Source organism: Sebastes fasciatus, chromosome 15 (genome assembly GCF_043250625.1).
Source record: "Sebastes fasciatus isolate fSebFas1 chromosome 15, fSebFas1.pri, whole genome shotgun sequence".
Classification (NCBI taxonomy): domain Eukaryota; kingdom Metazoa; phylum Chordata; class Actinopteri; order Perciformes; family Sebastidae; genus Sebastes; species Sebastes fasciatus.
In genome coordinates, this window is record NC_133809.1 from 26,921,374 (window position 1) to 27,473,913 (window position 552,540).

Below are 552,540 nucleotides of genomic sequence, written 5' to 3' on the forward strand. Positions count from 1 at the left end.
AGACATCTCTGCTGGCACTAATATTTTTCTAAAGACACCCGGGAAATTACATATAAATTAAATTTGTAACTCATTAATCATTTCTAGTCTTCTCCAGCAGTGGAAGTGAGTGCCTTGTTTCCAGGAGCCTCAGCACTGAGCCGGGTGTGTGCATGCTGTGTTGGCTGCTTCAGTCGCTCAGACGTTCAATGTCAGGCTTCCTGAGCCAAAAGCGAGCGATTCTCCCACAGCAGATCCAAGAGGGGAGTTAAGATTCGCATTTCCAAATGCCAAGACGTGAGTATTTTTATTGCAAATGTCAGGAGGAAAAAAAAAGTAGGCTGAAATTTTGTACAGTTTGATGCATTAGGGTTTCAAAATAGTTTTCCCACCTTGAACGAGATAAATATTTAATGTCAGTATAAATATGAATGCGTATGCTGAGCAGTGATCTTTTCGAGCTTGAATTACAGTACATACATTAAAAGGCCACTTTGAGAACAGAAAATTAGTACTTGAAGTAAGCCAGTAATGTTCATTCAGTAAAACTGTACAACAATGTAGCAAAGGAAATCTATAGATCTTTAATAGCTTGTAATTTTCTCTATGGTGAGATATAATACATGATATTTGCCCCAAATGGCCCGATTATATAAGGAAAGTAGTTAATCAAGACTAAACTTCTAAAATAACAGACTTGTTTTACTTTTTTCTTCTCACCCTTGACTGCAATGTCATAAAACTCTCTATGATGTATCTGTTTCTACACAATCACTACATTAATTCAGGGTTTAAATATCCGCCATGGACAGAATTGAGAGAACTTTGGCTCACTGGTACGCTTTATAATTAACGTTGCTTGTCATTATGGATCTGCTTAAAAATAATAACTAGAGATGATGGCCTGTAGCGGAAGTGTGGTGATTTAGATATGCTCACACAGTTCAACCTGCAGTAGGCAGAATGTTTTTGACATCATTGGGCAAAAGTTCCATAATAACCTTTCAGCATATTGTAATTCAAGTGTTCTGAGAGAAAACTAGACTTCTGCACCTCCTCATGGCTCTGTTTTCAGGCTTCAGAAAATCTAGCAAGTGACGAGAGACTTTGGCCAATCACAGGTCATTTCAGAGAGAGAGAGAGCGTTCCTATTGGCTGTTCATTCAACGGAGGCAGCTGTCAATCACTCACAAACTCAATTTAGCACTGATCAAATATGAATCAATACTCAGTTAATGCAAATGCCATTAGGAGCACCAGAGGGCACAGAGGAACATGATTTGTTTTTCAGATTACCTGTCTCATGCACTACTGTCAGGATACAGTGACCGTTTTATAAAAAAATAACTTTTGTTGTTTATCATATTTGCTCAAAGTTACCTACTTCAGCTTTAAAGGAACACTCCACTAATTTTACACATAAACGTCAGTTTACTTATCGTGCATAGAGTACTTATTGGTCTGTGAAAACAGTTTTATAATGTGTTCTGTGACTCTGGAGGAGCTCTCTAAAGTCTGAGGAAATAGCCCATCATCTCAGCTTGAGTTAGAGATTACAAATTTATAAGAGGAAGCATTACAACCTAGAAGTGTGAAAGACGTTTGCGGGCAGGGATGGTCCAATGAAAGATGACGCTATCGAGTTGCATTATGGGAAGTGTAGGATCTGTTTTTTATTGTAGCTTGACCCATAGGGGATCTTGACTACTGTTTTTTGACAAATTGCAGTGTTAACCTCATGCATGATGTTATATGCTTTGTTATGTTTGATGTTATACAGTATGCTTATGCGTCACTTTATTTTCAGCATCAAAACCGGGCAACACAACCACTATATTTAGGTTTAGGAAAGAACTACTGGACGTTGGGAACACGAGACACAAACAGCGGTCTCCTGGATAAAAGCCTTGTGTTTGTTGGACTCATCCACCTCAAGTGTCTTTCCATATTTAAACTACGTCACCACACTCCCTGCACATTTTCTATGAGTGTTGTACTGTTGCTACGGATGGATTTACATTACAGTTAATGGAACGCCCGATGTGTTTCATACCAGTGCCAAAGGGTGCCTTGTGCAGCGGTATCACACGCCGGCCAATGGCCGTGACAAAGCGTCGGTATTTAAAGGGGAACTACGCCCATTTTCAAAATTCATACATGCTATTTTGTATAGTCTAAGACAGTTCAAAAAATATTAGTAAACATGAACAACTCTCTCCCAAATCCAAAAACTAGAGTGCTAAAACTTGTGATGTCACAGGGGTATAAAATCTGGAGATGCTCCGTAGACCATGAATGGGGAGAGATGTTCTAGATGACACTGAGAGCACCCAGGGGGATGTTCGGAGTATATGGGAACATTTTCTGTTTCACAACTGAGAACACTACAATAGAATAAAGCTCATTTGGGTATAAAAAAGAAAACAAACATTCTGTGGGTCCACAAAGTCAGTCTCCCATTCATTGTCTACGGAGTAGCCCCAGACTTTATACCCAATGACATCACAAGTTTGAGTTTTAGCACTCTAGTGTTTGGATTTGGGAGAGAGCTGTTCATGTTAACTAATATTTTTTGGACTGTCTTAGACCATAGGAATAACATGTATGAATTTTGAAAATGGGAGTAGCTCCCCTTTAACGCCCTGGGAATGAGAACGGGCTGGCAATACTGTTGGGAGTAACTAGCTCCACACTGCAGTACAAGTTGCTGTTTCTATATATTCATGTATTCTCCATCAACAGGAAGCTGACTTTTTGCCAGCTCCAGCTTTAGCCTCAGTCTTTTAGCATATCACTTATATAGCCATCAACTGCTCATTTTAAAATGAGTCAGCTTGACACTTTAAAAAGTCAGCCAGAGACAGGGTTTTTAACGCTAACGTTAATGATAACTCTGCTGTCATTTCAACCAAATTAGCATTCATGACTAGAAATGTGAAGCCTGCTTTTGTCCACCTGTGTCTGCAATCAAATTCCATTCATCCCATTCGGGGTCGCGGAGGGGGGCTGGAGCCGATCCCAGCTGATATTGGGCGAAGGCGGGTTACACCCTGGACAGGTCGCCAGACTATCACAGGGCTGACACATAGAGACAGACGACATACACGGGCAATTTAGTGTCAACAATTAACCTAACCTGCATGTTTTTGGACTAAACCCACACTAACACTCGGAGAAAACATGCAAACGCCACACAGAAGGGCCTCAAGGTGTGTTTGAACCTGCCACTGTCTTGCTGTGAGGCGATAGTGCTAACCACTGCACCACTATGCCGCCCTGCAATCAAATTCATTATTTCAAAAATTACCAAGAATTTCAATGGTAAATCTACAACCGCTATCATTGAAAACGGCATATCTGCGAGAATGGAACGTTAGGTGAGGGGGAAGACTTATCGACCAGTCACTGGAAGTTATAAGAGACTTTATTAAAAATGGCTTGTATCATCTCACCTTCTTTGCCTTGTTTTCCCACCAGCTCTCTCACATTCGCAGTGCTCCTGCTTGTTAAAAGCACATATTATCTAAGCAGCAGTTTGCTCACTGTCCCCTGGGTATTTAATGTGATGCCTCCACCTTATGTGTGTGTTTTTCTGTCTCCTCCATCCACCATCCAGCAGAGGATCCGGCACCAGGATCAGCATGTATTTTGGCTCCCACTTCTTTTTCTTCCCCCACTTGTGCATCCCGAGCACATCCCTTCCTCTTAAAGAGAGCAAGCAGAGGAGAAAGTGAAGGAGAGCGATGGTGCCCCGTAGGAGGGAGGAGGCTTGACTGATGATCCGTTCCGGCCACGCAGTTGGTTGTCAGTGTAAAAATGGCCTCAGCCTCACATCCATTCAATCTAAACTATAGCAAGCAGGCGGGAGCTCGCTCCGACTCTTAGTGCCGTGCAGTTGCATGTGTCTGGTTTCGACGGCATCCAGGTGACAGATGCTGACAGAGGGCGTGATGCATGTTTTCCCCATCGCCTCCACTGGATTGAAATTGAGCCTATATTACATTACCCATTCTCTGTTTTGATGTAAATATGGCTTTGATTATCCATTATTACCCATAATGCAGCTGGTACCCGTCTACCACTTTGTGAAATGTCTTCTTGGATTCTTTTGAAGGCTGTGAGAGGAATCTATTTTCACATTTGCAGAGTGCGACATCACTTGACTCACACGGTTGCAATAAATCAAGATTTGTGCAGATTTGTTCCTTTTTGAAGGAAAATCAAACTCAAAAGTGTCAATTTATAAAAAAAAAAAAGAAAAAAAAAAAGGGAAATTGCAAGCACCTGAAATAACCCATAATTCCATAGACAACATATATTCAAACGCGTTCTCATCCCAACTCATCACTCACATACTGACGCTTTGCCAGACCTCTCTGTGTCACTTTTCGGTCGCAGTAAACACAAGCTTAAGTTTGTGAAGTAAACAAAAACACTTAAGGTTTAGGCAACAGAACTACTATAGTTAGGTTAAAGAAATAACAACATGGTTGGCTTTAAAATTACCACGTTTGTTCAGTGAAAATGAGACTGAACGTTGTGAACAGGGGACACGAATGAACATCTGATTGTAACGTGACGCACCGGACACGAACAGCGGTCTCCTGGATGAAAGCCCTGTGTTTGTTGGACCCATCCACCTCTCCTCCCACCCCACCTGCCCAGTGTGTCTCTTTTGTGCTCTTAAAGCTGCATCACCACACTCCCTGCCATACTTGCCAACCTTCCCAATTTCTCCGGGAGACTCGTTTTTCACTGCCCGGTTTCCTCCCGGGGCCACAATACTCCCATATTTCTCCCAATTTATTTTCACACCTTTTTTTTCCTTTTATTTATCTCAACCTGTTTCTGGCACTAAACAGCGTGTATAAGCCCTTCTAGCTACACCAAATATTGAAAAGCCGTGGTGTTGTGGAGCAAGCCATTGTATATAATGACTTTCAAAGCACATAGGTGCCATTATCACATTTTGTCTGAAAGGGCCTTCAGTGAGTGAGAGAAGGAGAGAGAAATGGAGAGTACTAAGAGAAAGAAATACTCAAGCAGGGGCAAAAAGAATTAATGAATTAATAAAAACTGATGAATATTAGTTTAGAGATTTATACAAATTCACGCCAGAGGGGCAAATTATTCAGTGTTCTTTTCTGAGAATTCAAAGTAAAATTAAAACTAGGCTTATCAAAAAATGCTGTTCTTATTATTTTGTTATTTGTTACTTTTAAAGTCACCACAATGCAGGAAACAAAGTCTCTGAAACTGCCCCAGACCCTCCTGCTTTCATTTTGAAATCCTCCCTATTTTTTAAGTCTCAAGGTTAGCAATATGCTCCCGGCGCACTTTCCCTGAGCGCTTATATTGACGCGGATGTTTTTACATAGTGGTTAATGGAAAGCCCGGTGCGTCTCTGACGCTAAAAGGGTGCTTTAAGCGTCGTATCTAACGCAGACGGCCTTGACAAAGCGTCTGTATTTGACGCCCTGGGAATGAGGACGGGATGCATGCCTCATTTATAAATGCTGAATCCTCCCTGATAGGCTCCATGCTTGTCTACAGAGAAGCAGGTTTTAAAGACACGAGAGACACCATGGGGAGGCTTGTAGAGTGAAACCAAATGAGGAAAAAAAGGGGACAATAATGAAGTGGTGGATGCATGGGGCTCATTATAACTATAGAAATGGTCTAGGCTTAAAAAAAAAGGATGTATATGACAGCTGAAATCTAAGGAAAGCGTGAGAGTCTCAATTATGGTACACAGACAGAAAACCGAGGAACTATAAGTAATATATGAGTGTCTGACAGAGACAGGGAAAGAGTACATCTACATGTACTGTATACAGTATGCATGATACATCTCCATGTGTTGCTGTGCATTGTAACGTCTATTCCTGTCTGCTCATCATGTGCTTGTAAAAAATGCACAAAATGTACTTTTGCGTCAACCTCTACTGACGTTTTCCTCCACTTTTCTCCCCAGTAGATGCCTTTTTTTTGACAGCTTTCCCCGCTTTCTCAAAGGGAGCACATACAGTACAGATGTCACCAGGTCGTGACACCCACTCCGGATTACCCACGGTGACTAGTGTCTTGTCTGTCTGTCACTTCCCGAGTCTTGCCAGATCAGACTCTCCTGCATCGGTGGCATCTAGAATGAAGGATCTTGATTCTGGGGAGAAATGCTGTAGGGGGGGTTGCCATGGCAACAGCTCATCCCCCGTCTGTGCAATCTGATCTTGTTTATCGAGTTCTTCCTCTCGTCGGAGCAGCTGCATGGAAACAACCCCTGATGCCTGGCGGCCAAAGGAGCAGCGTCAGATCTGAATAGAAATTGATCGCAAAAGCAATAAAAAATGCGGCTTCTTAAGGATCCCGGAGAAACTCCAGCCGGAGTGTTAATCAGCAATTCATTTATAGAGTCCATACCTATTGTGGGGGCCACACAGACTTCCTTGTGAAATTCTTCATGGCTAAAGTAGATAGCTGTTTTTCCTCTGTCTTTTAGTGCAGACGAGGTAATTATGTTGCCAAGCACCATCAACCCACCTGGCAATAGCCTCCTCCTCTCCCTTTACCTCAGGCTACACACTCTGAAGTCAACCTTCTGTCCACAGTTCTAAGATCAGTCATAATAATATAATACTGAGTGCAATTACAATATCCACATCATGTCAGGCATATTTATGTAATGTATGATACAGTATATACCAAAAGTAAGAGGACATTGGAACATTATACCCATATGTGATTGCTGAACATGTCATTCCAAAGTTATGTGCATGACTGTGCTATACTGTAACAGCCTCAACATTTCTCTCCACAAGGAGCCCGACAGCAGCAGGGATTTGCTCCCATTCAGCTACAAGCGAGGTCGGGCAGTGACGTTGGGTGATAAGTCCTGGCTCGCAGACGGCGTTCTGGCTCATCGCAAAGATGTTCAACTCTCATCCCAACTCATCACATAGCCTACTGATGCTTTGTCAGAGCCCTCAGCATCACTTTTCAGTCGCATGTAAACATGCGCTTGATGTTGTGAATCGAACAAAAACACTTGCTTAGGTTTAGGCAACAAAACCACATAGTTAAGTCTAGGAAAAAACGACATGGTTGGGCTTAAAACTACTACGTTTGTAAAAAAAATGTGACTGGATGTTGTGAACACAGGACACAAACAATCAGCTGATTGTAAAGAGAAAGTGAAACTTAAAGCACGGTACACAAACAGCGTTCTCCTTAATGAAAGCCCTGCTTTTGTTGGACCCATCCTTCTCTCCTCTCGCCTCTCTTTAAACATCCAGTGTGTAGGATCTGGCAGTATAAGTAATGAGGTGAGGAGATTGCAACCAACTGAAGCCTCTCCCGTGTGCTAAGCCTGTTCGAGAGCTATACGGTGGCCAATGAGAAAATGCGAATCGCCCTCTCTAGAGCCATTTGGAGCAGAGCCAGTGCGTAGAGGATGTGTGTGTATGTGGGAAGTGAATGGTGAAGCAGGAGAGAGAGAGCGGCGGCGACGGGAGCGTGTAGCGTTATCGACTCCGGTCCAAGCAGGAAAAGTTACCCTGTTAAAAATGTATTCTGAAAAAGACAATATTCCTACTAAGCGGTTTACATGGCTAATGAAAATTAATATTCCCGTTAACATGCAGCCGTGCATATTCCAATTAACGTAACCGGCGGTGGACTTGTGCAACCGCGTGAACACAGCCTCCGTCTTTCATTCCTTCAACCACCTTCTTGAAAAGGTCGGCATTACGATATTTGTGCATATCCAAAAACCTGTTGATATCCAAGTCTTTCATAATGTTTAAAAGTAGGTGTGTTTCTTCTTCCGACCAGGCTTTTCTTTTGGGCATGCATCTCTGAAAACTGTCAGCCGTGTGTCGCAAAGTGCCGTAAAAACCTGAATTGAGTTGCATATTCCGAATGTGCTGTATACAAGTCCAAAGAATGCTCATAAAACCTGAATAATATCGGCATATCCCACATGTCTTAATCAGAATAAGGCCTGATTTGGAATATCCAAACGGAACACGCTGTTGCCATGACACCGTATCACATTCAGAATATTGTCATATTCTGAATAATAATGGAATATTAGTGTGCATGTAAACGTAGTCGTTGATTATTACTGTAATAAACCAGAATATATGACACAAACATTGAATGTACTATATATTTTCTATACCAATCATCATCATTAATTAGTTATTTTCTAAGTTTGTTTATCTTTCTGAAAAAAAAAAAGGTTTTCAATTTGGTAGTAATCACCATGTCATTGGCTCGTATGATTGGTGTAAGAACTGTATTTTAATAGGTCTTTCATGGCATTCAGTGGCGCCCTGTCAGCAGGTCTCTCATTTGAGCGTTCACCTGAACACAAACAAAAATTAGCTTGTGCAAATGCTGGGATTCTTCTCTTGTACAAGGCCTGAATTCATTATAGGAAAGATAGGGTTTTAATAGAAAATCATAATACAAGTGTCGAGGGCGCAGGGAGTTAGCCGAGGTTAATTTCATTCTCTGCTCGCTCTCTGGCAGCCAAACGCTATCTCCGCTCGCACATTTAAAAGGAGGAGTAATTGAATCATTTGTGTAGCAAAGGCATTTGAAGGCCACAAATTTTAAAACCAAAGAGCATAAAGTAGGAACTTCTCTGTAACACGGGGTTTCAATAAGCTGCATTTTAAGGGGATGACAGGAGTTAATTGAGCTCAAGTAACTATGAGTCATTTTTTTTGTGTGTAAAGAGCATGCAGGTTTGCATGCAAGCGACGTCTGAAGCCATATTTCAACCTAGTCATGGTAATAAGTAGTGATATCTGAAATACCAACCTCACTCTCCCCTATCTTTTTCTAACCTATCACTCCCAACTCCATACTTATTTTATACCTGTGATGTGTTTCTTTTGTAGTCACATTTGAGGTAAAACAAAAGACTGGAAATTGCTCTAAAAGTTCTTTCAAACATGCACATTTTGCAGCAGACTTAAAGGAATGCATTGTGTAAAATATGCTCATTTTCCTCCTTGCCAAGAATTAGATGAGAAGATCAATACCACTTCAACAGCCACCAGTCAGTTAGCTTAGCATGACTGTAAACAGGGGGCAACAGCTATCGTGGCTGTCAGAAAGTCTCCAAATCTGCCTACCAGCACATCTAAAGTTCAATTTACACCTTACATCTTGTTTGTTTAAACCACTTGTTCCTTTACCTTTTCTACAAGGCCTACCTTTTGTAGATAAAAAAAATATTTTCAAGCCCCCCCGCAGGCCAGTGCCAACCCATGCATCATTAATATTTAGCCTTGCCGTGCTTATAACTCTGGGCCCCCCTCAGGGGTCGCACTCCCCAGCTTGGGAAACAATGGTTTAAACCTTGGAAAAAACTAGATATGTAAAATAAGTTAATTAATAAATAAAAAGTAATGGTTTTACAAGTTGTAAGTTAGCTGTTTCCGATCTTTATACTAAGCTAAACTAGCCAGCAGCTGGCAGTACCTGCATACTCAGTGGTGGGTAGAATGCATTACTTAGTAACATGTTACATATAGAGTGCTCCAGGGATGACGTATTTTTGTAGACCAACCAGGAAGTTAGCATCGCCCTGGGTTCCCTCGACAAAAAGCCAATGGGATTTTTTTTAATTGGGTTTAGGATTATTGCAGAAAATAGGCTTTGTGGCAAACAAACATTTAGGATACTTACACGTTTTTTTTCACTTCACAAATGAACATCACTTTTATGATTTTTGAAGTGTGAATGCACTCTCCAGACACGTTAGGCTATAAACTAACTACACCACGGTCGCATGAGCGCGTGTGTACACAACGAGGCTGTAAAGGTGGACGAGTCGACGTGATGACGTTTAGTAGTCTCATTTAGGAGTCTCATATAGGTCCTGACTGTGCATGTGTGTGTATTTCGGGCCTGTGTAAAATAAATACTGTGTGTATAAAATAACAGAGTGAAAAATGTGTATTTCCACCCGGGGATCAATAAAGTGCCTTTCTTCTTCTTCTTCTTCTTCTTCTTTTTCTTCTTGCAACCGCCTTTTTTAAGACATATAAAGGCTTCAAAATTCACGAGTGGTATATTTATTGATGTATTTTATATCGAAGAAAAAACGTTAAAATCTCTTCAGCTTGTGTTAACCACAGACCTTATTTCAGGCATCTAACTAAAAACCCATTGACTTCCAGATGGGGGAACCAGAAGTGCTAAAATGCTAACTCATTTCCGGGTTTAAGGACTCATTCTTGTAGCACTCTATTAATTTGATTGCTTTATTTTTTCCCAGTATTGAGCAGTTTAAGGGATTGCAATTTGCAATATTCACTAATCACATTAGAGTTACTATTCTCAGTAACCCTCAATTACTGTGACATTTTACTGTGACAAAAACTTACTCAATGAAATGCAGCATTACATTGAGTAAAATGTAATCAGCAGTGGAGGAAGAAGTATCAAATAGTAGTCTAAAAATACTCCAAAATACTCCATGTCCTGAATTCAAAATATTACTTGAATAAAAGTACAGAAGTATTAGCAGCAAAATGTACGTTACGTATCAAAAGTAAAAGTACTCAGTATGCAGAATGGCACCTTTAAACCCCCGCAACCCTGAACAGGATAAGTGGTTACAGATAATGGATGGATGGATGTTTTTAATCACTATCAAGTATGTGTAAGAATATGTTCATGTTGTAGTTCATCAACATGGAGCCAATTTGAAATAAATTTGTATACCACTGGGTAGATTAGTAGCACAATAATGCATCATATCATATAAACATATTTTTGTTTTTTTATGAGAAAAGTAACTATAAGTTTCAAAGAAAGTAAAGAGTAGCAGTCTCTGAAATGTAATGGGGTAGAAGTATAAGGTAGCATGAAATGGAGTGTGTCAAAATTATACTTAAGCACAGTACTGAGTAAATGTACTTAGTTACATTCCACCACTGGTAATCAGTAGATGATTACATTTTTCAGAAATCTATTTATATGAACCATAAAAGCATGAGTGTTTTTTTTTACCTTCTCTCCGTCCTTTCAGCCCAGTCAGGTTCTGCCCTGCTATTTCACTGCTTGACAATAGTGCAGCAAACAGACAAAGAAGCTATATAAAGTTTTCCTGAAAGCACTTGTCCTAGACGCTGAACAAGTTTGTCTCAACGTCAGCAATATGAGGCAACCGTGAAACAAGTGAAAGTGCTGAAGTGTGATTCATCCGTAAAAGGAGACAAGGTTAACTAGACTATGGACCATTTTGTTGCAGCTTATTTCTGTCAAGAAACCGTCTACCAAAAATCAGCGAGATCAGAGGAAAAGCTCCAAGTTCAGAAAGTAAAAAAACAGAGAGGGCACCGCATGAAATAATGATGTGGGGAAAAAAAAGAACTTAACTACAAAACACAACAGACGCGTATGAACTACTACCTTCATTACACCTGACAAAGTGAACTGAAACAGCACTGAGCATCTCAGCATGAGCTTCCTTGATTCCTCATTTGTGTGAGATAATAATTAGCAATGAAAGAAAACATGTCAAAAAGCGTGAAAAGTAGTGATGAGGAAAATAGCACATGTTCCAAAAGAATCTGTGAAGTTGGACTGGAATGTAAAGTTTTGAATACGAAAAGTGATTCAATGACTAAGTTTTGAGTGGGAGAGGAATAATAAGTCGCAGGAGTGTGAGGAGGAAGAGTGTCGCTTCGCAGGTACACCGTTGAGTTGGCGTATTAAACAAACTGTAACTTCAAAAGAAAATGTATCTGGGTTGTGCTTCGCTTTTTTGCCCTTTTGATTGGAAGTAAACCTGATTGTTTACCTCGAACGGCGCTCTGAGGGGATTTTACAGAAAGGTTAGGGTCACCGTTTCATCCCCTTTTCAACATCACCTCAAGCAAGTAAACAAACCCCCCCTCTCTCTCTCTCTACCAAGCGTTCCTCTGCACATCTAAATTCAGCCGTTTTGGAGGGGAATGCCGACAAATATCCATAATGATTGAAGGGTGTTACGTATATCAGAAAAGCGAGCGCCTCCATTCCGAGCCGCCGCATCTCCCTGTCAGCCGTTTGCTGCTTGCACTCAGTTTTGCACCATCTCCAAAGTGTTTTGACAGTTCCGGAGAATGTGCCAACTGATAGCAGACGGGGATGGGGATGGTGTCATATCCTCAACAAGCTGACACTGAGGACTCATCAAAGTGTCACAGTTTCACAACCGCGGTGTGGCAAAACCGACACAGGCTCATGACAGTGTGTCAGACTTAACGCGGCCGCTTTCCAAGAACGGGCCTGCGAGGCGGAAAGGTGAAACGACCCTAGTGACCTTTTTGTTCCGGGACGGTTCGTGGTTTGAGGGTACAATATTATGTCCCATACAAAATACCACCCTCTGCAGCATTCCAGCATGTCGATCTGACATAATGATGAATGCCATTTGACTGCATTCTTTGCATATGTTGTGCTAATGGTTAGTTTCATGTCCAGGCCAGAGGTTTTCAAACTGTGTGGCATGCCTCCCCAGGAGGGGAGTCGGCAGGGGTCGCAGGAAAGACGTGGGGTAAACACAGATCAAGAAACAAAAAAAGAACAACCTTCTCTCTTTGGATAAAGCTGAAAGCGAAAGCCCACAGCAGCATTATAGCTCTGTTACCCATGCAAAGACAATTTCAGGCGCGTTTAAATTTGAGCCAGTTTAATGAATACCAACACTAAAAGCTTGTACTGTACAGTAGATGGTGCGATCTTTATATCAATACCATCATCTAAAGTGCTTTCAGCGCCTGATGTGAATACATTACCCGCAGGCATATCAATTGTGGTGGAAGGGAATGAGAAAATGGTGGCTGCTATTTTTGTGCCTTTGCTGCCAGCTATATATGCAGGCACAGTCCCTTAATTGGTTACCCTAGCCCTTGTGCTGCAAAGGCAGATGTGAGAAAACACTGAACTCAAACGCCAAGCCGCCGCGACTGACAAGCAATTAGGGATTGAAAGCTGATTTTAAGGTGCACCGTTCAGTAAAATGAAATGCACATTTAGATCAGAAACTGACATCACAGTGGGGAAAATCCTGAAAAGTGACAAGCCTGCAGAAATATGTTTTTTTTTTATCTTGATGAGGAACGAATCCAACTGTGCACTGTGCTCATTGGTTTGGTATGACATTACAGGCTTGGTTTGCGAGCTACATCCCAATCCAGACGTTCAGGGGAGCACGGGCACGCAGTGGCAACAGCAAGCTAATTACTGCCTCGTGTTGAGGAAATGTAATCATTTAGCAGCGTCTCGACTTCACCACTCTGCAACAATCTGATGCCATAAAAAACATTGCTCAGTCTGAAGGATTGGGAGTGCCCAGGTCTCTGTGGTAACTGGGAGAATGCTAAATCCTGCATCTGAAGAAGAGGCCACAGCATGGCTACAGTTTGTGAGTGGCACAAGACTGCCCTCCGATGGAGGATCGACCAACTGCCGCTACAGAAATCAGACAATACCCTACCACGGAAATGTGCCACTTCAAAAGACCAATATTGTTTCCAGTAAAATAGATTTGCTGTAGAGAGCGGCTCCATTTCCAGAGTCGCCTTATTCTATAAAGATGAAAGCTACCATATGAAAGCACATCACAGAGAGCTACATGGAAATGGACTATTTTGCCCTGGGCCCTGAGTACTGCCTCCCCCCCCCATTGAGCTCTACCCATCAAACGCTTTAGGGCATATACGGCTGAGGTTATAGGTTACGTTCCACACATGAAATGAAGTAAAGATGTATAAGTCCCTTTGAAATGTAGTGGAGTAAAACGATAAAATGGAATCACTCAAGTAAAGTACTTGCAGGGATGGAGAGAGGACTAGAATGTCATACTCAAGTAAAAGTACTTTTATTTACTCAAGTAAAAGTAAAACGTATCAAATCTCTGTTCTCTGTTCTATGTGAGATTTGTCTGTTTACATGTACAGTATGTGTCCATGTCCACTTTTGAATGTTTTTTTGTTGTTGTCTGTTTATTTGTTTACAGACGTAGGCAAAGTTGTTGGTACCCTTCCGTTAAAGAGAGAAAAACCCACAATGGTCACTGAAATAACTTGAAATTGACAAAAGTAATAATAAATAAAAATTTACTGAAAATGAACTAATGAAAATCAGCTATTGTTTTTGAATTGTGGTTCAACAGAATCATTTTAAAAAACAAACTAATGAAACTGACCTGGACAAAAAATGATGGTACCCCTAGAAAAGATGTAAAATAATGTGACCATAGGGACATGTTAAACTAAGGTGTGTCCTGTAATTAGCATCACAGGTATCTTCAAACTTGTAATCAGTCAGTCTGCCTATTTAAAGGGTGAAAAGTAGTCACTGTGCTGTTTGGTATCATGGTGTGTACCACACTGAACATGGACCACAGAAAGCCAAGGAGAGAGTTGTCTCAGGAGATTAGAAAGAACATTATAGACCTTCATGTTAAAGGTAAAGGCTATAAGACCATCTCCAAGCAGCTTGATGTTCCTGTGACTACAGCTGCACATATTATTCAGAAGTTTAAGGTCCATGGGACTGTAGCCTACCTCCCTGGACGTGGCCGCAAGAGGAAAATTGATGACATATTGAAGAGACGGATCATACGAATGGTAACCAAAGAGCCCAGAACAACTTCCAAAGAGATTAGAGGTGAACTCCAAGGTCAAGGTACATCAGTGTCAGATCGCACCATCCGTCACTGTTTGAGCCAAAGTGGACTTAATGGAAGACGACCCAGGAGGACACCAAATCATAAAAAAGCGAGACTGGAATTTTCCAAAATGCATATTGACAAGCCACAAAGCTTCTGGGAGAATGTCCTTTGGACAGATGAGACAAAACTGGAGCTTTTTGGCAAGTCACATCAGCTCTATGTTCACAGACGCAAAAATGAAGCATCCAAAGAAAAGAACACTGTACCTAATGTGAAACATGGAGGAGGCTCGGTTATGTTCTGGGGCTGCTTTGCTGCATCTGGCACAGGGTGTCTTGAATCTGTGCAGGTACAATGAAATCTTAAGACAATCAAGGCATTCTGGAGCAAAATGTGCTGCCCAGTGTCAGAAAGCTTGGTCTCAGTTGCAGGTCATGGGTCCTCAAACAGGATAATGACCCAAAAACACAGCTAAAAACACCCAAGAATGGCTAAGAACAAAACATCGGACTATTCTGAAGTGGCCTTCTATGAGCCCTGATCTAAATCCTATTGAACATCTGTGGAAGGAGCTGAAACATGCTGTCTGGAGAAGGCACCCTTCAAACCTGAGACAGCTGGAGCAGTTTGCTCACGAGGAGTGGGCCAACATACCTGTCAACAGGTGCAGAAGTCTCATCGAGAGTTACAGAAATCACTTGATTGCAGTGATTGCCTCAAAAGGTTGTGCAACAAAATATTAAGTTAAGGGTACTATCATTTTTGTCCAGGCCAGTTTCATTAGTTTGTTTTTTAAAATGATTCTGCTGAACCATAATTCAAAAACAATAGCTGATTTTCATTAGTTCATTTTCAGTACATTTTTATTTATTATTACTTTTGTCAGTTTCAAGTTATTTCAGTGACCATTGTGGGTTTTTCTCTCTTTAACGGAAGGGTACCAACAACTTTGCCTACGTCTGTATATGTTGTTAAGGTGGCCAGTTAATTCACCCCTACTTTTTTAGTTTAGTTGTTTGTTTGTTTTTGTTTTTTTTAAGTAATATGGTTTGACTAAGATTATGATTATTATTAGTATTATCACTTTTCTTTTCCTTCATTGGCTATTAATTTGAAAAAGAATAAAAACAAAGTAAATTTAGTCCTCCGAAGAGGGGTGGTGGTAGCAAGCCCAAAAAAAAAATCAAAATCACATTTATTTGTCACATACACAATCACACACAGTACAACGTGTAGTGAAATTCTTTTGAGCCTATGGCTCCAGAAAGAAACTGACGAATAGAAAAAACAGACTGCAACTACGTTCCTCTTTGACTCCAAAATAATAATAAAAAAAAAAAATCAATCTCTATGAATATTAATTTTAACCATCAGAGTATGTAATACATATAAACACACAGGTATACAACATTACATATAGTGGTTAATATTCAAATCTGTAATGTGTTTATTTTTTTTACAGTTTTCATCATTTGTTCTTATACTAAATGTCCTTACCGCAACATTGAAATAATGTTAATTTTATATATTCTGCTTTTTTTAATTTCTATAATATTTTTAAGAAATTTAAATTAATTTTCACCAAGCTTTGTACATCATTGTAAATATTGAAATAAAAACTTATGGGGGATTTCATGATTTTCTTTACACCCTGAAAAATGTAGACAGTAACCACAGATGTCAGTCTTCATACACAAAAATTATAAAAAATTATGTTTTATGACAGATTTATGACTAATGTCATTTGGATGAAAAAAAAAAAGAAAAAGATTTGTAAACAAAAAAACAAACGTCATCTGGTGTAAAGTAATATGTATATGAAACAATTCCATTTGAAATTATGTCATATTATAATTGAATTAGCTCATTTTACGTATCATCATTGAGATGACAGTTGTGGGACATGAAGAAAAGTGATATTTGGACCCTAAAATGCTTCATAAATTAATAAAATCACATTATTTAGTAAATATTTGTATGTCAAAATGGGTAATAACACTGTGTATATACTGTATATCTATCAAGCATTGCACTGCAAATCAAAAATTTCATTGCTGGGACTTAAAAATGCCTGTAGTTGCAGAAACACCCTACTATAGAATAACATATTTTACGAAAGAACCAGAAAAATGAATCAGTGAAAGAATGAAACGGTACTTGTGTAAAAATGTACTTAGATAAAAGTATAAAGTAGGTCAATTAAAATGTGCTCTAAGTAAATGTTACTGTGTTTTCTGTGTACATGTTTTCATAAAAAAAGAGGTAAATGGTATACCCTTATGTCCAAACCAACAGTAAGCACCTTTTCTATAGATGGCACTGCAGCCTGTGTATACAATTGATTATCAATTATAAACATTATATAATATATTATATAATATTTTAAATTACAACTGCCTTCCTCAGGCAGTGTAGCCTCATTAAAATTAACCAGAAAAGAAAAAAGAAATGACCCGAAATAAATAAATGAGAAGACACCGCGACAGGCGCAACAAGCATTATTAAGCAGTTGAATAGCCGTGTCTTTCATAGAGCCTCATTTTTCAATGAGCTGCAGCATGTTTTATAGTTGACTCACACTTTTTGATGCACTCTTGTAGGTGTAATTTGTAACTCCTAATTATACTTTTGGCCATTTTCCAAACAAAAAAATGAACCACAGGATGGATGGGTTCCATGTTGACGAGACAGCAATCAATTCCTGCTTCATTTTTAGTCAAATCACCCGAGAGAAAAGATCCATTGATTGATTCAGACTGAGACACTGACGCCGTGCAACCGATTCTCCCCTCTCTGGGGTGCAGTGATATGGGTGTAACAGTGGCATGTGTAGCATGGGACCCATTTTTACCTGTCACACCTCATATGTCTAACAATTCATCTTTCTTTTGATGTGATTATCTCGTCTCATACTTCATTATTTGTCTCCACAGTGTCTCTTATGTGATTATAATAGATTTGGAGAAATCCTATGATGAGATTACTTTAGACTGAGTGTCCCATTTCCACTTTTCAGGTGATTTGCTCAAAAAACAGACAAATGAGCGCCCCGAAGGACCAACCGAGCTCATCACACTAAACTAAACGTATTCCTCATTCTGTTCACAAACTCAAAACTCGACTGGAGAGATTAAATTTCACGTAGAGAGGTAATTAATCATTTGTTGGGTCCTTTCCTCTGGCCCCTCTCGGAGACCCCTGCTCAAAAAACATCGTGACATTTTTGTAATTACACCTTTTCTCCCCAGCGCAAAGCTACTCAGCAGCTGTTGACAAACTGAGGGGTCACATTGCCGCAGCACAAATAGAACAAGGCTGTGTGTGTGTTAACCCATTCGATCCAAACTATTTTTTAAGGCTATAGATTTACTTTCTAAGAGTTTACAATTTTGATTGATCATATACATCATCAACTTGGTGGTGAAGTGAAATATAAATGTTGGAGTAAAGAGAGTTTGTCAGCAGTGGTGGAAAGTAACTAAGTTTATTTACTTACATTAGCTAAAGTTGGTAACTTTGAGCACTTTGAGTTACTTTTCTAAAATGTACAGCAGTGCATGGGGCAGGTAATCTGAAAAAAAACAAACACATTCCTCTGTGTCCTCCAGTGCTCCTGATGGCATTTACAAGATTTCACAGAATGGAGGAAAAACAACCAGTCAGAGCCGAGCTGGAGCCTTGCCGTCTCTGAGCATCTGTCAATCACTTGTGAACTCCGATCAAACGGTCAAACTAGGCAGCGCTGATCAAATATAAATTAATATTCTGTTACTGTAATGCCTATTTCTCTCCTCAAATGATTTCAGAAACATGTTTTAGTGTACTATTTAGCTGTAAAATTAGAAAGTTTGTGAGCCTTCCAGAGTAGGCTCTCATGTCCACGGACCATGGACAGAAGAAGTTGAAACATGTCTCCAAACGTCTACTTTGAACAAATAACCGGTAATAGTAATAACGCTATGCTGAAGAGTTGCTGTGTAGCTGGTTGCAGCAACAATAAATCCAAAAACGCTGATCTCCGGTTTGTTCCCCTGCCATGTCTAAAAAAAGATCTAATAGAGGGTCTTTATGGCTCCAAGTTACAGACCAGACCAGCATGGCATCATCGTCGAGGCCGCGCTCCCGTTTGGGGGAAAGAAACTCGCCGTCACAGGAGAGAAAACGCTGTTGTGTAGCGGGTTAACCGAGGCTTTCACACTGAGATTTGATGCACATACGATACGTGAATATTCACCGTCAGTGTGGTAAATGGCTAAATGATGCTGGTGACTAGCATGGCTAGCTAAGGTTACGCAGTAATACAGTCATGCATAAAAGTTATAGCAGCATCAGACTGTGGTCTCCAACTAAATCTCTAGATCAAACAGTTGGCTATTAACATGTTGGTTATTTACAGACAACACATAGCCTAACGGGATTCAATCAAATATGTATAGAAGTCTGGATAAACAATATCCGGCCACTGTGTTGGACGGGGTAAGACTGAAGGGACATCACGGCGATCAACCTTCATTTATTAAGGTAACGCGAACGCTCAGGTTCAGGTAAGATCGCAAAATAATTATTGGGTATGTGTATAAAACAAATGTTTGTTGAACAAGAGATGAATGAACACAAACTTGTCAAAATTACAATCCAAACACGTCATATAGCATTGAAGTCTATGAGATCTTCGGTTTTCTATCCCCCAAAAGGCGGCGCTGCCTTGACTTTTTGCGAAGTACCCGTATGTGCCGGTCTGATGTGTGGCGGCCGGGCCACAACCCCCGCTCTCTATGTACAGTAGATGTCATTCTAAGCTCACGAAAGCAGAACGATTCTTAGTTTCATGTGATTATACGCTAATGAAAACATAGTAATGAATATTATATTCCATTTCTGCAAATAGATCCCCCAAAATGTTACTCACTCTTTCTGTAAGAGTATTTTTTGTTTCCTTAAAGTCCACCGTTGCCACATCTGGCACGGCGTTTAGTTTTGTGCAGCGACTGCAGTTTGGGAAGTGATGAGGTCATTATAGATGCGGTCTTTCTACTGCAACTGTTGAGTTTGTGGCAGAATGTCAGAGCAGAAAATAATTCAGGACTCCAATTAGATCCAGGTGGCGTTGCTTACAGTTATTAGCATCAACAAGGGGAGCCTTTTCAATCAGAAGTCTGGCATACTGATTTTGTTTTCCAGCTGCTCCAGATCCCACCTGGGGTCACATAGTGCCACAAATCAGACACGCTTTTTTTTAAAGGCACAACGTAAAAAAAAACATAAATCAACTATCAATGCAGCTAATTGAATATCAATACGTGACCCCATCAGTACTTACCCAATAGGCATAGCCAATTACCTGCCTAATTGTGAAAAGGAAAGATGGACAACACAAAAGAAAATCACATGTATTCAAACAGGCCTGCTCATTCAGCATGCAGAATTATGCATGCCGTAATTAATTTACCATTAAGACTGGATTGATGTCGCCTTCGCGATGCAGACAACCAAGCCATAATTGCCTCTGGTGTTGCATTCACAGCTTTGCCTCATTACTGAAACAGATGCTAATTTAGCAGAGCGGCTTCAGGTTGACAGGTGTGTGAAGCGTGTGTGTGTATGTGTGTGTGTGTGTGTGTGTGTATGTGTGTGTGTGTGTCTCCGAGAGGATCGTTCAACTGTATCGGGCACCATGAACAGTAAAAGTGTGCAGCAGAATGGAAATGAGGAGTTGAAAATACATCATAATACGCAGCAGCATCTTCATGAGGGGGTGGAAAAAATATTTTCCCTTTTTGGTGGAGCATCTTTTAATCGTAATGAATGGCACAGGCAGTAATTGGTATGTGAGGAGAAAGAGACTTAATAGCTTGGGAAAACAAACCATTCTGCTGAATTATTAAGCTGTTTAACTAAATGATTTGCTTTTGGACCACTTAGCTTTTCCTGTTCTTCAATTCATTAGGCTAATTGTCACCCTCCTTTCTACATTTTCTGAACACCACGTAATAACTCAAATGAACAAAACTGATACTTCAAAAATATGTTTATATGCTTTTGACAATAAACCCCATTATATATATATACAATGGCAACATCTTCATTTATTTTGCAGAGAAACTATACATACTCATACAAACAAACGTGAAAAACTTAGAGTTGTATATATAGAGTTGTTCCGATACCGATACCAGTATAGGAAATGTGTCCGATACTGCCAAAAGTTCAGGATTGGGTATTGGCGAGTATGGCAGTCTATGTACCGATCTGATACTTGCTAATTTATTAACCCAGACAAAATCAACTTATTTAACCAGGTATAAGTTCTTCTTCGTCGCCCTGGATGTATCATGGCTGCCCCTGGCAACTACCGTTTTAGAGCAGCGAAGAAGAACTGATTGCAGGTAGTTTGACGATAGCAAAGAACATATATTGTTCAGAAGTGAAAGTCAATTATTCGTTCAATTGCAACATCAGCCCCCAGCAAGCAGCAGAGCTACGCTTTGGACTGAAAGCGACTACCGGACGCCAGAAAACGTCCGCCTACAAAGTGCTGAACAAAAGTCAAACTAAATTATTTCTATTCTATTGTTGTAACTTTAATGTCTCTACTGAAATGACCTGTGTTGAACAATGAAAATATTATAAATATGTATACTATTATAACTATATATTTACTTACTTATTAAACCTTTTTGCCCGGCTGCTTCCCAGAGGAGCATAAAGTGAGCGATGGACATAAATGGAAGTTAGAACAATCCAGCACACAGATTTTGAGAGCAATCTCAAACTTTTTCATGTGGACCTCCAAAATGGTGGCTGGTATCGGATCGGCCAACACCTCAAGTTCAGGTATCGGAATTGGTATCGGGAAGGAAAAAATGGCATCGGAACATCTCCAAAAACTACATAATTTTTTTATGAAAAAACATCAGTTCAGTTCGTTCATGACATTAATGTCTCAAGTCAGTTTATGCGGTGGCCATAATCTCAACAGCTGCAGATGAGTCCAACACTGTACAGCTGCTGTGTTCCACCATTCCATTGTTAGTTTTCCATTGCAGGATAACTAATGTGGAAGACTTGCTGGTGAGTTCAGAGTCCACTTCCCAGAGCGTCTTACATCCACAAATGCAGGCTCACATCTTCCTCGCCCGCTTCTTGGGTCTTTGGTTGAAGACGGGCGAGGTGCCCATCAAGGAGTCGGGCGAATGCGAGGTGAAGCTGCCGTCTGACGCCGCGCCTCCGGGAGAGGCTGCCATGGCTCCTCCTGACTCGCTCATAGTGGACATGGGCCCCCCCTCCTCGAACACATCTCCACCCAAGTGATGGTGGTGGTGGTGGTGGTGATGGCCAGCACCCTGAGCCTCCTCGCCGTCCTGCGGCTCCATTTTGACCTGTGGCCACAGCGGGGAGTTGTTGGCCCCAGCCCCGCCTTATAAGACAGGAGAACCAATTAAGCACAGGTGGTATTGATTCGATCCACAAACGATTGGCTAGCTAGTCCCCCAAAGTCTCATTTGATTAAATGAATTTTCGTTAACACCCCCCGAGTGCAGGATGAGTCATCATTTTGATGTAAGAATATTCTGATACTACTTTTTCACATATATTTGGTAAATGAACAATGAACACAGGGACACTGGAATAATAAATAATTTATATTTATAATAAATGTATTTCTCATTTCATGGGGAAACTTTAACACATGTAGGTTCTCAAAATTCCAGCCATATTTCCCATAAACCCTGTTACGAAAGATAAAAGCAAGGAAGACTTTGACATCAACCCCTGTGCATTATGACCAAATGAGTCAGTTAAAGCAGTGTACTACCAAAAGTTAAAGTGGAAATAAGCTGTGTTTGACGTGCAAACCACTGGGTTCCAGTGGCAGAAAGTGGAAATACTGGAAGCAATAGTGTGTGCCAGTTACACCTCAATGTGTAACTGGCGATAGCTTATGTGGCGATAACTGTCTCAACTTCAAGGTGTAAAGGTTGCAAATTTTGGGAGGAAGTGAAATTTTCGCATCAGCTAAGATGGTGCGATTTGCCAGGTGGATGGTCTATGTATCCCTGCCTCTGCTAAATCATTTTTATCCCAGGTGGGGACAAATTGTCCCCCCCCCCCTAAAGTGATTAATGCTACTTCAGCAATAGACCATAGAAAATACCTAAAATAAAAAAGATCTTTTAAATATATCTAAGTAACGCGTTGCAACGTGAGAAAAGTCAATAGTGCACACAACAACGAAATCCAAAATGTGTGACAATAGAGAAGACACAGCATCTGGGATACGTGATGAACGTCTCCACACTGAACAGTCTGCTGTTCATCTCAGTAAATGGACCAGCGGTTGCCTCCTTCCCTGCATGGAGATTTGAAGAGATGTGGCTAAAAGAGGGGCGGCACGCCGCAGATGACCCCTCCACAGGAAATCAGAAAAAGAAGACAGACGTCCGTCATCAAAGCAGACTGTTTTCTTAGTCTGACTATAGGCATATATACTGTAGCCTATTTATTTTCATGTTGACAGCACATTGTGGTATTGCATTTTTAGATTAGTTTCTAAATATTGCAATTTATAAATAAGTCTTTTGGCAACGCCTGGCCGAGTGGTGCTATCCATGGTACTGACAGAGGGATTTAATTCTGGTATGTTAAATCAGCATTCAGCCTTTTGTTTTGTTGTGTATGATCACATCCTCTATGTGTCCACATGAGGAAAGGACAAGGCAAGAGAGTGAAAATGTTGCACTACTTGATGAATCAAATTTTTTTTTTTAATTATTAAAATACTCTGGTTAAGCAAGAAAAAAAAGCTTATGACTGTAAACAAAAACATGACTCTAGCATGTTTGAACTGCCACTATGGAATCATTTTCATTCAGTGAGTGGTCTGAAATTGTTTTTACCAATTGTACTAGGTGTCACACTACTACAGCAGAACAGGTTTAATGATTCATGCTAAATAAAACACCTGATCCAGCATATCACCGAACAGGAGAGACTCATATTCAGCAATGAAACAAGGTCGGCCTTCCCTCTGCCGCTCGATACGTTCTGATCATGGTACAATACAGTTGTTAAGCACAGTGGTGCTTCTATCAGCGGGAGAGAGATCCAACACTGAACCATCAAAACATACCCCGTAGTTATGTTCAGCGGGACTCCCTGTGTCAACTATAAATCCAACTTCAGACTCAGTTTTATGGTTGGTAAATTAGCTGAGTGCAGAGTATCTGCATCTATAAACATGATATAGGTCATTTTGAATAAGGACTGAATAAGTAGACTCTGCAATTAGTTTATTAGGAAGCTGCCTAGTTGTATGGAGAAAGCTGGAAGTTACATCAGTGCCAAGCGGCATCCTCCAGGGCTGAAAAATGAAGCCAACGCAGAAGTGCCAAAAACTGTAGTTCACTGAATGGCCATTTGAAGCCGGCTCCAAAAGCGAGTCAATCCCAATAGATGTTAAAATGCCCAACTTTACATCAGAAATAAACATGTTTACAGCCTGGTACTAAAAACGATTTTGGTCTCTATAGCTAATTTCCCCGTTCATGACAACTTTACGGGGGTTGAATTTTTATATAATTCACCCCTTTAAATTGTATTAAGCCTTAAAGTCATGCATAATTAAGGGCATGGCCGCTTTGAGTGACAGGTCGCTACCACGGCGTCGCTACCACAGCGTTGTTCAGTATTCATTCACTCGTTCATTTTTCCGGAACACACATTTTGTTTCAAGTCTGTTTTTCGATTGCCAAAATTGGCATCCCACTTAATATCACAGTTAACGTGAACAACGGATGCACCATGCTAACCAAAGTAGCGCAAACGTTAGCTGATAGCTTTGTGTTTGTTATGCTAACGGGACTTGGCCCCGCCAACAGTCTTAAGGTCTCACCTGAGGTGTGAGGAGAATGGTCAGCATCCAGGCCTGAAGCCAGCCTCTCACCGTGGGCCCCGAGGACCCCCATGGGCAGAGCTTGGTCCCCAGAGGCCGGGTCGGCCTCGGGCTCCTCGCTAACGGGGAAGGAGATGTCACTCATGGGCTCCTCCTTGATCCTGGGGGGCTTGGAGTCCTCCAGAGCCTTCTCTGGGTTCACCAGTCGTTCATATTCCTCTGACAGATCTTTACTCACCTGGAGGAGGAAAATCTTTCATTAGTCCCAGTTTACCGGTGAAAGCTTGTAAATAAAGACATGTAAGAGCTGAGCCTGGATGATCCAGTATTTCAATACAATTCAGAAAAAAGAAATGCCCATGATCCAACACCGTGTGAAAATATATCGGAGATTTGCCAAAGTGAATCACAGACACAAAGGACCAGCTCTACTTTCTGCTCTCAGAGCTCATCACTTGTATATCTTTAGAAGTCATATTGGCACCGAAGACTGTGAATCTCTCAGTTTGGTTTCTGTCTCGTTTCCAAGCAGCTTGCACACAAGTTCCCATATGGTCCATTGTTCTCACTCATACAGAGTTCTTTATGCTTCCTGAGATGATTCAGCATTGTTGTGTCCCGGCAGCTTACACTGACATTTTCAAACAGTTTTTTTTCAGCCCTGTGCCAAATGGGATTATTTTCATTATCATTTTAATCTGCTTACTATTTTTTCAATTAATTGTTTAGTCTACAAAATGTCAGAAGTGCAAAATGCCCATAATCAAATAATAGTTTTCGAGAGCCTATGGTAACACCTTCCAGTGTTTCCCCCAGAACGTTGGTTAGTGGAGGTGGTAGATATTAGTAGAGGAGCTTTTTATTTCAGCTTAGGTGGGGCATCCCCTCTATAAAATGTTGCTGGAAACCCTGTCTTCAAATGTCTTCTTGTGTGCAACCCAAAGTCCAAAATCCTGAAATCAGGGTTTGAGGGTAGGGATGGGAATAGAAAATTGGTCCCATTGAAAAGGTTCCTAGTTGTCATGCCTCCATAACTATCGATTCCTCTTATTGATGCTTTCTTACGCATGCACAATGACGCAACAGCATACGCACCCTGTGTCATGTTTCAGTTTTGTTTGGGACTGGAGCCACAAATATGAGTGGGCAATATGAATTAAATCCTTTAATTTATGAAATTGAATATCATGATATCAATATTTATTTATATGGTTTATTGATATGTAATTAAAATATAATACAAAATAAATAAATAATAATATATAATGAAATAAATAATTATTTATATTTATATGAGACATTTTCTGGAAGATCAAATGAGAAAAGGTCTGTGAATATTATTTAACAAATATATAACAGGCAGGAATGACTGTTCTTAGCAAATGAAGCAAATTTAATACCCTACGCATCAAAGTACATTCATCGCATTCATCCTTTAAAAATGAATTATTGCCATAAAACAGTCCTGCTCATTGATTTGCCACATTGGCCAAAATGACCTAATACAACCACAGATATTAATATAGATACCACGGTATAAAAAAGTATGCCAAAATCATGGATGGTTGACAAATTTATATTGTCTTACAGTGTAGATTATTAAACAGCACAACCCTATGGACAGTTACGACCCATTCCCAACCTCACCTGCAGCATGTAGCTGTGATAGTCCTTGATCCGCACTTGCCAGAAGCGCTGCAGGGCCAGCACGCTGCCGATGCCCACCTCGTGGAACACTTGCTCCACCACGTCTGGGAAGGGACTTGCTCCTAGCCGGGCCTCCCGGTCCACCGCCACCCGCAGCATGCGGGCGAGGCGCAGGTAATGTTCATGGACCAGGTCGGTCAGGGTCTCCAGCACGCTCTCCTGGGCCGACTCAAAACCAGCGTGGGCCAGTATGGTGGCCACTGACTGATAGAGGAGCGGCCTGCAGGAGGGCCAACTCAGCTCTGTGACAGGCTCGCCTTTACCCCTTATGATGGAAAGAACCAGAAGAGATGGATGGAGATAAATGATGACTTATCTGAGTTTATATCTGTGAAATGTTGAGTAAAAAAAAAGTATAAGATGAGTTACTTTTGAGCCTACAATTTAGATGCTTTATAGAACATATTTAATCACAAAGACAGGAAGTGCAGCATCATTATCAGCTCAGCCACACAGTCAGATTAACTTACTTATAGAAGTCACTTTCAGGGTCACTGTGGCGGAGCAGGAAGGGCTGCCGCGGGGCTTTACTGTCCACAGGTAGCAAGTCATCTGGCATGCCAGGCGGTGTGGGAGGACGCAGGGGCAGGTTGGTATCGGCCTCCTCCAGCTTGCTGCCACCCTCAGAGGACGCTGAGCTCGGACCCTGAGCCTGGGATTGGGCCGTTGACAAGAGGCCACGGAGGCGGCGGGCATGCTGACACAGCTGCACTGTGTGGATGGTGAGGCTGCAGGGCTCTGAGGGGATGTCCAACATGGTGGTGGGCCGCGGACGCTGGGCCGAGGGCTGGTGCAGGGGAGGGTCCTGCATCTCCACCGAGCGAAACTCACGCTGGAGCAAGTCGAAGGAGCTGCGACTGGGAGGAGCCCCTGCAGGCGCAGCGATCTCACCCCAGTAACGCATCATGATGACGGCTCAAAGCCGGAAAGACACAAGCCGGCTTCAAAGATTGAATCTGAAAATTGGAAAGGTGGACAGGAAGTTGGAGTGACCATCACAATCAATTAGTAGCAAAATAAGTAAATCTATTAGTATAATAAGAAGGGGTAGTCCTCTTGTCACCACAAACTGTCTCCTTACTCTTTATGTTATTGTTATTGTTATTATTATTATTATTATTATTAATAATAATAATAATAACAATAATAATAATAATAATAATAATAATAATAATAATAATAATTTTAAAATCTTAATTTTTTATAATTGCTTTTCTGTGATTATATTCATGTTTTATGACATTTTAGTTGTTTTACCCTTTGGGTTTTTATGTCTATAGCTGTGGCTTTTAGTACCTTTTGTTATCCCTGTGTTTTAAATGTGTTCTGTTTTTTTGTGTTCTGTGTTTGCACTTTGTAACTGTGTTTTGAAAGGTCCTATATAAATAAAAATTATTATTATTATAGTCTAATTTATCTGAATCTTTCATATGGTAATATAGTTTGGGCAAGTACATTTCCTACTAATCTCCAAAAACGTTTTGTAAGGACTACAACTCGAACAGAGTCACACATCTCCTCTGCTCAAGAATTTCAGATTCTTACTATTTATGACAACAATATTTCTCAAATATGCATTTTTATCTTTAAGATACTTTCTGGTGAAGGGAATATTCCTGAGCAGTTCAAGACCTATTTTAAAGCAAAATCTCAGGTCCATTCTTACGTAACTCGTCAATCTTTAGATCTTCATCCTCCTAAATTTCTCACTAGCAGAGGTCAATTTTCGATAAAATTTAGGGGTACAAAATTATGGAGTAGCTTTTCACATCTATCACAAAACTGTTCATCTATTAAATGTTTGAAAAGATGCTTAAAAGGTCATTTAACTGCTGTTTTGCAACTGCTTTTCTCCATGTTGTCCATGTTTGTTTTCCGCCTACTCATGGTGTTATGTATGATTACTATTGCTCAGGAGCCAATGTAGATGTTTAAACCAATATCCACACAAACATACACGCACGCAAATTCACTTATGCACATCTCACACATTTCCTATCTTTTCTGATATATTTATTGTTATTGTCGTTTCTATAATATATCTCGTTCTAATTGCTTGTCATCACTATTATGAAGTCATATTATTTCTGTATATTAATCTTGTGTTCTCTATAACATTGTGAAATTGTAACACTATTTAGGTGGAGGCTTCAAATAAGCCCAGTGGGTTTTTTGCCTCTTCCTGCACTGTATATTACTTATTTATTTATTTGTTATGTTTGTGTAGTCTTAACTCGTGCAAAATAAATAAACATAAACGATCAAGGATAAATTAACTAAAACCAGTTTTCAACTATATTTGGCTTTTCAAAATAGTTTAAAAAGATGACGTTTTGGCTGGAACAGAGTGGCAACTAAACTTTAATTACCAAGGGAAGATCACGCCAAATATTAGCCAATAACTGCGGAATCTATTACAGATTGAATGGTGGCACATGTGCAAAACTCATAGACAATGTTTTAAGAATTATTACAACAATGTACTTGTCTTCTGATTATTTTGGCACACATTTAACAAATCGCTAACACGTTTAAAAAAAAAGTATTAGCAATTATTATCGGTTCGCACTGCCTTTATTGTGAAACAAGAAGAAACTTGGATCAGCAGGTTAATGCATGATAAGCGTTATAAAAAAAAGATATTGGGTGCACTTGATGTATGCCGAATTCAAAAGTGAATTGCATTGATTCGTCTAAGCTGTGAAGTTAAGGTTTAATACGTATGACTGTTTGCCGAATTGCAAGACAACACAGTATGGCAGGCAGGGAATGAAATTAGCACCTGCCATCTGCCAAATACAGGGTAAATGTTGTCTGTGGCAGGTGAACATTTCAGGTCACCTGCCACCTCGGCAAACTTATATTAAGAAATATTATTTTTACAAAGCAATTCTAAAGCCTAAATTAAATATATGGTAACACTTCATTTTACAGGTCCACACATTTCATGGTAGTTAGGTGATAATAAGCAAGTAACCTACTTGAAATTTCTTTGATATTACTGACAATTTACCCAAATATTTACCTATAAATGTATTGAAAATTACTTTATTATAAACATTATTAAATATTTATATTCCACTATTTCCAAATAGCTGGTCATTTATTAATACATGTCCAGGAAAAGAATACAAAGTTAATTGATATGCATTATTTTCATGTCTGCTGGTAAATAGATAATAATCAGCAAATAACTAAACTAAACTCTCTGAATCATGACATTAGCTACCAGGTTACATTTGTGTAGACAATAAGTCACACAATAGTGAGATGTGTGCTGATCAGAAGTGTCTTCTATTAGTTTTGGTTTTGGAGGTAAGTATTTGGTAAATATTGGGGTAATCTGGCAGTAATTCCGAAGAAATTTCAAATTGCTAATTTACTAATTATCACGTAATTACCATGACATTTGTGGACCAGTAAAATGAAGTGTTACTAAATATAATCATGCATTAAGGTTACATGGTATAGTCCATACTTCTACAGTCTGGTACCGCTGACTCAGTGTTTACAGTTTTAAAGCGTTAAACCTAGATTTCAGAAGTGGCAGACAAAAAACACGAGTGGTCGGTAGAAATGTTCAGCGACCTGCCACAGAGGCAGGTGAGGGAAAAGGTGAATTTCAGACCCTGGTGGCAGCTGACTGACTGGAGCCTGACACAACATGAGACACACGAGAGAGACAGCAAACAACTCCTTCACTGAGGAGCAACAACTAAGATAACGTCACAAGCCGGCTGGCTAAATGCGTAGCTCGCATGTTTATCTGGTTAAATTAAATATGATGTATAACAGAAGTTAAAACTCACATCACACAGGACAGGAGGAAACGTCTGCTCGTATTTGAAACCATTGGACTTGTGTCTTTGACGGAAGTTAAACAGGAAGTAAGCCTTTTCGTCCTTGTTGCAAAACTCGGGTGAACAGCTAAAACAAGATATTTAGTTCCGCAACAAACCATTCATTTTTTTTTTACTAGCATAAAATGATAAATTAAAGTAAAATGCCGTGTAGTCGTGTTTCAAATTATTTTTTCAAAAGTATTTTTTTGGAACGTATTCTTTATTATCTTTATTTTAATAATTATAATAGCTTTGAAAACCCGGACAACGTTCACAGTCGCACCAAATAAGCATGGCCGCCTCCCCGCCGCCGTCGGACGTGTGTGTGAAAAAAACCCAAAACATGTCTGAACGAATGAACTCTGCGATGGAAACGGACGCGTGCTCGAGTACGGAGAACGGGAGCGAAGAGGAGAAGGAAACTGAACCACCAGAAACGGAGGACACTTTTAAAAAGCCGGCTCTGTTCGCAGCTCCGTCCTTCAGCAGCAGACGCAGTCACGCCGCGGCTCCGTCCAGACCGACAGCACCAGCAGAGACTAAACATGAGGAGGAAAACACCGAGGCTGTGGACTCTACTAGTGAGGACACTTCAGGGGTTGTACATGAAAACAAAACCACAGAAAAGGACCAAGAAGAGGACGACAAAGACGAGGCTCCTGTCGACACTACACCGGGAGCTAAGCCCAGGGTGCTCCCCGCTAAAGGGCCCCCAGCTGCAGGTAAATTCCCCCCCATCCCGTACACAGAGCCGCTCTGGGGGGATCTCGCTCCAGATGTCCCCTACGCTCTGGAAATCCTCAAAAACGGCACCATAGTGGACACGGTACCCCTCACGGAGAAGAGCTACTTCGTGGTTGGACGTTTACCTGTGTGTGACGTCGCTCTGGAGCATCCCTCCATCTCCAGGTACCATGCGATCCTCCAGTACCGCAGACAGGCTGGAGAGGGAGAGTCTGTGGGAGAGGAGAGGGGCTTCTACGTGCACGACCTGGGCAGCACGCACGGCACCGTGGTGAACAAGAACAAGATCCCCCCGAAGACCTACATCAGGCTCCGGGTGGGACACGTGTTGAAGTTTGGTGGGAGCACAAGGCTTTTTATCCTACAGGTAAAAATACTGATTTATACCTCCACTTAAAGGTCCCTTATTATAAAAAAGTGAGATTTTCATGTTTTTTCTTCTTTTTCTTTTATTTGTTTACACATATAATAAAGATAGAGAGTAGAGATGACATAAACTACAACAAATGTGATGGAGAGGTGCAAAAATCCCTCTGTGGGGCTTCATCAGGGCACTCTCCAGTGCATACCTTAATCAATTATAAAAAGGGAATACATTATTAAAAAGGATGGTAAAGAGATATAGAAGAAGCAAAAAAGATATTAGCATCACATTCAAAGACAAAGTTAAATGGAATTAAAGGTCCCATATTGTAAAAAATGAGATTTTCATCGTTTTTTTATTATAAAGCAGGCTTAAGTCCTATATAGATACTGTGAAAGTATCGAAACACTCAATCCACAGGGAAATACACACAGCCCGTATTCAGAAACTCTGCGTTTGAAACAAGCCGTCAGGATTTCTGTCCATTTGTGATGTCACAAATATACAATATTTAGACCTTTTACACAGATTTAAACGTAAACATTCTAAATGTGTCCCAGTTTATTCCTGGTTGCAGTGTATGTGAATGTCATCAGCTGACAGGAAGTAACCATGGACCCAAGCTGTTTCAATTCTGTCAAAATGCGCTGAAACGGAGCGTTTCAGACAGACGGTAAATAGAGGTATGTTCAGGCTGACAGTATGAGGAAAATAAAGTTTTTTTTTTAACATTACAGCAAGTAAACATGTTCTAGTAGAAACACAAAATACAAGTATGAACCTGAAAATGAGCACGATATGGGACCTTTAATATACTGACATGAATATAACTGCAGCAAGAGTTTCTCCAAATGAGGAGGAAGCCCCCCCTAGTGGGGTACAGAGCCATTGCACACGAATGTGGAGTGAAACTAAAGTTGAATATACCTTTTTTTCACAGCAGACACAGGTGTAACTAATAATAACCACAATAACATTAGTAATTTCTGCACTTTATTGCAGTGATTACTGTAATGCAGCCATTCTTAACATTTTTGTTCCAAACTTCGGCCGTTGACATGATATTTGACCTCCAAATCACTATTCAAATGCTTTGTTTTTTGGATCTGAATATATTTATATAAAGTATGCAATAATAAAGTATAAATCCCCAAATAGCCCATGAAATAAGGAATAATCCCACAACATTAATCATTATTCATATTCAACATTAATTGTTAGTTATTCTCAGACGAATATAGCTGTTTTTTATGTGTAGAGGTGTGTGTACAGTAGTTTGGTCAGCGGGGCTGTCACAGACACTGAAACAGGGGAAATGGAGACACACAGACAGAAGAACATGTCAGCCTGCCATGCTGCATTTCTCACCGAAGCTTCGAAGCCCAAAGAATGGCATTCGGGACAGCCCTAGATGGCGTCGTAAGTCAAATGTCTGCTGAGAAGAAAGCTTCCAAGTCCGATTTATTTTGAAAAGCTCTGATGCCTGCAAAGCTGTCGAGATTCAGTTTCCAAGATTTATTCAAACAACATGTTTTGGACTAAGATGACAGGAAGCAAAACAGTTGATGCTCATTTTGCAAATACTTTTGTCTGAAATATGACAGAGCTTATCTTCTTCTCAGGTTCACTGTCAATATAGCAGGAGAGCCGTGTGTCTTATGTGATTACACAACTCAAAAACATGTGAAAAGAAACCGAGTTAATCTTCTTGATAAATCTCTTTGGCCTTTTTCTGAATTTAAAGGGGAACCCATAAAAGTAACGCCTGCACACCACCCCATGCCACAATATTTTTATTGACTACATTTCGATCCTGCTTGGATCTTCGTCAAGTCAAAATTTATACCAAATTTATACATAGAGTACACCGATAGGCAAACATGCTCTATGATGACAGGTGTAGTTCATCCAAAACACCAGCGTGATAAAAACATCCGCAAACAATTCACAATTTCATAAAATAGATATTGGGATTTGATATAGATAGAAGGGTCATGATGATGAATCGGTAGAGTACTCTTTCCTCTTCCCTCCTTCAACAGGGTCCAGAGTTTGATGAGGAAGAGGAGTCTGAGCTAACGGTGACGGAGCTGAGGGAGAAAGCCCGAAAACAGAAGGCAGAGCTGGAGAAGATGATGATGGGAGACGGTTCTGATGATGATGATGACGACGAGAAGGAGAAAAAGGAGGAAGACGGGCAAGGCGAGAGCAACAAGGGCCAGAGCAAAGCGTCAAACAACGACTCCGGCTGTTCGTGGGGAATGGGTGAGCTGTTCTGCTGCTTGTAGGATTACGCTACAGTATGTTGTCTGTGTTGACAGATTGCTGTCTGTGTTGCCATCCTGAGTGAGCTAGTGTCAACTTTCTCTCAAGGCGAGTAACTAAAGAAGCACGCTAATCCTTGTTGCTCTCTCCTTTCCTCTCATTCCATCTGTCTCCATAAATCCGCCCCGCAGACGACGAGGTTGTTCCAGAGGAAGACGAGAACGAGGAAAACCCTTTTTCAACGGAGTTCCAGGAGGACCAGGAAGCGGCCTACCTGAAAGACCCAAAGAAGGCTTTGCAGGGCTTCTACGACAGGGAAGGTGAGAAGATTTAATGTTAATCCAACAGATGTCTGCTTCGTTTTCTAGTCCTTGTGTTTCTTGAATTTCCCGACTTTAACTTTGGCATCCTTTTATCTTAGGAGAGGAGCTGGAGTTCGAGTATGAAGACAAAAGCCACGGCAGCTGGTTCTGCAGAATAAAGTGAGTGACGTGAAACCCCCGATTTATGATTTGTAAAGTTTAAAAAATGTTGCCCATCAGAAAGGTTGTAAAGCCCGTGCAGAGTTCATATTGATGTTTTCCGTTTAGGCTTCCAGTGGACGATGCCTTGGGCCGGCAGCTGGTTGCCGAGGTGACCCACACGGGGAAGAAGAAAGATACAGCCATCCAGTGCTGCCTGGAGGCGTGTCGGATGCTGGAAGCCAGAGGGCTGCTTCGCCAGGAAGCAGGTGTGAATAGAGTAGAATCATAGCTTGTAGTTATGAGTAGGGGATGTCACCATACCAGAAATTAAGTAGTTGATACCAATACCAGTGAAATTGAATCACAATTCCGATACCAATTCGATACCACGGTAAAAGACAAAACAATAAATCCCAACATCCACTCCTTTATTACTGTTTGCATACTGGTTTGTGCAACTTTATTATTTATCCCTGATGATCTGCCTCAAGTTTCTCACCAAAAACTAAATATTACAAGTTTGAACACATAATGATAATGTTAACGTTCGCCCAATACTACTAATCATTTTTACTGAATAGAGTTTGTTTGATCATAATGTAACTTAATGCAACCTGTGTACGTTAGCTGTTGGCTCCGTTATTTAGCCAAGCAGGACTGTGCTGCTAACAGCTAACGTTAACTAGCTCTCCTCCTGCCGGTTTCAACACAGATTTATTGTTCACAATGTAGCACTATCAGGGTACATTTTCAATCGTCTCCGGGACGCTGTTAGTCTCGAGCCCTGATTCGCAGTACTGTAGAAAACCTGAGTACCATCATGGCATCGATTTGGTACTGAAGTATCGGTTCTCATGACATCCTTAGTTATGAGGATTGCACTAATAGTTTTTTCCTGTTTAACATCCTGTTCCTAGTGTCCCGTAAGCGCAAGAAGAAGAACTGGGAAGACGAGGACTACTACGACAGCGACGATGACACCTTCCTGGATCGAACCGGCACCGTGGAGAAGAAGAGGCAGGAGAGAATGAAAAAGGCGGGAAAGGTTGATGAGCGGCCTGAGACATATGAATCACTGGTAAAAAAAAATCTGCTGCCGTTTACATACACCAATATTCTGATTCATCACCTTATAATATTCACTATTGCCTTATTTACATTTATTTGCTTGCTCTTAGTTTAGCATGTTAGCATGCTAACATTTGCAAATTGGCACTAAACACAAAACACCGCTGATTATGATGGGATGGGATTAGTTTTGCAGGTATTTAGTCATTAAAAGTGCTCTATATGATACCCAGAGCATTAATATAGCAGTAAACAACTATTGTCTATGTAGAGATATAGAGATGTAATGTCTACCTGAGCAGAGAATGAAGTCGCTCCCCCTCTGCTCTCATACGGCGGTTACAGCTGATAACGCTGTCTCGACCGACGGCGTTGTTGTCGTCACGGAAGCGTAGCACCCACCCGGCTCAGCTGTCGCCATGTTGAGAGCCGTGCAGAAGCAATAGAAATGCTCCCAATCTCGCATGTAGCACCTTTAAACCAAAGTAGTGGAAAAGTTACAATTTTGACCTGATGATGGTGTTAAATGAAAATCTAAATAATGTTAATACATGTATAAATGCAGGGGCTCTCTGTAGGGTTAGAGGAGTTGTTCTTTGTACTGAAAATAATAGAAAAGTAGATTTAGCTTAAGAAACAACTCTATACTGTAAGGTGTATTTATGTAAACTGCACTTGTGCTGTAATGGTAAGCACACTGTACGTTTCTGCAGTAACATTCATGTATTTTGATTTTCATGTAGGTGGCCAAACTGTCAGAGGTGGAGAAGGAGCTGGCAGAGACTCAGAAAAAGCTCAGTGGTGGTAGGGGAGGTGAGTCACGATCGCCGGGGTGTTCATTGCTCCGTGGACTGATGCCACAACACCCAATAGATGCATATTCTCCTGGTTGTTATTACATGTTTTCATCCTTCCTCTTAGACTCCTCCGGCTCCTCCACTGAGGACCCACTGGATGCCTTCATGACCTCGGTGCGAAGCGAGGCAGCGATGGACGCCGTGGAGCGCAGGAAGCTTCACGTGCACTCAGCCGACTTGCGCAAAGACGCTCAGAGGCTCCGCAAACTGGTCGAGCTCACGCGGCCCGCCCAGATGCCCTCACTGCTGCCGAGGTCAGACACAGTGCTAAATTCAGCGTGTCACACTGCTGAGAATTTATATTAAGCAAATACCAGCACATTTTCCATATAGACCAGACCGGCAATACGTCATGCATGACCACGCCCCCTTTTGGGGGAAAACAATCCCTCATAGACAGTAACAGCGTAAACAGAAGAAATTGAAACATGTCTCCAAACTTCTACTTTAAACAAACCGGTAATAGTAATAACACTATGCTGAAGAGTTGCTGTGTAGCTGGTAGCACCGACAATAAATCCAAAAACGCTGATCTCAAATTTGTTCCCCTGCCGTGTCCTAAAAAATAAATAATAGAGGGGCTTTATGGCTCCAAGCTATAGACCAGACCAGCATGGCGTCATGGCTCCAAGCTGTAGACCAGACCAGCATGGCGTCATGGCTCCAAGCTGTAGACCAGACCAGCATGGCGTCATCGCTGAGGCTGGGCTCTCTTTTGGGGGAAAGAAACTCGCTGTCACAGGAGAGAAAATGAAGTAAAGCTGTTATGTAGCGGGTTAACCGAAGCTTTTACACTGAGATCTGATGCACATACGATACGTGAATATTCACGGTCAGTGTGCTAAATGGCTAAATGATGCTGGTGACAGTGACTAGCATGGCTAGCTACACTTAGCTTGAGTGTGAGGCTGCTGCAGGAAGACAGTCATACATTAACGTTATAACAGCATCAGACTGTCGTCTCTAAATCTCAGGCTATAGGTCAAACAGTTGGCTATTAACATGTTGGTTATTTACAGACAACACCTGACGTGATTCAATCAAATAGTATAGAAGTCTGGACTGTGTTGGACGGGGGAAATCTGAAGGGACGTGGCGGCGATCAACCTTAATTTATTAAGGTATCGCGAACGCTCCGGTTCAGGCAAGAACGCAAAATAATTATGAGACATGTGTATAAATGACACATGCGTATAAAAGAGATGAATGCATACAAATTTGTCAGAATTATAATCCAAACACACCTCAAATTGCATCGAAGTCTACGGGACCTTCGGTTTTCTATGGGCGTTGACTTTTTGCAAAGTACCCGTAAGTGCAGGTCTGATGTATAAGGGCAGGTGTTGTGCAGTGTACATATACTCTGGCACATGCCTAAGAAGTGGAGAGATGCCACCAAAAATTACACTTGCACAATATAGATAGATAGATAGATATAGATGGATAGATATAGATAGATATAGATATAGATAGATAGATATAGATAGATATAGATAGATAGATAGATAGATATAGATGGATAGATATAGATGGATAGATATAGATAGATATAGATGGATAGATATAGATAGATATAGATAGATAGATATAGATGGATAGATATAGATAGATATAGATAGATAGATATAGATGGATAGATATAGATAGATAGATATAGATGGATAGATATAGATAGATATAGATAGATAGATATAGATGGATAGATATAGATAGATATAGATAGATAGATATAGATGGATAGATATAGATAGATATAGATAGATATAGATATAGATAGATAGATATAGATAGATATAGATAGATAGATAGATATAGATGGATAGATATAGATAGATATAGATAGATAGATATAGATGGATAGATATAGATAGATAGATATAGATGGATAGATATAGATAGATATAGATAGATAGATATAGATGGATAGATATAGATAGATATAGATAGATAGATATAGATGGATAGATATAGATAGATATAGATAGATATAGATATAGATAGATAGATATAGATAGATATAGATAGATAGATAGATAGATATAGATGGATAGATATAGATAGATATAGATGGATAGATATAGATAGATATAGATATAGATAGATAGATATAGATAGATATAGATAGATAGATAGATAGATATAGATGGATAGATATAGATAGATATAGATGGATAGATATAGATGGATAGATATAGATGGATAGATATAGATAGATATAGATAGATAGATGTCATTACAAGAAAAGCTGAAAGCACGCAATATCCTCCAAAGGTTTCTATAGACTTAATTTGGATCAATGGACCAATAGTATTTCTTTAATAATCCATTTGTTGTTCAACATATAATGATCTAAATTTTATTATATGATATCCGTGAATTTTTAAAAATATGTTTCAAATATAAAAATGTATGTTTCCTTGCTTTGGACAAAAAAATTGTGTGAACAAGATTATTTTTTCTTGTCTTGGTAAGGGTGCTCTCGACCACTGGTAAAATGTTCTCTTGCCTAAAAGAGAAGAGCCAAAATAAGAAAACGTTAGTGAATCCCAGAACTCAGTGGGTACTAACAAAATAACAACAAATCCTGGTTATGAACAAAAACGAGAGGGAATCGGTTCTATATCGCCTCCTGCATGAGGCTCAATGTGTCATACTGCTGAAAATTGTATTTAAAAAACAAATATCGGCACATTTTCTATATAGATAATGTTAAGGACAAGTACGGGAATGTGTTTTTATAGCTTCTTTGAGACATTCTCTAGAATCAACTGTGATGAAATTCCTAGAAAAGTCTTCTATTCCAATATATATTAGGCCACATTTAAATATTTAAAAGCTATTTCTGATGTGTGTTGATGTGATTTAGCGGCAGCTCAGAGAAGCCTAAAAAGACCTTACCGCTGTTCGGAGCCATGAAGGGAGGAAGCAAATACAAACTGAAGACTGGCACCATCGGGGTAGGTCTCATCATCCGACTCTTTCATTCCTACGAAAAACATTTCCTCCCTGTCTTTTTGCTCAGCCTGTTTCTTCCATTGATGTTTCCTTCTCTCTCTCTCTCTCTCTCTCTCTCTCGCAGAAGTTGCCTCCGAAGCGCCCCAACTTGCCCGCACAGCTCTTCAACATGAAAGAACTTTCACCCAGTGGAGAAGTGGAGGAGGAAGACGAGGAGGAGCAGGCGAAAGATGAAAATGAGGATAATGATGATGATAAAGAGAGTGCAACTATTACTGAGAGTAATGTCGACTCCGATGAGTCCGGTGCGTCCACGTCTCAAGAGAGCACTCCATCGGGGCGGCGAACACGGCAACCAGCACGGCCCCGAGACACAGAAGGTAAATGTGATGAGAACTGGAGGAAGATTTTTTTTTTTGAAGTGGACATTAATAAGAGGAAAAAGGAGGAAAATACACCCTCTGTATTTTTTGAAATCTTCACAGTATGTTCATAAGTTTAACTATGAATTTCTTATGCCACTGGGTGGCAGTAGATCTGTAATATATACAAAAGCATACTGGGCTCTATGTGTCATCCATACGCAGGGTTATTTAAATGCAACCTTATGAATGCAATGTTGTAGATTAGTGCATATACTAATTATCACACTTTGTATTTTTTATTTATCTGACCTCACATTAGAGCAAAGCCACAAGCAGAGGAGAGGTGAGGAGTCTACTGAGTCCATGGAGCAGGATCCTCAGAGCAGCAGCAACGAGGCTGTGGCCCCATCGAGTCCAGGTGGCTACTGTGTTTCATTATTTCCATATTGCTCTCTCTCTCCATTATTGGTTATTGTGTTGTCAGTGTGGTATTGATGCACCATCTCTAATATAGGAGGAGGTGACGGAGAGCCAGCGGCAGAGCCCAGCCCCAGAAAGAATGTGAAGAAGAAGAAAGTGATGGGCCCCAGCAGGGTAGGCCCCTCACACACACACACACACTCACACACACACACACACACACACACACACACACACACACACAAGAACAAACACTTTAAAGAGGACCTATTATGCACTTTTTCAGGTGCATACTTGTATTTTTGGTTTCTACTAGAACATGTTTACATGCTTTAAAGCAGCAGTAGGTAGAATTGGACCAAATATGATTTAAAAAAAGTAATTTTTATAAAACGGTCACTATATCCTGACAGTAGTGCATGAGGCAGGTAATCTGAAAAAAATCTTTTCCCTCTGTGTCCTCCGGTGTGTCCTCTGGTGCTCCTAATGGCATCTGCAAGATTTCACAGACAACCAATCAGAGCCGAGCTGGAGCCATGCCGCCTCTAAGCAGCTGTCAGTCACTTATGAACTTCGATCAAACGGTCAAACTAGGCAGCGCTGATCAACTATGAATCAATATTCTGTTACTGAAATGCCTATTTCTCTCCTCAAATGTTTTCAGAATCATCTTGTAGTGTACTGTTTAGCCGTAAAATGAGAAAGTTTGTGACCCGGCAGCCATGTTGAGATCAGTTGAGGAAATACCAAGTACCGCCCACCAGCCGGAGCAAACTTTGTCATTTTACAGCTAAACAGTACACTACAAGATGTTTCTGAAAACATTTGAGGAGAGAAATAGGCATTACAGCATGGATGTATTAAGAGAACTGGATACAGCTTTGGAGGCGGGGCCCCGTTCATTCCTGTGAGAGTTGCTCAGTGGCGCATGAAGACAAAATGGCTCGACTTCCGAGTGATAAAGTACCCAGATCTTCCGGCGATCTTCCACATCCATTGGGCCCATGGAGCAGGTGCAGTGGTGTTTCCTCTAACTCCGCCTCCCAGCCCTCACTCCAGCCTCGGTCTGGGTCTCATTCACATGAACGGAGGAAGGGAAATAACTCTGGATTCAGCTATCAGTGCATTTTAAAACTTTGAGGACCTAATGATTTAAATAAGGGCTGTTAGAGTGTTCGTACTGGGGAGGTGATATACATAAAAAAAAATAGCCGCCGAGTAACAGACGTCACTATACCGATGTAACAACGGAAGTTGTAGTACCGCCGTTTGGCCACTACGTAAATTGGCATCAACGACTGCCGCTCTTCCTGGGGGCTTGCATTACAGTAACAGAATATTAATTCATATTTGATCAGCGCTGCCTAGTTTGACCGTTTGATCAGAGTTTGCAAGTGATTGACAGCTGCCTCCGTTGAATGAACAGCCAATGGGAACGCTGTCTCTCTCTGAAATGACCTGTGATTGGCCAAAGTCTTCCGTCACAGGCTAGATGTTCTAAAGCCTGAAAACAGAGCCATGAGGAGGTGCAGAAGTCTAGTTTTCTCTCAGAACACTTGAATTACAATATGCTAAAAGGTTATTATGGAATATTTGCCCAATGATGACAACAATATTCTACCTACTGCAGGTTTCATGTTCAAAAAATGCTATATTTTTCTCATACCGGCTGTGCTGCAGCACCTCGTTTCACCCTCTGTCTGAAACGCACCGTTTGACCTCCCTTCCTTTTTGTCTCCACAGCCACCAAGGCAGCTCTCAGGACCGTATCCAGAGGACGACCCTGATTACTGTGTCTGGTTGCCTCCTACAGGTAAACTTCCTGACTCATCTGACTATTTGCACTGAACTCCAAGACTTATTGACCGATTGATCATGTTATATCTTATTAAGCAAGCGGTGTGTAACCCTATTGCTTTTTGTTCTGATAAGTGAGATGTAAGTTCTTTGTCTAAATCTTTGGACCTTTTGCCTGAAAGAGTTTTCAAACCTGGTAAATAAGAATTCAGATATGAAAAAAAGTAGCTACAACCTGACACAACAGCAGTGCCAGTTCTCACACTTCCACAATGGAGACATGTCTATGTCTATAACTTAACAAACACTCATTGACACTGACAGGCCTGTACGATCCTGGCCCTACTGAGCACAGGAATGAAGGTTTTAAAAGGACATGGTGAGGGGAAGTAAACAGGCTTTCATGGTCCATTCGTGCAGTTGAAATCGCAGCGACATTTTCATTGTCCGCTAAAGGAATGCAGAGCAAAGTCACTTAAAAATGATAAGATAAGCTCGAATAAAAATAAACTTTGAATCGGCTGCCAGACTGAGCTCGGATTCGGGGTCAGGACTAGTTGCGGCATTTTAGGATTGCATTTGAGTCAGCAGTCAGGGAAGCTGCATGTTACTGGTCAGTTGGGTGATTTTGTTCTTGTGGGACATCTTAAGCATTTTATTTTGTTTGGTATTTACTAGGGCTGTCGAAGTTAACGCGATAAAGCAAATTCTATTTAACACTAATTTATTTAACGCATTAATGCAATTTTTAGGTTGTAGTGGGCTCAGTTTTAAAGGTAGAGTGAAGATACTGGCACCATATGAAACTATAAAACTTAAGGAATCCATAGGTACCAACCATGTCATACTAGACTGTCTCAAAGGAGGCTAAATAACGCTCCAAACTCCAAACTGTTATTTTTGCTGCTTGGTCTGTTCCTCCCTGCGTTATTAGCAGACTTGTTTTATTGAAGAATAGTCGCTAAAAAAGCTCTGCCAACTCGATGAGAAACACATTTAATTACCAATACATTTTTCACAATAAAAGTTCCCTGTTATTTTAAAGCTCTTATTGTGAAGCAGCAAAATCAGGAAATGTTGGATTTTCATCAGCAGAAATTCCTTTTAACGCCACTAATTTCTTTAACGCATTAACGCAACTTGTGATTTTTAAGTTGTAGCGGGCTCATTTTTAAAGCTAGCTAGGTAGCTAGCTACCAATCATGTCATACTAGCTTGTCGCGAAGGAGCTTAAATAACACTCCAAAGTTACACTACATTTTGGTGAGGAAAAACTGTCATGGCCATTTTCAAAGGGGTCCCTTGACCTCTGACCTCAAGATATGTGAATATAAATGGGTTCTTTGGGTACCCACGAGTCTCCCCTTTACAGACATGATCACTTTATGATAATCACATGCAAGTCATAGTCAAGTCATAGTCAAGTCATAGTCGAGTCATAGTCAAGTCATAGTCAAGTCATAGTCAAGTCAACACACTGACAGCTGTTGCTGCCTGTTGAGCTGCAGTTTGCTATGTTATGATTTCTTCACACTTGACGAATATCACTTAAAGGTACATTTTGAACAGATAAAAAATGTGCGATTAATTTGTGATTCAATATTCCAATCAATTACAGCCCTATTTATTTCTTTTGGTATTTCCGTTCTGTGAACAACATGAATTTGTGATGCTAAATGTAGCTTCTTTTTTTTCTCCACTCACAGGTCAGTCTGGAGACGGCCGCACGCACCTAAACGACAAGTACGGCTACTGAGGGAAAACATGAGAGAGAGAGAGAGAGCTCTTGTGTCTCAACTCCACCAGCTTTTATACTGCAGATAATACCTGCAACACAAAAGCCTCCAGTCTCCTTCGCTACTGGCCATTAACCCTCTCCACCCATCCCAGTTCCCAGCTGAGAAGTGCCAGTAACCGACCACACTCGCAGAAGGACAAGCAAAGATAATAAATGCTGCACCTTTCATCATCTTTTGGGAATATTTGCATTCTCAAAAACAAAAAAAGCACACCCGTTCCAAGCTTTGGGGAGCAGACACTGGGCAGCCAGCCCGCTGGCACTTATCACCCATGACGATAATAGAGAACGGGTAGCACTTGGATTTTATCCGTTTTTTTATTTGAATTCTATATCATCCAAGCAGAAAATGGAAAGGGACAGAGCAGTAACGGCAACTGATCTTTGGCTGCTCCTCTTGCAGTTAAATCCACCTGACATCCAATCTGTATCCCTCCCCTATTTGGCTTCAGTCGATCGCTGGCATAACCTTTTTTTTTTTTTCAAAGGAGAGTGTGTAGCAGGGAGGGGAGAAAGAGGGAGAGCATTGAAGCAGCTTTTCTGACCATCTGGACACTTGGATGGCTTACTGGATGAAACGCAAGCTGATAATGACTCGAGCTAAGTGGAGTGTGTGTGTCTACGTCGTTTACACCGACACACACACACACACACACACACACACACACACACACACACAACCTTCTCAAAGTTCTCTTTTTAACAAGATTGTCTTTACGGGTGAGTCAGCTATTGGTGTGTTTGCCTAGAGCAGGATTCCTCGCTCTGAAATCCCACTCAGTGCTGTTCTGTTGGTTTACTGCCATACTCTCCACCCTCTTTCCTGTCGGTTTTTTTTTTCTTCCTCAAAACACAAAGTAAAAGGAACTGTATTTTGTTATATAAATGTAAAATAAAATTGTCTGTACATAACCTGCGAGTTAAACTTTTTACTCACATTTTCCATTCGTCCGTCCTCCACTTCTGGGGGCCTTTCTTCAACACAGCTTTGACGTCAGACTTTTTTTTTTACTCTCTTTCAAGCTGCCTCACACACACACACACACACACACACAAAGAATGTTTTCTCAGAGTATGATGTGGCACAAAGAGGCCCGTGGTGTTGGCTGGAGATCTTCTGTGCTGTGACCTACTAATCACTGATGGAAAGCATCCTTGGTCGTTTTTGGCAGATGCTTCTCACACACTTTGAAGATGATGTTCCAATGATAAAACAGAAGCCTATGCACTTCTGGGGCTTTTTTCCATAGGGCACTTTTGGCCGTGCCGAGTCAAACTATGCCGTGCTGATTTACGTTTCTATGACCAGTTTTGTGCCACGCCACGCCAGAGAAGGACCATCTCCAGAGTCGGGCCAAAGTGCCCGACCCACCTCCGAGTGGGTTGCGGTGACGTCTCGCCGACTGCGTCCAACCCGTGCCGACCCCCCTTCTGCCCGTCAAACAAGCATGTGTTGCGAAACTCAACTCACGTTTTGTCAGTGAAACTCAGTGTTTCGTGTCTTTTGTAGCTTCTAACTGAATCTCGGTGGTTTGAAGTTTAGTTTCTCTCCTGCTTCACTGTTCGTACTTTAAAATATATGCTTTATTTTACCGTTTCACATTCGCTTTCTGCTGTAGGCTGTAAGAGTCGTGTTCAATTTCTACTAGGGCTGTCAGTTGATTTAAATATTTACATTAATCACAAATGAATCGCACATTTTTTATCTGTTCAAAATGTACCTTAAAGGGGGGATTTGATATATGTATATATTTATTACTGGAAATCAATTAACAACACAAAACAATGACAAATATTGTCCAGAAACCCTCACAGGTACTGCATTTAGCATAACAAATATGCTCAAATCATAACATGTCAAACTGCAGCCCAACAGGCAACAACAGCTGTCAGTGTGCTGACTTGACTATGACTTGCCCCAAACTGCATGTGATTATCATAAAGTGGGCGTGTCTGTAAAGGGGAAACTCGTTGGTACCTATAGAAGCCATTTTCATTCACATATCTTGAGGTCAGAGGTCAAAGGGCTAAATTCAGAGTAGAGTGTTGATGGGGCTGCACCTCACTGTATATCCAGGCACTTTGATAAAAGGCCAGTGACATACAAGGTAAACTAAGCTTCAAGGAGAGTAAAATACTGTATAAAGTATCTTGTGACATACACAAAAAAAACAACTGTCTTTGTAGGAGCAACCACGAGTCAGCAACAGCTTCAGTGCTTCTTGGCAAAGAAAGGTATTTTGATAATGGCGATGGGAGTCTTAACACGTCAGTCTGTCCACTCCCTTTGTCACAACATGTATTGTATATTGATCCAAATAAAAATCGTCCCCTAAACAAGAGGCCACAGGGCATTTATTGATTCATTTTGTGCAACAGTGGACAAAAACATGTCACAATGTTACATTCACTTCGGCGGAATCTTAGTTACAGTGGTGACATTGCGTTTAATCGATTGGTCGGCTCGTTTCGGGGGAGCCGAGAACTACCTCAAGTTTAATTCGATACAACAGGAATGTGATTTCAAGGCATTAAGAGATCTTTAGAAAACACTGGGATGTCTTCGATACACCAGTGGGTCCTCTTCTACCTAGAAAGTAATGAGGTACAATATTGGAAAAAAAAAGAAAAAAGAAATGGCACACTACAAGTAGGCTATGCGTAAACACAGCACCAATTACACTTGCCAAATGTGCAGCAAACTATTCTCATACTTCCTTATGTTCACATACCTCTCTTTCTGCAAAAAAGAAAAAAAAACAGTGGAATTCATGCAAGGAAAGAGGATACAAGTACTTAACTCTGACCCGGACTAAAAGTGACACATTCATTAAGAAACGTACATCGTCAAAAGGTCAAAGGTCGACTATTCAACTACATACATGTTTGTTATAGCTCGTCACAACCTGCATATTCAATAACACATCCAAAGTAGTATTTTCAGACGGACGAATGTGACCACTGTCTATGTTTTATCTCAACAATAACAAGATATCGGATGACTCGCCTCGCCATGTTTACTAGAGAAAGTTACCAAGAACCTTACAAGATGTCCAGTAATCACATCAAAGTAAGAAACCATGGAACCATTTGATTGTCTTACATGCATTATTTCCCTTGAATATTGATCCAACCCACGACTAAATTCAGGTTTCAAAACGGTTGGCCGTGTCCCTTTTTGTACCACCTCCGATCCACCGTCCGTGTTTGTTTCTTGATGATCGTTCTTCCTCCAATCGCAGGATCTTTTCAGAGACAGCTATACATATGCAATACCTGAAGTATCCTTAGAAATGTTGTGTTTAGGCCATTTTTTATTCTCCAAATGTGTTCCTGCTGATTTTCGTGTGGAGAACAATGATCAAAGTGACAGGGGTGGGATTACCTGAGTGTGCAATAGTTTGACCGTCAAACCAAACGTCTTTCTATAGCGGTCAGTTTCAGAACAGTCACTCGTTGGTCTCGCTGCAGAAGCCGCAAAAAAATAATAAAAAGCAGCCGTCTGGGAATGAAGAGAGGGAGTAGGGGAGGAGAGGATTATCTGGCAATGGGTGAATTTCCTTATGAGCAGGGAGGATCCTCGGACGGGGTCAGCGGGCTGCAGGGGGGCACTGTGCTCAAGGAGCGGAAGGCGAAGATGGAGGGGTCGTAGGTGTACCTGGGCGGAGGACGGCTTCCTGTCAGAGTCTGTGGACAGAGAGAGAGAGAGAGAGAGAGAGATGAGTGGTCATGGTGAGAAACAGACCTGTCAGAAGTAGGTGTTTGGAAATAGCATGGCCTCAGTTCATGTCAGTTCATTCTCCCCATGAGTGTTTCATCTGGAATAATAAGCATATTAAATTAAAAAATAAATCCCTATCCTATTCAAACTAGTTTAACAATAATATACTTTTAGTTAATGCAAATGGGTTTTGTTGAGCTACTCTGAATTCCTTAACACTTCTGGTTTTCCTGTTACCGCAAAGGAGTTCGCCACAGTTATGGACACTATTCCTTGGGAAATTCTACTAAAAGGAGTAGAAAGACTAGTTTGTTTGCCGACACGTGACCCTAGGATCACTTCAGTGAGTACAATTTGTCTGACTACTACTTTAAGAAAAAATAATCATAACATATTCATTTAAAAAAAAAAGAAGATTACTAGTGCCCCTCTGCTGTATCCTGTTGGTTGAGTTGTGTTGATAATTTAAACTGGGGAAATATTCCATACAAATATCTTCTTACCAAAAATATAAAGTACGTTTCTTTTAAAATGTTACATAGATATTATCCTACAAGTCATTACCTTCTTAAATTTGAAAAAAGACATTTGTGTTGACTTCTCTTTTTGTGAAATGTCTCCAGAAACAAACACCTGTTCTGGCAATGCCCAGACACCAACACATTTTGGAAGGATCATGTGTGTTGTTATGTTACTGATAATATTGACTCTGATGTTTAATTTGTACTGGCATAATGTACTGTTTGGTTTCTACAATAACAATAGTAAAAATTGTAAAGAATTATATATAATACATTTGATCAAAATTCTAGCAAAGTTTCATATTCATAAATCCAAATTTAGCCACTCTAAACCCTTATTTTTGTGCTCTTTATTTAATGTTTTTATGTAAAGGATTCCCCTTGGTTCTGACATTGTCTGTATTCATGACTCATTTGTTTGTATAGGTTGAGTTTGTATGTGCACTATTGCAATAAAGAATTGTTAAAAAAAAAGGTATGTCAGTTCATGTGGCATTAGTTTTTATTTTTGCACCATAAATGTGTGGCTGTGTCATAAGACTGTGAGAAAACGGACTGAAAACCGAGCTAGCTCATGGGAAAATGGCTGCACCTCCTTAGAACATTTTCACACTGATTTTTCTTTTTTTCAATCACGCAGTAGGTTCAGTGACATAAATGCTTTTCCACTCACAGCCCTCCCCCCTCAGAGCAGAACCTTGCTTCTTGTAGCTCTACAAGTCCTGTCTAAAATTAGCCCTGGTCATTTTCCTCCCTACAGGAAACGACAGGAAATGACTTTGTTGGATTTGGCAGTGAGGCTGCACTTTCTCCAGAGCCTGCTGAAGAGAGAGGAGGGGGGGGGGGCAAAGTCTGTGAGAAGGTGGACTGAGAAAGATCAGGACCTTGAGACAGATTCACTGTAATTAGGAGCTGATCCCATGGAGAAAAAAAAAAACCTTGAGTGTGTGTTTTTATGGATAGCTGTATATTCTCATTCTCTCTGAGAACTGACACAGATGCATCCCTGAACTGATTCCATTCAGATGCTGCTGAGAAATCTTCCACCGCTACTGGAAAAGTACCCGGTGACATCAACGCAGATGAAATAAGGCCCCATTAACAGTGCATTTGAGGCTACAGGTGTTGCTATGACTTCAGCCAACATCTTAAGGGATTCAGCGCTGACAACTGAGCCACAGTAACACGGCAACAATTCCCCAATACCACTTAGAGCTGTTTTATCCACCAATGTTTATAGGAACAGGCAAAAAAAGTGAGAGGTGGAAAAACAAACCGTAGCCCAAGAACAAGTTACAGTAAACTTGATGGATGTGTGGACTGTGTTAAGGTGTTCGCCACATGGTAGCTGCGAGTCGGTCCAACTGTGTGGGGGAGAGTCGTGCATCGGGAGGACGGCTCGCTATCCACGTTAGCAGTGTGTTGTCCTGTGGTCACATCTGCAGTATTTAGGGCCCAGAGGGGTTAAACAAAGTACAGGTCCCAAAAGTACAAGGCTATCCTTTTGTACAGACTTCAAAAGTGGCAGTTAGAAAGAAAGCTGAGTTAAAACAGCAGCAGGATCTGACTTGTCCCGGAGCTAAACTGGTTTGACAAAAAATGCTTTTCTTTGGGATTTTGCATTGTTGCAAGTTTGTCCTGTTGATCATTAATTTAGGCCCCAATCTGACACAAAAGTTTCTACACAACCCTCTGTTAAAGGACTAGTTCAGTTTATTGCATGCATGAGCACTGGCCCCGGGGCCCAAGGGGTAAGGGGGCTCCGATTTTGTATATTTGTAGTGAGGAGAGTCAGTGTGGATGTGCTGTGCCTGGAAGCTTTGGTAAGAAGTTGGGCAGCCTCTCATCATCATCACCGAGAACACAATATGTCTGCTAGGTGGGAGCATGAACTGTATAGAAGATGTGGACGTAGTCACCGGGACGTCGCCTATTGGTTTTGGATTACGATTTTGAAGCCTCGAGTTTGATATTTTGTCCGTCGCCATCTTGGTATTTAGCCGTCTCCATCTTGGTTTTTGACTACCACCATCTTGGTTTTTGGCCGTAGCCATGTTGTTTTTTTACAACCAGAAGTGACACGAGAGGGTGGAGCTAAGTACAACCGAACGCTGAATATGACATTTCTAGGCGACCAAAATGTTACAATTAACCTCCATGAACTGAAAACACACTGTGAAAGGGTTAAAGTTCTAAGATGAAAACACGGACAATGCCTTGGTAGCGACCTGTCAATCACAAGATAGCCGCGCCCTAAAGCATCCCCTGCTTTATGGTCTATTTGACTCTAAATGGGACCATAATTTACTAAATGAACATCATGCTGTATTGAAGAAGACTTGAAACTAGCGATTGAGACCATAAACTCATGTTTACAATGTTTACTGAGGTAATAAATCAAGAGAGAAGTAGGCTCATTTTCTCATAGACTTCTATACAATCAGACTTATTTTTGCAACCAGAGGAGTCGTCCCCTGCTGGCTATTAGAAAGAATGCAAATTTAAGGCACTTCAGCATTGGCTTCACTTTTCAGACCTGGAGGTTGCCGCCTGGATGGGAGGGCAATGGCCTCATTCCATCCATGGCTTTTTTCACTTTCTTGCAAGCAACTTTTTGGTTAAGCTAACCAACTGCTTGCTGTAGCTTCATATTTAACATACAGAGTTGTATTTATCTTCTCATCCAATGTCAGACTATTCCTTAAACATCTGTTTGTCCTAATGCTAAAGACCAACCAAAGATTTCCATCACATCCAAGCCATGTAGTTTACCTCAATCAGAAATCAAAGAGGGTATGCAGCACATTTTCCTTCAATTTAGTTTTCCCCCTCCACCCTCCGCACCATTTCCCTCAACTCAATCAATCTTCGCCCTCCTCTCCGCCCATTCTTTACGGTGGCTGAAATCAGACGCCATCACTCTTGCCTGCTCGCAGCCTGGAAAGCTCTCATCACCCCGCTCTCCTATTCACCTCCAACCCCTAGAGGGGGAAGGCCTCGGCAGCGGCGGCAGCGGAGGCCAACGCTGTGTGTTTTCCTACTGCTTCCACATGAACCCCCCCTCTTAAAACACACACACACAACCACGACCATTCGACCTCCTCGACGCCTGCAACAACTCCCATGCTTGAATGCTTGAATCCGGTCTCAAAGCCGGGGCCCCATCCAGATCCAGTGTCTCTTCTGGATCCTGGCCAGGAAACCCGGGGTTGACAGATAAAAGGGGGAAAAGGGAGAGGTACGGGAGAGAAAGCAGCGGAGAAAAGATAGAGAGATGGGGTGGATCGCTGTGCGCGGTGGCACAAAGGGTACAAAGAGTCAACACAAGCCTCCAAATGGCTCATCAATCCAAAGACTCGCTGTGTACTCACTTCAAGAGAAATCTATGAACTGGAACGTACCCAGTGCCCACAGACGTCACTGACGGGGAAAACAACACTACCAACTACACCAGTGAGAACAGAGGATAATGAGCAATATCTCCGTGTATCAGTGGAGCTAAACAGATAGCAGCCGGCCAGGCTATAAATGGAAAATGACTTCATCCCTGGAAATACACCACAAGGGAACCGACAACACTCCACCTCCTCTTCCTCCTCCTCCTCAGCTCCATCTCTCAACGACACTCGCCTGTTCTTCCTCAAAACACTCTCAAAGATCAGTTTTTTACATTTTTGTACCGCTCATCCACACTCCAATATGGAGGATTAGAGCAACCTCGATGCTGTTACAGTTGGTGTATGCGTGTGTATGTGTGTGTGTGTGTGTGTGTGTGTGTGTGTGTGTGTGTGTGTGTGTACATAAACAAGTGTGTGATAAGGTTCCATTGACACTAACCCACACAACGTGATAATAACGTCACTTTTCTCACCACACTGTGCATCCTTCTGGAGTACCCTGCTCTGTGCCAAGATGCCCAGGCTGGCTCCAGTCGACTCTCCGACATGCTTCCCTTACCCACTACAAACAGAATCAACCCATACACGGTGGCTGAGCTCAGTTGGTGGATGATTATTGGAGGTTGTGTTTTGGTTAGGGTTGTCAATCGATTTAAATATATTACATCGTGACTAATCGCGTGATTGTCCATAGTTAATGGCGATTAACCGCACATTTTTTTATCCGTTCAAAAATGTACCTTAAAGGGAGATTTGTCAAGTATTTAATACTCTTATCAACATCGGTGTGGGCAAATATGCTTGCTTAATGCAAATATATGTATATGTTTATTATTGGAAATCAATTAACAACACAAAACAATGACAGATATCATCCAGAAACCCTCACAGGTACTGCGTTTAGCATAAAAAATATGCTCAAATCATAACATAGCAAACTGCAGCCCAACAGACAACAACAGCTGTCAGTGTGTCAGTGTGCTGACTTGACTATGACTTGCTCCAAACTGCATGTGATTATCATAAAGTGGGCATGTCTGTAAAGGGGAGACTCGTGGGTACCCATAGAAACCATTTTCATTCACATATCTTGAGGTCAGAGGTCAAGGGACCCCTTTGAAAATGGACCTGACAGTTTATCCTCGTTTGGAGCGTTATTTAACCTCCTTTGCGCCAGGCTAGTACGACATGGTTGGTACCAATAGATTCCTTAGGTTTTTTTTTGTTTCATATGATGCCAATATCTTCATTCTAGCTTTAATCAAACAAACAACAAATTTGCTTCAATGTGTTATTATCGCGTTAACCTTGACAGCCCTAATGTTGTAAACCTCTTTACAGGAAGAGCAGTCGGGACACAATCTTGGGGAAAACACCTTTGTGTTTACGAAGCTATTTAGGCGAGTAAACGTGCACTTCTAAGACCACTAATGGGACAAGTGGAGAGCTCAGCTATTAAAGGTTGTTGAGATCAAGAGCTCAAACAAACCTGAAAAAAGAAAAGAGCACATTGTTTTCCTTCTTGCTCCTTTGTCCTAGGTATCACTGCAGTAAACAGTGTTTAGCTGGGTGCTGTTTGCAAAAGGAATTTGACGGTGCTATCAGATTTTTCAGACGTCTCGGGCATGGCTCCGTTGCTAGCAGGGCATGGGAACAAACGCTGTTGCCAGATGCCGTCCCAGTATGCAGTTTGGATGGACATCAAGGTGCTGGCGACGAGACAGGCCGGGCTGCTCACGGGGGCCGAGCAACCTTGCAACCTTATCACTGCTGTAATGGACACCCTGATCTGGACTGCCTATTATGGGTCTGCATAAAAGGAAAGGCTGTGCGTGCAAGTGTGTGTGTATGTGCATTGATATATTAATACCACTTGTATATACAACTTATCAACAACAGGGTTTTTAAACATACATTAAATTGTTTGCATTCATCATGATTAAATACTACAAGAGGGTTTTGTTTATTTACTGGGGCTGTCAAAGTTAACGAGAAAATAGCGTGTGCAATGCAAATTTGTTTTAACGCCATTAATATCTTTAACGCAACCTGTGATTTTTAGGTTGTAGCGGGCTCAGTTCTAAAGCGAGAGTGAAACTAGAAAACCTAAGGAATCCATTGGTACCAGCTTGTAGCGAAGGAGACTAAATAACGCTCCAAATTTGCGCTAAAATTTGGCGAGGAAAAACTGTCATGGCCATTTTCAAAGGGGTCCCTTGACCTCTGACCTCCAGATATGTGAATGAAAATGTGTTCTATGGGTACCCACAAGTCTCCCCTTTACAGACATGCCCACTTTATGATAATCACATGCAGTTTGGGGGCAAGTCATAGTCAAGTCAGCACACTGACACACTGACACACTGACAGCTGTTGTTGCCTGTTGGGCTGCGGTTTGCCATGTTATGAGTTGAGCATATTTTTTTATGCTAAATGCAGTACCTGTGAGGGTTTCTGGACAATATTTGTCATTGTTTTGTGTTGTTAATTGATTTCCATAAATAAATATATAAATACATTTGCATAAAACAAGCATATTTGTCCAGTATTAAATACTTGACAAATCTCTCATTATGGTACATTTTGAACAGATAAAAACTGTGCGATTAATTTGTGATTACTCGTGACTAACTATCACCATCATGCTATTAATCGCGATTAAATATTTCAATCGTTTGACAACCCTAGTATTTTTACTGTGGGAAACTAAGTTGAACAAAAAAATGAACTCACCCGAATCTTTATAGTCCGCGTTTTCCCTCCACAGTTCTTTTTCAGCAGCATTTTCTGTGGGGAACAAGAATACACAATGACCTCCATGGAAGAAGCATACAGTTCGCAACTAAAAAAAGTACAACTTTAGTACAACTGTCTGGATAAAGTTACGCTAGGTTCATGTGCATGTGAATGTTGATTCTAATCAAGCATATTACTATCATTCAAAACCATTATTTGAACCATAATCTTTACATTAAAACATCTGACGTGACAAGAACCGTGTGTTGGAAGTCAATAAACGCTGAATCGGGATGATAAAGGATGTGAGGCCAATCCAGCTGTCTCACTAAACTAAACAGTGGGTCAATGACGCTTATGCAATATCCTGTCTCCCACTCCCCTCCGTGTCCACGCAGCTCCACTATTCTGAAAAAAAAAATACAGTGGGGGTGGAGGGACCACACAATCATCGAATTGTCTCGAGTCGGGGAGGTAGCTTCTAAGGGGGAAGGGAGCACAGGAAAGAATGGAAACACAAGACTCCTGCTGTTGTGATGTGGGAGAGAGCTGGTGTGCACTTGCCCTCATGCTCACCTCCTGTCAGCTCTTATCTTTTTTTTAATCAATGGGACGACAGCCCATGTGGGTGCAAGCTGCTTGAATAAGAATTACAAACGGAAGTTTGTACTTTGCATCTAATTCTGCATTTCAAAAAAGTTATTAAAGATATATATTTTTATTACTGTATGTGATTAAGTGATCACTTTAGAAAGCACCGTATTTATATGTTTTAGCTAATTTACTACAAACCTTCAATGGACCTACGTTATCTCACCCAATATCAACATGATCACGATAAATATTTGTATCCTTCTCTCTTTTCATCCTACACATCCACCACTCTGACTGCAGAAGAATCATTCTGTCCACCTCCACCCCACACCACCCTACTCTTAAACCACACACACACACACACACACACACACACACACACACGGCCAACAGGTTGTGAATTGCCAACTAGCTAACTGTTTTTGATGAGTTTTGTGGTTATTCATGAAAAATGCAAAGTGTAAGTTATGATTGTTTTAGGGGGGGTTCATTTAAAAGATTTTTTTCTGTGTGTGTGTGACAGTTGGATATGTATCACTTCTTCTGTTGTTATTTCATTAAATTATTGATTACCTTGTCATGTATGAAACCTGCTATACAAATAAAGTTGTTTTGGCTTGCTTTATCTGGGCTAATCCCTGGTGAAAGTTATAACAGAACCACTGTTTATGTCCTAACATTGACAGTTGTCTCATGCATTAAGCTTATCACTAAATCATCAATACCACAGCTGTATTGTTTTAGGGCTGTCAAAGTTAACACAATAATAACGCGTTAATGCAAATTTGTTTTAAACGCCACCAATTTCTTTAACGCATTAATGCGATCGATCTTTCGGGGGCTGTAGCAGTTTTAAAGCAGTCAATTTGAAAGCTAGAGTGAAGATATGACTGACATCATATGAAACTAGAAAACCTAAGGAATCCATTGTTACCAACCACGTCATAATAGCTTGTTGCGAAGGAGGCTAAATAACGCTCCAAACTCAAAGGGGTCCCTTGACCTCTGACCTCAAGATATGACAATGAAAATGGGTTCTATGGGTACCCACGAGTCTCCCCTTTACAGTAGGACTGTGTATTGGCAAGAATATGGCGATACGATACGTATCATGATACAGGGGTTACGATTCAATATATTGTGATGTACTGTATTGCAATACTGGGTTTCTGGACAATACTTGTCATTGTTTTGTGTTGTGAATTGATTTCCAATAATAAATATATACATACATTTGCATAAAGCAGCATATTTGCCCACTGCGATTACTAGCGATTAACTATGGACAATCTTGCAATTAGTCGCCATTAAATATTTCAATCGATGGACAGACCTAATTACTACACAACTGTAATCTTAGTTTAAAAACATGAAACGCCAAAAATAAAACTAAGCATGATGTTCAATATGAGAGATTACCAATTGCAATAAAGTGTTAAGTGTTAGCCATTTGATTTTCATACTGTAACAAAATGAGCAGAAACCAATGGCTATTTAGTAGGCATTTTAAAATAGTTCGTTAAGCTTGGGAAATGGCTGAAAGTATGGTAAACTAGCAAACTGGCCACAGCATGTAAAAATACAGCTATGGTCCTTTGAGCAACCAGTGTTTTTTTTTTTATTATATTTTGTAGAGTGGTACCATTTGTGTGCAGAGAACAAACAATGGCACTACCACATCTGAGCAACTGGACATGGATTAGTGTGCATGAGGGATTATCAGAGACTAAAAGGGAACAAGCTGCTGACCTTATTTTAACCCTGCCTTTAAGAAAATTATTAGATAAATAACTGTGGGACTAAAGGCTGATTTATAGTTTTAAGTAGGCTCTATGCTGTAGCCTGCGCAAATGGCTTATGCCGTTGTGAGCATTTACACTTGTGCATTGGTGTGTCTGCGTCGCTCTGCAATTACACCGCCAAAATGCTAGTTGGCGGTGGGGTTTCTATGCCCCTGTGTTGAGTTTCTTCGTGTACTTCAAACAATGGCATCTGAATCTGAGCAGATCATGTTGGACAACAGTTACTTTTACTGAAATTACTGCAACGCAGAAAAGAGAGAAGACGTCAGAGGAGACTGAGTACAACCAGCTGGAAATACATAGGAGGAGTAGGAGTCTACCAAGCAGACCAATCACAGTTGTTGCGGTCTGCGTCGCTGCGACGTGTAGTTACATTTCTGAAGAGGTGCACGTCAGGCTAGGGCGTATGGTAGTGGATGTTTTTATCTAATGAAATATTCTACTTCAATCAGTATTTGTTGCCGTTTAGCCTTTCAAAAACAACATTTTCACTGTGGTCCAAAAACAATTTGCTCTCCCGCTTGCCGCACACACCTGATTTAATGGAGCGGTCTTGCATCAATCATCTTACTCAAATTGAGAAAATATGGGGAATGGTCAGCTTTTCTTAAATACAAGTAAGGAGGGCTTCAAGGAAAATAGATTGGGAACGCATCTACGCTGATTCAACACCTAGAAGTATAAACTGGCCTTGAGGCTCAAGCTAATGTTGGTCACACCGGGGCCAGGTAGCCTTGCTTGCCAATCATTGGCCTTAGGTTGCCCTGGATCAGTAGTGTAAAAAGAATTAGGGAACCACAAATGGGCTTTGACATTGTTTCAACCCCAGAAATAGAATGAGAGTAGAATAGACATTGAACTGTTTGCGGTGGTCATTTGAATAGTTCATGGTGACAACACACAGTGGGTCCGTAAAGTGTGTTGCTCCACCGTGAAGCCGGCAGCAGACGTAGTCAACACTTCTCTACAATCAGACTTCTTATTGCAACCAGAGGAGTCGCCCCCTGCTGGCTATTAGAAAGAATACAAGTTTAAGGCACTTCCAAATGAGCTTAACTTTTCAGAACCCGAGGTTGCCATCTGGCAGTAACATAATATTGAGTCATATTTGATCAACGCTGCCTAGTTTGACAGTTTCATCGGAATTCACGAGCAGCGATTGACAGCTGCGCTAGAGACTACTCGGCTCTGATTGGTTGTTTTTCTATGGGCGCGGTGAAATCTTGCTTATGTCATTAGGAGCACTAAAGGGAGGCAGAGGAACCTGATTTTTTTTCACAGATTATCTCTCTCATGAGGTACTGTCAGGATATAGTGAGAGTTTGAGCAAATATGACTTTTTTTTATGAAAGTTACTGAAAGTTAGAATGCAAGTTTAAGGCACTTCAGCATTGTCTTCCCTTGTCAGACCCCACTGTTGCCCCCTGTGACTTGTCGAAACTCGGTTTATGTGGAAGTTAGCCCGCTACAATGGTATTGCAATGGTACACATAAAAATGGCCGCCGCTCTGACCATCCTGCTACGTTGATTTGAATGGGAATGTCCGTTCTACTGTCGTTCTATTTCTATTCTTTCAACATGCTCTCAGCAAAATAGGGAACAGTTTAAAGTGAGAATGATTTCTCTCCTTGTTAGTCAGCACATGGAAACATTGTGTAACAATTACGACTCCCTCCAAGGTTTTCATCAATCCTCTTCACATATTCATATATAACAAAAAAACTTCTCATATGAGGTTCCAATAGGGAATAATTTAACTAATGACAGTCTGTGGTCTAAAATGATTTTTTTATGATTGGCAATCCATCCTAGCTGCACTACCTTCCACACATATAACGCAGAATTCCCCCCTCGGTTTTGACACCTTAAAATCGCTTTTTTTCTAAGGAACCAGCTCGGTCAGCTCTCTCTCTTAGGTTTAAACTCCAGAGCAGCATATGTGACAGAAATGACATGGTGACGGTGTAGAAGTTGAGGCAGACTTTGTGATTGGAAGTTGTCCGGCTAAAGGGTTAATGAGAGCCTGGAGCTGTGTCTGCTAGCTACCTCCGTAGGCCCCCTATTGTATTCCCTGCAGCACCTCCCATTCCACTTGACTGAGTGAGCACACACTCTCACACATACAGACACACACACACACACACACACACTGATACAGCAACCAACTCACAGACAGGAGGATGCACACATGCAGACACAAAAAGACAGGCAGGATGATGGACGCGTACCCCAGCCCCACAAACACACACACACACACTCTTCCTCTTTTTTTTTTCTCTTCACCCCTCTCATTGCTGCCCGCTGACTCTCTTCATCTGTTCTTTCCCTCTAAAAACCCCATGGACATATGGACCCCTGAAACCTGCAGCTTCTATCTCTGCAAACACACACACACACACACACACACACCCTTTCCCATCCACGGTGTGGGCCAACAAGTCTATTGGATTTTAATGATTAGTGGACCAGCTTCTCCATGACTCATTAGTGGCTGTCGTTTTTCTGTTGTGTATTTAATCCTCTCCTTCTGCCTCCACCCCTTCATCGTTTCCCCTCGCTTGCCAGCCTTTGTGAGAAACGAGGGCGGACATCTGCCGTCCGTGCCTCTCCCTCTCCTTCATCCCTCTCCAGCCAGACCACCGTGGTGGCGCGCGTCCGGCTATGGAAAGGGAAGACTTTGTTTGCTCGTGCAAGCGTGCACATTTGTTTGGCCATGTGTGCGCGTAGCGTAGCCGGTTAGTAGTATTAGTGATACATCATTGTATTTTTGGACCAAATCCTCGGTCCGACATTAACTGTTTGGTTGCTCGGGGAGGGGGGTGGTGTAAGGCTCATCTGCTGTCTGGTACTTCTAATATTTTCAGTGGAATACACATATTGCTACCGTGGCAAGTTGAATATCAAATTACATGGAACAATTGGATTCATATTGCTAAGAAATATACTTCATATACCATACCACACCAATATATCCATTTTTTTGTGTCTAAGTGACTAATGGGGACAACACTTTTTTGAATTGGTCCATTATTGAGGGAGAACGCTGCAGCCACTAAAGGAGCTGTAATGTAATCATTTGGGGCAACCTGGTACCGTCAGTTTACGTCCACTAAAAGTGCTTGTTTTTGCCACTGACAGGCTCAGATTGTTATTCGTCAGTGTCTGACAACATTATGGAAAGGACCCTACAGAGAAATAAAACCTTTTTCTTACCTCTCTCTTGATCCGGTCTGTTCGTTATTCTGGGTATTGCGCTAAGAAGTCTCGCTATGCAACTTCGCGTCTCATCCATATTGTAGAAATCCGCTAAATATTCAGGCATGACATTGAAAATATTTGAGATAACACTAAGCTACGCTTTCTGTAGTCCGACTCAACAAACTCCGACAACACTGGCATCCCGTGGCACTCCTCTCTCCTCTCTCACTCATGTTTCCTCCGTCGTCTCTTTCGGCAACATGTCACATGACACAATGACAAATGGAAAGCGAAAGGTAAGAAAAAGATTTTATTTCCCTGTAGGATCCTTTCCATAATGTTGTCATACACTTATAATAACAATCTGAGCCTGTCAGTGGAAAAAACAAGCACTTTTAGTGAACGTAAACTGACAGGGTTGCCAGGTTGCCCCAAATTATTACATTACAGCCTGTTTTGCGGCTGCCGCTGCAGTGTTCTCTCTCTCAATACTGGACCAATTTCAAGACGAGTTGTCCACATTAGTCAGTTAGACACAAAAATATGGGAAAATAGGGTCCAGGTTGAAAAATACCAAAGCTTTCCTTTAAGGTGTTCTCTAATTCTCTAAGCTTAACATCTTTGTGAGGGAGGGAGGTTAAAAGTGAGAGATAAATAGTCTGACAAAATATATGATGAGTTTATAAAATATGATGCATTGCTACAGATTAAACTACCCAACAGTATATAGAGTAGTTAAAATTATCTCAACCTCAAACCAGCTACCAGGGCTGTCGCAATAACAGCAATAGCGCAATATTGCTATTGGCAAGCTAACCGCAGGGGATGGTAAGCAACACCCACAACCGCTATATTCACGTTTTTCTTTTGGGAATTCTTAGCAATGGGAGCGCTGCTTATGTACACTATGCTACAAACGCCAGCAGTGTGACGAGGTGCTGAGCCTCTATTCTGCTCTGAGCGCTTCACGCTGGTGTTTTTTTCAGGTCGCCAAGATTTGAAAAATGTTCAACTTTGGGTAAAACACTGAACTCCTCACTGTCATTTTTTATCCAGCCGTCCAATCACAATGGAGGAGGGGCAGGACAAATATCAAAAGACCAACAGTCGCATCCTACAGGTAGGCTACAAGCGGCTGGGGATGGGAGCAGCATAAAACATATTTTAGTCACCTAAGAAAAAAACGATATCAGTTTAAGTGTACGCTGTATGTAGAATAATTTCACCGCTTTACTTTGCCGTCATACAACCCTTTCCAATGTGGAACTGAAGCCGTTACGTAGCTCTCTTCAAAGCCACCAGACTCTGTCATTTTACCTCGCATAACACAGGAGTTGCTGTTCTACCGCTGCATCGATTGGTTAGTTTGTTTGTGATATTGTGTGCCTTTTGGATCCGAACTAACATGGCGTCCACATCAATACACGGCTCGGCTTCCGTACTTTTGTCTGCTTCTCCAAACTGGGGGCATGCCGATCGCCAACTAAGTTACTTTAATACACACTGACAGTGGACAAGGATATATGTATATACATGCAGAAACCTACGTCTCATCGCGTTGAAAACGTTTTAAGAAGGTCTTGGGAAAAAAGCATTTTGACGTTGAACCGTACATCAACCAAAATTTGAATGTTTGGATTTGAATACATAAGAAACACCACTGGCAAGCTACAGAATGATATAAAAACCTAAAAAAAAAATCCTTTAAATGTGCTCAGCAAAGGTCATAGAAATCTGCCAATTACATTGTAAGATATCTTGCAAAGCTGACATTTTGGACAGAGGTTGGTGCTAGTAAAAAAAACAGTCATGAGATATATAACTACATCTTGGACAACTAACCTGTTGCATTTTCTCCAGATCCAGACTGGGCCTCCCTGGCTCCCCGCCGTAACTGTGCCGGTACTTTCTATAAGGTGCTGACTGGTCAAAGTGGGTCAAAATGATGGGCCGCGCCACTGGCTGCACCACCTGCAGCTGAAAGCGCATGGGGGGTGGCTTGAGGCTACGTGGTGGACTGGAGCTGAAGAGTACAGGGCTGGGGGAGGCAGCCAGGCAAGCACCCGGCTCAACCAGCGGCCTGGCAGAGGCAGCCGGTGACCCGCAGCCACAGAGGTCCCGTACCTCCTCATCACTGGAGGCGCTGCTGTGGTGATCGCCGTGGCGCTGTGGGAGCGCCGACACCCACTTCCTGCTGTCGCCGCAGCTGATTCGCTCGAGCTCTTCCTCTGAAGAGTGGCGATCCAGATTGGCATCTAAAAGGAGGCGAAGGCGTCGTAACCGGGCTGGAGAGAGGGGACCCTGGTTGTGCTGCTGGCTGGTGGCCAAGGGTGTGAGTGCGCAATTTCTCCGTCTCTCTAGAGGAATCCATAAACAGGAAATGTCAAAGGAGAAGGTGGGTTGCAAAAACGATGCAAATGCTCTATAATGCCATACAGTCTGTTGACTTGAAACATCTAATTATACTGTGTGTGAATCAATAAGTGATGAGGAAGATCATCATCTACCATACCTCTGTCAATCTGTGCAAGCTCCTGGTTCTCCCCCTCTGAATCGTCGCTCTCCCCTCCTTCTCCACTGCCATGGTAAGAAATCTAGGAAAAAGGATGAGCATACACTGTAGGTCACATATACCATATGGTAACAGCTCAAAAACTGAACCCTTATGGTAAAAGTTTGTAAAGAGCATTCCAAAAGTATCCATCTTTAGGGATGTCGCCAGTAATTTAGTATTCAATGCCAAAACCAGTGAAATTTCACAATTCTCGATACCCAATTCCGTACCACGGTAAAAAACAAAAGTAAAACATCCCATGTACTTCAACATCCACTCCTTTATTACCGTTTGCATACTGGTTTAAACTGGTTAAACAGGTCATAATTCCCTCTCTATCATCTATTTTATATTGCTGTGAAAACAACTCCTTCAAAAAACTGGATTTATTCAAGTTTCTTGCCAAAAACTACATTTTACAAGATAACATTTGAACACATCATGATAATGTTAGAATTTACCTTCACCCAATACAAATTTTTGGCACCCTCCGTTAGCGTTAGCTGTTGGCAGCCCGTAAGCAACACAGTCCTGCACGGAGCTAACAGCTAACGTTAACTAGCCACCCATCGAAACGGAAGCCTTACATACTGTACATATCGCCGTTTTACTTGTTGGATCTACCATGGTGAAATATGGCCAAATGGCTGACATTTTCCTCGCTCTGACTAACGTTACCTCTCCACAAGCACCGCTTGTTTTTTGCCGTCGTCACGTGACAAACCTACCTGCGATCAGTTCTTCTTCGCTGCTCTAAAACAGTAGTTGCCCATGGCAGCCATGATACATCCAGCTCAACAGCAAAGTGAAGGCTACTGTTTTGGAGCAGCGAAGAAGATCTGATTACCGGTTAAACAAGTTGATTTTTTTTCTGGGTTAAAAAATGATGGTATCGGATCGGTGCATACACTGCCGATACCCGATACCGAATTTTGGGCAGTATTGGACACATTTCCGATACTGGTATCGGTATCGGAACAACTCTACTATGAAGGATTTTAAATTTCAGTATCAAACAAAGTACATAAAAATAATTAAAGAGCAAAACCTTAACCACTATAATGATTTGATCCAATATAAAGTGAACTAAATCCTAATTCAGAGTTCTTTATAATTTTGCAATGTTCTTAGTTGGCAAACCACTAACCAGTAACACAGACATAAACTATAATGGGCTTCTAATGGCAACATTTATAGATGTTTCAAGTCACAAAAGGCAGGAAGAGTTGAGTTACGGTTCGGTCTAAGCTAAATTCAGGCCACTTTCTTTTCCCACAACCTGAACCAGTATGTCCCTTTAAAATCAATTCCTCGTCAACACCAGAAGCAACAATACAGATACCCTGCAGACTGCAACGCTAAGAGTTAAGTAATGCGCCTCACACTCGGTAATTACCACTCCGAGGCCTCGCTGAGCAGCTGCCATCTGTGCTTGTGCGTGTGTAAGCTTACACACATACATCCACACAAACATACAGTGTCCTCCCTTCCACCCTTCCACTCTCTAATACGCGCACACACACACACACACACACACACACACACACACACACACACACACACACACACACACACACACACACACACACACACACACACACACACACACACACTTCCTTTCTTTGTGAAAGAGGGAAAACAGAGAAAGGAGCCAGGGCCTTAGAGCCCAATGAGGGAAGACACTATTCAATTCATGTGAAGTGTGAATTCCAATGTATAATTTCAGTCTGTTCACTGTGTATTTTGGTGAAATAGAAATCGTCAAACTGTCACATTACTGTGTATTAAAAATGTAAAAACATTTCCTATCATCACCAACTCCACTGTAGCTCAGATATGGAGTTTCCTAAAATTACAAAATGAATGCGTATTTTCTAGGGCTGTCAATCGATTAAAATATTATATAATAATTTATCACACATTTTTTAACTGTTCAAAATGCACCTTAAAGGGAGATTTGTCAAGTATTTAATACTCGTATCAACATGGGAGTGGACAAATATGCTTGCTTCATGCCAACGTATGTATATATTTATTATTGGCGATCAATTGACAACCAAAACAATGACAAATATTGTCCAGAAACCCTCACAGGTACTGCATCTAGCATGAAAAATATGCTCAAATCATAACATGGCAAATTGCAGACCAACAAGAAACAACAGCTGTCAGTGTGTCAAGGGACCCCTTTGAAAATGGCCATGTTTTTAGCGCAAGTTTGGAGAGTTATTTAACCTCCTTCGTGACAAGCTAGTATGAAATGGTACCAATGGATTCCTTAGGTTTTGTAGTTTCATATGGTGCCAGTATCTTCCCTCTAGCTTTAAAACTGAGCCTGCTACAACCTAAAACTCACAAATTGCATTAATGCGTTAAAGAAATGAGTGGGGTAAAAACGAATTTGCGTTAACCCGTTATTATCGTGTTACCTTAGACAGCCCTAATATTCTCATAGGATCATACAGTATATACAGTATGTAGTCTTCTGTAGATATACAGCATAGTATGTAGGTTTTATGATTTGTAACTAGACGTGACATGGCATGACCTCTCTCATCAGCATAGATAACAGAACAGGCTAAACACAAGTAATGGTAAAACAATTCAAACAGTCTCCCCATACAGTCTTGTGGTCCAGCATAGTACTGAACATTCCAAGGTATCAAATAGCACAGTAACGATATACATGTAGCCTATTTTTTCAGGGCAAGATTGAAGATATCTGGATAAGGCCTGAGTGTAGCCTGCTTGCTTTTCAATGGTACACAAGCTCTGGAACAGATTCTCAATGAACACTTCCAGAGCCAGCGTTCAAGACAAAAAAAAAATCTTGGCTCTCGAGGAGTCTCAAGCTAGCGTCACTTCATGAACTCCGTAGAAAAATACACTGTGGAATAACTGTGGGAAGGAAATATATTTTGGCAAGTGGCTGGCTCGGGGCTTCAGCTACACCGTACACTCCAGTGAATTATTGTTGGGCAGCATCCATGAAACAGCTGAAACCCTATTGAAAGTCACTGCTACAGGATAGTAGGAATGAAATGACACCGGGGGTTCATAAACTTCATGTCATGCTCATGAATTTAGTCCGAGACATTTCTTTCTGTGTTCACGCTCAGTGAGATCACAAGGATGATTGCTCATTTTTCCTACATATTTTACCTTTTAGACATGGAATAACAGCTTTAATTTCTGTGCTTCTTTCTACCTGTGAGTCTGAAGTTTCTCCACAGAGCAATCATTGTCTGTGTAACTGGAGGCAAATATAAGCCGACAGTAACGATTTGGCCTTTCTTTCCCCCTAGGGACCGTCTCAGAGGTTGTTGATGGATCAGAGAACAACAGAAATGTTAAACATGTGTAGTTCACTTGTACAAACCTTTTTAATGCGTTTCACAATATGATGTAATACCTGCGTGTCTCGGTTGTAGGCTTACACACTGACCCCCTTTACACCTGGCATTAAAATGTGTTTTGGGTGATCAGGTGGTCAGGGATGCATTGTGACCACATTGAACAGTGTAAATGTAGGTGCAACTGCATTTTCAGTCCACATACAACAACTATGTTGGCGGAAATATGCAATGATAATAAACACAAATTCGTTCTAACGCCACTAATTTCTTTAACGTATTAACGCAACTTGTGAGTTTTAGGTTGTAATGGGCTCAGTTTTAAAACTAGAGTGAAGACACTGGTATCATATGAAACTAGTAAAACCTAAGGAATCCATTGGTACCAACCATGTCATAATAGCTTGTTGTGAAGGAGGTTAAATAACACTACAAACTTACGCTAAATTTTGGCGAGGAAAAACTGCCACGGCCATTATCAAAGGGGTCCCTTGACCTCTGACCTCAAGATATGTGAATGGAAATGTGTTCTATGGGTACCCACGCGTCTCCTCTTTACAGACATGCCCACTTTATGATAATTACATCCAGTTTGGGGCAAGTCATAGTCAAGTCAGCACACTGACACACTGACAGCTGTTGTTGCCTGTTGGGCTGCAGTTTACCATGTTATGATTTGAGCATATTTTTTATGCTAAATGCAGTACCTGTGAGGGTTTCTGGACAATATTTGTCATCGTTTTGTGTTGTTAATTGATTTCCAATAATAAATATATACATACATTTGCATAAAGCAAGCATATTTGCCCACTCCCATGTTGATTAGAATATTAAATACTTGACAAATCTCCCTTTAAGATAAAACAAATAAGATTTATTTGCCATTAATCGTGACTAAATGTTTTAATCAATTGACAACCTTAATCTAAATACATTCTGGATGTGATACATTTTAATGGCAGGTGTAAAGGGGGTCATTGACACACATACAGTGTGTTGAACCACGACACAGAACTTTGTGTGTGTTTTAGTGCCTGACATAACAGCCTTCTACTTTCAGTGACTTCCTCACTTCACACTATTATCACTGTAACACTAACCACCACTTGTATAGCTAGTAGGGATGTCACGAGGACCGATACTTCGGTACCAAGTCAATGCCAAAATTCTAAAAACGTGACGGTACTCTTTTTCTACAGTACCAAAGGTACCGTGTGACGCCTGTAATGGGGTTTTCATCTGCCGTGAAATTAAGGAAGAAGAAGAAGAACGTCTAACAGCACGGGGAAAAAACAACTAAATGTGAAAGATTGCAACAAGTGCAGCTGCAGCGCTAGCTCCGCCTCGACTCGTTGAGAAGACAAATAGTAAGAGTCGGGTATGGAAGTACTTTGCGTTTGAGGCGGATAATCAAGGAGATATAATAGATTTGCAAAAGCCAATACAAACGGTGCCGTCGTACTTTTCAAACCAAAGGAGGAAACACTTCCAATTTAGCAAAGCACCTCAAAGACAAACATCCAGATCTGTTCAAAGAATTCAAGGTGAGTGAGTTTCAATTCATGTTAACATTAAATTAACAACTACTTGTTACACTTGTTATCTTTATCCTGATATAGCCTACACATTACCATTATTTTTGTTTGAGACAGCTGTTATTGTTTTGTAGCCAAGTATGTTCCATACAACACTTGCAATGGCAAAACCCTAACGACTACCGTGTTTAGGCTAATGTAATGTAACCATAGCTCGTAGTAGTAGGCTAACGTTCTAACCGGTCTGTGTCATCCTTCATCAAAATATAACATTAGCATTTTAAATAAATATTTATTGTTCTAACAGTCTGTCATCATGTCAGTGAATTTAAACTACTGCTTGCAATCTGAGGATATACAGTATATAGAGAGAGTATGAGTGTTTTTTTTTTGTTTTTTTTAAGCAAGACAATACAGGTGGAATTTGACAAGACAAACAAAAAATAACAAAACAAAACAAAAAAAAATGAATAAATAAATAAAATATATCGGGTGACATGACAGAATTAACAGTCATTGAGCTATATGAGGAATAAAGTCTCATAATTTTCCTTTTTTTTTTTTTACCGTGGTATCGAATTGGGTATCGAGAATCATGGAAATTCACTGGTATTAACTACTGGATTTCTGGTATGGTGACATCCCTAACAGCTAGTACGTGATCTGAGAAATGTCTACATATGCAAAGCAGGTCAGTGTCAACAGATCATAAAACATGTAACCATGCAAATCTCATCTGGGAGTGTAATGCAAAGACTGAGCACATGAACAAGTATTTGAATATGTTTCACTCCCAATACTGTTTTAGTCAAGCATGGGTCTTCTAGACAGTGGAAACTTGGGAGAAGTCATAATATTTCATTTCTTATCATCTGATGCCAGAATGTGAGGACTTGTTCTTACAAATCGGCATCTGTATTTCATGCAGTGTGAGTGTGTGTGTGAGAGAAAGCAAAAAAACATTTTTTCAGTGAACCACGTCGGATATGGTTATTAGCTTTGGCATAGCTGGCTATAACAAATACTAGACTCTGCCTAACTGACGTTTAGTTTACGTTTAGACAGGATGATAGTGCTTTCCCGAAAGAAAAGGAATTTCACCATGAAACTCTACTGTAGCATGATCATTCCAGCTCCCAAACATGGTGTTAAGTGGATGTTTTAAAACAGTGATTCTCAAAGTACATACATGCTGAAAATTAAACATTTTTACTGTATGAATTTAGAGATTTTCCAAAGTAAAAATCCCTAGAAGTGTATGATTCAACTTTTCCCCATGGTCTAGTGTTAAAAAATGGACAAAAATCACAATAATATTGAATCACAATTCTTGTAGAATCGCAATACATATCGAATCGGCACCCATGTATCGTGATAGTATCGAATCGGGAGATAGGTGTATTGTCCCAGCCCTAAAATATACTATTGATGAAAATTAAATACAATCTAGAGTCAGCAGCTACACTGATGCACAACAATTTACTTGTAGTAAGTTTAGCAGCTAGATGTAAAAGAAGAGCTTGATTCATTTGATGACAATTTACTTATAGAACATTATAGGACAAATATTTGTTATGTTTGTTGTCGCTTCCAGTTGTTCATTCTTTTTTTTTTTCCACCTCCTGTATAATACTGTGGTTAAGCCTGGATCGCACCACTTAAACCTGGATAGGCTGCCTCACACTATAATCCCCGCTGCTAAGCGTCAATACTGCCTTTCCACAAGTTTTTTTCCAGAATACTCACTGTTGTGAGCTGCCACCTCACAAGACGGACAGTATTTCTGCAAAAGCACAAGGTAGTGCAACAGACCCATATATACTCTGAAGTTTAAGTACATACAAGCAACACATTTATGCTATAAGGAACTGCATGCAAAGGAGAAAGTACACAATGTACACAAATCAAATGTTCAATCAGGACCACCCACGGTCACACCCTTCCCCGCCACCATGCTTATTAGTCATTAGAATCACATTCACAATGTAAACAAACCGTGGAGCTGGAGACGTGTTAAGCTGAACACAAGTGTGAAAATTACATTTTAAATGACCCTATATGCTGCTTCCACATTAGTGTACTAGAAGGATCTCTGTTGCAAATGTTATAGATGTGCAAAACTTTGCATGACAAATATTCAAACTATGTTTGAGGAGAGGATTTTGACTGCTATCAGCCATGAAGGCTTGCATGACAAAAACTGCACCTTGGAAGATCTTTACATCTTTTTCTCACACTTAATGTTTTGCAGTACTGAAGAACTCCATTTAGAGGTCTGAGTCCTGACCAAAGTGTTTATAATCCTTGAAATTGATATGCTCATCAATGATGCAATGCAACACACAGTTCAATCGTTAATATATTTGCATATGTCTGCATGCATTACAGCATATCAACTGTGAAATGATTTGCGGTGCACAACTTTATAGAGATTATTCTCAGAAAATATGTATAACAGGTGGCAGCGAGAGAAAATGACATGTCAGTTCTTATACTTTGGCTCTGTCAATTGATTAAAATATTTAATCACAATTAATCGCATGATTGTCTATAGTTAATTGGGAATTAATCACAAATTCATCACACATTTTTTATCTATTCAAATGTACCTTAAAGGGATATTTGTCAAGTATTTAATACTCTTATCAACATGGGAGTGGGCAAATATGCTGCTTTATGCAAATGTATGTATATATGTATTATTGGAAATCAATTAACAACACAAAACAATGACAAATATTGTCCAGAAACCCTCACAGGTACTGCATTCAGCATAAAAAATATGCTCAAATCATAACATGGCAAACTGCAGCCCAACAGACAACAACAGCTGTCAGTGTGTCAGTGTGCTGACTTGACTATGTCTTGACCCAAACTGCATGTGATTATCATAAAGTGGGCATGTCTGTAAAGGGGAGACTTGTGGGTACCCATAGAACCCATTTTCATTCATATATTTTAAGGGCAGAGGTCAATGGACCCCTTTGAAAATGGCCATGCCAGTTTTTCCTCACCGAAAGGCGCGTTATTTATCCTCCTTCGCAACATATAGATAATATGACATGGTTGGTACCAATTGATTCCTCAGGTTTTTCTAGTTTCATATGATAGCAGTATCTTCACTTTAGCTTTAAAACTGAGCCCGCTACAACCTCCGAAAGATCGACTGCATTAATGCGTTAAAGAAATTAGTGGCATTAAAATGAATTTGTGTTAACGCGCTATTATCACGTTAACTTTGACAGCCCTAGTTTATTCATTTTAAGATTTTCTCCAAAGTGCAACATCAAGACTGAAAAGATACACAAATACTCTTTTCTGAGACAAATGCACAGCCTAATAATTTACAGACTGCAAAGTTTGATTCACATTTATGAATCTATATTAAAGTCATACACTAGTAAATAATTGCCTACTGCTTGATATCATTCAAAGAACTGAGGCACATAAGCAAAGTGAGACTGCATGAAGCAGAAAAAAACTGCTTTTGTGCATGCATGCAAAGACAGACAAAGAGTTGTGTGTTTGTGTGTCAAGAACATTTGAATGAAATCCTTGTCAGTCCCTTGCATCGCTGAGCAGCTTGCTAAGCTGGATCAATGGCAATGTCACAGCGTACGCACTACGCACACACCACCCGGTTCACACACATATCAGCTTTGCACTGTCCTCCCACACTGACATGGACACTGTCACACTCCATTCCCCCTCTCATGAAAATACACTACGCAGGGTTAGACATGGTTGATTATCTTTCCCTCACACTCCAGTGGATCTTCCTCATAGTGTAGTATAAGTAGTCTTGATTAGTGTAAGCTCCTGGGATAGGTACTATAACAGGGCCTAAGAGACCTTTAGCCTCTTTTCAACTATCCTGGATTGGTCATTCAGCCCTTGTTCACGCAGTAAGCACTGCAGCCTTCAAACTCAAACACTATCTGAGTAACTTGTTGGGCTGGAACGATTGGTGTATTTGTGCCAAACCGTCACGGTACAGGGGTCACGGTCCGGTGCACGTAGACACATGCAGAATACAAACAGAACCAAATTTCACAGGTTAGAGTTCTGCCCGGAAGCTTTAAGCCGTATGTTGTTAGCAACATTTGCTGAGGTTAGCACAACACGCTGATTGGTGGCGAGACAGTCACACTTTGGCAAGTCCAAATGTAACGCCCGTGCTGATGGACCTGACACACCAAGCTAATGGTCAGCCGTTGTACAGTTTGGGGTCGCCGGTGAGCGTCCGTCGGCCTAGTTTTTTTCGGTGTGTCCCGCACTGTCTGCTCTAGTCTGCCCGTGTCAGAGTTTTTCTGGCCGATTCAGCATGTTGGCACTCGTCGGTGAGAGACATCACTCTGATTGGCTGTTCAGCTTAAACGAATCGGTGCACTAGAAGAGAAACGTAAGTGAGGAAAGCGTGGTGTGTCTTAGTCTTTAAGTTTCCTTTGTTCAAAGGTGAATGGCTGGCTCACTCTTTTCCAATCCATTACTGTATGGATGCAGGTTCTAGAGCCTCCCAAACCAGGTTTCTTACTAGTTTTAAAATCAGCATAGTGGCTACTTACAAATTAAGTCAACTGGCAAAAACAAGTCACTTATATATATATATTTTTTTCACAACAAGCATTGTTGTTTCCAGTGAATTCCTTATAAATAGCTTGAAGAGATCTTAGGCATCAGGCTAGGATGTAAGCAACAGGCCTAGCCTCTACTAACAATTCACTTTCCTCATCACGCTAACTACTTCTAGCAGAAAGAACCTCGTCACTGAACAGAGCAACAAACACAAACAAAAGTAGACAACAGGGATGGCACACTTTCCCCTGTATCCTCCAGCCGGGCCTTTGAACGGGAGCACTTTGGCACAAAATGGCTGCCATGCGACTATACACTTGGTTGACACACAATATTGTTGTGGATGGAGCAAGTTAGTGACCCATGCAGGATACAATTCACCTCCTCTACTCCCCAAAAGGAGGCATTGTGCAAACTGAGCGGGCAGCAACAATTGTGGAGCACTTGCAAGGACTCTGTTGTGGAAAATTGGAGGGTAAAGATGTAGATGTCGGGACAATTATAGCCCACAACAATAAGGTTGTTTTTTTCTAGTCTTTGTATGCATCTAAATAAGCTTCCATTGCTACCCCCTTTCCCACAACACACAGCTCTATCCACCTATGGCCTTTCTCTTTTTAGATGGTTCACAGATATCCTCTCTCACACACCAGATATGTCTGGAAAATGAGTGTGGAGAGATTTACTATCTCAAATGACAAACAGCCGGACTACAGTGTCAATGTCAGAGTCAATGATCTGTGAGTGGGAGAGTTTGTTGACATGCCACATGTTTGCTGATGTGTGTGGATCTCTGGTTTCTTCTTGTAAACATCTGGCTCGGCCCTGTAAGCCATGGACGGTAAATTCCTTCTAACATGGTAATGAATGGCTTGAGGTGCTTAGAAGCAGAAAATACCACCAAACAACTAGGGCTGTGTATTGGCAAGAATCTGGCGATACAATACGTATCATGATGCATCATGATACGGGGCTAACAATTCAATATATTGCAATATATTGCAATACAGTAAGCAAGGCTACATATTGTGATTTTTTAAAAATCTAATTTTAGGAAAACTGTCATAGTATAAAGACACACCATCATGTGTATAAAATCTGAGTAAAAATAAGTTATTATGTGAAATGGCTACTATGGGGACTAACATAATTTTACATGAATACAACTGGACTCATAGAACCCACAAGAGTCTCAGCTTTACAGTGATACCCAATTTATGCAATTCTAAGACGGTTTAGGGACCCCAGTATGCAGATATGTTCAAATATATCATTTTAGAATAGGTGAAAATAACACGTGTACTGCATGTAAAAAACTGCATGTTTTTTGCCCCAAACTGCGAGTGATTATCATAAAGTGGGCATGTCTGGGAAGGGTAATGGGGAGACTCATGGGTAGTACTCATATTGAACCCTTTTTCATTCACATTTATTGAGGTCAGAGGTCAAGGGACCCCTTAAAAAATGTCTATGCAAGTTTCTGCCCAATTTTGGAGTGCTATTTAGCTTTCTTCGCGACAAGCCATATGACATTGAATTTACATTGGTTGGCACGAATAGATTACTCAGGATTTCTAGTTTCATACGATGCCAGTAGCTTCAGTCTAGCTTTAAACTGAGCCCACTACAATCTCCGAAAGTATAACGTCCGGGTCTGCTGGCGGGCCTGCAAATCTTTAAGAGGTTAATTAAAAATCGTACACCCTTACAAACAACATAAGGGTGCTTTCACATTTAGTCCCTTTCAGCCCTCCAAACGGACTCAGAGCAATTTGTCAGCATTTTTTGCGCATATATGAACACTCCAAAAGATCTCAGACCCCTCTGAAACGAACCGAACTCAGACTTCTTCGGGAGGTGGTCTTAGTTTGGTTCGCTTTCAGTCCATGTTGCGGTTCGCTTAACGTGTGCATTGTAAACTCAACGCGCGCCAGGTTTGCTTTGCCCTTTGTCATTGTATTTTAGCTAGTTAGGGATGGCCAATATTCAGTAAAAATGTGCAATCAGGAGATCAGCATTAATGGTTTCTAAACACCAATCCCTGATAATGCTACATTGTGAACAACAAATTTGTGTTGAAATCAACAGGAGGAGAGCTAGTTAACGTTAGCTGTTAGTAGCCGGTGGGCAGCACAGTCCTGCTTGGCTAAATAACGGAGCTAACAGCTAATGTAGGAGGTTCCATTGAGTTATATTATGATGCGTTCAAGCTCAAGAAATTAGTATTGGGACAAAAATTATAATGTTACCATGAAGTGTAATCTTGTAAAATGTAGTTTTTGGCAAGAATCTTTAATAAATACAGTTGTTTGATGGAGATGTTTTCACAGCAATATAAAATCGATACTGTTAAGTGAGGAAAAAGCAGCGAATCCTCTGACACAAGAGACACACATGTTCCTTTTTTGACAAACTGGACAGTATTTTGTGTGGAACTCTAAAAAATGTTATTGAAGGAGAAAGCATTGACCAGCAGAGTGATGAAGGTAGGAACTACAGTGTGAACAGAAGGAGGGCTGAGGCCCCCATCAGAGAGTGAAGTGGACCAGAAATAGAACTGAGTCCTCTTTCAAATGAACTAACAATGTGAACACAAAAAAGTCCGTTTTCTGTTGGTCCCCCTTTTTTGGTCCACTTTAAATGGACTGAGTTTGGTTCCTTTAAAAAAAGGACTAGATGTGAAAACACCCTAAATATCAGAACAAAAAGCCTCTGGGTTGGCAACTACCACAGAGGTCAAAGTCAAGGAAAACTTTATTATCCCCTAGGGGAAAATTGTTGTACAGTCAGCAGTACCACACAGTCATCAAACAAATACAATGAACACAATAAATAACCTATTAAAGGCAATAAATACAAAAGCTTACAACATGCAACATTACAGGACATTGTTTAGGAAACCAATGGCAGTCAGAACAAAAGAATTTCTGAGCGTATTGGTCCTAAGTTTAGGCAAACTGTATCTGTGGCCTGACGGGAGCAACCTGAACTCAATGGACAGGGAATGGCTATAGGATCAGCTAGGACTGACTGAACCTTCTTCAAGGTCCTACTTTGGAATAGAGTAGTCAAGTCATTCAGGGTGGTGCCTGCAATTTTTGCTGCACACTTTGACTATACCCTGCAACCTGTTCCTGTTTTTGAGGGTAAGCAACCCATACCAGCTGATAAAAGAGAACGTCAAGACAGACTCGATAAAACAAGAATTAACCATTTTCATAAAAGTGTTGTCCACCTTAAAACTACAAAGTTTACGGTAAAAATACATCCGCTGATGAGCTTTTTTACATACAGCGTCCACCTATCCTATCGTAAATTCGTGAGCCTGGTTTGATAGCTCAGGGCTTATGCCCTTTTCTATCCATAGGAAATCGTTGGAGGCAGGAGAGAGGAGATGGAGGAAGAGCCCAGTTGATGCTGAGGCATCATGGCCCATGCTCGGCCAGTTGAGGATTTTTTTTTGTTTTGTTTTGTTTTGTTTTATCTCTTCTTGTTTTTTTATAAATATATATTTCTTCATTTTTTCCCTTTTTTTTCTTTTCTTCCTTTTCCTCATAACAAAATAAAATAAAATGAAATATGGATAAAACAAACCGGAGAGAAAAAGAAATTAAAGAAAGAAAAAAAATTAAAAAAAGAAAAAGAAAAAAAGAAAGAAAGAAAAAAAATAATAATAAATAAATAAATAAATAAAACTTTAAAAAAGCCAACATAACTGGGCAGGATCAATATCGTCTGACTGTGTGTGTGTGTGTGTGTGTGTGTGTGTGTGTGTGTGTGTGTGTGTGTGTGTGTGTGTGTGTGTGCTCTTGAGAGGGCTGGGGGGTGGTTGGCTGTCAGTCAGTCAGTCAGGGTGCAAATCAAATTAAGGCAAGATTAAAAAGAATAAGATAAAATAAAGTAAAATAAATATAAATAGGTAGATAGATAGAAGTAAAAGAATGATGGCTAAAAGGATGGTGTTTAATAGGGTGATGGATAAAAAGATGATGTTTTAAAAGCGAATGATGGATAAAAAAAGGATGATGTGGTTCTGGCATGTGGTGTGTGGACTATAACAGGAGTTAAATGTAATCATGTGTCCACCTGAGTCCCAAAGGTGAAGAGAAGCTGTACAGTCTGTACAGTCTGTGTCATGGTGTGTGTGAAAGAGAAAGGGAAAGAGTGTTAATGACCTCACTATAACCCCTGTTTAAAGCAAGGTTACAGGCTGGTGTGCTCATTATGTTAAAAGCTGCAACTGGCCTACAAATGACACAAGTCACAAGACAAAAAGTGAAGCCACGCTGTTCACAAACAAGCCCCATTTCTTTCATTTCAGCTGTACTGTGAAAGGGGAAAGCATTGACCAGCAGAGTGATGAAGGTAGGAACTACAGTGTGAACAGAAGGAGGGCTGAGGCCCCATCAGAGAGTGAAGTGGACCAGAAATAGAACTGCATCCTTCTTACAAATGAACTAAGAATATGAACGCAAAAAAAAGTCCCTTTCCTGTTGGTCCCCCTTTTTGGTCCACTTTAAGAAGACTGGGTTCCTATAAAAAAAAAAAAGGACTAGATGTGAAAACACCCTATATAATATCAGAACATATAGCCTATGGGGTTGTCAACTTCCACAGGGAAGCTGTACAGTCTGTACAGTCTGTGTCATGGTGTGTGAGAAAGAGAAAGGGAAAGAGTGTTAATGACCTAACTATAACCCCATTCAAAGCAAGGTTACAGGCTGGTGTGCTCATTATGCTAAAAGATAAGATAGAACTTCTTGTGCCAGAGATTGCTCAAAAATACAACAAAATTACAACAAGTTCAAGTGTATAAAATAAAAAAAGTACTATTTCTAGCACAAGTGCCTAATAGAATAAAAATTAAGTAAGATACATGTAGTAAAATGAGTAAATAAGATAAGATAAGTAAAATAAAAAAGGTAAAGTAAGCCAACAAAAACAGAAAAATAAGTAATAATGCACATTAATATTGCACACAATGAACAGTGATATTGCACATGAGAATGGAAAAAGTAAAAAGCTGCGTAGTCAACTAACTGGCCTACAAATGACACAAGTCACAAGACAAAAAGTAATGCCACGCTGTTCACAAACAAGCCCCATTTCAACCCTCATTTCACAGCTGTACTGTGCTGTGTATTATCTAGTGCGCTGTACTGACTGACAGCCTATAGATGCATTTAAAGGTTACAACTCAGCCAAACTTACCTTCAGCTGGAAAGGATGTATCTCGTTGAGTGAATGTCTTCTTAGCTTCTTCGTCAGCGTCTTTAGCATGTTTTTATTAATGGGTAGCTTATGGCTTATTACGCTTTTATCACGGTGACTGTGACGGTTACTACAACTTCATGAGCTTAACATGAGCGACTTTTATGCATTTAAAGAGAAGAAGGAGAAGAAGAAGAAGAAGAAGAAGGCACACGGGACTATATATCACTTGACTGCCAACCGCAGAAGAAGAAGAGGAAAAACAACAGCGCAGAGCAGCTGTAGCGTAAAGTTAGCTACTAGTGTCGAAAAAACGACACGCCGACATTCATTAAACTGCGTAGTAAATGTGACTTGTTCTTCTCGGAGGCTGTGCGGAGAGAACTTGTTATCTTCGAGTTCATTAGAGTCTCCGTTGTTGTTGTAGTGGAAAGTCTCTCTCTCTTTCTTGAGATGCCTCGCTCGCCGTAGTTACTTCCTGGAGCTTAATTCAAAAAGATGTTTTTTGGGGAAAAAAATAAAAAAAATAATATATCAACTTGTTGGGCATTCACACACGCACACACTCACACACACACATACACATACACACAAGCAAATGCACGCAGCAGCTGCGCGGACACACTGGAGTGCTGCTCCTCCAGCGTTGAGCGTATACTGCCCTCTGATTGGCTGAGCTGACGAGTGATGTCATGTGTTTCGCTTGAGGAGGAGGAGGAGGGCTGAGAGTTAAAGCCACATTATTCTTGTCTGTTTACTTCCTCTTTTCATAGCAGGGTCATCATTTAAATGCGATAAAAAAAATATGTTCAGCAGACAGATATGTGTGATTTGATAAAGCAGCCCCTTGCTTTTGATCAAGTGAATTATCTTTAACTTCATCTTCTCTGATAATAAGGTGGTAGAAGTTGCTGTGTTGTGTTTTTTTAAAGAGGAGCTATACACCCATTTTCAAAATTCATTCATAAACTGGGAAAAAAAAGTTCGGAAACTTGTGTTTGGTCGATCATTTCTCTGTTGTTACAATGCTAATTGGCATTATATTTTACATCGCCTGTTTATTTACCTTCACAATGATGTCCAACTTGTAAGGATCATGCATTTGTGGGATGAGCAGCACAGCTGATTATGTTGGTAGCGCCCAAGAAAAATTTGCCAAAATGCTCTGCCAATGGTAAACAAAAAATGTTAAATAGTGTAAAATAGCCAATATGTCTTGTTTGTTCCTTGTTACTGATAGAGAGTTCAATCATCCAATCCACCAAACAACTCAAAACAAGAGTCAATTCCAACAGGAGAATACACTGTTTACCATTGGCAGAGCATTTTGGCAAATTTTTCTTGGGCGCTACCCACATAATCAGCTGTGCTGCTCATCCCACAAATGCATGATCCTTACAAGTTGGACATCATTGTGAAGGTAAATAAACAGGCTTTCTAACTATGTAAAATACAATGACCATTAGCATTGTAACAACAGAGAAATAATCAACCAAACACAAATTTCCAAACTTTTTTTCCCAGTTTATTATTCCTATGGTCTAGGACAGTCCAAGAAATATTAGTAAACAAAAAATAAAGCTTTTTACATCGTATTCCCTTTCCCCTTACAGTGGTGTTGTCAGAGCTGGTTGAGTGTTTTATTTCATTCCAATATTTTTCACCAAATTTAACCACAAATGTTCCAACAACTCTCTCCCAAATCAGCTATTATGAACGTTGTCGTCACTACCGCATTGCATTGTGGGATATTTATGCCGCTGTAGTGTCCAGCGTTGCATACTGTAATAGTTAAGCGGAGATAAAATGCAATTTGCAGACTTGGTTTCATACTAAGGTTTCGGACATACTAAAATATCTCACATACTGTTTTAGCGTACTCAATAGCATGTTAGTATGGAATTTCAGACACAACCAATTAATTGGAGACTGATTTTGTGGTCCCACAAAATATTTTTTTATACCCAAATGAGCTTTATTCTAGTTTAGTGTTCTCAGTTGTGAAACAGAAAATGTTCACATTTACTCAGATCATTCCCCTGGGTGCTCTCAGTGTCATCTCCAACATCTTTCCCAATTCATTGTCTATGGAGCAACTCCACACTTTATACCCGATGACACTGGACTGTCTTAGACCATAGAAATAACATGTATGAATTTTGAAAATGGCCATGGTTCCCCTTTAATATCCCCGCTTGTATCAAAGTATATTGTAATCTGTTTAAACACTCAATTAACAGACATTTTTTACATCAGACACATACACTTTTAGGATGAAAAGCACATGTGTAATTGATACCATTATATATAGGCTATATTAATAACATCACTAAACTTTTGGCTGTTTCATTTAGGTGGTATTGCATTTCTATGCATTCCACGGTAATTACCATGGTAGCCATTGGTAATTAGTTAATTAGTTACACTTGTGCTTTTCCTGCTACGGCAAGTCAAAATGTGTGCCGTATAAAGCATATAGGGTCTAGTACTGTCTGTCTTTAGAAGGAAATCAGATCATACTTTTGACAAAGTGAAATCGAAACCATGTTATTCAATCTATTTACTTCCTCCTGGGATATAGATAGCAAACTATAATTTACCCAGTGGTAAGTATTCAGATCGACATGACAAAAAACATCCATTAAAAGTCAAAGTTCTACATTGAAAATGTAAAAGCATGCAAGTATTATTAATAAATGTACTTAAAGTATCAAAAACAAAAGCACTCAATGCAAGGAAATGGCCCATTAAGTGTACGTGTGGAAGTGGCATTTTACTTTTAGATTTGGTTGAGGTGGAGCAAATGTTTTTTGTTAAAGAAATAAGGTATTGTGATTCGAAATAAAATTTCAAATAATTGTACTGATCTTGCCTGTCAGTGGGACTTTTCTCTTTTTTAAAATCAAATGCTGACAAAGTGCTGACTTGACTATGACTTGCCCCAAACTGCATGGGATTATCATAAAGTGGGCATGTCTTTAAAGGGGAGACTTGTGGGTACCCATAGAACCAATTTTCATTCACATATCTTGAGGTTAGAGGTCAAGGGACCCCTTTCAAAATGGCCATGATAGTTTTTCCTCGCCAAAAATGTTGCGTAAGTTTGGAGCGTTATTTAACCTCCTTCTCTACAAGCTAGTATGACATGGTTGGTACCAATGGATTCCTTAGGTTTTCTGGTTTGCGTTAACACAGTATTATCACGTTAACTTTGACGGCCCAACTTAACATTTATCAAAGACACATTTTCCTTTTCTGTTACACCAAGCAGACTCTTCTTCTTCTCTTGCAGATTGTATTGTCACTTCAATTGAATTCAGACTTATAATAAGTGAATACATAAACATGACAGTTATAACCCAAGGTTTAATTCTTTTAATTTATAAAAATAAAGACATTTTTGGGGTCATTAAGGCAAAATGTTATCATGTGTGTACACTTTGGATCCTGTGATATGACATCACATTCTGGCCATTCCAGTGGCCAACAACAACCAGACCCTCTCATGAAACTAGAGAGAGAGAGACAGACAGACAGAGAGAGAGAGTGGGGGAGATGTGAAGAAGGAGAGCATGTCAGGTATAATTGGTGTAAGTGGGGCATCCAGTTTCAGTGATGTCATTCTTTGCAACCACTGTCTACTCTAAGATGTTGATGCATGTGTGCATACGTTGCATGCATGTCCTGCACTGTAGCTGCATTGTCTCAATTTTTATTTGGTAAAAATAATTCTGCAAAAAAAAAGAAACAACTCTACAACAAAATAATCAACATGAAAATATTTTTTTTTAATCATTCAATATATTCTGCACATAACTGGAACTTTTTTAGATGACAGTGTTAAATATTTGTTCATTGAATAAAATTTTTTGACACTCATTGATGTTGATTATGTTGAGTTTTCTTCAGGTGTGTCTTCTTTTCTTTGCCTGTTCAACCATGGTGGCTATCGCTGCTCATGCAGCCATACCCAGAAATGATTGTGTCTATTTCAAAACCTGCGGTCGTAAATGCAAAATCAATGTATTAGATTCATTATAGTAACTTTGGTTTTTGCTCATCTCTCTGCTGCTGTAGAATGCTATGCCTTTAAAAGCTTCTGGCTCACTTGTTTGTGTGTGAGAGGCTTTCTCACTTAACACCTCCGGTCAATGACCTGGTTAACTTTCCAAGGAACCTGTGGCTTGGCTCCAGGTCAAGCTCAATACAAATCCAATTTGTTGCTGAATATAGCAACAAGGCCTGTGTAACCCCTGTGTAAGCGTTTCTTATATATATATATATATATATATATATATATAAACTGTCCAAAATCATGACAAAAGAAAGAGTACATCCTTGTTCTGATCATGTGTCAAATTAAAGAGACTAAAAAGGCTGCTTGACTCATTTTTGGGGATTCTTATCTTGATCATCTTTGGCCACAAGAGGGCAGCATTTTTACTCTTGTAGAGGAAAGGAATAAATGGATTACATCAGAGAAGAGATCCCAGATTGAGTCACAAATCCTTTGAACAGCATGGTGTGGGTATGGTGGAGGTGGGTGGTGTTGTTAGAGTTACTCTTACTAATACGACCTCTGGACTTTGGATGATGGTCATCCTGAAGTAAACACTGTTAAGCATTACGGTTTATTTTCTTGAAAATAGTCCATGATTACAAAACTCTTTTTTTTTGTTGTGACGCACTTTGTAACGTTGTTAAGAAACGTGCTACAAATAAAGTTAATTTTATTATAATTATTATTATAAATATAATTATTATTATTATTATTATGATTATTGCCATTATAATTATTAAAAAAATTAATTAAGCTAGATCCTATATAAACGGCAGATAAAATGTTTTTCAGTTGAAAGATCCTAAAGAAAAAGTCACCTTCACCCAAAGTGTGTAATCTTCCGGTGACATAAAACAAGATTACAAGCCTCTCTGAAGGATGGATATCTTTTGAGTTAAGTTAAACCGTATTCAAAAATGCCCATTTTATACCAGGGCCGTATTAACCCACAGTACAAGCATTAGCTGTGGGTCCCTATTGAGCCCCCCTCTTGGAAGCACCAGATACTAACCAGTGATCCTCCTCATGAATAAGAAGCCCCTACTTTGCTGTCATAAATTTATGATTATTTGACTAAACACAAATTTATTAGGGCTGTCAAAGTTAAGGAGATAATAACGCATTAACGAAAATTTGTTTTAACACCACTAATTTCTTTAACGCATTTAACGCAACTTGCGATTTTATGATTATAGCAAGCTCAGTTTTACTTACGCAAAAATTTGGTGAAGAAAAACTGGCATTGCCATTTTCAAAGGGGTCCCTTGACCTCTGACCTCAAGATATGTGAATGAAAATGGGTTCTATGGGTACCCATGAGTCTCCCCTTTACAGACATGCCCACTTTATGATAATCACATACAGTTTTGGGCAAGTCATAGTCAAGTCAGCACACTGACACACTGACAGCTGTTGTTGCCTGCCATGATTTGAGCATATTTTTTATGCTAAATACAGTACCTGTGAGGGTTTTTCTGGACAACATTTGTCATTGTTTTGTGTTGTTACAGTTTTTCTCGATTGTTTACACACATTTTCTGAAAGCATGCCTCATACTCTCAGAACTCTACACACAAATCAAAAAACACACACACAATGGGCAAAACCCCTCAATTCTCCTGCAAAATGAAACTTTACATTCAAAACAATGTCATTTCTTCTCAAACACACACAAACCATCATATGAATAGACATTTATAAGAACCAGTTGAACACTGATGTGCTCAATGTAAAACACTATGATGAATGGAAAACACTTCTTCTCCATTCATCATAATGACTTAGGCCTTTTTTTTGTTCAGTGTTACACTTACTACAGACAGTACATACATAAGTGTGTTGTAAAATATTTTAGAATATTGTTTTTATACTCAGAACACACAAATACACGGTAACAAATATATTTTATTTTCCCCACAAAAACAATGTACATCCCAACCAACACAAAGTTGCACATACAGTGGTCTACATACAAAACAACAGAGGAATTTACTGTATACAGTTACAGTAAAAAAAACTATGCTGCATCCTCTCTTCTGTTTCGGTCTGGCCACAGCACCTCATCCACATCACAAGCAATGTTTGCCCTTTTATTCTAAAGCTCTGATTGCTAATTGTAACACTGTGTGACAGGTGTTTGCCCATGTGATGAGTCAGTGTGCGTAGTAGGGCAATTGACTTTAGAATTTTGAATGACAGTGTGTTCCTTGTGAAAACGAGATTTTCTTCATGAAAATTGTGCCAAATGCAGAGAATTGTGTGTAGTGTTTTGAAAAAAGTGTGTTTTAGAACTGCAATTTGAGTGTAAAGCAGGAATTGTGCTTGTAGTTTAGCAGAATTGCTTCAGGGGGTTGGTGCATGAGTTACATGTTGTGGTCATTGTGTGTCAAGTACCAGTATTTGTGTGTAAACAATTGAGAAAAACTGTAATTGATTTCCAATAATAAATATGTACATACATTGGCATAAAGCAGCATATTTGCCCACTCCCATGTTGATAAGAGTATTAAATACTTGACAAATCTTTGAACAGATAAAAAATGTGTGATTAATTTGTGATTGACAGCCCTTAAAGTTACTGTATTTAGAAATATGCAGCATGTTAGCATAATATCACCTGAAATATTTATGGTAGTAAAACTAGATTTTGACATAGAGCCCCAAGATTAGGTAGGGGCCCTTTATACTCTAGTTTATATCATGCTTCAATGGTTAGTACTCCCACATCCAACACACCTCTGCAAGATAGCAATGGTGTACTGGGGGAGTTTGAATTTGCTGAGTGACTGACTAATCATAAATGTAGCTCGTCCGTCTTTAAACAGTGATTATTTTGCAGCTTTTTCACTGGAACTTGCATCATGTTTCCCGTGCCCGCCTCAGCAAACACAGCTCCAGTGTAAGCAGCAGCCTTGTTTGCTCTCTGCTGGCGGCTCACCGATACTGCACGGATCATGTGGAGTGTAGGTTGAGCAGGTTCTACGTGTTACTGTAAGTAGTGTTTGCCGAGAGTAGGTGTGTGAGAGGTGTTTGTTCATTCTTCTGTGACACCTAATAGACAAAAGTGCATCATTTGTTAAACCCTAAGACTGCATTACAGGGTGGTACGATCATTTCCCGTCAAAGGTCAAAAGTCCAAAATGTTTCTCTCTTCCTCAATCGGGGTTTAGTCATTTACCGTACGTTTGTGTCTAAGTAATTCCACTGTATGTAAGAGTTCATCGCAGTTCAGCATTGGCTCATCAGAGTTATTCATCATTTGTTTATGAGGTTTAAATAGACACTGTCCCATGATTCAGAGATGACATATCCACATTCACAGATCGGACAGAAGAGAAGAGAGGAGAGGACAAGAGAAGAGAAGAGAAGAGAAGAGAAGAGGGGAACTTGGTTGACACACTGGCCAGAAGCAGGACCAGAGACCAGATAGATAGATAGATAGATAGATAGATAGATAGATAGATAGATAGATAGATAGATAGATAGATAGATAGATAGATAGATAGATCCAAGCAATGCACAGGAACAGTACATCAAATGTACATGTCAACAAAAAGAGAAATATATCCATAGAATACAAAATATAAAGAATATTGGAATACACTATAAATATACCCGACTACTACAACTAGCATAAAAAAAATCTAAATTATAAACATTGAATAACCCACTATGTACATTAGCAAAGTGTGCAATGACATACTGTATACATTAGCAAAGTGTGCAAGTTACAATGTTTTGTTCTTTAATTAAAATAAATAAATCAACAAACAAATAAATAAATAAATAAATAAATCAACAAACAAATAAATAAATAAATAAATAAATAAATAAATAAATAAATAAATAAATTCAGATTTGGAGCTCCCGCCTATGGCAGCGGTCTAGGATTAGGTTTCTGGGAGGTTGAACCCTAACCCTAGAGCCCTGTAAACAGCAACACACATCAGACATCATAATGGTTTTAAGACAAAAATTAAGATATTTTATTTTCATGATTGGTCCCTGATATTGTTGGCTTAAAAGTGTTAAGTCCGTTTCACTACAATTTACACTTTTATTAACAAATAAGTGCGGCTGGGCAGATGAAAAAGACTTTCTTTATTTGTTAATTTGTTACCTCAATGCAGAAAATGAGGAAGAGCGCCCACCGACATTTAAAAAAAAATATATTATTAATATATTTTTTTAGAGGGCGACCAACACCCCCTAGAAGGTTCATCGCAAAGTTCATCATTGGCTCATCAGAGTTAGTCATTTATCTGTCTGAGTTATTCACTTATTAACCTGTAACACGACCAGCGCCCCCCAGAAGGTGGCGCCCTATACGACCGCCTGTATGGCCTATATGCCTTAAACCAGTGGTCTCAAACTCAATTTACCTGGGGGCCGCTGGAGGCAGAGTCTGGGTGAGGCTGGGCCGCATCAGGTATTCCACAAAAAAAGCTTTGTTAAAAAAAACAACAATCTTCTCAAACGTCATTATTAACAGTTCTTTAACTTGAATGGGTTCTTCTGAACATGAACTGTCCTGAACATGAATGGAACATTGAAGAACATGAACGGTTCTTCTGAACATGGCCTCTATTGCGTCTCCCACTTTTCCTGAAATTGTCTGTGCTCGTCACCAACCTTTCTCTTCACTGCAGGCTTTGAAAAAGACAAGATATATATTCATTCCACTTGGTGTCACTCCGCAATAAAGTTGTGCCTGCTGTGTTTGTGTTGCTCTGCAATTACACCACCAAACCGCTAGTTGGCGGCGGCGTCTCTATGAGTTTCCTTCTTCTTCTTGTACTACAAACAGAAACTGAGCGGAGTTGGAGCTCATAACTGTTGAACCACAGAACTTTTACATTACTGCAACGCCGAAAAGAGAAAATATATCTGAGTGGATTTGTGTGAACAAACATTGAAAAGATGGAGGCAGAGAGAAGTAGAACTTGGTCCTGGCCGCTCAGCATCGCTGAGAGACTGGACCAATCACAGCTGTTGCGGTCTGCGTCGCCGCGACGTGTAGTTACATTTCTGGAGAGGTGCACGTCAGGCTACGGCGTCGATTCAACGCAGAAGTATAAATCAAGCTTTAATCGAGCTTATGCGATGTAACATGGGCGCCGCCATAGTTGTTGTGAAATGTTTCTCTGCTTGCATCAAGCCCGGCCGATTGCCCGCCTCCGGGAGCCATATACCCCGCTGTGATTGGTAGGTTCGTTCAGCTCGGGCTCGCGCAACAAAGGGACCTTCCACACACAACGCGGCAAACTGCCATTCACATAAAACTCGCGGGCCGAGGGCGCCTGGTTAGCTCAGTTGGTAGAGCGGGCGCCCGTGTAACAAGACTTGGTCCTGACCGCGGCGGCCCGGGTTCGAATCCGGCCTGTGGCCCTTTCCGCATCCACTCTCTCTCCCCCCTTTCCAAGACTCTATCCACTGTCCTGTCAATAAAAATGAAAAAAATGCCCGCAAAAAAAAAACTTTATAAAAAAAAAAAAAAATTTGCGGCCGCACTAACATTAAACTTTCATATCAAGGTGGGGGCCACAAAATATCGTCTTGCGGGCCGCAATTGGCCCGCGGGCCGCGAGTTTGAGACCCCTGCCTTAAACCAACCAGCCCTGCCAGAGTCCACCTAAAGGTGATGCTATGACACAAGTATTCACCCACATGGTTACCAAATAAGGCTCAACCTTAAATCCAGGAAACAGTGTTTGATTTCTCAGCCTTCATGATTGCACAATTGGAAGAATGCGGGGGCAAGAAGTGATGTGAGCATGCACCAGTGATGTCAACATATTTTCCCTCTCCCTCGTCAGTTGTTTAACAATGCTGAAATAGCTGATGACAAATCAGCCGGCTGACCTCTGAGCGTCATCGCTGTCTGTTTTTAGCAGTGCATACTGCAAACCATCGGCCCACTTGGCCTTGGAAGTCCTTGTCTTTCTCTTTCCTGCTGCCCGCGTCGCCCACACTCTCCCCTGGATAGCGGCGTACGGCCATAGCCTCTCCTCTCGCCTCCACTCCCCTCCACTCTTCCTTCACCCACTGACCCACTGGCGGAAAGCGTGGGGGCCATCTGTGGTGGAGGGGTTACTTTTAGACTCCCAGGCTGCTATTTTCTCTTCACCGTTCTTTTTAAAAACACAAAGCACAGGCTTACTTACGCAATGCTTGTCTCATTCTCTGGTTCTCTCTCCCATTGCTTCACAGGTCTTGTTTACACAACAGTGCACTTGGCCCGTGGCAACACACCCGTACAGGAAGAATGACTGTCAAATTTAGACAAGAGATTATTTTTTTACCAAGCCGAATGAAGGTATAAATGGTTTAAAATTGCACTCTTTCCACTGAAGATGTATATTTATATTCACATTCGGGGTATAGCTGCTCATATCAAGATGGGAAATCAAACAAAGGAGCACATTTTATTTTAAAAAGTGACTGCATTACTTATTGCATAAATGTTCAATATCTGTTGGACAACCCTGTGCTGTATTGTACATTGTATGTGCAACAATACAAAACTACTGGATGTCAACTTAAAGCGGCATTAGGGCAGAATGTTTTTGGCAGCATTTGGCTTTTGCTGGGCCCCACAAACGTTCATAGCAATCCATGAAAAAGCTTAACTGAAAATATCAACCTAATGGTGGCGCTAGTCAGAGGATCATCAAAATTAGTGAGATTCACCTTCTAGGGACCACAAATGTCTGTACCAAATTACATTTCAGTCATGGATTATAGTGATGGACTAACTGACGGACCAAAAAGTTGTAGTTTTGTTGCCTAAACCTAAAGAAGTTGTAATTTTATTTCCCAAACAATAACAGTTTTTTTTGCCTAAACCTAAAGTTGTAGTTTTATTGCCTAAACCTAAAGAAGTTGTAGTTGTGTTGATTAAACCTTAAGTTGTAGTTTTGTTGCCTAAACCTAAAGGAGTTGTAGTTGTGTTGCCTAAACCTTAAGTTGTAGTTTTGTTGCATAAACCTAAAGGAGTTGTGTTTTTATTGCCTAAACCTAAAGAAGTTGTAGTTTTATTACTTAAACCTGATGAAGTTGTAGTTTTGTTGCCTAAACCAAAAGAAGTTGTAGTTTTATTGCCTAAACCTAAAGAAGTTGTAGTTTTGTTGCCTAAACGTGATGTTTCATTCAGTTTGACGACATGTTAGAATGGGTTGCTTGTTTCATATTCACTTTTACAACGTAGTAGGCCCCTAATGACCCACATCTATGGTGCTTATAGCAACTGATAATGCCTTTTTAATGGCCTGATAACAGTCGAATCGGGTGCAACATCGAACTCTCAGCAAGAAACCCAATAAGCATATTTTCCAATATGTCGGGCTACTTCGTCAAACAAATCTGTTTCTGTTTTGTGATCATTTTAAAACAATAACATATGATATTGACTAACTATTAATAATACATTAAAACACAGCATATGTCATATCAAGAAGCAACACCATATGTGTTGACCCAAAGCAGACTCACAGATGTCATAGATAAGGATAAAAAAAGGCAAACACATGCTTTTTCAGAGTGAAATATCCCTTTATGCTGTAACACAGTATGTTGCAGAGATGACAGAATGCATGAAGGTATGAAGTAATGATTTGAGACTGTGAATAACTGGAGATTTTTGATGACTACAGAGGAAAAAAGAGAAATGATCTAAGTTGCAGCATGCAGGTTAAACAGCTGATGCAGACACTGTTGCTAAAGATAGCTTCTTTGACCACAAGTTGGTCTTGTGGCCTAAACCGCGTTGATCTTTCACACATGACATCACTATGGAACAAAATAGGTTTATTTTTTCCATAGGCTACCTATCTAAACAATATAATTTCCAATCTACAATCCTTTATGTCAGTTCATCTGACTTTGTTTTAACCCAAGAAGTGACTGTTTACCGACACCTTGCTAGAAATCTCTCTCCACGGGTGAGAATTTAAATATACATGTGCAACCTTTTCCATAAGATGTTAGCCACACCACGCTGGCCTTTAAAAGCATATTTTCCTCTGCAGCATGTTTCTATTCGAGTGTTATTCCAGTCATGTTCATTCTTGTGGAACAAAGTGTGGTGAAACTCTGAATGGAAAACACAGCACCTCTCTCTGGGAACACAATCATGATTTATATCCTGCAGTCACTTTCAAAAGTGAAATTATTGTGAAATTGCTGCCTGATTACGTCAACACAGTGGATCATTGTGTACGTGAGTATGTATCAACCGCCAGGTCACGATGACCTGAAAGAGTGCAATTGATTTTCGATTGCCCGGTAGAAGGCTTGTTTTGCCAAAACCTCGGCCACAGGATGTAAAATTAGGGTAAAATGTCTCTATTGGAAAAATATGATTTCCTCTATGATAAATTCAATTCTAAACACATAAGAAAGAAGATCTTCTACATATGATTTGTGATGGCAAAAGAGAACATAGAATTTATTCAGTGTAACATATTAAAAAATGAATGGCAATGGAAATGGAAAATGATTTCCATATAATGTAAAATAAAACCCTTTACATTGCATTCGTTCATAGTGAGTAGCTTTAAGGTTTTTAAAATGTAACTACGTACATTTACTCAAGTTTTTTACTTTGCTGATGCTTATTTCATTTCAACCATATACTTCTACTACATTTCAGAGGGAAATATTGTACCTTTCCATTACATTTATGTGACAGCTGTAGTTGCAAATACGCATAAAAACACAATGAGTTTATAAAATAGGATGCACAGTATATAAAGTTATGAAATGCTGCTGACATTTGAATACATCAACAACAATAGTCCAATAATATAATGATGTGACACTGGCAGGAGCCATTCTTTTGCATAATGGGTAATTCTACTTTTTATATGTACTTTAGGTAAGCCTACATTTTGCTGTTAATACTTCTGGGAGTACTTCTTCCACCACTGCCAATAATATAACACACATAATAATAAAGTATTCTGTTAAGGTGTCTCTGCATAATTGCTACTTTTACTTTTGATACTTTGAGTACATTTTGCAGATAATGCATCTGTACTTTTACTTAAGTCAGATTTTGAATGTAGGACTTTTTACTTATATCTTTATTTTGTGGTATTGCTACTTTTTATTTGAGTAAAGAATCTGAATACTTTTTTATCACTGCTGAGTCAGCAGTGCTGACAGTACTATTTATAGCTCATTGAAGCTGAGAAATAGCTGTGAAATATTCAAACCCAAGGCTCCAAATATATATATATATACAGGGACATCACCAATGGTACAGTGTATAGTTGCCAGGGTTCTAACTTGAACTAAGAATTGTGACCACAACAACCTTGTTTTAGTCTCACACTTTATCTCAGTATGCTTTAGGATTGATTTTAAGATCTTATTGATTTAAGGCACTTTGTGACCCCGTTTATTGCTATATGTCTGACCTTTTAGTCCCACATAAGCCCGTTCTTATAGCTGGAGATCCTCGGGCAAAGGTCTTTGAGTCTCAGCTTACAACTGGAGGGAACTGAGCCTTTGCAATTAGGAAATAAAGCTACTGAGTCAATATCAACTATTCAATTTCCACTTTATTTTACTTAAATTGTCTCTATGTTTCTTTTATATGAAATTACTGGAATTTATTTTACCTATTTTACAGTCCAGTTAAATGTCTTTTGTCACCTTTAAGTTCTCCATTTGATTTTCTGATTTTAATTGAATTCATTTGCCACCTTGTGCTCTGAAAATAAAGATTATTATTATAAAAACAATAATTTTTCAACTTTTCAGTTCAACAACTCAGTTATTCATAATTATCATAACCACAGAGAACAACAGAGGGCAGCAGAGTGTTTTGGTGTAATCCCAATCAGTTCCTCATAGGCGTCCTTACCAGCCAAATGCATCTCTATGACACAGGAAACAGAGCTGATTTAATGAGAGCAGTAGGAAACACAGCATGCTACAGCGGCCCTCGTCACTGGTTTGGTATAGAAGCACTGCACTTAGATGGTGGATGAAGCCTGACCGGCCACGGCCAAGATTAATGGAGGCAGGGGGCCTCGGGGTGCTACTTCCTCCCTTCCCTCTCTTGGCAGTGGCATAATTGCTAAGGTTGCCTAGCGACCGGAAGCATGGAAACAGAAGGTGTCACTTGTTACCTCAGAGCTGGATTTAGCCAAATTGTAAAATAGCCACCGATGGACCATGAGGGGGATCGAGTTACTAAAGATAAGCAGCAGAAGGCAGGAAGAGAGGGAGGTAGCAAAAAATAGACAGAGGTCACTATGAGGGCCATTGATTCATGACTATATTGTTTTATTGGACACTTTTAACTTAAAAAAGGCAACTGCAGATTGGAAAATTATCTCATTAAGAACGACCTATATGTAAAAAAATATATAATTTTATAGAAATGTGGAGTACTAAGTATGGAGGCAGGATGGCTATATTTATTTGTAATATTAATTTTGCTACATTTAATGGCATATCTATTTATTTATCAAGTAATTTTTTGATTTGGGCAAGTTCCGTCCTCCATACTAAGTGATATTTTTACTGTGTCTTGGCACACAATGGCAAAACATGTGTAAGCTTACAGGGTTTTTGGTTACTTACATATATAAAATAGTAGGCCTATGGCTTACATAGCATTTATCTATGACTTTGCTCATCTTTCAAGGCTGTTTGGGAGCAAACCACTGGTGTGTGGTGCTATGACCAAGTGACCACTGTCACAAGACACTTTCTGGAGTTACAAAAAGCAAAAGAGTTTTTCAGCAGCGGCAGGCAGCTCTGATGAACCAACTGTATAGGCTACTACCTGCCAAGCACCAGACAGCAGACAGTTAGAAACTAGCTGGTGAAAATAGTGCAGCATTTATCTCAAGAGTTGATATTTTCTTTGGGGGTGGAGACCAAAAACAGAGCTAAAAGGAGAGTGAGTATTAGACTTAGACCTTGAAAAATTGTTAAAGTTAAGCTAGCGAGCACAAATGATTAAACTCAGACAGTATTTTTCTACATTTTACCAAAGCTGATATGCTAGCTATAGCAACTGAGCTGAATTAGCCTTTAAGCTCACTGCTCAATGTACAGTTAATCAAAAACTTGATTATCCCTTCAAATGTAGGCTAACCCATAGCTGATAATAGTTAATACTTTGTATTAGGGTTACTTCAGGAAAATAAAATAGCCAATACCCACAGGTCACATATGAACCAGAACATTAACTTAAGTCAAGTACATTTTCTTTATAGCCACATTTGTTAAAGCTTAGGTTAGCCTATGCTCACAGCCTTGGGGGTAGAAGCAGTAGATTCAAATTAGGATGTTATTCAAACTTTTTTGCTTGAATTGATGAAAACTTTATGGACATTTTTTAGAGTTAGGCTAAAAATGATTAAACTCTCAATTTTGGAGACAGTATTTTTCTCCATTTTACCAAAGCTGATATGCTAGCTATAGCAACTGAACTGAGTTAGCCTGTAAGCTCACTGCTCAATAACAATCCCTTCAAATGTAGGCTAAACCATAGCTGACCATAGTTAATACATTGTATGAGGGTTACTTAAGGAAAATAATATTGCCAATACCCACAGGTCACATACAGTATGAACCAGATAATGAGCTTAAGTCAAGTAAATCTTATTTTCATAGCCACACATTTATCTCAGGGGGCTTTAAACCCTGTATCATAAGTGGGGTAGACAGTAGGAGGATACAATTACAGTATGAGAATGTTATGATATAAAAAAAATAGTGTGAAATGAGGACTGGATGAAAGAAAAGATGATAAGGTTTTAATTCAACTAATCATGTAAATAACTGAATTACACCGTTTTACTGGCAACATTTGCATTGTGTTATGATGTGCATGTTGATGATACCATTGACTGGACACCCCAGCATTGGCACCAGTTTGATTCTCGGTTGATTTGAAAAGCATTTGTTCTCAGAAATTATCATTTCCCGGCAAGATGCCATTCAAGGCCTATCACTCTAATTCCTGCTATTTTTTTCCCCCGACCGGTCCTTTCCTCATTTGTCTGTCTTCCGCCTGCTTCCGCTCTTCTATGCTTATCTCCCCATTATTAGCCTCTCATCCCCTCATCTCCTCCTCCTCCCCACCCCTTCTTTTTCTCTCTGCATTTTCTCACTCATCCACATCTCCCTCCAATAAACCCATCCTACAATCTGTACTATCACTCACTCTCTCTTTTCCTGTTCCCCATTCATCCCCGTTATTTCTTTTCTGTATCAATCGCTGTCACCATCTCTCTAGGCTTCCACTCACTGTTGTTCAAATAACCCCCCCCCCACCCCCTCCCTCCCTACCATATACCTCCATCTCTTCCTCCATCTCTGGTGCGCACAGAGCGGATGGCGGCTGCCCACTCAGTCCTCTCAGGGAGCAGAAGGTTTGTCCACTCCCACTCAGGCTTTGCGTCATGGAACACAGAGAAATAGAGACAGAGGAGAGAGAACAGATGGGAGGAGGACACACTGGCTGCCTGTTTTATAACATTACTCCTAACAACACTGTGGTCATCAGTATGACGATGTAAAGAAGCAGGGCTATTGTGGACTCATCAAGTGGGCCTATATATAGGACTGAGCTGAATTTAGAGGAGCAGGAACTGACAGTTTTGGTGTGAAAAGGAAAATCTTTCCCATACTTTGAGAAAAGGTTTCAAGGTTTATGCAATATTCTGAAAAGACAAATTTAAGGTGATATAGTGCTTTTATTAGAGTTCTACCTTTTTTGTTTTACATATTGGTTTTAACAGCTATTTATTTCTTATTGACTGGATACAACTTCCCAGACCATAAGCTCACCCTCACAGACCTGTTCCCTATCCAATCCAATCTAAGGGCTTCACTATCACAACATTGGTGTAACCATAGCGACGTGATGCACATCAGTGTGTGACATCACAACTGACACAATCATTTCCCATTTGCGCAAGTGGAAAGACAATTAAAATTCAGACCATTCTGCTATTATTGTTTTTGTCTGTGCCATCTCCCACCTATGACTTTAAACAAGCGTTGCATAAGACTCTGGCTGCAAATGATGATGATAAAAACATCTTATAAATGGCACAGAGAATACTGGTAACACAGCACGTTCAAATGCAAATGCTGTTTACTGGATTTACACAAGAACAAAACAAAAATTAGATTTGTTGCGCCGTGTAAACAAGAGATTAGATCTCCTCGTTGCAAGCCGAACATGAACAGTCAAATCTGGGTCACGCTGAAAGCAAAAATCCACCCTGGGAGAGAATTCTCAATGATCTTGGACAGCTGGATTATAGTAAGATATACAGACGGAGACAAGTTGCTTCATAAGCTCCAGAGAGAGAGGAGACCAGTGTGTGATGTGATCAAGCAGCATTTTCTGGAACAGCCTCACTGATAATGAATTAGAAACACAATGTGAGGACACGCTGACAGTACCCAGGGTGGTTTTGTGGGTGAGAAGTGAGAATGTCTTTTGGTTCAGTGCTGCAATGTAAGTAAAAATGTGGGTGTAAAAGCATAATGAAACATTCTAAAACTCAACAAAATCAGCCACCTACAACTGGTCCGGATCCGCATTTTAGCTTGATTTCAGCATCATGAGAGCTGCTAAATTGACTTACTGACATTCTGAGCATTAACTGTGTAATTATAATCAACTGTGGCTTTTTTTTTTGGGTAAACAATCTTGAAAATCTAACAACACCAGTTTGTACAGAAAGTTTGTGACTGATAATAGAATTCTAGCATTTAGGAAGCCTTCTTTTATTTTAGAATTTATCGATTTGGCTTGCTTTTCCTCCACACATGGTGGGACTTGGTAAGAAAATATTTGCTAATTTGAAATTTTGGGAAATATGCTTATTTGCTTTCTTGCCAAAAGTTAGATGAGAAGATCGATACCACTCTCATGTCTGTAGGCTAAATATGAAGCTGCAGCTAGCAGCTGGTTAGCTTTGCTTTGCTGAAAAAGATAGCGTGGCAGTATGCAAAGATGACAAAATCTGGAGTGTGTTCCAATCCACGTACTTCCTGAAGTACACTTCAATGTAGTGCACCTATGGCACTCTGTACAAACTTGAGTAGTGCGTAAATTTCAACGGGGTAGGGTCATCTCAAATTGAATACTCTGTGGCGCACTGACCGGAAATGATGATCGCCACATTTCACCGCGGCTCGCTACCCGCCAAAATATCTTCTTCTTCTTCGGTGTTTTACGGCAGCTGGCATCCTTTGTGTTGCATCGCTGCCTCCTTCAGGTTTTACCCGTCCACTGCCCGCCAAAATATCTGCCTGCTTTGTTGAAGAAAAAAATGAGAGCAGAGTGGAAATTACGTTTCCAATATTACATATTTGGACTAGTTTTAGATGGTCAATCAGGTGTGACAAGGTAACAGCTTGGCGTTGGTGGAGGAGAGATAGCTTTATTGGTATATTGCTGACTTTACATGTGAAAATGTTTGGCAAGAATACCCACCTTCCTAAAGATATTTGCTTATGTAAAACACCTTTATATTATCTCAAGCTGTGTATTAAATCTTGAAACTTACACCATTTTGGCAGAGAACTCAGTTTACATTTTACTGACGCAAACCCCTCCACCATTTTCCTCAGACATAGTCTGTAACATTCAACCACGAAGGGACTTGAACCCTCAACCCTCTGATCCGAAGTCAGACGCCTTGTCCATTAGGCCACGTGGTCACATGAGACTTTTGCAATTCAGCAGTGCCATGGTATTGCTGCTAAGTAGGAGAGTGCTAACCCTACTCTAAAAGGCAAACTGTATAGCTGGCCAGTTAGTTTCTCTGGAGAGGAATAAATATAAATGAAAGACAGCCCACTTTGCATTTAAGAGTTAGTGGAATTAATGCCCACATTCTGCATTTGTTTCTGCGAAGCAACATATTTCCTATTATTTCAAACTTTGTACCAGAACATGAAACGTACACTGCAGCTGAAGACTAAATACTGAATGTGGCCAGTATGGGGATCGAACCCATGACCTTGGCGTTATTAGCACCACGCTCTAACCATCTGAGCTAACCGGCCTACTTTTTAGGCTTTTAAACAAAATTCCTTCCAAACGTAGACCGGGACAAAACGTACATATTTGGACCAGTTTTAGATGGTCAATCAGATGTGACCAGGTACCAGCTTGGCGTTGGTGGAGGAGAGATAGCTTAATTGGTATATTGCTGACTTTACATGTGAAAATGTTTGGCAAGAATACCCACCTTCCTAAAGATATTTGCTTATGCAAAACCCCTTTCTATTATCTCAAGCTGTGTATTAAATCTTGAAACTTACACCATTTTGGCAGATAGGTCAGTTTGCATTGTACTGACGCAAACACGCATCCACCACGTTCCTCAGAAAGTGGCTGTAGCTTTCAACCACGAAGGGACTCGAACCCTCAATCTTCTGATCCGAAGTCAGACGCCTTGTCCATTAGGCCACGTGGTCACATAAAAATGGACATTTACAATTCACCAGTGCCATGGTTTTGCTACTAAGTAGGAGAGCTTTAACCTTAGTGACAAAGGCAGACTGTATAGCCTGCCAGTTAGTTTCTGTGGAGAGGAATAACTAGAAATGAAAGACAGCCCATTTTGCATTTAACAGTTAGTGGAATTAATGCCCATATTCTGCATTTCTTTCTGCGGAGCAACATACTTCCTATTATTTCAAACTTTGTACCAGAACATGAAACATACACTGCAGCTGAAGACTAAATACTGAATGTGGCCAGTATGGGGATCTAACCCATGACCTTGGCGTTATTAGCACCACGCTCTAACCATCTGAGCTAACTGGCCTACTTTTTACACTTTTAAACAAAATTCCTTCCAAACGTAGACCGGGACAAAACGTACATATTTGGACCAGTTTTAGATGGTCAATCAGGTGTGACCAGGTACCAGCTTGGCGTTGGTGGAGGAGAGATAGCTTAATTGGTATATTGCTGACTTTACATGTGAAAATGTTTGGCAAGAATACCCACCTTCCTAAAGATATTTGCTTATGCAAAACCCCTTTCTATTATCTCAAGCTGTGTATTAAATCTTGAAACTTACACCATTTTGGCAGATAGCTCAGTTTGCATTGTACTGACGCAAACACGCATCCACCACGTTCCTCAGAAAGTGGCTGTAGCTTTCAACCACGAAGGGACTCGAACCCTCAATCTTCTGATCCGAAGCCTTGTCCATTAGGCCACGTGGTCGCATAAAAATGGACATTTACAATTCATCAGTGCCATGGTTTTGCTACTAAGTAGGAGAGCTTTAACCTTAGTGACAAAGGCAGACTGTATAGCTGGCCAGTTAGTTTCTGTGGAGAGGAATAACTAGAGATGAAAGACAGTCCATTTTGCATTTAACAGTTAGTGGAATTAATGCCCATATTCTGCATTTCTTTCTGCGGGAGCAACATACTTCCTAATATTTTGAACTTTGTATCAGAACATGAATAGTACACTGCAGCAATTTATTAAATTACTGTAGCTGTCCAGTATGGGGATCGAACCCATGACCTTGGCGTTATTAGCACCACACTCTAACCATCTGAGCTAACCGGCCTACTTTTTAGGCTTTTAAACAAAATTCCTTCCAAACGTAGACCGGGACAAAACGTTCATATTTGGTCCAGTTTTAGACGGTCAATCAGGTGTGACCAGGTACCAGGTCAGCGTTGGTGGAGGAGAGATAGCTTAATTGGTATATTGCTGACTTTACATGTGAACATTTTTGTCAAGAATACCCACCTTCCTAAAGATGTTTGCTTATGTAAAACCCCTTTCTATTATCTCAAGCTGTGTATTAAATCTTGAAACTTACACCATTTTGGCAGATAACTCAGTTTGCATTGTACTGACGCAAACACGCATCCACCATGTTCCTCAGAAAGTGGTTGTAGCTTTCAACCACGAAGGGACTCGAACCCTCAATCTTCTGATCCGAAGTCAGACGCCTTGTCCATTAGGCCACATGGTCGCATAAAAATGAACATTTACAATTCACCAGTGCCATGGTTTTGCTACTAAGTAGGAGAGCTTTAACCTTAGTGACAAAGGCAGACTGTATAGCCTGCCAGTTAGTTTCTGTGGAGAGGAATAACTAGAAATGAAAGACAGCCCATTTTGCATTTAACAGTTAGTGGAATTAATGCCCATATTCTGCATTTCTTTCTGCGGAGCAACATACTTCCTAATATTTTGAACTTTGTATCAGAACATGAATAGTACACTGCAGCAATTTATTAAATTACTGTAGCTGGCCAGTATGGGGATCGAACCCATGACCTTGGCGTTATTAGCACCACGCTCTAACCATCTGAGCTAACCGGCCTACTTTTTAGGCTTTTAAACAAAATTCCTTCCAAACGTAGACCGGGACAAAACGTTCATATTTGGTCCAGTTTTAGACGGTCAATCAGGTGTGACCAGGTACCAGGTCAGCGTTGGTGGAGGAGAGATAGCTTAATTGGTATATTGCTGACTTTACATGTGAAAATTTTTGTCAAGAATACCCACCTTCCTAAAGATGTTTGCTTATGTAAAACCCCTTTCTATTATCTCAAGCTGTGTATTAAATCTTGAAACTTACACCATTTTGGCAGATAACTCAGTTTGCATTGTACTGACGCAAACACGCATCCACCATGTTCCTCAGAAAGTGGTTGTAGCTTTCAACCACGAAGGGACTCGAACCCTCAATCTTCTGATCCGAAGTCAGACGCCTTGTCCATTAGGCCACATGGTCGCATAAAAATGGACATTTACAATTCACCAGTGCCATGGTTTTGCTACTAAGTAGGAGCGCTTTAACCTTAGTGACAAAGGCAGACTGTATAGCCTGCCAGTTAGTTTCTGTGGAGAGGAATAACTAGAAATGAAAGACAGCCCATTTTGCATTTAACAGTTAGTGGAATTAATGCCCATATTCTGCATTTCTTTCTGCGGAGCAACATACTTCCTAATATTTTGAACTTTGTATCAGAACATGAATAGTACACTGCAGCAATTTATTAAATTACTGTAGCTGGCCAGTATGGGGATGGAACCCATGACCTTGGCGTTATTAGCACCACGCTCTAACCATCTGAGCTAACCGGCCTACTTTTTACTCTTTTAAACAAAATTCCTTCCAAATGTAGACCGGGACAAAACGTTCATATTTGGTCCAGTTTTAGACGGTCAATCAGGTGTGACCAGGTACCAGGTCAGCGTTGGTGGAGGAGAGATAGCTTAATTGGTATATTGCTGACTTTACATGTGAAAATTTTTGTCAAGAATACCCACCTTCCTAAAGATGTTTGCTTGTGTAAAACCCCTTTCTATTATCTCAAGCTGTGTATTAAATCTTGAATACTTACACCATTTTGGCAGATAACTCAGTTTGCATTGTACTGACGCAAACACGCATCCACCATGTTCCTCAGAAAGTGGTTGTAGCTTTCAACCACGAAGGGACTCGAACCCTCAATCTTCTGATCCGAAGTCAGACGCCTTGTCCATTAGGCCACATGGTCGCATAAAAATGGACATTTACAATTCACCAGTGCCATGGTTTTGCTACTAAGTAGGAGAGCTTTAACCTTAGTGACAAAGGCAGACTGTATAGCCTGCCAGTTAGTTTCTGTGGAGAGGAATAACTAGAAATGAAAGACAGCCCATTTTGCATTTAACAGTTAGTGGAATTAATGCCCATATTCTGCATTTCTTTCTGCGGAGCAACATAATTCCTAATATTTTGAACTTTGTATCAGAACATGAATAGTACACTGCAGCAATTTATTAAATTACTGTAGCTGGCCAGTATGGGGATGGAACCCATGACCTTGGCGTTATTAGCACCACGCTCTAACCATCTGAGCTAACCGGCCTACTTTTTACTCTTTTAAACAAAATTCCTTCCAAACGTAGACCGGGACAAAACGTACATATTTGGACCAGTTTTAGATGGTCAATCGGGTGTGACCAGGTACCAGCTTGGCGTTGGTGGAGGAGAGATAGCTTAATTGGTATATTGCTGACTTTACATGTGAAAATGTTTGGCAAGAATAACCACCTTCCTAAAGATGTTTGCTTATGTAAAACCCCTTTCTATTATCTCAAGCTGTGTATTAAATCTTGAAACTTACACCATTTTGGCAGATAACTCAGTTTGCATTGTACTGACGCAAACACGCATCCACCATGTTCCTCAGAAAGTGGCCGTAGCTTTCAACCACGAAGGGACTCGAACCCTCAATCTTCTGATCCGAAGTCAGACACCTTGTCCATTAGGCCACGTGGTCGCATAAAAATGGACATTTACTATTCACCAGTGCCATGGTTTTGCTACTAAGTAGGAGAGCTTTAACCTTAGTGACAAAGGCAGACTGTATAGCTGGCCAGTTAGTTTTTCGTTGGAGAGGAATAACTAGAGATGAAAGACAGCCCATTTTGCATTTAACAGTTAGTGGAATTAATGCCCACATTCTGCATTTGTTTCTGCGGAGCAACATACTTCCTATTATTTCAAACTTTGTACCAGAACATGAAACATACACTGCAGCTGAAGACTAAATACTGAATGTGGCCAGTATGGGGATCGAACCCATGACCTTGGCGTTATTAGCACCACGCTCTAACCATCTGAGCTAACCGGCCTACTTTTTAGGCTTTTAAACAAAATTCCTTCCAAACGTAGACCGGGACAAAACGTTCATATTTGGTCCAGTTTTAGACGGTCAATCAGGTGTGAGCAGGTACCAGGTCAGCGTTGGTGGAGGAGAGATAGCTTAATTGGTATATTGCTGACTTTACATGTGAAAATTTTTGTCAAGAATACCCACCTTCCTAAAGATGTTTGCTTATGTAAAACCCCTTTCTATTATCTCAAGCTGTGTATTAAATCTTGAAACTTACACCATTTTGGCAGATAACTCAGTTTGCATTGTACTGACGCAAACACGCATCCACCATGTTCCTCAGAAAGTGGTTGTAGCTTTCAACCACGAAGGGACTCGAACCCTCAATCTTCTGATCCGAAGTCAGACGCCTTGTCCATTAGGCCACATGGTCGCATAAAAATGGACATTTACAATTCACCAGTGCCATGGTTTTGCTACTAAGTAGGAGAGCTTTAACCTTAGTGACAAAGGCAGACTGTATAGCCTGCCAGTTAGTTTCTGTGGAGAGGAATAACTAGAAATGAAAGACAGCCCATTTTGCATTTAACAGTTAGTGGAATTAATGCCCATATTCTGCATTTCTTTCTGCGGAGCAACATACTTCCTAATATTTTGAACTTTGTATCAGAACATGAATAGTACACTGCAGCAATTTATTAAATTACTGTAGCTGGCCAGTATGGGGATCGAACCCATGACCTTGGCGTTATTAGCACCACGCTCTAACCATCTGAGCTAACCGGCCTACTTTTTAGGCTTTTAAACAAAATTTCTTCCAAACGTAGACCGGGACAAAACGTTCATATTTGGTCCAGTTTTAGACGGTCAATCAGGTGTGAGCAGGTACCAGGTCAGCGTTGGTGGAGGAGAGATAGCTTAATTGGTATATTGCTGACTTTACATGTGAAAATTTTTGTCAAGAATACCCACCTTCCTAAAGATGTTTGCTTATGTAAAACCCCTTTCTATTATCTCAAGCTGTGTATTAAATCTTGAAACTTACACCATTTTGGCAGATAACTCAGTTTGCATTGTACTGACGCAAACACGCATCCACCATGTTCCTCAGAAAGTGGTTGTAGCTTTCAACCACGAAGGGACTCGAACCCTCAATCTTCTGATCCGAAGTCAGACGCCTTGTCCATTAGGCCACATGGTCGCATAAAAATGGACATTTACAATTCACCAGTGCCATGGTTTTGCTACTAAGTAGGAGCGCTTTAACCTTAGTGACAAAGGCAGACTGTATAGCCTGCCAGTTAGTTTCTGTGGAGAGGAATAACTAGAAATGAAAGACAGCCCATTTTGCATTTAACAGTTAGTGGAATTAATGCCCATATTCTGCATTTCTTTCTGCGGAGCAACATACTTCCTAATATTTTGAAGTTTGTATCAGAACATGAATAGTACACTGCAGCAATTTATTAAATTACTGTAGCTGGCCAGTATGGGGATGGAACCCATGACCTTGGCGTTATTAGCACCACGCTCTAACCATCTGAGCTAACCGGCCTACTTTTTACTCTTTTAAACAAAATTCCTTCCAAATGTAGACCGGGACAAAACGTACATATTTGGACCAGTTTTAGATGGTCAATCGGGTGTGACCAGGTACCAGCTTGACGTTGGTGGAGGAGAGATAGCTTAATTGGTATATTGCTGACTTTACATGTGAAAATTTTTGTCAAGAATACCCACCTTCCTAAAGATGTTTGCTTGTGTAAAACCCCTTTCTATTATCTCAAGCTGTGTATTAAATCTTGAAACTTACACCATTTTGGCAAATAACTCAGTTTGCATTGTACTGACGCAAACACGCATCCACCATGTTCCTCAGAAAGTGGTTTTAGCTTTCAACCACGAAGGGACTCGAACCCTCAATCTTCTGATCCGAAGTCAGACGCCTTGTCCATTAGGCCACGTGGTCGCATAAAAATGGACATTTACAATTCACCAGTGCCATGGTTTTGCTACTAAGTAGGAGAGCTTTAACCTTAGTGACAAAGGCAGACTGTATAGCCTGCCAGTTAGTTTTCTGTGGAGAGGAATAACTAGAAATGAAAGACAGCCCATTTTGCATTTAACAGTTAGTGGAATTAATGCCCTTATTCTGCATTTCTTTCTGCGGAGCAACATACTTCCTAATATTTTGAACTTTGTATCAGAACATGAATAGTACACTGCAGCAATTTATTAAATTACTGTAGCTGGCCAGTATGGGGATCGAACCCATGACCTTGGCATTATTAGCACCACGCTCTAACCATCTGAGCTAACCGGCCTACTTTTTAGGCTTTTAAACAAAATTCCTTCCAAACGTAGACCGGGACAAAACGTTCATATTTGGTCCAGTTTTAGACGGTCAATCAGGTGTGACCAGGTACCAGGTCAGCGTTGGTGGAGGAGAGATAGCTTAATTGGTATATTGCTGACTTTACATGTGAAAATTTTTGTCAAGAATACCCACCTTCCTAAAGATGTTTGCTTATGTAAAACCCCTTTCTATTATCTCAAGCTGTGTATTAAATCTTGAATACTTACACCATTTTGGCAGATAACTCAGTTTGCATTGTACTGACGCAAACACGCATCCACCATGTTCCTCAGAAAGTGGTTGTAGCTTTCAACCACGAAGGGACTCGAACCCTCAATCTTCTGATCCGAAGTCAGACGCCTTGTCCATTAGGCCACATGGTCGCATAAAAATGGACATTTACTATTCACCAGTGCCATGGTTTTGCTACTAAGTAGGAGAGCTTTAACCTTAGTGACAAAGGCAGACTGTATAGCTGGCCAGTTAGTTTTTCGTTGGAGAGGAATAACTAGAGATGAAAGACAGCCCATTTTGCATTTAACAGTCAGTGGAATTAATGCCCACATTCTGCATTTGTTTCTGCGGAGCAACATACTTCCTATTATTTCAAACTTTGTACCAGAACATGAAACATACACTGCAGCTGAAGACTAAATACTGAATGTGGCCAGTATGGGGATCGAACCCATGACCTTGGCGTTATTAGCACCACGCTCTAACCATCTGAGCTAACCGGCCTACTTTTTAGGCTTTTAAACAAAATTCCTTCCAAACGTAGACCGGGACAAAATGTTCATATTTGGTCCAGTTTTAGATGGTCAATCAGGTGTGACCAAGTACCAGGTCAGCGTTGGTGGAGGAGAGATAGCTTAATTGGTATATTGCTGACTTTACATGTGAACATTTTTGTCAAGAATACCCACCTTCCTAAAGATGTTTGCTTATGTAAAACCCCTTTCTATTATCTCAAGCTGTGTATTAAATCTTGAAACTTACACCATTTTGGCAGATAACTCAGTTTGCATTGTACTGACGCAAACACGCATCCACCATGTTCCTCAGAAAGTGGTTGTAGCTTTCAACCACGAAGGGACTCGAACCCTCAATCTTCTGATCCGAAGTCAGACGCCTTGTCCATTAGGCCACGTGGTCGCATAAAAATGGACATTTACAATTCACCAGTGCCATGGTTTTGCTACTAAGTAGGAGAGCTTTAACCTTAGTGACAAAGGCAGACTGTATAGCCTGCCAGTTAGTTTCTTTGGAGAGGAATAACTAGAAATGAAAGACAGCCCATTTTGCATTTAACAGTTAGTGGAATTAATGCCCATATTCTGCATTTCTTTCTGCGGAGCAACATACTTCCTAATATTTTGAACTTTGTATCAGAACATGAATAGTACACTGCAGCAATTTATTAAATTACTGTAGCTGGCCAGTATGGGGATCGAACCCATGACCTTGGCGTTATTAGCACCACGCTCTAACCATCTGAGCTAACCGGCCTACATTTTAGGCTTTTAAACAAAATTCCTTCCAAACGTAGACCGGGACAAAACGTTCATATTTGGTCCAGTTTTAGACGGTCAATCAGGTGTGACCAGGTACCAGGTCAGCGTTGGTGGAGGAGAGATAGCTTAATTGGTATATTGCTGACTTTACATGTGAAAATTTTTGTCAAGAATACCCACCTTCCTAAAGATGTTTGCTTATGCAAAACCCCTTTCTATTATCTCAAGCTGTGTATTAAATCTTGAAACTTACACCATTTTGGCAGATAATTCAGTTTGCATTGTACTGACGCAAACACGCATCCACCATGTTCCTCAGAAAGTGGTTGTAGCTTTCAACCACGAAGGGACTCGAACCATCAATCTTCTGATCCGAAGTCAGACGCCTTGTCCATTAGGCCACGTGGTCGCAAAAAAATGGACATTTACAATTCACCAGTGCCATGGTTTTGCTACTAAGTAGGAGAGCTTTAACCTTAGTGACAAAGGCAGACTGTATAGCCTGCCAGTTAGTTTCTGTGGAGAGGAATAACTAGAAATGAAAGACAGCCCATTTTGCATTTAACAGTTAGTGGAATTAATGCCCATATTCTGCATTTCTTTCTGCGGAGCAACATACTTCCTAATATTTTGAACTTTGTATCAGAACATGAATAGTACACTGCAGCAATTTATTAAATTACTGTAGCTGGCCAGTATGGGGATCGAACCCATGACCTTGGCGTTATTAGCACCACGCTCTAACCATCTGAGCTAACCGGCCTACTTTTTAGGCTTTTAAACAAAATTCCTTCCAAACGTAGACCGGGACAAAACGTTCATATTTGGTCCAGTTTTAGACAGTCAATCAGGTGTGACCAGGTACCAGGTCAGCGTTGGTGGAGGAGAGATAGCTTAATTGGTATATTGCTGACTTTACATGTGAAAATTTTTGTCAAGAATACCCACCTTCCTTAAGATGTTTGCTTATGTAAAACCCCTTTCTATTATCTCAAGCTGTGTATTAAATCTTGAAACTTACACCATTTTGGCAGAGAGCTCAGTTTGCATTGTACTGACGCAAACACGCATCCACCATGTTCCTCAGAAAGTGACTGTAGCTTTCAACCAAGAAGGGACTCGAACCCTCAATCTTCTGATCCGAAGTCAGACGCCTTGTCCATTAGGCCACGTGGTCGCAAAAAAATGGACATTTACAATTCACCAGTGCCATGGTTTTGCTACTAAGTAGGAGAGCTTTAACCTTAGTTACAAAGGCAGACTGTATAGCCTGCCAGTTAGTTTCTGTGGAGAGGAATAACTAGAAATGAAAGACAGCCCATTTTGCATTTAACAGTTAGTGGAATTAATGCCCATATTCTGCATTTCTTTCTGCGGAGCAACATACTTCCTAATATTTTGAACTTTGTATCAGAACATGAATAGTACACTGCAGCAATTTATTAAATTACTGTAGCTGGCCAGTATGGGGATCGAACCCATGACCTTGGCGTTATTAGCACCACGCTCTAACCATCTGAGCTAACCGGCCTACTTTTTAGGCTTTTAAACAAAATTTCTTCCAAACGTAGACCGGGACAAAACGTTCATATTTGGTCCAGTTTTAGACGGTCAATCAGGTGTGAGCAGGTACCAGGTCAGCGTTGGTGGAGGAGAGATAGCTTAATTGGTATATTGCTGACTTTACATGTGAACATTTTTGTCAAGAATACCCACCTTCCTAAAGATGTTTGCTTATGTAAAACCCCTTTCTATTATCTCAAGCTGTGTATTAAATCTTGAAACTTACACCATTTTGGCAGATAACTCAGTTTGCATTGTACTGACACAAACACGCATCCACCATGTTCCTCAGAAAGTGGTTGTAGCTTTCAACCACGAAGGGACTCGAACCCTCAATCTTCTGATCCGAAGTCAGACGCCTTGTCCATTAGGCCACATGGTCGCATAAAAATGGACATTTACAATTCACCAGTGCCATGGTTTTGCTACTAAGTAGGAGAGCTTTAACCTTAGTGACAAAGGCAGACTGTATAGCCTGCCAGTTAGTTTCTGTGGAGAGGAATAACTAGAAATGAAAGACAGCCCATTTTGCATTTAACAGTTAGTGGAATTAATGCCCATATTCTGCATTTCTTTCTGCGGAGCAACATACTTCCTAATATTTTGAACTTTGTATCAGAACATGAATAGTACACTGCAGCAATTTATTAAATTACTGTAGCTGGCCAGTATGGGGATCGAACCCATGACCTTGGCGTTATTAGCACCACGCTCTAACCAGCTGAGCTAACCGGCCTACTTTTTACTCTTTTAAACAAAATTCCTTCCAAACGTAGACCGGGACAAAACGTACATATTTGGACCAGTTTTAGATGGTCAATCGGGTGTGACCAGGTACCAGCTTGGCGTTGGTGGAGGAGAGATAGCTTAATTGGTATATTGCTGACTTTACATATGAAAATTTTTGTCAAGAATACCCACCTTCCTAAAGATGTTTGCTTATGTAAAACCCCTTTCTATTATCTCAAGCTGTGTATTAAATCTTGAAACTTACACCATTTTGGCAGATAACTCAGTTTGCATTGTACTGACGCAAACACGCATCCACCATGTTCCTCAGAAAGTGGTTGTAGCTTTCAACCACGAAGGGACTCGAACCCTCAATCTTCTGATCCGAAGTCAGACGCCTTGTCCATTAGGCCACATGGTCGCATAAAAATGGACATTTACAATTCACCAGTGCCATGGTTTTGCTACTAAGTAGGAGAGCTTTAACCTTAGTGACAAAGGCAGACTGTATAGCCTGCCAGTTAGTTTCTGTGGAGAGGAATAACTAGAAATGAAAGACAGCCCATTTTGCATTTAACAGTTAGTGGAATTAATGCCCATATTCTGCATTTCTTTCTGCGGAGCAACATACTTCCTAATATTTTGAAGTTTGTATCAGAACATGAATAGTACACTGCAGCAATTTATTAAATTACTGTAGCTGGCCAGTATGAGGATCGAACCCATGACCTTGGCGTTATTAGCACCACGCTCTAACCATCTGAGCTAACCGGCCTACTTTCTAGGCTTTTAAACAAAATTCCTTCCAAACGTAGACCGGGACAAAACGTTCATATTTGGTCCAGTTTTAGATGGTCAATCAGGTGTGACCAGGTACCAGGTCAGCGTTGGTGGAGGAGAGATAGCTTAATTGGTATATTGCTGACTTTACATGTGAAAATTTTTGTCAAGAATACCCCACCTTCCTAAAGATGTTTGCTTATGTAAAACCCCTTTCTATTATCTCAAGCTGTGTATTAAATCTTGAAACTTACACCATTTTGGCAGATAGCTCAGTTTGCATTGTACTGACGCAAACACCATGTTCCTCAGAAAGTGGTTGTAGCTTTCAACCACGAAGGGACTCGAACCCTCAATCTTCTGATTCGAAGTCAGACGCCTTGTCCATTAGGCCACGTGGTCGCATAAAAATGGACATTTACAATTCACTAGTGCGATGGTTTTGCTACTAAGTAGGAGAGCTTTAACCTTAGTGACAAAGGCAGACTGTATAGCTGGCCAGTTAGTTTCTGTGGAGAGGAATAACTAGAAATGAAAGACAGCCCATTTTGCATTTAACAATTAGTGGAATTAATGCCCATATTCTGCATTTCTTTCTGCGGAGCAACATACTTCCTAATATTTTGAACTTTGTATCAGAACATGAATAGTACACTGCAGCAATTTATTAAATTACTGTAGCTGGCCAGTATGGGGATGGAACCCATGACCTTGGCATTATTAGCACCACGCTCTAACCATCTGAGCTAACCGGCCTACTTTTTAGGCTTTTAAACAAAATTCCTTCCAAACGTAGACCGGGACAAAACGTTCATATTTGGTCCAGTTTTAGATGGTCAATCAGGTGTGACCAGGTACCAGGTCAGCGTTGGTGGAGGAGAGATAGCTTAATTGGTATATTGCTGACTTTACATGTGAAAATGTTTGGCAAGAATACCCACCTTCCTAAAGATATTTGCTCATGCAAAACCCCTTTCTATTATCTCAAGCTGTGTATTAAATCTTGAAACTTACACCATTTTGGCAGATAGCTCAGTTTGCATTGTACTGAAGCAAACACGCATCCACCACGTTCCTCAGAAAGTGGCTGTAGCTTTCAACCACGAAGGGACTCGAACCCTCAATCTTCTGATCCGAAGCCTTGTCCATTAGGCCACGTGGTCGCATAAAAATGGACATTTACAATTCACCAGTGCCATGGTTTTGCTACTAAGTAGGAGAGCTTTAACCTTAGTGACAAAGGCAGACTGTATAGCCTGCCAGTTAGTTTCTGTGGAGAGGAATAACTAGAAATGAAAGACAGCCCATTTTGCATTTAACAGTTAGTGGAATTAATGCCCATATTCTGCATTTCTTTCTGCAGAGCAACATACTTCCTAATATTTTGAACTTTGCATCAGAACATGAATAGTACACTGCAGCAATTTATTAAATTACTGTAGCTGGCCAGTATGGGGATCGAACCCATGACCTTGGCGTTATTAGCACCACGCTCTAACCATCTGAGCTAACCGGCCTACTTTTTAGGCTTTTAAACAAAATTCCTTCCAAACGTAGACCGGGACAAAACGTACATATTTGGACCAGTTTTAGATGGTCAATCGGGTGTGACCAGGTACCAGCTTGGCGTTGGTGGAGGAGAGATAGCTTAATTGGTATATTGCTGACTTTACATGTGAAAATGTTTGGCAAGAATACCCACCTTCCTAAAGATATTTGCTTATGCAAAACCCCTTTCTATTATCTCAAGCTGTGTATTAAATCTTGAAACTTACACCATTTTGGCAGATAACTCAGTTTGCATTGTACTGACGCAAACACGCATCCACCATGTTCCTCAGAAAGTGGTTGTAGCTTTCAACCACGAAGGGACTCGAACCCTCAATCTTCTGATTCGAAGTCAGACGCCTTGTCCATTAGGCCACGTGGTCGCAAAAAAATGGACATTTACAATTCACCAGTGCCATGGTTTTGCTACTAAGTAGGAGAGCTTTAACCTTAGTTACAAAGGCAGACTGTATAGCCTGCCAGTTAGTTTCTGTGGAGAGGAATAACTAGAAATGAAAGACAGCCCATTTTGCATTTAACAGTTAGTGGAATTAATGCCCATATTCTGCATTTCTTTCTGCGGAGCAACATACTTCCTAATATTTTGAACTTTGTATCAGAACATGAATAGTACACTGCAGCAATTTATTAAATTACTGTAGCTGGCCAGTATGGGGATCGAACCCATGACCTTGGCGTTATTAGCACCACGCTCTAACCAGCTGAGCTAACCGGCCTACTTTTTACTCTTTTAAACAAAATTCCTTCCAAACGTAGACCGGGACAAAACGTACATATTTGGACCAGTTTTAGATGGTCAATCGGGTGTGACCAGGTACCAGCTTGGCGTTGGTGGAGGAGAGATAGCTTAATTGGTATATTGCTGACTTTACATGTGAACATTTTTGTCAAGAATACCCACCTTCCTAAAGATGTTTGCTTATGTAAAACCCCTTTCTATTATCTCAAGCTGTGTATTAAATCTTGAAACTTACACCATTTTGGCAGATAACTCAGTTTGCATTGTACTGACGCAAACACGCATCCACCATGTTCCTCAGAAAGTGGTTGTAGCTTTCAACCACGAAGGGACTCGAACCCTCAATCTTCTGATCCGAAGTCAGACGCCTTGTCCATTAGGCCACATGGTCGCATAAAAATGGACATTTACAATTCACCAGTGCCATGGTTTTGCTACTAAGTAGGAGAGCTTTAACCTTCGTGACAAAGGCAGACTGTATAGCCTGCCAGTTAGTTTCTGTGGAGAGGAATAACTAGAAATGAAAGACAGCCCATTTTGCATTTAACAATTAGTGGAATTAATGCCCATATTCTGCATTTCTTTCTGCGGAGCAACATACTTCCTAATATTTTGAACTTTGTATCAGAACATGAATAGTACACTGCAGCAATTTATTAAATTACTGTAGCTGGCCAGTATGGGGATCGAACCCATGACCTTGGCGTTATTAGCACCACGCTCTAACCATCTGAGCTAACCGGCCTACTTTTTAGGCTTTTAAACAAAATTCCTTCCAAACGTAGACCGGGACAAAACGTTCATATTTGGTCCAGTTTTAGACAGTCAATCAGGTGTGACCAGGTACCAGGTCAGCGTTGGTGGAGGAGAGATAGCTTAATTGGTATATTGCTGACTTTACATGTGAAAATTTTTGTCAAGAATACCCACCTTCCTAAAGATATTTGCTTATGCAAAACCCCTTTCTATTATCTCAAGCTGTGTATTAAATCTTGAAACTTACACCATTTTGGCAGATAACTCAGTTTGCATTGTACTGACGCAAACACGCATCCACCATGTTCCTCAGAAAGTGGTTGTAGCTTTCAACCACGAAGGGACTCGAACCCTCAATCTTCTGATTCGAAGTCAGACGCCTTGTCCATTAGGCCACGTGGTCGCAAAAAAATGGACATTTACAATTCACCAGTGCCATGGTTTTGCTACTAAGTAGGAGAGCTTTAACCTTAGTTACAAAGGCAGACTGTATAGCCTGCCAGTTAGTTTCTGTGGAGAGGAATAACTAGAAATGAAAGACAGCCCATTTTGCATTTAACAGTTAGTGGAATTAATGCCCATATTCTGCATTTCTTTCTGCGGAGCAACATACTTCCTAATATTTTGAACTTTGTATCAGAACATGAATAGTACACTGCAGCAATTTATTAAATTACTGTAGCTGGCCAGTATGGGGATCGAACCCATGACCTTGGCGTTATTAGCACCACGCTCTAACCAGCTGAGCTAACCGGCCTACTTTTTACTCTTTTAAACAAAATTCCTTCCAAACGTAGACCGGGACAAAACGTACATATTTGGACCAGTTTTAGATGGTCAATCGGGTGTGACCAGGTACCAGCTTGGCGTTGGTGGAGGAGAGATAGCTTAATTGGTATATTGCTGACTTTACATGTGAACATTTTTGTCAAGAATACCCACCTTCCTAAAGATGTTTGCTTATGTAAAACCCCTTTCTATTATCTCAAGCTGTGTATTAAATCTTGAAACTTACACCATTTTGGCAGATAACTCAGTTTGCATTGTACTGACGCAAACACGCATCCACCATGTTCCTCAGAAAGTGGTTGTAGCTTTCAACCACGAAGGGACTCGAACCCTCAATCTTCTGATCCGAAGTCAGACGCCTTGTCCATTAGGCCACATGGTCGCATAAAAATGGACATTTACAATTCACCAGTGCCATGGTTTTGCTACTAAGTAGGAGAGCTTTAACCTTCGTGACAAAGGCAGACTGTATAGCCTGCCAGTTAGTTTCTGTGGAGAGGAATAACTAGAAATGAAAGACAGCCCATTTTGCATTTAACAATTAGTGGAATTAATGCCCATATTCTGCATTTCTTTCTGCGGAGCAACATACTTCCTAATATTTTGAACTTTGTATCAGAACATGAATAGTACACTGCAGCAATTTATTAAATTACTGTAGCTGGCCAGTATGGGGATCGAACCCATGACCTTGGCGTTATTAGCACCACGCTCTAACCATCTGAGCTAACCGGCCTACTTTTTAGGCTTTTAAACAAAATTCCTTCCAAACGTAGACCGGGACAAAACGTACATATTTGGACCAGTTTTAGATGGTCAATCGGGTGTGACCAGGTACCAGCTTGGCGTTGGTGGAGGAGAGATAGCTTAATTGGTATATTGCTGACTTTACATGTGAAAATGTTTGGCAAGAATACCCACCTTCCTAAAGATATTTGCTTATGCAAAACCCCTTTCTATTATCTCAAGCTGTGTATTAAATCTTGAAACTTACACCATTTTGGCAGATAACTCAGTTTGCATTGTACTGACGCAAACACGCATCCACCATGTTCCTCAGAAAGTGGTTGTAGCTTTCAACCACGAAGGGACTCGAACCCTCAATCTTCTGATTCGAAGTCAGACGCCTTGTCCATTAGGCCACGTGGTCGCAAAAAAATGGACATTTACAATTCACCAGTGCCATGGTTTTGCTACTAAGTAGGAGAGCTTTAACCTTAGTTACAAAGGCAGACTGTATAGCCTGCCAGTTAGTTTCTGTGGAGAGGAATAACTAGAAATGAAAGACAGCCCATTTTGCATTTAACAGTTAGTGGAATTAATGCCCATATTCTGCATTTCTTTCTGCGGAGCAACATACTTCCTAATATTTTGAACTTTGTATCAGAACATGAATAGTACACTGCAGCAATTTATTAAATTACTGTAGCTGGCCAGTATGGGGATCGAACCCATGACCTTGGCGTTATTAGCACCACGCTCTAACCAGCTGAGCTAACCGGCCTACTTTTTACTCTTTTAAACAAAATTCCTTCCAAACGTAGACCGGGACAAAACGTACATATTTGGACCAGTTTTAGATGGTCAATCGGGTGTGACCAGGTACCAGCTTGGCGTTGGTGGAGGAGAGATAGCTTAATTGGTATATTGCTGACTTTACATGTGAACATTTTTGTCAAGAATACCCACCTTCCTAAAGATGTTTGCTTATGTAAAACCCCTTTCTATTATCTCAAGCTGTGTATTAAATCTTGAAACTTACACCATTTTGGCAGATAACTCAGTTTGCATTGTACTGACGCAAACACGCATCCACCATGTTCCTCAGAAAGTGGTTGTAGCTTTCAACCACGAAGGGACTCGAACCCTCAATCTTCTGATCCGAAGTCAGACGCCTTGTCCATTAGGCCACATGGTCGCATAAAAATGGACATTTACAATTCACCAGTGCCATGGTTTTGCTACTAAGTAGGAGAGCTTTAACCTTCGTGACAAAGGCAGACTGTATAGCCTGCCAGTTAGTTTCTGTGGAGAGGAATAACTAGAAATGAAAGACAGCCCATTTTGCATTTAACAATTAGTGGAATTAATGCCCATATTCTGCATTTCTTTCTGCGGAGCAACATACTTCCTAATATTTTGAACTTTGTATCAGAACATGAATAGTACACTGCAGCAATTTATTAAATTACTGTAGCTGGCCAGTATGGGGATCGAACCCATGACCTTGGCGTTATTAGCACCACGCTCTAACCATCTGAGCTAACCGGCCTACTTTTTAGGCTTTTAAACAAAATTCCTTCCAAACGTAGACCGGGACAAAACGTTCATATTTGGTCCAGTTTTAGACAGTCAATCAGGTGTGACCAGGTACCAGGTCAGCGTTGGTGGAGGAGAGATAGCTTAATTGGTATATTGCTGACTTTACATGTGAAAATTTTTGTCAAGAATACCCACCTTCCTAAAGATATTTGCTTATGCAAAACCCCTTTCTATTATCTCAAGCTGTGTATTAAATCTTGAAACTTACACCATTTTGGCAGATAACTCAGTTTGCATTGTACTGACGCAAACACGCATCCACCATGTTCCTCAGAAAGTGGTTGTAGCTTTCAACCACGAAGGGACTCGAACCCTCAATCTTCTGATTCGAAGTCAGACGCCTTGTCCATTAGGCCACGTGGTCGCAAAAAAATGGACATTTACAATTCACCAGTGCCATGGTTTTGCTACTAAGTAGGAGAGCTTTAACCTTAGTTACAAAGGCAGACTGTATAGCCTGCCAGTTAGTTTCTGTGGAGAGGAATAACTAGAAATGAAAGACAGCCCATTTTGCATTTAACAGTTAGTGGAATTAATGCCCATATTCTGCATTTCTTTCTGCGGAGCAACATACTTCCTAATATTTTGAACTTTGTATCAGAACATGAATAGTACACTGCAGCAATTTATTAAATTACTGTAGCTGGCCAGTATGGGGATCGAACCCATGACCTTGGCGTTATTAGCACCACGCTCTAACCAGCTGAGCTAACCGGCCTACTTTTTACTCTTTTAAACAAAATTCCTTCCAAACGTAGACCGGGACAAAACGTACATATTTGGACCAGTTTTAGATGGTCAATCGGGTGTGACCAGGTACCAGCTTGGCGTTGGTGGAGGAGAGATAGCTTAATTGGTATATTGCTGACTTTACATGTGAACATTTTTGTCAAGAATACCCACCTTCCTAAAGATGTTTGCTTATGTAAAACCCCTTTCTATTATCTCAAGCTGTGTATTAAATCTTGAAACTTACACCATTTTGGCAGATAACTCAGTTTGCATTGTACTGACGCAAACACGCATCCACCATGTTCCTCAGAAAGTGGTTGTAGCTTTCAACCACGAAGGGACTCGAACCCTCAATCTTCTGATCCGAAGTCAGACGCCTTGTCCATTAGGCCACATGGTCGCATAAAAATGGACATTTACAATTCACCAGTGCCATGGTTTTGCTACTAAGTAGGAGAGCTTTAACCTTCGTGACAAAGGCAGACTGTATAGCCTGCCAGTTAGTTTCTGTGGAGAGGAATAACTAGAAATGAAAGACAGCCCATTTTGCATTTAACAATTAGTGGAATTAATGCCCATATTCTGCATTTCTTTCTGCGGAGCAACATACTTCCTAATATTTTGAACTTTGTATCAGAACATGAATAGTACACTGCAGCAATTTATTAAATTACTGTAGCTGGCCAGTATGGGGATCGAACCCATGACCTTGGCGTTATTAGCACCACGCTCTAACCATCTGAGCTAACCGGCCTACTTTTTAGGCTTTTAAACAAAATTCCTTCCAAACGTAGACCGGGACAAAACGTTCATATTTGGTCCAGTTTTAGACAGTCAATCAGGTGTGACCAGGTACCAGGTCAGCGTTGGTGGAGGAGAGATAGCTTAATTGGTATATTGCTGACTTTACATGTGAAAATTTTTGTCAAGAATACCCACCTTCCTTAAGATGTTTGCTTATGTAAAACCCCTTTCTATTATCTCAAGCTGTGTATTAAATCTTGAAACTTACACCATTTTGGCAGAGAGCTCAGTTTGCATTGTACTGACGCAAACACGCATCCACCATGTTCCTCAGAAAGTGACTGTAGCTTTCAACCAAGAAGGGACTCGAACCCTCAATCTTCTGATCCGAAGTCAGACGCCTTGTCCATTAGGCCACGTGGTCGCAAAAAAATGGACATTTACAATTCACCAGTGCCATGGTTTTGCTACTAAGTAGGAGAGCTTTAACCTTAGTTACAAAGGCAGACTGTATAGCCTGCCAGTTAGTTTCTGTGGAGAGGAATAACTAGAAATGAAAGACAGCCCATTTTGCATTTAACAGTTAGTGGAATTAATGCCCATATTCTGCATTTCTTTCTGCGGAGCAACATACTTCCTAATATTTTGAACTTTGTATCAGAACATGAATAGTACACTGCAGCAATTTATTAAATTACTGTAGCTGGCCAGTATGGGGATCGAACCCATGACCTTGGCGTTATTAGCACCACGCTCTAACCATCTGAGCTAACCGGCCTACTTTTTAGGCTTTTAAACAAAATTTCTTCCAAACGTAGACCGGGACAAAACGTTCATATTTGGTCCAGTTTTAGACGGTCAATCAGGTGTGAGCAGGTACCAGGTCAGCGTTGGTGGAGGAGAGATAGCTTAATTGGTATATTGCTGACTTTACATGTGAACATTTTTGTCAAGAATACCCACCTTCCTAAAGATGTTTGCTTATGTAAAACCCCTTTCTATTATCTCAAGCTGTGTATTAAATCTTGAAACTTACACCATTTTGGCAGATAACTCAGTTTGCATTGTACTGACACAAACACGCATCCACCATGTTCCTCAGAAAGTGGTTGTAGCTTTCAACCACGAAAGGACTCGAACCCTCAATCTTCTGATCCGAAGTCAGACGCCTTGTCCATTAGGCCACATGGTCGCATAAAAATGGACATTTACAATTCACCAGTGCCATGGTTTTGCTACTAAGTAGGAGAGCTTTAACCTTAGTGACAAAGGCAGACTGTATAGCCTGCCAGTTAGTTTCTGTGGAGAGGAATAACTAGAAATGAAAGACAGCCCATTTTGCATTTAACAGTTAGTGGAATTAATGCCCATATTCTGCATTTCTTTCTGCGGAGCAACATACTTCCTAATATTTTGAACTTTGTATCAGAACATGAATAGTACACTGCAGCAATTTATTAAATTACTGTAGCTGGCCAGTATGGGGATCGAACCCATGACCTTGGCGTTATTAGCACCACGCTCTAACCAGCTGAGCTAACCGGCCTACTTTTTACTCTTTTAAACAAAATTCCTTCCAAACGTAGACCGGGACAAAACGTACATATTTGGACCAGTTTTAGATGGTCAATCGGGTGTGACCAGGTACCAGCTTGGCGTTGGTGGAGGAGAGATAGCTTAATTGGTATATTGCTGACTTTACATATGAAAATTTTTGTCAAGAATACCCACCTTCCTAAAGATGTTTGCTTATGTAAAACCCCTTTCTATTATCTCAAGCTGTGTATTAAATCTTGAAACTTACACCATTTTGGCAGATAACTCAGTTTGCATTGTACTGACGCAAACACGCATCCACCATGTTCCTCAGAAAGTGGTTGTAGCTTTCAAGCACGAAGGGACTCGAACCCTCAATCTTCTGATCCGAAGTCAGACGCCTTGTCCATTAGGCCACATGGTCGCATAAAAATGGACATTTACAATTCACCAGTGCCATGGTTTTGCTACTAAGTAGGAGAGCTTTAACCTTAGTGACAAAGGCAGACTGTATAGCCTGCCAGTTAGTTTCTGTGGAGAGGAATAACTAGAAATGAAAGACAGCCCATTTTGCATTTAACAGTTAGTGGAATTAATGCCCATATTCTGCATTTCTTTCTGCGGAGCAACATACTTCCTAATATTTTGAACTTTGTATCAGAACATGAATAGTACACTGCAGCAATTTATTAAATTACTGTAGCTGGCCAGTATGGGGATCGAACCCATGACCTTGGCGTTATTAGCACCACGCTCTAACCATCTGAGCTAACCGGCCTACTTTCTAGGCTTTTAAACAAAATTCCTTCCAAACGTAGACCGGGACAAAACGTTCATATTTGGTCCAGTTTTAGATGGTCAATCAGGTGTGACCAGGTACCAGGTCAGCGTTGGTGGAGGAGAGATAGCTTAATTGGTATATTGCTGACTTTACATGTGAAAATTTTTGTCAAGAATACCCACCTTCCTAAAGATGTTTGCTTATGTAAAACCCCTTTCTATTATCTCAAGCTGTGTATTAAATCTTGAAACTTACACCATTTTGGCAGATAGCTCAGTTTGCATTGTACTGACGCAAACACCATGTTCCTCAGAAAGTGGTTGTAGCTTTCAACCACGAAGGGACTCGAACCCTCAATCTTCTGATTCGAAGTCAGACGCCTTGTCCATTAGGCCACGTGGTCGCATAAAAATGGACATTTACAATTCACTAGTGCGATGGTTTTGCTACTAAGTAGGAGAGCTTTAACCTTAGTGACAAAGGCAGACTGTATAGCTGGCCAGTTAGTTTCTGTGGAGAGGAATAACTAGAAATGAAAGACAGCCCATTTTGCATTTAACAATTAGTGGAATTAATGCCCATATTCTGCATTTCTTTCTGCGGAGCAACATACTTCCTAATATTTTGAACTTTGTATCAGAACATGAATAGTACACTGCAGCAATTTATTAAATTACTGTAGCTGGCCAGTATGGGGATGGAACCCATGACCTTGGCGTTATTAGCACCACGCTCTAACCATCTGAGCTAACCGGCCTACTTTTTAGGCTTTTAAACAAAATTCCTTCCAAACGTAGACCGGGACAAAACGTTCATATTTGGTCCAGTTTTAGATGGTCAATCAGGTGTGACCAGGTACCAGGTCAGCGTTGGTGGAGGAGAGATAGCTTAATTGGTATATTTCTGACTTTACATGTGAAAATGTTTGGCAAGAATACCCACCTTCCTAAAGATATTTGCTCATGCAAAACCCCTTTCTATTATCTCAAGCTGTGTATTAAATCTTGAAACTTACACCATTTTGGCAGATAGCTCAGTTTGCATTGTACTGAAGCAAACACGCATCCACCACGTTCCTCAGAAAGTGGCTGTAGCTTTCAACCACGAAGGGACTCGAACCCTCAATCTTCTGATCCGAAGCCTTGTCCATTAGGCCACGTGGTCGCATAAAAATGGACATTTACAATTCACCAGTGCCATGGTTTTGCTACTAAGTAGGAGAGCTTTAACCTTAGTGACAAAGGCAGACTGTATAGCCTGCCAGTTAGTTTCTGTGGAGAGGAATAACTAGAAATGAAAGACAGCCCATTTTGCATTTAACAGTTTGTGGAATTAATGCCCATATTCTGCATTTCTTTCTGCAGAGCAACATACTTCCTAATATTTTGAACTTTGCATCAGAACATGAATAGTACACTGCAGCAATTTATTAAATTACTGTAGCTGGCCAGTATGGGGATCGAACCCATGACCTTGGCGTTATTAGCACCACCCTCTAACCATCTGAGCTAACCGGCCTACTTTTTAGGCTTTTAAACAAAATTCCTTCCAAACGTAGACCGGGACAAAACGTACATATTTGGACCAGTTTTAGATGGTCAATCGGGTGTGACCAGGTACCAGCTTGGCGTTGGTGGAGGAGAGATAGCTTAATTGGTATATTGCTGACTTTACATGTGAAAATGTTTGGCAAGAATACCCACCTTCCTAAAGATATTTGCTTATGCAAAACCCCTTTCTATTATCTCAAGCTGTGTATTAAATCTTGAAACTTACACCATTTTGGCAGATAACTCAGTTTGCATTGTACTGACGCAAACACGCATCCACCATGTTCCTCAGAAAGTGGTTGTAGCTTTCAACCACGAAGGGACTCGAACCCTCAATCTTCTGATTCGAAGTCAGACGCCTTGTCCATTAGGCCACGTGGTCGCATAAAAATGGACATTTACAATTCACCAGTGCCATGGTTTTGCTACTAAGTAGGAGAGCTTTAACCTTAGTGACAAAGGCAGACTGTATAGCCTGCCAGTTAGTTTCTGTGGAGAGGAATAACTAGAAATGAAAGACAGCCCATTTTGCATTTAACAGTTAGTGGAATTAATGCCCATATTCTGCATTTCTTTCTGCAGAGCAACATACTTCCTAATATTTTGAACTTTGCATCAGAACATGAATAGTACACTGCAGCAATTTATTAAATTACTGTAGCTGGCCAGTATGGGGATCGAACCCATGACCTTGGCGTTATTAGCACCACGCTCTAACCATCTGAGCTAACCGGCCTACTTTTTAGGCTTTTAAACAAAATTCCTTCCAAACGTAGACCGGGACAAAACGTACATATTTGGACCAGTTTTAGATGGTCAATCGGGTGTGACCAGGTACCAGCTTGGCGTTGGTGGAGGAGAGATAGCTTAATTGGTATATTGCTGACTTTACATGTGAAAATGTTTGGCAAGAATACCCACCTTCCTAAAGATATTTGCTTATGCAAAACCCCTTTCTATTATCTCAAGCTGTGTATTAAATCTTGAAACTTACACCATTTTGGCAGATAACTCAGTTTGCATTGTACTGGCGCAAACACGCATCCACCATGTTCCTCAGAAAGTGGTTGTAGCTTTCAACCACGAAGGGACTCGAACCCTCAATCTTCTGATTCGAAGTCAGACGCCTTGTCCATTAGGCCACGTGGTCGCATAAAAATGGACATTTACAATTCACCAGTGCCATGGTTTTGCTACTAAGTAGGAGAGCTTTAACCTTAGTGACAAAGGCAGACTGTATAGCCTGCCAGTTAGTTTCTGTGGAGAGGAATAACTAGAAATGAAAGACAGCCCATTTTGCATTTAACAGTTAGTGGAATTAATGCCCATATTCTGCATTTCTTTCTGCAGAGCAACATACTTCCTAATATTTTGAACTTTGCATCAGAACATGAATAGTACACTGCAGCAATTTATTAAATTACTGTAGCTGGCCAGTATGGGGATCGAACCCATGACCTTGGCGTTATTAGCACCACGCTCTAACCATCTGAGCTAACCGGCCTACTTTTTAGGCATTGAAACAAAATTCCTTCCAAACGTAGACCGGGACAAAACGTACATATTTGGACCAGTTTTAGATGGTCAATCGGGTGTGACCAGGTACCAGCTTGGCGTTGGTGGAGGAGAGATAGCTTAATTGGTATATTGCTGACTTTACATGTGAAAATGTTTGGCAAGAATACCCACCTTCCTAAAGATATTTGCTTATGCAAAACCCCTTTCTATTATCTCAAGCTGTGTATTAAATCTTGAAACTTACACCATTTTGGCAGATAACTCAGTTTGCATTGTACTGACGCAAACACGCATCCACCATGTTCCTCAGAAAGTGGTTGTAGCTTTCAACCACGAAGGGACTCGAACCCTCAATCTTCTGATTCGAAGTCAGACGCCTTGTCCATTAGGCCACGTGGTCGCATAAAAATGGACATTTACAATTCACCAGTGCCATGGTTTTGCTACTAAGTAGGAGAGCTTTAACCTTAGTGACAAAGGCAGACTGTATAGCCTGCCAGTTAGTTTCTGTGGAGAGGAATAACTAGAAATGAAAGACAGCCCATTTTGCATTTAACAGTTAGTGGAATTAATGCCCATATTCTGCATTTCTTTCTGCAGAGCAACATACTTCCTAATATTTTGAACTTTGCATCAGAACATGAATAGTACACTGCAGCAATTTATTAAATTACTGTAGCTGGCCAGTATGGGGATCGAACCCATGACCTTGGCGTTATTAGCACCACGCTCTAACCATCTGAGCTAACCGGCCTACTTTTTAGGCATTTAAACAAAATTCCTTCCAAACGTAGACCGGGACAAAACGTACATATTTGGACCAGTTTTAGATGGTCAATCGGGTGTGACCAGGTACCAGCTTGGCGTTGGTGGAGGAGAGATAGCTTAATTGGTATATTGCTGACTTTACATGTGAAAATGTTTGGCAAGAATACCCACCTTCCTAAAGATATTTGCTTATGCAAAACCCCTTTCTATTATCTCAAGCTGTGTATTAAATCTTGAAACTTACACCATTTTGGCAGATAACTCAGTTTGCATTGTACTGACGCAAACACGCATCCACCATGTTCCTCAGAAAGTGGTTGTAGCTTTCAACCACTAAGGGACTCGAACCCTCAATCTTCTGATTCGAAGTCAGACGCCTTGTCCATTAGGCCACGTGGTCGCATAAAAATGGACATTTACAATTCACCAGTGCCATGGTTTTGCTACTAAGTAGGAGAGCTTTAACCTTAGTGACAAAGGCAGACTGTATAGCTGGCCAGTTAGTTTCTGTGGAGAGGAATAACTAGAAATGAAAGACAGCCCATTTTGCATTTAACAATTAGTGGAATTAATGCCCATATTCTGCATTTCTTTCTGCGGAGCAACATACTTCCTAATATTTTGAACTTTGTATCAGAACATGAATAGTACACTGCAGCAATTTATTAAATTACTGTAGCTGGCCAGTATGGGGATGGAACCCATGACCTTGGCGTTATTAGCACCACGCTCTAACCATCTGAGCTAACCGGCCTACTTTTTAGGCTTTTAAACAAAATTCCTTCCAAACGTAGACCGGGACAAAACGTTCATATTTGGTCCAGTTTTAGATGGTCAATCAGGTGTGACCAGGTACCAGGTCAGCGTTGGTGGAGGAGAGATAGCTTAATTGGTATATTGCTGACTTTACATGTGAAAATGTTTGGCAAGAATACCCACCTTCCTAAAGATATTTGCTCATGCAAAACCCCTTTCTATTATCTCAAGCTGTGTATTAAATCTTGAAACTTACACCATTTTGGCAGATAGCTCAGTTTGCATTGCACTGAAGCAAACACGCATCCACCACGTTCCTCAGAAAGTGGCTGTAGCTTTCAACCACGAAGGGACTCGAACCCTCAATCTTCTGATCCGAAGCCTTGTCCATTAGGCCACGTGGTCGCATAAAAATGGACATTTACAATTCACCAGTGCCATGGTTTTGCTACTAAGTAGGAGAGCTTTAACCTTAGTGACAAAGGCAGACTGTATAGCTGGCCAGTTAGTTTCTGTGGAGAGGAATAACTAGAAATGAAAGACAGCCCATTTTGCATTTAACAATTAGTGGAATTAATGCCCATATTCTGCATTTCTTTCTGCGGAGCAACATACTTCCTAATATTTTGAACTTTGTATCAGAACATGAATAGTACACTGCAGCAATTTATTAAATTACTGTAGCTGGCCAGTATGGGGATGGAACCCATGACCTTGGCGTTATTAGCACCACGCTCTAACCATCTGAGCTAACCGGACTACTTTTTAGGCTTTTAAACAAAATTCCTTCCAAACGTAGACCGGGACAAAACGTTCATATTTGGTCCAGTTTTAGATGGTCAATCAGGTGTGACCAGGTACCAGGTCAGCGTTGGTGGAGGAGAGATAGCTTAATTGGTATATTGCTGACTTTACATGTGAAAATGTTTGGCAAGAATACCCACCTTCCTAAAGATATTTGCTTATGCAAAACCCCTTTCTATTATCTCAAGCTGTGTATTAAATCTTGAAACTTACACCATTTTGGCAGATAACTCAGTTTGCATTGTACTGACGCAAACACGCATCCACCATGTTCCTCAGAAAGTGGTTGTAGCTTTCAACCACGAAGGGACTCGGACCCTCAATCTTCTGATCCGAAGCCTTGTCCATTAGGCCACGTGGTCGCATAAAAATGGACATTTACAATTCACCAGTGCCATTGTTTTGCTACTAAGTAGGAGATCTTTAACCTTAGTGACAAAGGCAGACTGTATAGCCTGCCAGTTAGTTTCTGTGGAGAGGAATAACTAGAGATGAAAGACAGCCCATTTTGCATTTAACAGTTAGTGGAATTAATGCCCACATTCTGCATTTGTTTCTGCAAAGCAACATACTTCCTATTATTTCAAACTTTGTACCAGAACATGAAGCGTACACTGCAGCTGAAGACTACATACTGAATGTGGCCAGTATGGGGATCGAACCCATGACCTTGGCGTTATTAGCACCACGCTCTAACCATCTGAGCTAACCGGCCTACTTGTTATGCTTTTAAACAAAATTCCTTCCAAACGTAGACCGGGACAAAACGTACATATTTGGACCAGTTTTAGATGGTCAATCAGGTGTGACCAGGTACCAGGTCAGCGTTGGTGGAGGAGAGATAGCTTAATTGGTATATTGCTGACTTTACATGTGAAAATGTTTGGCAAGAATACCCACCTTCCTAAAGATATTTGCTTATGCAAAACCCCTTTCTATTATCTCAAGCTGTCTATTAAATCTTGAAACTTACACCATTTTGGCAGATAACTCAGTTTGCATTGTACTGGCGCAAACACGCATCCACCATGTTCCTCAGAAAGTGGTTGTAGCTTTCAACCACGAAGGGACTCGAACCCTCAATCTTCTGATTCGAAGTCAGACGCCTTGTCCATTAGGCCACGTGGTCGCATAAAAATGGACATTTACAATTCACCAGTGCCATGGTTTTGCTACTAAGTAGGAGAGCTTTAACCTTAGTGACAAAGGCAGACTGTATAGCCTGCCAGTTAGTTTCTGTGGAGAGGAATAACTAGAAATGAAAGACAGCCCATTTTGCATTTAACAGTTAGTGGAATTAATGCCCATATTCTGCATTTCTTTCTGCAGAGCAACATACTTCCTAATATTTTGAACTTTGCATCAGAACATGAATAGTACACTGCAGCAATTTATTAAATTACTGTAGCTGGCCAGTATGGGGATCGAACCCATGACCTTGGCGTTATTAGCACCACGCTCTAACCATCTGAGCTAACCGGCCTACTTTTTAGGCATTTAAACAAAATTCCTTCCAAACGTAGACCGGGACAAAACGTACATATTTGGACCAGTTTTAGATGGTCAATCGGGTGTGACCAGGTACCAGCTTGGCGTTGGTGGAGGAGAGATAGCTTAATTGGTATATTGCTGACTTTACATGTGAAAATGTTTGGCAAGAATACCCACCTTCCTAAAGATATTTGCTTATGCAAAACCCCTTTCTATTATCTCAAGCTGTGTATTAAATCTTGAAACTTACACCATTTTGGCAGATAACTCAGTTTGCATTGTACTGACGCAAACACGCATCCACCATGTTCCTCAGAAAGTGGTTGTAGCTTTCAACCACTAAGGGACTCGAACCCTCAATCTTCTGATTCGAAGTCAGACGCCTTGTCCATTAGGCCACGTGGTCGCATAAAAATGGACATTTACAATTCAGCAGTGCCATGGTTTTGCTGTTAAGTAGAAGAGTGCTCTACCTTATTCAAAAAGGCAGACTGTATAGCTGGCCAGTTAGTTTCTGTGGAGAGGAATAACTAGAGATGAAAGACAGCCCATTTTGCATTTAACAGTTAGTGGAATTAATGCCCACATTCTGCATTTGTTTCTGCAAAGCAACATACTTCCTATTATTTCAAACTTTGTACCAGAACATGAAACGTACACTGCAGCTGAAGACTACATACTGAATGTGGCCAGTATGGGGATCGAACCCATGACCTTGGCGTTATTAGCACCACGCTCTAACCATCTGAGCTAACCGGCCTACTTGTTATGCTTTTAAACAAAATTCCTTCCAAACGTAGACCGGGACAAAACGTACATATTTGGACCAGTTTTAGATGGTCAATCAGGTGTGACCAGGTACCAGGTCAGCGTTGGTGGAGGAGAGATAGCTTAATTGGTATATTGCTGACTTTACATGTGAAAATGTTTGGCAAGAATACCCACCTTCCTAAAGATATTTGCTTATGCAAAACCCCTTTCTATTATCTCAAGCTGTCTATTAAATCTTGAAACTTACACCATTTTGGCAGATAACTCAGTTTGCATTGTACTGGCGCAAACACGCATCCACCATGTTCCTCAGAAAGTGGTTGTAGCTTTCAACCACGAAGGGACTCGAACCCTCAATCTTCTGATTCGAAGTCAGACGCCTTGTCCATTAGGCCACGTGGTCGCATAAAAATGGACATTTACAATTCACCAGTGCCATGGTTTTGCTACTAAGTAGGAGAGCTTTAACTTTAGTGACAAAGGCAGACTGTATAGCCTGCCAGTTAGTTTCTGTGGAGAGGAATAACTAGAAATGAAAGACAGCCCATTTTGCATTTAACAGTTAGTGGAATTAATGCCCATATTCTGCATTTCTTTCTGCAGAGCAACATACTTCCTAATATTTTGAACTTTGCATCAGAACATGAATAGTACACTGCAGCAATTTATTAAATTACTGTAGCTGGCCAGTATGGGGATCGAACCCATGACCTTGGCGTTATTAGCACCACGCTCTAACCATCTGAGCTAACCGGCCTACTTTTTAGGCATTTAAACAAAATTCCTTCCAAACGTAGACCGGGACAAAACGTACATATTTGGACCAGTTTTAGATGGTCAATCGGGTGTGACCAGGTACCAGCTTGGCGTTGGTGGAGGAGAGATAGCTTAATTGGTATATTGCTGACTTTACATGTGAAAATGTTTGGCAAGAATACCCACCTTCCTAAAGATATTTGCTTATGCAAAACCCCTTTCTATTATCTCAAGCTGTGTATTAAATCTTGAAACTTACACCATTTTGGCAGATAACTCAGTTTGCATTGTACTGACGCAAACACGCATCCACCATGTTCCTCAGAAAGTGGTTGTAGCTTTCAACCACTAAGGGACTCGAACCCTCAATCTTCTGATTCGAAGTCAGACGCCTTGTCCATTAGGCCACGTGGTCGCATAAAAATGGACATTTACAATTCAGCAGTGCCATGGTTTTGCTGTTAAGTAGAAGAGTGCTCTACCTTATTCAAAAAGGCAGACTGTATAGCTGGCCAGTTAGTTTCTGTGGAGAGGAATAACTAGAGATGAAAGACAGCCCATTTTGCATTTAACAGTTAGTGGAATTAATGCCCACATTCTGCATTTGTTTCTGCAAAGCAACATACTTCCTATTATTTCAAACTTTGTACCAGAACATGAAACGTACACTGCAGCTGAAGACTACATACTGAATGTGGCCAGTATGGGGATCGAACCCATGACCTTGGCGTTATTAGCACCACGCTCTAACCATCTGAGCTAACCGGCCTACTTGTTATGCTTTTAAACAAAATTCCTTCCAAACGTAGACCGGGACAAAACGTACATATTTGGACCAGTTTTAGATGGTCAATCAGGTGTGACCAGGTACCAGGTCAGCGTTGGTGGAGGAGAGATAGCTTAATTGGTATATTGCTGACTTTACATGTGAAAATGTTTGGCAAGAATACCCACCTTCCTAAAGATATTTGCTTATGCAAAACCCCTTTCTATTATCTCAAGCTGTGTATTAAATCTTGAAACTTACACCATTTTGGCAGATAGCTCAGTTTGCATTGTACTGACGCCAACACGCATCCACCACGTTCCTCAGAAAGTGGCTGTAGCTTTCAACCATGAAGGGACTCGAACCCTCAATCTTCTGATCCGAAGCCTTGTCCATTAGGCCACGTGGTCGCATAAAAATGGACATTTACAATTCACCAGTGCCATGGTTTTGCTACTAAGTAGGAGAGCTTTAACCTTAGTGACAAAGGCAGACTGTATAGCCTGCCAGTTAGTTTCTGTGGAGAGGAATAAGTAGAAATGAAAGACAGCCCATTTTGCATTTAACAGTTAGTGGAATTAATGCCCACATTCTGCGAAGCAACATACTTCCTATTATTTCAAACTTTGTACCAGAACATGAAACGTACACTGCAGCTGAAGACTAAATACTGAATGTGGCCAGTATGGGGATCGAACCCATGACCTTGGCTTTATTAGCACCACGCTCTAACTATCTGAGCTAACCAGCCTACTTTTTATGCTTTTAAACAAAATTCCTTCCAAACGTAGACCGGGACAAAACGTACATATTTGGACCAGTTTTAGATGGTCAATCAGGTGTGACCAGGTACCAGCTTGGCGGTGGTGGAGGAGAGATAGCTTTATTGGTATATTGCTGACTTTACATGTGAAAATGTTTGGCAAGAATACCCACCTTCCTAAAGATATTTGCTCATGCAAAACCCCTTTCTATTATCTCAAGCTGTGTATTAAATCTTGAAACTTACACCATTTTGGCAGATAGCTCAGTTTGCATTGTACTGACGCAAACACGCATCCACCACGTTCCTCAGAAAGTGGCTGTAACTTTCAACCACGAAGGGACTCGAACCCTCAATCTTCTGATCCGAAGCCTTGTCCATTAGGCCACGTGGTCGCATAAAAATGGACATTTACAATTCACCAGTGCCATGGTTTTGCTACTAAGTAGGAGAGCTTTAACCTTAGTGACAAAGGCAGACTGTATAGCTGGCCAGTTAGTTTCTGTGGAGAGGAATAACTAGAAATGAAAGACAGCCCATTTTGCATTTAACAATTAGTGGAATTAATGCCCATATTCTGCATTTCTTTCTGCGGAGCAACATACTTCCTAATATTTTGAACTTTGTATCAGAACATGAATAGTACACTGCAGCAATTTATTAAATTACTGTAGCTGGCCAGTATGGGGATGGAACCCATGACCTTGGCGTTATTAGCACCACGCTCTAACCATCTGAGCTAACCGGCCTACTTTTTAGGCTTTTAAACAAAATTCCTTCCAAACGTAGACCGGGACAAAACGTTCATATTTGGTCCAGTTTTAGATGGTCAATCAGGTGTGACCAGGTACCAGGTCAGCGTTGGTGGAGGAGAGATAGCTTAATTGGTATATTGCTGACTTTACATGTGAAAATGTTTGGCAAGAATACCCACCTTCCTAAAGATATTTGCTCATGCAAAACCCCTTTCTATTATCTCAAGCTGTGTATTAAATCTTGAAACTTACACCATTTTGGCAGATAGCTCAGTTTGCATTGCACTGAAGCAAACACGCATCCACCACGTTCCTCAGAAAGTGGCTGTAGCTTTCAACCACGAAGGGACTCGAACCCTCAATCTTCTGATCCGAAGCCTTGTCCATTAGGCCACGTGGTCGCATAAAAATGGACATTTACAATTCACCAGTGCCATGGTTTTGCTACTAAGTAGGAGAGCTTTAACCTTAGTGACAAAGGCAGACTGTATAGCTGGCCAGTTAGTTTCTGTGGAGAGGAATAACTAGAAATGAAAGACAGCCCATTTTGCATTTAACAATTAGTGGAATTAATGCCCATATTCTGCATTTCTTTCTGCGGAGCAACATACTTCCTAATATTTTGAACTTTGTATCAGAACATGAATAGTACACTGCAGCAATTTATTAAATTACTGTAGCTGGCCAGTATGGGGATGGAACCCATGACCTTGGCGTTATTAGCACCACGCTCTAACCATCTGAGCTAACCGGACTACTTTTTAGGCTTTTAAACAAAATTCCTTCCAAACGTAGACCGGGACAAAACGTTCATATTTGGTCCAGTTTTAGATGGTCAATCAGGTGTGACCAGGTACCAGGTCAGCGTTGGTGGAGGAGAGATAGCTTAATTGGTATATTGCTGACTTTACATGTGAAAATGTTTGGCAAGAATACCCACCTTCCTAAAGATATTTGCTTATGCAAAACCCCTTTCTATTATCTCAAGCTGTGTATTAAATCGTGAAACTTACACCATTTTGGCAGATAACTCAGTTTGCATTGTACTGACGCAAACACGCATCCACCATGTTCCTCAGAAAGTGGTTGTAGCTTTCAACCACGAAGGGACTCGGACCCTCAATCTTCTGATCCGAAGCCTTGTCCATTAGGCCACGTGGTCGCATAAAAATGGACATTTACAATTCACCAGTGCCATTGTTTTGCTACTAAGTAGGAGATCTTTAACCTTAGTGACAAAGGCAGACTGTATAGCCTGCCAGTTAGTTTCTGTGGAGAGGAATAACTAGAGATGAAAGACAGCCCATTTTGCATTTAACAGTTAGTGGAATTAATGCCCACATTCTGCATTTGTTTCTGCAAAGCAACATACTTCCTATTATTTCAAACTTTGTACCAGAACATGAAGCGTACACTGCAGCTGAAGACTACATACTGAATGTGGCCAGTATGGGGATCGAACCCATGACCTTGGCGTTATTAGCACCACGCTCTAACCATCTGAGCTAACCGGCCTACTTGTTATGCTTTTAAACAAAATTCCTTCCAAACGTAGACCGGGACAAAACGTACATATTTGGACCAGTTTTAGATGGTCAATCAGGTGTGACCAGGTACCAGGTCAGCGTTGGTGGAGGAGAGATAGCTTAATTGGTATATTGCTGACTTTACATGTGAAAATGTTTGGCAAGAATACCCACTTTCCTAAAGATATTTGCTTATGCAAAACCCCTTTTTATTATCTCAAGCTGTGTATTAAATCTTGAAACTTACACCATTTTGGCAGAGAGCTCAGTTTGTATTGTACTGACGCAAACACACATCCACCATGTTCCTCAGAAAGTGGCTGTAGCTTTAAACCACGAAGGGACTCGAACCCTCAATCTTCTGATCCGAAGTCAGACGCCTTGTCCATTAGGCCACTTGGTCGCATAAAAATGGACATTTACAATTCAGCAGTGCCATGGTTTTGCTGTTAAGTAGAAGAGTGCTCTACCTTATTCAAAAAGGCAGACTGTATAGCTGGCCAGTTAGTTTCTGTGGAGAGGAATAACTAGAGATGAAAGACAGCCCATTTTGCATTTAACAGTTAGTGGAATTAATGCCCACATTCTGCATTTGTTTCTGCAAAGCAACATACTTCCTATTATTTCAAACTTTGTACCAGAACATGAAACGTACACTGCAGCTGAAGACTACATACTGAATGTGGCCAGTATGGGGATCGAACCCATGACCTTGGCGTTATTAGCACCACGCTCTAACCATCTGAGCTAACCGGCCTACTTGTTATGCTTTTAAACAAAATTCCTTCCAAACGTAGACCGGGACAAAACGTACATATTTGGACTAGTTTTAGATGGTCAATCAGGTGTGACCAGGTACCAGCTTGGCGTTGGTGGAGGAGAGATAGCTTAATTGGTATATTGCTGACTTTACATGTGAAAATGTTTGGCAAGAATACCCACCTTCCTAAAGATATTTGCTTATGCAAAACCCCTTTCTATTATCTCAAGCTGTGTATTAAATCTTGAAACTTACACCATTTTGGCAGATAGCTCAGTTTGCATTGTACTGACGCCAACACGCATCCACCACGTTCCTCAGAAAGTGGCTGTAGCTTTCAACCATGAAGGGACTCGAACCCTCAATCTTCTGATCCGAAGCCTTGTCCATTAGGCCACGTGGTCGCATAAAAATGGACATTTACAATTCACCAGTGCCATGGTTTTGCTACTAAGTAGGAGAGCTTTAACCTTAGTGACAAAGGCAGACTGTATAGCCTGCCAGTTAGTTTCTGTGGAGAGGAATAAGTAGAAATGAAAGACAGCCCATTTTGCATTTAACAGTTAGTGGAATTAATGCCCACATTCTGCGAAGCAACATACTTCCTATTATTTCAAACTTTGTACCAGAACATGAAACGTACACTGCAGCTGAAGACTAAATACTGAATGTGGCCAGTATGGGGATCGAACCCATGACCTTGGCTTTATTAGCACCACGCTCTAACTATCTGAGCTAACCAGCCTACTTTTTATGCTTTTAAACAAAATTCCTTCCAAACGTAGACCGGGACAAAACGTACATATTTGGACCAGTTTTAGATGGTCAATCAGGTGTGACCAGGTACCAGCTTGGCGGTGGTGGAGGAGAGATAGCTTTATTGGTATATTGCTGACTTTACATGTGAAAATGTTTGGCAAGAATACCCACCTTCCTAAAGATATTTGCTCATGCAAAACCCCTTTCTATTATCTCAAGCTGTGTATTAAATCTTGAAACTTACACCATTTTGGCAGATAGCTCAGTTTGCATTGTACTGACGCAAACACGCATCCACCACGTTCCTCAGAAAGTGGCTGTAGCTTTCAACCACGAAGGGACTCGAACCCTCAATCTTCTGATCCGAAGCCTTGTCCATTAGGCCACGTGGTCGCATAAAAATGGACATTTACAATTCACCAGTGCCATGGTTTTGCTACTAAGTAGGAGATCTTTAACCTTAGTGACAAAGGCAGACTGTATAGCCTGCCAGTTAGTTTCTGTGGAGAGGAATAACTAGAAATGAAAGACAGCCCATTTTGCATTTAACAGTTAGTGGAATTAATGCCCATATTCTGCATTTTTTTCTGCGGAGCAACATACTTCCTATTATTTCAAACTTTGTACCAGAACATGAAACATACACTGCAGCTGAAGACTAAATACTGAATGTGGCCAGTATGGGGATCGAACCCATGACCTTGGCTTTATTAGCACCACGCTCTAACTATCTGAGCTAACCAGCCTACTTTTTATGCTTTTAAACAAAATTCCTTCCAAACGTAGACCGGGACAAAACGTACATATTTGGACCAGTTTTAGATGGTCAATCAGGTGTGACCAGGTACCAGCTTGGCGGTGGTGGAGGAGAGATAGCTTTATTGGTATATTGCTGACTTTACATGTGAAAATGTTTGGCAAGAATACCCACCTTCCTAAAGATATTTGCTCATGCAAAACCCCTTTCTATTATCTCAAGCTGTGTATTAAATCTTGAAACTTACACCATTTTGGCAGATAGCTCAGTTTGCATTGTACTGACGCAAACACGCATCCACCACGTTCCTCAGAAAGTGGCTGTAGCTTTCAACCACGAAGGGACTCGAACCCTCAATCTTCTGATCCGAAGCCTTGTCCATTAGGCCACGTGGTCGCATAAAAATGGACATTTACAATTCACCAGTGCCATGGTTTTGCTACTAAGTAGGAGATCTTTAACCTTAGTGACAAAGGCAGACTGTATAGCCTGCCAGTTAGTTTCTGTGGAGAGGAATAACTAGAAATGAAAGACAGCCCATTTTGCATTTAACAGTTAGTGGAATTAATGCCCATATTCTGCATTTTTTTCTGCGGAGCAACATACTTCCTATTATTTCAAACTTTGTACCAGAACATGAAACATACACTGCAGCTGAAGACTAAATACTGAATGTGGCCAGTATGGGGATCGAACCCATGACCTTGGCGTTATTAGCACCACGCTCTAACCATCTGAGCTAACCGGCCTACTTTTTAGGCTTTTAAACAAAATTCCTTCCAAACGTAGACCGGGACAAAACGTACATATTTGGACCAGTTTTATATGGTCAATCAAGTGTGACCAGGTACCAGCTTGGCGCTGGTGGAGGAGAGATAGCTTAATTGGTTAATTGCTGACTTTACATGTGAAAATGTTTGGCAAGAATACCCACCTTCCTAAAGATATTTGCTTATGCAAAACCCCTTTCTATTATCTCAAGCTGTGTATTAAATCTTGAAACTTACACCATTTTGGCAGAGAGCTCAGTTTGTATTGTACTGACGCAAACACACATCCACCATGTTCCCCAGAAAGTGGCTGTAGCTAGTGATGTTACGTGCTGTGCCGAGGCTTCGGAGCGTGTGTCGAGTAATCCAGGAAGTTTCCTGCAATGCGCGTATCGAGGCTTGTATCGTTTTAGACCAATTACGTCATTGATGACATCCGAAGCCTCGCTGCCCGGCCGTACCGCCCACTGGTTCATGAAGTGTTTCAGATCTTCACTGGTTAAACCAATGCCGCTTTCCAGAAGTGACACAGAACACTAATATTAACCCTCCTGCAATTATTATATTATATTACACTACACTACAATACAATTATTAACTTAGGATTGGTTTGCACACATAAGATGAATTACTCACAAAACAATTACAGTTTATTATACATTTATCTTATATACTCATAATATACTTACTAAATAGACATTTTATTAAATATGATATATATATATATCATATATATAAATTGATTACATGGTAATAGATTTTTTTTCATTGTTTATAGTCATTCCCAACAGCCTTTACTGGCGCAAAATACAGTATATCACAGATCTGTGTTCCCAGTAGACCACAACCAGCACTGATCCCAGTAGAGCACTTACACTTACACACCAAAAACTGACAAACTGACAATAACCTGATATTTTCAGGTGGATTTTCATTTAATTCTCACTGTGCAATATCATTTTCCACTTGTGCAATTTTGTTAATAGTCTGTTTATTGTCAATACAGTATAGACTCCTATTTTTATACTTGGTTCATATTTTGTTACACTTTGTTTAGCTCTTTTTTACTGTGTTAGCTTATGCATCTTGTTTTTTGCACTATCCCCTTTGCTGCTGTACACTGCAGATTTCCCCACTGCGGGACTAATAAAGGAATATCTTATTTTATCACATGGTTAAGATCATATTTGTCTGTTTTACACTCTTTGACCACCAGGTGGTTTCGTGAGCACATGAAGTCTCGAGCAATGAACTCTTTTCCGAACCAATTTGCTGGACAGCTTCAAAGCTTCATGAGGCTTCATCTCGCCATCACTAGCTGTAGCTTTAAACCACGAAGGTACTCGAACCCTCAATCTTCTGATCCGAAGTCAGACGCCTTGTTCCTTAGGCCACGTGGTCGCATAAAAATGGACATTTACAATTCAGCAGTGCCATGGTTTTGCTGTTAAGTAGAAGAGTGCTCTACCTTATTCAAAAAGGCAGACTGTATAGCTGGCCAGTTAGTTTCTGTGGAGAGGAATAACTAGAGATGAAAGACAGCCCATTTTGCATTTAACAGCTAGTGGAATTAATGCCCACATTCTGCGAAGCAACATACTTCCTATTATTTCAAACTTTGTACCAGAACATGAAACATACACTGCAGCTGAAGACTAAATACTGAATGTGGCCAGTATGGGGATCAAACCCATGACCTTGGCGTTATTAGCACCACGCTCTAACCATCTGAGCTAACCGGCCTACTTGTTATGCTTTTAAATAAAATTCCTTCCAAACGTAGACCGGGACAAAACGTACATATTTGGACCAGTTTTAGATGGTCAATCAGGTGTGACCAGGTACCAGGTTGGCGTTGGTGGAGGAGAGATAGCTTAATTGGTATATTACTGGCAAGAATACCCACCTTCCTAAAGATATTTGCTTATGCAAAACCCCTTTCTATTATCTCAAGCTGTGTATTAAATCTTGAAATTTACACCATTTTGGCAGAGCGCTCAGTTTGCATTGTACTGACGCAAACACGCATCCACCATGTTCCTCAGAAAGTGGCTGTAGCTTTAAACCACGAAGGGACTCGAACCCTCAATCTTCTGATCCGAAGTCAGACGCCTTGTCCATTAGGCCACGTGGTCACATAAAATTAGACTTTTGTAATTCAGCAGTGCCATGGTTTTGCTGCTATGTAGGAGAGTGCTAACCTTAGTCTAAAAGGTAGACTGTAGAGCTGGCCAGTTACTTTCTGTGGAGAGGAATAGCTATAAATGAAAGACAGCCCATTTTGCGTTTAAGAGTTAGTGGAATTAATGCCCACATTCTGCATTTATTTCTGCGGAGCAACATACTTCCTATTATTTCGAACTTTGTATCAGAACATGAAACGTACACAGCAGCTGCATCAATTTGTTAAAATACTAATGCTGGCCTGTATGGCGATCGAACCCATGACCTTGGCGTTATTAGCACCATGCTCTAACCATCTGAGCTAACCGGCCTACTTTTGTTGCTCTTTAACAAAATTTCTTCAAAAGGTAGACTGGGACAAAACGTGCATCCTTGGATCAGTTAAAGGTGGTCAATCAGGTGCAACCATGTACCAACTTGGCGTTTGTGGATGAGAGATAGCTTAAATGGTGAAAATTTGTGGCAATAATTCCCACCTTCCTAAGGATATTTGTTTGTGCAGAGCAAAATTATCTCAAGCTGTGTATTAAATCTTGAAACTTACACCATTTTGGTAGAGGGTTCAGTTTGCATTGCATTTGTCAAACACGCCTCCACCATGTTTCTCAGAAAGAGGCTAGAGCTTTCAACCACGAAGGACCTCGAACACTCAATCTTCTTATTTGAAGTCCATCGCCTTGTCCATTAGGCCACATGGGCCCCTAGAATTTGAGCTTTACAATTGGCCATGGTTTTGGTGCTAAGTAGGAGAGTGCTAACCTTAGTCTAAAAGGCAGACTGTATAGCTGCCCAGTTAGTTTCTATGGAGAGGAATAATTATAAATGAAATACAGCCCATTTTGCATTTAAGAGTTAGTAGAACTAATGTCCACATTCTGCATTTGTTTCTGCGGAGCAACACACTTCCTATTTTTTCAAAGTTTTATCAGAACATGAAACGTACACTGCAGCAATTTGTTAAATTACTGTAGCTGGCCAGTATGGGGATCTAACCCATGACCTTGGCGTTATTAGCACCACGCTCTAACCATCTGAGCTAACCGGCCTACTTGTTATGCTTCTAAAACAAAATTCGTTCCAAATGTAGACCGGGACAAAACGTACATATTTGGACCAGTTTTGGATGGTCAATTAGGTGTGACCTTAGTGTTGGTGGAGGAGAGATAACTTAAATGGTAGACAGCTGACTTCACATGTGAATGTTTGGGAATCCCGAAAGCCAGTTGTATCAGAACAAAAAACACTACAGCTGAAGACACATTGATTTGTAAAATTACTGCTACTGGCCAGTATGGGGATAGAACCCATGATCTTGGCGTTATCAGAAACACACAACTGGATCAGCTTCGGATGGAAAGCTGAAGACAGCTGGTGGCCAGTACGGGGATTGACCCATGACCATGGCATTATCAGCACCACACCATTTGAACTGACAGATAGCTTAAATGGTAGACTGCTGACTTCACATGTGAATGTTAGTGGAATTAATGCCCACCTTTCTCAAAATATTTGTTTGTGCAGACCAAAACCCTTTCTGTTATCTCAAACTTTTTTAATTTTTTGAGTATTAGTGGCAATGAGTTTTGTTTGCATTGTGCTCAAGTAGGAAGCAAATATGCCTGTTAAATAGTATTGATGGCCAGTATGGGGATTGAATCCATCACCTTGGCGTTGGCCTGATTAAGATTTTGTTTTTAAACAACATTTGTTCCAAACTTAAACTGGGACACATTGTACATAAGTGGACCAATTTTGGATGGTCAATCACATTTGACCACATACCAACTTGGCATTGGTCGAGGAGAGATAGTTTAATCGTGGTGCTTAAAACAACAAGATAGTGTGTTTGATTTTTGTGGGATGTATCGAAGGTTGCATTGTGAGAGTAGTTTAGCCTTTTAGTTTTGTGGTTGCATTTTTCTTTTATAAATTAATCCCTCAGATCTCTCCATTATTTGCACCCACTGGTATATACACTAAAGTCTGAGCAACCCTGTACCTTCTATATGCCAAGTGATAATTCCTCTTTTTTTTGTAGGCAGGGTATTCCTCCCTTGTTTTAAAGGTCAAAACAGCTTATTTGCTTCAGATAGTTAAGATTCGGATGTGGTGAAGTGAAGGGATAACACTCTGTGAAATCCCCTTTTGTTATTCATTCCTTCCTTTTATATAATAGTTAATAGAGCATCGTGCTGACGCAAGCTGGGGAGTTGTGAACCAATGTGTGGTGCCTCTGACTCTGTGTCTGTGAGTCATCGTGTCACCTACTGTGATCGGGTTGTAAGGTCAAAAGAACAGCAAACCGTTGTTGTGACAGCTAATAATATACGAGTTGAGGCTTGTTTGAGTGTGTCTTTGTGTACGTGCAGGTGTGCTGTGGAGCTGTGCACATGCTGCTTTAGAAATACTAATAATAATCAGCTAGGGAAAATCGATATCAGGAAACATGCAGCCAGCGCTTTGGTTATTAATTCAATTAGTATCTAGGTCAGTATGGCAGTCTGTCAAAGTATAGAAATATATGATCGACCAAGTAAACATGAGTGAAAAAGGTAGACAGGAGCTGTTTCTCATTTCCAGATTTTGTGCCTCCTTGTCTTGTGCTTCAGAAAACGATGTCAGCGCTCCATCTTGAAGAAAATCCCAATTCCTAAAATGCATCTCGAGGAGTGAGGAGGCTTGCCGGAGGAGCTATAAGTGAGGATACACCTGTGTATTCTTTGCGGAAACCTTCTACTGATCCAACACGCCTCCTTATTTGGTATCAGTTATTGATTGGAAGCTACAGCCGATCGGACTGATCTTATACCTGTAAACCAAAGTGAAGACAGATCACAGATTAAATGTTTCATATTTCAGTTGTCTCCTGACCATCTAGTTAAATTATGTGTTAATTGTAGGACTGAACAACAAACGCACCATGTTGATGATAAAGTGTTCAGGCAGCAATAGGACCTGCAGTATCTCTTCTTCTCGCTTCAGCTGATGCTGAAAAGACGCCTCATTTTCGCTGAAAACATATTTCCTTGTTTCCTCTCTCCTCGCATCCCTTATCGCCTCCTCCGCTCGCATCTTAGGTGGGAGGGACTGAGACGCGAGGAGAGGAGGCGAGGAAAGGAATCGAGAATGTACAAACTGGGAAATGGAACCTAGTGTCTGAGCAAGTGAACAAGCGAGTGTTTGAGGGAGCAACTGGGCAAGTAAGTGATTGAGTGAACAAACAAAAATGTGAGGGTTAAAATGCTAATCTATTCAGGTCAAAATTACTGGGACTGGGAGCAGGGACACTACTAATTTGACATTTAAAGTATAAGTTTAACAGACTGGTAAGTGTAAAACAAGTTCTCAGTTTGTTGTGTTTCCTCCAGTTTGGATAAGCAGATTGTGTCTTTAGATCATGATTATATTTGGATGCTTGGCAACATTGTTTGATTAACAAGTGACATGTCCATATCACTGCAGGTGTCATAACTTTTTTACATTTAAAGCCTAAAAGTAGACTACTTTAAAAGTCGGTAGACAGTGTTGGGAAGTTTATTTTTAAGGAGTCTTACAGGATAATACTTCCAAACATCTATCAAGCTCACAGTTCTGGCCTTGCTCACTTTCAAAACATGTTCTGCACTTAAAAATCTGTCCTTGCAACTCTTCAGTCTTAAATGATAACTTTATTCAATCTATTTTTCACCCTGGACCCTAGTTTCCCATGTTTTTGTGTCTAAGTGACTAATGGGGAGAACGCTGCAGCCGCTAGCTACTAAACGAACTGTAATGTAATCATTTGGGGCAACCTGGTACCGTCAGTTTACGTCCACTAAAAGTGCTCAGATTGTTATTTTAAGTGTCTGACAGCATTATGGAAAGGACCCTACAGAGAAATTATACATTTTTCTTACCTTTCCGTTTGTCATTGCGTCATGTGACTTGTTGCCAGAAGAGACGACGGTGGAAACATGAGTGAGAGAGGAGAGAGAAGTGCCGGTGTTGTCAGAGTTTGTTGTGTTGGATTACAGAAAGTTTAGTGTTATCTAAAAGATTTTCAATGTCACGGATGAATATTTAGATGATTTCTACAATGTGGAGGCGACGCAAGATTTCAGAACGAGACTTCTCTGAGGGAGACACACAATAACAAACAGACCGGATCAAGTGAATCCGAAGAAAAAGGTTTCATTTCTTTCTAGGGTCCTTTCCACAATGTTGTCAGACACTGACGAATAACAATCTGAGCCTGTCAGTGGCAAAAACAAGCACTTTAAGTGGACGTAAACTGACGGTGCCAGGTTGCCCCAAATGATTACATTATAGCTCGTTTAGCAGCTGCAGTTTTCTCGCTTAGACACAAAACCATGGGAAAAGAGGGTCCAGGTAGAAAAATAAGAAAGTTATCCTTTACCTTGTAAATTAATTAGCACTCAAATTTGATTTGTGCTCCTTTAATTTTTTTGTTTTTTGATAATAATGTCTCAAAACTGACACTGACCCATACCTGTTCACTTATTGTAAACCGCTGTGGATTAGAACCTGAGCTCAAGTGTCTAAAATAGAACAGCAGCTGGAAAATAATAGGTTGTAAATGAAAAGAAAGAGCCTGTGAGATAGGGCGAAGAGTATAAGTGCGATGAAGTGGGAGAAGGAAAGAGTAGTAGCTAACGTCCGGAGTGGCTGTGGCGAGTGCTGAGTGGGTGGGGTGGTGGTGGAGGAGGAGGAGGAGAAGAGCTGAAGCTGGAGCTAGTGGTCTCAGCCTCCTTCTCAGAATTATCCCTCAGTGACGCAGGCTCCTCCACTCACATCCTGGCAGCTGCTCCCTGCCTGGTTACAGCGCTCCCGGGCCTGTCCAATAACATTCATGTTCATTTCCGCTTTAATGCATGGCTTTCCCCCAATGGGTTTACCAATACAGCTCCATTTAGGCTCATTAGTACGTGTTCACTTACCGTTTGTGTTTTCATCTAATCTATGCACTAGTGGGACCGCACTGTCGCACACACACTGGATCTCCTTTCTTTTGATGAAGAGAAGCTGTGAAGGAAAATAAGCCATTATTCTTACTCCGCTTGTCTCAGGCATTGTTCTTATGAGACATAATAGAGCATGGGAGTGACGACATACAGACGGAGTGCACCAAAATACACCGGATGCTCGAGAGATACAGTAGCTGAATGGCCTTCAGTGTTTTTATATTAGTTCTCTTAAAGTACTGTAGCATTATAGTAATGATATAAATCTCTTTTAGGGAGGGTACAGGGGGTCTTTAGGAGGAGATAGCAGGTCAGCAGTAGATGTCACATGGAAGTGGTGTACATCATCTGAAAGCTGGGAACCTGACGATTAATGTAGAGATGCAGCTCAGCACTGTGTGTCAAGTATTGTAAATGAGAATTAATTCTCAGTTGACTGGTTAAATAAAGGTCAAATAAATAAATAAATAAATAAAGTTGTTCTAGTCATAAATCAGAAATAAAAAAAATTATTAATGAATGAATGAATGAATTAATTAATTTAAATAAATTGTGAAAGTGTATAAGGGTTTAGAACATTATGATCAAAGTAAATGATGGTCATTCCCATGCTCTATTATGTCTCATAAGTTGATGCAGCAATTTTTGGGTTGATACCATTTCTTACACAGATTTGGTGCTAAATTTAACCATTTTTTACCTATCTAGAATTGATAAAAAATTATCAATAATCCCTCCAAAATACCACATTAAGACACCAAGGAACATGATAGAGGAACATCATAGAAAATGCCATGCTGTGATTTGGTATAAAAAACGTTTGACATTTGGAGATTTCTTCAAGAATTTAATTTTTCTGTGATTGAATGGTGAGCACTTCTGTTCTGGAAACTGCTCAGAAACCCCATTATTGTCAATCCACCTAGGAAAACCATCCATCCTCTGAATGCCCTAGGTCTCTAGTTTGTGGCTGTAAAGTTTCATGAGGATGTGATTATCTTAGACGTCACCGCAGGTCATTTTATACAGTGAGGCCAAGTTTTAAAAAATGGTCTCACTAAAGTGAAATGGCTACTATGGGGACTAACATCATCACACATGAATACAGTTGGGCTCATTGGATCCACAAGAGTCTCTGCTTTACAGTGATACCCCAATTTATGTAATTCCAAGACTGTTTAGGGACCCCAATATGCAGAAATATTCAAACACACCATTTTCAGAATAGGCGAAGTAAGAAATAGAAATTTGTACTGCATTCAAAAAACTGCATGGCTTTTGCCCCAAACTGCATGTGATTATCATAAAGTGGGCATGTCTGTAAAGGGGAGACTCGTAGGTACCCATAGAATCAATTTTCTTTCACATATCTTATGGTCAGAGATCAAGGGACCACTTTGAAAATCGCCAGACCAGTTTTTCCTCTCTAACATTTAGTGAAATTGGTGGCGTTAAAACAAATTTGCAATGTCACCTGTAGTGATATGGGATCCGCCATGTCTGTGTTTATTTACTCATTTACTTACTTCAGAAATAAATAATTTGACACAAAAATGGTCCGCCAGAGTCCAACATCAGAACTGTGCCCATAGCAACGGTCTGCTATACATAGCAACGGTCTGCTACACATAGCAACGGTCTGCTACACATAGCAACGGTCTGCTACACATAGCAACGGTCTGCTATAAAGAAATACAGACCGTAGAAGGCTGTGATTGACCAATCAGAATCGAGTATTCAACAAAGCCATGTAATAAAGAGATATAATACAGACTGAAACATGGCAGTACCGCTGCAGAAAATGAGGTCATGTTCTCTCAAATATTTCTGGGAAATAATTATTGGAGAGGTTAAACGACATGAAGCGGAGTTTAGATTCTGTGACTGCATACATGATACACAATTTAGACTGATATTATAAAGTAAACATTTAAAACTGTAACTGTTTTTCAGCAAGCAAGACTACGAGTCAACTGCCATGCTGGCAGCTTTGTGAGTCTGTGGTGCTTTAGGCAAAATGCTTAAGAGGTAAAACCTCACGAGAGTGAAACGAGTTATTCGTCATGTCATTCTGACATATTTTATGAACATGTCCTTTTATGGAAACCACTGCCATACGTCGTCATGCAAAATGACACCACACAAAAGGCTATTAAGTTACTAGTTTCTGAGGGTTTTAAGGGGACTTCCAAAGCCACATTATTGGTATCCAACCCATTCATCTGCCTAAGTACTTTGAGGAAAAAAAAGGCTTTCACTAAGGGACATTCCAGAGAGTATCTTCTCCCTTACAGCCCATTCATGAAATCGGAGTTGCCTCCCTGAGGCCATGAGACACGATGACCACCAACAACAAGTAACATTGTAATATGTTTCCATGATGGCTGTAATTATTTTGTTTATTCATGGGACTAAATCTAAATTAATTAAGTGAAAATGAGATGAATTCAACTGCAAAACTGCATGTCAACCAAAAGTAGCTTCAGTACACGGAGTGAGGGATATATGTGCATCATTATTTAAGAAGGAAATAGAGGTTGTGGACAGATTTTGGTTGGAACTGACAAAGCCTTCTTTGAGACTATCTGTTAAAGGAAAATGATTACGTCCACATCCACCACAGCTGCATTTAACAATCCCATCTTGGTTGTACATTCTTAATAGATGCTCATTTGCTGTCATGGCAACCGCCAATGTCTTACTGCGAAAAAAACAAGAAACATGTACTGGAAGAACTCAGTGCCCCTTTGCCCCATAGAGACAGATTGTTTGTTTAGACACTAGTAGGATAAAAATGGAGATACTCCAACTGGCTGTACAGGAAGAAAAAATACCCTCCTCCTCCTCCGCTCTCAATCATCATAGTATTCTTCTTTATGCTCTCAACTCAGACCTTAAGTAGCCTACCTTTAATGTTGAAACACGCACAACCTGCAAAATCTCCAAGTCAGTCACAAAGACCAGGAGCAGTGGACAAGCAAACATTGAATATAGGACTCGTTCTTTTGAAATAATCAGATTGCATAGGCCTGTTCTAGTACCCTCCACATGCATGAATGTAGTCAATTCACTTAAAATCTACAATGTTGACATGTAGCCTACATTCAGATGAGTGTGAAACTCTTTTAAAAAGGCAGACGTTACCAAACATTGTCTGTTTAGGTACAGTTTTCTTTACCAAAATACGTTTATTGGTGCTATTAGGTGTGTGATTAAGTGTGCTCTTAGTATACTTCTTTTTAACTGAAAATAAGAGAGTATGCTTTAATTTTACTTTTTATGTACTCGTCAGAGATATACTTAACAAAATTATACTTTTGATATGAATCAATTCATCAAGAATTTTCTACGTTTTTGCATTATCCGTTCAACGAGACATGCGAGAAAAACTAATTTTATTTATTTATTCTTTTTAATCTCATCACAAAACATCATGTCAAATAGCAAAAAGAGCAAGTCTCTTTATGTAATGCATAAATAAATCAAGTACTATAAGTTTAAGAAAACTTACAAGTAGTTGAAGTAAAAACTATTAAACTAGTAGTTTATCGAGAGTGTACTTTAAAGTGTACTTTCATGAACTAAAAAGTGGGCTGCAAGTATATAACTAGTAAACTAACAGTATACCTATAAGTTCTCTTGCAGAATAGTTCACTTCATAGTATTGTTGTTTTACAAAATACAACTTAGATGTAAACTAGTTGTGTACGCAAACACTTCATAAAACAAACCTGAAGTATACTACTTTTTCGTAAGGGGATCAACACATAACATTCTGATGTAGAAGATATACCTACTTCACACACCCTACTGGTGATGTCTTAATGCTATGGGGGGAAAGACACAATTTCTTTTCCAAGGTTTTATGACTATTTCACCTCAATTTTAAGGCACCTCAAGTCCACAGTGCATCGAGAGCCTGACTTGTAGCCTGCTTCTGGATGTGACAGTTCCATATCTCCTATGTCTCTACTGACCGATTTGCCTACTATATCCCTAATGACAAAAGTGATTGTGTACACATAACTGAAGTCTACCTACTCTTATTAATAATAATAATAATAATAATAATAATAATAATAATAATAATAATAATACACTTTATTTAGACAGCACTTTTCAAATAGCAGTTTTGAAAAGTGTGAAGCACTAAGTGCTTCACAGTTAATAATAAAATACACGAGAGTACACAGCATGAAAACATATACAATTTATAAAACGGATAACAGATACTCAGCAATAAAAGCAATATATGTATATATATATATATATATATATAAAAACTGAATTAAAAGACAAATAAAACCAAAAAACAAAGGATTTGCAAGCAACAAACTTATTGAAAAACGCCACACACGGCCTCCCCTTTGTTTTTAGCTCAGACCGTGGGATATTTAATAGCAATTGGTCTGAAGATCTGAGTAATCTTGATGCAGAGTATTGGGTTATGAGTTCAGAAATGTAAGCTAAATATGATAAAAAAATTCAAAAATAAATAAGTGATGAATGCATTCTGCAGAAAAGGGCTTGTTTTAGGCTACAGGCAGGAAATTGTAAAACATGCAAAGAAGACCTGAAAGGACAAACACAAGGCTTTATGGCTGAAAACGATATTAATTTTGGTGTTTTTTTGATTTGTGACTCCAGACCAACACACACAAGGTCCGCAACTTTGGTGTCATCCTGGACTCCACCCTCTTATTTGATTCACACATCAAATCCCTCACTAAATCTGCCTTCTACCACCTCAAAAACATTTCCCGACTCCGGCCATCACTCTCCGACTCCGTGGCAGAGACCCTTCATTCACGCCTTCATCACCTCCCGTATGGACTACTGTAATGGCTCCAGTAGCCTATGTCCAGAACTCGGCTGCCAGAGTTCTCACCTGCACTAGGCCCTGCATGGCAGCACATCACCCCTACACTCATCCACCTTCACTGGCTTCCAATCAAGTCCCGCATCAACTATAAACTCCTCATTCTCACATACAAATCCCTCCATGCCCCTCAGTACCTAACCGACCTTCTCAACCCCTACACCCCATCCCGGAAACTTCGATCCTCTGACACTGGTCTGCTCTCCACCCCCCGACACCCGGCTGAGAACATTCGGCGACAGAGCCTTCAGCGTCGCGGCCCCCACAATCTGGAACTCTCTCCCTCCTGAAATAAGAAATACTTCATCCCTGGTCACTTTCAAAAAACACCTCAAGCTCCACCTGTTCATCAAGGCCTGTGACCTCTGACTCTTCCTACACATCACTCTTTTAATTACTTAGCTATAGTTTCTCCTCTGTGTTATTTATTAGTATGATTTTGTGTGCCCCCCTTTGTAAAGCGTCCTTGGGTTTCTGAAAGGCGCAATATAAGTCCAATTTATAATTATTATTATAGAAGATCTGAGTAATCTTGATGCAGAGTATTGGGTTATGAGTTCAGAAATGTAAGCTAAATATAATAAAAAAAGATAAGATAAATAAGTGATGGATGCATTCTGCAGAAAAGGGCTTGTTTTAGGGCTGCAGGCAGGAAATTGCAAAACATGCAAATAAGACCTAAAAAGGACAAAAACAAGGTTGTATGGCTGAAAACGTTATGAATGTTGGTGTTTTTTGATTTGTGACTCTCTGACCAACACACATAATGCTGCTCAGCTGAACTGCTCCTTTAAGAGGACCCGGAAGTGCTTTGTTAAACCGGATGTACAGACTTCCCAATGTGACTTACCCCCTCGACTACTAGCACTGTTGTGTTCCTCTGCTGTCTTCATCTGCTGGGTTAAAGTCTACAACATGTTTCTTACCACCGCAAATTGTGAGTATTTAATGTATGTAGTTATTTTAACCGTCGCATGCAGGGCTGTCTCAAACGGAGGAAACATTAAGTCAGTTTGCTGACCTCCATGAAGCCAGCTGTTAACTCTGTTAGTCAACATGAGCTAACTGTCCTTTAGCCAGTGTGTCTGGTCTGCTGAGCATTCATCATATCAAACTGCCTGATTTTAATACTTATCCTCTCATCTTTTTTCATCACTCAGTGGCCAAAGCAAAATCAAAGTAAGTGGAAGTCACTGGGATTATTAAAATAAATCAAACACTGTGTAACTTGCAGATATTCAGTTCCTGTAAAGTGTATTATTGTTGTTTATCCATCAGGACCATCCTGGTTCAGATGATGAGCGCTGCAGGAACAGGCTACTTCTTCAACACGAAGAGGAGCCGACTCAGAGAGAAGATGGTGCTGCGCAAACATGATCCACTGGGTAAGATATTAATAACCACATGCTTATATGCAGCTCTGCAGATGTCACATGTACACACTCTAAAACCCTTTATTTATTTATCTTTTTAATAATATGTTTATTGGGTTTTCTTATTTTCACAAACACAACAATAATAATAATAATAAACAAACAAACACTGGTACAGCTCAGATCAAAACATGTATATAGGAGGTCATAGGAATAGGATATATGAGTTCATGTTCAAGAGACTCCTTGTGAGATAATGGAGGAGAGATCAGGTCCAATATAATTCAGATAGGGCTGACAGATATTGTGGAACTGATCTATTTTGGCATGTAGAATATTTGTAAGATATTCCAAAGGGACCATCTCAAATATGACTTTACGCCAGCCTTGAGCAGAGGCTTTCTTATCACTAATCCACTGTAATAATATAGTTTTTCTAGCAGCAAATGTAAGAATGTTATATAAACTTTTGTTGGCTGCAGTAGTTATATTTGTACCTGGGATTCCTAAAATCAAAGACATTGGATTCATTTCTAAATCCTTATCAAATATCTTTTCCATTTCACATAATATTTCAGACCAGTACTTCTGTAATTTATGACACGACCAAAGGCAATGGGTTAAGGTACCTATTTTGGTTTTACATTTGAGACACTAAAGCCCTTTTATTAAGCATTAGTCTGTGCTGGAGGCTGTTTCAGTGTAGATCACTTCAAATGAATCGATCACTGGGACAACAACCTCCATATTGAGAAACCTTAAAGTTAGACTTATTTCAGTCAGTGGAAAAAATACTATTTTGGTGACATGAGTAATAGTACAATTACATTGTAATACACAAGAAGTTGGCATTGGAAATGTCTGCATTCAGACTGTTGGGTCGCTTTAAAGCACAATATCAAAAGTGTTGCGTATTTATTCATTTGTTGTATGGTGTAGTAAAGGTTTGATGGGGCAAACCACTAAAGTGGATAACTACATAATGTGATAATTTTTGTGATGAATAACATAATGTCATAAGTCACTACCATGGACCATGAATCTGGTAAGGTTATAATGGTATTTTAACCAGCATATTACAGTACATAAGTGTCTGTATATGTATTTTGTTGTAACCTTATAGGATTCCAGTTCAAATGGCATGATGCACTGTAATGTATTATAACAATGTCTCATCAAAATTCTTATATATGTAAATATATATATCCCAGTGGTAAATACAATAACCTGATACTTGATATGAACTTTAGGAGTTATTTGTTGGAAGTAAGAAAATTGATGACAACAATTCCAGTCAATTAGCATTTTACAAAAGTTTACCGGGACAGTTTTCTTTCTAAATCATATTGGCTGCAAGCTCCAATATTATGCATAAAAAATGCATGCCCATTAGGGCTGTCAATCAATTAAAATATTTAATAATATTTAATCGCAATTAACCGCATGATTGTCCATAGTTAATTGCAATTAATCACAAATTAATCCTTTTTTTATTCCACATTTTTTATCTGTTCAAAATGTACCTTAAAGGAGGATTTGTCAAGTATTTAATACTCTTATCAACATGCGTGTGGGCAGATATGCTGCTTTATAGTCTCCTCCTCCTAGTCTCATATGGTGTCTTCATTCTTGCTTTAAAACTGAGCCCGCTACAAATTAGAAAACGCAAGTTGCGTTACTCTGTTAAAGAAATTATTGCCGTTAAAACAAATTTGCGTCAACACGTTATTATCGCGTTAACTTAGTCTTTGCATTGTTTTTATTTCATCCAGACCCTGTCACTTCTATTCAAAATCTACCTTCTTGTCTTTGCAGTGAACAAGCACGTCCTTTTCTTCGAGAAGAGGAAGATCCGATCGATTTAACAAAGCACCAAAACACATGGACAACATAAACCTGCTCGGTTTAAACAGACTCTTTTTATTGTCGTGGATTATACAAGGTGTTTCGTCAGTAAACATTTGTGTTCGGCTCGCTGACGTGCTGTCAGAGGATTTCTTCCGGGATCCGTCAAAAGGCCTCTACTCTCCCCGCTGCACCAATTCAGCATGATGAAAAACCCCGGCAGTCTTGACTACCACCATTTAAAACAAGAAACTCATGTGAAATACTGATGTTATTCATTGGAGGCTATTATACAGTAATCATTGATTAAGATTCAGTCAAGTGTTTGAATGCAAATATACATTTAAATGAGGTACCTGTAATACAATAATTTGTGAAATATGATCTATTTGGCTAATTAAATACATTAAGGTAATTATGTGCAGTACAAGCTAAGTGTTAAGATGTTTGTCAGTTATTAAACTGTTCAAAGCTTTTAAGATTTTCTGTTGTAAATTGGCTTGTCATCACATAACTGTTGTATTGGCAGTGAAATTGAAGACATGGATCAGCTTTATATTAAAAATAACATTGGTTACATCATTAACAATCCTCAGTAGTGTCATAATATTGCTCATTCTTTGATTTCTCAAAAGCAGCTCATTTCATGTGACCCAGGTCAATAAGATCCAGCCTTGGTCCATTAACACTGGCGTCTACTCGCTGATCCGCCGCTCTCAGAACAGTTCAGCCGGCAGGTCCTTTCTGGAGGGGTAAGATATCTGCGTGCCAACAGCCTGCACGCTCACTCCCGCCACCTGATTGGCTCTGCGGGCCATCTCCTCCAGAGGCATTGTGGGATAATGAGCCATGTAAAATGCCAGCGCTCCAATAAAGCTGTCTCCAGCACCCTGTGAAGAAAACAATATTACAAGAATGCTTTATTAAAACAAATCCACCTGTGGTTCCAACTGTTCCACTGTGTAATCCTACAGCCGCGCTCCACTCTACTCAGCAGAATCATAAAATGTGAGTAGGCTGCAGCGAGCGTATGTGAGGAGCAACAAGACAAACAAGTGAATCCATGTAAACATGATATGACTCATCTCAAAGCTTTACTGTTTTAAAATGATTCATACTGTGTTTTGAAGAGTGAAGAGGAAATGTGAAAACACATTTTTCAATTCAATTTGAATTTAAAAAATTCAATAACCAGTCAACAGTAGGGGGTGCTATGGCATTTTGTTAGCTGGTTTTCCCAAGCTGCTGAAGTCTCAACTACTTTCAGATGAGTTACTGAACTGTTACTGTGCGTGTGTGAAAGTGTGTCTCCGTCAGCTCTTTCAGAGAAACATCTGTATTACGGGTATTACTCATAATGCCAGCAGAATGAGAAATTAGATGTAAACATCTTAAATGCATAATGATGTTACATGCAATCTTTTTTATATTTAGAAAAGCAGAGTATTTTTCACCCAACTAGAAAGAAAGACCAAAAGTGTTCAGTGCATTATCTCTTCAAATAATTTGAAAAAAATAAATAAAAATACTGCTACCTGTGACATTCTACTGTATGATAAAAGCAACACATTTGGCACAGATGTAGGTTTATATGTTATGAAAAGATATAGATATCGGGGCGCTGCAAATTTGGCCCCTGAGAGCCATGGCAGCAATTTTGCCCCCAGTAACCCGCCTCCTCAGTTCTTGTATCATGCTGTAAACCGGCCACCGTTTTCTATGTTATACAACTATATACATTATTTATTTTTTTAAAAACAACAAAATAAATACAAAATATACAAAAAGTGCTTGATATCGGTGCGCTGCAAATTTGGCCCCCGAAATGGCAGCCAAATAGGTGCTTAATATTCCTAATTGTTGCAGAAAACTGATTTTATGACTCTTGTTGATTTCCAAGGTGATTAGATCAGATGTCAGAAGATCACAGACATGTTTTTTTTCCCTCTTTATTTTTTAAGGGAGCTTTTTAAAAGTTTATAACCTGGGAAAAATGTGCAAACCAAATAATAGGAGCATGGTCACTTCAGGGTGAAACTTCACCCCCTTGCCTTCATGACAGAATGACAATCAATACAACTGTTAAACGGCAACATTTTCAGCAGTCCATCGGTGCATTTCTCTTTTTATTAGCTGTACAACTGCCAGAGATATCGCCGGATAAAGTTCAGGATTGCCGGTAACCTCAAGTCACAGATCACATGAGAACTGTTTAGTTTAGTGGGTATAGGTGCTTTAGGTTCACACGACAATGTTTTATTTTTGCAACGGCCTTAAAAATCTGAGCAAGGGAGCTGATATTTGTCTGGTCTCTAACCTGTGACCAAGCCGACTTGGTTGAACCTGTAAGGAAACTAAGATCCTGTCGGAAGAGCTCACAGGGTCACCGAGACACACGAGCTAATCCACCACGGCAACGTACCAACTCCAATAGGATTCGATTTTTTTTTTTTTTTTAAATTTTATATGCCATAGCACTTACTTGTTTATTTTTTGTATTTATTATTTTGTATAAATTTAATTTTTTGTTATTTTTTAAAAACAATGTATATAGTTGTATAACATAGAAAACGGCGGTTGGTTTACAGCATGATACAAGATACTGAGGAGGCGGGTTACTGGGGTCAAAATGGCCCTCAGGTGTCAAATTTGCACCCTTTTCATTACATATATCATATCACATCTGTACCAAACTTGTTGCTTTTACCGCAAAATTCACAATTGTTATGAATATTTCAGCTTGGCTGCCCCACTATAACCATCATTTATATTTCCTTTTTTTTTTCCTGAAACAACTTTCTAATCAGAAACTGGAACAATCAAAACAAATTCCAACTGGGTTGATTGATAGTCAGCTGAATAGCACATGGCTGAATAGCACATGGCTGGCTGCTTGAATCACTAGTCGGTGAGTTCATCATAACTGCTAACCACTCTGGTTTTGGCTCTCTGTTTAAACAGATAAACCATCCATTTTCTCTCCTCATCCATTGATAGAGATGGAATGTGCCGTCTACGCCCTGGAGGGGCTCGGCTGGAACGTGACGCTGAAAGGGAGGCGGGGGGGTGGGAGGAAGGAGGGTGTCACTGATGGGAAAAGGCACAATGGTATGTGGCGGCACGCTCATGTTTAACCACAAATTCCCCCCCCCGAACGCTGGTTCTCACAAGCCCGCTCCATTACTCATCGTCGTGGCTCTCAAAAGAGTTCATTGCCCTCTCTCAACCCCACCCTCACCCTCCAACCTCAAAGTAACCCTTTTGTCAGGGGTAAGGTTGTCTGTTGTGCTGGGATGATTCAGTGACATGGGGCAAAAAACCAAAAGCCTAACAGTGACCCCGACCCGGCAGAGAAGGTCATGCCCTGTGATCAGGCCGCTATTGAAAGAGAGGGACCAAACGGGGTCCACAGTAGTACCCGGGGGCAGCCGGAGGGCAACAAGACCTAAACTGGTATCATTTAAAGCATTCTTTGTTCAACCAGATACAAGCAATGTAGGAAGAAAATAAAAAGTGTTGTGATTTGACATTTCAAAGGCCATTATTGCACCCCACCCCCGCCGCACGCCACTGGTGTGACTCCTGGAGAGATGCTGGAAAGAGTGAGATCAGAGCTGAAACATTTCACAGGCCCCGTGGATTTCCATGTTTAAAGCCATGGCATGTTTATGTCTCCTGTCTGGTAGCTGGGCTGGGCCATAATGCAGGCCAGCGTTTGGGAAAGAAGGCTTTGGTGAAGCAGTCCCACTGGTTTGGCTCTGGCCCGTCTCCCAGTTCACAGGATGATGAGTGGGGGTTGATGCTTGGGAACTGGTAACCAGCGGAGCACAGGGGCCAGTTTAAACAACAACATTAGGTAATAGAAAATTCAACATTTCAGTCTTTACAGTCATGGTGATGCATCACTATGTTTACACGTCTTTTCTAATTTTTTCTTATCCTTTTGAATCACCTGTTGACACTCAACTAATCTACAACCAAATCCCTGCCTTTGTCTAGTCAGACTACAATAGGGTGGGGTCGAAACAGGTTTCTGAAAGATAATACTAGTATTAAGGGCTAAACTTGGTAAGTCAATATTTTTGTGCAGACAGTTTCAAATTTAACAAATCATCTTAAAAATCGAATAAAATATTAACAGTTTTAAGTTCAGAATTGTATTCTATTCAGGATGGAAAAAAATATATCCAGTATTTACATTTAGACAATATTATAATTTTATACAAATTAATTTTCACATACGTCAGTGCCTGTATTGGGCCTGTACCACTGAGGCAAAAAAAAGGTTGTCAAATTTAACCGCTACTGAATACTTCATGATGAAATTGAAATACCACTGAATTTAAAGCATTTCAATATTTTACTTTATCTATCTAAATGTATGTTGTCTTAATTTTCTGAATTTCAGAAAAGTTGTAAAATTTCAAAAGCTTGTAAAGTTTTAAGTTTGTTTTCATAGAGTTATATAAACTCATATTTTTCAGAATATTCAAGAATCCAATATGTATTTAAAAAAATAAAAAACATTTTCACATTGAATTCAATCGGTCATTTTCTTAAAACAAAAAAGAAGTAGCTTAAATTGGATTGGAGAACGTGGATGAAATACTTGTATTATAGTGTGGCAATAAAAGTTGATTTACATTTACATTTCTTTTTTAATTTTAATTTTTTACACAATTCAAATGAAAAATTCAAACTTGCCCATGCGAGCTACTGAGGGTTATTGATTAATCCTGAATGGAATTGAACAGACCTATGTCTCATTAAGTTCAATGTTGTCAGTCATATGATCCAACGCAATGGGCACTTGAATTTTCGATCTGAATTTATGAATCTGAAAAAAGATTTTGAAGTTGTGCAAAGTAAAAAATTCCCTTCTGGAAAATTTTGAGAGGGAAATTCAAATAACATAAATTCAGATTAAATTTCAAATATATTTTTTTATATAATACACAAAATTAAAATTATTATGGCCTATCTTTGCTTTCATACCGTACTTGAAACATTAGATTTCTGTCCAGCTGAATATTACTTATTACTAAGTACCACCCACTTTCAATTTAATGTAAGTACATATGATGTAATTATAGCATGTCCATTTCCTGCTCAAACAAGCCGCGAGAAAAGACAAAAATGTGCAACTTTGTGTCATACAACATGTGATCTAGTAAAGGTTTCTGCAAGTGTCCTCAAAATCCCTTGTCCCTTGTGTTTTCTATTACAAACTTGAAATGTGTAATCTTGAATGAATAATTATTGGGCACGATTCATACTCCAAAATGCTGCATACGCTTTGTTTTAGTGTACAGCATGTGTTAAACCTGCAATGCCTCAGTTTTTTGTTACTTGGGGGGCAACGCAACACCAACCTATTATTATCTTCTATGTTGATATGGTTAACTTGTTAGCAAGGTTGCCTATATACATATCAAGATTTTGCAAATAAAAATTCACATGACATCCTATCATTTCGTTGTGAAACAATCCACATCTAAATAAGTACTGACTTCACTGTTCCACTCTAAACTTTAGGCCACTTGATTGTACGGGCTTGTCTTACTAATGTCTCCTCGGCTGAGACTGGCATGTGACGCTATACTGGATCCAGTGAATGAAGCTCAACGAGGCTGACAAGCGCTACCCCCTTCAGCCCCGCCGCCGCTGCCCTCGACACAGTTTGGTGAAGGTTAGATCTGGAGGCCTGTCAATCAAGTGACACAAGCGCTCGCCGCGGATGAGCTGTGATGCCCTTACTGGTCGACTCCGTCCGCCGCGTCTTGACCTCCGTGCCGTTCCCCTGCCTGCTCTCCTCTGGCACTCACACTGAAGTTAGAAATTAGGGTGGCAGATGTGTCTGCGAGAAGCTTACCAAATTAACAAAGGATAGGATTTGGGAAGTTCTGTACAGTTTGATGTGTTTGTAGTGTGACACTGTGATAAAAAGCATCAGAGAGACCGTGAACTTTGTTGCTTTGAGCGAACTAAACTACTTCCAAATATGTCCCTGGACTTTAATAGTTTCGGTTCAGTTTAATTCAGTCTGGTGATTCAACAGGAGATTCAAAAGGGTATTTTTTTCTCATTTAGGACAGATTTTAATATAATTATGTTAGAACTAGAATCAGAATCAGAATCAGAAAGGTGTTTATTGCCAGGTGTAAGGGGTATACACGAGGAATTTTCTTTGGCTTTGTTGGTGCGAGACAAATAGTATAATAACAAAGAAATAGATAAAACGTTAGAATAAAATAAGAATAAAAATGTACAATTTACAAAATAAGCTATAAAAACCCCCCCCAAAAAAAACAAGGGTTGTCAATCTATATAATATTTGATCGCGATTAATCGGATGATTGTCCATAGTTAATCGCGATGTCAGTATCTTCACTCTAGCTTTAAAACTGAGCCCGCTACAACCTCCGAAAGATCGAATGCGTTAAAGAAATTAGTGGCGTTAAAACAAATTAACTGCGCTTAAATTAAATTAAATTGCGTTAACTTTGACAGCCCTAGTTAGAACGAGCCCACTTAGTCGATTTAAAACAACAGTGGCAAACCTATAGCCATTGAAAGCTTTCCATTTGCTGTTATCTGGTAGGCTTCCCCTGACAAAACACAAGGGCAGTGACCTTTTCTAATGCTTCAGTGGTGTGTGTTTAGAATAAATAGAAGAAGAACTGAACAGTTAACACAAGCAGCAATAACCTCCACGGGCTGCACAGACGAACAAAGGAGCGCATACGGAAAACTCAGAAGTCCGTCGACAGACAATCCAAGGACAAAGACACCGGTAGCGCCCACGCGCTTTGATTGACAAGTGATCTTTGTAAAGTGCATGCAGGAACACCACAGCAATGAGCGCTAAGCACCAAAGACAGACAAAAAAAACCATACTGCATAGAAAATGCAGATCTCAGAAAGAGCTCCCCACTGCATGTCTTTCATGTTACGAGTCCGCTGCATCCATTGAGCCTTTCAAGCCTCCAGAACCTATGACTGTATTTCTCACCCAGAGGCCTCCTGCGATCTTGACTCACATTTGCCATTAACCCCTGAAGCCGACAGCCTTTGTCAATGAAAGGCACCCAGGGGAGAGCAAAGACCAACTGAGGGGCAGCGATGACTCACAGTGGCTTCCATGTACGGAAGCTTAAAGCTGTGTTTATACTCGCGCGAGACACCATGACGAGGGCCTCTGTAGAAAGCGCTATGAGCATTGACAGAGGTTTATGCTCAAGGCATTGTTCGCTGCAAAATGCTCCGAAACGCTAGGAGGCGTACAAACAAAATATTCTGTGGATAAGCAAGAAGTCAACGTGTGGTACCGGAAAGGAAAGTAGCTGCCTGGAGCTTACCTCCAAGTCAAAAGGTTTTTATGTCTCTCGGTGCTTCCCCTCGGGTTGCCGCTCTTTTCCTTGAGACCTTTTTTTAGCTTTTACAAAACGGTTTCTCATTCTTTTCCAGTCTGCGACAATAAACCTCTTTTTTTCACCCAGTATGTTGCCTTTTTCTTTCCAAGAATTTTATGTCATGTGACTGTCCTTGTGTTCTCTCAACCAACAGTTGCAGAGACGTCTCTACAGGCGAACCTGCTTGGCCATGTTGAAATGGAAGGCCCAGTAGTGGGCGGGTAGTTACAAAAATTCAGAGGTGCGCGACCAAGCGCCGCGACAACTTGAGACACCTTCGCGCAGCATGCAAAGCCGTAATTTTGCAGCTCGCACCGGCTTCACTATGGCGACCATAAACCAAGCTTTAGGCTGACATACCACCGACGGTCGGCTGTTGGCCTATTTTTTGCGGCGTGTCCCACGCCGTCGGCTCTGGTCTGCCCATTTCAGAGGCTTTTCAGCCGATTCAGCATGTTGAATTGGTGACGTAGCCCGTCGGTGAGAGAAATCACTCTGATTGGCTGTTCAGCTTCAACAAATCAGTGCACAAGAAGAGAAACGGAAGTGAGGAAAGCAAGCCAACGAAAAACACAGAAGGCCCTTCTCATTTTTCATCCTCATCTTCACAACGACATGGCCATCTGGAATGAAGCCAAGTGGTGAGTGAGAGTGGTGTAAAAATGGTCAGCAGACGCTGCTTTGTTTCATGTACGTATCATAACAACGGCTTGTATATCCGCAGTCCTCGGCCTTCTGCTTTCCTTTTTTGAATGACGAATACAGACCACTGCTACCTGCTGGTGTGGAGAGTCATTTCATCTCACGCAGGTGCAGAACATACGTGGTAGTTGGCCGTCGGCTGTATTCTCTGCGGTGTGTTCGAGTGCAACTTTTTGGCCAAGACAAAGGCGACGTGAGGCGACGCAGCTGGTGGCCTTTGTTGGGTTGGTGTGTTTGCGCCTTAAACCCTGAACCCTACAGCCTTTGTCAGTGAAAGGCACCCAACTGAGGGGCAGCGATGACTCACAGTGGCTTCCATGTCTGGAACCTTACGGTAAGACTTGCGAAACAGCAGGAGACGACTCGTCTGAAGTAACGGGGGAGGGGTGGGGGGGAGATTCAGAGATCAAAAAGACATTTAATTGGACCAATTAGGGCTCTTGCATCTTTGATCCATCCACGGTGTTTTGTCTTAATCCTCTTTCACCCTTTTGTGTGATCGGCAGAGGACTGGCATAACATCTGGGTTGGTAAACAGCAGCCGCTGCAGCAGCATGTGCAGTCCATTAAAACACGGTGATGATGTGGCAGTATTTCTCATAGGGTCACGCTGACCTACGGTGAGCAGGGTCGAGGAATGCGATGCTCAGGAGGTATTCCCTTACCTTCCAGGAAGGAATTGGTCCTTATGTGTCTCCAGTCATGGAAGAAGACTGGGAATAATTTGAGTGTCCAGACACACAGTACAGCTGTAATGTCTGGTTTTAGACAGCACCGTCTACCTTTCGCCCTACACGGTGGACCTCCCGGAGCAGTGGAATCCAAGGCCACCCAAGTCCTGCTGGGGCTTAAATGCGCCGGCTGTGTGTTTTTGTGTGTGTGTGTGTGTGTGTGCTACAGCCTCATCTAACTGTCCACACCAAACAAGCCGAGGCTCTGATCTCAGCGAGGGAAGCCTGTACTCAATTTAAGACAAAAGGGAGACAAATGGATAAAGGAGGAGGGATGGGGGGACCCACAGTAGATGCACTTTGTTATTCATCCAGATTCACGATCCTGACTCAGCACCATAATTGCTCGCGCCACGTAAGATGTGTTATTCAGACAGCTGCAGTAGGAGCAAGCAGATGATGATGATGATGATGAAATAGCTACAGTCGGGAGCGAGATAAAGATTTAGCAGCCACATTGGCATGTCATTAACCAAGCTAAGATCAATCAAAGAGAAATCTGGGACAAGTTGGAACAAAGTGGCCAAATGCAGAAAAGGTGGATTTGGTAGTTTCAGTAGCGGATCACCCGCGGCGCCCAGCTGAACAGTAGCCTAGCTAAAATAGCGAGAAACCGCAAGTGACTCACTGTGTTGATATCGAAACGTAGTGCAGCTTCGAACGCTGCCTCAATTCACAGTCCGATACTGGTAAAAACTGGAGAGCAAAGACAAATCCCGGTGATGACAAGTCTTTCACAAAAATTTCTGCCAAGACTGCTGCAGAAAACACAATCGTAGCAGTAATAACAGAAGAGGTAATCATAACTAGAGAGGCCTGTGTTACCAGAACACGCTCAAAGGAGTGAATAATGATCTTGATAACAACCTGTTGTTTTTTCCCTCTCTCCGGTAAAAACAGAAAGGGCCTTACTGGAAGAGGGATTATGATGTCCAAAAGAGTTAAACACTCCAGAATTTATGGGCCCATCAAAGAACAGAAGGGGTGGGGTGAGAGTGTGTGTCTGTGAGCGAGGGGGGTGGGGGGGGGACCATGCAGCAGGCCCGACCACAGCTTTCTGCTGACTGATGCAAGCCCAAGAGGTGAGTCATGGGAGAGGAAGGCGGGGAGGACAGGGGTGCTGGGTGAGTTCTCCCGGGGGCTACTGGGAAGAGGGGAGATTGAAGACGGTGAATGGGGGTAGTTATGCGTGTCTGCGTCGAAACGTGGAGGGGTGGGGGGGGGGCACGGAGGAGGTCGCACACCGCTCGAGAGAGAGAGCGAGCCCTTTGTTCTTGAAATGCCAAAGTGACCTGAGATGCTGCTGTTTGGTTCAGCTGCAGTTAACACACCATGACACTCATGTCTCTGTCTCTCCGCCACACACACACACACACACACACACACACTTTTTTACTGCCTTTTTCCTTGACTTTCACAGTACCTGATGTGGGTTTCATGTAAAACCTGTTTTACTCCAGTTTTTTTTTTACAATGATGCATGATGAGTAGCATTTGGAAATTATAGCACAATAAAAGTCCCAAGGGGAACTATTCAGTAAAATAATCCATTACACAAACAATTAAAAGGGCTTCAATCAAACACTGGTAAGCACAAAGAGGTGATTAACACCTCTGGGCGATGACGTATTTGGTGCCACAAAACCCTCAGAGACAGGAAATGCAAACATGTAGCCGGGGCTCTCCTGTGACGAAAACAAGCCACAGAGGCCGGCTTGAAATGAGTCAAGCGACGCTGGCCTCTTTAAAAGATTAGAATCCTCCTTTTAGGAGGGGAAACAGCCGGTGGTCACCACATCCCCGGTGATCTTAAACCGTTCCACTCGAGCAACACTCAGATCTGTAGCTCCACTAGAGCTCCGGGTACCAGGAGTTCATTTATGAATGGGCAGATGCAAGTTTCGTTATGGAACTAACGTGAAATCTGCCGGTTTTCTGTGAAAAATTACATGTTCCTTCGTTATTGCTGAAAGACCAATTTTGAAGATGATCCTTCCAGTGAGGTGGGCTGGTTTACATCATTTTCCATTAATACATGTTTCCTTATTACTAATATAATGAGTGACATCACCTTCTTCCCAGTCATAACCTACTATAGGAATGAAAAAGATATGTGGAAAATAGTCAAACTTATTCTTAAATATGATTATGATTATGTGTGTGTAAAACCCCCCAAAAAACAACCATATATATATATATATATACATATACAGACGTAGGCAAAGTTGTTGGTAACGTTCCGTTAAAGAGAGAAAAACCCACAATGGTCACTGAAATAACTTGAAACTGACAAAAGTAATAATAAATAAAAATGTACTGAAAATTAACTAATGAAAATCAGCTGTTGCTTTTGAATTGTGGTTCAACAGAATCATTTTAAAAAACAAACTGATGAAACTGGCCTAGACAAAAATGATGGTAGCCCTAGAAAAGATGTAAAATAATGTGACCATAGGGACATATTAAACTAAGGTGTGTCCTGTAATTAGCATCACAGGTGTCTTCAAACTTGTAATCAGTCAGTCTGCCTATTTAAAGGGTGAAAAGTAGTCACTGTGCTGTTTGGTGTCATGGTGTGTACCACACTGAACATGGACCACAGAAAGCCAAGGAGAGAGTTGTCTCAGGAGATCAGAAAGAACATTATAGACCTTCATGTTAAAGGTAAAGGCTATAAGACCATCTCCAAGCAGCTTGATGTTCCTGTGACTACAGCTGCTCATATTATTCAGAAGTTTAAGGTCCATGGGACTGTAGCCAACCTCCCTGGACGTGGCCGCAATGAAGTCTCATTGAGAGTTACAGAAATCACTTGATTGCAGTGATTGCCTCAAAAGGTTGTGCAACAAAATATTAAGTTAATGTTACCATCATTTTTGTCTAGGCCAGTTTCATTAGTTTGTTTTTTTAAATGATTCTGCTGAACCATAATTCAAAAACAATATCTGATTTTCATTAGTTAATTTTCAGTGAATTTTTATTTATTATTACTTTTGTCAGTTTCAAGTTATTTCAGTGACCATTGTGGGTTTTTCTCTCTTTAACGGAACGTTACCAACAACTTTGCCTACGTCTGTATATATATATAATTATATATATATATAAAATTATATATATATATATTTATATATATATATAATTATAATAATATATATTAATAATTATATATATTATATATATGTTCGAAATATTTTGTAATATTTTATATATACATTTCCATCTCTAGAGCCATGCTGAAATAGTTCAAGCTTCTGATATGTTATGGCAGTTTGCTGATTTCTCTGGTTCATATCACTGTAAATGAAATACTATAGGCATCACCTTGGGCTCTGTGAGATTGCGATGGACATTTTCACTATTTTCGGACATTTTATAGACTAAACAATGAATCAAATGATTTAAATGTAGTTAAGAAATGTATCTAAATCTAAATGCGAAAACAGCATTGCAGCATGCTGATTTGAACATTGTTTGGTCTAAAAAAAGGTAGAAAAAACATGATTTCCCAAGGGTTTGATTGAAAATGACAAATTATTTATAGATAATCTAAATAGTTGCTGATTAATTTCCTGTTGATCGACTTACCGTTTCAGCATCTCTACCACAGTATAAGACAATTTAAAATGAAATAACCTGATGATAGCCTTTTACACAATTCATCCGGAAGTGAACATGAACATGTGTAAAAGGGGAACAAACAAAGTCGGAGAAAAGTCGGGATCGTAAAAGTCGTTTGGATTAATCCTCTCGGAACCAAGAACCTCTATACATTATTTAATGCTGCTAGTGTGGCTAAACATACTAAATACTGTGTGGTCTGAAATGTGATGATTTGTTAATTTTATATTCAATTTAATATGTTTGGGCTTTGGGATGTTGATGGGAACAAACAAGATGTGATGGACTTGTTTCACTATCTTCTGGCATTTTTTTTGGACTAAAATGATAAAATGAATAATTAAAAAAAAACATAAATTAATAAATAACTAGCTAAATAACGCTAAGGTTTGGCGAGGAAAAACTGTCATGGCCATTTTCAAAGGGGTCCCTTGACCTCTGACCACAAGATATGTGAATGTAAATGGCTTCTATGGGTACCCACGAGTCTCCCCTTTACAGACATGCCCACTTTATGATCATCCCATGCCATTTGGGGGCAAGTCATAGTCAAGTCAGCACACTGACACACTGACAGCTGTTGTTGCCTGTTGGGCTGCAGTTTGCCATGTTATGATTTGAGCATATTTTTATGTTAATGTAGTACCTGTGAGGGTTTCTGGACAATATTTGTTAATGTTTTGTGTTGTTAATTGATTTACAATAATAAATATATACGTTTGCATAAAGTAAGCATATTTGCCCACTCCCATGTTGATAAGAGTATTAAATACTTGACAAATCTCCCTTTAAGGTACATTTTTAACAAATAAAAAAAAATGTGCGATTAATTTAGATATTATTAGATAGATAGATTAGATATTTTAATCGATTGACAGCCCTATATATGTGTACAATATATACATTATATGCGTCACGCTTACCGTAGTGTCCACTGTAGTGACTGCAGTATTTTGAACATGTTTTGAGGTCGACTCCTGTGCCTTCACCACCACACAGCCTTGGGGTCCCAAAGTGATGATGACTGACCCACAGCCTCGCCTCAGCAGCTCCTGACCGGCCAGATGTGCTTCCTCCACATTAGCTACTGAGGAGCCAGTCAGCAGCTCAGCCTGTAAAAGAGACCAGAGGAGAAGAGGTAAGACACCGCACACATACACTACTGTATAATCACACTCTTCATTTAAAACATTTAGCGTACGATGATAATGGGACACTATTTCTAAGGCATTTTTCTTTTTTTTTTTCCTCGGTCAGGGAGCTAAGTTAATCAGAGGTTAGGAATTAAAATTAAAGATAGGGCAAAACCAGCACTAGTGTGTGGGAGACTGGGAGGATGCATAATGGAAATTCCCCAAGGCAAACACCCAGTACCAAGGACTGTGTGGAACATGCAAGAAGTCAGTTGATTTTTTGACTTTAGAAAAACTAAAAGCTTTACCTCTCTAAAGAACACACAAAGTACAACACAATCATTTACTATGTCCGAGGAGCCCTAATTAGTAGTCTATTATGAGCCTTTTGCTTACTTGCTTGAGTTTACTGTTTTGTATTAACAGTTCAGTGATGAGTCAGCTCTTAATTACACACTGGCTGTGGTCAGACAGACTCATTAAACACATTCAGTCTGTTAAGGATTTGCTGGATTCCGTCAGCAGTCTGCGGGCCAAACGTTTTCAAAGAGTAGATTCTCTGACTGCGCTGGCTCATCTGGCTCCAAAATGACTAAACAGTGACAAAGCAGGACTCCACAGCTGATGTTTGAGCAACTTCAAATAAACTCAGAACCACAGCAGTTCTCTTACTCAGAGCAAGCGGCAGCCTCGATGAAGATGAGCCACGTCATTTTCTTTTCTCTAGTGATGAAAGGCGATCGCATGGCAAGTTTATTTAACTGGGAGAAAGTTATGTGACATGCAATTTACACCGTGACAACAATCCTCGTAAAATTAAATACTTTATATATTGTATCAAAACTGATACATACTTTTTTTTTCATTTGAAATATTTTTACTATTCATGCCATTTTTTTTTTTATTGTCTGACTGAAATGACTTGAGACCTGCTTGACCTGCAATCCACCTTCAACACAACATGTGTCCGTGGAAAGTTTTCAGAATCATTCATTCAAATTATGATATATATATATATATCTATATATGTAAATATATAGAAATATATATATAAAAATAATAACTATATATATATATATAATAATTATATATATATATAGTTATTATTTTTATTAGAAATAATGTTTTTTCAAAGAAAAGAGAAAAAATATTTTATATATATAGATATATATATAGATATATATATTTTTATATATCTATATATATATATAAAATATATATAAATATATAAAAAACTATATATATCTATATCTATATCTATATATAGATATAGATATATCTATATATATTAGTATAGTTATATATAACTATAAATAACTATATATATACAACTATATATATATATTAGTTAGATTTGTTAAGATTCTATATATTTGTTAGATTAGATCATAATCTAAATTTGGAGCATTATATATATATATAATCTAATCCAACAAATCTATATTAGAATCTGCATATATGTTTAATACATGTCTAATATCTAAAAGATTGAGAACCTCTCGCGTAAAACACAAAATCACAGGCTCATCCCTCTGAATACAGACACCTCATATTAGTTTCAGTGCTTATTGCTCTGTAACATGTGTCTGCAGGAATTTCTCTTCATTTTCCCTGGTGAGAAGCATTGCAACATAATTGCTAATTACTTTACTGCCATTGCCATGCATTTTAAATAGTGGGAAAAATTAGATGCAAATTATTTTCTGATTACTGTCAAAATGCTACCGGGTGTCTGTTAGAGTAGTGTACATTGTGGTTAAATGTTGTATGCTTTTCAGCTCTACACTATTACTGTAGATTACTGTATTTTAGATGATTACAGTAAACTTACAAGTGATTGAAATATTTAAGGTTTGGTTTTCCTGAATAGAAACACACTTTGTGGTTGATACAGAGCAGAACAAGTCATTTGATGCAGTGAAGTACATCAGACAATCATCATTTTGTCTTATGTGATTGTAGGATTTACTGTAGTGTAAAGTCAGTATCTGGACTCCATCATTTATTTGATTTTGATTGTAATTTGATAGGGACAATGTAATCTAACATAGTTCCAATACAGGGCATTGAAATGATGTGCTGTACAAAGAGTTTATAGCTAATTTTCAACTCTTGTTGATCTTTCACATGTACAGTGTAATTAAAATATACAGCTTTCTATATGATAAAACCACAATACGCTACAAATATGGAAATACAATAAAAAAAAAAATACACTAATACACCTTGGTAATTTACAGTACAATTAGCTAAAAATGGATACAGCTCTGGTTTTCTTTTAGCCAACACTTAGCCTTTGTTGTGAAGGACTTTATATCTGGAATTAATTTGATTTCAGTTGGTGATGTGATCCAGAGTTGTCGGCCCTTTATGAAGAACGCTGTCCAATTGTAGTTTTATGATGTGGTGTTTTACAGCTGCCTTTCACCATGCTCCTAGTTACTCTATTACTGTCTTGTCTTCTGGAAAAAAAGGCTCTGGGGCTAGACTGTTAACACATTTAAAAACTAATCTGAGAAAACAACAATGAGTAAAGCTCTCAAAGCAGTTAATTGTGTTGTTTTAGTATGTGACAATGATCGGACAGGCTTTTTTTCCATTATTTTCAGTGCCTGATTGTATCAGGATGTAGGATGTTTGATTGTGGACGGTGATGCTTGAGCCCACACTGTTATACAATATGAAAAATGAGAGAAAAATAAATTATTGGGCTGCCTGAGTGGGTATGTAATGCCTGATTAATTTGAAATAATTAAGGTTGGTCTTAACCATTTTCGAAATTCTCAATTTTTTTTAAATTTTTTTATGTGACCACTGCAGAATAAGTTACTGTTTGACATAATTATTTGATAATGAGAATTTATTTAAAACGATTAAAATTCAGCGATAAAAATACAATGTGGTGATAAACTCACTGTTTGAGGTTTTGCTCAAATTGATTTAGATGTTTTATTGTTTTTGTGCTTTGTGCGATATTGAAAGCAACATCAGGAATATATTATTTTGTGTTAAGAGGTCTGCAAATTAAAACTCAGTTGTAAAAATTGAGCCAAAGAAATTGAAATATTTTTCGATTTGCGTTTAACTCACACACTGTCATATATATATATGATAGAACATCTATTTGTACTCTTCGTAATGTACTACATTTTCTGTTTTTTTTCTCCTTTTGTCTCCAAAACATTTTATTGCAAACTTGACATTAAATGTACACTCATTTTTTTTACTCATTTGTCTTTTCTGTTCAGAATATTGCATAAATATTATATCACTGTAATGCATTAATAAAAAAAGAGATTATACTTAAACATAAGAAAGACATTATCTGCTATAAATCAAATAGTATATACTTATTTTGTGCAGCTTTTATCCTTTTTGAACCAAGAGAAATTATGTTTTTATATGTTTGTTCTCAAAACCACAAAAGTAATTTGATTAGTGTTCCTCATAAAAAAAAAAGAAAAAAAGAAAATTAAACACAACCTGGAATCCATTTAAGGGTGGACTTCCCCTTTAATTTGCTGCAGCAATTACAGGTCTAAAATCCCCCTGCTCTATAAACTACTAGCAGTATGGAACACATACACACATACAAAAAAAAAGTCTTTATGCTGCTATCATGCTTCTATGTAAGTGTGTGTGTGTGTGAGAGATCCCTTTCAGATCTGTGGATGATAAGAGATGTGGATCCATTTTGGCACGTGAGGTCCTCAGGTGGACATCAAAGATAATTCCCCTCGCTATAAAGCACTTCAGCGTAGAATGAGGGCTGAGGATCAAAGGGTGCCTGCACTTTGTCATCCTTAAGCCCCCCCACACCCCCCCACCCCCCACCCCCCACCCCTCAGTTTGAGCATGGTACAGTGAGACCACACACAAACACAAACACAAACACACACACACACACACACACACAAACCTGTACAGAATGTGTGCCGGCTATAACCCCACACGGGAGGGTCGAGGCACGGTTTACACTACAGCGTTGAATAGGGGTCTGAGGATCCGATCCCTCCCCCCACCCCCACCCCCTCCTGCTTTTGTGATCTGTCGAAGTGAACAATGACCTTGGACAGTTCAAAAATAAACCGCAGAGTGTATCGGTGCTTTTAGAGCCCGCAGCCACCCCGTTGCTGTCGGATGCCAAGAGAGAAAAAGAGCCGTTTTGTTAGTCATCAGCTTCACACCAGGGCAGGGAATCAATCTACCTCCCTCTGTGTACAAGAATATGAGAAAGTTGAATTATGTCTCTCTTGCTGTCCATGTGTGTGTGTGTGTGTGTGTGTTGTGTGCACACACATACTGCACAAAGCATATGCAGTATAAAGCTGTTGACATGGTGGGTGTTTTTGCAACAGTATATATGTTTAGGCTGGAAATAATGTGCATTACATTACAGTAATATTGTATATTTATAGTTTTGAGAGGGAGTTTTTCCTCTCAGTGTTTAGTTTTGAATTTTGTTTCCAATGTTATCACACAAGGTATCTCTTCTTACTGACATGATGTGTAATTCTTGTTCCTGTAAATGAGTAACTTTATTTTATATTGGCACAGTATATTTATTATATTGGTATATTTTGTCTAATACGTTTGCTCCTGCATCAGTTTGTCTCAACCAAAGCCTTTTACGCTGTATTTTCTCTACATACCGTTACTGATTATAAATATAGTAGGTCTTTATTAACATTATACCATAAATTGTTTGAGTAGGAAAGTGGGCAGGGTAATACTTTTTTCCCCAAAATAAATAAATAAATAAATAAATAAATAAATAAATAAATAAATAAATAAATAAATAAATAAGTAAGTAAATAAATAAATTTTTCTATTTTATTATACAAAGATTTACAGTAGCAGAGAGCTCAACAACAAAACAACCAATATTATGGCATATAATTATACTTCGAATATAATTATATATACAGTAATTATATAAGCAAACTCCTCATTTACAGGAACAAGATTTAGACCAACTGAAAGCAGTTTTTTTATGCCAAACCAAAGAATAACATATATTTCAAATTTGAAACCATGTATGAAACAAAAACAACCTCATAAAAAAATATAAAACCATATACGTAAACTTTGAAATTTACAGTGGACTTCACTACTCCATTCCTGTAACATTAATACTTACACTGACTGTAGCTTTATTTAGTAAATAATAAGTCTAAGTCTCAGAAGTTGAAAAACATTTTTAAAAGCCTGCTCACGAGAAGAGGAATTCTTTCCAAAATATCATGGCACACTGCTTTGTTAAAATACAAATATTAAAAACTTTAATATTGGCTACATGATTAAAAACAAGACCAACAGTTATCCGATTCACCGAACCAATCATGCATGTGATAATTTGTGCAGCTAACTTATTACACCTGTAACAATTCTATTAATGGACTCTGTCAAATATCATAGTAAACTTACATATAAGTTTTACATAGATTTTATATGTACAATATATAACGTGTAAAGGGAGGAAATAAAGTAGGGAAATAAAACTGTTAATGATGAAAATAATCTTGTTTTTAGCCCTTATAATAAAGTTGTTTTGTACTTTAACAAAGCAGTGTCCCTTGACGTTTGGGAGAGATCCATTCTTCTTCTTGTGTATTGAGTATTGCGCCTCCCCGTGCATCAGGAGCAGCTGCTTTATGTTTCATTACTATCAGATCCAAGTAGTGCTTCCCCTTTTCTTTTTTACTGTACTATTAAGTCTAATTAAATAAAGCTACTCAGGTACAGTAGCAATATGGAGGAAAGCTGCCAAAAGTAAAAGATAAAAAAAAATATTTAAATACTATTTGGTTACGTTTAATGCCATATCTATTATTATTACTATCATTATTTTTATTTTTTTTATTTATTTTGGCAGCTTCCGTCCTCCATACAACAATAATTACTGTTAATTATTTTACTTACACATTTTTTATAGCATCAAACTTTTAATCATAGCATGATGAATGCTAATTTAAACTGTCGTTTAACATAAAAAAAAATCCATTTTAAGGCCTCTTTTCCTTCTTGCATTCCATTACATCTAAAAAAAAATGCCTGTTGACTGTTATTCAAGATACTGTGTGTAAAGCAGCTTTTAAAAGTAGTGCTTCCTCTTTTTATTGCACTATTAAAAGTCTACTATAAAATTACATGAAGCTACTCAAGCAAAGTTATAATATGGAGGATGCAGGCTGCCAAAGTAAAAAAATAAAACAAAAATAAAAGGGAAAATGAATGCTTAAATTTATTAAAACAAATATTTGGGTACATTTAATGCCATACAAATTCATTATTATTATTATTAATATTCGTTTACTTATTTTTGATCTTGGCAGCTTCCGTCCTCCATATAAAAAAAAATTACTGTTAATTATTTTACTTACTTATTTCTATAGCTTCAAACTTTTAATCATAGCATGATGAATGCTACTTTAAACTGTTGTTTAACCTTTAAAAAATGCCATTTTAAGTATTGTCAATAATATTCTCAACAAAACAATATATAGACATCTTAATTTACCTTTACCTGTCCCTGAGCAGGTTATTTTAGTGCCCTTTCCACCCCTGCATACTGCCTCATATATAACATGACTGTACCTCCATGACCTGACACTCTTTAAAACAACAGAGAAGACATGTTGCGCTTTTGTCAACTCTCCCTTTCATGTTCCCACACCTGGCTACAGCCTCTCTCCGCCCTGCATCACCACATCAAATAGAGACTCCCGGGCAAACTCACCTCCACTTTATCCCCGAGGGGGCTGACTCAGCCAAAGAGCACATCTGCCTTGTTGTTTTTACTACGATTCCCATCTAACCCTGCCTCCCCCCCGTCTCTCACCTGTCATCACCTGACAGTCGAGACACGAGGTGTCATGACACTAGTTTTTTACCGTAAAAGGGTGGAGAGATCACTTATTTCCCTCTTCATACCAGAGGGTTTACATGTATGGCTAAAGGCTACAGTGGGGTTATTGATGTGCTGGCAGGGGTCATGACCCAGGAGACACAGTTGATTCACTGTGAAAAGGTGTGTGGATGTGTGGGCGCTCATAACATCTCAAACCTCTGATCTCTTCCTTTCACAGAGAAGAAATACTACCTACCCGACTCAGGGCTGCACAACAAGCCCTCCGATGTTACTGTTCAACAAGTGTTGACACATACAAACAGCAGCTTGTGTTGATTTTAACAACCATGACTTATGGGGCTTTCACATAGAACGCGGTAACGGCACCACTTGCCCTCTGGAACCCATTATTTCCAATGGCTTGCGCGGCTGATTACGAATTTTGATGGTAAATCTACCGCAGATATCACTGTAAACTGCATGTATGCGGTGCAAGAACAGCGGGTTAATTCCAACACAGTTTAACGGCAGTTTTATGAAATAGTCTCGAAACTTAAAGGGGATATATCGTGCTCATTTTTCAGGTTCATGTTTGTATTTTGGGTTTCTACTAGAACATGTTTACATGCTTTAATGTTCAAACAACACATTATTTTTCACATACTGTCAGTTTGAATATACCTGTATTCACGCTCTGTCAGAAATGCTCCGTTTTAGCACTTTTCAGCGGAATGGCAATGGAATTGCGTTGCTAGGAAACAGCTTGGGTCCATTTTTACTTCCTGTCAGCTGATGTCATTCACATACACTGCAACAGGAAATAAACTGGGACACAATTTAGAATGTTTATGTTTAAAACTGTGAAATTGTCTAAATAGTGTAGATTTGTGACATCACAAATGTACAGAAATCCTAACGGCTTGTTTCAAACGCACAGTTTCTGAATATAATGTGTATTTCTCTGAGGATTCAGCGTTTTGATACTTTAACAGTATTTATATATCACTTAAACCTGCTTTATAATATAAATGACGTGAAAATCTCACTTTTAACAATATGGGACCTTTTATTCTATTTGATTCGTGTACATAAACACAAATTTCAAAGTATTTTTAATACTTTTTCCTACGAATGTCCAGCAACACGTGATATGACAAAGTCCTGTGTTATTTTGACCAACCCATCTACCCCGACCTACTCCCTATACGAGGCGTTCGCCGCTCTCTATTCTTCCTGGTTCACAATTACGTGGATGACATCATTTCGTGCTGACCGTCACGAAAAAAATGTGAAATTCCTATGCCTATATGTACACGAATCAATACATTAAATTTCGTCACTACTTCACAAACTGCCGTTGCGACTGTGCTGTCAATTCAGTAACCACAATTTTTGCTGCGCTGTGACTGGTTTCAATTTCCTCTTTGCTCCCTTGTTATTGTTGTGAGCGTATACATGTGTGAGAAGGCAGTTATTGTGTGAGGAAGCATAAATGCTGCTGTGGTAAATACTGTGAGTTATGTGTGTGTGTGTGTGTGTGTGTGTTTGCGTGTGTATGTGTGTGTGTGTGTGTGTGTGTGTGTGTGTGTGTGTGTGTGTGTGTGTGTGTGTGTGTGTGATTCATCACCTCAGACTCATTACAGCAAAACACATCAGAGGCGCTGTAGAAATCTGTATCCAAGTCAGGAATGGCCGGCGCTGGGTTGAATATTGTCTTTACTGTAACAACAAGCCAGGAAGTAGTGCAGTTTATTGACCACAGTGTTAAACATTATAATCTGCAGGCATGCAATCATTAGCAAGGGGTTAAAATAAATAAATAAATGGTTCTCAGTTCTAATTATCAGCTCGCCTTTCAAGGGATACAACTGTGACAATGTCGCTCTGTGACACATTTTACTGATGGTTCTTTTCCATTTGCTAAGCGTCACTGTCAAGGTCTTGACATCACCTTAATTAAACTTTCAATGGGAACAAAGGCTAGTGGGCTACCACTGGGAATTGCTCTCGCATGGCAAAGCTCAAGTGGATAAGCTTCTATAAAAAAAAAAGGCACCTCTTAAACGATTAAATTAGCATTCTCTGGAAAAGAACGCTGGAGGAAAAAAAAACTAAACGCTGTTGGAAACGGCCTCACATCCTGCAGCTTTTCGCGATGCGCCGTAACCCCTGCATTTATAGGATAGTGTGTGTCAATACGAGGTATATAACCCCACATATGTGTGTGTCAGTGTGTGGGTGAGATGAGTTGTGACCCTTTCTCTGTGTGTTGAGGAGCGCGAGAGAGGGTGAGAGCGAGAGAGCGAGAGAGAGAGAGCGGGAGTGTTTGTCAGAAGTAATCCTCTGTACGTGTTGCACATCACTGTCTTATGCATATTCATGAGCAGAGAGCATTAATGCATCTAATACCATGATTTCTGTGTATGTGTGAGGATAAGCCCAGCTTGACGAAGCGATTAATTCTGATATCTCTGTGTACAAAATAAAGCCTCATGCAAGGGTGTGTGTGTGTGTGTGTGTGTGTGTGTGTGTGTGTGTGTGAGAGGGAAATATATGTTCAGCGTTGGTGACATCAAAGTCTGTTGTGCAAAAGTGTGTTGCTGCGTGTGTGTGTGTGTTTGCGTGGGCACATAAGAGAGCAGCTGCGTGGGTTTGTGCAGGGCTTTGGCCACCTGGCGCTTTGAGGTGGATGCTGGGCTGCTCGCTAGTAAAAGTGGAAATAACGTCTCTCTCTTTTTTCAACGCACACACTCGTACACTGTATGTGTACCCACATGAGCCAAGGCCACGCCACAAAAAAGTGACACCAGGCTCTTTCTGACTTGACTTCTCTCTCTCTCTCTCTCTCTCTCTCTCTCTCTCTGTGTCAACTGAATTGCACCTCCGTTTCCATCGCTTTGGTTTCCAAGATGAGTGCGAGATCTCTGAAATGTGCCTCCGTTTTGCATAAAAGGAGGGATCTCTGTCGTCCCTCTTCGCCTGTTTTTTTCAGCCCTCTGTATCTGTTCCTCATCTCCTCTTTCACTACAAATGCTGTCCAGGGACCCTTAAAGAATACAGCTGGCGTTATTCTAGTTTTTGGCTGGACCACAGAGGGCAAGCCCGACAAACGCAAAAGTCTGTCATGGTACGTGTCCACGGGATCGCCTCGCTTCCCAGCATTGGACGCTTGATGGGCTGTCACTAGACACAAGGCACATGATTGGACGAATGCTGTCCCTCACGGGTTGCTGCTCTCAGCTTTCAAACCGGAACCAACATGGCGGCTCGTTTGGAAACTTTCTTCTCTTATATCACAATAAGAGTTCAGCATTTTATGTGAGAAATAAGCCACACACTTGCTGAATCTGTCTTTATTTTGGATCAACAACGGTTAGTTTAAAAGTATCTCGGGAGTTTCCAAAGGTGGCGAATCACGTCGGACGCCCTTAATTTGCATAAAGTAGCCTAGACCTCAACTGTATGCAAATGAGAAGTGGCCAACGTTACGATTTTTTAAAGCCTGAAAACAGAGCCATGAGGAGGTGCAGAAGTCTAGTTATCTCTTAGAGATAAATTACTTAAATTAAAATATGTTGAAAGGTTATTATTGAATTTTTGCCCAATGATGCCAAAAACATTCTGCCTACTGCAGGTTTTAACTTCCTTGCTTTGCAGATCAGATAGGAAATGTAAGTTGTCCGGCCCCCTTCGCATTTAACTGTTTTTCAAATCTGGCCCTTCTAAAAAAAAAATAATTGAATAGGCCGGCTGCTGCATATTATGTAAACATGATAAATAAAGTATCACTGAATCCTGCAAAGGGCTTACTCATGCTTAGCCTATTGTCATTAATCATAGTATTATTTGTAGCCGTGGACAAAAGTGGTAGGAAGTACAATGCTGTCTTCCTCTATCTGTTCCCTTTTTTTTGGCCATCTGTGGCGCGATCACAGTGTTTGCGTCAAGCGTGTCCCTTCGGTGCTGATGTCGAATGCATGGGCCCCGATGCTCATGAAGTATACATACAATAAGACCTGCTGAGGATGGAAGCTGCCCATCAATATGCGTACAGGAGCAGCTTGCGTTAAATCCCTAATACACTGATGCATGGAGGAATCTGCTACCGCGGACGTCACATTAACCGGCGAGTCGGTCTCAGGTTGCTTTGTTTTGCTCTCCAGGTGTTAGTGAAACCACACGTATATATACACACACACACACACACACACACACACACACACACAGCTGCTGGGACAGATGTGGTAATACTGGGAAGTGTGCATACTGAGTCACGTCTGGCAGGAGAATGTGTGTGTGTGTGTGTGTGTGTGTGTGTCATGACTCTGGGCTTTTTTTTATTGCACGGAGGTTCAAAGTCTGGTCGCACATGTGCTGGAAGAGCAGCCAGAAAAAAGTAGAAAAAGTAGAAAAATACAGCAGTTTGGCCGAAAGGTGGACGGAAAACAAGGACAGAGGGGAAAACAGGGTAAGACGGAGATCACTCACACACTCTTACACACATGCACACACACACGTACACACACAAAATCAATGAGTCATCAGTGAGTATGTGAAAGGGCTTTAAGAGGCTCTAATTGCATCTGGTGAGAAATATAAAAGCGGCTTCTTGCTCAGACAAGGAAGAGGGGGAGGAAGACGGAAGAAGAAAGAAAGAGTGAAACTACACAACTCCTACCATTTCCTCAGCTCTCAGAATTAATTTAATTCCATTAAGTTGTCAATATTAAATGGTAGATGGCAATAAATCACGTAGACACGTGTGTTTTCCTCAAAGAATTACATGCGAGGAGAATAAACTCTCCTTGTTAGAAGTGTTTTCTGAGAGAGAGATCCACAGTACGTGTGGCTCGATGGTGACATTTGCGTAATTTGAGCGGCGCTTCACCCCCGCGCCATTAAATCCTCGCCGCCGCCAAACCCATTAACACCCTATTCTCTCTGGAGGACTCCATTTACGCAATGCTTCTGGTGGCGGCAGCATCGGGGGTGCCGTCTTTGCCAAGCGTCTTCGCTCGCCTCGCCTCTCTCCTGCAGAGCCTAATCCCACGGTACGGTCGACACGGTGAGGAAGGAAGGGGGGGGAGAGGAAGAGGGTGGCGCTCGGCGAAGGCCATCTGGGTGTCCCATCTGCAACACGGTTATGGCTGCGACTCTTGCGTTCTGGCAGCCCGCAGCGAGCGATTACCAGCGACAGGCCCTGATGACAAGGGCGAGAGGCTCCCCAGACGTCTCGGATGACGCGGAGGACTGCTAATAATAGGACGCCGTTAAAGACGATGAGCTCAGTAACCTGGTTATCACCGAAAAGGTGGCGGTAGGAAGGGACAGAGGGAGGGTGGCGGTCTAAAATAGGTTTTGTTTACGCAGGACAACAAGTATCCTGTTGGCTTTTAGTGATGTGTCTACAGACACGGTGGGTTGATGAGAATGTGAGCAGCAGGGACCAACGTTTAACCGCTTATTGCACTTTACTTGATAAAGTGATACAAGTCAGTGGGAGGCCTCTCTCTCTCTCTAGAGGAAAGTGTAAATGTGGAATACAAACAGAAAAGTCACATGACTGATTTAGATTGATTTTCTCGTCCTCTCTACTCTATTTTTTTGTGTCATCCAACCGCAAAAGAGTTCTGCTGCTTGGTTGTATACACAAAAAGTGATGAAAGTAGGTTTGTGAAGTAAAAAGAGAGCTCAAGAGAGAAGTTACGGTCACACCTTCACACACCTGGCTAACTGCTGTGACAATTAGATTTCATAAAGTTACAGAAATTGTCAGACGCAGGCCCCCGATTCTGACATTGAAAAGGTCAACAAGTAAAGTCCAGAGGAAAAACACAAAAGGCTCTTTTTGTGGTGTGTCCCGCACCGTCGGCTCCAGTCTTAAATTTGTGAAAAAACATTTTTAAAACAGTTTATCACAAATGCTGACAGAGCTAAAGGTGTTTTCAGTGAAGAGTGGTGGCCATGTGGGGCACGCTCACATGCACTAACACCTCTTCCTAACATACAGCGACTGCAAACTCTGGCGAACGGAATGCAAAAAAATTGTCCAGATATACTACGAGTGATTACATAGAGAGTGTGATATTGATTAACTGTCAGCATCGATTTTGACCAGTGGAAATACAAAAATGTATCTTTTTCTATTTTAGGAATGCCTCTGCACCTCGTCGGCCAGGACCTGTAGCTCACGGTCTGAAAATGTCTTTTTCTGTCTGCTTTGTTCTTGGCGCAAAAGCAACATTTATACTTTGCCACATGGATAATTGCAATCAGACGCAAAAAAAAGGGCAAATTACACTCAGCTGCAAAACTCTGGCCGTGTTTGCGCTGTAATATCACTAGCACAATATGTTTTGTGAAGCAAGAGTGTGTTTTATTGCTAATGAATTCAACTTTTCATTTGTAATACAATACATGGAACTGCATCTAAAGTGGGATACTGTACCTACAATTTATCTTTTTGACAATGCCAAATGACACATAAAAGAGTGTAGGCTGTGTTCAGTTTGGATTCACAGCAGCAGTAAATGTGTGACAGTGAACCTTTACTCAGCCATGTACATGTATGGTCTATTGTGTTTAAAGAATGTGCAAAGTCAGGCCAGCCAATGAGTCAGTTTGGACAGAGCAGCTCCCCTGGCCGAAGAGGAGCAGCTCAACAGGGTAATGCATGAGGATTAAGATGGAAGCAGTATGTATATGGTCATACTTTGGCAAAAAATATGAGGGTTTAGGACATACTGATGTGGATTAAGATTGCGGATGTCGTTTGAGAAGTTTCTATGGACATTTCTTTGGACACATGTTCTTCCTCATTACTAGGATCCATGAGTACACACTGAACATAGCCCTCATTCTCCCTTATAGGAGTAAACCTATTTCCCTATCCACCCAACATGGGGTGAGTGTTGCAAAAGAAAGTGTATCAAAGTTGGCGTGTCACTTTAAGGTAGAATGCGATATATAAATATAAAACTAGTTTTATGACGCTGTTTATGGTTTGTTTAACAGATGAAAAAGGGGCAGTCATGATCAGTTGAAAAAAAACAACCTTTTTTATCTAAAAGTTACCTGTAACTACGACTATGGTCAAACAAAGTACTGACCGAGCCTTGGAAGATCAAAATAAACATAGTTAACGGAATGCAAATGTAACCACCTGTTCTGTATTACAGAAGAGCGACATTATAAAACCTTTTCAAACTTCTTTTCTTCTGTACTTTTTAACAATAGATCATTTTCCTCTCTGACTTCAGAGGAACTCACCATCACACACTGACACTCACTGACCTTTGTTCTCCTGAGCCATGCGCAGCGCCTGCAACGATGTCCGCGGGCTGATCTCCAGCTGGCACACCAGAACTTTTGCGCGACGGATGGCTGGAAGAGCGTTCTGCAGCTCCTCGCCGCCCAGCAGCATGTTGGCACCGGCCACGATCACGATGGCATTCTCACCTGTCCGCCGACGCCAAAAGAGACGTGTGAGGACACAACAGCCACTGTATCACGACTTTGAGAATCCATGGGGACTCTCCACTCCATAAATAGGGCTAAACTGGGGATGAGTGACCTCCTATACAATTTACTTTTACACATACTTTTTATTTTTGTTTTTACACTATGTTTGAAGGGTAATATTTTGGCGTAAAAATGGAAAATATGTAGCATCAAACAGGATGTCAATAGTCAAGTTTCTATCAAAATTGTTACTCCTTATTAACCCTTTAAGCATATACTCAATTTTACACAACATCATAACCTTCAAAATACTTCAAATAAACCCAATTTTAACCACATAAACCCTAATGTTTTGATATGCATTGATTTTAGGGCTGTCCCAAATACCATTTTCTGTGCCTCAAAGCTTCAGTGAGAAATATTCAAAGGTATTCAAAGCTTCGGGACAGTACCGCTGCCGCACGATACTGTACACACACAATCACCTCTACGCACAACAAACAACGATATCCGTCTGAGAATAACTAATAATAATTCATGGTGAATATAAATAATGAATAATGTTGTGGGTTTATTCCTTATTTCATGGGCTATTTAGGGATTTATACATTATTAATATATACTCATATTTAAAAAAACTAAACAAAGCATTTGAATACTGATTTGGAGGTCAATTACCATGGCAACGGTCGAAGCTTCGAAGCATTCAGTTTGCTTTTTCTTCTTGAGCATTTATTTTCATCACTGAAGGAAATGTTAAGCTATTTCCTTTTCACACTAATGTGAAATGGCATGTGCACATTATTTTATGGGTGATTATTTCTTAATTTCGATCTCTCAATTAACCACTTTCAATTAGGTCTCTGTCTTCTTTCAAAACATGGAATTCAATCACTTAACTGCATAATGACGGATGAGGATGGACTTTCCTGACTATGTTAAATGGTAGTAAAGGGATACAAATCCAAGAGGGCATCCGCATGTCATATGCGTTACGTCAGACTGTATTTGCTACATGACAGAAATTGCTCTCCATATGGAAAGCCTTGGATTGTGTCAGATTGGAACATGTGGATACTCAGCATGGTTTGGTGCACTAAGGTATTTGTGTGTGTGTGTGTGTGTGTGTGTGTGTGTGTGTGTGTGTGTGTGTGTCTACTGTATATCCGGAGATTATAGTCACTTGACCAGTGGTGACTCAATGTGTGTGCTGGTAGCACTTTTGGTCGTGCATGTATGAGGCCATTTCTACAACTCGAAGAGCATTTAGGATCTGAGCAGGGCTAATGGCAGAAAAAGCCTTTACCTGCATCGTTGACAATGATGGAGGCAGCTCCCGTGGCTGCATCAGAGGTCTGCCCTGCAAAGTCTGAGACAGAGAGAAAAGACGAAAGGTGTTTGAAAGCATCCATTATTTAGTCTTTCGTCAAACATGCCTCTGAAAAAACACAATGTCACCATAGTAACCAACCACTACTAATTGCTTGGTGCACTGAAGCACAACTTTTGAACTTTATTGTTAACAAATGGTTTAACAGGCATTGGCCATAACAATAGAGGAACTTTCTAGCATATCCAAAAGCCTTGGGTAACTAAAAACTGAAAAAATACAGACTAAAAAAAAAACCCACTGCTCTGAATGTGAACTTTTTACCATGCAACATGGAAATGGCAACCAATTTGGCATGAACAGTAATGCAAAAAATAATAAAATAAATAACTGCACCTGTGTGTACTCCATTGTCTTTGAAATTCTGAATGTAATTGTCTCCAAAGAAGTCTTTACCAACCTAGAAAAGATTGAAGGCAAAACGATTACAACAAAGAGAGTGTCAAGCGGGGTCAGACTTGGTTAGCGGCAACTTTTTGAAAAGTGGTGTACTCAAACCTCAGTTGGGTTGGATTTTCGTGTGCCCTGCCAGCATACTGGCATGGTGCCGCCGCCGAAAATGTGCAAAGACTAACACACAAAGTCAACAAACGCACACACGCGCAAACACACGACCAGCTGCGCCAAGCCTTGAAGACACGATAACCCCGCCTTCACGCCTCTTCAGGCCCACCTCGCTTTCGTTTTCTTCCCCTCCTCTCCTGATCCGCATAGGGATGTCCACATCTGTAGCTACTTTGGGTTGTGGAAGGGGTCCCCACCTTGCCCCGGGGCGCCTACTTCGAACCCACGCTTTCCAAAAAACGTGCCAAAACGCGGGCACTTCTAGCTGCCTGTGATAATGGGCTGGGCTGGTATTGGCTGCTTGGCCCCATTCTCTTTGAAGAGTGGCCTTCTGTCTTGGATGTTTTTGACAAGCCCGGGTGTCTATTTTTGGGTTCTCCCCATGCCCGGAGAGCTCCTCCCGCACTGGTTTGTTATCGATCGGGCCTCTTTGTTCTGACAGAGGTGGGGCTTCGGTGCTTTAGTGCTCAGGTTGAAAGGCCACGCTGAGCTTACTGATTGGAGAGTCTGGGTTGTATGGTATGGGAATAGGCTTGTTTGAAGGCGCGCTAGCGTGGGTGGGCGTATGCATGCGGTATAGTATTGATCAATAGAAAATGAGGCATGGAGAGTTGATGCGCTGAAATGACTGAAGTGTGAACGAAGCTTTTTGGGAGTTGTTAACTAGTTGGTGGACTACGGCAGCTGATGGCTGATTATTTGTACTGAGTAAGACGGAGATGAGCCAAAGGTTGGACAAGCAAAAGCACTTTTTTTTTAATGAAATGCACACATTCATGCTTGGATCCAAACTAACGCACACTGTAACACAGACAAACCGGATTCCAGTGTCCTACCTTGCAGACCATAGCGGTTTTGGCCCCCAGTCTTGCAGCCTGTATGCACTGGTTGGCCCCTTTCCCTCCGAAGCCAATGAAGAACTTGTGACCATGGATGGTTTCCCCGGCTTTGGGTAGCCTTGGTGCCTGGCTGAGGGCAAAAAAAAAAATAGCCGATGAGCACAATTTTAACGAGTACACATTCATATTCAAGAGAACCTCACAGGATTGAGAAATGAAGAGTTCTTTGCTTGTATTTTGAATTTGTATTTTTATCCCCCCACCTCAACAGTCCGTTCACACTGCAGACAAAAGTTTGAAAATGTTCCGTCAAACTTTCATAAAGGCTTTATTTGGCAGTGCGAAGTGCGCTACGTTGAAACAAAGGAGTAAAGGGAGATGTCAAAATGTGAAGACAACCCTTCAGGGCCGAATCTTTTCCTGGTTAAGCTATTTATTTATCACTGGAAAAAAATGTGCAAAAACCCACAAACAAGGGGTTTCTGTGGAGTCTGCTGAGGATTATATATTTTGGTCTTTCACAGGAAGGTCAACAAAATGCAATCATTGCCGGAATGAACGGAGCAACCCGCCCCGGCCCATTTTCCGGCTTCCACACTCAAACACAACAGCGGTGCTAAAACACAGACGGAACATGGAGTTTGAGCCTGATCACTCTGAAGAGCACTCTAGATATTTTACCTACATGTTCAGCCGGATATGCCCATGCAAGTGTCTCCAAATTTGCAAATGATGCAACCGGCAAAACCCATAGATGTCTCAACTTGACACTGGCCGCTCCAGTAACGCCTGAATCATCAGGGTTGGGTAAAGTCCCGCCCCCCCCCCCTCAAGGTTAATATGCTACAGGTGGGTGCCCTCAGGAGGAGCTGTCGGTTCCCCTATTCCTCCAATCACGGAGCCAGAGTGGGCAGTGAGTAACATAGGGAGAGACATGGAGAGACAACAGACGGCTCAGTACTGTACGTCAGGACGCTGTGGTCTGGCCCCGGGCCAGCACTGTAAGGGTTTGCGGATGGCAAAATGTTGTCATAAACTTGTTTTTCACCCTGTTGTTGCTCTTTTTCATATGTGTGTGTGTGTGTGTGTGTGTGTGTGTTTGTGGCAGGTGTGCCATTACAGTAAACCCACTCAATCCCAGGATTTCCAGTAACTGAGACGCTGGCGGCAAACACTGGAGGCTGCTATAAATGCTGCTGTTTTTGCACCGGCGTGTGAAAACACTAAAATGCCCGAAGCTATAACAGGATGTTGGGTCAGTGAGAATGAAATGTGGTGAGGAGGAAACGGAACAAAGGTCGAAAACATGTAAATACACCCACACACACACACGCACACACTTCTTCCACACACACATTACCTATTCTACTTGAATATGTAGAAAAGGTAGGAAAAGGCTACTTGTGCAGCTCTTTAATAGATTTGTTTCCCACCGGTGTCACAGCTGTGGGACTCTTGGTGAAAAAAGTGCCGCTTGCACACAGACTCCAATCTACATATGTATCTAAACATTAAGAGATTGTGTTTTGTTGTGGGAAAATCTTGTTCTGGTTACTACTTCCATATATGCTATATTAATTGAGTGCTACAGGAATGAGTCCTAAAACCCGGAAATTAGTTAGTGTTTTAGCACATCTGGTTCCCTCATCTGGAAGTCAATGGTTTTTTTTATTGGGTTTTTAGTTACCTAAAATAAAGTCTGTGGTTAACACAAGCTGAAGAGATTTTAACGTTTTGTTCTACGTCAGTAGAATACATCAATAAATATCCCACTCGTGAATTTTGAGGCTTTTACGTGTCTTAAAATAGACGGTTGCTAACAAGCAGCTAAACAAGACTACTAAAGGTCATCACGCCGACTCCTCCGCCGTTACGGCCTTGTTTTACTCACGCTCATACATTGCATGGTGTAGTTTGTTTATAGCCTGACGTTAGCTTTTGACTTCTGGCGATCACATTGCCACTTCAAAAATCAAAGAAGCGATGTTCAGTTGTGGAGATTATCTCGGTGAACAAAACGTGTAAGTATTATAAACGTTTGTTTGACACAGAGCTTATTTTCTGCAATAATCCAAAAGCCAATGGAAAAATCCCATTGGCTTTTTGGAAAAATCCCATTGGCTTTTTGGAAAAATCCCATTGGCTTTTTGGAAAAATCCCATTGGCTTTTTGGAAAAATCCCATTGGCTTTTTGTCGAGGGAACCCAGGGCGATGCTGACTGTCTGGTTGGTCAACAAAAATACATCATCCCCAGTGCACTCTATAGTATCAATAAGGTTATATGCGATGTGGTAACAGGTGGGTTAAAAACCACTAAACATGCCTTTGGCAGAAAACATCGCAAAAACGACAATGAAATAGATAATAAATAGACAATAAATAGAAATTAATACTGTAAACAGAACAAAAAGATATTACAAAACTACATCCTTCACAAAACGTCTACTGTGATAGACTTGCAACCAGTCCTAGGTGTGGGTGCCTCTCGCTCAATGCATGTCTATCATAAAGACAAAAAGAGAGTTTGATACCACTGTCATATCTGTATGGTAAATATGATGGTAGCGATAGCTTAGCACAAAGACTGGAAATGGGGGGAAACCGCTTGTCTGGCTCTGTCCAAAAGTAACAAAATACACCTACCAGCACCTTTAAAGTTCACTGATTAACACATTGACCTATATCTCATTTGTTCAATCAAAACTCCAGGAAGACTGGACAAGACATAGTTTGACATATAATGTACAGATGCCATGTTAATTAGTGAGCTTTAGAGGTGCGAACAGGCAGATTTTGTTACCTTTGGACCAAGCCTGGCTAGCTGTCCCCCCCCCCCCATGTCATTCATTGTGCTAAGCTGTCATTGTACTTTAACATACAGATAAGAAAGTGGTATTGATCTTCTCATCAAACCCTTGGAAGAAAAGCAAACGAGCGAATTTCCTAGAATGTCAAACTATTTTGATCATCGTACAAATTCTATATATTCTGTATTAGATTTGGGGGAACCTCTTGTACACTTTTGGGGGATCTTTAAACATGTTTTTAGAGTCAGATCTTAATTATGCCAGTGTTGCTTATAGGAAGTAATAACACAATTTGAGAAACATGCTTATTCTCTTTCCAGTCGAGAGTTAAATGAGAATATGGATATCACTCCGATTACTGTACGCTAATTGTGGCTCTAGCTTGATACTAGACAATACATCCATAACAGTAACTAAGCGTATTTCCTAAAATGTCGAACCATTATTTTTATTATTTCTTTTAGAACTTATACCTACAGTAGTACTGGATATTTCAGGTAGCACCTATAGGAACATTTTCTGTTCAAAGGTCTGTTCTCTTAGTGACAAACTTCTAGAGTCGTTTGGCTCAAGAAGTTGATGACAACCATTCTTCTAGTTCTACTTTATCTAGTTTATTCCAGTTCCTCTGCTTGTCTTTACTTCTTTCTAAACTGGCTGATAAGAAGGCTTTTTGTCAGGTGTAGAGGATTAAAGGATTATCACGTAAGAAGAAGCATTTATCTGTGTTCGTCATACACGGGTCACCAATCAATGTTCTCCCTTCCTATTTGATAAAAGTACAGATTTGTTCGGTGTCATATTTGATCTTTACATTTAAGGGTTCATAACATTTATTAAGATATTCACACAATTGTGATAAACAATGCGCACAACCTTTGTAGATAACAAAAAAACACTGCCAATATAACATTTGGCCGACCGCCACCTAAAGCCGGATAACCGACAGGTAAAATAAACAGATTTCCAAATTCTTAAATAAACCCACCCACGCCTCTCCATGCCCAGAGAGACACTCGGCTATTGTTGTCTGTGGTGAGTGCACCACGCAAACATGGCAGTTATGTGCTAAAGTGCAACCTCAGTGCGTTTTCTCCCATGGAACGAAAAGGCCAAAGCAGGTGTTCAGTGACGTGAAGTGTTTGCTTTGAGGCTGGCTCTCGTTTCCCTCTCCTCCGCCTCTATTAAAGTCATTCCTCAGCTGTTGGTGAGCAACGAGGGGAAGTAGACTTGGACAAAAACAAATTGAAATGCTGTTTTTTTTCCTCCAAAGTTTGAACTAGAACTTGTCTTTCCGGTTCCAAACACAACCTTCCGAAAGTAAACTTGCAAAATCAGATACACAGAGTGAGCTCGAGCTTTCGCTTGTATTGCTGAATGATAAGTATGGATACTAAACACACAGGCCATTTAATCTAAGCGTGGTGACCTTCAGCTCACGTAGTGCCTCAGACAAGAAGCTTTTCAAGCCTATGCACCGGTGAGCCACTTGTTCTCATCTTGTATAATGTTCCTCGTCCACGAAGGTCCCTTTAGCAGAAGCTCAAGTAAATGAGGACAAGGTGAAGGGACTTAACAAAGAACAGGATGGGCAAAGACAGCATACCTTACATGGACACGGTAAGCTGCTTTGCTAACAAGAGGTGCAGCGTCGGAGTATGACGTGGGCGTTTATTTTTGTGTGGTCAGACCATTTGCTGGTGCGGTGCATGTTGCTATTCATCACCCGGTGGTCAGAAACGGCTTATATCAGTGGGTATAATAAGCCACTTATCAACCTATTCTGCGTCTGAATTGGTCGGCGCTTATAGATCACAGCACAGCTTTGTTTCATTTGCATAAAAGGTTGGCTGACAGCTTATGGTATAGAACAATTCTACTGCAGAATACGTATAAAACAATGGAGAATATTTGAAAAATAACAAGTTAATAGTATATGAATAGTTTATACCAATGTCATAATTTGTAGGGAAGGAGGCTAAATAACGCTCCTAAGTTAGGCACAATTTTGGCGAGGAAAAACTGGCATGGACATTTTTAAAGGGGTCCCTTGACCTCTGGCCTTAAGAGATGTGACTGAAAATGTGTTCTATGGGTACCCACGAGTCTCCCCTTTACAGACATGCCCACTTTATGATAATCACATGCAGTTTGGGGATGAAAACCATAACGTTTTTCATTTTCACCTATTCTAAAAATTCAAAGTGTTTGAATATTTCTGCATTCTGGGGTCCCTAAACAGTCTTGGAATTACATTAATTGGGTATCACTGTAAATCTGAGACTCCTGTGGATCCAATGAGTCCAAATGTATTCATGTGTGATGATGTTAGTCCCCATAGTAACCATTTCATTGTATTGAGACCATTTCTTTTAAATTTGAGCTCACTGTATAAAATGACCTGTGGTGACCTCTAGGATAATCACAGTCTCATGAAACTTTACAACCGCAAACTACAGACCTAGAGCATTCAGAGGATGGATGGCATTACTAGGTAGATTGACTACCTATTGAGCAAATTTGTCCTATCTCTGAGATTCACTCTGATAAAAACATTAGATAAAGGTGTGTTTACTGTGCTTTGGTAGAAACCATCCTATGGTACATTGCGGTGTACAATAATTTAGGAAAGTCAGATTTCACTGAGCAGGTGATAAAATGTCTCCACTCAGTAAACTGAGGCAGTAGGGGGCACTGTATGGCTTTGACAACGGGTTAAAATCCTGAGAGGCTCTGCTGCTCCTCCTCTTTGTGCACTGCAGATTAGTAGTAGACATCCAACATAACCTTTTACTACCAAAACGACAAGCCGTAAAAAAAGGAGCACAGTGCGCTCTGCAGCCTGACTGATGCGTTTATAATGAAACACCAAAAGAGATTTGTGTTCCATTTGTGTGTTTGCATGGCAAGACATAGAAGCGGAGAGAGAGTGTGAAATGTGTGTGCGCCTCCGCTGTCTGTCAGTCAATTGTACTGCCACCCAAACACTGGCTGTTCAAGGCAACTGGATTTTCTAACATCAAAGCCATGCATATCACTTTGAAGGGCTGCGAATGTATTCCAACTACCCTCCCCTATCCGAATTCTGACCCCCATCCAAAAAAGACCCAACCCCACACACACACACACACACACACACACACACACACACATCAACAAATACACACATACACACATACACACATACACACTCTCCAAAAAACAGGCCATTTCCCGTTAGCTTATTAGAGTCCTAATTGACAACGCCTGCCCTTCAAAGCAGAAAGTCACTGGTTGAATTGCTAATGAGCAACAAAAATACTTCCCTCCCCTCCCAAAAAAAAAAAAAACGAGTAGGAGAAGGCATATGTTTTTGATAAGTTGGAACTTGTGAGTGACAACTATAGACTGTATATAAAGATGGACGACGCGTCTCCACTTCCTCCATGAACTACTGTAGAAGTGAATCCAACATATCCCAGATACGGGAGCTGCCACCTTGAGATTTTGACGTCATTTTGGAGCCAGATGCGCAGCAGTGATCGGGCGAGCCGAGCACAGCTGCAGCTTGTCAGCGAGAGAGACACACAGCTGCCAATCATGACATCTCAGCCCCTTTTTATAGCATCAAATGACTTTAAAACCAAACTTATCACAAAAGTGAACACTTGAACATCCATCAGCATGATAAGAACTACCGAAAATGACACAAACCATCTTTGGGAAAAAAGAATTTGACCAGTACTTTGAATCAGAGTTTAGGTTTTAACCATAGACTGTATATATAGATGAATGTTGTGTCTCCACCTCCTTCCACTGTACAGAACTGAAGCCAGAATATCTATACGGGAGCTGCCATCTTGAGATTTTGACGTCATTTGAAGCCAGAGTCTGTGCAGTAGTGATCGGGCGTCGGAGCCGCGGTATCGAGGTCGCCCGCCCGAACCAATTGCGAGCCGAGGACGTCCGCAGCTTGTCATCGAGAGAGACACACAGCTGCCAATCATGACGTCTCAACCCTCTTTTATAACATCAAATAACGAATTAAAACCAAAACTTGAACATACATCAGCGTGATCAGAACTAACAAGAATGACAAAAATAATTTTTTGGGAAAAAATATTTGACTTTTTAGTTTGGCTCATGTCCCATCTGCAAACATGGAGGGGGCGGGATTTATGACCTATACTGCAGCCAGCCACCAGGGGGGCGATAGAGTTGTTTTGGCTTTGTCCAGTGACAACGGAAATGCGAAAAGTTGAATTGGAGCGTGCAAAACTTTTCTCCCACTGGCCAACATTGTGGTTGTTTATTTAGATCTCCATTAGCTGGCAGCCAAGTGACAGTTACTTTTCCCAGGTTTCACATAAAAATATAATACAAGCTGTATGACACAACTGCTCAAACAATGCGCGTCCTCACGCTGACAGGGAAGACATTTCGGTGGCTTGAGCAAAATGAAGACGTGGCATTCTACTGTACTTAACTTTATGTATCTTTTGTGATTGTGTCATTCCTCACAAAGGTTATGGTAAATGAGGATGACAAATTGTTTTCAACTAACCCATTGTGTTGGAGTCGATGACTAATGATTTGTGGGAATGGATCCTACTTGGCTCGACAAATCTCACCACGTACGAGGATGACGCAACGCTGACATTTTAGCAAGCAGCAATTATACCAGATCGTCTGCACACTTTGAGTCTTTGATTTACCATGGGATGGTCACACCTACATCATCTGTCAGTGACTTGATCAACCTGCTGGAACAGTGGATCTATTCTTCTGTGCAGAAAAATGTTATAGCATTTAGATGAAAGATGAACAGGTGCCTCCCTATTTAACCGGAAGTCTGCTCACTATTATGGACTGAAAGCTGTTGGACCCCACGCTCTCAGACCAGGGATGTTCCCTACAACATTTTGGGCGTTGAAAAGGCAGCCAGCGGCATTATCTAAGTTTAGACCACTTCCTCTATTCTTGTGTAGACAGGTCTGTGCGGTCCAATTCAAGCCATGATAGAAAATACCCTTCAGCCCCTTGTGCCATATTTTCCACAAGCTTTGCATGTAAAATTAAATCGCTGTAGGAAAACGGTGGTTAATAATAATAATAAAGGGAAACATGTTTTAAGCAAAGACAATTGATCGTTTGCTAAGCTACACCCCCTTAGTTACTGTTGCTGTGCCTGTCGGGCTCTCGAGCAAAACACAATGCAGTTTATATATTGATAACAGTAGCAGATTTACCACTTGAAATTCGTAGTCATTTTTGAAACAATGGGTACTTGAATTCTGACACAAAAGCATTCATGTCATTTCTAGCCACAACCATCAATTTTCTCAATTGTAGCTAGTTAGCTAATTAAGCTAACTGTATATAAAGATGGACGACATGACAGCTCTCCAAAAGTGAAGCCGAAACATCTGGATCGCCCCCTGGTGGCTGGCTGCAGTATAGATCATAAAGCCCACCCGTCCATGTTAGCAGATGGGACAGGAGCCAAACTAAAAAGTCAAAGTACACGTCAAATATCTTTTTCCCAAAAAATTTTTTTGTCATTCTTGTTAGTTCGGATCACGCTGATGTGTGTTCAAGTTTTCATTTTTCTGATAAGTGTGGTTTTAATTAGTTGTGATTTAATGTGATGCTATAAAAAGGGGTTGAGACATGATGATTGGCAGCTGTGTGTCTCTCTCGATGACAAGCTGCGGACGTCCTCGGCTTGCTTTTGGTTCGGGCAGGGTGACCTCGATACCGCGGCTCCACCGCCCAATCACTATACTGCACAGACTCTGGCTCCAAATGACGTCAAAATCTCTAGACGGCAGCTCCTGTATAGATATTCTGGCTTCACTTCTGTACAGTGGAAGGCAGTGGAGACACAACATTCATCTATATATACAGTATACGCTAAATTTTGGTGAGGAAAAACTGGCATGACACATTTTCAAAGGGGTTCCTTGACCTCTGACCTCAAGATATGTGAATGAAAATGGGTTCTATGGGTACCCACGAGTCTCCTCTTTACAGACATGCCCACTTTATGATAATCACATGCAGTTTGGGGCAAGTCATAGTCAAGTCAGCACACTGACACACTGACAGCTGTTGTTGCCTGTTGGGCTGCAGTTTACCATGTTATGATTTGAGCATATTTTTTTTATACTAAATGCAGTACCTGTGAGGGTTTCTGGACAATCTTTGTCAAGTTTTGTGTTGTTAATTGATTTCCAATAGTAAACATATTCATACATTTGCATAAAGCAGCATATTTGCCCACTCCCGTGTTGATAAGTGTATTAAATACTCCCTTAATCTCCCTTTAAGGTATATTTGTGCGATTAAATTGCAATTAATTATGATTAACTATGAACAATGATGAGATTAAAGGATTGGCAGCCCGAATAATTTGGTGTAAAAGAGACTTCTGGTGGCTCTTGGGACCCGTTGGGGGGTCCTGACCCCCCAGGTTGGGAACCACAAGGCTGATAAATATCCCTATAATTATTTTTTGAAATACTGGTCCCAATGATATAAAATAAGTGTTTAAACCTTTTTAGAAATTGTTATATAAACAGATGATTGGACATTTCAAACCTATGCAATGCATTATTCAAATATTAAAAATGAATATAAGAAAATCAGTGTTGGAAACACTCTCTACATATTAAGCAAAGCCACACGGGTCCTGACCCAAAAGGTTGAGAAACATTCTTTTTTGGGATACATGCCCTGATATGATCATGAAATTTTGCCCAATGTCCTGCTTCCTGTTGGAACCACCTGAGGAAGCAGAGGAGCTTCCTGAACCCAGATTTAGCCGGAGGTTTTGTCCTATAAGGTTGATTTACGGTCATTTGAGGAAGCACACAGAGAACTGGCACAACTTGTTTCACCAACTAGTGTTGATTTAGTAGATAAAGTTAAAGTGAAGGGCTGAATGTACTCACCTCACCAAGTCAGTCATACAGGAGCCAACCACCATCACATCAAAAGCCTCTTCCGTCATCATCTGATTAAGACACACATTTGTATTATATCTATGGCAACAACACTCATTTCAGGACATGAAATGTCGTAAAGATTCTTTAAATTACGTGTTGAGGATTTAGGAGGTTCTTGAATTACTCAACATCCGTCCACACTTTCCAGTATTCATAAACAATCTAAAGCATAGCGGACTCCTTGGGGGCATATCAGGCGAAATATGTAAACTACTTTCCCCAACAGCCTCCCAACAAAATATCACTTGATATTATTTATCTCCCACATTAGCATGAGCTTGACTGAAACAAGAAAGAAGGTAAAAATAGAGCATTCATCGCTGGCTGAGTTGGACAGGTTCCAATCTTATTGGGGGTGGAGGGAATGAGGGGGTGTTTCAATGCTACACCACGTGAATGCACCGCAGCCCAGCAAAGTCTATAATTAATTCAATCCTCGGCTTGTATCAGAGCTAATGCTAGTGTGTTAATCTCTTCAAATCTCTGCCTAGGCAGTGGAAGACTTGGAAAGCCTGGCCGCTGGCTGCAGGATGGCTCAATTCTCTCTCCCACATCTCACAGCATATTGTCTTCCCTCGGCAGGCGAGCAAAGCTACCCTAGAACCCTCCACGTCTCCGGAATATTATGAGGTCTGCATTGTCCAACTACTTGAAAAAAAGCAAGGAACCCTCTTAAAAATTCTCCCTCTCTTGTTGAATTTGAGGCCGAATTATCATACAGAAGCAGATCAACCTGAAGAAGTGTTTGTAGACGCGTCCTAATGAATATGAATGAATGAATTAGGAGATGATTTTAAGAGTTGACACTCACATTAACTGATCAAAGCATGCTCTCAAAAGACTGCAGTCATGCGTTTGAAACAGTTGTGGATGAAGTACCTGAAAGCTACACTTGAGTAAAAGTGCAGATATCTAACCAGAACATGACTTTAGTAGAAGTTAAAGTCACCTATTAAAATATTACTTGAGTAAAAGTCTTAAAGTGTCTGATATTTACTGTACTTAAGTATCAAAAGTCATTTATTGATATTAAATGTACCTTAGTATTGAAAGTAAAAGTGCAAGTAAATGGTGTTATTAAATAAGCAAGCAAGTCAGAATTTTGAGATGTATGAAGTTTATGGAGCGGTTACACATGCAAAATTAATATTCGCCTCCCGTTGACTTCCATTCTACGCGAACGAAAGTGCGAAAAAAAACAAAAACAAACATTTGCTTCCGGCTATGAAGCACATTCATATCGTTCATTTTGGTGAACTTTCAGTTTGAAAAAGACCTCAGCAGGCGATGGTCACTCGCTTGCATTCGCGCATGTGTGACCGTGCCCTTGTTATTCCTCTTAACATCACATGACGCCACTTTAAAAATGGAGGCTACATTACACTTGAAGAAAAAAACGAGGTCTCCACAATTTAAAGAATTTAAAGAAAACAAAATCCAGTTTTTCCTTTCGTCGTAGTCGTGGCATGTAGCGTGATCTGACATGCAGCCTGTGTGGACTTGAGCGGAAATCGAAAGTTAACTACGACTTTGGGAGCACTTCATATGAATGATGTAATTTGCAAGCTAGGACCACTGATTCACCAAACCTGCTTGCTTGCAATAGTAACGAAGATGCTTAGGGGAAATGTATCGGAGTAAAAGTAAGCATTTTTTGGGGGGAAATGTAGTGGTGTAAAAGTGAAAGTTGACAGAAGCATAAAAACTCAAGTAAAGTACAGACACTCCCAAAAAATATTCAAGTACTGTAATAAAGTATTATTACATTGTTCCATTACACCACTGCTTTGAAACAATTTAGTCTGAATGCCAATCAAAGTTGCACACGGTGGGTTAAACTATTTAGACTGAGCTATAAGCAAAGTCCATGGGACCCATTTAAAAAGAAACAAAACTAGTAAGATTACATATTTTGCCCTAGTCTGGAAGGCCAGTCAAGACTGAACTGGATAATGACTGTTATTACAATGATAAAAAAAATGCTTTTCAGAAGTTAAGATAATGGCTATAATCACAAAACAATATTCCTTTTACTCTCATTCCACCCCCACTCCACCTAACACACAAACACACTTAGTTTGTAAAGGCTCCTTTTCATTCGCAGTGTCCATAAGAATACTCAAAAGACAACTGGAGCACAATGCTGAGCTAATAAGACAACCCCTCATGTCATCGAATGAATTACTGTACACCACTTGGATGATAACCAACTATAAATACTTCACTGTTGATGTTTCCAATGGATACTTAATCATTCTAAGGTATCTCTATTTCGTCTGAATCACCCCCATGACGGTGGAATTCCCCAGTTGTGAATCAGCCTAATTGCCCTCATGCGGAAACACCACTGGTCTTGCTGCACGTATACAGATATAATTTTCTATGTCTTTGTACTGTTCCAAGTTCGATTTGTTCAAGACAATCACATTCCATCTCACACGGCACCTCGAATGATTCTCAGTCTATTGAGGTGCTAAATAACGCTCCAAACGTACGCTACATTTTGGTGAGGAAAAACTGACATGGCACATTTTCAAAGGGGTCCCTTGACCTCTGACCTCAAGATATGTAACTGAAAATGGGTTTTATGGGTACCCACCAAGCCCCCAGGAAGCGCGCTAGTCAACAATCCGGACTTTCGTAGTGACCAAACGGCGGTACTGCAACTTCCATGTCCGTCACATGATGCCGTTGGGCTCAAAAATACTTTTTCCCATAGACTTACATTGGGAAAGAGACGTCTTTAACTCAGCGGATAATTTTTTTTGGGGTGAATCAACTTCCCAGTACGAACACTCTAATAGCCCTTATTTAAAAAAATACGTTTTTAAAGTTGTAAAATGCACTAATAGCTGAATCCAGAGTTATTTCCCTTCCTCCGTTCATGTGAGTGAGACCCAGACCGAGGCTGGAGCGCAAGCCGTGATGACGACGTGACGTTGGGACCCCGTGACCGAGTCATGTGACCGAGCGGACGCTACTGCGCATGTCCCAGTTGCCCAAGATCCGCCAAGATCCGGGTACTTTTCCAGACGGAAGTCGATCCATTTAGGCTTCATGCGCCAATGAGCAACTCTCATAGGAATGAACGGGGCCCCGCCTCCAACGCTGTATCCAGTTCTCTTAATACATCCGTGGGAAAAACTGGCATGGCCATTTTCAAAGGGGTCCCTTGACCTCTGACCTCAAGATATGTGAATGTAAATGGGTTCTATGGGTACCCACGAGTCTCCCCTTTACAGACATGCCCACTTTATGATAATCACATGCAGTTGGGGGCAAGTCATAGTCAAGTCAGCACACTGACACACTGACAGCTGTTGTTGCCTGTTGGGCTGCAGTTTTCCATGTTATGATTTGAGCATATTGTTTTATGCTAAATGCAGTACCTGTGAGGGTTTATGGACAATATCTGTCATTGTTTTGGGTTGTTAATTGATTTAAAAAAATATATATATACATGCATTTGCATAAAGCACCATATCTGCCCACTCCCATGTTGATAAGAGTATTAAGTACTTGACAAATCTCCCTTTAAAGGGACTATTTGTAACTTTGTACGCGCATAAATGTAGCGGGTCGTCACACATGCGCGCTCGCATATGCGCGTTCGCGTGTAGCCGCTGTACTCTCCTCCTCTGCCTGCTCGCCTTCACTCAGACAGCTCAGCTCGCTCCACCTCTAGACGTGAACGTGCGTTCACTACACACTGCAGAAGAGTTAGTTTAGCTCTGAGAATATCTAGTGAATGTACAGGGGACGTTTGTGCAGAAATAACTGCTGCAGCTCCTCCAGACCAACAGAGGTTTCCCGTGTCTTGTGAAGTGACGGAGCTCTACAGAGATTTACGTTGTCTTCTCGTTACCGACCGGGTGCCGGTGTCTCCTCTGCTCTCTCCGGCTGCGGGCGGAGAGAGCAGAGAGACACGGTGCAGAGCCCCGCTGCTTCAGCCTGCACTTAGGCAGAAAAAGCCAACACTAGGATCAGATCTAAATCATGTTCATGGAGAGACCTTCGTCTGGTCAGCTAACATTACTGCCAAGCAGCTGAAATATAGAGTGATATTGTGGTTTTAGCTGACTTGTGTCGCCTCACTGTTTTGAGTGATGCTCGTTCAGGTATATTGAGAGCGAGCAAGCGCGAGCCCGACGCTGACTTTCGTTGATTTCACGGCCACAGGTGTCGCTGTTAACAAGCATTTCTGAAAGTTACAAATCTCCCTTTAAGGTGCATTTGTATTCGTATAATTCGCCAAAAAAGGAAATGTGACTCTGCTCAATTAGACAAACACTAAAGGCAAACACAGGTTTGTTGAGATAATAATGTTGTTGAGAAACACAATAATTACCTTTCATTCAAAAGTGTTCCTGCAGAGTGAAACAACTCAACACCACCAGCAGACAGGACCGACTGGTGCATAATGACAGCTGCCTGACGTCATAGCTGTTGCCTGACCCATTGTTGTCACTAAATCAGTGAATACTAGCTTAATGTTGTCTAAAACTTGTTCAAATATAATTATATCAAGCGAAACATCCTTTATGAGTTGTATACATAACCGGGAAATGTGGCTCAGGGAGTGAAAACACTCACTGTGTGAACAGGCATTATTACAGACGGCTAAGTATAGGGGGCTATCCAAAAAGGACCCAAAACAACATGTACCGGAAGTGTTAAGAGCATGAAGTAAACATTGGAGTTAATGCTTCATTTATCCGACTTGCAGCGCGTTCAGGTACTCTAACACACACCGCATGTCGTCTGTTCATGGAACATAAAGAAGACATTGTTTTTTCGACTAAGCTAGTTGTTTAAATTGTGGCAATGTGCCGCTCTGTTGTGTGGTGAGCTAACAGTGGCTAACGATAGCTTAGCTTGCGAGCCTTCAGCTACAGTGCAAAGTGTAAAGTCTTTACGGGTCTAACTAAAACATGGATCAGACAGCTGCAGCTGATTCAGAACGCTGCTGCTACAGTCCTCACTAGGACCAAGAAAGTGGATCACATCAGTCCAGTTCTGAGTCTCTGTCTCTACACTGGCTCCCTGTCTCTCAGAGAACTGATTTCAAAATACACCTGCTGGTTTACAAAACACTAAATGGTTTAGGGGCCAAACTACATTTCTGATCTTCTGCTATGTTATGAACCATCCAGACCTCTCAGGTCATCTGGATCAGGTCTGCTTAGTGTCCTCAGAGTCAGAACTAAACATGCAGAAGCAGCGTTCAGTTTTTATTCACCAAATATCTGGAACAAGCTCCCAGAAACCTGCAGGACCAACTCCAACTCTGAGCTCTTTTAAATCAATGATTAAAACTGTCCTGTGTGCTGCTGCCTTTTATTAAACCAGATAATGATCTTATACTGCACTAGAGCTTTTACTCTTTAGCTTCTATCCTAGCTTTTATTTTTAGCTTGTTTTTATTTTCTAATCTTTAATGTTTTTATAACTGTTTTAATTATGTCTTAATGTTCTTTTGCACTTTGTCACAATGTTCTTGAATGTTTATGTAAAGCATTTTGAATTGCCCTGTTGTTGAAATGTGCTATACACATAAAGCTGCCTTGCCTAGTGCCATAAAATGTTGTGTAACTTTACAGACTGTATCCCCCCAGAACCACTGAATGTAACAGTTAACGGTACAAGTGGTGTCGTAGCTGCATTTGTATCCCCGTGACACCTCTTGGCCCCTTACATGGTTTTATCATAACCTTAAACTTCCAGGAATGTTGAAGTGAAGTTCATAGAAACATGACACCAGGAAATGACAAAAAAATGACACCTACGTAATGTAGCCAACGTTAACTCAGGTCCTTTGAATCTTCAGTACAAATACATGCTATTTCTTAGTAATTTCTTTTTCATTATCAATTACGTTAAAGCATTTCTGTGAATTGCTGCTGTATCTCCACAGACTCCTCAGAGTGGATAAAATGAACAACATGTCCCCAGAGGTTGCACTTAACCGGATCTCACCTGAGTTGCGGCCCTTGCTGTCCAGCGTTGTGCGGAACGGCCGTGTAGGACTGGACTCCACCAACTGTCTCCGTGTCACAGACCTCAAAACTGGGTGAGGAGCAGTTTTGGATCACAAGTTAACCTCATGTGAAACACATCAAGGTCCATTCAGTATCTTTTTCACTGCAGTGATGCTGATATGAGAATGATGGGTGGAATGTAGGGCAAACCCTGTCAACATGACGTTATTTAAAATAGCTAAATATTTACATATAATATACACATTCATAATGAATCATGGTTAGAATGTGGGCAGTCAGCAGATCTATAGTATAGAGTTGTTGAGTGGGAGTAGCGGCTGGTTTTTGGAGGTATTTTTCGCCACTACAAATTAGCATTTGAAAGATTTCTGTGAATAATAACCATACTGTTCCTTAAACCTGCAGTAGGCAGGATGTTTTTGGCATCATTTGGCAAAAATTCCATAATAACATTTCAGCATATTGTAATTCAAGTGTTTTCAGAGATAACTAGACTTCTGGACCTCTTCTTGGCTCTGTTTTCAGGCTTTACAAAATCTAGTAGTCCATGATGGGAGACTGGCCAATCACAGGTCATTTCAGAGAGAGAGCGTTCCTATTGGCTGTTCATTCAACGGAGGCAGCTGTCAATCACTCGCAAACTCCAATCAAACGGTCAAACTAGGCAGCACTGATTAAATATGAATCAATATTCTTCAATATTCCAGGTCACAATCTTTCTCATTGTACAGCTAAACAGTACACTACAAGATGTTTCTGAAAACATTTTAGGAGAGAAATAGGCATTACAATAACAGAATATTGATTCATATTTGATCAGCGCTGCCTAGTTTGACCGTTTGAGTTTGCGAGTGATTGACAGCTCCTCAGAGTCTGCAAGGCTCCAGCTCGGCTCTGATTGGTTGTTTTCCTCCGGTCTTTGAAATCTTGCAGATGCCATCAGGAGCACTGGAGGAGACAGAGGCACATGTTTTTTCTTTTTTTTCTTTTTAGTTTACCTGTCTCATGCACTACTGTCAGGATATAGTGACCGTTTTATAAAAATAACTTTTTTTAATAATATTTGCTCCAATTCTACCCACAGCAGCTTTAACATACCAGCATGGGAGTCTCCTGGATAATACTGTAGGTTAAAAGTCTTAATGATAACATTTTTATGTAAACAAATACTTTAAAAGAAGAGCTTTTAGAAAGGTGCCAAATAAAACTATGTCTTACCCAAAAACAATGACTATGATTTTGCATAAATCATTTAAAAATTGACAGGTCCAAATTGAATGTTTTGTTTATCTCTGTGGAGGATATCTGACATTTGGTTCTCACTTCTACTGCGCTAATAATATAACGACGTTGGTATCACGTGGTATCTCTTTGTCATCAGCGATCAAGTTGCCAGTTAGTGTGGAAAAAAACAGTTAATGGGTGAGTTTGGAATGGAGGAGGGAGAGCGCAACGTCTAGTTGCCAATGGTATCAACAGCACCTTTAAGGTTTTGGCCATTGGTTAAAAATCCATTTTAGTTTTTGAGAATTCATGTTTTTCTTTTGGTATGGTTGTAGCAAATTCAGAAGGCCTAATTGTTGCAAACACTGTGCCATAGCTGCTGGATTCATGTATCCCAAAGTGACATATTTAAACTGCTAAATTTCTTATTAGCTATTTATGTATTATTATGTATATGTAAATGTGTTAGTTATGCTATATAGCATAAATGATTTGCCTTGCCTTTCAAAATACAGGTGACTAAATGTGTTTTTTGCAATGGTAGTTGCTATTGATGACAAACTAATAAGAGAATTCTGATGTCATCATATGTTGTTGTTTGCCGGGAAATTAGACAATCCCAGTGAAAATTGGTGCAGTCTATGCATTGTTTACATCTTTTTTGTGATACCACCACTGCTTGGTACTAAAAATGGATCATTTTAAATTCACCCACATGGGGGCTTTAATGGCCATTCATTGTTTTTTGTACACAGCAGGATTTCTCAGATTTCCTGGATTCTGACATTTAAAAAAAAGAAGAGAAAAACGTTCGCTATATTTTTGCCTCAGCAGCACACCTTCATTTATTAATTTATTATTTCACATAGACAAGAAAAGAAAATCACACTAATGTAGCCCTCACAAAGTGCATGCAGGTAAAGTGAGAGAAAAATGGGCATAACCTAAATCCTTTTAAAACGTCAGTCAAGGCAGTTGAAATTGAAAAGTTGAACACATTAACAAGTTTGGAGTTGGGTGCATTTTAGCCGATCAAGTAGCTCCACATTACTCAGGCAGCTTAAGTTCTGTCAGCTTGGTGAGATGACATCTTGCTCTAGTGTTTTTACAACGCTAACAGTGACCTGTTTTTATGTCTTATCGGAAAAGACGAAAGTCATGCCAATCAAAACTGAAATCTGGCAGTCTGATGTCAAACGTGTTGAAAGTCTATTGAACTAAGTACAGATTACGGGGTTAGGTCTGTGCCAAAATGACCAAACAACCTTTTTATGTTTGTCAACCAGTGGGCAACTCCGGGGTCTGAAAGTGAAGCCAATAGCCAAGAGTTTATGGTCTCAATCGCTAGTTTCAAGTCTTCTTCAATACAGCATGATGTTCATTTAGTAAATTACGGTCCCATTTAGAGTCAAATAGACCATAAAGCAGGGGATGCTTTAGCGCTCGGCTACCTTGTGATTGACAGATTGTTGGCACGGTGTTGTCCGGTCTGGGACCTTCTGGTTGCATAAAACCAAGATGGCGACGGCTTCAAAACGGCAGTCCACAAACCAATGGGTGATGTAACGGTGACGTCCACTTCTTATAATACAGTACAGTCTATGTTAGTCAACAGGTCTTAAAGTGACAGATGCGTTGAAAGGATTTGGCATAAAAGGAAAGTAGTGTGATTTGGCGCTAGGGGTGTGAGAAAATATCAATGCACTTACATATCACGATATTATGTTTTGTGATACTGTATTGATTCTCAAAAACTCTGTATCGAATTTTAAAGGTCTTATTGATAACATTTTTATGTAGACTAATATTTTTTTTTAAATAATACATCCACAGAACCTTTAGAAAAGTGCCAAATAAAAGTATGGCTTTTCCTGAAAGACATTATTACGATTGTGAATTAATCATTTTAGAAATGTTGGCGGGTCAAAAATGAATATTTTGTTTATCTCTGTGGAAGATATCTGATGTTTGGTTCCCACTTCAAACAAAGCTTGTGAGCCAAACGTCGTTGGTATCACGTGGTATCTCTGGGTCACCAGTTAGCGTGGAAAAAATGGATAAATTACTAAAGTTTTTTTAACTCTGATTTTATGCATATGGCAGTGTGATCTTTCTACTAAGACAATTTTCCTGTAACTAGATTTAAAAAATCACAACATATCTCTTTGCTTACAGTATCGCTAGATATTGAATCGTAACCCTTGTATCATGATACGTATCGTATCGCCACATTCTTGCCAATGCACATCCCTATATGGCGCTGTAAAGAACACATTAAGTTTGCATCATCACAGTCAAAATGATGATGTGGTTTAATTCAACATAAACCTTGCTGACGCTTACTGTTCTCAGACTGTTAGATTGATTCTGTCTTTTTTATTAACTCCCATGTTCAGATGTACATCTCTGACTCCTGGTCCCTGCTGCGATCGCTTCAAACTTCACATCCCCTATGCTGGAGAAACCCTGAAATGTAAGTAAACGAGTCATTCTCCTATTTGCCATTTTTCAAATGATTCCAAATCCAATAAAACTAACAGTTTAGTCCCTGATGTTGGTTGAATAGCCACTAATCTTTGTTGAGTCGTTGTTATTGTTGGCTTTTGAGAAAATAATTTTGGGAGAGAACATTGCTTTGCCTCATTAGGTCACAAAGTAGTAGTTGTAGCAGAAGTAGAGCTAGGGGTCAGCTAAGGCTCTTCATAGTCTGAAAACCAGGCTTGTCTGTTAGTCTTTATCTACCAATGTCTTCCTAGATTGATTTACAGCAAACACAAATTAAGGAACAGTCTCTGATTGAACAATTTAGTCCATTTTGATTCCATTTTCATCCATTTGTTTGTTGTTGGTACTCTAAGATGTAAGTGCTTACAGCATTTCAATTTGCATGTTTGACACTGTGCTCGGGTTAATTGATTAATTGTCCAGAGCAATATGGGCTCGTACTTTGAAAAAAATGCTGGATTCATTTTATTTCAGATAAAACATTTCAATCCAACCTTGATTAGTTTTTTTACAGATCCACTTCTGTCTCACATTAGGCTGGTTTGAAGATGACGGGTGGTTTCAGGTCACCAACGCCAGAGGATAAATGATATCCACATATTCAAAAAACATTTTAACTAACCAGAGGCTAAATGAAGACAGCGGAAATATTCTGGCAAGAATTTTAAGTGACTAAAAGGAGGGTTGCCAATGAAAATACCATGTAAACATTCTGTGTCAGTTGAACCAAAGTGCATAATTAGCCAAACGGCACCATAGGAATGTTTTGTAATTGCAATTTTATAAGCAAGAAGTAAGAAACCACCCACAGGTATCCTTCAAGTACACAAACAAGATGAATATTTGAGTGATTATGGTGATGCTTAATCAGTGAAATGATACCAGTAAACATGTTGTCGGTGCTACTGAACTTTTTACTGGAAAGGTCTGTCAGTTCTGAATCAAGTCGCCACATCAGAGACTCTCCCGTATGAGTGTGTCTCTTAAAGTGCCCAATGGGCAACATCACTAAATGTTGCTAAGTGATTATAATTGTGGTTTAGAATGATTTCAACGTAGTGTTACTGGAATTATGGTGACTCACAAGACCCATGTCAGACCTGTGCGTACACATACGTCCTAAAATGATTAGTGCTTTCATCAAACAAGTAAATGATTTGTTGACTAACACTCATATGGTTTTGTCGACTAATCGATTAGTTGATTTAATCAAGAGATCTGTAAAACTGAGTTTCTCCACAAAGAATCACACAAAAGCAGCACTTTAAATCTTGTGTTTACCAAAGATGTGCTCATACGTTTCTTGGAAATAAATCATTCGGCATGAAAAAAGCATAAAAAAATGACTACGAGTCGACTGAGACCAAAACAACCGATTAGTCGACTAATCGACTGAGAGAAGGCAACCCTAAAAAGATACTATCAGTTATTGTCTCTCAATTTTACGTGGTTTGCCACCAATCAAGTTACAAGTTCAGGGCATTTGCAAAGAAATGTATGTGTATTTGTCAGTTAGTTGGAATCGACTGTGCTTGGATTCTACAAAAAACTCGTGAGTGCGGGACTTTTTACATACATATGAACGTCCGTTACATTCAAGACCTTGCCACACTAAGCTGATTAAGTCTATCGCTGCCAGGGAAAGCTCTCTGTATTTCGTATTTAACTGGAGTTTAGATATCTGGTGTATGTGGCGACATTCCCGCACTGGCGCACCAGTGACGCGTTTTACGTCAACCAGACGGAGCTAAAGGAGGCAGGAACTGGGTATAGACCGTAGCGACGGAGCAGCAGCGAGGAGGATGATGGGAAATCCCAAGGAAAGTTTCTGGAGTGGATGCTCCAGATAAAAAATCAAACTTGGCGTTCAGATGAAGGATTAAAGTCGAACTAGAATTACCGCCTTGTGGTTTTATGCCTTCGCCAACCAGTCAAGTTGCAGTTTACATCCAAAATGTCATCACTTCATCGTTTTATACTGCTGGACGTGTGTAACATTTTCACAATTGGCATACCAACTCTTGAGTTATGGCCAAAAATGTGTTCTGTGAAGTCACAGTGACCTTTTCACCACAAAAATCCAATGAGTTCATCCTTGACTCCAAGTGTACCTTTGTGCCAAATTTGAAATAATTCCCACGAGGCGTTCCTGAGATTTTGCGTTCATGAGCATGGGACGGACATGAGGTTACAGTGACCTTGACCTTTGACCACCAAACTCCAATCAGTTCATCCTTGAGTCCAAGTGTACGTTTGTGCCGAATTTGAAGAAATTCCCTTACCAGAAAACGTAATGCCTCAGGCCATGCTGCCCGGAGGCATAAAAAGAAAGTGACCAGCGGCGAGGCCAAACACTCCAGATGGGCAGGAGAGATGCGGTGACCTCACCTGCAGGAATATGTCGACAGTGTTTGTGTAATTACTCTCACCGCCAGAGTGGGGAGACAAATGTTCCGCACTACAGCTTTAAAGGAAGCTTTTTGGGATAAATGTTTTGAACTGATTCAGCAGATGGGTACAAAGCAGGGCTGTTAATTGATTAAAATATTTAATCCCGATTAATGGCATGATTGTCCATAGTTAATCGCACATTTTTTTATCTGTTCAAAATGTACCTTAAAGGGAGATTTGTCAAGTATTTAATACTCTTATGAACATGGGAGTGGGAAAATATGGCAAATATTGTCAAGAAACCCTCACAGGTACTTAATTTAGCATAAAAAAATATGCTCAAATCATAACAAACTGCAGCCCAACAGGTAACAACAGCTGTCAGTGTGTCAGTGTGCTGTCTTGACTATGACTTGCCCCAAACTGCATGTGATTATCATAAAGTGGGCATGTCTGTAAAGGGGAGACTCGTGGGTACCCATAGAACCCATTTTCATTCACATACAGGATCTTGAGGTCAGAGGTCAAGGGACCCCTTTGAAAATGGCCATGCCAGTTTTTCCTCACCAACATTTAGTTTAAGTTTGCACTATCAGTATCTTCACGCTAGCTTTAAAACTGAGCCTGCTACAACCTAATAACCGTAAGTTGCGTTAAAGCAATTTGCATTAATGCGTTATTATCGCGTTAACTTTGACAACCCTAGTACAAAGTAATGTTTTATATCAAAGCTTGTAAAAATACCAAACAATCTAGGTAAATGCACCCATTATTTCACATATTATCATTTATCACAACTCCAGACAGGATCTGCAACCCATTCTCATCCACTTCAAAGATACAGTAGATGATGCAAGCCAGATCTGCCAGCTTGGTTGGTGAAACAGGTTTTTTTTGTGGCTGATGAGTTACGGAGAAGTTCTTTGAACAGATGCCTTCTCATTTTCAGAGGGTTTGCAAAAGAAATACAGTAGCCTGTTAATGTGCAGGTCTAAATAATACAAATAGATATAACTATGCCTACAAGCTGCAGTAGATGGGGCCTGAGTCTGCAGTTTGGGAACATTATGAAATGCTAAATTCATCAAGAGTATGATGTTTTGTTAGGTTGTCTATAAAGTTTGGTGTAAACGTGGCCCTGCTTGTGGAAAAAAACACGTCTAGCAAGAGGAAGTAGGCTTTGCTTATTTTGCAAGATGTGCTAAAAATCTGTCCAGGCAGAAATTATTGTGACGTATGTCAAGATGCAGCTAGACTTGAGGAATGTGTAGACGTAAGGTTTAAGGATATGCAACACAGTTCTTCTGTGTGGAATCAGAGTTATATATTGTGATAGAGCCATATAATCTACCCTTTCTTTACACCTAAAGGGGAACATCACGTAAATAAAGAATTCCAATATGTTATTTCCATGGCCTAGGAAATTGTTTAATCAATGTTAGTGAACATGAGCTACTCTCTCTCAAAGCCAAAAACCAGAGGAGGAAGTATCAAACTTGTGATGTCATCAAGTATAAAGTCTGGAGCTGATTTTGTGTTGTTTTCTTTTTTTTTTACCCAAATGAGCTTTATTGTATTGTAGTGTTCTCAGTTGTGAAACAGAAAATGTTCCCATATACTCCGAACATTATACATCCCCCTGGGTTCTCTCAGTGTCATCTAGAACATCTTTCCCTATTCATTGTCTATGGAGCAGCTCCACACTTTATGTAAGAAAATATAAAAAAATATTGAGTATTGTGATATTTTGTTTTGTGATACTGTATCGATTCTCAAAGACACTGTACCGATTTTTAATTAATAGTTTACATGCAAAGATTTACTCAGTCAATACTTGCATTAATTTGCAAAGACAAGTGCCCTCTCAAAGTAGTGCTATGATGATGGATGTTACAGGGGCTGTGACAAATGTAATTTCCATAAAAAAGTTCCATTCTTTTGCTCAGATTTGAAGCATATGGTGATGTGTTCTTTATACTATGACAGTTTTCCTAAAATTAGATTAAAACAAATCTCAATATATCGCCTTGTTTACAGTATCGCAATATATTGTGATATATTGAATCGTAATCTGACGATAAGTGCACTATACTGTATACTGACTGTGCATTATCATTACTACTCAGGTGTAATTCATACTGTGCAATATTTTCAGGTGGAATTTCATTTCATTTCATTCTCACTGTGCAATATCATTTTTCCACTTATGCGATTTTTTAACAGTCTGTTTCTTGTCAATACTGTATATACTGCTCATATTTTTATACTTCCCTCTATTTAAATGATTCATATTTTGTTTCACTTTGTTTAGCTGTTTTTTTTTTACTGATGCATCTTGTTTTTTGCACTATCCCCTTTGCTGCTGTACACTGCAAATGTCCCCACTGCGGGACTAATAAAGGAATATCTTATCTTATTTTACCTCTGTATCACGATACGTATCGTATCGTCAGATTCTTCCCAATACACAGCCCTAATTTAGACCTGATGACATCACAAGTATGAGTTTTAGCACTCTAGTTTGGGATTTGGGAGAAAGATGTTAATGTTTACTAATATTTTTTGGACTGTTTCAGACCGTCGGAATAACATATATGAACAGTATGTATACATATATACACTATATCCATCATAGTTGAGGAAGAAGTCTTAAAACCTTGAAACCTGACATAAAAACAAACAGGCCACTGGAATGCAACATATCTGCAGCTGTTGTGCTAGTCGCTGTACCTTCCTGTGCTTTGGCCTGAGGAAGAATGTTTGTTTAATCAAGGATGCAGGGCAGCAGGTTTGTGTCTGCCAGTCTGTGGACCTGCCTACTGATAGCGTGCAAAAAAGCACAGCACAGACCTAAGTGCCATTAATGCAAAAAACCCAGCCCCCTTCCACTTCACCACTGTGGCTCGTACTGCTAAACAACAATTTGTGGCCTTTGTAGTTGTACATATTAAGCCCTTATGAACTCAATAAAATGTCTGGCTGAAATAGAAGACTCGGAGAAGGCACGTTATGCAGCGACTAGACTGCACTTTTCATCGCAGTCTCAGTGCTGTGTGAAGGCAGTATTTAAAAGCCTATGTAACCTGTAAAGGTTGCACTCACAAGACCTCCATTTCCCTCTGGAACCACGCCAGCAACATCTCTGACACGCTGCCAGTGGTTTGTAACAGATTTACAGCCCGTCCTCTCGTCTCCTCGTTTGACTCTTCTCCTCTGGAAAAATATTTCCATATGTGTACGTTTGTGTCCTCTTGCTGCGGCTGGAAAGGCGAAAAAAAGAAAGAAAAGAAAAGCAGAACAGAACAGTCTTGCAGCACGCAAATAGACTTGTGTAACAACATATCAGAACATTGTGAACCAGCACAAGCAGTGTGTTATGTGATCATATTATGATGGGCTTGTCCTTGTCTTGGCGAGAGCCATTTCCAGTCTGAATTTTTTTATGTTTTCTCTTAATGAATTATGCATTTTTTTAATTATAGTATTTCATTGGTTTGAGTGAATAAACTAAAACCAAACTTCATTTTAGCTTTGTGTGCTATATTAAAAGTACCCACTGCAATTATCTTTACAAGACAGACCTGTCTGGCAGGATTTGAGTGGCTTTAATGGTAAATGTCAAGTTTGCTCATTACTGTAGGTACTTAAATAAAAAGACCCCAGAGGTCCAATGCACATCATGCGGTTGTTAAGGCAGCCACTGAAAAAAAGCAGCTGCCTTAAAGCTAGGGTAGGCAGGTTGGAGCAAATATGATTAAAAAAAAAAGTTATTTTTTATAAAAACAGTCAATCCTGACAGTAGTGCATGAGACGGGTAATGTGAAAAAAATAATTTGCATCTGTGTCCTCCGGTGTCCCCCGCCGCTCCTAACGGCATCTGCAAGATTTCACAGACCGGAGGAAAACAACCAATCAGAGCCAAGCTGGAGCCTTGCCGTCTCTGAGCAGCTGTCAGTCACTCGCGAACTCCGATCAAACGGTCAAACTAGGCAGCGCTGATCAAATATGAATCAATATTCTGTTACTGTAATGCCTATTTCTCGTGTAAAATGTTTTCAAGATTGTTAGATTTTTTTAAAGCCTGAAAACAGAGCCAAGAGGAGTTGCAGAAGTCTAGTTTTCTTTCAGAACACTTGAACTACAATATGCTGAAAAAGGTTATTATTTTTTTGCCTAATGATGCCAAAAATATTCTGTCTACTGTCGGTTTTAACAAGCTATTACATGTCAGGTTCAAGACTGTTCAGGTTAAGATAATGTCAAAGTGTTCCATCTGCTGTTTTTTCCTTATTTCAGCAGTGTTCGAAAAATGACTCCATATCTAGAAACTAGATGGAATAAGTCAGATTGCCACATTAATATCAAGAAAATTACACATTTTTTTCCACTTGTCAAAAGAAAATTACATTTCAGGGCTCAGTTCGACACAAAATGACTTGTAAAGATGGAGTGTCTTTTTGCAGAGAGAGTATGAAAATGAGGTCATATGAGATGGAAGTCAGGTTGATCCCTTTGATACGTTTCGGTCATTTTATAGCACACAATGACATGCAAGCAAGTCTACTTTTTCAGTGCATGTTGTCCATGTTAGTCATCAGTCAGGTAATCTGCTTTCCTTCTTTTCTCCCAGGGGATATCATATTCAATGCACAATATCCAGAGTTGCCACCTGATTTTATTTTTGGAGAAGATGCCGAGTTCCTCCCTGAACCCTCAGAACTGCCGGTGAGTGAATCTCCACTCGTGTGAGAGTCGTTGTTTTTACTGGAAGACTTAAAAATGCATTCAAAATGTGGTTTTATTTTACAGTGAATATATGCTGTGTTTTATTACACTGTTGCACAAGAAAACAAATGTACCACTTGATTTGTTTTTGTTCTTTTCCACTTGTTAAAGCCAGATTTTTTTATTGCCATATTGCATGGTTCTCCTATGTGGACCTAAATGTCAGGCAGATGCATAAAACTGCCGATCATCACAACTTTGCTGATCCCAGAAGCTAGAGGGAGTTGAAGCAGTGCCACATAAACACTTAAGCCCCGTTCCCACTGGACGAAAAAACCCACTAACACCCACTAACATCTGTCTTTTGTCTTCAGTGGTGGAAGGTTACAATCGACTCTGTAATAGTCACGGGTATTTATCGGCTCCAGCTCCGATGGGCAGTGATGGAGACGTGAGACTCGGGTGGACACATTAATTTGTTGCCCCTTTTTTCGGTGCGATGCGACGTCCACTATGACTCCTTGTCATCTCAGCCACAAATTCCGTCCGTATCCGACCAAGCAGCGCTCGAACATCGAGCTTGAAAGAGAGACTGAAGAAGTGACAGATATAAAAAACTGCCGTAACATTTTCACTGGCCTCCATGCTGCTTTATTCCGTTTACTAAGTCTGCTTTCTGGCGTGTTTGTGACGTCGAACGTGACACATCAGAAAAAGACACACTCATCTACTGGAAATAAAGTAGTATATCGCCTATTTTTAGTAGGGGCTGTTCTTGAACAAAGAAATTCTTAGTCGACTAACACGCATACGATTTTCTCGACTAATCCAGAGGTTCTCAAACTGTTTGGGGCCAGGGACCCCTTTAAGGGGAGACAATTTTTGCAAGGACCCCCTCATAATCGTAACACTGATTAAGCATAATGCTTACTACCATTTATACTCTTAGATGCCATTGGAACTATCCGTATAAAAAAAAAAACTTTCAACCTAAATACTTCAGACCTGTTTCGTAGTGATACACAGAAACGCATTTCAATTTGAATCATGTTAATACCACTATTATACTTTTACAAATATACTCTTTTAAATTTGCGTTGCGAGTGAGAGAAGTGACTGATTCATGACAGATTGACGTGATGTGTCACAATCATATCAGCGTTTCTATTGGCCCAAAGCTAAAGTGGGTGGGAGTAATGGACACAGTATGCTTGTTTTATTGGTGCAAATGGTTCCCCATTGGTAGATATGCACTTTTTAATGAAACAGCACAATTTTATCATTTATAGTAAATCATTTTGCAGACCCCTGGGGGTTCCCGGACTCCTCTTTGAGAATCACTGCACTAATCAATTAGGTGATTTAATTGACGGATTTGTAAAACTGGGTTTCACCTCTTTACATCTTGTGTTTATCAGAGATGTGCTCATAAGTTTCTTTGAAATAAGTCATTCAGCATTAAAAAAGCATAAAAAAATGACTAAGCGACTAAAGAAGACCAAAACGACCTTTTAGTCGACTAATCGACTAAAAGGGGACACCCCTATTCTTTAGCGAATTTTCTTACCTTTAAAAAATGTGCATATACACGCTGATGTTTGGTGGAAAAGGGGTAATTGTAAAAGCAAAAAGCAAAGTAGCCACCATGGATGTGCACTGTTAGATAGCTGGAAATGTCGCAATAATTGGCAGTTGTATGTATTTCATTATGCCATAAACTCTGTTTTGACTTACTTGTTATCTGGAAATCTTATTATCTCTGTCAGGCCCTGATTCACTAGCAGGCTAGCCTAAACATGAGGAAGGGGGCTGTACTTGTTTGTGTAGAATATGTATGTCAACCTTTTCCTGTAATAAAGACAGTATAGATTACCCAACACCCAGATCGGCATCAACAACACGTTGATTAAACCGTTCTTGAGGTTCATGATAATGTACCCACAGGGGAAAATTCATGGCGTCTTAGTTATAGTTATAACTTTTGAAGATTGACATCTTTGTTTCTAAAGAACTTGTTCCCGGTGTTGACATAACTTTTAACTTTAACAAGGAAATGGTGAGATGAAAGTATCTAGACTTTGTAAATAATTGTATGTCTAGTATAAGAACTGGTTTTCCAAGAATGATTGCATCAACACTGTCTAGTTTGAAATGGGGTGTGGTTTCCATGTAATACAAACCGCTGCTCCACAGAAAGTGGTTACAACATGACCATATGTTCCAGATAATCTGTATACATTTGTACTTAATTTTCAGTCCTACACAATTGTTTTAATGGTCAGATCTTGCATTTTTTTTTTTCAAAGGTAGAAAGGAATACTATTTTCTCATAAATTTACAAAAGGGCTACTTTAAAAGACTATTTTATAATTTAATTTCATAGTGTATTTTAACTGGCTTTGAACTAGGTCTGTCTAAAACGCTTTTTAGGCCAATAATTACCGTCAACACTCCAGGAAGGAGTAGCACACTTCCAGCAAAGTCAAAGAAAACATTGGTCTTGGAATGAAAGCTGTTATTTGTTTTTGTATGCCCTTCCTTGTCAGACATTCGGGTTCCTCTCAAGACTTTATACTTAATTTTAAGGCAAACGTAGCATCAACAAAATGCACATCCCTGTATCCCAGACATGGAAATCTGTTTAAGAAGCTGAAATGCTCATGATAAAAGCCGGTTTTATGTACTTGGTGGCATCAGTGGGAGCTAAGCTCACTTATTGGCATCTCACTGATCGGTTTTCATTAGGCTACCAGGTGAAATGACTTTTTCAAAGATCTACAGGTTACAGTTGTTTACAGTATCACTATACAGACTCCAACAGTGTTTTTGCAACAAACCTAATAACTGAATCTGAAGGCTGATAAAGCTCAGTGAAGGCTTTCTCTTTGGTGTCTATATAATCATTATTTGTTATTGTATAGTTGCATTCAGAAAAAAACAACAACTTCTCATTCATTTCTCCTCCATCTTTTTTTTGTTCTTGTTTTATTGAAAAAGAAAAGATGCTTAATTTACAGTGCAATTGTAAAATGTTAGATACATAGTTTCCCATTTGTTCATGAAAAGAAGAATTTGAATATATATATATATATATAAACATTTTTAATGAATTTAATAATAATAGAATGAAGAAAAAAACTGATCAAAATAAGAAACAAACAAACAAAACACATGCAAATTAATATGCGCTTACAGAGTGAACACACCAGACATAGACAATAATGAAAATACAGCATCCCTTATTTCCCCAATCATTTAATACCTCTGTGTAAATATCATCTCATCTATAAATAATGGCGATAATGTCAATAATGGAAGAGGCATGTGCAAAAGCCTTTAACCTAATAAGTTATGCGTACACCCATATGTTTGAATTTTTCTGCAAAATCTGCACATGGCAGCTACGGTATGGCTATCCTCATACAACAATATCTTATGAAAAGCTTTATTATGCATTCCAGTGCATTGCTTTTCGCAAGTACTGTATAACTACGAGCAGTGTATGAGACCAGCCTGCTAAGGTTAGCGAAAGATCTTGGTCATGGCAAGTAAAATATTGCTTAGATATGGTTAGGGTTAGACAACTAAAACACTTGGATAAGGTTAGGAAAGATTGTCGCTGGGGTTAATAAAAAGATGTTCATTGTAAGTCTGTGATGGACCCCATCTCCAGTGTCCTGCATGATAGTCGGATGTCATACACATCCATCTACCGCCCTGACCTCCACACCCTTTCTTTCTGCTTCAACACATAAAGGGCACCCGACTTCCTGTATTGGTACCGAACGTTGGCATTTAACGTAAATCTTGGGTTCAGAATTGTTCAATGTGGACGTAATTCCTGTGGATACTGGGCTAGACCTTTCGTGTTTCGTGCCAATATCTATCATATTTGTCCTAAATCAATCACATAAATTACCTTGTACAATATTGACTAGGAACTGAATGTCTATTGGCGGTCATCAACTCAGTACAGCGTTGACTTGGGGAGATTATCAGGCCTTGATGGAGCTCTGCAGTCTTACTTCCTTGTTGTTAAGTCACTATACCAAGCAGTTATCCAGTGCTATTTTTGAAGCCGCCTAGCACGGAGAAGTTAAATTCCCCTGCTTGTGTCAGAGTCTGGGAGAAGAGAGGGGAGTATTGCTCACCGTCTCACAAATCCAGCTGAGCACATAAGGGGAAGTACCTCTGCTGAGCCAGTGCTTGGCAGCCCCAGCACTTGTTTATTTTCCTCACTTATGTTCTTACTGTGTTTTGCTGTTCATGCTCTCATAATCCTCCTTCGTCTGTCTCTCTGCCTGAGATCCTCCTCTCCTACTCACTCCTTTTTTTCCCTGTACATTTTCAGTAAGTACAACCCCCTCTAACTCTTTAAAACGCTCAGTTCCCAGCAAGTCCTTAAATTCCCCCCCATATCCCCTGGGAAATGTTTACCATCAGCACTGGCAGTGTGAATTTAGAAAGAATCACTTAATAGCAAAGGGACCAGGGTGTTTATGGTGACTTGTATATAGTTAAAGAAGCATCTGACTTATTTATTTAAACAAAATGATACAATTCTGTTGATTTAATGACATATACAAATATGATGTGCTTCAGTTAAGACTAAATGTCTGTTAACAGATAAATTCCATGGGAAGTAAACTTCACTTTTGGCCCTCACGAGCAATATGTTTCTGGCCTTTGTTATCCAGTGGGGGAAAACATTAGGCTAATTTTAGGTCCTCTGTCAGTGGCGGGTTGAATTCTTGATGTCTCAGCAACACATTGCGCTTGTTTACAGCCGACCAAGGGTATCATTAGCTACTCTCTTTAGCCTTGTGTTTTTCCCTGCTGTCACCAGAGGTTAGTTATCCATGTTTCTGCTACAGAGACATGTATTGCTGTTAACAAAAGAAAAAAAAGAAAAGATGACTAAAACATGCACAGGATACATCCAGCCACCTCACACCTCACACAGTGCGGCAGTACGGTTATGGTATCCATATTGGAAATGTTAATCTTAAAGTTTTGACTTTCAGCAAATTACATATTCACTGAAGCAGAGTAAAGCTAGAATGTGCCATTGCGACAATGTCCCCCTTAAAGGCACAATGAGTAGGATATTCCTAAAAAACAATGGATTGATACAAAAGTAATCCTTCTCAATTATCACTTATGACCTACTAGAAGTGTGTGGCGGTGTCTATTTCTTTGTGTTTTCTTTCCATTGTGCTGTTTTCGTGACGTTTCTGGCTGTCAACCTCTGTAAGAACTAGGGCTGTCAATCGATTAAAATATTAAATCGCGATTAATCGCAGCTTGATAGCTCTAGAGTACTGACCAACAGCTTCCCCTAAACCTTAAAATCCTTCAGTAAGACTTTAAGTATATCGCATACATTTTTTAAATCACCCTCATCAGGATCTCCAGCAGCAGCTTATTCTGTCTGTGAAATTATAACTTTAGCTTGCATTTGCTCAGCATCCAAAGTGGAGACTGAGAGCAGTCCACATAATCAATTTAGATATCGTATTATCTTCAGCTTTAATTATCACATGTGACTTACCAGCAGTTTGTAATTGTAAGTACCATAAGTGGAAAACTGAATTATTTCTAAATATAACAAGACTGAATGTAATGTTTTGAGTATAGGGATGCACCGATACGACTTTTTCAGACACGATACAGATAGCGTTACCTGGGCTTTGGGTATTGGCCGATACCGAGTACCGATCCCATACAGTTGGCTACCTCCGGGTTCTGAGAAGTGAAGCCAATGCGGAAGTGTCTTAAACTCACATTATTTCTAACAACCAGCAGGGGGCGACTCCTCTGGTTGCAAAAAAGAAGTCTGATTGTATAGAAGTCTATGAGAAAATGAGTCTACTTCTCACTTGATTTATTACGTCAGTAAACATTGTAAACGTGAGTTTATGGTCTCAATCACTAGTTTCAAGTCTTCTTCAATACAGCATGATGTTCATTTAGTAAATTATGGTCCCATTTAGAGTCAAATAGACCATAAAGCAGGGTATGATTTAGGGCGTGGCTACCTTGTGATCAACAGGTTGTCACGGTGTTGTCCGGTCTGGGAATTGTCCATGTTTTTGTCTTAGAACTTTAACCCTATCACAGTGTGTTTTCAGTTCACAAAGGTTTATTATATCCTTTTCACCTAAAAATGTCTTATTCAGCGTTTAGTTGTTAGCTCCACCCTCTCGTGCCACTTCTGGTTGCAAGAAACCAAGATGGCGGTGGGCAAAATGCCAAACTCTAGGCTTCAAAACGGCAGTCCACAAACCAATGGGTGGCATCACGGTGACTACGTCCACTTCTTATTCTGTACAGTCTACGATTGTCACCAATACCCGATCCAGCTATTTGAGTCCGTATCGGCCTGATATCCGATTTCTAGTATCGGTATCGTAATCAGTCTCGGTATCGGTATTGGTGCATCCCTAGATTAGAGAAATGAAAAAAGGAGTTTTGTGTATCCCAGTAATGTGATTCTCATAAGATTCTGATATTGTTTTGTAGCACTCCCCGGCAGTACAGTTCTCACAGTATTATTTTCTGTCCCCGTCGGGTGGAGCAATGACTGCTGAACTGCCTGCATGAGGCCACTCAATCATGAAATACTACAGCAACAATAATGAAGGAATCCTCCAACCTTGGTGATTATTAAGAAAAGCCCTTTAAACATGTAAACCACAATGCCTCTGAGGGATGAAAGAGACTTGAATACCCCAGATGAATGATGAGGCCACATGTCCCTCAAATAAACCTTTTTTATAGCAGAACAGTTCCATGAGCCATGGAATATGAGCAAAGTCTGCCACAAATTTATTGAGGTTCACTGTTGCATTGTTGCTAGGGTGCAAGGGTTCACTGGTGAGTGCAAATGTAGGCTAAATGGCATCCAGATCGTGGCTAATTGGCCACCAGGGCAGTTCCCCACCTCAGCGTGCTTTGATACACATACACATATACTCTTGCACTAGCTTCATGAAAGTTAATACTGTTAGGGCTGTGGAAAGTCATCTGCCGGTCTAATGGGTTTATTTTGGGCAGGGTGGGAGCCATTGTTCCGGTTAACATGGAAATAAATCTTCAAATGAAACTGTAATCATTGCTTAGCCTCTCTGACACATTTATAGCTGTCCAACCTAAAGAGTTAATTGATTCCAGTCGGTAGTTAAAAGGCGGCTTGTAAGAGATTACTTAATTGCGGTGAACATGTAGAGACTATAAAGTTTTAAATTGTATAGAACATGCAATGTTGATTTTACCATGGGAACTGAATTAATATTGTTGGACTGGCCCAGTCTAGGCTTAGTGCAGGGTAGCGTGTATACAGTACATGTAGGCGTCCAACTCCATTGCCAGTTAATTCGGACACACAGCTAAAACTACTGTAGTCTAATACAACCGCCCTTAAAGGCTGAATTATGCCTGAAACTAGTCCGTACAAAGTGTCGTCCGACCTCATCTAAAGGGAAAAAATGTTTATTCCAAACAGAGTGCGACAGGACTGGGTCCTAAAACCCGGAAATGAGTTACCATTTTAGCACTTCCGGTTCCATCGTCTGGAGGTCAATGGGTTTTTTTAATTGTTTTTTATTAGTTGTCTAAAATAAGGTTTATTGTTAACACAAGCTGAAGAGATTTTAACATTTTGTGTTGTTAATTTCTGAAAATGATCTTGCTGAACAAAACGTGTAAGTATCAAAAACGTTTGTTTGCCGCAAAGCTTATTTTCTGTAATAAGCCAGTGGAAAAATGCCATTGGCTTTTTGTCAGGAGAACCAGGGCGATGCTAACTGCATGGATGGCCTACAAAAATACGTCACTTGAAAGTGTGGCAAGAAGCCTGTACATGAAGTGGTTTGGAAAGTTAATGGCTATAAAAAGATATTAATGAGAGCGATCATAAAGTGTAAACAGTGTATGAGAGAGTACTAAACATGGTGATAAAACATGTCAGGTCTAGAGGGGCGCTCGCAGAATAGGGGTGTAAATCACAAGTTTCATCACAATATGATATTATATTGACTCTTTAGACAATAATACGATATTTGATGCTGATATTTGCGTCAGCCACAATACGATTCAATTTAGTGGCCTGCGATCGATAGAAAATATCATATACCCATTTAACACAGTCAGTTACATTTATATTAACTCACAAAATACACCTAAAATGTGATTTGACAATGTTATTACTGAGCTTGTCCAGATATTTAAATGAAACAGCAATCTATTCTTTTGAATAAAAAAACATAATCATAAAGTGGGAATTTCAAAATAAAGGTCTTAAAGATGATGTTATGTATCAATATTTTCCCTTTGCATCAATTATATTGGATCGTTGATCATTGAATCGATATATCGATCCAGATCAATGTATTGTTACACCCCTGTCGGAGAGCGCAGACCTCCACCAAGGCCATACCCTGCCCTATCTCGCAAAAGTAATGAAAGGGATAAATAATTTGCGTAACCGCCCCGTGATTCAAATGCACTCCAAAATGTAATGGGTTCTTCCATGGCCAGTAGTTTTTTCCGTAATCCTGCTGACAAACAAACAAACCAAACCAAAAACATAACCTTCTTGGCGGAGGTTATAATCAACTTCTCCATCTACAAACACAGAGCATGGGTGTTTATTGGCTGACTGAGTTCTGTACATCTGCACGGTCAAACAGTTCAAATGGTCTTAACTGCCAGTTCACTGAGGCAGGATGGAGATCGCACCAAAACATGAAGCGTAAAATTGCATAAAGTTGTTTGTCATGTGGGCTTCATTATAGTTTATTGAGAGACAAATATTCATGTGGTGGAAGTGTAATGTGACCCTTACAAATGTATGCTCCCCGCTTCCCCCCAATTCCGACTTCAAAAGGTGTTGGGGAGGGGGTTTCTGATCCGATTACGATGTATTGGCTAACTGTATTTCTTTTTGAAATACTTAACATAAACAAAAAAATGTAGATACAGATCCCTTCATTTTTTTTGTTTTCTTTTTAATATTTTAACCAAAGTACCAAGCAGAGCAATTTAAAGTGTAAAAATCTACTTTTCAGTGCTCTCTAATGGTCAAACTATGTAATGTTTTTTTCTAAATTACTTAAAAACTAATTTGGCATTTCTGCACTGCAGTTTCTTGTTAGCCATCAACCGAGACACTGATTCCAATATGCAGATTTATCGGTCTAGCTCTCAATACCAACGACTTAAATCCTACCTTCACTGAGGTTATAATGTTCAGTTGTTGTTGCAACTGTTTAACAGAGGTGTTGATTCAAATGTATGCTCATTTTGGAGGCTGTAGATGCTGTTAAAATTGTACATTGTGCATTATAAAGAGAGGTGTTTCTAATATTTAGTCTGCCCAGTCTATCAATAAGGAGATACCAAAACGGCAACTGAATGTAGCATTTACAGCATTATAGTTTTTGTGTGTAGTGTGTTGACATGGATGTGGTATTGGAAAAGACTTGGACATGTGCAAAAATGCAATGGCATAGGCAGTCTTTGCCCAAATGGTATTTATAACAAACAGAAAACTTGTTGTATTAATTTACTTTTGTTGTCGTCAGTTTTTGGCCTCGTGTTTTCCAGCAGTAGATCCTAGTGGCTTAAACATTCTTGTTAGTTTGTTGTAATCTTATTCTCTGAATCTTATATGGCATTTCCTTTTTATTCTTTAAAAAATCAAACATGGCTTTACTTAAGCAAACCATCTGGGGAAATAAAATAAAATCAGCTTTCATCACCAATTTGTCATCAAACCTTTTAAAGTTTGGCAGAATATCTATCTCCAGACTGTTCCAACCATTGTGGCTTATCAGTGACCTTATTCCAGTCAGTATTACTGGCTAATAGGGATGAAAGCTCAGTGGAAAGGAGTTTTGAAAGACATGTGTTCACCAAACTTAGTGACAGGAATACAGCAGAGTAGGTCCACCCACAAGTAACTGGGAAAAATGACCAGAGAGGAGGATGTGGCAAAGACAGAGGCAGGAAAGGAGGGAGGGAAGGTGGAGAGCAGTTTCTTACTAAATCTCTGACGTAGAAGATGTACTGTTGCGTAATGTGGTTATTTTTTTTCTTCCCTAATTCAGTAGACGATGACTATAGGGTTTAATATTGATTTAATGTTTTATACAAATATTTGGATGGAGATATCCTAAAAAATATAAATCCATTGAATGATTTTTGTGTTTGACATGAAAAGTTCTTAATTCAGTACACATACTGCAGCAAGTCTGGTTGTGATCGTTTTGATGGTGTATTTTGCTTGTTTTTGCTGTGGCTGTACCGTCATTTTGTGATTGCGATGCATTGTTCTGTAATCATAAATTGTCTGCCGTCCACCTTCCATGATTTGTTGTAGACACATCGTACACAACCATGTATGCTCAGTGAGTTAAAGGTATTGAATTTGTGCAAACGGCCCTCTGGGGAGCTCCCCCGAAAACTACATACCTTAAAGGGCTTTTTTTCTGTTTGCATTCGCACCGCCAATTGGAACGATGAAGTGACGTAAGCAGGCCAGCGCCGCTTGCACACATTGCTGGGAGGTCTGCGAGTCGCTAGCTCGCTACGTTCCTCAAGCTCTCTTAGCTTTTTTAGTAATATAAGAATAAATAAACAGCTCCGTTACATGTCACAATCATATATACACCTTTTGCAATTTCTGCTCGAATCGGCTATCGTTCTTTGGCGTAGCGGGTGTTCTTTGTGCTACTACCTTTGTACAGCGGCTGTCACTTGTTGGTTCAGTGGGTGTGCGCTCATGAACGAGTTAACTCCTGGACTTCAATGTCAGTCCATTTGATCATGTTTTCTTACATTTTTTTCATTACGAGCTGTTGCTTGTGTTTTGTGTCGCCTGTTGATTACATGGGTTTACATGGCGGTTGCCGGTGCTGCATTTGACCAATCACTGTACACTTAAGTCATTCATAGTTCTGTTTGTGCTGGGAGAGTACCTATTTTGAACTAGGAGCTAAAGATGTCGCTCAAAACGGCGTTCTTAAGACAACGATTGTTCCTAGTTTTTGCAGTGCATACACAATTAAAAAAGGAGAACTAAAACTAAGTTCTTAGAACTATAAAAAAAATGTCCTCCAATCCGTCTAATATGAGAAGAATATGTTCAACCACACTGAAATTAGGTCCAGCAATACTTGACCCACGAATCTCAGGATGATGTTTTGGACGTTTCAGCTTTTGCTTGAGCTTTTAGAGTCTTGCTTCATTGATACAGACTTATATGTAGTCCAAATAACCTGAAACACACTCGTATCTTCTACCGTGAGATAGGTGTAAGTATGCAGCACATAAGAACAGTTATCTGTAATTGTACCATTCTTTTTATTCGCCTAATTCTACTATTTGTCTGCCCCTCTGTCCCCTTCTTTGTGCGTAATGTATCATTTGTCTGGTCTAGACTTGTCCGGTGATGCGTGCTGGCACGAAACATTTTGGGAATTCCCCTTAGTCTTTTGCATCTTTCCAAGTCAAGTCAAATCTTCTCCAAGCGTGTGTAGGCGCCCGGGACCTTGGGTTAGCCTCGATGGCCTCCCCAGATACAACATCAACATGTTTCCACTTATCTTTGCTGCAGTACTTTGCTGTGTGGTACAGAGGCAGGCGCTGTCTAGTTAAACCGGTAGATTCCAGAAATCTATTGCATTGTGTGTATTTGTTGCTGATGGGCAGCGATTAATTAGCTTAATTTGTTGCATTTTGGGCCTTATTGCACATTTTCAATAATGGAAAGAAAAAGCTTCGGCTGGTTGGTTCAACATATGGATACACCTATGTGCTTATCTGTCCACTTTACCCAGGCTTGAATAGCAATGATGTTGCTACTTATAGTCTTAATGACGATCCATCAATTGTCTTAACCTAGATCCACTTTGAGAATTAGGCCATTCGCGTATGCATGCATATTTACTATGGGCTGTCAATCGATTCAAATATTTAATCGCAAATGAATCGCACATTTTTTATCTGTTCAAAATGTACCTTAAAGGAACAATTTTTTCAAGCATGTAATACTCTTATCTACATGGGAGTGGGAAAATATGCTTGCTTTATGCAAATGTATGCATATATGTATTATTGGAAATCAATTAACAACACAAAACAATGACAAATATTGTCCAGAAACCCTCACAGGTACTGCATTTAGCATAAAAAATATGCTCAAATCATAACATGGCAAACTGCAGCCCAACAGGCAACAACAGCTGTCAGTGTGTCAGTGTGCTGACTTGACTATGACTTGCCCCCAAACTGCATGTGACTATCATAAAGTGGGCATGTCTGTAAAGGGGAGTCTCGTGGGTACCCGTAGAACCCATTTACATTCACATATCTGGAGGTGAGACCTGTTTGAAAATGGCCACGCCAGTTTTTCCTCGCCAAAATTTAGTGCAAGTTTGGAGCGTTATTTAGCCCCTTTTAGCGACATGCTAGTATGACGTGTGTTATGCTTCTGCAGGACTTGAGGAACACCAGATACAGACATATTGTCTGAAAAGCCCATACTTAAACTAATTTATGTTAGTCTTGGTAAGTAAAAGAGGTGATTTTGAATGTGATCAACTCACCAGTGTACTACTGTTATCCCCCCCTTTAATTTAGTGCTGGGTTGTTCTTTTTACAGTAAGTGCATTATGCAATTTCCAAAGTATTGACTGGATGTGTTATAAAATCCGGGATGTTTGAAGTTGCGAGGCTTACGGCATAAGTGTGGCAATGATTTATATGTTTCTAATTGTCAACAAGTACAAACAAACCAATAAGCCACACTGTTGATCTGGGTGACATGTTCCTTCATGAGCATTACTTTTTACAACCACAAAGGTGTATTAATCCGCCACTGGAAATAGTCCACAGCTCTCTTTGCCCCTTTTGGAGTAACTTCAGCTAAAAGCTGCAGGATCTGGCTGTTTTAGGAAATTATTTGTCCTTTTTGAAAAAAAATAATGGAACAGTCTATAACATTTCAGGGGATCTATTAGCAGAAATGAAATATAATATTCATAACTATGTTTTCATTAGTATATAATCACCTGAAACTAAGATTCGTTGCGTTTTCGTTAGCTTAGAATGAGCCCCTCATATCTACATAGGGAATGGGTCCTCTTCACGGATTCTGCCATGTTTCTCCGCCATGTTTCTACAGTAGTCCAGAACGGACAAACCAAACACTGGCTCTAGAGAGAGACTTTCACGTTTTACATAACCTGAATGCCACTGTATTTCTCCGACGTGCTTGTGAAACTGCGGTAACGTGAGTGCAAAACCGTGGTACCGCCAGCCGTCGTCTGACTTCCGTTGTTGCTATAGAAGTGTTATTATGGTAAGGATGGCCTCTGAGCGAGGTGAACGGCGTTACCACGGTTTAGCACTTGGTGGCTCACGTTACTGCAGTCTTGGAAATGGAGTGAATGGAGGGGTATTCAGTAGGCAGCAATCTGCAACCACACCACTAGATGCCGCTAAGTCCTACACCCTGCTACTTTAAACTGTATATTTGTGAAGCATTTTTAAATAGTATTAATTTCAATGGAAGACAATGTGTGACCCATATGCCATGGATAGAGTAGGGACGTTGGAAAGTATAGTGAGAAGGATTAATGCGCACTAATGCATTGTTGGTTTTTGTTGATGAGAAGAAAAATATAGAATAACACCAGCCTTATCATTTTCAGTCAGTGAGGCTCATTGGTCTGCTCTCTTATAGATTAAATGTTGCTGTATGTATTCACACTAATAATTGTATATTTTTAGAAAATTAAGACTCCTCAGAGAAGTTATAGCTTCAGACAATGAGACATTGTTTTTAATTTAGGTATCAGGACAACTCCCACAAAGAAAATGGAGTGTAAAGCCAGTCGAAGCACTATTCCATCAAGGAAAAGGAAACATTCCCAACTTCACGTTATCCCCTGGTAGTCCTGAATGCCAAGCATTGGTGAGCGCTTCCTATCTGCTGCTCCAGCTCGTCCCCTGTTACTGTTGTAACAATGGACCTCAGACGGCTTGTAAAGCAGGATTATGTCAACCTGGGCATAGTGTACCAACTGTTGCTCCTGCTTCCTTCCCGCTTTAGGGAATAATGCATTCCAGCTTTTATTAGAGTTTATTACTGGCAGGGCTCACTGACAGGTCTGGGAATGCTTTTAGTAAGCAGGCAATTGTTTGCTACCAGAGATGGCTGGTGGAAAGGAGTTTGGCAACACCAGCTGATGGATGGGAGAAAACAAGAGACGTTGAGTGCCAATGGGATGGGACAATAGTATCAGCCTTCACTGTGGATTGGTACTGAGCTAAAGCAGTTACTGAGCCACATTAAAAGTATCCAGAAAAGTGCTATTTCTGTCAACAAGTTGTACTGTGTTGGACACAAACTGCACAGATCACAGTAAAAAAAAACACTGGGCTGAGAATGCCAAGTGTCTTAAACACATGACAAGAGCAATTTAGCATGATCTTAGACTTGGCACTCTCCGGGGGCGAAACAGGGTGTGAGCCCACACTTGAATTAGAGACTAACAGAGATTAATTTAATACTTGGGAGTTTTTTAATGCCTCACACTTTCAAGTCTACAGCGATTTATTGGATCAGGTTGCCAGCATCTATAAAAATCACATTTAAGACGTAAAAACAAATATCTTCTCTTGGCCTATATAATTATCTTGCATTTTCAGATGCCAGTCCCTCTCTCATTGGCCTAAGATAAATATTGGATCAGAGATGGTACAGACGGATGGCACAGGAAGACATAATTCTGTCAACTTGGGTCTATTCAGTGTGAAGATGCCCAATTTAGGTGTACATTTTGTTCTTAAAGGAAAACACTGTTTCCGTTGAGTTCTTCCCTTATCCTCAATGTATTTACAATACTTCAGACTCGCTAAAATTGTAGCTTAAATGAATCACTGCTTTGTTGCAAATGTGGAAATGTCTATTAGTTTGATGCAAATAAGTCACACATTTAAATAGAGTAGTTTTGTTTCTCTATTCAAACAATTCTACATGGTAGGTTGTTTTTAGCAATGCTAGTGGCTCTATAGTGGTTTTTATTTACTACTAGGCTTCTACTAGGTGACTTTAGCCTTGGTCTTGTTCTATATATCTCTCACACACATCAAATTTACTTTAAAATGAACAGTTACAATTCAAAGTTTTACTACATTATGGTCAAGACATATGTCTCACTCATTTCCCCTCGGTTTTGTTGTTGTCTTCTCAAACTGGTAGCTCTGCTGGGGGGCTGGAGAGCAGCATTTATTCTTTATTGGTTTACAGTTTTACGTTGTGAACTTCACAATGGTTGTGCAGAACAAAACAAGCATAGATAACAAAAGGAAAAGGTCCTACATGTTTATTTCGCCCCCAAAACCGGCTCTCCTTGTAGGGCCGATAACACCGCTGGACGATGGGATTTATCACAAATCGCTCAAGTAATAGCTTGCCTCCTGCGCATGAGGCAGTGGTAGTAGTATTATAAAATGCAGGATTTAACTGCACACCAGTTGGTACCATAGACAACAAGGTCAGCGACGCCTGTAATTCATTATCCATGTTGAATTAACCAGTGGTATTCGAGGATGATGTTGTTTGTTTTCTTCCGGGAAAAGGGTCCCGTGATGAATCAGGCGAGGACACGTCATGACTGATAAGATCCAGTCAGGAAGTTTTCAAACTAAAACAGGGTTAGGAACGTTTCCAAACATCTCCATTTTCTTGGTTCGAAAACGCCGGAGCAGTGTGAACGCTAGGCGTAAACATAATAGTTATGCGCTTTAAAACAAAAATTACGCATTAAGGCCTATACACACCAGAGGTGTGACGAATAAACAACACAAAAATGCAAAATACTTGCCTGCTCATATCATATTTCTAGGGCTTTTATTGTGAAAGGCAAGACCGGGAGGAGTGGATCTGGAATGCGCTGCCTTTGTCAAGGTTGAAAGGAGTAATATAATTAATCAAATTGATCGCACGAAAAAAAAAGTCCCGTAGCTTTAGTCTCGATCTGACTGTAGATTTTTAAAGTTCTTTGAATCTCATTAGGCCTGCTTCTTTGTAAACTACTTTCCTCCATTTCATTCATTTTCTTTCAAGAACAAACTACTTTCTTCATTCTTTAGAATTTGTTTTTCTTTATTTCTTTATTTAATTTGAGTAAATGAATCAATAGGCAGAAAGAGCATGCATTTTCTTTTAAAAGGCATAGTGTTCTCTATACCATTTATGTCTACCAACTGTGCTATTTTGACTGTGTTGTTAACATTGGCTTTGGACACACTGCTACATGAATACCCTTCATGCTAAATGGTAATCCAATATATTTTTAAAATGCAGTTTTTAACATTGATATTGAATCAAATCCCAATATCTTAAGGTAATACGATTATGCATTGCTATGTGCTCTTTTCAAAAAAGGAAAGTATCAGTGATTTATGTATTAGAAGTGAAAGGTTTTATCATAAGCCAAGTTCAGGCTTAATCATTTGACTACAGGTTTAACCGGTGTGTTGTGTCAAAATAATTGGATTATAAGGTCCAGATTGAACCAGGGAGTATTGTTGAGGGTTACGATATCTACCCCCTGTGGTTAAAGCCCTCAGAAACATGTTTCTTCCATACAGAGTGATCGAGAGGGCATGTAGATGAATTTTATTTTTTCCTGTTCATTTCATCAAATGCTAAATCTCAGCTCTCAAACAGCCTAGATTGCTACTATCGCATCTTTTTGTTTTTCTACGTATCAAATCTGTACATTTTCCGCAGGGTTTATCCTATTCATGAACAAAAAAAACACATAGATTTGTTTTGGCACACACAGCCTTCAGCAGAGCGTATAAAATCAATTCAGTGAAGAGTCTGTACAGACTCAAGTGTCTACGCACACGCATTGCAGCACACGGACATTGCTTTTTGGCTCAGTGCTTTTCACTCTCTCCCCCCTCTATGTTTCGACCAATGCTTTGCTGCAGCGTTCAAGTGCTATCTTGTTAACTGGAAGTCAGAACATTCAGTATAATATAAAGATGGAACAGTGCATTATCCTTTTTATTGGCCGTGACTGAGTTTTTTGCCACAATAGGGATGGCAACGTCGATCGGGGTCTGTCGGTCAGTCGGTCAGGCCACCATTTTGGTCCAGGCAGAAATAGCTCAACAGCTATAAGGTGGGATGTCATTAACTATGAATCATTCATGGTTACCAGAGGTTGAATCCTACTGGTTCTGACTATTCCTCTAGTGCCACCAAGGAGAGTTTGACTATTTCTTTTCTTTCGTTTTAGTAGGGAGGTCAAAGTTAACGTGATAATAACACGTTAACGCAGATTTGTTTTAACGCCACTAATTTCTTTAACGCAACTTGTGAATTTTAGGTTGTAGCAGGCTCAAAGTTTTAAAGTTAGAGTGAATATACTTGCATCATATGAAACTAGAAAACCTAAGGAATCCATTGGTACCAACCATGTTACACTAGCTTGTCGCAAAGGAGGCTAAATAACGCTACGAAAAACTGGCATGACCATTTTCAAAGGGGTCCCTTGACCTCTGACCTCCAGATATGTGATTGAAAATGGGTTCTATGGGTACCCACGAGTCTCCCCTTTACAGACATGCCCACTTTATGATAATCACATGCAGTTTGGGGCAAGTCATAGTCAAGTCAGCACACTGACACACTGACAGCTGTTGTTGCCTGTTGGGCTGCAGTTTGCCATGTTAAATGCAGTACCTGTGAGGGTTTCTGGACAATATTTGTTATTTTTTTGTGTTGTTAATTGATTTCCAATAATAAATATATACATACATTTGCATAAAGCAGCATATGTGCCCACTCCAATGTTGATAGGAGTAATAAATACTTGAGTAATCTCCCTTTAAGGTGCATTTTGAAAAGATAAAAATGTGTAAACAATTTGTGATTAATCGCGATTAACTATGGACAATCATGCGATTAATCACGATTAAGTATTTGTATCCAGTGACAGCCCTAGATTTCAGTGAAATGTGTTGACAGCTGTTGGATGGATTGCTGTAGAATGCAGTACACGATGTCCCCAGCAGCAGCAGCTATCATGGCAGTCAACTCAGTCTTCCTAATAGTCTTTATTTATTTTGGGAGGAGTCGACCTAACTGTCTTTCAGCAACACCCTGCTCCACCTGGGAGTCGCCCAGTACAAGCTGAGCTCCTCCGTCATTGGCCAGAGAATCTCTCTGGAGCAGCTGAGGTCAACTACTGAGCAGCTGTAATTACTGAGGGAGTGTTTTTCCTGCACACTCCTGTCTGAACATACGGGAACCTTCCTTGTTGTCTTAGAGAAGACAAATCTCTCAAGTCTCAGTTATGTGAAACACAACCGTATCATTTAAACAGTAATAAAGTTGACCTGCAGCTCTCCTTTCGTCTTTTATTATGAACGTTCAGTTTTGTTTACAGTTTCATTATTACCTCTACCAATGAAAGGAAAACTGAAGCCCGTTATCATTGGCCTTGGCCTACTTGCCTGAGCTCCACAGCTTTTTTTTTCCTTCCCCCCTCTCTCCCACTTCAGATCTCTCCTCCCTGCCTCTCCTCCTCCTCAGCGGAGTTTCACTGATATTCTGTGTCACAACCCTGACACAGCACTTCCTCAGTCTCTCCTCAGTTTCAGCTCGCTCCTGCCCCGGAGCGCTGACTGCCTCTTTTGGACAATGCCCATCCTTGTTTGCGTCGCCCCCTCGTTTCGGGAATCCCGGCATAGCTGGTAACCACTGGTGGATCAGGACGATGAGGTCACTGTCTCTGTTTAGACCCCAACCTGCCCCCCCCCCCTCCCATGGCACGGGTGTGTGGACGGGGGTGGGGGGGGGATCTGGGTCCCTCTAAAACAATGGAAGCTTTCTCCATCATTGGGCTGATAGGGGCTGCCAGACAGACAGGCAGACGGGCAAACAAAGAGACAGACAGTCAGGGAGACAAGCTAACGCAAGTCAAAGACATCCTGCGTTTGACTTGACACCTTCATATAATGGGTATTAATTGTTTCAGTATTTCTAGCGCCTATTAATCCTCCCTCCCACTCAGTAAACACCAAATCGCTCTCTATTCCAATTTGCTCATTACTTAGACTGCATTCCCACCAGATTTGGCTGTGCGGTGAAAACTCCGTCCGCTTATTCATTTTGAATGTGGGCAGTGTGTTTGGGGTTAGATGCCTGAAATCAGGTCTGTGGTTAACACAAGCTTAAGAGATTGTAACGTTTTGTTGTGAGATATAAAATATGTCAGTGAATATCCCACTTGTGAATTTCGAAGGTTTTACGTGTCTTAAAAAAGGCGCTTGCTAACAAATGGCTAAATGAGACTAATAAACGTCATCACGCCGACTTGTCCACCTTTACTGTCTCGTTGTGTATACTCGTGTTCATGCGACCGTGGTGTAGTTCGTTTATAACGCTTCAAAAATGTTCATTTGTGGAGATTATCTTGCTGAACAAAACGTGAAAGTATCATAAATGTTTGTTTGCGACAGAGCTTCATTTCTGCTATAATCCAAAACCCAATGGGAAAAATCCCATCGGCTTTTAGTCGAGGGAACCCAGGGTGATGTTAACTTCCTGGTTGGCCCACAAAAATATGTCACTGCTGGAGCGTACTTTTAGTGACTCTCCCACACCGCCAGATCTAGTGTGAATGCAGCCTCAGATTGAGCTGTATTTAATTTGCTTGGGGGGTAAAAAGGCCCAATAAAAATGTCCCCAGAACTGCGGTCGAAATGCAATGAATAACTCAAAAGTTTCTTAATTCTGAGGGAAAGTTCCTGCGGTGGAAATGGGGCTACTGTCGCCATCATCTCCATCCTCCAGGGAGGAATCAATCTTACCTTGCTCCTAAATGATGTGTATCAAATGCCAATGTGAAAAGGTAATGATTGTGTGAAAACTAGTGTCAGCTCTTCAAGGCTGAAGCATAGATCTCTTTAAATTAACAAGCATTTTAAAGTCCAAACAGTGCAGCAAACTCATTAAGCCATTTGTGTTTTTTTTATTTTTTTGGTCTTGATTTGTGTGCTGTACTCCTCCATTATAAAGCTTTCACAGCATTCACTCCCAAGAGCTCTGCCATCCATTTGTCCTTATTAGACCTGACATGTTTCCCGCAATTAATTTTTTGCATGGTGATGTTCGCATTAATTATAAACATTTTATTCCTCGCGCATCAATGGAGAGGTTCCCCTTAAGAGAGGAAAAAAAACTTCTGTTTGGTAGAATTAGCCCGGTAGAGAGTCACGTTTGGTCGGTCCTGCTTACTCATACGTGACAGGTGGTTGCATATGATTGTAGCTTTGTCCTGTAAATTAGCATATTGCTTTCTGGCCTCAGTCGGTCGGTTAGCTGCTGTTGAGGATTGCTGAAATTGAGATTGTGGGAGAGAAAGTCTGTGTGCACCACGAAGCATTCAGACACGATGATACACTAATAAGCTCAAATATTTTGAACTTTGCTAAATTATTGTACCACAATTAGGGCTGTCAATCGATTAAAATATTTTATCGCGATTAATCACATGATTGTCCATAGTTCATTGAGATTAATAGCAAGATAATCACGCATTTTTTCAAAATCATCTGTTCAAAATGTACCTTAAAGGGAGATTTGTCAAGTATTTAATACGCTCATGGGAGTGGGCAAATATGCTTGCAATTAACAACACAAAACAATGACAGATATTGTCCAGAAACCCTCACAGGTACTGCATTTAGCATAAAAAAATATGCTCCAATCATAACATGGCAAACTGCAGCCCAACAGGCAACAACAGCTGTCAGTGTGTCAGTGTGCTGACTTGACTATGACTTGCCCCAAACTGCATGTGATTATCATAAAGTGGGCATGTCTGTAAAGGGGAGACTCGTGGGTACCCATACAACCCATTTTTTATTCACATATCTTGAGGTCAGAGGTCAAGGGACCCCTTTGAAAATGGCCTTGCCCGTTTTTCCTCGCCAAAATTTAGCATAGCTTTGGAGCATTATTTAGCCTCCTTCTCAACAAGCTACTATGACATGGTTGGTACCAATGGATTTATAGTTTCATATGATGCCAGTATCTTCACTCTAGCTTTGAAATTGAGCCCGCTACAATCCAAAAATAGCAAGTTGCGTCAATGCGTTAAAGAAATTAGTGAAATTAGTAAATTACAAATTTGCATTAACGCATTATTATCACGTTAACTTTGACAGCCCTAACCATAATACAATTGTTTGAGTGTGATTTATAGCATAGGATACATAACAGAGGATATAAGAGGTCAGGCTCAGTACTTTTCCATATCAGTCTAAGTCTCTGTGGAAACAGGACATCCTTTGACACAACCCTTTCCTTCTGATCTGGTAATGGGAAGTAGCGTATGTCAGGATTAAACTGTTACTGTGACATTTCCTTTCTTCTGGGCACAATCCTTTTTCCTCTTCCAAGGTCTTCACAACTATCCCTACTGCTACTATAGCACATGTTCTACTACTGCTAGTTATTAATTCCCAACCGTTCCCAATGTTGTCTCTCAAGTGTCATTCAGAACCTTAATGGGTTGTTCAAATTGATCAGCTCTTTAGAGGTCGTCATATAACCACGTGTGTGCCAGTGAAATCAGACTATATGTTCAGGTTATGTGTACTTTTCTTTAATACTGGAAACAAATGAGTCTTTGGCAAGACTATTGGTAGTCATCCACAACATTACAAATGTTCTCTTCTACTGTTGTGTTTTATTGGGATGTTTCCATTAGACAACATTGAAATGTTGAAATCAGTTCACCCCAAAATCAAAAATATATTTTTTTCCTCTTACCTGTAGTGCTATTTATCATTCCAGATAGTTTTGGTGTGAGTTGCCGAGTGTTGAAGATAACAGCCGTAGAGATGACTGCCTTCTCTCCAATATAATGGAACTAGATGGTGCTTCACTTGTGGTGTTAAAGCACCAAAATACATTTGAAAAACTCAACGGCAATGTCTCTTTCCAGAAATCATAACCCGGTTACTGAAGATAATCCACAGACCTTGTTGTGAGCACTTTCATATAGGAACTTGGAGTCAATTGGAACATTGGTATTGGCCAATTTTCGCCTCGTTGTATCTGCAAATAAGATGACATTCACTGATGACAGTGACCGATGTTTATGTGTTGAGTTGCATTCTTTTTTTGCCAGCAAAATGTTGTGTTGTTAGCTGCTGATTTAATTACATTTAGGTTATGTTTCACAAGATGTTTTTGTTGGAGTAGGTAATAGATTCTTCTCATTGAGTTGTTTACAAGCTAAGGGGCTTTTGAAGCAGTTATTTTTCGTGTCAAAGAAGCTTGTTTTATAAATTAGTATGATTTATTTTGTGCTCATTCAAGATATGAAGGATGTGCTGAATTACTCTAAGAGTGAAGATAGTTCAGTTATTTTTTTAGAATGAAGATGTCTTTGTTTCCCTGGCACCAAAGGGGGGATAAATGAGAACAAAATAACCAACAACAAAACATCTGTATCGGCTATCGGCCAAACGTTTCTTTTAAACATCGATGTCGGCCCATAATTTTGCAATTGGTGCATCCCTACTTTCTACCGAACTACACCCACCAACCATACGACCGCACAGAAGGAAACGTGCATGTACTCATGGTCGATAGGCTCGTGACAGCACAAGATGTAAACATTAATGGCGTCCTCCTCGGCTGAGCTGTGACGTTAGCTAGCTCAGCGGGTGAGTTAGCAGTACCGAGTATAGATGCACGCTTCCTTCTGCACAGTGATAAGGTTGGCAGGTGTAGTTCAGGGAAAAGAAAATAGTTCCTACTGTACAGGAATCTGCTTACAACAAGGTATGTGGATCGTCTTAAGTAACCAGGTCATGATTTCTGGAAAAAGACATTGCTGTTGAGTTTTTCAAATGTATTTTTTGTCGCTCTGAGCACCATCTACTTCCATTATATTGGAGAGAAGGCAGACCTCTCTAGGGCTAATATCTCCAACACTAAACAACTCGCACCAAAACAATCCAGATTGATAAATAGCACTATAAGTAACTGTCCCTTTAAGCTCCATTTATGCTCCAAGCATAGCACCCTGTTTGTTGTTAATGCCATATTAAAATCCATTTATGTGCCTAAATTCAGTTTAGAGGATTTCTTGCCAAATCTACCACAACATAAAAAGGAAGAGATGCCAAATAAGGCTGCTAATCCTCTCAGTTCATTTGCTTACGGTTATTATAATAATGGTGTATTGATTTTACATTCTAACATGTTGTTAACTTGTTTTAAATGAAGATGAATGGCAAGTCTTATGTCTGTCCTTATGCCTCTTCTCTGGTGTCTTCCTCAGCACTTGGTCCAGTGGGATGCTGCGGACCCAGAATGTTTGCTCCAGCTGGTGAAGGAGCTTATCCAGCAGTACCATCACTACCAATGCCAGCGTCTGCGGGAGAGCTCCAGGCTGCTCTTTGAGTATGATAGTCTGCTGGAGGATTCCAACTATGGCCGCAACATGGAGATTTATGCCGGACGCAAGAACAGCTGGGTAGGCAACTGTTTGATAAATTAAACTTAAACTTTTAAAACTTAAACTTAAACTGAAAAAAACTCACTGAAACTTAAAAAAAAATAATTAAAAAACTTATACTTAAAAACGTTTAAAAAACGTACTTAAACTTAAAATAAAAACAAAACTTAATTTAAAATAAAAAAACAAACTTAAAAAATAAAAATTTTAAAAAGTAAAAGTAAACTTAAAACAACAAAAAAAACTTAAAAATATAATAAAAAAAAGAAAATTCACTTATAAACTTAAAAATAATAAAATAAAATGAAAAAAACACTTAAAAACTTAAACTTAAATTATAATTGTCATATACATACAGGTATACATACAGGTACATGCATGGAATTTGACCTCTGCATTTAACCCATCCAAGCATAAGGAGCAGTGGGCTGCTGTTTGTGGTGTCCTACTTTTTACAAAGCCAAGGGCTGTGTATTGCACAGTTTTACTGTATCCATCCATCCATCTTCAACCGCTTATCCGGGATCGGGTCGCGGGGGCAACAGCTCCAGCAGGGGACCCCAAACTTCCCTTTCCCGGGCCACATTAACCAGCTCTGACTGGGGGATCCCGAGGCGTTCCCAGGCCAGAGTAGAGATATAATCTCTCCATCTAGTCCTGGGTCTTCCCCGTGGTCTCCTCCCAGCTGGTCGTGCCTGGAACACCTCCCAAGGGAGGCGCCCAGGAGGCATCCGTGCTAGATGCCCGAACCACCTCAACTGGCTCCTTTCGACGCAAAGGAGCAAGGACTCTACTCCGAGTCCCTCACGGATGACTGAGCTTCTTACCCTATCTCTAAGGGAGACGCCAGCCACCCTCCTGAGGAAACCCATTTCGGCCGCTTGCACCCGCGACCTCGTTCTTTCGGTCATGACCCAACCCTCATGACCATAGGTGAGAGTAGGAACGAAGATTGAACGGTAGATCGAGAGCTTTGCCTTCCGGCTCAGCTCTCTTTTCGTCACAACGGTGCGGTAAAGCGAATGCAATACCGCCCCTGCTGCTCCGATTCTCCGACCAATCTCACGTTCCATCGTCCCCTCACTCGCGAACAAGACCCCGAGATACTTAAACTCCTTCACTTGGGGTAAGGACTCATTCCCTACCCGGAGTAGGCAAACCACCGGTTTCCTGCTGAGAACCATGGCCTCAGATTTAGAGGTGCTGATTCTCATCCCGACTGCGTCACACTCGGCTGCGAACCGATCCAGTGAGTGCTGGAGGTCGCAGACCGATGATGCCAACAGGACCACATCATCTGCAAAAAGCAGCGATGAGATCCTCAGCACACCGATCTGCAAACCCTCCTCCACCCGACTACGCCTCGATATCCTGTCCATGAATATCACGAACAGGATTGGTGACAAAGCGCAGCCCTGGCGGAGGCCAACCCCCACCGGAAACGAGTCCGACTTATTGCCGAGGATCCGAACACAGCTCTCGCTTTGGGCGTACAGGGATTGGATGGCCCTGAGAAGTGCCCCCCTCACCCCATACTCCCGCAGCACCCCCCACAGTATCTCCCGGGGGACCCGGTCATATGCCTTCTCCAAGTCCACAAAACACATGTAGACTGGATGGGCATACTCCCAGGCCCCCTCCAGGATCCTTGCGAGAGTGAAAAGCTGGTCCGTTGTTCCACGGCCAGGACGGAATCCGCATTGTTCCTCTTCGATCTGAGGTTCGACTATCGGCCGAACCCTCCTTTCCAGCACCTTGGAGTAGACTTTACCAGGGAGGCTGAGCAGTGTGATACCCCTGTAATTGGCACACACTCTCTGGTCCCCCTTTTTGAAAAGGGGAACCACCACCCCGGTCTGCCACTCCTTAGGCACTGTCACCGACTTCCACGCGGTGTTGAAGAGACGTGTCATCCAAGACAGCCCCTCCCCACCCAGAGCCTTCAGCATTTCTGGGCGGATCTCATCAACCCCCGGGGCTTTGCCACTGTGGAGTTGTTTGACTACCTCAGTGACTTCCACCAGGGTAATTGATGATGGTCCCCCATCAGCTTCCAGCTCTGCCTCTACCATTGGTCGGATTTACTGTATGTGTTCACATGCTATTCCTCTAATTTGGTCAGTCTTGAGGTGAGAACATAAATACTTGTGATTGTTAAAAGCTGAGATGAGATGGAATGATACGAGCAAGTTTGACTTGTCCTTATTCTCCTATGCCACTTTTCAAAAAAATACTATTTATAGAATCCAGTTATTATACATAATTGCTCTCAATTTTGTATGCGGGCCTCAGAAGTAATTCCCATGGGAAATAGAGTGTAATAAGGCTTCCTGTTTGTCTGTTCTAAAGAACTTGCGTCAGACAAGTCAGAGTCATGTGTTTTTGATATGGAACATTTATTTTATCGACACAATATGTTTCCCCGTAGCACATGATTTTCAGATGATTGTGCCATCTTGTTGGTATCAGTGGAGAGGCACATTCTTGAGGACACAATGACAATAACTCATAAACAGCTCATTATCCAATTTTGTGCTTACACTGTGTTTTACATTTCAACTCAGTTATTGGGTTTGGAACATCATACTCCATACATTTGCAAATCATTAAAGAAAGCAGGACTTTCAATCGTTCGAATTATATAACACTTTAAAATATAGTTTGTGTTATTTCAGATCATGTGTATTTGAACACAAATATGTTGACATAAAATTAGGACTGTCAAAGTTAACACGCTAATATCGCGTTAACATGCTAATAATGCGTATAACAAGTCTGCGTAGGGAGAAGGTCGGTTGTGTCTAGAACGTAACCCACAAGTTGCGAAAACTCTTTTGAGATTCGCTGCCCAACAACCTATCCTAACCTCAACTATTCAAGGTCAATGCCTAACCTTTACCATTCAAGGTTAATGTTTAACCTTTCCCAGTCAAGGTCAATGCCTAACATGAACTATTCAAGGTCAATGCCTAACCTTAACCAGTCAAGGCCAATGCCTAACATGAACTATTCAAGGTCAATGCCTAACCTTAACCAGTCAAGGTCAATGCTTAACCTTAACTATTCAAGATCAATGCCTAACCTTTACCATTCAAGATCATTATCTAACCTTAATCATTCGAGGCCAATGCCTAACCTTAATTATTCAAGGTCAATGCCTAACCTTAACCATTCAAGGTCATTGCCTAACCTTAGTTATTCAAGGTCAATGCCTAACCGATGAGGTTGGGGTGGATGGATGGGTCAAACAAACAGGACTTTCACCCAGGAGACCGTATTTTGTGTCCCGTGTGAAATCAAAAGTAAACATGTTGAGTTACTTTAAGTTACGTACGTAACTACGTTACTACATTAGTACGTAACCACGTCACATACTATGTGCAAGTATAAAACGTAGTATCTACGTCACATACTTACGTAACAAACATGCTTTTTTTAACCCAAACCATGATCTTTACCTAAACCTAACCAAATAGTATGTTGCATAAACATAACCCAGTAGTTCCATTTCTCAACATTAACCACGTGTTCAAAATTCCGACCGTTTCACAACGTTAAATAGAGTCATATTATGTCATTTTGTGAGTCTTCGGCAAACAACCTATTCTGTCGTTTAGGTATGAGGACGTGTTGGAATTTTTCAAATGACACCCAGCCATCATATTCTATCTACATTTCCCTATGTTTACATGATTATTTTTTTACACCGAAACTGGTCATTTTTGTACCTGTATGTTGTACAGTTAGTAAAGTTTTTAACCTCTGTTTCTCCTTCTCCAGACGGGAGAATTTTCAGCCCGTTTCCTTCTCAAGCTCCCTGGGGACTTTAGCAACATCCCAGTCTATCTCCTTAAGGTAATTAACCACCGAACCCCATACACATTTTGACTCGTGATCAAGGTACACACCTACCTCACAGTATGTACACACACACATACACATTGCAGACCTACTTACTAGTCTCTTTGTCATGACATGAGCTTCCTTTAGATATAATACGAGTGCTCTTTTGTGTACATTCTGTACTTTTGTTTTTCATTTCTTGACATGTATGTGTGTATATACATATGTTTTTGTTATGTGTCCAATGATAATAGCAGGGTTTATTTAAATGAACTGCGATGCAACTGTGTGCATGTGCATGTATGTGTGTGTGCGTGTATGCAGACTCCGGTCTTGGGGGCTGTGAGTTGACTAATCAGCAAGCCGTCACTCTCGATCTGCTCTGAGCCGCGTGGTGTCTGGAGGCAGCTTAGCCCGGACACTCACTCTCTCTCTCTCTCTCTCTCTCTCTCTCTCTCTCTCTCTCTCTCTCTCCCCCTCTCTCTCTCTCTCTCTCTCTCTCTCTCTCTCTCTCTCTCCCCCTCTCTCTCTCTCTCTCTCTCTCTCTCTCTCTCTCTCTCTCTCTCTCTCTCTCTCTCTCATATCAGCGATTGCCCTTACCCCTATCTCACTTTCTCCCTTATCTCCAGTTCTCTTCTCACTCTCTGTCGCTCCCCCCCCCCCCCCTCCATCTTCGACTGCCTGCATGCTGGAGGCCCTGGCTCTCTGGCCTTTTCCAGCCCGGCCTCTTGTTTGTGAAGGGAAATGATGGTAAACATAAGGGAAACAGCAACCATCATCAGCCTCACATCAGCCTCTGTCCCCATGTTTCTCAGAACCCGGAGCACTGAGACTCGTCTCTCTCTGCCGGCTTTTTGAGTGGACTCGTCCAACGGCCGCATCGCTGGCCATGATAGAATTTTTAGTTTTTAATAGGGCTGTCAGTCGATTAAAATGTTTATCGCGATTTATCGCAAGATTGTCCATAGTTAACTGATGTGAAATTAATTGCACATTTTTTATTCTGTTCAAAATGTACCTTAAAGGGAGATTTGTCAAGTATTTAATACTCTTATCAACATGGGAGTGGGAAAAAAATGCTTTCTTTATGCAATTGTATGTTTATATTTATTATTGGAAATCAGTTAACAACACAAAACAATGACAAATATTGTCCAGAAACCCTCACAGGTACTGCATTTAGCATAAGAAATATGCTCAAATCATAACATGGCAAACTGCAGCCCAACAGGCAACAACAGCTGTCAGTGTGTCAATGTGCTGACTTGACTATGACTTGCCCCAAACTGCATGTGATTATCATAAAGTTGGCATGTCTGTAAAGGAGAGACTCATGGGTACCCATAGTACCAATTTTCATTCACATATCTTGAGATCAGAGGTCAAGGGACCCCTTTGAGAAAGTCCATGCCAGTTTTTCCTCGCCAAAATTTAGCATAGCTTTGGAGCGTTATTTAGTGTCCTTTACAACAAGCTAGTATGACATGGTTGGTACCAATGGATTCCTTAGGTTTTTCTAGTTTCATATGATGCAAGTATCCTCATTTTATCTTTATAACTGAGCCCACTACAACCTATAAATCGCAAGTTGTGTTAATGTGCTAAAGAAATTAGTGGCGTTAAAGCAAATTTGCATTAATGCGTTGTTATTGCGGTAACTTTGACAGCTATAGTTTTTATTTATTTACTTTTTTTTTTTACCTGTGTGTCTCGAGGCAGGAAAGTTTCTACACTCAGCCCTGATGGGAGCTCTTATTGGTGACATCTTTTTTTTTTCAAACAAGCATGCTGTCACTTGCTGGAGTTTTCCATGCGAAGGCTTTCGAAAGCGAGGCAGACACACTGACACCTTTAGCCAGTGGGTGGTGGTAGCAGTGTAGCCATTGACACAATGTTGTCAAAGAAGAACTCTCTGTAATATTTAGTGATTTTTTTTTATTAGAGACGAAGTCTTGGATACGGATGTACATTTCTGTCATCCTAATCATATCATGTGTTCTTTTTTCCTCGCATGCACACACTCGCAGTATTATGCTGTATTTGGCAGCTTGGGTATACATAGTATCACCATGGGAGCACTTGAAGACTAAGAAAGAGTATTGACTCGCGGAGAGGAAAGTAATGAACATCAGCCCACACCTTGTCCTCCTACGCATTACAGAGGAACGGGATTATGCAGCGTATAGGCTGGACTCTAAGAACACAAATGTACTGTACGCCAAACCGCTGACCTGGATTTTCAGTTTGACAGTTGTCATGCAATTAGTTCTGTTGGTGAGGATGCTGTCTGAAGTCAGTTCTTTTTGTGCATCGCACATTTCTGCACTGCGAGTAATTCCATACTGTTGCAGAGCAGTTGAAGCGCAATTAATCCACTCCTACAGTCCTTCCTCACTGAGCAGGCAGACGTACCCTATATATTCACAGTAAAGGAACATTGCAACCACAAATTTGTTAAATTACATGTGGAATTTTTGTGTTTAAATGCAGTGCACGTGGCTTGCCTTACCAGTTATCCTCGGCCTGTGGGTCAATGTTGCAACCGACCAAGAACGAATCTAAGGTTGATTAAATGAAAGGTCTTTTGGCCGTTTGCTGAAGTTGAAGCCACTACCCCTAACAGAAGAGTATAAGAAAGAAAATATCTGACACACAGGGTCAGATTTATTGCAGCTTTTGTGTGTTTTTCACACGCAGATTTGACGCTCTGCCCCAAACACGTGTTGTATTTATCAAAGAGACGCACGCACCAGGCTGGAGTCGCAGTTTGCATGTCATTTGTGCGAGTTTCTGCAAGATTGCATGTGCATTTAAGGGAGGGTCGTGCAACTAATAGGAGGATGAATATTAACAACGGTTGATTATGTATTCTGCTGGATTTACTGATGTCACGCAATTTGCGACACTCAGTTTTGCGGGGAAAATACTCCGCCTCTGAAGACCAGGCGTAAACATGAGCCCTTCGCATCTACGTAGAGAGAGTCCTCTCCACGGAGTCTGCCATGTTGCACCATGTTTCATGGTGCATATTGTGATTTAAGTGTTCTGATAACTAGACTTCTGCTCCTCCTCATGGCTCTGTTTTCAGGCTTTAAAAAAATCTAGCCCGTGACGGGAGACTTTGACCAATCACAGGTAATTTCAGAGAGAGAGCGTTCCTATTGGCTGTGCTATGGTCATGTGACCAGAACTTGGCGTTCCTTCAACAAATTCCACAATGGCTGCCGCTTCACAAATTTTCTCATTTTACAGCTAAACAGTACACTACAAGATGTTTCTGAAAACATTTGAGGTGAGAAATAGGCATTAACGTAACATAATATTGATTAATATTTGATCAGCGCTGCCTAGTTTGACCGTTGGATCGGAGTTCGCTAGTGATTGACAGCCGGCTCTCATAGACAGCAGATGGACAGCAGACCTCAGATCAGCTCTGACTGCTTGTTTTCCTCTGGTCTGTGAAATCTTGCACCTTGCCGTTAGGAGCACCGGAAGACACCGGAGGACAACGGAGGACACAGAGGCACATTATTTTTTTTGGATTACCTGTTTCATGTACTACGGTCAGGATATAGCGACCGTTTTATAAAAATAACTTTTTTTAATCATATTTGCTCCGATCTCGCCTACTTCAGCATTAAGTCAAAGTTAATTATATTATGAATGACGTTTTATTGGTAGTAATGTGCTGTACACAACATATTTTTCTCAACCAATTTATTTGCATCGATGTTGAGCTGAGAATTACGTGCACAGCTCAGGTTTTTACGTGCGCTACCGTGCGTATTGACGTGGTATTTCGAGCCCTGCAGTGCAATGTAATCTGGCAAGGCGCAGTGCACATTCTTGGTAGATTACATGAATGCTGATCTACTGTAAGATAAAGATAGAAAGGAAGATGAAGTAATTGTCTGCCGTGTCCTGTCTCATAGTATTACAAACCACCGTGCAGCGTTTTGATGTCTGATAAGCAATCAGAGTCGTGGATTAATTTAATTGAATTTCCTCGATCCTATTTCATCACCTCACTGCTAGCAACCCCATCGCATTATTTTAACACAGGGCTTTTTGCCAAAATGAGTTCTAGCCTATTTATAATAGCAGCTCTTTCTTTTACAAAAACAACAACAACAACACACAGACTCAAAAAGGTGATGCTTTCCAGACAGAATAGAAGCCATCAGCCAGGTACTGTAGGTAGAGGTCAGACTGTTGACCCTGATTTGAATCAACCTCCTCATCAAATCCACGGATGTCCTTGCTTGAGGAGGGGAAGGTTTGGCACTGAAGCGGAAATCTGTTCAGACACAGGCTACTCTGCACTGCTAGTGAATGCCGAGATGTTGCTGGTGGGCGCAGAGCTGTGGAGGACGACTGTTACCTGGAGCGAAGCATCCGCGTGGTCTGAGCTCACCACAGTGGACATGTTTACCTTCCTGCATGCACTGCCCAGCCTCGGGGAGGGGGGAGGAATGCAAGTTTATTCATTTGTTTTATTATTATTATTTTTTTTTTTTTAAAGGGGGCAGCCCGTCATAGTCAAAATGAAAGAGTGGGAAGGACACTGAGAGCGGAGATGAAGGGAGGATAGTGAAATGCACACAGATGGATGTTGGCAGTTTTCTTCTCGTTTTAAAGGGCATGTGGTCCTCTTGGGCACCGTTTCAGTGTCTCATCCTTTGATCGTACCTTGACCTCTGGGTTGTCAACCGTTTGAAGTTGCTTTTACTCATATCCTCTCATTTATCACTGGCCTTTGACCTCCCGCTGTGCAGGATATTTGTTCATATCACTTAGGTCTTTTAACGTGGTTGCAGTACAATGGTGACTCGTTTGTTATGGTCTACTTAACACATTCCTTTTGGAAGGTTATAAGAGGTAATATATAATATGGTAACTCTTTCATGTGACGCCCATGTCTATAACGCATTATTACACGGCTTTGTTGAATACTCAATTCCTGTTGATCAATCGCGGCCTTCTACGGTCTGATATTTTTTTGCGTTGCTATGTATAACAGACCGTTGCTATGGAAGCAGTTCTGATGTCGGACTCTAGAGGATCGTTTCTAAACTATAATTAGACAGTGCTATAAGCAGATTATAACGCATTAACCCCTTACCATTCTGCCCTCTCTTGTAGCAGGTAGGGGTGGGGATATAATATTGAGCAGTAGATGTCACATAGAAGTGGTGTACATCATTTGAAAGCTGAGAACATGAAGATTAATTTGAGATGCAGCTCAGTATTGTGTGTCAAGTTGTTCTAGTCATTAATAAGAAATACAAATTCATTATTAATTAATTAAGTATTTAAAATAAATTGTGAAAATGTATAAGAGCTTAGTACATTATGATAGAAGTATATGATGGTCATCCCCCATGCTCACTTATGTCTCATAAATTGTTGCAGCAATTTTGGGGTTTATATCATTTGTTACAAAGATTTGGTGCTGAATTTAACAATTTTTTACCACTGGAGAATTGATAAAAATGATCAATAATCCCTCCAAAATAGCACATTAGGACACCAAGACCTTGAGGAACACCATAGAAAAACCCATGCTGTGATTTGGTATCAAAAACTTTTGACATTTGGAGATTTCTGCAAGAATTTTTTGGCGATTGGATGGCGAGCACTTCTTTTCTAGAAACTTCTCAGAAACACCCTTATTGCCAATGTAGCTAGGAAAGCCATACAGCTTCTGAATGCTCTAGGTCTATAGTTTGGGGCTGTAAAGTTTCATGAGGATGTAATTATCCTAGATGTCACCACAGGTCATTTTATACAGTGAGGTCAAGTTTAAAAAAATGGTCTCACTACAATGAAATGGCTACTATTGGGACTAACATCATCACACATGAATATAATTAGGCTCATTGGATCCACAGTCTCAGCTTTACAGTGATACCCAATTTATGTAAGTATGTTTATAGTGTATTATAGACATGAAAGTGTTACCGAGATTTTTTAAGGCAGAAAACCTGTTACACGCCACGATTTCTACCACACATTTCTTATCTTGCTTCATGCTACCCCAGGATTCAACTAAAAAAAAATCCTCTAATTACAGATGTGACCTTTTCTTTAAAAGATGTCCTTTTTGCATCTCGCTAGGCTGTCTGTCTGTCCTGTAGAGTACGTATATGTGCAGCAGCAGCGGCACGCCTCTAAATGTCCACACTGATCAGCATGGAGTGACGCCACCTTCGTGCCTGAACCCTCTGCTCTCGCTTCACTTGAGCTTTGTTTCCCCCACAAGCACTGGCCCATGTCACCAGCTCCAAAGCCATTGCAGTGTATTTGTGTGTGTGTGTGTGTGTGTGTGTGTGTGTGTGTGTGTGTGTGTGTGTGTGTGTGTGTGTGTGTGTGTGGTTCGGGGCCTCAAGCAGCTGTCATTGATCCAATAGGATGTTTCAGGTGACCCGTCTTGTGAACTAACTGATATCTGCTGTAGCACTGTGTGAGATAACGACATATAAAGCTATTGAGTGTAAAGATTCCCAAATAGTAGATTCAAAATCTGAAAAATTAACAGAATTGTATGAACCACAAACAGAACATCAATTTAATTAAATAAATGAAACAACAATAGACAAAAAAATGTCTGTTTTTGTCAGTATAAACCTCACATGTGAAATGTTCACAGCCACTGATGGTCTGTTAAAGCAGTAAAAAGCTCTTATAGTTAACGGTTTCTGATTGCCCTGCTGTTCATCCCAGCCGATGGGTCCAATTGCTGTTTTTTTTTAGATTCTAAGCACCTGCATTCTGTGTGCTTTATTGGATAGTGATGCTCCAGGTTAGTTTGCAGCATTTCCAATCTTTGTTAGCACACACTTTCAGCACAATTAAAGGAGCATTTTGGGAATTGCGCTTATTTGCTTTCTGGCGGGGGAGTTGGATGGAAATATGGACACTACTGTCATATCTGTCCATTAAATATAAGTCTACAGGCAGCAGCCGGTTAGCTTAGCTTAGCATCAAGACTGGAAACGGGTGGAAAAAGCAGTTGCCAGGCATCCAGCAAAGACACTTCAGGTTTTGTTCCAATTAAACATATGAGACATAACATGTCAATTAGTCAGGCTGTCTGTTTCCGGTCGTTATGCCAAGCTTAGGTAGCCGGCTGCTGGCTGTAGCCTTACGTTTAATAGAGGTGCGGAAAAAAATAATTGATTCACCTAAGAATCACATTTTTTTTTTTTTTTACAATTTTGAAATAGATTTATTGTCCCTTATAAATTAAAAAATAAAATACCAATAATTTCTTTATTCTTTGATTTTTTTTGTTGCTAGGAAAAAAAATAATGATAATTACTGATATATTTGATTTCAGGACATCTCTGACTATATTCATGCTGAAAATCAAACATTTTTACCGTATTGATTTAGATATTTTTCAAAGTAAAATACCTAGACGTGTATGATTCAACTGTTTCCCATGGTCTAGTGTTAAAAAAGTAAACCAAAATTGCAATAAATCGTAATATTGAATCGCAATACTTAAAACTTGCAATACATATCAAACTGGTACAGCATCTTGATAGTATTAAATCGGGAGATAGATATATAGATAGATACAGTATATGAAAAAGCCAGAAAGGAAATATTTTCCAATATGTAACTGTTGCTTTAATGCCAGATTTGCATTTGTACATTTTTGAACCTTTTTTTAATGCCAGGCCTCTCCAATGCCCAGCAACCAGTATCCAACTCCCCCTGGTCAATTTGTGCTTCCCTCCAAAACTGACCTGAGGGAGGATTGCATTGAGCCCTGGGCACTCGTGTATCCTGGTTTTGTCTGTGCAAGCTGTGCATGCTTCAACAAGAGCACTTACATCTAATTATTTTTACTCTAATTATTTTTGGTCCTGCATCCTTGCTCCCTCCCCCCCCTCCATACACACAAACACACACACACACACTTTAACCTTCAGAGCTCCACATGCAGCAACTGACAGGGGAGGGTCAGGGTGAAGCAGAGCCCGGGGCTCTCGTTCTGTCTTTTCATTTGCGGTGCCGGCGTCGCTGACTCGATTATTTCTGTACATCCTCATCATTTCCTGTCTTGTTTTTTTATTATTCTTTCATCCAAATATTAACTCTTGAATTAGCCATAAGAAAATATTGCATTCCTTAAAAAAAATGTTTAGAAAATATGTACATCCTCATACTGTCACTTCCATTTTGGATTGTCTTTGCAAGTTGAGATTGTGATTATAAATAAGGTAACGCTTTGTAATAACCATCATAAATTGATTGAGTTAATTGAACATATTTAATAGTTATTTTGCTGGTAACAAACAATGATATGATAATTAATAATGTTTACTAATTATTAGCAATGGAATAATTTCTGTTATTTTATCATTAGTTTGTGTTATATGAAATAATTAGTTTATAAATTATATATGGTATCACAGCTGATAAGGGACGATAACAGTTACATTCTGATTACATTAGTAAAGTATTTATTAACAGTTTATTGTTGCACACGTTATAACATTTTATATACTATTTGTTAATGATTACCAGATGATTTGTGAACCTTTAATAAGTTGTTTGTAAAACATCTATAAACATTACATAGATAGATGGACCAGAAACCAGTTATTAATTGAGAAAGTATTAACTGTCTAAATAATGTCTATAGATACTTTACAAGGTATTTATTAACCATTTACCAAGGTATTATAATCATCAGTTGCAACTTTATGGTAGCTATCCAAATAATGTTTATAGACGGTTTACAAACCTATTATTAACCGTTAAGTGTTACAAATATTTATCTATGTAATGTTTATATATGTTTGACAAAACTATTTATTTAAGGTTTACAAATAATATCTTAATCATTAACAAATACTTCTATATATAAAGCATATCAAATGTTATGTGTGCAACAATACACTGTTAAAAGAACATAAATTATAGCATTACTAATGATTAGTTACCATAATTAATTATCATTTAGTTGTTTGTGAACAGTAAAATAACTATGAACTAAGTTGAATTGACTATCAATTTACCATTTATAAATGATGGTTATTATAAAGTGTTACCATAATTAAATATTATTCAAAGTAAAGTTCCTACTATTTACAGAGCTTCAAATCAGCTTTGGTAAACACCTCACAGAGGGGGAGAAAACATGAAAATTCCCTCCTAATGATCCTCTTAAAACGTGTCCCTGACACTCCTCGGGGCTGTGTTTAACAATGGCACTGTCTTCCACCTCAGGAGCAAGAGGGTGAGAGTGCAGCGTTGTCTCCCACCCCTCCCCCACCCAAGGGCACAGTTGAGGAGCTGGGGACAGATTGAGGGTATTGCGGAAGTATTGCGCGGCAAGCACGTCACAGTCTCACTGTATATGTAGAGGGCTCTTGCCATTGTCAGGGCACATGCCGAGAAGCAGCATGTTTTCTTGTGCGTAATAATTCAACCGTGCTTACACCTGCGACTTTTATCAGAGTCTTTCATTTAAAAATGGTTAAAGCCGAGATTAAAGGAAAAATGCCTTTTTAACCCTTTTAGATCACATCCCCCGGTCATACTGTACACCTATTTAACAATGTATGCAATAAAATGTGCATAAAATCGATTTCTTCATATTTTTTTAATATCAAAATCAAATCATCTTTTCTTCCTGAAAACGTAAACAAATACCAACCAATTTCATCCAATAATAGAGTGCTGCAGGGATGACGTATTTTTGTAGGCCAACCAGGAAGTTAGCATCGCCCTGGTTCCCATAATACAAAAGCCAATGGAAACATCCCATTGGCTTTTGGATTATTGCAGAAAATAAGCTTTGTGGCAAACACACATTTAGGATACTGACATGTTTTATTCCGTAAGTTAATATTCACAAATGAACGACACTTTTATTGATTTTTGAATGCTATCGCCAGAAGTAAGAAGCAAATGTTAGGCTAAAGGTAAAAGCTTCAAAATTCACGAATGGGGTATTTATTGATGTATTTTATATTGTAGAATAAAATCTCTGTAAGCTTGTGTTAACCACAGACCTTTTATCAGGCATCCAACTAAAAACCCATTTTTAAAAAAAAAACATTGACTTCCAAACGAGGGAACTGGAAGTGCTAAAATGCTAACTCATTTCCAGGTTTTAGGACTCATTCCCGCCCACTTTTTTTTGGCAGTCCAATCAAATGCAAAGGGTTTGATTTACTGTAATTCCCTCTTATAACTCTACAACGCTCAAATATTCCATTTCACTGGGGATTACTCACAATGCAGAAGCTAAAGGCGCTCTAACTTCCGTTTCACTGGGACTTTAAACAGTACATTGAATGTGAGGAAAAGGTTTTGGTGACAGTGCCACTGTTGTACCCCACTAGAGCTGAACGACTTGGTGAAAACTTGCATATGCAATTTTTCTGATCAATATTACGATTGCAATTTGAGTAGTGATTATTTCTATAAATGTAACTACAGTCCTGTATTTATGTTCTGTTTGTGTGCTAAACAAAACAAAGTTTTTCACAATCATTCCACAAAATGATCTTGTTTCTGCAAGAATTGAATCAGAAGAAATAATGCTTGTTGTTGAGGGGTTCTTTTTTAAAAACTAATAAGTCAGAGAAATGTCAACGTCTGCAAAACACTTGCCTAGTTCTCAATAGAAAAAAATCGCCAATTAATCGTACATTTATTAGGATATGGATCACAATAGTTGACATCAATGAATAATAATCAAATATTATCAAAAGTGGTTATATGTATTGATAACAGCTGCATAGTTGGTGACTCATGGTAATAATGGCTGTTGGTAAGTCATGTCTGACAATGTTTGATATTATACGATGATAGTATAGACAGCACCGCTAATGTTAGCTTCAAAGAGCTGCATCACAAAAAACGTAATTGAAAATCAATTGAGATTCAGAAATTGCACTGAAATGGCAAATTTGATATAAAAACAATGAACTGTTCAGCCCTAACAACACCCATGTTGTCTACGTTGCTAAGTCGCTCCAGGGCATGCAAGTTTAAAATGTGATTTGAATGATTAACCTCTTCTCAAAGCTGCCGTCTCTGTACACTGTGGGTTTTCTCTGCATAATTCCAGTTTTGACACCACCACTAAAAAAAGATAAACCTCCCCATAACCTATAACCTGTTGAAGAGTTCTCTAACCGTTTTAGTGTTAAATGGGTTATGAAGGGATCAAACAGGAAGCGTCATTTATAGCATGAGGTCAGCTTTTGATTAATTCAGGGGGCTTATTTAGTGGGTGTTGTTGATTCGAATCAATAAATTACCATGCCACTCTTCACCTCTACAGTATGTATTTTTTCATTGGCGGATATGTTGTGTCTCAAAGTGATGTTTTATAATAGATCAAGAATGTTAACAGCCGTGAGTCATGACCAAGTAGTGAACTGATTTACAGCAAATAATGGAACCGTTATTCGAGCAGTAATCTGCGTGTTTGCAGTTGAACAATGATGTTGATGAATGTTTGTCATCCGGTTCTACTTGATGCACATTCACATTCATAATGCACATTCAGCGCTATTGGCTACTGTAAACGCCAATCGATATCAGCGATAAGTCCCCCCCCTAGCTTACTATTTTTACAGGAAACGTAAAAATGCAGAATCAACGACGTACATGAAACCTGCCCTGGCCGAGGTCTGGTGCACTTCTAGTATTAGTTATGTAACAGTTGTTGTGAAGCATAGTGTGCACGTTGCCTTCAGTCACATGCAGTAATAATTTGCTATATAACCTGAGGCAGTGGTTCCCAACCTGGGGTCAGGGCCCCCCTTAAGAGGGCGACTAAGATCACACTGGGTGTGCCAGGATTTGTCTGCTCTGAGGTTGTCAAAATGTACAACTAAAATCATAATAACACACTTATTGGATAATTTATACAAAAGTTGGTATATGTTTTGGTAAACTATTTAAAAAGATATATTTTTTTAGTACTTAGCAGAATCTGATGAAATATTCTGCTTCAATGCATATTTGTTGGTGTTTAGCCTTTCAAAAACAACATTTTCACTGTGGTCAAAAACCTGTTGGCGCTCCTGCTTGAACAGCAACATAAATTACATTTATTTAACCACAATAACAAAAAGTCTATTTTGGCTCTTAGGCTATTAAATCAATTAAGTTGTTACAACAAAAGAGATATTATGTATCTGCAATCGCTTGATCAATCCGTCAAGATGACATCACTTTATTCATGTTGACGAAACTGACAAGTTCTATTGATTAAAGAAAGTTAATTTAATAAGGCTAACTCATTTGAATCACCTTATTCAAATTGAGGATTTTGTTCGAGGATTTGTAATTTAATTTAGGGTGATGACATTGGGGCGGGGGGCTCAGCTTTTCTTGGATACAAGTAGGGGGGGGGGCTTAAAGGAAAACAGGGTGGGAACCACTGACCTAAGGGATAGAAGTAATGCCACTTCTCTATTGCGCAAAAACACAGTATAGGCTATACATGTACAAGTATTGTTAGTGCACTCATTTGGTTAATATATTTCTGCACAGAAAGGAATGAAAGTAATTTTGGTGTTGTACATTAAGGTGACATGCATTACGGTAGCAGGCACTTGACCAAGGAACAGCATTAGGCTTTGTGGTGATTGAGCTGTGGTGACCACAGTTAGAATGGAAGGTCACGTGACAATTGGGTCCAAAAGGAACTATTACAAAATAAACAGCTGTAAAAAAAAAAAAAAAAAAATACTCTTTGTTTTATTACAATTGGGCCAAAACAAACCCGGCAAATCCTCAAATTTGAGAAGCTGGAACCAGAGAATTTTTTGCATGTTTGCTTAATAAACGACTTAAATGAAATTTAAAACAAATGCTAAATCTATTATCAACGTTTTTGCTGATTAATTTTTTTATCGTTGATCATCCAGTAGATGAATTGATTGATTGTTTCAGCTCTAGTATGAGCCCATCTTGGAACACAGCATCCAGTAATCTTAATACATCCATGCAAATTTTAGGTGTTAACTCATTTGGTTTGGGGGTAAATTGGGAAAAAGCCATGTAATTCCACTTTTTTTTTTCCCTATGTTTCTTCTTCCGCAAAAAATGTAGTCTCTTGGCAAAGACGGAAAATTCCCCCTGATCTGTAACATGTTGTTGTCCCAATACAGGACTTTCAACAATTATGCTGCACTTGCTGACTTTTGTGACACTCCTCTGCGTTAACCTGAAGTTGCTGTAACTTGTTTATAGCAGTTGAGTAAAATTCTGTAAGAATTAGTTGAACATAATCTACAGATGTGTCCATATCACATTAAACCATGGAGGGGGGAAATGGTCAAATTCTTGAAAGTAGTATTTATTGTGCCTTGCTTCCCAGTCTTATCAGTCTGAGCACATGGTTGCTCATTTAAAAAAACACCAAACCCAGATTAAGAGAGCTGGATAGTGACACAGAGCCACTTCTGTGACGGCCTACACCTCTGAATCACCCCTGGCAACGGAGCACCTTTTTGGGTGTTCCGGGCTGGTACTCTCTCACTTGTTTGTGTGTTTGTCCAAATTTTCTTTTTTTTTTTTGTGAGGGCATGGTGGCTATACCGCAGCTTTCCAAGAGATAAGACAAAAACCTGTTTGCAGCAGCTGCGGTTACCTTACCTTTTCCGGTTGCCACATAATTGTCACTCCTTTCTCAACCGCTCATGAGGATTTTTGTTGTTGCGGTTTTTCTGTCCAGCTTACGTCCTCCACTGCGTGGCGGTTGAGCTTTTGGAGAAGTCGTGGCTGAAGATAGCCCACTGTGTCACATGATGAGTCTTTCACAATTCTCTGCACAGACCTGGAAAACAATGCTGTGGTCACTACACACACACACACACACACACACACACACACACACACACACACACACACAACAGTGCCCATCATTAAAGATCCATTAAGGCTATGATTAAAATGGCCATCAATCGGCCGTTACAGCTGTCTATACTGTCCATTGTGTCAATTGCTGTGTCATGACCAGCATATAGGGAATCCAATGGCACTCTGACTGCCTTATTCTTCTGTTGGTTTAACCTACTGGTTGTGGTTTTTACCACATGGCTTCACAACAGTTTAAAAGAGCTGTTGTCACTCAGTTGAGTGAACTGAATAGAATTAGCTGTTACTAAATTATTCAGTCTAAAAAGACTGTTACCAATTCTGGAAACACATGAGAAAAGGAAAAAAAAAAAAAACATAATCTAATGGCCACCTTCCATCCATTACCTTTTTTGTCTTTCTATTCTCAGCCTGTCTGGTACTTTGAGAGAAAGCTCGGGCCCTGTGCGTGACTGTTGAGCATTTGGTGCCAAAGCAAGTGGTTGTAATTTGTGGCCTTGCCGTGCCCTTGCACGGTAAACACTGACTAAGAGCTCAGGAATCTTAAGAGCTATAAAATAATTGCAGGTTACTCCCATAATGCCTAGAGTGTTCTGCTGGTTGCCTCAGCTCTGCCTCTTTGGTCTCATCGCTTTCTTTTTTGCACAGCCTCTACTGGTGCTGTGCAAAAAAAAGTAGTCCCTTTCGCGCTGTATCAGTACTTGTACATTATAGTAGTTATCTAATGACACAAAAAAATTAGTCCATGAGGTGTCATAAAGGTTTACTGTTCTGCCTTAGCTGTTTGGGATGCTGAAAATTCCGTTTTTGATTTCTGTACAAAAAGCATATTAATAACTGCAATAATTGAGGATTTATAGAAATGGGTAAAACATTTTTTTTAATTTTAATCAGGGCTGTCAATAAATTAAAATATTTAATCATGATTAATTGCATGATTGACCATAGTTAATCGTGATTGAATCACATTTCATCTCTTCAAAATGAACCTTAAAGGGAGATTTGTCAAGTATTTAATACTCTTATCAACATGGGAGTAAGCAAATATGATTGCTTTATGCAAATGCATGTATATATTTATTATTGGAAATCAACTAACAACACAAAACAATGACAAATATTGTCCAGAAACCCTCACAGGTACTGCATTTAGCATAAAACAATATGCTCAAACGATAACATGGCAAACTGCAGCCCAACAGGCAAGAACAGCTGTCAGTGTGTCAGTGTGCTGACTTGACTATGACTTGCCCCAAACTGCATGTGATTATCATAAAGTGGGCATGTCTGTAAAGGGGAGACTCGTGGGTACCCATAGAACCCATTTTCATTCACATATCTGGAGGTCAGAGGTCAAGGGACCCCTTTGAAAATGGCCATGCCAGTTTTTCCTCGCCAAAATTTAGCTCAAGTTTGGAGCGTTATTTAGCCTCCTTTGCGACAAGCTAGTATGACACGGTTGGTACCAATGGATTCCTTAGGTTTTCTAGTTTATATATGATGCCAGTATCTTCACTCTGAAACGCTACACGTGTATATGTATATATAATGTATGTGTATATACAGTATGTTATCCATGACATATGTGAATGAATCGAATGTATAGATTTGAATACAGCATCCGACCTAGTTGTTATATCTCTGCCCCCTTTTTTTATCATTATTGTTTTCATTTTATTTTTTTTCTACTTTTTTTTATAATTTCTAATGCTGATGTTGTTTTCTTTGGTGTATATCTTGTTTTGTTTAGTTTCTAAGCTCATTACTTAAAAATGTGTTCATAAACTTTTGTAATTATGAACTGTAAATTGCAGATATGAAAACAATCTTGAAAAAAATTAAAAATAAAACACTACAACCTAAAAATCACAAGTTGCGTTAAAAAATGAGTGGCATTAAAACGAATTTGCGTTGACACGTTACTATCGTGTTAACTTTGACAGCCTTGATTTTAATAAGAAAATAAAAATCCACATAAATCATTTTTAGATGAGTATGATAGGGTAAAAGATATTAGTATTGCTTGAAAAGATTTAAACCGGGGTTACTCTCATCTATGTGTGTCGGGTGTGAAGCCAAGACCACTTGTGCCAGAGACATGGGAGTCTCTTTTAAATGTCCGTACTGTATGTTTTAATAGCTCATTTGAAATTTACATTTACTTCTTCCGGTACTGAAAATTGCAAAGCCAAATCTTCAGCTATGTTTTGAATAAATTCAGGGTAAACCAAAGCATATCAAGATGCATTCATTTTGTTTTCATGGTGCTTTTTGAAAGTCCTGTTGCTGAGTGATGGCGTATCTGTATAGCACTGAGACATGGCATTTAGTAGGAAAGCAAGTTGCCCAAAAGACATCGTCAAGTAATTGCCAGTTTGGGCTTCACTAATGCAGTGTACCACTGAAATCTGAAAAGGCCAGCCAATGCTTCCACGCAGATAAACAATTATGTGGCTTTTAAATGGTGGATGTATTATAGCTTGGTATGCTCTTGAAGATGACTGTAAATGTCAGGCGTAACAGCTCTAAAGCAGAAATCAGAAGAGAGAGAGAGCAGAATGTGTTAAAATATTAATTTTTTATTCTGATATTATTTTATATTTCTATCTTAATTGTTATAACTACAACAATATTGTGATTACTGATCGTGTCATTGGTTGATTTATATTTCCAATGGCTTGTTTCCAATCAGTAACATTATCAAATTGCACCAAATATGAGTAGTATCCGATGGCAGGAAATGCACACTCCTCTTCTGAGTTTGCTGGCGCAGCAAACTGAAACTCCTCTGTTGCAAGAGGTTGGATGCAGTTGCAAAAGAGGAGGATACAGTGGGTCAGTGGGCTGTGGGTTATTATCTAAGTGTTACATCAGTCTTTACGCTGATTTCACTGTGAGAAGACCAGGTTCCTCTCTAATGTGAGATAATAAAAAGAGCTGTATAGACATATTAAATGCTCATTATTACTATTATTGGCTGTGATTTTTATTTTGATTGTTTAAATCAATATTTTGTAAAAGAAAATAATAATTAATTGTTAAAGTTATAAAGATTTTCATGAAATAAAACCCTGTTTTTGATATGGCAATAGCCTTTCAATAAATTTACATTCTGTAATTACCTCTCTATATAGTAGTTTTAATTGTAAGTGGCAGTCTGCCATTCTAATTACCTTCACACACACAAGGGATTCACAGGAAACTATCTAGCGTTCCTTTTTTGTAACATTCTCACAGGTTTCCATCCAAATGTATCGCAAATTTTAACCGGATTTCGAGAAAATCGGCAAAACAAAATGAGAACGAATGCTTGTTTCCATCCACTACCATTCCACGATTATTAGGAGTTGGTTCATCGAGAATAGCTTTTGGGTGGCACCAATTCTCCAGTTGGAAAACCGTTATACCATTGCAGAAGAAGAGGCAGCAACAAGATGACGTAATTAAAAGAGCGCCATGCAGTCGAACCTCAAATAGTGAAAAACAATGTAGAAAACCCGATGGAAATATGACATGTTTGTTTGTTTGTTTCATGTATTAATGTTTTTCGTTGCTTCAGCTCAGCCTCCATATCAGTGAACGTTGAGTCACATTCTTCATGTACGTCATCATTCATGCGCAACCTCCCAAAGATGTTACACATTTCTCTGTAAAAGTCTGATTTTTAGGTTAATCAGAAGACGCGTCTTGTTTTTATACATTCTTTTAATGACAGATGTTAGGACCTGACATTTTTTCTGCATTTACTGCAGTCAGAGGCATTCATTTGAATTCAAATTAATTCATTCATTCATTCAAAATCATGTCAGAAGAGACGAGGAGTTTTGTTTTGAAACAACATTTTGAACTGAGCCATGTTGGTTTTTAAAAAGCTGATTCTGAAATGGAAATGGATCACTTTTGCTACAATCTGCTAAATCTGAATGTATCTGCAATCAATGATTGTTGAGCTAAATCTGTTCCCCTTTATACTTTTATCATGAATATTTATAATTAAATTTTTTTATTTTATTTATTTTCTGCGTTTCCACTCAGGTATTTTTTTTTTACAATTTTTTTTGTGTTGTATTTCAGACAAACCGCATTAAAACTGCACTCACCACCAATCACAGGTATTGCCAAATCAACCAGCACTGAAATCTTCAGGGTTATAACTTTAAAGTATCATGAATATATTAATAAATGAAGTGTTGTTGTGGCTTTTTGTTTGTTTATGTAAAATGGACAGTGCATAATGATTAGCATTGACATTTTAAAAACATAATTGTAGCTAATTGTTAAACACAGTCCATACAAAATTAAGAAGAGTAACATAGTTATGCATCATTAGGTGAGTACATAATTTAAGCATTTTACCAGTCTCGCGCATAATTTAGAAGCGAAAAAAGAGTCTCCATTGACATCAAGGTGAGTTTAAGAATTCCTACAAAACTTGTCCTTTTAAACAAGGTCTTTGCTGATTTGTTCCGTTTTATAAAAGTCCATCTTGATGTACCCACAATCTTAAGTGTGCTAGCCATGATTAGAAAGCAGGACATTGAGAATGAATGCACCTGTGGTTTATTGATTGCGGTCTGTAATTGTTAGTAATTGAGCCTCCTTGTTGGTGGTTCAGAACTTTGTATCAGATTTGTCTTTTGTTCATAAGCTCTATGGATTTGAGATCCCTGCTGTGATTACTGCCAGGTGCGTTAACATCTGGTGCTCCACAGCTTTCAACCTTCTGAGTAAATGTCACACAAAGTTAGAGGGAGTCTGGATGAAGTTGCTCATGTTAATAGTATCATGCTTTCGTCTGACTCATGATTCAGACTGTCACGAAGAAAGTGCAGCACAGTCATACGTTGGCCGTAGCGCTGAAATCAAAGAGCACCTGTGTACTAGCGTGTAAACAAATAATGTTTGGAGGTCACAGATACACAGTATAATGTTTTTAATGATTAGTGCATGTGGGAGGCCTCCTGAAAAGCACCTGTTGTAGTGAAAGCATTTGATTCAGGTTGCAGCTGCAAATGTAAGGCTTTCTCTATGACAGCAAACATGAAACAATACGGCATTGGTTAGTTAGGAAAATATAATATTTCAGTGAGTATATGTATATATATCTTTGCAGTCTGGAGCTGAGCTCTCAATGCTCAAAGCTTTGCAAAATTCGTAGCCTTCCTGTTCTTGTGTACTCTTAAGTTTCCACGGCCCCCACTTAATTGCGTCACCCAAAAGCAGATCCCTGTCTCAACTGACATTTAGGATGTGCAAGAGGGATCTGTGACCTTCATAACTGTCGTTATTAGAAGAAATTAAATTCCCTCGAATGGAGGTTGTTTTGTTTTTTTGCCTCTTTCCGCAACTTCTCCTTTCTGGTGGAAAGCATTATGTGTCATGTGATGTTTATAACATTTTGTTAAAGGTTCTCTATACAGAATTCAGAGCATTTCTATTGCCTCCGCATGGCTCTCAACATGGCGACAGCTGAGCCGACGGCTAGCAGCTAATGGTGCTAGCAGCTAACGGTGCTAGCAGCTAACGGTGCTAACAGCGCGAACGATGCAAACAATGGCAACAATGCTGATTGAGCTAACAGGACCTGGAGGGTGGGTGCCACGCTTCTGCAATGACGCTGGCGGTCACGATGGCGTTATCAGCTGTAACCGCAGTATGAAACTAGTACAGAGCATCGGTCCTGAGCTAGCCAGTGGGGCACGCTTAGGGCTGACGCAATAACCGCAATATTGCAATACCGCGTTATTGACAAGTCAACCGCAGGGGATGGCAAGCAACCGTCACAACCGTTATTTTTTCTTTTTTTTTTATTATTTGCAATGGGAGCGCCGCGGCAGCAGCGCGACATGGTATTCTGCAAGTTTGGTGTTTTTTTCTGGTTGCCGTGAGTTGAAAAATGTTCAACTTTGGGTAAAACGCTGCTCTCACGAGTGTCCCTTTTTACCCAGCTGTCCAATCACAGGACAAATACCACAACAACCAACCGTCACATCCTACATATGGGCTACAAGTGCTGAACAACAACAATGGAGGAGAAATGAATACACATAGGCCGACGGATATCCTCTCTCGCTGTACGTGATTCTGCCTTCCCTTCATCCAGAGCAAGTACTCTTGTGCCGACATTTTTACTTCTGCGGATATTCCGTATCATAGCAACCAGACGCAACCAAGTGTCTCAGCGGAAAAAAACTTTTGCCCATTGCCCTTCTGTGTTCTGCAATTAACGATAAACAGGTCCTAATTAGTATATCTTTTTTTAAAAAGCAACAATAATAATAGCCTAACAATAAAGCTTATTTGTATAGCACTAAAATCAGGATAAATTAAGTAAATTGCAAAAAAATTGCAATAATACCGCATATTGCGCCGTTGAGCCAATCGTTATCACCGCAGGGGAAATTTTTCTCACTGCGACAGCCCTATAGGCACACTCACATGCTCTAACATACACTAAAAGGCACGTGCCGTCGGTCCGGCTATGTCAACAAAGCACAGAGAAAATTGTATTCCAACACACTCAGAGGGAGAAGGACTTCATTCTCTGCTCAGGCAGACATTACTCCTCTATATCGTTACAGAGTAAATAGTTGTTTGCTGCTATATTAATGCTCTGGATATCAAATTTAGCACCTTTAACTAATCAGATTAATTCATTAAGATTAAAAGTCAATTAATTACTTAACTGGGAATGCACCTGAATGAGCTTAAGAGCAGCCGCAGGTACATACATGTCAGGAAGCACTGCTTCTGGTTCTTTATTCTATGAGGAATGGAGACATCATTATGATGATTCGGTGTCATCCTTTTTGACAAAACACTACAAGTACTATAGAGTATTATTATATTCAGAGCATGAGTGAGAAACATTATTTAACCATATATGAAATATGAGCCTTGCATTTTATTGCCCAGGTGACGTGATTTAACAAGTACTGTCCCATTTCCCAATAAGTATTTTTAACCATCGGAAGCTCTTGCACTGAGGCACTTTTTAAATGATAAAGTCTGAGAGTTCATTGTGTATGTTTGACAGTAGGACTGGGCCAAAGAAAACATTGTGAGAGAAGAGCGCAGTTTACTGGAAGTTCCACTTCCCTGGAAAGTTCCTGGTTATATTGAAAAATAATTTGTGGTAACTTTCCAATAAAAGTCTAAAATAGGAGTTTTTCAACACTGCTCTAGTGTTGCTGTTCTGTATTAACATGCAGGGAAGTTAACCTATACTGTGGAACTGTAGTATAACCTATAATACTGTAGTTAATCATACTGATCTTACCGGTGTTATGTGCAAAAGAGTGTGAGGTCATTATAATTTACAGCGCAGTGTGACTCCAGCAAATTGCCTGGAATAGGTTATGACTGGACATACTGTAACCTTCGTCTAAATCCTAAAAATAGAAAGCCCATGGAGACCAGAAAGTACTTTATCCATGCTCTCGTAAATATCAATTTGTGGTTAGTGATGCCCACACCCTGAAACACCCAGAGAGCCAAATGTAAATATTTGAACATGACCGTTGGGTTATGACATAACCATTCTGTTAAACTTCAGTAGCACCCTGCTGCTGGCTTTGTCAGTATCTAAAAACAAACCAGAGTTATCTAGTTTTTTTCTATTTTAATTTGTAAAGGACCCTGTACAATATTATAATATAATACAGCAACACTAGAGCAGTGTTGAAATAATAATTTAGACTTTTATTGGAAAGTTACCACACACCGTTTTTCAATATAACCAGGACATTTCCAGGGAACTGGAACTTCCAGTAAACTACGCTCTTCTCCCACAATGTTTACTTTGGCCCAGTCCTAATGTCAAACCTACACAATGAAATCTCAGACTTTATCATTTAAAGAGTGCCTCAGAGTTAACTTAAAGCTATTTTATATTTGCCACACTTTATAATAATCATAATTTATAAATGAATTTATAATTGGATAATTGATAGTTATTTCAACTTATATTAACAAACAACAAAATGATAATTAATAATGTTTACTAATTATTAGTAATGGTATTATTTATGTCATTTTAACAGTTTATTGTTACACATATTATAACATTTTCTATGCTATATTTTATTTGTATGTATATATATAATTATAATATTAATATTTGTTAATGATTAAGATATTATTTGTAAGCCTTAAAGAAATTAATTGTAACATTAACATACCTTGTTGAATGGTTAATAAATACTTTTTAAAGCACCTATAAAAAAGTTTACAAATCATTTGGTAATCACTTGGTAATCAATAAAACATACTTAATATAGTATAGAAAATGTTATAATGTGTGCAACATTAAACTGATTATAAATACTTTTACTAATGTAATCAGAAAATAATTGTTATCGTCGTCATATGATACAATATATAATTTATAAACTAATTATTTCATCTTACACAAACTAATTATAAAATAACATAAATTATAACATTACTAATAATCAGTAAACATTATTAATTATCATTTCATTGTTTGTAAACAGTAAAATAACTCGTAACTAAGTTTAATTAACTCTCAATTTACCATTTATAAATAATGGTTGTTGTAAAGTGTTTGTTTTTTATATTTAAAACATATACACACAATGAATTAGACCACTAAAAAAAAACAGGACAGCATACATAATACTAAAATGCAGCAGTATATCACTTATGCCATATCAATAAGAAGTGTGAAGACTGTGTGGGCATGTGCAGGCTGTGCTTGATACACATCTCCCTCACTCTCCTGTTTTGTTGCACCTGCCAGGGCAGGGCAGCTTAGGCAGGGTTTTTTATGAGTGGGTCCTCGCTTTGTTTGTTCTCAAACACCCATACAAGGATGCACATATAAACATGAACAACAGAAGCATGTTCCAGCTCTTACTGGAACATCCTGATTGCACACCCAAATGGAAAAGAACCACATTTTAATAATGTTATTTGTTACGCTTCCGCTTTGTCCTTTGTGACAAAGGGCAATTGTTTGGATGTTGAAGAGGCTTGCTGTTTTGCAGGTCAAAGTCCAACAGAGGTGATTTTTGGCATTCAAATCAGCTTGAGCAATCTAGATCTCACACCAAAACCAGTCTTGTTTCGATGGAAGAGAATGATTGGTGTCGCAAATATTTGCACAGGCAAGACTTTAGCATTCTTGTTAGTACCAGTGGGCAAACTCCGGTTCTTAAAAGTGAAACCAATGAGGAAGTGTCTTAAACTTGCATTCTTTCCAATAGCCAGCAGGGGGCGACTCCTCTAGTTGCGATTGTATAGAAGTCTATGAGAAAATGAGCCTACTTCTCACTTGATTTATTACCTCAGTAAACATTGTAAACATGAGTTTATGGTCTCAATCGCTAGTTTCAAGTCTTCTTCAATACAGCATGATGTTCATTTAGTAAATAATGGTCCCATTTAGAGTTAAATAGACCATAAAGCAGGGGATGACTTAGGGTGTGGCTACCTTGTGATTGACAGGTCGCTACCACGTTGTTGTCTGGTCTGGCTGTTGTTAATTGTAACATTTTGGTCACCTAAAAATGTCTTATTCAGAGTTCTGTCGTTCTTAGCTTCACCCTCTCGTGTCACTTGCAAAAGAACAAGTTGGTGACGGCCAAAAACCAAGATGGTAACGGCCCAATCTTGCAACCCATCGGCTTCCGGTCTGGTGACAGATAAGCCTCTGGGGCCAAGGGGCTGTATTTCTGAGATTCCGGTGTAGCCAGCGGATATCTGGGCCAAGACTTCCTCCTCTGTGCGCTGCTCATTGTTTACAGTCCAAATAGCAACTTGAGATGCAAGAATGGAGTTGGAGTTGTGAGACAAACGTGTACGACCGGATTGTTTCACAAGAAGACAGTTTACAAGCTAATTTCAAACCAATGAAAAGCTAAATCAGCATCAGACAATAGCCGGTGGGTTTCGAGACTGCATTTCGGCCAATGCGTTACGTCTCTTTTGCTCTCCACACGGACTGTTTACCTGCATTCAACCAAAGCGTCCTCGAACGTGATCGATCAATACTACTCAGACTACAAATGGAAACCAGAATGCCTCTGGTACCAAATTATTGTGCTGTTGCCTACAGATTCTACATGTGAATACAGAATCAGAAACAAAAGAGTCATCAACGCGTCATATTTTTGGGGTACAACATATGCGCGATTAATTCAGGTCTGCACTCGCCAAAATTGAGCCAATCGCAACGCACGACCGCAGCTCCAGTTACACTGCATATGTGTTATACCCCATACCCCAAGACCCATTACCCCGCCTCTTTCAATAGGCCTTAGCGGTGTCCAAATTGGTGACGTCATGGTAACTACCTCTGCTTCTTATATACAGTCTATGATTAGTACCGAGTGTCTGGTGATGTCACATCATTTTCAGCATCGCTACACCAAATTTCAACCTGACCAGAGGTCTAATTTAGATGAATGGCTGAAAACACCTGTGCATTTGTGCAGATAAATCATGTGTCATATTGGTTTCATTAATATTCAAGATTTCGCTGTTTTCATTCAGGACATAGTAAAGCCATACGTGTAAATGAGGTGAAGTGAAAAAAGGTCAGAGGGTTTGGTTTTTGTTGGATACAGATGGCAATTGCTTTGTGTGTCGTACACCCTCACCTCACCGTCAGTGCACTTCCATCCACTGACCCATCACTTGCGGCAACAACCCCGGTGCTGCATTGACAGACGGGTTGTCAGAAAGGTCGTGCCCCCGAGGTGGAAGAGTCAGGCATTCTCCATCATTCCTTGTTGTGACACATGACTAGTGGCACCAGACCCTGGCCACAAGACGAGGTGGTTTGCAACAACGTGAGCTCCTTGACCTTTTATTTCTTTCACCTCCTCTTTCCTTTATGACAGCTCCCATCCTCTCGCCTTCTCCTTCATGCTTTTTTCCATTTCCCGTTTTTAATTTTCCTCGATACATCGCTGCCATACTAAGCTAGTAATCCTCATCAGAGGTGAGAATTCATCAGAGACACATTGATGATGACACACATTCGGCCTATTAAGTCTTGCCTCATCATATCATAACTAGGTGTGGGACCGTATGCAGTGACTAATGCCACAGAATGCCTCTGACGCTGGTGAATTGATAATTGTTTGCACATGATGAACAACATATTCCTCACTGTAACTGAGTCATCTCTTGCCTCATGATGTCATGGCAAACATGCAATCAGGCAGCATATTTAACCAGTATGTCTCATCTCAATGGTGATGACACTTGTTTCTATTTAATTATCTTTTTTAAATTAGTTGTTTTGTTCATTTTGTTGCGTTTGCTTTGTCAGTGACTGTTTACTTGCACCAAATATTCCGTTTTTTTGCCCTTATTCTGGAAAGACAATATTCCTACTAAGCTGTTTACCTCTAATGAACATGAATATTCCACTAATATTCCAGTTTACATACAGTCGTGCATACTCTGATTAACATAAAATGTCGCCATGACGTATGTCATGTTGACCTCCAAACAACCCATTTCGCTAAACAAGTCAGCTGGCTAGCTCGTTGTCTTTTCCTCTATTCTTACCATCATCATCTTGACAGGGATTGATGCCCTAACATGTCACGTCAAAGCATGGAAAAGGAACGGCAGGAGCTGCTTGTGCCATTTTGCTTCTTTGCGTCAAAATATTTTTTTTTAAAAGTTTTCCAACGGTGGAGGACTTTTTGGACCGTGCGAACACAGCCTCCCTCTTTCATTCCTTCAACCACCTTCGTAAAAAGGTTGGTGTTAGGATATTTGCACATATCCAAAAACCTGTTGATATACAAGTTTTTCTTTCTGTTTAAAAGTAGGTGTGTTTCTCCTTCCGACCAGGCTTCTCTTTTGGGCGTGCATCTCTGCAGAGTATTAGCTATTGTGCAACGCAGAGAGCTGGAGGTAAACAGGCAAGAGGCTGTGTGTCGCAAACTGCCGTAAAAACCCAAATTGAGACCCATATTCTTAATGCGCTGTATACATGTCCAAAGAATGCCCCTAAAACCTGAATAATAACGCCATATCCCACATGTCTTAATCAAAAAATGCTCCATTCAGAAAAAGGCCTAATTCAGAGTATCGGAATGGAATGTGCTGTTTACATGACTCGTATCAAATTCAGAATATTGTCATATTCTGAATAATAATAATGGAATACGAGTGTGCATGTAAACGTAGTCAGTGTCTTCTATGTGCATATGCTGAGAACAGAAAGTATACAGTATGCAGTGGCTGTTGCATTTTTATGTCCTTCAGACTAATACATTTTTTATCTGCTCTTTATTTAAGAAGTGGTTCCATTTCTGCCTGCCTGTTGGAAAAAGCAGCCCACTCCCCCTCCTTTAACTGATGTTCTTTACATCCCCATAAGTACATACTGTACAAATAAAGCACCCATGTTCTATAATGGGACATGATGAAATGTCAGGTGCCTTTTAGAAGACATGTAGCATAGGATGCTTCCGTCACCTCCTTTAGAAGTGTGGAAGTAAATGGCAAAAAAGATTATTTAAGGAGATAAAGGCCAGCGCCTCGACATCCTCTGTGGAGTAGGTGAATTAAAGAGAAATCCCTTGCCTTAGGAGGGGTTGTTAGAGTAAAATCCACTCCCTAATGCTCCAGTGACCCCAATATGACTCCCTGATACCAAAGGTCATGCCCGCCTCTTTTCTCCCTCGGCGAATCTGCGATCCACAATCACCCTACCCCAACCCTCCTCCCCCTCCCCCCCCCATAACCACCCACACTGCGTCTCCAAACCAAGATTCCCACCCACCTGCTTGTACCCCCAGCTGAGCATCAGAGGATTCCAACATCACAGTCTCAAGAGAGCATCCCCCCCCCCCTCCTCCGCCGCCCCACACTTCTCCACGCCTCCATGGAATTACTTCTATCTGGCCTACTTTCCGCCCTCGCTCTGTATCAAGTTGTACACTATCTATATGTTGTTTGTTTTTTTCTGTAACACCTCCAAATGTTCTTCTTCCTAATCGTTTGTTTTTCTGACTTCAACCCTAATGTTATTCAGCTTCCATTTAAGTCTCAATTCCTTGTCCTTCTGCGCGCCTCATACCGCCTTCTGTAGGCTTTTTTATTAACACATTGGTGGCTTCAGGGTGAAATTGCGTGCCTATATGTTGCCTGTCTGTGCTCATTTGTTATGGCCTTTGCTTACCAATGCCCTGGAAAAAAGCCCCATAATAAGGAAGACTTTTTCTGCTCAATAGTTTCTTAAACAGCTTAAATGAAGGCATCATTTTAGTAAATAGTCTCAACGTAGCAGAATCTGAAAACAAACTAACCAGATTAATTATATTCTCAAATAGATGGAGTACAGTACAACATCAAACATTCAATTTACCATCCATCTCTGGGCTCTACAGTGCAGTCATTTCGCTGCATACTGTATGTAATTTGGTTGCACTGGTGCACGTGAACGAGTTCTGACACCAAGGTTAAAGAAATACAGCTAATGCCAGGCACACACTACACGAGAATCAAGTCATGTTTTAGCCCGATTCTCCCCTCCCGACAATGCTCAACAAAGCCCCGATATTTTTATTATCTTTCCAGATATTCCTGTTTATCGGGTAGTTTGTGCTGAGACCAATCCTCATGAATCCATATCCATTTTGTCATGAGCCAAATGATTTGTAATTTCACTAAATGCCGTTATTTCACGGTTGTTTAGGCCCAACGTCCCGTCGGTCCCAAATAGGGGGTAAGGGGCTGCAGTGGTTCAAATGACCGGATTAGTCTCATTAACGGTGCAGTGGGACAAAAACACCCTGCAACACTGTCAGTGAAGCAATAATAATGCAATTACAATTATCACCCCCAGAAAATGCCACAATAACCGAACCAGTGTGTTAGGCCCTCAGCTCAAAGTCTAGCATTTTCAGATTAAAGTTTGCAGTGAGTGCTTGCGTCCTTTTTATATTAAATCGCCCATCACATAAGATTAGGAAGAAAAACAATTGAGGTTTAAGATGGTCCATATAATACTGCCACCACAAGTTCTAGAAGTCAGATGCCACTTGACTTGTAGGTCATCCTGTATTGTGTCATCAGTATGAACATACTACATGCATTCATTCATTCCTTGAAACACACAGGCATGCAGTTATCCACATGCAAACACACATACTTGAGTCACCCTTGTGGCTTCCAGCCGTAGCATCACACACACTGGATGTTTCGCACAGACAGCACAGCGAAGGCCAGATCATTGCGGTGACATGCTATTAGTGACACAATATCAGTGACACTTGGCCACGGTCACACACATGACTCGTGGTTAAGTGAAATGCCGATCGGCTTGCTTAAGTGTCTCGGTGGCACATCTGTTGGTCATCTGCCAGTTATTGTCGCAAAGATTTGAAAAGAGAAGTGAAATGAAAAACAAATGTCATGTGTTTGATCCCCTTGTGTTTTCAAACTTATAGAGTAGTTGGCATTATTGCAGTAGGATGTTTACATACATTGGAGCATCTTTTTCCTATTTGATTCTGTGCCTTTTTCTGTCCCCTCAGATGGCTCGTATTGACTGTGTTGTTTGCCCAGCTGGTTGTATTAACACACTTTTCACTCATGGTTATGACTCAGTCATAGGTGTCTCATTCAATCTCATTTCCGAGCAATGGATGCTCAGCGTGCGGGTATTTGGGGTGGAGACGCCACTGGTTAAGTATCTTGCAACACACTGCTCTTGTGACTTGTTTTCAGTTGTTACAGCTGCTTTTGTTAGCACTGTACTGGATTAGAGTGACTTGTTGAAAGGCCATGGTAAAGTGTGATCTTTAACATGGTCTTTTTAATAAAGTCAATAAAGTCAAAACTTGGCCCCATAACTAAAACTGCCCTTAGCGTTTGTAAATTGCAGCCACTGTTTTTTGCAAAGTTACTGTTTTGCCTCATATACCATCATTTCCTTACTTACCATTACTAACTAAATTATTGTGGATTTGGAGGAACTTCTGCATTAAAAATTTCACTGTGGTAAAATTTCAAAGGCCTGCTTTAAATTGAAAACACAGCTGCCAGTGTTTTCATGAAATGCTCTTGTCAACGTTCCTGCAGTTTCCAATTACAATTGTTCCATTTACATGTCCTTGAGCAGGCTGTTCTCATACACTGTTTGTACTTTTAGCTAAGAAAAGTAATGCTTTATGTATTGTGTATAATCCGTGGAATAAATTCATATGTAACCCACGTAATTGTGAGCCAGGACAGGTGACATAGTATAAAGAGTGACAAAGTCTGTGTAGGAAGGAGGACGAGGTGAATCGATGGGTAAAACAATCACTGGACTTTAACTTTAAAGAGACCTGCTTTGTGTCCCGAGTGACACCAGAAGTCAACGTTGACAAATTTGTAACAGAACTTCAATACTTAAGTAACACCACTTCCGTAGTTATTTTAGCCCAAACTACAATCTCTCTCTAAACCTAACAAAGTACTTTTGTTGCCTAAACTTAACCAAGTATTTCAAGTGTACTTATTTTAACCCAAACTACGATATTTCCTAAACCTAACTAAGTAGTTTTGTTTTTTAAACTTAACCAGGTATTTCAAGCGTACTTATTTTAGCTCAAACCACAATCTTTTCCTAAACCAAACCAAGTTGTTTTGTTGCCTAAACAACCGGTTCAGCACTGCAGAGTCTTGCACAGGCGCAATGATTGCTCGCGTTGTTGGACTTTCGTAAGAGAAAGCAAGAAAAATAACAAAATGTTTCGTAAGATATCACACGAACCGTTGTATGAGGATACGTTGACCTTAGACAGAAAAACTGCAAAGGCACATGAACAACATATTTTTTCCTGTTTTGTACTCTATATCAGTACTGTAATCACATGAAAACTATTAATGGGCACAACTCAACACTTCACTGTCCAAAGCCTAAATCTGAATCAAGAAGATTAAATTATGGAATTAGGTTTTAGTCTATAATGTGTTTCACACTACAGACAGTATGGCTGCATTCACTAAACCAATTAACTTGGGAACATTCTGGATAGATTATTGTTTGTTTACCACACCCATCATATTAAAAAGATTTGCATGCTCTGCAGAGAGAGAGGCACGCACACAAGTATATTCTTATTCTTCAGTTTGCATACACACCCCACGCACAAAGCTTTTGTGACCGCGGTAACAGGGCAGTGTTTAGGTGTGTTTGGGCTCTGTTCTACCAACGTCGATCCAGGTGGAGCATGTGTGCTCTGTAATCTCTCGCCTATTGTCCTCACGGCAAAATTAAGCCCTGGCACGGGGTACGACTGTGTGGTGACTCAAAGTTCGCCTGGTTAATCATCTACCATGGATGTCTTACATCAGTTAAAACATGAGCTGAGAGTTTGTTAGAATGGAGAGTACGAGAGAGAGAACGGAACAGACATGGGATAGGTCACATATATTTCAGAAAGAGGACATAAGGTCCTCTTGGACATGTGTGCCAATTGGGTCGCAGTGACTTGTGCTTGCGTTTGCATGTTCTGTGTTTTGAGGTGGAGGGAGCGGGATCATCATCATGGCCCCTGGAGTAAACCACATCTCTGCTCATCCCCTCCCCACAAGCAGAAGCAGCAGCAGCAGCAGCACATCATTAGGAACAATATCCTCAACTCTCTTTCTCAATCAGAACATTTCATGTCATGCAATGAGACATTTTGGCAGCTGCCACCTTGACCCCGTGCTTTCCCGCCCTCAGGGTGCGATGGCGTAAGTCTCTGTCAAACTTAAGGAAAGGCTGGCACAAACATATAATTCAACATGTCAGACATCCATTCACTGTATTCTGTTGTAGGACTCAAAGTATTATTTAACATGTCGTACCGGTCGATGCTCTTTTGTTTCTGTTGAACATGGAAGATACATTTTAGTGTTGCTATGTAATGATTGTCAACATTTCTTATAAGACATTGAAATATATATTTGGTAGCGATGTCCTGGAAAGTGAATGAAAAAAACAACTTGTGAATAAATAGCCCCGGTCGTGTAAATTCTGCAGTTTTTCTTAAAACCTTTAATTCTGAGCCATTATTTGAGTATCGATTATCTTGCTAATTCTGCCATGCTCCAACGCCACACTGCTTCCAGAAAACAAGCAGCATCTGGCGATAGCAATGTGCTTTCCTCCGCTGTGACAAGAGTGTGTGAGTGAAGCGTTAAGTTGTTCAATTTGACTCATTTACATTTTCTATGCGCCTCGTAACGTTATTACTCCTCTGCTCATTTAGTCGGCATTACTGTAAAACCTTGCCTCAGTGAGTCCGCGACATGCCGCAAGTCGGTTTATGCGGAAGGCAGCCCATTTGACGATCGCTCTGGCAATGGTGCACATGAAACTGTCCGCCGCTCTGACCTTTGTCAGAGTAGCCGCTCTGACCATGATTTGAATGGGAAAGTCCGTTCTACTCCTTTATTCTATTTCTATGGCTGACACGCGTATACATTACCATGATTGCCAGATTATTTACACAAATATATGCATAGCTTATACAAATCGCTTCCTGATCAGGTTATGATCAGCTAATGGGTTTATTAGTAGTTTAACTTTTGAACTTTTGCCATATAATCATATATCTAGTATTATTCAAATTCCAGTGGTTTGTCCGTCTGCAAAACCACACCAGAGTCCACTTGGAAGTGGATCGAGACCTTCATTTTCAAGCGGTCTCTGTCCGGTCGTTTGGTCCACATCAGCATCCAATTGACAGCTTTATCACCAGCCTAAATTAACCGTATTAACCGGGCAAACGCACTTTGTTTTAACGGAACCAAACAGTGAAGAAGCACCCCTAAGCTATAGCCTTGATCAGTGAAGAAGTGAAGATCCAGAGTTCCTCAAAATGTCCTACCTGAATTGCAGCCGCTGCCTTGTACTTATTGTGTGTCCAGCACATGTACAAGGGCACTCAAAGCCGCTCGCCTTCAAGCTGGACATGTCCTTGCACAACAACCCTGCTGTCAGTCAAGTCGCCCCATTACGTTGGGCATGACATTTAAAGTTGGGCGAAGAAGGCGGACAAAGTGCCCTTACCTCCTCCGTACCAGCCCTGCAGTAGAGCCCCTTTGTAGCATTTGCAGATGAGTGTGTTTGTGTGTGTTGTGACTTTGGCCAGACTTGGTCTGGCATAAGGACAGCTGTCACATCTCCAACCTGTCACATGCGACACAGAGGAGATGCCAGAGGCCGGGGCATCGGGAGACACAAGGACGGACACAAGGGAAAAAGGGTCTGTGTGCGTTGGTGTGTATGTGCGCGTTCATGCACCCATGTGTCTGAAAGAGTAAGGAGGATGGAAGACGCGGGGTGGTGGCCACGTGAAAGTGTTTGACTCGGAGGCACCCTCTAACCTTGATGTCCACGCACACACATGGGCGTGCACACTCTTCACCCGCTTCCTTAAATCCAGTCCTTGAGCAGTTGAGTCACACCCCCCAGGGGCATGTAGTAAATACTGCTTTAACGTCCAACCACCACCCCTGCAGGACCCCCTCCTTGTCTCGCAGTCCTCTGACCCAGGCCACTTCAGTGCTCATTACTTACCAATGAAGAAGTCTCTTCATTAAGGTCCTGCCTGTGGCCTGTGGAGCAAAAGCTTTTTTTAATGTTCCTTCTCTCCTAACTCTTTACATAAGCAAGCAGCAGTTGCCCTCAAGTGTATTTGGTTAAAAGGGCTTAAGATGTGTGTATGTGTGCACAGAAACATTAATGGCCATTTGGGGGCTTTTATTTCATCACAGAGGGAAGAGCTCTTCTGTTTCAATTTAAGTAATGGTTTCAAGGCAGGCGGGTTAAAAGGTCAACTTTTGTTCTCATTAGGCTATCTTTTCACAACTTCCTGTATGGATTTGCAAAAGTTTTGTGAGAAGAAAATCATGAGAGAGTTTTGTAAATGCCTCTAAATTACCACCACACTGCAAGTACACCCATTCAACCCACTGTGTATTCCCTAACCAAAAGCAGCTGTCAAGTAAAGCATTTGTATTGCCCCTCTCCACTTTAATTTCCTTTAAACATGCCACTTAAAGAAGCCTGAAAACTTTTTTCTCCAGAAAATGGCATCAAGAAATTCAGGCTGTTCTCAAACACCGTTCGTGGATATACCTACGAAAAATAGATGCACTGTAATTCGTATATATCCCATGAAATCTATTCGTATGTAATCCACGTAATTGTGAACAAGTAAAAAGAGCGGCAAATGCCGCATAGGGAGGAGGTCGGGGTGGATGGGTGGGTCAAAAGAACCACAGAACTTCAGCCCAGGGCACCAGTGTTTGTTTCCCGTGTGAAACCAGAAGTCAACATTGATTTATTTCTCACGTAATTTCTGGTGCAGTGTAACCACTTCCGGTGTGGCGTAACTTAACCATTCGAGGTCAATGCCTAACCTTAACTGTTAGAGGTCAATGCCTAACCTTAACTGTTAGAGGTAAATGCCTAACCTTAACTGTTAGAAGTCAATGCCCAACCTTAACTGTTAGAGGTCAATGCCCAACCTTAACTGTTAGAAGTCAATGCCCAACCTTAACTGTTAGAGGTCAATGCCTAACCTTAACTGTTAGAGGTAAATGCCTAACCTTAACTGTTAGAAGTCAATGCCCAACCTTAACTGTTAGAAGTCAATGCCGAACCTTAACCATTCAAGTTCAATGCCAAATCTTACAAAACACAAGGCTTTCATCCAGGAGACCGCTATTCGTGTCCCGTATTCACAATGTCCAATTGCATTTTCACTGTACAAACGTGAGCCTAACGATGTAGTTATTTCCGAAACCTAACGCTTTTGTTGCATAATCCTAAAGTGACGCCAAGGGGTAACTATTAGGGGCAACTTAAGGTTCAGTGTCTCGCTCAAGGACACTTTGACATGCAGACAGCAGGAGGCGGGGATCGAATCACCAACCTTGTGGTTAAAGGAAGACTCGCAATATCCACTGAGCTACAGCTGCCCCATATAGTGGTTTTGATGCTGAAAATAAAGCGATGCCAAGGAGCGTGACAAAGCAGCGGTATGTGACGATTTCGGGTGAGAACGTGTTGCTCATACACCGCAAGAGATTGCTTGGGATCAAACCTGGCTGACAGCGTTTGCGTGTGTTTTTTTTAAGATAAAAGTGAGGTTGTGAAATAATCATGTAAAGTTTGATGTGTAGTTAAATTTAACTAAACAAGGCCAATAATTTGTATTTACATTGTTTCAGCTCATCTGCACAGCACATTAATTAAGTTAAAGGGTCTGCCTTTAGTTTTTGTTGGTTTGTTTGTTTCACTGATGCAATATGACTTGTGACAGCTCTTCGCTGTCTGCTGGGATGAGATGAGTCTGAATCATTCCACAAAAAGGCTCTCCCTTCAACAGCGCCCTTAGTACGCCCGAATCGAGGGATACAGAGCTGCCCTATGTTCTTGTCCTGGCCCTCTCACCTTCCTGTTGGTTCTCATCTGTCTGTTTACTCTGTCCCAGTCCAAAGGAAGCATCCATTAAATCACCTTTAAAGATGAGAACGGGACTTGACAGCTACAAACTGGAGCAAAACAATCTTTTCCCAAACCCCGGCCCCACGTCTCCATGCCTGTTCCTATCTGTCCCATATCGTCAGCGGCAGAAGCCGCAAGCGCTGCTGTGAGACAGAGAGCAGTTCTTGTTTACTGATGCACACTATATTGATGTGAGCTGATTCCATCAGGCAACACTTTTGGATGCCACACACACACCCCGCTGTCTTTCACTGCCTCCCTTCTACTCTTTATGGCTTTACCCCCTAATGTATCTGCCACGACAAGGCCGACTGCATGATAGTCAGCAGAGCTGCAGCCGTTGTTGTGACTGTTGATATCTGCATGTGCTACGGGATTGGATTCAAGTACTGTTCATTAATGACCTTTGTATTTTTACACTTATGTTACATTGATTTTTTTTTTTTTTTTTTTATTAGGGCTGTGAATCGATTAAAATATTTAATCAAGATTACTCCAAAAATATATCGCCCAAAATAAAGAATTAATGTATAATTGGAAATCACTTAACACAAAACAATGACACATATTGTCCAGAAACCCTCACAGTTACTGCATTAAGCATAAAAAATATGCTCAACTCATAACATGGCAGATTCAAGGCCAACAGGCAACAACAGCTGTCAGTGTGTCAGTGTGCTGACTTGACTATGACTTGCCCCAAACTGCATGTGATTATCATAAAGTGGGCATGTCTGTAAAGGAGAGACTCGTGGGTACCCATAGAACCCATTTTCATTCACATATCTGGAGGTCAGAGGTCAAGGGACCCCTTTGAAAATGGCCATGCCAGTTTTTCCTCTTCAAAATGTAACGCAAGTTTCGTTATTTAGGGCTGTCGCAATAATCCCAGTATTGCAACACCACAATATTGACAAGCCAACCGCAGGGGATGGCCAGCAACCGCCACAACCACTATGTTTTCACATTTTTTCTTTTTTGAATGCTTTGCAATGAGAGCGCCGCGTATTTACACTATACTTCAAATGCCAGCAGCGTGGCGAGGTGCTGAGCATCTATTCTGCGCTGAGCGCTGCACGTTTGGTGTTTTTTGCTGGTCGCCGAGAGTTGAAAAATGTTCAACTTTGGGTAATATGCTGCCTTTCTGTGTTTTGGAATTAACAATTAACAAGTATTTAATTAGTTCATATTTGTCCTTTTAAAAAACAAGAATATACCTAATAACAGCCTAACAATAAAATGTATTTATATAGCACTAAAATCATTATTATTTAAGTAATTAGCAAAAAAAAGGGCAATAATTAATTATCACTTCAGGAGAAATTCCTTCACCATGCCAGCTCTAGTGTTATTTAAGCTGCTTCTCGACAAGCTAGTATTATGGTACCAATAGATTTCTTAGGTTTTCTAGTTTCATATGATTCCAGGATCTTTACTCTAGCTGTAAAATTGAGCTCACTACAACCTAAGTTGTGTTAATGTGTTAAAGATATTAGTGGTGTTAAAACTAATTTGCGTTAAGGCGTTATTATTGCATTAACTTTGACAGCCCTGTTTTTTATTAATGTATTTGTTTTTTCTTTAATAGTCAAAGTCATTAGATTACAGGCCGAAAAATTAATTCCACTCCACTTCGAAAGGAAATGTTCAGCGGAGGAATTTCTTTTCCCACCCACTCAGCCGTGTTTTTCTCAAACCAATAGTCAGTTTGGTTTTGTGGTCAGCGGAGCGTTTGTAATTAGTTAATAAGCCCGATCACGTTCGAGGCCGCCCTGCTGCAAACTGGTCGCGCTGTTCCTCTGTCCATCATGTATGGTGGTTAGGTTTTCCTCTCACCACGGCAGGGAGCGATTATAACAAATGGATGAGTTCAAACCATCTGTAAGACATTTGATTAACGCCGCCGAGCCTCAGTCGGGAGAGAGAGCCCAGAATGGTGCTTGATGTGGAATTGCACTAATGACAGTGCCTGAGAAGTAGCCATGCTCTAGGAAAAACATCACAGAATGAGAAATTAGAACCTTGGAGAGACAGACGAGGTTTGTGTAGCGAGCAGCTCCGGGTGGCCTCTGCATCCATCTCACACATGATTTGATTGGTGCTCCCAGTCATCAGCTCAGCCTCGTAGTGCAGCTGTTGAAGCTAATGTGGCGTGAAACAAAACAGATGTTTCTTCTGGTGTCTTTCCTCTTCTCCTCTCCATCTCCTCCAACATTTTGGGATTGGCACACTTCTCGTGCAGACAGAGAAGTGTATGATACCCAGGTTTGGGTTTAAAGGGGCAATGTGTTCGATCTGGACAGAATTTGAGTTTAGAACATTCAAAAACTCCTTCGTCATCATCCCTGATGGAGGATATGATGTTGTTCCTTAAACTGGAAAAAAATTAATTTTCCATTCACAGATCAGCCCAGAAATGTGACTATAGGAAGGTAGAAGGAAGTTACCACTTTTATTGTTGTAGTCTGAGTAACGTGACGTCGTATCCGTTCCGTATCCGTCAACCAAAACAAACTACAGCTGGCCGCAAATGAGGAAGCACAAAGCGGCGGAGGGTCCGCGTGGATATGACCTGAACCCTCACATATTAAATCCAAAGTGGTAAACACTACACATCCAGTAAAGTATGGAAACACTTGCTAGGAAAAAGCAGAGCTAGACATCTTGGCTAAAGCTACATGCCAACTCTGTCATGGACAGGAAATTTTATCGTATTGCGGTAGTGTGCGATCAAGCCAGCCGTCACTCTCATCTCCGAGGTCAAATCGGCCGACGCTACAACTGTAGAGCACCCATATACTGACATTTATGTTAAATATATTCTAACGGAGCTGACCACGGATGTATAAAGAGAACGGAGCTGACGGGAGAGCTAACGACGGACTTGGCGATGTTAGCGGAAGTATACTCGTGAGACTACGTCCGGTTTTCAAAATAAGTTGTTAACAAAGGGAACTGTACAAAATACATATATGGAAATAAGATTAATTGGATTGTATTCACCAGAAGTATAAAACATTATATGTCGCTTGTAAATTAAAAAGAAAATATCACTAATTTGTGAGAGAAATGTCTTTATTCTTTGATTTTTTGGGTTGCTGGGAAATATTTTTTATAAATGATCCCTGACAATGACAGATATATTTGACTTCAGGACAACTCTGACTACATACATGCTGAAAATCAAACATTTTACCGTATTAATTTAGGTATTTTTCAAATTAAAAGTCCCTAGAAGTGTATGATTCAACTTTTTCCCATGGTCTAGTGTTAAAAAAGTTAACAAAAATCACAATAAATCATAATAATATGTGAAGAGGTTACAGTTTTGACGTTATGTCAAAGACATCTACTGAAATGAACATGCTAAGCAGCTAGCCCCGCACCGTCCTGTATTGTAATACCACTTACCACTCAAGAGGAGACAGTGAGTCACTGTAGCGTCCAATCTGCCCTCAGTCCAACATGAGAGGACCAAGACGTAGAGCTACCACGAGGGCTTGTCAATCACGTTGAAGGTACAGGGTCTGTGTGTTTGTTTATCGGATTAAATCCAAAAGTGGACGAAGCAAGAAAACAACTTGTATTTTTGTTTCATCCTTCCCGTCACCAGGAGACCACTTTGCCAGAAGGCAAATGTTTAATCCAATAAACACACTGTCAAAACGTACACGGACGTACAGCCCCCAGTCAGTGGCACAGTAAACACAATACAGGCCTACGCCCCACCTGAAGATTATAAGGTAGTGGTGTTATTTTCACCTGCTCTCAGAGTTTCAGCGGTTTGGTCATATTTTACTATAGTTTAACTATGGACAATCATGCAATTAATTGTGATTAATCAATTGACAGCTCAAATGTCGACATTTCATGAATACCCCAGCCTTATTCAGTGCAGGCTGTGGCTATTCCCAGCTTCATCTCAAATATGTTTTGTCTATGGATAGTGGTTGTACTGAATTAATTACCAACCTGGCTTTATCTTTTTCAGGACACAGCCGTGGACCCTGGAGAGGACGTGGCCCTTCTCTCAGTGAGCTTTGAGGACGCTGAGGCTACCCAAGTCTTCCCTAAACTCTACCTCTCCCCCAGCATTGAACAGTAAGCACACCAAATCAATAAATATGTTTTCTGTTGTTCCTTTATGAGTTAATTCAGTGTTCAATGTCACAGCCTCTGATGCACCCTCCTATAATAATGCCTTCTTTCGGATCTCTCCCGTACTCAAATGCTCCAAGTTATCCATCCTGATGAAAACGCCCATGGTGCGTACACTTGTGGTACACTTAAGGGGTCTTGGTTTGGGGGTTTGAAAATATGGTCACCCCATCCTTCTCAAGATCGCCAACCCTGCCTTTAATCTAGAAAATAATCTGCAGATTAATTGATAATGAAAATAATGGTTAGTTACAGCCGTGATGTCTTTAGATCAGACACATTCCTATGGTATTAGGGGACAATGAAAAAGTCTCCAAGTTTGTTGCAGCATGTCACTAGTAAAGACGAAATACCTTTAGAATCACAGGGGGAGGGGCGGGGAAGGTCGGCAAAAGGTGATGCGGGCCCACTCGCTCCGCTTCAGACTTTCGACGATGCGAGATGTAGTTGACGGATTAGTGTGTGTGTGTGCGCACGCTGTGAATCTAGCGCCATATTATGTCATTGTGAATAATCCCACATCCCAGTGTCTGGACTCATCAGTCGGTTCCTCAAAAACAACAAGGGAAGAACAAAAAAAAATTAGATGGATGACACACAGCGTCTGAGCTCAGGATGACTGGATGTCTGCAGACATCTGGGGTGTTAACAGTACAGAGACGGTGTGTGTGTGTGTGTGTGTGTGTGTGTGTGTGTGTGTGTGTGTGTGTGTGTGTGTGTGTGTGTGTGTGTGTGTGTGTGTGTGTGTGTGTGTGTGTGTACACGCAGGCCCGTTTTCTGTGAGTCTGTGGGCACTGTGTGAGTGGGTACTTCAGCGTATTCTCTTTGTTCAAATCCATTTTTTGTCTTTGCTAGATTTAGTGTGTGTGTTTGTGTGCATTTGTCAGTTTACATTTGTGTGTGTGTGTGTGTGTGTGTGTGTGTGTGTGTGTGTGTGCAGATGAGTGTGTGTTTGGATGCGTGCATGCTTGTTGGTTTTTATACCCCAAATCTATGTGTCTGTTTTCATGTGTTTGTGTGCATGCACCAGTATTTGAATAGGCTTTGCTCTCAACACAACGTCTTTGTAGGTGTGGATGTAGATAAGAGAGCGTGTGTGTGTGCGTGTGCGTGTGCATGTGCATGTGCGTGTGCGTGTTTGTTTGTGTGAGAGAGAGAGAGAGAGAGAGAGAGAGAGAGAGAGAGAAAAAGAGAGAGAGAGAGTCAGGTATGGGCCCACTCTGACCTCAGGGCCCCACGGTCTGGGCTTTCGTGCTCGGAATAATCTCAGGCTGATGTTTATTTACAAGCACACGCCCCGTCGCACAAGGTTAAAAGACCTCTGTCCCCACCCCCCCTTCACCCCCATCACCACCACCACTCTTTCTCGCTCCCTCTCTTTCTTTCTCTCTCTCTCTCATCCTCCTGTCTAACCCCGTTCCTATTCCATCCTCATCCTCCATGCTCCTCTGTTGCTCCTCTGTTGTAATCCTTCTCTCCAGTTGTTTGTATTTTTTTACAATAATCAAATCCTCCCTCCCCTCTTCTGTCTCCTGCCATTTTCATCCCATTTTTGCACATTATCTCTCTCTCTCATCTACCGTGCATATCCACTTATCTCTCTCACTCTCCTGCATAATCGCCAAAGCAGATACATGAACACACACAGACGCTCCTCCTCTCCAATATGTAAAAATGAACAGCAACTGCAACTGCAACAAAATACCCCCAATTACACCACACAAAACAAAGGTCACATGCTTGTCCTACATAATCCTCATTTTTGTTCCCGTGCTGTGCATGTTTAAGTGCATATCTAAGCAATAATATGAGAGAGACAGCTATAGCTGGTTTATAAGGCACACAACGTATCCTCATACAAGGATTCATATGATATCTTACGAAAAGTTATTTGTGCGTTTTCCTATGAATGTCCATCAACATGAGTCAATTTACGCTCTTTGCCATGTTTTTCAAAATAAACTTCCGTCTTCACAGGAAACAACTTGGTTAGGTTTAGGCAGCAGAACTACTTGGTTAGGTAAATAGATTCTGGTTTGGGTTGAAATAACTCCAGAAGTTGCATAACTTATTAAATGACACGCAAACACAAAATACTCGCCTGCTTTTATTGTGAAAAGGAAAAAAATTGAAGAAGCGGATCTGGTCTGCGCTGCCTTTGTCAAGGTTGAAAGGAGTAATAAGGTCCGGACTATGGAGCCTCTATATTGTTGTTTCATAGGTGCAACTCAACCTGTCAGAAAAATTTAACAATATCTGATCAAATATATATTGGTTATATTTCCCATTTATTCTCAGTGCATGGCTGCATCCCCAATGTCCATTTATTTAATTGTATTTATTTATTGTAGTAAAACAGCATTGTACAAGAAGACAAGAAAAAAGTTGTTTTTTTGTTAATAAAAAAATGTATTCCAAAAAAATATAAAATATTTAGCCTTTTTCTTTTTATCGGATTAATAATCGATTAATTGAAGTACTTAGTATCGTATCCTCATACAATGGTTCGTATATCTTAAGAAAAGTTATTCCTCATTTCCTGTGCGTTTTCTAACAAAATTAATTAGTTAGGTTTAGGAAAAGATCGCGGTTTGGGTTAAAATAACTCCGAAAGTGACGTAACTACATGGATTACATACATATTGATTTCATGGAATACGAATTACAGTGCAATACTTTTCGTAGGAATAGCTACGAACGGTGTATGGGAACAGCCTGAATTAATCAATTATCAGAATAGTCGTTAGTTGATGCTCTAGTATTAAACACTGAATACAAAGATCCCAGCCGTACTGTAGGTTTTAATTATGATATTCATATTTTTTTCTCTCTTTGACTCACATGTACTGAACGTTCTTGGTCCTATTAACTGGCTGTGTTTTAACAAAGAATGTCCTCTTTTCATGGACACCTTTCTGCACAGAACATCCACTTGGATTGAAGAGGCTTTCACCAAGAGCGGTGTTATGGTGTCGAAATTGCAGAATACCTCAGGGTTTAGATATGTGTGTTCATTGCATATGTCTGCATGTTTTATGATGGAGTGTGTGTTTGTGAGGGAGACTGACCTTACCACAGTTCCAGACCAGACTGAAGCTGTTGCAATGGTGTTGGAGGCTCTCCTCCTCCTGCCAGTTGCGTGAGGAGAACAGACAGAAGGAGGCTAAAGGCAGCAGAGTGGAGAGCAGGAAGTGGGGAAGCTACGGCGCAAGGGGACGGAGAGGGGTGGCTGCTGGCGGAGCGGCGGGGGGTTAGACGAAGGAGGAGAGGCTGTAAAACAAACTCTCCTCATCTAAACCCTGTAAGAAAACAGCTCCAAATACAGAGAGGCTTAACAGCGCTGCCCTGAGCCAAGCTCTCATTTACCACCCCTCGCCTCCTGCTTAATGTTGCCTCTTTGTCTCGAGATTTTTGCACATATGCATATCAAGGCCGTGTATGAATATGCGCCGCTACATGCTTTTGTGCACCTTTTTGTCAGCTGCGTGGGAGTGTGTTAATTCATGACCCAGGGGCGAAAGAAAATGTATGTCTTCTTCACCGATGTTTGAAGACAAACAATTGCATGTGTGTGCGAGTTCGTGCATGAGCGCGTTTGTATTGTACTCACTGCGGATGCTACTTAATTTAGCACGCGGATGTGTGCATGCACATCTGTTAGTCCATGTCCTTACTGACCCTTGTTAGTCTTCGGGGTCTTGTGTAGCTGCCCATCGGCTCCAGTGAAGAGGAAAACTCATTTGTTGCAGTGTTCCTGGGCATTCTCTGTTTTTTATAGCAAGCATTTGATAGACGGCGACATTCAGGAGCATCTGCATTAACCCGAGCTACCGCAAATGTTCACAATATCATATAATGCCAAAATAAAATTCACATCAAAACAGCTTCGGGAATTGTTTAAATCACTTCTCATCTTAATGAAATGGTGAATGTAGCAGCTGCGGACAGCTGCAGACAATTGGCTCAGCTTTGGTTTTGGCACCACTGGATTTCAGTGTTGGTACAGGCTGTCATATCAACTGCATCTATTCAGTGTCAAAATGTTCCGAGGTTCTTTATGTCTGCAATATTTCTGTCATTCTAGCTTTTAATCAATCAACCTGTCATGTTTTTTTTTTTTCCTTTCTTTAGTCTTTGCATTCATCCTCCATCTTTCCACACATCTATTCTTCCTTCCTCTATACTGCTGTCTTGTCTATTTGCAGTTTGTTTTATTTCACTTTTCCTAGTTTTCAGCCCTTCCCTCCCATACATTACGTTCCCATCACAGCTAAACTGCATTCTCATTTACTTTCGGAAGGAAACGCATTTTTGTCGCGGACCTACCTTACCTTTGTAAGTCTGCAGAGGGCCGCAGCGAGTGACACACAGAGCAGGTGACGTAATATATCGAGCGACCGTGAAAGAAAATACGTTGAATAAAAAAGTTATTGAATAATAACGGGTAATGCAAGCGAGAAAGTCCACTACTAGTGGGCGGGAGAGCTGGTGGATGGGTCCAACAAACATCGGACTTTCCCCCAGGAGACCGGTGTTCGTGTCCCGTGTGAAACTTAATTATTGTGGTTTTGTTTTGTTTTTAAGTAATTTTAATCCAAACCATGATGTGTTTTTACTAAACCTAACAAAGTAGTTTTGTTGCATTTTAGTTTAGTTTTCTTTCAATGTCATAGTCATTTTAAGCCAAACCGTGATGTTTTTTTACTAAACCTAAGTAGTTTCGTTGCCTAAACCTAACTAAGTAGTTTTGTTGCCTAAACCTAACCAAGTAGTTTTGTTGCGTTTCTGTTTTGTCGGGGATGAGCATAAAAAAACACTCCAAAGTTGATAAAAATTTTGACAAGGAAAAACTGTCATGGCCATTTTCAAAGGGGTCCCTTGACCTCTGACCTCAAGATATGTGAATGTAAATGGGTTCTACGGGTACCCACGAGTCTCCCCTTTACAGACATGCCCACTTTATGATAATCACATGCAGTTTGGGGCAAGTCATAGTCAAGTCAACACACTGACACACTGACAGCTGTTGTTGCCTGTTGGGCTGCAGTTTGCCATGTTATGATTTGAGCATATTGTTTTATGCTAAATGCAGTACCTGTGAGGGTTTCTGGACAATATTTGTCTTTGTTTTGTGTTGTTCATTGATTTCCAATAATAAATATATACAATACATTTGCATAAAGCAAGAATATTTAAACACTCTCATGTTGATAAGAGTATTAAATACTTCACAAATCTCCCTTTAAGGTACATTTTGAGCAGATAAAAAAATTTGTGATTAATTTGCGTGCGATCGCGATTGATCACGGACAATCATGCGATTGATCTTGATTAAATGTTTTAACCGATTGACAGCCCTAGTTTCCTTGTTTAAATCTCATTATATGAAATGGTGAATGTAGCAGCTGTGGACAACTACAGACTTCAGCTTGAGTTTCGGCACCACTGGGTTTCAGGGTTGGTACATGCTGTCATATCAACTACGTCTATTCACTGTCAAATGTCCTGGGGTTCTTTCTGTCTGTAAGTTCTCCATGTACCTGTCTTTCCATCATTTCATCAATCGTCCGATCATTTTGTCCATCGCTCTGTTGTTCTGTTGTCCATTCATCCTCCAGCCTTCCATCCCTTGCTTCCTCATCACTTCACTGCTGTCCTGTCTATCTCACTTTTTTTTCCACGTTTTAACTCTTGTCTCCTCGGTCCTATCTCTCCAACCCCCCCCCCCCAACCCCCCTCCACACTTCCACATGTCTGCCGCCTGTCTCTCTTCTCTCCATCGTTTTTCTATCACTCCCTCTCCTCTGCTGATCCCTCTGGCTGATCCTCAAAGGGAGCCGAGAGAGTGAGTGGGACTTAAAAGAGAGAGAAGAGCTGTGCTCTACCCAGCGAGGTCGTCCCTCGCTCGACTGAAACGCAGCGAGGAAGAAGGAAAAAAAAACACAACACACGGGAGAAGAGAGCTTTTCCCTCACTCTCCTTTTCTCTTTCCTCCACCTCTCTACTCTTCTCTTTCATCACTCCTGAGTTGTTTGATATCTCACTTTTACTCTCCTTCAGCAGGGGCTCGGATCTAAGAGCTCTGAACGCAAACTCGTAAGCCCCCTGAGCTACTGTGTTATGCCTCTATTTCTATTCCCTCTTCCTCTCTCTTTCTTGCTCTCTCTGTTACTTTGTCTTCAAACAGACCATCGCTGTAATGTGTTCTGCCTTACAGAGCGGCAAGGGGGGAAAAAAAGATGTTGAAATACCTCGACAGACACCCACATTAATACCAATAATGTACAGTCTGCGTAGACTGTAGCACCGGCTCCTCTCTTTGATGGGACTGAACAGACGTTTTGGCTTCTTTTTCTGTAGAAATGATCGATTATGAGAAGTCAAATGATGTTATTCTGTAGGTTTACAGATTCACCTGCTCAAGATGCAGTGTTCATTTGTCATATAATGTTTTACGGGCCTGCCTAGAAGAAAATATACTGTGAAAGGCATGGTGTTACGCCATATGATTTCAACCTCCCTACTCATTCAAACTAGCTGTTAAGTGCTAAACACGTTTAGACGTTTAGAGAATGTAAAAACGTTAGCTTTTGGAGGCGGTAGAATTTCGTTGTCAAGTGAAATTATTTCTTACTAGTGTTGCAGTGGAGGTCGTGCTAAGATCAGACCCAAAAAACAAAGGGATTCTAGTGTGCCAGAGAAACAGAATAGTTATGAGATGGGGCAGTAGTACGGGTCACTAGTATCAAGTGGGTTGGGAGTGTGTTGGCTTGGATTTTTGTACCAAAGAGACAAGTCCAATTAAAGATATGGATAGCTATCGGATGGGGCAGAGATTTTCAGAAGATGCAGATCAAACGCATCCATCCCTGTGGATTTTATTAACATCAATCTCACACAAGGCATCAAACTGTTTCTGCAGAACTAACATAGATTAGAGTATCCCTCTGTGGCTTTAGGCAACAGTGTTTTTACTTTGTTTTTCATCATTTCGTTGAGCTGTATGTAACAGTGCATGGAAGCAGCGTTCTCCAAGTGGCGAGAGACGAACTGTGACCTACAGTATCACCTTTTAGGTTAATATGGCGAGCATATTAGGAAACAGATGCTTATTTACACTTCCAGCAGATAGTGTAATGTTGCTTACTCTTGGCGTTAACGTTAAACTTGTAGCTACTGAAATAAAAACTACTTTCGTTACAGCGTCTTCAGGATAACTTGGTCCACTTTAATGTTCATCTCCACAGTCCGACAACTGAACACTGACATCAAACGTGATACATCACCTCATCATCGTATCACTCCGCCAACCTTAATAATGGTCTAAAATTAAAGGCAAGGTGCCCCATGTTATGTAGTTCCCTATCTAACTTAAAGGTGCAGTGTGTAGGATTTGGTGGCGATCTAGCGTTGAAGTTGCAGATTGCAACCAATTGAAACTTCTCCCGTGTGCCAAGCGTGTAGGAGAACTACGGTGGCTGAAAATGGAAAAACATGAATGACCCTATCTAGAGCCAGTGTTTGTTTTGTCTGTTCTGGGCTACCGTAGTAACGTGGTGGCCGGCTCCGTGAAGAGGACCCGTTCTGTATTTAGATATAAACGGCTCATTCTCAGCTAATGAAAATACAATTCTTATTTTCAAGTGATTATACACTGAAGAAAACATACTTATTAATATTATATTTAGGGCTGTCGAAGTTAACGCAATAATAACACATGAACGGAAAATCTGTTTTAACGCCACCAATTTCTTTAATGCATTAACCCAACTTGCAATTTTTTAATTAACCTCTTAGAAATACAACGGGCTACCGTCGGGCCCGGCCGCTATTCGATCTTTCGTAGGTTGTAGCGGGCTCAGTTTTAAAGCTAGAGTGAAGTACTGGCATCGTATGAAACTAAAAAAATCTAATGAATCCATTGGTACCAACCATGTCATACTAGCTTGTCACGAAGGAGGATAAATAACACTCCAAACTTTTGCTAAAATTTGGCAAGGAAAAACCGGCATGGCCATTTTTAAAAGGGTCCCTTGACCTCTGACCTCAAGATATGTGAATGAAAATGGGTTCTATGGGTACCCACGAGTCTCCCCTTTACAGACATGCCCACTTTATGATAACCAGCACACTGACAGCTGTTGTTGCCTGTTAGACTTGAGTTTGCCATGTTATGATTTTGGCATATTTCTTTATTATTTATGTACCTGTTAAGGTTTCTGTACAATATTTGTCATTATTTTGTGTTGTTAATTGATTTCCAATAATAAATATATACATACATTTACATAAATAAAGCATATTTGCCCACTCCCATGTCGATGAGAATATTAAATACATGACAAATCTCCCTTTAAGGTACATTTCGTACAGATAAAAGTCAGAGTTTAGCAGATTTTGCCAACCCGGATGTTTCTAACGGAGTCAATCACTGGTGCAATCAAATAGTTTTTCACATTCACATGCACTATTTTCACTCTAATATGCAGTTAAATGCTGGCACTGGACAGAACAGCAGAATACTGTAAAGAATGGATCCGATTTTGATCAGCTTTGTTTTAACCAACACCAGCCCATTACAGTATGCCCGAATCGGGTCAGTTCTGGACATCTCTACTTTTTATTTATATGTTGTTGTTGTTGTTGGTGCGGCAGCAAAGAAATGCTCATTAGCATGGCTTACTGAGTTCTTATCTGTAATAGTGAGTGAGTAATGAGATTGTGTCATTGCAGCTTGCATCAATAAATCCGAATTCATTTGGCTCCGTAACCTGCAATGTTTTCTTGTCTAACCTTTAACCTTTACACCTTCTTTTTTATTTTATAATCTCCGTCCATTTTGTAACCAGACTCCTCGCTCTTTTCATTTTCTCTTTTTACTTCTCGTTTACCTGATTGTGCTGTGCCCATGAGATGAGTTGGATACATCTCTCCTTCCCCCAGAAAACCTGCTGCATGGCATAAAAGAATCGAGTGGGCACCGTCTCTGCCCCCAAACCAGATTTAGGAGCCCAGAAAAATCAACACAGAGAGACAGTTTTAGGCTGCAGTGCACTAATGTTTGTGTATCTGCATTTGCCTGTAGGTGCCTGTTTGTGTGTGTGTTTGTGTGTTTGCGTGTGTGTGTGTGTGTACACGTACATGCCTGGCTGCTGATGTGTGTGAGTATGTGTGTGTGTGTACATGTGCCTGTGTGGGTGTACAGTTTGTGTGTGTCCCTTCTCCAGGGTCTGTAGAGGTGTTTTATAGCCTTTGAAAAAATCTTTGCATTTCGATCAGATATTTTTCAAGGATTTGTGAGCGTCTTGTCGCAGTCAGAAATTGTCAGTCTGATAAAATAAATTCACCACTAACCCGACAAACCCACTCAACAGTCTAAGATAGCAGTGCCGACACTTCTCTCAGTCTCGGCAGCTCAAAGCACTCTGCCACTTTTTCCCCTCCTCCTTGTCTCCTTGAACACTTGTGCTTTGTGTTTTTCTGTAAGTGTGTGTCAAGTCGGTTTTGCGATGCTGCTTTGTTATTAGGATGTACGTTTTCCTCAATATGTAGGCCATCTTAAACCCCCAGTGGTTCGTATACAGCATGTGTTCATGCATTATATCTTCACTGAAGTCAAAATGTTAGATCTGACCGGCCGTGTTCATTTAAGAAGCTGCTGTAAGGAGACCAAAACGTGAAAATAGCATGATGGAAAGTTTAAAAATGGATTTGGCAATTTAGTGACTGTTAATAATAATTGTGTTTTAATTACAGCAGATGTTTAAATGCAGATATATATAATAAAATGAAAGGAAATGAAACAAGGAAATGTTTTTTTAAATAAGTAATTTGATATTAAAATTTAGCAAGATTACAGTAAACCTATCCGTTGCTGTGCCGTACCGAAATAATGTAGACTTTATTACAGACATTTTCTGCTTTCAATTTTATTAGTTTCATTAGATGAGAGCCAGAGACGGAGGCGGATGGAGAGAAACATATTATCCACCATAAGCCCCCTGAAAACCCTGAAAAAAGTATGGATTGAAATCGTACCTTTTTCTCATAACAAAGATTATTTATGACTAAATAAGTACAGTAACAATGTAAATCAGTTTTTAGAAAGAAAAGCACTCTCAGGGTTTTCTTTATCAAGAGTTTAACAGAGTTTAAAAGTACTATGATTGTCAGTGGCCCAGCAATATAAACAAATAACCCCACAACTGTCATCAGGTTCTGATTCAGATGTTACAAGATTCGTGACATCACCTTTTTCCCCAATTTAGCCCCGCCCACTTCAAACCAGTGAGAAGAGCACAGCGAAAAACACAAATTAAGTCTCTAATGTTAAATAACCAAACTGTTCTGACCTATTCTTTGGGTTTATGTAGGACCACATCGCTCATAGATCAAGAAGCGTATTGACCAAAAAAAATAGGTTTATTGGGCCTTTAAGTCAAAAGCATCATGGTTCTCCTATGTGGTACACAATGTTGTGTGTGCCATTTGTTATCCCACAACGGAGTTCAGCTCCAGCCCTTCATCATTAATACTTCCAGCTTTGGAACGACTAATTATCTTTAGGTGCACTAATTATTATTTGACAAGTTGGGAGTGAGAACGGTTTGCACTTGCAGCACTCAATTATGGCTTTTCAAATACTTTATTAGTATATTTTGTTTAAAGGGTCAGCAATTCACTGACATACAATAGTAGTAGTATAGTCACGACCCACAGAGGGTCATGTGGAGCTCACATGACCATTAGCACCAACCCTGCTGCCAAATACATCAGTTACTGCACAGTTAAAGGGGGCAGTTTTTGCCCTGTTGCCCATCCTTATCATATAGTAGTGAGGGTGTGTAATGGCTGCAGCCTGGGGGCTCTTATTAATCTGGTTTTATTCAAATGGATGATGCATAGAGAATCTGAGGAGAAATTCAGCGCCGTTATGCCAGGATGGTCACCTCATAAAAGAAAGGTTAGCGATTCCTATTGCCACAGGCCAGGGCCGCCTTGTCCAGTCACAGAGGAAGAATAGGCCGTTATTTAGTCCAAGCAGTCAACAAGCAGAGTCATCTATGGGCCTCTGAGGACCCTCCAGGCTTTAGGAAATGAAGAAGGCAATCAAAATGGAAATGTTGCTGCTTTGAAACTACATTTGAATCCCCAAACAGTTCGTCTTGGCCTTATCTTTCACTTTGGTAATGAATCATGTCTGCCCTCTTTCCAATTGAGCCTTTATCTGCTCTCACGCTGTCACTGCACTGTCATACACACCATCTCTCTCTCTCTCTCTCACACACACACACACACACACACACACACACACACACAAACAAAACCACACACAAATAAACAAACCGAGCTTCGTCACCATCCACCTGAGTCACGGAGGATAATCTCTTTGGTTGATGAAGTCACTGTACAGCATGAGTGTGTGTGTGTGTTTGTTTCCATGTGTGCATGTACCACTGTCTACTGTAAATATGTCATACAGTAGGTTGCATTGCTCAGAGGGGTTGTGTTAGGCGGCATGTCTGCATGATGACTCCAGCGTGTGTGGGTAGTGTCGAGTGCGGTGTCACCAGTGGAGACAGAAGCGGGGACTCTTCAGGGTGCCACTTGGAAAATAAAACACCATTATGTCTAGATTCCGAGCCCACCCACAGGAAGCCCAGTTTAAAGCAATTTATAGCTCGTCCTGGGAGTCTGATGACACTGATACCATACCATTTCAGGAACATGGCACCTATTGTTTTCTTTACATTTTGAAACTAAGATACGAATGTGTATTTGTATTTATATTAGGGCTCTCTAAGTTAACACGATAACGCATTAATGCAACTTGCGATTTTTAGGTTGTAACAGGCTCAGTTTTAAAGCCAGAGTGAAGATCCTGGATCATATGCAACCATGGTCGTTTTCAAAGGGGTCCCTTGACCTCTGACCTCAAGATATGTAAATGAAAATGGGTTCTATGGATACCCATGAGTCTCCCCTTTACAGCCATGCCCACTTTATGATAATCACATGCAGTTTGGGGCAAGTCATAGTCAAGTCAGCACACTGACAGCTGTTGTTGCCTGTTGGGCTGCAGTTTGCCATGTTATGATTTGAGCATATTTTTTACGCTAAATGCAGTACCTGTGAGGGCCTAGACCTAGTCAGTCAACGGCCATTGAAGTACAATACCAATATACGGATCGTCATATCACTGGGGTATCCCTTTACTATTTACACACATGTAGATTCATTGGTTGTCACAATCCATGTGTCATCTTTGTGGCTTGTCATAACTGCTCAAATATGGGGTGCAGGTTTGCATATGTTAACTTGCTGCCTACTTTAATTCTCCCCCTCAGCCTGACCTTGAGATAAGTCGTAGCTTCTCAAATCTTTGATTCTCAGTTTTGGCACCTAAGTGCAATTTATACAGCCTCCCGCTGTAAATCATGGCTCATGTTCAAGAAATATACTCCTCAGTCAGCATTTTTTCAGTTGAGGTTGTTGGATGCGTTCAAGGTTGAAGCTGAAAACTTTACTTTCAATCATGTTTTAGAACAGTGATTCCCAACTGCTGGGTCACATCCATCCAGAGTGGGTCAGCTTTGGAAAATAAAGTTCACTGAATTATAGAAAACTTTAGGACTAGGAATTTTCTTGTGAAGTACCATTTTCCGAAACATTGTGAGTAAAGATGCTACATCAGCAACTTTATCATAACGGAGCCTGTTGATACTCAATATTGGAACCATTGGCTATCGGTCTGACAACAATTTAGCTTCTGGGGGCAACGGCTAATATATCAGTATAGACATCAGATATCAGTATCTGCATATGAATGCAGATACATTTTTAAAATTAAAAAGCTAGGTTGATGTCAGACGAGGGCCAATGTGTTCCGAGATTGCATTTCGGCCAATGTGTTCCACTTCTTTTGCTCTCAACATGGACTTGTTTACCTGCATGCAACCAAAGGCCATTCAAACATGATTGGTCAATACTTGGACTACAAACAGAAACCAGAACGTTTCCGATACCAAAATCTTGTCCGGTTGCCTACAGATTCTGCATTCATATGCAGATATTATCTGTTTATAGAGATTAATCGATACCAGCTCTGATGATCACGTGGCCCTCGCCCGTCTGTTGACTGTATCAGGTTTTCCAAAGTCTTTGCTGCTTGTAGCACTTTGAGTTTCTTGAGGAGAAGCTAGCTGCTTCACAACAGGCTGATAATTATGAAACAGAATTTATCCAACTTTGTTTTACTTAAACTGAACACGCACAAACTAGTTTAATGCAGCAAAGTACGGGCCTGGGTTGAAACCTAGCTTGTAAACAACTTGTTCTTCTAACTCTGCAGCTGTTTGATGGCCCTGTTCTTTTTATAAGGCCTGTTAACATGTTCTGCTGTAACAATGGTTTTAGTAGCCGGAATAAGCATGAAATCGTTTTTTAAATGTTGATTTTAAGCCCCAATAATTGCATTCTCTTGCTGCAATGTTTCTTCAAGCTCCAGTTGTAGCTTACTTAAGTATTTTAGTTTTCATCTAGTGAAATAAAAGCATGGCCTCCTCACAGCAAGAAGGTCCTGGGTTTGAATCCACTGACAGGTAAAGTTAATGGATAAAAAAAAAACTGAACGGATGTTAAGTTTGTCTATATGTGGATTGGACCGTGGCCTGATGTCTAAAGGAAATGGATTTGGACTAACCAGTAAGGAACCACTGTTTTAGAACTTCTCAAATAGTCAAGTTTTGGATGTTGGAAGACCTTTTGTTCTATACGAGCGCAAGAGGCTGGCGTCTCGTCAGCCTCCCTTCAATCCAGTGTTCAAGAGGCAAAAACCATAGAAATCCAAAATGCATCACATTTGTTCACATGCCTGCCATTGACACATGTGAGTGACGAACACACCGCCATCTATTTTGTGCCTCATGTCCGCATTTCCATCTGAATGATATGGAGCTATTCTTAGATCTGTGGGAGGATAGATGGGCATCATTTAGATTTTCATTTTCAAAGGCTTCTCTCCTCGACGCTGCAAGCCATTTTCAATCGACCATTTGTTGGTGCGCGGCGAAATGCACAAGCTAATGCTAATTATGTGCACAAAGCCTACTGTAAATGGTGGCTTTAGAGCGCCGGAGAAAAGGATTTTGACAATGAAAATGGATTCATGACGGTTTGCATGGCTCCTCTTTGAATAAGACCTTATTAATATTCAGTTGAGTTGTCATTTTGCAAGACAAAACTTACACCAGCGATCTATTAGTGAGTAGATGCTGTTAACATATTTGTGGACGGGTGTGATTCTTATCTTTTGCTTGTTTAAGTAAATCCAGACTATCAGTAAAAACTCCTGTTTATGCTAGATGAGCAGCTGATGAGAAACCAGCTGTTCTCTACAGAACGTGGGAGAGCACCTCCATCAGTTATTCCGAATACACCTCTTTGGCCAGTCAAGACCATGAGTCCAGTCACTGTTGACCTTTTCCTCACCGCTGTTAAGACATCATTTCCCCATAAACATGTGTGGTTTTTGGTTATGATGACAGGTGGAGTTCACTACTCCCACAAGCAAGAGAAATTTCAACATTTTGCAATCCTCAGAGCTTCAGTGTTAGTTGCTGCCTTTCAGCTTGTGAGATTGAGAAAATGTGCAAAATATTTTTCATACACCATTGGGAAAAAAAAAAGCAATTACTTCGTGGCTGTTGGATGGATGGTTCAGAGCTGTGGACTTGCGACTTGACTTGTACCCGACTAGACTTGACACTTGAAGGTCAAGCTGAGGAGACTTGACTTGGTGACCCATAACTATTGAACAATGCTCTATTGAATGTTGTGTCTTTTGGAGCTCTGCCAAAATCATGAATCATTAGGGCTGTCAAGGTAAAGGCGATAAGTAACGCAAATTTGGGCTGCAGTTTGCCATGTTATGATTTGAGCATACTTTTTATGCTAAATGCAGTACCTGTGAGGGTTTCTGGACAACATTTGTCATTGTTTTGTGTTGTTAACTGATTTCCAGTAATAAATATACACATGCATTTGCATAGAGAAAACATATTTGCCCATTCCCATGTTGATAAGAGTATTAAATACTCGACAAATCTCCCTTTAAGATACATTTTGATAGAAAAAGTGTGATTAATTTGCGATTAATCGCTATTAATAATGGAAAATCATGCGATTAATCACGATGAAATATTTGAATCGATTGACAGCCCTAATTTATAACACAACAACAATTCACGCAACGTCTCCATAACTTAATGCACACTTTCTGCTACAGCTGCTGGCACCAGAATAAAATGGAGGAAACTCTAAATTCGTATTAAAGAAATGATCCTTAACTCATAAAATGTATTGGTGTATACACATAAATGAGTAGCTTAATAGTTTCCAGCATATCACCTATTTTCCACACGGCCGCGAAAATTATTCTGACACACACATTATTTAAATATGTGCCGGTTCCTGCTTTTATAGTTATTTAAAGAGCCCCTTTAAATTTTTGTTAAATATTTAAGATTATTATTAATATATAAATATATAAATGATCATTTGACAACTGTACTAATGTTAAGAAATAACCAACTTCTTTGCCTGTAGGGCTTTTAGTGTTTTCATACTAAGTATTGACAGACTGGAAAAACTTGCTTTTTGACTTGGACTTGGTTCAAAAGACTCAAAAAAACGCTCTGGGATGATGTGATGGGATTGGTGGGATCAAGGCCTTGGTTTGTGACTCACTGTTATTGTGTTTTCCCTTCAGATAGATTATTACCATTTTCATAGCCTTTCTGATCAGCTAAAGAACGAGCCCCAGGGGCTGCATCTCAACATACGTGATCTTTGACATTTGACATGATGTTGCATGATGTAGGCTATTTACATGCATCATGCATGCTTAACCTGGCAAACGGCAGTCGTCCACCTCGGCATTGCTTTTAAAATAACACAACAGCCTTTCTGAATGCCCTCCGACCGTCCTGCTATAATGAAGAATGGAATAAAAATAGAAAGCAGCGGAAGAAGGCGTCCTCTATGTGTCTTTAAATGAGCATTAAAAGCCAATAAGCGGTTCCTTAAGACCTTTAACCTGTCCTCAGGGTATTCCCTCTGTTTTTGCCCCAGATCAGAAGAAAAACTGAGGGAGTGACTACTTCGGTTGGTTAGTCATTAGGGAGCTGCAGCAGCAGATTCCCTGATTAAACAAGCATGCACTAATCACTAATGGAGCTGTGCTGCAGGATTGAATCAGGAGGATGTCAAAAGAATAACCGAACGAGTGAGGGAGAATGAGGAGGATGCCGCGGGCGTGAGTCACTCCTTTATTTTGTAAGTCCACAACTTCAGTAGATGGCAGCCTGCTAATGGGTTTCCTTTTTGCTCAGTAGTTCACATACATTTCCATAAAGGCAGGTGCTCACAGAAAGTCTTAAACTGTCTTAAATTTGGTAGAACATGGTAGTAACTGTATGTTCTGTGTAATCTAAATATGTGTATTTACAAGCTGACTGTTTCTTTTTTATCCAAACAGTGCTCTGGGAGGCTCCTCAGCACTTCATATCCCAGCATTCCCCAGTGGAGGGTGCCTAATTGACTATGTGCCGCAAGTGTGCCAGTTACTCAACAACAAGGTAACGGTGTTCCGTTTTACTTTTACACAGCATGGTTCGATGTGTGTTGTGTGTATGTCGATGTCTTCATCACAAAGAAATAATGTCTTTAGAAAACTATTAGTGTTGGGGTCTGCATTATGTCACATTATTTGTATCCCTTAAAGGGAAACTCTGTAAGAATCAGAAATTGCTTGTTAACAGTGACACTTGTGGCCGTCAAGTCAACGTCAGTCAGCGCCCTGTCGCTAACGCTTGCGCTCGCAGTACGTAGATGCGAGCGAGCATCGGTCAAAACAGTGAGGCGACACATACGAGACTGAATGTGATTGACAGGCATCATGTTGATTAATGTTAACAAATTAAAGTTAACCCCCGCCGTCACTCCACTCAGCAGCAGGGAAACAAGACACATTTCTGCACAAACTGCAACTTCCACTGAACATTCACTGATATTCTCAGGGTTAAACTAACTCTCTTCTGCTTCGCTGCTCGCTCGTATTCTCACACACACTCGCTGCTGCTCTCTCTCTCTCTCTCTTGCTTCATCACTCACTTCCCACATGCACACACACTCTTCGCACTGGCTGGGCTTTTTACCAAAATGACCTACGCCACTCTCACAGCACTAGTTTTCGCTCGATGTTGGTCACATTCCTGTTTTTTAAGACGGGCCTCACTAGATATAACTTTGTTTTTTGTGCTTCCGTTTGTATTGGAGTCTGAGTTGTGGTGGAGGGCTGGTCGGGGGCTGGTCGTTTGTTGGTGTTAACAGATTCCATTTCTAACCGAACGTTAGCTATGTTTGCACAGTGTTAGCCTTATAGCGGAGCTGAACATATAGGCACCCGCGAGCGCATTAACGTCACATCCGTTGGATTTTCCCCGAAAAAACGTCCTGCATTCTTCACATTAAAAGCAGTCTACAGGCTGATAGAGGAAACCCAGAAAGTCGCAGAAGGTCTAATTTTTTAGCTTAGGTTACAACTTGTTTACACATTGGCAATAAAAAAATATTTAAAAACTTTATACGTGTAAAAACGTACATACTGTCCCTTTAATGCCTAGCGATAGTGATGAGAGCGAGATTCCTTAGTCTTAAAGTTACTATGAGGAACTTTCATTTTGTGTGGATTTTGGCGGTCTCTGTGGACAAAGCGGTAGTGTTTCCGTGCACCAGAGTCCCTTTTAGAAAACCTCTCGTTTTACTGCAGCAGGGTCTGAATGTCTGTCCTATGCAGTCCTGGTTCTGGTTCTCCCGTTCCTCCCTTACCTCCAGCGGGGCCCAGCAATACGGCCAGGGCCTCCAGCAGCGTGGTGTCGGTGATTGCTCCCAGCGCGGGCCGGAGGAGCAGCGAGGCAAAGCTCTGCTCCTGGCTGGAGGAGGAGCCCTGGCGGCGACTAGCCCGCCGTGGACAGGATTGACATGGGTCTGTCCAGGCTGGTCTCTGCCAGAGGCCCCGCTCAAGTCTGAGCTGAAGGAGTTCCTGGAGAATCTAAATGATTTCGTCTGATTTTGTCAAAAATCCGACCCAGTATAGCACCGATGACGAGCATTAAGAATAACTATATTTGAAATAGCCAGTCTTCTCGGTGATGGTCTCGTTTGCTTATGTAGGTCATATAGAGGGATTATTATCAGTATTAAATCGAGACTGTTTCATAACCAGTTAAAAGTTCCTCACAGTAACTTGAATGAGTGTGTGTATGTGTGAGTGTGTATGTGTGTGTGTATGTGTGAGTGTGTGACAGGTTTGTGAATCATTTATTGCATATTTGTAAGCTTCGGTGCAGAAAAGCTTGTGTCCACTGAGGGATGTCTTTTGTCAAGCTGTGTGTGTTTGTGTGTGTGTGTGCGTGTTAATATGGGCATTCATGCACGTGTGTCTGGCATCTGCCGACGTGGGCGTGCTGGCCAACCTCCATAGGCCGTCTGAGCGCTCCTTGGCCTCTGCAGGTTGACAGGTAGATATGCAGTGTAGACACGATGTAATGCCATTTCCCTCAGGAGGAATGCCCATCCCCCACTACCCCCACACACACACACACACACACACAATGCACACAGATACCCTCCATCTCTTCCTGTTCACCTGGACTCTGACCAGCATACTCAGGATGTCTGGAACACTTGTGTCCCTGACTGACCTCCCTGTCTCTGGGTGTTTGAGTCCAGCAGTGTCAGAAGCGCTCCCCTCCACCTCCTTCAAAGAGTCACGGAGGCCACCGCCTGTGTTTGGAAAGGCATTTTGAAAAGCAGGGTCAATAGCGCATAAAGGCAGTGTGACACAAGGAAGGAGGAGTCACTACTTTAAAGAGCATTGATTTCTCTCAGGGCCTTTGGTTTCTCGCAGTATGCGTGGTTTAACCAGCACTATGCACTGCATGCATGCTGGCCAATTGCTGTTGTTAAAATGTGCAATAAATAAACTAAACAGCATTAGTTTGTTAGCTTAAATGTCATGGTATGTATCATGACGCAAAACCATCTGAAAGTGAGAAGTAATGTGTGGAAGCATTTTGTGTTCAACAGTCTAGTTGGAAAAAACTGTGAGGAAAGACAAAGCTGTTTGCAGTCATTGAAAATGTAACTTTTCTTACAGTAACATTGACCACCACAACACACCTGGAGTCACCTGTTAGTAGCCTGATAACTAGACTGAACTGGCGCTTTGTTTCACTTCAAATCGCTGAACAAATCTGTGATTCAGAGGTCACTCGTCTTTTCAAAAGTATTCAGCGAACGCCAGTCTAATCGAGTTAACCTCCCTTGCGGTCACCACGGTGTTGTTGCTGCAGCTTACAGTCATCTTAGGCCGTGCGCACCAGATGCGTAAGGTTACGAGTAGGGCTGTTAAAGCGATTAATCGCTTGATTGTCCATAGTTAATCGTGATTCATTACACATTTTTTATCTGTTCAAAATGTACCTTACAGGCATATTTGAAGTATTTAATACTCTCATCAACATGGGAGTGGGCAAATATGCTTGCTTTATGCAAATGTACATATATATTTATTATTGGAAATCAATTAACAACACTAAACAATGACAGATATTGTCCAGTAACCCTCACAGGTACTGCATTTATAGCATAAAAAATATGCTCAAATTATAACACGGCGAACTGCAGCCCAACAGGCAACAACAGCTGTCAGTGTGTCAGTGTGCTGACTTCACTATGACTTGCCTCAAACTGCATGTGATGATCATAAAGTGGGCATGTCTGTAAAGGGGAGACTCGTGGGTACCCATAGAACCGGTTTTCGTTCACATATCTTGAGGTCAGAGGTCAAGAGACCCCTTTGAAAATGACCATGACAGTTTTTCCTCACCAAAATGTAGCCTTAGCATGGAGCGTTATTTAGCCTCCTTCGCGACAAGCCAGCGGGACATGGTGGTTACAGATGGATTCCTTAGGTTCAAGCCCGCTACAACCTAAAAATCGCAAGTTGTGTTGATGCGTTAAAGAAATTAGTGGAGTTAATACGAATCTGCATTATTATCACCCTAACTCTGACGGCCCTAGTTACGAATGATAATAACGGAGGGAATGACTTTCAGCTTGTCAGACATTTTCATTAATTTTAATGCGCAAAGAAAAAAGCATTGTTCACGAGTCCCAAATCTCGAATCCGACTTTCGAGCCACTGTATTGTGCGACTAAAGTGCGACTCGAGTCCTCATCTATGGCATGTTGTTCAGGCTGTAAAACAGTCATTTTTGTACCTTAGTCTTACTGTAGATCTCAAAAATGTAATTTTGTTGTGGCCTTTTTCTATCATCAAACATACCAGGACTAAAAGAAAAATGGACACTTGGACAGCATGAAGTAGTAATTAGCAGTGTCTCTTGTTCAATAGCAGGCATGTGGCCCATTTGTGTGGCACAAGTAACGTTTTGCATTCTTTGGAGTCACTTCCAGCCAAAAAAAGTAACATGAGCTTTGAATAAGCAGAGATAATAAGTAGATTCTTCAGATGAGGAAGTCAGAAGTTGAAAGTTACAAAACAAAAAGCAACATTCGGCTTCTGTAAATCTGTTATTGCTTTAAGATTTATCAACTGAGGCCAAAGGGTGGTAAAAAAAAACAAGACGTCATTCTTATAATCATAACGAGGACGGGCCGTGCTGTCGTTTTGTTCTTTTAAAACCATCAATTATTTCCTCCCACGTATTCCAGATGCTATGATTGTATTGACACAACTTTACTGCCACGTGTGCACACAGCTGTGACTGTGATTATGATGGAAGGACCTGGCTTCTGCATCATTAAATATTACTCATGAAAATCAGCTGCTGAAGCTAATAGGCCCTGAGGGGTTTTCAGTCATCTCCTAGTAGGTACATACAGTGTGTGATCAACTCAAACAAGACAAAGAAGTGGTTGCTTTCAATCAATTTCAATGAAATCATCCTTAGTGGTTAGTCTTGAGATGAGCAGCAGATAGGAATTAATAATAAAAGCCGTAGAATTGATCATCTTTCAGATTTCTCTTTATCGTATGTGTTCTAGTTCATTGCTATTGTCTTGTCCGGTTCACACCTTGTGTCTGATAATGATCAATCCAATTCCAACATTTAAATTTATAGCTGGTATGTTCTCATTGCTGGCATTCTCATTACATGTTCACTATGCAAAGTAGACAGTAGGAGGAGAAGCACCGTCAAAACAACCGTAGTGATCGCCTGGTCGTTGGACACATTACTATACAGCAACACCTTTAGCCCCTTTTCCACCGTAGGAACTTTCCCCAGGACTATAAGAACCTTTTGAGGAACTCCTTGCGTTTTGACCACAGGGACCACGGTCTAAATTAAAAAGTTAATATGCCTCCATGCTGGCGACAGTTCGTCTGTACGTACGTGCGTCCGTCCATCCGGTCCATTCTTGTGAACGCGATATATATCTGGAACACCTGGAGGGAATTTCTTCAAATTTGGCACAAACGGCCGCTTGGACTCAAGGATGAACTTATTAGATTCAGGTGGTCAGAGACACCGTGACCTCATGTCAGTCCCTTTCTCGTGAACGCAATATCTCTGGAACGCCTTGAGGGAATTTCTGCCTTTCTTTTTAATCTCAACTACACACCTGTAAAGTTTCGTGACTGCATCTTGCACGGTTGCTGTCCACAGACGGACAGAAATATAAACACCTGACAAAGTACTCAGAACCTCTTCTGTGGTAGTTCCTGGTACTTTATGACTCATGATGACACACACACGGACTCATAAGGTGAAAACAATGCCACCAGCTGTCACAGCTGGTAAATAGTAATTAAAATGCTTTTGAAATGAAGGTTTTATAATCTTAAACACTTGTGAACTGTCATGTTTCCTGGATAAAAATTCCACTTTTGCAATATCACATTTGAGAACCAATCAGAGCCGAGCCGGAGTCCGCCGTCTCTGAGCTGTCAATCACTTGCAAACTCCCATCAAACAGTCACACTAGGCAGCGCTGATCAAATATGAATCAATATTCTGTTACGTACATCTTGTAGTGTACTGTTTAGCTGTAAAATGAGAAAGTTTGTAAAATTTCTCTGAAATGACCTGTTATTGGCCAAAGTCTCCCGTCACGGGCTACATTTTCTAAAGCCTGAAAACAGAGCCATGAGGAGGTGCAGAAGTCTAATTTTATCTCAGAACACTTGTATTACAATATGCTGAAAGGTTATTATGGATTTTTTGCCCAATGATGCCAAAAATGTTCTGCCTACTGCAGCTTTAAATGATGTGATTACAATGCAAGAAATCATGGATCACAAATTTGTGGATTTCTAATCATAAAGTATCAAGTAATGCTAGCAAGGGTTTTACATCCAGACTGCGGAGGTTGCACAAAAAATGTAATTGCAATTTTTTTTTAAATGTTATAACCAACTTTACACTTGTTTTTTGAGCCTGGATAACTTCCACATTCACACAAGGTATCTATCTTTGGAAGGGGGCTATTTCCAATCAGTAATACAAACATCTATGCTTTCACTATCAGTGTTCAGTTCAACTCCGCCACCAAATGAATGGTGCTATAGAGCACACAACACATGAATCGTTATCTGTACAGCGACTTCTTTCTCTTCTTTCAGATGATTTTCTTTTAGAAATTATTCTTTCTTTTTTTCCAAGTATGATTTTCCTATGGTATTTGGATTTTGACGCCCAATGCAGATCTTATCAGATAATCACAAAGTCATTGATATTTAAAATGTATTTGTAGTGGAGATATCAGATCAAGCCGGGGGTGGTGTGAATGCGTATGTGACTGAGAGAGAGAGAGAGAGAGAGAGAAGAGATTTCTTAATCACACAGCAGGAAGCACTTCCGGCGTTGTTGCATCACTCTCTCCCCACAGACACATGCACAGACACAATAAATGGAGGAGCGGGCGAGGGAGTCATGGGTGCAGGCAGGTTTTGAATACCTGCAGAGCAAGATCACCTGTGTTGCATCACTCCAACCTCCAGGCAGCCAATAGAAAGACTTGGCTGCGAGTCACAGTGACAGTGGGGGTGGGAAATCCTTTTCTCAGTATGGGTGTGAAAGTTCAGTGATCCACAGTTCCCTTGAAACACACACACACACACACACACACACACACACACACACACACACAGAGTGTAACTAGATAAACAGCTTATTGAGTATGTGGCTTTTGCAGCTTTTGAGAAAGCTCAATTGCCGCCTCCACTGTCCCATGTAAACATAATTGAACAGGAGTCTGAGTCACAATGCGTGTCTGTGTTTAAGAGCTCTTGCAGATATGAGACCCGTCGCACGTACACACACACACACACACACACACACAACTGTGTGTATCAGAGATTACTACTTTCCTCTTTCACAAAATGCCGTCATTCATTGGTGAGTAATCACAACCATGCAGTAGCAGCGGGTAAGGCACCACTGTCTCTAGCTTTATTCATGATATATCCTGTCCTCGAGTGAACCTCTCTGTTTCTACTACATGTTTTTTACTGCTGACGACTGGGACAATTAGTCAATAACAGCAATGTATTGCAATGCAGACTTTTATTATGCATTATAGATGCACTGGCACCAGTATCACATTACAGTATCACATTGTTCTTGCATTGCTGGAGCAGAGGCTCTTGCCAGATATGTGAACTCTGTGAACTGATCTTCTTTCTAAAAAACTACTGTTTATAGGAGGTGGAAGGGGAGCCCAATCTGAATGGCTTGTCGAATCACATGTTTTCTGATCTAAACAGCCCACAAAAAACTGTTTTATTACACAGTTTGTGGGTTGGAAGGCACTCCAGATACTCAAATGGATGTGCACAAGCACTGAAAAAGTGAGTTTTTCATGATATGTCCTCTTTAATGATCATCTTGTTTCTTAAATATTAAAGAGTTAAAGCTCATCTTTAATCATAACATCTTGTTGTGAGTTCACCTGTGTGTGTCTCTCATCCCTAATTCTGATGCATACTGTTCAATCCAGTTTTAAGTGCAAATTCATGTATAACTTAGTTTGGGGGGTTTTATAACTTTTCATTGAATCCAAAACAGGTTTTGAATCTCTTTAGCCGAGTTCACACTACACAACTTTCAAAGTGGTCAGATCGCAGTGCTGTTCACACTACACAACTTGCTGTTTTGTAATCGGGAGGAGAGACAGAAGGTCACACACTACGGGATCTTTCACCAGGAGGAATCCCCCGATGAGGTCTCCAAACTACAGACATGATAAATGATGTGATACCATACGCGAGACACATTGCTGATGTTGTTGTTGGCACGTGTTTATAAGATAGCCTGTTTCCACTGGTTTCTTTTTTTACTATTTATTCCTCTCGGTGCAACAACAACTTTGCTCCGTGTTGCAAATGCAGCACATGCATTAAGGTTCTAACAGGCGACCCCTCTTCCCCCAGGTTTCCCCTCAACCCGTATCTTGCGCTCTCATTGGCCGTAGCTCGCGGCCGGAGTCCCCGACAGGTCCAGATATTTAGCATGCTAGATATCTGGGATGTGTCTGCGAGGCATCGACTTTGAGCACTTCACACATGGACGCCGATGTGCGAATGCCAAGCCAACGGCGATTTGCCTCTGATCTGGGGCTTTTGTCGGGGAGCGGGAAATCAGGGCTAAAGTCGTGTAGTGTGATCTAGACATTATCGAATCTATATAGGTTCATTGTTCAACATTTGCAAGTACCTAAAGTTATTAGTGGCAACCAAAAATATGTTTGGAGTTCCTGATTCGTGGCTCATCATTCATTTTAAGTCTCCGGGGGCAACGGCCAATATTGTAGCCAGCGGATATCCGGGCCAAGACTTCCTCTTTCGTGCACCGGTCATTGTTTACAGTCTGATTAGCAACTTGAGACGCGAGACCGGAGTTGGAGTTGACCGGATTGTTTCACACGTAGTGAGTTTATCAGCTGATTTTAAGATGATAAAATACTAAATCATTGTGAGACGATAGCCAGTGGGGTTCCGAGACTGCATTTCGGCCAATGCGTTCTGCCTCTTTTTCTCTCCACACGGACTGTTTACCTGCATGCAACCAAAGCCCGCTCAAACATGATTAGTCAATACTACTCAGACTACAGACGGAAACCAGAACGCTTCAGATACTAAAATCTTGTCCCGTTGCCTAGAGATTCTGCATTCATATGCAGACATCTGATTATAGAGATTAATACAGTATAATCTGCCACTGATTATGTCTGTCATTTTAACGGGTAAGAGTGAGGGTCAGCGCAGGCTGAAAATAAGCCTGCTACCTGAATGTTTTGTACACTGCTCTTGGTTTGATGAGAGATTTCTTAGCCCTCGGAGCTTAGTGAATCTGGATATTTCGCCAACTGGGAACTGGCTTCAAAATGAGATCGGCAATTGGAACATAACTCAATGTATAACTTCACAATATTCACACCGGTGTGGTGAAATGGGTTTCACATTGTTGCATTTCATTCATGCCCCTTTGATTAAATAGTGTACATGCCGAAATTTGAAGACAGAGGGAATTCTGCTGCAGGTTTTTTCTGTGTTTTTCAGTAATCCGATGGCTTCATCGGCATTGCCCAGGTGCAGTGATATAAAACCACCCGGCTAAGGCTTAGTCCTGCTAGGGTAATGGAGCAGGTCACCTTCATGGCTGGCTGGCTGACTGCAGGCTTTCTCACCTGCCCAGGATGCTCAACAGTCAAGCGAGCCCTGAGCTTCTCCTCTTCGGACTTTAAGATAATACTTAATCACACCTGTCAACACACGCTAAAGACATCACGAGAGGAGAACCTGTTCTTGTGTCGGAGATTTCATGTGATTGATTGTGTTTAATTTTATATATTGTGAATTTTTAATGTCTCCACCTGTCTGAATTCCAACTCACTCACTCACTCACTTATTCTCTGGTGGTTTTTATCAGTGGAGGGGCGACTACAGCCGTCATGGCTGGTGTGATCCCATCGCAAGATGCTCTCTAGTTATATATGCTCATGTATGTTTGAAAACCTGTCACCTCGCAGCAAGAAGACTAGTTGGGAACTTTCTGTATGTTCATGATACCATCGCTGATAACTAGCAGTGGCTTTGGGGTGTTATACTCGGGGAGCGAATTCCCAAAAGGATCGTGCGGCTTTTGCGGCCGCTAAACCTGCACGAATAATAGTGTGATTCTCAAAGCACCCAAGCAAATAGCATCTCGCTGCTCCTGTGCTATTTGCATATTTAAGTTAGGTAATTAATGCATTTAGCGCAAAATTGGACCCTTTCCATGTAAATGAGCCTAATTGCAAAAACTCCAATTCACAATGATCAGCGCTAATAGCAACACGCAGTTACTGTGAAATTATTAGCGTCTTCAGAGAGTTGCTGGTAACTGAACTCATTTATAAGGGGTGTGCGTTTAAAAAAACACCAACAGCACTGACACACTAGGATATAAAATCCCAAATAGGGTTTCTCTCTGTCACGTTTTGAAGTTTTGAGGAATGCCTCTGCACCTCGTCGGTCAGGACCTGCAGCTCGCAGCCTGAAGATCTCACGTTTCTTTTTCTCTTTGCCATTTTTTTCTGCAACATTTATACTTCGCCACATGGAAGATTGCACTGAGCTGCAAAACTTTGTGGGCATGTTTGCACCGTGATATCATTAGCGCAATATCTTTTGTGAATTGGACCTTGAGACAGGGAAGATGGCGGTCGCAAGTGATGCACAATTCACGGTGCTATCGGCGGCTGCAATCCATTCTTTGTGAACTTGCCCGTCAGTGTACTACAAAAACAACCTACCTTAAAACGAGCACTGCAGTGCGAACTACTACTAAGTTTTTCTCCTTTCCTATTGCGATGCACACATTGCTAAACATCCATGAGATGAATGTAAAACCCAAATGCTTACTGTATTTTATCAAGATTCTTTTCAAACGAAGAGAAGAAAAAGAGGCTCCATGTAAAACTGTTGACTGAAATGGAGAAATGATATTAAAATGAACACAGTACTTTGAGCAGACAGTATTTTCTTGTTGCGTTTGACAGACTCTATGGTAGAGCTTTTAACACCAGCTTATTTGGCTGTCAAGTGGTAAGCTAAAGACTTTGTACTGTGACATTTAAATTTGCCTGTACAAAGATTGAATGTAATGCCACTTTTGTGCTCTGAGCCGTCTGGTTTTAAAGTGAAAGCAACCATTAAAAAGTTCACCTCTCTTAATCTCGCTACAAGCCCAGGCATTGTTTACATTCTGGGTAGGTTCGCTCAGAAAGCCTCTCTGCTGGTACGCACTGTGCTGCCAGCATTTCCTCTCAGGCCGTACACAGACTCAGAGATAGTTCTGCCCAATTCAGGCCAAGACAGACCCTGAAACCATGTGTTCAGGACATGTGCTGAGGGGGGGGGGTGCAGTTGATGAGATTGAAAACAATATTCTTGTTCATTAAACAGGGTATTCATAAATGCTGTTGCTGCAAGGGTATTCTTCCAGGCCAAGGGTCGAAGACGTGTAATCATGTAATAATAACGCCATCCTCCCTTCTGTTGTTGTTGTTGATGTTTTCCTTTACTTTCTACCAATCAAAACATTTTAAAATTCTTTAAAATCTTTGAAAATCTGTCATACCAGATGATCACAAATAGATATAAGATTTTATGAACTACATTATTAATCTCTGTTGTTTGACACTAGCTGCCAATAGAGAGTAGCAAACGAGACCTTTTGTTATCTTGCAGAGTATTACCTTATTACCATATGATATCATCAGATAAGGCGGTGCCGTCTAGGACAGTATAACGCATGTCCCTTATGGAAGTCTTGATGACTTTTAACATCCCTCCAGCTATTATATTTTTAAAAAGAGCCTACGGAAGAATCCATTGACTCTTGATGGGCGTTAGCTACTTTTCCTTTAAGGGAGTGACCCAGTGTTGTCAATAATTATAGTATTTGTATGATGATTTAGCCCTTTGTATGATGTACAATCAATTATTCTAAAAAAACAAAAAAAAAAAAATGTGTGATAACTTTGACGTCATAGTTTAATTTTTTTTTTCCATATTGGTATGAAGCTGATTTTGAACCAGCCTGATTATTCATCATAGGTTCACTCTGTCAATAATTTCTGGCAGAAAACTGTATTTGCAATAAATGATCCAAGCACATCTCTGGTGAGACTTCTTAATAAAGTTTAATTAAGAAGCTCATGGTCATGTGATGTGTTTTTCTACAGTTTAAAAAAAAAATGAGTTTCAATTTATAAATTCCATCTGTAATCTATTCACCTACACGCTATATAATATTATAGGACAACATAATAATGTGTCCTGTAACCCGCAGGATAAACATTGTATCCAGACCCCACTGTAGTCAACTTGGTGAACCCTTGCATGCACTGTGAACCACAGCACAGACCTTTGGCACATATTGATAAAACGTTGCAATCTCAGCTCTGGGTGTGCTTTGGTGTAGATTTGAATGTACAATAGTATCATAATTCTGGAGTCTCTTTAAAATGATTTGGCTTTTGGCACCACTGGAGCGACCTCCTTCAACCTTCCATTTGGAAGCCACAACGTTAAACGACTACTTTGCTTTACGCTATAAAGCTCATTTACAGCCTTTTTCCACAGCTTCACTGCATTCCAACCAAATGGCAACCTCTGGTGCAGAGAAATGAAGTCAACGTGGAATTGCCAAAGATTGCAGTTTCTTATACGGCCATTTGAGGCTGTCTCCAAAAGCGAGTCAATCCCCATAGACCCCCATGTTAAGATGCCCGACTTTACAGCAGAAATAAACATGTTTACAACCTGGTATATACCTCTAACCTCTATAGCTAATTTCCCTGTTCAAGACAACTGTACGGGGGTGAATTTTTTTTATAAACCATCCGTTTAAATTATAAGGCTAAAAGTTAAGCATAATTATGTTAAGGTGGTATTGGTTAAGGTTAGGCATTGGCCTGGAATGACTAAGATTAGGTATTGCCCTTGAATGGTTAAGGTTAGGCATTGGCTTTGAATGGCCAAGGTTAGGCATTGGCCTCGAAGGGTTATGGTAAGGCATTGGCCTCGAATGGTTAACGTTAGGCATTGGCATCGAATGGTTGAGGTTAGATATTGTCCTCGAATGGTTAACATTAGCCATTGGCCTTGAATGGTTAAGGTTAGGCATTGGCATCGAACGGTTGAGGTTAGATATTGGCCTCAAATGGTTAACATTAGGCATTGGCCTTGAATGGTTGAGGTTAGGCATTGGCCTTGAAGGGTTAAGGTTACGCATTGACCTTGAATGGTTAAGGTTAGGCATTGACCTCGAATGGTTGAGGTTAGGCATTGGTCTTGAAGGGTTAAGGTTACGCATTGACCTTGAATGGTTAAGGTTAGGCATTGACCTTGAATGGTTAAGGTTAGGCATTGACCTCGAATGGTTGAGGTTAGGCATTGGCCTTGAAGGGTTAAGGTTACGCATTGACCTTGAATGGTTAAGGTTACGCATTGACCTTGAATGGTTAAGGTTAGGCATTGACCTTGAATGGTTAAGGTTAGGCATTTTTCCAATTCCGTTGTGTGTACTAAACCTTTCCCTTTGTTCTCTCTAGGTGCAGTATGTCATCCAAGGCTATCACAAGAGGAGAGAGTACATCGCTGCCTTCCTCAGCCACTTTGGAATGTGAGTCAACTAGAGAGGATCCTCCACTGTGAAGTGATCACAGCATGTGTTCAGCAGCCATTCATTTATCACTGTCCCCCGTCTTTTTACAAGAAAGCACTGTTGGTATAAAATAAGACCCAGTGGGACTTTGCAGAAATAAACACACAGTATGTTTATTGCAGGGGCGTGGTGGAGTACGATGCCGAGGGATTCACAAAACTCACTCTTCTACTAATGTGGAAGGACTTTTGCTTCCTGGTACACGGTAAGAAAGTCACAAAACCGTTTCCGATCTGCTTGGATCACATCTGATGCAGTTACCATATGATCCTCTTTTTAATCTTTCTACTGCTCTCTCTCTCTCTCTCTCTCTCTCTCTCTCTCTCTCTCTCTCTCTCTCTCTCTCTCTCTCTCTCTCTGTCCCCTCTGCTCGTCGTAGTGGATCTCCCGCTGTACTTCCCTCGGGACCAGCCCACCCTCACCTTCCAGTCTGTGTACCACTTCACCAACAGCGGCCAGCTCTACTCTGTGGTGCAGAAGTCGTATCCCTACAGCCCTCGCTGGGACGGCAATGAGATGGCAAAGAGGGCCAAGTGAGTAGATACTGCCTACTACCTAAAAGCTATAAGCAACAGAACAGGTCTTGACAGACTCCGTTCCCACAAAGTCGAGTGCATTTAAGGACTATTCTCACAAAACTGTTTAGCCCAGTGAAACTGTTTCTGACAAGTCATACAAGGTCAGTTATCATGATGAATATCACGTACTGTATGATCTGCATTAGATATGTGATACAATAAGGCCATATTGTCTGGACTGCACTACACACAGGCCATTTGTATGGCCTGTATATGGCCTGGAGTATTCACAGATAATATTCTACCTTCAATAAACATAAACTGGTATGACCCCATAAGAGGAAATCTATAGGCGTCGGCTGCACCCTGAGAAGTGTTTGCTTTTTGCATGGGAAAGGTTAATAACTGCTGTAAATATGTGAAAGATCTGAGTGACTACAGAAGGTGCAGAAAGCAATACATAATCAGTTTTGCTCATAGGATATCTGTGTACTTCTCATTTGTTAATCTTAATATATCTTAAAGTCTCCACAAAAACATCTGTAAACCTATTTGGATTATCAACTGTTAGCCTCTGGATTTGACTAAAGGAAAATGACGGTATTTTTCAACCTGGGTCTTAATGCCCAGACACACCAAGCCGACATCAAAGAACTAGCAGCGATGAAGGCCGACTGTTGCGTCGCCTCACGTCGCCTTCTGTCTTGGCCGACAAGTTGCATTTGAACACACTGCAAAGACTACAGACAGCATCCTGCTGCTCGCGCTTGTGCTCGCACTAACACACGAGACTGAACGTGATTGACAGGCTTCATGTTGATCAACGTTAGCAACAATAGCAGCTAAAAGCCGAAATATCACTATATATTTCACATGCTTGGCAGTAATGTTAGCTTACCAAACGAAGGTCCCTCCATGAATCATTGTTGATCCTAGTGTTAACTTTTCCTGCTTCAGCCTCCCCACCGTGGTCAGAAGGAACAGGGGAGACACCGTAGTTTTGGTCTCCTGGGCCGGAGTCGATAACGTTACTCTCTCTGGAGTTAACCCCCGCCGTCACTCCACTTAGCAGCAGGGAAACAAGACACACAATCCGCGACTTCCTCTTCCTTTTCTGCTCCGCTGCTCGCTCGTTTTCTCACATACTTGCCGCCACTCACTCTCTCTTACTTCACCACTCACTTCCCACTTTAACACACACAATCCCACAACACTAGTTTTCGCCCAACGCCGGTCACATTCCTGTTTGCAAGACGGGCATCACCAGATATAACTTTGTGTTTTTTGTGCTACTGTGGAGTTTTGTGGTGGGGGCTGGTTGTTTGTTGGCGTTAGCGTACTCTATTTCTAACTGAACATTAGCTACGGCTAAGGCACTCACGAGCGCGCATGATGTCACATCTGTTGGATTTTCCCAGAAAAAACGGCCCGGGTTTTTCACATTAAAAGCAGTGTACAGGCTGATAGAGGAAACCCAGAAAGTCGCAGGTCTCATTTTTTAAGGTTACAACCTGTTCACACACTTTGGCAATAAAAAATGATTTATACGTGTAAAAAATTACATACAGTCCCTTTAAATGAAAATGTCTAAAAATGTAAACCTACATTTTTTTTTTTATTTAAAACCACAACTGGTTCAGGCTAGCTGATTCCCCCTACTCCCAGTCTTGATGCTAAGCTAAGTTAACCAACATATTGAATCAACAGATATGAGAGTGATCTAACTCTGCACGAAAGTGTCAAAGCATTTTTCCAAAAATTGTTGAACTATTTGCTTGAAGTCTAATCTGACACGAACGCACGCACAAACCTGAACGCACCACCTGTGGCTAAATACCTTGTGGACTGCTGTTGTTTTTTTTTACGCCGTTTGATTTTTTTAGTTATGTCTCCTGTGTTTCCATCAAGAGCGTTAACACACAGAGACTAGATATCTCATGCACAGTTGTAATTGTAGCAAGTAAACACATTCTGCCTTTCATCTGCACTTTGATACATGCTGGGGCTGGGACTGACCCACTGAATTGGTTAGATGCTTTGAAGCAGCTGAAACACAATTATTGTCACATTTTGATGTTTTTATTTGCTGTACTCTCTCTCACTCTCTCTCTCTCTCTCTCTCTCTCTCTCTCTCTCTCTCTCTCTCCCTCTCTCCCCCTCCCTCTCTTTCTCTTTCTCTTTCTCTCTGTCTCTCACCCAGGTCGTACTTCAAGAGCTTCATCCCTCAGTTCCAAGAGGGAGCTTTTGCCAACGGGAAACTCTAGTACCCTCTAGCTTAATGACATGCCTGGAGAGTTGCCTGTGGGAGTGTGTATGTGAGTGTGTGTGCCACCGTGTACCTGTATGTGAGTATGCGCAGACTTGCGTTCGTGAGAATGTGTTGTACTTTAACAGCCCGGTGAGAATGACGCTGTGCGTATTGCACACAGATTCTGTGAAATCCACATTGTTTGACCTCGAAATGATTGCCTCTAAGTACATTCACCTTTTATTCTACTTTTAGCGAGATACCACTTTGTAGACGATGTCCAGACACTGCAACATGCTATAACAAAAAAAAGCCAAGTGACATGAGGATGAAGTTCCTCCTCCTCTAAAGGATTACGTGACAATAGCAGACACCATGAATATTGTGCTCATGTGACACATTTTTTTGTGGGATCAGGCTGAAATGATGATTGTTTGTCTTGTTGCCAGCTCACAGTAGAGGGCCTTTATTTTGAAGAGAAACTTCGACAGGAAACTGACGTGACAACCTCACAGAGGGTTGGGCTCGCAACACTCCATCCAGAGCTGCCATGCTGTGAACGATATTTGATGATATGTAAACTACATGTAAATCACAAAAGAGCTGTAGGGATGATGCAAAAGGATCCTTTGTTTACTGTTCGTTTGTCCCTTAACGATCGTCAAGTTTGGCTCCAGTGTCGATGTTAAAATGATCTACAATTAGTTTTGCCTTTTCATTGTCTGTATGTTCCATTTGACCATTTATTGCCCTGTGAAGTCTTTTACTGACAGCTTGACAGTACTGTAAATTACTGAATGTTTTGTCCAAATTTCTATCCAGTAAAGACGTCTGTTTCCCCCGACAGTGTGTTTTGTGTTGTTTTGTACTTGGTCTGCTCTGTTTGTTTGTTGTATTGAAAATTATCATTGAAAAAATATGGGATGGATGATAAACATTGGAAAGATCCCCATGTTAAAGCTAGGGTAGGTAATGTATTTTAGAAACCGTTTTTTGTCATGTTTTTGAAATTATCTTTACAGCTCGACAGCAATCAAGCCCGTCCAATCATTTCATTCGGCCCGAATGACCTGCCTTCCTGTCTACCGGTGTGCACTCTGCCCGTGCACTCATTACGTGTCACCGTCTTCAACAAGCTGAGTGAGTACTAACAAAAGCCATGTCCATTGTTTATGTTCATAATGATAATTTTTGGGGAGTGGTTTTAGAGCGAGGCCTGAAGCGTCGGACTATCATTGTTGTCAATTTGGCGACTTTCTCGCTAGATTTAGACACTTTTGGAGACACTGCTGCTAGCTACTTTCATTAGAAAAGAGTTGGCAACACTGGGCTGAGTTTATCGGTTGGATCATTTTTTTTAAATCTAACGTACTCTTGCTGGTTTCTCCAATGGTGCCGACCGCAGCTTTAACAACTTGCATGACATCAAGATGTTTGTATCATTGCAAAGATGGTTGTGTGAGTATAGAAAAAATGCTACAACACCATATCCGTTACATGTGGGTTTAATCACATTGAACGACGGTCTTAAGCTGGTCAAAGACGTCCATATTTGTCTTGTTTTCAGGCACTTCTGTATTATCAAGTGCCAATAAGTCCGATATATTGGACCTTTCAGAGTTTCCCAGTGGTATTTACAACTTGGATGTTGATGTGAACGCTAGGTTAGAAAACCCGTAATTACAAGTCTACACGGACATGCTAGTGTCTCTGGGAGGCTTCTACTTATTATACTTATTGGAGTGGAGTAGTAAACAACTCCGAGCTTCCGTTTCTGCGGGCAATAGAGTGCGATTGGCTATTATGTATCATGGTAATATGCTAACAATTGCAATGTTAACATGCAGGTGTTTAGCAGGTAATGTTAGCATGTTACAGTACTGCTGAGGCTGATGAATGTTATTCGTTTTGCAGGAATTTGGATAAACCAAATTACTGGACAATCGATGGTGCTGGATTATTTTGGGAATCACCAATTCTCCACCTTGTAGGAAACGTCAATGTTTGCTCCAAATGTCCACATCCATCGAATGGTCGTAGAAGTCAGGATCACCAAAGTCATTAAACATTGTCTGGAAACCACGTATGTCAGTACAGAAGTTTTTTGCTAATCCATTTTATAGATGTTCAATGGAGAGGTGAAAAATTGGACCTGGTGGTGGTGCTAGAGGAAAGGTCAGGGGATCACCAAATTCCAACACGTTCTCATCCCGACTCATCACGTACTGACGCTTTGTCAGACCCTTCGGCGTCAATTTTTGGTCGCAGTAAACACGTGCTTAATGTTGGGAATCAAACAAAAACACTTTTCGGCAACAAAGCCACCTAGTTAGGAAAAAACAATATAGTTGGGCTTAAAGTGAAACTGAAAGTGAAACATAACCCACGAGACACAGTATCTTCTCGGACCGTTTACTGTTGCGGCGCACGGGTTTGCATTGTAGTTAATGGAACACCCGGTGCGTCTCATAATGGCGCTAAGGGGTGCCTTGTGCGGCGATATCGAGGCGTGACAAAGTGTCGGTATTTGACACTCTGGGAATGAGAACGGGCTGCAAATTCACATCCCAAAAACAGAAAATATGTTTTAATTAAAAACAAAGACGCTGGCGTGTGACATAAATTGCATTTTTTAAGGGAAACCATTTTTAGCAGAACACGTGGTCTTCATATTTTTGTGCTGCCTTGCTTATTAAATAAAAAAATGACTGTTCTTCAAATCTGTAAAGGTGTACTTTTCCGTGTACACCTCACTATCTGAGATGCTTTTATAAACCATAGAGAGAGATGCTGTTCTTTTTACAGGCCCTTAATGTGCTTGTGTAATAAGGAGCCACAGCACAGAGAGAATGTGTGTATGTGTGTGCATGGATGTGCACATGCATGTGCTCGAGCGAGGCAGAGTGAGCGCTTGCTTGTTTTCATCATTAAATATGAGGGTCATAGTTAGGGGTCCTTGCTGGCCTTAGGCGCAGCCCTTTGCTATATTTATTGTTGGTAATGCAGCAACTGTCAAGTCTAATTGAGAACTATAGGGTGAATGTATCTGGGGCATTTAATAGCATCAAGGCTCCTAATAAAATAATTAAAAAGCAAGATTCTTTTTGTCTTTTTCACTGCCCCGCTCCATGTTTCTTGCTCTAACCTTTCCCGACCTGCTTTCAAAACATCTCTGTTGTCAGCCGCGGGACGGGCTGCTCTCATTTTGGAGTTCTGGGGGGGTGGATGGGAGGTCAAAAAAGGAGGGGTAGCGTCTTTAACGAGCACGAGTAAAGAATAGTTTAACTTGACAGTCGACGACTTTGCACTCAAAACGTAGCAATTGATTTTCAATAGTGGGGAACTTCAGTGTGGATTTAGCCCAGTGTGTGTGAACCTCAGGCTGCCAAATCTGAATCCAGGGTTTACATTAGTTGAACAAACAAAAGTGATTGAATCATTATATGGAAAAGGTCTAGCTTAAATCATCGCTTTGAATACAGACCATGCCATTGCAGTGTGTGTGTAAAGTGTGCCAACATAGATTGTCTATCTGGGGGGGGGGGGGGAAAGTATTCACTGCTGAAGTTTTTCCTCAGGCCTTGATGTTGACCCAAGCTGACATAAGCCCTTTAAGTAACTTGTAAACAATTCCTCCCAAAGTGGCTTAAACTGTGTCACTGTCGCGACGCTTAAGTCACATTTAGTTATAGCCTCCTCCCTCAAAAAGTGTCGGCGCCCAAACGTGGCTCACCTTTACACGCTTTTAAGCAACTTAACATGGATTTATCCCGGGTAATGATCCTGTGAAGGTGCTGCTCAAGGTACCTTTTGAAGATGTGTTTCTCAGCCCCCTGAATCACAGTGCAGAGGTCTGCCAACCCTCCGAGCTAATACTCCAAATCCACTAATCCAGCCGTCTTTAAGAGATCTCAACGGCAGTCGGATGGAATAATTAAAGGCTGGAATAATTAGCTTGGAATCTGTGGACGGGGGATGATTAAATTGATGTGTTTTTTGTGGTCCGGGTGAGTTCACGCTTTGCTGGACTGGGACTCGATGTCATGGATTGAGTGGTGTTTGGGCTTTTTGTTTTTCTTGAGGTGAGAAGAATTTCATCTCCACCTTAGCCTCGCTGTTGGCAGGACAGCTAACCTGACCCGAGTTAACGAAGTACAATGGTTGCGAACAGAAACAGGTGTCCTTAGCTCAAGGCAGGTGGCAGCATTAGATTAACATTAACTGCTCCGGTGACAACCCTATAAGCAGCTAGCTCGGAGGCAGCAAAGGACCTGCCAGCCCGGAGAACTGACAAGTGTGTGAAACAGGATCACTTAAAGCTCAGCACCTTCCTGGGCAATAACCCGAATTTTAGCTCTTGGCATCACTCACCCCACTTCACCTCAGAAGTCGGGGCGAGGCGCCGGAAACTTTTGAAGAGTGGGGAAAGTATGTGGAAGGACGTCAAAGTTGCCGGCACGGTTGGGGGAGCGTAGATAATAACAGAAGAAAGGAGGGGAAGTGATTGAAAAATCCTGAGTCATCACCTTGTGAAGCGAGACGGTAAACAGCCGGGGCAGTAGCACGGGATGAGGTAATCAGAAGGAAACAAAAAAGGCCTGAATATGTCAAGAGAGCAATGAAGGAGGACAGCAGCCCTATTCCAGACTGTTTACTTCCCTCTCGTGTCACCGTGTCCGACTCATCCGTCAGCCTCGCCTGTTTTGTTTCTCTCGTACGGCGGCCTTTTGACCAAACACATTCCCCCGGAAAAAAAAGACAAACAGTTCGCCAAGTGAAGAGGAAAAGGACGGGGGTTGAAATCACAAACTCTTGTGACTGTGGGGTACTTTGTGTTTCATCTGTAAGTACAAATTCAGAGTGACATATTAGAAGTTTCCCCCGCCCCCATCTTCATCGTGTTCGGAGGGAGGGCGTTGAAGAGGAGTGTGTGCGAGGGGTGGATTTCAGAGGCTATGCAGCATTTGCGACGCAGCGTAGGGTTGTTGATGCGAGCCATGTTGAGGATGATGGAGCTGAGAGGCTTAACTAATTTTGGAAAGAGAGAGCAGGAGGAGGAGAGCGGAGGGGGGATTTGGGGCCTTTTGTTACAGCCTGTTTGATCTGGGAATTAAAAAAAAAATGGCCCAGAGATGTCGTGAAAATGAGAGAATTACCGCTTGGGTCCCTCACTCTTCTTCTTTTTTTTTGTTGATCAAACTCGAGTAGCACGGGAATTCTAATGCACTCCCAAGTCAAAGCAGCAGATATCCCCCCCCCCCCCCTCTTTGCTTACAGATAATAACTGGATCTAGTTAAACCCTGATTGTTAATTGCTAATTACTCCTCGTACATGAGAAGCCAGGAGAGCGTAGCTAAGCTGATCAGATGAGTCTTCGCTCTGGAGCTCGTAGGTTTTCCCGTTTTGTCTCGTTGGGGCGTTCTGGATGGGCTCGTCCTCGATGGCTTTTGACAAGATAAAGGCAAGATTTTTGTCGAAGAGCGGAAAAAGAGCGGAGGGGGACTCCCCTCCTCATTCTCCCCCTAGGTGTGATCGTAGATTTAAAACCTTTTCATGGGTTAACCAAAGCACATCCCGCAGGTGCTTTTTTGCTCTCGGTTCCCCTGCGTTAAGCGAGCAGTTTGGCCTCGGTTCAATGTGCTTGATTGTCGTAAAAGATGAGACTGCTTAAAAATACTCTAACTGGCACCCTGCGTCTCTTCACGAGAGAGAGGATTCTGGGCTTTAATGGAGGTTTTAAAGGTAATGTTTGTTATCTCAGAATCACTTGATGGTTTCACGCAATTCAGGAAAGCGTCGTTCAGATCAGTCATGCTGGGGTGGATTATTTCAGAGTGTTTACTGACTTTAATTTACTCCTCTTGTTGCGTGTGTGTTCTTTTACTCCTCAGCGGCCTTTGTCTTGCCTCTCGCCCCCAGATTCCTCCCCTCTTTTCCTCCTTCCCTCCTTCCCTCCCTCCCTCCCTCCCTCTTCCCCTTCCACCAGCTACCTGAGGAGCTGTCAGTCTGGATTGCCGCGCTGTCGGTTCAGCCTGTCAGGCTGAGGGACGCGTTCTGATCAGCCGTGGACACTGATAGACCTGTCAGGTGAAATGAGAGCTGCAAGTGAAGACGCGCACAGACAGGTACATGTAATGTGACAAGACTCCTTCATCCCTCCACCACCAACAACCCTTCCCGCTTCCCTTCACCCCCCCACCCCCTTCCACAAAATAAATATCCATGCATTGGAAGTTGACGAGTTGAGGGAAACTTTTCTTTTGAGCATGAGCGGATGTGATGCAGCCACGTGATGAACAACGGCACAGGCATCAGTTCAGCATGTTATCATGTTAACTTGCACTTTGAATGTTATTTCTGCAGATGACCTGCATGACATTAATAGTTTTCTGTCCTCCTTATAAGCATCTTCTAATAACATTTTAACAAAGAAACACTTAAACACAGTACTGAGGCTTCGAACTGCAGCTGATGAGCAAGTGTCAATTTCCGCTCCTGTCTTTTCAAAATAAAATTACTTAGTTAGGTTTAGGAATAGATCGACTTGGTTAGGTTTAGGCAACAAAAACTACTTAGTTAGGTTTAGGAAAAGATCATGATTTGGGTAAAAATAACTCTGGACGTGCTGTAACTTAAGTACGGAAGTTACGTGACAAATAAATCAACTTTGACTTGTGGTTTCCCACAGGACACGAACAGCTGTGTCCTGGGCGAAAGTCCAATGTTTTTTGACACACCCATCCACTCCAACCTCCTCCCTATGCGGTGTTTGCCGCTCTTCATACTTACTGGTTCACAGTTGCGCGGAGAATTAATTTCGTGTTGACCATCATGGAAAAATTGTATGTCTATATACACGAATCAATACTTTAAATTGTGTGACTATTTCACGGACTGCTGTGCGACTGGACTGGATAGTGTCTGTAGTGAAATTTAAATACCAGACCTCGTGTTTTTGAATTTGCATGAATGGCAAAAAGGCATTAAAATGCAACAAATGTTCCATTCAGATCATTGCTTCGTTGGATGAGCTACAATATGTGAGTTGCGTTCAGCTTGTGTTTGATTGAATTCACCATTCCAATCCAAATTTTGATGTTTGCCAACTTTACATTACCAACCGTTCTTAAGTGTTTACTAAGTGGAGTTTTACGCATCACTAAATTAAAACGGATTGCATGGCACAGACTAGTTTCTTACGTGGAGATGAGTTGTTCACTGCGTTTCAATTGGTTTTAGTGATTTGGTTATCTTTTGGTTATTTGTTAGGGACTTTGCACTGTAAAAGCACTCATGTCACTAGGGTGTATCCTGCATTATAAACTTATCTTGTGGCCTTTTAGTGTCAAATTCACGTTTTCAATTAGCATATAATCAAATCACAGAAAACTAATTGAGACACTGGGACCAGGTACTGTATTCCAGTATAGGAGGCCTGCTGTGTGCATTGTACTTAATGTAAATTTGGATGTGACAGTTTACACCAGGGCATGTGAGCAGAGCGGAGAGGAGTGGTGAGAATTTCCTGCTCCTCGCTCACGGAGCTGTTTTTTCCCTCCACTCCCCTGCTCCAGGGCGCTCCACTCAATATTGCTCCGTGCTCAACTCAGATTTCACCTCGCTTCACCCTAATCATTTTTTCTTTAATGAATGTAGCTCGTCAGTACGTGCCTCCCTTTGTGTGCCGCAAGCAAAGCATCGTTCGATAAAAACATGTTGTAAATTTTGGAATGATAACATGCATCCATCTTTTCTCAATGTAGCTTATTTTATCTGCAACTGAGCAGAAATAGCGGGTTTAAACAGAACGAATAAACATATAGACAAATAAATAGTAATAATAGACAACAATCTGTGCAGCTTTCAAATATTGATTTAGAATTTGAATGTCAACGTTATGAATGAAGCTTCGAACTATTCATGGTGTGACCACAAATTGGAGCGTGATGGGAGATAAGTCGCCGCTCCAACTTTTTAAAAACTCCGATCTGCACTCCATTAAAAATCCCCACCACTCTCTCACATGCTCTGGTGTACACACAGTGCACAGAGACTGGTAGGTGAAGCGGGGGGGGCCCAACAGCTACATTTTGCCCCTTGGCCTCTTAACAGGTAAATGTGGCCATGCCAAATTATCATTTTGGTATTCAGCATCTTGACTGAGCCAGCAAACAAGGCACAAAAAAGAGAATAAAGCCAAACTTTAAAATTTGGGGAGATGCGTCACCTTATTAAAAAATGTAAGCTACACACAAATGTGCTTGAAACCAGTGAGAGATATAGAACCATGTCTTATCTTCTTGTTGTTACAGTATGTGCTCACATCTTTTCAACATTGATGTCACACCATGTCATGTGGGTTTACCACAGTGATTAGATAGAAACAGTTATTCAAAAGCCTACATATGAGCAACAATGTAAGATAAAGTCACTAGCCTCGTATTTTAATTACACAAACAGCGAGATAAAAATGGCAATCAGTGTGTCTGTCCCTCTCTCTCCACGCAGCATCCACGCTGCTTCAGTGTATATCCACACATCAGCGCTCAGCGGCAGCTCCACCACATCAGCTCTCACCCGCTTCACAACATCTGTGCAGCTGTAAACTGTTGACCTCTATCTGCTCCTCTGGACCAGTAGGTCATGTCCTGAAGGACTGTGGGTAAAAATACCCCCCCCCCCCAAAAAAAAAGAGGCACAAACGGCGGGGTTGTTGCAGCAATAAGAGCAAAGAGTGAGTGAGAGTGGGAAGAGGGGGCTGATGGTGGTGGTAGTGGGTGGGGGTGGGACGGTGGGGGATGGCTCATGCCAAGTGACACAAACCCCCCTTGGCAGCCTAATTAAATTTTCCACTTTTCCACACTCACATTAAGCCTCCATCGAGCCGGAAGGAATGGACGCACCAGAGGAGTCGACCCCAGGAAGAAGATCAACCCCCCCCCCCCCCACCCCACCCCCCCCCCCCTTCCCTTCCTCCCTGCAATTCCACATTTCTGTTTAATCAATGACTGTTCGACCACAACACGTCAGAGTCTCAACTGATACCTTCATGTATTTCTTTGTGCCATTTTGTTGTTTCATAAATAAGATAAAAAGGCTTAAAGAGAGGTATGTGTCGTTCTTGATTGACAGGTGTCTCCACCTATCACAGTCAGTCAGTCAGGAGTGATTGCTGCTTCCTCGTCTATCTTCAGCTCAGCCTCAGCCTCAACCTTTTTTTTTTTCTTCAAACGACGGACAACATGGCAGCGAGCATCAAAACATCCCTTCAGAAACCCGTTGGTAATGTCACAGACTCTATGATCACGTTTCTCTGCAGTTCTTCACCACCAATACAGTGTGCAAAAAATAATAATGTTAGATTGATTCTGCTTCAACCTACTGTGTGTAAGAGACGCCTGGGGAAAAGAAATGAATGTTGTTCAAGAAAATACCTGAATCCACACTTGTTGGGTAAAAAGAAAGAACCAATTCACCAATTCTAATATAATATTCAAATGATATTTCCCAAAAGAGATGTGGTTATTTTTAGATGCTCTGAGGACACTTTGTCATTTTCTTTTTAGCTTTGATGATGTGAACCGTATTAGTCGAAACACTGATTCTCAGAGACTGGGAAACAACAATTCCACCTTGTTTCTAAAGATTCATTTCTGTCATACATTTGGAAAAAAAACAACTTTGTTTTGATAACTTGAAATGTCAGTCTACATGGGAAAAATCTTGGGTCAACTCTTGAGCGATATCTTGAGACGTCATGAATGTGGGTTGACCCATTGCTTTATAGCCACACTAGCAGTGTAGCATAATAACGCTCCACACAGCAGCGCTACCTGCTGTTTTAGTTTAACGCCTATCTCTTTAAGACTCCCTCCTGAAAAAGTCCAGTCTGCTCTGATTGGCTTGTGAGAAAAATATGGTGCACCTTTGCAAAGGTAGTCCTCAAGCTGTGGGCGGTATATTCTAATGAGCCTGCATGTGACATAGGATGCGGAGCCAAATCTGAACGGCCTGTTGAATCACATGTTTTCTGATCTAGACAGCCCAAAATAAACTGACTGTGTCGTCTTATTTCACAGTTTGTGGGTTGGAAAGCACTCCAGATACCCAAATGGATGTGCACAGGCTTTTAAAACGTATGTTTTTCATGATATGTCCCCTTTAACTTTTCAACCAGTGCCATAATCAGGTACCATTATCAAATGGCCTGCTGTGATGTCAGATACATGTAGGTACTAGTATTCTCTTCAGTCACAAATGTCCATGTGGATTACAGACCACAGCCTGTAATTTCACCACGGTTAAAATGCCATAAAGTTAAATAACCAGGAGCACAGTGAATATTTATTACCCACCTTCCCCTGTAATGGTAGTCCTGTCCAAATGGGGCTTTATTATTTACCTGCGTTGTGTTCGGTTGTGTTGTAGAGATGACCTTGTTTTGTTTGTAACTATGAACAAAGGTGGTGTCCATTAAGCCATATATATTTAAAGGAACAGTGTAACATTTTCGGGGATCTTTTAGCAGAAATGGAATATAATATTCACAACAATGTCTTCATTAGTGTATAATCACCTGAAACTAAGAATCATGTTTTCGTTAGAATAAGCCCTTCATATCTACAAAGGGAGCGGGTCCTCTTCACGGAGTCCACCATGTTGCTCTGCCATGTTTCTACAGTAGCCCAGAACGGACAAACCAAACACTGGCTCTAGAGAGAGACTTTCACGTTTATATGCTACCTGAAGGCCACTGTAGTTCTCCAACACGCTTGTGAAACTGCAGTAACGTGAGTCGCAGAGTACAAAAACTGTGATGCCGCCAGCCGCAGTCTGACTTCCGTTGCTCCTAAAGTAGTGTTATTACGGTAAAGATGGCCTCTGAGCGAGGCGAATGGCGTTACCACAGTTAACGTTACTGTAGTCTTGGAGTGAGTGGAGAGGGATTCAGTTGGTTGCAATCTGCAACCACACTAGATGTCGTCAAATCCCACACACTGTACCTTTAAAAACGTCCTAATAAAAAATATTTTTTAAAAAGCAGGCAAAGAAGCTGCAAGAATGGATCTACTTGATGGAAGTGAATGGTTAAAATTAGGGTTGTCAAAGTTTTCGCGATATAACGCAAATTTGTTTTAACGCCACTCATTTTTTTAACGCACTCAATCTTTCAGAAGTTATAATGGGCTCGGTTTTAAAGCTAGAGTGAATATACTGATATATAAAACTAGAAAAACCCGAGGAATCCATTGGTATCAACCATGTCATACTGACTTGTCGTGAAGGAGGTTAAATAACGCTGCAAACTTATGCTAAATTTTAGTGAGGAAAAACTGGCATGGATGTTTTCAAAGGGGTCCCTTGACCTCTGACCTCAAAATATGTGAATGAAAATGGGTTCTATGGGTACCCACGAGTCTCCCCTTTACAGACATGCCCACTTTATGATAATCACATGCAGTTTGGGGCAAGTCATAGTCAAGTCAGCACACTGACACACTGACAGCTGTTGTTGCCTGTTGGGCTGCAGTTTGTCATGTTATGATTTGAGCATATTTTTTATGCTAAATGCAGTACCTGTGAGGGTTTCTGGACAATATTTGTCATTGTTTTGTGTTGTTAATTGATTTCCAATAATAAATATATACATACATTTGCATAAAGCAACATATTTGTCTCTCCCATATTAATAAGAGTATTAAATACTTTATAAATCTACCTTTAAGGTACATTTTGAACAGATAAAAAATGAATTAAATGAATGAATTATTAATTAATTCATCGCGATTAAATATTCTAATCAATTGACAGCCCCATAGTTAAATTTGTATTAAAAGTAGTCAGACATATGACAGAAGTGGTATATCACAGAGGCAGCAGTGGGGCCAATCTGAAAGCTCATCAGATATCCTCCCATCTGATTCCACAATAGATTTTCCGCTGAGGGCCCAGATAAACCGAGCTAAAACTGTGTATTATTCACTCAGTGAGGATAAGCCTCGGAGTGGCATAGGAGGGGACTGAGAGAGATATTGGCACGCACATAGCAGAACACAAAGAATTCTGTATGTTAACACAAACAAGAAATGCAAGATTGCATGTAAAGACAAGCCAACAGTGCTAATCTTCCCTAAGCTTTAACAGGACTGGAAGTGAAGTTTTCCAATACAGAGACTCAGCAGCAATATGCATGAAACTGTGTCTTAAATCTGCGTCTTTTTTTTTTCCAGAAAGGTGACTTTCTTTCTGCCTTTACAGTAACAGACAACATGATTCAACAACAGTACAGGAAAGCTCTCGGACTTGTTGTTCAAAACACTTTCACACTTTTTTTTTGGTGCACGTGAAGTGACGCGTTTGTGTTTCCAGACTTCCAGAAGAAAGAGGCTGGTTAGTTAGTCAGCTGAGCAGATCAAAAGCCTGGAAACTCAAACGTAACACCCACACTTTTAGTTTGACAGGTGATTTCTGGGAAGTGTAGTAAAACAACCTCACATATTAATCTTTTTAAGATTTAAAGGTAGCTTCTTCTTTAAAACTTTAGATGGGTTTGTTTCAGGTCGTCAGCCGTAGAAAGGTGTTTTTTTTTTCAGCTGAGGTCAAACAACAGCCGGACAACTCGGTTCCTCAACCAAAACCCATTAACATTCCAAGCTGCTCAGCCCTCAGCCTGCTCTCAGACCAGCATACTCATAAATTACACTGACAACCTTGTTGACGGAGGGAGATAAACTTGCCCATTGTGTGTGTGTGTGTTCGCGCTGTGGCTGCGTCACTCACAAACGCTATTTGATTTGACTGTTTTGTGCCAACGAGGAGGAAAACAACACGCAGGAGGACCAAAACACGCTGATATGAAGTTGTCAGGCAGCCAACATTTTCCTTTCCTCGGTCTTTAGTATCGAGTTGGAGGGGTGGGGGGGGACTTTTGTTTTCTTCCACTGTAAATAAGCAGTCCAGTAAAAGTGGAAGGAACAGCGTGGTCCTGTTTGTTTGCGAGCTGCAGGTGGCTGCGTCGCTCGCTCAGAAGTCCCCCGACCACTCGCGCCCCTTTTCTTCCCTCGGACCCTGTTATTTGTTCACTTCTTCCACCACATGCTCCAACGTTTCCCCCTCTTCTTCTTCTCTCTCTGCTGTTTTTTCGCCCGAGCGGCGTTCCATTCTTCTTTGTTTCGAGGTACAGCGTGTCTGTGACGCACTTCCTTCCATTGTATCAGGAACTGATACCTTAATGCTTGTGAAGTTACTGTCAAGAGTGTGTTGGTTAGAAGGTGTTGTGTGCTCAGGACAGGTAAATTATGTGTGTCTCCACTTGGCTGTTTTTTTCTGAGGTCACTCGATTTAACAGAGCTGCCCGGTAAAGCACCTTGTTTCGTGGCAATCTCCCATGACAAAATGTGTTGTGTGGACCTGCACAATGACATGAAAACAAGTCGTAGCTGTGTTTGAGTCAGATGAGGTCACTCGGTTTATTTCCCCCACTGCAGCAGCAGCAAACAAGCATGAAAACATTAGGTTGCTACGTGATGGCATTTAATAAGATGCTCCCACCCCCTAATTCCCACCTCACGGCAATTCCGGCGCTGCTCTTCTTTCTAGTTTGAGGTCCAGCAAACAATTCTAGTGCAGGCTTTTGTTTGTCTCGAATCAAATGTGTCTCAGGAAATCAAATGGATAAAATGCATCGGTTTACTGTAAAGAGATTCAGCTCCACACCCAGCGGTGTTGATGTGTAGGTGTGTTTCAGGTTGCAACACCCAAACCACATGTCAGCCCTGCAGGGAAGTGAGCCGTCCTTCCCACTTCCACCTTTACTTGTAACCATGCTGACTGATATTTATTCTTTATTTTATTTTATTTATTTATTTTTTAACCAGGATATTCCCATTGAGATTTAAAATCTCCTTTTTCAAGTGAGTTCTGGCCAAGACGGCAGCATAAAAGGTTTCACATAAAAGCACAAACAACAGACTTAAAGGATCTAATGGCAGAAATGGAATATAAATATAATAATATATAATAATATATATATATATATACATATATATATATATGTATATATATATATATAAAATCTACCTACGGGTACAAATAAAGTCACCTGAACCTAAAATAAATATGTATGTTTTCTTTAGTGTATGATCACCTGAAAATAAGAATATTTATGTTTTCGCTTAGAATGAGCCGTTTATATCGACATAAGGAACGGGTCTTCTTCACGGAGTCCGCCATGTTTCTTTCTACAGTAGCCCAGGACGGACAAACCAAACACTGGCTCAAGAGAGAGCCTTTTCGCGTGTTCTCATCAGCCATAATAGTTCTCCTACATGTCTGGCACACGGGAGAGAAGTTTCAGTTGGTTGCAATCTGCAACCTCACTGCTAGATGCCACCAGATCCTACACGCTGCTCCTTTAAAACAAAACTGTAAAAAAATAAAAGTTAAAAACAACGTAAGGAATTTGGCATAAAAAAAACGAGCAACAGACTTACAAACAAACAGCCAATGACATCAAACAATGAATTAGCAGTGTTATGCAACAGGACATGTAGCTTACATTTACTGTATATAAGTGGAACGTCTTAACATAATAAACAGATAACCTTCCTTTACTTCATTAGACAGCCTTGCCTCCTAAAAATCCGTTCCCATACAACAAAACTGCATTGTGAATTATGATTCAAGGGAAACGTGTGTATTTATATACTGCATATATAAAATCAGAGAGAGTTTAACATGGCCTATACATTAATTAAAGAATATTTTGTGTATTTTATAAGTTTATAGCTTGTAGTTAATGTAAAAGTTGATTAATTTGCACTGGGGACAAGGTAAAACTGAGCACATATACCCAAAAAAACTCAGTAAAGTAAAAAAAAAAAAAGTACTTTCAATGGGCGTTATTCTTTGTTTGTGTTATATAGAAAACCTTAATCCATAACTTAAGCCGTATGTTGTAAATATTTGACACAATTTAAAGAAAATATGAGGAAGTAATTCATAGGGACACAAATGTTACTGCATAACAGGAATGACCCAGCTCCACCCTTTCGTGTCACTTCTGGTTGCAAAAACACAAGATGGCCACGGCCAAAACGCCTTACTTCGTGGCTTCAAAACCACAGTCCACAAACCAATGGGTGACGCCACGGTGACGACGTCCACTTCTTATATACAGTCAATGTTCCATGCCTAAGCTGAAATATCGCTAATGACATCATCAGGTTATTTTCCAAGACTTTAGAAACTCCCTCCAGAGCCACAGAAGAAATTATACAACTGTTTTCACAGGCTGAGTAGTACTTTCCATGACAAGTAAACTGATCTTCATGTGTAAAATTGTTGGAGTGCCTCTTTAATTACTGTATATATAGAATGTTTTATGGCATGTCATTAGTCCGCTCACATTTCTAATGTTCATCCATTCCCAGCTGAAATGAACGCTTGCGTATGTGTTAATTAATTGCTTTTACATATAGGATCTGGCATTTAAGCTGTAACCGCACCAAAGGACGTTGACATTACATAAATGTATGTGCCCGTCTTAACATGCGGTCCAGATAGACTGCATGTGAACAAGAGGAAGATGCTGTCGAGCAGCCGCGGCGCTCCTCGCATACCTGAATGTGATTGGCCTCATTGGAGGATATGCAGCCAATGAATTCATAATCTTCTCTCCACAATCCCACACTCCAGAGGTCAAGAGCGATCAAATTATCCCTCTGCGCTGTTGTGTTTGACTGCTTTACACGAGTCACCACGGCAACCAGTAAATGAAATCACTGAAGGAGCTGTCTGCCAGTCTGGCATCCAGCCTCTTTTTAGAGCCATGTTCCTGCACAGTAGGCATCCTGATGAAACTGCTGATTAGATTTCTATTTTAAAAAAAAAAGGTCCAACTTGCACAAGACACTGTGACAAGAGAGCACATGTTCTGCCTCTGCATTGTCAGAGTGAACCGAGTCATTGGGATAGTTCCAATAGATTTGATTTCATTGTAAACAGTGTGGGGGGACAGAAAAGGGCAAGTGTTGCTCACTTGCGGGTCGACCCAGCTTCCTGTGTTCCTGCGTTGCATCATACAGCAGTATATTATAAGTGTGTTAACAGGCCACTTGCACCACAGTGGATCCCACTGTCAGTCACGCTGATTGTTCATTAACCCACTCTCTATGCTCCTATAGTCAGCACTTTGGTGCCTGCGTGTGTCCTGCGAGCAGCACCTGAGCTGTGAGATTAGCCATGCTGATCATGTTGAGCTATTATCCAGGTTAAGGTATTATTACAACATGACAGGTGAGTGACGCTAAGAGGAAGGAAAACAAAGGAAGGCAAGGACAAGAAAAAAAAAACTTCAGTAATTGTGTAACACCAAACACGGTGATTATTGTGAATTGTGAACTCGCTGACTCAGACAGTCTCCTCACCTCTGTTCCGCTGAGCTGTTTTCCTGCTAATAATTTAAGGTGGACTCCTAACCCAGCAGGAGTAAAGTGCAACATTAATTACTTAAACAGAGGTTGAACATTCTTCAACCTGGTATACGTATAGCTTTTGGCTTATTCCGATTTAATAACTAGGGCTGTCAATTGATTAAAATATGTAATCCCGATAAATGCATGATTGTCCCCATTTAATCGCGATTAATTTCAAATTAATTGCACATTTTTTAGCTGTTCAAAATGTACCTTAAAGGGAGATTTGTCAAGTATTTATTACTCTTATCAACATGGGAGTGGGAAAATATGCTCCTTTATGCAAATGTATGTACATATTTATTACTGTAAATCAATTAACAACACAAAACAATGACAAATATTGTCCAGAAACCCTCACAGGTACTGTATTTAGCATAAAACAATATGCTCAAATCATAACATGGCAAACTGCAGACCAACAGGCAACAACAGCTGTCAGTGTGTCAGTGTGCTGACTTGACTATGACTTGCCCCAAAACAGCATGTGATTATCATAAAGTGGGCATGTCTGTAATCCTATGGTTGGTGCCAATGGGTTCATTAGGTTTTCTAGTTTCATATGATGCCAGTATCTTCACTCTATTTAAAACTGAGCCCGCCACAACCTTAAAATCGCAATTTACGTTAATGCATTAAAGAAATTAGTGGAGTTAAAACGAATTTGCGTTAACGTGTTATTATCGCGTTAACTTTGACAGCCCTAGTAATAACAGAATTAATTTATACATAGATGAAAGTTTTGGCAAGTATGCTCGCTGATCCTCTAGAACCTAACCCTGTGGATGTACAATCAGTTTTAATGTCAATTGAAGGAATGAATTCCTCAGTGCATGCTATATTGACCAACAAAATTGCAGTTCTCCTGTTGAGCTGTGCCGGCAGTGCCTACATGTACCAGAATGCATTGCACCCTAGCATCTGACGCCCCCCGTCTGCTTTATCCATTTGCACGACTAATGCAGCCTCAGCCTCAGCCTCTCTTCACTGCATTTCTTCAGCCGTATACTCTGGCTCCAATAAATATGGCTGAACTCATATTTTGGGATGTCATTTTCATTTTTGGTAGCTATTTTAAAAAACAAGCAAATAGAACAAGGAAGTTCTATAGATGGATAGAGATAATTTCCGGGGGTCGCCCAATGGTTGTGGAGAAGAAAATAAAGGAACATATTAAAAATAAAATTACATATTTTAGACTGGGGAATGTTTTTAATAGTATTATTATCGCCTGTGCCAGTGATATAATTCATAATTGTTTGAATGTTTATGAGAGTCAAAGTGTGCGTGCACATGAGCTTCTAACGGGGGATTTCCAGCCAGTCAGGGGGAGAGAAAAAGTCAAGGAACGCACCAACAATCCACAGTGCCTGAAGCACATTGGACAATGCCAACGTCTTCCCATCCCAACTTGTCACATACCACCACTTTGTTACAACCCCTGGCGTCACGCCCCCCTGCCGTCACGCCCCTTAGTGTCACTTTATTTTTCAAAACCACTATAGTTACCCTTGGCATCACTTTAGGATTAGGCAACAAAACGACTGAGTTAAGTTTAGGAAACAACTACATGGTTGGGCTTAAAACTACTAAGTTTATATAGTGATAATAACGCGGAACTTTGTGAACACGGGGACACAAACGCCTAGATGCTAGCTGTTTAAACTAAACAAATGTGGGGGGTTGTGACTTGAAAAAGTTGAGAACCACTGATCACGAGCATTTTATGTGAGTTTATGTGAGGTTTGCGACTTTCCACCACTAGGTAATAGCCTAAGGACAATATGTGATATGTAGCCCTATATGTGAATAACATGTATAAAATAAATTGCATTCCACAGAGCAGGTGAACTATTAAACAATAATATGTTCATATAGTCATACTCCTCTCTTTGTGTTTACGCTTCCGAGCTGTCAGCAACCTATCAAAGTGAACAACCAGACTGAGTGAGGTGGAAAATTATAGATGTTGAGTGGCAACAACTGAAAAAGTGAACTTTTTTATGATATAATATGGCGCATTTTGTACAGCATTCTTATTCTTATTCTTTGTAGATGGTGTTAAACCTGAATAATCAGTTGAGTCTAGTTTAAACAACATTCCAAGCAAATTTTGTTTTATAATAAATGTATTTAACAAACTATTCTCTTCCTCGTGCTACAGCTGCTGCATATACTTTTCTGTACAATTTCATTTCATTATGGCCACTTTGTTCATCACTCTCCACCAAAAGCACTTGACTTTCCTTTATTTACAATGTGCCATATTCAGATCTTGCAGAAGGGTACTTGAATGCAGCATTAGGACCTGTTTGCGTCACAGGAGCACCTGTTGCGCGTCGGCCGCGGCCAGGTATAAGCCTCTTGCTCCTCTAGTCTGTCTGTCAGAGAATGTAATTCCTGCCTGATGAGATTGTTCTACATGGAGCTGATTCCTTATGATGTGTGATGGAGGCACACCGACGCGTCGGTGGCGCAACAACCTGCGGATCAGCCGAGCTCAGTGCGCTAAGTGCGCACACACACACACCCTCCCTACACGCACCTGATCGTCTGACTCTGCACTGCAGCGCTTAAAGGGCACTTTTAATAAACCCCCTGAATCTGTCATTTACCATCAACACCCGTGAAACTAATGACAAATTAGAGCAATAGCGTCTGACTGACAGGCGTCACATAACAATGTTTGTTCCAATTTCTTTTTTTGCGTGATATCTCATTATGTACTTAAAGATCCAAATTGGACTCATATATAGGAACAGAACCTGTCACAGCGCCATACCTTGCTTGCTCTGCCCAAAATTGACGCCGATGGGCGCATCTCTAAAATGATATTACAGCATTAATTATAGGACTATGGCAGATTAGATTTCCCCCAAGCAATTTAGCAGAAAAAACTGTGTCGCTTAGCAACACCGCTCAAAAAGCTGTGCCGTTGGCAGATGATAAACATTAATCATTAATTAATAGCATTCAAATAAAGATTTATTGAAACATCTGGGGTGCTTTTCTTGGAACCAGAAGCTCTGGGTGCAGCATGGAGCCTCCTCTCCACACATGGAGTCACACATCATCACCTCACAGGTCAAAAGGTCATGCAGAGAGAATGACACCCACTTACTTTGGAAAGGGTGACATATTAGAGTAGCTGCAGACGTGTTCACGTTATGAGCAAGTGGTCACCTCAGAAAACCCCCATGCACGTTATTTTTCCCCTCAACCGAACTTCCCCACCAAATGCGTCTGAAACTTTTTGACAGGAGCGACTGTTTCTGGCAAAGACGCGCGCGGCAAAACAGCTTTAAGAGAGAGAGAGGGAGAGAGAGAGCTCAGCACAAGCAGTTATGGTGATACAGATTAAAATAGGAACCATAGCAGATTGGATTATACTTAATGCGCCATTTCATATCGTGTAACGTGTCACATTCTGGGCGCAGTGCCCTTGTTTATTATGAGGTGCGTCCGAGTTCCAATTAGCCCACATTTCACTGAGATTCCCTTTGAAGCAGCCACTGTTGTTGTGTGTGTGTGTGTGTGTGTGTGTGTGTGTGTGTGTGTGTGTGTGTGTGTGTGTGTGTGTGTGTGTATATAGACCTTAAAACCAGCGGGGCCACATTTCATTTTGACCAACTGCATGCTTGTGATCGCGCTGTGTGTTTTTTTTGTGCCATCCGTTTTGTTTTATTTGCGCTCCGTGCCAATTTGGGGCTCTCCAAATTGCGCACACAATGCGTCGCCGCCACCAGAGACTTCAATTGTGTCAGAAAACACAGTGCGTGTCCAATCACTTATAGAGTGGTCTTTATTAATTAACAGGAACAGTAGAGCAGATAGAAGCTAATGGAGCGCGCGTGTCTTCAGAAACAGCAGAAATAACGGCTGTGGCTCAGAGGGTAGAGCAGGTTTGTCCACCAATCGGAAGGTCGGTGGTTCGATCCCCGGCTGCTCCGGGTCACATGTCGATGTGTCCTTGAGCAAGACACTTAACCCCAAATTGCTCCCGAAGGCATAGCCATCGGTGTGTGTGAATGAGTATTTAGATCAGATCCTGATGGGCAAAGTTGGCACCTTAGCAGCCTCTGCCATCAGTGTATGAATGTGTGAATACTGACATGTAGTGTAAAGCGCTTTGAGTGGTCGGAAGACTAGAAAAGCTGCTATATAAATGCAAGCCCATTTACCATAACGGGCATGGCGCGTAAAAAACGCGTCCTCTGCTGTCAATACATGTTTTTTAGGCATTCGTAGATATCGAGTTCATCATTCTGGCACAGAAAACTCCAAAGAGATGCTTTAATGCTCAGCGCATCTATGTGAGCGCGCGTGTGTGTCGCGCGACTTTAAAAAACAGTGTGTGTCCACGCGCTCTTTACCTATCTATCTATCTATAGATTTTAATATTTTAATATGTTTCCTGTACTGATGATCAGTAACCGGACCGGGACCCCGCGCGCTGCTGATAGAGTCCGGAGCTCAGTGTGCGCGAGGAGGGAGGGAATCCCTCCAGTGTGTGACGCTTCCTCTTTACCAAGGAAACCCACACGCGCTCTCTGACGCAACTGCCCATTTTAGGAAACATGCGTCAATGGACCGAAGCAAGTCAGACAAACCGTGAACTCCGCAGCAGCCCGCTGACGTTCGTATCAGAAAATAAACTTGTCCACATTATATTGTGAGCTGCTGCTTTCTACTGCTGCTTCTCCATCATATCTCCAGTTGTCCGCTGGTTGAAGCTCGGTCACGGCGGATCCGAGTTTCTCTCTGAGAGCCTTATCCAGACACCACCCCTCCCTTTGGATGGAAGTCGCACCGCCCATGTCGTGACGTAGTTGTTTCGTTGGTGTTGAAAAGCCGTTGCAGTTCTTCATAGTGCCATTGAAGTGAGTCATCTCTAGGAAGTGTGGTAAAAAAAAGAGAGAAAAAAAAAAGTTCGAACTGTTCCGTGAGCAGCAGATAGCTCCAGATTAGAGCGTGTATAGCACGGAAAATAGAGAGAGAAGATTAGCCCGGCAGAGAAGCTGGAAAGCGAGTGTTAACCTGCAGTGAGTCACTCTGGTAATTTACAGGTTCACTTTGTCTCGACTGGATGTGACTGCTGAAGGTGTGCTGCTGACTTTAGGTTGAAGTTTGCGCACCTGAGAGGATCTGCAATAGTGTATAGTATTATTTACCTGCGCGGCTCCAGAATAATACAAGCACAATAAGAAACCTACAAGCAGGAAGCACGCAAGAAAAATCTCTTAATTCTAACTGGCAGTGATGTTTTAGGTTAGTTTAAATAGAGGAGCGTTATTGCACTTCAACTCTTCTCTGGATATCCCAAATTAACAACGTCTCCAGTCAGAGGATTTTTTTTTTCTTCAGTTGGTGCCTTTTTTACTGCGAGGATTTAAAAAGAAAAAGGAGGGAGTTTCAGATCTCAACCAGTCTTACTGAAATCTCCCTATTTCCTGGACCATGTACCAGGACTACTCCGGGAACTACGACACGTCGTCCCGCGGCAGCAGCACCTCTCCGGCCCAGCCAGAGTCCTTCACAAGCGGCAGCAGCACGATCGGAAGTCCGATCTCTACCTCAAGCTACCAGGTAACACAAGGAAACACCGGACATTACCTAGAAATACTAGTCTACCTAGAGCCTGTACTGTATGCTTGCCTTTATTTCCATGTCAAATGCGCAACATCTGAACAAAATATACATATTTGTCGTATAGATTTCCTTTTTTGTCACCATATACGCGCTTCCATCCGTTATTAGATTTTAAAAAAGCATTCTCCAGGTGGGAAAAAACCGGATGAACCCAATGACACATATCGCATCGGTGACTCAACAGATGCAGGACTCGATCTATTCACAAGTATTTTGGACTCATTCCATTTTCAATTTCTGCCATCTAAACACCATCGGATGATGTACTTTTTTTTTTTTTGATCAAATTTGCGCACTGGCTATAGTGCGCACAGTAAGTGGCGAATATGTGGTGATTTTGCACATGTAAATACAAAAACATATTTTCCTTCACTTGGTACTCATGGTGAAACAAAACTTCTAAACGTGCAGGTTATACTGGCAGATATAAGGTGGCTTGGTGTGCTGTTTGGTGCAGGAGGAGAATTGGATTTGAATGTGCCTGGCATTTCCAGATTATCAATTTCAGATCCACTGTTTTCTTTTCTAATCTCTCCTATCCGTGTGTAAACTGTCATATTTGTGGGGTCTTTTCGCATTTTACGCGCATTGTAAGGACGCCAATTCCTTTAGAACACATAGTCCTACATGCTGCCACATTGCGCTGGTCTGGCAATAAACAGGGCATAGAGATAAAGCGTATAGAATGCAACAGGCATATACTGCTCGATGCAGGCATTAATGGGTTGGTGAGATGTCTTATTTCTCTTTAGGTATTTTTTGGAGAGCACCAAAGAGACTGATGTGATATAAATTCAGTTAAAAGTTGATATTTGTGACAGATTATTTCTATGAGAAATGACACGGACCATGGATCAGATTGTAGTCTGACATTTTCTTAGACGGGTCTCGCGCTGCACATGGCAGATTCCTCCAGCGGAAGCGCGCACAGACCGGGAGCACAGAAGCCTGTATTTCATGTCCTTACCGAAAAAATACCAAAAATGAAAACGTTCCGAGAGACTGTTTAAAAAAACACAAATCCATCTCCTGGATTTCATCAGAGGATAATAACCTGATCAGTGAGGTATAGGCTACATGTATAGGTGTGCCAGTGTGACGTTATGACGCCGTTCCCAAAGATATTCTCTAATAATAGGATATAAGTCCGGGAAGAGGCGCAACTGTTTACTCGCCAAGTTCTTGCGTCTAGTGCACTTCTGTGGAAAAGCGTCGTCAGGCTCACGCAACATGCCGGTAAATGACTTTTGGCCCGTTGCTCCGGTTCCCTGTAATCACTCACTGGCTGTCTGCTTCCCATTACAGCTACAGCGGGCTGTAACATGACCTCTCTGTTGGCGAATATTGAGACGCGTCAAAACAAACTCCATTTTTATCAGATCAGATCCGTTGAACCGGGGTTTCTCTAGATTAAGTGTTATGACTCTACTGAATATTAATTAAAAAAATAGTAATTTTGTAATGGATTATGTATGAATAATTGTGATGTGTTTTGTTTTTTGTCTGATGGGTCTTACTTGTCTGTCTGTCTATGGTAACAGTATGTCTATTGTATGTGTACTTTTTCTCAAACTGAGCTGCCTATGGATGCAAAATGAATTGCAAACTGACAATAAAGCTGTATCCTATCATATCGTAATATCCTTCACACTCCATTACATATCCATTTATTTCAAATGGGAATTGTAATGCTTCTGTTTTGAAGCCAAACTCGCCAAACATTCCTCTCACATAATTCCTGCTAACTGATCTGTCTTGTTACAGCTGGCTGCTCTCACCCCCCCACACCTCCCCTCCTTACTGGAACTGCCCGCGTTTCTCATGTGCTTAACAAATCCCATACACAATGACTCACCAGCCAGATCAACAAAGTTCCAATAGACTGCCGGGATATCCGACGGAAAGTCGGGAATAACGGAGATATGGGGACGTGCGTAATTTACGCACACAGCTCAGGCAGCCCAGCTGTTTGTGGACTCTAAAGACATGAAGTAATAGTGGTCTCACATAGGTTCCCATACTGGTGATCACTTTTACAGCCAGTTCACACATACATGTAGATTGTAGACATTTATAATACATTTAAAATCTTGTAGGAGGATTTTGATCCATAAATTGAGGAGTTAGTGCCATCAAGTGCCAAGTCATAATATTTTCTTTAGAGCAGGAACATAGTGTCCTGCATCACAGTCTGGCTTTAGACATACCCACACAACTAAGATATTGTGCATCTTTTCGCTTTAAAAAAATATTTTTGTTGATTCCAACATTTAAATTATTAAATTTTTGTCTCAGATTTAAAAACAAAATCCCTCTGGAACAGTTATTCTTCAGTTATTTGGAAGATGCCACTATATGACCCATTACATTATGTATCTATCCAGTCCAAAGTAATATGTATACTTACCTTTCTGCCAGTCCAGACATGTGTAACACTTCCCCAGTGTTTTGTCTTATGGTTATTGTAGTAAAGTGAGATTCTACTGGACAACTTGGGCTTTCCCACATGATTCACGGCATGTGTCACTGTTCCACTCCAGGGGTTACATACACAGTGCCTATGTGGATTGAATCATTACTATAAGCCTGTATTGTGGAAAAAGTGTGTGAATTTGATAACGGTGGGTGGTGGTGGTGGTGGTGTCGGCGGAATGAGGCAGGGCTGCGTAGATAGAGACTAAGATGTATGCATTGACCCATACCAGCATACACGCGGATGACACCCCACTTTACTGGGAGAACGTCCTCAGATGTGATCATGCATCCAAACCTCTCATCACACCTCTTCTCCTCTTTCCAGAAGTACAGGGTCGACATGCCCGGCTCCAACAGTGCCTTCATCCCCACCATCAATGCAATCACGACTAGCCAAGACCTGCAGTGGATGGTGCAGCCCACCGTCATCACCTCCATGTCCAACCCTTACTCCCGCTCGCACCCGTACGGCCACCACCTTGCCAACGGACCGGGGCTGCTGGGGCACAACCCGCTAGCTCGGCCCGGGGTCATCCGCTCCATCGGGGACGCCAGGGGCCGACGCAAGAGGGATGAACAGGTGAGGGGGAATGGGACGGCAAAAAAAGGCCACTATGGGATTTTTTTTGTTTCAATAGTTAGACTTTGATTTCTTTTGATGAAGCTGGATTTTGCTTCCGAAAGTCTTTTACAAAGACGAAGTGTGTTTGTTCTAAAAGCAAAGCAAAACACCTTGAAGGTCACATATTATGCTCATTTTCAGGTTCATACTTGTATTTTGTGTTTCTATTAGAACATGTTTACATGCTGTAATTTTCAAAAAAAACTTTATTTTCCTCATACTGTCTGCCTGAATATGCCTGTATTTACCCTCTGTCTGAAACGCTCCGTTTTAGCGCATTTTGAGGAATTGCAACAGAATTGCGTTGCTAGTCTAAAGCTTGGCTCCATGTGTACTTCCTGTCCGCTGATGTCATTCACATACACACTGCAACCAGGAATAAACTGGGACACATTTAGAATGTTTACGTTTAAAACTGTGTCAAGGGTCTAAATATTGTATATTCGTGACATCACGAATGGGCAGAAATCCTGACAGCTTGTTTCAAACGCAGAGTTTCTGAATACGGGCTGTGTGTATTTCCCTGTGGATTGAGTGTTTCGATACCTTCACAGTATTTATATAGCACTTAAGCCTGCTTTATAATAAAAAAACATGAAAATCTCACTTTTTTATAATATGGGACCTTTAATATTTTTATCATAAATCATTAAATGAGCATGTTTGAAGAAGCAAATTGAGTTTATTTTATCAGGCAAATAGATAATATGTCGTCATCTCGTTATTCTTCTCACAGCCAGCCAGTCAGCTCTTGTTCAACTCGTTGCTTTATATTGATTGTGCGTCTGCCAAACACCTTATTTCACCTGCCGTGTTCCTTCCCTGCTTGTCCGTAGCTCACCCCGGAGGAAGAGGAGAAAAGGAGGGTGAGGCGTGAGAGGAATAAGTTAGCCGCCGCCAAATGCCGCAACCGCAGACGAGAGCTCACAGAGATGCTGCAGGGGGTGAGTAGAAACCTGAAAAAAACTTGGAGCTTCCAGATCAGATCAGAATCTGTTATTGGGTTCTGCTTAAATCACAAAAAAACCTTGTTCCTCTTTTGCAGCAAGCAACAACCTGTTTTGGGGGCATAATTTGCCATGCCTATAGTTGATGCAAAAACACATGCACAGTGAAAAGAAAAGAAGTCACACTGGTTCAGAAGGCTGGCAGGAGTCCAGATTTGTTTAATGAGTGATTGAACCCCACACCTAAATTTGCAATCCTGCGATACTGGTTTGACTCTCGCTGTGTCTCTGAGTGCACGGCCTGAGTGCAAGAGATGACAGGCGATGAAAAGCTTTTTGTCTCGGGCCGCTGCAGACAGAGGTAGGGCTGTCTGTCTCGCAGCATCTAAATGGACTAATTAGCCGAATTACAGCGAGGTGGAGCTTGTCAAAAAAAAAAAAAACAGGAATGGAATTTGCTGTAGGCAGCTGTCTCCGTGAATGAGGGACGTTTTGTAAAAAGGGCCAATTGCTTGTCTCACAATCCCACATTGAAACATACTGCGTGCGCGCACACACATATATAAACACACACACCACAGCGTCTAGGGGGGAAAAAACCTGCCTTTATTCCAACTAAGGAAGTGTCGCCTTCCAGTGAAAAGAACAAGTCATGTTCCTACAACCTCTTTGATTGACTGATATCATTTATTTACCAGGGCACCTCCCTTGGCTCCTTGTGCACAATTTCCTCATACCTTTGCCCATGAGTCAAAGTTCTCAGACAGCCATGTGAGTTTATCTTAATCTGCCCGCTGTCTAGAGCAGACGAACGGCTTTCTATGGGATCTGTCTTTTGTCTTTCATGTGACACGTTAATGACACGCTTTTGATGCAGCAGATCTTATATCTCCGAGACACAAACAATGCACAGTCATTATGGGAAACTCAAATTTGAGATTAAGGTCTAAATGGCTCATGGACAAGTTCCTGATTGTGCTTCTTTCTGTGGTTGGTAAAACTGTAGCAAACAAACAGTGCCCTCTTTTGGCGCTTTGGAGGAACACAGTCTGACCAGCTGATTGTTGAAGAAACTTGAACTGATGGCTAGGGGTGTAAGTTAAAAAATTGAATAATAAAAAATATTGAAAAGATCGAATATCGCAATACTATGTTTTGTGATACTGTATTGATTCTCAAAAACACTGTATTGATTTTTAATTAATAATTTACATGCAAAGATTGACTCAGTCAATACTTTATTTCCTTTGCAAAGAGATGTGCCCTCTCAGTGTACAGTATGTGCCATGCTATGATGTTGGATGTTACAGGGACTGTAATAAATACAAATGCAGATCCCACTGTTCTGATTGCATAAACAAAGTACTTTTTACTCAGATTTTATGCATATGGTGGTGTGTTCTTTATACTATGACATTTTTCCTAAAATGAGATAAAAAAAAAACATCGCAATATATCGCCTTACTTAAAGTATCGCAATATATCACAATATATCGTATCGTATCGCCAGATTCTTGCCAGTACACAGCCACATTTCTTTGCCACCATGTTGACAATTTCTTGGTATTTTGTCACTTAATGTTCATGAAAATGCTGTTGCAGAATTAGTTTTTATCAAATGTAAACTACCCTGCTTATGGACGAGGGTGTTATGGTGCTGAGCATGAACTCACGTCACCATATTTTTTGTCATCTTTCTACTCAAAAATGGAAAAATACTAACGAACCTGCTCCCGTTTCTCTACACAGGAGACTGAAAAGCTGGAGGACGAGAAAGCAGACCTGCAGAAAGAGATCGAGACCCTGCAAAAGGAGAAAGACAAGCTGGAGTTCATGCTGGTTGCCCACAATCCCGTGTGCAAGCTCCCCACCGACGAGCGCCACCAGTCATCGGGGCACCAGCAGCAGCACCAACAGCACCAGCAGCAGCAGCACCAGCAGCACCAGCACCAGCAGCAGTGCGCCCCCCTCCCCCTGACCATGCGCCCCAACATGGCCACCCGGGCCCAGATGAACCACGTGGTGGTGAAGCAAGAGCCGGAGGACAGCGATGTCCTGGGCAAGCCCCAGCGCTCCGTCATCAAGCCCATCTGCCTGGGCGGCGGCGGTGGCGTCGGAGGGATGTACTGCACGGACGGAGACAGCCTGAACACGCCGGTGGTGGCGGCGTCAACCCCGGCCGCCACGCCCAACGCCCCGAGCCTCATATTCACCTACCCGAGCATGCTGGAGCCCGAGAGCCCCTCGCCTTCCTCCGAGTCCTGCTCCAAGGCCCACCGGCGCAGCAGCAGCAGCGGGGACCAGTCCTCGGACTCCCTCAACTCGCCCACCCTCCTGGCGCTCTGAGCGAGGGCTACGCTCGGCACGGCTGAGAAACAAACACTGTGGCTGACGGCAAGCGCGAGGATCAACTCCCCCCCTCCCCCCTACCCTTACCCGTCCCCTTCTTACATCCAGTGTCTTTTAAAGACCCAAGAGCACATTCAAAAGTCCAGACCAAGCTGACCATGTGAGCCGTTTCCCGCCCTCCGCAGGGAGACCCACAAGGGCTACGCCGCGTGTTTCTTCTTGTTCTGTATAAAAAAAATTATCCGTAAGAGTGTGTGCACCGATCCTAAAAAAAAAGTGTCATCCCTTCGCCATTTCAACTCCAGAGTGTCAACTTGTTTACCGGGAAGACAATTCTGAAGACATGCCTGAATCTGGCAATAGTGAGTTGATGTGACTACAACTAGAGAGCGCGTTCTTAATATATATATATATTTTTTGAAAATGTTTAAAAAGCCATGTGGCCGACACTTGCACTCCGCCAAGACGAATCAATAAATCACTAAGCGAGGTCAGCGTTCTACTGGAGTTTCCGAGGAGAGAAAGAGACGATGAGCAAAGACTTCCTCTCATCTCCTCTTCCATTTCGATTTGTCCTTTTTTTGCGTAACTTGGACCTCGATTCAGGAATTGCTACGAGGAGGAGCGTGTACACATTTCTGACGCTATTTCCATCTCTTTCATTGTATTTATGGCCTGTGCTGATTCAATTTTACAGAGTGTTTTTGTTGAGACATTGTCCTCTCCTTAATCTGCCTGTAGAAAAGCAAAATCGGTCCATCCACGTGGTGACCGGAGCACTCCTCAGTGTTGCAAAGGATACGAGCCAACTTTCAATCAATGACTAGTTCCTCAATAATTCCTTCTATTTTGCCATAGTGGCTTGACTTTACAGTAGTATTGGTGTGCTTTTCCTCAGTGATTCTGTACCTGAACTTTACAACCTGTTTATGACAAAGTGTATGTGATTTACATTGATGTCAGGGATATCTCTCATGTGTAGTAGAACCCCGTCGTGGACGACGTTGCACGACTGCAGGCTGCCGTACGGTCTAGCGCTGATAAACTAGGGATGATAAAACTCCATCGCTTCATTGTGTCACCTCGAGACGTCTTTTTGCTCAAGACGACGTTGAGCAAACACCTCCTCCACAGACCTTCTCTCAATGTGTTTCTTACATTCTATAGATAAAAGGTCTTACCTTTTTTTCCAACACTGCCTCTCAGGGCAGGTCAGGTTTCAAAAAGCCAAAAAAAGGTTTTTTTTGTAGTCCTGTAATTCGTCCGTCTTTGTCTAAAAGGAGGGATTTTTGCTCAAATTTGAAACAAAAGAAGAAAAGCCACTGTGGTCTAGACTGTCGCCAGCTGCCAATGATGTCAACCCTGTTTATACTGTGTTTGTAAAGCTGTCACTTTTAGTAAAGAAATGATGTTTAAACTCAAGTCAGATGTGCTGATTTTACGGGTGTACGCCGACACCGAGGTACTCTGTAGTGGAACAAGGGCCAGTTCACTTTATGACAATAAGGAAGGGACGAGAAGGACTCTTTTTTTTACAGCTGGCCTGAGACGAAAGAGGGGACACCTTGAGAAGATGTAATATTTCTGAAGTTCTACAAAGCACTTCTTTTTCATTATTTTTACATGTGTGTATCTTAAAAGGGATGAGGGTTTTCAATACCGTGCACTGAGAGGGACGCAACAGCGATATTTGGGCCTTTTTTGTTCTGTTTACTTCAAACATTCCTAATGAATTTAATGTCAGGGGTCGAAGGGGAGGGAGGTGTCATCTTTCGTCATCAGAGGAATAAAAGTTGTGGTTGGAAGACTTTTTTTGTTGTGCTGGATGCAGAAAAAAACAGACTTTGCAATTCAATACAAGCTGCTGCTACTGTGGAAAGAACGCGTTTATCTTCTGATGGCGTGGGGTTTGATGTCGCGTGGATGCAACGGGGAATCTTTGACAACATAAAGAAGTGAATCGATAACCAAAAAAAACGTGACCATGGGCGAGTCCGATATGTCTGTATGTTGGAATATCCTGCAGCCCCTCGACACACATAGGAAAGCCATTGACTGTAGATCTTCTGCTGTACATGTCATCTACTGTCTGTCGCCTGTTTTCAACTACTATTACTTCTTTTTCCAAATGCTTTAACTGTTTAAAATGATTCAAAATTAATAAAAAACAGCAATATGTATAGCAGTGTTTGTTAATTTAAATGAATAATAATAATAAAAAAACAATAATTTTCAACCTGAAATTGTCCTATTTCGTTCATGGGGATGCACTTACAGTATCATTCAGTTAACTGACAAAACACTTTCTTCAAAGGGCTGCTATTATTATGTTAAATATTATCACCCTGTGTATCAATCATTCTGATCATTCCAATATAAGGTTGACGCTATTTTTGACTTGATTGGTGGAATCAAAAGAGAATAAGCTAAAGAAGTTAACAACATGTAGCTGATAAAAAAAGACAAAAAAGACAAAGGAAAGAGCAAAAAACATTATTTCAGAATTCATTCAAGAGCGTAATTGTGTCTTTGAATCATCTCGGAGCGATGACACATAACATGAAAATATTGTCAACAATGTAAATAATAATGACATTATTTACTTATTATTTAACAGGCTGCCTTCTCATAGTGTATTATTTTGGAGACAGATTTGTATTTAGATTATATTTTTGCCAGCATAGAACATGATAATACTTATCCATATTACATATATATATATTTGAGTCATATAAAGAAGTATTATCCTATATGTACCTAAGTCTGATCTAAATTATTTTCTCTCCTGTATTTATGATTTAAGAACAGGTGGATTTTTTATTTTTTTTTGCCAGGATAACATTTCTAATTAATTTTTTTCTTGTCTGAAAACAAGTGAAAAAAAGATTTTTAGACAGATTTTTCTAAGTTACTTAAAAAAAACTGCATTTTTGTTTCACTTGTTTTCAGACAGAAAAAAAAAGGAACTTAGAAAAATCAGCCTAAATTTTTCTTTCAACCTGTTTCACAGACAAAAAAAAGTATTATTATTAAAAAAAGATTATCCTGGCAAAACACTTTTTCCACTCGTTTTAAGTCATAAACACAGGAGAGGAAATAATTCAGATCAGACACCAGAATAAAACTTGCTTGCATTTCAGGGCGTCCATATCCTATACTGGCAAAATCTAATATCAATACAAAGCTGTTCTCCAGAATAATACACTATGAAAAGGCAGCCTGTTGTGCTACAGAGCGTTCATTTTTCAGTGTAATGCTGATATGAAACCACTAGAGGGCAGTAGTCTTCACCAGAGGTGTCAAACTCATTTTAGTTCATGGGCCGCATACAGCCCAATTTCATCCCAAGTGGGCCAGACCAGTAAAACTATTCCATAATAGCCTAACCTATAAATAACAACTTCCAAATTTCCCCTTTCTTTAGTGTAAAGAAGCACAGGTCCATCCCAAGTGGGCCAGACCAGTAAAACTATTCCATAATAGCCTAACCTATAAATAACAACCTCCAAATTTCCCCTTTCTTTAGTGTAAAGAAGCACAGGTCCATTCTGAAAAACATCCACAATTAATGAACAATCCCATTTACAATACAGATGATGAACAGCCTGAAGTGTCTCGCTCATCTTGGCTACAAAACCTGCCAACATTTCATTTATCTTCTCTGTTCTCAGTTGTCCTTTCAACTTCTTGTATTTTTCGCCATGAAGAGTCTGATAGTGGTGCCGAACATTATAATCTTTGAGCGCTGACAGGTACTGTGAACACACAAGTATACTGGTTTCCCATTTACCTCTGCGAAGAAATAGGAACTGGTCCATTTCTCCTTGGAAAACCCGGCACTCCACCAGTACAGTAGCCTATGCTTGACAGTGTTGTGTCACGTAGCCTGTACGTAACCATGTGGGATCTATGATAGCAAATCCAGCATAGGGCCTGCTACTCTTATTATGACAGCGTGACACCCAGTGGACAAAGATTCGAATGAATGACTTCTAAGCAAATTTCACACTTTGTAAAGTCATCCATTGGGCCCGATTTGGCCCTTTGGCGGGCCGGTTCTGGCCCTTGGGCCGTATGTTTAACATGCAAGATTTACACTCTGCTGCCACTGTATTAGGTACACCTTGCTAATACTAATGCAGTCTAATAAAACAGTCAGTCCTGTAAATAAAGCCTACCTTCACGAAGGTTCTAATGTTCAGTTTTTGTTCATACTGTTTTAGAGAGGTGTCAGCTGTTATAATGGTTCGTGAAGGAAGGATATTGCAGGACTGTTGTATTAAGGCTGCATTAGTCTTAGCTAAGTGTATCTAATACACTGGCTGGGTGTAGATTCAGTGTTTTAAATTATTGTCACATTATGTTGGTATTTTATCCAGTTAAATGTAGTATTTTTACCTTTCATATACACGCCAGTGGTTAATTAGCATAAAAATAAATGACATTTCTAGACTTCATCCACAGATAAAGTGTCTTATATAATTCTACAGGCTCATGTCCCATCATTGAAAAATGGAACTACTCTTGATCTGTCAAAACACTTGGATGCACTACACATTTATCAATAGATTGTATGCTGCTGTCCCTCTACAGACTATTATATCAGCTGCTATAAAGCCACTCAATTGGAATTATTGTCTTTTATCTAGAACAAACTGACAATAAATGTATTCTAATAAAACATGTCCATGCTATCATTGTGAATGTTCTGTCCATCCCCAGCTGGAGTGGACAGCATATCGGAATCTCCGCTGTATATTTGAATTGTTTTACTTTGAAAGTGGACGCAAAAGTATTTCGGTGTTTAATGTGGCTGGTAAAGTGAACGGTTGTGATGAGCGTTTACTGCCCTCAAATGGTCACAGAAGGGAATTACAACATTAGGTTTAAAGGGGAGCTACGCCCATTTTCAAAATTCATACATGTTATCCCTAATGTCTAAGAAAGTCCAACAAATATTAGTTAACATGAACAACTCTCTCCCAAATCTAAAAACTAGAGTGCTAAAACTTGTGATGTCACAGGGGTAGAAAGTGTGGAGCTGCTCCATAGACAATAAATTGGGAGAGATGTTCTAGATGACACTGAGAGCATCCAGGCTGATGTTCTGAGTATATGGGAACATTTTCTGTTTCACAACTAAAAACACTACAATAGAATAAAGCTCTTTGGGTATAAAAAAGAAAATTAACACAAAATCAGTCTCTCATTTATTGTCTATGGAGCAGCTCCACACTTTATACATGATGACATCACAAATTTGAGAGATTGTTTCTGGCTTTGAGAGAGAGTAGCTCATGTTCACTGATATTGATTGAAATTTACTGGGCCATGGAAATAACATGGAATTCTTAATTTAGGTGGTTTTCCCCTTTAAGTGGGAATGATAGTCATGGAGGTTCATATTTTCAGGCAGGTAGGTAGGTAAGTAGGTAGACAGGTAGGCAGGTAGGTAGACAGGTAGGTAGGTAGGTAGGTAGGTAGGTAGGTAGGTAGGTAGGTAGGTAGGTAGGTAGGTAGGTAGGTAGGTAGGTAGGTAGGAAGGTAGGTAGGTAGGTAGGAAGGTAGGTAGACAGGTAGGCAGGTAGGTAGACAGGTAGGTAGGTAGGTAGGTAGGTAGGTAGGTAGGTAGGTAGGTAGGTAGGTAGGTAGGTAGGTAGGTAGGTAGGTAGGTAGGAAGGTAGGTAGACAGGTAGACAGGTAGACAGGTAGGTAGGTAGGAAGGTAGGTAGGTAGGTAGGTAGGTAGGTAGGTAGGTAGACAGGTAGGTAGGCAGGTAGGCAGGTAGGTAGGTAGACAGGTAGGTAGGTAGGTAGGTAGGTAGGTAGGTAGGTAGGTAGGTAGGTAGGTAGGTAGGTAGGTAGGTAGGTAGGTAGGTAGGTAGGTAGGAAGGTAGGTAGGTAGGCAGGTAGTTAGGTAGGTAGACAGGTAGGCGGGTAGGTGGGTAGGTTAGGTAAGCAGGCAGGTTATTTCATCTTAGGCAGGCACAGAACGTATGTGCTAACTGGCCGTCAGCTGTAGTCTTTGCGGTGTGTTCAAGTACAACTTGTCGGCCAAAACAAAGGTGACGTGAGGCGACGCAAGAGGCGGCCTTCGTCCCCGTTAGTTCACAGTGAAAGGGTGACTCTGTTGGGCAGGTTACTATGTGGATAGTTATGTTCACACTACAAGACTTCCGACTATCTATACTGCAAAACTTGCAGTCTTGACATACAGTGAGTTCCAACTGTGACCCCAGAGACCTGTACTATGAAGCAGGATTTGGCGTCAGCGAGGTAACTTCAGGGTTAACTCAGGGTTTTCCGTCCTACGAAGCTGGTTCACTTCTTACCGGGGTAGATCACCATGGTAACTGATGCTGAACAGCTAACCTGCTCTAGAGCAGGTTATGTTCCAGATAAGAGACCAACTCATAAGAAAGCACCTCCTACTGACCAATCACAGCTCAGTGTGGTGATTGTATGATAATATTATACACATATGAAGCAGTTTAAGTCATAATCAGACTAAAAACAACACAGTTTAAACTGACAAATGCAGGCAGGACAGCTGGCTGTATGCTGTGGGTGTTTACCTCTTTGAATTATGTTTTCATACTTATTCTTTAACTTCCTCTTGAGTCCTTTTCACACCGCCGGAGACGAGGACGCAGCTGAAAGAAGGTCTAAATAGTCATACACGCCGTGCTGTTAGCACTGGGCATGGTTAGGTATAATCCAGTCATCCATTAAACTTTACAAGCTATTTATATCTAGACGACTATATCTGACTTTTGAGTGTTCCGTTAAATTATTAAGTCTGTTAATTTCCGCATTCACACATCTGGAGTTTTTTCTTTTGCCAGCTGTTCTTCCTGCATTTGGCAGCTTCAACTGTGTTACTTTTAGTCTGGATTATGTGTTTAACTTCTTCGTATTTGTCTAATATAGTTTACTCTTTGTAAAATGTGTTTAGCGTGATCTCGGTTGTTAGGGTTAGTGAAGCCAGATAACGAGAAGATACCCTGGTTATGTTGAACTGGCTTCGTAGTGCAGGCCTCTGTTCTGTGAGGATGAAGATGGAGCTGTGTGTCGATTCTGTGAGTTTTCTCTCCAGAGTCAAAATGTTTTTTTTCCATAGAACAAGCAGTCATTGACCTGGAGGACCAGCTGAAGTCTCCACAGGACAAGAGGAACAAATACAAACAGGTGGAGAAAACGTGCGAGGAAATGGTTAAACACTCCATGAAGCAGCTGTTGCAGCAGATGTCCTTTTTTTATATTTTCTTCCACTGAGTCCGCCACTGGATTTGTCATAATCCTGTCATATATGATGGGAATATTTACAGAACATTAAACTGTTAAACAACTTCTCTGCTTTCCTGAATATATTTTATATATATTTGTTGGGATTGTGTCTTGTATTATTTTCATGTTTTGCATGGGCTCCGTTTCAGTCTAAACCTGAACTCTGAGTTTACTAATCCTGAGTTGTCGGTGTTGATCTGAGTCAGATCAATCAACTCTTTATTTTAATGGCGAAAAATTAATAAATTTTTTTACATATTTTACATGTATTCACATCAGCACCTATTCACACGCACGCACCGATATCAGGATATCAGCGAGCTACCATGGTCGCCTGACCATCGGGAGCGATTTGGGGTTCAGTGTCTTGCTCATGGACACTACCACACGTGGACAAGAGGAGCCGGGTATCGAACCGCGATCCTGTCGGTACCCGTTCTACCTCCTGAGCCACAGCAGCCCCGGCGACCACCAGTTTCCGTCCGGGTGGAAGATCCCGCTCTGAGGATTGAGGACAAGTAATAGAGATAGTAACGTGAGGACATGTGGATCCTCACATTAAAAAGAAGCTGTTTTGTGGGGTCTCCCCGGCCGTTGGGTCATCTTCCTCTTTCAGTATCCAGCACCGTCTTTGTGTTTAAACGTAGACATGCTTCACCGTTGGTGTTTTAGACACTTTAGGACGTATAGATCAACTGTAAGTCCTTTTTTTCAAGCGGTTTGAGCGGTGCGTCCAATAAAGTTTATTTTTTTGTTGTCTGATTTCTGTCTCTGAGGATGTTCTTCAAACTACCCTGTGGTGGAGAGACACAATACGTTTAGATGAGGAATGAAAAAGAGCAGAGTAGCTTTGTGTTGTGGCTCAATTGTAAAGCTGTGTTCACACCAAGGGCGAAGTTGGACCAACAACTTTTCTTTCCTCCATCAACCATGGAAGAAATAACCACTGTTGCTGCTTTGTACATGTTGTGGAAGTCCCAGATATGTAAGAAAACGAAACGCCGTCGTTTCTGGGTTCATAACATCTCCCGGCGGCGAGCTGTATTCACATACAGCAGGGCTGGACTGGCCATCTGGCATAACGTGCGTTTTCCCGGTGGGCCAACGTCCTTTTGGGCTGACGTATGTCTTTTTTTTTGGGCCCATAAAACAGGTAAATCGACCCATTTCTTTTCCTTAATTGACACTGGGCTGGTCCAATCGCTCTGTGCCAGGCGGCCACAGTGAGGAGGAGAGGGAGAGAGATGAGAGTTTGCGGTAAGCAGTTCTGGGCTGTCTGGCTCAACATGTCATGAGAGATGAGCAGTGCTTGAAGTGGGCCGGTAAGTAGCAGTACGCAGTATGTTACTCATTTTACTCCTTATGGCGTACCGTGACTTTTTCATGCGTACCGGAGCTTCTCACAAGCTGCCGGATCTCCTCTGCCCTCTCCATATCAGCTTCTCTGGGAGATTCATAACGCCGCACTATTAATCTCCGCACAAGCTGAAGCCTGGCTGTTCACATCAGAAGAACATCTCTCTGCTTCTTCTGATCCTCTGCTGTTTACTATCCATCTCTCTCTCTGTGTCTCTGTGTCTCTGTCTTCTTATGTGTGTCTGCCAGGGTTGGGGCCAAAGTGAGGGCCGGGGCTGGCACTCCCCCCCCCATCAGAGTCTGAATGTGATAGGTCCGATAAGACTGTCAAATTTACTTTTTTTTAACCTGTTTCTGTCACTGTACAGCATGTATAATCCTAAAAAAGGGACAGCAGGGGCAAAAAAAATAATTATAACTGATGAATATTAGTTTATGCTAGATATTCACACGGAAAGTTTATGTCAGAGGGGCGAATTATTCAGTTTTCTTTCCTGAGATTTAAAGGTAAAATTAGAAGTTTAACATAAAATTGCTGTTGCAGTGTACTTATTATTTTTTTGTTTTCATTTTTTTAAAGTCACCAGAATTCAGGAAACAAAGTCTCTGAAACTCAAGTTTTTCTGGGGGAGGACCCCCAGACCACCACTTTGGTTTTGAAATCCTCTCTATTTTTGAGGGCTCAAGATTGGCAAGTATGCAAAACAACCACATTTGAAGGGATTTCCTAGAACAGAGCCTTCAACAAAACGTGGTACACACAGCACAAATGACCGGTGATGGGGCCGGTCTGGGCCAAAATGCCAGGGACGATTTGTTGTCCCAGTCCAGCCCTGTTCCTCAATGATTGATTACTTGAAAAACAGAATAGACAGATTCACCAACTATTAATATAACGGTTAGTTGCAGCTGTAGTTCAGTCCATTTACCGAGAAATGATAAGAACACTCTGACAGCATTAATCAGATAGGCACACCTCAGCCTGCTCTGGTTGTCATGGTAACAGAAACCACAGTCCTATAATCTGTGATCTGTCAGCAGCTTCTTATCAAAATATCAGTTTCAAAGAAATGCTGATTAGAGGAGTGTTAATATCTGTAAATCTAAAGTTGACTAAATGATGAGTAAAGCTGCAGATCCTCCACTACGCAGAGATCCCGTGAGGACAGCACACACAGAGCAGACAGACGGTCTACCTGGACGTCATGGATCACCTGTTGCTGCTGCTGCTGCTGCTGTGGAGCTCAGGTAGGACTCTGCTTTAAACATGATGTGTTATTATTCACACAATTATACTGATCTTTAAATCAGAGAACGAACTGATCACACACACCAAGGCTGTATTCTACCCTACTATACTAGCAGTACAACCTCATACTATACTAGCAGTACAACCTCGTACTATACTAGTAGTACAACCTCGTACTATACTAGCAGTACAACCTCGTACTATACTAGTAGTACAACCTCGTACTATACTAGTAGTACAACCTCATACTATAATAGTAGTACGTACTGATTTGGCCAAAATGTAGCATGTAGTATGTGAACAAAAGCAAAATCTACAGTATGCCAAAAATACCCGGATGTCGTACTGAGAAGAGGAGAAAAGAGGAGAGAAAAGAGGAGAGACATGATTTCCAATAATAAATATATACATACATTTGCATAAAGCAGCATATTTGTCCACTCCCATGTTAATAAGAGTATAAAATACTTGACAAATCTCCCTTTAAGGTACATTTTGAACAGATAAAAAATGTGCAATAAATGTGTAATTAATCATGATTAATTATGGACAATCATGAGATTAATTGCGATTAAATATCTTAATTGATTGACAGCCCTAATTTAAAGGGAAAAAAGGGATTTGTGGGGCCTTACGCAACTACATATTCAGCGTATAGGACGGGCCGACTCTGATCACCCCCACACACATCACATCACATCACCTCCACACTCAAAGGAAGAAAAGACCAAGGGAACATGGATGCTGTAAAATCGTACACATTAAAGTTATAATTAGGGCTGTCAATCAATTAAAATACTTAATCTGGATTAATCACAAATTAATCACAAATTTTTTTTATCTGTTCAAAATGTACCTTAAAGGGAGATTTGTCAAGTATTTAATACTCTGATCAACATGGGGGTGGACAAATACGCTTGTTTTATGCAAATATATGTATAAATGTATTATTGGAAATCAATTAACAACACAAAACAATGACAAATATAGTCCATAAACCCTCACAGGTACTGCATTTAGCGAAAGAAATATGCTCAAATCATAACATGGAAAACTGCAGCCCAACAGGCAACAACAGCTGTCAGTGTGTCAGTGTGCTGACTTTACTACTTATATAATAATAATAATAATAATAATAATAACAATAATAATAATAATAATAATAATAATAATAATAATAATAATAATAATAATAATAATAACCTTTATTTATATAGCACTTTTCTAAACAAGGTTATAAAGTGCTTTTCAGAATAAAAAAGAAAATCAACAAAACAGAAAAACAACAAAAAACAAACAATAAATTAGCAAAGAATAAAATACAAACAACAGAGGGATCATAAAAACAAAAACATCTGGGGATAAAATAATTTTTTAGAAAGCAGAATAAAATGTCCAGAGAGGGATGATAAAAGCAACAGCATCATATTAATTATTCAAAAACTCTTTCCTGTAAAAGAAAGTTTTTAGAAGGGACTTAAAAGATGGTAATGAAGTAGCGAGTCTGATTTCAATAGGCAGAGTGTTCCATAGTCGGGGGGGCTCTAACCACAAAGGCCCGGTCACCTTTGGTCACAAGCCGAGATCTGGAAACAACCAGCAGAGCTGCGTCCGCTGATCTAAGGGAACGCCTAGGCGGGCCAATAGATCCTTGATGTAATTTGGGGTAAGGCCGTTTAATGCTTTAAAAGTGATCAGTCAAATTTTAAAATCAATTCTGAACATATAACACATCATCTATTCACACTCTGCTCACTTACATCATCGATCATCTACATCCTCCTTCCTTTCCTAAACCCTATCTCTGAACTATTTTATGTGTGCGTCATTCCTTTTCCCCCTCTCTCTCTTCTCTAAACCTCTCCCCTTACCAATACCTCATTTCCCCACACACCTCGCACAATCGTTGCTCTGGTCTCCACCATCATAACCAATGGGATTTTGTATGTTTTGTATATTTTTATAATTCATTTATTTATTTATCTTTTTCTTCTTAGTAATTTGTTTGTATGATTGTTGCTATTATTATTGTCTTAGTATAAAATGTGCTGCTATACTATACTATTATTATCATTGCTATATCATATGGATTATCAATCAATTATTATTGCATAATGGATGTCCAATTTATTAGTATATTAGATCACTATCTATGTTTTCACTCCCTTCAAACAATATTAGCACGCATATATGAGTTTCTATTCTTATTTTATTTTTACTTTTCTCTTAATGATAGTAAAAATGGTAATATTATTATTATTATTATTATTATTATTATTACAATTGATTAATTGGTTGCTGTTTCAATACTTGATTAATTGGTTTATTTGGTTCTTTTCTTTCCTCTCCATTTGTCATTATTATAACAACTACCATTATTATTAATTTACTAATGAACAAATGAATTAAGTGGCTTATTTATTGATCTATTACTAATGGCACTATGACTATAGGTATTATCAATATTATTATTATTGATGCTGCTATTGCTCCTGTTATTATTGTTATTGTTATTATTATTAATATTATTATAGCTATTGTTGACATGGCTATTGTCATGGTTATGGTTACTACTATTACTATTATTACTATTATACTATTATCATTATTCCCCTCAGGTATTATTTGTAACATTAATGTATTTTACTTGTTTATTTATTAATACTACTTTTTTTCTCTTCAACTTTTATAACCTTACTTGTGTTGTTGTTGTTTTTTTCTCTCTTGTCTTTCTTTATTATTATATTATATTCTTTATTAATATAACAAATTAACTCTATTAGTATTATCATTATTATCATCATCATTATTACTATATATTTTTTTAATTCTAGTATTACTGTGGTTATTCTTATTAGTATACTGTCTACTGGTTTACCACTATTATTAATACTATGTTTCACTACCTTCAGACAATATCAACATGCATATATGTATTTCTATTTTGATTTTTGACTTCTTCGTTTATTATTATTATTTTAATTATTATTATTATTATTATTATTATTGATATTATTATTTTAATTTTTATTGTTAAACATTATTATTATTACTACTATTACAATGAATCAATGGGATGGTTAGATGGAGGATGGATTGGTTAATGAATTGATTTATTTAGTTATTTACTGGATCATTTATTTACTTTACTTATCATTGTTATTATAATAATCACATAAAAAAACAGCATTGCTTGCAAAAAAATACATTGCACCAACAACCCTTCACTATATCCATCTGGCATAACACCCTCCCCCTCCCTCCCCCCATCGCATCTTCACCCCATCAGGTACCACCACTCCTCCTCCCCCCTTTCTTTTTCCTCCTCTTCTTTCCCCCTTTCCTTTAGTTAATCATCCACCTTCACCTTTCCCTATTTCCTGGCTGGGGCGGCCTGACGTCCGGTTTTAAATAAATACAAAAAATTAAAGAAATGCATTGGGAAGGAGGAAGGGAAAGATAAGGGAAAAACAAATAATAAAAAATCCCTCTCCCAACACAGAACAGGCTCTCTCCTGACGGGTCTGGGGCTGTTCAGAATGGGCAGAAGGGCGACAGTAGACAGTAGACACCTCTGACAGCCAGCCCTCTCTCCAGGGTCTGGGGGCAGCTTAAGGGGGGTAACCTGTCTCAGGAAACAAAAAAATACAAATGCAAATACAAATAAAAACCAATATATGAAGACAAAATATGATAACATAACATTGTCAGACCATGAGATATTATAAGCCACCCCTGCCACGACAAATACTCAACACCCCCACCCCCTCTCTATCTTTCCCGCCCTTTTCTTTCTCCTCTTTAGATACAAACAAACAAACACCCTACACCCCCCCACACTGCATACATACAAACACACACAACTGTACACACAGACTAGAACCTTACACAACAGACTGCCCTGCACTGTCAATAACACCCCCCTCCACCAACAGCTCTTATTTATTTGTCTCATTTTGTTCGTTTTGTTAGAATTGGCCTGTCCCGTTCATTTTGTCAAGTCACCCGATGTATTTTATTTATTTATTTTTCTCTTTTGTTTGTTTCTGTTTGTCTTGTCAAATTTCACCTGTTTTGTCTTGCTTCACTAAATAACAAAATTAAAAGATTCGGGCGGCAGCGTTCTGCACCAGTTGGAGTCGGTGAATGGAGCTCTGGCTGATACCAACATAAAGTGCATTACAGTAATCTAGGCGAGAAAAAACAAAAGCATGTATAACTTTATGTAAATCGGAAGGAGATAAAAAAAAGATCTGACTTTAGAGATCTTTTTGAGCTGGAAGAAACATGACTTGCCCCAAACTGCATGTGATTATCATAAAGTGGGCATGTCTGTAAAGGGGAGACTCGTGGGTACCCATAGAACCCATTTTCATTCACATATCTGGAGGTCAGAGGTCAAGGGACCCCTTTGAAAATGGCCATGCCTTTTCCTTATGTTTTCTAGTTTCATATGATACCAGTATCTTCACTCTAACTTTAAAACTGAGCCGCTACAACCTAAAAATCACAAGTTGTGTTAATGCATTAAGAAATTAGTGGCATTAAAACATATTAGCCTTAACGCATTAACTTTGACAGCCCTGGTTATAATCTTTCATATTTTCACCAAATCAAACTAAGTGTTTGATTCTATTTTTAGTCAAATATTATTTCTGTAATCAATGTACCCGTATGTCTACTCAGTAATTATCTCTCTGGGCGGTGGTTTTAATCGTTAGTGGCAGAGTCCGCCATAGATTCAGGCTCGTGACACATTGAGAGGAAACGCTGCAGCATGTAACGAGTGATACTGTTTGTAAGCTGCTCTGATTGATATCAGCCTCATTGTTTCCTGTTCACTCTCCTACAGCCGTATCTGAGCTGCATTAAGTTGCTGCTAATACTAACACATTTCCTGCTGCTGCTGCTTCACATTAAAACACCTCAACTGGACAAACACAGTGGGACTTTTATTGTGAAGCAGCCACAGAAAACCCAACGTATTCATCACTGAGGTCAAAAACGGGAGAGACCATAAACATATATACATAGACATATATACATAGACATATATACATACACATGTATACATAGACATCTATACATAGACATGTATACATAGACATATATACATAGACATATATACATACACATGTATACATAGACATCTATACATAGACATGTATACATAGACATGTATACATAGACATATATACATACACATGTATACATAGACATATATACATAGACATGTATACATAGACATATATACATAGACATATATACATAGACATGTATATATAGACATATATACATATTCATGTATACATAGACATGTATACATAGACATATATACATAGACATGTATACATATTTCAGCTAAAATAGCTTTAAATTATGTGAAATTTTATAGAGGCAACTAAAATTGACCCTCTAATCCAGAATCCTGTGTTTCAGGCTTCTCTCTCTCCTCCAGGGATACTTCCTTTCAGGGTCTTTGTAGCAATACAGATCCAAGGCCAGTTGATTCAGGAGGTCGCAGAGATCACGTGGTGCAATTTTGGATTTAAAATTAATTGCAGAATTGAAAATATGGCCTTTATTGGTTAAAGGTCAATAAATGTCAACGTGTCCATGACTTCAAAAAGAAAATACTCCTACATTGTTTATATTTCCAAAACTATTGATTTTTAAAACTGAAATTTTGGGACATTCATTCCTGGAGGAAGAGCTTCCCATGTGCCAAGTTTAAAGTAAATCAGCGAAATTTGATGAAATGGCTCAAAACACTCTGAGGGCCAGAAATCCAATTCTAAGTCGCTACGATTGGCCGAGGTATTGCCATTGGACAAGGTCCTCCTGGCATACCCGAGGCCCTGTGGTAAGGTATGTGAAGTGGACAAATCATGTCCACTTCACATACCTTACTGCAGGGCCTCGGGTATGCTGAGTGGACAGAGGCCATATTTACAAAGTGCCTTGGGCAAGGAGGCTGAAAGCTACAGGGCTAGTTCCTGGAGGCCCAGGAACCAACATAGTCAAAGTCCAGCTCCCCAACCTTAAAGATGTTAACAATATAGCCGTTGTCCAATTAGCATTCCAACTCTCATTGAAATCAGCTGAGAAATGTAGACGTTATAGTGCTTTTTATCCAGAAAAACGGCAGCTCCCCCGTTCACTTGTATAGGGTTACAGGCCTGTCCTGCCAGGTCCAATATGGCGCCCACGTTAACGTATCGCCGCAACGGGCTGAAGCGTCCCATGCAGCGTCTATGTATATGTTTCTATAGTAGATTTCATGACTCGCTGAGCGCACCGACCCAGTAGGCCCGCCCCTACTCCTCCTCTGTTTGGCTGTACCCTTCAAGGCGTTCCAGGCGTCTGCTAAACGCTAACATTAGCCAAGCTATGATGCTGGCCAGCGCAATGAACTAGAAAGGCCCAAATATTGGCAGTACTATGAAAATGTATGGTGAATCAAAGTTAATTTAATAATGAAATAGCATACGAAAATTGTGGAAAAGAAACGTACCGCTGTTGGTTCCTAGTGGCCAAACGGCGGTACTACAACTTCCATGTCCGTCACGTGATGCCATTGGGACGATTTTTAATAGTTTTTTTTTCTACAAAAGAACCTACATATTGCTACTGATGGACAATACACACCAAGTCAAAGTTGTGACAAACATTATTGTGTGATTAGTTGAAAAATCACACAAAATACCAGTTTTACAGTGTTATTTTGTGCAGAATTTATTTTTAAAATTGGCAACTTTCTGAGAAATAAAAAGGCAGCTAGCCATAAAAAGCAAATTATTTATATAACAGGCAGCATTTTAATTTTTTGTATGAGTTGAACTTGTTATTTTTGAAGTCACTGAGAATTGAGAAATACTAAACACTTTTTAGTATAATGTGTTTATTTGCAAGTTTAGCATGAATAAATGTTTCCTTTTGTCTTTGTGTTTACATTCTTTGATATACCTTTTTTCAAATATGAAAACTCCATAATCGTAAACACACTTTATTCTGCTTTCATGACATAATTTACCACACCGCCTGTGCACAGCGGACTGGAGTAGATCCTGAAAGTAGCACCGCTATGTACTGAATCAAGAATCGATTTTGAATCGAGAATCAATTTTGAATCGAATCGTGACCCCAAGAAACGAATCATGAAATACTGAAAGATTCACCCCGATATTGTACTGCATACTGCTGACTAAATGAACGATACGTTTGCAGATTGTAAACACTGAAGTATACTCAAGCAAGACGTATCACATGACTGACGGCCGGACCGGCCTCAAGGCACCCCGCCAGCATCTCCGTCAAATCTCCAAAAAAGTACGCAAAACAATAAATATTTGTGTTTTTCTACAGGATTCCAGGCTGAAGAAAATCACAAATCAACAGGTAAATAAAAAAGGAGAAATAAAGAAATAAAGTCAAGTCTCAGTTTAATTTTTTCTTAAATTCACTTCTTTTACTGATGACTCTCTTGTTTCTGTTCAGAGTCCGTCAGGTTGGTGGGAGGAGACAGTCGCTGTGCAGGAACACTGGAGGTGAAACATCAGGGAGACTGGAGACCAGTGAATGACTTTTACTATGGCTGGACCCTGAAGGAAGCAGCTGCTGCCTGCAAAGAGTTGGACTGTGGCTCTGCTGTTTCTGTAGAAAAGAGAAAGAAGTACTCATCTGTGTGGTGGATCAGGTTTGACTGTTTTCAGTCTGGATCTGCTCTGAGGGAGTGTGTAACATCAGGCTCCTCTTCCTACATCCTGGATCTCACCTGCTCAGGTAAGCCCATCAGTGACATCATCAGTGACATCATCTATGACAGTAATGTACCCACAATGACACACACATGCACCAGCTAGAATCACAGCAGACTGTCTCAGCAGCCATGATGGAGTCTGTTGATCTGCTGTCTCAGTAAATCAGGTGCTGAATGCACCAAGATAAATATCTGTATATATGAAACATACATGTCTGCTGCTTCAGGAGTCCCCTGGGCCGACCAGCAACCAGCCTGACTCCTTCTTCAGCTTGACAGCTTTCTTAGCCACTGGTTTCAACCAGCTGGTTCTTTGGTTTCCACCATAAGAGGTACCAGTGACCTACTGGCCACAACTTTGAGCAGCTCAGCTCAGCCGGGGGCTGGTCAGTATCTCATCACCCACGTGGTGTCCTCCACCGTGGGAGACTCCTTAAAGGAAGAGAGTCCAGACCCTATCCTTTTTAGATTTTAGGGATCATTTTCTGAACAGATTTTTATTCTGGGTTACAGACCTTCTCAGAAAAATAAGAAAGAATGAAAACATCTCTGTGTGGAGAGCAAAGATTGTGGAGCAGCTGAGCAGAAGGAACAGAATAGAGAAATGTGCAGATGATGATGTTGTGTTATTGTTTGAAAACACATTAAAAGTGTTCAACAATGGATAACAATTGTTAGAGTGTATTAAATGTAAATGTGATGGTAAAACTGCTGCAGTCTGTGGTGTTATAAAGATGTGTTCTGTTGTTAATGATGAACTGATGTTGGAACTGTTCTGAGTCCAGTTGGAATCACTGAATTGTTGTTTCATGACATCTTTTTATTTTGTGTCTGGTGTCTTTTATCTCTCTCCATTTTATCTTCTATCATCTCTCCAGACTCTGTCAGGCTGGTGAATGGGACTAGTCTGTGCTCAGGCAGACTGGAGGTGAAGTCTAACCACTCTAACCAGTGGTGGTCCTCAGTGTGTGAAGCTGACTTTGACCAGCAGGATGCAGAGGTGGTCTGCAGGGAGCTTGGCTGTGGGTCTCCTTCAGTCCTCCAGGGGGTGACTTATGGAGAAGTGGAGGATCCAATGTGGACCAAAGAGTTCCAGTGTGGAGGAACTGAGTCTGCTCTCCTGGACTGTAGAAGCTCAGGCTCAGATAGAAACACCTGCTCACCTGGCAAAGCTGTTGGACTCACCTGCTCAGGTAGAAGAGGAGCTGCAGCTCTGATCTGGTTCATTTCTGTTCTAATGAAACTCACTTTATTCTTTTACTGACGACTCTCTTGTTTCTGTTCAGAGCCTGTCAGGTTGGTGGGAGGAGACCGTCGCTGTGCAGGAACACTGGAGGTGAAACATCAGGGAGACTGGAGACCAGTGAGGGCCGATTACTTTTACCCTTACTGGAACCTGATCGAAGGAAATGTTGCCTGCAAAGAGTTGGACTGTGGCTCTGCTGCTTCAGGAGAAAAGAGAAAGGAGTCCTCAGAAAGATCTGTGTGGTGGATCAGACCCTATTGTGTTCGGTCTGGATCTTCTCTGAGGGAGTGTGTAACATCAGATTTCTCTAACTCCATCCTGAATCTCACCTGCTCAGGTAAGCCCATCAGTGACATCATCTGTGACATCATCTATGACAGTAATGTACCCACAATGACACACACATGCACCAGCTAGAATCGCAGCAGACTATGATCTATGACAGTAATGTTTCCAGTATGTTCCGTCCTCCGTCACAGTGGCAGTCGGTTTCCATTGGACTGAACTGTAAAGTTATCCAGGACAATGACATCCTAAAGTGTAGAAAAGTGTATGACAAGCCGTTTTAACATTTAATAGCTCAGCTTGACTATCCAGAATTAGCATTAGAGATATCTATAACTACATTTTGACTAGTCATAATTACATTGTGACTAGTCAAAACAACAGTTAGAGATGTCTGTAATTCAGTTCTGTCTATCCTAAATAACAGTTACAGATAACTCAAACCTCATTATGACTAGTAAGAACTGTTGTGCATGATGTTGCTCATCAAGGTTCAGGCTCACGATATCGGCCCAACAAAGCATCTGAACAGTGTCAGCAGAAGCTTTTGCTAACTCGGATAGTTCGGTAAAGTGTGACAGATTTTCACAGATTCAAACTTCCCGGATCAATAACTCATAAGAGAAACGTTGTTAAAACACAAACAACGTCTCTTTCTAACCGTAGTAAGGTAGACAACAAACTACCTCATTTTAATCACAACGAGCCGTCCTCCGAGCTGGACACATAACATTGGTCTCTATGGCCCTGTTCAGACCTGGTATTAACATGCGTCCTCAGTGATCGCATCACAAGTGGACAGCTTTAAGTACGTCTGTTCACACCTGGCATTAGAATGCGTCTCCACATGCGTCTTCAGTGGCCACTTGTGATCCGATCTCACTTCCCCGCCTCATATATTTTAATAAAATACAGTTGTACTGACAGGATACAGTAGAGCACAGAGGCTGTTTCCATGCTGACAAGCGCCCGAGTCTGCCTGTTTATTCACCTGAGGAGTGCAGTGATCCCGCGGATCCCAGCGGGACATCAGATAAGTAAGCGGTCCTTAATGTGGCCCAGGACACATTCGCGTACACACTGCTAAAAGAATGTGGCCACATGTGGCCCAGACCACCTCTGAATGTGGTCTGAAAGATCCGATCTCAATGCATCCTCTATGCGTCTTGAGTGTGTTCAGACCTTTACTTAGAGCTGTTCACTTGTGATCCGATCACTGAGGACGCATGTTAATACCAGGTCTGAACAGGGCCTATGTGCAGCCGGCTGTGAGACGAGTGGTCAGGGACCGCTGCGGATCAGATCGTTAGAAAATGACTTGAAATTGAAAGAGCTCATCATCAAGGAGTCTGTGGCCAACAAGAGCTTTGTTCACTAGAGAGTTGTGGATGAAATTTACAGCTTATTGTAGATTTATTGTCTCCAGACACACTTTATAAACCCATACGGCTGCAGTGCAGCACCATAGCATGTTTGAATAGCTTCACCTCCCGTCCCATCCTCTCCCCCCTTCTGACGTAATTACAGATATCTATAACGTCATTTCACCTCGTCAAAAAATCCTGATATCTGTAATTACATTTAGACTAACTAACTCCAGTTAGAGAAATCTACAACGTCATTCTGACTAGTCAACATTTAATTTTAGATATCTAAAAAGGACAATGTAGATATCTACAATTGAGAGGAATTAAAGATATCTTGAACTGGAATTACGACAAGTCATAATTAAATTGTGGATATCTGTAATGAGAAACCCCATACACATGAATGGCAAAGTAGTTTGAATCGTACTAGTCAAAATGTAATTACAGATATCTAGAATTAGAGTTATGACTAGGCAAAACAACGTTGCAGACATCTCTAATGAATCTCCTGTCTAGCTGTTAAATGTTAAAACAGCTTGCCATAGAAGTGGGCTTGTTTCTGAAAACTTCAAACTCTCCACAGACTGCTGAGCTTCACCTGACAGGACACACCTGTCTGTCTGTACGCCTTTCCCATTTCCCAGTTTCCCAGTCATCCTCGATTCCTTTCCTCGCCTCCTCTCCTCGCGTCTCAGTCCCACCCACAAGAGATGTGAGCTGAAGAGGAAGAGACGCGAGGAGAGAGGAGTTGAGGCAACAGGCATTTAACAAAATGAGACATCCTCGCCTCGGAGCCGTCATTTTAAAGCCACATCAATTAAATATGACGTGTGGCACATTGTCACGCCTCTTTGATACGTCACAGGTGTCTCTGTTCGCACTTCTATTTCATTAATTTGCGTGTTATTTTAACTAAATTGACAAATCCAAATTTTTCATGACCATGTCAGACAATATATTTCCTCTATATCTGAATGTACAAACAAAAACGCTGTTAAAACATATAAACCACTGAAAGCTTTACAAGATATTATATAACTTTGATTTGTTTAATCTTTTTTATTACAACCTTTAGTCCCCCTGGCGTGTTTGTAATTGTAGACTCGAGCTGTATACACAAGTGTTTTAAACTTGATAACGGCCTCAATAAAGTTGTTAAAAAACATTAAAAAACACGTGTGCCGAGAAGACTTACGCAAAGTATACACACAGATGTATCGTCACTATTAGCTCCTTCGGCAAGCCTCCTCGCTCCTCCAGATGCAGTTTAGGAATTGGGATGTCCTTCAAGATGGAGCGCTGAGATCGATTTCAGGATCACAAGCCGGAGCATCGAGGATCGAGGAGACGAGGAGACGAGGAGACGAGGAGACGAGGAGGCACAAAATCAGGTCCATTTTGTTGAACGGAGGATCAATAAAACATAGAAAAACGTTTAAACGGAAACGGTTGTGCATTGAACACTCTGTTGTGCTACGCAAATGCACTGCCTTTATAGTATGACAGGGTTTGTGCACGTCGCTGCTGATTGGGTAACACCTCTGACACAGCCACCATTTCGACGAAACACGCCGTTCTACCTGAAAACAGTAGCAAACCAGAGCACACTGTTTTCAGACTGAACGTGCCCCAGCTCTCAGCCAATCATCTCTCTGTGTTTACAGACATGCTGCTTCAGCCCAACATCTCTGGGTCCTCCTCCGTGGACGGGGTCTCCGAGGCCCAGCAGCAGGGGTTTCAGGTGCTCAGGGGCTCCACCTTCACCATCAGGTGCTCCACCCAGCCACAGTACCCAGGAGGCTCCTTCCAGCTCACCTTCACCTCCTCCACCTTATCACTCAACTACACCCAGCCAGCTGTCAATCACTCCGCCCACTTCCTGTTCCCTGCTGCAGAGCCCGCCCACCAAGGAAGCTACAGCTGTGTTTATCACGTCTACGTTTTTTCTCATGACTTCTTCTCTGAGAGCCGTCTGCTCTCTCTCACTGTCACAGGTAAGCTGACTGTCTCATTTCATAAGAACTTTACTTCATTTTGTACTTGAGGAATTTTCTTATTTCGTAAGAATTTTACTTTTGAAGAAGTGATTTTAGATTTCAGGTCACTACAGTTTGTGTTTAATGGGAGATGTTGGTCTCATGATGTGATGTGATGTGATGACTGTCCATGTGTTTGATCAGATCTAAGGCCTCTTATCATCAGAGCGGTCGTCCTGCCGCTGATTCTGCTGTTGGCCAACATTGGCCTTTACTTCTACTATAAGGTACTGACACACGTCTGTTGTTCAGACCACTGACTGACATGAAGCACTCAGTCTGTGTTTATTGAAGTGAAGAGAGAGGAGTGTTGCAGGAAGTCACATCTGTGTGCTGTCATGTGTCTCCAGGCCACCAGAGGGCAGAAGCCGGGCAGACGGGAGAACACTGAGCCGGTTTATTATAACCTGGGTGTTCCTGCAGCTGAAGGTGGGCCGACTGAAGAGGAAGGAGCTCAGGGAGCAGAGTAGCACCTCCAAGGAGCTCATCTCACATCCAGATGGATTTATAACACACAACCCACCAACAGCTCATTTTATATGAATGTTCCCTTTAAACAAGAAGGCTGGATTTATTCAATACATTATATACTATATTTGTCTTACTCTCAACATGAAAACCAACAATGTGTTAGTCTTTTCATACTTTCTGACTTCCTGTCAGAACGTATGTAGCCCATTGGTTCCTACTGAAGATGTAAATCTCTAAAAACACCTCACAATCATAAAGTGTCATTGAAAACTAGACTTGAAAGCAGGTATACCGGAGTCCAAGCAGCCGGCGCAATTTGAAACCAAAGACACCGACAAATTGACTTAATTTTGTAGGAATTTTCTTATTTCATAAGAATTTGACTTAATTTAATTTAATTAGAGTTTTGCTTTATTCTGTACATAAGGAGTTTACTTAATTTTGCATTTAAACAATGTACTTAATTTCTGAGCTTTACTTACTTTTGTATTTAAGGGATTTACCAAATTTTGTACTTTGGGAATTTTCTTAATGTTGTACATAACAAATTAACACAAATTTATAATTGAAGATTTTCTTTTACTACTTTCTTTCTAATGAAGGATTTTGCTTATTTCATAAGAATTGCACTTAATGTTGTAATCAAGGATTTTGCAAATTTTCATAATTAAGTAATGTACTTATTTTCTATGAATTTTACTTAATTTTGTAATTAAGGAATTTTCTTATTACATAACATTTTTACTTAATTTTATTTCAGTAGAATTTGGCAAATGTTTGTACATAAGGAGTTTACTTAATTTTTGCACTTAAACAATGTACTTATTTTCTATGACTTTCTACCAAATTTTGTACTTTGGGAATTTTCTTAATGTTGTTCTTAACAAATTTACACAAATGTATAATTGAGGATTTTACTGTTACTGCTTTTTTTCTAATGAAACATTTTGCTTAATTCATAAAAATTTCACTTAATCTTGTAATAAAGGATTTTGCAAATCATTCATGATTAAGTATTTATTTTTTTAAGAATTTTACTTATTTTGTGATTAAGGAATTTTCTTATTACATAATAATTTTACTTAATTTTATTTCAGCAGAATTAGGATTATTTTTGTACTCAATAATTTTGATTCATTTTGTAGTTAAGGAACTTGCTTTTTATAATTGAGGCATTTTCTTTATTCAAAAGACTTTTGCTTAATTTTGCACTTAAAAAATGTACTTAATTTCTATGAATTTGACTTACTTTTGTATTTAGAGGGACTGTTTGTAATCTTTTACACGTATAAATCTACCGGGCCGGGATCCCATGCGCGTTCGCATATGCGCGCTCGCGTGTGGCCGCAGTTTCTGCTCCTCTGCCTGCTTGCCTTCACTCACACACCGCGTGCGTTCCGCTGTTTCGCTCGACCTCTAGACGTGCATGTGCGCTCACTCCACACTGCAAAAGAGTTAGTTTAGCTCTGAGAATATCTAGTGAATGTACAGTGGACGTTTGTGCAGAAATAAATGCTGCAGCTCCTCCAGACCAACAGAGGTTTCCCGTGTCTTGTGAAGTGACAGGGCTCCGAAACGAGTTACGTTATCGTCTACGACCGGGTGCCGGTGTCTCCATGCGGGCGCAGTCGGGAGGCGATAGCGTTTCTCTTCCTGCTTCAGCCCCGGAGGCTGAAGCAGCGGGGCTGAAGCAGGAAAAGCCAACACTAGGATCAGGAGTGATTCATGGAGAGACCTTCGTCTGGTCAGCTAACATTACTGCCATTGTCTTTTATCTAGAACAAACTGACAATAAATGTATTCTAATAAAACATGTCCATGCTATCATTGTGAATGTTCTGTCCATCCCCAGCTGGAGTGGACAGCATATCGGAATCGTCGCTGTATATTTGAATTGTTTTACTTTGAATGTGGAAGTAAAAGTATTTCGATGTTTATTGTGGCTGATGAAGTGAACGGTTGTGATGAGCGTGTACTGCCCTCAAATGGTCACAGAAGGGAATTACAACATTAGGTTTAAAGGGGAGCTACGGCCATTTTCAAAATTCATACATGTTATTCCTATGGTCTAAGAAAGTCAAAAATATATTAGTTAACATGAACAACTGTCTCCCAAATCTAAAAAACTGGAGTGTTAAAACTTATGATGTCACAGGGGTATAAAGTGTGGAGCTGCTCCATAGACAATGAATTGGGAGAGATGTTCTAGATGACACTGAAAGCATCCAGGGGGATGTTCTGAGTATACGGGAACATTTTCTGTTTCACAACTAAAAACACTACAATAGAATAAAGCTCTTTGGGTATAAAAAAGAAAATTAACACAAAATCAGTCTCTCATTTATTGTCAATGGAGCAGCTCCACACTTTATACACGATGACATCACAAATTTGAGAGATTGTTTCTGGCTTTGAGAGAGAGTAGCTCATGTTCACTGATATTGATTGAACTTTACTAGGCCATGGAAATAACATATTGGAATTCTTAATGTAGGTGGTTTTCCCCTTTAAGTGGGAATGATAGTCATGGAGGTTCATATTTTCAGGCAGGTATGTAAGAAGGTATGCAGGTAGGTAGGTATGTATGTATGTAGGTAGGTAGGTAGGTAGACAGGTAGGTAGGTAAGCAGGCAGGTTATTTCATCTCAGGCAGGCACAGAACGTATGTGCTAACTGGCCGTCAGCTGTAGTCTTTGTGGTGTGTTTAAGTGTAACTTGTCGGCCAAAACAAAGGTGACGTGAGGCAATGCAAGAGGCGGCTTTCGTCCCCGTTAGTTCACAGTGAAAGGGTGACTCTGTTGGGCAGGTTACTATGTGGATAGTTATGTTCACACTACAAGACTTCCGATATCATCGGATATCTATACTGCAAAACTTGCAGTCTTGACATACAGTGAGTTCCAACTGTGACCCCAGAGACCTGTACTATGAAGCAGGATTTGGCGTCAGCGAGGTAACTTTAGGGTTAACTCAGGGTTTTCCGTCCTACGAAGCTGGTTCACTTCTTACCGGGGTAGATCACCATGGTAACTGATGCTGAACAGCTAACCTGCTATAGAGCAGGTTATGTTCCAGATAAGAGATCAACTCATAAGAAAGCACCTCCTACTGACCAATCACAGCTCAGTGCGGTGATTGTATGATAATATTATACACATATGAAGCAGTTTAAGTCATAATCAGACTAAAAACAACACAGTTTAAACTGACAAATGCAGGCAGGACAGCTGGCTGTATGCTGTGGGTGTTTACCTCTTTGAATTATGTTTTCATATTTATTCTTTAACTTCCTCTTGAGTCCGTTTCACACCGCCGGAGACGAGGACGCAGCTGAAAGGAGGTCTAAATAGTCATACACGCCATGCTGTTAGCACTGGGCGTTGGTTAGGTATAATCCAGTCATCTGTTAAACTTTAAAAGCTATTTATATCTAGATGACTATATCTGACTTTTGAGTGTTCCGTTAAATTATTAAGTCTGTTAATTTACGCATTCACACATCAGGAGTTTTTTCTTTTGCCAGCTGTTCTTCCTGCATTTGGCAGCTTCAACTGTGTTACTTTTAGTCTGGATTATGTGTTTAACTTCTTCGTATTTGTCTAATATAGTTTACTCTTTGTAAAATGTGTTTAGCATGATCTCGGTTGTTAGGGTTAGTGAAGCCAGATAACGAGAAGATACCCTGGTTATGTTGAACTGGCTTCGTAGTGCAGGCCTCTGTTCTGTGAGGATGAAGATAGAGCTGTGTGTCGATTCTGTGAGTTTTCTCTCCAGAGTCAAAATGTTTTTTTTCCGTAGAACAAGCAGTCATTGACCTGGAGGACCAGCTGAAGTCTCCACAGGACAAGAGGAACAAATACAAACAGGTGGAGAAAACGTGCGAGGAAATGGTTAAACACTCCATGAAGCAGCTGTTGCAGCAGATGTCCTTTTTTTATGTTTTCTTCCACTGAGTCCGCCACTGGATTTGTCATAATCCTGTCATATATGATGGGAATATTTACAGAACATTAAACTGTTAAACATCTTCTCTGCTTTCCTGAATATATTTTATATATATTTGTTGGGATTGTGTCTTGTATTATTTTCATGTTTTGTCTGGGCTCCGTTTCAGTCTAAACCTGAACTCTGAGTTCACTAATCCTGAGTTGTCGGTTCCAGAACAGCTGATCTGAGTCAGATCAATCAACTCTGAGTAGGTTAAAGCTGAACATCAAAAGCCATCATCAATAGAGCTCTGATACCACGATTCACCATGGTAACAGGTAAAGAAAAGGCACAACCTCCATTTTAATCCAGTCCACATAAAGATGTTAACGCATGTAGCCGACTGTGCATATTTATCTATAAAACAAAAGTCAGAGCAGTGAAAAGTGTCAGTAATATAATAAAGTTTTATCAGTGTTGTCCATTGGTTCATCTTTTACCAGACTAACGTTTCCTTAATGGATGATGAAATGGTGAATCTGACTGTGTATTGGACTGTAGCCTACATTACATTTAATCTGACAGAGACAAAACACAGGGGACAGCAACTGAAGATGAAAAATCTAAAACATATATAGATCAAGATGTAGATGCATGATTGTAAACTCAAAATCTGATCCAGTAATAATGTGTTTGGCGATTTAAAAGATAAAATACAGTAGATTTTAAACATCTATTTGGATCTTGGCTCAACAGCATTCAGTGGCTTAATTTCAATTTCTTCAACACATGTAGTAAATTTAGACACAGCCACTGAAATGCTGTTAAAACACGTTCAGATTATATGCATCCGATTTAAATAAAAAACTCCCTTTCTAACTCCATTATGCAGCTGCACCACCATCCTGCTCACTCAGAAATATTAACACATAATCTACAAGATTATAGGAATTATGTTCCATCAGTGCGACCAATCACATCATGAGTGATAGAGATCATCATTCACTGATCGGACGTGTCCACGCTTCATACCAATCTTTACTATTTAAACTGAGATTATGTGCAATAAACATTTTAGTGGAACTGCTCTAACAAACTGACAGCAGCTCAGTCAGTCAGTGTTATAAAAAAGGACATTCAGAGATTTGATTCTGAGCTGAGGGTGATTTCATGCTGTGTTGAATGTGAGGGCAAACACCGCTCTTCAGAGAAATGACTGACAGCGCATAAAGGGTTAACTTTAGATAGTCCACTGTTTCAAATATATAAACAAAACAAACAACAAAAAACAAACTTACATACGAGCCTCATAGACACAAGTTCAATATCAGTATCTTTAATTCAACTTCTCGATTCAAACGTAATCTCAGAATCATGAGAGAGCTTCTTTCATTGGCTCTAAACTAAAACCACTAAAACAAGAACCAATCACAAACGTTACTTCATACAAAATATTCAGTCGTTCTATTTGGAGGTGAAAAGCAAACTCTGTCCTCCTCCGTTCATTCTTTAGTTTCAAATTATTCATATTCTTTATTGCTAAAATAGAGTCTCAATCTGAACCAAACACTGGAAGGCCAACAGTATTTGACAATGCAGATATAAAACATACATCTCTGTATTATTATCTGTATTTTTATCTCAAAGGAGAAGTGCTACATTATTTTTTTTAAAAGCTGTCTCTGGGGCTTTCCCCAGAGTGTCCACATCAAAGTTCACTTCAGATATAATGTATATAGCTCAGAGCAGCGGTGTAATTCTCTCACTGCTGCTAAATGTGGAAAAGAGTTTTCCACCGTCACATGATGACACATTTCTTTATAACAGACCGTTGCTATGTATAACAGACCGTTGCTATGTATAACAGACCGTTGCTATGTATAAGATACTAAGATAATTAAAAAAAATACTTATATTTATGTCCCATATTTTAACTGCACTATTTTATGCCTTAGATTATCATTTTGCTTTCACATTTACTTATGTGATCTCCCCTTTTATATATTTACACATTTTATGAGCATTGTTGAAGAAACAGGAGACCAAAGATTCATTTTCATTGCCAATGACTGCTTCACTGGAACTGACAAATGACCAATAAAGAACCTTGAACTTATTGTTTTTATTTGGTAAGTACAGTACACAACTCAATAAAATATATAACAAAGCTCTAGTCATTTTAGTGATTTTAGACATTTTAGATATTTTAATGGCGAAAAATTACAAAACATTGTACATATTTCACATGTATTCACATCAGCACCTATTCACACGCACGCACCGATGTCAGGATATCAGCGAGCTACCATGGTCGCCTGACCATCGGGAGCGATTTGGGGTTCAGTGTCTTGCTCAGGGACACTTCCACACGTGGACAGGAGGAGCCGGGTATCGAACCCCCATCCTGTCGGTACCCGTTCTACCTCCTGAGCGACCACCAGTTTCCGTCCGGGTGGAAGATCCCGCTCTGTGTCCACATTTGTTTTAGCTTCTGAAGAGTTTTCTAGAGTTGGTCCTCAGCTGGAGTCGAGGGGGCATCATTCAGTAGAAGTCTGTGAGTGTCTGTTTAAACTCACTCATTGGAGGATTATCAGTGTTCCAGTGACGAGGCTGCAGCTGATTTTATAGATAAAGTTGAAGGTGACTGTCCTGTTGCTCAGGCTGTCCACTGGATTTTTTCTAATTTACTTTCATTAAATCAATTGAGGACAAGTAATAGAGATAGTAACATGAGGACATGTGGATCCTCACATTAAAAAGAAGCTGTTTTGTGGGGTCTCCCCGGCCGTTGGGTCATCTTCCTCTTTCAGTATCCAGCACCGTCTTTGTCTTTAAACGTAGACATGCTTCATCGTTGGTGTTTTAGACACTTTAGGACCCAACGTATAGATCAACTGTAAGTCCTTTTTTTCAAGCGGTTTGAGCGGTGTGTCCAATAAAGTTTATTTTTGTTGTTGTCTGATTTCTGTCTCTGAGGATGTTCTTCAAACTACCCTGTGGTGGAGAGACACAATACGTTTAGATAAGGAATGAAAAAGAGCAGAGTAGCTTTGTGTTGTGGCTCAATTGTAAAGCTGTGTTCACACCAAGAGCGAAGTTGGACCAACGACTTTTCTTTCCTCCATCAACCATGGAAGAAATAACCACAGTTGCTGCTTTGTACATGTTGTGGAAGTCCCAGATATGTCAGAAAACTAAACACCGTCGTTTCTGGGTTCATAACATCACCCGGCGGCGAGCTGTATTCACATACAGCAGAGCTGGACTTGCCATCTGGCATACCGGGCGTTTTCCCGGTGGGCCAACGTCCTTTTGGGCCGACGTGTGTCTATTTTTTTTTTTTTTGGGCCCATAAAATAGGTAAATCGGCCCATTTCTTTTCCTTAATTTACACTGGGCTGGCCCAATCGCTCTGTGCCAGGCGGACACAGTGAGGAGGAGAGGGAGAGAGATGAGGGAGGGAGTGTAGAGTTTGCAGTAAGCAGTTCTGGGCTGCCTGGCTCAACATGTCATGAGAGATGAGCAGTGCTTGAAGTGGGCCGGTAAGTAGCAGTACACAGTATTTTACTCATTTTACTCCTTATGGCGTACCGTGACTTTTTCATGCGTACCGGAGCTTCTCACAAGCTGCCGGATCTCCTCTGCCCTCTCCATATCAGCTTCTCTGGGAGATTCATAACGCCGCACTATTAATCTCCGCACAAGCTGAAGCCTGGCTGTTCACATCAGAAGAACATCTCTCTGCTTCTTCTGATCCTCTGCTGTTTACTATCCATCTCTCTCTCTGTGTCTCTGTGTCTGTCTGTCTGTGTCTCTGTCTGCTTATGTGTGTCTGCCAGGGTTGGGGCCAAAGTGGGGGCTGGGGCTGGACTGGCCCCCCATCAGAGTCTGAATGTGATAGTTCCAATAAGACTGTCAAATTTTCTTTTTTTAACCTGTTTCTGTCACTGTACAGCATGTATAATCCTAAAAAAGGGACAGCAGGGGCAAAAAAAATTAATTATAACTGATGAATATTAGTTTATGCTAGATATTCACACCAGAGGGGAGAATTATTCAGTTTTCTTTCCTGAGATTTAAAGGTAAATTAGAAGTTTAACATAAAATTGCTGTTGCAGTGTACTTATTATTTTGTTATTTTAATTTTTTTAAAGTCACCAGAATTCAGGAAACAAAGTCTCTGAAACTCAAGTTTTTCTGGGGGAGGACCCCCAGACCGTCCACTTTGGTTTTGAAATCCTCCCTATTTTTGAGGGCTCAAGATTGGCAAGTATGCAAAACAATCACATTTGAAGGGATTTCCTAGAACAGAGCCTTCAACAAAACGTGGTACACACAGCACAAATGACCGGTGATGGGGCCGGTCTGGGCCAAAATGCCAGGGACGATTTGTTGTCCCAGTCCAGCCCTGTTCCTCAATGATTGATTACTTGAATAACAGAATGGACAGATTCACCAACTATTAATATAACAGTTAGTTGCAGCTGTAGTTCAGTCCATTTACCGAGAAATGATAAGAACACTCTGACAGCATTAATCGGATAGGCACACCTCAGCCTGCTCTGGTTGTCATGGTAACAGAAACCACAGTCCTATAATCTGTGATCTGTCAGCAGTTTCTCAACAAAATATCAGTTTCAAAGAAATACAGATTAGAGGAGTGTTAATATCTGTAAAACTAAAGTCAACTTAATGATGAGTAAAGCTGCAGCTCCTCCACTACGCAGAGATCCCGTGAGGACAGCACACACAGAGCAGACAGACGGTCTACCTGGACGTCATGGATCACCTGTTGCTGCTGCTGCTGCTGCTGTGGAGCTCAGGTAGGACTCTGCTTTAAACATGATGTGTTATTACTCACACAATTATAATGATCTTTAAATCACAGAACAAACTGATCACACACACCAAGGCTGTATTCTAACCTACTATACTAGTAGTACAACCTCATACTATACTAGTAGTACATATTTGTACTATACTAGTAGTATGACCTCGTACTATACTAGTAGTACGTACTGATTTGGCCAAAATGTAGCATGTAGTATGTGAACAAAAGCAAAATCCACGGTGTGCCAAAAATACTCGGATGTCGTACTGAGAAGAGGAGAAAAGAGGAGAGACGTGATTTCCAATAATAAATATATACATATATTTGCATAAAGCAGCATATTTGTCCACTCCCATGTTGATAAGAGTATAAAATACTTGACAAATCTCCCTTTAAGGTACATTTTGAACGGATACAAAATGTGCGATAAATTTGCAATTAATCATGATTAATTATGGACAATCATGAGATTAATTGCGATTAAATATCTTAATTGATTGACCGCCCTAATTTAAAGGGAAAAAAGGGATTTGTGGGGCCTTACGCAACTACATATTCAGCGTATAGGACGGGCTGACTCTGATCACCCCCACACACATCACATCACATCACCTCCACACTCAAAGGAAGAAAAGACAGAAAGGGAACATGGATGCTGTGAAATCGTTCACATTAAAGTTATAATTAGGGCTGTCAATCAATTAAAATAGTTAATCTGGATTGATCACAAATTATTCACACTTTGTGACAAATACGCTTGTTTTATGCAAATATATGTATAAATGTATTATTGGAAATCAATTAACAACACAAAACAATGACATATATTGTCCATAAACCCTCACAGGTACTGCATTTAGCAAAAGAAATATGCTCAAATCATAACATGGAAAACTGCAGCCCAACAGGCAACAACAGCTGTCAGTGTGCTGACTTGACTACTTATATAATAATAATAAACTTTATTTATATACCACTTTTCTAAACAAGGTAATAAAGTGCTTTTCAGAATAAAAGAAAAAAAAAATCAACAAAACAGAAAAACAACAAAAAACAATAAATCAGCAAAGAATAAAATACAAACAACAGAGGGATCATAAAAACAAGAAACATCTGTGGATAAAATAAATTTTTAGAAAGCAGAATAAAATGTCCAGAGAGGGATGATAAAAGCAACAGCATCATATTAATTATTCAAAAACACTTTCCTGTAAAAGAAAGTTTTTAGAAGGGACTTAAAAGATGGTAATGAAGTAGCGAGTCTGATTTCAATATAGGCAGAGTGTTCCATAGTCGGGGGGGCTCTAACCACAAAGGCCCGGTCACCTTTGGTCACAAGCCGAGATCTGGAAACAACCAGCAGAGCTGCGTCCGCTGATCTAAGGGAACGCCTAGGCGGGCCAATAGATCCTTGATGTAATTTGGGATAAGGCCATTTAATGCTTTAAAAGTGATCAGTCAAATTTTAAAATCAATTCTGAACATATAACACATCATCTATTCACACTTTGCTCACTTACATCATCGATCATCTACATCCTCCTTCCTTTCCTAAACCCTATCTCTGAACTATTTTATGTGTGCGTCATTCCTTTTTTCCCCCTCTGTCTCTTCTCTAAACCTCTGCCCTTACCAATACCTCATTTCCCCACACACCTCACACAATCGTTGCTCTGGTCTCCACCATCATAACCAATGGGATTTTGAATGTTTTGTATTTTTTTATAATTTACTTATTTATTTATCTTTTTCTTCTTAGTAATTTGTTTGTATGATTGTTGTTATTATTATTGTCTTAGTATAAAATGTGCTGTTTTTTGCTATTAATATAGTTTTAGTATAAAATGTGCTGCTATACTATACTATTATTATCATTGCTATATCATATGGATTATCAATCAATTATTATTGCATAATGGATGTCCAACTTATTAGTATATTAGATCACTATCTATATTTTCACTCCCTTCAAACAATATTAGCACACATATATGAGTTTCTATTCTTATTCTATTTTTATTTTTCTCTTAATGATAGTAATAATGGTAATATTATTATTACTATTATTATTATTATTACAATTGATTAATTGGTTGCTGTTTCAATACTTGATTAATCGGTCTATTTGGTTCTTTTCTTTCCTCTCCATTTGTCATTATTATTACGACTACCATTATTATTAATTTACTAATGGAGAAATGAATTAAGTGGCTTATTTATTGATCTACTACTAATGGCACTATGACTATAGGTATTATCAATATTATTATTATTGATGCTGCTATTGCTCCTGTTATTATTGTTATTGTTATTATTATTACTATTATTATAGCTATTATTGACATGTCTATTGTCATGGTTAAGGTTACTACTATTACTATCATTATTATTATTAGTATTATACTATCACATTATTCCCCTCAGGTATTATTTGTAACATTAATGTATTTTACTTGTTTATTTATTAATACTACTTTTTTTTCTCTTAACTTTTATAACCTTACTTGTGTTGTTGCTGTTGTTTTTTCTCTTTTGTCTGTCTTTATTATTATACTATATTCTTTATTAATATTACAAATTACTTCTATTAGTATTATCATTATCATTATTAGTATTATTTTTTAATTCTAGTATTACTGTGGTTATTCTTATTAGTATACTGTCTACTGGTTTATCACTATTATTACTACTATGTATTCACTACCTTCAGACAATATCAACATGCATATATGCATTTCTATTTTGATTTTTGACTTTTTAGTTTTTTATTATTATTATTATTATAATTTATGTGTGTATGTGTATATATATATATGTATATATATATATATATACATATATATATATACATATATATATGATTATTATTATTATAATTATTTTTAACCATTATTATTATTACTACTATTACAATGAATCAATCGGATGGTTAGATGGAGGATGGATTGGTTAATGAATTGATTTATTTAGTTATTTACTGGATCATTTATTTACTTTACTTATCATTGTTATTATAATAATCACATATAAAAAAACAGCATTGCTTGCAAAAAATACATTGCACCAACAACCCTTCACTATATCCGTCTGGCATAACACCCTCCCCCTCCCTCCCCCCATCGCATCTTCACCCCATCAAGTATCACCACTCCTCCTCCCCCCTTTCTTTTTCCTCCTCTTCTTTCCCCCTTTCCTTTACTTAATCATCCACCTTCACCTTTCCCTATTTCCTGGCTGGGGCGGCCTGACGTCCGGATTAAAATAAATACAAAAAATTAAAGAAATGAATTGGGAAGGAGGAAGGGAAAGATAAGGGAAAAACAAATAAAAAGAAAATCCCTCTCCCAACACAGAACAGGCTCTCTCCTGACGGGTCTGGGGCTGTTCAGAATGGGCAGAAGGGCGACAGTAGACAGTAGACACCTCTGACAGCCAGCCCTCTCTCCAGGGTCTGGGGGCAGCTTAAGGGGGGTAACCTGTCTCAGGAAACAAAAACATACAAATGCAAATACAAATAAAGACCAATATATAAAGACAAAATATGATAACATAACATTGTCAGACCATGAGATATTATAAGCCACCCCTGCCACGAAAAATACTCAACCCCCCCACCCCCTCTCTCTCTTTCCCGCCCTTTTCTTTCTCCTCTTTAGATACAAACAAACAAACACCCTACACCCCCCCACACTGCATACATACAAACACACACAACTGTACACACACACTAGAACCTTACACAACAGACTGCCCTGCACTGTCAATAACACCCCCCTCCACCAACAGCTCTTATTTATTTGTCTCATTTTGTTCGTTTTGTTAGAATTGGCCTGTCCCGTTCATTTTGTCAAGTCACCCGATGTATTTTATTTATTTATTTTTCTCTTTTGTTTGTTTCTGTTTGTCTTGTCAAATTTCACCTGTTTTGTCTTGCTTCACTAAATAACAAAATTAAAAGATTTGGGCGGCAGCGTTCTGCACCAGTTGGAGTCGGTGAATGGAGCTCTGGCTGATACCAACATAAAGTGCATTACAGTAATCTATGCAAGAAAAAATAAAAGCATGTATAACTTTATGTAAATCAGAAGGAGATAAAAAAAGATCTGACTTTAGAGATCTTTTTGAGCTGGAAGAAACATGACTTGCCCCAAACTGCATGTGATTATCATAAAGTGGGCATGTCTGTAAAGGGGAGACTCGTGGGTACCTATAGAACCCATTTTCATTCACATATCTGGAGGTCAGAGGTCAAGGGACCCCTTTGAAAATGGCCATGCCTTTTCCTTATGTTTTCTAGTTTCATATGATACCAGTATCTTCACTCTAACTTTAAAACTGAGCCGCTACAACCTAAAAATCACAAGTTGTGTTAATGCATTAAGAAATTAGTGGCATTAAAACATATTAGCCTTAACGCATTAACTTTGACAGCCCTGGTTATAATCTTTCATATTTCCACCAAATCAAACCAAGTGTTTGATTCTATTTTTAGTCAAATATTATTTCTGTAATCAATGTACCCGTATGTCTACTCAGTAATTATCTCTCTGGGCGGTGGTTTTAATCGTTAGTGGCGGAGTCCGCCATAGATTCAGGCTCGTGACACATTGAGAGGAAACGCTGCAGCATGTAACGAGTGATACTGTTTGTAAGCTGCTCTGATTGATATCAGCCTCATTGTTTCCTGTTCACTCTCCTACAGCCGTATCTGAGCTGCATTAAGTTGCTGCTAATACTAACATATTTCCTGCTGCTGCTGCTTCACATTAAAACACCTCAACTAGACAAAAACAGTGGGACTTTTATTGTGAAGCAGCCACAGAAAACCCAACGTATTCATCACTGAGGTCAAAAACGGGAGAGACATACTGTATATACATAGACATATATACATAGACATATATACATATTTCAGCTAAAATAGCTTTAAATGATGTGAAATTTATAGAGGAAACTAAAACTGACCCTCTAATCCAGAATCCTGTGTTTCAGGCTTCTATCTCTCCTCCAGGGATACTTCCTTTCAGGGTCTTTGTAGCAATATAGATCCAAGGCCAGTTGATTCAGGAGATCGCCGAGATCACGTGGTGCAATTTTGGATTCAAAATTAATTGCAGAATTGAAAATATGGCCTTTATTGGTTAAAGATCAAGAAATGTCAACGTGTCCACTGACCATACATTGTTTATATTTCCAAAACTATTGATTTTTAAAACTGAAATTTTGGGACATTCATTCCTGGAGGTAGAGCTTCCCATGTGCCAAGTTTAAAGTAAATCAGCGAAATTTGATGAAATGGCTCAAAACACTCTGAGGGCCAGAAATCCAATTCTAAGTCGCTACGATTGGCCGAGGTATTGCCATTGGACAAGGTCCTCTTGGCATACCCGAGGCCCTGTGGTAAGGTATTTGAAGTGGACAAATCAAGTGCACTTCACATACCTTACTGCAGGGCCTCGGGTATGCTGAGTGGACAGAGGCCATATTTACAAAGTGCCTTGGGCAAGGAGGCTGAAAGCTACAGGGCTAGTTCCTGGAGGCCCAGGGACCAACATAGTCAAAGTCCAGCTCCCCAACCTTAAAGATGTTAACAATATAACCGTTGTGTAATTAGCATACCGACTCATTGAAATCGGCTAAGAAATGTAGACGTTATAGTGCTTTTTATTCAGAAAAACGGCAGCTCCCCCGTTCACTTGTATAGGGTTACAGGCCTGTCCTGCCAGGTCCAATATGGCGCCCACGTTAACGTATCGCCGCAACGGGCTGAAGCGTCCGATGCAGCGTCTATGTCTATGTATATGTTTCTATGGTAGATTTCATGACCCGCTGAGCGCACCGACCCAGTAGGCCCGCCCCTACTCCTCCTCTGTTTGGCTGTACCCTTCCAGGCGTTCCAGGCGTCTGCTAAACGCTAACATTTGCCTAGCTATAATGCTAGCCAGCGCAATGAACTAGAAAGGCCTAAATATTGGCAGTACTACGAAAATTGATGGTGAATCAAAGTTAATTTAATAATGAAATAGCATACGAAAATTGGGAAAAAAAACGTACCGCTGTTGGTTCCTAGTGGCCAAACGGCGGAACTACAACTTCCATGTCCGTCACGTGATGCCATTGGGACGATTTTTAATAGTTTTTTTTTTCTACAAAAGAACCTACATATTGCTACTGATGGACAATACACACCAAGTCAAAGTTGTGACAAGCATTATTGTGTGATTAGTTGAAAAATCACACAAAATACCAGTTTTACAGTTTTATTTTTCCACAATTTATTTTTGAAATTGGCAAGTTTCTGAGAAATAAAAAGGCAGCTAGCCATGAATAGCAAATTATATATATAACAGGCAGCATTTAAATTTTTTGTAGAACTTGAACTTGTCATTTTTTAAGTCACTGAGAATTGAGAAATACTAAACACTTTTTAGTATAATGTGTTTATTTGCAAGTTTAGCATGAATAAATGTTACCTTTTGCCTTTGTGTTTACATTCTTTGATGTACCTTTTTTCAAATATGAAAACTCCATAATCGTAAACACACTTTATTCTGCTTTCATGACATCATTTACCACAGCGCCTTTATTAGTGCACAGCGGACTGGAGTAGATCCTGAAATTAGCACCGCTATGTACTGAATCAAGAATCGATTTTGAATCGAGAATCAATTTTGAATCAAATCGTGACCCCAAGAATCGAAATGGAATCATGAAATACTGAAAGATTCACCCCCATATTGTACTGCATACTGCTGACTAAATGAACGATTACATTTGCAGATTGTAAACACTGAAGTATACTCAAGCAAGATGTATCACATGACTGACGGCCGGTCTCAAGGCACCCCGCCAGCAGCTCCGTCAAATCTCCAAAAATGTACGCAAAACAATAAATATTTGTGTTTTTCTACAGGACTCCAGGCTGAAGAAAATCACAACTCAACAGGTAAATAAAAAAGGAGAAATAAAGAAATAAAGTCAAGTCTCAGTTTAATCTTTTCTTAAATTCACTTCTTTTACTGATGACTCTCTTGTTTCTGTTCAGAGTCCGTCAGGTTGGTGGGAGGAGACAGTCGCTGTGCAGGAACACTGGAGGTGAAACATCATGTAGACTGGAAACCAGTGGGTGACTTTTACTCTGACTGGAACCTGAAGGAAGCAGCTGCTGCCTGCAAAGAGTTGGACTGTGGCTCTGCTGTTTCTGTAGGATGGAGAAAGGAGTCACCAGACAGATCTGTGTGGATGATCAGGTCTGACTGTGTTCAGTCTGGATCTGCTCTGAGGGAGTGTGTAACACCAGATTTCTCTTCCTCCATCCTGGATCTCACCTGCTCAGGTAAGCCAATCAGTGACATCATCAGTGACATCATCAGTGACATCATATAACAGTAATGTACCCACAATGACACACACATGCACCAGCTAGAATCACAGCAGACTGTCTCCAGCAGCCATGATGGAGTCTGTTGATCTGCTGTCTCAGTAAATCAGGTGCTGATTATGTTACCCACACACTGAATGATGAGACAGGTGTTTCTCATCCAGGTGCCAGGTACATTTATTAAGCTGTAAACATAGTAAAAAGAACAGTCAAGGATGAACGCCGGCTTTGTTCTCTACTGCTTTCCTGACTGTTATGCTACTAATGCGCTGACTTCCGGCTACAGAAGAATAAGAGCGCCAGTCGCTGACATATCAAAGCCATTACCGCCACCTACTGGTCAATACAAAATGTTGTCATAGAATTACTTGACACTAAAGCAGGTGGGTTTACTGTCCTTTGTACTGTCTTTTAAGTGACACCAAGCGCTTTAAAAATAATAATGGTAATAATAATAATAATTACAAAAATAACCATGGCGGGGGTACCAAAATAATGACATACAGGTTTCTGGGCACAATCCTTAACCCTAAAATGTCCAGGGTGCCACACCTGCACCAAGATATATATCTGTATATATGAAACATACATGTCTGCTGCTTCAGGAGTCCCCTGGGCCGACCAGCAACCAGCCTGACTCCTTCTTCAGCTTGACAGCTTTCTTAGCCACTGGTTTCAACCAGCTGGTTCTTTGGTTTCCACCATAACAGGCACCAGTGACCTACTGGCCACAACTTTGAGCAGCTCAGCTCAGCCGGGGGCTGGTCAGTATCTCATCACCCAAGTGGTGTCTGTAAAAAAAGCCATGCCTCTGCGCATGCCTCCTCCTACTAACTCCTGTTCTTGAGCATGCGCTGTACATGTGCCACCAGTGTGAATGTCTCCTCCCCCAATCACCTGTGCCCGATGATGCGCTGGGCATGTGCCGACAGTGTGCCTGCACTGAACAGGCTCCCCAATACAGCACTGAGAGTGAAACACAATTGAAGAGAGGACGGCTGGACTTTGGACATTTCTTTCTGTGTTAAAATAAGCACACAAACTATTATTCTGTTTGCTTTATCTGCTGAGATAAACAGCCGTAACCATACACGTGGACTCCGCATCTTATTCATCTACAATCACACCTGAGCATGAAATATTGTCCTGACCCGACACCCTGAAGTGTTTGCTGCCACACCTACTAATTTATAAGAACACACACATTCTCTCACACAGTGTCCTTCACCCTGGGAGACTCTTTAAAAGAAGAGAGTCCAGCCCCTATCCTTTTTAGATTTTAGGGATCGTTTTCTGAACAGATTTTTATTCTGGGTTACAGATCTTCTCAGAAAAATAAGAAAGAATGAAAACATCTCTGTGTGGAGAGCAAAGATTGTGGAGCAGCTGAGCAGAAGGAACAGAATAGAGAAATGTGCAGATGATGATGTTGTGTTATTGTTTGAAAACACATTAAAAATGTTCAACAATGGATAACAATTGTTAGAGTGTATTAAATGTAAATGTGATGGTAAAACTGCTGCAGTCTGTGGTGTTATAAAGATGTGTTCTGTTGTTAATGATGAACTCATGTTGGAACTGTTCTGAGTCCAGTTGGAATCACTGAATTGTTGTTTCATGACATCTTTTTATTTTGTGTCTGGTGTCTTTTATCTCTCTCTATTTTATCTTCTATCATCTCTCCAGACTCTGTCAGGCTGGTGAATGGGACTAGTCTGTGCTCAGGCAGACTGGAGGTGAAGTCTAACCACTCTAACCAGTGGTGGTCCTCAGTGTGTGAAGCTGACTTTGACCAGCAGGATGCAGAGGTGGTCTGTAGGGAGCTTGGCTGTGGGGCTCCTTCAGTCCTCCAGGGGGTGACTTATGGAGAAGTGGAGGATCCAATGTGGACCAAAGAGTTCCAGTGTGGAGGAAATGAGTCTGCTCTCCTGGACTGTAGAAGCTCCTGCTCAGATAGAAACACCTGCTCACCTGGCAAAGCTGTTGGACTCACCTGCTCAGGTAGAAGAGGAGCTGCAGCTCTGATCTGGTTCATTTCTGTTCTAATGAAACTCACTTTATTCTTTTACTGATGATTCTCTTGTTTCTGTTCAGAGCCTGTCAGGTTGGTGGGAGGAGACCGTCGCTGTGCAGGAACACTGGAGGTGAAACATCAGGGAGACTGGAGACCAGTGGATGCCTTTTATTGGACCCTGAAAGAAGCAGCTTTTGCTTGTAAAGACCTGGACTGTGGCTCTGCTGTTTCTGTAGAAGAGAGAAAGGAGTCCCCAGAAAGATCTGTGTGGAGGATCAGGTCTGGCTGTGTTTGGTCTGGATTTGCTCTGAGGGAGTGTGTAACATCAGGCTCCTCTTCCTCCATCCTGGATCTCACCTGCTCAGGTAAGCCCATCAGTGACATCATCTGTGACATCATCTATGACAGTAATGTACCCACAATGACACACACATGCACCAGCTAGAATCGCAGCAGACTATGATCTATGACAGTAATGTTTCCAGTATGTTCCTTCCTCCGTCACAGTGACAGTCGGTGGTTTCCATTGGACTGAACTGTAAAGTTATCCAGGACAATGACATCCTAAAGTGTAGAAAAGTGTATGGCAAGCTGTTTTAACATTTAATAGCTCAGCTTGACTATACAGAATTCAATCAGGAAAGACTCGTATGAATTGAATGATGATTTATTACAAAGTGCACAAATTATTAATAGTAACAGTCTTTGGCGATTTAGACCCGATGTGAAATAATGAAGGGGAAGTGAAGCTGTAGTAGGATGTAGAAATATTCCCCCCGGGTCTAGACACTGGTGGTGGTGGTGGTGAAGACTGATGCAGATCCGATGAATGAAGTGGAGCAGGATTACTCTGATGTGATGAATCTGGAGATGATGGGGTGGTGGAGGGTCGCGTCCGTTAGTGCTGAATGCTGACACTGAAAACTCATAGAGGAGATGGTTTTTAAACTTTTGACAGCAGCATGTTATTGGTTGAGGGAGATATGGCAAGCTCTGATTGGTCACTGAAAAGAGAGACGCCCATAATCAGCTGACATATTAATAGCCCATGAGAGAGAGAGAACCAGAATGAATGAGAATGAATGAGCTTGCACCCCCAGTCTTCCTGTCTGAATTTACGCTTAAGCTTCATTTAACATTAGAGATATCTACAACTACATTTTGACTAGTCATAATTACATTGTGACTAGTCAAAACAACAGTTAGAGATGTCTGTAATTCAGTTCTGTCTATCCTAAATAACAGTTACAGATATCTCAAACCTCATTATGACTAGTAAGAATTGTTGTGCATGATGTTGCTCATCAAGGTTCAGGCTCACGATATCGGCCCAACAAAGCATCTGAACAGTGTCAGCAGAAGCTTTTGCTAACTTGGATAGTTCGGTAAAGTGTGACAGATATTCACAGATTCAAACTTACTACCGCTCTATATGCAAATAAACACGTAGTAAACACACGGCTAAAACAGCAGCCGTTGTGACGTAATATTACATGAATGTTAGTAGTAATATCCTACATAATTGTGAATTGTGGTACATTGTATTAACATCAAAATAAAAGGTTAATGTACCGGTGGTCCCCGGGGACCTCCACGCTGCCAGCACCGCTGCTAAATTTCGGACGGGTGTCAGCTCCTTGCAAAGCAGCGGAACAAAAACACCGACACATCTCCGACAGTATGATAATAATGCACTTTGCGTGCCTAGTCTGATAGTCTGTAGATATGTAGCCTATAAACAAGATCTATTTTAATAAAATACAGTTGTACTGACAGGATACAGTAGAGCACATAGGCTGTTTCCATGCTGACAAGCGCCCGAGTCTGCCTGTTTATTCACCTGAGGAGTGCAGTGATCCCGCGGATCCCAGCGGGACATCAGATGAGTAAGCGGTCCTTAATGTGGCCCAGGACACATTCGCGTACACACTGCTAAAAGAATGTGGCCATATGTGGCCCAGACCACCTCTGAATGTGGTCTGAAAGATCCGATCTCAATGCGTCCTCAATGCGTCTTGAGTGTGTTCACACCTGTACTTAGAGCTGTCCACTTGTGATCCGATCACTGAGGACGCATGTTAATACCAGGTCTGAACAGGGCCTATGTGCAGCCGGCTGTGAGACGAGTGGTCAGGGACCGCTGTGGATCAGATAGTTAGAAAATGACTTGAAATAGAAAGAGCTCATCATCAAGGAGTCTGTGGCCAACAAGAGCTTTGTTCACTAGAGAGTTGTGGATGAAATTTACAGCTTATTGTAGATTTATTGTCTCCAGACACACTTTATAAACCCATACGACTGCAGTGCAGCGCCATAGCATGTTTGAATAGCTTCACCTCCCCCCCCCCCCCTTCTGACAAAATGACAGATATCTATAACGTCATTTCACCTCGTCAAAAATTCTAGATATCTGTAATTACATTTGGACTAACTAACTTCAGTTAGAGAAATCTACAACGTCATTCTGACTAGTCAACATTTAATTTTAGATATCTAAAAAGGACAATGTAGATATCTACAATTGAGATGAATTAAAGATATCTTGAACTGGAATTGTGACTAGTCATAATTAAATTGTAGATATCTGAAACTGGAATTACGACAAGTCATAATTCAGTTGTGGATATCTGTAATGACAAACCCCATACACATGAATGGCAAAGTAGTTTGAATCGTACTAGTCAAAATGTAATTGCAGATATCTAGAATTAGAGTTATGACTAGGCAAAACAACGTTGCAGACATCTCTAATGAATCTCCTGTCTAGCTGTTAAATGTTAAAACAGCTTGCCATAGAAGTGGGCTTGTTTCTGAAAACTTCAAACTCTCCACAGACTGCTGAGCTTCACCTGACAGGACACACCTGTCTGTCTGTAGGCCTTTCCCATTTCCCAGTTTGTACATCCTCGATTCCTTTCCTCGCCTCCTCTCCTCGCGTCTCAGTCCCACCCACAAGAGATGTGAGCTGAAGAGGAAGAGATGCGAGGAGAGAGGAGAGAGGAGTTGAGGCAACAGGAATTTAACAAAATGAGACATCCTCGCCTCGGAGCCGTCATTTTAAAGGTCACATATTATGCTCATTTCCAGGTTCATAGATGTATTTTAATGTTGCACTAGAACATGTTTACATGCTGCAATGTTCAAAAAACCCTTTATTCTTCTCATACTGCAGCCTGAGTCTGCCTGCCTCAGAGCCTAATTCAGCCTCTGTCTGAAAACCACTGATTCACAGCCTGTCTCCTCCCACTCTGCTCTGATTGGTCAGCGTTTTCTGTCAATCAAACTTCCTCAACAACACAGCGTCACTATCTCCCCCTCCCTCCCGGAGAAGCTCTGGAGAGAGAGACGAGTGGAGGGAGAGGCAGCTAGAATAGAGCTTATAAACCACTTTAAAGTTTATAAACCAGAAACTTCACCCAGCGCACGTTACCGGAGGAATCTGATCAGAAATCGGCGACACATGATGAACATCTGCGGTCCAGATTCCAGGTTTTCCTGACGGTTTCTCTCAGGTAAATAATACTATTTATAGCTCTGTTAGTTAACTCAGTGTTTACCTTATGCATCAACTCTGTAAACCGTAAACATACACTCTGTTTTACGTCTGTCTTTACAGATCCATCTGTGAGAAATGACCGACAGAATCATCCCAGAGGAGAGCAGACAGCTGTGGGCAGATGGGAGATACAGAGCTAACCCGTTAGCATGTAGCTACATGCTAACGGGTTAGCTACATGCTACCGCTATGACACGGTGTGTAAACACAGCGACCATCAGGGTGGAAAATAGAAGATGTGAAACAGTAGTCAGTTCATTATTTCTGCTAAAAGATAAACGTATGGAAGATCAGAGTAATGGTATATTATTTACAGTAGTAGCTGTCTCTGTGTTACCATGACTACAGACCACCGGAGCTTAGCTTACCATAGTTTACCAGAGCTGAAGACTTTCTCCTGTACCATGTTAACATAACTGCAGGTGAGATGATTACAAATGCTGTGAATAATTAATATTGTCATCTGTCAACTCAAATAAAGTTTGACTGTGAAACAGAAATGTGTTGTGTTGCTTACAAGTCACTATTTACTACCTGTACTCTGCTACATGCATGACATCAAATATATATAATATATAAATATCATCTGTTTAAACAGTGTAATTACATAAAGCCTTTGTGAAAGAACATGTTATATTTAGATGATGGGAGTACATGAAGCCTGTTCTGCTGGTTCTTGCAGACTTTGCTCAAGTTAGGTTGAGGAGGAGAGACAGTGACGCGCTGTGGGGCGGGGTCAGCTACTGAAGGTTCTCTCTGGTTCGACCAGGAAACCCTTACATGGCTTGCATTTCTCTAATGACGTCAGAAGAGAAGGAAAAAAAGCGAATTTTTTTTCTGCACCCATTTCCGGACAAACGGAGGAGGAGAAAAAGAGAGAGGATGGTCTTTTATGATACTATGGTGACCTGTAGACACACTGGGGACAGATATTGATGTTTAAAAGACATGGAAAAGTGCATTTTGCATAATAGGTGACCTTTAAAGCCACATCAATTAAATATGACGTGTGGCACATTGTCACGCCTCTTTGATACGTCACAGGTGTCTCTGTTCACACTTCTATTTCATTAATTTACGTGTTATTTTAACTAAATTCACAAATCCAAATTCTTCATGACCATGTCAGACAATATATTTCCTCTATATCTGAATGTACAAACAAAAAAGCTGTTAAAACATATAAACCACTGTAAGCTTTACAAGATATTATATAACTTTGATTTGTTTAATCTTTTTCATTACAACCTTTAGTCCCCATGGCGTGTTTGTAATTGTAGACTCGAGTTGTATACACAAGTGTTTTAAACTTGATAACTGCCTCAATAAAGTTGTTAAAAAACAAAAAACACGGGTGCCAAGAAGACTTACGCAAAGTATACACACAGATGTATCGTCACTATTAGCTCCTTCGGCAAGCCTCCTCGCTCCTCCAGATGCAGTTTAGGAATTGGGATGTCCTTCAAGATGGAGCGCTGGGATTGATTTCAGGATCACAAGCCGGAGCATCGAGGATCGAGGATCGAGGAGACGAGGAGACGAGGAGGCACAAAATCAGGTCCATTTTGTTGAACGGAGGATCAACAAAACATAGAAAAACGTTTAAACGGAAACGGTTGTGCATTGAACACTCTGTTGTGCTACGCAAATGCACTGCCTTTATAGTATGACAGGGTTTCTGCACGTCGCTGCTGATTGGGTAACACCTCTGACACACCTACCATTTAGAAGAAACACGCCGTTCAACCTGGAAACCGTAGCAAACCAGAGCACACTGTTTTCAGACTGAACGTGCCCCAGCTCTCAGCCAATCATCTCTCTGTGTTTACAGACCTGCTGCTTCAGCCCAACATCTCTGGGTCCTCCTCCGTGGACGGGGTCTCCGAGGCCCAGCAGCAGGGGTTTCACGTGTTCAGGGGCTCCACCTTCACCATCAGCTGCTCCACCCAGCCACAGTACCCAGGAGGCTCCTTCCAGCTCACCTTCACCTCCTCCACCTCAGCACTCAACTACACCAAGCCAGCTGTCAATCACTCCGCCCACTTCCTGTTTCCTGCTGCAGAGCCCGCCCACCAAGGAAGCTACAGCTGTGTTTATCACGTCTATGTTTTTTCTCATGACTTCTTCTCTGAGAGCCGTCTGATCTCTCTCACTGTCACAGGTAAGCTGACTGTCTCATTTCATAAGAACTTTACTTTTGAAGAAGTGATTTTAGATTTCAGGTCACTACAGTTTGTGTTTAATGGGAGATGTTGGTCTCATGATGGGATGTGATGTGATGATTGTCCATGTGTTTGATCAGATCTAAGGCCTTTTATCATCAGAGCGGTCGTCCTGCCGCTGATTCTGCTGTTGGCGAACATTGGCCTTTACTTCTACTATAAGGTACTGACACACGTCTGTTGTTCAGACCACTGACTGACATGAAGCACTCAGTCTGTGTTTATTGAAGTGAAGAGAGAGGAGTGATGCAGTAAGTCACATCTGTGTGTTGTCATGTGTCTCCAGGCCACCAGAGGGCAGAAGCCGGGCAGACGGGAGAACACTGAGCCGGTTTATTATAACCTGGGTGTTCCTGCAGCTGAAGGAGGGCCGACTGAAGAGGAAGGAGCTCAGGGAGCAGAGTAGCACCTCCAAGGAGCTCATCTCACATCCAGATGGATTTATAACACACAACCCACCAACAGCTCATTTTATATGAATGTTCCCTTTAAACAAGAAGGCTGGATTTATTCTATTACATTATATACTATATTTGTCTTACTCTCAACATGAAAACCAACAATGTGTTAGTCTTTTCATACTTTCTGACTTCCTGTCAGAACGTATGTAGCCCATTGGTTCCTACTGAAGATGTAAATCTCTAAAAACACCTCACAAACATAATGTGTCATTGAAAACTAGACTTGAAAGCAGGTATACCGGAGTCCAAGCAGCCGGCGCAATTTGAAACCAAAGACACCGACAAATTGACTTAATTTTGTAATTAAGGAATTTTCTTATTTCATAAGAATTTGACTTAATTTTATTTAATTAGAGTTTTGCTTAATTTTGTACATAAGGAGTTTACTTAATTTTGCACTCAAAGAATGTACTTAATTTCTATGAGTTTTACTTACTTTTGTATTTAAGGAATTTACCAAATTTTGTACTTTAGAAATTTTCTTAATGTTGTAGATAACAAATTAACACAAATTTATAATTGAAGATTTTACTTTTACTACTTTTTTTCTAATGAAGGATTTTGCTTATTTAATAAGAATTGCACTTAATGTTGTAATCAAGGATTTCTCAAATTTTCATAATTGAGTAATGTACTTATTTTTTAAGAATTTTACTTAATTTTGTAATTAAGGAATTTTCTTATTACATAACATTTTTACTTAATTTTATTTTAGTGGAATTTGGCTCATTTTTGTACATAAGGAGTTTACTTAATTTTGCACTTAAAAAATTTACTTAATTTCTATGAATTTGACTTACTTTTGTATTTAGAGGGACTGTTTGTAACTTTTTACACGTATAAATCTACCGGGTCGGGATCCCATAGCAGAGTTCCTGCTCCTCTGCCTGCTTGCCTTCACTCACACACCGCGCGCGTTCTCGCTGTTTCGCTGTTTCGCTCCACCTCTAGACGTGCATGCGCGCTCACTCCACACTGCAGAAGAGTTAGTTTAGTTCTGAGAATATCTAGTGAATGTACAGTGGACATTTTTGCAGAAATAACTGCTGCAGCTCCTCCAGACCAACAGAGGTTTCCCGTGTCTTGTGAAGTGACGGGGCTCCGCAACGAGTTACGTTATCGTCTCCGACCAAAACTCGACCAGGTGCAGGTGTCTCCCTGCGGGCGCAGTCGGGAGGCAATAACGTTTCTCTTCCTGCTTCAGCCCCGGAGGCTGAAGCAGCGGGGCTGAAGCAGGAAAAGCCAACACTAGGATCAGCAGTGATTCATGGAGAGACCTTCGTCTGGTCAGCTAACATTACTGCCATTGTCTTTTATCTAGAACAAACTGACAATAAATGTATTCTAATAAAACATGTCCATGCTATCATTGTGAATGTTCTGTCCATCCCCAGCTGGAGTGGACAGCATATCGGAATCGCCGCTGTATGTTTGAATTGTTTTACTTTGAAAGTGGACGCAAAAGTATTTCGGTGTTTATTGTGGCTGGGGAAGTGAACGGTTGTGATGACCATGTACTGCCCTCAAATGGTCACAGAAGGGAATTACAACATTAGGTTTAAAGGGGAGCTACGCCCATTTTCAAAATTCATACATGTTATTCCTATGGTCTAAGAAAGTCCAAAAAATATTAGTTAACATGAACAACTGTCTCCCAAATCTAAAAAACTAGAGTGCTAAAACTTGTGATGTCACAGGGGTATAAAGTGTGGAGCTGCTCCATAGACAATGAATTGGGAGAGATGTTCTAGATCAGGGGTTCTCAACCTTTTGCAACTGAAGGCCTACTTGTGATTGTCAAAACATTTCCGAGGACCACCTTCCCAAATAAATGAGTAAAAAACCTAACATTTTTATACAACAAATAATAAACTGGTCTGTAGATATGTGTTATGCCACTGTCAGCTGTAATGACCAAAATACATATTCTGCTTACCCTCAGTGAGACACTTGGGCTTGCCTCTGGGAAATAATGAGATCAAGTCGTGGTGGGATGGGTGAGAGGCTGACACGCAGAGTAGCATTCAAAGTTGCTTTCAGTTTGTTCCTTGCCTTTGATTTTGTGACAGTCACAATGGAAAACCCTGACTCGCATAAATAGGTGGTGGTGAAAGGCAACAGAAATTTGATTGCCCGTTTTGACAGAGAGGGATATTGACTGGCAGCCAGTATCCAGAATGAAGCAAGGTCAACTTGTGTGAGCTGAAGTTTCAGGCTGCTGTCTGCTGATAGTTCCATCAGTTCATTTTCCAACACAGTGGAGAGAGCTATGTCTTCTGAAGCAGGATCCACAGAGAAAGGGTCCAAAATCCAAAGGTTTCCATCTCGTGCATCTTCTGGGAAGTAGTCTGTAAACTTTCCTGACAACTGAGTCAAATGCTGGGTTATAACACTGGATATGTTGACATGAGGAGTGGCTTCCAAAGTTTCACTTAGGAGTGAAAACACATCAAATCGTCCCTCCTTGACTCTTCTGTTCCACAGAATACGTTTTTTCTTGAAGCCCTCAATTTTGTCTGAAAACAAAAACCCTGTGCTGTTTCTGCCATGCATTGATATATTGAGCTGATTTAACTGGTCAAATATATCTGATAAGTAGGCCAGTGTTGCACAAAAATTACCATCAGTGTAATGCTCAGTAAGAGGGGAGTGCTGCTCTTCCAGAAATGTGTGCACTTCTTCTCTCAGTTCAAAAAGGCGATTAAGCACACGTCCCCTTGAAAGCCACCTTACTTCACCGTGGTACAACAGCTGCAAATGATCTGCATCAAGTCTTTCACACAAAGCAGCAAAACACCTTGAGTTGAGTGCATTTTTCTTAATATAGTTAACAGTTTTCACAGCCACGTTCATGACTTCATGCAGTTCTGGTGACATCTGCTTTGTAGCTAGACTTTCCCGATGTAAGAAACAGTGCGTCCACTTGGCGTCTGGCGCCCTCTCCTGGATCTGTTTTACAACACCACGATGTCTTCCCGTTATTGATGCAGCGCCGTCTGTGCAAACACCTGTACAGTATTTCCAATCAAGACCTTTTTCGGTGAAGTAATCATCAAGGCAGCGCATTACATTATCTGCCGTTGTTCTTGTTGGAAGCTCCTTGCAAAACAATAGATCCTCGTGAAGATTACTGTCCTTGCAGTATCTTACAAAAACTAACAATAAAGCGGCATTGCTAACGTCAGTCGACTCGTCCAGCTGTATGGCAAAGTATGGGCTTGCCTTTATTCCTTCCACAAGTTGGCATTCGATGTCATCACTCATGTTAATAATTCTTCTGCTCACGGTGTCATTGGAGAGTGGTATTGACTGAATTTTGGTTGCAGCGGCTTCCCCCAGTAACTCTCGGCACATATCCACAGCGCTTGGCAAAATAAGCTCCTCTGCAATCGTAAAGGGTTTCTTGCTACGAGCTACACGAGCAGCAACCATGTAGCTAGCTTTCAAAGTGGCTTTTGACTGAGTTGTTAATGTTGTGATGACTTTCTGTTGTGCCTGAAGCCCGTCCCTTTTCCTTAGGAAATATTCTTTTGGCTTCTCGACACATCCTGGGTGCTTTGTGTTTAAGTGTCTCTGGAGCTTCGATGGTTTTAGCGCCTCATTTGACAAGATTTCTCCACATTCAACACATTGTGCCTTGGGCTCAGCATCACTGCCTGCCATTACGAATCCAAATTTAATGTATTCAGGGTCATATTTCCTCACCACACGCTTCGGAGCTTTTACTGGCGCAGGGTTGTCTCCCACATCACTTTTTCGCTTTAAAAACCGATCCATTTTGTCTCACTGCATCCGAGAACGTTAGCTAGCTAACAGTGGCAAACACGTTTGTCTCTACCTGATGATGTTTGGTGTTTTACACAAGGCCTATTGAAGGAGGTTGGGTCACACTTAATCAACGCGCCTTCGAGGTACCGCACATGCGCAGTAATATCTGCTCTGCACTCGCTGAAATTGAGCCGATCGCAACCCACGACCGCAGCTCCAGTTACACTGCGCATGTGTTATACCCAATACAAGACCCGTGTCCGCCCGTGTCTCAGCCTCCTTCAATAGGCTTTGGTTTTACGGCAGCTGGCATCTTACCTCCTTTAGGTTTTACCTGTTCACTTTGCTAAATAATAATACAAAAATAATCTAGTACCACTGCCTCCGCGGCCCACTAGATGGCGCTCTGAGGCCCACCGGTGGGCCGCGGCCCACTGGTTGAGAATGGTTGTTCTAGATGACACTGAGAGCATCCAGGGGGATGTTCTGAGTATATGGGAACATTTTCTGTTTCATAACTACAAACACTACAATAGAATAAAGCTCTTTGGGTATAAAAAAGAAAATTAACACAAAATCAGTCTCTCATTTATTGTCTATGGAGCAACTCCACACTTTATACACCATGACATCACAAATTTGATAGATTGTTTCTGGCTTTGAGAGAGAGTAGCTCATGTTCACTGATATTGATTGAACTTTACTGGGCCATGGAAATAACATATTGGAAATCTTTATTTAGGTGGTAATGATAGTCATGGAGGTTCTTATTTTCAGGCAGGTATGTAGGTAGGTAAGTAGGTAAGTAGGTAGGTAAGTAGGTAGGCAGGTAGACAGGTAGGTAGGTAGGTAGGTAGGTAGGTAGGTAGGTAGGTAGGTAGGTAGGTAGGTAGGTAGGTAGACAGACAGCTAGGTAGGTAGGTAGACAGGTAGGTAGGTAGGCAGGTAGGTAGGTAAGCAGGCAGGTTATTTCATCTCAGGCAGGCACAGAACGTATGTGCTAACTGGCCGTCGGCTGTAGTCTTTGCGGTGTGTTTAAGTGTAACTTGTCGGCCAAAACAAAGGTGACGTGAGGCGACGCAACAAGCGGCATTCGTCCCCGTTAGTTCACAGTGAAAGGGTGACTCTGTTGGGCAGGTTACTATGTGGATAGCTATGTTCACACTACAAGACTTCCGATATCATCGGATATCTATACTGCAAAACTTGCAGTCTTGACATACAGTGAGTTCCAACTGTGACCCCAGAGGCCTGTACTACGAAGCAGGATTTGGCGTTAGCGAGGTAACTTCAGGGTTAACTCAGGGTTTTCCGTCCTACGAAGCTGGTTCACTTCTTACCGGGGTAGATCCCCATGGTAACTGATGCTGAACGGCTAACCTGCTCTGGAGCAGGTTATGTTCCAGATAAGCGATCAACTCATAAGAAAGCACCTCCTACTGACCAATCACAGCCCAGTGCGGTGATTGTATTTTAATATTATACACATATGAAGCAGTTTAAGTCATAATCAGACTAAAAACAACACAGTTTAAACTGACAAATGCAGGAAGGACAGCTGGCTGTATGTTGTGGTTGTTTACCGCTTTGAATTATGTTTTCATACTTATTCTTTAACTTCCTCTTGAGTCCGTTTCACACCGCCGGAGACGAGGACGCAGCTGAAAGAAGGTTCAAATAGTCATACACGCCGTGCTGTTAGCACTGGGCATGATTAGGTATAATCCAGTCATCTGTTAAACTTTAAAAGCTATTTATATCTAGATGACTATATCTTACTTTTGAGTGTTACGTTAAATTATTAAGTCTGTTAATTTACACATTCACACATCTGGAGTTTTTTCTTTTGCCAGCTGTTCTTCCTGCATTTGGCAGCTTCAACTGTGTTACTTTTAGTCTGGATTATGTGTTTAACTTCTTCGTATTTGTCTAATATAGTTTACTCTTTGTAAAATGTGTTTAGCGTGATCTCGGTTGTTAGGGTTAGTGAAGCCAGATAACGAGAAGATACCCTGGTTATGTTGAACTGGCTTCGTAGTGCAGGCCTCTGTTCTGTGAGGATGAAGATGGAGCTGTGTGTCGATTCTGTGAGTTTTCTCTCCAGAGTCAAAATGTTTTTTTTCCATAGAACAAGCAGTCATTGACCTGGAGGACCAGCTGAAGTCTCCACAGGACAAGAGGAACAAATACAAACAGGTGGAGAAAACGTGCGAGGAAATGGTTAAACACTCCATGAAGTCCTTTTTTTTATATTTTCTTCCACTGAGTCCGCCACTGGATTTGTCATAATCCTGTCATATATGATGGTAATATGTACAGAACATTAAACTGTTAAACATCTTCTCTGCTTTCCTGAATATATTTTATATATATTTGTTGGGATTGTGTCTTGTATTATTTTCATGTTTTGTCTGGGCTCCGTTTCAGTCTAAACCTGAACTCTGAGTTCACTAATCCTGAGTTGTCGGTTCCAGAACAGCTGATCTGAGTCAGATCAATCAACTCTGAGTAGGTTAAAGCTGAACATAAAAAGCCATCATCAATAGAGCTCTGATACCACGATTCACCATGGTAACAGGTAAAGAAAAGGCACAACCTCCATTTGAATCCAGTCATCATAAAGATGTTAACGCCGACTGTGCATATTTATCTATAAAACAAAAGTCAGAGCAGTGAAAAGTGTCAGTAATATAATAAAGTTGTATCAGTGTTGTCCATTGGTTCATCTTTTACCAGACTAACGTTTCCTTAATGGATGATGAAATGGTGAATCTGACTGTGTATTGGACTGTAGCCTACATTACATTTAATCTGACGGAGACAAAACACAGGGGACAGCAACTGAAGACGAAAAATCTAAAACATATATAGATCAAGATGTAGATGCATGATTGTAAGCTCAAAATCTGATACAGTAATAATGTGTTTGGCGATTTAAAAGATAAAATACAGTAGATTTTAATCATCTATTTGGATCTTGGCTCAACAGCATTCAGTGGCTTAATTTCAATTTCTTCAACACATGTAGTAAATTTAGACACAGTCACTGAAATGCTGTTAAAACACGTTCAGATTATATGCATCCGATTTAAATAAAAAACTCCCTTTCTAACTCCATTATGCAGCTGCACCACCATCCTGCTCACTCAGAAATATTAACACATAATCTACAAGATTATAGGAATTATGTTCCATCAGTGCGACCAATCACATCATGAGTGATAGAGATCATCATTCACTGATCGGACGTGTCCACGCTTCATACCAATCTTTACTATTTAAACTGAGATTATGTGCAATAAACATTTTAGTGGAACTGCTGTAACAAACTGACAGCAGCTCAGTCAGTCAGTGTTATAAAAAAGGACATTCAGAGATTTGATTCTGAGCTGAGGGTGATTTCATGCTGTGTTGAATGTGAGGGCAAACACCGCTCTTCAGAGAAATGACTGACAGCGCATGAAGGGTTAACTTCAGATAGTCCACTGTTTCAAATATATAAACAAAACAAACAACAAAAAACAAACTTACATACGAGCCTCATAGACACAAGTTCAATATCAGTATCTTTAATTCAACTTCTCGATTCAAACGTAATCTCAGAATCATGAGAGAGATTCTTTCATTGGCTCTAAACTAAAACCACTAAAACAAGAACCAATCACAAACGTTACTTCATACAAAATATTCAGTCGCTCTATTTGGAGGTGAAAAGCAAACTCTGTCCTCCTCCGTTCATTCTTTAGTTTCAAATGATTCATATTTTTTACCGTCACATGATGACACATTTCTTTATAACAGACCGTTGCTATGTATAACAAACCGTTGCTATGTATAACAGACCGTTGCTATGTATAACAGACCGTTGCTATGTATAAGATACTAAGATAATTAAAAAAAAGGAGGATTATCAGTGTTCCAGTGACGAGGCTGCAGCTGATTTTATAGATAAAGTTGAAGGTGACTGTCCTGTTGCTCATGCTGTACACTGGATTCTTTCTAATTTACTTTCAATAAATCAATTGAGGACAAGTAATAGAGATAGTAACGTGAGGACATGTGGATCCTCACATTAAAAAGAAGCTGTTTTGTGGGGTCTCCCCGGCCGTTGGGTCATCTTCCTCTTTCAGTATCCAGCACCGTCTTTGTCTTTAAACGTAGACATGCTTCATCGTGGGTGTTTTAGACACTTTAGGACGTATAGATCAACTGTAAGTCCTTTTTTTCAAGCGGTTTGAGCGATGCGTCCAATAAAGTTTATTTTTTTGTTGTCTGATTTCTGTCTCTGAGGATGTTCTTCAAACTACCCTGTGGTGGAGAGACACAATACGTTTAGATGAGGAATGAAAAAGAGCAGAGTAGCTTTGTGTTGTGGCTCAATTGTAAAGCTGTGTTCACACCAAGAGCGAAGTCGGACCAACGACTTCCTTTCCTCCATCAACCATGGAAGAAATAACCACAGTTGCTGCTTTGTACATGTTGTGGAAGTCCCAGATATGTCAGAAAACTAAACGCCGTCGTTTCTGGGTTCATAACATCACCCTGTGGCGAGCTGTATTCACATACAGGCGTAACAGGCGCATAACAGGCGTTTTCCCGGTGGGCCAACGTCCTTTTGGGCCTACATATGTCTTTTTTTTTCTTTTTCTTTTTTGGGCCCATAAAACAGGTAAATCGGCCCATTTCTTTTCCTTAATTGACACTGGGCTGGTACAATCGCTCTGTGCCGGGCGGCCACAGTGAGGAGGAGAGGGAGAGAGATGAGAGAGTTTGCAGTAAGCATTATGGGCTGCCTGGCTCAACATGTCATGAGAGATGAGCAGTGCTTGAAGTGGACCGGTAAGTAGCAGTACGCAGTATTTTACTCATTTTACTCCTTATGGCGTACCGTGACTTTTTCATGCGTACCGGAGCTTCTCACAAGCTGCCGGATCTTCTCTGGGAGATTCATAACGGCGAAGAGCCAGCAGTTTTGCGCCACGTGGGTTCCTGTAGTGAACGGAAGCGCCGCACTATTAATCTTCACACAAGCTGAAGCCTGGCTGTTCACATCAGAAGAACATCTCTCTGCTTCTTCTGATCCTCTGCTGTTTACTATCCATCTCTCTCTCTGTGTCTGTCTGTGTGTCTGTCTGTGTCTCTGTCTGCTTATGTGTGTCTGCCAGGGTTGGGGCCAAAGTGGGGGCCAGGGCTGGACTGGCCCCCCATCAGAGTCTGAATGTGATAGGTCCGATAAGACTGTCAAATGTACGTTTTTTAACCTGTTTCTGGCACTGTACAGCATGTATAATCCTAAAAAAGGGACAGCAGGGGCAAAAAAAATTAATTATAACTGATGAATATTAGTCACATCCCATCCATATAGCCTATTTTATTTTTGTCGTTATGTCTGCGTTTTTCCTTTTTCTTTGTTTTCTAAACGCAAGTACTGACAAATATGGTGTGCCAGGTGGCCCAGGAGGGACATGACTTGAGTCCATTGTGGGACCTATATAACGTGCTATGAAGCGTTATTATGTTTGATTGTCTGTACATAAGGCCTGTGTTGTGTCTGAGTCTGCCTCTGTGCGCAGCTGCACATTTTGCAAACCAGGAAATACTAAAAAAAAAACAAGACTGAAAATCACAAGCACCCTATAAGAAAAAAAAAACACCCACAACCAACAGGAATAAATAATTCCTGTCAAATCTAATAAAGGCTTAACTGTGAGCTAGATAAAAAACTTTTTTTTAAAAAAACAATTCTCTGAAATTGAACACTTGGACACATGGGCCACTGTGGCCAAGCTGGTCAGCAACAGCTTTGATATATAAAACACACCAGGTGGCACAGAATGGGAAACCCTGATTTGTTTTTCTCCTTCTGATTTACCAAGTAAAAACTTGCTCCCAGCTAGATTAAGAGTCATCTCAAGGAATGCTGTTTTTCTTTTTAATCCCTTTTCCTTTTTCAGACAAAGCCACTGAAAAACCCTGGCACCATTACAATCCAACAGGTCGCGCGTAAAAGCGAAATCAGAAAAATAATCAAGTAAAACAACAATAACGAGAACATATTGCTTAGGATTGATAGCTTATTTAAGCACAAGTTTTTTTCTTTAAGCGTAAAATCCACGAGCGGTTGTCTCACAGTCCATGTGGGCGGTTTTTTTTCTGAGTCTCCAAAAAGGGGGATCTCTTGTGGGGTTTTCCTCGATTAAAAACTTCAAAATAAAGAGGAATGTAAAAAGGTGCCAGGAATTATAACTGATGAATATTAGTTTATGCTAGATATTCACACACAAAGTTTATGCCAGAGGGGCGAATTATTCAGTTTTCTTTCCTGAGATTTAAAGGTAAAATTAGAAGTTTAACATAAAATTGCTGTTGCAGTGTACTTATTATTTTGTTGTTTTAATTTGTTTTAAAGTCACCAGAATTCAAGAAACAAAGTCTCTGAAACTCAAATTTTTCTGGGAGAGGACCCCCAGATCCCCACTTTGGTTTTGAAATCCTCCCTATTTTTGAGGACTCAAGATTGGCAAGTATGCAAAACAACCACATTTGAAGGGATTTCCTAGAACAGAGCCTTCAACAAAACGTGGTACACACAGCACAAATGACCGGTGATGGGGCCGGTCTGGGCCAAAATGCCAGGGCTGATTTTTTGTCCCAGTCCAGCCCTGTTCCTCAATGATTGATTACTTGAATAACAGAATAAACAGATTCATCAACTATTAATATAACAGTTAGTTGCAGCTGTAGTTCAGTTTCCTCTGAATGACTCTCTGCTGAGGTTAACACATTTACCTGGAAATGACACTCTGACAGTATTAATCAGATAGGAACATCTCACCCTGCTCTGGTTGTCATGGTAACAGAAACCACAGTCCTATAATCTGTGATCTGTCAGCAGCTTCTTATGAAAATATCAGTTTCAAAGAAATGCAGATAAGAGGAGTGTTAATATCTGTAAAACTAAAGTCAACTTAATGATGAGTAAAGCTGCAGCTCCTCCACTACGCAGAGATCCCGTGAGGACAGCACACACAGAGCAGACAGACGGTCTACCTGGACGTCATGGATCACCTGTTGCTGCTGCTGCTGCTGTGGAGCTCAGGTAGGACTCTGCTTTAAACATGATGTGTTATTATTCACACAATTATACTGATCTTTAAATCAGAGAACAAACTGATCACACACACCAAGGCTGTATTCTAACCTACTATACTAGCAGTACAACCTCATACTATACTAGCAGTACAACCTCATACTATACTAGTAGTACAACCTCTTACTGTAATAGTAGTACAACCTCATACTATACTAGTAGTACAACCTCATACTATACTAGTAGTACAACCTCTTACTGTAATAGTAGTACAACCTCATACTATACTAGTAGTACAACCTCATACTATACTAGTAGTACAACCTCATACTATACTAGTAGTACAACCTCATACTATACTAGTAGTACAACCTCATACTATATTAGCAGTACAACCTCATACTATACTAGTAGTACGTACTGATTTGGCCAAAATGTAGCATGTAGTATGTGAACAAAAGCAAATCTACAGTATGCCAAAAATACCCGGATGTCGTACTGAGAAGAGGAGAAAAGAGGAGAGACATGATTTCCAATAATAAATATATACATACATTTGCATAAAGCAGCATATTTGTCCACTCCCATGTTGATAAGAGTATTAAATACTTGACAAATCTCCCTTTAAGGTACATTTTGAACGGATAAAAAATATGCAATAAATTTGCAATTAATCATGATTAATTATGGACAATCATGAGATTAATTGTGATTAAATATCTTAATTGATTGACAGCCCTAATTTAAAGTGAAAAAAGGGATTTGTGGGGCCTTACGCAACTACATATTCAGCGTATAGGACGGGCTGACGCTGATCACCCCCACACACATCACATCACATCACCTCCACACTCAAAGGAAGAAAAGACAAAAAGGGAACATGGATGCTGTAAAATCGTACACATTAAAGTTATAATTAGGGCTGTCAATCAATTAAAATAGTTAATCTGGATTTATCACAAATTATTCACACGTTTTTTTATCTGTTCAAAATGTACCTTAAAGGGAGATTTGTAAACTATTTAATACTCTTATCAACATGGGAGTGGACAAATACGCTTGTTTTATACAAATATATGTATAAATGTATTATTGGAAATCAATTAACGACACAAAACAATGACATATATTGTCCATAAACCCTCACAGGTACTGCATTTAGCAAAAGAAATATGCTCAAATCATAACATATAATTAATTAATTAATTAATTAATAGTAATAATAATAATAATAATAATAATAATAATAATAATAATAATAATAAACTTTATTTATGTAGCACTTTTCGAAACAAATTTACAAAGTGATTTTCAGAAAAAGAAATCAACAAAACAGAAAAAAGAAAAAAGAAATCAGCAAAGAATAAAATACAAACAACAGAGGGATCATAAAAACAAAAACATCTGGGGATAAAATACATTTTTAGAAAGCAGAATAAAATGTCCAGAGAGGGATGATAAAAGCAACAGCATCATATTAATTATTCAAAAACACTTTCCTGTAAAAGAAAGTTTTTAGAAGGGACTTAAAAGATGGTAATGAAGTAGCGAGTCTGATTTCAATATAGGCAGAGTGTTCCATAGTCGGGGGGGCTCTAACCACAAAGGCCCGGTCACCTTTGGTCACAAGCCGAGATCTGGAAACAACCAGCAGAGCTGCGTCCGCTGATCTAAGGGAACGCCTAGGCGGGCCAATAGATCCTTGATGTAATTTGGGGTAAGGCCGTTTAATGCTTTAAAAGTGATCAGTCAAATTTTAAAATCAATTCTGAACATATAACACATCATCTATTCACACTCTGCTCACTTACATCATCGATCATCTACATCCTCCTTCCTTTCCTAAACTCTATCTCTTAACTATTTTATGTATGCGTCATTCCTTTTTTCCCCTCTCTCTCTTCTCTAAACCTCTCCCCTTACCAATACCTCATTTCCCCACACACCTCGCACAATCGTTGCTCTGGTCTCCACCATCATAACCAATGGGATTTTGTATGTTTTGTATATTTTTATAATTCATTTATTTATTTATCTTTTTCTTCTTAGTAATTTGTTTGTATGATTGTTGGTATTATTATTGTCTTGGTATAAAATGTGCTGCTATACTATACTATTATTATCATTGCTATATCATATAGATTATCAATAAATTATTATTGCATAATGGATGTCCAACTTATTAGTATATTAGATCACTATCTATATTTTCACTCCCTTCAAACAATATTAGCACGCATATATGAGTTTCTATTCTTATTCTATTTTTACTTTTCTCTTAATGATAGTAATAATGGTAATATTATTATTATTATTATTATTATTATTATTATTATTATTACATTGATTAATTGGTTGCTGTTTCAATACTTGATTAATTGGTCTATTTGGTTCTTTTCTTTCCTCTCCATTTGTCATTATTATTACGACTACCATTATTATTAATTTACTAATGAACAAATGAATTAAGTGGCTTATTTATTGATCTACTACTAATGGCACTATGACTATAGGTATTATCAATATTATTATTATTGATGCTGCTATTGCTCCAGCTATTATTGTCATTTGTATTATTATTACTGTTATTATAGCTATTATTGACATGGCTATTGTCATGGTTATGGTTACTACTATTACTATCATTATTATTATTAGTATTATACTATTATAATTATTCCCCTCAGGTATTATTTTTAACATTAATGTATTTTACTTGTTTCTTTATTAATACTACTTTTTTTTCTCTTCAACTATTATAACCTTACTTGTGTTGTTGTTGTTGTTTTTTCTCTCTTCTCTTTCTTTATTATTATATTATATTCTTTATTAATATAACAAATTACCTCTATTAGTATTATCATTATTATCATTAGTATTATTATTATTATTTTTTTAATTGTAGTATTACTGTGGTTATTCTTATTAGTATACTGTCTACTGGTTTACCACTATTATTACTACTATGTTTTCACTACATTCAGACAATATCAACATGCATATATGTATTTCTATTTTGATTTTTGACTTCTTCGTTTATTATTATTATTATTATTATTATTATTATTATTATTATTATTATTATTATTTTTAACCATTATTATTATTACTACTATTACAATGAATCAATGGGATGGTTAGATGGAGGATGGATTGGTTAATTAATTGATATATTAAGTTATTTACTGGATAATTTATTTACTTTACTTATCATTGTTATTATAATAATCACATATAAAAAAACAGCATTGCTTGCAAAAAATACATTGCACCAACAACCCTTCACTATATCCGTCTGGCATAACACCCTCCCCCTCCCTCCCCCCATCGCATCTTCACCCCATCAAGTACCACCACTCCTCCTCCCCCCTTTCTTTTTCCTCCTCTTCTTTCCCCCTTTCCTTTACTTAATCATCCACCTTCACCTTTCCCTATTTCCTGGCTGGGGCGGCCTGACGTCCGGTTTTAAATAAATACAAAAAAATAAAGAAATGAATTGGGAAGGAGGAAGGGAAAGATAAGGGAAAAACAAATAATAAAAAATCCCTCTCCCAACACAGAACAGGCTCTCTCCTGACGGGTCTGGGGCTGTTCAGAATGGGCAGAAGGGCGACAGTAGACAGTAGACACCTCTGACAGCCAGCCCTCTCTCCAGGGTCTGGGGGCAGCTTAAGGGGGGTAACCTGTCTCAGGAAACAAAAAAATACAAATGCAAATACAAATAAAGACCAATATATAAAGACAAAATATGATAACATAACATTGTCGGACCATGAGATATTATAAGCCACCCCTGCCACGACAAATACTCAACCCCCCCCACCCCCTCTCTCTCTTTCCCGCCCTTTTCTTTCTCCTCTTTAGATACAAACAAACAAACACCCTACACCCCCCCACACTGCATACATACAAACACACACAACTGTAAACACACACTAGAACCTTACACAACAGACTGCCCTGCACTGTCAATAACACCCCCCCCCCCCTCCACCAACAGCTCTTATTTATTTGTCTCATTTTGTTCGTTTTGTTAGAATTGGCCTGTCCCGTTCATTTTGTCAAGTCACCCGATGTATTTTATTTATTTATTTTTCTCTTTTGTTTGTTTCTGTTTGTCTTGTAAAATTTCACCTGTTTTGTCTTGCTTCACTAAATAAAAAAATTGGAAGGAGATAAAAAAACAAAATCTGACTTTAGAGATCTTTTTGAGCTGGAAGAAACATGACTTGCCCCAAACTGCATGTGATTATCATAAAGTGGGCATGTCTGTAAAGGGGAGACTCGTGGGTACCCATAGAACCCATTTTCATTCACATATCTGGAGGTCAGAGGTCAAGGGACCCCTTTGAAAATGGCCATGCCTTTTCCTTATGTTTTCTAGTTTCATATGATACCAGTATCTTCACTCTAACTTTAAAACTGAGCCGCTACAACCTAAAAATCACAAGTTGTGTTAATGCATTAAGAAATTAGTGGCATTAAAACATATTTGCCTTAACGCATTAACTTTGACAGCCCTGGTTATAATCTTTCATATTTTCACCAAATCAAACCAAGTGTTTGATTCTATTTTTAGTCAAATATTATTTCTGTAATCAATGTACCCGTATGTCTACTCAGTAATGATCTCTCTGGGCGGTGGTTTTAATCAATAGTGGCGGAGTCCGCCATAGATTCAGGCTCGTGACACACTGAGAGGAAACGATGCAGCATGTAACGAGTGATACTGTTTGTAAGCTGCTCTGATTGATATCAGCCTCATTGTTTCCTGTTCACTCTCCTACAGCCGTATCTGAGCTGCATTAAGTTGCTGCTAATACTAACACATTTCCTGCTGCTGCTGCTTCACATTAAAACACCTCAACTGGACAAACACAGTGGGACTTTTATTGTGAAGCAGCCACAGAAAACACAACGTATTCATCACTGAGGTCAAAAACATACATATACAGACATATATACATAGACATGTATACATAGATATGTATACATAGACATATATACATATACATATATTCATAGACATGTATACATAGACATATATACATAAACATGTATACATAGACATATATACATAGACATGTATACATAGACATATATACAAAGACATGTATACATAGACATATATACATAGACATATATACATAGACATGTATACATAGACATATATATATATTCATGTATACATAGACATGTATACATAGACATATATACATAGACATGTATACATATTTCAGCTAAAATAGCTTTAAATGATGTGAAATTTATAGAGGCAACTAAAATTGACCCTCTTATCCAGAATCCTTTTTCCGGGCTTCTCTCTCTCCTCCAGGGATACTTCCTTTCAGGGTCATTGTAGCAATACAGATCCAAGGCCTGTTGATTCAGGAGGTCGCAGAGATCACGTGTTGCAATTTTGGATTTAAAATTAATTGCAGAATTGAAAATATGGCCTTAATTGGTTAAAGGTCAAGAAATGTCAACGTGTCCACTGACCAAACATTGTTTATATATCCAAAACCATTGATTTTTAAAACTGAAATTTTGGGACATTCATTCCTGGAGGAAGAGCTTCCCATGTGCCAAGTTTGAAGTAAATCAGAGAAATTTGATAAAATGGCTCAAAACTCTCTGACGGGCCAGAAATCCAATTCTAAGTCGCTACGATTGGCCGAGGTATTGCCATTGGACAAGGTCCTCTTGGCATACCTGAGGCCCTGTGGTAAGGTATTTGAAGTGGACAAATCAAGTCCACTTCACGTCCAATTAGCATACCGACATGTAGACTTTATAGTGCTTTTTATCCAGAAAAACGGCAGCTCCCCCGTTCACTTGTATAGGGTTACAGGCCTGTCCTGCCAGGTCCAATATGGCACCCACGTTAAGGTATCGCCTTAACGGGCTGAAGCGTCCGATGCAGCGTCTATGTCTATGTTTCTATGGGAGATTTCATGACTAACTGAGCGCACCGACCCAGTAGGCCCGCCCCTACTCCTCCTCTGTTTGGCTGTACCCTTCCAGGCGTTCCAGGCGTCTGCTAAACGCTAACATTAGCCTAGCTATAATAATAGCCAGCGCAATGAAAGGCCCAAATATTGGCAGTACTACGAAAATTGATGGTGAATCAAAGTTAATTTAATAATGAAATAGCATATGAAAATTGGGGGAAAAAAAGTACCGCTGTTGGTTTGTAGTGGCCAAACGGCGGTACTACAAATTCCGTGTCCGTCACGTGATGCCATTGGGCTGATTTTTAATAGTTTTTTTTTTCTACAAAAGAACCTACATAACACTGAAGTATACTCAAGCAAGACGTATCACATGACTGACGGCCGGTCTCAAGGCACCCCGCCAGCATCTCCGTCAAATCTCCAAAAATGTACGCAAAACAATAAATATTTGTGTTTTTCTACAGGACTCCAGGCTGAAGAAAATCACAACTCAACAGGTAAATAAAAAAGGAGGAATAAAGAAATAAAGTCGAGTCTAAGTTTAATCTTTTCTTAAATTCACTTCTTTTACTGATGACTTTCTTGTTTCTGTTCAGAGTCCGTCAGGTTGGTGGGAGGAGACAGTCGCTGTGCAGGAACACTGGAGGTGAAACATCAGGGAGACTGGAGACCAGTGTATTACTTTTACTATGGCTGGACCCTGAAGGAAGCAGCTGCTGCCTGCAAAGAGTTGGACTGTGGCTCTGCTGTTTCTGTAGAACAGAGAAAGGAGTCCTCAGCAAGATCTGTGTGGAGCATCAGGTTTGACTGTGTTCAGTCTGGATCTGCTCTGAGGGAGTGTGCAACATCATATACCTCTTCCTCCATCCTGGATCTCACCTGCTCAGGTAAGCCCATCAGTGACATCATCAGCGACATCATCTATGACAGTAATGTACACACAATGACACACACATGCATCAGCTAGAATCACAGCAGACTGTCTCCAGCAGCCATGATGGAGTCTGTTGATCTGCTGTCTCAGTAAATCAGCTGCTGAATGCACCAAGATATATATCTGTATATATGAAACATACATGTCTGCTGCTTCAGGAGTCCCCTGGGCCGACCAGCAACCAGCCTGACTCCTTCTTCAGCTTGACAGCTTTCTTAGCCACTGGTTTCAACCAGCTGGTTCTTTGGTTTCCACCATAAGAGGCACCAGTGACCTACTGGCCACAACTTTGAGCAGCTCAGCTCAGCCGGGGGCTGGTCAGTATCTCATCACCCACGTGGTGTCCTTCAGCCTGGGAGACTCCTTAAAAGAAGAGAGTCCAGCCCCTATCCTTTTTAGATTTTAGGGATCGTTTTCTGAACAGACTTTTATTATAGTTTACAGAAAAAATAAGAAAGAATGAAAACATCTCTGTGTGGAGAGCAAAGATTGTGGAGCAGCTGAGCAGAAGGAACAGAATAGAGAAATGTGCAGATGATGATGTTGTGTTATTGTTTGAAAACACATTAAACATGTTCAACAATGGATAACAATAGTTAGAGTGTATTAAATGTAAATGTGATGGTAAAACTGCTGCAGTCTGTGGTGTTATAAAGATGTGTTCTGTTGTTAATGATGAACTCATGTTGGAACTGTTCTGAGTCCAGTTGGAATCACTGAATTGTTGTTTCATGACATCTTTTTATTTTGTGTCTGGTGTCTTTTATCTCTCTCTATTTTATCTTCTATCATCTCTCCAGACTCTGTCAGGCTGGTGAATGCGACTAGTCTGTGCTCAGGCAGACTGGAGGTGAAGTCCAACCACTCTAACCAGTGGTGGTCCTCAGTGTGTGAAGCTGACTTTGACCAGCAGGATGCAGAGGTGGTCTGTAGGGAGCTTGGCTGTGGGGCTCCTTCAGTCCTCCAGGGGGTGACTTATGGAGAAGTGGAGGATCCAATGTGGACCAAAGAGTTCCAGTGTGGAGGAACTGAGTCTGCTCTCCTGGACTGTAGAAGCTCAGGCTCAGATAGAAACACCTGCTCACCTGGCAAAGCTGTTGGACTCACCTGCTCAGGTAGAAGAGGAGCTGCAGCTCTGATCTGGTTCATTTCTGTTCTAATGAAACTCACTTTATTCTCTTACTGATGACTCTCTTGTTTCGGTTCAGAGCCTGTCAGGTTGGTGGGAGGAGACAGTCGCTGTGCAGGAACACTGGAGGTGAAACATCAGGGAGACTGGAAACCAGTGGGTGGCGGTTACTTTGACCCTGACTGGACCCTGAAGGAAGCAGATGTTGCCTGCAAAGAGTTGGACTGTGGCTCTGCTGTTTCTGTAGAAAGTAGAAAGGAGTCCTCAGTAAGATCTGTGTGGATGATCAGATCTGACTGTGTTCAGTCTGGATCTGCTCTGATGGAGTGTGTAACATCAGATTTCTCTAACTCCATCCTGAATCTCACCTGCTCAGGTAAGCCCATCAGTGACATCATCTATGACATCATCTATGACAGTAATGTACCCACAATGACACACACATGCACCAGCTAGAATCACAGCAGACTATGATCTATGACAGTAATGTTTCCAGTATGTTCCGTCCTCCGTTACAGTGACAGTCGGTGGTTTCCATTGGACTGAACTGTAAAGTTATCCAGGACAATGACATCCTAAAGTGTAGAAAAGTGTATGGCAAGCTGTTTTAACAATTAGTAGCTCAGCTTGACTATCCAGAAATAGCATTAGAGATATCTATAACTACATTTTGACTAGTCATAATTACATTGTGACTAGTCAAAACAACAGTTAGAGATGTCTGTAATTCAGTTCTGTCTATCCTAAATAACCGTTACAGATATCTCAAACCTCATTATGACTAGTAAGAACTGTTGTGCATGATGTTGCTCATCAAGGCTCAGGCTCACGATATCGGTCCAACAAAGCATCAGCAGAAGCTTTTGCTAACTTGGAAAGTTCGGTAAAGTGTGACAGATATTCACAGATTCAAACTTCCCGGATCAATAACTCATAAGAGAAACGTAGTTAAAACACAAACAACGTCTCTTTCTAACCGTAGTAAGGTAGACAACAAACTACAACCTCATTTTAATCACAACGAGCCGTCCTCCGAGCTGGACACATAACATTGGTCTCTATGGCCCTGTTCAGACCTGGTATTAACATGCGTCCTCAGTGATCGCATCACAAGTGGACAGCTTTAAGTACGTCTGTTCACACCTGGCATTAGAATGCGTCTCCACCGCTGCTTCATTTCGGACGGGTGTCAGCTCCTTGCAAAGCAGCGGAACAAAAACACCGACACATCTCCGACAGTATGATAATAATGCACTTTGCGTGCCTAGTCTGATAGTCTGTAGATATGTAGCCTATAAACAGGATATATTTTAATAAAATACAGTTGTACTGACAGGATACAGTAGAGCACAGAGGCTGTTTCCATGCTGACAAGCGCCCGAGTCTGCCTGTTTATTCACCTGAGGAGTGCAGTGATCCGGCGGATCCCAGCGGGACATCAGATGAGTAAGCGGTCCTTAATGTGGCCCAGGACACATTTGCGTACACACTGCTAAAAGAATGTGGCCATATGTGGCCCAGACCACCTCTGAACGTGGTCTGAAAGATCCAATCTCAATGCGTCCTAAATGCGTCTTCAGTGTGTTCACACCTGTACTTAGAGCTGTCCACTTGTGATCCGATCACTGAGGACGCATGTTAATACCAGGTCTGAACAGGGCCTATGTGCAGCCGGCTGTGAGACGAGTGGTCAGGGACCGCTGTGGATCAGATCGTTAGAAAATGACTTGAAATAGAAAGAGCTCATCATCAAGGAGTCTGTGGCCAACGAGAGCTTTGTTCACTAGAGAGTTGTGGTAGAAATTTACAGCTTATTGTAGATTTATTGTCTCCAGACACACTTTATAAACCCATACGACTGCAGTGCAGCGCCATAGCATGTTCGAATAGCTTCACCTCCCGTCCCATCCTCTCCCCCCTTCTGACGTAATTACAGATATCTATAACGTCATTTCACCTCGTCAAAAAATCTAGATATCTGTAATTACATTTAGACTAATTAACTCCAGTTAGAGAAATCTACAACGTCATTCTGACTAGTCAACATTTAATTTTAGATATCTAAAAAGGACAATGTAGATATCTACAATTGAGATGAATTAAAGATATCTTGAACTGGAATTATGACTAGTCATAGTTAAATTATGGATATCTGTAATGAGAAACCCAATACACATGAATGGCAAAGTAGTTTGAATCGTACTAGTCAAAATGTAATTACAGATATCTAGAATTAGAGTTATGGCTAGGCAAAACAACGTTGCAGACATCTCTAATGAATCTCCTGTCTAGCTGTTAAATGTTAAAACAGCTTGTCATAGAAGTGGGCTTGTTTCTGAAAACTTCAAACTCTCCACAGACTGCTGAGCTTCACCTGACAGGACACACCTGCCTGTCTGTAGGCCTTTCCCATTTCCCAGTTTGTACATCCTCGATTCCTTTCCTCGCCTCCTCTCCTCGCGTCTCAGTCCCGCCCACAAGAGATGTGAGCTGAAGAGGCGAGGAAGAGACTCGAGGAGAGAGGAGTTGAGGCAACAGGCTTTTAACACAATGAGACATCCTCGCCTCGGAGCCGTCATTTTAAAGCCACATCAATTAAATATGACGTGTGGCACATTGTCACGCCTCTTTGATACGTCACAGGTGTCTCTGTTCGCACTTCTATTTCATTAATTTACGTGTTATTTTAACTAAATTCACAAATCCAAATTCTTCATGACCATGTCAGACAATATATTTCCTCTATATCTGAATGTACAAACAAAAACGCTGTTAAAACATATAAACCACTGAAAGCTTTACAAGATATTATATAACTTTGATTTGTTTAATCTTTTTTATTACAACCTTTAGTCCCCATGGCGTGTTTGTAATTGTAGACTCGAGCTGTATACACAAGTGTTTTAAACTTGATAACGGCCTCAATAAAGTTGTTAAAAAAAAAAAACACGGGTGCCGAGAAGACTTACGCAAAGTATACACACAGATGTATCGTCACTATTAGCTCCTTCGGCAAGCCTCCTCGCTCCTCCAGATGCAGTTTAGGAATTGGGATGTCCTTCAAGATGGAGCGCTGGGATTGATTTCAGGATCACAAGCAAGAGCATCGAGGATCGAGGAGACGAGGAGACGAGGAGACGAGGAGGCACAAAATCAGGTCCATTTTGTTGAACGGAGGATCAACAAAACATAGAAAAACGTTTAAACGGAAACGGTTGTGCATTGAACACTCTGTTGTGCTACGCAAATGCACTGCCTTTATAGTACGACAGGGTTTGTGCACGTCGCTGCTGATTGGGTAACACCTCTGACACACCCACCATTTAGAAGAAACACGCCGTTCAACCGGAAACCGTAGCAAACCAGAGCACACTGTTTTCAGACTGAACGTGCCCCAGCTCTCAGCCAATCATCTCTCTGTGTTTACAGACCTGCTGCTTCAGCCCAACATCTCTGGGTCCTCCTCCGTGGACGGGGTCTCCGAGGCCCAGCAGCAGGGGTTTCACGTGTTCAGGGGCTCCACCTTCACCATCAGCTGCTCCACCCAGCCACAGTACCCAAGAGGCTCCTTCCAGCTCACCTTCACCTCACCCACCTCAGCACTCAACTACACCAAGCCAGCTGTCAATCACTCCGCCCACTTCCTGTTTCCTGCTGCAGAGCCCGCCCACCAAGGAAGCTACAGCTGTGTTTATCACATCTATGTTTTTTCTCATGACTTCTTCTCTGAGAGCCGTCTGATCTCTCTCACTGTCGCAGGTAAGCTGACTGTCTCATTTCATAAGAACTTTACTTCATTTTGTACTTAAGGAATTTTCTTATTTCATAAGAATTTTACTTTTGAAGAAGTGATTTTAGATTTCAGGTCACTACAGTTTGTGTTTAATGGGAGATGTTGGACTCATGATGGGATGTGATGTGATGACTGTCCATGTGTTTGATCAGATCTAAGGCCTTTTATCATCAGAGCGGTCGTCCTGCCGCTGATTCTGCTGTTGGCGAACATTGGCCTTTACTTCTACTATAAGGTACTGACACACGTCTGTTGTTCAGACCACTGACTGACATGAAGCACTCAGTCTGTGTTTATTGAAGTGAAGAGAGAGGAGTGATGCAGGAAGTCACATCTGTGTGCTGTCATGTGTCTCCAGGCCACCAGAGGGCAGAAGCCGGGCAGACGGGAGAACACTGAGCCGGTTTATTATAACCTGGGTGTTCTTGCAGCTGAAGGAGGGCCGACTGAAGAGGAAGGAGCTCAGGGAGCAGAGTAGCACCTCCAAGGAGCTCATCTCACATCCAGATGGATTTATAACACACAACCCACCAACAGCTCATTTTATATGAATGTTCCCTTTAAACAAGAAGGCTGGATTTATTCAATACATTATATACTATATTTGTCTTACTCTCAACATGAAAACCAACAATGTGTTAGTCTTTTCATACTTTCTGACTTCCTGTCAGAACGTATGTAGCCCATTGGTTCCTACTGAAGATGTAAATCTCTAAAAACACCTCACAAACATAATGTGTCATTGAAAACTAGACTTGAAAGCAGGTATACCAGAGTCCAAGCAGCCGGCGCAATTTGAAACCAGAGACACCGACAAATTGACTTAATTCTGTAATTAAGGAATTTTCTTATTTCATAAGAATTTGACTTAATTTTATTTAATTAGAGTTTTGCTTAATTTTGTACATAAGGAGTTTACTTAATTTTGCACTTAAACAATGTACTTAATTTCTGAGTTTTACTTACTTTTGTATTTAAGGAATTTACCAAATTTTGTACTTTGGGAATTTTCTTAATGTTGTACATAACAAATTAACACAAATTTATAATTGAAGATTTTCTTTTACTACTTTATTTCTAATGAAGGATTTTGCTTATTTCATAAGAATTGCACTTAATGTTGTAATAAAGGATTTTGCAAATCATTCATGATTAAGTACTTATTTTTTGAAGAATTGTACTTATTTTGTGATTAAGGAATTTTCTTATTACATAAGAATTTTACTTAATTTTATTTCAGTAGAATTTTGCTTATTTTTGTACTCAAGAATTTTGATTCATTTTGTCGTTAAGGAACTTGCTTTTTATAATTGAGGAATTTTCTTTTTTCAAAAGAATTTTGCACTTAAAGAATTAACTTAATTTCTATGAATTTTACTTTTGTATTTATGGAATTTACCTATTTTTTTTTACAAATTTACTTAACTCATAAGAATTTTCTTAATGTTGTACTTAACACATTTACAGAAATTTGTAATTCAAGGTTTTACTTATTTTATAAGAATTTCACTTAATGTTGTAATCAAGAATTTTGCGAAAATAGATGTCATTGAAAACTAGACTTGAAAGCAGGTATACCAGAGTCCAAGCAGCCGGCGCAATTTGAAACCAAAGACACCGACAAATTGACTTAATTTGTACATAAGGGGTTTACTTAATTTTTTACATACAGAGTTTATTTAATTTTGTACTTAAAAAATGTACTTAATTTCTATGAATTTGACTTACTTTTGTATTTAAAGGGACTTTTTGTAATCTTTTACACGTATAAATCTACCGGGTCGGGATCCCATGCGCGCTCACATATGTGCGCTCATGTGTGGCCGGAGTTTCTGCTCCTCTGCCTGCTTGCCTTCACTCACACAACGCGCGCGTTCTCGCTGTTTTGCTCCACCTCTAGACGTGCATGTGCGCTCGCTCCACACTGCAGAAGAGTTAGTTTAGCTCTGAGAATATCTAGCGAATGTACAGTGGACGTTTGTGCAGAAATAAATGCTGCAGCTCCTCCAGACCAACAGAGGTTTCCCGTGTCTTGTGAAGTGACAGGGCTCCGCAACGAGTTACGTTATCGTCTCCGACCAAAACTCGACCGGGTGCCGGTGTCTCCATGCGGGCGCAATCGGGAGGCGATAGCGTTCTCTTCCTGCTTCAGCCCCGGAGGCTGAAGCAGCGGGGCTGAAGCAGGAAAAGCCAACACTAGGATCAGCAGTGATTCATGGAGAGACCTTTGTCTGGTCAGCTAACATTACTGCCATTGTCTTTTATCTAGAACAAACTGACAATACATTTATTCTAATAAAACATGTCCATGCTATCATTGTGAATGTTCTGTCCATCCCCAGCTGGAGTGGACAGCATATCGGAATCGTCGCTGTATATTTGAATTGTTTTACTTTGAAAGTGGACTCAAGAGTATTTTGGTGTTTATTGTGGCTGGTGAAGTGAACGGTTGTGATGAGCGTTTACTGCCCTCAAATGGTCACAGAAGGGAATTACAACATCAGGTTTAAAGGGGAGCTACGGCCATTTTCAAAATTCATACATGTTATTCCTATGTTCTAAGAAAGTCCAAAAAATATTAGTTAACATGAACAACTGTCTCCCAAATCTGAAAAACTAGAGTGCTAAAACTTGTGATGTCACAGGGGTATAAAGTGTGGAGCTGCTCCATAGACAATGAATTGGGAGAAATGTTCTAGATGACACTGAGAGCATCCAGGGGGATGTTCAGAGTATATGGAAACATTTTCTGTTTCACAACTAAAAACACTACAATAGAATAAAGCTCTTTGGGTATAAAAAGAAAATGAACACAAAATCAGTCTCTCATTTATTGTCTATGGAGCAGCTCCACACTTTATACACGATGACATCACAAATTTGAGAGATTGTTTCAGTATGTCAAAAAAAAGTCATAGTATGATAGGTCAAAAAAAGTCATAATATAGTGTGTTGACAAAAAAAAGTCACAGTAAAGTACTTAAAAAAGTCATAGTATAGTATGTCGAAAAAAAATCAGAGTATAGTATGTCGAAAATTAGTCATTGCATAGTATTTTGAAAAAAATAAAAAGTCATAATATGGTCTGTCAAAGAAAGTCATAGTTAAGTATGTTGATAAAATAAAAAAGTCATAGTATAGCATGTCGAAAAAATAAAAAAGATATAGTATAGTATGTAGAAAAAAGTCATAGTATAGTTTGTCAAAATTAGTCATACTATAGTATGTCAAAGAAAATAAAAGAAAGTCATAGTATGGTATGTCAAAAAAAAAAAAAAGTCATTAAGATAAGATAAAATAAGATCAGGTATTCCTTTATTAGTCCCGCAGTGGGGAAATTTGCAGTGTACAGCAGCAAAGGGGATAGTGCAAAAAACAAGATGCATCAGCTAACACAGTCAAAAAAGAGCTAAACAAAGTGTAACAAAATATGAATCATTTAAATAGAAGGAAGTATAAAAATAGGAGCAGTATATACAGTATTGACAATAAACAGACTATTAACAAAATTGCACAAGTGGAAAATGATATTGCACAGTGAGAATTAAATGAAATTCCACCTGAAAATATTGCACAGTATGAATTACACCTGAGTAGTAATGATATTGCACAGTCAGTATACAGTATAGTGCACTTATTGTCAGTATTTGGTGTGTAAGTGTAAGTGGTCTACTGGGAGCAGTGCTGGTTGTGGAGTCTGACAGCTGCAGGAAGGAAGGACCTGCGATAGCCCTCCTTCACACTCTTTGGGTGGTGCAGCCTGTCGCTGAAGGAGCTCTCCAGTGCTGAGATGGTGTCCTGCATGGGGTGGGAGTCATTCTCCATCATGGATGACAGCTTAGCCATCATCTTCCTCTCTCCCACCACCTCCACTGTGTCGAGAGGGCATCCCAGGAAAGAGCTGGCCTTCCTGATTACTCTGTAGAGTCTCTTCCTGTCCGCAGCTGAGATGCTGCTGCCCCAGCAGACCACTCCATAAAAAACTGCTGATGCCACCATAGTGCCATAGAAGCATTGCATAGTATTTCGAAAAAAAGTAATAGTATAGTATGTGGAAAAAATAAAAAAGTCATAATATAGTATGTTGATAAAATAAAAAAGGCATAGTAAAGTATTTAAAAAAAGTCATAGTGTAGTATGACGAAAAAAGTTATAGAATAGTTTGTCGAAAAAATTAAAAAGTAATAGTATAGTATGTCGAAAAAAGTCATCTATAGTATTTTGAATAAAAAAAAAAGAAAGTCATAGTATGGTATGTCAAAAAAAAGTCATAATATAGTATGTTGAAAAAAAATAAAAAAAAGTCATAGTAAAGTATTTAAAAAAAGTCATAGTATAGTATGTCGAAAAAAAGTCATAGTATAGTATGTCAAAAAAATAAAAGAAATTCATAGTATGGTATGTCAAAAAAGTCATAGTATAGTATGTTGATAAAATAAAAAGTCATGGTATAGTATGTTGAAAAAAAATCTGAGTATAATATGTTGAAAAAAAAAAAAAAAACTCATCGCATAGTATTTAAAAAAAAGTCATAGTATAGTTTTTCGAAAATTAGTCATACTAAAGTATGTAAAAAAATAAATAAAAAAAGTCATAGCAGAGTATGTCGAAAAAAAAGTCATAGTGTAGTATGTTGAAAAAATAAGAAAAGTCATTGTAAAGTGTGTCGAAAAAAGTCTTGTATAGTATGTTGATAAAATAAAAAAAGTCATAATATAGTATGTTGATAAAATAAAAAAAAGTCATAGTAAAGTATTTGAAAAAAGTCATAGTATAGTATGACGAAAAAATACAAAAGTAATTGTATAGTATGTCGAAAATTAGTCATAGCATAGTATTTTGAATAAAAATAAAAGGAAGTCATAGTATGGTAGGTCAAAAAAAAGTCAGAATATAGTATGTTGATAAAATTAAAATGATATAGTATAGTATGTCGAAAATTAATCATACTATAGCATGTCAAAAAAATAAAAGAAATTCATAGTATGGTATGTCAAAAATGTAATAGAATAGTATGTTGATAAAATAAAAAGTCATAGTATAGTATGTTGAAAAAATAAAGAAAAACTCATCGCTTTGTATTTCAAAAAAAGTCATAGTATAGTTTTTCGAAAATTAGTCATGCTAAAGTATGTAAAAAAAAATAAACAAAAGTCATAGTATAGTATGTCGAAAAAAAGTCATAGTATTGTATGTGGAAAAAATAAAAAAATCATTGCATAGTATGTCCATAAAAGAACTCATAGTATATTATGTCGAAAAAAAATCTGAGTATAGTATGTCGAAAAAAATAAAAAAAAACTCATCGCATCGTATTTAAAAAAAAGTCATAGTATAGTTTTTCGAAAATTAGTCATACTAAAGTATGTAAAAAAAAGTAAAAAAAACTCATAGTATTGTATGACGAAAAAATAAAAAAAGTCATTGTAAAGTGTGTCGAAAAAAGTCTAGTATAGTATGTTGATAAAATAAAAAAAGTCATAATATAGTATGTTGATAAAATAAAAAAGTCATAGTAAAGTATTTGAAAAAAGTCATAGTATAGTATGACGAAAAAAAGTCATAGAATAGTATCTCAAAAAAATAAAAAAAGTAATAGTATAGTATGTCGAAAATTAGTCATAGCATAGTATTTTGAAAAAAATCAAAGAAAGTCATAGTATAGTATGTAAAAAAAAATCAAAGTATAGTATGTCGAAAGAAAATCTGAGTATAGTATGACGAAAATTAGTCATAGCATAGTAGTTTGAAATAAATAAAAGAAAAGTCATAGTATGGTATGTCACAAATGTCATAGTATAGTATGTTGATAGAATAAAAAAGTCATAGTATGGTAGGTTGAAAAAAATAAAAAAAGTCATTGCATAGTATTTAAAAAAAATGCATAGTATAGTTTGTCGAAAATTAGTCATACTGAAGCATGTAAAAAAAAAAAAAAAAGTCATAGTATAGTATGTCGAAAAAAAAGTCATAGTATAGTATGTCGGACATTAGTCATACTATAGTATGTCAAAAAAAAAAAAAGTCATGGTATAGTATGTCGAAAAAAGTCATCTGTAGTATGTCAAAAATTAGTCATAGCATAGTATTTTGAAAAAAAGAAAAGAAAAGTCATAGTATGGTATGTCAAAAATGTCATTGTATAGTATGCTGATAGAATAAAAAAGTCATAGTAAAGTATTTAAAAAAAGTCATAGAATAGTTTGTCGAAAAAAAAAAAGGTCATAGTATAGTATGTTGAAAAAAGTCATAGTATAGTTTGTCGAAAATTAGTCATAGTATAGTATGTCGAAAAAATAAAAAAAAGTCATAGTATAGTATACCGAAAAAAAAGTCATAGTATAGTATGTCGAAAAAATAAAAGTCATTGCATAGTATTTTGAAAATTTGTCATAGCGTAGTATTTTGAATAAAAATAAAAGAAAGTCAAAGTATGGTAGGTCAAAAAAAAGTCATAATATAGTATGTTGATAAAATAAAAAAGTCATAGTATAGTATATATAAAAAAAAAATTAAAAAGTCATAGCATAGTATTTTGAAAAAAATAAAAGAAAGTCATAGTATAGTATGCCAAAAAAAATCTAAGTATAGTATGTTGAAAAAAAAGTCATAGTATAGTATGTCGGACATTAGTCATAGTATAGTATGTCAAAAAAATAAAATAAAGTCATAGTATAGTATGTTGAAACAAATAAAAAAAGTCATAGTAAATTATTTAAAAAAAAGTCATAGTACAGTATGTCGAAAAAACAAAAAATTCATAGTATAGTATGTCGAAAAAAAAGTCATAGTATAGTATGTGTTTTTAGACCTTTAAAAAGGCCTTTGATAACCTGAACCACAACATACTTCTTAACAAACCTAGTACCTTTAATTTTTCAGAGCAAGCAACTAGCTGGTTTGCATCATATCTTGAATGTAGAGAGTAACGTATTAAAGTTAATGACAAATATTCAATCCCCCAACAATCCAGAATGGGTATTCTACAAGGCTCAATCTTGCGCCCACTGCTTTTCAGTCTAAATATAAATGACTTGCCATCATGCTGCAAAACAGCTGGATGTCAAAAGTACGCTGATGACACAGTCATTTACATGTCAGCTAAAACCACTTGTGTAGAAGCAGAGACATTAACTAATGAAATGGAGGGTGTATCACAATGGCTAAAAAATAACCATTTAACCTTGAATCTTAAGAAGAGTGTGTCAATGTGTTTATCCATTAGAAGGAAAGCACAAGATAAGCTTACAATCAAAAATTGAGTTAATAAAGGAAGTCAGTGATTTTAAATTTCTAGGTGTCACAACTCAAATTTGATAAACATGTTAAAAAGTTATGCAAGAAAGCAAAGATAATGATACAATACATACCCCTTACGGAAGCACAAATGTTTATGCAGGCCATGATATTTTCACGTCTTATTGTGTTACTGTATGGAGCCAGGCTTCACAGTCAACTGTCAAACCTGTTGCATCGCTATATAAACAAGCACTGAAAATAATGGATCAAAAACAAATGAAATAACACCACTGTATAATTCTGAAAAAGTATAAGCTGCTCAGTTTTGATCAAGTTTTCTTTTATCAAATTGATTTTTGAATGTGTGAACAATCTCGTCCTAGCTGTCCATATGTCACAAAAATGAATACCAATAGAATAGCCACTAGGGGATCAACAAATGGTAACTGCAGAGTGGCACAGCGCAAAACAACCTTCGGTCAGTCGTCTTTTTCAGTAAAAGGAATACATTTTTGGAATGCCTAACTGACGGAAATAAAAATACAACCTGACATGAAAACGTTAATGAAAAGGTGAAACATTGGCTGAAACTAAACCAAACCTGTGATCACTGATTATTTATTTGGAACATACATATAAAAATGTATTGTAATGTACAATGTTGTATTATGTGATTTTATGTATTATGTGGTATTATGTATTTTTATTTTTTTCTTAAAAGCCTTACCAGGGACACGGTCTGCAAATTAGCTACGGCTATAGAAGTCCTATATACATTGCATCGGTTGCACTTTAATTAAGTGTAATAATGTCTACATGTATTGTCCCTGTCACATAAATTAAAGGGACTGTTTGTAACTTTTTAAGCGTATAAATGTACTGGGTCGGGACATATGCGCGCTCGCATATGCGCGTTTGCGTGTGGCCGCTGCCTCTGCTCCTCTGCCTGCTTGCCTTCACTCAGACAGAGCGCGCGTTCTCGCGTACTCGCTCAACCTCTAGACGTGAACGCGCGCTCACGCCACACTGCAGAAGAGTTAGTTTAGCTCTGAGGATATCTAGTGAATGTACAGTGGACGTTTGTGCAGAAATAAATACTGCAGCTCCTCCAGACCAACAGAGGTTTCCCGTGTCTTGTGAAGTGACGGAGCTCGGCAGAGAGAAACGTTGTCGTCTCGTTACCGACCGGGTGCCAGTGTCTCCCTGCTCTCTCCGGCTGCGGTCAGAGACGAGTTACTTGCTGTGGAGCCCCGCTGAAAAAGCCAACACTAGGATCAGCATTGATCCATGGGGAGACCGTCGTCTGGTCAGCTAACATTACTGCCAAGCAGCTGAAATATAGAGTGATATTGTGGTTTTAGCTGAAGTGTGTCGCCTCACTGTTTTGAGCGATGCTCGTTCATGTCTATTTAGAGCGAGCAAGTGCGAGCTCGACGCTGACTTTCGTTGATTTCACAGCCACGGGTGTCGCTGTTAACAAGCATTTCTGAAAGTTACAAATAGTCCCTTTAATAAATAAATACAAAATAAATACAGCTAAACCACTGTTCTTTATATACTGTATACTGACATATATACATGAATTTTGTGTACATATCCACATACGCTATGTATATAAAGCAACCTGTTGCATTAATCAGTCAATAACTATTCCAGCTTATTTGTAAATTTGTTAAGTACAACATTTAGAAAATTCCCAAAGTACAAAATTCGGTAAATTCCTTAAATACAAAAATAAGTAAAATTCATGGAAATTAAGTACATTTTTTAAGTGCAAAATTAAGTAAACTTCGTATGTAAAAAATTAAGTAAAATTGTCGGTGTCTTTGGTTTCAAATTGCGCCGGCTGCTTGGACTCTGGTATACCTGCTTTCAAGTCTAGTTTTCAATGACACCTATTTTTGCAAAATTCTTGATTACAACATTAAGTGAAATTCTTATAAAATAAGTAAAACCTTGAATTACAATTTTCTGTAAATTTGTTAAATAGAACATTAAGAAAATTCTTATGAGTTAAGTAAATTTGTAAACAATTTGGTAAATTCCATAAATATAAAAGTAAGTAAAATTCATAGAAATTAAGTAAATTCTTTAAGTGCAAAATTAAGTAAATTCCTTATGTACAAAATGAAGCAACATTCTTTTGAATAAAGAAAATGCTTCAGTTATAAAAACCAAGTTCCTTAACTACAAAATTAATCAAAATTCTTGAGCACAAAAATAAGCAAAATTCTACTGAAATAAAATTAAGTACAATTCTTATGTAATAAAAAAAATCCGTAATCACAAAATAAGTACAATTCTTAAAAAAATAAGTACTTAATCATGAATGATTTGCAAAATCCTTTATTACAAGTTTAAGTGAAATTCTTATGAAATAAGCAAAATTCTTCATTAGAAAAAAAGTAGTAACAGTAAAAACCTCAATTATACATTTGTGTAAATTTGTTAAGTACAACATTAAGAAAATTCCCAAAGTACAAAATTCGGTGGAAATTCATGGAATTTAAGTACATTGTGTAAGTGCAAAATTAAGTATACTCCTTATGTAAAAAAAATGAGCCAAATTCTACTGAAACAAAATTAAGTAAAAATCTTAAAAAAATAAGTACATTACTTAATTATGAAAATTTGAGAAATCCTTGATTACAACATTAAGTGCAATTCTTATGAAATAAGCAAAAGCCTTCATTAGAAAAAAGGTAGCAAAAGTAAAATCCTCAATTATAAATTTGTGTTAATTTGTTATATACAACATTAAGAAAATTCCCAAAGTACAAAATTTGGTAAATTCCTTAAATACAAAAGTAAGTAAAAATCATAGAAATTAAGTACATTCTTTGAGTGCAAAATGAAGTAAACTCCTTATGTACAAAATTAAGCAAAACTCTAATTAAATAAAATTAAGTCAAATTCTTATGAAATAAGAAAATTCCTTAATTACAAAATTAAGTCAATTTGTCGGTTCCTTTGGTTTCAAATTGCGCCGGCTGCTTGGACTCCGGTATACCTGCTTTCAAGTCTAGTTTTCAATGACACTTTATGTTTGTGAGGTGTTTTTAGAGATTTACATCTTCAGTAGGAACCAATGGGCTACATACGTTCTGACAGGAAGTCAGAAAGTATGAAAAGACTAACACATTGTTGGTTTTCATGTTGAGAGTAAGACAAATATAGTATATAATGTATTGAATAAATCCAGCCTTCTTGTTTAAAGGGAACATTCATATAAAATGAGCTGTTGGTGGGTTGTGTGTTATAAATCCATCTGGATGTGAGATGAGCTCCTTGGAGGTGCTACTCTGCTCCCTGAGCTCCTTCCTCTTCAGTCGGCCCTCCTTCAGCTGCAGGAACACCCAGGTTATAATAAACCGGCTCAGTGTTCTCCCGTCTGCCCGGCTTCTGCCCTCTGGTGGCCTGGAGACACATGACAGCACACAGATGTGACTTCCTGCATCACTCCTCTCTCTTCACTTCAATAAACACAGACTGAGTGCTTCATGTCAGTCAGTGGTCTGAACAACAGACGTGTGTCAGTACCTTATAGTAGAAGTAAAGGCCAATGTTCGCCAACAGCAGAATCAGCGGCAGGACGACCGCTCTGATGATAAGAGGCCTTAGATCTGATCAAACACATGGACAGTCATCACATCACATCACATCATGAGTCCAACATCTCCCATTAAACACAAACTGTAGTGACCTGAAATCTAAAATCACTTCTTCAAAAGTAAAGTTCTTATGAAATAAGAAAATTCTTTAAGTACAAAATGAAGTAAAGTTCTGATGAAATGAGACAGTCAGCTTACCTGCGACAGTGAGAGAGATCAGACGGCTCTCAGAGAAGAAGTCATGAGAAAAAACATAGACGTGATAAACACAGCTGTAGTTTCCTTGGTGGGCGGGCTCTGCAGCAGGAAAGAGGAAGTGGGCGGAGTGATTGACAGCTGGCTTGGTGTAGTTGAGTGATAAGGTGGAGGAGGTGAAGGTGAGCTGGAAGGAGCCTCCTGGGTACTGTGGCTGGGTGGAGCAGCTGATGGTGAAGGTGGAGCCCCTGAGCACCTGAAACCCCTGCTGCTGGGCCTCGGAGACCCCGTCCACGGAGGAGGACGCAGAGATGTTGGGCTGAAGCAGCAGGTCTGTAAACACAGAGAGATGATTGGCTGAGAGCTGGGGCACGTTCAGTCTGAAAACAGTGTGCTCTAGTTTGCTATGGTCTCTGGGTTGAACGGCGTAATTCTTCTAAATGGTGGGTGTGTCAGAGGTGTTACCCAATCAGCAGCGACGTGCACAAACCCTGTCGTATTATAAAGGCAGTGCATTTGCGTAGCACAACAGAGTGTTCAATGCACCACCGTTTCCGTTTAAACGTTTTTCTATGTTTTGTTGATCCTCCGTTCAACAAAATGGACCTGATTTTGTGCCTCCTCGTCTCCTCGATCCTCGATGCTCCGGCTTGTGATCCTGAAATCAATCCCAGCGCTCCATCTTGAAGGACATCCCAATTCCTAAACTGCATCTGGAGGAGCGAGGAGGCTTGCCGAAGGAGCTAATAATGACGATACATCTGTGTGTATACTTTGCGTAAGTCTTCTCGGCACCCGTGTTTTTTTTGTTTTTTAACAACTTTATTGAGGCAGTTATCAAGTTTAACACACTTGTGTATATAACTCGAGTCTACAATTACAAACACACCATGGGGACTAAAGGTTGTAATAAAAAAGATTAAACAAATCAAAGTTATATAATATCTTGTAAAGCTTACAGTGGTTTATATGTTTTAACAGCGTTTTTGTTTGTACATTCAGATATAGAGGAAATATATTGTCTGACATGGTCATGAAGAATTTGGATTTGTCAATTTAGTTAAAATAACACGTAAATGAATGAAATACAAGTGCGAACAGAGACACCTGTGACGTATCAAAGAGGCGTGACAATGTGCCACACGTCATATTTAATTGATGTGGCTTTAAAATGACGGCTCCGAGGCGAGGATGTCTCATTTTGTTAAATGCCTGTTGCCTCAACTCCTCTCTCCTCGCGTCTCTTCCTCTTCAGCTCACATCTCTTGTGGGCGGGACTGAGACGCGAGGAGAGGAGGCGAGGAACGGAATCGAGGATGAACGAACTGGTAAATGGGAAAGGCCTACAGACAGACAGGTGTGTCCTGTCAGGTGAAGCTCAGCAGTCTGTGGAGAGTTTGAAGTTTTCAGAAACAAGCCCACTTCTATGGCAAGCTGTTTTAACATTTAACAGCTAGACAGGAGATTCATTAGAGATGTCTGCAACGTTGTTTTGCCTAGTCATAACTCTAATTCTAGATATCTGTAATTACATTTTGACTAGTACGATTCAAACTACTTTGCCATTCATGTGTATGGGGTTTCTCATTACAGATATCCACAACTGAATTATGACTTGTCGTAATTCCAGTTTCAGATATCTACAATTTAATTATGACTAGTCACAATTCCAGTTCAAGATATCTTTAATTACTCTCAATTGTAGATATCTACATTGTCCTTTTTGGATATCTAAAATGAAATGTTGACTAGTCACAATGACGTTGTAGATTTCTCTAACTGGAGTTAGTTAGTCTAAATGTAATTACAGATATCTAGAATTTTTAACGAGGTGAAATGACGTTGCAGATATCTCTAATTACGTCAGAAGGGGGGGGGGGGATGGGACGGGAGGTGAAGCTATTCGAACATGCTATGGCGCTGCACTGCAGTCGTATGGGTTTATAAAGTGTGTCTGGAGACAATAAATCTACAATAAGCTGTAAATTTCATCCACAACTCTCTAGTGAACAAAGCTCTCGTTGGCCACAGACTCCTTGATGATGAGCTCTTTCTATTTCATGTCATTTTCTAACTATCTGATCCACAGCGGTCCCTGACCACTCGTCTCACAGCCGGCTGCACATAGGCCCTGTTCAGACCTGGTATTAACATGCGTCCTCAGTGATCGGATCACAAGTGGACAGCTCTAAGTACAGGTCTGAACACACTCAAGACGCATTGAGGATGCATTGAGATCGGATCTTTCAGACCACGTTCAGAGGTGGTCTGGGCCACATGTGGCCACATTCTTTTAGCAGTGTGTACGCGAATGTGTCCTGGGCCACATTAAGGACCGCTTACTCATCTGATGTCCCGCTGGGATCCGCGGGATCACTGCACTCCTCAGGTGAATAAACAGGCAGACTCGGGTGCTTGTCAGCATGGAAACAGCCTCTGTGCTCTACTGTATCCTGTCAGTACAACTGTATTTTACTAAAATATATCTTATTTATAGGCTACATATCTACAGACTATCAGACTAGGCACGCAAAGTGCATTATTATCATACTGTCGGAGATGTGTCGGTGTTTTTGTTCCGCTGCTTTGCACGGAGCTGACACCCGTCCGAAAATGAAGCAGCGGTGCTGGCAGCGCGGAGGTCCCCGGGGACCACCGGTACATTAACCTTTTATTTTGATGTTAATACAATGTACCACAATTCACAATTATGTAGGATATTACTACTGACATTCATGTAATATTACGTCACAACGGCTGCTGTATTAACCGTGTGTTTACTACGTGTTTATTTGCATATAGAGCGGGGAAGTGAGATCGGATCACAAGTGGCCACTGAAGACGCATTCTAATGCCAGGTGTGAACAGACGTACTTAAAGCTGTCCACTTGTGATGCGATCACTGAGGACGCATGTTAATACCAGGTCTGAACAGGGCCATAGAGACCAATGTTATGTGTCCAGCTCAGAGGACGGCTCGTTGTGATTAAAATGAGGTAGTTTGTTGTCTACCTTACTACGGTTAGAAAGAGACGTTGTTTGTGTTTTAACTATGTTTCTCTTATGAGTTATTGATCCGGGAAGTTTGAATCTGTGAATGTCTTTCACACTTTACCAAACTATCCAAGTTAGCAAAAGCTTCTGCTGACACTGTTCAGATGCTTTGTTGGGCCGATATCGTGAGCCTGAACCTTGATGAGCAACATCATGCACAACAGTTCTTACTAGTCATAATGAGGTTTGAGTTATCTGTAACTGTTATTTAGGATAGACAGAACTGAATTACAGACATCTCTAACTGTTGTTTTGACTAGTCACAATGTAATTATGACTAGTCAAAATGTAGTTGTAGATATCTCTAATGCTAATTCTGGATAGTCAAGCTGAGCTATTAAATGTTAAAACGGTTTGCCATACACTTTTCTACACTTTAGGATGTCATTGTCCTGGATAACTTTACAGTTCAGTCCAATGGAAACCACCGACTGTCACTGTGACGGAGGAAGGAACATACTGGAAACATTACTGTCATAGATCATAGTCTGCTGCGATTCTAGCTGGTGCATGTGTGTGTCATTGTGGGTACATTACTGTCATAGATGATGTCACAGATGATGTCACAGATGATGTCACTGATGGCCTTACCTGAGCAGGTGAGATCAAAGATGGAGTTAGAGTAAGCTGATGTTACGCACTCCATCAGAGCAGATCCACATCGAACACGGTCAGACCTGATCCTCCAAACAGATCTTTCTGAGGACTCCTCTCTCATTTCTACAGAAACAGCAGAGCCACAGTCCAACTCTTTGCAGGCAACATCTGCTTGCTTCAGGGTCCAGACAAAGTCACTCACTGGTCTCCAGTCACCCTGACGTTTCACCTCCAGTGTTCCTGCACAGCGACGGTCTCCTCCCACCAACCTGACAGGCTCTGAACAGAAACAAGAGAGTCATCAGTAAAAGAATAAAGTGAGTTTCATTAGAACAGAAATGAACCAGATCAGAGCTGCAGCTCCTCTTCTACCTGAGCAGGTGAGTCCAACAGCTTTGCCAGGTGAGCAGGTGTTTCTATCTGAGCCTGAGCTTTTACAGTCCAGGAGAGCAGACTCATTTCCTCCACACTGGAACTCTTTGGTCCACATTGGATCCTCCACTTCTCCATAAGTCACCCCCTGGAGGACTGAAGGAGCCCCACAGCCAAGCTCCCTACAGACCACCTCTGCATCCTGCTGGTCAAAGTCAGCTTCACACACTGAGGACCACCACTGGTTAGAGTGGTTGGACTTCACCTCCAGTCTGCCTGAGCACAGACTAGTCCCATTCACCAGCCTGACAGAGTCTGGAGAGATGATAGAAGATAAAATAGAGAGAGATAAAAGACACCAGACACAAAATAAAAATATGTCATGAAACAACAATTCAGTGATTCCAACTGGACTCAGAACAGTTCCAACATCAGTTCATAGTTCCAACATGAGTTCATCATCAGGACACATCATTTCACTGCTCATTGACAGTGACTAACTGGAGAAGTTTAGAGTGGTTCATGCCATCGATTAGCTAAGTTAGCTCAAAACACAAATATCAAAAGCCAAAAGATCAAAAACATATAATTTTTATTCAAACTGGGAGAAGGATTATTTTATTGTTTCCTCATATTCTAACTCGGTCTGTCTCATCTGCAATGTGAGCAAGGCTTTACGAAAGAAAGTCAATTTGGAGCGGCATTTCAAAACGCTGCACTAATAGTTTGACGCCGAATAAAGAAGCGTCAGGTGACGGCTCAAGAGGGATAGAGCCACCTGAAAGAGTGTATTATATACACATTCCCAATATGTAGTTAGGGAGGGACAGGACCAAAACATATGAATTAGATTTGCAGGGTCTCTGTGGCAGCGGATACATGTTGGATCAATATCTGGGTTGACTCTGGGCAATCACCTGTTCCAGTGTGCCCTGTGGATCATTTTGCACTGAATCAGCCCGTGTCTGGCACAAATAGAAGAGTGGTGGACCTTACCAGGATAGCCTCCCAGGTCAAATCATCTTTGCCCTCACCTATTTCCTGAGACCAGGCTGATCTTAACTTATCAGTTATAGCCTTTAAGGGTCAGACTCTAGAAGAGGGTCAATAGGAGAGGCAGGGGGATGGATGGGAAACCAGGGAGAGAATAAAAATCTTGATGCATTCAGCACCAGATTTACAGAGTCAACAACTCATCAGACTCCATCATGGCTGCTGAGACAGTCTGCTGCCATTCTAGCTGGAGCATGTGTGTGTCATTGTGGGTACATTATTGTCATAGATGATGTCACAGATGATGTCACTAATGGGCTTACCTGAGCAGGTGAGAACCAGGATGGAGGAAGAGAAATATGATGTTATACACTCCATCAGAGCAGATCCAGACTGAACACAGCTAGACCAGATCCTCCACACAGATCTTTCTGAGGACTCCTTTCTGTGTTCTACAGAAACAGCAGATCCACAGTCCAGGACTTTACAAGCAAAGGCTGCTTCCTTCAGGGTCCAGTCGGAGTCACCCACTGGTCTCCAGTCTCCCTGTTTCACCTCCAGTGTTCCTGCACAGCGACGGTCTCCTCCCACCAACCTGACAGGCTCTGAACAGAAACAAGAGAGTCGTCAGTAAAAGAATAAAGTGAGTTTCATTAGAACAGAAATGAACCAGATCAGAGCTGCAGCTCCTCTTCTACCTGAGCAGGTGAGTCCAACAGCTTTTCCAGGTGAGCAGGTGTTTCTATCTGAGCCTGAGCTTCTACAGTCCAGGAGAGCAGACTCAGTTCCTCCACACTGGAACTCTTTGGTCCACATTGGATCCTCCACTTCTCCATAAGTCACCCCCTGGAGGACTGAAGGAGCCCCACAGCCAAGCTCCCTACAGACCACCTCTGCATCCTGCTGGTCAAAGTCAGCTTCACACACTGATGACCAAGACTGGTTAAACTGGTTTGACTTCACCTCCAGTCTGCCTGAGCACAGACTAGTCCCATTCACCAGCCTGACAGAGTCTGGAGAGATGATAGAAGATAAAATAGAGAGAGATAAAAGACACCAGACACAAAATAAAAAAGATGTCATGAAACAACAATTCAGTGATTCCAACTGGACTCAGAACAGTTCCAACATGAGTTCATCATTAACAACAGAACACATCTTTATAACACCACAGACTGCAGCAGTTTTACCATCACATTTACATTTAATACACTCTAACTATTGTTATCCATTGTTGATCACTTTTAATGTGTTTTCAAACAATAAGACAACATCATCATCTGCACATTTCTCTATTCTGTTCCTACTGCTCAGCTGCTCCACAATCTTTGCTCTCCACACAGAGAAGTTTTCATTCTTTCTTATTTTTATGAGAAGATCTGTAACCCAGAATAAAAATCTGTTCAGAAAACGATCCCTAAAATCTAAAAGGATAGGGTCTGGATTCTCTTCCTTTAAGGAGTCTCCCACGGTGGAGGACACCACGTGGGTGATGAGATACTGACCAGCCCCCGGCTGAGCTGAGCTGCTCAAAGTTGTGGCCATGTAGGTCACTGGTGCCTGTTATGGTGGAAACCAAAGAACCAGCTGGTTGAAACCAGTGGCTAAGAAAGCTGTCAAGATGAAGAAGGAGTCAGGCTGGTTGCTGGTCGGCCCAGGGGACTCCTGAAGCAGCAGACATGTATGTTTCATATATACAGATATATATCTTGGTGCATTCAGCACCTGATTTACTGAGACAGCAGATCAACAGACTCCATCATGGCTGCTGAGACAGTCTGCTGTGATTCTAGCTGGTGCATGTGTGTGTCATTGTGGGTACATTACTGTCATAGATGATGTCACTGATGATGTCACTGATGGGCTTACCTGAACAGGTGAGATCCAGGATGTAGGAAGAGGAGCCTGAAAAAACACACTCCCTCATAGCAGATCCAGACTGAGCACAGAAATGCAAGATCTTCCACACAGATCTTTCTGAGGACTCCTTTCTCAATCCTACAGAAACAGCTGAGCCACAGTCCAACTCTTTGCAGGCATCATCTGCGTCCCTCATTGTCCAGTAAAGGTCACCCCCTGGTCTCCAGTCTCCCTGATGTTTCAGCTCCAGTGTTCCTGCACAGCGACTGTCTCCTCCCACCAACCTGAAGGACTCTGAACAGAAACAAGAGAGTCGTCAGTAAAAGAAGTGAATTTAAGAAAAGATTAAACTGAGACTTGACTTTATTTCTTTATTTCTCCTTTTTTATTTACCTGTTGAGTTGTGATTTTCTTCAGCCTGGAGTCCTGTAGAAAAACACAAATATTTATTGTTTTGCGTACATTTTTGGAGATTTGACGGAGCCGCTGGCGGGGTGCCTTGAGACCGGCTGTCAGTCATGTGATACGTCTTGCTTGAGTATACTTCAGTGTTTACAATCTGCAAACGTAATCGTTCATTTAGTCAGCAGTATGCAGTACTATATGGGTTTGAATCTTTCAGTATTTTATGATTCCATTTCGATTCTTGGGGTCACGATTCGATTCAAAATTGATTCTCGATTCAAAATCGATTCTTGATTCAGTACATAGCGGTGCTACTTTCAGGATCTACTCCAGTCCGCTGTGCACTAATAAAGGCGGTGTGGTAAATGATGTCATGAAAGCAGAATAAAGTGTGTTTACGATTATGGAGTTTTCATATTTTAAAAAAGGTATATCAAAGAATGTAAACACAAAGACAAAAGGTAACATTTATTCATGCTAAACTTGCAAATAAATACATTATACTAAAAAGTTTTTAGTATTTCTCAATTCTCAGTGACTTCAAAAATAACAAGTTCAAGTTATACAAAAAATTAAAATGCTGCCTGTCATATAAATAATTTGCTATTTATGGCTAGCTGCCTTTTTATTTCTCAGAAACTTGCCAATTTCAAAAATAAATTGTGCACAAAATAACACTGTAAAACTGGTATTTTGTGTGATTTTTCAACTAATCACACAATAATGCTTGTCACAACTTTGACTTGGTGTGTATTGTCCATCAGTAGCAATATGTAGGTTCTTTTGTAGAAAAAAAAAACTATTACAAATCGGCCCAATGGCATCACGTGACGGACACGGAAGTTGTAGTACCGCCGTTTGGCCACTAGGAACCAACAGCGGTACGTTTCTTTTCACACTTTTTGTATGCTATTTCATTATTAAATTAACTTTGATTCACCATACATTTTCGTAGTACTGCCAATATTTAGGCCTTTCTAGTTCATTGCGCTGGCTAGCATTATAGCTAAGCTCATGTTAGCGTTTAGCAGACGCCTGGAACGCCTGGAAGGGTTCAGCCAAACAGAGGAGGAGTAGGGGCGGGCCTACTGGGTCGGTGCGCTCAGCGAGTCATGAAATCTCCCGTAGAAATATATACATAGACGCTGCATCGGACGCTTCAGCCCGTTGCTGCGATACGTTAACGTCGGCGCCATATTGGACCTGGCAGGACAGGCCTGTAACCCTATACAAGTGAACGGGGGAGCTGCCGTTTTTCTGGATAAAAAGCACTATAACGTCTACATTTCTCAGCCGATTTCAATGAGAGTTGGAATGCTAATTGGACAACGGCTATATTGTTAACATCTTTAAGGTTGGGGAGCTGGACTTTGACTATGTTGGTCCCTGGGCCTCCAGGAACTAGCCCTGTAGCTTTCAGCCTCCTTGCCCAAGGCACTTTGTAAATATGGCCTCTGTCCACTCAGCATACCCGAGGCCCTGCAGTAAGGTATGTGAAGTGGACTTGATTTGTCTTCTAAAAACTTTCTTTTACAGGAAAGTGTTTTTGAATAATTAATATGATGCTGTTGCTTTTATCATCCCTCCCTGCCATTTTATTCTGCTATCTAAAATAATGTATTTTATCCCCAGATGTTTCTTGTTTTTATGATCCCTCTGTTGTTTGTATTTTATTCTTTGCTGATTTATTGTTTTTTGTTGTTTTTCTGTTTTGTTGGGGTTTTTTTATTTTTATTTTTTATTCTGAAAAGCACTTTATAACCTTGTTTAGAAAAGTGCTATATAAATAAAGATTATTATCATTATATAAGTAGTAAAGTCAGCACACTGACACACTGACAGCTGTTGTTGCCTGTTGGGCTGCAGTTTTCCATGTTATGATTTGAGCATATTTCTTTTGCTAAATGCAGTACCTGTGAGGGTTTATGGACAATATATGTCATTGTTTTGTTTTGTTAATTAATTTCCAATAATACATTTATACATATATTTGCATAAAACAAGTGTATTTGTCCACCCCCATGTTGATCAGAGTATTAAATACTTGACAAATCTCCCTTTAAGGTACATTTTGAACAGATAAAAAAACGTGTGAATAATTTGTGATTAATCCAGATTAAGTATTTTAATTGATTGACAGCCCTAATTATAACTTTAATTTGTACGATTTCACAGCATCCATGTTCCCTTTTTGTCTTTTCTTCCTTTGAGTGTGGAGGTGATGTGATGTGATGTGTGTGGGGGTGATCAAAGTCGGCCCCGTCCTATACGCTGAATATGTAGTTGCGTAAGGCCCCACAAATCCCTTTTTTCACTTTAAATTAGGGCTGTCAATCAATTAAGATATTTAATCGCAATTAATCTCATGATTGTCCATAATTAATCATGATTAATCGCAAATGTATCGCACATTTTTTATCCGTTCAAAATGTACCTTAAAGGGAAATTCGTCAAGTATTTAATACTCTTATCAACATGGGAGTGGACAAATATGCTGCTTTATGCACATATATGTATAAATGTATTATTGGAAATCATGTGTCTCCTCTTGTCTCTCCTCTTTTCTCCTCTTCTCAGTACGTCATCTGGGTATTTTTGGCATACTGTAGATTTTGCTTTTGTTCACATACTACATGCTACATTTTGGCCAAATCAGTACGTACTACTAGAATAGTACGAGGTTGTACTACTAGTATAGTATGAGGTTGTACTACTGGTATAGTATGAGGTTGTACTACTAGTATAGTATGAGGTTGTACTACTAGTATAGTATGAGGTTGTACTACTAGTATAGTATGAGGTTGTACTACTAGTATAGTATGAGGTTGTACTACTAGTATAGTATGAGGTTGTACTACTAGTATAGTAGGTTAGAATACAGCCTTGTCAAGTATTTAATACTCTTATCAACATGGGAGTGGACAAATATGCTGCTTTATGCAAATGTATGTATATATTTATTATTGGAAATCACGTCTCTCCTCTTTTCTCCTCTTCTCAGTACGTCATCCGGGTATTTTTGGCATACTGTAGATTTTGCTTTCTTTCACATATTACATGCTACATTTTGGCCAAATCAGTACGTACTGCTAGTATAGTACGAGGTTGTACTACTAGTATAGTGGGGTAGAATACAGCCTTGGTGTGTGTGATCAGTTTGTTCTCTGATTTAAAGATCAATATAATTGTGTGAATAATAACACATCATGTTTAAAGCAGAGTCCTACCTGAGCTCCACAGCAGCAGCAGCAGCAGCAGCAACAGGTGATCCATGACGTCCAGGTAGACCGTCTGTCTGCTCTGTGTGTGCTGTCCTCACGGGATCTCTGCGTAGTGGAGGAGCTGCAGCTTTACTCATCATTAAGTTGACTTTAGATTTAGAGATATTAACACTCCTCTTATCTGCATTTCTTTGAAACTGATATTTTCATAAGAAGCTGCTGATAGATCACAGATTATAGGACTGTGGTTTCTGCTACCATGACAACCAGAGCAGGGTGAGATGTTCCTATCCGATTAATGCTGTCAGAGTGTCATTTCAAGGTAAATGTGTTAACCTCAGCAGAGAGTCGTTCAGAGGAAACTGAACTACAGCTGCAACTAACCGTTATATTAATAGTTGATGAATCTGTCCATTCTGTTATTCAAGTAATCAATCATTGAGGAACAGGGCTGGACTGGGACAACAAATCGTCCCTGGCATTTTGGCCCAGACCGGCCCCATCACCGGTCATTTGTGCTGTGTGTACCACGTTTTGTTGAAGGCTCTGTTCGAGGAAATCCCTTCAAATGTGGTTGTTTTGCATACTTGCCAATCTTGAGTCCTCAAAAATAGAGAGGATTTCAAAACCAAAGTGGGGGGTCTGGGGTCTGAATAAATTAAACTGAATAATTCGCCCCTCTGGCATAAACTTTGTGTGTGAATATCTAGCATAAACTAATATTCATCAGTTATAATTCATTTTTTTTGCCCCTGCTGTCCCTTTTTTAGGATTATACATGCTGTACAGTGCCAGAAACAGGTTAAAAAAAGTAAATTTGACAGTCTTATCGGACCTATCACATTCAGACTCTGATGGGGGGCCAGTCCAGCCCCGGCCCCCACTTTGGCCCCAACCTTGGCAGACACACATAAGCAGACAGAGACACAGACAGACAGACAGACACAGAGACACAGAGACACAGACAGAGAGATGGATAGTAAACAGCAGAGGATCAGAAGAAGCAGAGAGATGTTCTTCTGATGTGAACAGCCAGGCTTCAGCTTGTGCGGAGATTAACAGAGGAGATCCGGCAGCTTGTGAGAAGCTCCGGTACGCATGAAAAAGTCACGGTACGCCATAAGGAATAAAATGAGTAAAATACTGCATACTGCTACTTACCGGCCCACTTCGAGCACTGCCCAGTGTCAATTAAGGAAAAGAAATGGGCCGATTTACCTGTTTTATTGCCCCCAAAAAACAAACAAAAAAAAAGACATACGTCGGCCCAAAAGGACGTTGGCCCACCAGGAAAACGCCCGGTGGGCCAGATGGCCAGTCCAGCCCTGCTGTATGTGAATACAGCTCGCCGCAGGGTGATGTTATGAACCCAGAAACGACGGCGTTTAGTTTTCTGACATATCTGGGACTTCCACAACATGTACAAAGCAGCAACAGTGGTTATTTCTTCCATGGTTGATGGAGGAAAGAAAAGTTGTTGGTCCAACTTCGCTCTTGGTGTGAACACAGCTTTACAATTGAACCACAACACAAAGCTACTCTGCTCTTTTTCATTCCTCATCTAAACGTATTGTGTCTCTCCACCACATAAGGATGACCTTCTTGGCGATAGCTAGGGCAACCAGTGTGAGTTTAGTGTATTTTGGTGGGAGATCTACTGAGGTTAAGTCACCAAGTATGCATAATGAGGGAGAGAGGGGAATGCTGCAACCCAAGATTGTGGAGAGCTTCTCTGTTATCTGTAACCAAAAGTGTTGTACGGGTGGACGGAGCCATAAGGAGTGAAGGTAGTCGTCTGTAGTGCCTAGAGTGCATTGTGAACATTTATCTGTGGAGGAGACCCATGTTATGCATGTTGTATTGAGTAATGTGTGTTCTATGGAGGATTTCATACTGAATCAACTGAAGATTTGTATTCTTGGTCATTTCAAATGAATTTCTGCAGCCCTGTGTCCAGAGGTCAGTGTCAGAGGGGAGAGGTAAATCATTTAGCAGTTGGCAGGTGGATGTTGTTATCTATAGTGGAGATTCATTTATATAAGTTTGAAATTTAAAGTTTGCCGCCCGAATTTTAACAGGCACTAACAAATACGAACACATCACCCCTGTGCTCGCCAATTCACACTGGCTGCCCGTTATGTTCAAAATTGATTTTAAAATTTGACTGATCACTTTTAAAGCATTAAACGGCCTTACCCCAAATTACATCAAGGATCTATTGGCCCGCCTAGGCGTTCCCTTAGATCAGCGGACGCAGCTCTGCTGGTTGTTTCCAGATCTCGGCTTGTGACCAAAGGTGACCGGGCCTTTGTGGTTAGAGCCCCCCCGACTATGGAACACTCTGCCTATTGAAATCAGACTCGCTACTTCATTACCATCTTTTAAGTCCCTTCTAAAAACTTTCCTTTACAGGAAAGTGTTTTTGAATAATTAATATGATGCTGTTGCTTTTATCATCCCTCTCTGGCCATTTTATTCTGCTTTCTAAAAAGCTGTTGTTGCCTGTTGGGCTGCAGTTTTCCATGTTATGATTTGAGTATATTTCTTTTGCTAAATGCAGTACCTGTGAGGGTTTATGGACAATATATGTCATTGTTTTGTGTTGTTAATTGATTTCCAATAATACATTTATACATATATTTGCATAAAACAAGCGTATTTGTCCACCCCCATGTTGATCAGAGTATTAAATACTTGACAAATCTCCCTTTAAGGTACATTTTGAACAGATAAAAAAACGTGTGAATAATTTGTGATAAATCCAGATTAAGTATTTTAATTGATTGACAGCCCTAATTATAACTTTAATGTGTACGATTTTACAGCATCCATGTTCCCTTTTTGTCTTTTCTTCCTTTGAGTGTGGAGGTGATGTGATGTGATGTGTGTGGGGGTGATCAGAGTCGGCCCCGTCCTATACGCTGAATATGTAGTTGCGTAAGGCCCCACAAATCCCTTTTTTCCCTTTAAATTAGGGCTGTCAATCAATTAAGATATTTAATCACAATTAATCTCATGATTGTCCATAATTAATCATGATTAATCGCACATTTATTGCATATTTTTTATCTGTTCAAAATGTACCTTAAAGGGAGATTTGTCAAGTATTTAATACTCTTATCAACATGGGAGTGGACAAATATGCTGCTTTATGCAAATGTATGTATATATTTATTATTGGAAATCACGTCTCTCCTCTTTTCTCCTCTTCTCAGTACGTCATCCGGGTATTTTTGGCATACTCTAGATTTTGCTTTTGTTCACATACTACATGCTACATTTTGGCCAAATCAGTACGTACTACTAGTATAGTATGAGGTTGTACTACTAGTATAGTATGAGGTTGTACTACTAGTATAGTATGAGGTTGTACTACTATTACAGTAAGAGGTTGTACTACTAGTATAGTATGAGGTTGTACTACTAGTATAGTACGAGGTTGTACTATTACAGTATGAGGTTGTACTACTAGTATAGTATGAGGTTGTACTACTATTACAGTATGAGGTTGTACTACTATTACAGTAAGAGGTTGTACTACTAGTATAGTATGAGGTTGTACTACTATTACAGTATGAGGTTGTACTACTAGTATAGTATGAGGTTGTACTACTATTACAGTAAGAGGTTGTACTACTAGTATAGTATGAGGTTGTACTACTAGTATAGTACGAGGTTGTACTATTACAGTATGAGGTTGTACTACTAGTATAGTATGAGGTTGTACTACTAGTATAGTATGAGGTTGTACTACTATTACAGTATGAGGTTGTACTACTATTACAGTAAGAGGTTGTACTACTAGTATAGTATGAGGTTGTACTACTATTACAGTATGAGGTTGTACTACTAGTATAGTATGAGGTTGTACTACTAGTATAGTATGAGGTTGTACTACTAGTATAGTATGAGGTTGTACTACTAGTATAGTATGAGGTTGTACTACTAGTATAGTACGAGGTTGTACTACTAGTATAGTATGAGGTTGTACTACTATTACAGTAAGAGGTTGTACTACTAGTATAGTATGAGGTTGTACTACTAGTATAGTATGAGGTTGTACTACTAGTATAGTACGAGGTTGTACTACTATTACAGTATGAGGTTGTACTACTAGTATAGTATGAGGTTGTACTACTAGTATAGTATGAGGTTGTACTACTAGTATAGTATGAGGTTGTACTACTAGTATAGTATGAGGTTGTACTACTATTACAGTAAGAGGTTGTACTACTAGTATAGTATGAGGTTGTACTACTAGTATAGTATGAGGTTGTACTACTAGTATAGTACGAGGTTGTACTACTATTACAGTATGAGGTTGTACTACTATTACAGTAAGAGGTTGTACTACTAGTATAGTATGAGGTTGTACTACTAGTATAGTATGAGGTTGTACTACTAGTATAGTATGAGGTTGTACTACTAGTATAGTAAGAGGTTGTACTACTAGTATAGTATGAGGTTGTACTACTAGTATAGTATGAGGTTGTACTACTAGTATAGTATGAGGTTGTACTACTAGTATAGTATGAGGTTGTACTACTATTACAGTAAGAGGTTGTACTACTAGTATAGTATGAGGTTGTACTACTATTACAGTATGAGGTTGTACTACTAGTATAGTATGAGGTTGTACTACTAGTATAGTATGAGGTTGTACTACTATTACAGTATGAGGTTGTACTACTAGTATAGTATGAGGTTGTACTACTAGTATAGTACAAGGTTGTACTATTACAGTATGAGGTTGTACTACTAGTATAGTACGAGGTTGTACTACTATTACAGTATGAGGTTGTACTACTATTACAGTAAGAGGTTGTACTACTAGTATAGTATGAGGTTGTACTACTAGTATAGTATGAGGTTGTACTACTATTACAGTAAGAGGTTGTACTACTATTACAGTATGAGGTTGTACTACTATTACAGTAAGAGGTTGTACTACTAGTATAGTATGAGGTTGTACTACTATTACAGTAAGAGGTTGTACTACTAGTATAGTATGAGGTTGTACTACTATTACAGTAAGAGGTTGTACTACTAGTATAGTAAGAGGTTGTACTACTAGTATAGTATGAGGTTGTACTACTAGTATAGTATGAGGTTGTACTACTATTACAGTAAGAGGTTGTACTACTAGTATAGTATGAGGTTGTACTACTAGTATAGTATGAGGTTGTACTACTAGTATAGTATGAGGTTGTACTACTATTACAGTAAGAGGTTGTACTACTAGTATAGTATGAGGTTGTACTACTAGTATAGTAAGAGGTTGTACTACTAGTATAGTATGAGGTTGTACTACTAGTATAGTATGAGGTTGTACTACTAGTATAGTATGAGGTTGTACTACTATTACAGTAAGAGGTTGTACTACTAGTATAGTATGAGGTTGTTCTACTAGAATAGTAGGTTAGAATACAGCCTTGGTGTGTGTGATCAGTTTGTTCTCTGATTAAAGATCAGTATAATTGTGTGAATAATAACACATCATGTTTAAAGCAGAGTCCTACCTGAGCTCCACAGCAGCAGCAGCAGCAGCAACAGGTGATCCATGACGTCCAGGTAGACCGTCTGTCTGCTCTGTGTGTGCTGTCCTCACGGGATCTCTGCGTAGTGGAGGAGCTGCAGCTTTACTCATCATTAAGTTGACTTTAGATTTACAGATATTAACACTCCTCTTATCTGCATTTCTTTGAAACTGATATTTTCATAAGAAGCTGCTGACAGATCACAGATTATAGGACTGTGGTTTCTGTTACCTTGACAACCAGAGCAGGGTGAGATGTTCCTATCTGATTAATACTGTCAGAGTGTCATTTCCAGGTAAATGTGTTAACCTCAGCAGAGAGTCGTTCAGAGGAAACTGAACTACAGCTGCAACTAACTGTTATATTAATAGTTGATGAATCTGTTTATTCTGTTATTCAAGTAATCAATCATTGAGGAACAGGGCTGGACTGTGACAAAAAATCAGCCCTGGCATTTTGGCCCAGACCGGCCCCATCACCGGTCATTTGTGCTGTGTGTACCACGTTTTGTTGAAGGCTCTGTTCCAGGGGCGTGTCCAGACATTTTTGATAGGGGTGGCACCAGTGGGGCACTGACTTATGCAGGGGTGGCATGAAGTGTGAGCAGGAGCGCCTGCGCCTGCGCACAGACACAGACACAGACACAGACACAGACACAGACACAGACACACACACACACACACACACACACACACACACACACACACACACACACGTCGGCATTGCATTAATTTACCATTTTTGTCTCCACAACCCATATCTACTTCACTTACTAACACTGCAAGCAAGAACAGACCTACTAGTCACAACATTCAGGAAAAGGCAACATACAAATGTGATTGAAAACTACCATACTTTATTCTAACCTCAAAACAACCTTCCAAGGTATGATATACAGTACATACAAAAAAGACAATGCACTTTCTGTATAAAGTGCCAACAAAATTACAATAAATAAGCCTGTTTGGGCAAAACATTTACTTGACAAAACTTGTCACATGTGCCACAGTGTAGTAAGTTACTGTAGTATTCTCAGCAACAGAGAAACCTGAACTCCCATGTATAAACAAAAGTCACATCCCTCCTCACATACCAGCAAATCTTGTTTTAACATTGTAAAGTGAACTGTTAAATAATGCCAAAATAATTTGTAAATTCCCAAAGTAGGTTACATACAAAAGAAAATCCTTATTCTAAAACAGTCACTTTATAAAGTGCCAACAAAATTAAAATAAATAAGACTCTTTGGGCAAAATATTTACTTGACAAAACTGTGCAAAACTTTACATGTGCAACAATGTAAATGGTTTGAGGTACAGACCGTGTAGAATATTTTATCAACAGAGATAGCTGACCTTACCAGAGCTTATGTGTGCATAAAAAAAGCTTACATCACTCGTAACAAATCTTGTTTCAACACTGATTTGTTACAGTAATAATGCTACAAAATAACCTGTGACTCCAAAAGCCAACATAAGAAAACAATGCACATTAAAAAACACAGTCACTCTCCGCCTTTAAAGTGCAAACATATTTAGAATACATACGCCTCTTTGAACAAATTATTTAACCAAACAAATTATAAACTTTACATGTGCTACAGTGTTGGTTACTCTAGTATTACCTAGTATTACCATTCAAGAGACCCAATCTGTTTTGACAGTTCCTTCCTTCCTCGCTTCCTTCATCCCTCCTTTCTTCCTGTCCTTCTCTCTTTCTTTCCTCCCTCTGTCCTTCCTCTGTTCTTCATTCCGTCCTTCCTCCCTCCCTTCTTCCTTCCTTGACCTGAGGAAAACAGGAGGGTTAAAACAGTGCAATTCGCCTGTTCTTGTGTTTGCTTGCAAACACTTTGATAAAATCATCCATGTTGAGTGCCCTCGCTCTTCTTGACTCAATACTTAGCAAACCTAAATGGCTTAGTCTGTTGTCTAGCATGGTTGTCCTCAAATGAGTTTTAATGAGCTTTAGAGCTGAAAAACTCCTCTGACTCTGCTCTGGCTCTATTTTGGATTTCTTTCTTTTGAAGAAATCCTTTATATTCTGATTTCTTTTCATACTGTAATAGTCCAATAATGCACGAAATTCTTATATGTTGTACAATAGATAATTGTGCATACACACGAATGAAAACGAAATGTAATTGATGTTACACGGGTCTAACATAACAATGTTACGCAGTACAGAATAGCTAAATGTTAGCTTTAGCATCGTTGACAGTCAAAACAGTGTTTGCTAATGAGATGAGATGATGACAGCCTTGTGCCAATTACAATAAAAAGAAATAAAACAAGACAGGGTAAATGTTTAGCTTATTACCGTTACAGCTTTTAACTACAGGCACAGTGAGTGTAGTAAAATGTAGGCTACTCACATCTTTCACGACGACGCTCCAGAGACCTGTTGCTTCGATAGACTGAGTTTGTTTCACCTGTAGGTTCACCTGTAGGTTCACCGCCTCAAACTTCTTCTTCTTCGCACCTTTTTTTTGCAGGCTACATACTACTTTAGCGCATCTCTGCCTCTCAGGTTTGAGAAGGAACTGCAACTCTAAACAAGAGTGCAGTTTACATTCAGTGCCGTGGCCCGCCTCTGACTGGGCATATAGCCAATCATATTTTAAGATATTGGGGTGGCACTTGGGGTGGCCAATCAGATTTCAGGGGTGGCCTGTGCCACCCAAGGCCACTCCCTGAACACGCCAGTGCTCTGTTCTAGGAAATCCCTTCAAATGTGGTTGTTTTGCATACTTGCCAATCTTGAGTCCTCAAAAATAGGGAGGATTTCAAAACCAAAGTGGGGATCTGGGGGTCCTCCTCCAGAAAAATTTGAGTTTCAGAGACTTTGTTTCCTGAATTCTGGTGACTTTAAAACAAATTAAAACAACAAAATAATAAGTACGCTGCAACAGCAATTTTATGTTAAACTTCTAATTTTACCTTTAAATCTCAGGAAAGAAAACTGAATAATTCGCCCCTCTGGCATAAACTTTGTGTGTGAATATCTAGCATAAACTAATATTCATCAGTTATAATTCCTGGCACCTTTTTACATTCCTCTTTATTTTGAAGTTTTTAATCGAGGAAAACCCCACAAGAGATCCCCCTTTTTGGAGCCTCAGAAAAAAAAACGCCCACATGGACTGTGAGACAACCGCTCGTGGATTTTACGCTTAAAGAAAAAAACTTGTGCTTAAATAAGCTATCAATCCTAAGCAATATGTTCTCGTTATTGTTGTTTTACTTGACTATTTTTCTGATTTCGCTTTTACGCGCGACCTGTTGGATTGTAATGGTGCCAGGGTTTTTCAGTGGCTTTGTCTGAAAAAGGAAAAGGGATTAAAAAGAAAAACAGCATTCCTTGAGATGACTCTTAATCTAGCTGGGAGCAAGTTTTTACTTGGTAAATCAGAAGGAGAAAAACAAATCAGGGTTTCCCATTCTGTGCCACCTGGTGTGTTTTATATATCAAAGCTGTTGCTGACCAGCTTGGCCACAGTGGCCCATGTGTCCAAGTGTTCAATTTCAGAGAATTGTTTTTTAAAAAAAAAGTTTTTTATCTAGCTCACAGTTAAGCCTTTATTAGATTTGACAGGAATTATTTATTCCTGGTGGTTGTGGGTGTTTTTTTCTTTCTTATAGGGTGCTTGTGATTTTCAACCTTGTTTTTTTTTTAGTATTTCCTGGTTTGCAAAATGTGCAGCTGCGCACAGAGGCAGACTCAGACACAACACAGGCCTTATGTACAGACAATCAAACATAATAACGCTTCATAGCACGTTATATAGGTCCCACAATGGACTCAAGTCATGTCCCTCCTGGGCCACCTGGCACACCATATTTGTCTGTACTTGCGTTTAGAAAACAAAGAAAAAGGAAAAACGCAGACATAACGACGATGTCCAAAATAGGCTATATGGATGGTATGTGACTAATATTCATCAGTTATAATTCATTTTGTTTGCCCCTGCTGTCCCTTTTTTAGGATTATACATGCTGTACAGTGCCAGAAACAGGTTAAAAAAAGTAAATTTGACAGTCTTATCGGACCTATCACATTCAGACTCTGATGGGGGGCCAGTCCAGCCCCAGCCCCCACTTTGGCCCCAACCCTGGCAGACACACATAAGCAGACAGAGACGCAGACAGACAGACAGACAGACACAGAGACACAGAGACACAGACAGAGAGATGGATAGTAAACAGCAGAGGATCAGAAGAAGCAGAGAGATGTTCTTCTGATGTGAACAGCCAGGCTTCAGTTTGTGTGGAGATTAATAGTGCGGCGTTATGAATCTCCCAGAGAAGCTGATATGGAGAGGGCAGAGGAGATCTGGCAGCTTGTGAGAAGCTCCGGTACGCATGAAAAAGTCACGGTACGCCATAAGGAGTAAAATGAGTAAAATACTGCGTACTGCTACTTACCGGCCCACTTCAAGCACTGCTCATCTCTCATGACATGTTGAGCCAAGCAGCCCATAATGCTTACTGCAAACTCTCTCATCTCTCTCCCTCTCCTCCTCACTGTGGCCGCCCGGCACAGAGCGATTGTACCAGCCCAGTGTCAATTAAGGAAAAGAAATGGGCCGATTTATTGAAAGTAAATTAGAATAAATCCAGTGGACAGCCTGAGCAACAGGACAGTCACCTTCAACTTTATCTATAAAATCAGCTGCAGCCTCGTCACTGGAACACTGATAATCCTCCAATGAGTGAGTTTAAACAGACACTCACAGACTTCTACTGAATGATGCCCCCTCGACTCCAGCTGAGGACCAACTCTAGAAAACTCTTCAGAAGCAAAAACAAATGTGGACACAGAGCGGGATCTTCCACCCGGACGGAAACTGGTGGTCGCTCAGGAGGTAGAACGGGTACCGACAGGATGGCGGTTCGATATCCGGCTCCTCCTGTCCACGTGTGGAAGTGTCCCTGAGCAAGACACTGAACCCCAAATCGCTCCCGATGGTCAGGCGACCATGGTAGCTCGCTGATATCCTGACATCGGTGCGTGCGTGTGAATAGATGCTGATGTGAATACATGTGAAATATGTACAATGTTTTGTAATTTTTCGCCATTAAAATGTCTAAAATGTCTAAAATGTCTAAAATGTCTAAAATGACTAGAGCTTTGTTATATATTTTATTCAAGGTTCTTTATTTGTCATTTGTCAGTTCCAGTGAAGCAGTCATTGGCAATGAAAATGAATCTTTGGTCTCCTGTTCCTTCAACAATGCTCATAAAATGTGTAAATATATAAAAGGGGAGATCACACAAGTAAATGTAAAAGCAAAATGATAATCTAAGGCATAAAATAGTGCAGTTAAAATATGGGACATAAATATAAGTATTTTTTTTAATTATCTTAGTATCTTATACATAGCAACGGTCTGTTATACATAGCAACGGTCTGTTATACATAGCAACGGTCTGTTATACATAGCAACAGTCTGTTATAAAGAAATGTGTCATCATGTGACGGTGGAAAACTCTTTTCCACATTTAGCAGCAGTGAGAGAATTACACCGCTGCTCTGAGCTATATACATTATATCTGAAGTGAACTTTGATGTCGACACTCTGGGGAAAGCCCCAGAGACAGCTTTTAAAAAGAATAATGTAGCACTTCTCCTTTGAGATAAAAATACAGATAATAATACAGAGATGTATGTTTTATATCTGCATTGTCAAATACTGTTGGCCTTCCAGTGTTTGGTTCAGATTGAGACTCTATTTTAGCAATAAAAAGTATGAACATTTGAAACTAAAGAATGAACGGAGGAGGACAGAGTTTGCTTTTCACCTCCAAATAGAATGACTGAATATTTTGTATGAAGTAACGTTTGTGATTGGTTCTTGTTTTAGTGGTTTTAGTTTAGAGCCAATGAAAGAAGCTCTCTCATGATTCTGAGATTACGTTTGAATCGAGAAGTTGAATTTAAGATACTGATATTGAACTTGTGTCTATGAGGCTCGTATGTAAGTTTGTTTTTTGTTGTTTGTCTTGTTTATATATTTGAAACAGTGGACTATCTGAAGTTAACCCTTTATGCGCTGTCAGTCATTTCTCTGAAGAGCGGTGTTTTCCCTCATATTCAACACAGCATGAAATCACCCTCAGCTCAGAATCAAATCTCTGAATGTCCTTTTTTATAACACTGACTGACTGAGCTGCTGTCAGTTTGTTACAGCAGTTCCACTAAAATGTTTATTGCACATAATCTCAGTTTAAATAGTAAAGATTGGTATGAAGCGTGGACACGTCCGATCAGTGAATGATGGTCTCTATCACTCATGATGTGATTGGTCGCACTGATGGAACATCATTCCTATAATCTTGTAGATTATGTGTTAATATTTCTGAGTGAGCAGGATGGTGGTGCAGCTGCATAACGGAGTTAGAAAATGAGTTTCTTTTTCAAAAACAGATGCATATAATCTGAACGTGTTTTAACAGCATCTCAGTGACTGTGTCTAAATTTACTACATGTGTTGGAGAAATTGAAATTAAGCCACTGAATGCTGTTGAGCCAAGATCCAAATAGATGATTAAAATCTACTGTAATTTATCTTTTTAATCGCCAAACACATTATTACTGGATCAGATTCTGAGCTTACAATCATGCATCTACATCTTGATCTATATATGTTTTAGATTTTTCATCTTCAGTTGCTGTCCTCTGTGTTTTGTCTCCGTCAGATTAAATGTAATGTAGGCTACAGTCCAACACACAGTCAGATTCACCATTTCATCATCCATTAAGGAAACGTTAGTCTGGTAAAAGATGAACCAATGGACAACACTGATAAAACTTTATTATATTACTGACACTTTTCACTGCTCTGACTTTTGTTTTATAGATAAATATGCACAGTCGGCTACATGCGTTAACATCTTTATGTGGACTGGATTAAAATGGAGGTTGTGCCTTTTCTTTACCTGTTACCATGGTGAATCGTGGTATCAGAGCTCTATTGATGATGGCTTTTGATGTTCAGCTTTAACCTACTCAGAGTTGATTGATCTGACTCAGATCAGCTGTTCTGGAACTGACAACTCAGGATTAGTAAACTCAGAGTTCAGGTTTAGACTGAAACGGAGCCCAGACAAAACATGAAAATAATACAAGACACAATCCCAACAAATATATATAAAATATATTCAGGAAAGCAGAGAAGTTGTTTAACAGTTTAATGTTCTGTAAATATTCCCATCATATATGACAGGATTATGACAAATCCAGTGGCGGACTCAGTGGAAGAAAATATAAAAAAGGAAATCTGCTGCAACAGCTGCTTCATGGAGTGTTTAACCATTTCAATGTCTGTTTCCCAGCAGAGATCTCACACTCTGTAATGGCATCTCAGCTCTGTTCAACGATGTCAAACTCTGGCAGTTTTAGTTTGACTGGTCAGGGTGAATAGGAGGAAAGGCTGCTCTCATTTAGTCACCAGCCCACAGAAACTTGTAAGAGGAAACATGTTCTGCTAACATGTCAGTATTGACTGTGTTTATCACATACAGTTCAAATAAAAGTTTGGCATTCAAATCAAATACAGATACATGGTCTGTTTTGAACTCAACCCTCATTTGACCTTTCTAATATTGTACAGCTTGCTGTGTTTTTCTGTGTTCAGGGTCACAGGAGGTATTGAATATTCACTCATATATATCATATATATATTCCATATTCACTTGGGATAGGATGTATAGGTGTTGGTTGAAGAGTAGCGACGTTACCTTGGTGTGTCAGTAATAACACTCAGGACGCTCAGATACGGTTGATTCCTCTTTACTGACTTATCTTAACACAACAGCACAGTATTACCACCACAGAGGCTTATAACCATAGATTATAACCACAGAGGCTGAAAAATACAAATTACAGAGCAAGTGAGTAGTCTTCTATTTTTCATCCATTTTTCCCTCCCACCCCCAACAATAAAGGAAATAACCAATATAACACTAATGGAAACAGTTACAAGACTTAGAGCAACTGAGCATCTGAGGAGCAGGGGTGAAATATATAAAAAAGGACTTCATGGAGTATTTAACCATTTCCTCACACGTTTTCTCCACCTGTTTGTATTTGTTCCTCTTGTCCTGTGGAGACTTCAGCTGGTCCTCCAGGTCAATGACTGCTTGTTCTATGGAAAAACACATTTTGACTCTGGAGAGAAAACTCACAGAATCGACACACAGCTCCATCTTCATCCTCACAGAACAGAGGCCTGTACTACGAAGCCAGCTCAACATACCCAGGGTATCTTCTCGTTATCTGGCTTCACTAACCCTAACAACCGAGATCACGCTAAACACATTTTACAAAGAGTAAACTATATTAGACAAATACAAAGAAGTTAAACACACAATCCAGACTAAAAGTAACACAGTTGAAGCTGCCAAATGCAGGAAGAACAGCTGGCAAAAGAAAAAACTCCTGATGTGTGAATGCGAAAATTAACAGACTTAATAATTTAACGGAACACTCAAAAGTCAGATATAGTCGTCTAGATATAAATAGCTTTTAAAGTTTAACGGATGACTGGATTATACCTAACCATGCCCATTGCTAACAGCATGGCGTGTATGACTATTTGAACCTTTTTTCAGCTGCGTCCTCGTCTCCGGCGGTGTGAAAAGGACTCAAGAGGAAGTTAAAGAATAAATATGAAAACATAATTCAAAGAGGTAAACACCCACAACATACAGCCAGCTGTCCTTCCTGCATTTGTCAGTTTAAACTGTGTTGTTTTTAGTCTGATTATGACTTAAACTTCTTCATATGTGTGTAATATTATCATACAATCACCGCACTGAGCTGCGATTGGTCAGTAGGAGGTGCTTTCTTATGAGTTGATCTCTTATCTGGAACATAACCTGCTCTAGAGCAGGTTAGCCGTTCAGCATCAGTTACCATGGTGATCTACCCCGGTAAGAAGTGAACCACCTTCGTAGGACGGAAAACCCTGAGTTAACCCTAAAGTTACCTCGCTAACGCCAAATCCTGCTTCGTAGTACAGGTCTCTGGGGTCACAGTTGGAACTCACTGTATGTCGAGACTGCAAGTTTTGCAGTATAGATATCCGATGATATCGGAAGTCTTGTAGTGTGAACATAACTATCCACATAGTCACCTGCCCAACAGAGTCACCCTTTCACTGTGAACTAACGGGGACGAAAGCCGCCTCTTGCATTGCCTCACGTCACCTTTGTTTTGGCCGACAAGTTGCACTTGAACACACCACAGAGACTACAGCCGACAGCCAGATAGCACATACGTTCTGTGCCTGCCTGAGATGAAATAACCTACCTATCTACCTACCTACCTACCTACTTACCTACCTAAATACATACATACCTGTCTACCTACCTACCTACCTGCCTACCTACTATACCTAAATACATACATACCTACCTACCTACCTGTCTACCTACTTACCTACCTGCCTGAAAATAAGAACCTCCATGACTATCATTCCCACTTAAAGGGTAATATCACCTAAATTAAGAATTCCAATATGTTATTTCCATGGCCTAGTAAATTTCAATCAATATCAGTGAACATGAGCTACTCTCTCTCAAAGCCAGAAACAATCTCTCAAATTTGTGATGTCATCATGTATAAAGTGTGGAGCTGCTCCATTGACAATAAATGAGAGACTGATTTTGTGTTAATTTTCTTTTTTATACCGAAAGAGCTTTATTCTATTGTAGTGTTTGTAGTTATGAAACAGAAAATGTTCCCATATACTCAGAACATCCCCCTGGATGCTCTCAGTGTCATCTAGAACAGCCATTCTCAACCAGTGGGCCGCGGCCCACCGGTGGGCCTCAGAGCGCCATCTAGTGGGCCGCGGAGGCAGTGGTACTAGATTATTTTTTTATTATTATTTAGCAAAGTGAACAGGTAAAACCTAAAGGAGGTAAGATGCCAGCTGCTGTAAAACCAAAGCCTATTGAAGGAGGCTGAGACACGAGCGGACACGGGTCTTGTATTGGGTATAACACATGCGCAGTGTAACTGGAGCTGCGGTCGTGGGTTGCGATCGGCTCAATTTCGGCGAGTGCAGAGCAGATATTACTGCGCATGTGCGGTACCCTGAAGGCGCGTTGATTAAGTGTGACCCAACCTCCTTCAATAGGCCTTGTGTAAAAACACCAAACATCATCAGGTAGAGACAAACGTGTTTGCCACTGTTAGCTAGCTAACGTTCTCGGATGCAGTGACACAAAATGGATCGGTTTTTAAAGCGAAAAAGTGATGTGGGAGACAACCCTGCGCCAGTAAAAGCTCCGAAGCGTGTGGTGAGGAAATATGACCCTGAATACATTAAATTTGGATTCGTAATGGCAGGCAGTGATGCTGAGCCCAAGGCACAATGTGTTGAATGTGGTGAAATCTTGTCAAATGAGGCGCTAAAACCATCGAAGCTCCAGAGACACTTAAACACAAAGCACCCAGGATGTGTCGAGAAGCCAAAAGAATATTTCCTAAGGAAAAGGGACGGGCTTCAGGCACAACAGAAAGTCATCACAACATTAACAACTCAGTCAAAAGCCACTTTGAAAGCTAGCTACATGGTTGCTGCTCGTGTAGCTCGTAGCAAGAAACCCTTTACGATTGCTGTGGATATGTGCCGAGAATTACTGGGGGAAGCCGCTGCAACCAAAATTCAGTCAATACCACTCTCCAATGACACCGTGAGCAGAAGAATTATTGACATGAGTGATGACATCGAATGCCAACTTCTGGAAGGAATAAAGGCAAGCCCATACTTTGCCATACAGCTGGACGAGTCGACTGACGTTAGCAATGCCGCTTTATTGTTAGTTTTTGTAAAATACTGCAAGGACAGTAATCTTCACGAGGATCTATTGTTTTGCAAGGAGCTTCCAACAAGAACAACGGCAGATAATGTAATGCGCTGCCTTGATGATTACTTCACCGAAAAAGGTCTTGATTGGAAATACTGTACAGGTGTTTGCACAGACGGCGCTGCATCAATGACGGGAAGACATCGTGGTGTTGTAAAACAGATCCAGGAGAGGGCGCCAGATGCCAAGTGGACGCACTGTTTCTTACATCGGGAAAGTCTAGCTACAAAGCAGATGTCACCAGAACTGCATGAAGTCATGAACGTGGCTGTGAAAACTGTTAACTATATTAAGAAAAATGCACTCAACTCAAGGTGTTTTGCTGCTTTGTGTGAAAGACTTGATGCAGATCATTTGCAGCTGTTGTACCACGGTGAAGTAAGGTGGCTTTCAAGGGGACATGTGCTTAATCGCCTTTTTGAACTGAGAGAAGAAGTGCACACATTTCTGGAAGAGCAGCACTTCCCTCTTACTGAGCATTACACTGATGGTAACTTTTGTGCAACACTGGCCTACTTATCAGATATATTTGACCAGTTAAATCAGCTCAATATATCAATGCATGGCAGAAACAGCACAGTGTTTTTGGTTTTAGACAAAATTGAGGGCTTCAAGAAAAAACGTATTCTGTGGAACAGAAGAGTCAAGGAGGGACGATTTGACGTGTTTTCACTCCTAAGTGAAACTTTGGAAGCCACTCCTCATTTCAACATATCCAGTGTTATAACCCAGCATTTGACTCAGTTGTCAGGAAAGTTTACAGACTACTTCCCAGAAGATGCACGAGATGGAAACCTTTGGATTTTGGACCCTTTCTCTGTGGATCCTGCTTCAGAAGACATAGCTCTCTCCACTGTGTTGGAAAATGAACTGATGAAACTATCAGCAGACAGCAGCCTGAAGCTTCAGCTCACACAAGTTGACCTTGCTTCATTCTGGATACTGGCTGCCAGTCAATATCCCTCTCTGTCAAAACGGGCAATCAAATTTCTGTTGCCTTTCACCACCACCTATTTATGTGAGTCAGGGTTTTCCATTGTGACTGTCACAAAATCAAAGGCAAGGAACTAACTGAAAGCAACTTTGAATGCTACTCTGCGTGTCAGCCTCTCACCCATCCCACCACGACTTGATCTCATTATTTCCCAGAGGCAAGCCCAAGTGTCTCACTGAGGGTAAGCAGAATATGTATCTTGGTCATTACAGCTGACAGTGGCATAACACATACAGACGTAGGCAAAATCGTTGGTACCCTTCCGTTAAAGAAAGAAAAACCAACAATGGTCACTGAAATAACTTGAAACTGACAAAAGTAATAATAGATAAAAATTCACTGAAAATTAACTAATGAAAATCAGATATTGTTTTTGAATTATGGTTCAGCAGAATCATTTAAAAAAACAAACTAATGAAACTGACCTGGACAAAAATGATGGTACCCTTAACTTAATATTTTGTTGCACAACCTTTTGAGGCAATCACTGCAATCAAGTGATTTCTGTAACTCTCAATGAGACTTCTGCACCTGTCGACAGGTATGTTGGCCCACTCCTCGTGAGCAAACTGCTCCAGCTGTCTCAGGTTTGAAGGGTGCCTTCTCCAGACTGCATGTTTCAGCTCCTTCCACAGATGTTCAATAGGATTTAGATCAGGGCTCATAGAAGGCCACTTCAGAATAGTCCAATGTTTTGTTCTTAGCCATTCTTGGGTGTTTTTAGCTGTGTTTTGGGTCATTATCCTGTTTGAGGACCCATGACCTGCAACTGAGACCAAGCTTTCTGACACTGGGCAGCACATTTCGCTCCAGAATGCCTTGATAGTCTTGAGATTTCATTGCACCCTGCACAGATTCAAGACACCCTGCCAGATGCAACAAAGCAGCCCCATAACATAACCGAGCCTCCTCCATGTTTCACAGTAGATACAGTGTTCTTTTCTTTGGATGCTTCATTTTTGCGTCTGTGAACATAGAGCTGATGTGACTTGCCAAAAAGCTCCAGTTTTGTCTCATCTGTCCAAAGGACATTCTCCCAGAAGCTTTGTGGCTTGTCAATATGCATTTTGGAAAATTCCAGTCTCGCTTTTTTATGATTTGGTGTCCTCCTCGGTTGTCTTCCATTAAGTCCACTTTGGCTCAAACAGTGACGGATGGTGCGATCTGACACTGATGTACCTTGACCTTGGAGTTCACCTCTAATCTCTTTGGAAGTTGTTCTGGGCTCTTTGGTTACCATTCGTATTATCCGTCTCTTCAATATGTCATCAATTTTCCTCTTGCGGCCACGTCCAGGGAGGTAGGCTACAGTCCCATGGACCTTAAACTTCTGAATAATATGTGCAGCTGTAGTCACAGGAACATCAAGCTGCTTGGAGATGGTCTTATAGCCTTTACCTTTAACATGAAGGTCTATAATGTTCTTTCTGATCTCCTGAGACAACTCTCTCCTTAGCTTTCTGTGGTCCATGTTCAGTGTGGTACACAACATGATACCAAACAGCACAGTGACTACTTTTCACCCTTTAAATAGGCAGACTGACTGATTACAAGTTTGAAGATACCTGTGATGCTAATTACAGGACACACCTTAGTTTAACATGTCTCTATGGTCACATTATTTTACATCTTTTCTAGGGGTACCATCATTTTTTGTCCAGGTCAGTTTCATTAGTTTGTTTTTTAAAATGATTCTGTTGAACCACAATTCAAAAACAATGTCTGATTTTCATTAGTTAATTTTCAGTACATTTTTATTTATAATTACTTTTGTCAGTTTCAAGTTATTTCAGTGACCATTGTGGGTTTTTCTCTCTTTAACGGAAGGGTACCAACAACTTTGCCTACGTCTGTATCTACATCCCAGTTTATTATTTGTTGTATAAACATGTTAGGTTTTTTACTCATTTATTTGGGAAGGTGGTCCTCAGAAATGTTTTGACAATCACAAGTGGGCCTTAAGTTGCAAAAGATTGAGAACCCCTGATCTAGAACATCTCTCCCCATTCATTGTCTATGGAGCAGCTCCACACTTTATACCCCTGTGACATCACACGTTTTAGCACTCTAGTTTTTTAGATTTGGGAGAGAGTTGTTCATGTTAACTAATATTTTTTGGACTTTCTTAGACCATAGGAATAAAATGTATGAATTTTGAAAATGGGCGTAGCTCCCCTTTAAACCTAATGTTGTAATTCCCTTCTGTGACCATTTGAGGGCAGTACACGCTCATCACAACCGTTCACTTCACCAGCCACAATAAACACCGAAAACTTTTGCGTCCACTTTCAAAGTAAAACAATTCAAATATACAGCAGCGATTCCGATATGCTGTCCACTCCAGCTGGGGATGAACAGAACATTCACAATGATAGCATGGACATGTTTTATTAGAATAAATTTATTGTCAGTTTGTTCTAGATAAAAGACAATGGCAGTAATGTTAGCTGACCAGACGAAGGTCTCTCCATGAATCACTCCTGATCCTAGTGTTGGCTTTTCCTGCTTCAGCCCCGCTGCTTCAGCCTCCGGGGCTGAAGCAGGAAGAGAAACGCTATCGCCTTCCGACTGCGCCCGCAGGGAGACACCGGCACCCGGTCGAGTTTTGGTCGGAGACGATAACGTAACTCGTTGAGGAGCCCCGTCAGTTCACAAGACACGGGAAACCTCTGTTGGTCTGGAGGAGCTGCAGCACTTATTTCTGCACAAACGTCCACTGTACATTCACTAGATATTCTCAGAGCTAAACTAACTCTTCTGCAGTGTGGAGTGAGCGCACATGCAAATCTAGAGGTGGAGCGAAACAGCGAGAACGCGCGCGGTGTGTGAGTGAAGGCAAGCAGGCAGAGGAGCAGAAACTCCGGCCACACGCGACCGCGCATATGAGAGTGCGCATATGCGAGCGCGCATGGGATCCCGACCCGGTAGATTTATACGTGTAAAAGGTTACAAACAGTCCCTTTAAATACAAAAGTAAGTCAAATTCATAGAAATTAAGTAAATTTTTTAAGTGCAAAATTAAGTAAACCCCTTATGTACAAAATTAAGTAAATTTGTCGGTGTCTTTGGTTTCAAATTGTGCCGGCTGCTTGGACTCTGGTATGCCTGCTTTCAAGTCTAGTTTTCAATGACACCTATTTTTGCAAAATTCTTGATTACAACATTAAGTGAAATTCTTATAAAATAAGTAAAACCTTGAATTACAAATTTCTGTAAATGTGTTAAGTACAACATTAAGATAATTCTAATGAGTTAAGTAAATTTGTTAAAAAATTGGTAAATTCCATAAATACAAAAATAAATAAAATTCATAGAAATTAAGTAAATTCTTGAAGTTCAAAATTAAGCAAAATTCTTTTGAATAAAGAAAATTCCTCAATTAAAAAAAGCAAGTTCCTTAACTACAAAATGAATCAAAGTTCTTGAATACAAAAATAAGCAAAATTCTACTGAAATAAAATTTATTAAAATTCTTATGTAATAAGAAAATTCCTTAATCACAAAATAAGTAAAATTCTTAAAAAATAAGTACTTAATCATGAATGATTTGCAAAATCCTTTATTACAAGATTAAGTAAAATTCTTAGAAAATAAGTGCATTGCTTGATTATGAAAATTTGCGAAATCCTTGATTACAACATTAAGTGAAATTCTTATGAAATAAGCAAAATGCTTCATTAGAAAAAAAGCAGTAGCAGTAAAATCCTCAATTATACATTTGTGTAAATTTGTTAAGTACAACATCAAGAAAATTCCCAAAGTACAAAATTCGGTAGAAAGTCATAGAAAATAAGTACATTGTTTAAGTGCAAAATTAAGTAAACTCCTTATGTACAAAAATTAGCCAAATTCTACTGAAATAAAATTAAGTAAAAATCTTATGTAGTAAGAAAATTCCTTAATTACAAAATTAAGTAAAATTCTTAAAAAATAAGCAAAATCCTTCATTAGAAAAAAAGTAGAAAAAGAAAATTTTCAATTATAAATTTGTGTTAATTTGTTATGTTCAACATTAAGAAAATTCCCAAAGTACAAAATTTGGTAAATTCCTCAAATACAAAAGTAAGTGAAACTCATAGAAATTAAGTACATTGTTTAAATGCAAAATTAGGTAAACTCCTTATGTACAGAATCAAGCAAAACTCTAATTAAATAAAATTAAGTCAAATTCTTATGAAATAAGAAAATTCCTTAATTACAAAATTAAGTCAATTTGTCGGTGTCTTTGGTTTCAAATTGCGCCGGCTGCTTGGACTCCGGTATACCTGCTTTCAAGTCTAGTTTTCAATGACACTCTATGTTTGTGAGGTGTTTTTAGAGATTTACATCTTCGGTAGGAACCAATGGGCTACATACGTTCTGACAGGAAGTCAGAAAGTATGAAAAGACTAACACATTGTTGGTTTTCATGTTGAGAGTAAGACAAATATAGTATATAATGTATTGAATAAATCCAGCCTTCTTGTTTAAAGGGAACATTCATATAAAATGAGCTGTTGGTGGGTTGTGTGTTATAAATCCATCTGGATGTGAGATGAGCTCCTTGGAGGTGCTACTCTGCTCCCTGAGCTCCTTCCTCTTCAGTCGGCCCTCCTTCAGCTGCAGGAACACCCAGGTTATAATAAACCGGCTCAGTGTTCTCCCGTCTGCCCGGCTTCTGCCTTCTGGTGGCCTGGAGACACATGACAGCACACAGATGTGACTTACTGCATCACTCCTCTCTCTTCACTTCAATAAACACAGACTGAGTGCTTCATGTCAGTCAGTGGTCTGAACAACAGACGTGTGTCAGTACCTTATAGTAGAAGTAAAGGCCAATGTTCGCCAACAGCAGAATCAGCGGCAGGACGACCGCTCTGATGATAAGAGGCCTTAGATCTGATCAAACACATGGACAGTCATCACATCACATCACATCATGAGTCCAACATCTCCCATTAAACACAAACTGTAGTGACCTGAAATCTAAAATCACTTCTTCAAAAGTAAAATTCTTACGAAATAAGAAAATTCCTTAAGTACAAAATGAAGTAAAGTTCTTATGAAATGAGACAGTCAGCTTACCTGCGACAGTGAGAGAGATCAGACGGCTCTCAGAGAAGAAGTCATGAGAAAAAACATAGACGTGATAAACACAGCTGTAGCTTCCTTGGTGGGCGGGCTCTGCAGCAGGAAACAGGAAGTGGGCGGAGTGATTGACAGCTGGCTTGGTGTAGGTGAGTGATAAGGTGGAGGAGGTGAAGGTGAGCTGGAAGGAGCCTCCTGGGTACTGTGGCTGGGTGGAGCAGCTGATGTTGAAGGTGAAGTCCCTGAACACGTGAAACCCCTGCTGCTGGGCCTCGGAGACCCCGTCCACGGAGGAGGACCCAGAGATGTTGGGCTGAAGCAGCAGATCTGTAAACACAGAGAGATGATTGGCTGAGAGCTGGGGCACGTTCAGTCTGAAAACAGTGTGCTCTGGTTTGCTACGGTTTCCGGGTTGAACGGCGTGTTTCTTCTAAATGGTGGGTGTGTCAGAGGTGTTACCCAATCAGCAGCGACGTGCAGAAACCCTGTCATACTATAAAGGCAGTGCATTTGCGTAGCACAACAGAGTGTTCAATGCACAACCATTTCCGTTTAAACGTTTTTCTATGTTTTGTTGATCCTCCGTTCAACAAAATGGACCTGATTTTGTGCCTCCTCGTCTCCTCGTCTCCTCGTCTCCTCGATCCTCGATGCTCCGGCTTGTGATCCTGAAATCAATCTCAGCGCTCCATCTTGAAGGACATCCCAATTCCTAAACTGCATCTTGAGGAGTGAGGAGGCTTGCCGAAGGAGCTAATAGCGACGATACATCTGTGTGTGTACTTTGCGTAAGTCTTCTTGGCACCCGTTATCAAGTTTAAAACACTTGTGTATACAGCTCGAGTCTACAATTACAAACACACCAGGGGGACTAAAGGTTGTAATAAAAAAGATTAAACAAATCAAAGTTATATAATATCTTGTAAAGCTTTCAGTGGTTTATATGTTTTAACAGCGTTTTTGTTTGTACATTCAGATATAGAGGAAATATATTGTCTGACATGGTCATGAAGAATTTGGATTTGTGAATTTAGTTAAAATAACACGCAAATTAATGAAATAGAAGTGCGAACAGAGACACCTGTGATGTATCAAAGAGGCGTGACAATGTGCCACACGTCATATTTAATTGATGTGGCTTTAAAATGACGGCTCCGAGGCGAGGATGTCTCATTTTGTTAAAAGCCTGTTGCCTCAACTCCTCTCTCCTCGAGTCTCTTCCTCTTCAGCTCACATCTCTTGTGGGCGGGACTAAGACGCGAGGAGAGGAGGCGAGGAAAGGGATCGAGGATGAACAAACTGTGAAATGGGAAAGGCCTACAGACAGACAGGTGTGTCCTGTCAGGTGAAGCTCAGCAGTCTGTGGAGAGTTTGAAGTTTTCAGAAACAAGCCCACTTCTATGGCAAGCTGTTTTAACATTTAACAGCTAGACAGGAGATTCATTAGTGATATCTGCAACGTTGTTTTGCCTAGTCATAACTCTAATTCTAGATATCTGTAATTACATTTTGACTAGTACGATTCAAACTACTTTCCATTCATGTGTATGGGGCTTCTCATTACAGATATCCACAACTGAATTATGACTTGTCGTAATTCCAGTTTCAGATATCTACAATTTAACTATGACTAGTCATAATTACAGTTCAAGATATCTTTAATTCCTCTCAATTGTAGATATCTACATTGTCCTTTTTAGATATCTAAAATTAAATGTTGACTAGTCAGAATGACGTTGTAGATTTCTCTAACTGGAGTTAGTTAGTCTAAATGTAATTACAGATATCTAGAATTTTTGATGAGGTGAAATGACGTTGCAGATATCTATAATTACGTCAGAAGGGGGGAGGGATGGGACGGGAGGTGAAGCTATTCAAACATGCTATGGCGCTGCACTGCAGCCGTATGGGTTTATAAAGTGTGTCTGGAGACAATAAATCTACAATACGCTGTAAATTTCTACCACAACTCTCTAGTGAACAAAGCTCTTGTTGGCCACAGATTCCTTGATGATGAGCTCTTTCTATTTCAAGTCATTTTCTAACGATCTGATCCACAGCGGTCCCTGACCACTCGTCTCACAGCCGGCTGCACATAGGCCCTGTTCAGACCTGGTATTAACATGCGTCCTCAGTGATCGGATCACAAGTGGACAGCTCTAAGTACAGGTCTGAACACACTCAAGACGCATTGAGGACGCATTGAGATCGGATCTTTCAGACCACATTCAGAGGTGGTCTGGGCCACATGTGGCCACATTCTTTTAGCAGTGTGTACGCGAATGTGTCCTGGGCCACATTAAGGACCGCTTATTGATCTGATGTCCCGCTGGGATCCGCGGGATCACTGCACCCCTCAGGTGAATAAACAGGCAGACTCGGGCGCTTGTCAGCATGGAAACAGCCTCTGTGCTCTACTGTATCCTGTCAGTACAACTGTATTTTATTAAAATATATGAGGCGGGGAAGTGAGATCGGATCACAAGTGGCCACTGAAGACGCATGTGGAGACGCATTCTAATGCCAGGTGTGAACAGACGTACTTAAAGCTGTCCACTTGTGATGCGATCACTGAGGACGCATGTTAATACCAGGTCTGAACAGGGCCATAGAGACCAATATTATGTGTCCAGCTCAGAGGACGGCTCGTTGTGATTAAAATGAGGTAGTTTGTTGTCTACCTTACTACGGTTAGAAAGAGACATTGTTTGTGTTTTAACTATGTTTCTCTTATGAGTTATTGATCCGGGAAGTTTGAATCTGTGAATATCTGTCACACTTTACCGAACTATCCAAGTTAGCAAAAGCTTCTGCTGACACTGTTCAGATGCTTTGTTGGGCCGATATCGTGAGCCTGAACCTTGATGAGCAACATCATGCACAACAGTTCTTACTAGTCATAATGAGGTTTGAGATATCTGTAACGGTTATTTAGGATAGACAGAACTGAATTACAGACATCTCTAACTGTTGTTTTGACTAGTCACAATGTAATTATGACTAGTCAAAATGTAGTTGTAGATATCTCTAATGCTAATTCTGGATAATCAAGCTGAGCTACTAAATGTTAAAACGGTTTGCCATACACTTTTCTACACTTTAGGATGTTATTGTCCTGGATAACTTTACAGTTCAGTCCAATGGAAACCACCGACTGTCACTGTGACGGAGGAAGGAACATACTGGAAACATTACTGTCATAGATCATAGTCTGCTGCGATTCTAGCTGGTGCATGTGTGTGTCATTGTGGGTACATTACTGTCATAGATGATGTCACAGATGATGTCACTGATGGGCTTACCTGAGCAGGTGAGATTCAGGATGGAGTTAGAGGAATCTGATGTTACACACTCCCTCAGAGAAGATCCAGACCGAACACAGTAGGGTCTGATCCTCCACACAGATCTTACTGAGGACTCCTTTCTCTGTTCTACAGAAACAACAGAGCCACAGTCCAACGCTTTGCAGGCAACATTTGCTTCCCACAGGATCCTGTGAGGCTCAAAGTCCCTCACTGGTCTCCAGTCTCCCTGATGTTTCACCTCCAGTGTTCCTGCACAGCGACTGTCTCCTCCCACCAACCTGACAGACTCTGAACAGAAACAAGAGAGTCATCAGTAAAAGAATAAAGTGAGTTTCATTAGAACAGAAATGAACCAGATCAGAGCTGCAGCTCCTCTTCTACCTGAGCAGGTGAGACCAACAGCTTTGCCAGGTGAGCAGGTGTTTCTATCTGAGCCTGAGCTTCTACAGTCCAGGAGAGCAGACTCAGTTCCTCCACACTGGAACTCTTTGGTCCACATTGGATCCTCCACTTCTCCATAAGTCACCCCCTGGAGGACTGAAGGAGCCCCACAGCCAAGCTCCCTACAGACCACCTCTGCATCCTGCTGGTCAAAGTCAGCTTCACACACTGAGGACCACCACTGGTTAGAGTGGTTTGACTTCACCTCCAGTCTGCCTGAGCACAGACTAGACCCATCCACCAGCCTGACAGAGTCTGGAGAGATGATAGAAGATAAAATAGAGAGAGATAAAAGACACCAGACACAAAATAAAAAAGATGTCATGAAACAACAATTCAGTGATTCCAACTGGACTCAGAACAGTTCCAACATCAGTTCATCATCAGGACACATCTTTTCACTGCTCATTAACAGTGACTAACTGGAGAGTCAATTTGGAGCGCCATTTCAAAACGCTGCACTAATAGTTTGACGTTGAATAAAGAAGCGTCAGGTGACGGCTCAAGAGGGATAGAGCCACCTGAAAGAGTGTATTATGTACACACTCCCAATATGTAGTTAGGGAGGGACAGGACCAAAACACATGAATTAGATTTGTAGGTTCTCTGTGGCAGCGGATACATGTTGGATCAATATCTGGGTTGACTCTGGGCAATCACCTGTTCCAGTGTGCCCTGTGGATCATTTTGCACTGAATCAGCCCGTGTCTGGCACAAATAGAAGAGTGGTGGACCTTACCAGGATAGCCTCCCAGGTCAAATCATCTTTGCCCTCACCTATTTCCTGAGACCAGGCTGATCTTAACTTATCAGTTATAGCCTTTAAGGGTCAGACTCTAGAAGAGGGTCAATAGGAGAGGCAGGGGGATGGATGGGAAACCAGGGAGAGAATACAAATCTTGGTGCATTCAGCAGCTGATTTACTGAGGCAGCAACTCATCAGACTCCATCATGGCTGCTGAGACAGTCTGCTGCCATTCTAGCTGGAGCATGTGTGTGTCATTGTGGGTACATTATTGTCATAGATGATGTCACAGATGATGTCACTGATGGGCTTACCTGAGCAGGTGAGATCCAGGATGGAGGAAGAAGTATATGATGTTGCACACTCCCTCAGAGCAGATCCAGACCGAACACAGTCAGACCTGATCATCCACACAGATCTTTCTGAGGACTCCTTTCTCTTTTCTACAGAAACAGCAGAGCCACAGTCCAGGTCTTTACAAGCAAAAGCTGCTTCCTTCAGGGTCCAGTCAGAGTCACCCACTGGTCTCCAGTCACCCTGACGTTTCACCTCCAGTGTTCCTGCACAGCGTCTGTCTCCTCCCACCAACCTGACAGGCTCTGAACAGAAACAAGAGAGTCATCAGTAAAAGAATAAAGTGAGTTTCATTAGAACAGAAATGAACCAGATCAGAGCTGCAGCTCCTCTTCTACCTGAGCAGGTGAGTCCAACAGCTTTGCCAGGTGAGCAGGTGTTTCTATCTGAGCCTGAGCTTCTACAGTCCAGGAGAGCAGACTCAGTTCCTCCACACTGGAACTCTTTGGTCCACATTGGATCCTCCACTTCTCCATAGAGCGCCCCCTGGAGGACTGAAGGAGCCCCACAGCCAAGCTCCCTACAGACCACCTCTGCATCCTGCTGGTCAAAGTCAGCTTCACACACTGAGGACCACCACTGGTTAGAGTGGTTTGACTTCACCTCCAGTCTGCCTGAGCACGGATTAGTCCCATTCACCAGCCTGACAGAGTCTGGAGAGATGATAGAAGATAAAATAGAGAGAGATAAAAGACACCAGAAACAAAATAAAAAGATGTCATGAAACAACAATTCAGTGATTCCAACTGGACTCAGAACAGTTCCAACATCAGTTCATCATCAGGACACATCTTTTCACTGCTCATTGACAGTGACTAACTGGAGAGGTTTAGAGCGGTTCATGCCATTGATTAGCTAAGTTAGCTCAAAACACAAATATCAAAAGCCAAAAGATCAAAAACATATAATTTTTATTCAGACTGGGAGAAGGATTATTTTTTTGTTTCCTCATATTCTAACTCGGTCTGTCTTATCTGCAATGTGAGCATGGCTTTACGAAAGAAAGACAATTTGGAGCGGCATTTCAAAACGCTGCACTAATAGTTTGACGTTGAATAAAGAAGCGTCAGGTGACGGCTCAAGAGGGATAGAGCCACCTGAAAGAGTGTATTATATACACATTCCTAATATGTAGTTAGGGAGGGACAGGACCAAAACATATGAATAAGATTTGCAGGGTCTCTGTGGCAGCGGATACATGTTGGATCAATATCTGGGTTGACTCTGGGCAATCACCTGTTCCAGTGTGCCCTGTGGATCATTTTGCACTGAATCAGCCCGTGCCTGGTACAAATAGAAGAGTGGTGGACCTTACCAGGATAGCCTCCCAGGTCAAATCATCTTTGCCCTCACCTATTTCCTGAGACCAGGTTGATCTTAACTTATCAGTTATAGCCTTTAAGGGTCAGACTCTAGAAGAGGGTCAATAGGAGAGGCAGGGGGATGGATGGGAAACCAGGGAGAGAATAAAAATCTTGATGCTTTCAGCACCAGATTTACTGAGGCAGCAACTCATCAGACTCCATCATGGCTGCTGAGACAGTCTGCTGCCATTCTAGCTGGTGCATGTGTGTGTCATTGTTGGTACATTACTGTCATAGATGATGTCACAGATGATGTCACTGATGGGCTTACCTGAGCAGGTGAGATCCAGGATGGAGGAAGAGGAGCCTGATGTTGCACACTCCCTCAGAGCAGATCCAGACCGAACACATTCAAACCTGATCTTCCACACAGATCTTGCTGAGGACTCCTTTCTCTGTTCTACAGAAACAGCAGAGCCACAGTCCAACTCTTTACAAGCAAAAGCTGCTTCCTTCAGGGTCCAGTTATCGTCCCTCACTGGTCTCCAGTCTCCCTGATGTTTCACCTCCAGTGTTCCTGCACAGCGACTGTCTCCTCCCACCAACCTGACGGACTCTGAACAGAAACAAGAGAGTCATCAGTAAAAGAATAAAGTGAGTTTCATTAGAACAGAAATGAACCAGATCAGAGCTGCAGCTCCTCTTCTACCTGAGCAGGTGAGTCCAACAGCTTTGCCAGGTGAGCAGGTGTTTCTATCTGAGCCTGAGCTTCTACAGTCCAGGAGAGCAGACTCAGTTCCTCCACACTGGAACTCTTTGGTCCACATTGGATCCTCCACTTCTCCATAAGTCACCCCCTGGAGGACTGAAGGAGCCCCACAGCCAAGCTCCCTACAGACCACCTCTGCATCCTGCTGGTCAAAGTCAGCTTCACACACTGAGGACCACCACTGGTTAGAGTGGTTGGACTTCACCTCCAGTCTGCCTGAGCACAGACTAGTCCCATTCACCAGCCTGACAGAGTCTGGAGAGATGATAGAAGATAAAATGGAGAGAGATAAAAGACACCAAACACTAAATAAAAAAGATGTCATGAAACAACAATTCAGTGATTCCAACTGGACTCAGAACAGTTCCAACATGAGTTCATCATTAACAACAGAACACATCTTTATAACACCACAGACTGCAGCAGTTTTACCATCACATTTACATTTAATACACTCTAACTATTGTTATCCATTGTTGAACATTTTTAATGTGTTTTCAAACAATAACACAACATCATCATCTGCACATTTCTCTCTTCTGTTCCTTCTGCTCAGCTGCTCCACAATCTTTGCTCTCCACACAGAGATGTTTTCATTCTTTCTTATTTTTCTGAGAAGATCTGTAAGCTAGAATAAAAATCTTTTCAGAAAACGATCCCTAAAATCTAAAAAGGATAGGGGCTGGACTCTCTTCATTTGAAGAGTCTCCCAGGGTGAAGGACACCACGTGGGTGATGAGATACTGACCAGCCCCCGGCTGAGCTGAGCTGCTCAAAGTTGTGGCCAGTAGGTCACTGGTGCCTGTTATGGTGGAAACCAAAGAACCAGCTGGTTGAAACCAGTGGCTAAGAAAGCTGTCAAGATGAAGAAGGAGTCAGGCTGGTTGCTGGTCGGCCCAGGGGACTCCTGAAGCAGCAGACATGTATGTTTCATATATACAGATATATATCTTGGTGCATTCAGCACCTGATTTACTGAGACAGCAGATCAACAGACTCCATCATGGCTGCTGAGACAGTCTGCTGTGATTCTAGCTGGTGCATGTGTGTGTCATTTTGGGTACATTACTGTCATAGATGATGTCACTGATGATGTCACTGATGGGCTTACCTGAACAGGTGAGATCCAGGATGGAGGAAGAGAAATCTGATGTTGCACACTCCCTCAGAGCAGATCCAGACTGAAGACAGTCCGAGCTGATCTTCCACACAGATCTTTTTGAGGACTCCTTTCTGTATTCTACAGAAACAGCAGAGCCACAGTCCAGGTCTTTACAAGCAAAAGCTGCTTCCTTCAGGGTCCAGTAGGAGTCACCCACTGGTCTCCAGTCTCCCTGATGTTTCACCTCCAGTGTTCCTGCACAGCGACTGTCTCCTCCCACCAACCTGACAGACTCTGAACAGAAACAAGAGAGTCATCAGGAAAAGAAGTGAATTTAAGAAAAGATTAAACTGAGACTTGACTTTATTTCTTTATTTCTCTTTTTTTATTTACCTGTTGAGTTGTGATTTTCTTCAGCTTGGAGTCCTGTGGAAAAACACAATTATTTATTGTTTTGCGTACATTTTTGGAGATTTGACGGAGCCGCTGGCGGGGTGCCTTGAGACCGGCTGTCAGTCATATGATACGTCTTGCTTGAGTATACTTCAGTGTTTACAATCTGCAAACGTAATCGTTCATTTAGTCAGCAGTATGCAGTACTATATCGGGGTGAATCTTTCAGTATTTTATGATTCCATTTCGATTCTTGGGGTCACGATTCGATTCAAAATTGATTCTCGATTCAAAATCGATTCTTGATTCAGTACATAGCGGTGCTACTTTCAGGATCTACTCCAGTCCGCTGTGCACTAATAAAGGCGGTGTGGTAAATTATGTCATGAAAGCAGAATAAAGTGTGTATACGATTATGGAGCTTTCATATTTGAAAAAAGGTATATCAAAGAATGTAAACACAAAGGCAAAAGGAAACATTTATTCATGCTAAACTTGCAAATAAATACATTATACTAAAAAGTGTTTAGTATTTCTCAATTCTCTGTGATTCAAAAATAACAAGTTCAACTTATACAAAAAATTAAAATGCTGCCTGTTATATAAATAATTTGCTATTTATGGCTAGCTGCCTTTTTATTTCTCAGAAAGTTGCCAATTTCAAAAATAAATTGTGCACAAAATAACACTGTAAAACTGGTATTTTGTGTGATTTTTCAACTAATCACACAATAATGTTTGTCACAACTTTGACTTGGTGTGTATTGTCCATCAGTAGCAATATGTAGGTTCTTTTGTAGAAAAAAAAAACTATTAAAAATCGTCCCAATGGCATCACGTGACGGACACGGAAGTTGTAGTACCGCCGTTTGGCCACTAGGAACCAACAGCGGTACGTTTCTTTTCCACAATTTTCATATGCTATTTCATTATTAAATTAACTTTGATTCACCATACATTTTTGTAGTGCTGCCAATATTTGGGCCTTTCTAGTTCATTGCGCTGGCTAGCATTATAGCTAGGCTAATGTTAGCGTTTAGCAGACGCCTGGAACGCCTGGAAGGGTACAGCCAAACAGAGGAGGAGTAGGGGCGGGCCTACTGGGTCGGTGCGCTCAGCGAGTCATGAAATCTACTATAGAAACATATACATAGACGCTGCATCGGACTCTTCAGCCCGTTGCGGCGATACGTTAACGTCGGCGCCATATTGGACCTGGCAGGACAGGCCTGTAACCCTATACAAGTGAACGGGGGAGCTTCCGTTTTTCTGGATAAAAAGCACTATAACGTCTACATTTCTCAGCCGACTACAATTTGTCAGCATGCTAATTGGACAACGGTTATATTGTTAACATCTTTAAGGTTGGAGAGCTGGACTTTGACTATGTTGGTCCCTGGGCCTCCAGGAACTAGCCCTGTAGCTTTCAGTCTCCTTGCCCAAGGCACTTTGTAAATATGGCCTCTGTCCACTCAGCATACCCGAGGCCCTGCAGTAAGGTATGTGAAGTGCACTTGATTTGTCCACTTCACATACCTTACCACAGGGCCTCGGGTATGCCAGGAGGACCTTGTCCAATGGCAATACCTCGGCCAATCGTAGCGACTTGGAATTGGATTTCTGGCCCTCAGAGTGTTTTGAGCCATTTTATCAAATTTCTCTGATTTACTTCAAACTTGGCACATGGGAAGCTCTTCCTCCAGGAATGAATGTCCCAAAATTTCAGTTTTAATATGTTTTAAATATAAACAATGTATGGTCAGTGGACACGTTGACATTTCTTGACCTTTAACCAATTAAGGCCATATTTTCAATTCTGCAATTAATTTTAAATCCAAAATTGCAACACGTGATCTCTGTGACCTCCTGAATCAACAGGCCTTGGATCTGTATTGCTACAATGACCCTGAAAGGAAGTATCCCTGGAGGAGAGATAGAAGCCCGGAAAAAGGATTCTGGATTAGAGGGTCAAATTTAGTTGCCTCTATAAATTTCACATCATTTAAAGCTATTTTAGCTAAAATATGTATACATGTCTATGTATATATGTCTATGTATACATGTCTATGTATACATGTCTATGTATATATGTCTATGTATACATGTCTATGTATATATGTATATGTATTTATGTTTATGGTCTCTCCCGTTTTTGACCTCAGTGATGAATACGTTGTGTTTTCTGTGGCTGCTTCACAATAAAAGTCTCACTGTGTTTGTCCAGTTGAGGTGTTTTAATGTGAAGCAGCAGCAGCAGGAAATGTGTTAGTATTAGCAGCAACTTAATGCAGCTCTGATACGGCTGTAGGAGAGTGAACAGGAAACAATGAGGCTGATATCAATCACAGCAGCTTACAAACAGTATCACTCGTTACATGCTGCATCGTTTCCTCTCAGTGTGTCACGAGCCTGAATCTATGGCGGACTCCGCCACTAACGATTAAAACCACCGCCCAGAGAGATAATTACTGAGTAGACATACGGGTACATTGATTACAGAAATAATATTTGACTAAAAATAGAATCAAACACTTGGTTTGATTTGGTGAAAATATGAAAGATTATAACCAGGGCTGTCAAAGTTAATGCGTTAAGGCAAATATGTTTTAATGCCACTAATTTCTTAATGCATTAACACAACTTGTGATTTTTAGGTTGTAGCGGCTCAGTTTTAAAGTTAGAGTGAAGATACTGGTATCATATGAAACTAGAAAACATAAGGAAAAGGCATGGCCATTTTCAAAGGGGTCCCTTGACCTCTGACCTCCAGATATGTGAATGAAAATGGGTTCTATAGGTACCCACGAGTCTCCCCTTTACAGACATGCCCACTTTATGATAATCACATGCAGTTTGGGGCAAGTCATGCTTCTTCCAGCTCAAAAAGATCTCTAAAGTCAGATCTTTTTTTTATCTCCTTCCGATTTACATAAAGTTATACATGCTTTTATTTTTTCTTGCCTAGATTACTGTAATGCACTTTATGTTGGTTTCAACCAGAGCTCCATTCACCGACTCCAACTGGTGCAGAACGCTGCCGCCCGAATCTTTTAATTTTGTTATTTAGTGAAGCAAGACAAAACAGGTGAAATTTGACAAGACAAACAGAAACAAACAAAAGATAAAAATAAATAAATAAAATACATCGGGTGACTTGACAAAATGAACGGGACAGGCCAATTCTAACAAAACGAACAAAATGAGACAAATAAATAAGAGCTGTTGGTGGAGGGGGGTGTTATTGACAGTGCAGGGCAGTCTGTTGTGTAAGGTTCTAGTCTGTGTGTACAGTTGTGTGTGTTTGTATGTATGCAGTGTGGGGGGGTGTAGGGTGTTTGGTGGCTTATAATATCTCATGGTCCGACAATGTTATGTTATCATATTTTGTCTTTATATATTGGTCTTTATTTGTATTTGCATTTGTATTTTTTTGTTTCCTGAGACAGGTTACCCCCCTTAAGCTGCGCCCAGACCCTGGAGAGAGGGCTGGCTGTCAGAGGTGTCTACTGTCTACTGTCGCCCTTCTGCCCATTCTGAACAGCCCCAGACCCGTCAGGAGAGAGCCTGTTCTGTGTTGGGAGAGGGATTTCTTATTATTTGTTTTTCCCTTATCTTTCCCTTCCTCCTTCCCAATTCATTTCTTTATTTTTTTGTATTTATTCTAAACCGGACGTCAGGCCGCCCCAGCCAGGAAATAGGGAAAGGTGAAGGTGGATGATTAAGTAAAGGAAAGGGGGAAAGAAGAGGAGGAAAAAGAAAGGGGGGAGGAGGAGTGGTGGTACTTGATGGGGTGAGGATGCGATGGGGGGAGGGAGGGGGAGGGTGTTATGCCAGATGGATATAGTGAAGGGTTGTTGGTGCAATGTATTTTTTGCAAGCAATGCTGTTTTTTATATGTGATTATTATAATAACAATGATAAGTAAAGTAAATAAATGATCCAGTAAATAGCTAAATAAATCAATTCATTAACCAATCCATCCTCCATCTAACCATCCCATTGATTCATTGTAATAGTAGTAATAATAATAATGGTTAAAAATAATAATTATATATATATATATATATATATATATATATATATTTGTGTATACATATATATATGTATATATATATATATACATATATATATATATATATATATATACATACATACATACACACACACATATACACAAAATATATATACATACATACACACAATAATAATAATAAACAAAGAAGTCAAAAATCTAAATAGAAATATATATATATCTATGTTGATAATGTCCGAAGGTAGTGAATACATAGTAGTAATAATAGTGATAAACCAGTATACTAATAAGAATAACCACAGTAATACTACAATTACAAAAATATATAGTAATAATGATAATGATAATAATGATAATACTAATAGAGTTAATTTGTAATATTAATAAAGAATATAATATAATAATAAAGAAAGACAAGAGAGAAAAAAACAACAACAACACAAGTAAGGTTATAAAAGTTGAAGAAAAAAAAAGTAATATTAATAAATAAACAAGTAAAATACATTGATGTTAAAAATAATACCTGAGGGGAATAATGATAATAGTATAATAGTAGTAATAATAATAATAGTAATAGTAGTAACCATAACCATGACAATAGACATGTCAATAATAGCTATAATAATAGTAATAATAATACAAATAACAATAATAACAGGAGCATTAGCAGCATCAATAATATTAATATTGATAATACCTATAGTCATAGTGCCGTTAGTAGTAGATCAGTAAATAAGCCACTTAATTAATTTGTTCATTAGTAAATTAATAATAATGGTAGTCGTAATAATAATAATGACAAATGGAGAGGAAAGAAAAGAACCAAATAGACCGATTAATCAAGTATTGAAACAGCAACCAATTAATCAATTGTAATAATAATAATAATAATATTACCATTATTACTATCATTAAGAGAAAAGTACAAATAAAATAAGAATAGAAACTCATATATGCGTGCTAATATTGTTTGAAGAGAGTGAAAACATAGATAGTGATCTAATATACTAATAAGTTGGACATCCATTATGCAATAATAATTGATTGATAATCCATATGATATAGCAATGATGATAATAATAGTATAATATAGCAGCACATTTTATACCAAGACAATAATAATACCAAAAATCATACAAACAAATTACTAAGAAGAAAAAGATAAATTAATTAATTAATTATAAAAATATACAAAACATACAAAATCCCATTGGTTATGATGGTGGAGACCAGAGCAACGATTGTGTGAGGTGTGTGGGGAAATGAGGTATTGGTAAGGGGAGAGGTTTAGAGAAGAGAGAGAGGGGAAAAAAAGGAATGACGCACACATAAAATAGTTCAGAGATAGGGTTTAGGAAAGGAAGGAGGATGTAGATGATCGATGATGTAAGTGAGCAGAGTGTGAATAGATGATGTGTTATATTTTCAGAATTGATTTTAAAATTTGACTGATCACTTTTAAAGCATTAAACGGCCTTATCCCAAATTACATCAAGGATCTATTGGCCCGCCTAGGCGTTCCCTTAGATCAGCGGACGCAGCTCTGCTGGTTGTTTCCAGATCTCGGCTTGTGACCAAAGGTGACCGGGCCTTTGTGGTTAGAGCCCCCCCGACTATGGAACACTCTGCCTATTGAAATCAGACTCGCTACTTCATTACCATCTTTTAAGTCCCTTCTAAAAACTTTCTTTTACAGGAAAGTGTTTTTGAATAATTAATATGATGCTGTTGCTTTTATCATCCCTCTCTGGACATTTTATTCTGCTTTCTAAAAATGTATTTTATCCCCAGATGTTTCTTGTTTTTATGATCCCTCTGTTGTTTGTATTTTATTCTTTGCTGATTTATTGTTTTTTGTTGTTTTTTCTGTTTTGTTGATTTTTATTTTATTTTTTTTAATTCTGAAAAGCACTTTATAACCTTGTTTAGAAAAGTGCTATATAAATAAAGTTTATTATTATTATATAAGTAGTCAAGTCAGCACACTGACACACTGACAGCTGTTGTTGCCTGTTGGGCTGCAGTTTTCCATGTTATGATTTGAGCATATTTCTTTTGCTAAATGCAGTACCTGTGAGGGTTTATGGACAATATATGTTATTGTTTTGTGTTTTTAATTGATTTCCAATAATACATTTATACATATATTTGCATAAAACAAGTGTATTTGTCCACCCCCATGTTGATCAGAGTATTAAATACTTGACAAATCTCCCTTTAAGGTACATTTTGAACAGATAAAAAAAAATTGTGAATAATTAGTGATTAATCCAGATTAAGTATTTTAATTGATTGACAGCCCTAATTATAACTTTAATGTGTACGATTTCACAGCATCCATGTTCCCTTTTTGTCTTTTCTTCCTTTGAGTGTGGAGGTGATGTGATGTGATGTGTGTGGGGGTGATCAGCGTCGGCCCGTCCTATACGCTGAATATGTAGTTGCGTAAGGCCCCACAAATCCCTTTTTTCCCTTTAAATTAGGGCTGTCAATCAATTAAGATATTTAATCGCAATTAATCTCATGATTGTCCATAATTAATCATGATTAATCATACATTTATCGGACATTTTGTATCCGTTCAAAATGTACCTTAAAGGGAGATTTGTCAAGTATTTAATACTCTTATCAACATGGGAGTGGACAAATATGCTGCTTTATGCAAATGTATGTATATATTTATTATTGGAAATCATGTCTCTCCTCTTTTCTCCTCTTCTCAGTACGACATCCGGGTATTTTTGGCATACTGTAGATTTTGCTTTTGTTCACATACTACATGCTACATTTTGGCCAAATCAGTACCTACTACTATTATAGTATGAGGTTGTACTGCTAGTATAGTATGAGGTTGTACTACTAGTATAGTATGAGGTTGTACTACTAGTATAGTATGAGGTTGTACTACTAGTATAGTACGAGGTTGTACTGCTAGTATAGTACGAGGTTGTACTGCTAGTATAGTATGAGGTTGTACTACTAGTATAGTATGAGGTTGTACTACTAGTATAGTACGAGGTTGTACTGCTAGTATAGTATGAGGTTGTACTGCTAGTATAGTAGGTTAGAATACAGCCTTGGTGTGTGTGATCAGTTTGTTTTCTGATTTAAAGATCAGTATAATTGTGTGAATAATAACACATCATGTTTAAAGCAGAGTCCTACCTGAGCTCCGCAGCAGCAGCAGCAGCAGCAGCAACAGGTGATCCATGACGTCCAGGTAGACCGTCTGTCTGCTCTGTGTGTGCTGTCCTCACGGGATCTCTGCGTAGTGGAGGAGCTGCAGCTTTACTCATCATTAAGTTGACTTTAGATTTAGAGATATTAACACTCCTCTTATCTGCATTTCTTTGAAACTGATATTTTGATAAGAAGCTGCTGACAGATCACAGATTATAGGACTGTGGTTTCTGTTACCATGACAACCAGAGCAGGCTGAGGTGTGCCTATCTGATTAATGCTGTCAGAGTGTTCTTATCATTTCTCGGTAAATGGATTGAACTACAGCTGCAACTAACCGTTATATTAATAGATGATGAATCTGTTTATTCTGTTATTCAAGTAATCAATCATTGAGGAGGGAAAAATGCAGGAAAATGCTGATCATAAATGGTGGCGGATGATATTTTAGTGTTTCAGTGTGTCGTCTCCTTGTTAACTGCTGCTTGTTTAACTGACTGTTTCTCACTCAGTTCACTGACATCATGTTTCTGTGTTGTTTGACTTGAATGAGTCCTTCAGAAAGCTGCAGGATGGCTTCAGCTCTGCTGCTTTCTTAATTTATATCAATTCATATTTGGTGGCTCTGTCGGCTCATGTTTCAGTCTCTGCCTTTTATTTGGAAATTGATCTGAAGCTGTGAATGTTTGTTTCAGTCCCGCCCACTGTTTAAGTGAGGCTTGGATTGGTTCATCTGGCTGTCAATCAACATATCAATATCTCGAATGTTTCTGAGCAGAATAAACCACCACACTTTTTCGTAACTCATATCTCACAATAATGACTTAATATCTCATAATTAGTACTTATATTAAACTTAAACTAAAAGATAAAGTTCAATATCTCATAATTAGTACTTAATATCTCAAAATTAGTACTTAATGTCTCACAATAATGACTTAATCTTTCATAATTAGTACTTGATATTAAACTAAAAGTTAAAGTTAAATATCTCCAACATGGGCAGACTAGACCCTGCCTTCGCCCAATGTCGGCTGGGATCGGCTCCAGCCCCCCCGCGACCCCTAACGGGATAAGCGGTTGCAGATGGATGGATGGATGGATGGATGGATGGATGGATGGATGGATGGATGGATGGATGGATGGATGGATGGATGGATGGATGGATGGATGGATGGATGGATGGATGGGCAGACTAGAGCCGACGGTGCGGGACACACCGAAAAAAAACAGGCCGACGGACGCTCACCGACGCACTTTACTCAGTTTGATTTCTGGCCATTGCAGTTGCATTTCACAGGTTTTAAAGCCACGTACCAGATTAACCTAAAGTGTTTTAGTCAGATTTCTTCTTTTATTCAGGTGTGTCGAAAAAATTGTCAAACATTCCGAAAAACCACAGGGGATGAAGCTCAGTGGGTTCAATCCCCGGCGTCTCCAACAGGTATTATGGTCACAGTAAAAGGGTGACTCTGTTGGGCAGGTTACTATGTGGATAGCTATGTTCACACTACAAGACTTTCAAAGTCATCCGATATCTATACTGCAAAACTTGCAGTCTTCACATACAGTAAGTTCCTACTGTGACCCCAGGTTTTCCCTCAACCTGTATCTTGCGCTCTCGTTGGCTGTAGCTCGCGGCTGGAGTCCGCGACAGGTCCTGCAGGGCATCGGCTAGCCTCTTGGCTCGCGTTTTTGAGCAGTTCACACGTGACACTTGAGCGCTGATGTGCAAGTGGCGAGCCAATGCCGATTTGCCTCTGATCTGGGGCTTCTGTTGAGGAGCTCCAAAAACTGTCGGGGAGCGGAAAATCAGGGCTAAATTTGTGCAGTGCGAACTAGCTATAAGGAGAACTGAAAAGATCAAGCACTGATAGCGCAAAGCAAAGAATGCACCAACTATCACAAAGGCAAGAAAACCAAGTGGAGGTTGAACTGAACAAGAATGTTACATTGATATGCCCTGTTTTTCTCAGCAATTGGGAAAGTTCAGAACATTTTTGGAAATTGGTATTTACCACATTTGACAGGTTGTCGCGGCCGAGTGGTTAAGGCGATGGACTAGAAATCCAATGGGGTCTCCCCGCGCAGGTTCGACAATGAAAAGCACTTTTCGGCAGTGGGAGCCCACCAATGATACCTTCCTGTGGAGACATTTCAGGTGCAACTTAGAAAAAAACATCAGTATCAAAGCAAAAAAAGCGATGATTTGACAGTAATTGTTGATTGAACACACTTCATTTGTGTATTGTCCCTTAGAATCCGTAAGATTGTCAGTCAATCAAACACAATTTTTGATACTGTGCTTGATACAATATTGAAAATAAGTAAGCAGAGGCGACAGAAACTTGTTATTTTAACGTAAAGGGAAACTCCACCAATTTTTACACATCATCTCTTTACAGGTTTTTGGGAGTACGACTGCATATGTGAAAAAAGTTGCTATATGAAGCCTTTTGTGTCACCGGGGGAGCTGTGTGCAAAGTCTGATAAATGTCCTCAAGTTATGTCACTCGAGTAGGGAATAGGGGGGAGTGAGTGAAATAGTATACGTGATTACATTTCAATTAAAGAAAATATAATAAATGTTATAATAATGTGGCTTAAATAAGAGCAATTAACAAACAATAAATAAATAGTCTGAACAGCAGCTCAATTCAACAAACCCAATGGTATATTTTTAGATTAGCAAGGCGCTTCTAATGCTGTTGTTGTTGTTGGCTTTTTGGTGCATGTTACAACCTCTGCATGTTAGTTGTTAACATGCATGTCAACATCCTGACAATGACATCAATATCATATCAACAGCCTCATGGGGGGTCGCTAGCAGGTTCAGGCTTTTAGTGATCAGAGCACCAGCACAGACGCTCTCTATGTTCCTGTGTGGAAACCACCTGGCTGTCCTTCAATACTCAGACGACCACAGATACTGCTGACGGTGACGTTCGCTTATAAAGACTGAAGCAATGAACTAAATCAGAGTGCGATACTGTGTGACTTTGAGCATAAAGGAAGGACGCAGGAGGAGGGACCCACGCATTAAAGGTGACCATACCCATGAGTGCTGATGTAGAGATTTATTTAAGGGCTGAAGCCTCAAGCTGCTTAGCTATTCTCTGACACCTGCAAAATACCACAAATGTTGTAGTCACCAGCTGCCAGTGGGAAAAAGAGGCCATGATTTATATTAAAGAGGACCTATTATGCTCATTTTCAGGTGCATACTTGTATTTTGGGTCTCTACTAGAACATGTTTACATGCTTTAATGTGCAAAAAACGATTCACTTTTCTCATACCGACTGTGCTGCAGCACCTCTTTTCACCCTCTGTTAGCTCCCCCCCCCCTCCTGGACTTTGGGCTTTGTAACTTTGCAGACCTTTTATATGCACGAAAAACTATATAACACTGAAGAAAAAGGCAAGCACAAAAAGCATAATAGGTCCTCTTTAAAATAAGTTGGATTGAGGCAGAAGTTTCTGGTGTCTACAGTATTTGACATCCTTTGGAGGGCAACTCGGATGTTTGGTTTGTTTTTATTGATCGACACATTCTTATCTGCGGAAGAGATGACACAGATAAAACACGCATACGTTGACACTGCTGATGAACGGAACTGCGGCAAGATGCAGAGCATTAAACCACAGCACGATCTCACATATAGAGTCAACACAAATGTGAAATATAACCTGTTAGCCGCTGCATGGAAGAAATATGAATCCTGTTAATGATTAAAGACAAAACCCTGACACATAATTCTGTTGTTTGGCTTATTCTTCTCCGTTTAAAGACTCTCAATACTCATCGTGGAATGAGTTGTGAATTCAGCACCCTGTGAGAATTTTGTATCGACTTTAGCTGTTGTTGACCCAGGCACATTGATTCAGAACTAATTACACTGATGACCCAGCAAACTGCAAGGAGCCTCTCATTGGATTATGCAATTAAAAGCCTTTTGACACAAAATACAACAGAGACAGGATGAGAACAGGACGCGTGGATCGATAGCAGACGAGAACTGCAACAGCATGCGAGGCAGGAATGGAGACGGGCTTGGACAGAGGACATGCACAGCTATAGAATGCTGTGTCATGTCTTTTCAGTGGGCACTTCATAAGCTACATCATGAGTTTCATAATACGTTTAATGGCTTGAAAACATGATATTGCTCTTGGGTTAACTTGTCCATACTGTCAGTGGATTTTAAGGAGCAGTTTGACATTTTGGGAAATGCTTTTTGCCTATGTTAATAATAATAATAATACATTTTATTTATATAGCGCTTTTCTAAAAACTCTATGTTAGATGAGTTATTGTATAGAACTATGTGCGTAGCTGGAGCCAGCAGCAAATAATGTATATTACTAAGAAGTGAAAGTCAATTGGTTGTTCCATTGCAACATCATTTTGTTACATTTGGACAAAGCCCGGTTAGCCATTTCCCCGTTTCCAGTCTTAATAGAGTGCTGTAGGGATGACGTATTTTTCTAGACCAACCAGGAAGTTAGAATCGCACTGGTTCCCTCAACAAAAAGTCACTGGGATTTTTCCATTGGGTTTTGGATTATAGCAGAAAATAAGCTCTGTGGCAAACACACGTTTATGATACTCACACGTTTTGTTCAGCAAGATAACCTTCACGAAAGAACGCCACTTTCATGATTTTTGAAGTGTTAATGCAATCGCCAGAAATAAAGTAAAAAGCTAACGTTAGGCTATAAACAAACTACACCACGGTCGCATGAGAGCGAGTATACACAACGAGGCTGTAAAGGCGGACGAGTCGGCGTGATGATGTTTAGTAGTCTCATTTAGCTTCTTGTTAGCAACCGTCTTTTTTAAGACATGTAAAAGCTTCAAAATTCACGAGTGGGGTATTTACTGACTTATTTTATGTCGTAGAACAAAACGTTAAAATCTCTTCAGCTTGTGTTAACCACAGACCTTATTTAAGGCATCTAACCAAAAACCCATTAAAAAAACTCATTGACTTTGAGACGAGGGAACCGGAAGTGCTAAAATGCTAACTCATTTCTGGGTTTTAGGACTCCTGTAGCGCTCTATTAAGCTTAAACTAAGGTAACCAGCTGCTGGTGTTCGTTACATATTTACTGTACAGTCATGAGAGTGGTATCAATCTTTTCATCTAACTCTTGACACAAAAAGGATTAAGCAGATTTCCTAAAATGTTGAACTAGTCCCTTAAAGGTGCAGTGTGTAGGATTTGGCAGCATCTATCGGTGAGGTTGCAGATTGCAACCACTGAAACTTCTCCCGTGTGCCAAGCGTGTCGGAGAACTACGGTGGCCGACGCGATAACGTAAAAACATAAATGGTCCTATCTAGAGCCGGTGTTTGGTTTGTCCGCTCTGGGCTGCTGTAGAAACATGGCCGCCGGCTCCCTGAAGAGGACCCGCCAAAGAACATATATTGCCAAGAAGTGAAAGCCAATTGTTCGTTCCATTGCAACATCAGTGCTTCCGCCATTTTGGACTGAAAGCAACTACAGGACGCCAGTAAAACGTCCGCCTAAAAAGTGCCGCACAAAAGTAAAACAAAATTATTTCTGTTCTTTTGTCATATTCTACTGGCCTGTGTTGAACAATAAAATATTATAAATATAACCAGTGATTTCAGTCCAAAATGGCGGCAGCGACTGTTGTCAAAAAAACACCTGAGTTTCGTCTCTTTTCTTCTGCACTCTTTGGACCCGTTATGTATGTAGATATAAACGGCTCATTTTAAGCAAACAAAAACACAACAATTCTTATTTTCAGGTGATTATACACTAAATAAAACACTCTTATTAATGGTATATTCCATTTCTGCCAATAGATCCCCCGAAATCCTACACACTGTTCCTTTAAGCCATGGACATATTTGTCACGACACAAGAAAAAAAGACTTGCTTGACCTTTGAATACTAATCCTCCATTTATTTTAGCCAAGTTCATTATAGTACATTGTGCAGCTAATCCTCTTCCCCTGCTCATGTGTCATGGCCACAGCTTCTTTTACAACTTCTTGTGAGTGATGAAGGAGTTTGTGGGGGTTAAATGTTTTGACATTGCATCCTGGAACTCGCTGGCGAGGGTTCAGTTGTTGCTTCGTCTGAGATCTAGCTGTCTTTTCCTTTCATAGAACTTTGAGAATTTATTGAAGATGTTAGTGATGGGCAGAGCCACGATCAGCAGCCCGCAGAGGATGCACAGGGTTCCTATCAGCTTCCCACCAGGAGTGACGGGACAGGTGTCCCCGTAGCCCACTGTAGTCATGCTAATGGTGGCCCACCACCAGCCGATAGGCATAGTCTGCAGCGCCGACTCTTGCGATTCTTTCTCCACGAAGTAAATGAGAGCGGAAAACATTGAAATGCCCACGGACAAGAAGAGCACTAGCTGCCCGACTTCACTGGAGCTGTGTCGCAGCGTGGCACCGAGAGAGCGGAGGCCAGCTGAGTGGCGAGCCAGTTTCAGGATGCGAAACACTCGCATCAACCTTAAGATCTGCACCACTTTGCCAACATTCTCCAGCTCTGGGCTCTCACCTCCATCCATTACATCACAGGCCATAGTGACATAGAAGGGCATAATTGACATTAAGTCAATAATATTGAGAGGGCTGCACAAGAACTTCCTGGCTGATGGTGCAACAGCCAAGCGAAGAATAAACTCTGCAGAGAAGAACAGAACACAGAGGCCCTCAAAGATATTCAGCACCGGGTTTTCAACCTTCTTATCATTGAGATCCACTTGGTGGAAGTCCGGCATGCTGTGGACGCACATGGCAACAATAGAGACAAGGACCACGCTTAGGGATGCTACGGCCATCACTTTGGCTGAAGTGGAGTAACCTGGATCCTCAAGTCGAATCCAGATGTTCCTGCGGACATCTGCACACCAGGAGCCTTCAAACATTTCTTCCGCCGAAGCTGACAGCTCCTCAGTCGATGAGTCCGAGCTGTGGAGCTGCAGTTCATCGCTGTCCTGGTCCCAGCTCTTGTCTTCAGCGAGATCCATCAGTTCGTGGAATTTGTTGCTGCAGCAGAAGTCCAGGTGGCGCTCCTTGATGCCCCAATATTTGATCTCTTGGGAAAAAGAGAGCACGCACAACCCGTCCACCAGGTGGATTTTGCCCGTGAGGTAAAAGTTGAGAACGTAGCAGAAGAAACGCGGATTGCGGTCAAAGTAGTACTCCATTTCAGAGGGGCTGAAGTCATCGCAGAGCTCCAGGGCCGCCTCTTCGGAGCTGCAACACAGAAGGCGACTCAGACGTGTTTGCGGGAATCGCTTCAGAACGTCGTGCTCCATTCGTTGTTTGAAACCACCAACGTTGACGTTAATGAAGCGATCATCGGGGTCGTGCAGATGAAGGATCTGTCCGTACATCATGACGTCGTACGGCTAAGAATCTCAGAGGCTTCGTTGCCTGCACACAAAGACACTGAAATTAGAATACGTCACACTTTCTTGTACAGTGTGTCATTTGATCACAATGATGTGCATTGCAGCAGAGCCGCCGAGCATCGAGTTGCATCTGGGTTTCTGTGGCACCCTGTCATGGAATGGTTAAATGACAACAGCATCACCGGCTGTTTATTCACAATCTAAAGATCAAATGTTTCCATCAGGCATTAAAAGTTACATTTCTATTTGTGTCACACATCATGACAGTATTCTACAGAATGCATTTGTATGCATTGAACACCATAATTCAACTTTTAAAGTTGGATGTGCAAAGAAATAACCTACGCCTTAACACAAGAACAACTGGCTCATTAGACAGATAGACAGATAGACAGATAGATAGACAGATAGATAGACAGATAGATAGATAGACAGATAGACAGATAGACAGATAGACAGATAGATAGATAGATAGATAGATAGATATATAGACAGATAGATGTACTTTATTGATCCCAAATTGGGAAATGCTTGTGTTACAGCAGCAGGTTATCCAGACAATGCACAGGAACAGTAAATATACCATCAATATACATATCAACACTAGAGGTAATATCTATAGTATACACAATATAAATAATATATTAGAATACACTACAAATATACCAGACTACTACAACTAGCTTACAAAATATAAAATATAAAATATTAACATAGAATAACAATAACGTACTATGAACAATAACAAGTGTGCAACGACATACTATATTTTAGAAAAGTGTGCAAGTTACAATTTTTCTTAAAAATAAAATTGAATGTATTGGCTGTCAGTGGCTCAGAGCATAAACCTAGTGTGAATTATCTTATAATTATTCAAGAAATATTCTTATTAATTTCTTATTTATACCATTCTGGCATTTATATTTAACACACTTAATAGAACCCACTTCTCAGCATTTTGTATTTACTTTTTTGCACTGTGGTTATATGCTATATATCGCACGTCTTAATGCAAATATTTGTACATATTTCATATTAATTTTATATATATTCTCATTTTCTAATTTTTCAATTGTAGTACTTATATTTCTTTACATATATTTTGTTTATATTATAGCATTATGCACATCATTTACATCTTACATACGCCTTTATTTCTATTTTCTTATATTTCTTTTTATTTGTTTATACAAGTGACGCCCAAATTATATATATATATATACACACATCTTTATAATGATGCCAAACATGACCAACATTTGACATACAAACATCTACTTGGTATTCGTCCCCAGTCATCAATACTGTCACTCCTGCTTGTAGCTCTAAAACGAGCAGCCCTGTCTTCCTTGTATTGTATTACGCACGGTATTATAGCGTTTCAAATTGCAGTGAAATGGCAAACCAAGGTCAGATTTGACACAGTTCTGCAGCAATACAAGTTGTCAGCATTTTAAACTCTAAAAAAAAAGATTCGATGGAAAAAAAAATAAAAAGTATTAGACTAAAGTGAAATAAAGCAGAATGTGCGCCAAGGACATTAAGAAGAATATGCACCAAATCATCTGTAAAAACTGCGCAAAATATGATTTAGACAAATAATTTCAAGTCACAGCACTGGAAGAATATTTCCTGTTCCAGCATCTCTACATGAACTTAGAAGCTGTGAGGAGATGATTAGAGCAGCATACCTGTCCATGAGGTTGTCCCGGTGGAGCAGATGTCCTGTGGCTGCAGGTCTACAGTCCGGAGTGACCAGAGGAGGCTACATCGCAGTGGTGTGGTGTCTCTGTCTCTGAGTCCAGCACAGAGGGGAACGCAGCTCCTAACAGGACAACTGATCACCCGGCTGGCTCGCACATGGCACATTATTCTCCACTAACAGGCTGTTTTATATTACTTTAAACTTCAGGGTGTCATGTGTTGCAGTGTCCAGGTGCGTGCCAGCGCGTTAAAATGTGAGCCAAATTTATGCCTGTAAATATTTGATGATTGTTTAGGCTAAGTGCTCTGTGCCTTCTGCTTCTCATTTGTTTTCATCTTATTGTGAGATTATTTTCTGTGACATTTGGGTTTTGCTGTGCTGACTTTTTGTCTTATGAAACTTGCAAAACTAATAAAAAAAAAACAGCCGAGGGGGATATAAGGAATAAAAAGTAGGCTACTTAATATATTGGAAAGAAATAGAATAAAATAAAAGAGTAATAGATCTGTAGTACAGTAGCCTATATATCATTCGCACTATGGATGGATTACTGTACCGGGCACAGGCCCAGGGGCCCAACGTGTCAGGGGCCCCCCCTGGCCTTCACCTACAACATGTCACTCAAAGAGACATGTACCAATCAAGAGACTCTAAATGACCACAAAGAAACATTAAACTACTACAAAGAGACACAAAACAACTACAGAGAGATGCAAAACAGCTGCAAAGAGGCAAACAATGACTACAAAGAGATGCAAAATAACTACAAAGCGACTCAAAATGACTACGAAGAGACACAAAGCAAATAAAAAGAGACTCAAAACTACCACAAACGGACACAAAACGACCATAAAGAGACACAAAGCAACTACAGAGACTCAAAATTGCCACAAAGAGACACAAAATGAACACAAAGCAACCAAAAAAAGAGACTCAAAATGACCACAAAGAGACAGAAAGTAACTACAGAGACTCTAAATGACTACAAAGAGACACAAAATGACCACAAGGACACTCAAAATGACTATAAAGGGACACAAAACAACTACAGAGATGCAAAACAGCTGCAAAGAGGCAAACAATGACTACAAAAAGAGATGCAAAATAACTACAAAGCGACTCAAAATGACTACAAAGAGACACAAAGCAAATAAAAAGAGACTCAAAACTACCACAAACGGACACAAAACGACCACTAAGAGACACAAAGCAACTACAGAGACTCAAAATTGCCACAAAGAGACACAAAATTAACACAAAGAGACACAAAGCAACCAAAAAGACTCAAAATGACCGCAAAGAGACAGAAAGTAACTACAGAGACTCAAAATGACTACAAAGAGACTCAAAATGACTATAAAGGGACACAAAATGACCACAAAGAGATTCAAAACAACTACAAAGAGATGCTAAACAGCTGTAAAGAGACTCAAAATGACTACAAAGAGACACAAAATAACCATAAAGATACTCAAAGCAACTACAGACTCAATATGACTACAAAGAGACACAAAAACAACTACAAAGAGACGCTAAACAGACACATAGGAAATACAGAGGCTCAAAATGACTAAGAGACTCAAAGCAACTACAAAAAGGGGCTAAACAACCACAGAAAAAAAATAACACCAAAAAGACAAAACAAATCCAAAGTGACCCAAAACAGACGGATGTATAGCAACAAAAAGACTCTAAACAACCCTAAAGTCTGTGTGTCTTGCTCCTTCAGTATATATGTCGGAGAGATGGTGGGGCCATTGTATTCCTGTGCCCAGGGGCCCGTTGTCTCATAATCTACCCACGATTCTCACACTGTTATGCACATACACACACAATTTTGATGTAGAGTTTGATGACCTGGCTGCTGAGGGAGGAGTAAGAGTGGACAAGAGAGCTCGGGAAGATTTAGTCTTTGAATATGGCTAAGGGTGGCAGTGCCAAACTCAGTGGTTAGTGACACCAACATCTAAACATGCCATGTTACTATCGGGCACATTTTGAGATGGCACCAAATCAAGAGTATAGCCTTAATGGGCTTTGTGGGTGGTAAACAGACATTTATGTTTCAATCAGCATGTATTGCCACTTTTTTTTTTATATGTGGACGTGGAGTATAATTCAGATTATTCATTTGAAAACCTAAAAATAGAATTAAAAGTAGTAAAACTAATTAACTATAGTAAAATACAATATACAAGATTTATAATATAAGAGAATTACTGATATGAATTGAAGAAACTGTAATGGCAATTTTCATATCTGCAGTTTAACACTGTACCTTTAGACAATCTCAGGGCCTCACATGTTCAACTTTGTCACCATAGGACAGTGACCTGACATTTTAGTTCTCTGTAACTGCAAACAACAGATTGCTGAAATACTTGTTATGTCTTGTGATGCTCTGTTGTCTGCTGTGTGCTGACGCATTGATACACTTTCTATCCTTCTCTTCCTTTCTTCTTTGCACTTATCTTCATGTTATGCTTTAAATGTATAAATACTGACTACTCTTTGTATTCGGGGCTCACTTGCCACAGTCCACAACAGGTGGCTGTGCTCGTGAGTCCATCTGCAGATGCTTTAGTTATTAATGTATGCCTTTTTATTAAATTCACTGAAAGACAAGTTGTTACGTTGGTTTGTGTCTTGTTTTAACAGAAACTGCCACCACAAAACTTAGTGTGAAATTCTGGGAATAAAACAGTAACGAATACCTTTGAATATTTCTCACTGAAGCTTCGAAGCCCAAAAAATGGTCTCCGGGACAGCCCTAGTTATAATCATGACAAATCGAGCTGCAGTGGCACACCAAAGGAACCGTAAAATATGCCAAACAGAACACTGAGTCAGATGAGATAACCTGAAAAATAGCTTTTATACAATGACTGCTTATGATGCTGTAGTAGGCTTCTCACTGATACCACTTACTGACAGTAGATGGCAGGAGAAGATTGTATCAGAAGCAGGTCAACATGGATCACTGACATGAAACCAAACAGAAAGAGCCACTTCAGTGCAGACTACAGTGGTGGAGCCATGAGGATATGGTTTTTACATTACATTCAATAATGTAATTTTCAGCATCCATTAGTGTACTTGCTATGCAATCAATGTTTGGGTCAATTAAAAAAAAAAACATTCAAATTCACGTAAATGATTTGTGTCGAGACAGCAATGTAAAAAGGCTAAAAAAAAATGTCACCCCTTGCAAATTCCATCCTACCATGTACCATCACTTAAAACCACAACAGAAGAAGTGTTTCCCTTTGAACCATGGCCTCATTATCTACCAGACTGACCTCTGGGATGCACAGTGCATCCAGGTCTAGGTCATCTGGTTGGACGTACTCAAGAATTCCCTACAGATGGTCAGCATGGATACTTATTTGTTATGCACTATTCCCAAGTGTAGTGGTGTTCTCAGTAAACACTACTGATGGTGGTGGCATTGATTGCTATGCATTGGTGATAATGGTTTAAAAGCCTTTGTGTCCTTTGGGTGACAGTATTTACCACAACATGTGCAGTGATCAAAAATGCAACATGATATTAAAAGGTCAGCAAAATGAAATCCAAGCAAAGCGCATTTTAATTTTTTGTATTAACGTGAGAGTTTATTCACTGTTTACTTCCATATAAAAATAGGTAAACAAAGCAGGTATGTTCATTCAAGTATTTTACAACATTTAAGGTAAAAGAAATACATGTAACTAAATTATTAAAGACATAAATTGAAGCTCGCTGAACATATATTTTCTATGTTTTGAGACTGCGGAAACAATATATGACGGTTTCAGTTTAAATACGTTAAGCATTAAAGGTGCAGTATGTAGGATCTAGCGGCATCTAGTGGTGAGGTTGCAGATTGCAACCAACTGAAATTTCTCCCGTGTGCCAAGCGTGTAGGAGAACTAACGTGGCCGACACGAAAATGTGAAAACGCAAATGGATCTCTCTAGAGCCAGTGTTTGGTTTGTCTGTAGTAACATGTATGTAGTAACGTGGCGACCGGCTCTGTGAAGAGGATCCACTCCCTATGTAGATATAAACGAAAACACAATGATTCTTATTTTCAGGTGATTATATACTAAAGAAAACATACTTATTAATAAGTAAAATAACACGTTAACTCAAATTTGTTTTAATGCCACTCATTTCTTTAACGCATTAACGCAACTTGTGATTTTTAGGTTGTAGCGGGCTCAGTTTTAAAGCTAGAGAAGCTAGTGAAGGTCCCGGTATCATATGAAACTAGAAAACCTAAAGAATCCATTGGTACCAACCATGTGATACTTACATGTTGCAAAGGAGGCTAAATAACACTCCAAACTTGCGCTAAAGTTTGGCGAAGAAAAACTGGAATAGCCATTTTCAAAGGGGTCCTTTGACCTCTGACCTATGTTGATAACCTAGTATTGAATACTTGACAAATCTCCCTTTAAGTACATTTTAAACAGATAAAAAAATTAATCGTGGACAATCATGTGATTCGTCACGATTCATATTTCAATCGATTGACAGTCCTATTATTAATATTAGATTCCATTTCTGCCGATAGATCCCCCTAAATGTTACACACTGCTCCTTTAAGTTGAAACCAAGTGCAGCTATTTCCACAAGTAAATCATTTTGGTTCATGTGCTCCACAAACTCATACAAATATATAATATATGCAGGCTAAAGTACATTACAATGCTTTGAAATATGAAAATGAAAGTGTTCTTATGGGATGGAGCTTCATGCTACAGGACTGTGACACAGCGGACAGCAGTTATATTTGCTGATCTCCTGCCCTAGAGCGCAGTGTTTACACACACTGCACATCCAGAACTGGTACTCCTGGATCTGTTGTCCTGTCACAATGCATGTGGGTAATTTTCCTTCCACCCTAAAAGAGGAAAAATAGAATTAGCTGGGGTCAGGGAATATTGTGATGCAGTAAGGCCATCAAGAACCTCTGTAAAGGGTTAAAGGAAGATAAAGAGTTTTTAGAGGGTGGCCTGTTGGTTAAATTTACATTTTGGCGATGAACGCATACACCACATATCCCTGTTCCCTGTCACTATAGCTCTATCTTAACTGTTTATTGCCTACTCACTTAAAACTGCTATCTGCCCCGTCTCAAGGTCCGATTCACAAAAGAATTGTGCGCTACAATGATATAGAGTGCTACAGAAATGAGTCCTAAAACCCAGAAATGAGGTAGCGTTTTAGCACTTCCGGTTCCCTCGTCTGGAAGTCAATGGGTTTTTTAATGGGTTTTTAGTTAGATGCCTGAAATAAGGTCTGTAGTGGATTTTAACGTTTTGTTCTATGAAATAAAATACATCAATAAATACCCCACTCGTGAACTTTGAAGCTTTTACGTGTGTTAAAAAAAGGGGTTGCTAACAAGTGGCTAAATGAGACTACTAAACGTCATCACTTCGACTCGTCAGCCATTACAGCCTCGTTGTCTTTACTCGATCTCATGCGGCCGTGGTGTAGTTCTTTTATAGCCTTTAGCTTTTTACTTCTGGCGATTGCAAACATTCATTTGTGAAGATTATCTTACAGAACAAAACGTGTAAGTATCATAAACGTTTGTTTGCCACAGAGCTTATTTTCTGCAGTAATCCAAAACCAAATGGAACAATCCCATTGGCTTTCTGTCGAGGGAACCCAGGGCGATGCTAACTTCCTGGTTGGCCTACAAATATACGTCATCCCTGCAGCACTCTTTACAGCACAAACACGCCCATAACGTTTTGCACCTGAGAGCAATTTGCCCTTTTTTGTATCTGATTGCAATTATCCATGTGGCAATGTGTAAATGCGCTTGCGGCCAATGCGTCGGTTGTGACCCCCCGAAGGCAATCAAGGGAGAGGAAAGGGTAAAATGTCAGCACAGGATTTGGGAAAGTTGGGAGAGGAAAGATATAAGTTGTTCATTTGTTTATATATTAACCTTATTTTTCATTCATTTCTTTTTCTCATGTATTTTTTAAATAACATGTAGGGGAGCTTTATTCACTTATTTTCTCATGACACAACTGTCATTACTTCCTGTCCCTGCATCCCAAAATAAATGAGTTTGAGCGAACACCTCTTATAAATGTGCTTCAGTTACCACCAACTCTCTGAAGACACTATTCATTTCACTGTAACTGTGTGTGGTTATTGGCGCTGATCATTGTGAATTGGACTGGTTTTGCAATGAGGCTCATTTGTATAGAAAGGGGCCAATTTTGTGCCAAATGTCTGCATATTACCTAATTTAAATATGTGCAAATAGCACAAGACAATAGGGGTGCATTTTACCCTTTGCGGATGCTTTGAGAATTACAGTCTCTTTTTGTCTTATTTGTGCAGGTTTAGCAGCCGCAAAAGCTGCACAATCTTTTCGTTGAATTCATCCCTCTGTGTATTCCTTTAATGGATTAATTTATTTAATTTATTAACTATTTGTAGATTCTAGTATTTCCTCTATTCAGCATTCACTTTTAGAGAGTGATGGTAAATTACTGGCTCAGTAATCTACTTCATCCCCCAAATTTGACCCAAACTGTTGTGTATACAAATCATCTAAACATCAATTTTAAGGTTACTAGAGAAAAATACATTTCTGGGTGATGAGTAGAGCTCATTTTAAATGTGTCAGTAACAATTAACTGCATTTGGGCTTGAGATTTAACTATTGTTTGTCTTTTGCCTGTAGAGGGAGGACAGAACTTTTAAAATATAATTATAGTTGTTATAATAAAGTTAAAATATAGTTATAATACATATTTCACAGGCCAGGAACAGTATTATGCTTGTGTTGACTACAGGGGGAAACTCCAAATAAAGAGTAATGTGGGCTGTTGTTTACTGCAATTTATGGCCACTAATACTACTGGTTCATATTTTAATCCTAATAATTTCAAAACACTTGCATAATAAATTGTCAAAGCAATTACTGTTGTTCCTCCCAATGTAGATTCAGACAAACTCATCATGTCTCTATTTCTCATCTCAACCTCACTCTGAACTCATCGGTGCCCTCACCCCTCTGTTGATCCGTACTGCTCCGCCGTGTGGCTGTCCTTTGGGGTGTGCTTGGTGAAGATCTCCAGGGCCAGATCCTCATAAAGCTGCCGCTGTTCAGGGTCCAGACTCTCCAGGGACTCCAGCTTGATGAAGGCCTGCGAGCATGTGCCGAAGGCCCTGTTGGCTGAGGAGCAAACGGCGAGCAGGGAGTAGATCTCCACCGCCGGGATGATGTCCTCGTACTCACGCAGGTGAAGGGCTTTAAAAAGGGAGAAGAGTTAGACTTCCACTCTGTCTGGTTGTATCTATTATAGGAAAATAACTTGACTCAATAAAGACTGTTGAAGTCAAGAATTTAATTTCTGACAAAATCAATACTTTGTCATTAATCTTAGGTTTGTCCAGGTTCTTTCTCTACTTTTACTAGTTTGTATAGCTAGTAAGGATATTGATCTAATGACTACTGCACTACTTATTTACACAAATTAAAGGGACTGTATGTAAGTTTTTACACGAATAAACGTTTTTTTATATTTTTTTATTGCCAATGTGTGAACATGCTGTAACCTAACCTAAAAAATGAGACCTTCCGCGACTTTCTGGGTTTCCTCTATCAGACTGTAGACTGATTTTAATGTGAAGAACCCGGGCCCGGTGTTCCGGGAAAATCCAACGGATGTGACATCATGCAGGAGTGTGTGTGCACAGGGAAGTGAATGGTGAAGCAAGAGAGAGAGAGCAGCATCAGCGAATGTGTGTGAGAAAACAAGCGAGCAGCGGAGCAAGCATGTGAAATATAAAGTGATATTGTGGTTTTAGCTAGCTAATGTTGCTAACGTTAATCAACATGATGCCTGTCAATCACGTTCAGTCTCGTGTGTGTCGCCTCACCGTTTTGACCGATGCTCGCTCGCATCTACGTAGTGCGAGCACAAGCGCGAAGTATCTAATATAATTTGATAATGCTACACATAAAAATGTGTAAAGAGGCAACCTGGGCAATACTATAATTTATGACTTTGTTTTATAAAAATACTGTATGATAATTATGACATCATATGGTGTCGTGTCCTTTGTGATTTGGCACCTGTGCGCATGGCGTTCTCCATGTAGCCTTCGTATAGCTGCCTCTGAGCAAGCAGAAAGAAGTGAAAGGCCTCGGCTCCACGCCAGGCGTTGTCCACGATACGATTGTCTGAAGAGGTTGCGTCTTCCTCAAGCAGCCCAGCGAGCGCAGATGTCGCCTAATATAATATTTAAAAGCTTTTTATTAAAGAAAAAATATATATTTCTTGTATGTACATACTGTATGTGTGTATTAGTAGTAATATGTTACCTCAGACTTCTTCCCTTTGGTTTTGCTCTGCTGTGACGTCTTCACCTGCTCGTGGTAATTTTCAACAAGGCGCGCTGCCAGCACGTAGAGCTTCTTCACCCGCAGCGGTCGGGTCCTTTTCTCCGCCTCCTCGTCTGCTATCTGGAACAGCAGTCACAAAGTCCATGCCCACAAACAAGTTATTCAAGCTACATATCAGAATAGAATACATAGACGTAGTATATATATTCATCACAGAATTATCTCTCTCAGTTATCAAATTGCCTAGTGTCTGTTTGCCATAACATAATACAATGGCCAAGGTCCTAGATGTGATCCACCTTCATTCAAATTATTAACCCTTAAAATACTGCGCCAAGGGTGCTGAACAAATCACCAGTTCATTTTAGCTCAGCTCAAATTCTGGTTTTATTATTTAGGAACAGACCTCTTCATCTGAAAGTCGCATAAAACGTTTCACTCAACAGTAATGACCATGGAAACATAAACCTACCTTGAACATGAGTTTGGCTGCATCAAGAAAATGGTGGGCTTTCCGATACAGTTCCACCGCCTCTAGAGTTTTATTCTTCTCAAGAAGATGTGAAGCGTATTTTGAAAGAAGAGATTTAATCTCCTTCATGTTGTGCGCCCTGGCGAGTTCCACTGCTTTGTTCCACTGGAAGAAAATGACAACATTCATTCAAAAACAAAATTACAGCTAGAGTGAAGATCCTGGCGTTGTGTGAAACTAGAAAACCGCGAAGGTTAAATAACGCTTCAAACTTATGCTAAATCTTGGCGAGGAAAAACTCGCAAAGGGGTTCCTTGACCTCTGACCTCAAAATATGTGAATGAAAATGGGTTCTATGGGTACCCACAAGTCTCCCCTTTACAGACATACCCACTTTATGATAATCACATGCAGTTTGGGGCAAGTCATAGTCAAGTCAGCACACTGACACACTGACAGCTGTTGTTGCCTGTTGGGCTGCTGTTTACCATGTTATGATTTGTGCATATTGTTTATGCTAAATGCAGTACCTGTGAGGGTTTCTGGACAATATATCTCATTGTTTTGTGTTGTTAATAATAATAAATATATACATACATTTGCATAAAGAAGCATATTTTCCCACTCTCATGTTGATAAGAGTATTAATCTTGACAAATCTGCCTTTAAGGTTCATTTTGAACAGATAAAAAATGTGCGATTAATTTGCGATTAATCACGATTACCTATGGACACTCATGCGATTAATCACGATTAAATATCGTCGATTGACAGCCCTAGTTTTGAACTTAAATTACTAACTAAATCTGGCAACCGGTTGATGAAAATGACCCAGAGCTGCATATTTCACTTAGTCAAAGCACAAAGGTTAGATAACATGAGAACCCACTGTAACTTTGACATTCCAGGGACGAGCCAACAGGAAAGTTAAGGAAACAGTTAAAGTGACAGCCAGTTCATTTCATTGTCAAAAAAACAGCATTAACGCAGCAGGAGAAACTGCTTTAGAGGTAGAGGTGTAAGAAAATATAGATAGACATAGTATTGTGATATTGTGTTTTGTAATAAACTTAAAAATCTGATGGCATCTTAAAATTCCCGGCCACTGTTGTCTTTCGGAGGTTGTAGCGGGCTGAAACTAGAAAACCTAAGGAATCCATTGATACCAATTATGTCATACTAGCTTGTCAGGAAGGAGGCTAAATAAGTTTCCAAAGTTACGCTAAATTTCGGTGAGGAAAAACTTTTTCAAAGGGGTCCTTTGACCTCTGACCTCAAGATATCTGAATGAAAATGGGTTTTATCGGTACCCATGAGTCTCCCCTTTACAATCATGCCCAGTTTATGATAATCACATGCAGCTTTGGGCAGTACAAATTATATACAAATTAATAATTTATTAATGTTATTTTGGCCTATTCTAAAACGATGTGTTTGAATATTTCTGCATACTGGGGTCCCTTAACAGTCTTGGAATTACATAAACTGGGTATGATTGGAAAGCAGAGACTCTTGTGGATCCAATGAGTCCAATTGTATTCATGTGTGATGATGTTATTCCCCGTAGTAGCCATTTCATAATGTGACTTTTTTTTACTCAGATTGTATGCATATGGTGGTGTGTTCCTTATACTATGACAGTTTTCCTAAAATTAGATTTAAAAAATCGCAATGTATCACAATATATTGAAGCGTATTGCCAGATTCTTGCCAATACACAGCCCTACCCAGAGGGGAGAAAATTCGGACTGCTAATGATGTCTCCTTTTGGATTAACACAGGGTCGATTACAGCACAAATTTAACATCAAACTAAAGCCAGCTGTGGCTAAACATTTTTTTTACAAAGTATAACAGCTGCAGCTTGCATTATGTATGTAAAGAAAGTTCTTTCTTTTGTCCAGACCTGAGCTCAGAACTGTTAACCATCTTGAGCTAAATGTTAAAATTGACATTGGAAGAGCAAAGTGTGAGAGCAGTGTTCACACTCTATGGCTGGAGATCACACAGGGAGAGGATGGGAGTGGGAGGACAGCAGGTGCCACAGTGACTGCTGAGGTACAAAGCTGTCAAAGTGTGTGTGATTGCTGAGGGGAATGCCGCCGTACGTATGTGTTCAGAGAGTCACTCAGGAACTCTGGCGCCACAGGTTTCCTGTCAAGTCTGTCTCTCACCTGGTTCAGATGGACACAGGTGTCAACGGCAGCTTTAGGCTGGTTGCACTTGAGGTATGCCTTCACAGCTTGTTCACACATGCCCACAGTGGCAAACATTTGTCCGATATCCTGAAAAACAGAGATGGAGATCATAGAGAGGCAATGGAGAGTTGGTTTATGGACTCAGAGTCACGATTTATTTTTGGTCAAATCTGAACATTTGGCTCACCGGTAAAAGTTTATGATTCTCTGGCAGCGTAGTAGTCAGCTTTTCAAGGCCCGAATAGTCCTCCAACATGTAATAGCACTCTGCCAGCCTCTCCTGGTTACGACCCTGAAGGTAGTACTGCACTGCATTGACCCTTAGAAACAGAAAGGATTTCTATTTGAAACCTATAGTGAGGAAAAGTTTCCCTTGATCTTAAAGTACAGTTGTTTTTTCAAGACTGTCTTAGAACAATACTTGCATGGTCATCAGTGCACAGGAAGAGTTATTGGTCGTTCTAATAATTCCTACTGTCCATACATGCTGTGAGGAGGGCCCCTCTATTGCTAATCCAATGGAAATTGTCAGAAAGGTATCGCTTCACAGCTAGTACGGACAGGAGGAATGATGATGATGGGGGACCAATAACTCAATGTATGGACATGGGAGCAAGATAGAATTGACAGAATGTCCACCCATCCATAAAGGGATAGTTCAGATGTTTTGAAGTGGGATTGTATGAGGTATTTATCCATAGTATGTGTATTACCTACAGTAGATGACGGTCAGCATGCCCCCAGTTTGGAAAAAGAGAGAGAAGTACCAGCACGGGAGCAAAGCAATGTGCTGTTGTGGATGGGGGCAGCAGGAAAATGTATTTTAGACACCTAAAAGAAAGGCTCACCTAAAAAAATCAATATCAGTTTAAGTGTACGCTATATATAGAATATTTTCCTTGCCATCAGACAGCCCTTTCCAATGGGGAACTGAAGCCGTTGTATTCATCTATGCTCTCTTCAAAGCCACCAGACTTTTTTGACAAAAACAATAATATTACCTCACAGAACACGAGAGTTGCCGGTCTACCGCTGCCTCCATCGGTTAGTTTGTTTGTGTTATTGTGTGACTTCGGTGAATCCAAACTAACCCCTTAAAAAACAAAGTCAAACGTATAACGGCTTCAGTTCCCTGCCAGAAAGGGCTGTCTGACGGCAAGGTAAAGCGGTGAAAATACTGTAAATATAGCCTAAACTTAAACTGATATTGATTCTTTTAGGTGTCTAAAACCCGTTTTGCTGCTGCCCCCGTCCACAGCAGCACATTGCTTTGCTCCCGTGCTGGTACTCCTGTCTGTTTCTCCAAACTGGGGCGTGCCGACCGCCATCTACTGTAGGTAATAAACTGACTATGGATAAGTACCTCATACAACCCCACTTCAAAACACCCTAACTATCCCTTTAAATGATGGAATCTTTTCATTAGCATTTATAATTTATATTAATTTATTATAATTTATAATACAACTTAGCAAATAATGGCTTTTTTATCTGAATGTTTAGATGCTTGGGATATACTAAACATACTGCATGGTACTAATGACGGTCTTGTGATTGAAAATGTGAGTTTATATTTGCATAATTTGCAAATTTACTATAGCTCTACCAATAATGCATATCCCCTGAACAAAGAACAAAAAAATAACCCCCCCCACAAAAAAAAATATACTGTGTAAAGCATTTTACAAATACACTTTGAACACGTGTTTACATTGTTTCTATACTAAATAAAGAAAGGGAAAGTTAATTTCAATACCACTTCTGTCTGTCAGCAAAGTAGTCTCCAATTGCATTGTAGGCCTGTTCCAGCAGAGAGTCATCACAGTCCCCAGAGCCGGTTTTGAGCAGCTGGAGGACCCTGAACCAGTCTCCCAGCTTGATCCTAAGGCTGATGGCAAGGTCCCTACAAGAAATAAATCCATCATTAAAGCCATCATGCCTAAAGAAACGGTGGCACAAGGTAATGCTGACACTAAAAATGTCAGACGTAACAAAAGCAAACCAGAACTGAATCAGTTAGTGGATGTCACCGTCAAATGTGGCTAAACGTACCTGCGATCCATATCCAGGTACATCCGCTCAGCTTCCTCAAACCTGCTGAAGTAAGCTGCCACCTCCGCCTGTTTCATGGGCTCGCTCTGCAGGTTGCCCAGTCGCTTGACGAACTCAATGCCCTGGTAGTCTTTGCAACGGACGAAGGCCTGTTCAGCCGTCTTCAGATCCAGTTTCTGGAGGGCCGCCTCAGCCAGAAGACGCCTTGCGGGTTCATAACGGAGAGAGAGGGAGGTTGGCTACTATCACCATGCATAAATCCTTACACCCACTCTAATATGATCAATTTAGCTATTAAGCTGTATGAAGTCACTCAACAATCCATGACGAAGTTAACTGTGACTGTAAATCAATATCTGTTGACAAGTTAAGTGTTTTTTGCCATTTCATTGTCTGTGATCAATCCATCTGTGTCAAACTCAATGATTCTATGACTTTATGACTCTATGACTTTAGAACACACATAAGCTGCAGCGATCAGACTGCTGCTTCAGAAGACTTACCATAAATCTCCCACACTCTGCAAAGTTCAAATGTCTTTTGAACTGACAATCAGGAATAGTTTTTGAGAATTGATTTTGCTGCTTTGTATCACTATGCCCTGTGTTGATTAAATTACATGTAAACGATACCAGACTGCTGCCAAATGACCCCGCACACCTCTACACACATCAGAGTAGGGCTGCACAATGAAGCGAATATTAATCGCGAGCACGATTTTGGTTTCCCACAATTAAACGAACGTGATCGACTGCGATATTGATGTTTAAAATGTGTACTCCGCTCATAGAAAACTCCGCTGCATATCAAATCAAGCGCTTCCTAAGGGGGCGATCGTGATGTTATGGCGGCTGCAGTCCAGAGTAGAAGAGTAATATACTGATTTGTTTTGCCCGTCTGCTCTCCGTTACTGAATATGGTGAAGAAGAACCTTATTTTTAAGTCTTATTTTGATGCAAAGACTTGTTAATTAGCAGGAATGTAGAACAATGTGGGAGACATCAGATTACCAAAGTTCATTAAAGGATAACTTTGGTATTTTTCAACCTGGACCCTATTTCCCCATGTTTTTGTGTCTAAGTGACTAATGGGGAGAACTCGTCTTGAAATTGGTCCAGTATTGAGGGAGAACGCTGTAACCAGCAGCCGCTAAACAAGCTGTAATGTAATCTTTTGGGGCAACCTGGTACCGTAATTTTTGTCCACTAAAAGTGCTTGTTTTTTCCACTGACAGGTTCAGGTTGTTATTTTAAGTGTCTGACAGCATTATGGAAAGGACCCTACAGAGAAATTAAACGTTTTTCTAACCTTTCCGTTTGTCATTGTGTCATGTGACTTGTTGACGGAACAGACGACGGTGGAAACGTGAGTGAGAGAGGAGAGAGGAGTGCCGGTGTTGTCAGACTTCTCTGAGCGAGACACAAAATAACAAACAGACCGGATCGAGTGAACGGTAAGAAAAAGGTTTCATTTCTCTGTAGGGTCCTTTCCATTATGTTGTCAGACACCAACGAATAACAATCTGAGCCTGTCAGTGGTAAAAACAAGCACACAACCACTAATTGGCTCAGCTGTTTCCGAGCGATGACACCAGTGATGTGACTGGCTGGGAGTGAATTTATTAATCACCAACACCCTTTACTCTATATTCCACTTCACCCAGACCTTTTGCACTTTGCACTGCTGCACATACATGAACCAAAATAGCAGGTACACTTGGAGACGACCACAAAGTCTGTGCAGCCAAGACCTTCCACTTTGTTGACTAAAATAGGGCCCTCAAACTTTAAGCATTAAAACCGTTTTATGCTGAATCAAAAGATCAGAACGCTGCGTTTACCAGAGTCTTGGGTGAGGGTTGTCCTCGATGAACTGCGAGGCATCTTCAATCCCCACTTTTTCAATCAATGCACGGCTGTCTCTCAGGGAGCGGATTTCAAAGTTGATGAGGTTGTCTTTGTTCGGCCTCTCTGGATCCTGCCGAGCAAGATCCCATAATAGTGTTTCATTAAATCAACACATGCATACTGCACCGTTCAGCACTTTCAAGGTACAACAAAGTAGTTATGAGAAAAGCCTCTCTCTATTTCCTGCTAACACTACAAAAAGGGATGAATTCTCATCAATTTGCAATCAGCTGTTGGTCAACAGATAATATCGAGACAAGTTAACAATAAGTCAAAACTATTGCAAATCCATCTGGATATTTAAGAGGCAAAATACAACTTTCAATTGAAACTATGAGAAAATAAGTATCTAGATATTAGCATTACTGATTATGTTTCAGATTTCAACATGATTGTGTTTTACCTTCATGATTTCATCAAGCAGGACAGATTTGATTTCCAGGTCTTCAAAGTTGCAAATGTACCCAGACGTTTGGATGGGTTCCTGTTTTTGTAAAATACAATAATACATGATGGCAACAGTTGCTTAATATTTATTTAGTAACAATAAGACAATGCAGCTGGACCCTCACCTCTGGGTCTAGGTTCCTGAAGACATACATCCTGGTCTTCTCCATCATGGCAAACAGATCCGGATTGTCGTTGGCCCACTTCATGTCCCAGACGTCCTTGCGCTCAAACTTGGATGGATCCCCAGCAGACGCCTGGTTTCCTGTGCCGTCGTCTCCGGAGGCACGAACCTCCAGGTCCAACAAAGTCAGCACGCCCGCAATGTCGATTATGGCTAGACGACTAAAGAAAATAATAATTAAATTTTCATGAATAATTCAGCTTTCAAATTTGACAAACTGTGTTTGAGCTGGTTAATAATAGATATCTGTACAGCAACATGTTTCATCTGCGTAACACCAAACAATGCTTGCCTGGAGTTGCAGTTCAAGGACAGATAGTAGGCTCTGTTGTTCAAAGTGTACTTCTGGATGAGAACCACATTTGGGAGGCTGTATCTATGGATGGTGCCAGACTCACGGCCCTGTAAAGCACACATACACCCAAATAGCGCTGCACGATTATGACCAAAATGACAATCAATATTATTTGGATCAATATTGAGATCACGATTATGTATCACGATTATTCATTGATTTTAGGGACAAAATATGTTCATCGCACTTTCACATTTAATTAAACAGTGCACTGCTTTCACTTGTTGTCCTACATTCCTGCTAATTAACAAATATTTCCATCAAAATCAGACTTAAAATAAGGTTCTTCTTCACCAGAATTCAGTGCATTTTCATTTTGACAAGCAAAATGAGTACTCTACAGTATATTACTCTTCTACTCTGGACTGCAGCCGCAACATTAAGGAAAGTTTTTCACAGGCAGCACCATGACAGCTCCCCAAAAGTGAAGCCAAAACATCTGGATCACCCCCTGGTGGTTGGCTGTTTGTTTAGGAAGCGCTTGATTTGATATGCAGCGGAGTTTTCTATTAGCGGTGTTGTGGGAAGCTAAAATCGTGATCGCGAATAATTGTGCAGCCCTACACCCAAACACTCATTGTTTTACTTTAATTGCATGATTCAAAATTGTATAATTAAAACAGATATGTACATACCACAACCAGGGTCCTATCTGTTGCTGTAATACAACAAATGGGATCTTGAGTTGCCTGAAACGGAACAGAAACATACATGCGAACCATGACGATTTAAACAATTTATTTGTCGGAAAAATAAAAAACACTTTATTCTCATTGAAATGATTCTTTTGTGAGCCAACAATGTATTTTAAATTAAACTACTATTAGTAGAAATTATAAAAAATAATTATATAAAATTAAAATGTAATGTACTAGTTTCACAGTATACTGTTCTAAAAATGGCTCAGAAGCGTCTTAGAGTTTTTATTTTTTTTATTTTTGCAACAACCTGGATGTTACAAAAACCTGTGCAACTTGAGAGGTAAGAATGTCTCTTACTGTGAAGGCTTTTGCAAAATCTGGACTGCTGTCATTGGCCCCAGATGGATTGCTGTCAATGTGATAGACCCTAGAAAGACAGGAAGTGAGGACAAATGAGAGACAGACAGACAAACACCACTGAGGTGAACTGTTGTCCAGGTGCTAGGACAGCCCTGGCAGAACATTAGGTCATGCCCAGCCAGTCTGGAACCTCAGTGGCATTTGATTCGGATGAATGAATCCTTTTCATAGCACTGTCAGTAAGTGCCAACATCCTACACTGAAACAGTGAGCCAGTAAACCTAAGGTTTCCTCCACTGACTCACAGAATCTAGCCTGCCTGTAACTTTCCATGATCTGCTTGATGTGTCGTGCAAGTTCTGACGTGGCCGTGTCCCCATCCACTACCTGGCTTTTTGTTAAATACAGTTTAGATGCAGCTCCATTGTGTTATGAATGTTAACTCACCTCTCTCTTCCCTCTTTCTTAGTTCTGGTCACTTGGTTGATCTCCAGGGCAGTTAATTTCTTTGCCACTCTGTACTGCCACAGGTAGAAAGCCTCTTTGGATGCAGCGATCACATGTGTCTTGGTCATAGTGACAAACAGTGGATCTGACCAAGTAGACAAATGACAGACTTAATTACAAAGATGAAGATCAATGTAGAGTGTATATGAAGGTGTGTCACAGCAACTGAATCAATTGTATCACTTGCAATTTTTTTTTTAATGTAATTTCGTGGATCATGTGTGCCCAGCTCCTAGCATCACAATTCAAATGCAGAGCTTACCAACGTCACCAACTAAGAGGATTTTAAAGTTTTTAGTTTGTTCTTGTCAAACCATACAGTTTCAGTACATACATAAATAGTAATTTTATATTCACTTTTTATTTGGGTGGTGAAAAGTTACATAAAATGCCATTCATTCACTTACGCAGGGGCCACACTGCCTGCGTCAGCAGCACGTGTGGGTCACAGTCTCACCTATTTTTCCCTTTTGACCATATATTGACATCATACCAGCAAAATTACTAGTTTCAATGTCTGTATATGTAGAATATGTCACAGACGTGGAAATAAAGTATTTTCTTTAACTAAACACTTTAAAAATAAAAGCCCTCTAGCTTTTTTTTTTTTTGTGGACAGAATCCCTTCATTTGTTAACACAAGGCTTTTATTCTGAAATATTTGCAGGACAGTGTTATGGAAAATGCCGTGACTTGCACGGCTCCATTCATTAATAGTACCGGCTTTTAATTGCGGATTATCATTACTATTTACAAATGAGCACACGCTTCTTAACCTTTTTCTGTCTAAAATAAATATAAATGACATTTATAATGAAATGAAATGGCCAAACTATGTAGAAAGAAAGGTCTGGCAGTAGCAGCGCAACAGCAGCAGAAATGCTGCCGGTGTTGACACCACAAGCATGAGAGACGCAGTAGTTCAGCGAGGTAGCCGCCACGTGTTGGTCACGCAGGCGGCGTGTGGTCCGGACGTTACGGCCGCTTGGCGGCTGCAGAACCTGTTGTTTTTTTATTTTGCTGTCCATGTTAACAGGTTAGAGCAGCCACACAGACCGCGTGGGCAGCGCGACTCAGGCACGGCTCAGTTACGTGTCAGCCACAAGAGTAGACACCTCCAAAAGGCACACACTTGAACTCACTCTCTCATTATGTACCTAGGTGGGATATCTGAAACCCATTCAGACCCACTGAGCCTTTCAAATCTGCAGACTTTGAACCGTCTTGGCCTGAGCTTCTCAGCAAACATTCTGCACGTCGAGCAGAGACAGAATGCTGAATGTTTGTGAGATATAAAGATGCCCCGTGCTAAATGTCTATTTGCTATAGGATGCTTGTGGGCCCATGAAAGATGGAACTGTGGGCGGCAGGTGGCAGAACGCCAACCACCGTTTCTCTATACACAGGGTGCGATCTCTCACACTGGCTTGAAGAAACACACCAACCTTATGGTAAATTAGGACTTTGATCAACCCACTGCTGTGCATCACAAGAAGATTATTTCCAAGTCCACTTCTGAATGCAAGCTTGAAGGGCACATGGCTTGTTTATTTAAAGGGATAGTTCAGGTGTTTTGAGGTGGGGTGGTATGAGGTACTTATCCATACTCAGTGTATTACCTACAGTAGATGACGGTCAGCACGCCCCCAGTTTGGAGAAACAGACAGGAGTGCCAGCACGGGAGCAAAGCAATGTACTGCTGTGGATGGGGGCAGCAAAAAATCTATATCAGTTTAAGTGTACGCTATTTTTTCAAATATTTTCACCGCTTTATCTTGTCGTCAGACAACCCTTTCCAACGAGGAACTGAAGCCACTGTATCCATCTATGCTCTCACCAAAGCAACCAGACTCCATTGAAAAAAACTTTAATTTTACCTCGCTGAACGCAGAGGTTGCTGGTCTACCGCTGCCTCGATCAGTTAGTTTGTTTGTGCTATTGGAGCCTGGCTGCTTTGGCGAGAGCATTAATAACGGCTTCAGTTGACCGTATAGCTGTCTGACGGCGAGGTAAATCAGTGAGAATATTCTAAATATAGCGTACACTTAAACTGATATAATTTTTTTTTAGGTGAGCCTCTCTTTTAGGTGTCTAAAATCCGTTTTGCTACTGCCACCATCCACAGCAGTACATTGCTCCCGTGCTGGTACTCCTGTCTGTTTCTCCAAACTGGGGGCGTGTCGACCTCCATCTACTGTAGGTAATACACTGACTATGGAGAAGTACATCATACAACCCCACTTCAAAACACCCAAACTATCCTTTTAAGATGTTTAAAATGTGTTAACTTGAAAATGCAAAAAAAGTGTGCATCCTAAGATAAATATGTCTTTCTTTACTGTATGAACTCACCAATGTCAATGTATTTTGAGTCCAGTGGAGTCCCAATGGAGTTGCACAGAATCAGGACATACTGAAAAACACACAGTAGTGCGACTTTATTCGACAGGTCAATTTATGATTCTTTATCAAAACAAATAGTTCTCATTTCGAGTGTGTGGTTTAATTTGTACATTACCCTTGCGTGAGTCCCAGACTCTAACTCAGCATCCTCCTGTGTGGCAAAAACAGGGGGCAAGACAGCAGAGAAACATTTGTGATCCTTCCTATTACAGCTCACTCTGTATCTTCTACTGCAGTGGTTCCCCAACCTATTTTCCTCGAAGCCCCCCCTACATTCTTTAATGTATATAACTCGTCAGTGCCTCTATCTGAGTGCGGCGGGTGGAAGTTTTTGACCGCAGTGAAAATATTGTTTTTGAAAGGCTAAACGCCAACAAATATGGACTGAAGCAGAATATTTTGTTAGATAAAAACATGTTGTGTATTTTGGAAATGATAACATCTATCTTTTTTCAATAAATGTTGATTTTTTCGACTTAAAAAAATACTCTGGAGTTATTGGAAATGTTTGGATCACACAAGTCTGAAACCATCCTACGCAGCCACCAGTTCACACTAATAATATAATACTAAGAATATTAGCGCGGTCTGATCTTTATCTGCAACTGTGCAGAAGAAATACAGGGATTAAACGCAATGTGGCCTACTAGTAGCAAAAAAGACTTTTGTAGAAATGATCCAGTATGTGTGTTATTACGATTGTTTTCGAAGTTATACATGCGCAAATCTAATTTTGACAACCTCAGAGCAGACAAATCCTGGCGCACCTCCTGTGATCGTTGACCCCACCCTAACTTTTACATCCCCATTGTATGTAAAAGTTAGAATAGATCTGTCAGAAGCAGTGGATAAGCTTGTCCGAGTCATACAGCATGTGACTAGCGTATCAAGTCAACCGGTTTTATAGATCGCTCCTGTTTTTAATGCTTTCCTCTCTCACTGTTGCCATGTGTGTTTGTACCTGAGGCTGGGTGTCATCGGCCTTGCTGGCTAGGATGCAGAAGTCCCCTGAGGTAGTGATGGACATCAAGCTCTTGACATATTTGACAAACTTCTCGTTGTTTTTGGTGTCCCAGAATACCACGCAGTACTCTTGGCGCTCTGGCTTTGTGTAGGCGTACACCACTGTGCTGCAACAGTAGCCCCACTGTTAAGAGATAGAAAAGAGCTGGTGAGATTCACCTTCTGTGTGGTGCTCCTAAACTCTGGGAGGGAAAATATGATCAAACACAACATATGTTCCTTCAAACAACCCTTTTGTCAGAATTTAGTGAGTGGGGGTGTAGAGCAGTAGCTATTAGGTAGTCACATTTACTGCAGGTTCATAGGAAGTATTTTTCTTGGTTTCTCAGGCAGTTAAGTTATTTAAGATTATCTTTGAACATTTGGAAGCATGATGTGAAACTATCAATGTTAAATCTTATCACCGCACAGAAGCAAGCTTGCATTACAAGCTAGTTTTGTCGAGGGAACCAGGGCAATGCTAACTTCCTGGTTGGTCTACAAAAATACGTCATCCCTGGAGCACTCTATTAATGTTTACATCTCGCACTCTCACGTACACTAGCCTCTTATCCATGAGTAGATGCACGCTCCACTCATGCATCACGCAGTGATACGGTTGGGGGATGTAGTTTGGTAGAAAGAAAATAGGTCCTAAATGAAACTGCTCACAACAAGGTCTGTGGATTATCTTGAGTAACCGGTTCATGATTTCTGGAAAGAGACATTGCCGTTGAGTTCAAATATATTTTTTTCATCTAGTTCCATTATATTTGAAAGAAGGCAGTCATCTCTACGGACGGTATCTCCAATACTCTGTAACTCACACCAACACAATCTGGATTGATAAATAGCACTACAGGTAAGAGGAAAAATATGTTGTTTGGATTTTGGGGTGAACTGTCCCTTTAACTGTGCTCATGCCAGATAAAGCAACGTTTTTTTTCTGTCTACGAGTGTCTTCAAGAACTGTTTCTTTCCCAAAAACCTTTATTAAAAGCGAGCCACACATGTTGCAATTTACCTTGTAGTCTGGTCTTATGTTAGCAAAGTAGATGAAGGAGTCCACAGCCAGGCCAATACGCAGCCCTCCTCCCTCCCAGCCAACTCCTGTCATCTGCTTCCCAGGCACTTTAAGAGTTCTCAGATGCTGTTTAAACAAGAAAAAATGCAAAATCTCAAATTTGTTCCTGTCTTGTGTCATTTGTATCTCCCCACTGGGGTCAGTATAGGCATGCAAGGGAAGATTTTAATCAGTATCAATGACTCAAGAACTATTTTGCCAGGTGCTGAGATTCCTGGCTGTCAGAGCACAAATCCCAGCCTACTTGCATTTTCAACCGCTCAACAATGTAGGATGGCACAACAACAGAGAAACTGGAATTGCAAGGTATTTAATTCTTAAATTAAATTACTGAAACAAAACACAAAAGACATTGTAGTCTTTATCAACTCAGTCCATCCCATGTAAATTCTTCTTTTTGGTCCCATGTATGATACTAACAGGAGGAACACTGCATGGTAGTGTACCGCATAATGCCTAATCTCCATGTATAAAACTCTGTAAGTAAGGGAATAAAGTCTTCCCCCTCACCTCTCCAAATGGTGTGTAGAACTGCACAACGTTGAATTCTTTCTCCACGTTCGCGGCTCTGAGGGAACCTGCTACCGCCAGAACGCTGCCACAATGATTCCACTGGATGCTGACCACATTCATCAGAGTGTCAATACACACTGGGTCTGAAGAAAAGGGCAGCAGCATAGCTCGTCACCATTGGTAAACATCTCATTGAAGTGTAACCTGGAGAATATAATGCGGCCTTTGAAGGTCTTTTTCCCTCCTTACTTTCATCGTTCTCGTAGCGCATCACCTGGCATCTTCCATTGTCAAAGCAGATAGCAAGACAGGGACAGTCTGGTTCAACGTAACCCCCAGTTCCTGCATACCAGTGGATGCCTGCAATACTGAGAGCTCCAGTCGCATTGGTGAGACAGCTGATGGTCATTTTCATCTGAAACACATCACATTGTTATTTGGTATTCATTTCATATAGGTACACGATGCAAAGTGTAGGAAACTTTGCCACCTTTTGTGTGGAAGTCCAATCAGTGTTGATGGTAAATATAGTCGATTGAAGCAATAAATTCAAGAAATCTGAGCTCTCAGCTACAAAATCTGTTGTTCTTCCTGCATCCAGTGGTGTCATTTTACGTGAAAGTGACGTAGTTGGATGCAAGGAAGAACCACAGGCTGCTGTTTCAGCTTGGTTTTCTAGTCTCTGCCCCTGGGTAGGGGGCGCCGTGCTCTAGGTGCTCAAAAACAGAACTTCCCAAACCTGTTGCAAGTTCCATTGTGTATATAAAGTTTAAAAAAATAACTTCCTCTTCGCTTGTATTGCAAACTAGCTACGTTTCCAACCGCGAAAATCCTAAAATATGAGTTTAGAGGATGTTATGGACGAGGACGCGTCTTACAGTGTTTTGGCTGACTCGGACATTCAGCCATATTTGTTTGAGCCAGAATATAGTAATACAGCGGAGAGAGGCTGCGGCTGCATTAGCCGTGAAAGAGGACATGGCCGGCGGGCCAAAAGTTTGCGCACAATGCATCCTGGTACATGAAGGCACTGCTGGCACTGCTGGCTCGCCTCAGCGAGCAGGAAAACTCAGCTTTTTCGGTCAATATAGCACGCACTGAGGAATTTATTAATTCAATTGACCATTTCACCATCAACAACGAGTGGACATCCACATAAATGGTGGCGAATTTTCCCTTTAAGCAAGCATTGGAGTTGGTAGTGTTGTGCATTGCTGTCTACCGCAGTGTCTTTTTTCGATATCACTAGAAGTCGTCAAAGTCAGATATTTTCAAGTCCTACACTTGGGAGTTTTACAAAATCCATAATTATGTCTGGATCATTAACAAGATAATTTGCCATAATTTAAAGCTTTAATGAGTCTAATGTTATGCCCTCTGATAATGAATGACAACAGATTAGGACTGCACGATTTTGAAAAAACATGCGATTGCAATTATTTTGACTGATATTGCAATTGTGATATAATTTGTGATATTAGAAGGTATGATCATTTGTACACACAAATATTACAATTTCCTCCTCATCCTGCGATTTGAAAATTGCAGTAAAACATATTGTGATTTCAATAAAATTTCAATTAATTGTGCACCCCTATAATAGATTCTTCCGTAACCTGCTGTTTCCATGTACACTGAATGCCTGCATCTATGAAAATACCAGTTGTGTGTTGCCACTCCCTCTGCACACTTGAGTCTGCATTGCACCTGCCTTTTTATTCATAAAATTAGCATCCTATGAGTCAGGAAGCTGTGTAGTTCTACATGGGTACAGATTCAAATGAAGCAATATTTCAATTTTCTTAAACTTGTGCACTCACTATGAAGTTTCCTTGATTGTCATAGATTTGCACTTCCCCGTTGGCCATGCCGAAGAGGAGGATCTTGCTGTCTGGCGACCATGCCACATGAGCAAGCTGATTTCCTTTTAGCTCCTTTCCCCAAATCCGGTTTCCTATAAAAAAAAAAAAAAGGGCATTTATCCTTCTGTACATGTTCGTACTCATTCCCTCGGCAGAACAAAGCAATCCTTGTCAAGGGAGCCTTAGTGATTTCATGCTAAATCTGGTTGGAAAAATATAGTGATTGATCGCCAGCAGTTATTTTACCGTCTACAGATCCAACAATGACCGCTCCATCTTCATACACTATGCAGATCTTCTGACCGTCAGCGTTCCAACTCATGCTCCTCACCACCGACTTGTTCCGGTTGTTGATCATCTCCTCGTACCATGCACCTTTGGAAGGGGCAAAGACAGACAACTATAGAAAGCCAAATTTATTACAGGACAACTTGCATTTTATTTAATCTGACGGCAGTAATCACCTTTGTAGAGCATCCATACAATGATGAGTCCGTTCTGGTCACTGGTTGTCAGCTTTTCATACTGTTCGTTCCACGTGACCACTTGTACTGCGCCTGCAAGAAGAGAAATCATAAAGTTACAGATAACTTTCCTGTGGCTCATTCCACGTCCTTGCACCAACAAACTACAGCGTATGGACACTACCTGTTACCAACATAGCATAATGGTAACACGTTTGGAAGCTACTGAATAGAACTTACCACTGTGTCCGTCTAGAGTCTGGTTCATTGACAGGTTACTGGGTGCAGCAAGACCTTTAAGTTTGGCATCATCTGTTGTGAAAGCAGTAAAAGAGATCAGCTTCAGAACCTCAACAATGTCCAGGCAATTCTCAGTGAGGGACTTGTTAAGAAACGTTAGTAGTTTGTAGGGTTTCTTTCACTTTGCTGTTTGTGGTTTTCCCTGTTTGTTTAACAACATAATAACGTAATAACAAGACCCACTGTTATCCAACAGACGGAGTGGTAACAATTCTACTTACAGTGACTGGACACGGAGGCACCAGAACAGAGCCAAAAAAGCTTATGAAAGTTTCAGAAGATTTCTTACACACTGTGTAAAAGCCCTCAAATCTCAATCACATGGATATTACATAATGGCTCTGAGTGTAACAAATAAACTTTAACACAAGGCTGAATGAATGAAACATTCATCAAAACCAAAATATATATATTTTTTTAGCTGACCACTTTTATTCTATCCTAGAGCAAAATAATAGCAATAAATAAATAAATAAATATATGTAGAATATTTAAATCTGAACAAGGACACACTGACACAGAACACCTGAAACCAGGCCCAAAAAACATTAGTGTATGGGTAATCAACAGTGGACTTTTTTTATAACAATTTTTACACATGTTGTCCTCTTGGCATTGGGCTATACTGTATTTACTTATTTATTATAATTATTATTATTTAGGGCTGTGAGCGGCGCAGCGCAACAGGCTGACATGTTCTTCTGTCCGTCTGTCTCCATCTCCCCCATTTCTGTGCCCGGGACAGTACCGCTGCTGCCCACACACGCACCTCTACACACAACAAACCCAATATCTAATAATAATTAATATTGTATTTTAATAATAAATAATGTTCTTATTTTGTGGGCTATTTGGGGATTTACACATTATTATTATTATTATTATTATTACATACTTATATATTTTTTTAAAACTAAGCATTTGAATACTGATTTGGAGGTTGATTATCATGGCAGCGGTCAAAGCTTTGAAGCATTCGGGTCAGCCATATTATTATTATTACTAATATTATTATTATTATTATTATGTCATCAAGTCTTACCAATCTTTGAAGCTAGAAAGGGATTTGATCTAATGACATGAGTGACAGTGCTCCAGTCATTTTAGGGTGGAATATATGCTATTTTTTTATCTAGCACATCTCACAGTTATGCTGTGGAGCACTTCACATGTCAAGCAAATTTGCATTGTGTATTGTATGGGTTTAGTATTTTGTAGATTTCCTTTCATGATTCAGATTTTCATTTTCATGCAAACAGCTGTTCACTTGTGGCTTAGACCTATACTGTCTACAGCCATCAGATCAGGGGTAAGGTAGCTACAAATAGACTGGAAATCATGAGAGTGTACCAGATTGTTATAGCTCCAACCTCCATCCCCCTGAACTTACCTGTCTGAGATTCAAGCTTGAGCACTCTGAGGAGACCATCGTCTCCTCCACAGGCGATGAAGCCCTGATCTTTGTTCCAGGAGACACATTTCAGATGGATATTGTTGGGGATAGCAATCTATAAAACACGGGAAATCGAAGCCACACTGTTAACCAACGCTTTGTGTCTTAACTTAAGTCAGAAAAAGAATAATTTCTCAGTTGATACTACCTATTATTGATTATGCTGACATTGTCTAACAAAACACCTCTGACACTTATCTTAGGCCCCTTAATGTTGTATATAATTCTCTTTGTAGATTTGTCTTGAGGTGTCCTTATAGAACTCACCATTGTTCCATGTATGAATCACCTAATTGGTTGCAGCTGAAATCTTGAAGGCAATTTCACTGGGTTCAGTTTATTTTCAAATGTGTTTATTTTAATTGTCCTTCCTATTTGAAACAGTTTTTGGTTCCATGTAGATCTTCATATTCACTCAGACATATGCAACATCCCTTTTTCTTTGTCCCAAGAATTTTCAAAGAAGTTGGACGCAGGTCATTCCAAGACAAAGCTTCATCAGACTGGAATAATCGTCCTCTTTTTCTGACATCTATTACCTCTTTCCATTGCTTCAGGACATCTTTATTTTTTCATCTTAAAACAACCTGTTCGTGTTTTTAATTTTTGTGTACTTATGATCCTCAGTTTATTTGTGCTACGTATAAACTTAAGACACAAACTGTTGCAATTGTTCTTTATGCTGATGTAATTGATTATATATATATATATATCTGGTCATTGTATCAGATGTTTCTAGTATAACAGCAGAGGGCTGATGGGGGTCTGGGTGGGAGATGGTGAGCAAGCTGTCTGTATCTGTGTATTTGCAGTGTATGTTTGTTATGTAATGCTGTTTTGTCTGTATGTGTTTTTGTATTTGTGTCTATAGGACCCCCTCGAAAATGAGATGCTACATCTCAAGGGGCTATCCTATCCTTTCAATACATTCAAACTGACCTGTTGACAGGTGGTTATGTGGGTGACAGAGCACAGGATGGACACTCACCTTCTTGCTGAGGTAGATAAACATGGCTGGTGGTGATAACAGACCTCTACCAATTATACGAAACTATTGCTTACGGTGTAGTTATGCTAGTTAACATAGCAAAACACCAACCTGACGTCAATTAGCAAAGCTAGAGTGAGGTAACTTTGTCAAGCTAGCAATGCTACATCATTAGCATGGTTAGCTAGCCTCTACTGTTAGCTCTGCTAGTTACCGCGACAGTTAGCAGACCTGGTACCAAAGAACGGTTCACGGTAAATGTAGTCTCGCCCGTTAAAAGACCGACTACGGTTATAGTTGATAACGTTAGCATGCATCGGAGAAAACTGTTCAAATTCTCCGTTTCATTGCTTTAGTGTTGCATCCCTTCAGCACTCAGAGGTTGTGGCTTCCCTCCGTCGCCCGTGGTAACCGTAAACCGGAAGTGGGTTTGTGGTATCTCTGGTATTTGTAGTTTTTCTTGTTCGCGTTGAAGTTCCACGTCCCACCCCCACCGCTTTGGCTGCATCACTAAAATTAGTTTTAAAGGTCCCATATTGTAAAAAAAGTGAGATTGTCATGTTTTTTATTATAAAGCAGGCTTAAGTTCTATATAAATACTGTGAAAGTATCAAAACGCTCAATCCAAAGGGAAATACACACACAGCCCGTATTCAGAAACTCTGCATTTGAAACAAGCCGTCAGGATTTCTGTCCATTTGTGATGTCACGAATATACAATATTTAGACACTTTACACAGTTTTAAATGTAAACATTCTAAATGTGTCCCAGTTTATTCCTGGTTGCAGTGTATGGGAATGACATCAACTGACAGGAAGTACACATGGACCCAAGCTGTTGCCTAGCAACGCAATTCTCTTGCAATTCCGTCAAAATGCGCTAAAACAGAGCGTTTCAGACAGAGGGTAAATACAGGTATATTCAGGCCGACAGTATGAGGAAAATAAAGTTTTTTTTGAACATTACAGCATGTAAACATGTTCTAGTAGAAACACAAAATACAAGTATGAACCTGAAAATGAGCACGATATGGGACCTTTAAGGAAAAGCTAACATTACTTTATTAGCTTTGCAGGGATGTCTTGCACTTACTTTAACATAATGTAAACTGCAGGCCCACTACATAATAATTTACCACCATGGGAAAAGCTTAGGTCAGGGGTCAGCAACCTGCGGCTCTTTAGCCCCTCTTCAGTGGCTCCCTGTGGATTTTAAAAAATGGATATGAATGTTTTTTGTTTACATTTTAATTTATATTTATCATTGTTGTAGGTCTATGGTATGACGTTACGAGTATTAGGACCACATTGAGGACATTTTTTTTTATTTTTATAAAAAGTTGTAATATGAAAATAAAGTCATAATATTATAAAGTAGTAATTTTTACGTGTTATTTTCTTTTTTCTGGTTAAGTTATGACTTTTTTTTGTAATATTCCGACTTTTTTTCTCGTAAAGTTATGACTTTATTCTCGTAATATTAAAAAAAAAATCTTGTAAAGTTGTGACTTTATTCTCGTAATATTATGACTTTTTTCTTATAAAGTTATGACTTTATTCTTGTAATATTACGACTTTTTTTCTCGTTAAGTTATGACTTTTTTCTCGTAATATTACGACTTTTTTTCTCGTAAAGTTGTGATTTTATTGTCGTAATATTACGACTTTATTTCTCGTTAAGTTATGACTTTTTTCTCGTAATATTACGACTTTTTTCTTGTAATATTATGACTTTATTCTGGAAATCTCAGATGTTCTTTCCCTCAATGTGTCCCTAATACTCCGTAGTACATTTGCTCTTTGGCCCTCACTGCATTAGACTTATATATTATATACTTAGACTATATACTGTGTTACCTTCATCACAATGCTCAAATGTTTTGCAGCTCCAGACAGATTTTTGTATTAATATTTTTGCCTAAAATGGCTCTTTTGATAGTAAAAGTTGCTGATCCCTGGCTTAGGCATAACAAACCAGCAATTCAGTATACAACATTTTTTAAATAGCTTACAATTTTGTATTTAATTATGTGGTCAATGCAAAACAATATTTAAAAAAAAGTTTAATGAAGGTATCATAGTTACTCTCATAGACGGTATGGTCACTCTCAAGAGGGCTGGAAGTGCAAAAAGTCCATATCATGACTTTATTGATTTGAAAAGTGCCTTGATAACTAAGCGTAAAAAACACACCATACAAGAGATGGATCCATTCTTTCAGAATATTTATTTTCCATGTACAACTATACACCCAGTATAAAATATACAGACACGTTGTTTTCTGTCACAAAAGCACCATAATATGTATGCACATAAATGTCAGTTTAAACAAAGTCTGTCGCACCATAAACACTCTTTTCAATGTGTGTTCCATGGACATGACAAAGTAGAAAATATAGTACATGTGTGCATTGTATGAAGAAAATACTGTGCAGTGAACTACTGTTTTAAGTGGATGGAAAAACTGAGTTGGTCTTGACTTAAACTCTCACAATTTCAAAACTTAGTACATTGAAAATAGTATTTAATTGCAAGGACTGCTGCCAGAGGTTGGTCCAAGACTTGTCAAATGTGCAAAATATTGAAGCCGTCCAGTAACCCTTGAAATCCCTAAACTGTTTTTCTTCTCCCCCTAAAATAATTGTACCTATCTGTTACAAACAAAACAGTAATAACAATTACTTTTTTGCAATATAGTTGTTGTAATATTTCAGGTATCAAAGAAAAGGACAAGAAAAAAAAGTTATATCACAGTGAATTACTATAATCACTATGATGTAACAATGCCAATTAGATCAGGCTTTATTGTGGTCTTTTACTCTGCATAATAATGCTGCAATCAGAGGGGTAACAACAATAATCCTGTTGTATAAGAGATTAGTTTATGGATGGAGGCTTTGTGTTCTACCAAGAAATGCTCTCGGAGCAGTGGATACACAACAAGGACGTGGTACAAAAACATTCATTACAAAAGTAAATGTTTATCATTTTTTGTTTTTAAAAGTTTGCTCTTCTCTCTGTTGTTTAACTTCCCTAATTATTTTATATAGTTTGAGTCTCAACTCAATGGCTTACACTACGAGGAAATGTAGCTTCCAAATATACAAATACAGTTTATGTAAACATTTACACCAGTTATATCTGACTTTACCGTAAGAAATGATAACAGACGGTGTAGTGAATGCAAAATGCAGGTTTATAATATACAGTAAAACAGTAATGCCACCAGTGTACTGCACGATAAATCAATACCATGCAGCCCTCTACTAAATCTTAGACATTTTACTGTAACATTAAGAGTTTTGAGGGGTTACAGATGACTTCCGCTGATCAAAAGTATTGGATACATTGCTAGTCGTGAACATGTCTTCTGTCATCTCCGTCGCTGTCCTTAATACTTCTGTTGGCCTTCAATCAGGTTCACTTTGTCTGAAAGTTCATCAAGTGAACAGACTGTCAAGGAAATCAAATTTAAAACATGTAGTTGTAATATTTACCAGTTCACCATCACACTGAGCATTTCTAAAGACGCACCAAAACAAACAGGCCAGTCGAACAGCAGTTTGTGAAATAGTCATCAAATCAATGTATTGATTTGTGTACATAGACACAAATTACACACTTTTTTTTTCATGGTCAGCACAAAATCAATTTGTATGTAATCCACGTAATTGTGAACCGGGAGGTATAGGCGAACGCCTTATAGGGAGTAGGTCGAGGTGGGGGTCGATGGGTGGGTCAAAAAATACAGGACTTTCACCCAGGACACTGGTGTTAGCGTCCTTTGTGAAACCAGATGTCAAAGTTGATTTATTTGTCACGTAACTTCCATACTTAAGTTACAGCACTTCCGGAGTTATTTTAACCCAAACCGCAATCTTTTCCTAAACCTAAGTAGTTTTGGTGCCTAAGCCTAACCAAGTCGATCTTTTCCTAAGCCTAACTAATTAGTTTGTTACCAAAGCCTAACAAAGTTGATCTATTCCTAAACCTAACTAAGTAGTTTGTTGCCAAAGCCTAACCAAGTCGATCTATTCCTAAACCTAACTACGTAGTTTGTTGCCTAAGCCTAACCAAGTCGACCTTTTCCTGTACCTAACTAAGTACTTTGCTGCCAAAGCCTAACTAAGTCGATCTTTTCCTAAGCCTAACTAAGTAGTTTGTTGCCTAAGCCTAACCAAGTTGCTCTTTTCCTCAACCCCACTAAGTAGTTTGTTGCCTAAGCCTAACCAAGTTGCTCTTTTCCAAAAACCCCACTAAGTAGTTTGTTGCCTAAGCCTAACCAAGTTGCTCTTTTCCTAAACCTAATTAAGTAGTTTGTTGCCTAAGCCTAACCAAGTTGCTCTTTTCCTAAACCTAATTAAGTAGTTTGTTGCCTAAGCCTAACCAAGTTGATCTTTTCCTTAACCTAATTAAGTAGTTTGTTGCCTAAGCCTAACCAAGTCAATATTTTCCTAAACCTAACTAAGTTGTTTTATTTTGAAAAGACTGGAGAGGAAATTAACATGTGCATCACGTGTTGCTGGACATTCGTAGGAAAATGCACGAAAGTGAAAGTCGTGCTGAGCATCACAAAAAAGGGAAATTTGTGTCTATGTAGAATCAAATAGATTCAATTTCGTGAGTATTTCATCAACTGCCGTGATGTTGTGTTGTTACAAATCGACAGATTCAAACTATTCAGTTTAAATGTACTCCCATTAAAAGTACTAATAAGACAAAGTGATTGTAGAAGCAGCCCAATAGTGCACATGTCTTACATTTTTAGAGGCACAAAGTAGATATTTCTGTCACATAATAATCTAAATTTTATAATCAAATTCAACAAAAGGATATGTTTTCTGCTCAGCTCCTGAATGGTTGACTGTACTTTTTTCTGGAACAGAATCTGAGCTTCACACATGCAGGCGTCTTGAGTGATTTCACTCCTCATTTCCTCTGAAAGAATGAGAGAAAATATGGAGAAGGTCAATGCGGGTGAGGTTTTAATCTTCTTTAGTGTAGCCTCTTTGTAATACTCCAAAAAGCCACGCAGCCAATCTTATGTTCCTCCCCCAAAGAGTCAATGTTCAATATGAGAACATTTTGGAGCTGACGAAATCAGATAAAAGTTAGGTGTTGTCTTATGCACAATGGATATTGTTTGAACAATTGGCCTATAGCAGAGATCAGGTACAATTATGATTTTTCTTTTGTGAGTGAGATTAGGAAATATTCAATCACTTCAACTAGTTAATCACAACCTGGGAGTGCTCAGTTACTGAGGTCAGGCGTGGATAGCGTTAAAGAGGACACATGTTAATAATCATTTGACCAATACATATACATACAAGACCAATTCACTGAAAAAGATACAATCACAACAGGCAAATCAGTTACAACCATTTTTTCTTTGGTCCTTTACTTGGACCAAAGTTCTCAGTGGGCTCCCACCACAACTTCCATGGCAGTCTCTTATTCCTTAAACCAGCAGCACAGCACACTTGTATGTCCTATAAACTGTGCTGTTAATGACTGGACCAGTAGAAGTATTGCTCGTCGCTGGACAGTGGCTTTGGTTGCAGTCAACCTGCACTTCTCCACAACTAAAGAATGCAAAAAGACAGACATGAAAGTTATGATAACTATAAAAAAGTTGAATGCATTGTAACCCTAAATCTAAAGGCCCCTATCAGTGCCAAAGGCTTGACCAAGTCCTGACCTGCAGCAGTGCACTGAAATTTACACGTGTGAGCATAGACAATACAAGCTATTGTACTGTTAGTGCAATCTGCATTCACAAATTGTCAGCTCCAGTGATTTGTGTAAATTGGTTGACATGGTTACAGACCTGTGGTCATAGAATTGGGGCACCTATTTCATACAAGCTACATCCTTGAGGTGAATTTGTGGTTTTCCATTGAGATCTTGAGATACCTTAAAGGTGCTGAATGCAAGATTGGGAGCCGGTGCCTCATAGCTAATGGTACTAGCAGCGCCAACACTGCAAACAACAGCCACACTGCTGACAGAGTTAACAGTGTCTACCTGAGGGGGAACCAAAGGGTGGGTGCTACGCTTCCACTACGGCGTTGTCGGTCGATCAGGATGGTGTTATCAGCTGTAACCACTGTATGAGCGCAGTGTAGAGCGGTGGATGTGAGCTAGCCAGTGGGGCACACTCACATGCACAAACATGCACTAAAAGGCATGCCCAAAAAAGGCCCAACTATGTCAACAAATTCGAATTACAACACAACAGGGGAGCGACTTCAGGTAGACATACTCCTCCTATCTTTACATAACAAATAATTATTTGACGCTATATTAATGATCTGGTTATCGTATAGACAACCTTTAACATGGATGCATAATTGCTACATAGAGGATCTGGCTGTAGCCATTGTGCACCCCCTCAAAATATGAAACGTAAAGTCCGGGCTGTGTGGGCTTCACAACCACGAGAAATGGTCTATTTGAGCTGCTTTGTGTTTCTTCCCACTAATTTTGCCTACATTTCCAGTTCTGGTAGAATTTTTCTGATAGTGTAGACCACATGGAATAAGTTGAAAATCGACTATCTTCACCTTTTTCCGTAACGCTAAACAATTTCTTTTTCGAATCTCAAATCACAAAGTATTGAAGCAGTGCTGTGGCAATCAAGGGTTTAATCTAGACACAACTATAAACCTGAAAGTGTCATTGAAAGGACACTTAACTGACCATTGCAAAGAAACATACAATTGATCCCCCTTTAGGGAGCTCAGCCCAACATGTGCAGAATTTGGGACAACTGGGCCTCTTCTTCTAGATAATAGCAAACCCTTATCTGGTTATGGATTGAGTCAACTGAACTGTGTAAATCGTGGCACACTTTAGGGACCTAGCTGTAACAATAGGGTTGTCTACATAGAAAAAGGCGGTCATTCTTTGCTGCCACAATATTGGCAGCCTTCAAAGGAAGGAGGACTTTGCAGTTACTGTATTTGTGGGTTGTCGTGTTATACCAAGCCTTGTACAGCCAGTGGTGAAGCCATGCCACTACCTATGGCTGACCTGCTAAGATACAAGCTACATTCACTGTGCCTTGTATTGCCTTTTGGCTTTTTGAGCCAGAATGTCAACAGAGGATAATCCATTGTCCAGATTGATCCCTTCATGCATGGAAGAAGTAACACCATTGCTATAACATCCTGCACTCTAGGCTGTCTGGACTGTCCATGTGGCCAGTAATAGCAAGGTGAATGCCAAAGCAGACTTTTGAAATTTCAGTGCTACTCTGCATGGGAAAATAGTCAAGCCTATAAGCCTTTAAGAGGGCAAAGCCTGCATGGTGAAATGTGACATGATATAGAGGAAATCGATATTGGATGGTGGATTATTAGTAAGCCTGAAACAGATAGCATTTGGAAAACACCTTACCCTCTCACCTTAAATCGTCTTCTATCATATAGGATGGTTTGAGAATGGCTCTTGTCAAGTAAGGTCCAACCCGTCTTTGATAAAGCCTCTTCAAGTTTTATAGGGAAAGAGAATCCAAGGAGCTCCCGGTCAGCTGTTGAATCTCGGTTGCTCAAAATTCCTTTGAGGAATCGAAACCGTGTGCCGCACTTTTTGGTAAGTTAGTGCCAGTCTGGCACATTTTCTCAGTGTGGCTGAACTCAACACTAGTTGTACAAAACAGCTCACAAGGCAATAATATATGAGGTGTGGGTGAAAAATTCCTGAGGCTAGAACTCAAGACAGCGATCCAAAACATGGGAAATCTCTTGAAAGGTTTCAATACTCAGACACCATTATGTATGTTAAAAAAGAAAAAGTAGGTCCTTACGTGAGCATGTTTTCTGGTCTGCATTCAACACATATCCCACTCGACACTTGCAGTTGTATGAGTCACCGTTGTTGATACAAAGCTGCTGGCAGTCATGTCCCTGACCACATGCATTTGCACCTGGAAAGAGACACATCCACAGCTCTTGTTGCAGAAGTCTTTGGAGCTACTACTGAATAACACAAACCATCTTGAGGTACTGCACCAATGTCTCGTTGAAAGGAAGAAGTTTCTTACGTGAGCATGTTTTCTGATCCATGTTCAGCACGTATCCCACTCGACACTTGCAGACGTAAGAGTTCCCATTGTTGACGCAAATGTGCTGGCAGTCATGTCCCTGGGCACATGCATCCGAACCTGAAAGAAAAGCTCACACCTCAGCGACTTTGTCTCATGACATCAAAAACAACAACTTAGCTTTTTGCGGAGCCTTTGGTCACAGTTCATCTTTAAAAGATGCGGGTGCCTCAGCTATGTGACCAATACATTTCAACATTCCCAATCTCTATATCTCCTGCTTATTCACGCTGACCCCCAAAATGGAAAACAATATTTACAAGAATTTATATGTGGTTTGTCCGCCTGACAAACTGCCTCACCAGCTCCTACTCTCCAGTTGGGGCTTTTGGTGCTCTGATGAAAAGTTCTTTGAAGCTCCAAATGTAGAATATCTGAGATGCTGGATCACGCCACAGACAAATATGCATAATGAAACAAATCAGGTGCTTACGTGAGCATGTTTTCCGATCTGCATTCATTACATATCCCACGTGACACTTGCAGATATACGAGTCATCACTTTTGACACAAATCTGCTGGCAATCATGTCCCTTGGCACATGCATCCGATTCTGAAAAGAAACACTTCCACATCTGACTATTGACTTGAGAATCCCCACATGGGACGAATTTCCTTTTTAACAGTTCATGAAATCTATCGTCATGTACTCTATTCCTCTGAGCTTGTTCACAATGAGCTAAATGCCCTATCAATACCATAACTTACAGGAGGTGATATGAAATCTGTCTGACCGTGTACAAAGTGGAAAATAACATAGTGAGATTCGAGGGAAATCTAAAAGACTGTACCAAAGAAACAACATCATATCTTTTAGAAAGGTCCAGGGTCTTACGTGAGCATGTTTTCTGGTCTGCATTCAACACATATCCCGTTCGACACTTGCAGACAAACAAGTCATCATTGCTTACACAAATATGTTGGCAGTCATGTCCTTGGGCACATGTATCTGAACCTGAAAAGAAACACTTCCACATCTGATGGGTTCAATTTACATCAATCAAAGAGCCATTAGTATGTAACACTAGTTCAACTCTAAAAAACGTCCAGGTTCTTACGTGAGCATGTTTTCTTGTCTGGATTCAAAGTATATCCCGCTCGACACTTGCAGATGTATGAATCATCACTGTTTATACAAATGTGCTGGCAATCATGTCCATTGACACATGGATCAGACCCTGAAAAGAGACATATTCTGATATGACATCTTATGGCATCACTTGTTGGAGCCTCTGTCTCACCATTGTTTCAATTGATGGAACTATCTCCCAAGTGTCCAACCTTTTCAGGCTACACACAAATATCCTGGCAGCCATGTGGACACGGGTATCCAATTTTGAAAAGAGACACTCCACAGGTAACTGACGTCTAATTACATCTGTCAAGGAGCACTTTGCAATTTATTTAAATCATGGCTATGTAAACCATACCCAATGTGATCTCACAGAAATATGTGAAATTACCACAACCTCTTAACGCTTCAGCCCAATGTCCTAATTTTCTGCCTGTTTAAAGTCTATTAACCATCCTAAACTATTACAATCAACCTACAAGAGCTGAATCTTTGCTTCATCAGCTCTTGCTGTCCAGTTGACACTTTGGGGCTAGTGGCAAACACCCATACCACGGAAAGGCCTTTATAAAAATGTAGTCAAGTACTCAGAAGACCTCAATTTGGAGGGGACCTGACACATTGTACTAGGGCATTCACTTGAAACTCTCATGCACATCAAACCTATAGGTAAAATTCAGGTTCTTACGTGAGCATGTTTTCTGGTCTGCATTCAACACATATCCATCATGACATGTGCAAAGGTAAGAATCACCATCTTTGACACAAATATGTTGGCAGTCATGTCCCTGGGTACATGCATCGGAACCTGAAAAGAGACACTTCCACAGCTAACATCCACAGCAAACTTCCTTGGTGAAGCTTATGATTGTCCAAAAAGCCATGGACAAATGCTCTATGCCTGTTTCTGCATTTAATCAAGTATATAACAACAAAGATTGCAGTCAACCACAGACTAGGACATGCATATCAAGTCAAAAAGTTCTTACGTGAGCATGTTTTCTGGTCTGCATTCAACACATATCCCCCTTGACATTTGCAGATGTACGAGTCATCATTGCTGATGCATATATGTTGGCAGTCATGTCCCTGGGCACATTTATCTGTACCTGAAAAGAGACACTCACACTTGTAACTGACTAAATTGAATTATAGCCATCAAGAAGCACTTGGCCTATTGTGGAGCTTTTAAAGCAGCACCAATCAACTTGCAGTTTAAGTCATGACCATGTGCTCCATACCTGTAGGGGCATCAGTCCCAGGCTCCCAACTTCCTGCAAATTCAAAATAAATTCCAATTTAACTTCCTAATCATTTAGAACAACCAAGAACTGGACCTAGAACCAAGAGCTGACCCGCATCCACAGCGCAGTACTTTCAACAACTATTGCTGTCCAAATTAAACGTTTGGAGCAGCAAACACCAATACTTCAAGCATTTTTAATGAATGAATAACAGACTTCGAAGGAGACACAAAACACTACACCCTGGCATGCATATAAATATATATAGGTAAAATGCAGGTGCTTACGTGAACATGTTTTCTGGTCTGCATTCAACACATATCCCTCACGACACTTGCAAAGGTAAGAATCACCATTTGTGACACAAATATGCTCGCAGTCATGTCCCTGGTCACATATATCCAAACCTGAAAAAGAGACACTTCCACAGCTAACGCTTAGACCATCAGAATAGACCAGCATTAATTGTAAAAATATGATGGCCTCGCCAAATCCTTTAAGCCATTTTCTGCCTTTAAACAAGCATGTACATTTAAATAAATGTAATTAAGCAGTCTAAATGCACTAAGATAGGGGACTGCCCATTGTTCCAACGGCCCATTATTCCAAAACCCCAATAGTCCAAAAAATGTCCCATTGGGCTGAAGGCCCATTTGTCAGACAGCGCGTCATCCCCAAAACAAATGCCCATTGTTCCGAAGTCCTATTGCTCTGATAATACCAACAAACAGAAACACATGGCTAATTATTATAAAGAAAGACGTCATCATACCATACCGATTGTATTTCTGCCAGAAATCTCCTTAGGTTTAAAACAACTTGGTTAGGTTTAGGAAATTATCACGGTTTGGGTTAGAATAGACCCTTTCTGGCAGAAAGCCCTGAAGACTAATTTGTCTATGTGCAAAAGATTTTGTGACCAGGAAGGTCCCGTGAAATCATTCCACATAATAATTAGCCATGTACTTCTGTTTGTTGCAGGGAGAGTTTGTATTTTAAGAACAATGGGCCGGAGCGATGGTTGATTGTTTTCGGGATAGTGGGCTGTCGTACAAATGGGCTTTTGGTCCAATGGGACATTTATCGAACTATTGGGGTTTCGGAACAATGGGCCGTCAGAACAATGGCATGGCACCCTAAAACATGCATATCATAAGGTCCAAGGTCTTACGTGAGCACGTTTTTTGGTCTGTATTTAACTTATATCCCACTTGGCACTTGCAGATGTACGAGTCATCACTGTTTATACAAATGTGCTGGCAATCATGTCCATGGGCACATGGATCAGAGCCTAAAAAGCCTGAAAAGAGGCATTTCCACATAAATTAGGTAACTGACATATCATTACATCAGTCAAGGAGAGAGCCTGGACTGTTGTATGCTTTTTCAAATCAATTCAATATATACTGCCACACACTCTGAACAGTTCCCCCCAAAAAGTGCCTTAGCAGTAGCAGTTCATTAAGAAACATAACTAGATTTGTGGGAATTCTGTGCCAAGAAACAAAGATAACATCTAACTGAAAAGTCCAGGTTCTCATGTGAGCATGTTTTCTGGTCTGCATTCAACACATATCCCATTCGACATTTGCAGATGTACAAATCATCAGTGCTGACACAAATATGCTGGCAATCATGTCCCTGGAAACATGAATCCAAACCTGAAAAGAAAAGAAACTCCCACATCTGACATGAAGCCATTATTGTGCTTACAGTTCATATAAGCTAAAGCATCTCCTGTTCAGTCAAGCTAAGTGGTGCCCATCGTACAAAGTGCCTCACCAGCTCTTGCCATGTACAGTATATGGAGGATACATAGAAACTTTCAGCCATGCAAAACACAGGAACTGCCAAGAAACAGGTAACAAATCTTTGAAAAATATTCAGGTTCTTACGTGAGCATGTTTTCTGGTCTGCATTCAACGCATATCCCTCACGACACTTGCAAAGGTATGAATCATCATTGCTGACACAGATATGTTGGCAGTCATGTTCCTGGTCACATGTATCTGAACCTGAAATGAGACACTTTCACATCTAACCAACTAAGCCTAACCACATGCGGCAAGCACATCTCAGCAGGGAGCGTAATGGGCCGTCACTTCTTTTAAAATGTATAAGTCATGTCCGGGCCATTTGCTCAAACTCTGTGTATTTCCTAATTCTATGCTTTTCCAAATCAATTCAATATATACTGCTGCATACTCAGTCAGAAACGATTTGTGGGAAATCTGTGCCAAGAAAGAAACATAAAGTCTACCTGAAAAGTCCAGGTTCTTATGTGAGCATGTTTTCTGGTCTGCATTCAACACATATCCCATTCGACATTTGCAGATGTACGAATCATTAGTGCTGACACAAACATGTTGGCAGTCATGTCCCTGGGAACATGAATCCAAACCTGAAAAGAAAAAAAAACTCCCACATCTGACATGAAGCCATTATTGTACAATTAAAGTTCATATAAGCTAAAGCATTTCCTGTTCAGTCAAGCTAAGTGGTGCCCACCATACAAATTGCCTCACCAGCTCTTGCTATGTACGGTATATGGAGGATACATATAAAGTTCTAGTCTTGCAAAACACAGGAACTGCCAAGAAACAAACATAAAGTCTACCTGAAAAGTCCAGGTTCTTACGTGAGCATGTTTTCTGGTCTGCATTCAACACATATCCCTCACGACACTTGCAGATGTACGAGTCATCATTGCTGACACAGATATGTTGGCAGTCATGTCCCTGGGCACATGTATCTGAACCTGAAAAGAGACACTTCCACATCTAACCAACTCAGTCTAACTACACACGGCAAGCACATCCCAACAGAGAGCGTGATGTGCCGTCACTTCTTTTTAAATGTATAAATCATGGTAATTTGCTCGAACTCTGTGCATCAATCCCAGTGTCCTAATTCTATGCGTTTTCAAATCAATTCAATACACTGTATACTGCTACACACTCAGAACACTCAAAAAAGTGCCTTAGCAGCTCTTGCTGTCAATATAAAGTTTTAAAGCTGTTTTGGCTAACAAAACTGTAGGAGTTCTTCAGCGCTCCAAAGAATGAGTTCTACTCAAGTACCAACAATAATGAACTTTTAGGAAAGTGAAACACTGCACCAAGAGATAGACATGAAATCGATTGGTAAGGGTTCTTACGTGAGCATGTTTTCTTGTCTGCATTCAACACATATCCCTCACGACACTTGCAATGGTATGAATCACCATTTTTGACACAAATATGCTGGCAATCATGTCCCTGGACACATGTATCCAAATCTGAAAAGAAACAATTCTACATGTAACTGACAGTAGCTGAGCACAACAACCATTTGTGGTGCACCACTCAGGGCAACCCCGCTAACAATAATCACAAGAGCTGATCTGTTCCTGACCCTGTACAAATTCAAGCTGAACTGAGCACTCACTTCCCACTTTTACTGTAAGAATAACCCAAATCCAAGTAGCAACCATCTAAATTGAAACAGAAGCCAGTGTGTAAGTGCCTTAAAGTGCAGTTGTTTTAATGGCTGCTATGGTGGCTCCAAAAACACTTCAACAATACCAAAAGACTAGGATTAACTCCAACTTTCCTGTTGTGACACAAAATTATCTCACCATCTCAGCATAAGTCAATGTATTTCTACAGATTTTGTTTAATCATGAAACATAACTAGATTTGAGGGAAAACTGTGCCAAGAAACAAACATAAAGTCTACCTAAAAAGTCGGGGTGCTTACGTGAGCATGTTTTCTGGTCTGCATTCAACACATATCCCATTCGACATTTGCAGATGTACGAATCATTAGTGCTGACACAAACATGTTGGCAGTCATGTCCCTGGGAACATGAATCCAAACCTGAAAAGAAAAGAAACTCCCACATCTGACATGAAGCCATTATTGTGCTTACAGTTCATATAAGCTAAAGCATCTCCTGTTCAGTCAAGCTAAGTGGTGCCCATCGTACAAAGTGCCTCACCAGCTCTTGCCATGTACAGTATATGGAGGATACATAGAAACTTTCAGCCATGCAAAACACAGGAACTGCCAAGAAACAGGTAACAAATCTTTGAAAAATATTCAGGTTCTTACGTGAGCATGTTTTCTGGTCTGCATTCAACGCATATCCCTCACGACACTTGCAAAGGTATGAATCATCATTGCTGACACAGATATGTTGGCAGTCATGTTCCTGGTCACATGTATCTGAACCTGAAATGAGACACTTTCACATCTAACCAACTAAGCCTAACCACATACGGCAAGCACATCTCAGCAGGGAGCGTAATGGGCCGTCACTTCTTTTAAAATGTATAAGTCATGTCCGGGCCATTTGCTCAAACTCTGTGTATTTCCTAATTCTATGCTTTTCCAAATCAATTCAATATATACTGCTGCATACTCAGTCAGAAACGATTTGTGGGAAATCTGTGCCAAGAAAGAAACATAAAGTCTACCTGAAAAGTCCAGGTTCTTATGTGAGCATGTTTTCTGGTCTGCATTCAACACATATCCCATTCGACATTTGCAGATGTACGAATCATTAGTGCTGACACAAACATGTTGGCAGTCATGTCCCTGGGAACATGAATCCAAACCTGAAAAGAAAAAAAAACTCCCACATCTGACATGAAGCCATTATTGTACAATTAAAGTTCATATAAGCTAAAGCATTTCCTGTTCAGTCAAGCTAAGTGGTGCCCACCATACAAATTGCCTCACCAGCTCTTGCTATGTACGGTATATGGAGGATACATATAAAGTTCTAGTCTTGCAAAACACAGGAACTGCCAAGAAACAAACATAAAGTCTACCTGAAAAGTCCAGGTTCTTACGTGAGCATGTTTTCTGGTCTGCATTCAACACATATCCCTCACGACACTTGCAGATGTACGAGTCATCATTGCTGACACAGATATGTTGGCAGTCATGTCCCTGGGCACATGTATCTGAACCTGAAAAGAGACACTTCCACATCTAACCAACTCAGTCTAACTACACACGGCAAGCACATCCCAACAGAGAGCGTGATGTGCCGTCACTTCTTTTTAAATGTATAAATCATGGTAATTTGCTCGAACTCTGTGCATCAATCCCAGTGTCCTAATTCTATGCGTTTTCAAATCAATTCAATACACTGTATACTGCTACACACTCAGAACACTCAAAAAAGTGCCTTAGCAGCTCTTGCTGTCAATATAAAGTTTTAAAGCTGTTTTGGCTAACAAAACTGTAGGAGTTCTTCAGCGCTCCAAAGAATGAGTTCTACTCAAGTACCAACAATAATGAACTTTTAGGAAAGTGAAACACTGCACCAAGAGATAGACATGAAATCGATTGGTAAGGGTTCTTACGTGAGCATGTTTTCTTGTCTGCATTCAACACATATCCCTCACGACACTTGCAATGGTATGAATCACCATTTTTGACACAAATATGCTGGCAATCATGTCCCTGGACACATGTATCCAAATCTGAAAAGAAATAATTCTACATGTAACTGACAGTAGCTGAGCACAACAACCATTTGCGGTGCACCACTCAGGGCAACCCCGCTAACAATAATCACAAGAGCTGATCTGTTCCTGACCCTGTACAAATTCAAGCTGAACTGAGCACTCACTTCCCCCTTTTACTGTAAGAATAACCCAAATCCAAGTAGCAACCATCTAAATTGAAACAGAAGCCAGTGTGTAAGTGCCTTAAAGTGCAGTTGTTTTAATGGCTGCTATGGTGGCTCCAAAAACACTTCAACAATACCAAAAGACTAGGATTAACTCCAACTTTCCTGTTGTGACACAAAATTATCTCACCATCTCAGCATAAGTCAATGTATTTCTACAGATTTTGTTTAATCATGAAACATAACTAGATTTGAGGGAAAACTGTGCCAAGAAACAAACATAAAGTCTACCTAAAAAGTCGGGGTGCTTACGTGAGCATGTTTTCTGGTCTGCATTCAACACATATCCCATTCGACATTTGCAGATGTACGAATCATTAGTGCTGACACAAACATGTTGGCAGTCATGTCCCTGGGAACATGAATCCAAACCTGAAAAGAAAAAAAAACTCCCACATCTAACATGAAGCCATTATTGTACAATTAAAGTTCATAAAAACTAAAGCATCTCCTGTTCAGTCAAGCTAAGTGGTGCCCACCGTACAAAGTGCCTCACCAGCTCTTGCTATGTACGGTTTATGGAGGATACATACAAAACAAACACATATAGGAACTGGCCAAAAAACAGACAACAAATCTATGAAAAATATTCAGGTTCTTACGTGAGCATGTTTTCTGGTCTGCATTCAACACATATCCCTCACGACACTTGCAAAGGTATGAATCATCATTGCTGATGCAGATATGTTGGCAGTCATGTCCCTGGGAACATGAATCTGAACCTGAAAAGAGACACTTCCACATCTAATCAACTAAGTCTAACTACATACGGCAAGAAGCCCTGAGTCAGTTCCATTTCATTCATGTGCACACCACCCTTTAAATTGGCTTTAACTACTCATTTTTGCAGATCTGTGATGAGCTTATGGGGGCTGTCCCTAAGTCTTTACTGACCACTCTGTAGAATGGAAGTTTAGTTGTTGACTTTCCAGCCATGAGCTTTAGACAATATTGCATCTAGACTCTAAAGTACAAAACTGAAAGTTGGCAGCAAACCTAATTCCAGGTTTAAAACACCCCGGGACATTAGGGGTAGTTGACCTCCTGAACAGATATTACGATATTCAGTGAAGCCTTTGACTTGAAGAGAGGATCTACTTGTCCTCTTCTAAGTGGTCGTTATTTACTTGTAGAATTTGTCCCTCTCATCAGTCCAGGCCTTCATAATTGTCCTGCTCACTTAATTTGTGCTGAATAGTGTCTGCCCTAATCTATTTAGGGCAACCCAAAACATTAGTAACAAGAGATGGTATGCAGTGCGCTCACAGCACAAAGTGCCTCATTTCCACTGCATGGTTTGGCTCGACTCGACTCAACTCTCTTTTGGAACCGGGTTTTGTTCTCTACTTTGTTTTCCATTGCGGATAGTACCCCCTAAAGCGTGATTTATGCTTGCCGCATCCGCGAGGGTTGCAAGCATCCTCTCGACCAAAGTAACGTCACACCATCAGATACAGCGCTTCGCAGGGATTCAGTGTTGCAGGTTTTCGCCTGTCCGTGCACATCCCAATTTTTCTAGCTATGCAGATGCGGATGGGCGGAGAATCTTGAGAACTTTTTAAGGAGCTCTGAGAATTCTCAGCTGATCCCCGCAGCGGCACCGCGTGCAACTGCCATGACATCATCTTCAATGCGACAATCGCTGAATCCTTTCATCAGCAAACAACCAGAGGAACGTCTGCACTTCCTCAATTATACGGCATAGTGTATGGCGGAGTTTTGCGGGCTGCCATTTTTTAAAATCTTGGTCGAGTGATTAAAATAATGAGGTCGCTGTTGACAGTATTCTGGCTAATTAAAAATGAAGGGGTTTGTGCAGGATGTCCCGTGTTGCGCTAGTAACGATTCTCTCTGACCAATCAGTGATCTGCAATGTTTTAACCCCACCTTCTAGTATCAGCTCAGCTCACATGAAACCTCGACCAAGCTGGTGCAAAAAGAAGTTCCAGGTACCAGGTACCAGGTACCAGGTACCAGGTACCAAGTACCAGGTACTATCCACAACTTTTGCTAATGGAAAAGAGCCGTACAGTACCATGCAGTAACAATGCAGCATAACTGATGTCCAAAGGGAGCTTCAAAGCATATGAACTCCAAGGTTCTGTCAAAAATCTTACATTAAATATCTTAAAAGTAAGAAATTACTAGGTATACTTATGATGTGGTTTTTCCCATACAATCCCAAATCAATATTTAAGCAAGATTCAATGAAAATATAACATCCTAGCCATGTTAAACCTTTGTCAGCAGTCATTTTCATATAGCGAATCACAGAAAAACACAATGACATTTTGTGACACTGGGACATTGGACAAAAACATAAAGACAAGATAAAGATTCTTACGTGAGCACGTCTTCTTGTCTGGGTTCAAGACAAAGCCGCCGCGACACTTGCAGTCGTATGAGTAGTCATTGTTGACACAAACGTGCTGGCAATTGTGTCCCTGAGCACATGCATCCGAACCTGAAAAGAAACACTCCAATGTCTGATTGGCTTAGGCCTAGTGAAATCAATCATTGTTATATCTGAGTTATATTTCTGTTAGTAAGGTGTAAGTAATTGTGCTATTAACTCTACATAGCCACATGCAGGTTAGCTTGCTTGATCTCTGTGCTTCAACTATAGTGTTGTTATAGTAAATTCCTCTTGCGGTTGTAAAATCCTGTTATTTGTGAAGGAAGGAAGAGAGCACCTGAACAATCTTAATCTTCCAACAGGATATTCCATGCAAACACAAAATCTACTAAAGGCAACACTCTTATTAAATAACAAATAACAAATTAAATAACTTAACTTAAATATGACAGTGGTATCAATCTTCTCATCTCTACAAGAAAGTGCATTTCCCAAAAATGTCAAATTATTCCTTTAAACTGGTTTATTGTCTTTTTTATTTTAATTTGCATATTTTAAAATAACATAATGTTAATATAATCTTAGTAATAATTTCTTAAAATCTGAGTTTCAGCTCAAATACATTTAAATCAAATTTAGCGCAAGCTAATTTAGTTTATGCCGTGCAGGATGAGTGGCCGTTAATGTTCTGTCACAGATTGCAAAAGCCCGTATTGTGGAGCTTGGCAGCTTAGCACGCCGTCGGGCAGCTGAGCAGGGCACACGGCATTAAGGCACAAGATGCAGCGCAAAGTGCAAAAAGCAGCGCGCTCCATGTGAAAAGTACAGGCAGCATCGTATCAGGTTTCAGCCATTCTAAAGGGTTCACGGTTGTAGAATTTGCTCTGAATTGGCAGGTCAACCGGTGATCGGAGGTTTGTCTTCTTCCTTAGGTCGGTTAGTACAGTACATGACTTACTGGACATGTTTTTTGTTGACTGTATTAACGACACTTATTATCACCATTTGCAACAGTTAGTGAACACCTTTTTGTGGGCAAATCCAAACACAACAAGCGGCGGTAAATCACTGCTTACCTTGCCCTTGTTCTTACGACTAAAGAAGAGGACCAGTGACTTTAGAATGGAGATTCCCTCTATGGTGCTGCCCATATGATCACAGGTTGAAATTTAAAGGACAGATATGACATACCTTTATCGTCATTTTCATTATTTATTCCTTTCTCGTCTTTTCTGCTAGCTAGGCCTAGTCCATAATCATCAATTTCGCCATCTAATGGAATATCCTCATTCCCATTATCGACATCCTTACCACACAAGGTTTCCCTAAATTTGGAAGTGAGCTTCTCAATGACACCATAGGTCTCCACATAGAAGACATGGTCATCATGTGGTTGGCTCGCCATGAGGCGGAGGGACATCATATCAGCCCTGTCTACTCCCACTGCGTAGATCTCGATCCCAGATGCCCGAGCTGCGGCTGATACGTCCTCTACCTTGTCCTGGGGCCTCCCGTCCGTCACTATGATGGCTACTTTGACAATGGTGCCGGAGCTAGCTCGGGCTCCTGCCTCCGCGGTGAAAGCTTTTTCCATGGCGGTCTTGATGGCCATGCCTGTCATGGTGCCTGAGGCGAGGGGCTCAACACGGGCCAGTGCCTGCTTCAGGGCAGACTTGGTGAAATACGTCTTCAGTAGGAACTCAATCTGCACCGTGCTGGCATAATTGACGAGGCCGACCCGCGTGGCGTCCGAGCCGACCTCCAAGCTGTCCACCATATCTTGCAGGAACTCCTTGGCCTTTTCAAACTCAGCAGGGCGCACGCTGCGGGAGCTGTCTATGATGAAGACCAGGTCTATAGGACGATTTCTGCAGTTAGACCTTGCTGTAAAAAAAAAAAAAGGAAAAAGGAAGTTTTAATCGGATTAAAAGTGTATTTTATTCAGATTGAAGACACATTACTATAACTCTCACAAATTGTGAGAATGGAAATATCTGGCATGCACTCCTACACATCCCTGCACACATGTACTGTACACTAGGGTTACTATATCAGTCTCCTATTCATCGTCTATGGAGCAGCTCCAGACTTTATACCCGATGACATCACAAGTTTAAGACTTACTTCTCTGGTTTCTGGCTTTGAGAGAGAGTAGCTCATGTTCACTATTATTTATTGAACTTTCCTCGGCCGTGGAAATAACATATTGGAATTCTTAATTTAGGTGGCGTTCCCCTTTAAGTACCTGCGTCAGCTCTGATGGATGCAGGCTGCCGGGATGTAACTGGTGCAGCTTTGTGTTGCAGCTGTGAGAGCGGACGGCTTTTCTTTGGCGGCTGGCGATGGGAGGACTGATAGCGATGAAACCCAGAATTAGTGCCATCAGCTTTGCAAAGGGAGGGAGGTGGGGGCAGAGGGGAAAGCATTAGAGTAGTAGTTACTTTGGTTTAACTCAATCAACATGATGGACATGCATAATGATTATTGGCTTAATCACAGTTTTTCAATGTGAATATCACAGAAGGGAAAATAGTATGGGCTATAGACTTTTGGGGCTGTACATTTGGTACATGTGGAGAACAACAAGGTCTGACTTAGCCCAGTTTGAGTCACTCATGTATTAACATTACAGAACCACACATCTGACTGTCTGAAACTGTTACTGCTGTTCTGAAGGTATTTCCTTCCAGAAGCCTCACTCTAAACATCTGCATGGAAAACTAGTCGATTTTGCGCTTCTTTTTCTTAATCAAAATAAAAATGGTAGCTGGAAATGACATGTCTCCTTGCTCAATTTGTACAACATGAATCAAATTTAACATTTTGTTTTCACTTATATTGGTGTATATTGATGTTAATTACTGAATATTTTATAATGTTTATCTTGTGTGTTACAAAAAGGACAATGACATAGGAATTTGCAATTTATTTCAGATATTGATAACAAGTGTACTTTATGCAAGAATGAACAAGACAGTATAATTCATCTGTTTTATGGTTGCCCAACTTTGAGAATTATATATTGTGCCAAACAACACATGCAATTGTTATTTAAAGTAAGATATGATCACTTATTTTGGATGTGATGATAATAGCTTATGTACTATTGTTAACTTTTGTATCTTATCAGGGAAATGTCATATTCATAAAGCTAAATTTGTTGTTTTTAATTGAAATTGAATGCTATTTTGAGTCCCTTAAATTTGTAACAAATGAGAAATGCAGATGCAAAATGTCAGTAGCTAGAATTTACTCAGATGTTTGTCTGAAGTCTGTCACCAAAACTATTCTTATTTTTTCTATTCTTATTCTTATTCTTATTCTTATTCTTATTATTATTATTATTATCATCATATAATTATTTATATCACTTCTGATTTAGCTTTTTTTCTCTTTTTGTTATAATTGAAATGTTATGACTGATTGTTTTTACATTCTTATAACTAAATAAATTTTTTAAAATTGCAAATTGGAATAGCAGGTGTTGTTAAACAACCCTCTGGGTTTTTCAGAGATCGCAGCTTATGCTTGACTGGAATGTATTGGTGATACACAGGGCCGGCTTAAGGCATAGGCCATATAGGCGGTCGCCTAGGGCGCCACCTTTTGGGGGGCGCTGGTCGCCCCTTAAAAGAAAAATAATATATATATATTTTTATTTTTTTTAAATGCCGGTGGGCACCCTTCCTCATTATCTGTATTGAGGTAAAAATGAACAAATAAAGAAAGAAAGAAAGAAAGAAAGAAATACACTTTTGACCCCTATAACTCTCTTTCTCTTACTTTTTCATCTGCCCTGCCGCACTTATTTGTTAACAAAAGTGTATATCGTAGAGGAAAACTAACTAAACACTTTCGAGGCAACAATTTCAGGGACCAATTGTTTATCTATATTATAATAAATACAGTTATTTATGAAAATAAAAATAATACATTTTGTCTTAAAACCATTGTGATGTCTGGCACCAAAAAAGCTAGAGCCGGCCCTGGTAATACATATAGACCTGGACATAAACCACAGGTTACACAACTCCCTGGTATTATAAATGACTCTATAATATAATTAATTTAAATATGCATAATAATTATTATTATTACTATTATAGTTCTAATTACAGGTGTAGTCACATTTATTTAAAAGTTTTGCGCCTAATTCGAAAACAAATGTGTCCAAACCATGACAAACGCATGTAAGACGAATGAATGAGAGGGTTACTGCAGTGCAGGCATGCTCAGCAGGTGGATGGATACTGACAAGGAACATATAGGACACGTAATAATATCTACAGTAGGCTACCAACTTACCTCCATTGTCAGCGGTGCGTCTCTCCTGCTCCAGGTAAGTGTTGGTGTTGGCACCAGGTCGTGCGCCCTGCTGCTGCTGCTGCTGCTGCAGGCTCCGGACTGTGTGAGCAGCCAGCTGGACCTCCTGGAAACTTCCAGCACTCCTCGGTACTTCGTCAGAGGTTTGCTCGATAGATCTGATCTCTTCGGAGCTCTGATGGACCCTGGATGATGGAGGCACTTGCGAGGACACTCGTGGGATAAAAGGACTAATTGAGTGGATCTTCCGGTTGCGTGCCCCAAACTGTGGGAAAGTTCCCAGAGTGCCCGGTGCCAGCAGGATGCCGATGGAGCAGAGGAGCAGTCCACACGTCAATGAGGTCATGGTGCCTGGCTGCAAGCACAGTTGTGTGTTGCGTCTCTGGTCTGGATGCACCTCGGTCCACTTTCACAGCTGACTGTGGGCCTATTTATGTGATCTCTGTCCACTGCCCACAGGGCGTGGGGAACAGGAGGCCCAGAGACATTTGTGGGAGGAGGTGAAGGAAGGAGTGCACAAGGGAGGGAGGAATCAGAGCAGCAGCAGTCCATGATATATTTACTCTCTACAAGTCTGCACTACAATTTCATTCATTTAAAAAATAATTTGTTTGAATTGTCCTGGATGTCCATGGACTTGGTTAGCCTAAATCGTTAAGTTATATTTATTAAAATAGACTACTCCTAAATCAAGAACCTTGGAAGGTTATTTTCTTTTTAAAAATATATAATCAGCTTATAAAATACAATGCATTGTTAAACTACCAAAATAGTATATAATGTATGTTAAATTAGCCCCACCTCAACTAGATAAAACATTAAAATGAAGCCTTAATTGATCAGTAATAATAATGATTCAATAATAGGGGAGAGCGGGGTCAGTTGGGACACTATTGTATCGACACCAAATAACCTTCAATAGAGAGGCGAAGTTTGGTTCCGGTTCTTCCGGTGGACCACCATGGGACCTTGTTTCGTAAAAAATATGAACGGTAGTCAACGGCGAGAGATAAATATTTTTTGATCCCGTTTGAATGGCGCCATGAATCACACATGTGATGTTTGTTGATTTAAAACATAAACATGTGCAAGTCAAGAACGTCTCAGTTTGTCGTAGTATCATTTAGTTTTGTGTGAAACGACTCAGTGAACTACATCTCTCGTCTCGCACAATATACGTCACCAACACTAGCTAGCTAGCTAGCTAACTTAGCTATGTTCCACGCACAAATGACACGTTATCTTACCTGATGTGTTTTATCCAGCGACTCCTGGTCTTTTTATCAGCTGGGGAAGAGAACAAACGATCAGACCCATTGCTGGTTTGAGTACATCCCAGTAGGAAATACACAATAATCACAGCTTCAGCGATAGACCAACTTTTGGATGTGTCGTCTTTCTAATTACGTATTTTCACAGTCTTATACTTCGACAGTTTTACAACAAACTGTGACTTTCTTCACTTGCAAAATTATGTATTAAAATGACTAACATCATATGTGTGATTCATGGCGCAATTCAAACGGGAACAAAAAAATATTGGTCTCTCGCCTTTGACTATACAGTTCGTATTTTTTCCAAAATAAGGTCCCATTAGGACTTTGCCTCTCTATTACTCACAGACAACTTGAACAGTAATGAAAATAATTTGATTTGATCCCTGAACAGCTATAGGTGTCTGCTAACAATTTTTCAAAGTTTTTTAGAGCCAAACCCAAATGTGAAAAGGAGTGCATCTCCCCAAAACTCTGCCTCCCTGGGACGGTTGGGACAGTAGGTAGAGTCGATCATTTAAATTGAAAGAAAATTGCAGTCTATCTTTGAACAGCTTATATTTACAATGTCAATTGTTCACACATTTCTTTGAGAAAAAAATAACATTTATAAAATGATTATATTTTCATAAGTTACTGAAATATGGAATTTGGCAAAAAAACAAAAAAAACAAAGAGTTTCTGACTGGCTGCCACTTGAGTAAACATTCACTCAGTGACATCACAGTGGGTCTTATTCAATCAGGAAAAGCCTTCGTCTTGTTTTTGTCAGCTTTTTGTTGATTTGTAACAAGGTAGGAACTATAAACAATACTGTCCCAACTGTCCCAGGAAGAGCAGACACACTTTGGACTCCTATGGCAGCCAAAAAAAAAAACAGTATGGTAGAAGAAAAATAACAAAAGAGCCAACAATTTACTTACATGCTATTTCACAACTGTGAATAGAATGTGGGGAATAGTCAGAAGGTCTCCACTTTGGGGTGAAAGTTAAGAGGGTGTGGCTGAGTATGAGCAAAAAAAGGCACTTTCCCAACTGACCCCGCTCTCCCCTACATGACATTCTGACAGGGGTACATTCTGTCACCTAATGATTACTTTTACTTTTGAAACTTCTACTTCTTCTTCTACTTAAGTAACGTTATGAATGCATGCATATATATATTATATATATTTTAGTAGTGTATTTTCACAAGTTTTAAAAGATTAAAAAAACAGTTTTAGTAGTTTTATTTGAATTGAATTTTAAAGTTAAGTGACTCCAAATGTCCATCCACAATATTCCACACACGTGCTGCCTCATATTCTGTAATAAGTTTTACAATTCTGACCTCTGTTGACATAATAAGCAATAGCCATAAAGAAATGGCCTTTGAGCTGGATAGTTCATTTTTGACCTAGGAAACAGCAACTGGCAAAACAATCCAAACTTAAGGTTTTGACTGTATCACACTGTCTTCATCAGCAGATGGACAGATGCTCAGTTGTCATGGAACTGCATGTTCAAATGTTCCTTTATTCGGAGCACTTTTAGGACTTCATGTCCAGTAATGACCTATTTATGGGCCTAAATGTATTTATTTTTAAAATTTACAACATAAATAAATACATGTATTTAAAATAAATATAAAATCAAGAAAAAATATAAATAAAGAAAAAATAAATGCAAGAATAAATAACTACATTTTGTTAAGAATTTCCCAGTAAAATAACAGTGAAGAACTGGCAGTAGGGTTGCCTTTCTGTTACTGTAAAATTAACATTATTATACTGTCACTGAAATTTATAGCTTTGTACTGTTAATGAAAAATACAGTATGAGCTGTTTTTTTATTAATTTCACAGTATTTTACAGTTAATTTACTGTTTAAAGATACATTATATAGCAGTTTTTCCCCTTTCTTTTACATTATCTTACTAATTTGTTAGTGACGTTAAATTACAGACATAGGAATAGTCACAATAAAAACAATTAAAGGCACATGTTAAGAAAACGGCTATAATTAAGGCTATAAGGCCCAAAATGTCTGTCTATAGCTGGATACAAGCACAGAATGCAAACTATAACAAAATGTGAGTGAAGAACAGAGCTAATTCACTGATTTTCCAATCATGTACAATGTGTGAGAAAAGAAAATCTACAGCTTATCTTATTGCACTTTACTTTTTATTTTCATATAAAGTTGAAAACTGCACATGCAGAATAATTGCATGCTAGCGCCAACAAAAACCTGACACAGATAACGAACCACATTTCAGAAGAAATAGCATTTCTGAAGACATCTGTCAATCTTACTAACCTTACTTTGTGGAACAGCTACAGACAGTTGAGCTACATCATAGAATTACAACAAAACACTTAAATAATATATTGCCGTACATCATGTAACATGTGAATATAATGAATATATTGCTGAGCCTTAAGGCATATCAGTAGTACAAATAAAAAAAAAAAAAATTAACATTAAATTAAAAATAATTTGTATATATAAAAATGAGCACCAACACCAGCAGACATGTGACATCATGTCCAAGTATGAATATTCAGGCCCTAACAAGGCACATGGATAAGTGCGGAAGTCCAAGTATTGGGCGATGGTGGGGTAGTGAGTTAATGAATTACGGCCCACTGAAAGACACCAGTTCTCTCAATCCAGCCTTGGTAGCCCGCTGACTGTGTGAGAGAGAGATATATGAGTTTCAAAATAACTTTCACTGTAACTTCTCACATACAAAATCAGCGTGTGTACCCCTCATTTCCTTCCTTATCATCATGTAAACTCACCATTTTAAATGAAGTCCCACTCAAAGTCCACAAGTGTCCTCAGCAGAGTGGATACATGTGGATATACGGTTGTTCTTGTTGTTAGTGAATTGGCCAGTTTTTCTTTGAGAAGACTTTGCCCTGTCCATCCTTGGTGCCTCTCTCAGGGTTTATTCCTACGGTGCACCTGAAAAATGACAGTGTTTCTTCAGGCACTGTGTAAAAATCAAGTTGTGTAAATCACTTAGATTAATGCCACAATAAAAAATACAGGTTTCAAGTATCTAACCTTGAGCTTAACTTGAACGTTGCAGATGTAGAAGGTGGAAAATAATGCAGCAAGCCCCATCAAGAAAGTGGGCTGGATCCCCTCACATTATGAAGTGGCCCTCAAGGCTGACCATCCAGCGCCAAATAAAGCTTCCTGCTGTTTCACCTGAAACTTAGAGAGAATTTTCCTCAGTCAACTTCATGGATTTTTAGTCGATGTTTAAAATTAATTGTGTTGAGTGGTGTGCATTAGTGGTTGAGAAACCTTTTTTTTTTTTTATCAATTATGAATATTCTGATCATCTGTTTCTATAGAACCCTGAATCAACAGGTTTCTTACAGTTGCTGCCTCTCATTTCAACTGCCCCCAGTGACAATATGAGCACAGTAACATGCTGAGAGGTGAAGTTGTGATTGTCACAGAAAAGTGATGCTCATACAACTAAGTCGTCATGGTACAGTCAGAGGTGGTTTTGAAGCAACATGTCCACATGCAAAAACAGATACTGTATGTCCAATGGTGCTCATTTCTCTAAACCATTTGGTTTTCAGATATCATTCAAAAACACTAGTTAGCTAGTAAATAACCTTGCCTTCAATTTTGCATCTGCTCTGCTGAATTAACACCCAATAACCTACGTGCACTGAAGTCTTAATGTTACTTCAAATGTTGAAGTGACTTCCATAGAGTGTAAAATGTATACACCGTCAAGGCTATCGTAATGCATGAATTCACTGGCAAAATACATGTATCCGCACATTAACTTAGATATTAATTTCGGTACATAGAAATTAAAATGAGCTCCTTGTGTTGTTCGATTAATATGCAATCATCTGTGAAATTCTAGCTTTAGCTGCTGAATCCCTCTATCATGACATGCACATATTCAGTAATGCAAACTAACTGGAAACATCACTGATAGACTTTGCACAGATTTATAATCAAATAAAATGACTACTGGATGGATGAAGAAAAGAACGGATCCAGCCTCACATGTGCAGATCAGGTGAAATTGCTCTTCCCAGAATTAAAAAAATACTGCATGAAACTGTTACTTATGATACTTTAGACAGTTGATCAGCAGTAAAGTGCTGTTTTTTAAGAATGCATTGTAGTTCAGTTAAAAAATGGCCAATGAGCGTAATTTATTTATTTGTATTTATTTTCTTTTGTATTAACAGTAAAGCACTGTTTTTAGCAATAACAGCTTAATACTGTTGAAATCCTGCTGTAAATTAACAGCAATTGTTTAATTTTTTATGTTTTTTGCTACATTTAAATTACATATTTATTAATTTGTTGAGTCATTTATTTATTTATTTTTTATTTTGGCAGGTTCCGTCCTCCATATATAAGAGCGTGCCATTGCATGATTAAAAATGCAGCCAAACAGACACCTTGTCTAAACCAGAATCTTATCTGAAGATAATAAAAACTGTATGTGACGATAATTGATGACCGTGAATGAATAGCCCTCTATGAGCAATTCAAATCACTGTGTTATTTTGGTCCCATCCATGCATGGTTTTGTAGATGTGTTATTGTTTTGCATGCAGACAATGCAAATGATCCAGTCTGGCTTCCGACACCTGGCTCCGTATCTAACTAGATATGAGAGCTGTTGTCCAGGAACCAGTTCATACTCTAGAGAGAGGAACAAATGCGTGCATGTGTTTTACCTCTGGGTATCCACAATGTTCATGTTACGGTTATTTGTGAGTATCATGGGGGTATTTCGCCTCTGTTCGGGAGGGGAAGACCCTCTACATGCATACTCTCCTGGGGACATCATGATTGGAGGACTTTTCCCTATTCATCAACGAACCAATAGAAGCACAATGCCTGGACCACTCTCCTGTACTGAGTAAGTATGCTCTCATTGAAATTAGTCCATTTACATGACTATAATATAAGCGAATCATTTCAGAAATTCCATCTGCTCTGTCAATTTTTGCAGCAATGATATCCGAGCCTTACTTCGCACTCAAGCGATGATATACGCCATCAGAGAAATAAACCAGCGCACACCAAGGGCTCTGCCCAACCTCACCTTAGGATATGACATCTATGACACTTGTGGAGATGTCAACTTTGCCATCAGAGCAACACTCCAGTTGCTGAAGAACCAGTCAGACCCTCAGAGCTGTGTAGTACCTGCAACCTTTCAATCTGCTTTAGCTGAACCCCAAACAAAGGCAGTGATAGGGGAAGCGTATTCTGAAGTGTCAATAGCCGTTGCACGAGTTGTTGCTCTGTCATCAGTTGCCCAGGTTTGTCTTCTATGTACTTGAAAGTGTCCTATTAACCTCTTTAGCCCTAGGGTGCTGGAAGGTGTGGTTTGCCTAGACAAACATACCCGAAATAAATCAAGTATAGTTCCACAACTAGCAGGTCTATATGCATGATCTTAGTCTCTGTGGATAGGTAAGAAATCCCCCAGTGTAAGTAACATTGTGACTGTTACTATGCCTGAGTAGCTTCTAGATTATCAGTGGATAACACCATTATAGCAATGATGCCATGCACAGAGATGCCACTGAATTCATTCAGCAACTCCTTGACTACAACTGGGCCAAATCAGATATAAATAACACAAAGCACATAGATTCTACAAAGGTTTTAGTCAGGATAGGACCAGGAGGACTCTCCATTTGGCCAATTGGATAGTGTGCCAAATGGGTTTTCTACCTCTTGAAAGGGAATCTGGCTATAAAATACTACTGATATCCACTACAGGCTATGTGCACACAATGGAGCCTTTGGCCATGACATTTCCTCTGTGCATCATCACATTCTACAATTGTGCACAGTATAAAATCAATAAAAACAACTAACATGTATAATTTTGACTCCAAATGGAGTAGTTTTATTATAATAACGAAATATGATCAAGTAAAACTTAGATGATAACAAATAAGATCAAAAATAATGTAAATAAGATGACAAAAAATAATCCAAAGTAAAGTATGTACATTCAATATAAAAACAGTCCAAAATATTATAAAGTAAAAATTATATTTCTTGTGAGTTGATTTTGTAACTAAAATATTGAAATCATTGCCAAACAAAATGTAAGATTCTGTCAAATATAATGCAATAATTGTAATACATATAATCCTTTGTCTGTACATTTAAATGCATCAATGTTGCAAACAGAATGCAGAACAATTTCAACATCATTCATTCCTGTTTGTTACAGATAAGCTATTATTCGACTAGCGAGCTGCTCAGCAGGAAGTTCAAGTTCCCCACTTTTCTGCGAACAGTATCTAGTGATGAATATCAGACAAAAGCCATTGCTAAGCTGGTTGCGGAGTTCAACTGGAAAACAGTGGCCATTGTAGCAAGTAACGATGCGTACGGGAAGTACGGCAGTGATAAACTCGTGGACATTTTCAGTAATATGAAGGATGTCTGCATTGAATTCACTGTCATCCTGCCTGATGACTTCTCCCAGAGCCATTTCGAATGCCATACGAGGCTGGCTAAGTTGGTGAGCAGAATCAATGAATCCTCTGCTGAGGCCGTCATCGTGTTCACCAAGGAATCCAATGTTGTTGTCATCATGGAAGCAGCTATTAAATACAACCTCAACAGAACGTGGATTGCAAGTGATGCATGGTCCACCTCTACAACGGTCTCTGCGCTTTCGGGCATTGAGATGGCCGGGGAGATTTTCGGATTCACCTCTAAGAGGAATGACGTGCCTGGTTTTAAAGACTATGTCATCTCAAGGTTCGACGGGACCACTAACAGCATTCTCGAACATTACTTCACTCATTATCCACTTTGTTCTAATCAGTCTGAGGCGAACAGAGAAAGTGACTGCTCGCTAACAAACAGCCAACAGGGGTCCAAGCGATGTCTGGACCCAACCTGCTTGGCCAACTACATTGAGAAGGATTTATCATACAATATCTACTTAGCTGTTCAGGTCATTGTTGAGGGTCTTAGGCGCTTGCTAAAGTGTGACAACCACCGGTGTGAACGTAGCGCCAAATTTACACCCTTGGAGGTACAGTAAAGTTTTCTTTCTGACATACTTTGCATTGCTAATGTCCTTTGTCTTTACAGCAATAGTTCAACATTTTTTGGAAATATGGTTATTTGCTTTCTTGCAGAGTTCGATGAGAAGATTGATACCACTCTGTCTGTCTGGCAAATAATAAGGCTACGGCTGGTTAGCTTAGACAATTCAAACAGGATAAAAAAAAATATTTGTCTCTCGCTGTTGACTACCGTACGTATTTTGTCCGAAATAAGGTCCCATGGGGTCCACTCGAAGGGGACGGAAAACAGACAAAAGTTATCGTTCCTGGCCAAGAATAGTCCGCACATTCTTAAAACCGCAATTTGCACTTAATGGATAGTCTTACAGTTACTGGAACCTGCAGAGTGGTATCCAACCTCTAATCGAAAACTCTGCAAGAAAAGGAAAAAGCGTATTTCCCAAAATGTCAAACTATTCCTTTAAACTAAAATGTCTTTTTTTGTCATTGACAAAATATACCTATAATATTCTAACTTACACTGCAAACTTCCCAACATTTTTGGAAGTCTCCTTTTTTAAATAGTTCCTGTTTTATGATTTGTAATTTTTTTGCTAGTAAGAGAGGCAATAATAAGAACATTTCTTTCATTTTACATTTTATTTATGTTTGTCTCCACAGCTTCTTATGGAAATCAAGAAAGTAAACTTCACTGTGAACACTACACATATATTCTTTGACCAGAATGGAGACCCTAGTTTGGGATATGAAATTGTATATTGGAACATGACTGAATCCAAAAAGCGCACACACATAGAAACTATAGGAGAATACTGGCCGGATGGAAAAATCAAACTCTCAGATGATCTTGTTAGAAAGATGCGCAATGTGACGGTAAGGTCAAAATGTCATCATATATTTATTTCCCCAAATAATGTATGGATTATCATGTTGTACTGATTCAGTTTTGTCTTTTCAAAGGTAACAGTTTACAACTGCTCTAAAACGTGTCAACCAGGGCAGCAGCTGAAATTGCAAAGCAAGCTGTGCTGCGATGATTGTGTTCCATGTGCTGATGGAGAGATTTCCGCTGGAAATGGTAAGTATTTCTTTCCATATTAAATATCCACCGCCTCAAAAAACACAAATCCTATCTTCTAAGAGGATCCATATTATGGATCCATAACTGTGGATATCATTACATATATGTAATAGGGGAGGTTGAAGGATTGTTTTTACAATCCATAGCTACATGTACATACAAAGAATTGTAACAATAGTGTGAGATTGATTTGGAACAATATAACATTTTGTTGATAAGCCAATAATATGAAAGAATTATTGATAAAATATGATGTATTTATTTTTAACCATTTGTTTTGTTAATGAAAAATGTATAATGGTACCCGCTTTAAAAACAAAATACATAACGTCATAACGTATGTAAGTAAAATGTGGGTATATATTTGTTCACACCACCAATGGTTGTTTTAACCAAACCTCTACTCCCCCTGTAAATGTTATTATGTATGACTATTCAGGAAACAGAAATTTGAGATACCAGTTATACTCCCAAAAAACTGTTGATTATATTATTACTAGGGCTGTCAAAGTTAACTTGATAATAACGCGTTAACCCTAATTCGTTTTAACAATACTAATTCCTTTAATGCATTAATGCAACTTACGCATTAACAGTTTTTAAACTCAGTATTAAAGCTAGAGTGAAGATGCTGGCATCATATGAAACTGGAAAACCTAAGGAATCCACTGGTACCAACCATGTCATACTAGCAAAGTTGCAAAGGAGGTTAAGTAACACTCCAAACTCAAGCTAAATTTTGGCAAGGAAAAACTGTCATGGCAATTTTCAAAGGGGTCCCTTGACCTCTGACCTCAAGATATGTGAATGTAAATGGATTCTATGGGTACCCACGAGTCTCCCCTTTACAGACATGCCCACTTTATGATAATCACATGCAGTTTGGGGCAAGTCATAGTCAAGTCAGCACACTGACACACTGACAGCTGTTGTTGCCTGTTGGGCTGCAGTTTGACATGTTATGATTGGAGCATATTCTTTTATGCTAAATGCAGTACCTGTGAGGGTTTCTGGACAATATTTGTCATTGTTTTGTGTTGTTAATTGATTTCCAATAACAAATATATACATACATTTGCATAAAACAGCATATTTGCCCACTCCCATGTTGATAAGAGTATTAAATAATTGACAAATCTCCCTTTAAGGTACATTTTGGACAGATAAAAAATGGGCGATTAATTTGCAATTAATTAATTTTTATTAATTGTGATTAACTATGGACAATCATGCAATTAATCTTGATTACACATTTTAACTGATTGACAGCCCAAAATATTACATAATGCACTCAAAAGGTTTACATACTAAAAGCTTAACAATTTAAACTTTCTAATGCAGGAGTAGCATGCAAAATATGATGTCCAGGTTTAATAATATTTGTTGCCTGACTTGTTTTCCCAAATGTCCAAAGACAGTTTTCCATTAATTTGCATTAATTTCACTTTCACACTGCCGTACTGTAATGGTACACAGATGCTGTGGTTTGGTATTTCCCTTATTCCGTTCATGTGGAACAAATATTCTACAGTATATTTAAAGGGGACGTATCATGCTCATTTCCAGGTTCATACTTGTATTTTGGGTTTCTACTATATCATGTTTTCATGCTTTAATGTTCAAAAAACACATTCTTTTCCCCATACTGTCTGTCTGTCTGAAACGCTCTGTTTTAGCGCCTTTCTCTTTAAGACCCCTCCTGAAAAAGCCCAGTCTGCTCTGATTGGCTTATGAGACAAATATGGCGCACATTTGCAAAGGTAGCCCAAGGTGACCAAACGGCGGTACTACAACTTCTGTGTCCGTCACGTGATGCCATTGGGCCAAAAAAGACTTTTTCCCATAGACTTACATCGGGAAAGAGACGTCTGTAACTCAGCGGATATTTTTTTTTTTTAGGTAAATCACCTTCCCTGTACGAACACTCTAACAGCCCTTATTTAAATCATTAGGTCCCAAAAGTTGTAAAATGCACTAATAGCTGAATCCAGAGTTATTTCCCTTCCTCCGTTCATGTGAATGAGACCAAGAACGAGGCTGAGCGAGGGCTGAGAGGCGGAGTTAGACAAAACCGTGATGACAGCGTGACGTTTTGACCCCGTGACTGAGCCATGTGACCGAGCGGCCCCTACTGCGCCTACTCTATGAGGCCCAATGCATGCGGAAGATTCCGGGTACTTTTTCAATCGGAAGTTGAGCCATTTTGGCATCATGCGCCACTGAGCAACTTTCATAGAAATTAACGGGGCCCTGCCTCCAACGCTGGATCCAGTTCTCTTAATACATCCATGTTCTCAAGCTGTGGCCGGTATATTCTCACGAGCCTGCATGTGACATAGGAAGGGGAGCCAAATCTGAATGGCTTGTTGAATCACATGTTTTCTGATCTAGACAACCCACAACAAACTGACTGGGTCGTGTTATTTCCCAGTTTGTGGGTTGGTAGGCACTTCAGATACCCAAATGTATGTGCATGGTATGTCCCCTTTAAGGATTTCACACATGATACTTTTCGACGGAATTTATCCGTCACGATGAATATGTAAAAATATTTGCATTTGTTTACTTCTATAGGCGAGGAGTGTACACCCTGCAGGTCAGAGCAGTATTCATCTCCACAGAAGGATAAGTGTTTTAATAAAACTGTTGAATTCCTACGCTGGCGAGATCACTTCATTATCTTTTTGAGTTCCATGGAAGTCTTTGGCATAATTGTTACCATCATGTTTGCTATTGTGTTTACGATCTATCGGAGCACTCCCATTGTGAAGGCTGTTGGAGGTTACTTGTGTTTCTTGGAGCTTTTTTCCTTGCTGGCCTGCTTCTGCCTCACATTAAGCTACGTGGGAAAACCCACCACGGCTTCCTGCATGGTCCGCCTGCCTCTCTTCGGCATAGCCTTCTCCCTCTGCATCTCCTGCATTCTGGCCAACCTGCTCCAAATCTTAGTGGGCTTCAACTTTGACCTGAAGCTAGGGTCCTGGATAAAGAAGCTCAACAAGCCGATCGCTGTGGTGACGATCGTCTTTGGGATCCAGTTGGCCCTGTGTGTGTCATGGCTGTGCTTTTATCCCCCACGTCCTAGTCAAGTGGTATCAAGCAGGACCATCCTTCATCAGTGTGAAATAGGCTCCACAGCGCTCCTTATTGCTATGTTAGGCTACAACAGTCTCCTGGCCCTTATTTGTTTCCTGTTTGCATTCAAAGGTAGACAGTTGCCAGATCTGTATAAAAATGCAAGGCTAATCTCCATCAGCATGCTGCTGTTTTTAATCGTTTGGCTTTTCTTCATCCCGATTCATCTCAAATTGGTTGGGAAGGAGAAACAAGCCATTGAATGCGCAGCCATTCTCATTTCCAGCTACAGCATCCTCGGCTGTCACTTGGCCCCAAAGTGTCACATTATGGTGTTCAGGAAAGAGCTGAATAATGAGAACGCCATCACTGCGTACATCAAGAAGCATTATGAGCAGAGAGGCATGACTGTGGTAAAATCATAATCTCACACGCACATCCAAGGACAAACCGGGACGTCTGGTCACCGTACCCAAAAGGGAGCGCGGCCTCGACGATGATGCCATGCTGGTCTGGTCTATAGCTTGGAGCCATAAAGACCCTCTATTAGATCTTTTTTAGGACACCAGCAGGGAAACAAATCGGAGATCAGCATTTTGCGATTTATTGTTGGTGCAACCAACTACACAGCAACTCTTCAGCATAGCGTTATTACTATTACGGGTTTGTTTAAGGTAGAAGTTTGGAGACATGTTTCATCTCTTCACTCTGTTACCGTCTATGAGGGACACGGGATTGTTTTCCACCCAAAAGGGGGCGTGGTCATGCAAGCCTACTCTGGATGACCCGGTCTGATGTATAGTGAAATTATAGCATCATTGGCCTTTTTTATACTTGCAACAACTGAATAATAGCATGTTATTTACTGAGCTTTAGTTAGGCTGGTAGGCAGATTTTGTTTTGTTACCTTTGGACAGAGCTAGGCTAGCTGTTTCCACCCTGCTTCCAGTCTATGTGCTAAGCTAAGCTAACTGGCTGTAGCCTTTGTATTTAACATGAATGTGCTCATCTAATCCTCTGCCAGAATGTGAATAAGCGTATTTCCAAAAAAATGTCAAACTGTTTCTTTAACAATCCGTGTTGTGTCACACACTGTATATAGGCCTACACTACTTGTGTCCTGTTATGTGCAGTAGTTTTTGCTACTTGTAGAAGTTCTAAAGGTTGTGTCAATGATACATTTCTTACCAGAACTCCTACTTTTTTTGCTGCTAAATCTTGAGATGTTTTAAAAAGAATTTAAGAAAGGTTATGATCTTTACTCTCTTGAATTGTCAATTTAAAGGGCCAGTGTGTTGGATTTTGGGGGATCTATTTTCAGAAATGTAATATAATATGCACAACCTTTTCATTAGTGTATGATCACCTGAAACTAAGAATCGTTGTGTTTCCGTTTAGCTTAGAATGAGTCGCTCATATCTACATAGGGAGCTCTTCACAGAGCCATGTTTCTACGGTGGCCCAGAATGGACAAACCAAACACCGGCTCTAGATAGGGCCTTTTGGATGCAGTTGGTTGCAATCTGCAACCTCACCACTAGATGCCACTAAATCCTACACACTGTACCTTTAACAAAACATTTCATACTGTTTAAAGAACCAAAGATGAATAACTGTGAAGTGTATGTGTGTGTGTAGGCTATGCAAGGTAAACATACTATTTAAATAATGACCTTTTTGTGTGTAATTTTTACATTGTTGATCATAGTCTTTCAGATATCAGAAAGTTTTATGCCTGTGAAGACACATTTTTGAGAGATGTTTTGTCATGTAGAGCTGTATACTGTGAATAAATGAACTTACATGTTTTGTGTGAATACTGCAGTACACCTCCTGTGTTCCTTGAAAGTTTGTCCGTGGAGTGTTCACTCTAAAGAGAATTCATCTGCACTAAGATGGAAGGCAAACACAACGAGACAAATACAAAGAGACAAACATTCGCCATAGGCCATAGGCTCAATCACCAATGTGTTACCTCCTTTGGCTATAGATAGTGACTTAACAGACATTTATTTAACTGAAAATCTTCGAGACTGCAACTTTAAAAAGCCTCTGTTTGTTATAATACATTAGAAATATAAAAAGTTAAAAAGCTGTACATTAAGATACAAAACAAAGTGAATATATACATGTATCAACTAGGGGTCACAGTTACCGTGATAATAATGTGTTAGTGCAAATTCATTTTAACACCACTAATTTCTCTAATGCATTAACGGAACTTGCAACTTTTAGGTTGTAGCGGGCTCAGTTATAAAGCCAGTTAAATTCCATTGGTACCAACCATGTCATACTAGCTTGTCAGAAAGGAGGTTAAATAAGGCTCTGAACTTACGCTAACTTTTGGCGAAGAAAAACTGTCATGGCCATTTTCAAAGGGGTCCCTTGACCTCTGACCTCCAGATATGTGAATGAAAATGGGTTCTATGGGTACCCACGAGTCCCCCCTTTACAGACATGCCCACTTTATGATAATCACATGCAGTTTGGGGCAAGTCATAGTCAAGTCAGCACACTGACACACTGACAGCTGTTGTTGCCTGTTGGGCTGCAGTTTGTCATGTTCTGATTTGAGCATATTTTTAATGTTAAATGCAGTACCTGTGAGGGTTTCTGGACAATATTTGTCATTGTTTTGTGTTGTTAATTGATTTCCAATAATAAATATATACATACATTTACATAAAGCAGCATATTTGTCCACTCCCATGTTGATAAGAGTATTAAATACTTGACCAATCTCCCTTTAACGTACATTTTGAACAGATAAAAAATATGCAAATATATGTGATCAACTATGGACAATCTTGCGATTAATCGCGGCTAATTTTAATCGATTGACAGGCCTAGTATCAACATATTATGTTACTACAAGGTAACAAACTCCCCTTTATAAAGGGTCAGATTACACAAATCACACAAAAAATATATTCCTATTTCCCCTTAAGGTCTCAATGAAAACTGTTATGTAGATGAGGTGACTCTCTGGAACAAAGTTGATTTGTTAGCTTTAAGATTAGGCATGTTTTGCAATCCAGCTGTTACATTGAGTAATATCTAGTCAGGATTGACTTGAGGGATAATTTACATTCCAGGCACAGACAAGCGTTTTGTTTTTTTAAATCACATCTGGGCACAAGTACTATTGAGTAAATAGGTTTACTTTTAAACATTGCATGTGTTTGAAACACAGTTGTGAGTGGAAAGAAAGAACAGTGAAAGTAAGGGAAATTAATTTTAACATCTGTTATTGAGAACGCCACACTGTGGCAACATCCCAGACAGCTCTGGTTTTAAACCAGTTCCTGCTGCAAACACTAGATGGAACTGTTGAAACATGCTGTGAATAGTGTATTATGGTCCATAGTGCTATACATGTTTTTCCCATATGAACAAAACACACAACATCTGGCTCTGCACCTAATGTTTTATTTATTACAAAAATACAAAACTTCAAAAAGTTTCCATAGGAAAGCATTATGAATTTGCAATCCCGTCTCTTTCGTATCCATTTCAAATGTATGGTTTAACACTGCTGCTTATAATCATGAACAGACTTCCTGCTTCTACAAGTTACAAGAAAAATAAAATAAAAAAATAAAAATAAGGAGGAGAAGAGGAGAGGTGCAGTGTGCTTCTTGAGTCCCCGTGTTTTAAGTGTTAATCTTGAAGATATTTTTTGGGGTTGCACCTGTAACATGCGTAGTCTATTTAGTGTATATATATCTATGGTGCTGTATGACAAATTCAAATGCTGCAGCACGGACACACACTATGGTGTTTTGACATGCAGAAAGTGATGCATGCATTTACTGTAAGTTTCTGTGTAGCTATATCCAAAATTAAAATTTTGCATGGAAAAGAACACCTATAAAATGTTAGATTTTATGTCAGCATCTTGAGGATTAACACTTGAGGTTCTGTACAGAAGTGGAGATCATGGAAAAGATAAATATAAACATAGCAGCCATTTTTTGAGGAATTAAATCACCCCTCCAACCACCTCTTTGCAAGTTACTAGATAGGGATCTGACTCCAGATGTTAACAGGGCTAAAAAGGGTCAGCAGTTTATTAATAATAATAATAATAATGTCAGTCACCACTGGCGATTGCCTAAGGTGGAAGCAATCTGCTAGTATTCTTTTAATAAGTAATAAATTAATAGCACGAGCGACCCTTCACCTCTTGGACTACAGTTTCAAGTGTTGTGAGTCCTATGGTGATGGGAAACATTTCAGAGAAGGATTTATTCTGCAAAGCAACGGTTTCTCTCCCTACACTATTTCTTCATGAACTACAGTTCTCCAGTTCGTACAGTTATTCCCCCCCAAATTAGGGCGGGAAGACTGCAGCAACAAGCTCAAGTACAGAGCTGCCCTGTAAAACTCTGCCTGGAACACACAGAGACACTCAGAGTGTGATTCAGCCTCATTTCATTTGAGGGTTGATCCCCACTTCCACACAGAACACAGAAAAGTTGTGCAACACGCCCCTCTCGTTCTCCTGTCAAGTAACTGGCCTTGAAATGTCGACGTCCATTTGGGAAGAAGGGGGGGAAAAAAACAACTCTGAATTAATACCAAAGGGTGCAAGATCTGGAGAACATTGCTGTGGTGTGCAGTATGTGTTTAAACCACATGGGCCTGGCAGGGCTTAGTGGGCATCTCCAAGCTGCTCTCTCGTCCACAGCAGGCTGGCACTTCAAAAAGGCAAGACTCCTCCGCAGGAGCTGGCATGCCCTGGGAACAGATCTGCTGCACATGTTGCCTGTAGAAGACAATACAGACACAAGTTAGGATTGCCTGAAGACGCACTTAAATCTGCAAATGTTTCCTGATGATCAGACAATACTCCAGAAAGTGGCTTTTGTGACATCTACTCACCAGGCAGTGCGGGACATGACATAGTGAATGTCAGGCGTTTGGAAGCCGTTGAAGGTAGAGGCGGCGGCCACCGTGTAGGCACCCATGTTCTCAAAGACCAGCCAGTCGCCCACTTGCAGCTCAGGCAGGTCACACTGCTCAACAATGCGATCGAGGCCGTCGCATGTTGGGCCCCAGATGCTGCAGGGGTACATGGCCTCATCCGGCTTTGGCTTCTATTCGTATTAAAAAGGTGAAAGATGCACAAAACATTAGCATTTGTTTCACCTTTTTATGTGTATGTATTAAATGTTTCAAATCTTTGAATCTCCCTTACCTTATGTAGTGTTGGCAAACAGTGAGCATGGTCATAGAGTATACAGTTGAAGGATCCGTACACTCCATCGTTGACATAGTACATCAGAGTCTTGTCGTTGGTCCCTTCGTCTTCCTCTGAAGAAAGCAAAAAACATTTTTACTACTGAGAAATGTTACAAATCTGCTTTCAGAATAAACATTCTATAATCGTAGTAACTTTTCTAAATCGAGGCGGTTACCGTCAGAGGCTGACTCGTCGTCAATGATGACCTTCTTGGCAATGATGTTGACAACCAGTGTGTAAGCAGAGGCCACATAGAAGCGCCCGGGCTCAGCAATGACCTTAATGCCAGAGTCAGCAGGGAAATACTTGTCCAGGGCTGGGTTGATTACTGCAGTGATCTAGCATGGGGTAAATATCAGACTATTAAAGGAATTATCTTCATAGTACTTCTAATGTTGCAGCTAAATTGTCTCGTATTGTTTAACAAGACAATATTTGGCCTATGGAAGGGAACAGGATAAAAAAAAGCAAGATACCTCTTCAAATTTGAGCTCAGTATCGTCTGAACCGGGGAAACCACCTCCGATGTCCAACAGGTCCATGTTGAAGCCCAGCTCATCCTAGAATCAAAAAAATTCAGTCTCAGTTTACTTTGCTGGGTGAAAACCAAAATAAAATCACAGTTGTAAGTGCATTTCTATCACAACTCACCCCCATATCGAAGACAATGCGGGCATCGGCAATAGCCTGGTAGTAGGTCTCGGGATCAGTGCAGCCGCTGCCAACGTGGAAGCTGACGCCGATCACATCCAGCCCCAGTTCTTTAGCCCGCTCCAGGAGACCCCGACAAGCTTTGAGCTGGGCCCCAAACTTCACACTGAGGCGACACAGTGCCTTGGAGTCGTCTGTGGCAATACGCAGCACCAGCCTGGGCACAAAGCAGAAACCATTAGTTGGGGGGGAAAATGAAGGCAGATGAATAAAAAATAATATTATGGATGGTAAAATGTCTCACTTGGCATTGTCATGAGTGCGGGCCACTTTCATGAGTTCCAACTCGCCATCAAAGGTCATCATCCGGACCCCATGGGCGGACGCGTACTTGATCTGAGAAACTTGCTTGCAGGGGTTGGCATAGATGATTCTGCTTGGATCCACTCCCAGAGACTGAACCATCTGAATCTCCACCTAGAGGGGGGACGATGCCAAGAGTCAGCAAAAAAAAGTGCCAATTTAAAAAAAAAAAAACAGGATCTGCCAATGCAATTTCAGCTAATCATCAAGAGAGCTTTGTATCATGTTATTCTGAAAGTGCTATAGGAATTTCCCAACACGCACCTTGCTTGCACAGTCAAAGCCAGCTCCCAGGGATGCCAGGGTCGTAACTACAGCCCGGCTGTCGTTGCATTTGACAGCATAGAAAGGAGTGATGCGAGGCAGCGCCCTCACCCAGCGCAGGTGTTTCTTTAGTACATCTCCCAAGTCACAGACGTAGAAGGCATCCCTGTCATCCTGTGATGGAGGTCATGAAAAAAGGGGACATGTGCGTTTAACAAAAAAAAATTCTCCAATAAAGAATATTACATGATCAAGTTCAAGTCAAGTTTAGTTTATTGATCACATACACATTGAGATGGCAGTGAGATTCTTTGTTCCTGTTTGTCTATTATACAAGGAGGAGAGAGTAACAATCGATCGATCTCTCAATCAATTGAATAACAATAATGAATTAAATACAATCATCCTTATAAACATATAAATATAGCAGCAACAACTTGATACACTGCAAACAATATGTGTGTTATATATACACACCACCATGGTCTTAAGAGTCAAGTGAAGGAAATACAAGTCAGACAATGCAATACCAGTAACCTGAACAACGGTGTAGGATATCAGTTAAAACCGCTGTTTAAACCTGTTGCCATTTATCACTGAACAATTGGTGCTATTCTATCTATCCATCTATCCCCTACAGCACAGGACTCTTACCGTCATGGATGACTCATTGATCTTCTGCTCAACAATATCCCGGGCGGAGAAACCCTCCTCCAGGAAAGAGAAGTCCAACTCGGTGGGAGCGGCGGTGTTCATGGTCACAAGCAGTCCTTTTGATTAGTCACTAGTAAACTGAGAGAGGGACCGGAGGACACATTGAGATTACATTCAGCTTTCAGAACACACTGTCTTTTGTGTCCTTGATTGCTAAAGTCTATAATACTCCCCACTCATGGGAAAGTCTATAACAGTGCAGGTGTGAGTAATTCTCTAAGCATGGCACTTGAACTAAATGAAAATTTTGTTGCAGTGTTATCTGTAATTGAACCAAGTTGAAACAGCAGACACTTACCTGGATATGAAAGAGATGAAATCTATTGTTGCAGTTACTATCAGGTGCAGAGAAGCCAAGGAGGTTCACCAGTGAAGTTAAATCCTTTCAAATAAGACTCAAGGCCTGGGCCTGCTGAGTAGCCAGTGTGCGTCTTCCTAGAGTGTTGATTCTGTAAACAAAGACAGTATTTTAATATACAAAACTGCATTTCCTGAAGGGGAAACAGCTGGCACAGGAAAGAAGTAGCAGAACTATCTATAGACTCAACTTCAGTGAGTTTAAAGCTCAAGATTAAACTTAATATTACAATATTTGTTTATTTATTTTGCACAATTTAAGACTATACAACATAAAAGAAAAAATATAAAGTGCAGGAAGAGGCAAAAAAAAAAAAATCAGAGCTTATCTGAAGCCTCCACCTAGAGACAAGATTAATATAAAGAAATAATATGACTACATAATAGTGATAAACAATTAGGACAAGATAAAATAACAACAATAACAATACAGTAAATATATCAAAAAAGACCAGTGTGTGTGTGTGTGTGTGTGTGTTGCGTGGAAGTGTATAGTTAGTGTTTGTGAGGAGGATATTGTTTAAATATCTATAGAGTGCTGGGTAATTGTAACCAAACAACATTGTGAGTGGGAAAAAAATAAAAAAACAGATACATGGACAACATGGGGAAAGCAATTACAAATAATATAAATGTATTCTGTACTGCTGGGAATTTTATATTTATAAATTAAAACACAATTACGGATTATTTCTATTTAAACAATTATAATTATCTTAAAACTGACAAAACTTGAGGTATGCACATGACATTCACACCCAGTCTCTAGTCTTTAATAACTGTGTCATGAGTCATGACTAACGGTACTAGACACCATCTGCACAGGAAAGACTCTGAAAGGACCAAGTGATTAAACCCCGCCCACTAGCAGATTTAATCCAATCACAAAGGAGATCCGCCTTGAGCTTGAAAGAATGACGTGAAAATGAACCAATCGGTGAGCAGCAAATGACGCCGACGTCAATATGCCGGTTCCGTTTAGAGGCTCTTCAGTGCCATGAGGCGGTTTAGCATTGGAAGTTGCTACCGTGGCTTAGCAAAGTTAATATTAGGTCTAACTCAAGAGCAATTCAATGTTGAATTAAATTGACGTTACGGTGAAATAGCAAGAACAGACCCTAATAAGACCCGTTTTCATTGTCCTTTTTGACCCGCCATTAACTGAATCTGCCTGCTACGTTACCGGAAGTAACAGCATTCAGCTAAAATGTGACGTTGTTAGTAGCAGTGCGACTTACCTTAAAAAGCATTTACAAAGAGTGTGTCCATTAGTCCAGAATGCTGGGATAAAAAAAAAAATACAGCCGTTCCTCTTCACGATGAAGCAGCGACGCGAGACGAGCCTCCTCTGTCTAACTGAGACGGAATGAAGTGGAGCCGGCAGAGGAGAGCGCCACGGTATTTATAGAGAGCTCGTTACTATGGCAACGCAGCCAGCTGAAACCGGCCTCCCCTCCACGTATGAACCGGTTTAGGCTTGTAACCTCATCCACATGGTGAGGAAGACAAACAGACAGGACAGGGTCCGAGACAGGGCTAGACTACTACCTAGTAGACCACCACACACACTGGATAGGCCTACAGACAGTTCAAAGGAAGTTATATTAAAAACTTTACACTACATGTTGTGGTAAAGACAAGACAGACATGGACTCAGCAGTTAACTCAGGGGTCAGCAACCTTTACAAAAGAGACATTTTAGGCTAAAATAATACAAAGAAAAATCTGTCTGGAGCCGCAAAACATTTGATCATTGTGATGAAAATAATACAGTTTATAGTCTAAGTATATCGTATATAAGTCTAATGCAGTGAAGGCCAAAGAGCAAATGTACTACGGAGTATTACAGCCACATTGAGGGAAACAAATCTGAGATATTCCAGAATAAAGTCATAATATTACGAGAAAAAAGTCGGAATGTTACAAGAATAAAGTCATAATATTACGAGAAAAAAGTCGTAACTTTACGAGAAAAAAAGAAAATAAAGCATAAAATTACTACTTTATATTATGACTTTATTCTCATAATATTATGACCTAATTTTTTTCCTCAATGTGGCCCTAATACTCGTACTCGTCGTACCTTTAAACCTACAACAATCATAAATAAAATTGAAAATGTAAACAAAAAACAGTCATTCATTTCCACAATAATTTTTGAAAAAATCCACAGGGAGCCACTGGAGAGGGGCTAAAGAGCCGCATGTGGCTCCAGATTTGCAGGTTGAAGACCCCACCGGAATGACTAGTTAGCACTCACATGACTGTCCAGCACCAGGTTGTAAGATACTTCCAATGTAAAAAAACTTGGCCAGTATTGTGTCTATTGCAAGGTTTCATTACCTCACTGAAAAAATACATGTAGATTTGACCCTTTGAAACATCTATTTTGATGTTAATTTGAAGTTTTTAAGGGAAGTCCAAACATTCACGAAAAAGCATGCATCTTTGTGTGTTTGACTGTTGGACTGTGTGGCCAGTAGGGCTGTATATTGGCAAGAATCTGGCGATACGATACATATCACGATACAGGGGTTACGATTCAATATATTGCGATACTGTAAGCAAGGCGATATATTGCAATTGTTTTTATCCTAATTTTTTGGAAAACTGTCATAGTAAAAACACCACCATATGCATACGATCTCATTTCATTTTTCAAGCACAAAAATAAAACATTCTCCAGCCTATAGGGGACCCAGGTTAGATAGAATCGATAATGAATCATTAGTCACAGCCCTCGCAAACATTTTTATGCTTAAATCTACCTGACTTCACAATGACAACAGTAATCATCAGTGCAGGTTCTCCATGGCCAGCTGTGATAGAAGAAACCTGCCCTGTATTTGTGTTAATCCCAGAGGTGCATGCTCACTCACGCTGTCTGGCTCTGACTGACAGCGTGGCCTCAATGATGTGACCTGGCGCGATGGCAGTCTGCTCAGTCTCATTCTTGACCTGCTTGATGGGATTAAAGGAGATCACAAGAAGACTCGGAGATGGCAAGGTGTCAACACAGGCGCATATGTCACAACAGCTCTGTAAAGTTAAGTTAAAGCTGAGGTGGATAGAATTGGAGCAAATATGATTAAAAAAAAAAATTATTTTTATAAGACGGTCACTATATCCTGACAGTAGTGCATGAGACAGGTAATCTGAAAAAAATCGTGTTCCTCTGTGTCCTCCGGTGTCCTCATGGCATCTGCAAGATTTCACAGACCGGAGGAAAACAACCAATCAGAGCCGAACTGGAGCTTTGCTGTCTCTGAGCAGCTGTCAATCACTCGCAAACTCCGATCAAACTAGATTTTTTAAAGCCTGAAAACAGAGCCATGAGGAGGTGCAGAAGTCTAGTTTTCTCTCAGAACACTTGAATTACAATATGCTGAAAGGTTATTATGGAATTTTTGCCCAATGATGCCAAAAATATTCTACCTACTGCATGCATTTTTTGCTATTAATACATATACATATGCCACTTTAAACTACTTAGAATGGTATGAAGGGTTTTTAAAAAGTCTCTTATGGTGCTTCTACTGATACTTTTTCACCCAGAGCCCTCAAATTCTTGTCCCCCAGACATTTATCCCTCTCTGCACAGTCTAATCAGTCCAAAGGCTGCTTTCAGAGACATTTCGTTCGCAAGCAGACATTACCAAATGGAGGAAAATTAAGAATTTGGTTAGTGTGACCCGACAGTACATGTGGAAATGTTGCACAAGCAGCGGTTCCAGGACACTAACTGCAAACTTCAGGGCTTCACGAGGACCACATATCTGTGGGCTTATAATTTAATATCTTTTCCAGGTCTTGAGGCCACAATCAAGTCTCTGCACAACGGGGTTTCCATTCAGATCTTCTGCACGGTTGGTGAATGAAGTCATGTTTTCCAAGCAGTTTAATTATCAAAAAAAAGTCAAAAGCGCAGCCCTTTCTGAACTGGTCAATGAGGTTAAGCGGTAAATTTGTACGATGACCTAATCTGCGATCGTTTTCATACATTGCAGGTTTCCTTATGGTTCCTGCCCTGAATCTGAACTTGTTCTAGCAGGCCTCGCGTCCTCTGCAAACTGTCAGTCAGGAAGTGGGCCCACACTTGGGGGTAATTCATTTTCAACAGATGTTTATCAGCTTGTTCAAAATCACAAGATCCCAATACACTTGCACGTATTCACAGAAAACCAGAGTGAGATTGTTTCTCTCGACTCCAGTCGTTTCCTTTTGTTTCTGTTTTTGTCTCTCTTCCACCAAATGTCTCTCCTTCCCCTCCTCTTGTAATGTCTATCTCTCGCTCTGTGTGGACTTTCTGTTATCGCCACTGTGGACCATTGTGGCCTAACCCCCACATTTACAAGGCCTCACAAAGGACAAGGATGGTGATTGTTATTGGCCACCCACAAGATACAGTGCAGTGTACGGGCCTCGGTGACCGTGTGTCATGTGTATCGCTGCATCTGGCTTTCACTTCTTTGTTCATAGTTCATAGTTGCACAAAGAAAGGCCCCAATGTCAGTTTTTACTGTTTCATCAACTCACGTTCCTGTACCATCCGGCTCAGTGTGCAACAAACCACAACTTTCCCTGACATTTCTCAAGTGAATAAACTGTGACCTAGTTCATTTTGTACCGAGACGATGAAAGCTGATGGAGCAAATAACACCTCTCAAGTGAGATCTTCTGCAAAATCGTGTCCCAACACCACTTGTGATGTCATGGGGTATATGATTTTTATTTTTTATTTAATTTAATTATTATTGTGTCATGCATAAATAATATGCCCAGCCCAAATGGGCATAGAAGACACCATTATTTCGAAAATAAAGAAAAGACAAAGGCAGAAACCAGAGTAGCGATATAAATTACAAATAATACTAAACAAATGAACCTGATGTTTTTTTCAAAGCTTGAGAAACAAAAGTAGCCAACTTATAAGCATTAGAATGGACAATACAAAAGAAAATGTGACTCATTTTCAACTTCTCCTAACTCACATACTTCGCACAACCTGTTGTCCTCCTGGATGATTTTAAATCTTTTAAAACAACTTCAAGGATTAGAGGACGGATTCCTGTTCTTAACTGTGTAATTAAAGACCTTTGACTCCATGATAAGTTTGCTAGAAGATAAGATTCAGTGCAAAAATTGTGCTTGATATGAATATATGTTCGTAATTTTGGTTTTAACAATATATCTTTTGACCATTTTTCTTCGAGCTCTGTTCTGTATAGAGTCTGCTATTTTACAATCTTTGAAGCCCCATATGTCTGAAGCATAATTTAGTATGGGGGAGACACATGCATCATAAAGTTGTGAATAAGTAAAGTACCTAAGATCTTTACAAATGTTTATCTTGTTGACAACAGACGCTAATGCTCTCCCAGCTTCTCTTCATAAGTCATAAATTCATCGAGTGTAAATCCCAAATATTTATATTCAGGTGTATATTCCTGTGTTACAGTCCCCAAAGTCATTTTTTTCCTACTCCTTTCGATACCTTTTATTGCCTTTATAAATATATATTCCCTTTTTGTGCACATAGTAACAGCAGTTATCTGTGTCAGCGTGTGGTCTGTATCTACGACGGAGTATTAGGGCCACATTGAGGGGGGAAAAAATCGGAGATTTCGAGAATAAAGTCATAATATTACGAGAAAAAAGTCGGAATTTAATGAGAATAAAGTCATACAGTTTCAAGAAAAAAAAGTCATAATATTACGAGTATAAAGTCATAACTTTACGAGAAAAAAGCCGTAATATTACGAGAATAAAGTGATAACTTTATGAGAAAAAAAGTAATTTCAACCTCCACAAAAGAGGCAATTTTCTTCCAGTTCCATGTGGTTCTTTCTTTTGGAATAAACGCAGTTTCTTGCACAATCTTTTCAAGGTCCTTATACTAATGATAATGTGGTGCTGATGAAGTATTTCATTATTTGTGAAACTTATACTAAAGTATAACTTCACAAGATGCTCCCCGTTCCCCATTTTCACACAGCTGCTCTATTTCCGCTCTAAAATTCCTACTTTATAATATAACGACTTTATTTTCATAATACTATGACTTTTTTTCTCGTAAACTTCTGACTTTATTCTCATAACATTACGACTTTTTTTCTCGTAAACCTATGACTTTACTCTCCTAATATTACAACTTTTTTTCTAAACTTATGACTTTATTCTCATAATATTATGACTTTATTCTCTAAATCTCGGATTCATTCATTTTTTCCTCAGTGTGGCCCTAATACTCCGTCGTATGTATCTGTGTTTAAAAAAAGACAGAAAATAGTTGATGTTGTGTAACTAAACTGGATGTACCATGGCCTTGCTGCAGGCGTAGGTGTGTGTATGTGTATATAGCTCACTGACAATAATTTGTTGTGCTTGTTCTTAAAAAGCAAACAAGCCAAATCCATGACGGCTTGGTGTCAATATACCTACAGAGCACTTTTGGCTGGTCCAGAAAGCTGCTTATGTAACAGATGGTACTTGTGGTGTTTCTTAACTCTTTTGACTCAGCTCAGTGTGACTTTAATGGGGTAAACCCCCCCCACCCCCTTCCCGGCAGCATGTTGACACACAGATAGCCTAATCAACCTAAAGCTCTGATGATGCCATAGACTCCACCCAGACAGCTGGGTAGAGTTTAAACCGTTTTTAGACCACACCGCCACTGAACTGTGACCAGCCAGCCACAGACAGGAAGTGCATCATTGTAAACTGTATTGCGATCTCTGAATTTAGATTCTGTTATGTCAATGCAGACTGGCATGCAACGCATCAAACAGGAATTAGACTTACTGTCTGTGACAAAGACACTCCAGGGACAGAGTGGAGGTAAATGTCAAGATCTGTATATACATAAAATACACAGACAATGGGTGGCTTGTAATTTAGGTCACGCTGTGTCTGGCATGTTACCGCAATACCTTAAAAAAAAAGTTAATTGAAGGTTTGGTCTTGTGGGTCTCTGCTGACTGGACTCATCCATAGTCAGGCTGATGTCACACTACCCTCTTGACATCCTGTCTAGGTAATCTATTTTTAGATGCATGTCCTCACTCTCGGGACCACATACAAAGGCTACAAAAATTGCAGAATGAAATCTTAATAGTTTTTTTTAAAGGCCACTGTTTGAACTTTACACGTTTTATTGCACAGTGCTGGGATTTATAAATGGTTCACCACCACCAATAAAGGAAACACTCCCGCCTTCCCTCTGTATTTTTTTAACAGCAGTCACTGCGGCCACATGTGGCGATTACAGAATAAATGTAAATGCTAAAACGTAGAGTAATTCAATGCAATGTATTTTTATATACCGTCAAATCATAACCGAAGTTATTTCGAGATGCTTTTCATATAGAGCAGGTCTAGACCGTATTCTATCATTTAGAGACCCAACAAGAGATCCCCCATGAGCATGCACTTGGTGCGACAGTGGCAAGAAAACGGGTAGAAACCTCGGGTAGAACCAGGCTCTGGTTGGACGGCCATCTGCCTCGACCAGTTGGGTTTTGAGCGCAGTCGCACAATAAAAATAACAGCCTTAAAGTTAACGACATGACTCAGTAACTTCAGTTTCACAGCAATAGAGTGCTCCAGGGATGAAGACCAGGAAGTAAGCATGGCTAACTGGTTCCCTCGACAAAAAGCCAATGGGATTTTTCCATTGGGGCTTTGGATTACTGCAGAAAATAAGTTCCGTGGTAAATTAATGTTTATGATACTAACAACAAAGTTTTGTTCAGCAAGATAATCTTCACAAATGAACACCACTTTTATGATTTTTGAAGTGTGAATGCAATCGCCAGAAATAAAAAAGACGATGTGGTTCTTTAATAAAAAGAAATTCGCAAATTTGTGATTTTATAATCTCAGAGTATTTTCAAGTTTTTTTTATTGTACATTTGTGAGGTTTTTTTCTCGTATATTTACCACTTTAATCTCAGAGAATGTCCAAGTTTTTTTTTCTTGTAAATTACGAGTTTATTCTTGGAATATTACCCCCCTCCCCCAGCTATGTAATTATTTTTTTTACTGAATATGAACTGTTAGTATGCTGCTTCGGCTTAAAGGTCCTGGTATAGAAAGCCCAAGTCACGCCCCTTCCGGTGGACCACCATGGGACCTTATTTCGGAAAAAATGTGAACGGTAGTAAATGGTGAGAGACAAATTTTTTTTTTTTTTGAATTGCGCCATGAATCACACATATGATGTTTTTCAATATAAAAGATAATTTTGCAATTCAAGAAAGTTGCAGTTTGTTGTAAAACTGTCGAAGTATAACAATGTGAAAATACGTAATTAAAAAGACGACACACCCAAAAGTCGCATAAGTGACGTCTCTCTCTCTGAAGCTACAATGTCTGTGTGTTTCCTACTGGGTTGAATTTAGACCAGCGACGGGTCTGATCCTTCTTTCGCCTCCCGGCTGATAAAAAGACCAGGAGTCGCTTGATAAAACATTGGTTTCATTTGTAAGCATGTTAGCATGTTGACTTTAGACTTAAGCTCTAAGCAACGCTGTACTTAAAGAGTGCAGCCTCAAAGAGCCGCCAGCGTGGCTGTAGACTCTTTCTTGTTAACCAAAGAACCATAGACACGCATACAGCATTCCTCCACTGTGTTACATGGTATTTGGGACATAATGACAGTGATGGGGAATCTTTTGGATGCATGAGAACAAGATCAAACTATACACATCCTTGTTCCTGCAGAGCACACCATATGAATGCATGCATTTTAATGGGGAACATTTGTAGTTAAATGACTGTAACTCCATAGTGTGGCGTTAATATCACCATATGAAGACAAATATGTGAGCTGCTTACTTTTTAAAATGTCACGGTGATAATGTTGAGATATCACACAGCTCAAGTGTGTCTTGTATCATTGTGTGTCTTGAATCTGAAGGTCAGAATGACTCCAAATTTCCAACATCCTTACAATGTTGAAGGTTGTTACAGGCCTTTGTGTTTAGCTACTTTAAAGGTCCCATATCGTGCTCATTTTCAGGTTCATGGTTGTATTTTGGATTTCTACTAGAACATGTTTGCATGCTTTAATGTTCAAAAAACACATACTTTTTCTCATACTGTCTGTTTGAATATACCTGTATTCATGCTCTGTCTGAAACACTCCGTTTTAGCGCATTTCAACGGAATGGCAACGGAATTGCGTTGCTAGGAAACAGCTTGGGTCCATGTTTACATCCTGTCAGCTGATGTCATTCACATACACTGCAACAGCAAAATAAACTGGGACACATTTAGTATGTTTACGTTTAAATCTGTGAAATGGTCTAAATATTGTAGATTTGTGGCATCACAAATGGACAGAAATCCTAACGGCTTGTTTCAAACACACAGTTTCTGGATACGGTCTGTGTGTATTTCTCCATGGATTGAGTATTTTGATACTTTCACAGTATTTATATATCACTTTAACCTGCCTTATGATATAAAAGACATGCAAATCTCCCTTTTCACAATATGGGACCTTTAACAAAGTCAAAGAGCAGAGATGATACAATATTAACCCTAAAACCTGTTTTCACCATCCAGCCATGGCTGGTACACAGATACAATGTCTTAGTCTATGCACTCACTGCAGGGTGTTCTACAGTTGGTATCCCTCTGCTTTTTATTTTCCGGGTGGAGCGCTGGTGCTGACACATCTGGGTCACATCTTCAACATCACCGTGAAAGCTCCCTGTGACAGTGACCTAAATAGTTTTTGTGTCTTTGTATTACGCTCGTCTGTCAGACACACACAAGAAGAGAGGGAAGAATGAATGAAGAGTCAGGGTGAATACAAATATTGCTAGATGTTTACAGTTTCCTGAGTTTACATCAGTGCAAACGGGAACAAGTATAGGACAACTAGTTATTATATAGAATCCTGAGTGTAACAAAAGTGTTAATATATAATTCAATTTGCATATCTAATGATCTAAATTAGGGCTGTCAAAGTTAACACGATAATAATGCATTAACGTAACTTGCGATTTTTAGGTTGTAGCAGGCTCAGTTTTAAACCTTGAGTGAAGTTACTGGCATCATATGAAACAAGAAAACCTAAGGAATCCATTAGTGCAAACATGTCATACTAGCTTGTCGTGAAGGAGGTTAAATAACGCTCCAAACGTACGCTAAATTTTTCAAAGGGGTCCCTTGACCTCTGACCTCAAGATATGTGAATGAAAATGGTTTCTACGGGTACCCACGAGTCTCCCCTTTACAGACATTCCCACAATCACATGCAGTTTGGGGCAAGTCATAGTCAAGTCAGCACACTGACACACTGACAGCTGTTGTTGCCTGTTGGGCTGCAGTTTGCCATGTTATGATTTGAGCATATTTTGTTTATGCTAAATGCAGTACCTGTGAGGGTTTCTGGACAATATTTGTCATTGTTTTTTTATTGTTAATTAATTTCTAATAATAAATATATACATCCATTTGCATAAAGCAAGAATATTTGCCCACTTCCATGTTAATAAGAGTATTAAATACTTGAAAAAGCTCCCTTTAAGGTACATTTTGAACAAATAAAAAATGTGCGATTAACTATGGACAATCATGCGATTAATTGCGATTAAACATTTTAATCGACTGACAGCCCTAATCTAAATACTGCATTAGAGCCTAATATTATATCAAAAGCTTGTTCTAATGAGCATGCGGCTGCCCCATTTGCCCACTTGTCACCTCTGTTCCTGGAATGATGAGAGGAGAGTTGTTTAATCTGGCTCTCTGCTGACTCATCATTCCTTCTCCTTTCAAGGTTGAGTTGCCCAGGGTTGGTTTCACTCGGCTCTGTGGAGGGACCAAGGCAAAAAAAAGGAAAAATGTGATCATATTTTCACTGGAAGATCTTTTGTGCTTTCCTGGGTTGGCCCGGAGCTGGGCGAACAGGCCGCGTCAGCACATTTCACCTCTTTGATCCTTCTGGGGGGAAAGAACTGAAGAGAGGAGGCTCACTGCTTCACATTGAAGGAGTCATGGTTCTACCATGAACCCAACAGGGGAACACTTAACACTATAATAACTATCATTTATAAACGGAAAATTGATAGTTAATTAAAATTATTTTACTATTAACAATGAAATGATAATTAATAATAATACAATTTGTTATTTTATCCTTAGTTTGTGTGATAATTAGTTTAGAAATTCTATATTGTATCATAGCTGATATGGTGAACATATCCGTGTATTGGAATGATCAGATGAGATGAAGATGAAAAATGAGAAGAGCCTTCAGTGTTTTTCCTCTTAACTTTACTCGTTGGCTTGCTTTTCTCACTTCCGTTTCTCTTCTCGTGCAGTGAGTGATTCGCTACAACTGAACAGCCAATCAGATTGACTTCTCTCACCGACCGGCGCCAACATGCCGAATCGGCCGAAAAACCTGAG

General features: G+C 40.2%; 14 protein-coding genes, 2 long non-coding RNA genes and 89 other non-coding genes across 115 annotated transcripts; 7 read left to right on the top strand and 98 right to left on the bottom strand.

Annotated features, from left to right (window-relative positions):
* Positions 1-20,672: 20,672 nt before the first annotated feature.
* On the bottom strand, positions 20,673-30,225 carry supt7l (SPT7 like, STAGA complex subunit gamma). The gene is made up of 5 exons (XM_074660944.1): positions 30,068-30,225; positions 26,729-27,214; positions 26,194-26,523; positions 24,552-24,784; positions 20,673-22,076 (listed from the first exon to the last, which is right to left on the bottom strand). The coding sequence occupies exons 2-5, from the start codon at positions 27,163-27,165 to the stop codon at positions 21,781-21,783; spliced, it is 1,296 nt and encodes a 431-aa protein (XP_074517045.1). The 5' UTR covers positions 27,166-27,214; positions 30,068-30,225; the 3' UTR covers positions 20,673-21,780.
* Positions 30,226-30,376: 151 nt separating this feature from the next.
* slc4a1ap (solute carrier family 4 member 1 adaptor protein) lies at positions 30,377-44,109 on the top strand. 2 transcript variants are annotated; one of them, XM_074660942.1, is made up of 14 exons: positions 30,377-31,211; positions 33,251-33,473; positions 33,665-33,793; positions 33,895-33,955; positions 34,064-34,203; positions 34,855-35,015; positions 35,749-35,818; positions 35,927-36,116; positions 38,729-38,819; positions 38,942-39,197; positions 39,502-39,600; positions 39,697-39,776; positions 41,346-41,415; positions 43,106-44,109. In XM_074660942.1, the coding sequence occupies exons 1-14, from the start codon at positions 30,393-30,395 to the stop codon at positions 43,153-43,155; spliced, it is 2,439 nt and encodes an 812-aa protein (XP_074517043.1). In that variant the 5' UTR covers positions 30,377-30,392; the 3' UTR covers positions 43,156-44,109. The 2 variants fall into 2 exon arrangements, with proteins under 2 accessions (XP_074517043.1, XP_074517044.1); XM_074660943.1 differs by having other exon boundaries at positions 39,700-39,776.
* Positions 44,110-45,530: 1,421 nt separating this feature from the next.
* Positions 45,531-77,054, bottom strand: LOC141783573 (uncharacterized). 3 transcript variants are annotated; one of them, XM_074660954.1, is made up of 6 exons: positions 76,397-77,053; positions 61,681-61,762; positions 61,011-61,525; positions 53,571-53,624; positions 51,311-51,399; positions 45,531-46,884 (listed from the first exon to the last, which is right to left on the bottom strand). In XM_074660954.1, coding segments are annotated over exons 1-6 (810 nt in total). In that variant the 5' UTR covers positions 76,466-77,053; the 3' UTR covers positions 45,531-46,883. The 3 variants fall into 3 exon arrangements, with proteins under 3 accessions (XP_074517055.1, XP_074517054.1, XP_074517056.1); XM_074660953.1 differs by lacking the exon at positions 51,311-51,399 and having other exon boundaries at positions 76,397-77,054; XM_074660955.1 differs by lacking the exons at positions 45,531-46,884; positions 51,311-51,399 and adding an exon at positions 46,919-47,015 and having other exon boundaries at positions 76,397-77,052.
* Positions 77,055-95,086: 18,032 nt separating this feature from the next.
* trnar-ucg (transfer RNA arginine (anticodon UCG)) lies at positions 95,087-95,159 on the bottom strand. Its single transcript has one exon. It is a non-coding gene; the product is annotated as a tRNA-Arg (tRNA).
* A 274-nt stretch (positions 95,160-95,433) lies between these two features.
* Positions 95,434-95,507, bottom strand: trnai-aau (transfer RNA isoleucine (anticodon AAU)). The gene has a single exon. It is a non-coding gene; the product is annotated as a tRNA-Ile (tRNA).
* Positions 95,508-95,848: 341 nt separating this feature from the next.
* trnar-ucg (transfer RNA arginine (anticodon UCG)) lies at positions 95,849-95,921 on the bottom strand. Its single transcript has one exon. It is a non-coding gene; the product is annotated as a tRNA-Arg (tRNA).
* A 279-nt stretch (positions 95,922-96,200) lies between these two features.
* On the bottom strand, positions 96,201-96,274 carry trnai-aau (transfer RNA isoleucine (anticodon AAU)). The gene has a single exon. It is a non-coding gene; the product is annotated as a tRNA-Ile (tRNA).
* A 688-nt stretch (positions 96,275-96,962) lies between these two features.
* Positions 96,963-97,036, bottom strand: trnai-aau (transfer RNA isoleucine (anticodon AAU)). Its single transcript has one exon. It is a non-coding gene; the product is annotated as a tRNA-Ile (tRNA).
* Positions 97,037-97,377: 341 nt separating this feature from the next.
* Positions 97,378-97,450, bottom strand: trnar-ucg (transfer RNA arginine (anticodon UCG)). Its single transcript has one exon. It is a non-coding gene; the product is annotated as a tRNA-Arg (tRNA).
* Positions 97,451-97,730: 280 nt separating this feature from the next.
* Positions 97,731-97,804, bottom strand: trnai-aau (transfer RNA isoleucine (anticodon AAU)). Its single transcript has one exon. It is a non-coding gene; the product is annotated as a tRNA-Ile (tRNA).
* Positions 97,805-98,145: 341 nt separating this feature from the next.
* Positions 98,146-98,218, bottom strand: trnar-ucg (transfer RNA arginine (anticodon UCG)). The gene has a single exon. It is a non-coding gene; the product is annotated as a tRNA-Arg (tRNA).
* Positions 98,219-98,498: 280 nt separating this feature from the next.
* Positions 98,499-98,572, bottom strand: trnai-aau (transfer RNA isoleucine (anticodon AAU)). The gene has a single exon. It is a non-coding gene; the product is annotated as a tRNA-Ile (tRNA).
* A 342-nt stretch (positions 98,573-98,914) lies between these two features.
* Positions 98,915-98,987, bottom strand: trnar-ucg (transfer RNA arginine (anticodon UCG)). Its single transcript has one exon. It is a non-coding gene; the product is annotated as a tRNA-Arg (tRNA).
* Positions 98,988-99,267: 280 nt separating this feature from the next.
* trnai-aau (transfer RNA isoleucine (anticodon AAU)) lies at positions 99,268-99,341 on the bottom strand. Its single transcript has one exon. It is a non-coding gene; the product is annotated as a tRNA-Ile (tRNA).
* A 341-nt stretch (positions 99,342-99,682) lies between these two features.
* On the bottom strand, positions 99,683-99,755 carry trnar-ucg (transfer RNA arginine (anticodon UCG)). Its single transcript has one exon. It is a non-coding gene; the product is annotated as a tRNA-Arg (tRNA).
* A 281-nt stretch (positions 99,756-100,036) lies between these two features.
* On the bottom strand, positions 100,037-100,110 carry trnai-aau (transfer RNA isoleucine (anticodon AAU)). The gene has a single exon. It is a non-coding gene; the product is annotated as a tRNA-Ile (tRNA).
* A 341-nt stretch (positions 100,111-100,451) lies between these two features.
* trnar-ucg (transfer RNA arginine (anticodon UCG)) lies at positions 100,452-100,524 on the bottom strand. Its single transcript has one exon. It is a non-coding gene; the product is annotated as a tRNA-Arg (tRNA).
* A 280-nt stretch (positions 100,525-100,804) lies between these two features.
* On the bottom strand, positions 100,805-100,878 carry trnai-aau (transfer RNA isoleucine (anticodon AAU)). Its single transcript has one exon. It is a non-coding gene; the product is annotated as a tRNA-Ile (tRNA).
* A 341-nt stretch (positions 100,879-101,219) lies between these two features.
* trnar-ucg (transfer RNA arginine (anticodon UCG)) lies at positions 101,220-101,292 on the bottom strand. The gene has a single exon. It is a non-coding gene; the product is annotated as a tRNA-Arg (tRNA).
* Positions 101,293-101,572: 280 nt separating this feature from the next.
* On the bottom strand, positions 101,573-101,646 carry trnai-aau (transfer RNA isoleucine (anticodon AAU)). The gene has a single exon. It is a non-coding gene; the product is annotated as a tRNA-Ile (tRNA).
* A 341-nt stretch (positions 101,647-101,987) lies between these two features.
* trnar-ucg (transfer RNA arginine (anticodon UCG)) lies at positions 101,988-102,060 on the bottom strand. The gene has a single exon. It is a non-coding gene; the product is annotated as a tRNA-Arg (tRNA).
* A 281-nt stretch (positions 102,061-102,341) lies between these two features.
* Positions 102,342-102,415, bottom strand: trnai-aau (transfer RNA isoleucine (anticodon AAU)). Its single transcript has one exon. It is a non-coding gene; the product is annotated as a tRNA-Ile (tRNA).
* Positions 102,416-102,757: 342 nt separating this feature from the next.
* On the bottom strand, positions 102,758-102,830 carry trnar-ucg (transfer RNA arginine (anticodon UCG)). The gene has a single exon. It is a non-coding gene; the product is annotated as a tRNA-Arg (tRNA).
* A 281-nt stretch (positions 102,831-103,111) lies between these two features.
* trnai-aau (transfer RNA isoleucine (anticodon AAU)) lies at positions 103,112-103,185 on the bottom strand. The gene has a single exon. It is a non-coding gene; the product is annotated as a tRNA-Ile (tRNA).
* A 341-nt stretch (positions 103,186-103,526) lies between these two features.
* On the bottom strand, positions 103,527-103,599 carry trnar-ucg (transfer RNA arginine (anticodon UCG)). Its single transcript has one exon. It is a non-coding gene; the product is annotated as a tRNA-Arg (tRNA).
* Positions 103,600-103,879: 280 nt separating this feature from the next.
* trnai-aau (transfer RNA isoleucine (anticodon AAU)) lies at positions 103,880-103,953 on the bottom strand. Its single transcript has one exon. It is a non-coding gene; the product is annotated as a tRNA-Ile (tRNA).
* Positions 103,954-104,294: 341 nt separating this feature from the next.
* On the bottom strand, positions 104,295-104,367 carry trnar-ucg (transfer RNA arginine (anticodon UCG)). Its single transcript has one exon. It is a non-coding gene; the product is annotated as a tRNA-Arg (tRNA).
* Positions 104,368-104,647: 280 nt separating this feature from the next.
* On the bottom strand, positions 104,648-104,721 carry trnai-aau (transfer RNA isoleucine (anticodon AAU)). Its single transcript has one exon. It is a non-coding gene; the product is annotated as a tRNA-Ile (tRNA).
* A 341-nt stretch (positions 104,722-105,062) lies between these two features.
* Positions 105,063-105,135, bottom strand: trnar-ucg (transfer RNA arginine (anticodon UCG)). The gene has a single exon. It is a non-coding gene; the product is annotated as a tRNA-Arg (tRNA).
* A 280-nt stretch (positions 105,136-105,415) lies between these two features.
* trnai-aau (transfer RNA isoleucine (anticodon AAU)) lies at positions 105,416-105,489 on the bottom strand. Its single transcript has one exon. It is a non-coding gene; the product is annotated as a tRNA-Ile (tRNA).
* Positions 105,490-105,830: 341 nt separating this feature from the next.
* Positions 105,831-105,903, bottom strand: trnar-ucg (transfer RNA arginine (anticodon UCG)). The gene has a single exon. It is a non-coding gene; the product is annotated as a tRNA-Arg (tRNA).
* Positions 105,904-106,183: 280 nt separating this feature from the next.
* On the bottom strand, positions 106,184-106,257 carry trnai-aau (transfer RNA isoleucine (anticodon AAU)). The gene has a single exon. It is a non-coding gene; the product is annotated as a tRNA-Ile (tRNA).
* Positions 106,258-106,598: 341 nt separating this feature from the next.
* Positions 106,599-106,671, bottom strand: trnar-ucg (transfer RNA arginine (anticodon UCG)). Its single transcript has one exon. It is a non-coding gene; the product is annotated as a tRNA-Arg (tRNA).
* A 280-nt stretch (positions 106,672-106,951) lies between these two features.
* trnai-aau (transfer RNA isoleucine (anticodon AAU)) lies at positions 106,952-107,025 on the bottom strand. Its single transcript has one exon. It is a non-coding gene; the product is annotated as a tRNA-Ile (tRNA).
* Positions 107,026-107,359: 334 nt separating this feature from the next.
* On the bottom strand, positions 107,360-107,432 carry trnar-ucg (transfer RNA arginine (anticodon UCG)). Its single transcript has one exon. It is a non-coding gene; the product is annotated as a tRNA-Arg (tRNA).
* A 280-nt stretch (positions 107,433-107,712) lies between these two features.
* trnai-aau (transfer RNA isoleucine (anticodon AAU)) lies at positions 107,713-107,786 on the bottom strand. Its single transcript has one exon. It is a non-coding gene; the product is annotated as a tRNA-Ile (tRNA).
* A 687-nt stretch (positions 107,787-108,473) lies between these two features.
* Positions 108,474-108,547, bottom strand: trnai-aau (transfer RNA isoleucine (anticodon AAU)). Its single transcript has one exon. It is a non-coding gene; the product is annotated as a tRNA-Ile (tRNA).
* Positions 108,548-108,888: 341 nt separating this feature from the next.
* On the bottom strand, positions 108,889-108,961 carry trnar-ucg (transfer RNA arginine (anticodon UCG)). The gene has a single exon. It is a non-coding gene; the product is annotated as a tRNA-Arg (tRNA).
* A 280-nt stretch (positions 108,962-109,241) lies between these two features.
* On the bottom strand, positions 109,242-109,315 carry trnai-aau (transfer RNA isoleucine (anticodon AAU)). Its single transcript has one exon. It is a non-coding gene; the product is annotated as a tRNA-Ile (tRNA).
* A 341-nt stretch (positions 109,316-109,656) lies between these two features.
* Positions 109,657-109,729, bottom strand: trnar-ucg (transfer RNA arginine (anticodon UCG)). Its single transcript has one exon. It is a non-coding gene; the product is annotated as a tRNA-Arg (tRNA).
* Positions 109,730-110,009: 280 nt separating this feature from the next.
* On the bottom strand, positions 110,010-110,083 carry trnai-aau (transfer RNA isoleucine (anticodon AAU)). The gene has a single exon. It is a non-coding gene; the product is annotated as a tRNA-Ile (tRNA).
* A 341-nt stretch (positions 110,084-110,424) lies between these two features.
* Positions 110,425-110,497, bottom strand: trnar-ucg (transfer RNA arginine (anticodon UCG)). The gene has a single exon. It is a non-coding gene; the product is annotated as a tRNA-Arg (tRNA).
* A 280-nt stretch (positions 110,498-110,777) lies between these two features.
* trnai-aau (transfer RNA isoleucine (anticodon AAU)) lies at positions 110,778-110,851 on the bottom strand. Its single transcript has one exon. It is a non-coding gene; the product is annotated as a tRNA-Ile (tRNA).
* A 341-nt stretch (positions 110,852-111,192) lies between these two features.
* On the bottom strand, positions 111,193-111,265 carry trnar-ucg (transfer RNA arginine (anticodon UCG)). Its single transcript has one exon. It is a non-coding gene; the product is annotated as a tRNA-Arg (tRNA).
* Positions 111,266-111,545: 280 nt separating this feature from the next.
* trnai-aau (transfer RNA isoleucine (anticodon AAU)) lies at positions 111,546-111,619 on the bottom strand. Its single transcript has one exon. It is a non-coding gene; the product is annotated as a tRNA-Ile (tRNA).
* A 341-nt stretch (positions 111,620-111,960) lies between these two features.
* trnar-ucg (transfer RNA arginine (anticodon UCG)) lies at positions 111,961-112,033 on the bottom strand. The gene has a single exon. It is a non-coding gene; the product is annotated as a tRNA-Arg (tRNA).
* A 280-nt stretch (positions 112,034-112,313) lies between these two features.
* On the bottom strand, positions 112,314-112,387 carry trnai-aau (transfer RNA isoleucine (anticodon AAU)). The gene has a single exon. It is a non-coding gene; the product is annotated as a tRNA-Ile (tRNA).
* Positions 112,388-112,728: 341 nt separating this feature from the next.
* Positions 112,729-112,801, bottom strand: trnar-ucg (transfer RNA arginine (anticodon UCG)). The gene has a single exon. It is a non-coding gene; the product is annotated as a tRNA-Arg (tRNA).
* Positions 112,802-113,081: 280 nt separating this feature from the next.
* On the bottom strand, positions 113,082-113,155 carry trnai-aau (transfer RNA isoleucine (anticodon AAU)). Its single transcript has one exon. It is a non-coding gene; the product is annotated as a tRNA-Ile (tRNA).
* A 341-nt stretch (positions 113,156-113,496) lies between these two features.
* trnar-ucg (transfer RNA arginine (anticodon UCG)) lies at positions 113,497-113,569 on the bottom strand. Its single transcript has one exon. It is a non-coding gene; the product is annotated as a tRNA-Arg (tRNA).
* Positions 113,570-113,849: 280 nt separating this feature from the next.
* Positions 113,850-113,923, bottom strand: trnai-aau (transfer RNA isoleucine (anticodon AAU)). The gene has a single exon. It is a non-coding gene; the product is annotated as a tRNA-Ile (tRNA).
* Positions 113,924-114,264: 341 nt separating this feature from the next.
* trnar-ucg (transfer RNA arginine (anticodon UCG)) lies at positions 114,265-114,337 on the bottom strand. The gene has a single exon. It is a non-coding gene; the product is annotated as a tRNA-Arg (tRNA).
* Positions 114,338-114,617: 280 nt separating this feature from the next.
* On the bottom strand, positions 114,618-114,691 carry trnai-aau (transfer RNA isoleucine (anticodon AAU)). Its single transcript has one exon. It is a non-coding gene; the product is annotated as a tRNA-Ile (tRNA).
* Positions 114,692-115,032: 341 nt separating this feature from the next.
* trnar-ucg (transfer RNA arginine (anticodon UCG)) lies at positions 115,033-115,105 on the bottom strand. Its single transcript has one exon. It is a non-coding gene; the product is annotated as a tRNA-Arg (tRNA).
* A 280-nt stretch (positions 115,106-115,385) lies between these two features.
* Positions 115,386-115,459, bottom strand: trnai-aau (transfer RNA isoleucine (anticodon AAU)). The gene has a single exon. It is a non-coding gene; the product is annotated as a tRNA-Ile (tRNA).
* A 341-nt stretch (positions 115,460-115,800) lies between these two features.
* Positions 115,801-115,873, bottom strand: trnar-ucg (transfer RNA arginine (anticodon UCG)). Its single transcript has one exon. It is a non-coding gene; the product is annotated as a tRNA-Arg (tRNA).
* Positions 115,874-116,153: 280 nt separating this feature from the next.
* trnai-aau (transfer RNA isoleucine (anticodon AAU)) lies at positions 116,154-116,227 on the bottom strand. The gene has a single exon. It is a non-coding gene; the product is annotated as a tRNA-Ile (tRNA).
* Positions 116,228-116,921: 694 nt separating this feature from the next.
* On the bottom strand, positions 116,922-116,995 carry trnai-aau (transfer RNA isoleucine (anticodon AAU)). Its single transcript has one exon. It is a non-coding gene; the product is annotated as a tRNA-Ile (tRNA).
* Positions 116,996-117,328: 333 nt separating this feature from the next.
* On the bottom strand, positions 117,329-117,401 carry trnar-ucg (transfer RNA arginine (anticodon UCG)). Its single transcript has one exon. It is a non-coding gene; the product is annotated as a tRNA-Arg (tRNA).
* A 280-nt stretch (positions 117,402-117,681) lies between these two features.
* On the bottom strand, positions 117,682-117,755 carry trnai-aau (transfer RNA isoleucine (anticodon AAU)). The gene has a single exon. It is a non-coding gene; the product is annotated as a tRNA-Ile (tRNA).
* Positions 117,756-118,442: 687 nt separating this feature from the next.
* Positions 118,443-118,516, bottom strand: trnai-aau (transfer RNA isoleucine (anticodon AAU)). Its single transcript has one exon. It is a non-coding gene; the product is annotated as a tRNA-Ile (tRNA).
* Positions 118,517-118,857: 341 nt separating this feature from the next.
* Positions 118,858-118,930, bottom strand: trnar-ucg (transfer RNA arginine (anticodon UCG)). The gene has a single exon. It is a non-coding gene; the product is annotated as a tRNA-Arg (tRNA).
* A 280-nt stretch (positions 118,931-119,210) lies between these two features.
* On the bottom strand, positions 119,211-119,284 carry trnai-aau (transfer RNA isoleucine (anticodon AAU)). Its single transcript has one exon. It is a non-coding gene; the product is annotated as a tRNA-Ile (tRNA).
* Positions 119,285-119,625: 341 nt separating this feature from the next.
* Positions 119,626-119,698, bottom strand: trnar-ucg (transfer RNA arginine (anticodon UCG)). The gene has a single exon. It is a non-coding gene; the product is annotated as a tRNA-Arg (tRNA).
* A 280-nt stretch (positions 119,699-119,978) lies between these two features.
* Positions 119,979-120,052, bottom strand: trnai-aau (transfer RNA isoleucine (anticodon AAU)). The gene has a single exon. It is a non-coding gene; the product is annotated as a tRNA-Ile (tRNA).
* A 341-nt stretch (positions 120,053-120,393) lies between these two features.
* trnar-ucg (transfer RNA arginine (anticodon UCG)) lies at positions 120,394-120,466 on the bottom strand. The gene has a single exon. It is a non-coding gene; the product is annotated as a tRNA-Arg (tRNA).
* A 280-nt stretch (positions 120,467-120,746) lies between these two features.
* On the bottom strand, positions 120,747-120,820 carry trnai-aau (transfer RNA isoleucine (anticodon AAU)). The gene has a single exon. It is a non-coding gene; the product is annotated as a tRNA-Ile (tRNA).
* Positions 120,821-121,161: 341 nt separating this feature from the next.
* On the bottom strand, positions 121,162-121,234 carry trnar-ucg (transfer RNA arginine (anticodon UCG)). The gene has a single exon. It is a non-coding gene; the product is annotated as a tRNA-Arg (tRNA).
* Positions 121,235-121,514: 280 nt separating this feature from the next.
* trnai-aau (transfer RNA isoleucine (anticodon AAU)) lies at positions 121,515-121,588 on the bottom strand. Its single transcript has one exon. It is a non-coding gene; the product is annotated as a tRNA-Ile (tRNA).
* A 687-nt stretch (positions 121,589-122,275) lies between these two features.
* trnai-aau (transfer RNA isoleucine (anticodon AAU)) lies at positions 122,276-122,349 on the bottom strand. The gene has a single exon. It is a non-coding gene; the product is annotated as a tRNA-Ile (tRNA).
* A 686-nt stretch (positions 122,350-123,035) lies between these two features.
* On the bottom strand, positions 123,036-123,109 carry trnai-aau (transfer RNA isoleucine (anticodon AAU)). Its single transcript has one exon. It is a non-coding gene; the product is annotated as a tRNA-Ile (tRNA).
* A 341-nt stretch (positions 123,110-123,450) lies between these two features.
* Positions 123,451-123,523, bottom strand: trnar-ucg (transfer RNA arginine (anticodon UCG)). Its single transcript has one exon. It is a non-coding gene; the product is annotated as a tRNA-Arg (tRNA).
* Positions 123,524-123,803: 280 nt separating this feature from the next.
* trnai-aau (transfer RNA isoleucine (anticodon AAU)) lies at positions 123,804-123,877 on the bottom strand. The gene has a single exon. It is a non-coding gene; the product is annotated as a tRNA-Ile (tRNA).
* Positions 123,878-124,218: 341 nt separating this feature from the next.
* On the bottom strand, positions 124,219-124,291 carry trnar-ucg (transfer RNA arginine (anticodon UCG)). Its single transcript has one exon. It is a non-coding gene; the product is annotated as a tRNA-Arg (tRNA).
* A 280-nt stretch (positions 124,292-124,571) lies between these two features.
* On the bottom strand, positions 124,572-124,645 carry trnai-aau (transfer RNA isoleucine (anticodon AAU)). The gene has a single exon. It is a non-coding gene; the product is annotated as a tRNA-Ile (tRNA).
* Positions 124,646-124,986: 341 nt separating this feature from the next.
* trnar-ucg (transfer RNA arginine (anticodon UCG)) lies at positions 124,987-125,059 on the bottom strand. The gene has a single exon. It is a non-coding gene; the product is annotated as a tRNA-Arg (tRNA).
* Positions 125,060-125,339: 280 nt separating this feature from the next.
* Positions 125,340-125,413, bottom strand: trnai-aau (transfer RNA isoleucine (anticodon AAU)). The gene has a single exon. It is a non-coding gene; the product is annotated as a tRNA-Ile (tRNA).
* Positions 125,414-125,754: 341 nt separating this feature from the next.
* trnar-ucg (transfer RNA arginine (anticodon UCG)) lies at positions 125,755-125,827 on the bottom strand. Its single transcript has one exon. It is a non-coding gene; the product is annotated as a tRNA-Arg (tRNA).
* Positions 125,828-126,107: 280 nt separating this feature from the next.
* trnai-aau (transfer RNA isoleucine (anticodon AAU)) lies at positions 126,108-126,181 on the bottom strand. The gene has a single exon. It is a non-coding gene; the product is annotated as a tRNA-Ile (tRNA).
* A 674-nt stretch (positions 126,182-126,855) lies between these two features.
* Positions 126,856-126,929, bottom strand: trnai-aau (transfer RNA isoleucine (anticodon AAU)). Its single transcript has one exon. It is a non-coding gene; the product is annotated as a tRNA-Ile (tRNA).
* Positions 126,930-127,616: 687 nt separating this feature from the next.
* trnai-aau (transfer RNA isoleucine (anticodon AAU)) lies at positions 127,617-127,690 on the bottom strand. The gene has a single exon. It is a non-coding gene; the product is annotated as a tRNA-Ile (tRNA).
* Positions 127,691-128,377: 687 nt separating this feature from the next.
* Positions 128,378-128,451, bottom strand: trnai-aau (transfer RNA isoleucine (anticodon AAU)). Its single transcript has one exon. It is a non-coding gene; the product is annotated as a tRNA-Ile (tRNA).
* Positions 128,452-129,137: 686 nt separating this feature from the next.
* trnai-aau (transfer RNA isoleucine (anticodon AAU)) lies at positions 129,138-129,211 on the bottom strand. Its single transcript has one exon. It is a non-coding gene; the product is annotated as a tRNA-Ile (tRNA).
* A 341-nt stretch (positions 129,212-129,552) lies between these two features.
* Positions 129,553-129,625, bottom strand: trnar-ucg (transfer RNA arginine (anticodon UCG)). The gene has a single exon. It is a non-coding gene; the product is annotated as a tRNA-Arg (tRNA).
* A 280-nt stretch (positions 129,626-129,905) lies between these two features.
* Positions 129,906-129,979, bottom strand: trnai-aau (transfer RNA isoleucine (anticodon AAU)). The gene has a single exon. It is a non-coding gene; the product is annotated as a tRNA-Ile (tRNA).
* Positions 129,980-130,653: 674 nt separating this feature from the next.
* trnai-aau (transfer RNA isoleucine (anticodon AAU)) lies at positions 130,654-130,727 on the bottom strand. The gene has a single exon. It is a non-coding gene; the product is annotated as a tRNA-Ile (tRNA).
* Positions 130,728-131,413: 686 nt separating this feature from the next.
* Positions 131,414-131,487, bottom strand: trnai-aau (transfer RNA isoleucine (anticodon AAU)). Its single transcript has one exon. It is a non-coding gene; the product is annotated as a tRNA-Ile (tRNA).
* A 686-nt stretch (positions 131,488-132,173) lies between these two features.
* On the bottom strand, positions 132,174-132,247 carry trnai-aau (transfer RNA isoleucine (anticodon AAU)). Its single transcript has one exon. It is a non-coding gene; the product is annotated as a tRNA-Ile (tRNA).
* Positions 132,248-133,937: 1,690 nt separating this feature from the next.
* On the bottom strand, positions 133,938-134,011 carry trnai-aau (transfer RNA isoleucine (anticodon AAU)). The gene has a single exon. It is a non-coding gene; the product is annotated as a tRNA-Ile (tRNA).
* A 319-nt stretch (positions 134,012-134,330) lies between these two features.
* Positions 134,331-134,403, bottom strand: trnar-ucg (transfer RNA arginine (anticodon UCG)). The gene has a single exon. It is a non-coding gene; the product is annotated as a tRNA-Arg (tRNA).
* Positions 134,404-134,689: 286 nt separating this feature from the next.
* Positions 134,690-134,763, bottom strand: trnai-aau (transfer RNA isoleucine (anticodon AAU)). Its single transcript has one exon. It is a non-coding gene; the product is annotated as a tRNA-Ile (tRNA).
* Positions 134,764-135,424: 661 nt separating this feature from the next.
* trnai-aau (transfer RNA isoleucine (anticodon AAU)) lies at positions 135,425-135,498 on the bottom strand. Its single transcript has one exon. It is a non-coding gene; the product is annotated as a tRNA-Ile (tRNA).
* A 9,593-nt stretch (positions 135,499-145,091) lies between these two features.
* On the top strand, positions 145,092-148,099 carry mrpl33 (mitochondrial ribosomal protein L33). Its single transcript, XM_074660957.1, has 4 exons — positions 145,092-145,229; positions 145,453-145,471; positions 145,571-145,677; positions 147,481-148,099. Exons 1-4 carry the CDS (start codon positions 145,208-145,210, stop codon positions 147,528-147,530), a joined length of 198 nt encoding a protein of 65 aa, XP_074517058.1. The 5' UTR covers positions 145,092-145,207; the 3' UTR covers positions 147,531-148,099.
* Positions 148,100-148,113: 14 nt separating this feature from the next.
* On the bottom strand, positions 148,114-243,991 carry rbks (ribokinase). Of its 4 annotated transcripts, none has more exons than XM_074660952.1 (9): positions 243,980-243,991; positions 187,951-188,014; positions 178,208-178,340; positions 177,144-177,207; positions 176,724-176,786; positions 175,250-175,414; positions 169,584-169,675; positions 160,897-161,085; positions 148,114-148,400 (listed from the first exon to the last, which is right to left on the bottom strand). In XM_074660952.1, the coding sequence occupies exons 2-9, from the start codon at positions 188,010-188,012 to the stop codon at positions 148,227-148,229; spliced, it is 942 nt and encodes a 313-aa protein (XP_074517053.1). In that variant the 5' UTR covers positions 188,013-188,014; positions 243,980-243,991; the 3' UTR covers positions 148,114-148,226. The 4 variants fall into 4 exon arrangements, with proteins under 4 accessions (XP_074517053.1, XP_074517051.1, XP_074517050.1 ...); XM_074660950.1 differs by lacking the exon at positions 243,980-243,991 and adding an exon at positions 192,353-192,448 and having other exon boundaries at positions 187,951-188,012; XM_074660949.1 differs by lacking the exons at positions 187,951-188,014; positions 243,980-243,991 and adding an exon at positions 192,353-192,461.
* Positions 172,401-304,166, top strand: babam2 (BRISC and BRCA1 A complex member 2). 3 transcript variants are annotated; one of them, XM_074660946.1, is made up of 12 exons: positions 172,401-172,424; positions 193,919-194,074; positions 197,624-197,700; positions 204,754-204,848; positions 228,236-228,430; positions 232,193-232,267; positions 270,589-270,698; positions 287,293-287,392; positions 300,444-300,514; positions 300,679-300,761; positions 300,936-301,089; positions 303,275-304,166. In XM_074660946.1, exons 2-12 carry the CDS (start codon positions 193,938-193,940, stop codon positions 303,336-303,338), a joined length of 1,161 nt encoding a protein of 386 aa, XP_074517047.1. In that variant the 5' UTR covers positions 172,401-172,424; positions 193,919-193,937; the 3' UTR covers positions 303,339-304,166. The 3 variants fall into 3 exon arrangements, with proteins under 3 accessions (XP_074517047.1, XP_074517048.1, XP_074517046.1); XM_074660947.1 differs by lacking the exon at positions 172,401-172,424 and adding an exon at positions 179,367-179,518; XM_074660945.1 differs by lacking the exon at positions 172,401-172,424 and adding an exon at positions 192,595-192,739.
* Positions 304,167-324,653: 20,487 nt separating this feature from the next.
* fosl2 (FOS like 2, AP-1 transcription factor subunit) lies at positions 324,654-334,076 on the top strand. 2 transcript variants are annotated; one of them, XM_074609838.1, is made up of 4 exons: positions 324,654-325,384; positions 328,251-328,502; positions 329,381-329,488; positions 331,241-334,076. In XM_074609838.1, the coding sequence occupies exons 1-4, from the start codon at positions 325,256-325,258 to the stop codon at positions 331,835-331,837; spliced, it is 1,086 nt and encodes a 361-aa protein (XP_074465939.1). In that variant the 5' UTR covers positions 324,654-325,255; the 3' UTR covers positions 331,838-334,076. The 2 variants fall into 2 exon arrangements, with proteins under 2 accessions (XP_074465939.1, XP_074465938.1); XM_074609837.1 differs by having other exon boundaries at positions 324,655-325,384; positions 328,248-328,502.
* Positions 334,077-349,226: 15,150 nt separating this feature from the next.
* Positions 349,227-403,003, top strand: LOC141783601 (scavenger receptor cysteine-rich type 1 protein M130-like). The gene is made up of 10 exons (XM_074660994.1): positions 349,227-349,513; positions 350,369-350,683; positions 370,699-370,989; positions 372,721-373,035; positions 396,696-396,986; positions 397,834-398,148; positions 398,242-398,538; positions 401,592-401,921; positions 402,108-402,190; positions 402,314-403,003. Exons 2-10 carry the CDS (start codon positions 350,566-350,568, stop codon positions 402,431-402,433), a joined length of 2,160 nt encoding a protein of 719 aa, XP_074517095.1. The 5' UTR covers positions 349,227-349,513; positions 350,369-350,565; the 3' UTR covers positions 402,434-403,003.
* Positions 403,004-445,460: 42,457 nt separating this feature from the next.
* Positions 445,461-454,291, bottom strand: LOC141784065 (scavenger receptor cysteine-rich type 1 protein M130-like). The gene is made up of 10 exons (XM_074661744.1): positions 454,005-454,291; positions 452,834-453,148; positions 452,456-452,740; positions 451,159-451,473; positions 450,781-451,065; positions 449,662-449,976; positions 449,278-449,568; positions 445,973-446,302; positions 445,704-445,786; positions 445,461-445,580 (listed from the first exon to the last, which is right to left on the bottom strand). The coding sequence occupies exons 2-10, from the start codon at positions 452,949-452,951 to the stop codon at positions 445,461-445,463; spliced, it is 2,142 nt and encodes a 713-aa protein (XP_074517845.1). The 5' UTR covers positions 452,952-453,148; positions 454,005-454,291.
* A 13,232-nt stretch (positions 454,292-467,523) lies between these two features.
* LOC141783537 (delayed-rectifier potassium channel regulatory subunit KCNS3-like) lies at positions 467,524-471,057 on the bottom strand. The gene is made up of 2 exons (XM_074660911.1): positions 470,698-471,057; positions 467,524-469,028 (listed from the first exon to the last, which is right to left on the bottom strand). Exon 2 carries the CDS (start codon positions 468,989-468,991, stop codon positions 467,696-467,698), a length of 1,296 nt encoding a protein of 431 aa, XP_074517012.1. The 5' UTR covers positions 468,992-469,028; positions 470,698-471,057; the 3' UTR covers positions 467,524-467,695.
* A 3,246-nt stretch (positions 471,058-474,303) lies between these two features.
* On the bottom strand, positions 474,304-498,686 carry wdr35 (WD repeat domain 35). 2 transcript variants are annotated; one of them, XM_074660680.1, is made up of 28 exons: positions 498,268-498,686; positions 497,217-497,334; positions 495,767-495,838; positions 495,527-495,619; positions 495,309-495,437; positions 495,021-495,154; positions 493,450-493,615; positions 493,198-493,343; positions 492,628-492,753; positions 491,563-491,748; positions 490,717-490,752; positions 490,551-490,611; positions 488,139-488,283; positions 487,689-487,758; positions 487,326-487,379; positions 486,628-486,737; positions 486,277-486,496; positions 486,108-486,188; positions 485,638-485,774; positions 483,798-484,001; positions 483,502-483,648; positions 481,933-482,065; positions 481,722-481,832; positions 479,549-479,713; positions 479,056-479,196; positions 478,807-478,963; positions 477,738-477,978; positions 474,304-475,599 (listed from the first exon to the last, which is right to left on the bottom strand). In XM_074660680.1, the coding sequence occupies exons 1-28, from the start codon at positions 498,289-498,291 to the stop codon at positions 475,449-475,451; spliced, it is 3,558 nt and encodes a 1,185-aa protein (XP_074516781.1). In that variant the 5' UTR covers positions 498,292-498,686; the 3' UTR covers positions 474,304-475,448. The 2 variants fall into 2 exon arrangements, with proteins under 2 accessions (XP_074516781.1, XP_074516782.1); XM_074660681.1 differs by lacking the exon at positions 490,717-490,752.
* Positions 498,687-503,023: 4,337 nt separating this feature from the next.
* On the bottom strand, positions 503,024-521,496 carry LOC141784066 (uncharacterized). The gene is made up of 7 exons (XM_074661745.1): positions 521,035-521,496; positions 518,975-519,115; positions 517,921-518,613; positions 516,718-516,837; positions 506,315-506,434; positions 506,078-506,197; positions 503,024-503,205 (listed from the first exon to the last, which is right to left on the bottom strand). The coding sequence occupies exons 1-7, from the start codon at positions 521,396-521,398 to the stop codon at positions 503,024-503,026; spliced, it is 1,740 nt and encodes a 579-aa protein (XP_074517846.1). The 5' UTR covers positions 521,399-521,496.
* On the bottom strand, positions 506,599-509,385 carry LOC141783800 (uncharacterized). Its single transcript, XR_012597360.1, has 4 exons — positions 508,978-509,385; positions 508,688-508,720; positions 508,135-508,555; positions 506,599-507,552 (listed from the first exon to the last, which is right to left on the bottom strand). It is a non-coding gene; the product is annotated as an uncharacterized LOC141783800 (long non-coding RNA).
* A 5,701-nt stretch (positions 521,497-527,197) lies between the features above and the next one.
* On the top strand, positions 527,198-534,262 carry LOC141784067 (G-protein coupled receptor family C group 6 member A-like). The gene is made up of 6 exons (XM_074661746.1): positions 527,198-527,223; positions 527,317-527,509; positions 528,559-529,374; positions 530,030-530,242; positions 530,330-530,447; positions 533,025-534,262. The coding sequence occupies exons 1-6, from the start codon at positions 527,198-527,200 to the stop codon at positions 533,948-533,950; spliced, it is 2,292 nt and encodes a 763-aa protein (XP_074517847.1). The 3' UTR covers positions 533,951-534,262.
* A 2,672-nt stretch (positions 534,263-536,934) lies between these two features.
* On the bottom strand, positions 536,935-542,515 carry odc1 (ornithine decarboxylase 1). Its single transcript, XM_074660019.1, has 11 exons — positions 542,358-542,515; positions 541,061-541,211; positions 540,703-540,840; positions 540,049-540,222; positions 539,726-539,898; positions 539,422-539,638; positions 539,247-539,330; positions 538,946-539,108; positions 538,726-538,841; positions 538,410-538,624; positions 536,935-538,293 (listed from the first exon to the last, which is right to left on the bottom strand). The coding sequence occupies exons 3-11, from the start codon at positions 540,802-540,804 to the stop codon at positions 538,155-538,157; spliced, it is 1,383 nt and encodes a 460-aa protein (XP_074516120.1). The 5' UTR covers positions 540,805-540,840; positions 541,061-541,211; positions 542,358-542,515; the 3' UTR covers positions 536,935-538,154.
* A 756-nt stretch (positions 542,516-543,271) lies between these two features.
* LOC141783075 (uncharacterized) lies at positions 543,272-545,939 on the top strand. The gene is made up of 3 exons (XR_012597208.1): positions 543,272-543,397; positions 544,927-544,985; positions 545,127-545,939. It is a non-coding gene; the product is annotated as an uncharacterized LOC141783075 (long non-coding RNA).
* Positions 545,940-552,540: the final 6,601 nt, after the last annotated feature.

What these genes read in the sequence shown, in the direction of transcription:
- fosl2 (XM_074609837.1), top strand. Translation starts at nt 325,256, where the DNA reads ATGTACCAGGACTACTCCGGGAACTACGACACGTCGTCCCGCGGCAGC. An exon ending in TCTCTACCTCAAGCTACCAG is followed by an intron (nt 325,385 to 328,247) that starts GTAACACAAGGA and finishes TCCTCTTTCCAG; the next exon opens with AAGTACAGGGTCGACATGCC. An exon ending in GACGCAAGAGGGATGAACAG is followed by an intron (nt 328,503 to 329,380) that starts GTGAGGGGGAAT and finishes GCTTGTCCGTAG; the next exon opens with CTCACCCCGGAGGAAGAGGA.
- rbks (XM_074660948.1), bottom strand. Translation starts at nt 187,857, where the DNA reads ATGACCGTAAATCAACCTTATAGGACAAAACCTCCGGCTAAATCTGGG. An exon ending in AAACCGCTATGGTCTGCAAG is followed by an intron (nt 177,208 to 178,207) that starts GTAGGACACTGG and finishes AATCTTTTCTAG; the next exon opens with GTTGGTAAAGACTTCTTTGG. An exon ending in CATGGCTCAGGAGAACAAAG is followed by an intron (nt 169,676 to 175,249) that starts GTCAGTGAGTGT and finishes TTGTTGTTACAG; the next exon opens with TAAAGACAATATTCAACCCA.
- LOC141784065 (XM_074661744.1), bottom strand. Translation starts at nt 452,951, where the DNA reads ATGTGGACCAAAGAGTTCCAGTGTGGAGGAACTGAGTCTGCTCTCCTG. An exon ending in CCTGGATCTCACCTGCTCAG is followed by an intron (nt 449,977 to 450,780) that starts GTAAGCCCATCA and finishes TCATCTCTCCAG; the next exon opens with ACTCTGTCAGGCTGGTGGAT. An exon ending in GCCTTTACTTCTACTATAAG is followed by an intron (nt 445,581 to 445,703) that starts GTACTGACACAC and finishes ATGTGTCTCCAG; the next exon opens with GCCACCAGAAGGCAGAAGCC.
- LOC141784067 (XM_074661746.1), top strand. Translation starts at nt 527,198, where the DNA reads ATGCCTGGACCACTCTCCTGTACTGA. An exon ending in CCAAATTTACACCCTTGGAG is followed by an intron (nt 529,375 to 530,029) that starts GTACAGTAAAGT and finishes TTGTCTCCACAG; the next exon opens with CTTCTTATGGAAATCAAGAA. An exon ending in GAAAGATGCGCAATGTGACG is followed by an intron (nt 530,243 to 530,329) that starts GTAAGGTCAAAA and finishes GTCTTTTCAAAG; the next exon opens with GTAACAGTTTACAACTGCTC.
- supt7l (XM_074660944.1), bottom strand. Translation starts at nt 27,165, where the DNA reads ATGATGCGTTACTGGGGTGAGATCGCTGCGCCTGCAGGGGCTCCTCCC. An exon ending in CCTGAAAGTGACTTCTATAA is followed by an intron (nt 26,524 to 26,728) that starts GTAAGTTAATCT and finishes TTCCATCATAAG; the next exon opens with GGGTAAAGGCGAGCCTGTCA. An exon ending in AGCTACATGCTGCAGGTGAG is followed by an intron (nt 24,785 to 26,193) that starts GTTGGGAATGGG and finishes CCTCCAGGTGAG; the next exon opens with TAAAGATCTGTCAGAGGAAT.
- slc4a1ap (XM_074660942.1), top strand. Translation starts at nt 30,393, where the DNA reads ATGGCCGCCTCCCCGCCGCCGTCGGACGTGTGTGTGAAAAAAACCCAA. An exon ending in AGCTGGTTCTGCAGAATAAA is followed by an intron (nt 33,956 to 34,063) that starts GTGAGTGACGTG and finishes TTTTCCGTTTAG; the next exon opens with GCTTCCAGTGGACGATGCCT. An exon ending in GCTGCTTCGCCAGGAAGCAG is followed by an intron (nt 34,204 to 34,854) that starts GTGTGAATAGAG and finishes TCCTGTTCCTAG; the next exon opens with TGTCCCGTAAGCGCAAGAAG.
- odc1 (XM_074660019.1), bottom strand. Translation starts at nt 540,804, where the DNA reads ATGAACACCGCCGCTCCCACCGAGTTGGACTTCTCTTTCCTGGAGGAG. An exon ending in CGCACTCATGACAATGCCAA is followed by an intron (nt 539,639 to 539,725) that starts GTGAGACATTTT and finishes CTTTGTGCCCAG; the next exon opens with GCTGGTGCTGCGTATTGCCA. An exon ending in GTCATGTCCCGCACTGCCTG is followed by an intron (nt 538,294 to 538,409) that starts GTGAGTAGATGT and finishes TGTCTTCTACAG; the next exon opens with GCAACATGTGCAGCAGATCT.
- mrpl33 (XM_074660957.1), top strand. Translation starts at nt 145,208, where the DNA reads ATGTTTCTTACCACCGCAAATT. An exon ending in GCGCAAACATGATCCACTGG is followed by an intron (nt 145,678 to 147,480) that starts GTAAGATATTAA and finishes TTGTCTTTGCAG; the next exon opens with TGAACAAGCACGTCCTTTTC.
- LOC141783537 (XM_074660911.1), bottom strand. Translation starts at nt 468,991, where the DNA reads ATGATGTACGGACAGATCCTTCATCTGCACGACCCCGATGATCGCTTC.
- LOC141784066 (XM_074661745.1), bottom strand. Translation starts at nt 521,398, where the DNA reads ATGACCTCATTGACGTGTGGACTGCTCCTCTGCTCCATCGGCATCCTG. An exon ending in ACGCACCGCTGACAATGGAG is followed by an intron (nt 519,116 to 521,034) that starts GTAAGTTGGTAG and finishes CCCTTTGCAAAG; the next exon opens with CTGATGGCACTAATTCTGGG. An exon ending in TAATGAAAATGACGATAAAG is followed by an intron (nt 516,838 to 517,920) that starts GTATGTCATATC and finishes GTTTCTTTTCAG; the next exon opens with GTTCGGATGCATGTGCTCAG.
- LOC141783601 (XM_074660994.1), top strand. Translation starts at nt 350,566, where the DNA reads ATGTGGACCAAAGAGTTCCAGTGTGGAGGAACTGAGTCTGCTCTCCTG. An exon ending in CCTGGATCTCACCTGCTCAG is followed by an intron (nt 370,990 to 372,720) that starts GTAAGCCAATCA and finishes TCATCTCTCCAG; the next exon opens with ACTCTGTCAGGCTGGTGAAT. An exon ending in CCTGGATCTCACCTGCTCAG is followed by an intron (nt 396,987 to 397,833) that starts GTAAGCCCATCA and finishes TCATCTCTCCAG; the next exon opens with ACTCTGTCAGGCTGGTGAAT.
- LOC141783573 (XM_074660953.1), bottom strand. Translation starts at nt 76,465, where the DNA reads ATGCTAAAGACGCTGACGAAGAAGCTAAGAAGACATTCACTCAACGAG. An exon ending in GCTTGCACAGATTGACAGAG is followed by an intron (nt 61,526 to 61,680) that starts GTATGGTAGATG and finishes GGATTCCTCTAG; the next exon opens with AGAGACGGAGAAATTGCGCA. An exon ending in CGCGGACTATAAAGATTCGG is followed by an intron (nt 46,885 to 53,570) that starts GTGAGTTCATTT and finishes CTCTGTCCACAG; the next exon opens with ACTCTGACAGGAAGCCGTCC.
- wdr35 (XM_074660680.1), bottom strand. Translation starts at nt 498,291, where the DNA reads ATGTTTATCTACCTCAGCAAGAAG. An exon ending in TCTACACACCATTTGGAGAG is followed by an intron (nt 492,754 to 493,197) that starts GTGAGGGGGAAG and finishes TTGTTTAAACAG; the next exon opens with CATCTGAGAACTCTTAAAGT. An exon ending in TACCTGGATATGGATCGCAG is followed by an intron (nt 483,649 to 483,797) that starts GTACGTTTAGCC and finishes TATTTCTTGTAG; the next exon opens with GGACCTTGCCATCAGCCTTA.
- babam2 (XM_074660946.1), top strand. Translation starts at nt 193,938, where the DNA reads ATGAACAACATGTCCCCAGAGGTTGCACTTAACCGGATCTCACCTGAG. An exon ending in GTCACAGACCTCAAAACTGG is followed by an intron (nt 194,075 to 197,623) that starts GTGAGGAGCAGT and finishes TCCCATGTTCAG; the next exon opens with ATGTACATCTCTGACTCCTG. An exon ending in TTCCTCAGCCACTTTGGAAT is followed by an intron (nt 300,515 to 300,678) that starts GTGAGTCAACTA and finishes TGTTTATTGCAG; the next exon opens with GGGCGTGGTGGAGTACGATG.